The sequence below is a fragment of the Topomyia yanbarensis genome, chromosome 3 (genome assembly GCF_030247195.1).
Source record: "Topomyia yanbarensis strain Yona2022 chromosome 3, ASM3024719v1, whole genome shotgun sequence".
Classification (NCBI taxonomy): Eukaryota; Metazoa; Arthropoda; class Insecta; order Diptera; family Culicidae; genus Topomyia; species Topomyia yanbarensis.
Window position 1 is genome coordinate 9,917,565 of NC_080672.1, and position 434,628 is coordinate 10,352,192.

Here is a 434,628-nt window from a genome sequence, read left to right on the forward strand (position 1 = left end):
ACTTAGTGCATAAAATGTGATGTAGATAATTGTTTTAATTTGTTAGATGTATAATTAAGTTTAACCCAATGTATTGTAATCGAATGTAATCCAAAAAATTGTATAATATGTATATGCGAAAATATGATGGGGTTTTTACGCGCATTTGGAGGGCGTTTTTAACACGAACTTCAAATGGGCTTTTCCACATTCTATTTCATATAGACCATGTCGGTCAGATGAAAACAATAATAAATAAATAAATAAATATCGTCATCATTAATGCAGCCTTAATAAGCGTTAATGTTGCCTTCCTTAATACTGCCTTGTTTCCTTTCTTGTTGCTTTCTGTTGATTTTGAGGTACTGGATGCAGCTATTGCAGATGTCATAATGCCTTGAACGGATTTTCCTTAGTGGTTTATGAACATGATTTCCGTAACGTGCTATCTGATCACAGAGCTGATACGTGATAAATAGTCCTTTAAATTTGCAAGAGGTGTCTGTTTATTTGTACCTCATTGTGTTTCATTTTTGTAGGGTCTTATAGGAAGAAATTGGTCCAACCGCATTCTTACAACAAAAACATCATATCCACTCTAACTTCTCTGAATTACGACATTTTTACATTTTATAAGGAACGCCATGTTTTGTTGCCGCTGATCATTTATGTTGATCGATTCCCATGAGGAGAATAAACGATTCTTTGTTTCTTCAGACAATACACAAAAGATAAAAAATAACTGTTTTTCTCGTTCGCTTTACGTTGGCTCGGTAGAAATAGAAAAAGTAGTCCAAATGAACTTTGCTGAAAACAGTAACTGCCAAGGATCTTTCAGGCTCCCTTGACATTTTTACATGTTCTTAAATGTAAATTCAAGTGACTTGTGACGCTCCTTTTATGTGCATCTTGCGAGATGTAAATAATTTTAAGTGTGTAGTCTTTAAAATCTGTCGGGCTTGCTCCACGGAAAAAAAAATGGGTGGGTAATTTCTAGGACATAACCGGAGTGTCGTGACTACTCGTTTGACTTGTAATTCAAGTCGACTGATACTCAATGAAATATGTGGGAATGTTTCAAGTTATTCTTCATAATAATTATGGTGGTTCTGAAAAGAACCTTTGTTGTTGGCGTCTGCGTTGATAAGGGATGCGCTGGATTCTAAGCTTGTTGAGACATTCATTCATGAAATGAACAAATTTCATATTTTCTTGCTTTGAAATATCAATGTTAAAATCTCTCGAAACAACCATTGGAATCTTTTTCCTAGCGTACAGAAATGAATCACGCTTAGCGAAAAACTAGGGGCGGGTAATGTCCGGCACATAACCGCGATGATCATATTCTTAAAATTCTGCTTGCATCCTTTTCAAATGGCTACATTTTACGCATTTCATGATTTCAACAAGCAGACAATGTACTTGTATGACAGGTGGGAGTGTTTGGAAGTAGTTCTAGTGGAGGTAACAACATAAAATCGTGTACTGGGCATTTTTTTATTCTCCTTCACCCCGCAAAACCACGGGGTTGGCAGCAGAGGGTTAAGTTGTTTGGAAGAGATGACAGATATTATATGATAACTAAAAATATAAAATTGTTCTATAAATTGCAAAGTGTTAAACTGAAAGATTGTCATTTCATTCATGCTTTGCAAGATTTGAAATAACTTCGAAGTGTGGTAACGACACCCCTGTTATGTCATATAAATACCAACCCATCTCTTCCATTTTGCATTCGTCCTAATAAGGACGGTTTGTAGATAACTATGGTGATACAAGACGAGAATCTTTTGAAACGATTCAAACCTTGCCGACGACTTGTTGCTACTGCGTACACACATACGAGCATTCCCCTTTCGCAGCTCATACCGAATGAGCACGCTTTGCATCAAGGCGTTCCTATTTATTAACTTTTCGGTGCAGCTGGAAGGCCATCCTTTTGTGCGATAAATGAAAATATTTTCATCATTCGTTTTGGTGTAGCTTTCGCTTAGTGGTAGAGTTGCCACATTCACTGATTTTCTTGGAAGGATTTGCAAAAACCTTCGGGTTTGTGGATTAATTTGAAAAAATATTTTCTTATATGATAATTATACAAATTAATAAAAGAAACTTCCTAATAAAATTCTTTTTCCATTATATATTCATCCTAAGGACGGTTTGCAAATAACTATGACACAAATTCATCCACAATTAACAGCGCTTACGGAAAATAAGCACCACTAATTCTTTACAAGCATTTTGTTAGTCCTGTTACTAACATTTTGTTAGTCTTCTTCGGGCAGCTTTCTTGGCAGGTTTGGCGGCCTTCTTTGGTTTTGGAGCCTTCGGTTTGTTCGCTGCGCCCTTCGATGTTTTGGTGGCATTTTTAGTGGCAGTTGCTACCGCCTTTTCAGTGACTGCGTTTCTTAGCAGCAGCCTTTGGCTTTTTGGCCTTCTCACCGCCACCACCTCTACCATCGTTTTTCTTCTTCTCTTCGGTGGTAGCCGATTTGATTTGTCGTCCGATGCAGCTTCTCACGACCTAGCACGCACGTCCGTTATGCACTGCGTCTTACACACATCTCGCTTTGAGAAAAGCGGCGACACCCCTATTTATAGGTTTTATCATTAACGTTGATTCTCATTTAAAGTAGTTTTTGAACTATTTAAACAAATTTTATATAGCAAACAACGTATCGGTAGCAAGCGTCGAACGTTTTCCTTCCGATTTATGGAACAAGACGAGCAATCCGTTTATTAGGAGGAAAGTTATTAAGCTTCAAAATGTACGTAACGCTAATATACGTAATATGCACTACTATCGCTTTCTCGCTCGTTCTCGTGCCGTGCATGAGCCTTTGGTTATGCCATTAGAAGCCGGACGGAAACGGCTTCTAATGGCATAACCAAAACGAATATGCCGGATTTTCCCCATCAACTACTCTCGTCAAGCAACCCAAAATGAATAATCATGGGAACAAACATGTAGTGGACCTATATTTAAAACTTTTCATCATTTTATTGTTCGGTTGGTGCACCATATTGACGGCTCTGTGCGGGATGGGCTGAAAATTTTCACTTTTCCGAGTCGTTTTCGAAAGATTTTTCAAAACACTATTTTTCCGTTGTTAATGAATGTCCTACATATTTAATTTACAAATTTTAATACAACATTGGTACGAATATTTTCGATAAAATGCCGAAGAAATTGATTAAATCCATTCAGTACAACAAAAGATATAAGCGTTCAAAACCTTACATCATTTTTCTTCCGAAATTTTGATGAGGGACCCCTATATTGAAAGATAAGTCGTTAGTCACGACAAAAATCCGTTCCCAAATTCATGAAAACAAGATCACGTTTTCCTGAACTGAAGGATTTACGACAACCATAAGCAAGTTCCTGAAATTATGAATAATACACTTCGTATTCATGTGTTTCCAAAACACTAGATCGTGCTGAATATATACATGGTGTTACATTCGAATGTGGGGTAGGTTTACTGTGGCTGTTCCTTGGACATGTTTAGTTTTTGTTTTGATCTTTGTTCACAATTTGGGAATACACAGCCGACAGTTGGACGATGTTCATGATTGCAGGAGCTTATTGGCGATTTTTGTGATTTCTCATCAAGCTACCGTGATGTTCATGTTCATGTTCATGAGTATGCGATCGGATTTTTCTGTCAGAGTAGCCTGATTTATGTTCATGATTTCAGGATCTCCGTCATGAATTTCATAATTTCTATTCACGTTATCGTGATATTTTGATCACGAGTAGAGTGATTTATGTTCATGATTTTGGGATTTCAGTCACGATTTTCGTAATTTATTTGCACGTTATCATGATATTTTATTCTATAGCTACTTTCGAATTTGACACATGGAGTGATGTGACTGATGTTCCTGACAGTTTTGTTATGATATTCGTAATTTCTCTTTGCCTTATCGCGATCTGTTAGTATTTGGTTATTATCCATGTTTTTACTCGGATTATCACGACAATGTAAACAGGAACATAAATATGTGACTAGGAAACGGAATCTTGTTCCATGAACTATATCACGAACACGATTTGTGGCTCTATAATGTATTTTTGGTGCTCAGCGCAGTTTTCTTTTTCTGTCGAGACATCACACCGAACAGCTAGACATATGACATTTCATGGAATAGCGTATGGAACAAAAATGATTCTACGAATAATACTCCAGATTTTGTGAAATAGTGAAATAGACCATGATGCATGAAATTGAAAATGATTATGGATATCTTCTAAATATCACAAGCACGTAAGATAGATCCTAGGTCAAGTAATAGGAATAAGGAACTAGTTCACGAATCCACGAATGATATTTCATGATTTTGCGAAATATTTTACATGCGCGAATGGTCAGTCGTGACTATTGTACTAGGAATCATTAACCAGTTCACGAATACATGAAATATATGTTATGATTTCGCGAACTATTTCACGAGCACGAATGCTAAGTCGTGACTAGTATACTAGGGATCTGTAGTGCCGAAGAAATGTTATAGTTACCAATTATTTACAGCAAATGACAAGTTGTGATAACGAAGAAACCTTTATGGCAAATTCGTTCTATTTCCATAATTTGAGCAATTATTTTACAGAGCATGCGTGTTGTTACTAAATATAACTGGCAACCATGCATTTAAACGCGCAATTACGAAACGAAAAAATCGATGCGTTTTAGAAGGAAGAAGAACGCAAAGTGATCGCTTGCTCGAACAGGAAGTGAGGGATTCCGACACTCATTCTATGTACGACTTTTGAGACGATAGGAAGCACTGTACCATCGTTGTAAAATTTGGATACGACAGGATCATGAACCAGTTCACGAATATATGAATAATATTTGATGATTTTGTGAACTATTTCTCGAACACGGATATTGGATCGTGACTAATATATTAAGAATAATGAATTAGTTTACGATTGTATGAATTCATGAATAAAATTCCGAGTTTCGTAAAATAGTCCACGAGATAGTATCCAGACAGTTTTGATTTTGAGAAATAATGTTCCTAAACCTATGAATAGGAGGGTGGGCGTAGCTTAGTTGGTAAATCGATTGCCTAGTACGCAGCGCACCTGGGTTCGCACATAGGGTTAGAAATTTTTCATAAAAGATTTTTCTAACCCGAAGAAGCGAATGACCTTAAGGTTAAAACCTCTATAATCGAAATATAAAAAAATAAAAAAAAACTGTGAATATCATCATAATTAAACCTTTGGTTCTATGAATAATGTTCTTAAAGTTGTGTGCTAGTTCACACACAGAAAATCAATTTGGTGCCGGAAAACATGACTTAATTTCACGAAACAGAAACAAACATTTCCACTAATAAAAGCGTTACACGGGCGTTACTGAAGGGAATTTGAACATAATTATAAAAGCTATGATTTTTGTTCATGGTGCTGTTTTCGTCTCGTAAAAACCTGGTTGTTCCAGAATTCATGGTACTTTATTTACTATTTTGGGAACAAGATCCAGTTCCGATAGCGGCAATATAGAAACTCCAACATGGCACCGGTGGGTATGTGTAATCTCGCTTGAAATGCAATGGTACGATCTTTGTCGCCAATGCGATAATCATGTGCTCTTCCTGAGACTTCATCATAGCCTAGGGATAGCATAAGGGTTTGTGCATTGGGCCTGAGCCCCAATGGTTGCACGTTCGAATGCTGCCTCTGGGGTAATTTTTTCACATTATTGCTTTCATTTAACTCACCATTTCTATCTGTTTTCCCCATTGGATACCACCAAAAAAAGACTAAACACGAGCTTGATCATTTGCATGGTACTCAGAAGTCGCGCCGCTTAAGATTCTCGGTGAATACGCATTTGTACAAAAGAGATTAGCAGTTATGATCACTTTCGTTTATGCCATTTAAAAGAGAGCATATGAAACTGTTGAAGCTTGCTTGGAAATATCTGGTTTGGCAGGCTGCCTGTACTGGTGACTTGAAAAGTGACATTTCCATTGCAACCGGGACCCTCAACTATGAAAAACGTCTGGAAAAACCGAGCGGCAGGGGAATCGCTCCTTTTACTGCTCGGTTGGACATCCTGTCATTACGAAAAAGATTCAGAAAGTGGTTTGGCTCCAAACAAGGTGATGCAAAAGTTGAACCCACTGTCAAGAAGATCCAAAACTGTATTGGGATCGCGAAGCAACTTAAGGTAAACTGGCGCTCTGCGGTAAACAAAGTGGACAAGAATACTGTAACAAATCAGATGGCAAGAGTTAAGAAAAAACTCAGACACTTCTGATTCGGTCAATTTAAAGCTTAGTTGAATACTGCTTCTACAGTTTAATAAACTTACACGCACTCTAGTTTAACCAAATTTTAATCGTAACACCCTTTAGATATTTAAATATTGTAATTTGGTCTATATTGGTGCACAAAAACAAATAAGCCTAATCAATAGGACTATTAGTTTTCCATATCAACATTAGAATAGGGCTAATAAGATTTGTAAACAAACTTTTGTTTTGCTGATTTCTCTTAATTTGTTATATTTTCAACCCAGAAGACATTTGAAATTGATTCTACCAAGGGTAAAGATGTTGAATCATGTGTATCTTTCATGAAATTCGACTCGACAGCGGAGTAATGAGCGAAATAAGTTTGTTTATAAAAATCTTATTAGCCCTTTTGAAGAATTGATATTGTTTTGATTTCAGCCCTAACAGTTACAATTATCAGCTCTAGAACTGAACTTATTGCAATTATTCTGATTGGATTCCGATGGAGCAGTGCTGCCAGGGGCAATTCACATTGACAACGAAAAGTGAAATTTTCATATATCTCGTTATGTTTCAATATTATTGATAAGTGATAAAACCTGTCAATTTAGACTGACATCGACTTCGTTTTCCATGCAATCCGAGTTTTCTAAATATTCTAGGAGAATGGTATTGAGCACTGGAAGGTTCAAATTTAGCACCACCTTTCTGAAAAAAAGATTTTTCGTGTTTCTTGACCACATTCAAGGAAAAACTAGAAAAAAGTTGGACATAAAATAGTTAACTTACTTCATTTCAAAAATCTCATCACCCTGTTATATACCCCTCTTTCTTTCTTCCTTCCACGCTTCGACCGTTCTACGCTCACACCCTACCTACTACATTTCCCATGAGTCATAAATAGGATCAAATAAGAAACCGAAGGGACCGTTCTCCTTCATTCTTCTTCTTTAGTTGATCACAATTCGACTGAAGGATCACTGATGTGAATGTCCTCTTCCTTCAATCCAAGGATCTTGTTTGCATGCTTCTGCAGCACAAAAAAAGCATACGTGTGGGTCGCTTTTGTTATTATTATGCTGCACACGAATAACGTGTGAGCGGCACCCATCCGGCAAGGCTACGAAGGATAACTTGATGGTGGTTGCGTCTTATTCATTGAACCTCGTAGAATTGAGCGTGGGAATTTTTATCATTCCTTTTGATTGGCCCTTTAGTTGGTTACCACAGTCTCAAGTAGTAGAAACTTTTATTTATTACTTCCTACCTAAAATCACGGGCCGGTTAGGGATTATTGAACCGTTCGAATGAAAGAGAAAAAAACAAGTTTTGATTGCTGGAATAACATCTGGTAAAATCTATTTTTTGCCACATTGAGGTTCAAGTACACGAATAATTTGTTTACACCGATTTGATTAGCAGTAATAACATGTCCGTTTACGAATCTTTGAACCAGTACAAGGCGCATAAGCTAAAACATTGCAACATTTTGCCATAGACACCTAAAAACGAGTAAATTTAAAATAATATGTTGATGAATTTGAAGGCATAATCTAGGAGTGAACACTGGATGATAGCTACAAAATAACTCCAAATCATGCCGCTCATCAGAATCTCAAATTGCTTCGTAAGCTTCCTCGCAGTATTCAGCGCTAGATTTCATTTCCTGAACGAAGTCATCCACGTGACTTCGCCGTTTGCTCCGTCGCCGCTCCTCTCGAGATTCATCCTTTTCGCGGCTAGATTTCTTCGACTTTTTGTGTTTACTACTGCGATCTTTTTCTTTGTCCTTACTCTTAAAAGAAAAATGAAAGCAAAACATGTTTTATTTCAGCATCAATTAATATCAGAATTCACAACTAACCTTCTTCGAACTAGCGCCACTCTTCGGACAAGTCACGGAAACGTTCGAGTCAATATCTTCACCACCCTCCGGCGAACGGCGTTCTTTCGTATCCAGCGACCAGCTCTCATTATCCGGAAGAATCCCTGTATCTACATCGGCCTGCTTACCCAGCTCCTCTTCGACAGTCACTCGACCAATCTCCAGTTCTATGCTTGACAGCGAGTATGCCCGATCGACCAACGCGACATTGTTGGGCGACGGGGTCAAATTGTGTCGCAATAGCGGATTAGATTTTCTCGCTCCTTTCAGCTCACTAGAACCACTCACACACTTGTGTAATTGATCATACTCCGTTAGATCCGCCCCTACTGCACCGGTAAATTCGTCATCAAACCTCGAAACTAATGGATTATGGCGACTTTCGTCATCGCTGGGAATTAGAAAAATAAATGACATTTTATTCCAAATGTCAAATAACTAAATAACTCCCTCACCTTTCCGATTCTACATTCAACGCCCCTTCAGTCGCTCCAGCGATTGCATCAACCGCATCCTCAAGAAATGATTTATCCAGTACACCACCATCCGGACAGAATTCATCCACGTTACTAATCTTTCCACCGGGTGACCCACTAACGGCAACAATTCCACCAGGTGCTACGAAACCACTTCCACTGTCGCTTTCAGTAGATATCGAGCCCATAGTAGCACTCTTGGGAATCCGCAAAGCATCCACTCCCTGTGAGGCATTCAAGGGAGCCAACTTTGCCGCTGGCGAGGCTAGTTTGGCAGTATTAACAGTAGAGGTTGAGGCCACAGCTAGGTGACTGTTCTTATCCGGCACAATGATCGGATGACCACCACCAAGAATAATGCTTTTCGTCGGTCGAGGAAGCGCTTCAAGAGGCGTTGACGGGAGAGAAGACGAATGCGAGTAGGCCGACGGTTCGTTTGCTTTTTTACGATTAGTGAGATTTTCCAGAAATGTGCTATATTCCGCATCATTCGATTTCTAAAAAAAAAATTGTTAAAGGGGCAAAAACTGGACAAATACGGTTGGAGAACCTACCAGAAATTCGTTTATCTCAAGCCGACAAATGTCAGCATCTTGTTCATTTTTCTTAATCGAAGCTTCAAGCGCACTACGCTGCAGATACAGAAATGGAATGCCGAAGAACTTGTGTAACAATCGCAGCCCAAACCCATTCCGCATGGAACTGTCCCCGTATACGATCTCTGCCGTCCGCGTTTGGCTGGTTTCCTCGATAAAACCCTGAATCTGATCCTTGCTAATGACCCGATGATGTCCCATATCACAATGGTTTCCCAGCAGCAACACCGGAATGTCTCCGGGTACCTTCGGCAACTCTCTGCACACGTATTCGAATGTCCATGCTTTGGTAATGTCCATCATCATTACAACGCAGTGTGTTCCTTTATACACGTCGAGAAATTCTGCATCAAGTACCGGAATGTCATCTGCCTGAACGTCAGTGTTAAGTTTTAGGGCACCTGACTTCTGCTTTGCTTTTCCACGGTCCACCACATCCCAGACTTCGACTTTAACGATATCATCGGTGGCCTTGAAGGACCATTGGATCGAAGCAACTTGAATTTGCTCCGTCGGATTGTACTGCTCGAGGAAGGCCTTGCCCTGTAAACGCGCCAGCAGGCACGATTTCCCCACGTTCCGATCGCCCTTGACAATCACTTTCACTGCAAGAAAAATCAATTTAATGACATACACTGGCTAATGCTCAATCTAGCACCAACTTACTGTTATATTGCACCCCACGAGAAAACTTCTTACGGAGTGAATCGGACATTTGCTGGCCAACGGATTCAGGCAGAGCGCCCGTTCCACCGACGGCAGCCAGCGGGCCGTCGGTTTTCGTTGCGAGTTTCTTGAACACGGAAAACATTGCTCAAAACCGCTGCAAACAGTCACTTTCCAGTGTAACTTGTTAAGTTATGCACCCGTTGGTGACCTCAATATGCACCTGAAATTTTCACCGTTGAACGAGTGCATAACACTATCGCACAAGTTGTTCCAAACACCCCTATTGTTTACATTTTTTAGCAGTGTACGCTGATAAGAATAAACGAATGAATTTATAGAAATTGTTAGGCAAAACACTGATTACCCAGCACAAATGATAACTAAGCAATTTTTTCGCAAAACAGATGGAAGATGGAACACGACGACTGCACTTCATGCAAACGAACCAATCGGTGCATTTGGAATGACAGATGACGTACACAATACACATCAATCACTTCATGTTACTGAATTGGGTAGAAATTTCAAACGCTGTTATCTCGTCAGAGTATTGAAAAGGTCGTATGGTAACATTAATTTGCTCGAAGAGAAAATACCGAAAAAGAAAAACTCGAAGAGGGAAACAGCTGGGACAACGTCGTTGGCTGGGATCTTTTGAATTCGGTTCAATAGGGATCTTTAAGAGTGTACGGGTTTAGGCATATTCTGATGCAGATTAGTACCGTGAGTTAATGTCTCAGTCCTTTTTTAATTTTTTGGCCCAAAACTATTGAAAAAAACATTTTTTAGTTTGTTTCCTTTTAGGACAGTAACACATCCAAACCCATGCGACTTGCACGACTCTATAGCGGACCCTACACGAGACAGGAATATTGTCAATAAAATTATTGACAAGACTGCTTCAATACATCAATCCCATTTGAATTCTACAGAATCAATATTTTCAAAATGTGCTTACACGATCCATATATTGATCAATAATTGGTTTATTGTCAATATGTCTGCTCGTGTAGGGTCCGCTTATAGGTTGCCTTATCAGATCTACCATAGTTTGCAGATGAAACTTGGGATGGCAGGCTGCTAGCGGATTGAAAAAGTACCAGATCATGCTGTGTGGGGTGCTGTCCCGGTTAACAATGAGGCGAACGAGATATTTGCAGATACGTCATTTAGTAAGACAACTGTCAGTTTGCTGGTTGAATTTAATTTGGTTTTTTTAAATTTAAAAATCATAAAAGAATAATTAAGGTTTAAGAATGATATGAGTGTACTCGTAAAGACACCCGCTATCAATACATATGAAAAACTGGCACAATTTTTCCAAATTAAAGATCCCTATTAAAGTTTTAAGTTTGTCGACGATACCTTCCCAGGAAAGCACTAAGCACTAAAATAAGCATATAACAGATTTTCGATGCTTATAGGCTCAATACAAGCTTTGCAAATGTCTATAAGCTTTATAAAGCTTTGCAAATGCTTATAAGCACTACGAATATCGAACATTAAAACAGGCCGTATATGGGTATATGAAGCTCTACTGGTAGATGTTATAAACCCTCTGTAGCTGTAATCGCCCAGATACGGTAATCGCCGATGTCATTTTAATGCTTGTTACGGTTGCCATTTCCATTACTCTAAAACAATTAATTCCAAATCAAAACAAATATTATATCGAGCCTAGCAGCCGATCACACCAAAAATGTATAACAAATTTTCATCAAACTAGAAAAAATGCATTTAATTTCCTTTTTGGGTCAATTTTGCACTCCCTCGCAGAAAAGCTTGTTTAACAAACGTCCTACGTTGAGCCACTTGTTCGACGGTTTTTGAATGTAGGGCTAATTTTTTTGAGGGGATTTTGACGTCTTACGCACAACGCAAAATACACTAATTTCTATTTTGATGGAAAAAATGCACTTAATTTCGCTAATATTTTAAAATTCATCACAAATGAACTGCCCCTAGTATCAAGCACGTTGTAAGCACACTCAGGTTTTTTACGCGGGGGATACATGCCGCGTAAATGAAAACCGCGTAAATTTCAAAATCCGCGTAAATGAAGACCGCGTAAATTTCAAAATCCGCGTCAATGAAGACCACTTAAATTTAAGAATTCTCGTTAAAGGGAACCTCGTTGATGGATACCGCGTAAATTCCAAAATCCGCGTAAATTTCAAAAATCGCGTAAATGAAAACCGCGTAAATTTCCAAATCAGCGTAAATGAAAACCGCGTAAATTTCAAAATCCGCGTAAAAAACACCGCGCAAAAAAAACCGCGTAAAAAACTTGAGTGTACTGATAAAAATCCGAATTCTTTTTGCTTCAAACCACTTAAAATCAATATGAAGAAGAAATACTAATGTTATCACGCGCACGCATACCTTCTATGTGTCAAAGCTATAAACTATGTATGCACACTAGACTTTAGCTCCACCAGGCTCTACTGATTCCTTTTATAGCCCTTAGTAATTGTGCAAAGTTTGGTACCGATCGGTTGTGTCTACGAACCCTCCAAAAAATTCAAAGTTTATATGGAAATTAGTATGGAAAATCGTTGAACATAGAAAATAAATTCTTAAACAATCACCTCATCATTCAATTCATGAGAGCACTATATAATTCAGAGACAGAGTAGCGGTATGTGGTGACATCCGTGAAATGTTTCACCAGATTCGAATACGACCGTCAGATCAGCACTGCCAACGTTTTCTATGGCGCGATGAAGAAGGAAGCAGCGAACCAAGTACATTTGTTATTCAAGTCATGACTTTTGGAGCTTCTTGCTCACCGAGTACTGCCCAATTCGTAAAGAATAAGAATGCGGAGCGTTTTGAGGTGGATCACCCCGTTGCCGTGAAAGCCATCGTCAAGCTACACTATGTGGACGACATGCTAGTAAGTGTCGAAACGGTCGATGAAGCTATAGAGCTGGCTAAGACAGTACAGTTTATTCACGCACAAGGAGGCTTCGAAATTCGCAACTGGGCATCAAACTCGTCGCAAGTAATGGCTGCGTTAGCTTGGGATACACAAGTGGAGAAAAGCCTCGATCTTACAGCTGAACATGCAACAGAAAAGTTGTTGGGTTTGTGGTGGAATACTGGTGGAGTTGTTGGCTGGAAGTCGCTGCCCTACAAAGCGGGAAATGCTTCGTGTACTAATGACTATTTTTGACCCGCGCATTATTTGATGCATCTGAAGATTATCTTACAAGAAGTTTGCCGTTCGTCAGTCAAGTGGGATGAGCCAATCCCTATGAAACAATATGAAGGTTGGCTGGCTTGAATCAAACTTCTTCCAGAACTAGAAAACGTGCGAATTCCAAGATGCTACCGCATTAACACCGCTACATTGTACGCCAATGTGCAATTGCACACGTTCGTCGACGCCAGCGAAAACGGAATGGCTGCAGCTTCGCTACGAAAAGAATAACTCCGTAGAATGCACATTAGTTGGAGCGAAGACTCGTGTTGCTCCATTGAGGTTCTTGTCCATACCGAAACTAGAGCTTCAGGCTGCCGTGATAGGCTTGAGATATAGCTCATACGTTGCTTGCCGAGTCAGCGAAATATTAGAATTCACCGAAGTAGATGATTGGAGATGGATCCCATCCAAATGGAATGTAGCTGATGGCGGGACCAAGTGGAACCGACGCTTTGACTTGACATCTAACAGCAGGTGGTTCAAAGGATTAGGTTTCCTACTAGTAAATAAAACTAAATGACCTGTTATGCCATTTGATAACGCACCAACAGATGAGGAATTAAGACCCAGACTTTTCGAGATGGAAACGATTGGTTCACGTAACAGCCTATGCACTTCGATCCATCTATAATTTGAAGCGTCGAGGTAAAGGTGATCAACCTTGCAGTGGTCCTTTAACTTGCAATGAAATACGACTTTCAGAACAGTACCATATTCGCCAAACACAAAGCGACGTCTTCATAGAATCAAAGGAAGGGTTAGGAAAGGTGAGTTCCTTGATACCGATAGCAAAAACCCTATCATTCTACCAAAGGGTCATCCGGTAACCCAGCTTATGCTATCAAGTTACCATGAAAAATATAACCATCGAAACCACGAGTCGGTCGTGAACGCCGTGCGGCAGAGATTTTGTATCAGTCGACTTCGAACATCCTTGAAAAATATCCGGAGAAGTTGTCAGTGGTGCAAAAATCGCGATACAACTCCTCAGCCTCCCGAGATGGCTAATCTACTCTCAGCTAGACTGGCTGCATACACACGGCCATTTTCACACGTAGGAGTGGATTACTTCGGCCCAATAGTAGTCACGGTTGGCAGAAGATCTGAAAAGCGATGGGGAGTGTTGCTTACATGCTTAACGATACGTGCAATACACATAGAGATCGTGAACTCCCACACCAGTTCGTGCATCATGGCTCTTCGCAACTTCGTAGCCCGCAGGGGAACCCCCTGGCATTTTACATTGATAGGGGAACCAACTTTATAGGTGCGAACAAAGAACTCCAGGATGCAGTGAGAATGGTAGACCAGGACAAGATCGTACACGAGATTACTAGTTCGAAGACGGTTTGGAACCTTAACCCCCCACCCCCGTGGAACATTGTAAGTTTGTGAAAATTCGCTGAGAAAAGTTATTAATTGAAGAAGCAGTATGACTTCAAAACAAGTGGATTTTATTTTTAAACATAGCAACCCTGTTTAAATAGCTCCATCATTATACAAGTGTAAACTAGACTTGCCACCCACCGCTTGCGCATGGCAGATACAGTTATTCAAACAGGGTTGCTATGATTAATGATAAAATCCACTTATTTTGAACAGCTTTTTTAGTTAATAACTTTTCTCAGCGAATTTTCACGAACTTACGTTGTTCCCCGAATATGTTCAGTAGAAGAATATCTTTAGAAATGTACAGTGTTCTGATTAAACAATTAATTAATGACGTGATTTATTACGAATTTATTTTCAATGTTAACCGATTTTCCATACTAATTTTCATATAAACTTTGAAATTTTTGGAGGGTCCGTAGACCCAAACGATCGGTACCATAATTTGCACAATTACTAAGGGCCATAAAAAGAATCAGTAGAGCCTGGTGGAGCTTAAAGTGAAAGATTGAACCAGTCTAAATGCACACACATAAGTTATACGTGCGTATTGTTATAGAATCGGGTTTATGTGCCTTATGTCTTCCCAAACGAGCATCGTACACAATGTTCGCTTTGCGTGCGTACATATAGGTTCGTGGCACTAGTTTTCTCTTTCTCACTCTCATCATCACCAGCGTTGACTCTTTTTGCCTTGTGCCAATCGTTCTCGTGTACGCACGCTGTCTACGTACACGGATGTCTGAACTAGAGTTTGTACATCGTTCGCTTGGGTTCGATGTGCGAGGCGAACCTGTACATCGAGACGAAGCATGTTTGAGGTTGAACGGGTGCACGAAATTTTGTACACAGGTACAAACTTGTCGATGTTCATCGGAAGTCTGTTTATAGTTATGAAATGTGAATGATCAATATTTCTTGTAAATACACACATTAGGTTTATGTGCAAGCAAATAGTTTCTATATGCCACCGCTAATTGCAAATCTATGTGTAAAATTAATAGGCATAACGATTCCATTTTTATCAGTGTACAAAGCCTAATCAGCTTCCGCAAGTTTGGGCATACCGTAAACAAATAAAAGAGCACAAAACCTTCAAGCCATCAAATGATATGGTACATTGCGATGATTTCTCAACAAACATGTATGATTGGGGCTCAAAAGCCAAATGTCAAATTTGCTTTGAGGATAAATTCTAGAGAAACCGTTATTACCCAAACAAGGTGCATAGCAGTCAACGAAAGAGAAAACTTTTCTCTTTTGTTTATTATCAACGGTTATGCTGGACGGTTAACGGTTCGTCCGGAATTTCCCCCCATGAAGTGAATTTTGACAGTCGGTTTTTGAGACCTAATCATATGTTTGTCGAGATTTGTTTCAATTAGATCTGAATTTAGAACTGAAGATAGTTGAAAAAAATATGATTAAAGCCATGCGTCTCGTTATAAGTGTAATGACAGCAGAAATCTTTCAATTTAAGAACAGCAAATATCAGTTAGATTAGCTAACGCCCAAATGGATCAAACGGCAAGCACGCTGGAGCATAGTAACCCCCAAATCTTCTAAAGGCAGGAGTTCGAGCCTGGAACGTACGTCGTACTGAAAAAAAACAAACGGTGCATGTGACAGAAAAACCATGAAAGAAAGAACGAGAAAAAATAACTTTTCCCTCCCCTGTTTTGTTTCATTTGCCAAACCAGCTTCTGGGTGATGAATTCCATATTAAATTTGCAAAAGGGCGAATAAGATTTGTAAACAAACTTTTATTTGGATGGTTTCTCTTAATTTATTATAATTTCGAAGCAGAAAACAATTGAAATTACTTCTACGAAGGGTAAAAATTTACATTAACGCATATTTTTCATAAAATTCCACTCTGCAGCAGACTAATGAGCGAAACAAGTTTGTTTACAAAAAACACTTTCGCCCTTTTGACGAATTAATATTGAATTATTAAAATGATGCCAAATGACCATTATGCTATAAATAACCGTTATGACAAATATCCGTTATGCTAAATGGCCTTATGCCCCTAAATGACTGCATGCCAAACGACCCAAACCCGCTTGAGCTTGTGGTTCTTTTATTCCAATTTCGCACAATAAATAATTTTTATTTATTTATTTATTACAACCTATATCGACGATTGAAAGTATGAAATTTTTTATATGTTACGTACGAAAAACCAAAAAGAAGTTTGCGTAATGTATCTTTAACGTCAGGTGTATCGGAAAAGACAAACCACAGCATATGACTTAAAAATCCAATTATTAAAATTGTTTAAAATTACTTTTAGACATTATAGGTGTATTTTAATCAATGGCTAAAATATTGGCGATCTAGCGTCGGTAACAAATATGTCAAAACTTTTGCAAACACGTGAATTCCGCTAGTCTTCGTAACGACAGACCAACGTTTGACAAATACAGTCGTGATTCGCTGGTTGGGCCACAGCCTCTGTCCAACTAACGAATTTGATTCGCTAGTTGGAACAGTTGACAAACGTCAGAAATTGGTATAAAGGGAGATCAGTAGTATAAATGCATATGATCACATCTCTAACTCTTGTCATTTTGCTTGCCAAAGTGAATTTGACATGACATTTTGACATTCAGATGCTTTTTAATTGAACAATGGTCCAACTAGCGTATGTCCAACTAAAAAGCGGTCCAGTTAAAAAGTGTCCAACCAGCGAATCACGACTGTATAGCGTGTTTCTGAGCACAGGGCCCGCCTACATTACCGCCGTTAGATCATCAATAACGAAACCTAAATTTCACCAAACTCTGTATTGATCAACAAAACAAAGAATATGTAAAATGATGTATGATTTTCATTATCATTTTTTGAAATTTTGCATTAACCATGATTACTCCACAAATTTTTTTTGTCAGATATGAATCCGATAAGCCCACAAAAATTAAACCTCGTTTTCCGCAATTCGAAATGGGCCCATATTATTGGCTCGAATCAAAACTCGTCGAAATGTCAATTGACGATAGGTTCATCCGGAGTGTTCATTTGTGTTTACATTTTGCTAGCGTTGCCAATTTTATTTTGTGTCCACCACCCAATGTGGCTACGCCACATCGCTTTTGCGCGTGCTGTCTAGGGATAGCCCCTATGTTTGAGTAAGCCGGGCAAACGAGTGGATCACAGGTTCGCTTGCTTCCGACGGCCGGTCGGTGGCCACCTCGCCCGGCGGATCCTCAGCGGCTTTGCGCCGCTTCAGTTCCTAGGCCTCGGCTAAGCCGCATCGAAATGGTACCCCTTAAACATTCTAACTTGAATCGGTTGTGTCACCGGAGCCGGAATACGAATTAGAACCAGCCAGCATTCCGGTTGAGTTAAACTGGGAAGTTTAGTAAAATTTAATCTGGAAATAAATTTTTTTTTGGCAACGCTCCAGCACCCCGTTGATTTCACCACCTGGGCGCCAGGTTGACGATATGAAATGAACTTTGTTTACTTTCGACAAGTTTTGATTCGAGCCAACATCCAGCCATTCGAAATGCAAGTCTTTGAGACCTTTTGATTAAGTACTCTTGAATTATAACTTTTTGTCTTGAAAATTATTTCGCCTCAGAAAATTTTCTGAATTCGACTCCACCTGTCAATAATTTCCATCAACTTCCTGTTTCGTAATGTCATATTTCTTTCGGTCTTTTTCCGTCATCTCTTTACTGTGATTGAAACACATTTCGTTGTGTATAAAAAGAAAATCGTAAGTATTTAGGGAAAATAGTGAAAATTATGCGTATTTTTTAGGAAATTTTGTTATCCAAGTTGTGTACCGTGTCAAAGCATTAAAAATAGCTGGAAAGACGACTGTTTTGTTGCAAAAATAGGCATATTGAGGAAGCTCAATATTCCTATCTACAGTAACCTGTTTTTGTTTGAGTTGAAATGACGGAAATAACATTTTTAAAACATTTTTTTTATTTCACAGATAATGTCGGATGTCGAAGTGTAAGTATTTCTAATCATTCAGAAAAAAATTGGGGCAAGTATACGTAACTTTCATTTTTGTTTATGTTTAGTGAAGTCCCGGTTGCGCCGATCGATGGAACGATGGATGTGAACACTGCCCTGCAGGAAGTGCTAAAGAAGTCGCTGATTGCTGACGGGTTGGTGCACGGTATTCACGAGGCTTGCAAGGCGCTGGACAAACGTCAGGCCGTGCTCTGCATTCTTGCCGAGAGCTGCGACGAGCCCCAGTACAAGAAGTTGATCACAGCTCTTTGCAACGAGCATCAAATTCCGCTTATTCGGGTGGATTCTAACAAGAAGCTCGGAGAATGGTCCGGTTTGTGTAAAATCGATAAGGAAGGAAAACCGAGGAAGATTTCGGGTGCTTCTTGTGTAGTGCTGAAGGTAATGTCGAATTTTGTACTGATTTGAAAACGTTTATTCAATTATCTTTTTTTTTCACAGGCATACGGAGAAGAAACTCCGGCTCATGATGTTATCAAAGAGCATATGAAACAGCTGCGACAGTCGAGCTAATTTAGAAAGTAATTAAATGAGAAATAAATACGAACGTCGCTAAAGCATTTTTAACAACTGGAATTAAAGCGCTTTCAGCTGATGACACAATTCCTTATGTTGTGGCCAATCTTTGACTTGACAGTCACTGGAATAAGGTATGAATAATTATTTCCAAGTTTTATTAGTTTTGCATTGCTTACCGTGAACAGTAAAAAACGGATTCACACTTCGAACACTTCTTTTCAGCAGTTTTTTTACATGTCGAACAATATGTGTGCAGATCCGATTGTTCTGTACTAGAATACTTTTCCAACAAATCAGTGTTATATGCAGTGCTCAATCTTAAAATTTAAAAATTGTGTGATGAATTATTTTAATTTTGATGTAATCAAGTACCTTTTCGCCATTTCTGATAATTCCTGGGAGGATATATTAATGAAAATCTGTTTGTGGTTTTCAATTATTTTCCTCCAACCATATTTGTTTGCTGTGTTCCATATACTGTTACTAATTTCGGGTAATTCTTCTAGAAGTAAATTGACTCGATTCCTTCCGCTCGAACCAGCTTTCATTTGAAAGGAACATAGATGCTGTTTTAACTGGACGAGTGCCGGTAACTGGTCCAGGAGCTGTTCGTTCAAAAGTCCAATACATTTTCCGATTTCTCTCTGACGAAACTCGTTGATTTCATAGTCGGCCATAACATTTTTGTTGAAAAGTAAACCGAAAAGGCAAAACCAGGCTTGTGCTTCGCTTTTAGTAACTTTGAAAATTTCTCCACCATAAACTGGCTCCCAACGGTCGTTCAGAAATTGTTCAAATCCTTTACGTTTTCTCAACCACGGTTTAACGTGCAGAATTTCCGACAACAGACAGGGTGTATCGTGTGTTTTAATCAGTAGGTTCACAGCGCTCAAGGGAAGCGTTTCCAAATTGTCCACCAGATAGTTAAGAATGGTCAAACATTTTAAACCTATCCTAAAATCTATGTCGCGTTTCAAACGCTCAATTTCCTCCTGAACGGATTCGTGTAAATTCTCTGCTGCCACTGTATTTTGCAAGCGTTCCTGATTAACAATACCGATTAGGAACCCAACGGACTTAGTGCTGTAATCAATCAAATCCAGTGTGCATTCTCCTAGTGCCTCACAGCTATTGCGATGGAATAAAATTGTTTCTAGCAATGCTACGAGATTCACTTCATAATACAACACGCTGTACAAGACGAAAGAAGCATCTAAAGATTTGCCCTGTAGAAGTTTCGGTAGAACCTTGCCTTTCCAGATCGAAATGCAGAATACTTCGTGTACCAAGGTAGGGAGTTTGCTATCGATAATGATTCGCTCCTTAATGACCTCCTCTTGCTTTGTGCTGGCCTCGATATAGGCTTGCTGGGTCAGTTTCAGTGTAATCTCATATTGATCGAACCAACTGGGGATAATAAGCTTAAGACAACGTGTGTTAAATTGATGGTAAGGTCTTACCTTTTGCTACCAATATCCGCAACTTGGAAACAGCGTAAGCTTCCGACACAATAATCCACTTCTTCCGGAAATACCGCACATGGAAAGGACATGACTGTATCAAGCATTTTTTATCGCCCAAACAGTTGGTGGTTGCCATGACAATGTTAATCGATTTTTCTATTTCATATGATTAGCTACCGTTGTCAACCAAATCAAAATGACTACCATACAAGCGTTTATGCGATTTTTTTTTAATTTTTGGACCGAGTTCGGATTGGATCAACAATATTTATACATCTAACGCATTATATTTAAGACTTTAACTCTGAGTATTTCACAAATAAAACGAAAGAAAATCCTAGTTGCATTTACATTACACTGTTAAAATAAATGGCACGCTAATAATTACAAAAACAAACGTATACATTCAAACAATAATTTAAAAACATTTTAAAACATCGATAATCCCTCAACCATACTCCGATTGAATCGTGAGCGAAAACTCTCCCTTATAGATAAAGGTTCCGTGATACCACAACCGGGTGTCAACTAGCAGAGCGTCTCCAGGCTCAACGTAAAAACTGAAACTCCGACACTCGTCGTCACATTCGGGAGTAGGAGCAAGTATCCAACTTTTATTACCTCTAAGCTGAGCTTGCCACATCAACCGCGGGATGTAATCAATCTAGAAAGAGATAATGTTTAGATTCATCTTTGTCTACTTTCGTCTAGTCTTTCGTACATGCATGACCGCTCCTTGTTCATAACCCAGAAACACAAAATCCGTATTAGGCATCTCGGCATCCTCCGGCAGGAAGTGAGGTTTGGGGTATAATTTTCTCAGCTCAGCTAAAACAGCGGGATTGCAGTTACTCCAGCCTACGTACCATGGTTTATGACCGGTACGGAATTCTTCCGACATGCGAAAAACATCCTTGAGTGTTTGGAAGTTTGATTTGAAGTGCAGAAATTGACAATCTTCCTGAATGCTGTCCAACGCCGATGGGTGTTTGAAGTAGAGGTCCTTCAGGAAAGTGAAATTAAGAAGTGTCGCCGCTGGCCAATGAGATATCGCGTTCTTTATAATAATTGGTCTCGAAGAGTATGCGTACGGTTTGAACTCTTCGCGGGACAAGTTGGCAAGAATTATCGGACCTTGTACTCCTGCAGGTAAAACAAAACTTGTAACTACCACAACTAATTAATAATGCACTTACCTCTACAGTAGTTACAGTCAGATAATGGTCGAGTCGCTTCCCAAACCAGATAGTTGTTTGGGACAATGCACCGGGTACCCAATATAACTTCGATAAATGATGCCAGAAACGGTGTCAAGATGAACAGTGCTATCAAGAAAATTACACTATATAAAATGGAAAGCGTTCCGTCGTTCCACTGGGTCCAGGTCAGTCGACTGGGACGATAGTCGATCGAACGTTTGAAGGCTTCCTCCATTTCCCGTTCGGTGACTCCTGTTCGAACCACTGCATTGTTCAGCAAATGCAGTTTGTGCAGCAAAATTTGATCACACAATTTCACACGCACGTTGCTCAGTCTTGCCATTTTGGCATCTGATTCGTAAGTTGGAAGATTTTCGCGAATATTGCGAAATTACATCTCATGCTGGTTACTTTGCATTTTTGTTTTCTAAAAACTAAACATAAACAAATTTTTCGTTTCTGAAGATTCTGAAGTTTGAGTTCGAGCATGACGTTCATTAAGAGCATCCCCATCCGTGAGTAGAAACCATTGAGTTTTACACGTTTTACAAGATGCCGTAACACTCGGTGAACAATCATCATACTTGAATTCTTTACCGACAGAGCATCTGATTTTTCCAAAGTTTTATATAATTTTTTTTAGCATTTAATGAGTAAGTGAATGGATAACAGCGAGTCTAGTTATGTTGCAAATTAGGTTCGAAGGAACTGTCCAAGTCAGTCTTGAAACACATACATTTGGAGCAACATCATATGTTGCTTCAAGCTGTTCTCAACCCTTATTCGGCTGTGTTCACGCGACCACCCGCGTTACGGCTTGGTAAGGCCAAACTGGTGTCAAAGGGGGTCAATTAAGGTTTTCTGACGTATTCTTGATGGTCACATCATTAGCGTTTCTACATTAGAATCGTCACACAGTTTTAGTTTATTATAGGATTAGCGAAAATTTAAAAAATAATATATAATGTCTTTTTCGCTTCAGATAGTTGATATTTGAGCTCGTTGAAGCCCTTGAGCGTCTCATATACGAGTTCCGACGGAAATTGAAAGATGAAAGAGATCTCTTCTATGAGACGGTCGACGACGGCGTCGAAATGCCGAAAGAGATGAGTAGCGGTAAGCTACAACGTAGTTGAGCTACAACGAAGTTTTAAACGAAAGAATGAGACACTACCACTGAAATGGAATCTGTAACTAGCACTAAACATATATTAGAATTCGCGCTAAAACAGTTCAGGAACTGTGCAGGATGGCGCTAGGACTGTGGCCTGCGACTGGTATAGTCCATTCTTATTGGTTCAGAAGTCTTCTTGGCTGGTTGGTACACTGCTGTCCAATAAAATAGGTGTGTGATAGATTATTTTGTTTTTCTCTCAGTTACACATACCAAGCTACAGCAGTCTCTATCACACCTACCGCACACACAAGCCAACGACACGACTAGACACTAGCATTCCAAAACTGTATCACAAATATGACTACCCCTCAGTGACTCAGGTAACTGGTACTGTCGTATATGGCATTTGGAAAGAAATCACATGAAACTAGCAACACTGAATAATCTGTTGTTATTTTTTTCCAAATAACAATATATTTACCGTGGCAAGGGTTGCAATCCCTGGTTACGCTGAAAAAAACATTTGCGAAAACATATAGAACATAAGGGCGCTCGATCCATCGTTTCACTCACAGATTGCCGGATTTCGTTAACGTATAAGTTCGAAAAGAATCCACTTAGGACAGACATTCCGGCGACAGTTGGCTTGTGGTCTACGGAAACTTCTGCTATGATCAGTCCCTGGCGTAACGAACGATCGATAGTCGGCCACTTCATGACGCAGCTGTCGAATGATGCTGCGTAAGTAAACTCCATTAATAGTTTTGGTGTTTCTATTATTTTTAATTTTACTTCCGGTTACTGCAGTTCATCTACTTGAATATTTTCAGTGCCGAAATGAAATACTGATATCAAGTAACGAAATACGCCGGCTTACAATGCAAAACGATGAGTTTGGCTACTTCATGGGCGCGCAATATGGATGAACCAATCGAAGACATTGGAAAAGTCAGTAGTAACGACCTGCCAAAATCTAACCGAACGGAAGCCAACCGTGTTGTTATCCAGCTTTGTCTTAAGGCTGGTTTACAGTTCGAAAAACGTGTCAAGAGATTTTGGTCCGTGTATTAAAAATTGAGCCCAGGATTTCGAATCCCGTGGTGGGAAATGAGTTCACCAAAATGACAATTTTCATTAAATATAAACCCGACCCCGGAAAACGTTACGGACTTTCAAAACTTTCCACGCACAAAATCTGACCTAGAACAATTTAACCTGAATTGTTCTAAGCGGGAAAAAATGGTGTTTTCGTTTGTCTCAAAATTTGGTACTATTTTGATACGGTTTGTATTTTATAGAAGCAGTAGAACTTTTGGTTTGATAGCTCAGAGAGATTTCGACAGAAAATTTTCCCTGACCAAATTGCAGCACAAATCCCACGCGAAATCCCGTGACCCATTTCTCAACCTGTAAACAAGCCTTTACGGTTATAATGGATCATAATTATCGTGTGACAACAAAGAATATAGAAAAATTATGTCGTTTTATTGAATCATGGAATTTGATTTATATTATAAACTGTTTTTATGTTGAATAAAACAAAAATGGGGTAGAACAGAATACGATTTTTTTCCAGGACAAAAGCTTGATTGATGCTATTGATCTGATTTTTGATTCAAACTGATCCTGTCACTAAAACGATGTACATAATTCTCAATGATACGAATCAAGATCGGTTTGATCTGGATATACAAAAAGATACTTCGAACACACATATTATAAAATCAATCTTTCTAACTATTTAAAACAAGTGATATTACTCGTTGTAACGATGAAAATCGCAAGTAAATTTGATTGTAGACGAAGTTTTTTTCCAATATTTTTTGATTCAATTGAAATCGAATTAAATTATCATTTTAACATTCAGTTAGCATTGGACAGTTTCTAAAGGTTGTGTTTATCGATAGCAATTGTTTTCAACAGAGAGCAATCGTTAGTTTTCCTGAATCTCACGCTTCCATCAATCGAACTATTTGTACTGAGTTGAAAACTAGATTGCTTTCTGGTAGCACTCGCAGGTTCTGGTTTTGGCTTTCGAATTAAATTTCTCCCCGCACCTGAGATTCGTCAATTGTGTGGCTTAGTTTCGGATCCACCTATGGTTGCACCGAAAGAAACTCGTAAAATCGAACTGGCGGGCATTCCATTGGTCATAAAAGCGAGCAGAAATAAACCTTGAGCCAACGAACGTTGAATATCCCAAAAAAAAAATTATCTGTCAGTTTTATATGATACAAGCAAAAAGTACGAACTGACTTGCGATGCTAGCGACTGATCCCATGCTCAGCTATTCTGAAATACGGTTTTTACCAAAGTTGGGCCAGTTAAGCAAATTTGCTCGCACTCACTCGAATATTGGATAGTCTTTCTCCTAAGTTATTTTTATTTGCTTATTAACATAAGCATAACAACAAGGTTGCTACACAGCAACTGAAAATCAAAACAAGGAAGTGCTGCTGAAAAACTAATTTTCTTGACCACATCGAGGGGTCACTAAATGTACTGGTAACTGGCGGTAAACTACTCGGACACTTTTTCCTCGATAAATTTCACTAAGTTTCAGGTCGTGCCGTTGCACAAGCCTTGGTATCTGTCAAGTTACTAGTGGGTTGTTGGCGCTGATTACATTTGCAATCTTTGTCAAGATGTAAAACAAGACTGCCGCAGGCTTTTTTGTGTGGTCAATATAATAGGTGTGCGAAATATATTAATGGGTTATTATTTTACACAATACCATTATATGTTTTATTTGGTAAAGTTTGTAATCTGCGTGCTAATAAATGTATTTAAATGTTTAATAAGTCAATGATTTGTTATAGAATGGGTCAAGCATCTCACTGTACTCAAGTGGAACGAGTTTTGCTAAGAAATTTTGTTAAAGAAAATAAGACGTATAAATAAATCGCGAATATACTTCGGCATTCCGAAAACTTCCTTACAAATGCCTTAAAATCTTTGAAAAAAAGAAACACACAAAAAAACCCAAGAAAACATCTACAGCAGCTGACCATTGTTTTGCTTTATTAGCGAAATCTGATCCATTCGCGTCATCCAGGATTATTACAGCACAAATTGAAAATGTGGTAAATCCGAGAACAGTTCGCCGTAAGATGTAAAATCCCAATCTTCCAGAAATAATTGCTAAAAAGGTTCCACTATTGCGAAGCAAAAGCCTTCACAGAAATATGCAATTTAGTTTTCAACACCGATAATGAGCCTGGTTCAGAAGGAATCAAAAATGGCGACATATCTTTCAAGGAGCCAATCGAAGATAAACCTATTTTCGTCCGATGCACAACGAAATGTTAGACGTCCAAAGTGCAAAAAGTTTGATCTGCGACACACGCAAAATATGGTAAAGCGCGAGGGCGAAAACAATGAGGTTTGGGGGTACTTTTCGTGGAATTACGCAGGTCCTATTTTTCGCAACACCACTATAAGGGCAAGATACGAATGCAAGGCTAAAGGATGGACATCCTAAAGGATGTCATGCAGTGCTATGCCAAAGATAACGTGCCTTTATATTGCAGTTTCAGCAAGATATTGATCGAAAACACACACCGAAATATGTAAAGGAATGATGGCGGGATAATAAAGTGATTATAATTAGGGACCCTACCTATCTCCTGTCATCAATCCCGTAGAAAATCTACGGAATGTACTTAAAAAGAAGTTATCCGGCCAAAATTTCAGAAATAAGGGTCGTTTGTGGGAAGCAGCTTAAAAGGAATGCTACACTATGCCAACGGAAACTTATCAGCGTTTTAATGACTCAAGGCCAAGGCGAATGGATAAAATTTGGTTGAATAAGGGAGGTTACACAGGCTACTAGTTGTTAAAAATATTAAAGTCTTAAAATCATTCGATTTGAATTTTTTTAATGCAATAGATTACAATACACCTTTTTCATTGACCAGGTATTTTTTTGGATTTCATGGAGAAGAGAGAGTTACGGTAAAGCATAACATTTAATTTACAAATAAAAGAGTTCTTTTTCATATTTACGACTGTGCCTAACTATAAAATATTTGAATATAAAAATATTTTTAGAGAAAACTTAAAATTTCATGTATTTTTATCTCACACCTGTATCGGGTTAGCCCATACACTGCTCGGCTGATGGGTGCTTTGGGTGAGACGAACGCGAAAGCGTCAGTCGAGGTTTGGACGCGATCGCGAACGGTCGATGTGATACGCGCTAAGTGATACCATACGACAGTGTACAACAAGGTCAAACGATACAATGGCGACGAGGTTAAAAATCGGTAAGCAAAATAATAAAAAAATGGGAATAATAGGAAAATGCAAGCAAGAGATAAAAAAATAGTGCGGGCCGACCGAAAATGTGTTTTTTTTCTGGATAATTTTCCCGGGCGGCGATTTTTTCTGATTGCAACATGTGATGATTAGGTTGTTTATTTAAAATGTTCAATTTTCTTAGTTTGAGTGGTTAATTACAGATTTTTCATTACATACAATTTCTTTTCAAAATGGCGTGTTCGAGAGCGTCAGTCATAAGCTTTTAGTGCCTCGGTACTGTGCGAGTGAGATTGGAAAGCATTACTTGATTTGTTAGGGATTGAAAAAAGCTCCGTGCTTAGCCGAGACTATAGCTTCGTGCTGGTGGGTAATGCGTGGCAGCTTCGTGCATGACTAATGTGTCAAATAGCCGGACGGCTGTAGAGAGAAATAAAAAAGCTCTGTATCCCACTGGACTAAAGCTTCGTGCTGGTTGTTGATGTATGGTAGCTTCGTGCTAGTTTCGAAGCGATAGAACTTCGCGCTGGGTATGTTAAAATAAAGCTTATTTTTTTTTGCTTTGTTGTTTGTGTCAACAGATGCGGCGGTGATGCCAGCTTTTATGGTTGGATCGGATCCCAGAAATGATTGGGGAAAATGGAAACGCGCATTCGAGCGATTTATAGCAGCAAATGGAATAGTTGATGAGGAAGAAAAATATAATCTGCTTTTGGTACTTGGAGGAATTGAACTTCAAACGTACTACGATAAAGTTGACAAAGTACAGGTTGGCATAGCAATCGAAAATTCTTCAGAATTTCGAGTTTTGCAATATGAGTCGGCTCTAGTGTCGATCGATAATTATTTCGCACCTCAACTAAATAAACGATTTGAGAGGCATCAGTTTCGTTCACTTAAACAGGAAATAGACGAGAATTTCGAAGATTTTGTCTTTCGGCTTAAAGAACAAGCAAAAAGATGCAGATTTCACGACATTGACGATATGATCGTAGACCAGATCATCGAATCTTGTCAGTCTTTAGATTTACGAAAAAGACTTTTGACCGAAGAGAAGAATCTCACTGAAGCTTTACAGCTGGGGAAGACAATCGAAGAGGTACAAAAACAAGCAAAAGAATACGAAAAACCTTCGGTATCTTTAGAGCAGCACTCGGTCATACAAAAAGTATCAGAAAAACCAACTTTTCCAAAGAAGTTTGCTGAGAATAGTTCACGGAAGTGCTATAATTGCAACCGATCGGGACATATTGCCAGGGATACCGAAAAATGTCCAGCGAGGAATGTGATGTGTTATAACTGCGGTACAAAAGGCCATTTTAAAATATGCTGCCGTAAAAGAAAGAGCAACGACATCATTCAAAAGGGGGACAAGAAAAAGATATTCGCGGTTTTCGATGGCGATATGAACGAGAAGCAGCAAGGAGTTTTTTTGTAAATGACAACGAAACATCCGAAATTCTCCAGTTCAATCTCGGAGGCGTGCCTACTAAAATGGTGGTAGACTCTGGCTCATCGGCAAACATAATTCGAGAAAGTACGTATCATATGTTGAAACAATTGGGAGCTGCAATCATTAACGAAAAAAACGCCGAGGAAATGAATTTAGCGTTTGAAGCTTTCGCGAGCGATGGAAAAATTCATTTCAGTAAAGTTTTCGAAGCAGAAATCGGAATACCGAACGAAGAGAACGGCATTTGGGCACACATTCTAGTGGCTCCAAAGGGTCAAACAGATCTTCTCAGTAAATCAACTGCATTTGCCCTTGGGGTCCTGAAAATCGGGTATAATGTTAACAAAATCATCGGGGGAACTTCAGAATCGGTCGAGGAGCAGGAGTTTCCGAAAATACTTAACTTTCCGCTGAAAATACAGATCGATCCCAACGTATCACCGGTTATCCAGCCCGCGCGAAGACTACCAATAGCAATGGAAGCCGATGTAGAAAAGGTAACCAAATCAAGCTTCATTTCGAATCGATTGTCATTTTTTTCATAATAAAATTTCTATCTGAAGGTTATTCAAGAATTGTTAGATAAAAAAATTATTGAGCGTGCCGAAGGACCACTATCATGGGTTTCACCACTTGTACCGGTTCGGAAATCAGATGGGAGAATAAGGCTTTGCGTCGATATGAGGGTTGCTAATCAGGCTGTGATTAGGGAAAATTATCCAATGCCAAACATCGATTCAGCTCTTGCATCTATTCGAAAGATTTCTAAATTGTCGAAAATTGACTTAGAGTCTGCATATTATCATTTTGAACTAGAGCCCCAAAGTCGAAACATAACCACATTTGCATCTAGAAGTGGGGTATATCGATTTCAAAGATTAATGTTTGGAATCAAGTCGGCCCCAGAGCTTTTCCAACGAGCAATGGAGAACTTGTTCCGCGGAATTGATGGGTTAATAGTTTTTATGGATGACTTACTTGTTCATGGGTGTTCCGACGAAGAACACGATGAAAGGTTGCTGGAAGTAATGTCACGGCTAAAAGAATGGAAAATGAAAGTTAACGAGAAGAAAACTGTTTTTGGAGTAACCGAAGCGGTTTTCTTAGGTCACCTTATTTCGGTAAATGGAGTCAAGCCTACTCAGGACAAGGTCCAAGCAATATTGGACCTACGACAACCTAAAGATATTACAGAACTTAGATCACTCTTGGGCATGATCACTTTCGTTGGAAAATTTATCCCTAATTTAGCCACTATAACGTTCCACATGAGGCAGCTTCTGGTTAAGAATACAACTTTCATGTGGCAAAAAATTCATACTGATGAACTTGAACGGATAAAATCCGTGCTAGGAAAAGTAGATGCTCTTGGGTTTTATGACTTGAAAGACGAAACGATGTTAGTAACGGACGCCAGTCCAGTGGGTATTGGTGCAATTCTCATACAAGTAAAGGACGGGATATCCCGAACAGTATACTGTGCATCTAAAAGCCTTGCAAGCCATGAGAAAAAGTATTGTCAGACCGAAAAGGAGTGTTATGCCATAGTGTGGGCGATGGAAAAACTATATATTTACCTATCCGGACGACATTTCACCCTCATCACTGACTGCAAACCGCTACAATATTTATTCAATCGTGCGCAATCAAAACCATCGGCGAGAATAGAGCGATGGATTTTGAGATTACAGGCGTTTGATTTCGAAGTCCGATATGAACCAGGGGATCTAAACCTAGCGGATTCTTTCTCGAGAATGGCTGTCAAAGATGAATATTCAAATGGCGAGCCAGATGTGGTCAACTGGCTGATTAACGAAATTAAACCAGTGGCGATTAAATTTGAAGAGTTGGAAAACGCAACGATGCAAGACGACGAACTGTGTAAGGTGAAATATGCGATTTCTAGCGGAAATTGGGACGATGTTGCACTACAATATAAAACAACGACAATTAAAGAGGATCTCATTCAATACGGGGATTTGATTTTAAGAGGGGACAGGATCGTAATTCCAGATAGTTTACGAGAGAAGATCGTACAACTTGCTCACATAGGGCACCAAGGAAGCACGGGAATGAAGGCACATCTTCGTTCAAAAGTATGGTTCCCAGGAATGGACCAAATGGTAGAACAATTGGTTAGAAGCTGTAAGCCATGTCGAATGACTTCTTTGCCAGATAAACCGAACCCAATTATACGCCGCGTACCAACTCAGCCATGGCAGGATCTGGCCATGGATTTTAAAGAAGGGTTACCCTCGGGGAAATCACTGCTGGTTGTAGTATGCTATACAAGCCGATTTATTCAGATAAAACCAATGAAACCTGCGACGTCTCAAAAAGTAGTCAGTGCATTGTTGAAAATGTTCGCTTCTTTTGGCATCCCACGTTCGATAACTGCAGATAATGGACCACAGTTTAGATCGGTTGAGCTTAAACAGTTTTGTACCAGCTACGGCATTCATTTAAATTTGTCTACCCCGTATTGGCCGGAACAAAACGGTGCTGTAGAAAGGCAAATGAGGAATCTGGGAAGACGCATTAAAATAAGCGTTATACAAAAAACAGAATGGGAAACGGATTTGGAGGAATATCTCTTGATGTACCATTGTACACCACAAGAGACAACGGGGATCTCTCCAGGTAAAATGATGTTTAACCGCGAATTAAGGAACACGCTTCCATCAACACTTAAGAATGATAGTCTGTCACTGGAAGCTTCGAAAGATCGGGATATGACCTTTAAGGAAAAGAATAAAATCAAAATCGACGAACGACGCCAGGCAACGGTACATTGTCTTAAAGAAGGGGATACAGTGCTGATGAAAAATTTGAAGATCGGATCATTACAACCTAAGTTTGGAAACGAAGAGTTTAAAGTTGTTTGTGTGAATGGGGGGGGGGGGGGGGGGGCGATTACTGTTAAGTCAAAGGAAAGTGGTAAAGTGTATGTAGGAAACAGCACACATCTCAAACGACTAGAAGCCCGAGACCCTTTGAATGAAATAGAGGAACAAGAACATCAAAGAGCGGTCGATGAAGGAGTTGAGGGTACTGGTAAGTCAAGCGAATTGATAGTTTCAGAAGAAATAGGAAACGCAGACGTATCAAAGAAGCGCAGGATTTGTCGTAAACCGGTAAGATTAAATGACTTTGTTGAATAAAATATGTAGTGATTAAATAAAAAGACTCGAGGCATAAAATGATGCCAATCAATACGTGATACATTTTAAAAATTTTGGAGGGATGTATCGGGTTAGCCCATACACTGCTCGGCTGATGGGTGCTTTGGGTGAGACGAACGCGAAAGCGTCAGTCGAGGTTTGGACGCGATCGCGAACGGTCGATGTGATACGCGCTAAGTGATACCATACGACAGTGTACAACAAGGTCAAACGATACAACACCTATTTTATTGGTCAGCAGTGTAATTGTGTATTCATATTTGCTAGTGGATAGATCAATTTGCTTGGGTGGGGGACATGTGGATCCTGCTAGTTGTCAACCCTTTTGCCCTTGGGTGTGATGCTAGTTCAGGAAAGGATTGCAGGACTGGCACCTAAGAGATACTTATTTTTATGATGATTTAACTCGACCAAGCATAGCAGCTCCTAGAAATCCTGAGTAACCTTTTCGGGTCGATGTGATCTGTTCGAGTCGAACCAGATAACAATTCGGTTCGAGCAAACTTTATAGGGAATCGCGGATAAACATTTTCCAAATTCTTTATGGGCAGAGATTCTTTTTGTGAAACCTAGAAATACCTTCACCCGTGCAGTTACTCAGAATAATGATAAAAGGAAAAACATTGAGGATTTGCCTGATCCATATCCTAATAACCACCAATATTGACTAGAACAGGGATTATCTAATTCTGTTTTAAGATGAGGGTGAAACAGTACAGTTATAGGAAAAGATATTCGCGAGTAAGGTTTAACACTGCTAGCATTTTCATCGTATCCATTAATTGTCGATTGATCCGCTTTGGACTTATGAGACAAGTAGATTAGGAAGAGCAAGAGATAGACGCAGATTCAATGCGAAACTCTCCACTATGACGTAATTTCCAACGCGACCGTAGGATATGATTTTCCATAGAGTTGGCCAGACTAGATGACTATGTGTGTAGGAGCAATGTATCCCTGAGCAATATGGAAGGACAGCCTCTGAGACGACGTGATGCGCGGTCATAGCTGTGGTCATTAAGCATACCAACAGGTGCAACGGTGTGCCGGTATGTGTACAGTTAATGCACATACGTTGCAGACATAGGTTGTTGAGACAGCCCGATAACTTCCTTCTAGTACATTTTTGGTGTAGATCCGGTCTGATCGGCATTTCCTTGTTCTTTTGATGATACTGAAGGGGATCGTTGCGACCTTTCTTCAATGTGGAGACTTTGCCACACCCTACAACGCTATCATTGTTTTATTGTTTCCCACCCAACTGGCTTAGCGGATATAAAGGCGGTAGATTGTCCATTTATTCTGCGTGACACGTTTTAAATCAGGATTGATACAACTTGCAGCCAACAGTGGTACTGTTATTGGTAAATGGCAGCACCACCACGGCCTACAATCCCCCACCTTAAAAACGCAGCAGCTACCAGTGGGATGGGAGCGAATTGTTATGTTACGTTATGTTATATAAGTGCAAAGATCATAAATGCTAAAATTCACTTACTCAACAGATCTTCCATACTTAACCTTCCGGTGGGTGCGCTGAATTGTGCGACGCTAGCAGTACATATTTTGATAACTTATTTCTCAGCTTTGTGGAATCGAATATTGCTTGAAGTGTCAGTATTATGTGTGCATATGGTTATAGATTTTCGATCAGCGATATACTCAATACCATCATATTTTTGTTCACTCTAGATAATCCCATGCATGAGTTTTCGCAAATTATTAAGCCTTAATAAATCCTAGAATGTAATTTTTTTTATCCAGATGACAAACAATGATAACCAAAGCGATACAGAGAGAAAAAAGATGAGTGTTGTGAATAAATAAATATATTTAGGCCACTCAGTATGGTTCAACGGATATGAAACAGGAACATGCATAGCCATCTTTTGTGATAGAAACATTATTGGAAGACATAATAAGTACTTTTAAATATACTAAAGTTTAGTGGCTCGAAGCAGTTGGCGAATTTATATCTATACAGTCGTGATTCGCTGGTTGGTCACTTTTTAACTGGACCGCTTTTTAGTTGAACCTCCGCTAGTTCGACCATTGTCCAACTAAAAAGCATCTGAACGCCAAAATCTCATTTCGAATTAACTTTGACAATCTATTTATCAATCTTTTACAGTCTTCTTTGGAGTTTTTGACATTTGTCAGTCGGTCCAACTAGCGAATCAAATCCGTTAGTTGGACAGAGGCTGTAGCCCAACCAGCGAATCACGATTGTATAAACTAATCTGATCCCTGACAGTGGTTGCCATCGGCTCAGTCACTTTTGCGCGTCATGCATTCACTGACTTACAATCGAATTGTCCCTCGACTAAACTGGCACAACGTGTCCATTCCCCTTAGTGGTATAAGGAGAACAGACATATAAGCTAAAACAAACTTTCCCGAAAAACCTGTGTAAACATTTAAATGAAAATACGTTGAAAATCACCATCGCATTCAGGTTCGCATGCGTGAATCACCATTGTGTCTATTGTATACGCCCTTTGCGTATAACAGCGACTTTCATAAGATAACGCTATGTAACGTTTTCAAAAGAACATTGAATATAATATCGGCAGAGCCGTCACTTTTGATTGAACTCTTAACCCAGTTAGTTCGCCTTCTCTCTCTCCGAAACCCCTTATTTATAGGATAGCTACCGTGATAAAATAAGTAAGTATAAAGTTATTAAAGTGGCGACGAGATAAAATCCGAAAAGTGCAAAGTGCGTGCACGAAGAAAATCAGTGAAGTGATTAATCCGAAAACAAAGTGATCACCCGAAAAAGTGGGTTATATCCGAAATTGATTAAGTGGAAAAAGCACTTTTTTTTTTGGAAAACACCATTTTGTAAACGACAGTACAATAAAAGATTTTCTTTACAATTGACAATTGTGCCAACGGCACAAAAGCATTCTTTTATTTTAACAATTTTATTTGTTTTGACAAGAAACTAATTGGTTTTGTTTGCATTATTTTCACAGCAATTGTGTGCATTTCTCGCGACTTGTGCGTGCCGAGGGTACAAGCGAAGGCTCGGGTACGGCAAACAGGCCGCAGTGAAGAGGAGACAATTATTTTACCCCATCGCCGTTAGCAGTCGGTTCATCTAGGGTGGCGTCGGCAATAGTGGACTACGGATAATTTGGAGTAAGGTGTAGCATAGTACAATTACTATAGCCAAACGACAATCAGGGTGAGAATTCACTAAGGAAACACGGGTGAGTCGATTCAATTATTATTCATATTTTTTTTATATAATTATCGGCATCTGGGACTAAATTTGAAAACTTATTTGTTCCAATTTTTATCAGAAACATGGCCCATTTAAGCATGGCGTCATCCATCGAACCCTACCGCAAGGGTGTCTCTTTCGGTGATTGGGTCGACAGATTAGAATTTTGTTTCGTTGCAAATAATGTTGACGAAAACCTGAAAAAGGCCCATTTTATTACATTGGCCGGTCCTCTTGTTTATGCAGAATTGAAACTGCAATACCCGGTAGAAAATTTGAACAATGTGTCGTATAACGACATGGTTAAAAAGTTGAAGAATAGATTTGACAAAAAGCCTTCTTGCTTAGTACAACGTTTGAAATTCTCAAACAGGGTTCAGCAACCAGATGAGTCGCTTGAGGACTATGTGTTATCCGTCAAACTGCAGGCGGAGTTCTGTTCCTTTGGTGAATTTAAGAATCAGGCAATTCGCGACCGTATTATTTCGGGCATTAGGGATACTCGACTTCAAGAGAAAATTCTGAATGAAGATGAAGATTTAAACGTAGAAGCAACTGAAAAAATCATTATGACTTGGGAAATGGCGAAGTGCAACGCCAAATCATTGGGAATAGAAAACAAAACAGAATCTCTTGCTCCTTTGAATGCAATAAGACGCCCAAGAGGGTTAATGTTGGAGAAACTGGGAGCTACACTGGAGGCAGCCAGGGTAGCAAATCAACCAGGTTCTTCCAAAGTTCCCATAAGGGACAGGTTAGGTTTCACGCCTTATGCTCGGAATAGTCCGCGTTACAGAGGGAACAATCAAAACTCAAGAATGACTGAATGGAACAACGGCCTAGATAAGGTAAAAAAAGACCATTCTCAATTAATTTGTGATTTTTGCGGAAAGAAAGGTCATATAAAGAAGAAATGCTTTAGGTTGAAGAACTTACACCGCGACGCAGTAAAATTTGTAGACTCATGGAATGAACCTGGACCCAGCACGGACCGGAGCCTCAGCGAGTTGTTCGACAGGATGCGAGCTGACGACGTCGAAAGCGACAACAATGATGATAAAGGTGACGTTCAATGTATGTTAGTGTCGTCCATTAATAAAATTAATAACCCTTGTTTAGTTAATGTAATCATGGAAGGAAAATCTATCCAAATGGAAGTTGATTGTGGTTCTTCAGTAACCGTTATGGGAAAACAGCAATATGAATCGAACTTTAATATTCCCCTAAAAAAATCGGATAAACGATTATTGGTTGTGAATGGGGATAAACTTAAAATATGGGGTGAAACAAAGGTTTCAGTGATGCTTGGAGGAAAACAAGCTAGTTTGACTTTGGTAGTTTTAGATTGTAAAAATAGCTTTGTACCTTTACTTGGACGTGACAGTTTAGATGTATTCTTCAATAATTGGAGAAACTTTTTTGGTAATTCGTTGGAAATCAACAATATAAATTATGGGAATAATACGGACCAGATTTGAAACAAAAATATGCAGATGTGTTTATCAAAGATTTTTCTTCGCCTATAGTGGGTTTCGTGGCGGATTTGGTGCTCAGTAACGAGGAACCAATTTTTAAAAAAGCATATAATGTTCCTTATAGATTGAAGGATAAAGTGTTGAATTATTTACAAAAGTTGGAAGATGAAAAAGTAATTACTCCGATCAAAACGAGCCAATGGGCGTCTCCTGTAGTGATCGTGATAAAAAAAAATAATGATATTAGATTGGTTATAGACTGCAAAGCTTCTATAAATGGCCTGCGTCAAGCCAAACCGAACTAAGCGCCATAATTTTTTTCGTATATTTTTCGTACCAAAATTCATTTTTCGATAACTTACCATTTACGTAGAAAGTCAAAGAACACTTGCTTGCTTTCGTTTGCTATTTGAGCTCCCAAAACAATAGATATTAGAGTTCCTGGTGTTACATTGGATGTTAAAGCGATTTTAGATAAAGTACCTCAAAATGGCGCTTGGTCCTCTTTGGCTTAACACAGGCCAAATAAATTATTGATTCCAAATACCTACCCATTGCCGTCGGCTCAGGATTTATTTGCTGGGTTGGCAGGGTGTAAAGTATTCTGCTCTTTAGATCTGGAGGGCGCTTACACACAGTTGTCCTTATCAGAAAAGTCTAGGAAATTCATGGTAATCAACACTATTAAAGGGTTATATACCTATAATAGGTTGCCGCAAGGAGCATCATCCAGTGCTTCAATTTTCCAACAAGTGATGGACCAAGTTTTACAAGGAATTGAATATACATACTGTTATTTGGATGATGTTCTTATTGCTGGTAAAAATTTACTGGATTGCTTGGGGAAATTGGAATTAGTTTTGACTAAATTGTCGGCAGCGAATATAAAAGTAAATTGGGAAAAGTGCAAGTTTTTTGTTACTGAATTACCTTATTTAGGACACATAATTAGTGAAAAGGGTTTGTTGCCGTGTCCAAGTAAGATATCGACTATTAAGGAAGCAAAGGTACCAAAGAACGTACAAGAATTGAAATCTTTTCTGGGGCTCATAAACTATTATCACAAGTTTATACCACATTTGTCATCAAAACTATATTACTTGTATAATCTTTTAAAAAATGATACTAAATACGTATGGGACGCTAATTGCGATAAGGCCTTTGAAGAAAGTAAAAAATCATTGATAGCGACGAATTTCTTAGAATTTTTTGATCCAAACAAACCCATAGTGGTTGTTGCTGATGCTTCGAGCTATGGCCTTGGTGGAGTAATTGCTCACACTATAGATGGAATTGAAAAGCCGATATGCTTCACTTCCTTCTCTTTGAATTCAGCGCAGAAAAACTATCCAATCTTACACTTAGAAGCCTTGGCTCTGGTTTCCACAATAAAAAAATTTCATAAATACCTTTACGGACAAAATTTTTTTGTTTTCACTGATCACAAACCTTTAGTTGGCATTTTTGGTAAGGAAGGCGGAAACTCCCTTTTTGTAACGAGACTCCACCGATATATTTTGGAAATTTCTATATATAATTTTGAAATTCAATACCGACCATCCGCCAAAATGGGCAATGCAGATTTCTGTTCCAGATTTCCATTAGAACAGAAAATTCCAGAAGAATATGATAAAGAGTTTGTCAGAAGTATTAATTTTACGAAAGAGTTGCCCATTGATCACATTAAAATAGGTCAAATGACTAATGGTGATGAGTTTTTACAGACAATTATTAGATACATTCGCTGCGGTTGGCCCAAAAGAGTCGATAAACGTTTCATCAATGTTTTTTCTAATCATCAAGAATTAGAGATTGTTGACGAATGCTTAATGTATCAGAATAGGGTAGTTATACCACAGCTAATGCAGAACGAAACATTAAAGCTCTTACATGCGAACCACGCAGGAATGGTGAAAATGAAGCAGCTAGCTAGGCGCTCGGTTTATTGGTATGGTCTTAATTCAGATATAGAACGGTTTGTTAAATCTTGTCATGAATGTAACAGTATGGCGATAGAACCAAATTCAAAAGTGGAATCCAAATGGATTCCTACAATTCGACCGTTTAGCAGAATTCATATTGATTTCTTTCATTTTGAACATCATACCTTTTTACTTATGGTAGATAGCTATTCAAAATGGGTTGAAATAGACTGGATGAAAAATGGCACGGACGCAGGAAAAGTTCTGAAGAAACTTGTTGCTTTATTTGCTAGATTTGGGTTATCGGATGTTTTAGTATCGGACGGCGGTCCTCCGATCAATTCCTTCAATTTTGTCGGGTTTCTGGAAAGACAAGGTATAAAAGTATTTAAAAGTCCGCCATATCATCCTTCAAGTAATGGTCAGGCAGAAAGATTAGTCAGAACTGTTAAAGAAGTTGTGAAGAAGTTCCTTATGGATCCAGAAACTAAAGGATTGGACCTGGAAGATCAGATAAATTTATTTTTATTTACATATAGAAACACTTGTTTGATAAATGATAAACAATTTCCATCTGAAAAAGTTTTATCATATGCACCTAAAACGCTTATTGATTTACTAAATCCAAAAAAGCAATTTAAAAGACAAATATCTATACCAAATCCTTCTGTGGATGAAAAATCATCTTTAAATGCTCCTACGATTGTAGGAGGGCATATTAACGATATTTTTGACAATCTGATAGAAGGTGATGAAGTGTGGTACAAGAACCATAACCCACATCAGCACATGCGTTGGTTAAAAGCAATATTTTTAAAACGTTTCTCTAAAAACACATTCCAGATTACGATTGGAAACGTGCCAACAATGGCACACCGTACTCAGCTAAGAGTTCCTGATTCCGGCCAGAGAAGACCAAACGTGATCTCAAGATACAGACCGGCCAAAGGGACGGAGTGTGTAGAGACAAACACGAACAGTGAGGATGAAGAAGGATTCAAAGGATTTAGTGAGCTCGAATTGGAGAGGAGAGGAACGAAGAGGAAATTGCAGACATTAATACTGCCGACGGAACGGTCGGGGATAGAACCACAGATACCACAAAGGTGGATTCGAATTTTGTTTACAAATAGGAAAGAGAAAAGACTAATGTCAAATTATACTGTGAAATTTACACAAATTCAAGAAAGCTTGATCTCGAACTAGTTTGAATTGAAAAACTAATCGAATTTTAAATAATCTAAGTGTTTGAAATATACATAAGAATTGTTTTAGGTTTAAGCAAAAAAAAATATAAAAGGTGAAGAGCTATTGTGTACGCCCTTTGCGTATAACAGCGACTTTCATAAGATAACGCTATGTAACGTTTTCAAAAGAACATTGTATATAATATCGGCAGAGCCGTCACTTTTGATTGAACTCTTAACCCAGTTAGTTCGCCTTCTCTCTCTCCGAAACCCCTTATTTATAGGATAGCTACCGTGATAAAATAAGTAAGTATAAAGTTATTAAAGTGTCCAAGTTTGCACACACATGTTCCGTACAGCGATTGCTGGCCGATCGAAGCGCCGACCAGTGGCAAGTTGCTACTCGCTGTTGTCATTTCAAAGCGACAGTTTTATTGAAAAATGTATATTGAAAAAGATTATATAGAGATAAAGCTACTTGACCTATCACCACGTACCCCTCCTGAGCTAATTGTAGAATGCATGTCGCAATACGAAGAATTAGAATCCGTTACACCTGATATGTGGAGAATTTTTTTCCCCTAGCAAAGTTCTTGTGGCGAGAATGCTGATCGAAAGACCTATCCCATCTCACTTGACTATAAAGCTCAAAACCCACGAAGCTACTATTAATCGAACTACGTTATGTACCCATGAGGGGCAGACTCTTGCGTGCATGTATTGTAATCAGATAGCGCACCACGGACAACATTGCGCGGAAGATACAGAGGAAAATGCATCTCTACCGATTACCAACGCATCCACGGCAAACCAACCCAAAACAGAGTTTTCCATACCAATACCTGAACCACAAACGGTTGCCAAATTTGTGGCAGCTGTTCAGACCATATTCACAACCGCAAAAGCAGCATCCAGCAACCCAAAAACACCTGTAAGCAACATCGGCGAAGAAGATAATAATGATGACGGATTTACACTGGTCACCCGTAAATGCAAGAACACTTTTAACGACGATAAGCTTGGTGTGAAGGACAGGGGAGAATCGAATGATCCCGGCGAGCTGGCAAATGTTTTCCCGCCGCGAAAGAAGGTCTCCGCGCGTGATAAAAAGTTGCGCGCGAGATCCAACGGATAATCAAAAATATTTGTTTTTCTTTTTATTTTTTATATATTGCAAAAACATGAAAGATGCACGGCTCCGTTAAGCTACCGCTATGAGCCGTGTCAAATAAACGGAAACACAAAAAACAGAATGTGACCCACTAATTCGATTTTGGGAAGTATTTCTAGTTATTTTACGTAGGTAATAGTAAAAAAAAAGGAATCTGTATTTCCAACTTCGGCTGCATCTGAAAAGACCAACAACATATGATTTAATGACCTGATTGGACCAATCTTGGTGTAATAGTTCTGAATGGATTGTGATGCATAAATTGCTCCTTTTTCTGTTTCGTGATCCACGATCTAGGGTGCGGGTGCCCTTAAACAAACGTCATAAAAGCTGCTTTGATGTCAATTATTTCTTGAGCGTTTTTTCAAAACGTCATATCTGCAATGAGTTACTCTCTTTGTTTACTTTCTCTTCTGTTAATAATTCGGTCACTTTAACGTTTATCCCTCAACTCTTTGCATAATATGCTAGTTAAAACCACCGTCTTTCGATCTGTACTGTAAAATAAGTGAAAAGTATTATAGTGACGCCGTAGAAAATCAAAAGTGAAAGTAAACAGAGTAACTCATTGCAGATATGACGTTTTGAAAAAACGCTCAAGATTTGCTGTCAATTCAAAGTACACGCGAATCTACGGCTATAGTATAGAAGGTGGAAACATTATTGTTTCTATATAGTGGCTTATTTTTCGACAAACATTCCATTCGTAACAAAATATAAATTTATTTTTCCTTGATCTGAAAAATAGTTTAACTGCCAGGTTCTCGTTAACCATGAAAAAATTACAATTGGAAGCCGAATAAAATGAAGGAAAAAACGAAAACACGCTGTGTTATGATTTGTTCTTATTGCTTCGGTATCCGAATAGAAATGAACAGTAACAAAATCATATTTTTCACTGTTACAGTACTGTAATTTTACAATAATTTACCACCAAGTCCAGTGTTATACCACAATACAGAAACAATAAACTTTAACGTTTCTATAGTATATTTTAATGTAAAATCGACTTTTACAGTAAAAAGGAGGTGGTTAGGACCTTAATATTGAATAATTGATTTTTTCTATACATTTATCTCAGGAACAGTAAAATTTAATGTGATTGTATTGTTTAGTTTTTTACAATAAAATTTATTGTTACCCGTAATTTTATTGTAAATCTACTGCGAGAACTTAACGTCAAACAAGGTTGAAACAGAGAAATAACCATAATATCTACTGTTTTATTATTGTTTGCAGGATAAATGCTATTGTAAATTTCTATCCACGTATGCAAAGATTTAACTTTAGTTACAATGGGTTTGGTACCAACAAACCAGCACAAAAATATAATTGTTTCCACCTTTTTTTCTTACATCGTGTACGCGTACGGCGTATATGTTTTATGTACGCGAAAAATCGATACTTCAGTACATCAGCTTGCGCGAACGAAATGAGTGCTACACTTGTAAGCATTGCTGAGGAGGATTTCTTCGGCACAGTGATCCGATATGGACTATACGTCGGAGCGATATTCCAAATGGTTTGCTTAGCAGCCTGCATAGTACTTCCGGATTCATCTGGAGGCGGTGACGGCTTCAATGGAACAAAGGTAAGTCTGGGTAAATTGCTACGAAAAACGTTCGTCTAATTTCCTTTGCGATGTCTTCAGGGCAACGACAGTGAAGATTCCAGCTCGGAGCATTCATCACCGCAGAACACCCCCAGACGTCCATACCACCGAAGTCGGAAACAGGACAAGAAAAAGAGGCGTTAAATTAACAGTCACGGATACTGGATTTTCAAGCTGTCGTGTAATGTTTAGGTGTTGATTTTTATACATGGTATTAATTCTAGGATTTTATTATAGAACGGTTCTTTTTTAGTTTTTTAATCTCAGACAGATTAAGTACTAAACGATATAAAAAGTATTGTCATTGATTACCTTAAAAATAGTGATTCACTTCAATCCCTTCCGATTAGTATTTGCAGATTTCTTTCTGTTTCGTTCAAAAACGTAATAAATTCAAAAGAAATTATTTATTCTGGAAAAAAAGATTTTTCTAGTACCTAAATAATTGTCATCAAATGGTCCCTGAATACCTGATCATACAAACACCACTAACAGTAACAACACCTTTTCAATAGTATTTTCACTAATCTAATGAGGAATAGAAAAATATTGCTAAACCTTTGAATGTATCTCGTTTTGGGCGCATTTCATGATGTCCAACGCACCCTTCGATATCAGGTCATGCGCTAAGCGTTGCCCTAATCTTTCGGCCGATTCAAAGATATCCCGTCGAACGGGTTTGTGGCGGAACATGCCGCAGAAAAGCATCTCACTGCTATCCTCCAAAGTAGGTGTCACAATAACACGCTGTAGATTCTCGTTGTAATCTAGAATCTTGGCTTGTTGCGTCAGAAATGGACATTTATCAATACTTGCTTCTTGAAGGGGCTGTTGCTCCGCATGCTTGGCATTAATCCATTTTCCGCTGATGGGACATTTAAGAGCACCCTGGCCGGATTGATCTACCTTTTGTTCGGTACTGACATATGGACAATCTCCCATAAAATCAACTCCCACTGGAAATGCACTGCTTGGGCAAATGCTGAGGTCCTTTGCATCCCCTTGTCCTTTTTCCTGTATCGTATTTTCTACCTTTGAACCTTTTTTCTCCCCAGAGAAAGGACACTTTTGGAACATATCACCGTGAGTGGCCATGAACTTTGCTAAATCAAGCGACTCTCCTATTTGCGAACAACCAGGCTCGGAATCATCTACAATCTCCGGACTCTTTCGTTGTTTTTCTGTGATGTTTGTTTGTGTCAATAGACTTGCACCAATAGCATTGTCGGTCACATCCTCTGCAATTCGAGTTTTCTTTGCAGGAAGCGTGTTCCCATTATCTAAATCTAGTTCGTCGGTATCAAGCAATTGAAACGAGCAACCATCTTCCGCTCGTAATTCTGTTTTACCGTCCAAACTCCAGACAGCACCCGTAATGTTGAGTAATGTGGAATCTCTTTTCCGTTTCAAATTTGTACAAACAGCAACCGGTGCACTACATCCACCTCCCAGTGTTTTCAAGAAACTTCGTTCGGCTAAAATCCTACACTGAGTATCCAAATGGCAGAGCTGGTACAACATTTCTAGAATATATTCGTCATTGGAACGACATTCGACAGCTAACGCACCTTGTCCCACAGCATAGAGTATCTCGGCAGGCTCAATGGTCTGATCGATCCGCTTGTCCCAGGACATTCTTGTTAGACCTGCTTGGGCCAAAATGATGCCCGCAAATTTGGAACTTTCTGCATCCAGCTTAGCCAGACGAGTGTTCAAGTTCCCGCGGATGTCACACACCGTCAAATGGGGATAAGTTCTTGCTAGTTGAGCAGATCTTCGCAGAGATGATGTTCCGATGACGGCCCCTTTCGGCAGTGTATTTAACGTTTTTCCTCGATGCTTTCCGTTTAACACCAGAGCGTCACGAGGATCCTCCCGCTCCAGTACGGCACCGATCGCCATTCCGATCGGCAATGTCGTTGGAAGGTCTTTCAGAGAGTGTACAACAAAATCTACGCCTCCAGTGCGTAGCGCATCTTCCAGGTCTTTGGTAAACAAAGACTTTTCACCGATTTTCGGCAACGATTTGTTCAGCACTCGATCGCCAACCGTTGTCATAGTATCTGGGAGAAGAAACATTGATTTTGTATTATATTACAACAGATTTTAGAGGATGCACAACGAACAATTACTCTGAAGCATAAACTGCTTGGGTCTTTGTGACAATTATTGCAAGTGTTCAGAGGTGATGTCTCGACAACATTATCACTTTTGAAATCAAGTCTGCAGCAGTGTCTTTAACTGCTTATAATCGGAAGCTAGTTTGTAGATAGATAAGGAATCCAGAAACAAGAGGTGTGAAACTAAAAATCGCAACTCATTGCACGTCTCCACCGGTATGATATGAGGGGAGCTTATTTGAGCATGCAACAAAATATTCAACTTGGTGTACACGTTGTCGGGACAACATCTTGAAGAAGTTGCTTGTAAATAATCATGTCTTTGGTACAATTTCAAATGTAAATTAATTTACTTACGTATTTCATATACAACATCGGGGTTGAGCTTTTGTAGACATGTAATAACATATTTCGTTTGAATCAGTGCCAGCTGAAAAACAGAATAAATGAATAAGATGAATATATAAAGCGCCGAGACTCTCTAGATTGATACCAAGCATAAAACTTTGGCCCTATAACAGTTAAGAATTCAAGGTTTTCAATGTTAAATGAAAAATGGTATCATGACATAACACATAAAAGCACTGATATAACATATGCTTCATTGGTCTAGCCACCCACCCCTTTCCTAATCACTTACCTCACTCTTTCTCGAGCCAACACGAATTATTTTCCCCTTCGTTTCTTCACCCGTCATTGCAATTGATACTGGCGAGTTGTCGTGCCTGCCGTTCACCAATTGATACTATACTAGTTTTAGTGTTTGACCTCTGTATCTGATCTCCAACTGACGGGGTGAAAGTTTGAGTAGATCTACTGCTGCCTATTCAACACCCCTTTGGATGTTACTTAACGATCCAGCTCGTCACTTACAGGGCTTCCATACTGATATCTGATACACTTTTGATGATCCAGCTCAGCAATGTCTCACAAAATATTTCCTAGAACTTAGTTTGAGGAATCAGCATATCATTCTCCAGAATGGTTTTTTATGCTTCTCATGCTGCATGCAGCGTGTTACTAAAGTAAACACGTCAACATTAAGTTGACGGCAGGGTAGCCAGAGTATATTTCGTAATATCTGTATTGAACTACACTAAAATCTTATTTTATGTGGAATTTCCAAGGTGTACGCATTTTGCAATAATTTTTATTGCAATTGTAATTTTTTTGAATACGGTATTCTGTTGGTTTACATCTAGTATCAGGACAAGGAAAAATGCTTTGGATATAAGTTACTTGATTAGAGCAGATAAAATTTGAGTTACAATGTAGAATAAGCTTAGTTTAGCCTAATTAATGCAAACCCGAACAGAACGTAACATCGGAATTGTTAGCAGAAACATTGAATTTACAACAGTTATTGTTGTTAACAATATTTTTTATAGTAACATCAATGTTTTGGTTTTCAGCACTTTCTTAGAATTTACACAAAAATGACGCTATTCACTTTCTCGTGCATTCAATTTGTTGTTATTTTTATGCGCATTTTTCACCATGGCGTTCCGTTTGTCCGCTTCGTGGAATATTTTCCGGTTTTAAAACTTTAGTAAGTAGATATTATAATATAATATGATAAATATAAGAAGTCTAATTTAACATTTTTATTTACAGGCGACATGTACGATCGACGCCAGTTGATTGCGGCCTTAAACTTCAATTCCTTACGGGATCGGGGGCACCGTGCACTGATCCGGGTAGTTTTTGGACTGCATTGTCGACATGAGATAAGAAGCAGCTGATGTCACGATTTCTGAAGTACGTTACTTACACTGATATCGGTCGATTGTACACTTCCAGAAACGAATGGGACATTAAATCATAACGATGCGGAAGTATTAACGGAGATGTTTGGTAAAGTACGCAGAGCGACACCAGATGGGAAATTTTGTGATTGCCCGACATATACCCAGAATCAGCAACATATGTGTTCTGGATGTCCCGTTTGTAAATAAATATCCAAAGAACATGACATACTTTGTCATGTAAACAAAACAGCTCTTGGCGGTAGTGGCTTATTCCACGGAACATGACAACTAAGTAAGTAGAAATATGTTTCAATATTACCATGACTACTAAAGGTTTTGTTAGCTAACTTTTTACTGTACGAATTTTTCAGCTGACAAGATTATGCTCTTGCTCCGACCAATGGTGAGTGTGTCGTTCTTGAGCATAGATTAAAAAGGCTGCGTGTTCCCGTATGCGATGCGCTTGTAGGAAACGATTTAAACGTTGAGAAAAGATACTATGTAAGCATCTACAGACTTCAATTTAACTATGTTATAAAAATATGCAAATAAAAAAATGTATGAATCACAATTTTGCTGGAAATTCAATTTAACAGTAAATCCGCTGTAAAAAAAACTAGTAAAATTGTTGTAAAAACAATCTAAATCAACGTTTTGACTTCCAAAATCTACAACAGAATAACATTCTAAATTGTTGTAAGTGGTTTCAAAATGTATGGAGAAAATCCAAATTTTTCATTGTTACATCGCTTAACGACCGCCCTTTTTCGATGTAAAAATTGTATTTACAATGAAATTGATTGTAGAAACAACAAATTTGATAGTATATTCATTGTACATTTTCCAACATATCTAATCTTTTGACATCGTTTTTCATTGTAATGTAACAATGAAAATCACTGTAATTCCGTTATACATTTTTATTCGGGTATTTAAACGCGCCCTGTCGATGCTCTTGTTTGATGGCTAATGGAAGTGCATTCCAGCTTGATACCCCGTGCACTAGCACACTTTTGCCACTGGATGTCGTGTCCCAGGATGGAGTTCCTCACTAGAGCTGTTGTGTCTCGACGACGAAGGTTATGCACGAAACGAATGGCTGATTTAAAGCAGCGGTGTAACTGATTACGTAGAGTAGCTGACAGTCCGGGATAATACACAACGTCGCTATAGGCGAAAGATGGAACCACGACAGCTTGCACAAGCTTAAGACGTGTCGATAGTGATAGCACAGTTGCGAATCTTCTGAAAGTCCTGAGCGTGTTGTAGACCTTCATCACGATATCGTTCATTTGGTATGTCCAGGTTAGTTATCCATGTGTAGTCCGAGGTTTGTGACACGGTTGCCGAGAGGGATTGCTATACCACTGAACGTGATTTCTACTTCTGGTACGACTGAACCATTTTTGCTGAAAACTATCGCTTGCGTTTTCTTTGGGTTCGGGAAAAGGCGATTTCGTTCGGCCCAGTCGACGATCGAAGCCAAATCCTCGTTAATGGCACGAACAAGTCGATCTACTTCATGCGCAGGTCCAGACAGGTAGATTTGAAGGTCGTCTGCGTTTATACGAATTTCGATATATAACCAGATCTTTTTAGTGTGGGTTTTCCAAGTGTTGCCTTTTTGTCGATTCTCAACGTTATGCGGTACGCATCCCCCGCAAAAAAAACTTCAGTAGGGGACCCGGGACTATCAAGGCCGTAGGGGTAATTCAAACGCCCTCAATATTTCTCAGAAAATCGTAAGACTTTCTGTCTGTCGTACATACTCGGGGAAGCGCCACTCTGAAACATTAATTTAGAAAGGAGATACAACGTGTTTGAGTTTCTCGCCATCCTCAAAACAAAAATCATTTTAATGGTAAAACCGTGATTAAAGTAACAAATAAGTGAAAAAGATGGGTGGGTAATGTCAGAGACATAACCGGAGTGAAGTAGAATACACTTTAGACCGGTAAATTCTGCTCTGGAATAAGCAATTTCTATGCGACTTTGTCGACTTTAGCACATTCATAGTTTATTTGGAGTATTTTTGGAATTATCAAGTTGACAATTTGCAACATTCTTTGAAAATATTGTTGAACTTTTATGAATGAAGGCACGCAAACGAACGTTTGACCGTCGTCCTACTACCAGCATCAGAGAAGTAGCAGATCAGCATTTTTCGCTACATGGCCTGTACCAAACAAACCGCTCGTAAGTCCGCCGGAGGAAAGGCTCCCCGCAAGCAGTTGGCAACAGCCCCCTGGCAACCCTATACCATCATATGGAGTTTGACAGCGACCGACATATATGGGGCGTTATTAGAGTTCCTATATATAGAGTTAGGCGGACATAAAAGTCGGAAAACTGGCAGCTCTTATTCCAGGAAGAAAACACTGGCAACCCATGCCAATGTTCAAGCTCTAGCTTAATGATTTCATTGTCGTCGTGAGTTAGAACTTCACATGTACGAATGGAATACCAATTCGAAGATCTGATGATATGATTTCATACTTGTGCGAATATCTCTTTGTGTTACAAAAAAAATCTTGTTCTTTTCGTTTCTCTACACTCGATAACACAAGAAAAGAGTAAAATAATTATGACCATAATCACAATACCTTTTCCATATACATCCAAAAAGAACATGTTATGTGACGTAATGCTCGATTGGCTCCACCATTTGACATGTTCAATTGGCTCCGCTCAGTGTCTCCGCCTAACTATGAATATAGTAACTATAGGCGTTATAGCTATAAAGCCCCAAACAAAGAATTATGTTCGGCACTATGCTCGATATTCAAGCATTCCACACGACGTTTTGCATCTTGTGGGATGATTTAATAATTTAATTTAATTGACATTTTGTAACTAAATACAGCTTCTAATCATTCGGTTCAAAATCAATGTTTTGCCTTTCATGGCAGTGATGCTGGCTGTACAGAGACGTCGTCCTTGACAGGGGGCTGGTTGGCAACGAAGGCCGTGTAAAAGTGCCCCAGTCACGGTTGGCGTTAACAAGCCTCATCGCTACCGAACAGGAACAGTCGCCCTGCGAAAAATTCACAGCTATCAGAAATCGAGCGGGCCTAAATTGTGACCCAAAATAAACCACAAACCAACAAGTTCTTTTCAGGACCAGCCAATTATAAAGTATTATTATTATAAATGAAATTTTCCATTGCCTTACAACCTCCCTCCCCCTTTCCACCCGGCTTGAATAACTATCAATCTTGATGATGCTGTGCGGCGGGGGCACTAGTTTTTATTATAGTGGAAAATTTAGGTTTGCGCGTTTTTCCCAAAAGTTTTTTAGCTGTGCTGTTTTCAAGGAAGTTGTAGTTGAATTCAAAATAAAATAGTTTATTTCTATTGTCAGAGATGGACCTTCCAACGAAAACTAGTCTGGCTCGCTTGAAATCGAATTGTATGGACCAACCATTGCTTTCACAAAATCTGTTATTTTCAGTAATTGAACATTCTACACAACTAGTCAACTATTTCCAATAAGCGCAAAAATCGAAGATTTTCATTCAGTACAATAGCAGATTTTCACTTTTAGAAAAACAGGCAACATTCTGGCCGAAACGGAGCACCTATATCGAAACGTTAGAAAACGTTCGATTTTTGTAAATTGAATCATTACACTAACCTGTCTACAAATCACACAAATAACTTTTTTATTTTGTGCCATTCTACTTGAAAGCGACGGTATTGTTCACAAGTGGCTCACTTACCATCCAACGCCCTTGGCAAGCCACTTTCTGATGCTTGTAATAACAAAATTTCAATTTCATTCTTTGTCGATAAATTGATGGCCCTGAAAAGGGCCTTTTGTTTGGGCAGTGTTCGGAATTTACTTGGAGCTGGTGTATATGGTAATAGTTTTGGTGCCATCGAAGACGGCGTGATTGGCCAACTCTTCTAGCAGCAGCAAACGGACGACGGTTTGAATTTTGCGGGAGATGCTGCAAACGAACTGCTGCATGCTGATGCTGCAAACGAACTGATCGTGAACAACAGCATGCTGAGTTTTTATACCTGACTACAGCACAATGTAAGCTCGTCCTTTTTTGTGTTGTCCTCAATATGTGTTTTTCGTAGCTCCACCCCTTCGTTGGTCGACCACATATTTTTGATAAAGAACAAAATTGAAATTGTGTTTTCAATACGGAGGTTATCGAACACTCAGGGTAAAGAGAGTAATGTAATACGGCACCTTGGTAAAATGTTTGAGAATTGAAACCTTTTTTGAATGCGCCTAGTAAACACGAAACTGTAAACAAACAAACAAATGATAACTTTTTCTTTTGTGTCATTCTACGTAAAATCGACGATATAGTTCACAAGTAGCTCACTTGTCATCGAACGCTCTTGGCAAGCTACTTTCGGATGCTTGTAATAACAAAACTTCAATTCGATTCTTTGTTGACAAATGGCCCGTACCAAACATACCGCTCGTAAGTCCACCAGAGGAAAGCCTCCCCGCAAGCAGTAAGCAACGAAGGTCGTGTAAAAGTACCCCAGTCACGGTTGGCGTTAGGAAGCCTCATCACTACTGAACAGAAACTGTCGCCCTGCGAGAAATTCACAGCTATCAGCAATCGAGCAGGCCTAAATTGTGACCCAAAATAAACAACAAACCAACAAGTTATTTTCAGGACCAGCCAATTATATTCCAGTAAGATATAAATGAAATTTTCGTTTTCCATTGCCTTACAACCTCTTTCCTCCCGGCTTGAATTACTATCAATCTTGATGATGCTGTGCGGCGGGGCACAGGCAGTTTCCATTATGGTGGAAAATTTAGGTCTGCGCGTTTTTCCCAAAAGTTTTTTAGCTGTGCTGTTTTCAAGGAAGTTGTAGTTGAATTCAAAATAAAATAGTTTACTTCTATTGTCAGAGGTGGACCTTCCAACGAAAACTAGTCTGGCTCGCTTAGAATCGAATTGTATGGACCAACCACTGCTTTCACAAAATCCGTTAATTTCAGTAATTGTACATTCTACAGAATTAGTCACTACTATTTCCAATCAGCGCAAAAATCGAAGGTTTTCATTCAATACAACAGCAGATTTTCACGTTTGAAAAAACAGGCAGCATTCTGGTCGAAAATTTTGAAACGGAGCACCTATATCGAAACGTTAGAAAACGTTCGATTTGTGTAAATTGAATCATTACACTAAACTGTCTATAAATCACAAATAACTTTTGATTTTGTGTCATTCTCGTGAAAGCGATGGTATTGTTCACAAGTGGCTCACTTACCATCCAACGCTCTTGACAAGCTGATGCTTGTAATTTCATTCTTTGTCGATAAATTGATGGCCTTGAAAAGGGCCTTTTGTTTGGGCAGTGTTCGAAATTTACTTGGTGCTGGTGTATATGGTAACAGTTTTGGTTCCATTGAAGACGGCGTGCTTGGCCAACTCTTCTGACAGCAGCAAACGAACGGCGGTTTGAATTTTGCGGGCGATGCTACAAACGAACTGCTGTATGCTGATGCTGGAAACGAACTGAGCGTGAGCAACCGCATGCTGAGTTTTTATACCTGACTACAGCACAATGTAAGCTCGTCCTTTTTTGTGTTGTCCTCAATATGTGTTCTTCGTAGCTCCACACCTTTGTTGGTCGACCACATATTTTTGATAAAGAACAAAATTGAAATTGTGTTTCCACTACGGAGATTATCGAACACTCAGGGTAAAGAGAGTAATGTAATACGGCACCTTGGTAAAATGTTTGAGAATTGAAACCTTTTTTGAATGCGCCTAGTAAAAATGTTTTCCACTTCACTCCAGTTTGTTTCTGACCATATTTGCAATTTGCGTACTGAAATAAATCATAATTTAGGGTTTAATATAAATTGCTCTCCAGGGGGAAACAGTCCATGAAACAGAAAATGCAAACTTATTCTTTGAAATGATTTTGGTGGCCCTGAAAAGGGCCTTTTTTATAATGATACAAGTGAGTTCTACCTTTTCAACTTCCAAATCCATACAAAGTGCGTCCCTGCCGCTTCAGAGTATAGACGACATTCATTGCCGTTTTGCGCTTGGCGTGTTCAGTGTAGGTCACGGCATCTCGGATGACATTTTCTTGCACACCATCATCATTCGTAGATTAAATCGAAGATGCATTTTACACCACCACGACGAGCCAGACGCCGAATGGCAGATTTGGTGATTCCCTGCATTTTATCACGAAGAACCTTGCGAAGACGCTTGGTACGGGAACGCAAACATGATACCGCTCATTGTACCGTCCGGACGAGCATGTTGCTCGTGTGGTAAGCGAGCACCCACTGATACAAAACAAGCTCGCGTGACCTGTATATATAACATTCCCGTATGTAATGAAACGCTTACATGCTCCTTTTTGACGGCTCTGCGTGGGATATGCTGGCAATTTGCGCATTTTCCTCGCTGTTTTCTGAAAATCCTTGTTTTGGTTTATTTATAGTAGTCGCAGTAATTCCGAAATTTAATACGAAATACGTGCACAAATTTCCGATCAGATAGTGCAAAAATATTGCGATTTCGTCCAGTAGAACGGAAGATATTCGCATTTCAAATCTGGGAAAAATTCTCAACTGAAATTTTTGAAACGGGACCCCATATTGAAACGTTAGAAGTATTCTACTTCAAAAATAACAGGTAAGTGTTTTGGAAAGCTGGAGGGTCCTATTTTATGGAATGGTTTTTGTGTTAGGTTTAAAACACGCATATTTTCAAGACGCTTACCACTTTTGTACGGAACGAGCGTACGGGGCTATTCGGACCCCCTATTCCATCAACCATCGTTCAGTGGCTTGCGGCTGCGCACACGATTGCACACAGCACAGCAAAGAAAATACACGATGCGCCAAGCTGTGACAGATTAATTTTTTTAACGCAGCTTATTTTTTTGCTTATTAAGGAGTTTCTTCAATAAATATTTCATATTCACACATTCAAGATAAGACACATTCAAGATAAAATTGATTCGTCCGTTAGAGACCAGCGATATAATTCGTATTCTCCCTTATTCTTGTTTACGACGAATGCGAGATTCGTTCGAAAGAAGTTTGTATTCCCGTTTACGACAGCAAAATCAAATGGGCATACTATTCGTTCGAATCGCCTTCGAACGAATCTCGTATTCGTCGTAAACAAGAATAGGGGTGATTGATTTCAAGTTGTATTATACAGCTTTAAACGCGTATGTAAATGATAAGACGTAGAGTAAAATAGGGCAAAAGTGCGCATTGCACTTTTAGAAGCATACAAGCATTAGGACACGGCAGAACTGGTCCACAGGATATTTAATGTGCGTGTTCCATATACTCAGTCGAACATATATACAGATAGTACAACTAGTCATTAACAATCATATACTACAAAACTACAAATATTACAACACTAACACTAATAGGCATCTACTTTAAAATTTCTAAAATGGTCGATCGTTAGTTTGCGCTGGTATAAAATATGAAAAAACATAAAAATGGCCCATAAGCCCGCTCGGTCTCCTCGATGCACCACTATCGAGGTGGAAAGCAATAATCATCTTTACGACTTTTAACTTTTAAACGAAATATGCTTGATGATGTTTGCAACCGTCAAACCCATCAACCTACGCTCAAAAAAATGTAACCGTTATGCCTATTGATTTTTTTTTCGAGAGTTGTCCTACTAGAGCTGTAGAGCTAGGTTCTCGGAAGGGCTCTCCGTCAGAATCACATACTACAATTTGCAGACGAGACAGGCAATGTCGCCCACTAAAACACTGCATTAGGCCAATTGTAGCGGGCCGTGATTCTGAATGTGATATTCATTGTACGGTTCAGGTATGTGCGGGCGTAGGGACTCGCGATCGCGTGTATCATCGCGAACGGCTCGAACATTTGTACGTTAACGTGCTCGATCGCGTGTGCGTTTGTATGTCGCGTGTGCTAACGTATATGAACTTCGCGTGTATAAATTCTATTTCATAACCGTGTGCCTTTCGCATATTCGCGTGTGTTCTAGTATGATCGCGCGCGGACCGTGAATCTAATACTTAATTTTTTGTGTACGGTTCAGATTCCAGAAGAAAGTGGGTTCTTACATATCATTAGAATTCCCATTCATGTCGCCGTAGAACGCGTGGTCTAGTGGATATGAGCTTCATTTTTTTTTTTTATTGGTCCAACTGAATGTATGGACCTAAATTGCTAGAATGAAGGCTAAAGATTTCCGGACGTGACCGATTCATGATCGCGCGCGTTTGCGGGTTCGCGTTTGAGACCGCGTTTGTAACTTCGTAAGTACTAAAACGTTCACACAATTGCCGGAGTGTTATCAAGTTTATGCGATCGCGGGCATAGGTGTGCGTAGATGATCGCGAAGGGCTTAAGCGTTCGTATGTTGACGTGTTTGTCGCGTGTGCTCGCGTGTATGTGACTTCGCGTGTATAAATTCGATTTTGAAACCCTGCGGCCATTCATATATTCGCGGACCATCATTCTGATCTTTAGCTTTCGGTGTACGGATCACATTCTGACAGGGAGAGAGTTACCCCATATCACTAGAGTTTCCGGTCATGTCGGCATAGAACGTTTTGTCTAGTGGATATGGGAGTTATTTTTCAATTTTATTATTTTTTTTATTGATTAACAAGGACCTAGATTGTTGGTACCGAGGATAGAGACTTCCGGACGATCCCGATTCATGATAGCGCGAGCGCGGGAGTTTGTAGGTTGACGCTTGCGATCGTGTTGCTAAGTTTATGAGTGCTGAGATTTTCACCTTATCACCGGGGTCTAATCATGTTTGCGAGTTCGTGGGCGTAGGTTGCTTGGAAAATCGCGAGGGGCTCTAACGTTTGTACGCTGACGTGATTTTGTAACGTGTGTTCTTGAATGGTCGCGCGAACCGTGAGTCTGATATTAAATTTTCGGTGCGCGGTTAGAATTCTGGCAGAGAGTGGGATCGTTTATATCGATAGGGTTCCCGGTCATGTCGCCATGTTGTCTAATATGTATGGGCGTATTTTCTTAATTGGTCCAGCTGAAGGCACGGACCTAGGCTTCTAGGATCAAGAATAGACTTCCGGACGTGATCGATTCGCAATCGCGTGCGCAAGGGCATTTTTGTAGGTTCCCGCTTGAGACCGCGTTTGAGAATGTGTGAGTGTTAAGACGTTCACTATCACCATCTTTGCTGACCCAGCTGAAGGCGGGTGTAGAATTACAGTATAGGACTCGAAAAGAAGAAATAAAGGACAATATATGAGAGACGTAATAAATTAGATAGGTACAAGATACAGCTGAATTTATGATCATCGCATGAAAGACATACTTTAGTACTTCAAACTCTACCAATACTTGAATAGCCAACCACCACACATAGCACACCCTTTCTTTTTTTTATGTCGCTAGCCGTGCATTGAAGAATGCCTAAAACTCTGAACTAGGCCCCGTCGAGTCCAGTCCGTCATCTGTCCGTCTCGTCCTGTCGTGTCTGGGGCCTCCAGGCATCATGCACCCACCAGACGAGACCAGCTTATGTCAGCCTAACCGTGCACTGGCTTCGCAGAATCGAGGCGATCATCGAAATGATAGATCCTACGAGTGAATGCACTTGGCCCAGTCACCTGTCGAGCATTTGTATATTTGCGAGTTTGAATGTTTACGTGTGTATGGGAAGTGTTGTGTGTTGAGATATGTGTGTTACCTGTAAATAATAAGTTAATACAAATAATATTTAATGTGTTAAAATAAGACATGTGTAATATGCTACTTGCAGTTTTTGGTCGTTCCTACTTATCTGATTCAATTGAGTATGAGAGTACATCTCAATACTTCTAAAACCTGGCCACGTCTGATGGTAGCGAATAGTCATTGTTGGCAGCAATGTTACCCTTTTTTGATGAATGAACTCGGAGAGGTCATCATAGGAATGTGACGCATGAGACCGAAAATAAATAATAAATGAAATAAAGAGAAGAGTTAGTATTATTATTGAGTATTATTTGAACAATACACATGTAACATGCAATAAAACTACTTGGAATCGTCTAAATGCCAGAAAATTATATATATTTACTATTAACGACTATTGCATTCCGTTGAAAGTTTCTCATGCTATGCTGACTGAGAATGGATGATTGATGTGCGTCGGTAAATTAATCGTACCTTCATTTATCCAATCCGAATGAGTCGAATCGAATGCACGAATTGAACACCAGTAAAAAGTGATCCAAAGAAGGATTACCCACTATTCTATCATATAAGTCAGTTCTGCATCCATTCCCTGACCCATATGTCACAAATACTCAGACGAACACATACACAGATAGACATACGACTAGCACATAACAATTTTATACTAGTACTAAAAACTACAATTATTACAACACAACACAACTAATAGGGTTCAACTGTTATTTTTTAATGCGCCTGTGCACGTTGACGAGGTCGACCGATAAATCGACACACAATGACTCCAACTGCGAGCCGTGCTCAAAAAGACAGCCGTTAAGCTGTTGAACAATGTCTGCAAACACAGCCCACAGAAAAAGTAAATGCACGGCGACCCGCCAATCGGCCACGCCAGTGTGCACAGGCTCTTAGCCGACTGTTAGTTTGGGCTGGTGCAGAGTATGAAATAACAAAAAACATAAAAAAAGGCCCATAAGCCGTCTCGGTCTCCTCGATGCACCACTATCGAGGTGTAATGCAATAACCATCTTAAAGCAGGTGTCTGCTCAAATATGGTTGAAGATGTTTGCAATACCGTCAAACCCGTCAACCTAGGAGAGGGATTATGCCTATTGATTTTACACATAGGTTTTTGCAATTAGCGGAGGCAGATATGCACTATTTGCTGGCACATAAATCTAATGTGTGTATTTACAAGAAATGTTAATCTTACATTCACATTTCATAACTATAAGGCACACAAAACCCGATTTTATAACAATACGCACATATAACTAATGTGTGCGCATACATAGTTTATACAGTTGACACATAGAAGGTATGTTTGCGCATGATAACAATAGCATTTCTTCTTCAGATGAATTTTAAGTGGCTTGAAGAAAGTAGAATTAACGTTTGGTTTTTTTTTTTCAGTGTAGTCTCCTCCAAAAAAAACTCCAAGGGCGCGTTCGTCCTCCACGAGCATAGTCTAGGTCTCGTGGCCGTAGAGGACCACCGGTCTAATCAGCGTCTTGTAGATAATCAACTTCATGCGGCGGCGAATTTTGTTCGACCGGAGCGTCCTCCGATTTCTAGCCAAGATCCGTCTTTGAATTTCTCTGCTGGTATCATTGTCGGCGGTTACCAGTGAGCCAAAATACATGAATTCGTCGACCATCTCGATTTCGTCACCGTCAATCCGAACTCGGGAAGGGATGGGAAAATGTTAGAACCGAAATCAAAAGTTATCAATCCTTTTTTTCTCTTAAATTGGTTTATTTAGGCCCAAATGCGGTAGCTTAACGAGGCCGATAATTCATTTTTTTTAAAGTACATGATCAATACTTCGACCCAGATCTTTCATTAGGGCCTAAGTCGCGATGTACTGAAATGGAGAAAAATCAGTTTCAATATTCGACGATGCTTTTCTAAATGTAGTTTTTATTGTAGGTATAAATTACTCTATGACCATGTTTTTCCTGAAACATCTTTGGTTAAACCTTATGACAATATAACAAAGAATTTAATTCCTATGTGCTTTTAGTGAGTAGAAACTAAAAAATGCTTACGCCCAATTTGCATCCCAGTCGTGATTTCGCCCTTCAGCAACCACCATTTGCGGAAGGGCTAAATTGTGTACATAATTTTCAGAAGGGCGCGGTAAATGGGCGCATAGAAACCCAATGTAAATGAAAGGGCGCATGCATCTTTTCTTCGAATTACATGAAAATATTGAAATATTCGAATGTTTATGTGCAACAACTATCGAGTAGGCATGATCATAGTAGATATTGCTTATCATTTATATAATAGAACCGCCGTTGAAAGAATAATTTTGTGAATAATAACCGTACGCCCAGTTCTGTCAAAAAATGTAAGTTTAGCCTTTATATTCTATATGAGAATAAGGGCCTAAGTCGAAATCTTGAAGAAAATGCATGTTTCGCCGTTTTGTTTTCTTTAATTATAAATCGAACTAAAAAACATTTTAACTAATTTTCACCTCAATCTTGTAGTATTTTTGTCGCATAGTGTCATAATAGCGAAAACACAGTTTGTTTACATTTACGAGTTAAGCCCTAATGAAAGATCTACGCTACGCTACGCTTGTTTCGAGACAATGCAATATTACTTTGGTATATCACGACCAATAGGGATTTTAATTGTGCCAGTTTTTCATATGTATTGATAGCGGTTGTCCTTACGAGTGCACTCATAGCATTCTTAAATCTTAATTATTCTTTTCTGATTTTTAAATTTAAAAAAACCAAATTAAATTCAACCAACAAATTGACAGTTGTCCCACTAAATGGCGTATCTGCAAATATCTCGTTCGCCTCATTGTTAACCGGGACAGCACCCCACGCAGCATGATCTGGTACTTTGTCAATCCGCTATCAGCCTGCCATCCCAAGTTTTATCTGCAAACTATGGTAGATCTGATAAGGCAACCTATAGAGTCATGCAAGTCGCATGGGTTTAGATTTGTTATTGTCATAAAACGAAACAAACTAAAAAATGTTTTTAAATAGTTTCGGGCCTAAAAATTGAAAAAGAACTGAGATATTAACCCACGGTACTAATCTGCATCAGAATATGTCTTAACCCGCACACTCCTAAAAATCCCTATTCTTTTGTATTCTAGTAGTGTCCCTTTGGCGCAAAGCTTCGCGACATCAATTGCATATTAAATTTGCAAAAGGGCGAATACGATTTGTAAACAAACTTTTATTTTGATGGTTTCTCTAGTAAATTATACTGTTATTTCAAAGCAGGAAACATTTGAAATTACTTCTACGAAGGGTAAAAATTTACATTAACGCATATTTTTCATGAAATTTCACTCTGCAGCAGACTAATGAGCGAAACAAGTTTGCTTACAAAAACACTTTCGCTCTTTTGACGAATTAATATTGAGTTGTCCTAGATCCAATCAGGGTGGTCGATCATGCAGGTCAGAACCTGATTCCGATCAGTTCACGGATGAATAACCTGCAAATAGAAAAGGTTACAGAAGATCGCCTAAAATTTCAATATGCTTCTTACTAGAGTTTTGAAAACCAAATTTTTTTTGACCAAATTATCAAACGGGACGCCATGATGACAAAAATTCAATGCACGAAAAAATGAAGAACGTCATTTTTTAGTAAAATTGAATGATAAAAAAAACCATAACTTTATTATTACAGTAAACAATGCGGTTAACTATTACAAATGTTGTAAATGCATTGTTTCTACAACCAATGCTGACGTGCTTTTCTGTCCGGGCTCTCCTAGGTTAACGGTATTGCAAACATCATTAAGCATCAGTTTTAAAGAACCTCTGGCAGACAACTGCTTTAAGATGGCTACTGCATTATGCCTCGATAGTGGTGCATCGAGGAAACCGAGAGGACTCATGGGCCTTTTTTAGCCTGTGCACATTGGCGTGGCCGATTGGCGGGTCACGATGGGATCATTTTTTCTGTGGGCTGTGTTTGCACACATTGTTCAACAGCTTAATGGCAGTGTTTGTGAACACGGCTCGCAGTGGGAATCATTGTGTGTCGATGTATCTGTCGATTTCGTCAACGTGCGCAGGTGAAATAAATTTTTTTAAAGCTGTTGTGTTGTAATAATTGTAGTTTGTAGTACTAGTGTACAATTGTTATGTGCTAGTCGTATGTCTATCTGTGTATGTGTTCGTTTGAGTATTTGTTACAGATGCGTCGGGGAATGGATGCAGAACTGGCGTATATGATAGAATAGTCAGTCATCCTTCCTGGGATTCGTTGGTCAATTTTTACCGGTATTCAATTCGTGCATTCGATTAGATTCATTCGGGAAGATCGGATTGGATAAATTAAGATACGATTAATTTACCGATGCACGTGAATCATTCATTCCCGGTCAGCATAGCATGAAAAACTTCAAACGGAATACAATTGTCGTTAATGGTAAATAATGATCATTTGCTAGCATTTAGACAATTTTAAGTAGTTTGATTGAATGTTACATGTGTTCTCTTCTTCTACTTCATTACTGTTTTTTTCTTGTATTTCTAGTACTTTGCTTTTCCACTACTCATGTGTACCTAAAAATGATATCAATCAATTTATACGCTTCTACTTAATGTCTTTCCTTTTTCTTTATTCAGCATGTTATTTTCTCTTTTATTAAATTAGATCCATACTAACACTCACACAATAAATTGCTTATTCTCTTACATACACTTACAATCTCTCTCATTCCAAACGTACAAACGCGGCCTTCGCGGTAACACAAACCTGGTCACAAACGCAAACACCCGCGATCTCGCCAACATTAATATACCCTGGTAATTAGGCGAACATTTTGGCACATATAAATTTATAAACGCGATCTCAAGCATTAACTCACCGCTCGCGCGATCATGAATCGGTCACGTCCGGAAGTTTCTACCCTCGGTACTAGCAGCCTAGACTCATGCCTTCAATTGGGACCAATCAAAAAAATATATTCATATTCACTAGACAACACGTTATATGGCGACATGACCGGGACTCTAGTGATATGGAGGATCTCACTTTCTTCTGGCATCTGAACCGTACACCGAAACTCTTTGCTCTGACAGTCGGACTGCCCTAAAAGCACTTAGTTCGACAGATTCGAGATCGAAATTAGCAATCGCATGTCGAACTCAAGTCGAAGAACTTAGCATTTCCAATGCTATCTACCTTCTGTGGGTGCCCAGTCATTCCGGTATTACTGTAAATGCATGGGCGGACGAATAGCGGGCACTGCGACTGACTTCGTTGGTTCAGAATCAGTTCTACCACTTTCGATAAATTGGATAAAGCAGAGGATTCGCTCCTGTGCTGCATCCGAACATGCCACCCAGTGGGGTAGCTTGCAAACTTACGTTCAAACAAGGACTTTACTGCCGGACATGAGTCCGAAAAAGTCGAAGAATTTGTTGCATTTTTTCAAGCACAACTGCAGTATTCTAGTCACGGCACTGCCTGGACATTGCAAACTCAATTATCACATGGCTCTATTCAGCGTGCTTAGTATTATTCGTGCGATCTCTGTGAATCCGATTACGGAACATCATGCCCAGCAGTAATGCAATTGCGTATCCGGATTTTCGGTTCTCCATATATAGAGCTGAAACTCAAGGATGTGCTGTTGTTCCTAACCCAGTGTGGAAAAAGTTTAAGGCATATTTGAATTACAATATCTTTTCGGGGGTATAGTCGTTCTGTTATCTCAAAATCCCCTCGGGGGTGTTGATATATCTGCTCGCTGTTTAAATGAAAATTCCTCCGGAGGTTGAAAGTTTTAGTGCAGAATGCTCTGTTTTAATTGTTCTGTGTCGTTGTTTTCCTTATCCCCAACATTACCACTTCCCCAATCCTTCCCATTAGGAAAATGATGAAAAGACGATTCATGGTAAGGCACAAATCTCCGATCAACATGGGGAACGTGCCATTTGAGCCAGACGCTACTCATTCCTGATTCCACGGTACGCGCGCGATCATTCTAGAACACACGCGAATATGCGAGAGGCACACGGTTTTAATATAGAATTTACACATGCGAAGTTACGTACACGTTAACACACGCGACATACAAACGCAGACGCGATCGAACACGTTAACGTACAAATGCTCGAACCCTTCGCGATGATACACGCGATCGCGATGTCCCTACGCCCGCACATATCTGAACCGTACATTTTTTTTTTATCTTAAATACGTTTATTTAGGCCCAAATGCTTTAGCTTAACGAGGCCGATAATTCATTTTTTTTTTTAATTACATGTCACATGTTAGTGGGGGAAAGGAAAGCCGTATTTAGGGGCGGCTTGCTCCCCTCTTATGTAAGTAAAGGAAAAAGGTAGGAAGTGGGATACATATTGTGTAATTGACATCGTCGTTTGCTGATTGATCATTGTGGCGGATATGCACACTTTGTTGTAGTGTTGTAGTTTCCAGCCTGTAATCGCAGGGGCGAGGGGAGGGTCGATATTTCGGATAATTATTGGCACTCTGATACTGTCATGATGTTCTCTATATCATCTGCATGTGAGGTATGTCATGATGTTCTGGGTAGACGGTTATCAAGAAGGGTATGCACCGAAGACTCGTGAAGCAATGCCATATTGTAGATACAGGGATAGGTTGGTGAGATTCTACTGTGAATGAGAGAGGGGAAAATGTATTAAACTTGGACATCAATGGTTTTCAAAAAGATATAGATAAGAAAAATATAGGGGTGGTCACGGCTTGCCAGGACGTCCCGGACTGGCACATAGGGTGATCTACCTCGGGCCCGAAGGGAATCTATTAGTTGGGACCTGGCAACACAGTACTCTGCGCACAGCCAAACAACATGCTCGATGTCGTGGTAGCCGTTCTCACAAACACAATGATTACTTTCAGCAAGCCCTATACGACGGAGATGCGCGTCAAACGAGTAATGGTTGGACATGATCCTTGACATCGTACGAATAAAGTCCCGGTTCACATCCAACCCCTTAAACCAAGCATTCGTTGATACCTTCGGGATAATGGAATGTAGCCACCGTCCCAGATGCCCATTGCTCCATGAGGTTTGCCAACTATCGAGCGTCCTCTGACGAGAGATACTGAAAAATTCGTTGAAGCAAATTGGTCTTTCGTAAGTGTCGCCTTCTAATGCGCCCACCTTGGCTAAAGAGTCCGCCTTCTCATTGCCCGCAATAGAACAATGTGACGGGACCCAAACCAAGGTAATCTGGTAAGATTTTTCAGATAAAGCACTCAGATATTCCCGTATTTTCCCCAGGAAATACGGTGAGTGCTTTCCAGGCTTCGCCGCACGGATGGCCTCAATGGAGCTGAGACTATCCGAAACGATGAAGTAATGGTCTGAGGGCAGGGTGTCAATGATCCCGAGAGTATACTGAATGGCAGCTAATTCTGCGACGTAAATTGAAGCAGGATCATTGAGTTTGAATGAGGCAGCAAGATTTTCGTTGAAGATACCGAAGCCTGTGGACCCGTTGAGAATTGATCCGTCAGTGTAGAACATTTTGGCGCAGTCGACTTGATGGTATTTGTTAAAGAAAATATTTGGGACCACTTGTGGGCGAATATGATCCGGAATTCCACAAATCTCTTCCTTCATGGATGTATCGAAAAATACAGTGTGATCAGAAGTATCTAAGAGATGAGCACGGTTGACGTTATACGTAGATGAATTGATGTTCTGTGCCATGTAATCGAAGTACAAGGACATGAATCGGGTCTGAGAATTAAGCTCGACAAGCCTTTCGCAATTTGCAATCACCAATGGGTTCAGAATATCGCATCGAATGAGTAATCGATATGAGAGGTCCCAAAATCGATTTTTCAGAGGAAGAACGCCCGCCAGCACTTCGAGACTCATCGTATGGGTCGAGTGCATGCAACCCAAGGCAATACGCAAGCAACGATACTGGATTCGCTCCAGTTTGATGAAATGTATGTTCGCAGCAGAGCGAAAGCAGAAACATCCGTACTCCAACACTGATAATATCGTTGTTTGGTACAGCCTGATTAGGTCTCCTGGATGGGCACCCCACCATGTTCCAGTTATTGTACGGAAAAAGTTGATCCTTTGTTGGCACTTCTGTTTCAGATACCTAATGTGACATCCCCAGGTACCTTTAGAGTCGAACCATACCCCGAGATATTTGAATGTTGAAGCCTGAGCAATAGTTTGATCCATTAATTGAAGCTGTAGTTGCGCTGGTTCACGCTTTCTAGAAAATACGACTAGCTCAGTTTTTTCCGTGGAGAACTCGATACCCAGCTGGAGAGCCCAAGCAGACAAATTGTCCAAGGTATCTTGCAGTGGTCCTTGCAAGTCGACGGCTTTAGGACCTGTAATAGAGACCACACCGTCATCTGCAAGCTGCCTTAGCGTGCAGGAATTGACAAGACATTCGTCAATGTCATTCACGTAAAAATTGTAGAGGAGAGGGCTTAGACATGAGCCCTGGGGAAGGTCCATGTATGAACCGTACATTGAATATCACATTCAGAATCACGGCCCGCTGCAATTAGCCTTAAGCAGTGTTTTAGTGGGCGACATTGCCTGTCTCGTCTGCAATTGTAGTGCGTGATTCTGACGGGGAGCCCTTCAGCTCCAGTAGGACAACAAGCTCCACAGCTCCAGTAGGACACCTCTCGAAAAAAAAGTATGTTGCATTGAATTTCTGATCATGTCATTGGTAAGACAGCTTCCATCTGGCACACTTTTTTAAAAAAAAAAGTTACTCAGAATTGCTCGCAATGCATGAGCATGATAACCATACAATTTCTATTCGTTTGATTTTTTTTTTAATATTTTACCCTACCGGTCATTCGCCCATAGAGTACAATTTCTAGTGGCTACTCCGTGATTGAACAGAACCAATCGTAACTGCACCGAGAATCAACGAATGGAGCCTGCAAGTAACTATCCATCCCCAAGAACACGTTTCTAGAATTCTATACTTTGTAATGCCAATAAGGCTACATCCATAAATGACGTAGCATGTTTAAATGATTTTCCGACGTATTCCGAGATAAATCCTTTCATGTGGTTTAATTTGGTGGCGGCGCTAGATCGTTTGAACGTACTTCGATTTTACCGTCATCGATGTAAACGGGGATCTTGGTTTCAACGTTCCCATGTTCGACTTAGTGTTGTTCGCCATGAAATTTTCTGCCTAAGGTGTAGCTGTAAGTATACTGCAGATTAAACTGCATTTTCACTTTCAGTAACTGTTCCACGTCGTGGAGTTCAGGTCTAATATGAGTAAATCAAAATCATGTTTTCCTACTGGCAGTGTTATTTTATGTGGTTCGTTCATTTGGTTACGCATCCGGAGGTAACGATATCATTTTTGTGTTTCGATTATAGATATTTCAACCTTAGTGTCATTCGCATCTTTTTCGGGTTAGTAAAATCTCTAACCCTATGTGCGGGGTTGGGATTAGAACCCGGGTTTAGCTGCATACAAGGCAATAGATTTACCAACTATGCTTGCTTTATATGGTTTGTGCAGTGGATAAGCAACAACGTGGTTGATAGAATTGTTTGCTTACGGTTCCTAGCGCTCGACTGCAGCACTGGTATATTCCGTTTCAGTGATAGAACCTGACAATCTTATCCTATACCAATGTGGGGAGAGACTGGCGGGTTGAAGGTCCATTCCGTTCGAACAGTGGTGAACTTCTGCATGAGCGTTTGTTGCGGAGGGAACTGTTATCATAAACATAAACCCACATCCGGATTACCCGTTAGTTTATCTCTACCGGATCTGTTTTGACCACTCAAAAGCCTATCGTCAACGTAGTATTGCTTCACGATGGCGCGAATTTTTTCACGTATTGTGCCGTACTCGGCGAGCAGCATGCATCGAACGTCATTACTTGCATTACGTAGACTCTTGGGTCGCAATCTGTCTCGCTAGCCTTCTTAAAAAGCGTTGGCAATGCTTTTCTGGGATTGCATCAGCACGGAAACAAGAGATGTTAGCTGATCTGGGCCTTTTAACAAAACTGAGTTGAGCGAAACTTCGAAAGCGGTGGCTGCTGATTCCCATACTAGTCTTGTTTTATCCGGCTTTTCGGGTTGACGATCGGGAACATCGAAAGGCTCCAGATTTGAAGATCTACTTCCAACTCTTCCGCAGATAACTTGCGGATGTATCCCTTGTCGATATTATCCTGGATTTTAGTGTTCAGCTTCCACGCCAGAAGTGAGCCCCTCTTCTTGTGGTTATCTAAGCATCACCGTCTCCGCAATTCTTTCGCTGCACTATCTGGCAGTCACATGGTTTCGTACTTCCAGAAAAGTTCGGACTCTAAGCGACTGTCTACGAGCCGGGTGAGTGGTTCTAACATTAACCTTCCCGCAGTCGCGCTAGTGCACTGAGTGCACGCTCCTCTGAAAATCTAGCGAAATCGCCTTAGCGCACCAGCGGCTGCTCGTTCAGTGGGCCATTTGCGCGACTTCCGGAGGGTTAATTGTGCTCGCTGGTCTCACCTGACAGAAGTGTTGTGCTTATAAATTTTTAACCTGTCGAGGGCGAAGAAGTACGAAGTGCCCAGCATTCTACTCTTCCACACGACTACCGAAAAATAATCCAGCCGAGGCATGTAAAACAATAAGACAATCAATGGTTAAATAGATTTTCCGTTTCATGTTGTGTATAATAACAAAATTGTCGTTTATTTTTTGATAACTTTATTTCATATGTTTAAACAGTTTCTATGCTTCAACGCTTTCCTTTCTTCGATTGCTTCGGACCAAATGCTTTACCTTTGTTTTGCTTATTAAACCCTTTTTTGTTGCGGAACTTGTCAGCGCTCATTTTCATACCGTCCATTTTACTTTTATCCATTTTACCTTTACCCATTTTATCCATTTTTTGTTTTTTGGTGGCATCGTATCTATATGAATAAATATTCAACATTAGCACCTTCAATTAACGTTAATCTAGATTAAGAAATTACCTTAGCTTTTTCACTCCTTTCTTGCTTATATCGGTGAGATCACGTTCAAAACGAGAAGTTCGATGTTTACGTTTGCCACCAGGTTTACTAGCAGCCTTTTCTGGATGACGCTCATCGCCAGTGGCAGTAACTCGCAGCGGACGATTCTTGATTTTTGCAAGTTTAGCCTGAACCAGCGATACTTTGGTCAATTCCTGCAAAGCTCGCTCTTTCGCTAATTGACTGGGTGTTTTGTTAGGTTCAGCCTTTTTCTTCGCAGTTTTCTGCATCTTATTTTGCTGATATTTGATTGGATCAAAATCGTCGTCGCTGTCGTGGCCACGTTTTCGTTTTTTAGACTTTTTCTTGTTCTCCGTATCTTTCTCGGTCTTTAGTGAGAGTCGCTCTTGTTCTTCCTTACGATCTCGACGATTCTGAAACCATTCTCGGCTGTAATAAAATTACGTACAGAAATTCAACATGAGCAAAAACATTATTACTAGAACTATAAACTATTACCTAGGACCGCTAACGACACCTTTAAGCTTCCGTTCCGTTTTGTCGAGTTGTTGTTCTGTTTGACGCAATAACTTTTCAGCTCGCTCCTCCTGCAGTACTTTCTCGATTTCCGTTTCTAATGCTTGAACTTTCTTCCTATATTTTTCAACAATTTCCGTCGGTATTATCCGATTTTTAACGGGATTTATTGCATTTTTAATTATGTCCTTGACAATCTTTCGTTCCAATTCACCCGCCAACGACACCGAAACGCCGGCTTTTCCAGCACGGGCCGTTCGACCTACACGATGAATGTAGTGCTCTAGTGTTACTGGCATTACGAAGTTGACCACCGTTTTGACACCACTGATATCTAGACCACGTGCAGCAACATCCGTCGCGACGAGAACATCGATTTGTTCATCTTTAAACTGCTTGAGCGATTCAAGGCGCTGCGACTGAGTCAAGTCTCCGTGCAATTCACCTGCTTTGATACCAAGTAACCCAAGCAAAATTCTCAATCTATGAGCTGTTTTCTTAGTCTGTACAAAAACCATGACGTGATCGTGAAAAGTTCGGCAGAGCAATGCTGCCAGCAGAGGTTCCCGGTCAGCATCGCGTCCATCACGAATTCGAATAAATTCCTGCCGCAGATTGAAAGCCACCGTTTGATTGTTGTTAACAAACACTTTGACGGGTTTGCTGAGTGAAACCGCCGCCAAGTCCTGTACCTGTTCGGTCATCGTAGCAGAGAACAACATAGTTTGACGTGTTTTACAGCAACTTTGAATGATTTCCTTCATTTGTTCGGCAAAATATTCATCCAGCATCCGGTCAGCTTCGTCCAGAATTAGGACCTGAGATAAACCGGAAAACACTGTTAGTAAATCTTTCGTCAAAAGTGATTGCATTTGCTATGATAAGATATCAGTAACTAAAACAGATTGCTCGGCAATCTACATAGTAATCGAGCACATCAGATTTTTTTTTTCAGAGCGCAAGGATAGTTTTCATCATAAATAAATAAAAGGGAAAAACAGATTGGTTAGCTTCTTACCTCAATAGAATCCAGCGAAAAGCTGGGAGTGTTTTTAATGTGATCGATCAAACGTCCCGGTGTGGCGATAACAACATCGGGATTTCTCCTCAAGACAGCTTCTTGAGCCTTTACGTCCAATCCACCGATGGCAATCCCAACTTCGATGTTAGTGAATTGGGTCAATTGTTTTGTAACCTGATACACCTGAGCGCCTAATTCGCGAGTCGGAACCAACACAAGGACCCTTGTAACGGCTTGGGCCGAAGCTGGTTTATACAGCAGACGTTCCAACGTTGGGAGCATGTATGCGGCTGTTTTCCCCGTACCCGTTGCTGCACAACCGCAAATATCTCGACCTAGTAAACCAATAGGAATAGTTGCGGCTTGAATTGGGGTTGGATAGATGTAACCGAGGACGCCGATAGCTTTCATCAACGGACGAGACAAGTTCATTTGGTAGAAGGAAGATATCTCTTCATTGTGTTCGACTTCTTCGAAAAAGTCTGCTTGCTCTTCGCCGTCATGTTCAATTTTAACTTCGTCATTTTCGGTTGGTGCTTCCCGTTTCCTGCCCTTCTTTTCCTTCACTCGCATAACGTCATGTTTCAGCTCATCGTCCGATAAATCTACCTCATTGTGATACGTATCTGGATCCAGCTCGTCGTTAGCCCCATTCAAAACATCAGCCTTTTCCTTCGAGCGTCCCTTGATAACATTGGCGATTTTATCATCCACCTTGCCGCGATTCTTTTTCTTGACAAACTTCATCAAGTCATCCCAGGTATCGTGGTTGTACTCACTTACCGAAGAGACAAATTTGAAACTGTTGTCGAAATCGCCCTTCTTCTGGGCTTTAAGCTTGGTTGGTTGATACTGGAAAGATATATTATGAGAATACCCATTATTCCAATCAACTAGCTTGCATTTTATTTGTTGATTTTTGGAAAGAAAATTAACACAAATTGAACGAATATTTTCAAAACGAATGATTGCAATCAACGTTCTTACCTCAACTTCAACATCCGACTCCTCGGAGAGATTTTCAACTTCTTCATCTTCGTTGATTGTTTTGATCAGATCAAATTTGTTATCAATCACATCGGATGCTTTCTTCACTCGTTTTTGAGCAATTTTTGCATCCTTTTTCGTTATTTTAACCATAGTTTCAACAGAAATCTATCACACACGTGTTTACCTACAAAATAATCAAGAAAAACGCACGCGCAGCGCAGCGCATTTAATAATGACAGACATCAGCTGCGCATCTTTTGACACACACGTTTCGTGTTTCTCTTTTCGCCAGGGATGCCAGATATTCGAATCTTTAATCCCGACCACTTTTTCAAATTGACATATGTAACATTTGGTAGAAACCGAAAGAAACGGGCTCGAAGTTTCTTGCGGAAATTTTAAAATCCTATTTTAAAAATACTGGATAAATTCCAACAGCGATTTTACATCCTTCCGACAGTCGCGCTAGTGCACTGAGTGCACGTTGCTCTGAAAATCTAGCGAAATTGTCTTAGAGCACCAGCGGATTCTCGTTCAGTGAGCCATTTGCGCGACTTCCGGAGGGTTAACATTATTTTTCTCAGAGTGTATGTAAGGAGCTTGAAGACAACTATCATGATTATCTGTCAGTGATATTCCAAACGAACAAACGACCTCTCAAAATACATGAATTTGACTCTTCTGGAATGACACTGATAAATAAACATTATTTGATTTTTGACAGTTGTCCTCACTCTCGTTAAATGCAATGCACTCAGATTTTCCTCACATTTTATGTTATGTAACATACTTACAAGTTTGATTCGGGTACCATGTTAAAACTAAAATAAGAGCTTGACTCGGCAACTATTAAATTTGAATTAAATATTAGCTCGACAAGCACGTGATTAGAACTCAAAGCCAAATGTAAAAATTCAGTTTGAAGAGAAATTCTGGAGAAACCGTTATTACCCAAGCACGGTGCATAGCAGTCAACGAAGGAAAAGACTTTTCTCTTTTGTTTGCTATTAACGGCAGTGCTGGGCGATTAACGGTTTAAAATTCCAACATTGATTTCATACTTACACAATTCATTTTCACACATTTTACATTTCTTATAAAAGAAATGAATAGAATACGCTCAAACTTTCAAGATTTTTTCCGAGGCCCGGAGGGCTGAGTCTTATATATCATTCGACTCAGCTCGACGATTTGGGACAATGTCTCTCTCTCTCTCTGTGTATGTGTGTGTAACGGACAAACTCTCATTCGTGTTTCTCAGCAATGGCTGAACCGATCTCATTCAAACCAATTGCAAATGAAAGGCATCACAACCAGGCAGAACGCTATTAATTCGTTTTTGATTCTGATGTTTATTCGCTAAGATATGGATGTTTGAATGTCTTAAAAAGGTACTTTTCGAAGTTTTTTGAAATTACTGTCGAAACTGACAACATAGATAAATACTTTATAATCTTCAGACAGCTTATACGAATACCTTTCGAACGAACTATAGTTTGTTGGAATCGGACTATTAGCGAAGGAGATATTTAACATTAAATACGGACGACAGGTTCTTGCCGTTTTCCAAAAGCTAGAAATAAGACCAAAAACATGAGATTGACTACAGTCGTGATTCGCTGGTTGGGCCACACATAGGTCCAACTAACGAATTTGATTCGTTAGTTGGACCGACTGACAAATGTCAAAAACTCTCCAAAGGAAACGTTAGTAGTGTAATTGCATCTATTCACATCTCTAATAATTGTCAGATTGATTGTCAAAGTAAATTTTACATAAGATTTTGACATTCAGATGCTTTTTAGTTGGGCAATGGTCCAACTAGCGGAGGTCCAACTATAAAAGCGGCCCAGTTAAAAAATGTCCAACCAGCGAATCACGACTTTATTTTCTTTTAAGTGATTATATTGAGATGATGTTTTCTGCAAATTTATAGCTCTTTCTTTTGCAAACAACTTTGCAGAAGACATCAAGTGTCTGTCTTGTATGCTTTAAAAGTTGCTATAACTTGTTATTTATCGTTCAATGTAGTAATGATCTGTTTCAATATACCAGCCGAATTTTTTATCGATAAAACGGAAAAGGATGATATCGGGACATATTTGTTTTTCATTTTCTACCTACCACCGCTTGGATTAAGCACCAAACAATTTCAAGTTGTCTGATTGTGTCTTGATCACTTATCAATGCAATCTTTCATTTGCCAGTACCTTCTGACAGCTAATTTTCTAATTTGACCCTTTGATCGATCTAAAATATATCTTGGAAAACGAGAAGCGAAACCCAAGTAACCATAAGCATTAAGCCATTGCACTATATTGGCTATACATTTGCACTAATGTTGCATTAAAAGTCTATTACAGCATTAACAATGGAATAAAGCTCTATTTTAACATCAATAATGCATAAATGCGCAGCCGAAATATAGCATTATCGCTTGCTCTATATCCGTATATAAAGCTATAACGCGTAAATGTTTCAAGGATCTTTAAAGCATGTAAGCTTTACATGTGGCATTTAGTGCCATTATACAAAAGAAAGCCTATATAATGCTATTGTAATGCTGTGGGTTTATTTGTTATGTAACTCTTCTTGTAGATTATATTCGGAATATTTCTTTTCAATCGAACATATGCAATATAGTCCAGGCAACGCACTTACCGTGAAGGACGAGGCAAGGTACCTCAGTTCGAGACTTACTAAAGGTAATTTTCGTAAAACATTCATATCATGTGAGAACGAAAACCCATTAAGGATATTCATTACAATGCATTAGAAGAGAGTCAATTACGGTTTTAACAGAACATTTTATTTTAATTTGTTTCCTTTTTACTCATCATACCGAAAGGATACATAAGAAATGGTTTTAAAACCATGGCGGACAATGGCAGCCAGCTGAAGCTTTTTAATAGCATTAGTAGTGCCAATATAAGGCTTTCAAATTTGACATTTGTGCGCTGGTGCTATATAATAGCATTAGTACTGCAGAAAAGACCTGTCAATCTCTGCACAGTAATAGCACTATATTTCGCCTTTTCTAGCATTATACTAGCATTATATCAGTATTTAGGGCTTCACGGCTCTATAAGACTGCTTATTGGTTACTTGGGAATAAACGACTTCAAGCAAGTGGAAACAAAGTCATTATAAACTCGTTCACAAGAAACTTCTTCGAATACTGTCTAGTTGAGGATTATTTTTGAGGATATCTTTATTCTATTGCATCGAACTACACCATTTTTGGTAGTTTGTTAAAAGAATAATTTAACGGCTTCTTTCGAAATTTGGCGAACCTTCTCCCATTCGTTCATTTGTTTGGGTAGTTTATGTAAAAAAAAGTGTCCCAAATTAATAAATACAATTAAGGGAGTGCTTTGGGAGACAAACAAGAGGCTAGTTTTCGTGATTTTTTAAAAGGGAAAGAAACATCCTAACTTTTTGAAAATTCATGTATACTCGTACACACATTTGGGAAGTTACAATAAACATTTTCCTTGGAAAATTGCACAATATGGCGGAGTAAAGGAATATTTCCTTACTGGAAAACTGCAGCTGGTAGTTATGGTTGAAATCAATGAAACACCAAATTTCCAATTTACATAAGTATACCTTCTGTTTGATTTTCTGTACCCATTTTTTTCGCGGTCTTCTAGAAATCATCCTCTGGGGAAATTTTTTCACATGGTTGCTTAGCTTCACTCACCATTTTCGATCGTTTTCCCCGTTGGATACCACCAGTCCTAAAAACCCTCTAAGAACGGTTGGTTTCAAAATCTTCCAATAAAGGACGTTCGTTGGACCAATTTGGACAACGTCCAAATAACCGTTCAACAAACGTCCATCGTTGGACTCGTGTTGAACGATTTTGAAGCAATTTTTTGGACGTCACAGTGGGAATTTCCGCTCCAGTGGGACCTATCCATATTCCGGGATACGATTTCATAAAACATTCTTTAACTTCAAAACGAGGTACGAAAACTCGCGGAGGAGTTTACGTACGTAAAGGAATCAAAGCAGCAACGATACTGACATCTACTAATGACCCAAACCTACCTGCTGCACAGCGTTTCGAATTTCTAGCTATTCAGTCCAAAATTAATGACCTCGATGTATGTGCTGTAGCAATATACAACTCTTCAGAAATATGAAAAGCAGCTGTTGGATCTTCAGGATTTTTACTTTGATAGAACATACTTCGTGGGTGACTTCAATATTAACACTTCCACAAATCAACCATCAGGAAACCTCCGCGTACTCGACCACATCAATAGTACTTTCCGATCAGACGGTAATAAAAACCCGGGCCTTGGATAATCATATGTTCTTTCTGGGATGTCACCATACTCAGGGATAGCATAAGGGTTAGTGCATTGGGCCGGAGTCTCAAAGTTTGCGAGTTCGAATCTCGCTTGTGGGGGATTTTTTTGACATGATTGCTTAGCTTCACTCACCATTTTCGATCGTTTTTCCCCGTTGGATACCACCAGTCCTAAATAAGGTATCGACACTTCAGTTCAAAACCAAAAAAAACTTAAATTATTGGTTCGAAATTTTTAGTTTAGTTTTGGTTACTCCAAAGAAGTGATATTTATTATTGTACAGTAAGAGTTTTAAACCATCTATGTGACGTTCGAGACTTCGAACATTCAGGTGTCCAATTCGAAGATTACTGAAGTTTATTCGTGGCATAATCGGCGAGAAAATTGTCATAATGAATGAAATCGTTGGCATGTGGTGTAAGTTACTTTTGGAGGGAACACTCAGTAGATTCTGCCTAAAAAAATGAAGATTTGTCTAGATAGTAAGTTTAAGAAGATGATTGCGTTCCTCAATCGGTGTGTACTTTTTCAGTCAGAACAGGTCATTTTTTGCAAACACTGACTGGATAAGCTTTTTCTACTTCATTTTTAAAGCAAGGTTGCGAATGCGATAACTTTTTATGGATAGCATTTCATTTACGCTGAAACGGTATTCGAGCGGGAGACCTACTCAACGCTGCCAATGGATTCCAATCATGATATTAAACCTGTTTCTAATGACCCTGCCACTTCTAGTTCACATCCTTGCGCTCATTTGAGTACTATGGCTCTAAAATTTCATAAACTTCCCTACCCAGTAATCTCTAGCTAATTGAATGTCGTTAAAATGTAAAAAAGAAAATTAACTATACATATTAGTCGAAATAAAAAAGGAAGAAAGCAAAAAGTTTTTTTTGACAAATACTGGTAACATGGTAGCTATAGACGACGAACTGCGCAAGATTGATCTGCAACAAAACGCAAAACAACCCATTAACATCGTTCTTTCAACGCAGCCAAAATATTTACGGCTGGCTAACCTATTTTGTGCACGTCCAAAATCTTTCAAATCATCGATTAAATAAATTCTCAGCCGTAGTTTGATCTCCTTTCCATCTGCTTGAAAACCTTCGTGATACTGGTACTCCACAATTATATGCATTATATTTCTCCGCGAACTTAGCGCTCCGTCATATTAGACATCACATTCGTCTCCTTCTCGTAGAAGTTAATATGGTGCTTCAGTTTGACCAGTTCGACGATAGCTATTCAGATCTCCGGCACAATACGCGAACAATAGGTTAGCTTACGACCAAAGTACGGATATTTTATTATGTAAGTGACTATCAGAATAAGCAGAGTGGCCTTATCACCTGCCCTCGAGGGCATCTCCAGAAGGCAAGTTACCGCCGAAGCTTCGCTTCAGCTCTAACATATACGCGTACTGCTCTACACTTACGAGACGCACAGAAGTGAGATAGAGAGAACAAAATACTCGCGATACTTTAGTCAGGCTTGAAGCGAAACTGAGTCAGTTGTTAACCCTAACTGCTGTCAAAATGTATGAACTGACAGCGGTTGGGGCTAGAACCTGACTCAGTTTCGGGTTCAAACAAAAGCGTCATTAATTTAAAACCGCTTTTTTTCACTTACATCGCTTTTATGAGCGCGTATATGCGCTTTCCGTAAAGCTCGTCAATTTGACAGATGCGAGGCTGGTGTACCCAACAAAAATCCAAGTGACAGCTATTCATAGTGAGTATTGAAGAGGTAATCGGCAAGTATGAGCCTCAGCCTCCTCTTTATCTGCCATCACTCTGAATTCCGAAAACCTCGAAAAAATAATAATTTTAGCACGTCAGATTCTTCAATTAAGGAAGTTCTGAATTTACTTACTTGATGCTATATTGATCCTATAAATTCGTGAAAAATCTAATAAATTAAATGCACTTTGTGTGAAACTTTTCATTGTAATGGCGGTGTCATGTAAAAATATAAAAATGGGAACTCAAATATTGACAAGATGCATAGTCAATAGTAATACAAAGCATAGTCATCTGAAAATTACTATTACTTTATTACTACTATTAATACTAAATAATTCGTCTTTGTGACTTATTATTAAATTTTAAAACGGACAATCAAAATGAAAGTAGTCATATGACATTGATACTGGTCGGATGCTCGAATTTTCAGTTTTACTTTTACATGGTCTCTCCAACAATAAGTGCCATTACAAAACTGACAATAGAATAGTCTGAATCACCATATAAGGTGTTTTATTTTATTCCGTGGTCATTTTTGAGATAGTAAATATTGTTACAGTTACCATATTCGATACGTCATGAATACCAAGAGTACAATTAAGCGGTAGCTATTTTTGTAGTATTTTATACAATACAGAAATGTAGTATTATCGATCTTAGGATCAATACTACTATTTTAGTGAATAGTTGAAGCAACCAGAAAAGTCTGATCATAGATACTATAATTCTTTTCTCAGAGCATGTTTTCACAACATTTTAAATATCTTCAATATGAGGACTTGTTTTACCATCTGGCATCGCTGCTGATGACTGTCAGTTGAACTGAACCCACCCCTGGCAAAACAATGCAAACAAACCATCATATACGTCAAAAGTCATTTGAACATCGCCCTGTCTGTTGTGTTACCTCAGCTCCAACGAGTAGGAGATACGCAGGAAAATAATGAAATCTGCGATTATTTTACGTGTTTTATAAGTTTTACCTTTTAATCTGCGTTATCCGCATTAGTTAACTACAAGATAAATATATTGGTGCATTTCAGACAGTGACGGTAAGCAGAAATAATAAAATTGTTATCAACCTTCTTAAAACCTTCAACTTTCTGTGGGATTTTTGCTATAGAGCAAACATTCTAACATTATAAATATACAGGTGCTCTGTGAAGTAAAAAGGAATATCTGTTTGTGACTGTAACGATGACAATGACGTAGAACCGTTCACCTTATTTGTATTAGCTGGTTATCAAGTTCCATCACCAATGTAATCGAACGAAAAATGACACATGAGCAAAACAATGAAATATGAACTAATTGCTTGTATTTCAAGTTTTATTTCCCTGCAGATTAGCTTTTATTGGATGTGATTCAACAAAAACAATGGGGAACTCACACAGTAGTAAAAATATCTCGAGCGCAACAGCTACCAGTCCTGCGTTTGCTTCACCAAACGATGTCCAACATAATCCCGCCGGCAGCAGTAGCAACAACTCTATCAAGGGTATGACACGAACACCAAGCGGAGCTGATCTGCAGGATCGCTCTCAAGCTCAGTATCATCCGGTGGAGAAGCTCGGTAAAATCTTGACTAAAAAGTGTGAGGACGAATTCGGAATTAATGGAATCACTGCGGAGGTTTTTGCTGTACGTATATAAATTTTTTGAAGCAAATATTTTTTTAATGTTACTATTATTCTATCAGAGATATGTTTTTCCAAAATTTCCGGATATGGGAAAAAGATTGTTTAAATATCTGCGGCATAACAGTCGAGCAAAAACCGAACACATGGGGCTGACCGCATTCAGGCAGCAGTGCGAAAAATTTCTCGGTGTGTTGGACGATTCGGTCATACTGGAAAGTTATGTTAAAATGTTCGGAAACCTAAATGAAACTGATTTGATTAAGCCGGAGAACTTCAAAGATCTACTCAGAACATGCTATAACCTTGCTATGGCCCACTATCTAGATGGACCGCAAACGTGCCTGCTTGTAAGTAATGAATTTGATATTTTCTGTAGTCGCTTGAACAAGTATCTCAATTGCCATTTTACTTTAAATGCTGCAAAAATATAATGAAAGGAGGATGACGAAGAGTCGGTAATTTTCTTCTGTAAACTAACAGCATATTACTTTGAAAATACGCATGACAACAATTAAAGACTAGTTTCTGTACATTATTTTTAGCTTGACCGAACGCTTAATTCGGTGGTGCAGTCGTGCTTCTTTTCGAAGGAATCACTTAGCTCCGGCTACATATGTCGATGGCTTGAGAACAATGTGCCTCGTCTAGTGCCTCCGTTACACAAATACTGTGTACATGCACTTAGCACTTCCCATCGAATTATTATCGATAACAGCATGAAGAATAACAGCGATACCGTGGTATCAATCAGTGCCATCAATGCTGGTGAGGCAAGCTATGGTTTGGAATTGCAGACGCCTATCTTGGAGAAGGGAAGTCCATGTTTCATGAACAATGATACAACTTCTGCCAATTCAGGGGAACCGCTTTCTCAGCGAGAACGAGACAGGATAAGCATGCAACAACCACTATTACCAATATCGGAAGCTTGGCTATTGGCAAGTTCATTGCCACCATGTTATTCTAAGCCGCAGTCCATTCAGTCTCCTCTTAATTCATCATCAAACTTAGCGTCTCAGGTATTTAATAGTTCTTAGCATCTAAGGACCGTATTAACCTCAGTTAATTGACAGGTGTTTATGGCTAAACTGCTGTCAATGGTTCCTTCTCACTGGACTATGCTGTATGACTCGCGACAGGACGGCGCTGGCACGAATCGATTTCTGCACCATGTCCTGGGATATCGAGGCCCGAACTTAATACTGTTTCGGTGTGATGATGATTTGTTGTTTTGTGTAGCAAATCCGAACGAATGGCGCGAAACTCATTTGTACTATGGCCCAGATGATAGTTGCTGTTTGCAGTTGCTTCCTAAGTTAGTATGCTAAATTTATTAATATTTATTCAGTACTGAATGTGATCTATTGGAACGTTCATAGATTAGATCAGTCCGGATTGTTTTCAATCTTTCTGTTTCGTTGTAGATTTGTGATGCTGGAAAAGAAGCCTAAAAGTCTCTATTTGAATACGCACATTCGTGGATATCCGAAAGGGCTGCGGGCAGGTTCGGACCCCCGGAAGCCTATTCTGATTGTGGACGAACACTTTGAAAAATTAGAGCACCGTGGACTTCAGCACAAGATATTATCGATCGAGGTATGGGGATGTGGGGATCTGCAGCAACGTGAAATTCAGCTGGACATAAAAAAGTGGCAAATTAAAGAAGCCGAACGGCAGCGAACGGTGAAAATGACCGCTGCTGATTGGATGGACCATCCTGATCGATACCTGCTAGAACTGGGAGGTCGTCAAAATTATAACAATTCATCGACCTAACACGGTGTTGGCTGAGCCAATGGATAAGCTAACGATGGGAGTATTTCTTTCAATATTGACGTGTTAGTACTTTTCAGTCCTATAAGAAATATAATATGTACTTATGTTTTGATTATTTATGCTGTATTTTACAAAGCCACTTACAAATTATACAAATATTTGTTTATACAGAAAATATATAGTTGAAACATTTGTTGAATCTAATGAATATGTTCTAAAACATTTAATCAAGATCTTGGTTGGAATTTAACCACTGACGACCTTGAATAAAATTTTATTGCAACGGTGAGCAAATAATAATAATTGGACCTTGAAGTCTTTTTTGTGTTTTCTTTTGGTCTATTTAAGTAAAGATGTCATACGCGTAGTAGTTATTCCGTTTGCAGTTGTTTCTCACTGTTTGCTGGTTTGGAAGCACTATCGGTTCGTGGTCTTCGAGACTTTAAATTTCCTATAAAAACCACATAACGACTTATTTTTAGGAGGCAAGGGGTGACTCCTGGAAGGATTATTTTATGAAAGTCATTTCCCATTCGAAATCCCATGTAAACTTTAAACCGTTGGCACAAAAATATAGCTTCACTGATCGAGCTAATTGCATAGTTCAAGAGTGCTGATATAAATGGTCCTTAGTGACAAATGTAAACAAACTGAGTTATTTGCAGCACAGCATGTGATCATAATATATCTAACAAATACCGAAAACCAGAACTCATTATACCCTGTATTTATCAAAATAAGCATTATACAAAAAGTCGTATTGGCGAGATGGACCGTGATCGGTCTTAGCCGGTTGTACGACTTTCCTCCGAAAACCATTTCCAAGAAACTAAAACACCGAAGTTTTTTCCCCAGAAAGAACCATTCTCCAGAAAACCATTCCGTCGAAAGTACTAATTACCAGAAAACCTTTTCCCAGAAAGTATTTTTGCCCAGAAAACCGTTACCCAGAATGAACAAATACCCAGAAGTTCATACCCCAGAAAAAACCATTTCCCAGAAATTGAGGTATTTTAACTGAAGATGACTTATTTATTAGTATTAATATTCAGGTTTGGTTTTGTAATATAAGAGCTATTGATAAAATGGTATCTTTTAATGTTGTACCATCTTCCTGGTCGGCAATTAAAACTTCTTTTAATTTTTTGTCTCCTGCATGTTTTTTTTTACAGCGACGCCGGTTTATCATATCTCCTTGCAGATATCGCATATATTCCGCCGACGTGGACTGCTCTTCCACTTTGAATGCTTTCACAACCGCATAAAGTTTAAGGGCACTGGTACCTTTTAAGAGTGCATTTAATTCGTTGTGATACCCTTCTATTGCGTTTGAGGTTATGGGTATGTCATTGAGGGTGTTGTATCGCATGTGGAATTCAGGAGAAAATCTGGCCTGTGCCTGTGCGCAGTCTTTTCCAACCCTTCGCTTCCCCAAAACGTATTTTTTATGTAATCGAAGTACGGAGACATTTATTCCGGAGCTGAAGCACGGACAATACCCAAGCCTTCAGGCACATCTTGAGGTTTCAAAAAGTCCAAGGCCTGGGTTTGTCTGAAAGAGATCTGCATTTGCACACTTTTCAAATAAATTCCAGATAATCCCAATTTTTGGATCCGTATCCACCAATTTTTCGTTAGGTGGAAAAAGCAACCATATCGCACAGAATTGGGAACAATCCTTGCTATAGCGTTTATCTCAGCGGTTTCAAAATCTGTCAATACAATCGACGGATTAATTATAATATTGTTGTTGGCAATATGGATATCAAAACGTCTTGTCTTAGGAGTCTGGTACCGGACCATATGGCAATTCGACCTCGGAATAGCCGTTCACGACCCCACGAGAACCTGCTCCGGAATTTCCGTTCCGGGATCAAATCACCAAATGGTTCGAAAATTATGAGATATAGCCTGCTCATGCAATTCCAAGAATTTTGGTGTTCATATTGCCAGTATTCCATTGAAAGCTCACTGCATGGCGACAAAGAAATCATGCGAATCTCGACTCCGCATTCTAAAGACAATCGGAGCAAAACTCCAGCACGGTAACCGAAAAAGACTACTACAAATCGGATCGGCTATCGTTACATCGAAACTGCTATATGGAGTTGGTTTGGTAAGCCGAGGACAGGCACACCTTCAGATCCTTGCACCAGTGTATAATCGCACAATCTGTTATGCGTGCGGCGCTTTTGTTACAAGCCCGATCCTATCGATCATAGCAGAGGCAGGGACTCTTTCATTTGATCTGCTAGCAATACAATGCATTTCACGAATCGCAATCCGTATACTGGAAAAGGATGGTAGCAACAATGAGCCGAACGTCGGACCGCATCCAACAGCTTACGGGAACAATGCTGCCGAGTGTAAAACAACTTATAAGACAAAAAATCGAGCGTGGTATATACCAAAGCCGGTGATACTGTGGGACATAAAGAAAATTGTGCGAGCTGGTGACCCGCCAGAGAAAGTTAGACTAATCGTCCAACAGCTACTAGACAGTCGATTTAGGCATTCAACCGTCATCTACACCAATTGCTCGAAATCCGGCAATATGGTTGGCGCAGAGCTCTATGCAAACGGAATCGCGATGAATTCAATCCATCCACAATTCTACAGCGTTTTTTCGGCGGAGGCATTCACCTTAAAAATGGCTGTCAGCATCCCCAATATAACCGGCAAAATAGCGAACCTAACGAATTCAGCAAGCTGTTTATTGAAGCCGGTAAATCAAAGCACCCAAACAATACGCAGGAGGTGAAACCAATAGTACAGAACAGGAAATTCCGTTCCTGTTGGATCCCTGGTTACGGTAACAATGCAGTTAGTTGAATGCAACTTCTTCCAGATAATAAATAAACCGGTTTTACCACACACCGAACCAATTCAAGCTTCCTAATTTCCTTTTCCTATTTATCCCAGAAAACTTTAAAAGTTTCGTTTATTTTCAGCTCGTTCGTTTTGTCCTTAGATATGTTTATTATTTATTTTTCTTGGATACCTGTTGTCGATAGAAAAATGAGTGCCCGTATTTATCATGACAGTAAAACGTCATGGTTGCGTTTGACATTTCGAGGGACAGTGAGTTACTTATTGGCGAATCCAAAATGAGCCAAAAAATAAACGTTAGAGGCAAGGCCCTGGTTCATCTGTACACATCGAAATTTGATAATCGAAACTCAACAAAACTTCACCGAACTACCATCAGCCGAGAGTCTCAGCAAACCCCCAGCCAACAAAAATTCGGCAAAATTAAGTGGATCATCGGTGAATAAACTTCGGTGTGTAGAGTGAACGTTCCGCTGCGTAATGCAGCATACTGGGGAGTTCGCCCAACTCTTCCCAGGCTCCGTTCGCCATTGAGAACCCCCTCAACAATTTTACCCATAGCACGAGTCGCATGACACTATGGAATAGGGATCTTTAATTTGGAAAAATTGTGCCAGTTTTTCATATTTATTGATAACAGGTGTCCTTACGAGTGCACTCATATCATTCTTAAACCTTAATTATTCTTTTCTGATTTTTAAATTAAAAAAAAAAACAAATTAAATTCAACTAACAAACTGACAGTTGTCCCACTAAATGACGTATCTGTCAGGCGATTTAAACAGTTTGACGTTTAACTCAACTCGCCTGTGCTAATTGCCCCTAGGAACAAATGTAATTTGCGAATGCGATTTAAAGGCAATTTCAACATTTAGACAAATTTTCTGGCGGCTGAAAAGGACTTGGTTGTATTTGCGTTTTTCAAACATGGCGGTTCATGTTTGGCTTAAGCTTAAAATAGTTTTTTTAACGATTGGCGTGTTCTCGCTTGTATTTTGTTTTTCTAGTGCACTTCAGTTAACCAACAAATGAGGGAAATTGTGGAAACGTGTGTAAATATAGTGGAACAAAATATCTGACCTAAACTCTTAATAAAAGTCAGATTGTGGTAAGTTTTGGTGTGCAATGCCAATTTAACCATTGATTTTTCCTATAATTTGGTGGTGATTACCTAGTGTAGTGATAAGTTTATGTGAGTAGATAATGAATCCGAAAATAAGTAATATTTGTAATTTTCATATTAGGCAATTAAGGGCGATAAAAAGGCGTGTTCCCTGGGCGATTTGGGGGCGATTTAAGGGCGGATAGAGCGGGTAAAAAATGACGGCGGCAAATCGCCCAAATGTTGCCGCCCCCTAATTGCCAGCAATTTGCTGGCAAATTGAAGGGCAATTAGCGCAACCGAGTTGGCAAATAGCCCCCCGTTAGCCAGCAACTTGCCCTTTTTGACTGGGTTTTGACTGTGTAGTAAAAATGTCCTAAGCATCAAAACAAAAATTATTTTCTTTTGTTCATGCGACTTTTTTTCGAAGTTGAATTTGGAAAGTAAATTCAATTAAATTATATTCAATCAGACATATACCGATCGCCAGCATCTTCAACTCGCCAAGTCGCCATTCCGTTTACTGGGTAATTATGTCGACCATAAAACGAAAAACATATCACCCACCCCTGCCACAATTTAGACAGTTTTGCTGTGTTTTTCTTCGTATTGTCAGTCAACGAGAGAAACTGCAAAGGAAAGGTTGTTATTTTCTGTTTTCATCACGAATTTTTGTGCAAGAAAAAATAGTTTTTAGTGTGGGAGTTTTACCAACAGCAAAAGTATAAATCAGTGATGCATACGTTCAGCGAAACCGGTACCGGAGTTCCGGCATTCCTGGCTAAGCTGTGGAGGCTGGTAGAGGACCCGGAGACAAACGATCTGATTTCCTGGAGCACGGTAAGCTACAAATTCGTCGATCCATCCATCAAAATGGTAAAAAGGAAAATGGCCGACTTGTTTTTTAAAAGGTCCCGATGTACTACCGAGACAGTAGTATAAGGTGTCCAACTAGGGTGTAGTAAAATGAAGGCGAAACAGCTTTCAATCTGGTAGAAATCAAGTTTTCGTTAGTTTGCTGCTGCTGTCTAGCAGTAGAACTGATTGTGAAATATGTGTATCGTTTCCAAATCAGTAATGACGACGTAAGTCTTCGTCTGTGTTTTGTGTAACTAGGTAATAACATCAAAACAAAAAATGGTACGAAATATACCAAGATGTGGATCTACATTTTCTTTGGGCTGCTTCTATCGACAGTTCTACCACAGGTTATACTGTACAATATGGTATCGAAAAACGTTTCGGACCAGACGTGACCTTGACATGCCCAGAAATGTTAACATTCTCACAAACATTCGAAGACGTTTCCTAAAGTTTATTTTTATATTATATTTACATTAGTCATTCTGTACTGTTTTAATGTAACTGTATATTATAGTTTTTTTATGACCTGGCATTTTATATTTACAGGATGGTAGGAGTTTCATAATCCAAAATCAGGCTCAATTTGCCAAAGAGCTCCTGCCGCTCAATTACAAACACAACAACATGGCAAGTTTCATACGACAGCTAAATATGTGTAAGTATGCAACAAAATAAAACATGTCAAAATCCCGATTAAATTGTGCCTGTTTCAGATGGTTTCCACAAGATAACTTCTATTGACAACGGTGGGCTGCGATTCGATAAGGACGAAATGGAATTCACCCATCCGTGCTTTCAAAAGGACCATCCATATCTGTTGGAACACATCAAACGTAAAATCGCTACGTCGAAGCAGCAACAACAGCAGCAGCAGCAGGACGAGAAAGGTGGACTAAAAATCGAAGCTGTAAATCGAGTGCTGTCGGAAATAAAAAATATGCGCGGTCGTCAGGACACGTTGGATTCGCGATTTTCCACGATGAAACAGGAGAATGAAGCTTTGTGGCGAGAGGTGGCTATCTTGAGGCAGAAACATCTCAAACAGCAACAGATTGTCAATAAGGTAGGGATCCAGGTGGAATGTAATCGCCGTGTTACTTTACAGCTAGACGTATTGGTTTTGTTTTTTGCAGCTAATCCAATTCTTGGTTACAATCGTTCAACCATCACGAAGTGGGCTTAGCACTATGGGAGCAGGAAACAAGCGTCGATTTCAGCTAATGATAAACGATGCGCCACAGTCGAAAGTAAGACTGGACTGGACGAGAACTGCGATCGATATTGATTGTCTTTTTTTCGTTGTAGGTTAAAAAAACGGATAACAATGAAGGGGCTACGATACAAGAACTGGGAGAAGTATTGGAGGAAGTGGCTTACGAGAATGAACAGGAGTTGCTGTAAGTATTCGGTGTGGACTATGACTGATCGTTAATGTCATTCAATTTGGTTTACCTATCACGAAGATATCAAGTCAACTATTGTATCACTTTAGTTTTCTTCAACTGATGTACTCTTCTCATAATGGTATGCCGTGGTCGCACTCTCCCTTTGTGAAGTGTTGACCTTCTATTTCAATTAATTTCACAGTCAACTTTCAGTGTGTTCGCTTTACTTCTTGAAAATCCATTACAGACAATACTAGCAGTATTTAAGAAACGATTTTTCCTTTTTTTAACTGCCACAACGGTTTTCGTGGCTGGTTGAATGGTAACTTAAATATAAATGTTGATTCTAGTAATCTAAGCAATTGCAATGGAGCAGAAGTTTATAAACTAGATTTTTATTCGAAGCTATGTTTTGGCTTTGGAAGGTGATAATTAATCAATCCAATTTTTATTCAATACAATTTTTGTGAATTATTTGTGTTTATGATCAATGTGAATTCATCCATAGTTGTTCAAATTGAGATTTTTTCAATCATTTTGAATCAACAAAAGATCATAATATTACTCTGTTTCATTACAAAATATTGTTTCCGTCTTAATGATGTGTGTGTACTACATACATACTTCTAGGTTGCAGGATACAGGCGAAAAAGGAAAACTCTCATCTAGCGGTAGTATTAGTAAGAAAAAGAAACGTACGTCCAGCAAGTCGACCAGGTAATCACTGTAAATTGTATCATTAGACTGAATGGATTTAGTTGATTGTGGTAGGTGCAACTTGGACAGGTCTAGGTTGTTTTATCCATTTCAATTTAAAAAATTCTCCACTCATGTTATCCAAAACTTTGGAGTTCTCCAGTCGAAGAGTAAGTTACAAGCTGGATCAGAATGTAAAACATTAAATTATGCACAGGTGTTGCACCTCACATAGTTTCACAACTAATTTCAGTTCTCTTGCATCAAACGGACAATTAGCCTGTGTTGTACAATGATTTGTTTCAATTGCTTACATTATTTTGCTATTATATTCGAAGATTTTTAGTTTCGAAGCCGTAATGACGACGTGGCAGACAAAATCTCGTTAAAGGAGTAATTGTAATACCGCGGGATTTCAGTTGTTTACCGCGGCGTCACAGTGAAGTGCTGAATAATTATGCAAACAAAACCTATCTCTAATTTATCTAACTAGCGGCTGTTTCAATTATCTGATCAACCTATTAACTAACCGCAGGACATCCGATATGCCAGAGGTTACTTCTCCAATATCCACCCAGGAATCGCCGTATCATCCGGGAATTGTGAATGATAACATTGAGGAAGTTGTAAGTCCGGGAACGCCAACCTTCACACCCCAGCAAAGATCAGTTGGCATCAAACAGGAGAGGCCTGAATGTGCCCCAGATCTCACGGAAAACATTATACAATTAATTGACGGGGAAACCTACGATGGGCAGGATGCAATTGAATACGACGATGAAGGCTACTTGGTGGATCATGTAGACGAGATCAATTCTGATAATATAACTGGATACAACGACACCGACATGTTGAATACTCCACTGGTTATCAAAGAGATGCAAAAGCAGAATCAGCAGATGCAGCAAAATCCTCCACAGATCCGGCAGCAGCAGCAGCAGCAGCAACAACAACAGCAAAAGTCAATAAACAATGGTGAAAGTTTGCTTAAAACAAAGAAAAACGGAATTGCTACCAAAACACAGAAAAGTTTGTTGAACAACAACAGATTGCCCCAACCAGCAGGATCTGGCGTCAGCAACGTTTCAACGCGAGGAGGTAAGAAAATCCAAGCATCAGGGAAACAGATGAGTTTGATGAAGGATAACGTTGAAGCGGTAGCTGGTTCTTCTGGAATAAGTGCGAACTTTACCGCAAATGTAGAACCGCTATCGACGTCCTCACCTGCAGGCTACGGGGTTGGCGATTTTATCGTTAACGAAGTGCCAGCCGATCTTTTCGATGACAACAGTCAGTTGGAGAAGGAATCCCCTATGCTAGGTGCGTTTAACTTTGAAAGTGGTTTCTACAACCCCAATATCAATATAAACGAGATGAAGGGACGACAGCTGTTGGTTCAACAGCAGCAGCAGCAGCAACAACAACAACAACAGCAGCAGGAACAAACCGAACAGGACTTTGCCGACAGTCAGATCACCAACAATGAGCATAACCAGCATGACGACGATGAGGAGGAAACATCCAACGCCCGTACCCTGACACGATTTGTAAGCAACGAAATGGATGTCAATCGTTTGCAGTCTCTGTAAGTGGGTTAATTTTTGTTAGTCGGATAGTGCGAAGTTTCATGTTTTATGTTTATTCTAGGGCTGAGTACGGTCAGCAAATAGATGCCGTTCAGACGGATTTGGACTCTTTGAAGGATCTACTGAAGGGCGAAGGTTACCAGTTGGATGCCAATGCCTTGCTTGGGGTAAGTTGCTGCTGAGGGTTTAATTTTGCATGCATGATTGGTATTTCTTTTAAATAATAGTTTCATCGTGTAACGTATCCAGCCTTTTGTCTGCGTTGTTCAAAAAGAAATTTAAAGGTGACAGTAGATCGCGACGTTTCATGTATTTCTAAGCTATTTTGCATTAAAAACGTGAATCCAATTTTTGAAATTGGCGATTTTTCATGGGTTTTTAAACTGTAACTAATACCTATGGATAACTATAAATGCATCGTGACACTCCATCATCAGAAAATGCTCTTTGGATGTCATTAAATAATATTCCGGTTCGAATATCACATACACTCGTATCGTGAAAGTCTTAAATTAGCATTCAAATAGGTGTGTAGTTTCCAGTTTCTCGAAGAAAGTTCTGTGTCTTCGTTTCGATTCCTGGTACGTTGCTCAGTTTATCTCTTAGGGTAGTTGTGCTGATTTCTGTGTTGTTGACTTTCGTTGACGTATTTCCTGCAATATTGGACCAAGTGCCTTACCTTCAGCAGAAAGGTGGTTTTCCTTCGCGTATGGTTGATCGATGGCGTTGTTTCGCTCCATCCACTTTTGTTCAGTTTTTATTTCTCTCGGGAGTCAAATAACTGCATATCCTACTGTCATCGTATCGCATATCCAACTGCTCTCCAAGGATCTTCTACTGTGATCATCAATTCTGCCAATTCAAGATCTTCCACGTCGTTATCGGCTGTGACGCTATGTCCTGGAATTCAAACGAGTCAAGTAGGTTTTGCGCTGTACTAATGTTTCTATCTGTTGTGTCCATTGATGTTTCGATTTACGGCCATCGATAATAGCATCTTAATTGCATACGCCTCCACAGAGAAAACATTTCAATGTTTCGAAGCCTTGATGTTCTCACTATATCATTGGACTGGACCCGAATGTATCATTGCAAATATCGTGCATAATCGCAATCAGGTCCACCGTAGTTCTCCGATTATTGGACGTACTTTATCAGGTAGATCCCCGGTTATTACAGTTTTGTTTATATTCCTAACAATTGATGGTTTTGACATTTTTCACCATTTCTTTTTTCTGGTAATCGCATCTATTATGGCCAGCGCTGCTCTTGCAATTTCCTGAGTACGCTTCGACGCTCGTCAAATAAATAAGAGGTCGCTGTTGCAACGATCATTTTCTATTAAATGTAAGGCAACCCGTGCGATAGAATGTACTACTGATAGTTTGAAAGGAAGAGTACTCGCTTCAGCCATGATCGATTGAATTGGACTGGAACCGAAGGTCCCAGAGGCGAAGCGAACCATTTTGTTGTAAGCAGACGCGAGTGTCTTCAGCGATGTTTGACCTCCTCTGCTCACTAGGTCAATGTCGTATTTTTTATAATAACGTTCAAAAAGCTTTAAAAGCCTGGCCTGTAGTGTATTGGTACTGTGTGGGACTCACGACTCTCTGTCGTACCTAACCATGCTGATTTTCTGAGCCATTGAGCTACTATTTCCGTAAGTCATTAAGCGCCCAGCTTTATCACTATCTATTCGGATCGTACCAGGCGGTGAACTAATCCTACTCCGACTGAGAGTTCCTCGACGGAGGAATTTCTCCCGACAGCCATACCCACTCTCTTGAACCATTTAGTTCGCAGCTTTATCTACCCTACTCCGACTGAGAGTTCACCGGCGGAGGAAATTCTGTCGGTATCGATTTCGTAAGCCAATTAGCTCCCAGTCAATTTGAATATACCCTACTGTGAAATCGGCGGTGGATTTATACCGATACCGATGCTTGTTTTCGTAAGCCATTAAGCTCCCCGCTTCATCCTACTCTACTCCATAGAGTCCCCGGCGGTGGACCAAGTCTACTCAAAAGGGGCCAGCAGCGTAGCTTTCGGTTTACTGGCGCATATACGACACGTTGCTGGCTGTTCGACACGATCTACTCAAGCTAGTCCTGGTGAAGCCTGGCGTCTGGTTCGCTGGCGTCCCGATGGTCCAAACTCGGTGCTGTGTCACGTACTACTCAACCGGTGCCCGGTGGTGGATCTTGTCTTCTACGGCGGAGGGTTCCCCTGCGGCCGAATTTTCCCGAATCCAATCTGTTCGGCGGCTTTCTAGTCGGCGGCGTTGATTTGCTGGTCTCTGCGCCACTTCCTCTGCAACTGGGAGAGTATACTTGTCATTACTTTGTTGATCATCTGGGAGATATTATCGACGGTCACGCCGGGTATACCCACGCCGACACATTTGAGATGAGGGTCCACCTTTCTTTCTCCGCGTTGTCTCACTCTTGCTGCTACTTAGTCAACGAGTCCGCTTTGATCAGCCTCCTTGCATTTCGTGTATTCCTCCGCTGAGAGCAGCCTCGGCCAGAGTGATGCAGATGAGAATCATCCCAATGACACATACCGCATCCGACTACCGTTCTGTGCGCGCTTGCGACACGAATTTCTATAAGGCGAAACGTTCAGCGAAGCAGCCCAGGCCGGTACGCCATACCTCAGCCTTGACGCCTCATCGTCCCGCCAGGAGATATCTCGTGCTGCATTTTGCTTCTCCGATGTTCGGCATGATCCTTGCTAATATGACAGTTATCTTCGCAGCCTTCTCACAAACATTGGCTGTCAATGCCGCATGTTAAATTCAAAGTGATCATAACCAATTCAACTTTTAGTATTGTCGTACGTTTATAACGCGGTAGTTTGGCACGTACGATGGTTTGGACGATGTTCGATTTGGTGGTAGGTATTCCATGAGACCAAGTTGTGTCGTGTGCTTAAAAGTTGTCCAAAGAAGCTATGTTCAGCTATTAGTACATCATCCAGAACAAAAAGCGTGTTGCCGTTCATCGTGTCGTCAGTTTACGATGTGCTCGAACCAAGTTTGCCGTGCAGCTAGTGAGCGAAATCGGCCGGAAAGCAGAAAGTCCAGAATCGTTAGAATGGGGTATTGGAATGGCAGTAATTCTAGCGATCCGCCAGCTATCGGTAGTCCACAAAAGCTTATTCAGCGTGAGGTCGGTGTTCTATACATCACCGGTATAGGGTGAGTGATTCACACCATGCCGTTCCACTCGTACCTTCGCTTGAAAGATTGGAAAGTAGCTCGAGGTTACCGATTTTTCGCAGTAATGTTTTGCGGTGCGGTGTGTAGTTTATTTTTCACGCGATAAAATTCGTGACACTGATTCATCGATGCGTAGCTGAATGAAATCGGTCTACCTCCTACAATATTTTTAAATGATGAAGTTGGGAATAATTATCTGCAAATTGTTCGCTTCGAAGTTTGCAAGTGTATGTTTGTCGATGAGACTCTGTCCTCGTAGACATCACTAACTATTTTATTTAACTATGATCTATCAGGACGCATCGATTCTCCAGCATTATTAGAGCGAGTCAACATTTAAGTAAGGTCTAGAACGTTACGGGAAAAAGTTTTTCTGAGAATGCCTTTTCGACGAACTAATCACACCGCTAATACCGCTATCATGGCACTACAAACTCTCTTCAATCGTGTATCACACTTGTTTGACTTATATCTGCCTCTGACAACCACCATTGTCATGCATCTGTTTCTGTGTGAGTTAACTAAATTAATATGCTAGTTTTTCCGCTTCCGGATTGTCCGTAAAGCCATTCGCTCGCTTCAGTACTACAGTGCTTCACTGCCGATTGCCACGCAGAGTATTCACTGTACACCACAGTCCGGTCGTTGTTATGTTCGGCAAAGTCTTAGTCACAAAATGTTCCCACGATTTTTATTTCGCTAATTTGATTTCTTTCCGTGACGCTGCTCTTGATTCCTGGAATCATTTGACTGCTCTTGATCTATCTGGGCCAGAGATATCTAGACGTCGAAGTACTTTCTACGTTTGTTAACGGTTGCTGTTTTTGCGTGACCCCGAAATGGAGTCAGGTAGCAACTCCTAATCGTTTTCAATTCGTACATACAATTATTATTAACGTTTCATATCTTCAGGTCTTTTGCGTATTCAATGTCGTTACAACATATAAGAACAACAATGTGACTCACTCAAGTCACATTGCTAAACAAGAAAAATAGAAAAAAACTGTTTTGGATGAAACTTTTTCTTTTTGAACCTGGAATTTTGTTCACAAGGCCCTGGAAAACCTGGAATACTTAGGGAATTTTTTTCTTCAAATTGAGTAGACACCATGGTAATGAGAAAGGGTTTTGTGGCAATGACTGTGGACTAAAAAAGAATATTGTAACACCTTCGGTTTATTAAAAAGAAAGAAAAAAATGATATCCCAATTTTGCTAATCTCCCCGTTTTTTCCGACTAAAATTAACCAAGGGTCTGATAAAAAAGGGTCTTCACCGAATTTTTTATTGAAATATAACGGGTGCTGGATCGGTGGCCTTCAACTGGCATGGTCTATTCTCGTTGATACGACTGTCTTTACGACTAGTTGGTAAATGTGCACTCCTAAACATTGATCAATTTTCTGTAGTAGGGGTACATGTCGGGTCTGTTAGTGTTCGTCCTTGTTTGACCATGTTGTCGTGAATGAAGCGGTTGCATGCACTGGTTGCATCATCAAATTAATTTTATTTTATTGTATCAAGATGTCCAGTTACAAAGAATCTAAACGCTTAAATTTCATGTCAACTTTATTTTGACAATCAAACTGACAACATTTACATTACATATTAACATCTGTCGGTCGCTCCAACTAGCGAGTCGAGTTCGTGATAGTCCGAGCAGCGGATAAAGACCGTGTGCGAGGTTGGGAAGGGACTTTGCGGAGTTTGGACTCAGTCAGGCCTGACTGCAAGGCGATCGAGGTTAGAGTGGTTTCACCTGCGTGAGGGGGAGACCATTTAGTGTATCGGGGTCGTGATCATATTTTTGATGCCGGATAGTGAGGGTGGGGCATTGGAGTCAGGAGTCGATCCGAAGGGAATCTTTTTGGAATCGACTTTTTGGGGCTTTTGGTCAGTATGGGTTCAGGAGTGCAGTAGTTGGTTTTATTTTGCCTCGGAAAAGGTGCAATTTTGGGAGTTGTGATACTGGGTTGGAGACCGATTTTCGAACTTTCCTCAGACATTTTTTGGGTTTCGGTGGGGCTATTTTCAGGAGAAGGACTCTCTTCGAGATGACGCCGGATTTCGACGGTTCATGGTCCTGGTCACTTCTCGCGGATGCGTATTTTCTGACTTTGATCGCTTTGCTGTGCCCCTTGATTGTGTTCGATTGGGCAGTGGTTTGGCGTGGCGACTCTGGGTGCTTTAGCTTTTGTGGTGAGTCCGTGTAGAAAAATCAGGATGACCATTCTTATAGATGCTCTACTGTACACCCTACGAATTTAGAAACAACTGGGATTATACAAACGCCAATTCCCACGCATTCGCGGATCGCGTGCGCGGGAAAGCCGCAAAACTCGGTGCGCACTGCCCTAAAAACAAAAATTGTATATGAGTCTCGGCGCGAGATTGCAAACATTGGCCCTTGCAGCCTAGATCCATGGTCTCAGTGGCGCACCAAAAAAAAATGACGCTCATATCCACTAGAAAACGCGTTTCATGGCGACATGATCGGGAACTCTAGTGATATGAGGGAACTCACTAGCATCTGAACCGTTCATCGAAAATTAAATATCAGATTCACGGTCCGAGCGATCATTCAAGAACACACGCGAATATGCGAATGTCCACACGTCAACAAAATTAAATTTATACATGCAGTAGCTTGCATGGTAGCACACCACCAAAACCATTGGCTTAAGTGAATATTCTATGCTTTGAAAGACATTTGGCTTAAAGTTCGTTTCGAATAAAGGTCAATGGGTTTATGGTACGAAAAAAGCTTCTGCCACATTGTGCATTCATTTCGATTTCAGTACAGATTCAAAAAATGTTTGAAAGAAGGAATCAAACCCCACGTTAGAGTAAGCCGGGCAAACGAGTGGATCAAGAGTTTGCTTGCGAGAGTTTTTTGGTTTATAGATTCAAAGAACTGCCCTTGAAAGAAGGAGTCAACCCAAATGTTTTAGCAAACCGGGCAAATGAGTGGATCACCAGTTCACTTGCGAACCTATTTGGCATACAGATTCATTGAGCTGCTCATGTTTGAAAGGTATTTGTCGATATTATTCGGTAACCTATTAATTAATCGACTTCGTAACTACAACATCCATTTCCGATTTCTCTTTAGCATCCAAATCGTCCCCGGTGAGTTTTAGCATTTGACAGATACCGTCTTAGCCCGGTTATCGAACGGTTCCTGTAGTATGATGAAGATGGGTACATCGAGATGTTTGATTTTTAATAGTACTGTTTGTTGGACACTAGTATTGTCACTAGCAATGATAAGCGGTCTTATAAGCATAACGTTACCTTCCGTTGGATTTGGTTTTATTTTTTTTGTTTGGGTGAATGCGGTATTCGGATTAATGACATTCGGGCAAGTGGTCTATTCGGGTTCATGGCATTCGGGTAAATGGTCCATACGGGTAAATGGCTTTCGGGCGAACGTCATTCGGGTAAATGAGTTGGGCGAATGACATTCGGGTGAATGTGATAGAACCGGAAACACATACAAACACGCTTGCTTGCGCGATCATGAATACATCACGTACGGAAATCCCTACCCTCGGTTCTAACAGTCTCCAGTTGGACCAACCAAAAAAGAACGCTTATATCGACTACAACAGCACGTCGCAACATTCAAACGTCCACGCGATCGAACACGTTGGCATACAAATAATCAAACCCTTTGCAATGATACACAATGACGAACATGCAATCGCAATCGTTCACGCACAACTACGCCCAAGATGATTTGGTAAACGCTATAGCACTTATAATCCAACGAACATACTTTATATTTGAGGGGCTACAGCTGTTCCTCGATGCGCCTACGTCGAATAGAGTATCCTCCTCCACTGGACTCAATCCTGGGTCTATCGCTTCCAGTCGCCTTGAACGTTGAGCACCCTCAGGGTCCTCCTCAACCCTACAAAGCCATCGTGTACGCGGTCTGCCTTGAAGCTGACGGCCTCTTCCGGTTTCCCTGTTGAATATCCGGCATCCGGACCACGTGGCCAGTCCACCGCAGTCTACCGTGTTGTGTCAACTTCACAATACTCATCTCTTTATATATTGGTAGAATTTACGGTTCATGCGACGTCGCCAGGTTCCATTCTCCTGCTTACCGCCGAATATTGTTCACAACACTTTACGCTCGAATACTCCGAACGCTCTACGGTCGGCTTCCTTTAACGTCCCTGCCTCATGACCGTATAAAGTCACCGGGAGAGTCAGGGACGTATATAGAGCAAATTTTGTATTCGTTCGCAGACTGAGAAACTTAAGCTGGTTCCTATTCGCAGCTACAATACGCGTTTTCATCTCGCGTGTAACATCGTTATCTAGAAATCCAAGGTACACAAATTAACCATCTAGCACCACTACACTACCACTACTGAACCCGCGTTGTTTACCAGTGACCATGTACTTTGTTTTGCCGGTATTGATCATGAGTCCAATTCTCACTGCCTCCCTCTTAAAATGCGCGAATGCCTTTTCCATAGCATATCGTTTGAACCCGATAATATGTATTTATGTATTTAACAATTTAAGTCCAACTGACAATGAGTCTTAATGAACTAAATTGCAAATAATTAACCTAAAGTTATAACAAACGTTTTCGCAACTGTGCAGAACTAATGACAAAGTCAATGATGTCGGTAAAATCGTTGAAGCGACGGACTATTGCTAGTATCGGGCTTTTGGCAGCGTAGTTAGTGTTGCGCATTTCAGTCTGTAGAAGTGTTCGAGGACGAAGGACACGGGTTGGTGCGTAGAGGTTAATATGTGATAGGAGATCCGGACTATCATATTCGGCGAGTAGAAGCTTAGATACGAAGGTAGCTTGCGACGCGTGCTTACGATCTTCTAAAGTGTGCAGTCCTAGTAATCGACGGTTCAGCGGATCATTCCAAGGCAATTGACGTAACGCATATCTTGTGAATCTGCGCTGGACGGCTTCAATTTTTTGGCTTCAAGTTGCATGGTAGGGGCACTAGACGACGTTTGTGAATTTCAACTGAGAGCACACCAGTGCAAAATATTACGCTTTGAAGTACAAAGGATCCCGGAATTCGTTGGATATTTTGAACACAAAACCTAGTGGACGATTAGTTTTGTCAATGATCGCTAAGAAGTGATGGGTGTACGTTGGCCTTTCATCTAGGATGACGCCCAAACCTTTTACATGATCAACGCGTTGCAGCTGAGTTCCAGCGATCTTGTAGTTGAAAGTAAACATGTTCCTCGTTTGATGAAAGCAACACTAAGATGTATCATTTTCTTTTACACTAACTGTAAAAGGTATCAACGAGATACTGTAGCTCACGGCAATCGGCTTCTTTTCTTATAACTAGAAATGTTTTCGAGTCGTCGGCGAAGAACAGTTTCCCTCCACGCATTAAGACGAAAACCACCTCATTCACGAACAGTGAAAACAGTAGCGGACTTTGAGGAACTCCAGAATGGTTGGAAGAGGAATCAGATTCATTGTCACCAATTTGAACAACGACTTTACGGTGAACAAGGTATGATCGAAGGCAACGGCAGAATCGGGTAATGCATCCAAGTTTATCAAGCTTCGTTAGCAGTATCTCATGGTTAACAGTGTCGAAAGCAGCCTTAAGATCTGAGTACATCGTGTCCACCTGCAGTTGTTTGGACATTTCTTCTGTACAGAAGGATGTGAAGGAGACCAGGTTCGTCTCCACCGATCGACCGGGAAAAAATCCATGCTGATAAGTGCTTATGTAATGTTTACTAGCATGCGGTTCACATATCTTTTGTACAGCAATTTGTTGTAACAGCGGTACTCATTGCTGGCTATTGCGAAAAAGCGCTTGAGAATAGGGCATCGTCGATTTGTGTACGCACGTAGAGCTTTGGCACGGATGCTTTTCAGATTTTGAAGCATTGCGTTCGACCAGGGAGGCTTCCTGGGAGGTTGATAATTTGGAACAGATTTTTCATCACAGTCAAGGAGTAATCGATTATAGTAGTACACTCCAGTCAATCAACAATAGTGAACGGCGTAGAGATGCTAGATCAGCTTTGCGAAAATTACAACGATTGGCAGCTAAAGCTTCTCCATGTAGTGGTGAACTAATAGTGGAAATGAATATTTCTAAAGCGGAATGATAGTTACCCAAATGAACGATCACACTGGAAGCTTCACTCACAGAACACTCAGGCAAAGCATTCTCATTGACGAAGACAAGGTCAAGAAAACGAGATTGATGGCTGGAAATCGTGCTTACTTGACTTAGTCTGTGAAAAGCCGTCCCGTCCAGAAGTAAGCGGCTGGCAGGATTTGTTGTCGAGGATAACGGGTTAGGGTAAGCGTACCCACGTCCAGAATAAACCCACATGAGTCTTGGTTGGTTGAAATCGCCAAGGACTATCATCACATCGTTTGTATCTGCCTGAGAAGAAGCGCGCTCTATGGAGTCTAGATGGAACTGCGTAATAGAGCAATCAAATCGTTTTTCTGGAGGAATGTAAACAGATCCAATAAAGTAGTTCTTCGTTTGCGTAGTAATCTTCGTCAAAACTGCTTCAATGTTTGATGAACACCAAATTCACAGGAGGCAAGTGCGGAAGAAACAGCAATCAAAACTCCCCTGCCGCGACAATGGATACTGTTACGAGCACCTCGATCCGTACGATAAACCGCGTAAGAATCCCCGAAGAGCTGCATCAATGTAATACGATCATCAAGCCAAGTTTTTGTCAGAATGTAAATATCGTAGTCGCCGTCAAGAACAGCCAAGTACAAGTCCTTGATTTTCGTCCTTAGCCCTCTGACGTTTTGGTAGTATAACCGCAAACCATCGGCACCACGTGCTAAGCGTCCCGACATATTGCAAGGACGTGATGTACCCGACGGCAAACTGGAAACCAGAAGGTTTTCAAGAAGCGGATCGTCATTTAAAGCAGAATACTCGCCTGAGAAGGGAAGGAAGACCCCCTTACGACCTCCGAATGCAGGGCCGGGACGACTAAGCTGGTCGCTGGCTGGTAGCACGACTGCGTCGGAGCGCTCGAGGGCTTCCGTAGTGCGGCATAACAGGCGTCCCGGTGATGGCAGCGCAGCGTGAATTCTTTTGGGCAGTCTCGACGATGACGCCAGACCAATGCTTCTTCGTAACGGTGGCAAGTTGTGCAAGAAAGGAATTCGGAAGTCGGCGATGTCCGCTTGAAGTTTGGAGTCGGTTTTGTCCGGGTTCACGATTGGGTTTTATTGATATGTCGATGAATTCTCGAAACAGCAGGCCCTCGGACCAAGTAGACGGAGTAAGTGCTATCTGTTTCAGTACTGGATCAAGGTGACACGAAAGACAAATTTGTCGTGTCTTTACCCTTTGACACTAAACGCACGATATCAGTGGTACCTTCAACATTCAAACAACGAATAAGGATTTTCTGGACGTCACTGTCGGTGATCATAGGGTGAAAACCAGACATGTATAACCAGAACTTTGGCGGTGGTGCTACAGGTGTACTAGACGGTCAACCACATTTGTTCCATGGTTAATCGTAGCACGTACAGTCTGGCCTTGATTTCCACGGCGACGTTTCACTCCCAGTCTAGGCCAAACTGGCGCATCAGATTGACCACTAGAGCGAATTGGTTCATCATTCGTTCGATCGGTATGGTTTTGGCACACAGTCAAGCGGTCGACTTTTTGGCTCAACATATGAAGAAAGTTGTTGAATTTGTGATAAAAGATTTTCAACATTCGGTGTGGCAATTCCTGGTTCGACTTCGAGCCGCGATATAAGAGCGGGCACTCCTTCCATTGAGCTCATCGCGACACGGTGAGCAGAAAACGATAATCTTTCCCTGCGACAACAATTCCTTATTAGCGCGATGGTTAAAACTTAAGCAATGCTGGCCGATGTAAAAATATGTACCGCCAAAGCCTCAACAGACCGGCTCAAGGTCATTAATCGGCAAATTACAAGCTCCGCACTGCTGCTTCTCCACCACTGCTATCTACGCTAGCACTATACGACACGAAAAATGTAGTGCTGGTAACGATGAAGAATGCAAAACAGACTCGGTAGCGGGCATTTTTCTCAACACAAAACAGCGAATACACAGTTACTTCATCACTTCCCGATCAACAACACAAAGTTTGCGAAACGATTGGTGCCAACACAACAATTAAAACACACATAAAACGAGTCTAAAGTTAAAAAATAGTCGGAGCAATCAAAACAAAACAAATTTCGGTTCAATCAAAACAACAATTCTATATCGTCCGCAAAGCCCAGGAGCATGTGCGATCGTGTGATTATGGTACCGCTCCTCTGTACGCCAGCTGTCCTAATCGCTCCCTCGAACGCTATGTTGAACAGTAGATTCGACAATGCCCAGCCTCAATCCATCCAAGGTTACGAAGGATGTCAAAATTTCATTTCACTTGATTTCGATCCATCCAGCGTTACACGAATCAGCCGTATTAGTTTCGTCGGAAAACCATATTCTAGCATAATTTGCCATAATTCATTTCGTTTCACTGAATCGTATGAACAAATGATGCGTCTGCAAGTTGCAAGCGCGAACATATAAACGCTCATTCCCACGCGATCGTGCTGTCTCTACGCCCGCACATCTCAATCGTACAACCAATGTCGTAATGTGATTCACGCTGGGTCGATTGGTGTTTGAATTGTGAAAATCCATAAACAACAGAAAAAGCGAACACTTTATTTATTTCTCACATTTTGACAATAATACGGATTATTCAATAGTGCACACTTGCAAACAATTTTTAAGTTGGCTTGTTTTGAATCGTTTGATGATTAAATAACGTAAATCCGCCAACAATTAACAGCGCTACAAATGTTTAAAATTATGCCATATTTTCTTGAAGCGGATTGAATTTCAAATTGCAGTTTTACGCATAGTCCCCAACCGCATACAGTCGCAAAATTGATTGTGTAAATGCAATCATCAACTGTACACTGATTGACCGTCATGCCGAAAGATATCCAACTGGCACTCCGGATTCGCTGAGAACATGCATAATTGCCGAAAACAAACAACAAACAGCCCTTTTCAGGGCCATCCGATCAATCTGATAAGAGTTGGAACTAAAACTTTTGCATTGTGAATAACAACATACTTCTCGCATTCGTTTCCAGATGTCAGAGAAAACGTCAGATATATAACGCGCATGCATCTCCACCAAAAGTTGTTTGTTTGCTAGGAAAGCTTCCAATTGGGATTTTTCCATTCGTATTGTCTGCAAACTACAACCTATCTTAAATCAAGCGATAGTCTTGATACGATCATAATTTCACAGTCATTGGTAGTGCAAAAATCCCGTTGAATATCTACATATTCATATAAATAATCCTATGTGTATTCCACTTCATTGTGGTTATGTCTCCGACATTACACACCCATCTTTTAAAATACTACACGTATCGAGAGAAAACTTTGATTTATGAAACGTTTATTTTCCCAACAAATCGCTGTCAACACATTCAGAGTCAGACCACCAGAGGCGCTGCTGCAGAGCAGATATGCGTCCCCGATTTCATCATCCTCGCTTAAGTTTTGGACCAGTTTTACTGGTACGATTAAACATGGCTCAGGCGTTAAGCGAGGGCGAAGAAATCGGCCCTAAGTGACGCAGACCTTAAACAACAAGCATTATCAAAATTCAGCATGAAAATGGTGAATCAAAACATCTGAAATTTCGAAAATGTATTAAATTTGGATTAGCCGCACTGTTAATTATTATGCTTTTCTCTTTTCTCCAATGCCATGTGTCCGTATTTTCTAAATATGTCAAAATATAAACATTCACTACATTTAAATGACACTGATGATCTACAATCAACCCTAATGACGATGATATTACTGATGATGCTGATTAAACTGTGCCATATTTACCCGAACTGAAAATTTTTAATTGTTTAGACGGCAGGCGGAAATACTCCACAGTATGGCAGAGTTTTCTTCTCGCCAACTGCATCGTCTGCATTTGATATCAACAAGGTTAGATACTTGATTTATATTATATAAGAAAAAAAAATTAAACCCCTGTAGTATTGTGCGTCACTTATCGAACTGGAACATGTGGGGTTCCTCTGGAGCATACTTATTATTTTATTGAAATAATACTCATTTCAAAATTTTGAAATAGCTCAAAACCCACTGACAATGGTACTTTTTTACGAATAATAAGCATGTTCTGTTTCGTTCCAGCTATTCAATGGCAATGAAGATATCGTCGGTTACGATTTCCCAATGAACCTTCCCGACATGAGTGACACACAGAAGAAGAGTGATGGTAGTACGATGGCGGTAACCGATGCGAGCGGAGCTAGCAATTCGATTGGTAAGTTTTAACCAGTTTGAATCGGATGATTATGTAGTACATTTTTACATATTTATTTATATTATAATTTAATTAAAAAGTGTGGAAGGTAAAGATTGTCGATTGTTTTACTATTCAAACAGTGCTGGAAGAATGATGTGAATCAAAATTTAATCTACGCTAGTGGTCAAGCGTAAAACAAGTACATAATTGATTGCACTCTCATTCGAGTCCTAAGTCTGTCTCCACTTGGTTTTATACACTGCTAGGTATAACGTGTTTGGGTGACTTACCTTCCTCCAACCGCTAAGAATGTTTAGCCAACAATCGCATGACAAGGTTTGAAAAAGAGAGAATATTATCAGAAACAACCGACGAATGAAACCATTAAATGTGATTCTGATATTAGAATCATTCCACAAGCATCGGAATCTACTGTATCGATTATGACTATGACTATGTATTATGTCTATTTTCGGCAAATTTACGACTAAGATAATCGAAAGCGATAAAATTGAAATACGGATAGGTATTCTAAAGCGAATAAGTTAGAACGGAAAATTAGGACAAGGCAGGCTCATATGAACATGATCGAAAGGAAATGTGAAGAATCTTTTGCCTTCTGCTGGTAGAAGTTGGGCGTTCCACCCAGGTCTACCGCATGGTCGCTGATAGAACATAACTTATCATCGTATTTTACTGCCGACACCGGCACACACTGGACTAACTTTAAATTGAACGCAGAGTTCTTCTTTGATACACAACAAGCACTCGCTAGTTTGTTTTCTTCAACGCCCATAACTCATGGACGTGCAGAGCAACAGGGAGTATCAGCGATTTGTATAGAACAAGTTATGAGCGCGTCTTTAAGCTACGGGGTTTTACTTGACTACGTAAAACTTACAATTAAAAATTTTGTTCTTTGGTGTAAAACCGGTGAAAAAACTATAAGAGACTCATATGCGGATACTTTTTTCGATCAATGCAAATGAACTCACATATCAGTCCCATCTGGCGGTGGCCATACCGGCAGAATAACACATTCTTCCAGCACAGTACCTATTGGATCAACGGATATAACGATTACACTGTTGAAGAAAACAAACATTTTGCTTAAAAATCGCCTTCAATTGAAACGTATAACCGAATTCTTTGCCTGGTGACGCCCAATACTGTTATTCACGTTCATAATAATCATTATGACTTCTCTTCACAGGAATGTCTGTAGCGACGTTGTTGAAAAAATGTGGTTGAAGATTGGTTGTGGTTGTTAATTGATTGTTGAGAGCAAGTTTAGCAGGCAAACTGGTGATGATGCGTAAATTTATCTGAAAACCCCTAGAGACAAGACTGGCGCTTTAAAGTATTCAGGTATCTATCTCTGCAGCGCCAAATTTTAGTCACGGTGATAGAGAGTTCGGCTGAATATTCAATTTAATGTACATTTTTTTTTTCTTACAACACACTTAAGACAGAGTGATCGATATGTCTGTAGCTTCTGAATGATTATTTGTAGCATGCAAGATTTTGGAATGAATGAGATTTTTCTACAGTATAAAAGGCCGTGCTGAAAAAAAAATTACAGATTTAAGTCTAATCTTCGTCAACTGGTATTATGTCATGTTGTTAATGTTCGATCTTGCATTCTTTCAGGTAATATATCGCCAAATACTTCAGCTGCGAATCAGCTAATTGCCTACAAAACAGTTCCAGCAAGTACCCCAACCGGTGATTACATCGATCTGAACGAACTTCTCAATCTCGATGAAGAGGAAGATGAAAATTCGATTATGATTTAGGCATGTCCGCAGTGCAACAGCGGTATCTGTTTCTTGTTTTTTTATATAACTACCAATTTTGTTTGTTTAAAGGTACCTCTAAAATAAGAATATATATATATATACATATAGAATATGTTCACACAGCAGTCCTTAATCGTATGGTACGGTCTCGACACGGAACTCATCTTGTACTTTCACGATAATATTGCGTTAGAGGTTTTGCCCCAAACAGTGATACATGGAAGTGATACGGTAGGGCTGAATGCACACTTTCACAGTCATAAGGATAGAAAAGATAGATGCAGACTCTCCAGATCCGTACGTTTGCTTATAGAATATTGGCGCACAGTTTGAGAGCAAACAAACGTACGTGTCTGATCTGCTTCGAGAACAGGAAAAATATATATATTATACTCGTTATTCAGTCATTTAACAGTTGTTTTTTCTCTTATTTTTACATAACTATGTATCAAGTCACAGTACCACTAAGCGGTTTGGGTCAGACTATTTTACCGATATGCCAGAAATATGAAGGCAGTACCTGTTTGATTTGTTACAAAGAATAATATAATGAAGGCCGGCCAAAATCTTTTTTTATCCATAAAGCTATGCTAAACTATTGCATTTAGTGTACTAAAAGCCGACGATCAAGCCTTGAATGAAAAACATGTTCATAACAAAGATAGGTATTTGTAACAAGTTCGGTGTGATTGGTCCATCGTTTGAAAAGTACTGAGTGAACACTGATAATTATTCGATCTGCTGTAAGTTTGAATGTGAATAATGTCTTATCGCATTGTCTGAAGCGAACACGCAGAATAAATTATTCTGTTTCAGTTACACACTACTGTTCTTTCATTTTTGTGATTTGAAAGAAAAGTAACCCTCTATCCCCTGTGGTGTAGTGTTAGGTTCCTGAAAAATGGTAATGTTACATGAAGAAACCTGCAGGTCACGAACGTGTATTCGTGTTTTTTGTCATTTACTTTATCGTTGGTGGTGCTGGCTGTTGATTTGAAAGTACTAGATGCATCACAATGGTCGAACATGCTGTGCGTAGGTTCTATTGTAGCAGCACTCTGATATGTCCACCTATACACGTACTCGAAAAAGTGCGCCCATCTATCTTGTAAAAATAGCTACAATCATATAACGCTAGATAACGCCATTGAGTGGTGTAGTTTAGGTAAATTAGTAACGAAATTTATACCAATCACTTTTTGCTGAACTGTTAACAAAATGAGCCGACTTTTTCTCTACTTCAGAAACAACCTTTATTAACTGGCGACGAGGAATAAATTAGAAGCAGGTATTTTTTTTAAAGTTTACCGGAAAGTAGTTTCATTGGTGAAATGATTCTAAAACAAAAAAGTAAATATTCTTGTTGAGACTCGGACAGATCCAATCGGCAATGATGCCGAAAAAAAGGGTACGTAGACGGTCTGCGAGAGACGCCATTGCGATTACCAGTCGAAATCATTACCATCTTCAGGACAAAGACGCCATCGTGAAATTCGCTAGCGTCGGGAAACTGAAGGCAGCTTGAACAGTCCACGATAATTTTGAAGGCTGGTCTGAGAGGATTCGAAGGACGACGGTAATTTTAAGTTAAGTTAAGGAGTTTTTTAGCGGAAAATAGGCAAATGGGCGTAAATTTTAACATCATTGGTGGAGGTCAAGACAATAGAAGAAAGGTAGGAAAAAATCAACCGAAAAATTTCGAAAGCTTTTTTTAGATTCGTTTCGACGGAGTGTCGCATAAAAATTAAAAGTATTTGTTTTGAAGTGTGATAATGGTGACATTGTTCTTTGTATTGTGCTGGAGTTTTCTATTGTTTCAGGTTACAAAGGGCTACGGATCCTTTTGTTTAAGAACAATTGTTCTTTTTTTTAATTTCATATAAAATAACTAAGAGTGTTTTTCTATATATTTTAGTCGAAAAGTAGTTGTCGGAGATCGTGCTATTCTAGAAATAAATATGAATAAAAAAAATACTGGCAAATAAGGATGAGGAAACAAAATTGAAGTACGACAATTGTCGGATAGTCGGCAAAGGCCGCAACCAGCTACGGGTGAGTTTTTTTAATTTTTATTTGGTGCGTGAACTGCAATTACAGTTGATTCTAAATAGTATTCCTCTTGAGCAATGACTAAAAATAACGGCCACATGGCTTCCAGTACCGAGCCGTACAGGAAAGGCACATGCTTCTCTGAATGGGCCGATGGATTAGAAACTTTCATGAATTTATGTGGGCCACATAATTAAAAATTGTGTTTCAAAAGGATACATTAACCACAGTACGATACATTAAAATTATAAGCAAATAAAACGATTTGATTGAACCGAACCAGATCTAGTGCAGCGGTATTGGTTTAGTCATCGCGTCAGCAACCCGATAAATCCGCAGAAGATTTCGCTTTGGTAGTGAAACTGCAAGCAAAATTCTGTGGATTCGGAGCGTTTAAGGATATAGCAATTCAAGATAGGGTACTTGCAGCACTTAAACAAAGACTGCCTAATAAGGAAAATCTAACTCTTTAGTTCTTTTTTCTCTTTAATTAGCATGAGACTGAAAGGTGTGAAATATATTTTTCAATATTAAGAGCCATAGTACTCAAGAAAGGGCAAGGAGTTGAAGGAAGAAAGTTTAGAAAAGCGTGGTATGGGGTCATATGAACAGGCATAGAGTTTCCTGGCGACTTAACCCTTTGTCTTCAACCGCAGGAGTCAGAATATTTTGCCATTTGAAATGCAAATCACCTGAGTCTGTAGCATGTCCGGAGAACTGTAAAGTGACTCTCAACCTTCCCTGTAGACACCCAGACAGATGTGATCTGTGCAGAAAATGTGGGCAGATGGGACACATTGCTAGAGACTGAACAATGCAACCGAAGTGCATGCTTTGCACAAAGGAGGGCTGCAAGGACCACATGTCAGGTAGCTTTTTATGCCCACAGTACAAAAAGGCGATTGCAGGCCAGTGGTGATGGAGATAACCCAGCTTAATCTCAATCATTGCGACACAACAACTGTTGTGGCAGTCAACGACAGAAACGAAGTTGTAATTTTTACAGAGTAGTGATTGTTCCTCCCGATAACGGTAACTGGGTGGTGGATAATGTAGGAATGGTAGCAATTCAAGTGATAGGTCTCCCTGTCCAAGAGGTGGTGAATAGAACACACGAAGGCTTCGTGATCGCCAGGATCAACGGCGTATTCGTATGTAGCTGTTATGCTCCCCACGGTGGATACCAGAGCAGTATAATCGGATGCTGGAAGCTCAAAACATTCAAAGGAAGTCAAACGCTTAGGCCGTGGAGTGAGATAGCAGGCTGACCAACGCAATAGGTTACAGCCTGTTGGAAGCCCTGGCAAAACTGGATGTAAGGCTGTGCAACAAAGGTTCCGCTGGCACATTCCGTAAAGACGACCGGGAATCCATCATCGACGTAACATTCCGCAGTGCGTCGCTTATGGTTAACTTGAATTGGCGAGTAAGTGAACAGTACAGCGACCACCAGGCGATCCACTACACCATTGGTCGGCGGAATTGCATTGTAACGCGGGAATGAGGATTGGTAAGCGGAAATGGAAAATAAGATTTCGACAACCTATTTGTGAAAGCGCTTCGTGCTTACAGCCTCGCTCCAATTTCGAATTCAGATGAGCTGTCGGAAACATTAGCAAGGGCATGTGACGTAACAATGAAGACGAAAATTCCGGTTATTGGTGGAACAACCGGCTCAGAAGATGCGTTCCGGGAGCAAGATCTTGAGACAGTCAGAGAAGAGTGAGGTAGCATACTTAGTAAGTGCACCTGCTACAAGGACTTGTAGTGGATTGACTTATTATCTTGCATATCACTATCTTGCGTTTAAAATCGGCCCTAGTAGTGTGCAGAGAAGTAGACGCTAACCCCTGGGGGAACGCTTATCGTATCATGATGGTCAAGATGAAGAGTCCTACGCATCCAACTGAAATGTGCGCTGACAAGCTGAAAATTTTAATGAAAGATCTTTTCCCTAATCACGGTCCAACCACATGGCCGTCTCTATCGTTCGTTCATGCAGACGGTGGAAATACTGGTGAAAATCGAATATTCAACGACGAGCTCCCTATAGTGGCGAAAGGGCCGAATGCGCAGAAAGCTCCCGATCTGCGCGGTATCCCCAACGCGTTTCTGGACATGTTCAGTATAGTTTTACAGAAATGCCTCGACGAAGACTACTTCCCGGATCCGGATCCAGAAGCTGGTGTTGCTGCCAAGATCAGGGAAGCCATCAGGAGATCCAGCATCGTATCGGTCTATATGTCTACTGGATACTCTTGGAAAGGGTCATCTTCAATAGGCTGACGAACTACGCTGAAAGCGAGAACGAACTATCGCAGAGGCAGCTCAGATACCGGAAAGGGATCACGATGGTGGACGTCATCCGAACAGTAACCGCGAGCGCGGAGAAAGCATTGAAGTAAAGGTGAAGAGGTAATCGCTACTGCACCGTGGTTACTATCAACGTGACGAACGCGATCAACAACGCCAGCTGGGTGGTTGTCGCCGTAGCGCTGCACAAATTGCGGGTCCCGGAATATTTTTGCAAGGTTCTGAAATGTTAACCGAGTACAGGTCTACGAGACGAGCATGTGCAGAGGTCGATTAGGGTCATGGCGGGAATTCTTCAGGGCTCCATACTCGGCCCAACGCTCTGGAATATAATGTACAACGGAGTGTTAACATTGGAACTGCCCAGGGAAGTTGACGGCAGGGACAATAGGCATCGCGGAAACCTGCATGGCTGACGTCAAGTTGTAGCTGGCTCCCCATAAGACGTCAGTGTCGGAGGACACTTAATCCCCTCGATGCGTGCGTTTAAGTACCTGGGTGTAATGGTGGACGATCGATTAAAATGTAACAGTCATGTCGACTATGCATGTGAGCAGGCTGTGAGAACAACTCACGCATTGAAAAGGGTTATGCCGAATCCCGGAGAAACTAGATTCAGCACGAGACGTTTCCTGACGTGTATCTCATCCTCAATATTAACGTATGGCGTACCGGCCTCTTCTGCTGCGCTGAACTCAAGGCGGAACTTCCATTTGACGCTGTTTTTGTTTGGGCCCTAGGTTCGAATAAGTTTGAAAGGGTATGCCTGGAGTGACAGTTGACAATATCGTCGAAAAGATGTGCCGCGACGAGCATATCTGGAATGCTGTCAACAGTGTAGTAACGAGCACACTCTCCAAGCTGCAGAGAAAATGGCAAAGATACCAACAAAGTAGCGCCATCGGTTAGAAAGTCGTCGTGAAACCACAAATCGGGTCTCGGGAGAAATTCCATCATCGGGGAAGTCCGCAGGGGTAGATTAGGTGTACCACCGGAGAGTAGTACGCGACATAGCACCGGGTTCGGGTTGTTGCGGCGCCAGTGAACCAGTCGTAAGACTCCATCGGAATCGCCGGACCGACCTCTACACCTTACCGTGAGTAGGCTAGGCCACCGCCGGGGATTAGAGCGAGTAAATCGCGTCGAACAGCTAGCAGTGGGTCGTTGGAGCGCCAGTGAACCGGAAGCTACGCTCCACCCGGGATCTGGACAGACCTTAGCACCTACTGGCTGGCCCATAGAGTGGGCTAGGTTCACCGCCGGGGACTAAATCGATTAGATCAGGAAAAAGCGGGGAGCTAAATGGCTCATGAAAACGAACAGTAGGGTGGATTCAACGCCGTGTACTATCCGACTATATCGTGACAAAAATAGGAATTGGCACGCGAAACAGCATCGGTACCGAAAAAAATTCCGTCGCCAGGGATCTTAGTCGGAATAGGGGGAGTTCACCGCCGGGGACTACGGTGTGTTTACTGAGGCATTACGGTACCTGCCACGTGAAATCACCGTGTGGAAGGAACGCTTGCTCGTTCATGCACAACACATTGTTGCAGGACGACAAGCGATATCACAAAGGTTTGACTCGCGAACCAGTGCAGCAGCCTAACGAGAGTTCAACAACACACGATCTACGGTAATGGAAAACAAGTGACAATCTATGTTTTCCTCGACGATGTGTCGTCGGCGACTTTGATGGAGCACAGCCTACTGAAAGAATTAGATCTTAAAGGAACGCCCTATCCATTGTGCTTGAATTGGACCAGCGGGAAGAAGATGAGTCGGTCTTACTGACGTTGAAGATCTCCGGTGTAAATGACACTCGCGAAGTGTTCGACCTTCCAGAAGTTTATACGGTTACGGATCTTTTTTCTTCCGAAACAGTCGGTCTCAGTCTCGCAGTTGGCAACTAAGTACAGCTATCTTAAAGGTTTGTCATTGAAATTCTACGATGGTTTCTCTCCACGGATGAACAATTGCCGCCTGGGTCACACCCTGAGTAGCGTTGAAGGTGGTGTCCAAAACCCGACTTGGATGGATGATATACGGACCTTGCGCCATGGAATCTGGTACGACGAACTCCGGCAATAGCAGTTATCACAATTTTCACATCTGTCCTGTGTCAAGGAAGAAGAAAGGGATCTGAATGCGGCGCTTAAGGAATACTAATCAATTGAGTCGTTGGGAATATCTGGTTCACAAAAATCGCTACCTTCGAAGGATGAGGAGCGCGCGATTAAAATTCTGTCAACCGAATCACGACTGGTAGGAAATCGCTATGAGACCGGCCTATTGTCGGGAACCCGAATTAGCTGCGGCGATGCAATCGAAAATGCTTTAGTACGAGGAGAAGGGTTACATTTGGCGGCTGTCTGCAATGGAGAATGCGGAGAGACATTTTAACGACTGGTATCTGCCAATCTTCCCAGTAACCAACCCGAACAAAATGGGGAAGCTACGAATCGTATTCGACGCGGCCGCAAAGGTCAACGGCGTCTCATTAAACTCGTTCCTGATATGACCCGATCAATTGGTGTCACAGTTCTGTAAGAGTTTCGCGTCGCCGTAGTGGGAGACATTCGGGAAATGTTTTTCCAAGTACAGATGAAGAAGCTAGACCAACGAAGCCAGATGATTCTGTGGAACAACGGTAATCTGGAGGATGAACCCGAAGTGTATGCGGTAGCAGTTATGACATGAAGAACCGAAACGCTGAAAGATTCGAAGAGCAGTATCCACGAGCGGTTGAGTGCATACAGTATGAGTAAGCTGACCAACTCTAACGAAAAAATCCGTACACCATACCGCAAAGAAGCGATATCATTCACCACGCTCAGGCAAACAGTCCGCACAGTGTACGGATTTTTTTGTCAAAGTTGGTCAGCTTAAGTATGAGCATTATGTCGACGACACGTTGATGAGTGTTGAGACTAAGAAGAAAGCTGTAAAACAAGCCAGCGAGGTACGATCTATCCACTCTCAGGGAGGATTCGAGATACGCAGTTGGTTATCGAATTCCCGTTCGGTCATCGATAACCTGCACGAGGTCAGTGCCATGGAAAAGAACATGAGCTTCTGCGTGGAGATGACGACGGAAAAGCTGTTCGGAATGTGGTGAAGTTCTGAGAACATTGATGGCAATATATGTTGGGTGTTATATCGGTAACTTCCTCATCTAACTGAAGATCCTAATGCAGGAAATCTGGCGTTGTGGATGTGGTTGGGATGAGAAATCAAGTTGGCCGAAAGGTGGCTCACGTGGATCGAAGCGTTGCCGAACGTCCACCAAGTTAAGATTCCTCGCTGTTACAGAATTAGCCAAGCCAACAAACAATGTGGAATTGCATATTTTCTGCGATGCCAGCGAGAATGGGATGGCTGCTGTGATCTACTCCAGGTTCGAAGAGGAAGGAAAGGTGGAATGTGCAATGATTGGATCCAAAACACGCGTAGCCCCTCTGAAGTTCCTCACTATCCCTCGTCTTGAGTTACAAGCTGCCGTTAATGAAGCTCGTCTAGCTGACTGTATCATAAAATCACATCGTATGAAGATCGCGCGCCGCGTTTTCTGGACCGACTCCCGTGATGTGATACGCTGGGTACGATCTGACCATCAGCGCTATAGCCAATTCGTTGCCTTCAGGGTCAGCGAGCTGCTGGATACAACACAAGTGGATGAGTGGAGATGATTAGCAACTAAGACGAACGAACGTAGCGAACGAAGGTACCTTCGACCTAGTAGCCGCTGGTTTCGAGCACAGGATTTTCTTTGGGAATCGGAAACCAAATGGCCTGGTCATAATCGAGACCAAAGATCAATCGTAGAAGAAATTCGACCCAGTGTCCTACATCATACAGTTACCGAGCCGCTAGTGAGTTTCGAGCGCTTCTCCAAATGGAAACGGCTGAGATCGATGGCATATGCCCATCGTTTCATCATGAATCTTCATAAACGCGTCGATGGGGCCACCGCCAAGTTGATCCGTAACAATTGCTCAAATGCTAGTCCGTGGAAACGCACCTTGCCAAAAACCAGCCCGTTGTACAAGCTGAGTCCAGCCATCGATGAACACGGGGTTCTACGGATGCGAGGGCGCATAAACGCATGCGAATAGGTTAACGAGGCGACCAAAAACCCAATCCTGCTTCCAAGACGGTATATCGTGACCGATTTGGTGCTCGCTGACTACCACGCTTCTTGCCGTCATCAGAGTCATCACAGAGCGCTGAACCAGGTTCGATTGAAATTCAGCATCCCTTGTCTTCGTTCAGAGTTCGATCGTGTCCGCAGAAACTGTCAGCGTTGTTAAGTCTGACAATCAAGACCACAACACCCAGCGATGGGAAGCTTCCCGCCTGCCCGTATGGCAGCATTTCAAAGACCGTTCTCGTTCAACGAAAGAAGGACCGAGGAAGATGGGGAGTCCTACTCATCTGCATGACAACCCGAGGTGTGCACATTGAAGTAGCACATTCGTTAACGACGGATTCGTGTATTCTGGTACTGCGCAATTTCATTGCGAGGAGGAGTGCCCCGCCCCGCTGAGATTATAAGCGATCAACGAACTAACTTCATAGGGGCGTCGCGAGAACTGCGTGAAGCCATGCAGCAAATCGACTAGAAGAAACTTATGGTTGAGTTTGTCAGTCCTAACACGAAGTGGACGTTCGCGTACCCAGTAGCTAACGCCTAATTGACGAAATTATAATGGCTGAATGGTACAGGAATCGCACGAGTGAAGCAGACGACAGGTTTTCTATTCTGAGATATAAAGAGGTGGGATTTTTTTTCTTCAGTCAAACTTCGCATTTGTAAATTGTACAGTTAACAGTCCGATCAAAAACGAAGACACTTCATTAATTTTGTGTGCGTGACACTTACGCCTAGTTGTGATCAGTAGTTAAATTAAGTTTGATTTTTGTGTTTCGAATTCATCTCGTCAGTAACTATCATCAACTAGGTGTCTAGTTAGACGACTATGATTACTATTTAAACAAATTGGCCGTGAAGAGAGAAACAGTGAATATCAGAACAATGAATAACGATTTCAGTAGTTTTTTTATTCGTCATATCGTTAATAATAGTTTACGATATAGTATTTTGCAAAAAACTTTAACAAATCATCTTAAAAAAATTAGTTTCTTACTAGTATAATAGAAAATAAATAATCAATACTAAAACAACGAGCAACAAACCGCCAGCATCGAGCAAAAGCAAATATTAAATGCGTTTTGGCATCGGGGGTGGGGCCGGTTTCTTGACAAAGTACCCGGGTTCACCGACGTAGGGCCCGGGTTTACTCATGTGCACTGTCCTCAGTGTAGGCACGTTGGCTAGGCGCAGGTTTGGTTCAGCACACATGTTTCTGCAGCCTCGCACGTCCAGCGTGCGTAACGCCTTGCAGTGAATTGCAATATAGTCTAAACTGTAAAGATAATAAAAATGTTTCGTTTTGACATATCTTTAGGGTTACCCAGGAGACGTATACCTAAAATCGGAAAGCTGGAAGCACCGTTCAAGGGACAACGTTTGTAGCCGTTTTAAATGGATCGCTAGCAGTTCGATGGCTTTGTCATTAATGTTGTGACACTCACTGAGATCGACAATCTCAAGCGATGGACAGTTGTGCGCTAATGATCGGATTCCTTCTATCGATATTTGTTGACATTTAGACAAACTTATTTCCTTCAACTCTTTCAGCTTGAAAGCATACATCAGTGAAATGTCGGAAAGTTTATTGCACTGGGAGAGTCGTAACACTCGTAGCCCTTTCAGGCTATCAATGCTAAAGTCACTGCCGGCTTCATCTTTTAGCAATTCGTTCTGCTGGCACATCTCCATCATGGCGCGTTTTCGCATGGCATCGTTTACAATTTCTTGTTCCGCTTTGCTACGAATCGAAATTTTGAACGGTTCGTCTGGTTGATTTCCCAGGAGCGACCTGCCCGAGGTAGATGGCTGCGGATCAATTTCTTCTACATATTGGGTACTCGGCTCTGCCGGGTTAGGTGCCGTAGTTTTGCTGGTCTCCTGGACCTCCAGTAGCATTCCTACACCAGTCATTGCTCTGTCGGAGATCTGAAACCACACTAAGAATTAGAATCCCTCAACACCTTTTCATTGAAATAATACCTTGTCACAGTAATCCAGATTCAGATGTCTAAGCCAGACCATGTTTTTGAATATCATCTGCAAGCAACGATCCGAAACCGAGTGGAAACAATAGCTTAGATCCAACACGCGTAAAGAAGGAAAATTTTCGGCGATTCTCATTACTGAACTTTCACACAAGTTCAACGCACTGACGTACAGTTCCAAAAGAACGGAATTCGGTGCAGATGCGATTCCTTTGATAATCCCCTGTCCTGTCACTGATTCACACTCCGAAATATCCAAGACCTGCAGTTTTTGCAGTTGTACTAATTCTTTGATCCCCAGGTCTGTTAATGCTCGACAGCGACGTAATTTGATCGATTTCAGATTGGGTAGATGCACACAAATTTTCTGCAGACAAGCATCCGTAAAGCGCACCGATTTCGAGAAATTCAAGTGTTGCAGTGAGTTCTGATTTTGAGCAAGTGCTGCGATTCCCGAGTTGGTCAGCTGATCGCACGAATTCAGATCAAGTGTATCAAGGTGTAGCTTGTCGATTCCGGCCAGCGTTTCCAACGAATCTCCGTCAATTAGAGTTGAGCTAAAGTTCAACATTTTCAGCTTCTCTGCCTGATATTCGATAAATTGCGATATGTAGTGGAAAGTCAGGACGCTCTCGGAAGCGTCATCGGATCGGGTGGGGTAGAACTTCCGATACAAACCTTTGTGGAAAGAAATCGAGCATCCACTAAGGTCTAGGTTTTCCAGATTAGGTGTCAGTGATACGATACGTCGAAATAGAGCATCGGAAAGATACCGACCGTACGCTAAACTCATTGTAGAAACATTATGCAACGTATGCGTTAGCTTTTGCTCTTTGGCGCTCTCGAAAAGCCTTCCGGACATTAACAATTCTCGGCAACCTTCGATGCGCAGCACTCGTATATTGGGAACAGTCACCAGTATGCCATAGAACGATTTCTCGCGTATATCACATGCTTTCAAGCTCAGTTCATAAATGTGTTTGCCGAAACGGGAAAAGAACAGTTCAGTTCCGTTGAATTCAACCTGGGATAGTACAATATTCTGAAAATTTCGCGAACTTCTCAATAGGTCACGAACTGGACTGGTAGAGTCGCTGAAATACGTTTTGTGGAGGTTGAGACAAATATCGTTCACAAACAGTTGATACTGTGTGGCCTCCAGCCATCGTTTGCAGGTCAAACCGACAGCAAATCTATCGCCTACGTTCAGGTATCGGAATATTTTGACCAGAATCTGAAAACAATGAATGATACTTTATTTAGCGGAAAATAATAGCGTATATTGTTATGTGCATCAGATAACAAACACACGATGATGACGTAGTGTCTGAGCAGGTACTAATTCATCAAATGACTCGTTCTCACACTGTGTGAATGTCTGTTTTCAATTGCTACTACATGTATACCCAGAATGGATTCGGTCGTTGCTTTTGTTGTTTTAGATAAGAGGTTTTCGTGAGTAAATATCGAATAATCGCAATCCTGTCACGGGATCGCATCACTTACCTCCATCGGCAGATCACTATATCTAGGCCCAAAATCGTCCAAATTGTACTGCGCCATTTCACCGTCTTACACCTAATCTACCTGGAACGGTTTGTACGTCAATTGATCATATTTAATGACGAGTTAGAACAAAAATCTCACCTAATGTATCAGCAAACACCCCCAACTGTTGTGATTATCGATTCAGTACTGATGTGTTGACATAACATCAACACAACACAAGTATAGACTTATCCAGCTGCGTTAGTATTGTGCCGTTTTGACGTTTAAATTGGGAGGAAAACAAATCATTTGCACTGCGAATTGGGAGGAAAACAAACCGCTTGTGGGCTTAAGGGGAGGGCGGTAGTATAAAAATGCGAAATCTCAGTGTGCGTATTTTAAACGTCAGATATCTCAATAGAGGCTGACAGCTGATTAATGCACGCCAACTTGGAACTGAATTTTCGTGGAATTAAACAGAACAAGAACATTTGAACACACGATTTCATCGATGTTAGGACTTTCCGTGTTAGATTCCTGAAGAAGTTTCAGCTGTCCCATTGAATGACCAGCCGAATCTTGATGAAGGAATCGAAAAACTAATGAAGCCAGTGGAATCTAGGAGAGGGTTACGGTAAGGCGGTGAGTTGCTTAGGAGATGCAATAAAGGAAAACGAGAATCGACACAAGCGTTAGATTCTCCGGAAGCCTGATTAGCTTTTGGGCTTCGCACACGATGGATACAACCGATTGAGGTTTGAAGTAAACCGGGTTAAACTGCACGCAGAAAAATGTATTGTAGATATAACAATATTCTGGGTTAAATTCAACAATAATTGTCTCAGGGCTACATTCAATAATTGATTCAATCCATATTATCATTTCTACAATATCAATGGTTTTGAAGCTTCTAGATTTAAATCGTATTATCGGTTGAATCAACAATAACCCCGGCGATGATGAGTTATGTTCTATCAACGACCATGCGGTACACTTGGGTGGAAAGCCCAACTCCTACCAGCAGAAGGCAAAGTATTCTTCACATTTCCTTTCGATCATGTCCATATGAGCCTGCCTAGTTCTAGTTTTCCGTTCTAAGTTTATAACTGATTCGCTCTAGAATATTTCATTGCTTTCATTTCTCTTAGTCTTAAATTTGCCGAATATATCCAACAAAATCGATACAGTAGAACCTTGCGGCAATTAACACATAGTAACAAACTATATTTGTGCAGAGACTTTCCAACCACATCGCTCAGAAAATCGAAGGACATTTCTGTACTCTTTGCGAGCCAATAGATACCTCCGACTCGTCTCTGCGTCTGCGATTCCAAGTAATTGTACGTAACTTTTTGAGTCGAACAAGTTCGATATTCCACCAATGTGTTCTCTACCCGAATAGAATTTTACAATAGCATTTACCCTACAAACAACCATAAAACAATAAATATTATAGTTATTACTGTTTCAACATTATTAGTCGCAGTGTTCTCGCAGTAGATTTACAATAAAATTTCATGCAACAATCAATTTTACTGTTCAGCAAAAAACTGACACAGTAAATTCACATTAAATTTAACTGTTTTCAAGAGAAAAAATGCATGGAGAAAAATCGATTTTTTTAATGTTAAGATACATAACCACCCCCCCCCCCCCCCCCTTTTTACTGTAAAAGTCGTTTTTACATTGCAATTTACCGTAAATACGTTAAAGTTTATTGTTTTTTCATTGTCACATAACATTAGAACTTACTGTAAATTATTGTAAAATTACTGTACTGTCACAGTGAAAATCATGGTTTTGTTACAGTACATTTCTATTCGGGTAGAAGCTTAAATCGAAGCGGACAAGCCGCTTGATATGCTGCTACTAAGAGTGAGTTTGATTTCTCCGCGACATCATCCGAGTCACTTGGAGATTCAATCGTTGGAAAATACCCATGAAACCTAGTGGCCAAGCCCTCTTCGTAGAGGTGCCAGTTCGCAGATTTGGGATTACGATATGTGATGATATCTAGCGAGTCGTTAAAATGATCAAAGTCGATGTACTTATGATCAGATAACGACGGTTTGAGCTCGTTTGGTACGAGCCAGTTTGCCAACTCATGCATAATACCGTTAGAACAGAGAGTTACATCTAACACCTCTTCTCTGTCAGTACGTGCAAATGTTGGGCGATTTCCTACATGTATGTGCAGTATGTGCAGATTTGTACTACTTAAGTATTCAAGCAATTCCCAAATTGACTTCTGAGCTGCCCCAAATTAGGTGGTGGGTATTTGCATCACTGACGATTAGGAGGGAAACCCCAGTTCTGCCACAGTACGATACAACCCTTTCGAAATCATCAGAAGGTGATAGTTCATTATGCGGAAAAATCTATCGAATAGACGTAATTCTTGTTTGTGTTATCAACAGTCATATTCACCGTTATTCTTGTTTACGACGAATGCGAGATTCGTTCAAAAGCGATTCGAACGAATAGTAAGCCCATTTGGGGCTCTATTCTCACAGTCACGTCACTTAGTGACTAGAAGGAAATTTTCTTCTAGTCACTAGGTGACGTGACTGTGGGAATAGGGCCCTTGATTTTGCTGTCGTAAACGGGAATACAAACCACTTTCGAACGAATCTTGCATTCGTCGTAGGCAAGAATAAGGCTGATTGACTGTAACAGCACAAATATCGTAAGTTGTGAAGTCACATATAAGACATGCGTCAATAGTATTTTTCACAAGTAAGGAGTAACTTTTGACGTAGGACTACGTCTTTGTTTTCGATATAGGGGTGCACGTTGCAAATTCTACAAAAATGGTATGTAACGAAAAGTGGTCCAATTTTAATCGCATATAATTCAGCCATCTCACGATAAATTTTCAATTTTTTTGCGCGCATCGTCCCGAAATACTTCTAAGAATGGATTCCAATTGATAAACCCAAAGATTTTTGATATCATGGCATTGAAAATTTAAATCATGAACAACCTAGTCAAAATATCGCGCATTTACACACAGAAGATAGCGCTTCCCTAGTCCAGCACGACAGATTTGTGTACCTAGCGCGCTACGCTTCTATGAATGACGTCATCATCGACTATTTAAACGGACGGATTTCGCAAGACCACCAGCTCAGTTACCCGTTGAACAGCAGGCGAAGCAGATCACTGCGCTGTGTGTTTTCACAGCCAGTGTAGCTGAGTTAGAAGTCCGTTACACTGCCTGTGGTGGTACGCTATGCTATCTTTTGTGTTGTGCTCGTTTCAAGCACACTTTAATGTATAATTATTCGTACACAAAATAGTTTGCACATGCGAGCTCCATTTGCAAACACGGCTAACATAGTGTCGTGGTATTAATTGTCTCTTTCACTCTACCCATAATCATCAGCGTTAATTCATTTTGCTTTGCGCGCGGGTTCAATGTTTGAGGCGAATGTGTAGGTAGGTAGATCTAATTTGTTACTAAATTGCACAACGAAAGTTTATTATTTACGTTCGATCAATTCATTGATTCATTTCCCCATCACGTCATTCATTCCCACTCAGCCTATAGTATTTTGATTCTACTAATAGGTACATACTACAAAGTCTATTTATGAATGAATACACTGCCACTTGAAAAACCGTTGCAAGAACGCATCTTGTCCATATATAAAATTGTTTTCGATTCTTGTATATTTATAGTTTCGGTAATGCATTCGCTATATTTGTATGCGTACTTTAGGAAAGTTACAATAATGGCAAAATATAACTAGAATGCTTGGTCTAAACATGAAATGTGATTATATTGCCTAAAATTTGATTTTATTTCACTGGTCCGGGTTTTTTACCACACACAATCGAAATTTTTTTACAAGCTTATGCTATAAAGATTTAGTTCCAGATATTAGTTCGGTTAGTTTTCTGTCTTCTTTCTTCAGATCTTCTTAAATAAGTTTAATCGGATTCGATCACCTACTACAAATGAAATGACCTGATAACCAAGAAGGTCTCGTTCAATATGTAATATTCGATGTTGATTGGTTGTGATTAAACCATACGTAAGAAATATATTTGATTTATTATTACTGTAAATGTACTAAGAAAATAACTATTTTACATTAAGTAGTATAATGTGTACGCTGGGAGGGAGAAACAGACACTACGCATGAAGTGTAAATAATAGCACTTGTCAAGAAGCAAGAAAACTTTCGACAGCCAAAATCTATCAAGGTTTGCGACGTATAAATGAGCAAATTTCTTTTTGCGTGTCATTTATGCAAGCGTGTTACCAGCACATGACTTCAATCGTGTGATGGAAAGGAGCTTGGGACAGCATAAAATCAGTGAGTTTTTTCCGGGTGCTTTACATTGATTTGAAGATAAAGTCAGACGACAGTTTGCTTCCAGTACTCGAGTGCAAAGGGACAAATTTCGGAACGATGTGCCTAATCTTCTATTTTAAAAACAGGAATTTTGTACCGTTCTTTTCCTTCATTCTACCACGGTTTCCTAATAAATTTCTTACACTGATTATTAAAAACCGATGCAATATTAAATTCAATCTGAAAAATAGAATTTAATTTTATAAAAATTTAACTAACAGAATCCTTGAATAAGGAAACTCGCCGATAGAGGCATGTTTATCTGATTTGTGAAATGTTGACCAATGCATAGGTATTTGATAGGTAGATAGGTACGGCTGCAGCCTTGGAACGTAAATATCCACATAATGAAATACCCGAAAAAACGTTTGATATAACATGTTTTCGTTTTTATATTTGCCCTTTATTTACTACTGAAAAATATTGCCAACCTAAATAAAGTACAGAAAACTGTTTCCACCTTTCTTTTTACATCATCCAACAATTTGAACCGTCGAACTGTCAAATTTAGCCAAGGTTATTTTGCAAATAACTTTCGAAGTGTAAGATTTTAACTAATAGATAGAAATGGAATTTTTTTCATGATTCGGATCATCAGATTAAGCTGCATGAGCACCCGAACATTGAAAATATTATGTCGATGTCAAACTTAATTTTTTTCGAAACTTTGTTTATATTTATTAGCATGCATATAAGCCTACGTTGATGATTTTCATTTTCTCAGCATACTCTCAAAAGAAACTTTAAACTGGAGAACCGTCAAATCTGACTAGCAAGGCGTCACTCATTCTAAAATTGTTAAATAAGTCACAAATGTTTAAAACTTTCTTCGCACGATTTACACCATTATTATTTGTCTTTACTATAGATATGAAAATAGCTTTTATCACATGTTTTAAATAGAAAGATGATATAAACTATTTTAAACCAAAAAGTATTTATGAATTACCAAAAAACGCACGTCACAGCATATTTTTTGATTCTATATTCCCATTTCTTGAAGTAGAGAACATTTACAGCGTCGTCTCATTTCCATAACTGGTTTCATAACAAGCATAAAATATATTTTAGGTGTAGTTCATTGAGCTTGCAGGCGACGATACAGATAAATTACATAATTCAAACACCATAAAGACTTATTAAGATTTATAAAGATTCAAGTGAAAAAGACGCTTTTGTTGAATCCCCCTCCAGTTGTTTTTTATAGTGACCATTTCCTCTTTATGTTCATAAACTGTCGTTCTGTCTGGTATTTTGATTATTTCATTAAAATGTAAATATTATTTGAAATTTTCATATAAAATTAGCGTTTATTTTACATTATAGCAAGATCGCAATATTGTCTTAAAACGGTTCTATCACATTCGCCCGAATGACATTCGCCCGAAAGTCATTTACCCGAATGACGTTCGCCCGAAAACCATTTACCAGAATGGACTATTTACCCGAATGTCATTAACCCGAATGGACCATTTACCCGAATGCCATCAACCCGAATGGACCACTCGCCCGAATGTCATTAACCCGAATACCACATTCACTCAAACATAATATAAAATCGGTAATTGTCTAGTTTAGTGACTTTAGTGATAGAAGTCCGACTTTAATGCGGTTTTTTACCAAAAGGATGTATTTTAACCTAAATAAACCAAATCCGAGCGGGAAATGTGAAATCTTTAACCAAAGTTTGATAAACTGAACAATAACAAGTGAGCTGATGCAGCGGAGCTAGTGTGATGCGGCTTGGCCGCATATCCGAGGCCAAGGATCCGAAGCGGCGCAAAGCCGCTGAGGTTCCGTTGGACGAGGCGTTGATCCACCCGTCGCCGGAGTTATAAGCATACTTGTGATCCTCTTGTTTGCCCGGTTAACTCAAACATAGGGGCTATAGCTAGTTTAAAGCCGACTGAGCGGCAGCGAAGTCGGATAGTGCACTAAAAAGCGATGTGGCGTAACCACATTAGTCAACCGTACACTGACCAATGTGGCTATGCGACATCGCTTTTAGGTGTACTATCCGACGTCAATGAGATTCTGTTGCCAACGCCACAAATGCTCTTCAGGTGCAAACTGATGCATATAGGACGCAGTTGTCAGCTCGAGCGGTGAAATTTTGTGATAAACCGGACAAAATAATAAGAAATCTTTCGGAAACACCATCGATCGAGGTAAATATATATTAAGATGTTCTGTTAACGAATTGAATCAACTAAATTAGTAATTATATCTTGCATGGTGGAAGTCCATTTGGCACAACACCGCGGTTAGTAAATAGTAGCTCATAAATGTTATGTGACGAAGCTAGTGTGATGCGGCTTTGTCACAATTACCGAGGTCGAGGAACCGAAGCGGAGGTCCCTACTCGGCAAATCTGTGATCCATTGGTAAGCTTGGTTTACTGAAGCATAGGGGTTGATTCCTTCTTTAAATATGAGCAGTTCTTTGAGTTTGTATACCAATAACCCTCGCAATTAAACCGGTGATCCACTCGTTTGCCTGGTTTACTCACACTTAGGGATTGATTCCTTCTTTTCAACATGAGCAGCTCTTTTCCCACAATTAGGGGTTCATTGCTTCTTTCAAACATGACAAATCCTTGGATCTGCATGCCAAATAAGTTTGCAAAGAAACTGTTAATCCACTCGTCTGCCCGGTATACTCAAACATAAGGGTTGATTCCTGTTTCAAAACAAGAGCAATTTCTTGAATCTATATACCAAATAGCTCTCTACGTAATATTGGATTTTGAGACAGGATGATTCTTTCACCTAATTCACGGATGATTCTTCCATCTAAACCAAAGTTTTTTCAGAAAAATAAAACAACTTGGTCATCAGACAAAATATTCGGAAGATCACCGAATACAACTAATTTACAAAAAAGTTGTTGCCTTGGCTTTCTTGCCCCATCAAGGTGTTCCAATGGCACCCGAAGAATTGAGGAAAAGTTGTCCAAAGGCTTTCGACGATTTTTTGGATTAATTGTATTTTTGGTAGGAAGGAAACTAATCAAAAAGTTTCTCGATAACCGTTGTTTGTCCCCCGCTTCGTGGTCAGTTTTCGAAAATGTATCGACAAAAATTCCTAGAACCACCAATAATGTGGAAGACTAGCACAATAAATGGAACGGTTTGTTAAGCCGTGGAAATTCTATGGTGTGTTGAAGCAGTTGCAGCTTGAAGAGAAAAACCCTAGTACATATGTTTTACGTACACTACAAGCGCTACCAACAGCTAAAAAGTCTAAAAAGAACTCACGAAAGGACCTAAAACTGGAAACCCTAGTTAAATCATACAAATCAGGTGATTGGATTAACTATTCGTCTGGTATAGCTTTAGTGTTAATTTCTTCATAGCATCAAATGTAATAAAATTTGTATTTCATCTTAATAAATTAAATTTTGTCGATTGACATTTCGATGTTTTTCGGGTATATGGAATTCGGGCGAATGGCATTCGGGTTTATGTTGCATTCGGGCGAATGTCTTTCGGGTGTTCGTGGCATTCGGGTGAATGACATTCGGGTGGATGACATTCGGGCAAATGTCCTTCGGGTAAATGGCTTTCGGGCGAACGTGACAGAATCCTTAAAACGATGCTCGAAACTTTTGAACGCATCTAAATTCTTATTCATCATTGAATACATTGAAATACAATTTATTTGATAATGGCAGCACGGATTACCGAAAAATTCATCTGAGTAATTTGAAAATGGCTTTAAAATCACAGAAAAACTTTAATAATATTTACTGCCACACCCAATCTAGACAAAAAATCAAGGAAACTCATCGTTCGGAAACATTTTCTAGCAAGCATATGATAACAATACTCTCATTTCCTCGATGAACACTTTTTTGTGGCTCGGAGTGACAGTTTCGTTCTGGCTGGCTATGACATTCACATTTATTGAGTCTGTTTCTCTCTCCAAGGTCCTACGTCTACAGCTCGTGCAACCCCAAAGGAATGCCCCTTGTAGTTTTTTGCTTTTGATCTCGAGTTTCGGCTCCAAACTGGTACCGTTTTTGCTTGACCTCGTAACTGAGTCAATGGAACAACCGCTGGAAATCCCCTACAGTAAAGCGAAGACAACAACCGCCAAAGTCAAATGCCACCGCCAATGCGCCACCTGGCGGTGAGCATACACAACCACCGCGGAAATGCCCCTTATAAGTAGGGATGGTATGAATTAAAATATTATTAGGTACCTATATATTACTTGCATATTGAAATGACAATAAAAATTTATAACGGTGAGTGTTATCCGAACACTTTAAATATATTCGAGGGATATCTGTATTGGTAGAACAACCCACACTTATCTCTAAGATTGAAAATACCACCTGTTGTAACTATTATTATTTCGTTCATGAGATAAACAGCTACCATCTGGCGAAATATGATGTTCTAATTCAGGGTTGGAGTCAAATAATGGGCTGAAACTCGGAAACGACTTGATCTACGTTACTGAGCCGACAATCGAATTTTATAAAAAAGACGGTTTGGTAAGCGTATTGAAAATTACAAGGTATAATTCAACGTTCAACAAAGATACGAAACACTTCTACAACTGGTCGGTGTTAAGTCAGACCGGACTAAGTAGCAGAACCTTAAAAAATGATAATCATATGGATAAAGAATTTCTTCAGTTACATTCGACTTTTAGCTGATTTGAAATATGTTACAATAAGCAAGAATTATAGCAAAAACATATTTCAAATTATAATGTACAAGATGCTGCGATTCAAACATAAAACTCGTTTTTCTCGAAATCAATACAATGTCGCTTAGTTCAGTCTGGCTTAACACCGATCAACTGGTCGGTGTTATGTCAGACCGGACTAAGTGACAAAATATTGATTTCGAGAAAAACGAGTTTAAAGTTTGAATCGCAGCATCCTTTAAATTATGATTGGCAATTAATTTTTGCCATAATTCTTGTTTACTGTTATATATTTCAAATCTGGCAAAAGTCGAATGTAGCTGACGAAATTCTGTATCCAGAGCTATCATTATCTCATTTTTTGATGTTTTGCGACTTAGTCCGGTCTGGCTTAACACCGACCAGCTGTTGTTCTCAGATGTGTATTCGCTGCTTACTATGATTGATTGCTAGTGTGAACTGCAGCGTGTCGCTGCAAGGTATTTTTGTGAATAAATTTTCTGCCACATATCTCGCACTCATGCCGCCGCTGACCATTGTGAATGAGTTGATGCAAATTCAAGTTACGCCGCTGGTTAAATGTCTTGCCACATACATCACATTTGTATGGGCGCTCGTCAGTGTGGGTAATAAGATGTTGCTGCAGATCATACTTGTGAAGATATTCTTTTTCACATACTCCACATTTATGCTGCCGTTCACTATTGTGAGTGCGTCTATGGGTGACCAAAATACGGCGTTTTTTATATGCTTTGCCACATACATCACATTTATATGGGCGCTCGCTAGAGTGAGTGATTACGTGTTGCTGCAGATCATAGTTGGTATAATATTCTTTATCACATAGCTCACATTTATGCCGCGGTTCACTATTGTGAATGAGTCGGTGTGAGACCAAAATACGCTGCTGTTTGAATACTTTGCCACATACATCACATTGGTACTTGGACTCGTTTGTGTGAGTGTCAAAGTGTCGCTGCATGATTTGCTTATGAACAAATTGTTTACCACATATCTCGCACTTATAGGGTAGTTCAGCATTGTGCGTGTGTCTGTGCGCGGTTAAGTAACTTTGGGTAATAAATCCTTTGCTACATATGTCACATTTATAAGGCAGCTCACCAGTGTGAGTTAGCACGTGTCGCTGCAGGGACTGCTTCTGAACGAATTGTTTGCCACATACTTCACAATTGAACAACAGTTCACGACTGTGGATGCGTTTGTGCTTGATTAAGGTACCAGGATGGTTGAATCCTTTGTCACATACATCACATTCATACGGCCGTTCGCCAGTGTGAGAAAAAATGTGTCGCTGTAGGCGATCCTTTAGTGCGAAGTCTTTGCCACATACCTCGCACTTATGCGGTCTACTACTAGTGTGATTAAGCTTGTGCGAGACTAGGGAATCTGGCCGTGTTAATACTTTGTCACATATTTCACATTTGTACGTGCGTTTGTTAGTGTGGGTGACTATGTGTCGCTGAAGGCCACGTTTTTGCCCAAATACTTTGTCACAAACGTCGCATTCATATGGCCGATCGCCATTGTGGATAGCAAGGTGTCGCTCCAGGAAACCCCTCCGAAGAAATATTTTTCCGCATACCGCACAGTTGATTCCAATCTGCTGCTTTGAAGATATGTCTATCTGATCCTTACACTCCGACTGTAAATTCGGTAATGTTGGGATGTGGCTGTCAGTACCAATGCTATAAAGAAAGGGATAAGCTTTTGTTTACTTGAAATACAATGATTGCAAACCTTGCATTGTTGATATTGTCTATCAAACTTGTGTTGTCGGTATCGTGGTCATCAGCAGCTAGTATATGTTTGGACTCCGGAATCTCGATCTTCACACTCGTCCGATGACTTGGAAATATATCTACACATGCCGTACTTAATGAGGAATCATACCCATTTGGTGGAACCGTAGGTGTATGTGTAGTGCCGCTGATTTTCATTTTATTTCTTTGGCCTGATTAACAGTGTACGGTAGCAGACTATCGTTTACGATAAAAATTACAATCGTTTTAGAACTAAAAATCCGTTCTGAAATTCACAACTTTATAAACAATAAACAGCTGGTGGACCCCAGTCAAGAAAAGCCCAACCAACATTGTCAGGCGAATTAAACTTTTTGACGTTTGACTCTACCCCAGTGAGCAAATTTTCTGGCAGAGCCCGGTCAGCGTGGCAAGCAGAAAGTTAGCAAAAGTTGAGCAAAGCGAAATTGATGCTGGCAGAGTTTCTGCGAAACTTTTGCGCGATTTATGCGAAAATTCTGGCAACGAATTCGCTCAAATGCAACAACCGTTTCTGACAGAAGCGGTTAAACCAACCGATGCTGCTCACTTTTATCCAGAATCGAGCCCGAAATGTACGGCCAAAATCTCTGCACGCTTCCTGCCACATCTTTGCCAGATGTTTTGCTCGATTCGTGCTAAATTCTAGCAGGTAGGAATTGCCAAGATCTTTGCACAGTTTATATCCGAGTTCAGCCAAGGTTTAGCTCGGTTCCTATCAAAATTTGCCAGAAAACGCGAGCGAAACCGAATTCGCCCTAGCTCAACTAACCCGACAGAATACGCACAGAAATCTGACAGGGCTGCCAAACCAAGACTTACAGAAATCTAGCAGAGCGGTCTCTGCCAGAAAATTTGCTCACTGGCAATTCCTACCTGGTAGAATTTAGCACGAATCGAGCAAAATATCTGACAAAGATGTGGCAGGAATCGTGCAGAGATCTTGGCCGTCCATTTCTGGCTCGATTCTGGATAAAAGTGAGCAGCATCGGTTGATTTAACCGCTTGTGTCAGAAACGGTTGTTGCATTTGAGCGAATTCGTTGCCAGAATTCTCGCACAAATCGCGCAAAATGCTCGCAGCAACTCTGCCAGCATCAATTTCGCTTTGCTCAACTTTTGCTAACTTTCTGCTTGCCACGCTGACCGGGCTCTGCCAGAAAATTTGCTCACTGGGCGGCGGTGGAGCATTATTTGCTGGGGAAGTTCCCTGACCCTCACATTTCTTTGACATAACGATCGATAAACGGATTTTATAAATTTATGCGCTAGTAATCGTTCTGTCCAACTAACGAATTAGATACGCTAGTTGGACCGAAAACGCATCTGCTAACATCTCTAATTCATGTCAGTTTGATTGTCAAAGTGAATTTGACACGAGATTTTCACATTCAATTAAAAAGTGCCCATTTTGACATTCAGTTAAAAAATGTTGTTCTCAATACTTGCTAGAAAAATTATATAAAAAAAATTACAGCTGACCTCTGATCGCTTCTTTCTATTCTCTTTATTAAAACATGTTACAAAACGTATTCGTTCCTCAGTATTTTTCGTTTCATAGGCCTTTTTGTTGTACGATGTATACTTTAGTTGGCAAACAACATAGGTGTCTTGTTGTCGAAATGCTCATCCACATAGTATCACACTTGCACTTGTTGTATCTTTTAGTGTACGCTTGCCAGTGTGAGTTACAACGTGCCGCTGAAGGGTCTGTTTGCGTAAAAATGTTTTGCCACACATATCGCACTTATGCGAACGTTCACCATTGTGAATGAGTATGTGCAACTTTAAGCTACTCCGGTGGTTGAATGCTTTGCCACATATGTCACATTTGTACGGATACTCGTCTTTATTACTATGAATGAGTCTGTGCGAGTTCAAAACAGACTGCTGTTTATATGCTTTGCCACATACATCACATTTGTACGGGCGCTCACTAGTGTGGGTTTCAATGTGCCGCTGAAGGCGATGCTTCAGTGTGAATTGTTTGCCGCACACTTCACATTTATGCGGACGATCACCATGAATAAGTTCATGTAAATGTAAATAATTTTTCCGGGCAAATGTTTTGTCACATGTTCCACATTTAAACGGACGTTCACTAGTGTGAGTAATCCTGTGTCGTTGCAGGTCAGCCTTTTGAACAAATACTTTGCTACACGTTTCACATTTATATGGCCGCTTGCCAGTGTGACATAACACGTGTTTCTGCAGGTTAGTGTTATGATGAAACGCCTTGTCACATATTTCACATTTATACGGCCGCTCGCTAGTGTGAGTCAACATGTGTCGCTGCAGGTCACCCTCCTGAAAGAATACTTTGCCACACACTTCGCACTTATGCGGCAGCCTACTAGTGTGCACAAGTTTGTGCGCAACTAGGCGATCCCGACGAAGAAATACTTTGTCACATATTTCACATTTGTGCGGTTTCTCGCCAGTGTGGCTGGATATGTGTAGCTTCAGGCGATTCTTCAGTGCGTATTGTTTGCCACACACCTCACACGTATGCGGCAAATCACTACTGTGAATGAATTTATGTATTGTCAAGTAACGCTGATGGATAAATGCTTTGCCGCAAACATCACACCTGTGCGGACGCTCGCCAACGTGGGTTGCCATGTGCCATTGCAGGGACTTTTTGTGGAGGTATTCTTTATCGCATACTTCGCACTTATGCTGTCGTTCATTACTGTGACTGAGTTTGTGCAAGTTCAGATCATACTGCTGTTTATATGCTTTGTCACATATCTTACATTTGTACAGTCGCTCGGCAGTATGGGTCATAGAAACGTGTCGCTGCAGGCGATGCTTCAGCGTAAATTGTTTGCCACACATTTCACATTTATGCGGACGATCACCACTGTGAATAAGTTCATGAAAAGTTAAGTAATCGGGCTGGGCGAATATTTTGTCACATATCCCACATTTGTATGGCCGCTCACCAGTGTGAGTCATCGTGTGACGCTGCAGGTCTCTCTTTTGGATAAATACTTTGCCACATATTTCACATTTGTATGGCCGCTCGCCTGTGTGGCTGGCCATGTGTCGCTTCAGCAGCGCCCGAAGGACTTTTTGGCCACATACCTCACAGTCTGTTCGCTTCTGCTGCTTCGAAGACATGCCTGTCTGATTACTACTAAGCTCCGATTGTGGATCCACTGATGTGGAAAGCTCGTTCTCAGTACCAGTGCTGCAATAAAAAAAGCTTTTGTTAGACACAATGATGACAATGCTGTAGATATTATCCATTAAGTTTGTGTTGTCTTACTTTTATATTGAAATTCTATACAGTCACTTTATATAAGACACTATTTGACTATTATATTTAGAGATGTGAACAGTGAATTTACACTGCCAACATCTTTTTTGGACAGTTTTTGACATTTGTCAGTCGGTCAGACTAGCGAATCAAATTCGTTAGTTGGACAAGGCTGTGGCCAAACCAGCGAATCACAACTGGATGCCGTTTTTTCATGTTTTAACTATTCTTGCATGAACCTCCTACTCTGTTAGCATCTTCGTATAAAATTCACTTGTCCTGAACTTAAATCTTTATCACCCTTATTCTTGTTTACGACGAATGTGAGATTCGTTCGAAAGTGGTTTGTATTCCCGTTTACGACAGCAAAATCAAATGGGCTTACTATTCGTTCGAATCGCTTTCGAACGAATCTCGCATTCGTCGTAAACAAGAATAAGGGTGTATATTTGGACAAACTCGATGAAACTTTTAACACTATTGCAATATTTCGCGTATTTCATTGCAACGCTTCGTTAAAAACGCTGATTATCCATTTTCAAAATTAACTCAATGTGACAAACGGTAAACAAAAACCTTGAGTTTTTGGATTAAGACAATTTTTTGGGATATTTTCGAGGTATGTATATAAGGTTTTTCTTGTACTCATATCATATTTTGTTTTCAAAAGTAATACATTTCGCATAATCTAGGATCAATTTAGTAACGATTTCTCCCATAATTGATAGGAAATGGCCATAAAATCCAACTGCCACAATATACTTAGCGGAGAAAATTTGAATAAATCGCTTCACGCTAACCACTAATTTGGACAAATACTGCTGTGGTTTGCATTCAATCAGAAACAGTGTGTCCCAACATTTCGTCTTGAACGGAATTATAATAGCTGACCTAAACGATCATAACCTTAATTATGCGACGTATGGTCCTTTCTAAAACATAAATGTAAACAAACCCTTGTAACCAAGCAATACCTTCCGATGAATGGTAGTTCCTTTGAACCTATCGGGAAAGATTACAAACTTGAACCAAAAGCACAAATAGTTTCCTGTCTCTGTCAAACATCTGAATTTTCAGAAGGTCAATTAGAATTGTCAACGAAGAAGTTGTAATGAATCCCGTCAAATATTTTCATGCCACTGAGCCCAATTATTTTTTGGTTGAAATAAGTGCGAGAAAATATATTTCCAAACCACTAGGCCTCACCACACACATACATACATACATACTTTTCTTATCCTTTGTACTCTACCTTTCTTTGTTTGTTTCAGTACGTTTGTATTCTTATATATTTCTATGTTTCTTTGTTTCTTTACCTTTGTTTTTGCTTATAATCATATGTGTATACACACACATACACATACATATATATATATATATATATATATATATATATATATATATATATATATATATATATATATATATATATATATATATATATATATATATATATATATATATATATATATATATATATATATATATATATATATATATATACATATATATATATACATATATATATATACATATATATATACATATATATATATACATATATACACACATATATACACACATATATACACATACACATACATATACATATATACTTGGGTGGGGCATTGTTATATGGATAAACGTAATCATAGCCACATCAACTGAGCACAGCACTTTTTGGTTCCTTTTGGGGTCCCAAACAACTGTGCAAAATTTGGGGTCGATTGGTGGTGACTCGGCGTAGCGCATTGCGTTTGAAATTTGTATGGAGATTAGTATGGGAAAACCTACATTTTTGCATTTTTAATTCTACAGACTACAATTATTCCTGTAGTGTACCAACAAATAGATAGAAGTATAGTCCAGGATATGCTGAACAACTTTGCCGAAGGATGTATGGTGTTAGAATGTCTCTAAGCCGAGTTATAGCTGTTCAAAGTTCGACACATCGAATTAAATGCCAAAAATCATTTTTATTGCCAACACTGGTACACCGGCAATGGTATTTCATATAGCATTCCAAAATAACATTATATATTTTAATTTTACCACATTGGTATGTTTGGATGAATTATTCAAAAGCCTTAGCTCAATTTCATGAGCGTAGGTAGTTGAGCAATAGGGCGTAGTGAGCGGTGAGGGAGGAGGGGGGGGGGACTTTAATATGTAGAAATTCGAACTGAAATGTTGCCGACTTGGAATGTTCAGATGAATTATTTCAAAACAATTACACAATGTCCTACGCATAATAGTAACGATGAAATAAAACATACTGTATCCCTTTGCCTTGACTTTTATCAATAGAAGTTACGTTACAGACTGAATCAACTGATGTCGAGTTGATATGCCAGAGGATTATATTTCGGTTTAATACGCATTATGATTTGATAGCATGCTCTTTTCTTTGCTGTTCGATCACCTGAAGCAAAAATTCTTGTAGGGATCTGGTGGATTTCATGTTGAAATCCAGAAATTAGCTTCACGCCTCTTGATCGAACAGCATAGAAATGAGCATGCTGTCAAATTATAATGCGTATTAAACCGAAATATAATCCTCTGACATATCAACTCGACATCAGTTGATTCAGTCTGTAACGTAATTCTATTGATAAAAGTCAAGGCAAAGGGATACAGTATGTTTTATTTCATCGTTACTATTATGCGTAGGACATTGTGTAATTGTTTTGAAATAATTCATCTGAACATTCCAACTCGACTACATTTCAGTTCGAATTTCTACATATTAAAGTCTCCCCCCATCCCCCCTCACTACGCCCTATTGCTCAACTACCTACGTCCATGAAATTGATCTAAGGCTTTTGAATAATTCATTCAAACATACCAATGTGGTAAAATTAAAATATATAATGTTATTTCGGAATGCTATATGAAATACTATTGGTACACCCGCAGTGTTGGCAATAAAAATGATTTTTGGCATTTAATTCGATGTATCGAACTTTGAACAGCTATAACTTGGCTTAGAGACATTCTAACACCATACATCCTTCGGCAAAGTTGTTCAGTATATCCTGGACTACGCTTCTATCTATTTGTATGCATACTAAAGGAAGAATTGTAGTCTTTAGAATTAAAAATGCAAAAATGTAGGTTTTCCCATACTAATCTCCATACAAATTTCAAACGCAATGCGCTACGCCGAGTCAACACCAATCGACCCCAAATTTTGCACAGTTATTTGGGACCCCAAAAGGAACCAAAAAAGTGCTGTGCTGAAAAAACGATCATTTTGCCCCACCCTAATATATACATGTATTTCTTCATCTTATTCATTGTTTCCGAATCTCCCGGGTTAAAAGGAATATCAACAGATCTCCCATACTTAACCGTCCGGTGAGGGCGTTGATTTGTGCGGCACTAGCAGAGCTAAAACGATACAGAAAGGGAAAAGGTGAGTGTTATGGATAAATAAAGTTATTTTGGCCACTCAGTATGGTTCCACGGACATGAAACAGGAACATGGTTGTTCATATTTTGTGATACATACACACTTGAATATTAATTAATTTTAATTATATTATATTATAGTTTATTGACCCGAAGCAGTTGGCAAATTATGACAATGTAAACTAAACTGCTTTTAATGAGGTACATGTTTCCATTTCAAAGTCTTCGATTGATCCTTGACAGTGATTGCCATCGGCTCTGGCACTTTTGTCCGTCAAGCATTCACCGACTTATAATCGAATTGTGCCTCGACCAACCTGGCACAACGCGCTTATTCCCCTTACTGAGCCAAAGGGCAGGGGATTTCAGATCAATTTTTAGTTGTAAACAAACTTGTAGACAATTAAATTTTCTATCAAATTCTCACTTTTAGTGTTGTTCGAATCCTTAAAGCACCATCTAGGGACAGAAATATGAACTAGCTAGAGTAGTAAAACCTACCACCTGGCCAAATACATAGCAAGCATACTGAAGGAAGCAACAACCAGCAAATACAACATTAAAAATTCGTTTGAATTCTGCCAAACCGTAAACAGTATAACATTACCTCCCAACTACATTATGATTTCATTAGATGTGGTATCGCTGTTCATCATAGAGCGGTGGCCAGATATAAGGGAAAAAACAACCATAAACTTAGACTTATTCCTCGAAATCGTAAACTTCCTTATGGAAACCAGCTACTTTTGCTACCAAAACAAATTTTATCAACAAAAATTTGGCACCGCAATGGGCAGTCCTCTATCGCCGATTCATGCCGACATCGTATTAGACAGCATCATAGACACTACAGTAAAAACATTCAGTTTCACAATTCCAGTCTTAGGCAAATATGTCGATGATCTGTTTCTCGCAATTCCGAAGGACAAAGCCCAAATTGTTTTGGAACAGTTCAATAAACAGGAAGAACACCTACAATTCACCGCAGAAATAGAACAGAACAGCCGCCTACCCTATCTTGACATGGTAGTTGTTCGGAAGGCAGATCAATCGCTCAGAACAGAATGGTATTCCAAACCCATATCATCCGGCCGATTACTCAGCTTCCACTCATTCCACCAGCTCAGATACAAAATCAACGTAGCAAACAACTACATTCATCGAGTGTACGCTTTGTCAACAAATCATGACCGAGAAACACTAAAAGGAATTAGGAAACGACTATCCCAAAACTCTCATTAACAACCTCTTGCAACAGTATTTTAAAAAACAGCGAAGGAGCACCCAACCAGCACATCGGGTGTTGACGGACTAACCACCTGCAACATTAGCCCCGCCCGACAGTGATCCAGTAACCACACTAAACACTGCCTACCGATCCATAATCAGCATTCACGGACTGACACAACGCATCATCAGCATTTTCAAGCATGACTACAGCTCTTTAAGATTAGCCAGCAGACAAATACACACCGTAGGATCACTTCACAGCAAAGTTAAAGACCCGATTCATACCATGCAGCAACATAATGTGGTCTACAAGATTCCCTGTTATAGCTGCCCAGGTGTGTATATTGGTATGACAAAGAACTTGTTAAAAAGTAGATTATCCGGCCATAAGTCCAACGTAAACAAACTCGGTAATTTGATACAAGACCAGATCATCACAACAGATAGCCGAGTGGCCTCTCTCGGAGCACAAACAGCTTTAATAGAACATTGTATGCAATACCAGCATAGGTTCCCATTTGAGAAGACCACGATAGTAGATCGCACATTCCGTTCATCGTCTCTCCCATATTTAGAAATGTGTCACATTACTAATACACCCCATACCGTCAACAGTCGCTCAGATGTAGACAATCTTAGCGTCATATACGCAGCTATATTACACACCACAAAGAATTATTTCGCCCGCAAAAAGTCCACTCCACCATAAGCTCTATTTGAAACAATTCCACACCAGCACTGAAACATTTCACTTTCTACACAGAACTATATTTCACCCATTTTGTACGTCTGCTCTAAACAAGATCGATCATAGCCAAAGAATATTTAACCAAATGTGTAATTTCATTGTTATTGCAGTAAGTCCAGAATCAGTTTAAATAGTTAGTCAATGTTTATGTGTAGCTCGTTAAATTTATTGTGTATTATTTGTAGCGTTTGTGCCAGAAGCAAAATCCCCATATGATATTAACGAGGAACGATAATCAGTTTTTGTAAGTTCTTGTAATATTTTATTGTAATTGTTAAATGTAAAATTCGTCTACTCTGTTACTTCGCAATATAGTCTCCCCTGAAGAAGGCGCAGACAAGGCGTCGAAACGTTGGGATTTAAAAGCAAACAAATCGATTTAATCCACTAAGGACTGTAAAAAACGCCGTTCAAATTTCTAGGTAAAACCTATAGTTACGAAAAAAAACTTAAAAAAAAAGTTGCTCTGAACCCCCCGACGGATTATTTTGATCTTAGTTTCAAATGAAAGGGGAAAGGCCCTTCTTTCATATTCCGAAGTTTCAGAGAAGCTGATTGTTTTTTGCATAAACTTGTTCTAATAAATACACCGTGATTGTGCCTCGCGTCGCGTTTTCGTGAGTGTGGATCGAGTCCTTACGTTGGCACAGCCCCAAAAAACAAGTACTGTTAATTTGGTCAAGTGAAACAAACAGAGATGCCAGATTTGCAGACAAGTCTGCAAATTCGCAGACTTTTAATTTAAGCTGCAGATTTTTTGGATGACGCAGATATTTGCAGATTTTCTAGTTTGGTTGCAGATATTTGCAGATTTTTATGTTTTGTTGCAGATATTTGCAGATTTTTGAATATAAAGGCTTTTGGTTACACTAGCTTTCCTGACATTTTTTGTTCTTCCCAGACTTTTAAAATTATTATTGCAGACATTTGAAAAAAGTACCTGGCATCTCTGGAAACAAATAGGTTGCACCTGCTTTAATGTAAACTTCCATCAAATTGATTTATGATAAAGATTGCTTGCAGTTAAAATAAACCGCAACAGAATAAAAAGGATTGCAAATAGCTATGGGGCACAAATGAACCCCACAAAACCTTTCTAGGGTTAAAGCAGTGAACTACTGGGCGATTTTAACTTTTCGTTAAAATTGGATAGTTGATAGTTATTTTCTCTCGAATAGTTAAGTTCAAGACGAGAGCGACGCCCAAGGTGTTTAGAGTTCTAAGGTGATTCGTCTTTAGCAGTAACTAGGTGAGGAGTGAGGTAAGCGTGCAGCAGACTGCGGGGAAGAAAAATGACAGCCAACACCAACCTGAAATCCAAGCAAGCAAATGGAGAGATCTAGTAAACAATGTTGTTAGCTGTCGTTTCTAAAACCAACATGGCTGATCGGCGTTTTTGAGGATCGTATCACCTGAGAATAACAACTCCTTGGCGACGCCTTTCGTTCGCCCGTCACTTGCCTGCATTTATGGACGCGATTGGTGTTGGCAGGTGGGGCATCTCGCCTCCAATTCGCTAGCTATCTGCCGTGGTAATGTGGTGTGTTGTCATCGAACATGAGATTTTTTGTTGGCAAAGAGGTAGCTGGCAGGTCCTGTTCTATCCAGTAAAATTATTTGAAAATCAGAATCCTGAATCGATTCTGTATCGATTTAAGCGTTAATAAAATTGCAAAAAAATTCAATGTAAAATATACATCTTTAATAGGCTTCTTGAGCACGTCACGCATTCGTTCGAAAAGCATCTGGTCACTTTAATATAGGTGTAGAACTGTTCTTCACTGCCGATATCATGGCAATCAGCGGGCTGTTTGTTTAGATTTTTCGCACTTTCGCTGATGTTCAATCAACACAAACCATAATGGATAACAAAATTCGTACCTGATTGGATGAACCGTGATCGTTTCGGTGGTTTCCTTCACGGGCGTTGAGCAGAACATTCCTTACCAAGCTCCATTTCAATTTGTAAACTAAACTCAAACGTCTGTTGTTTGTCAGTTTATTTGTGAAACAAAACCATTTTGACGTTTTAAGGTTTACAGGGTGACGGTGTATAGCTTGTTAAACGTTACATATCCCAATGTGCGCGTTTTAAAGATGATCGCACACGAGGCGACAGGCATACGCCACAAAAAATATTCTATTGATCTCACATTTTTATACTACCGCCCTCCTCTCAAACCCAGAAGCGGTTTGTTTTCCTCCCAATTCGCCGTGCAATCGATGTTTTCCTCCCAATTCAAACGTCAAAACGGCACAATACCAACGCTGCTGGATAAGTCTATATTCCAATGCTGTTGTTCTAGAACAAAATACATGGTAAATATTTTTTGTGGTGTGTCCTGTCGCCTCGTGTGCGTATAGTTTGAACATCAGTTATCTCCCAAGTAGTCTCAAGTCTTTAGGAACGGGACTCGCGGATAGATGTTCTCTTTCCTATCGTTTCCCTGTATCGTTTCCCACAATGATGATCAATACACTTGTAAGCAGGAACACACGTCTACCTATCAGCCATGAAGACATCCGAACCAATTAGAATGCACCTGAGGAATGGACTACAGGCGAAGGCTGCATATTATGTGTCGGCTGCATCATATGCCTCTGTCGCTTCTCGTTTGTATGGCGGAAGGAAAGAAATATATCTTCTTAAACCTAATTTAGCTTAGGAGACCTAGCAATACCTTATTCTAGCTAACTGCAGCTTACCGCTGCTCAGTTCTTCCAGTGTTTCGATACCGTTGCTCGATCGCATCATAGAATCGGAGTCGCCATAATATCAAATCAAATCTGAAACGAGACATTATATATTACTTTATGCATACTCCCTAATCTCATCATCAACAAAGATGTGTCTGCCGATTCGAATGCAAAAATGCTAATGATGTGACCACCAAGAATACGTCAAACAACCTTAATTGAGCCAATTTGACACCAGTTCGGGCTTACCAAGCCGGGTGACGGTGTGAACTATCGAATAGGAATTGAGAACAGCTTGAAGCAACATATGAAGTAGCTTTAAATGTATATGATCCAAGACGGATAATCCATCGAGCCTAGTATGCATACCGTACATAACAAGGCTCACTGTTCTCCATTCATCCGCACGAACAGAGTTGCGGTGAAGTTAATAAAATTATAATTTTCAATTAAACCACATTTAAGTTTTAAAGAAGCATTCTTCAAGTATGAAATTAAACACAGCGATTCGTTCTTTAAGACTTCAGTCTTCTACGTGCACATATACCACACTTGAACGGTTGTACTTGGATGTGAATTTTCACAGGGTCGTCCTTTTTTTACGAATGCTGAGTTATGAGGTGTCGCTGCAGATTAGTTTTGTGAACGAATTGTTTACCACATAACTCGCATTCATGCTGCCGTTCACCTATGTGAGTGAGTATGTGCATGTCCAAATAACGCTTCTGGTTAAATGCTCTGCCACATATATCACATTTGAATGGCAGCTCGCCAGTGTGAGTACGTTGGTGAGTGATCAAGTTACTCTTCCGGTTAAATGCTTTGCCACATACATCACATTTGTACGGCCGCTCGCCTGTGTGGATGATAGTGTGTCGTTGAAGGCTAACCTTTTGAAAGAATCCTTTGTCACATATTTCGCATTTATATGGCCGCTCGCCTGTGTGTACAGCAAAGTGTCGCTCCATGTAACGCTTCTCTACGAATCCTTTTCCACATACCTCGCAGACGGTTCGCTTTCGCTGTTTGGAAGGCATGTCCGTCTGATCTCTAAACTCTGACTGTGAATCCGATGCTGGGAGTTGACTGTCGGTACCAATGCTGTGAAAAGAAAAGGATAAGCTTTTCTTTATTTAAACCAAAATGATTGCAAACCTTGCATTGTCGATATTGTTCATCAGAGTGGTGTTGCCGAAATCGTGATCCTCTGCAGATTGTATCTGTTTGGGCTCCTGAGCCTCGATCTTCACACTTGTCCGCTGATGTTGAAATATATCTGCACAAGTCGTACTGAATGAGGAGGATTCATACTCATTTGGTGAAATCGTAGGCTCATGTGCTGTACCGCTGGATTGCCTCATCATCGTTATTGAGGCTATAATTTTATTCAGAAAATTCTCAAATTTTTTATAGGCTCAGACGGCTAAGACCCGGTTCGATCCATCTCAATTTCCTTTTTCTTGATATAAAGTTTGTACTGGCAAGATATAGTATTCAATAACGGCGCTCCACCGAGAACAAATTAGATGAAATTCAAATCAGCACCTGATCCACTCACAAGGAAGTTATTCCAAGGTCCAAACCCTTTGCTGATAAGAGGAAATTACGGTTAAATGTTTTGTGATATGTATCCAAACTCCCAATTTTCTTTAATAATCACCTAGATGTACTGATTATCCGACGTATCTAGTGTAATCACTTGACATAATTTATGTAAATAATTATTTCGACACAGATCTTTCAATAGGGCCAAAGTCGCAATGTACTCAAATGGAGAAAAATCAGTTTCAATATACGGCGATGCCTTTCTAAATGTAGTTTTTATTGTAGGTATAAATTACTTTATGACCATGTTTTTCCGGAAGCATCTTTGGTTAAACCTTATGACAATATAAAAAAGAATTTAATTCCTATGTGCTTTTAGTGGGTAGAAACTAAAAAAATGCTTACGCCCAATTTGCATCCCAGTCGTGATTTCGCCCTTCAGCAACCACCATTTACGGAAGGGCTAAATGGTGTACATAATTTTCAGAAGGGCGCGGTAAAAGGGCTAAACTGACTCTGTCTTGCTGGGTAGGGCTGGGTAAATGGGCGAGCTTGACAGTATACTTTTTAATAGGGCTCAGCAAATGGGCGCATAGAAACCCAATGTAAATGATAGGGCGCGTGCATCTTTTCTTCGAATTTCATGAAAATATCGAAATATTCGAATGTTTATGTGCAACAACTATCGAGTAGACATGATCCTAGTAGATATTGCTTATCATTTATATAATAGAACCACCGTTTAAAGAATAATTTTGTGAATAATAACCGTACGCCCGGTTCTGTCAAAATATGTAAGTTTAGCCTTTATATTCCATATGAGAAGAAGGGCCTAAGTCGAAATCTCGAAGAAAATGCATGTTTCGCCGTTTTGTTTTCTTTAATTATAAATCGAACTAAAAACCATTTTAACTAATTTTCACCTCAATCTTGTAGTATTTTTGTCGCATAATGTCATAATAGCGAAAACGCAGTTTGTTTACATTTGCGATTTAAGCCCTAATGAAAGATCTATGTCGATTTGTGCATTATTATTTTCAGTCGTGAGACCTTTAATATTGTTAATGACCAACTTTCGGGAGACCAGTTTGTTTATTTCAGCGAGTTCAGCGACCTCACAGGAAACTGACATTCGCGTATGTAGCAGAACACGCAGTGTTACATAGCGTTACATTCCGAATCCCAGCCAGGGTTGCCACATTGAAATCTGTATTTTTTCGTGAATCTGGAAATCTGCATCGCGGGAGAAAAATTCTGTATCGAAAATCTGTATTCAAAAATTCTAGTTAGCTTCCCAAAAAATAATATTTGGCAATGAAAAATAATTAATATTTATCTGGATAACAAATGGTCGGTGTTAAGTCAGACCGGACTAAGTGACAAAATCTCGACAAACATATGATTACGGCCTAAAAGCCAACTGTCAAAATCCACTTTGAATCGAAATTCCGGACAAACCGTTACACGCCATTCACAGATGTTGGTAGTATACGAAAGAGAAAAGTTTTCTCTTTCAAAAACTGTTGTGAACTGTGTTCGACTAGTAACAGTTTGTCTGGAATTTCCAATCAAAGTGGATTTTGACAGTTGGCTTTTAGGCCGTAATCATATGTTTGTCGAGAAATGTTGATTTCGAGAAACACGAGTTCAAAGTTTGAATCGCAGCATCATTTACATTATGATTGGAAATTAATTTTGCCATAATTCTTGTTTATTGTTACATATTTCAAATCTGGCAAAGATCGAATGTTGCTGACGAAATGTTTTAACCAGTGCTACCATTATCTCATTTTTTGATGTTTTGCAACTTAGTCCGGTCTGACTTAACACCGACCAAATGGCCTGCGTTAAGCCAAACCGAACAGAGCGCCATAATTTTTTTTCTTGTATTTTTGCGCCAAAATTCATTTTTCGCTAACCACATTCACATAAAAGTTAAAGAACACTTACTTGCTTTCGTTAGCTATTTGAGTTCCCAAAAAATAAAATATATTGGAGTTCCTAGTGTTACATTGGATGCTATAGCGATTTTAGAGCATATACCTCAAAATGGCGCTTGGTTCTCTTTGGCTTAGCACAGGCCAAATGATATCGAAATTTGGCACTTTTATTCCACAACTTACTGGTTTCTTGAGATCTGAACTGTATAGGGTGCCTTTCAAGTGTTATTCGAAATCTACACTGAAAATCTGTTTTTTAGCCAAAAATCTGTAATTTGTATATACAGAACCTATCTAGAAAAAGCTGTAAAATACAGAATAATCTGTATATGTGGTAGCCCTGGCCCCAGCTCAACCGGAATGAATCAGTACACGCTGCGTTACATAGCGGCATTTTACGATGCCCTGCTCCCCTGCTCTACCGGAATGACATTTTTTTCCTTTGTGGTGTCAGGCTAAGATCATAGTTGATCCATCTGGCCGAGGAATGACATTTGCTGCGCTCTTCGTTTACTTGGCTGATCAGCTGTTCACAGGATCTGTATTTTTTGGTTTGCCCTCAATTTGTTTAGATTAACCCATTATATCCCAGGGGTTTCAAAAAGTGAGCCAAATGCAGTGATATCTTCAATTCCATAAAAAAATGGATCCATCAAAAAGATTATGGGAAAAATAAAATCGCCGCTTAAGGACATTATACAAGGAAGCTAGGCTACCCCCCTTCCTCCCTCCTGCCCCTGCCTAACCCTGCATCAGGCACCAACCAAAGTGAAAATACATTTTTCAATACACTAACCTTGCAAGATTGTCACCAAACTGCTACTCAAGGAAGATAGTATATTCCACTACCGATTGCAATTGAGTTTTTTGCAAAATAATAACTATAGCACTTGATTTGTGCAAAAGTATTGTAGTGAATACGACAAGTATCAGTTGGAGTTTCTTCTTAGATTCATATTATTAGTTTCGTCTCAAATCTACTACACTTTTTCAAACACACTTTTTTCACATTTCGCGTCAAAACGCACCAACGAAACTTTAATCGATTGTTCACGAAACTCGAAACATTCTTCTAATGTGTAAATTACTATCGAAAAACGCCGGAAAACTCGCATTTGTGCGTTTAAATTTTTAGTTCAGTTTTTAATTTTCCGCAATGTAAACAATCGCGACGGGAACTAGTATTGGTAAAACCACCCAACTTGTTTGAAAGTGGTGCCAAAACTGATTTAAAGAAATTGTTTAAAAGTTTCTCTAGATATTTTTATTTTGACTTATGGTGCATCAGTCAACCAATTCCAACAAAGCAAAATTACTTTATTTTCGAGTTAGTTATGTAACAAATGTTTGTAAAGAAATAATAACGCATGTTTCGAGAATATTAATCTCGAGTAAAACTTGCGCTCCAAGCCATCCGCAACACTGTAAGAATAGCTGGAGCTGCAAAAAGTAAACATTCAGTTCAAGTATTGCAATCAAACGAAATGCCTCTATCGACAAAAAAGAAGCGCTATCGTCCGCGAAATTCGAAACAGATCAATTCCGGAGCAGAAATGGAAGGATGTTTTGGCTTCGGGAGATATATGGAAGTCATGGCATTCGGTGTCTGGAGGCAAGATGTCATTCACTGGGTTCTTGCTCCCATATCTTTAGAAGCAACAAAATTAAAGATCGCTCGCTTGTTAATTTATTTCATCGCCCAAGCATTTTGTTTTTTTAATATATGTATATTGTTGCATTAAATTAATCAACTAGTTAATGACACTCTTGGCTGTAAAATAATGAACATTAATTTTGATAGAAAAGAGTATGCATGTTTGCATACTTGTGGAAAGCCTGATGGTTTCTGCGAATGCCAACTTGATTGTTATATTGCGTTGTATTCGTAAGAAGAGTTTTTTTCATAATCTTGTTACCTTATTTGCGTTAGGGTGCGAAAATACCCCAAGAAACAGTTCTAGGGTTGAGATAGGGTCTGGTATTCTGATGTCCCATGGGGTGGTTCAATTGAAGCAAAATTTTCGATTTTTATATATTGGCCCTAGATTACTCCACCAAAATTGGTTCAAATCTGTGTAGGTCGATTACATGTGCCTTGATCACTTCGTGCGGAATGACCCATATAACAGAAGAGCGAGTAATATTAGACCAGTGCTAGCAGTGATATGCGCCGCTTGATAACCTCTTTATTGCGTCCTCGAAATGCGAAAGAATTACTACAGTGAATAAATTCAAATCAGATTCACGAACAACACAAAAATGAATAGCGTACAAGTTAAATCGGTTGCATTCTTATAAGTGAATTGATCATTTTACAATTCACAACAAACTTTGACAGTTTATTTCTACAACAGTAGTGGTAACATCCAGTCTCTTTAAACAAACACCATCACTGTATGGAGAAAATGTAAATGTACTAATACTACATAAAATTTTCCTGGCTTCTACATATCTTCACCTTAAAATGGTTTTGAGAATGAAAATATCTCGTGCAAAAAATTTCGTACGATTAAATAAAAACAACAAATTTCAAGTTGTTTCACATATTTCTTCGGATTTTCTGATAGACAACACTTCTTTTATACCTGTGGGAACGTTTTGTCACATAATGGAATTATTAGAACGAACTCCAACAATACAATCTTACTAAATGTATTGCTTACTTTTCAGCCGCCATTTGTCCCTACTATGGACGGTTCAAAAATGTAAATAAAATTACAAAAAATGAAATTTCATACGCTAGGATATAATGGGTTAAAATTATATAGGGTAGACGTGCCCTTATTCATCTCCTTAGTCACGATGTTACACTATTTCGCTGATAACTCGACTTATACTGATTGGATTGCGCTTAAATAGATATCAACATCTTTGCTTCGTTCTGAGGAAGCAGATCAATAAAAAATCTGGCTTGGAAAATGTAAAATACTCGCGTTAGAGCGAAGCGAAAAGTCGAGTACAACGCACCCTTATTCATCCTACCATTTGAGCTAATGCGTTGAATAGAGATAGAAGACACTGCTCTCACTAATGTGTTCAAATGGGTGGGATGAACAGAGGTGCTAAGATGAATTAGGGCACAGTAAACCTACATGAACCAATTCCGTACGATTAGGTTTAGTTTAGATTTCATAGAAGAGTCGAAGTTATTTTTGACTCGATTTTTGAAATGTTTTAGAACCGAAAGCTTATTTCCCATTATCTAGTTGTCGTTTATATTCAGCTTTTTACGTGCCATAATGGCGATCTAAATTGTTCAGTTCGTAATATGTTTAATTTCCCTTTTTTGACAATAATCGTTTACGCCAGCTTGACAGCATCGCCCAGTTGAAGATGGCGGGCGTTCATTGAATAAACATCCAACGCATTGGACTAACGTAGGATGACTTAATCTCACTGGGCGCTTGACGTCAACGATTATTGTCAAAAAGAGGCCATTAAACGTATTACGAACTGAACAATTTAGACCGCCATTATGGCACGTAAAAACTGGATACCCTCTAAGCAGAATGAATAAACAGGCCGTGGTAGCTACTACCATTATAGATGATTTTCAAATAACAAGTCGAAAATTCGATAAAAATAAAAAAATAGTTATACAGTAAACAAATGTTGCTATAAACCAAAATTTCCAAACCATTTAATCATGATATAAGTTAGTTTCCAAATCTAACGCGTGTTGATGTCAATTTTATCCAATCACGAGCTGGTTCGATATAGTTATCCTGAAGAATAACTAGTACGATATTGGTTGAACGATGTGGGCCGTCATTATGACACGTAAAAGTATGGCTAATTTGAACTACTTTCAGAAATGATCATATCAAAGACCGATATTAAAAACGTATAACCCACGAAGAAAATCTCGGTATGGTTCATTTACGTCGTTTGGCATAAGCAATTCTTCTAGTGCTTACGGCACATACCAGTTTATGGTGCCCCAATTTGATGTTTTCTGGGTGTACCGAAAAATAACTATCATCAACACGGGTTGAATGAATCTCAGTTACTGCAGCGAGCATGCATTTGAAAATGTTTGGTGAGGAAATAATGCAAGGTTTTTTTTAGTTTTACCAATTAGATAAGGCCAAATCAGCACCAAATTGGGGGTAGTGACACAAAAATCAAAAAAAAAAAAAGTAAGCGAAGAACAACTTTTTGCCTACTAGTTGGACACATTTATACTTTTTGAATACTTAAACGTTTTCAAAACTATTTAGATTAGTACAAGTGTTTAGTCTGTCAGAGGTCACGTAGTGAGGCTGTGATACGAAACAAGGACACCATTGTAAAATTGAATAGGGAAACATTTTTCTGTAATAACAAATATTTTCAATTTTATTCCGCCAAATAGATAAAACAAAGATGCCTCGGGCCCTATTCTCAGTTACGTCACCTAGTGACTAGAAGGCAGACTTCCCAAATGAACATCGAACACCATGTTCGCTCTAGTTCAGTGCTCATCTTAAACTCACATTTCGTGTGCAAACTCGAACGCGCTAATGCGTACCAAAACACGTGCACATGTTCGTCTGCACAACCGAACCCCATGTACGTAAGCGGTGTTCGTACACACAGGTTCTTGATACTAGTTTTCTCTTTCTATCACTCATCATCACTAGTGTTGCCTCATTCTGTTTTGTGTGTGCCTTTCTTGTGTACGCACACGGTGTTTAAACCTAAGTTCGCACATCGTTCGCTTGGGTTCGGTGTTCGAGGCGACCCTGTACACAAAGGCAAAGCAAGTTTGAGGTTGAACGCGTGCACGAAATTTTGTACACAGGTTCAAACTTATCGATGTTCATGGGAAGACTGCTAGAAGGTAATTTCCTGCTAATCACCGGGTGACGCGACTTTGAGAATAGGGCCCCTCATGTATTCTAATCGATTTTTGTATTGCTAAAATAGCTCGCCACTCGTGGCTAGCTGTGCGAGGGCTACTCCTGCGATGTCGGCAGCAGAAGAGATGTAGATTCTATGACAATTCTCAAATACCCATCATCTACAGTAATCAATTTCTACTGCAAAATTCATCTGCAGTTCTGAATGTTCCATAGACGAGCTTAAAACAATCTTCAGTTAACCTCTGTACGTTTTTCTCCATCGTTGGCGCAAAACAAGCGCTTCCGTTTCCTTGTACGACGGGGGTACGCGACGGCTCGTATTTAAGCCTGGGAACAATACACCGGTTCTGTCGCTGAAATTCTCTTCCACATAAATCACACTGGTGCGGTTGTAAATTCACATATTGTATCCTCTGATGAACACTTGCCAGTGTGAGTTGCAACGTGTCGCCGCAGTGAAGTTTTGTGGCGGTATTTTTTGTCACATATGTCGCACTTATGCGACTGCTCACTATTATGAGTAGTAAGTCTGTGCAAGTTCAAGTCATGCTGCTGTTTATATGTTTTACCACAAATATCACATTTGTTCGGGTGCTCACCAGTGTGGGTGATCATGTGTTGTTGCATTTTAGTTTTTTGTATGAATAATTTGCCACATATTTCACAATTATATGACCGCTTGTCAGTGTGAGTAATTCTGTGTAGCTGCAGCTCACCCTTCTGAAGGAACTTTTTTCCACATACTTCACAGCTATGCGGCACTTCACTACTGTGAGTGAGTTTGTGCAAAGTCAAGTGATACTGCTGGTAAAATGCTCTGCCACATACATCACATTTGCATGGGTACCCACCTGTATGAGTGTAGACGTGTAGCTTCAGGGCATGCTTGCGAGGGAAATTTTTGCCACATATCTCGCACTTGTGCGGTTGGTCACTATCGTGAATGACTCTGTGCGCGTTCAAGTTACTCTGCCTTTTAAATGCTTTGCCACATATATCACATTTGTACGGCCGCTCACTAGTGTGGGCTAAAACGTGTAGCTTTAGGCGACTCTTCAACATGAATTGTTTGCCACACATGTCACATTTATGCGGACGATCAACACTGTGAATAAGTTTATGTTCAACTAAGGAATCGCGGTTGGCAAACATTTTGTCACATATTCTACATTTGTACGGGCGCTCGCCAGTGTGGGTGATCAAATGGCGCTGCAGGTTCGACTTTTGAATAAATAGTTTGCCACATATTTCACATTTGTTTGGACGCTCGCCAGTGTGCGTGAACTCGTGTCGTTGCAGGGTAATCTTTTGATTGAATACCTGGTCACATATTTTACATTTATATGGCCGCTCGTTAGTGTGGGTTAAGACGTGTTTATGAAGGTTATTTTTTTGAATAAATGCTTTGCCACATATATCACATTTATAAGGTTCCTCGCCAGTGTGGGTTAACAGATGTTGCTGCAGGTAATATTTTTGGTGGAATTTTTTGCCGCATATTTCACACTCATTCCACAGCATGTCCGAGGTCGATTTACCAAGTTGCTTGGGTGCTCGTCCCTCAGTATGGACAAACATATGCCGCCGCAGGCTCTCCTTTAGAAGGAACACTTTGTCACACACATCGCACTTATGCGGTAGACTACTCGTGTGAATAAGTTTATGTGAAACTAGGCCGTCCCGCCGAGTGAATAATTTGTCGCAGATGTCACATTTGTACGGCCGCTCACCAGAGTGGGTAGCAAGGTGTCGCTTGAGCTGTTTCTGAAGCATTTCTTTGCCACATACCTCACAGTCTGTTCGCTTCCGCTGCTTCCTAGGCATGCTTGTATGATGCTTCCAGTCTGACCGTGAACTCGCCGACGTAGAAATGTTGCTGTCAGTACCAAGGCTGCAATAGAAAAAAAAGATAAATTGCTTTTTTGAAACATGATTTTTACAATGATTCCACAGTAGATATTATTCGTCAAGCTTGTGTTGTAGATCAGTTTTGAACGTCGTGGGGGAAATAGGTTCTACTCCTATAATAGGCACAACACCCTATACGTCAATCTAAAAAACAGGTGTCGAATTGTTCTTTATATTTTGCGTTATCGATATAATAGTGCGATCTCGATAATAATCAACCGGTTGATCCACTGAACTTTTCATAGTTGTGAACCTGATGATAATTACAAAACTATAACAGATAACACACCATACCTATTAAGCGGATTCGTGGATTCGGTGGATTCACATAGAGTATCGCTGGTGGTTTCGGTACTTTCCTTCACTGTCGTAATTTGGACAGAAAATTCGTTGCCAAGCTCCATTGTAAATTGGAAACTGTTCTTAAACTTTGTCACTCTTTTTACTTGTTAAATAAATTTACAACAACTCGTTTTTCTTGGCTTTGTCCAAGAATTTGGTTTTTGATTATGAACCTGATGACCTTAACTAAAAAATAATATTGCGCTTGACAAATGTAAACAAACTCCACTGCACTGAGAAAAATCGAAGCGTTTCATTCTAAAAGCGTTATACAGGGTTAGAACAGAGATGCCAGATACGTGGAATTCCGACATAGAACTTTTGACTATTCAAATGAAAACTTTGTTTTTAGAATACGCTTACGAAATGAGAGAGAGTATGTGAAATATTCCTCCAGATTTAAGCTCACTTTTCATAAATTTCATCCCATTTATCCTTAATCTCCAGCTAACACAACACTACGTAGATTAGACCAATATTACTGGTACTTTATGGGAAATTGAATATATCTACCAAAAATTGAAGGGAAACAATTTCCGTCAAGACGATTTTAAATGTGTATTCCAGTTCACTTAGAACAGTCCTGATCAGTTGGTTAGGTACTTTTTAAATCAATCGCTTTTTACTTGAACCTCCGCATGTCCAACTAGAAAGCAGCCGGATGTCAAAATCTCGTACCAAATGACAATCAAGCTGACAACAGCTAGCAGGGATGGAAATTATCATTCATTCGCATGATTCTTGGCGAATCCGTTCATTGCTTTGACAGTAGCCAGTCGTTCATTCACGATCCGACGAAAACTCTCCAAATGAATACAATTGAACGTAGGTAGAGATGAACTTCTGAAGAAGTGAGCCAGGTAAAAGAATGACACGTACTATGTTGAATGAAGAAGATTGGGGTTCTTTATTCGCGCATTGAATCGCAGGATTGTATTGTAAACATTCACAAGTGAATCAAATTTTAGTTCACAAATGAATGAGAGATTGTATTCTCCAGTTGGGTTAGGTCAACTTTATACTGCAAATGTACACTATAATCATTATTGGAAAGTATATTGCACTAGAATCCACTTGAAATTGATGTTATTATATGCAGGGAAACGTTTTATGAAGTTATTTCTGGGCAAATGCATGCTTGTACATGACATACATGAAAATTGTATAATTAACAATTTTTTCAAGCAATCCATGTTACGGTTCCGCGGTTCGGTTTTCTTGTTTGGCGGTGCTGGTATTACATTACTGCGTAGACAGCAGGGTGCATTTTAAAAATGTTCCTCTTGAAATTTTCGAGTATAAGCGGTGCTTGCTTACATTCGCAATTCTCATCTGCTTTACAGTGGAATTTTCTGCCCTCCTCCTAGATAACTTGCAACAGAATTTTTTTTTGGGTACAGCGTCGTTTCATTCTAAAAATTGTTTTTTTTTTCACCAGCGCTTCGCAAGCTACTTACTTGACAATTAGAGATCACTAAGAGAAAATTTCACAGGTCTATAAACAAGAATAAGTTTTTTTTTTATTAGAACGATCTGGTGAATGTTTTGAAATAAATCTTTGTGAATGAAAAAATGCATTCATTTGCGATCCTTTCTGCTTTCATTCAAAACTATATGTGATGGAGAATGAATCATTGGTTGAACACTAACATTGCCGCGCGCTGTCACTTTTTTCAGTTTTTGTTTTGTTTCTCGCTTTCGCATGAACGCGTAACTCTACACAAGAAGGGTTGCCGAGGTCGGGTTTCACAGTAGGAGCATGTTGGCGGATGATTTGAAATTGATCGTTTCGTGAAATGATTTTTTCCATGCCTGACAGCTAGAGACGTGATTTAGAGATGCATTCCACAGTCTTGGTAATTGGCATGACAGGAAGTGGGGAAATATAACCTTGTGAACAGTCAGGCTGCGACAGTGCGACCACGTTTACAAAATGAAATTTTTCAGATGAAAAAACGTGCTTTTGATTTTCACTTCGTTAGAATAGTGTTCAAGGAGACGTATAATGGTTATGGAAGAGGGAGAGAAGAGGCCCCTCTTGACAATAATTACGATAGTTTTGATTCAGCTAATGAGGAGAGGGAGATATTTCTATTGCCGACGTTATGGCTAAGGTGCGTAAAGCAAAATTGAGCAAAAACTGTACGTGGTGAACATGGAGCAAACAATAAAGAATGCCCTGAAAGAAACATAAGACCAAATTTTGAATAGCGATGTCTAATAAAAAATTGACGTTCTCAACCTATATCTCAAACCCAACCAATCACAGCAAATACGACTGCAATCCACTACACAACGAGGTGTATACAGGTGTACACATTTATTTCTATGTGTGCATCAGCTGTCATTTTTTTGGGGACAAACAAGAAGAAATGAAGAAAAAAACAGAAGCATACTTCATTCTGCTTGGTTAGTGATGTAAACATTTGCTCTTTTGCGATCCCGGACGCCATACTTATTTTTACCACGTGCTTACAAGCTTCGTTTCGATTGGTCAGTTTGTTGATTATGTGCTTCGCGGTCCTGGGCCGCCATGATTAATTTCACTAGCAACAAACCAACACACTCAAACATGACGAATGTGAACACCTATATGTACTGTAATGCATCTCGACTACACAATACCGCTCACCTAACACAAATTAGGATTCGTATAATTCACTAACTCCTAATTAAATCCAATAATAAAAGACCCAAATCAATGATCAAGAACCACAGCTTTCCATAACCTGAAGTAATTGAAGAACCGATCCACGAATTTAAAGAAACCCGTTACAAAGTAACAGAAATTGAAAAAAACAGGAACCGAAACTAGAAGTTAAGAAAATAAAAGATCAAATTAAAATTCAAACAAGCAAAGATACCAGCCATTGGAACTCAGATTTACTACTCATTAATTTGCACATTTTTCAACTTATATTAAAGTCGAAAGGGTGAACCGGCTTAATGCATGGACACACCGGGCCGCAATTATTTTTTTTTAATTCGTTTATTTGGCACGGCTCAAGGCGTTAGCTTTACGGAGCCGTGGGTCTTTTATATATTTACATTATGTAAACAATAAAAATAACAAACAATTAATGCTAAGATCGATCCCGTACGCGTAACTTGCCATTGCGCGCGGAGATCCCTTTTCGTGTTGGGGAAATCCTTGCATTCACGTCAACTATATCAAGGGGGTCATTTGTATATTTGTCATCTTCGCACATGTCCGGGTCATCATCGGGGTTACTGCCTTGATGTTCGCGATCAGGTGTTGTTCCTAACTTCTTTCCCTTTCGGGTCACGACCATGAACCCTCCGTCAATGCTAGTAGCTCCCTCGTTGCTAGAATTAGCTGTCAGTCATCTTGATACAATAATAGTAACGGTTCCCTTTGTTCTTCAGACAAAGCACACAAGAAAAAAAGCAACTGCTTGTGCTGGTTTGGGTAGCAGCAGAGAGCACACTGGTATTGTGACTGATGCCTTTGGTGGTTGAGAATAGACTGGGCCGCAATTATGTTAGATATAAAAAATAAGGAGGCGGTAATTAGATTTTGTTTGGACTACCAGACTACTAAAAGGATCCAAATACGAGTACAACTAAAAAAATTCTAAAAAAATCTAATCAAAGACGCCATATCACCAACGAAATGAACATGGATGAGGCTTGCAAAATGACATAATTTTATCAAGTAGACCCAAAATCTTCTAAGCCACTTGTATTGTTGCCTGAAAATATCAGCACCAAAGCATCACTTCTGTCCGGTTTTTTTAAAATTGGAAAGAAAATGCATTACATATGTGGTCTGCCATAGTCACGAAATGAAACAAAGGTTTAGAAATCAACATTTTAACAGCAATCAACCAGGCTTGTGTACACTCCTGAACCAGTAGCTTCGTTGCATTTAAACAAAATGTTGAGAATTTTGGTACCGGCAAATATTTAATAAATTTAATAATTAACTTCATATTGACAGCTTTTGCCAAGATAGGCTCTTCGTGAGAATTTTTTAATTAAGGGAAATATATAATGAATAACGTTTTTATGTTGTGAAAGAATTAAGAATAGTAATAAATTCACCCAAATTCAATTGATAGCCTCAAGAGAGAATTGAAAATAATATTCAATTCATCGATATTCAATTCATAACCTCAATTTACAGATAAACGACAATCGCGAAGGCAAATTATGGGACACAGTATTTATATTCGATTCTCTTTCATAAACGATTGGTCTTAAAATGAGCTGTGCCGTTTATATTTATGGATTCGCAAAATATTCATGTTTCACTTTGAAAGCAATTTTAAACAAACTTTAACAAGATAAAGCATTGAAAGTTCTTCCTGCGAATTATGGAAATGTAAAATTATTATTATTCTTTAAGTGTGCATAGCTTAGTTCGCTTTATACAACTTCCTTGACTACACTGCACGTCATTCGAAATATGTAACAAACGCAATTCGTTCAAAAGGATACAATGCAACAAAGAACCATTATTTGTATCCTGCACAAGGAATGCGAGAATCGGGAAAAAATCTCTTAAAAAAATAAAGGCTAATTATATTATGCGGATGCAGCTAAGAGAAATTCGCTCGAATATTTCTAACCTTCAAATGTGCTGTTACCTTTTCAATTGTCATTACAATATGTTTCTTTTTAGAAACCTTAAACATCTCAGTGAAATGATACGTAATCATTTTCATTGAATGTATTGAGCACAGGCATTGAATTTATCGCTCATATGAGTAAATGCGTCCGGATTTGCTACTGCGACAATAAAACTCACATTTTCACACGAAAAGTCATTGGCACTAACACATCTTCTCCGGATAAATACAACGTGTTATTTCTCCGGATAAATAAAACCGCCGGAGAATGAGCGAATGAGTTTATCACGGTATCCTTTTTGCGCTCGCTGCCTTGCTGTCGCTACTCCACAGCACGAAAAAACAAGTCTATCGTATTTCTTTGCGACTTTTCTTTGATATTAAGTGTATATTTTGATGCTTTTATTGATTTCCACGAAATTAAAATTTTATCACCTTCTCCAGTGAGAAGGAAAAAAACAAATAAATTTTATCCGGAAAATTATTCTCACGCTATTTGTGTAGGCAGAAAATTTTGCGACTCATGTTATCTCGGAAAATTTGGACATCGGATAAGCTACTTCTTGCGTGAGTGAGAGAGAATTACAATGCCTGATTGAGCAGTTTCACACGAGTTCAGTTATGGGGGCCCCTCACCACAATAATGCCCAGGGGCACCGAATAGTTTTAACACGACTCTGGCCGATGTATATTCTCAATAGTATGACGCAACCTGCTATTCAGTTGCTGACCATGGGGCATGAGCGCTGCATGATCGATTTCCATTACATGTGGACTTGTACCAAGGAGATATCTACTGGCCATCGAGATCGCGCAATTTGGATTTTTCTCTTTCGGTCTATTCCTACGTTAAGAATGCTCAAAAAACTAACCTCAGAATCTGTACTTTAAATAAGATAAAAAGTATACCTTCTTACAACAATATTTCTAAATATAAATTTAAATTTCATGTGAATAAATTATACAATTTCACTAACGAAAAAAAAACTTTAAACAGAATTCAACGCGAAAATTTTCGAAGACGCTAACGTTGAATTCAACGAAGTGCGTTGACGATGACGATTAAATTAACACGAAAATCAACGACGATAATGGCCCTAAATTCATCGTTATCGGCGGTAAAGTTGAATTCAACGTTAAGGTGAAATTCAGGTCGAAAAAGCGCGCGCAAAAAATGAACCGAGTTGGGGTGACGAACCTCCGCACAAAGCGCAAAATGAAAAACCGACACATATATCCTACATGATCACTACACAAATGGTACGCAGTGGGTCTAGCGCTCGTTTTTGATGATCATAATGTAAAGCTATGATGGATTTTATTCTTTCTTTCATAAAAACGAAGGTTAGCAAATTAGTTAGCATAAGTAAACCAATATGATAGTATGATAAAGTCTTGCATCATATCAATTATTGCGACTGTACGTAATTATTGGCATGGCTATAAATAAATTTGAATCATTTTCTTTACCCTGTGGTGCAAACGGTAAGGCACCCTTCGTACCTGGGATAGGACGGATCATTAGTGTCAAGACTCCTAACGACTGTATTCGAAAACATGTAGTAGAATGATTAGTATTTTGGAAGAAACTATTGTTATTATCGCAAAAATGTGCGCGAAAGAAATTTTAGCTAAAACCGCGACCAGAATGAAATCTAGTGCGAATGCTAGAGAGAAACCGGCTATATTTATGTTGATCGGTGAAAAGTTGTCGGCAGCACAAATCCGGAGGTTGGTTGTGGCAGAAAATATGATTAAGTTGTTTCGATAATGGTTAAAAAGGAACAGGACGATTTCTAATATCGTTCAAACTTATTGATTTGATGTGTATAAAAATGAATATTTTAGGTTATTTCATTCAGATACCAATTAAACTTTATGGACCTCTCGTTTCGAACTAAGACGATAGACTAATGCCATTTTTGCTTGACCCCGAACCTGCGTCAGGTTGCAACCCCAATCGCTGTCATTTCGAACATTTTGACAGCAGCTGGAGTTAGAACCTGGCTCAGTTTCGCATCAAGTAAAAACGGCACAAATAAGGCTGCAAAAACGTTCAAAGAGCTTTACCCCTAATGTATTGCGTTTTTGGTGTACAACGAGACGCACTTCAAGTCAGACTAGCCGTAATACGAAAAGACGATACTTCTTTTATTCCCGTAGCAAAACACATTCTCAAGATGATAATGTTGATAGTACGTAGAAGTAAACGATGTTCATTTTGTGCCGATTCCTCAAAATATTTCGGAAGTATGGTCTATTTAAAAATGTCCGATAATTATTTTTTCCGAATCAGTTCGCTTATTGTATAGGCACAAATGCGTTAGCTTGACAATGTCAATTTATTTTTTCACATTTTGAATATATTAAAATAAGAAAGTGCTGGAATAATTTTTATATTAAATCGAACAAGAAAAATCTATCTCAAAACTAGGAATACAATCCGATATAAAAGAGTGGGAACAATAGTTTTACCTTTCCCATATAGAAAGGTTATGTAATTGCTACAAAAACCGACTTTCTAACCGAGGCCTGGAGGGCCGAGTCTCATATACCATTCGGCTACGTACGTCGAGATCGGAAAATGTCTGTGCGTGTGTATGTATGTATGTAGGTATTTTTTTGTTTTTTACATTTTAACGACATTCAATTCGCTAGAGATTACTGGATAGGGAAAGTTATGAAACTTAGAGCCATAGTACTCAAGTGAGAGCAAGAATGTGAAGTAAATAGATCGGAACACTAGAAGTGGCAGGGTCATTAGAACAGGCTTAATATCGTACGGGTTTAATCTTTGTCTTCTGTTAATGACTTTGTGTGTATATCAACAAAATATCCACATCGATTTCTCTGGGATATATGAAACGATTTTTCCAAACTAAGATTCAAATGGATGGTATAATATTCCCATCGGCTTTCCGGATTTACGAGTTGAAGAGTACGGTTAGATATAAAATCTCTAAATAATTTGACCATGTTTCAAAATTAACAGTCACATCGACTTATCGTAGATGATTGTCCGATAATCACAAACTTAATCTTAACTCAAAAGCATCCCCATAGGTTGCTATAACGTTTCGTTTGGATTGCTTATATGGTTCCAGAAATATAAACTGAATTGTTCGGTCATACATGAAATTTCAATGTCAGTCGGAATCTGAAATTTTTCCAAAGGGGAGAGTACATGAAATTTAAAAAACCGGACTCGTATTTTTGCTGTTAAATGTTTTTAAAATTCATGATTTTATGTGATCTCGAAAAAACGTTGACAAAAATCTATAACTTTTTTACTGAACTTCGCAACTTTTTTACCTTTCTAATATATAAAGGTTACGCAGTTGCTACAAAAACCATCGTAGTCGCATATACTTTTCGAATCGTAAAATGTCTGTGTGTATGCATATATGTTTGTATGTGCGGACGTTTATATCGGTTTCGTTATTCCCATTGGCTGTTATTGAATTTCAATTTGATCCTACCTCTTGTAACGGTTTTCTATCAAAGCTGTGTATCTAGGGATTGACTTTAACCACAGATATCTGTGCTTTAACTATATTGATATTAGAAGTGCTTGTTATGTAAAAATATCTGAAGAATACGATGAAATTCGTATTTTCAAAATTAAAATATACGTATAGCGAGTAAAATAAACTATTAATTTTTACCTGAAAAAATAGCATAGCACTGCTGCTAAAAATAATATTTTTTCTAGACTCCATGAACAATTTCCTTCTAAAAGCTCTTACGGTTGTAGAGTAAATAGAACCGGAGATATAATCAAAAGAAAATCGAGAGTTTTAGCAATTTGTCAAAACGGGGGTAGCTCCCATGGACCGAGGGGTGTTAATAATTAACACAAAAATTTCGATTTCTATATATAGGCCCTATATGAATAACTTCTCCAAAATAGGTTCAAATCTGTGAAGGTCGACTTCAAGTTTCCATCCTTTTATGATCACTTCGCGCAAAATGGCCCATATATATTATTTGGAATTGATAATTCAGATTTTAGCAAGAGATATTATTGGATTAAGTAAACGAATCTAGAAAATACATTTAAATTGTCGATGTCATGATAGCCCTCATCACAAGCGCAGAGACTACTCTCTGCAAGCCCAATAGTGCGCACAAGCTCATCGAACGTGTTGTGGTTGAACATTAGCCGCGACATTACACGAATGAAGTCTCGACCCACAATACTATTTATTACTACAAGTAATAAAGGTTTATGAAAACAGGTAATTTGGTATCCATATCCATATACCGGTAGTATTTGATTTATCATGAATTATGGTCCCTTCGCTCCAAGCTTCAGAAGCTAATAGGAGCAAACATGTAGAACAAATGCATATTTCGTGGCTATAAATGACATAGAACTAATAAACTGAGAATGTTGATCATTGTTGTCTGGAAAGGAGTAGCATAGGTCGATTGAAATTAAGTATAATTGAAAACACATGGAACGCGTTCTATATGGACTCCTTCAGTAATTTTACTTTCAATTGACTGATTATTTTATGAAGAAGCGTAAATATGTTCTAGACATGAGAAGCCGGTCGGCCGCAAAATATCACCTTCGTCGATTCAAACGATATTTTGCAGATATTGTATTTCACCAAGCAAAGCTATCTGAGAACGAGTTACAGGGAATGAATACTTTTGCACGAAAAAAATTACACTGGAAAAATGTTATCAGTTTTCACTAAAATAAAAATTTATGCTCAAAATTTAAATTGCAAAGACTTCCCATTTTTTTAGTTTTTTATATTATGCTAACGAAAATCTAAAGAGTAAAGACACATTTTGAATGCTTTTGCTTGATGGAGAACTTATCGGTAAAAAAGTTTTTCTAACAATGACTTTATGCATGTTTTTTAATTTCAATAATTGACATACAAAATTGTATTTTTTTACAGAATACAATTCTAAGTATCATTTTAAATCGTAATGCAAAATTCCTTCAAAATGCGATAGTTGTCGAGATGTTTGGAATTTTCCTCCAACGAAAACAATTAATTTGTGTAATTATGCCTTTGTTAAAGTTATTCGCGTTCCCTCATTATTAAATGTCATCAAGCCAATGTTTATCGTTTTTTTGATTGTATATGTCATTTTAAATGAAAATGCTAATAACAAACATTTTTTTAAATGTGGTAGTTCTCCAGATATATAAAATTTTGTTTTAACAACACAATTGTTGTATTTAATTTCGACCCTTTCTTAAGTTATTCGCGTTTTTACATCTACAAACAACAGATTTTAAAAAAGATGCATCATATTTCCTATAACTTTCCAATTGACGTCAAGGCGATACTGTAAACCATTTGAAAGTTATTCGAAAACAATCAATATATTTTTCAACCATAAACTATATAGATGAATAATATTTTGGTTGTTTTCCTATAGTTTTCAAATGGTTTACAAAATCGTTGTGATGTCAAAGAGAAAGTTACAGCAAATTTTTTAGGCTTTTTGAAAAACCAATTTTATTGATATAAAAACGCGAATAACTTGTAAAAAGGTCGTAATAAAGTAAATTAATTGTTTTGTTTAATCAAAATTTAAAGTATTTCGAGAACTATTATATTTCAGAAATTTTTTGTATGGGCATTTTGATTTAAAATGGCGTTTAAAATTATATTCAAAAAGAAAATTGTATTTTTAAATGCAAATAGTAACAATTAGAAAAATATATCGAAAGTTGTTGTTAAGATAACATTTTTATTGAAAACTTCTCCATGAATACACAAAAAAATTACGCTTTTAAAGTGATAAAAATTAGATTATTGATATTTTATGATGGGGTAACACGAATAATTTAAAAGAAAAAAACCTGTTTTAATTCACCTTGTTGTGCGATTGATCCTATCTCATGTATCCAGACTATGATTCATTAGTTGGTTTTGTTCAATAAAATTTTGGAAATGTGTATTACATTCTTATTATACTTAGCGAGTATTCCATGACTACCACAAAAGTAGACGCTGACTCACATTAAACAAAAAAGTATAATATTCAATTAGCTTAACCAGCATGAGTTCAATGTTATCTTCGTGTGATTATATTTTGAAATATTGATGGAATATGTTTGGAAGTGAAGGGTAGGGGGTTAGTAGAGTAGGAGTGGAGTTTGCGCCAGAAGTCCCTTATCTTATTTCGGTGTATGGGGTGGACGAAGGAAATGCGGGTGTAAGGGTGGTCCAAGGGGAGGGGAGTGATGAAGGAGAGAGGTGTACGGGCAAGGGGAGGGAAGGAGGGGTGACAACACAATACTCTGCTGCAAATTTTGCTTTCCGTTTGAGACTTGGTTTGAGAAAATCGGTTCAGTCATCACCGAAGAACCGATGTGACTTCAATTATGCAATATGCCAGGAATCCAGGACTTCCAGAATCGTCGACAGTGGACAATATATTCCAAGAATGTTTGATTGGCAATCAGTAATCTAGACGTGCGAATCGAAGAAATTTGATGACCATTTCAATAGTTTTTAGTCTCTGAGGTATTACAATTGTACCGATTTATATAAGAAATTCCAGTGTAACCTTACTAACCAACCTGTAATTCCGGAACCAAGAGTCACAACCGAATGAAACTCAGCTGCTGTCAAAGGTATTAAATTTGCAATAATCGGTAGACAAATTTGCTGGGGAATAGGTGTGATATTAGCTTAGGAACTTGGGAAGTTCCGTCGGAGGTCAATGTGGTCAAAGCTGCTTTGTTTGATCATGATTCTATATCATGGTTTATACGGGAATTTGCTGTGTGACCGCACTCTTCAACCCGTAACTCCGAAACCGGACGTCGGATCAACTCAAAATTTAATAGCAACTTATGGGAGTGTTTTTTTTTTTAAATTCGTTTATTTGACACGGTTCATAGCGGTAGCTTGACGGAGCCGTGGATCTTTTATATGTTTACAAATGTAAAAATAAATATATAAACAATTATTATTATAATATTGGATCGCGTGCGCACAACTTTATATTGCGAGCCTTTACCTTCAAAAAGTATTCCACTTCACAAAAACTCGGGCGCATTGAACAAAATTTCAAGTCAACGACCGCGGCGTTGGGTCGGAGTAGAGCTTTTCGTCAACTTTACTCATGGTAACAAGAATAATCCGATGCTTCCTTTGTTCTCGAGACAATGTACACTAGATCGAGAGGGCTGTTCTACCCATGATCGCATAGTTGTCCCGTTTTCTATGGGATTTTATATCTTTATGGGACTGATTGGCGGTCATAGGCAGTGTTGTTCAATTGGCTCGATTCACAATGGCCAGAGGCCGGACGTAACCTATGGTTCAAATATTATTATTTTTTATTTTTTATAGGTTTCTATGTATTGAACGACATATTCTCCAAATTTTGCGACAAACGAATGAGAATTAGATTTTTAATAGCAATTTAAACATCGCTGCGTTAGACAATTATAATGAAATTCATTTTCGAAATCACAGTATCTATCTTCTCTTCAAAAACATGTTGCTCTTTCAATTTTTATCCGATTTGAGCACAACTAGTTTCATTCTAAAGGGCACTTAAAGAGCTTTGTTGATCATTTCAACATGTTTGCCAAATTTGATTCAAACTATATAATATTATTACAAATATATCTTAAGTGAGTTGATAGCAAAATTGTTTTTAAGATGTATTCTGTACAATCAGATGAAACAGTTCGAAACGGTCACTTATTATACATTATATGGGAAATCATCTCTACTTTTCGAATTTCATGGTCTCGTTTTGCCCGGAGGGGTTTAAAATCGACATTTTTAAATGTTTGCTGATATGGAAGCGCATGGTTACTAGAGCAAAATAACAACTAAATAAAGTGTAATCAAACGCATTTTGTTGAGATTGAAAGTAGTTTTATCCAATTATTATATTGTTATAGCTAGTTGTAGTTATATCTAATCAGTAAAAAAAGATTTATCATAAAATGGTATTATGCTATTAAGAATGGTTCGATAACACTGTATGGAAAAATTTATCTCATCTTTTACAACTTTTGACATTAAAAATGAGCTCAGCACTCCAAAATAACAAAATACCTCAACATGTAATTTTCAGCCAGATTGAGCAACATTTTTGGTTTTGTCCGACTTTTGTTCGTAGACCCGCCACTGTGCGGTTGCAGGTCTGACAGCGGCAACGGTAGAAAGTAGACTGAACTTATGGGAGTGTTATACCTTTCAGATGAAACTAAGTTTGTGAAAATCGGTTCAGCCATCTCTGAGAAAATTGTGTGAGTTTAAATGACACACACATATATATGCACACAGACATTTTCCGATCTCGACGAACTGAATCGAATGGTATATGATACTTGGCCCTCCGGGCCTCGGTTAAAAAATTGATTTTTACAATGATTGCCTTTCTTTTTAAGGGGGTCTTCTACTCTCACTGTTTAAAAAAATCGATTTTTTTACTTTGTTTAATTTCAATCTATATGTATTTGAGAATAGGATTTGGTGAAAATCATATTCCTTGGCATGTTTCAGGGAACCAAAACGTACCCATCTCCGGCCGTTTCTGAGATACTAAGCGCGGCGGCACCACGATGACGCTTGTCTATGGAAAAATCATTGTTTAAAGAATTCACCGGTCCATTCTTGACGGTTTATGTATATGTCAGCGTCTGTGAGTGGTTTGTTTATTTTATTTGGGTACAGAAGAAAGAATGCGTCGGACATGTTGAGAAGCGTATGGGAACGAGATTACGAAAACTGAAGAAAGAAAACAAAGGTATCGATGGGAACGGAAAGGGAAAGTTAACTGACAAATCAATCGGCCAGCTAACAAAATATTATGGGCTGGCGATTCGGAAAAACTCACATTCTGTAGAACATATGCGAAATGCAATCTGGGTTTCCCTCGAACACTGCTCGTCATCGAACGAAAATCCCCAACCCTCTAAGTGTTCACCCGGCGAGGACAGTTGGTGCAAGTAGCGTCAGGCTGAAGTAAAAGGATCTTTAGAAACTTTTCAACATGTCAGGATCTACGAAAGCCTATCATCTAATGATTTATTAGAAAGATGCTTGGGAGATCACACCCAAAACATCATTGAGTCTCTGAATAGTGGAATCTGTTCCTTAGCGCCAAAACACATGCACAAATTATGGCAGGCAGGTGGTCAATGTTGTGAATTATTTGGCAGTCAGTATCTTCAACCAAGTATTTTCATCGATCTTAAAAGCTATGGAGGTGATGAAAATTACCTGGGGGACTGAAGCTGAAAGACGTGCTACTCGACACTCGACAGTGAATGTATAACTCGTTTTGAATGCAAAGTGGGTGTTGCGGCAAAGCGGGCCCGAATTCAACAGAGAGAGTAAAATGTGCAAATCTAAGAACATTTTCGTGATGAGGAAGGTGAGCTCTGCGGACCCGGTGTAGTAGATTATCTAGTAAGTTACTAATTTCGAGTTATACATCGTACTTTATCTTTAAACGCGTTTTCTCGAAAATAGTGTTTTTAGTAATACTACGTTCACATTACGAGTTAAAACGTGTTTTAACGCTATCTTGAAGACATTTTTCTTGTTGCTAATTATTATAACATGTTTTAACTCTGTAGTGTGAACATGGTATAAGACTTTTTATAGAAATACTGGTCCAATACAATAATATTGTCTCCAATTATTCAGAAAACATACCGTTATGTTTGGTCCAGAGGGATTTGCAAATGGTCAATTTGTTCCATTTTTTTGGCCCCTAACAGGTCAAAAAATAACGTAAATATTGGAATTTTTTACAAATCGTTACATAACTTTTACAAATTATAAAATAAGAGAAATCTCTCTCGTCTAAACATAGCCAACGTGACTATGATTATAAAAAATATGAGTTTTCTGATTACAGATTACCCAATTTGCCAAAACTTTACTTAAGCGGGACCCATGCAGTTTCAACATCAATGTCATGAATGAAGTTTCAAGGTCGCGAGAGATTTTGCTTTTCGTCTTCAAAAGTAAAATTGAAAACTCCAAACATGTATCTTCAAAATAAAAAAAAGTTTCTAAATCCATGGAGTAGATGCTTTATAATTTATTCCCAAAAAAGTGCTCAATTTTAGGCCCCGCGAGTAGAAGACCCCCTTAAGAGAAAGGCAAAAGGTGCAAAATCAGCAAAGTCCCAAAAAATCGATTTTCATTAAACATTTTTTTTAGATAACATAAAATCTCGACGTTTCATGCATTTCAAAGATGTTTGGCATCAAAAATACGAATTCGATTTCTGAGAATTCATGCCCCCCCCCCCCCTGAGGGATTCCATGAGAAACCGGCCAACCTAGAAATTTGGCCATCGTCGATTCGAACGAAACTTTACAGTTGTGTTCGGTTTATGAATCTCTATGCTTTTTCTGGTAATTCCAATATTTTGATGCAAGAACAATTTTTCAAAAGGGCGTAGACGTTTCTACATGCATTAACTTTCAAAAATTTTTGGTCGATTACCCTATTTTATACAGCAAAACTATCTGAGAACGAGTTACAGTTAAACTGCAAAAAAAAACATTTTTTCTGATTTTTTATATTATGTCTACAAAAACCTAAAGAGAAATGACACATTTTGAATGTAATTGCATGAAGGAGAACTTATCGATAACAAGTTTTTCTAACAATAACTTTATACATGATTTAAAATTTCATCCTAATTGACATACAAAACTGTGATTTTATTACAGAATATAATTTTAAGTATCATTTTAAATCAAAATGTATTTAACAAAAATCTTCCAAAATGGAATAGTTTTCGAGGGATTTGGAATTTTGCTCCAACAAAAACAATAAATTCGTGTAATTATGCCTTTTTAAAATATCAACATTCTAATGTTTGTCGTTTTAAAGAGGTAGTTTTTTTCAGTGTATTTGGATCATAGAGATGCTTTTATGAGCTTGTGCGACCACCCCGTTATCGATCTGGAATAGCTGAAGTTGCACAGAGAAGCAGTAGATAATTATGCTTGGGAGTAGCGAAACATCTTTCAATGTGCAGCTCCTGGTAATGCTAAAGTATTGTTCATTACCGGCGCAGGCCAGGCCCGAACGTAGATCGCGGAAGGAAAGGGAAGGAATGGTTAGCCCGATACTTGCTTTTGCTAGAGGCCTTATATACTACTGCGCACTCCACAAGTATCACAGGAGGAGGATATTTTTTTGTTAGTAAGAGTATAGAAGTTGGATCATTTCTTCTTTACCGACGCATGAGAGGTGATATCACTATCTGGACTAGATATCAATCCACCAAACTCATAGACAGGGGACCAACGGCTTTACTTCCCTGCCGAAGGAAGATGCGACCACAGATTTTTTCACCTCAGAAAAATCTCAACGGCCTCAGCTGGAATTGAACCCAGGCAAATTGGAATGAGTGGTGGTCACGCTTACCACTCAACCACCGGCGCAGTCAGTATTTGGATCGTAGAGATGCTTTCAATAAACAAAGTTTTCCTAACAAAAACTTTTGGCATATTTTTATAATTCATACTATTTGCCGTCAAAAGTACATTATTAATAGGATTCTTAACGCCATTTTAAATTAAAATGCTCATGACAAAAATTATTATTCTGTAATAACATTACAGTTTTGTATGGCAATTAGTATGAAATTTGAAAACATGTGTAAAGTTATTGTTAGAAAAACTTTTTCACTGAAAAGTTCTCCGTCATGCAATCACATTCAAAATGTTTCTCTTTAAACCTATTTGTTGACAAAATATAAAAAATGGGTTTTTTTTTGTATTTTAAATTTTTAATATAATTTTATGGTTTTGTGAAAAATGATACAATTTTTTTAAAAAAATTTCGCCGCACTCTCCATATCTCGTCACTTTTATACGGTAATATGATATTGTGAGTTTGTCTTTCGAAGAATTATAACTCTAGAGATGTAAAATAATCCTTTTTAATTACTCACGAAAATTTTATTATTGATTTTGTGCGTTCAGTTGCATCACGGAGTGCCGAAATTTTTTCAGCATCACATTAAAATTTCGTTTTTTTTTTAATGTTTCGTTTTTTTTGGTAAGTCATGTATCGGTTGAATAGCTGGGACCTTTTAGAAGGCATTCTGATCATGAGCACGGTCATCCATAATTTTAGAGGAAAACGTCGTCGTGCGGCATCTCTCCCCTACAATTGGGAGAGATGCCGCATCAAAATTGCGGGTGAGATGCCGCACTCAATGGAAGAGGATGCATATTTTTGTATTTTCTCACCTCGGAATATCATTAAATGATCATTTGCGTCAGGTATAGGTTCTTAATAAGGTATATTCACAAACCAACGAATCTAACACAGTGAGATTATGAGTCTATTTATCTATATATCAAACGGACGATATGTATCCAAGTATTAGTTACTTCGGTTTACTCTTTAAAAATTTCAGGCGCTAATTTTCGTGAATGCATTGATTTGTACTGATGTCAATATTGGAATAAAAACGAAAATTTCAAGAAATTAATGCTTTTTTTCATAATGAATCTTTCAAGAGCAAACCTTAGTTATATAAATTCATCGTTGGGAGAAACAGCCAAAAACTGCTTTTAAGGACCCCCTACTGATACATATATATATATATATATATATATATATATATATATATATATATATATATATATATATATATATATATATATATATATATATATATATATATATATATATATATATATATATATATATATATATATATATATATATATATATATATATATATATATATATATATATATATATATATATATATATATATATATATATATATATATATATATATATATATATATATATATATATCGCTCGTACAAACATATAGATACATAGTACCCTTAATTAAGTTACTTAAACTTAAACCGTTACACAAGGTTGCGAAAGAAGAATATTTTTAAAATGTTGAAGAAAAAATGTTTCTAGAAATGGTAGTACCCCCTTAGGAAAAGTGTAGGTGCCAGCCGATTTATAGGTATAATAAAACTTCAAGAAACTCAGCTGAACACCTATTCACAAAAAACATCAACGAGAGCTATAAAATACTTTTGTTCACCATTTTTCAGTTTGTGACCAAGGTGCGGCGTCTCACCCGCACATGCGGCATCTCTCCCGCAATGACCTTTTTTTGTAAAATGTTTATGGAAATTTGATGATTTTTTTTTTCATGACAAAAACCATTTCACACTATTTTAGAAACTGTCGCAATTGATAAAAATGATTTCATCAATTATTGAATGGTTTACTTTGATGCAGCATCGAGTTTTAGAAATGTGCGGCATCTCTCCCCAAATCACCTTATTCATTCCCTGTAACTCGTTTTGCTGTATAAAATAGAGTAACCGAACATTTTTTTTTGAAATTAATGCACGTAGAAACATCTACGCCCTTTTAAAAAAAATTGCGCTTGAGTCAAAATAATCTTTGGCTGTGGAAAATGTTTACACTTCCATGCATGTGAAACCTGTAAAGTTTCATCGGAATATAAAATAGTCGTCACGATTTTGGAGATTTTCGGACGGATCTTCGTGGAAATCCTCACATACGACAGTAGGTAAGATGACCGAATTCTCGCATCATACATTTTGTATCTGTAAAACTGAGGGCAACACATCAAAAACAAAAAACAATGAGTTGTATGCAATAGTCTGCATTTGTCTGTCTACTTTACTCGATCCATCCAAATCAAAAAGATGAAACAAATGAACATTGAGAACCCTTCCAATTGGCCCTGGGTTCTTCTATATAGAAATATGGAGGTGAAGTACGTCGTATCAGAATATAAATATTTCGGCAAAATATTGTAGTACTAATGGAGAAAAGGCACCGGAAAATTCTACAAGTTTTCGTCAAAAGTTGTCCGGTTTACTTTTTTATGTCGTTGGGAGGGATCTACAACCTTCCCGCGAAAACCAATCTCAATAAACTAAAACACCGAAGTTGTTCCCCAGAAAGAACTATTCTCCAACAAACCATGACCTGTAAAGTACCAATTCTTGGAAAACATTATTTACTTTTCCAGTAAAGTATTACCCAAATTGAACAAATAACCAGATATTCATACCCCCGAAAATCCTAGCTGACAGTTGCCCTCGCAATCAAAATGCCGCCTTTCAAACAACAGGTACAGATAGGCTGCCAAACCAGACATTTCTTATTGATCTTGGACAATTTCATTTGTTTGAAAATGTTTGCAATTTTCAACTTCCCCCCAATCTACACATTTTGGCTATCAACAAACATTTCTCAAACACTTTTAATACGTTGGTGACTGTTGATACATATGGATACTTTTATGATCTCGCCAATTTCGTGCAAATTGGTCGGATTTTCGCGATGCTCGAGCAAAACTTTGCTCCTCTTGCTTAAAGACCATTTTTATAACTGACGAGCAAACGTTAAAATCGAATAGGGGCAAAATTCTACACACTCCTATGGACCATCCATAAATGACGTAGCATTATATGGGGGAGGGGGTTTTGTATTTTTTGATGTGTAACGACAGGGGGGTAGGGGGTCATATCATGCTACGTAGCTTTTTTAAAGGGGGATAGGGGTTGACCTGATGTCACAACAACCTTACCCGTTTCATCTAACATCGTTTTTTTATTTTTGTTTATTGTTACGGGTGAAGGGGGGGAGAGTTACCGTCAAGCTACGTAATTACCAGGGGGTATTTAGAGTTTTGTGACCAAATGCTACGATGGGGGAGGGGGTGTTAAAATCACTCAAAAAATGCTACGTCATTTATGGCTGACAAAATAAGAGGTACGCAGGCTTTTTAAATACATGTAACACGTAATTTGCTACTTCATGTAACTGTTTCAAACAATCTGTAATCTGATTCACCACTTCAAACGTTCTGTTACTCTAAGCAACGCTTTCCCCGAACCCGAAGAACAACTCAGCCATAGACAAGTTCTTTCTGAATAGCACATTGAGAATCAGCGAAAACAACCATATATAGGTGCCAACAGAACAATTCTTAAAATAACTCAATCAACAGAATGATAACAGCTGAATTATTTAGGTGTGTATGCTTTGATTAAATTTGCATTATTTTTGTAATCATAACAAGCTAAATAAAATCTAAATGAAACGTTTGTTAGAAATTTAGCTGAGAAAATTGAATTTTCAGTCAAATAATTTTCTGGGCTTTGGTACTTTCTGGAAATTAGTTTTCTGGGAATTGATGTATTCTGGTAAATGTATTTCTAAGGTAAAAGCTTCGAAATTGTATTTGTTGGGAGATGGTTTTCGGGAAAATGTTATAGAATCTTTTGGGAGAGTTTTGGAAGTTGTCTAATAGGTATGAGCGTATTTTCTTAACTGGTCCAGCTGAAGGTAGGGGCCTAGGTTTTTGGATCGAGGATAGACTTCCGGATGTGACCGATTCGTGATCGCGTGCGCGAGGACATTTTTGTAGGTTCCCGCTTGAGACCGCGTTTGAGAATGTATGTCTCCGAGGTGTAATCATGTTTGCGCGATCGCGGGCGTAGGTGTGCGTGGATGTTCGCGAAGAGCTCAAGCGTTTGCATGTTAACTTGTTTTTCGTGTGGTAGCGTTCATGTGACTTCGCGTATACACACTCGATTCTGTGACCGTGGTACCATTCACATATTTGCGTTTGGTCCTGAACGATCGCGCGAGCCGTGAATCTGATACTAAATTTCAGTGTGCGGTTCAGATGAGTAAGTGAGTTCTCTCGTATCAATTGTAGTTCCCGGTTATGTCGCCATGGAACGTGTTATCTGGTGGATATGAGCGTTTGACTGACCCAGCTGAAGGCGGGTGTAGAGTGGCAATATAAGACTCGAAAAGAAGAGATAAAAGACAATAGATGAGAGATGTAATAGATTAGACAGGTACAAGATACAGCTGAAGTTATGATCATCACATGACACATATACATTAATACTCAAACACTACTATTATATGAATAGACAATCACCGCACATAGCACATCCTTTCTCAATTATCTATTTGTTATTGGTTATTGGTTATTAGAAAAAAGGCTCACATCAGCCCTCCCGGCCTCCTCGATATACAACTATCGAGGCGTATTGTAATCAACATCCTGAAGCGGGCTTCTTATGTAAATCAATCCTAAGCAGCCAAATGATTGGTGGACTATTAACATGAGAATTAATTAACCTCTAGTAGTAGAACTTGGTGCAAATAGAAACTAAAAAGAGCGAAGGTCCTTATATTTAGATAACTATTGAATCTACTGTGGCTTTTTGATGTTTACAATACCGCCAATCGTATCAACCTGCAAGAGGGAGAGTCAAAAATAATGAGATTGACGGTGTAAACAATTATTATACTTTTAATATAACAAATTTTCGTTTAGTTTCAACTATTAGTGTTGGTTAGCGTCTATAGTAATAATAGCAGTTTTCAAAGTACTTATATAGTTAGACTCATATGTTTAACTAGGTTATGTGTTTAGATTAGATCTGACCTAACAGTTATTTTACCAAAAATGGGCTCGCAAAATTCGAACACTTAGGGGTGGGCGTAGCGTAGTTGGTAAATCTATTGCCTTGCACGCAGGGCACCTGGGTTCGAGTCCCGACCCCGCACATAGGGTTAGAAATTTTTTATAAGAGGTTTTCTAACCCGAAGAGGCGAATGACCTTAAGATTAAAACCTCTATAATAGAAATAAAAAAAAATCGAACGCTTCCCCAAAAACACAATAAGGCTTAGTAAATACCTCAAATTCCTCCTAAATTTACATTCCCGATCACTGTGCAGTGCACGTTTGTAAATTTGTAGATTAAAAAAGCAACTTTCGAAATCGAAAGACTCATGTCAGTTCAATTGGAACTGCTTATGGTGAATACTCAACTGAGGAATGTGAAGTACTGAACTGTCTTTTGAACACACTTTTCAGACTGTATCGATCTATCAATAGCGACTGCCCCTGCGCTCTTTTCAGGTAGTTGGTCGTGGATCAAATTTCCAAGCAAAATTGCAGCATTCAATCTTTACTTGGGTACTGCTGAGTATTATTCGTGTAATCTTTATGAGTTTGAATTCGGAACTACATATTATCTAATATATAACGCCGCTGCAGTACTCCAATCGCGTATCGGGATATTTTGCTCCTCATATATAAACGAACCAATCTACAGGAAATTAAACCAAAACATGTTTTTGTTCCTAACCCTTTGGGATAAATAGCTAAAGGATTTATCAGTAGGGTTCATTTCTCCTTTCGGTGTGAAGAATCCTGGAAGTTTACAGTTTTGTGTTGCGCTTGTATTGTGCATATATTGTATTGTCTTTCCCTTCTCAAATGAAATGACGAGACTACTTACTTGGTAGGAACAAATCTCCTAATAACATGGGGAACGTGCCAATCGAGCCAATTTATTCAACTTACTGATTCTAGTGAGATGAAAAATTCAAAAGCTGGTGCTGCTGTCTAAACCACGGAAACCGTCAAGAGATCTAACATCATTCAGACCCATATGCCGGGTGTATGTTCTCGGAAAGCTCTTGTGAAGTGTTATCCTCAACAGGATAACGAAATGCACGGAGCGCGAAAGCGGTTTGTCAAACAGGTAATTTGGAATCCGAAAAGTAAGATCGATAGAGAAGCGAGCTGGACAAAGCAGAAGGGACGCTGAAATAGACAAGGAGCTGTTACTGCACCGTAGTAATGATAGACGTCAAGACCGCGTTTTTCAGCGTCGGCTAGGAATCGTTGCACAAAGAGTACCCGAATACCTGTGCAGCAGCCTGTTCAGAACCAAGTGCTGGTCTACGACACACATTCGGGAAAGAAGTCGAGTAACGACAAGAGTGCCATTAGGCTCTATACTTGGCCTAAAACTTTGGAACATGATGTATAGTGGCGTTGTAATGCTAAAGCTGTCTATAGGAGTCGTCGTTCTCACAATTACAAGAGAGACGATAGAAATGGTGGAAACGCTGACAACGACCCGAAACACAATCGAAAACAGAATGTATTTAGGTTATAGCTGTGCAACCACAAAACTGAGGTGGTTCTGGCAGCAATTGTAGCGTCCAGCCGGATCAAAGGCATATCAATCACATCGATACGTGTATTGAAACAGTTGGGAGTGATGATAGGTGATGGAGCAGTAAGAGGCGTTTTCTGGCCACAGTGAGGACATGAGGCCAGCGTTCAAATGTGTTTATACAGGGTGTTTGGTTCATGGTTAAGAACCTCTCGAGGGATGATTGACTGTCATATTTGGAGAAAAAAATCGTTCTACACATACCTTCAAGTCTCAACCGTTACTAAGTTATTAATTTTTTGTGTTAAAAACTTAGTTGTCTTAAAATAGCTCTAACTCAAAAAATATTCTTTATATTTCAATTTTTTTGGATCCATTTGATAGGTGAGAAAATTTCCATTGAATTTCCATTGAAAATCCATTGAAAAATGTCCTCAAATGTTTCAGCTAATGAGGTTAAGTAACCTTTTCACAGTAATTGATTTAAAACTCAACAATTTTGATCGATTTTTCGTCCATTTCGCGAAAATCTTAATAGTTAACATCACCATTTTAATAACTCAGATTTTTGGTCTTGAAGAGTTGCATAATTTGTTCCTTGACATGATAAACTTATCTTTTCTTGTTTTCATGTGTTTAGGTTATTGAACTTGGATATTTCTATCTCATATTCACTTATACTAGCTCTTATTGAAAAAGTATGGCACTTATTGTACCTTTTCTTATTTTTATTCGAAAGCCAGGAAAATCTTGCATAGAAAAGGGTATAAATACCTTTCAGTTAAGTGAATTTAGTATTCTTTTAGAAGTTAATTAGTTTAAAGTTAGTGTTATTGTTAGCATTTTCGTTATTTTCTTAAAATAGTAAATAAGAAACAGCACCATTGTTATCATGGAATTAATGCATCTCAGCAAATTCTACAATTCTTTCTTTGGCTCCATTCAATTATCTCTTTTAGTTTCGAAGCAAAATCATTTCTATCACCTCGAGATTTCGAATTCACTACATCTGTGATGAAGTCAATTATTAAATTGCAGCGAAATGAAAAGCGATAGGGATAAAGTGTCAAATAACAAGTTGTAGAGAATATTAGGGGTACCAAACGAACAATAGCGATGATAAATTTAGTTGAATAATAATTATAATAATTACAAAACTCTCCAAAAACGCTAATTTTGAGTTATTTTACTAGTAAAAAGTCATTTAATACAGTTAACTAAAAGATATCTGTACATACATCGAAAGGAAATTTTCTTAACTTTCCAATGAACCCCTGGTAATAACGATATAAAGCATATTTTTCAGATTAAAGTCTTTTAAACACTTGCAGGTCGATTACAGGAAAAATTTAGAAGTGAAATTACAAGGAAACGAGAAGAGATAGGAATATCATGTTGAAGAACAAATTATAAATTGTCCTCAAACCCATCTTTTGGATAAAAGATATTGCTATAAGCATGATTCATTATTTTGAGAAAATCAACAAAAACCTCATCAAAAACATCAACTTTGAACTACTTTACAACTGAAAGGTAATTAAAACTAATTAACTGAAAGATATGAGAACGCTTTGCAATAGAAATTTTCTCTCACCTTTTCAGTGGAACTAAAAGATTTAAAATAAGATAAGTATACTTTTCGAGTCAGAGGTGTTTTAAAATAAATAAGTTTTTTACATAAAAAGTTCAATAACTCTGTAACGGTTGAGATTTAATGGTATTCGTAGAACGATTTTTTTCTACAAATATGACAATTAATCACCCCTCGAGAGATTCTTAATCATGAACCAAACACCCTGTATGTATGTATATGTGTATATAAGTGTGCTGAAGATTCGCCGGAATATGTGGTCGCTGTATACCCCTGATTCGGGGTAGCGTGAAGCGATATGGCGGCTCTAAACGTTGAAAGTCGTAGTCACGCAGATACTAGTAGGGTGGAGCTGACAGTTTGAAATCGTTGAACCGACCTCCGCACCTGAGGGATTCCACGAGAAACCGGCCGACCGCAAAATGTGAGCATCGTCGATTCGAACGAAACTTTGCAGTTGTGTTCAGTTTATGAATCTCCATGATTTTCAATATTTGATACACGAGCAATTTTTCAAAAGGACTTAGACGTTTCTACGTGCATTAATTTCCAAAAACTCTAAGTCGAGTACTCTTTTTTATACAGCAAAACTTCCTGAGAACGATTAACAGGGAATGAATATTTCTTCACGAAAAAAATATTCACTGAAAAAATATTGTGCCATAAATTATAAATTATTTTAAATCGAAATGTTCATAACAAAAAAATTCTGAAATGTTATAGTTCTCGAGATATTTCAAATTTTGTTTTAATAACACCATTATTTTGTTTTATTATGACCTTTTCATAAGTTATTCGCGTTTCTCCATGAACAACAATAGGTTTTTAAAAGGCCCATAAAATTTCCTGTAACTTTCTCATGTAGCTTTCAAATGGTTTACAATATCGCCTTGCTGTCAAAGAGAAAGTTATAGGAAAAGTTGCGGGCTTTTTGAAAAACCTATTCCTTTTGATGGAGAAACGCGAATAACTTAAGAAGAGGTCGTAATAGAGCAAAACAATTGGGTTTTTAAAACAAAATTTAAAATATCTCGAGAACTATTACATTTTCGAAAAAATTTGTTATGAGCATTTATATATCAAATGGCGTTTAGAATCATATTAAAAAATAAAATTGTATGTTTGACTGCAAATAGTAAGAATTATTAAAAAAATATGTGAAAAGTTGTTGTTAGGAAAACTTGTTTATTGAAAGCTTCTCCGTGATCCAAATACATTGAAAAAACTTATTTTGGAACATTAGATTATTGTCATTTTATGATGGAGTAACGCGAATAACTTTTAAAAAGGGCATAATTACACCAATTATTTGTTTTTGTTGGAGCAAAATTCTAAATATCTCGAAAACATATTAGAAGATTTTTGTTAAATGCATTTTGATTTAAAATGATACCAGTTTTGTATGTCACTCAGTATGTATTAAGTTATTGTTAGAAGAACTTTTTTACCAATAAGTTCTCCATCACGCAATCACATTCAAAATGTTTCTTTTCTCTATAGGTTTTTATTGACAAAATAAAAAAAATAAGAAAAATTGTTTTTTTGCAATTTTTATTTTGAATATGAGATTTTGTTTTGGTAAAAAATGACACAATATTTTTTTCAGTCTACATTTTTTTCGTGAAGAAGTCTTCATTCCTTATAACTTGTTCTCAGATAGTTTTGCTGTATAGAATAGAGTAACCGAAAAAAAATTAAAATAATGCGCATAGAAACGTCTACGCCCTTTTAAAAAATTGCGGTTGAATTAAAATAATCTTATCTTATTGCGGAAAATGCTTAGTCTTCCATGCCGATGAAACCTGTATAGTTTCATCGGAATATAAAATGGTCGGTAACGATTTTGGAGATTTTCGGGCGGCCCTTCTTGGAATTCCTCACCTCGGTGTCGGTAAAAATTCCGGCAACGAGGAACTCTCAGTCGGATTTAGGGGTATTCATCGCCGAGCTCTATTGGAGCAGATATCGACGGGAGCTAAATGACTCACGGCAACTCTCCGCCAGTCTCTGTCCAATTGTATTTTTGAAGTCAACAAGTACACAGATGATCTAAACGACCTAATGTTTGACACAAAAGTGAGTCCCATACTGAACAGGCAAGGCGTTTGAAGCTTTTTAAACCTTACTATAAGAAAAGGTATTATTTATTGTCTCCCAGTACATACACACACTGACATTTGCTGTAGTCGATTGACTGTATCGAAATGAATATGCAACTCGGCCATCCAGACCTCGGTAAAAATTCGATTTTCTTGAGCAATTATATAACCTACCTATTATTTTATTGATTTTGTTGGGTCTTTTTAACAAATTTAAAACTAAATGCAGTTCACTTATGCTCTAAAATTTAAAAAAAAATCCCATACTCTGCCTTCACATATAACATGAATCGCAACTTTTTAAAAAGTGAGTTGTATCATCACATAATTTGAGGCAGCTCGAAGTGATGGAGTATTGAAGTGGTACGAATCTTCGCATACTTTACACGCCCAAGTATACACGCAGAACTATATTTATTCACCGATAGTATAATAGAAAAGTATACTACTGCCTCTCGTTTCTTCTGCTGTAAATTTCATGCATTGGATATGTTCGGTCTATCCACTCATTGCATGCCTACTAGAAGTATATACTAGAAAATGCATAAAAATCACAGTAGAATAAAAGAGACGGGAATAGAAATGCTAACTCTGCATATTTTTATTGCTCAGTTTAGAGGGGTTAGATGTAACTCATTGCTACTGCAGGATTTCTTATAAGTTGACGAACTGGCTTGTTCCAAGCAAGCTCTAGCCATCGTTTTTCAAATTTTCATTTTATATCCTTTTACCATTTCCCTATAAAAATAAACGTTTGAAATTAAGAAAAAACACTATTACTCTTGTAAATACTGCCTACATTTTCTGTAAAATAAAATCTAATGCAAATTGATACATTTTATAATGAATTTCACATTACTTGGAGCACACAGTTAGAGAAAGCTCCATGTGTCTATTGGCGATTTGCGGCAAAACCAAAATTAGTCATGCGACACCTATGATTCAGCTCATGAACTGGTAAAGTGATACAGTTTGCTTTTTTTCACCCGCAAGTGAGTCGTAGCTTACAACAAAAACTTAATTTTCTTCTCGGAAAAAGCTTACCACTGCCAAAATGTGAATGAAACGAGTAAGAAATTTAGTTTTATTTGCAATTATTCTGAAATTACAGCCATTTGCAACTATTTGGCTCATACATTTCTTCGAAATGTATTCGGGGTATTATTGTGGTTATCAAAAATCGTTCCATAAATAAAGTTCCAACTTGAAACCGAGACCCAATCAGTACCAATGTCAAACTCCTTCATATTTTGGACTACGTAGGAGATTCAGTGAAGACTATCAGAGAGAAGGATCGGCTGTGTATGATACAAAGCTGACACTTTCCTATTAACCAGATATATTCTTTCCTCGCGTGATCCGGAGAGTTGCATGAATTTACACCATCTCATGAAGGTTTAGCTTAACTTAGGAGAAACTGGAAATGATGTTGCGGCGGCTACGATGCTCAACAAATTACATTTTGGAACAGCACACATATAGCTCTGCGAATAATATTAGAAACCACTATGTTTTACAACCTTTTCGCAAGATGTAAGATCATCTTATAAAATGATGGTTTTCCATCATTTTCATAAACAATTATCAACAAATTGATCGGTGATTTGGTGTTTAAAAGTTATTTTTTTACCAATGTTATAGAAAATATATGCACTATGACAGAACAGAATCAAATCAGCAACACTTTGCTTCCAGCGCTATCTGTGAGCGGTTTCAACGTAGAATCGCCAATCATAAATCATGCCGACTAAATCCGTGTAAGTTACCGAAAAAAGAGTATATCTTTCCAGTTCTACTTCTAAAACGTTAAGAATATTTCAAACATTTTATCAGAATAAACTCCAAAACTATGTCAGCAAATAATTGTTAGGTATATTCCCAAAGGGTGGCGTGTTACCTGTTAGGATATAATGATCAGTAGGTCGATCAGGCCGAAATGTCAGATTGAGAGTTTGATTGCAACAAAATTTAAATTATCTCGAAGATTACTACATTTTTACATTTTGGAAGATTATTGTTATAAGCATTTTGGCTTTGGAATTATATTTTATTACACGTTTTTATCTTTGGACATCTGACAACAAAAATAACAAAATATAATATTAAGTTTTAATTATTTGATAAATATCACATTTTGCAGTGAATATTCTCTCATAACGAAAACGTGATTCCCGGTAACTCATTTTCGAATAGTTTTACTACAGAGAACAGACAAACACCTCGAGCGACCAAGTGTTGTAAAAATTAACGATCTATTCAAAATACCGATTGCTGCAATTCTGCCGGCTGATCGTAACGCCGGTTACTGGGTTAGTGGCAAGTTGCTACTTATTGCTGTCATTTGGAAAGGGTCGTCATTTTTCTTACACATGTTGAAAATATGATTTGCACGTCAGTCATTAGTGGTTACAAGTCATAATAGAAAATGGAATAGTAAACTTACAACAGCCGTAAAAATATGGATACGACAAGCAGATACTATCAGGAACGTGGCGCGGAAGATTTGCAAGACGATCAACAGGATAAGGAAGAAATAAGTCATGCAATCAGTTATGATTCACGACCGTGATGGAAGATTTTTGAACAATATTCCGAGTCAAATGTGTTTCTTCTACGGCCCACAGCTTATCTGCGAGAATCAGGCCCGTTTCAGGCAAAACCTTGCCCAAAATTATTGAAGGAGCTTGTGTAACTTTGAACCTTATTGTATACAACTCTTCAAATATAGCCAGAAGTCGTAGAGAACCTATCAATAGAACAAATTTATTGGAACAGTAGATTCAGTAGCACTAGCCCTGCGATTGTGTTGTGCACTAGAAATCAACAAACCAAGATATGATGAAATTTACACGACTTGCAAACAAGCATGGTTGTAAACATGCATAGTTTGAATCGAAAATTTAATTGAAAATAAAATTCGTATCAACGCACATAATTAGAGCATCAAAAGGCATATAATTTTACCTCTTTATTCATATGATATTACTCGTCATGTATTTTTCAACCACATCCGAATATAAAAGCAGAAATGCATTAGTTTTTCAAATAATGAAAGAGTAATTTTCAATTGACGTGAAAATCATAGAAAAATCCGTTAAATAAAACACGCGTGTTTGCGAAATGATTTGTTTTTACATCTATTTGCATGCTCCTAATATGTGCATGATAATCAATGTAACATTACAAAGTATGTTTTCTGTGAACTACAAAGTTTGTCGAAAGTGACTTTGATTTGTTTTATCGGTTGACTTTACAATTGGCTGCTTGTGAACTAATTGTCTATGGCTTCTGGTATCGCCGCTCCAATTTATTATACCTAATAGAACTTTGCAGAAGAGTATTATCTAAATCATATTTCATTTACCTACTCTTCAACAATAAGCCACAAAAACGAAATGAGCACAAATATTTGATCAGCGGGTTTTCCTTATATACGAACAGCAGAAATATCAGAAACGCGCACAATATGTATACTCATAGCTATCAACCTAACCGGCATTGAAAGTGAAACAAACGATTTAGTAAATAAAGTGTACACTATACTGTACTTCAACACTATTCTGAAATATAGTAACATGCAAGTCCAAAATAGTTATTATTTTCTGTACTTGTCAAGTTGCATCGTTTTGTTTGGATTGTTTGCATGCATTTTTTTCTTTCAATATTATGCCATCGAACCACCCGTGCATCTCGCACACCAACTCATTGCGAAACAAAGCGATGCGCTGCGTAAAAAGAATCAATGAAAACGGGAAAAACTATCCAAAACTATGAGACGGAAAATGAAAATTTATGCTATTTTCGAAATAATTGTTGTATATATTATTATACATTTGAATTACCCATGAAATTCCGCATCGAACAGTGTTTTTCAATTTTCGATTCATGTTGTCAGAGCGGAGTTATAGCCATTTTCTTGCTTCAAAAGACATTCCAGGCTTCAGAAAGGAAAATTTCAAAAATCCAAGCATACTTAGTTGTAGAAAATTTAATTACGAAGAGATAAGTATTCTTGGATTTTCGAAAAACGCTTTTATTTTTGAGTTAATCTCCGAGAACGAAAAAATCATTTTACCTGACTTTCACGTTAACAACCCTGGTGGTTGTTCCGTGGTTCTGAAGAGACGAAGTCGAAACGCAATCATCATGACTAATTATAATTTGATTTACTTATTTTATTATTTTCATTTTTATACACTATTCTACACTTTTTATGAATTTGCTAACTTTTTATCATTTTCTAGCTTTAATAATTTTTAAATTTCTTTTGCATCATTGATTTTCTATAATTTATTCAGTTTCTTCGAGGTTTTATTCGTGCAGAACTCGAAACTGTGTGTACTCCGCCTCTAGTTGGGTGTCTACTTATGAGAACTAATGAATTATCCAGAAGTGAAATGTGTGAGAAATGTCTCATCTCACTGCTAGATGGATTAGGTCGGTTTTGCTTTATACATACCGCACGCCGCTTACTTCGATCAATCAACAAGTTGGTCATAGATGGGAGCACTGAAAATTGCAAATATTTTACAAATATCAGTTGTATACAGTATTCGATAGAAAGTTTTTTTTCTAAGCTTTCTGGCAATATGCAGATCGTTTGATAAACGTAGTCAACCGTTATTTGACGAATTTTTCCAATAGCAGCCATGGTACGGCGTAAGTAGATACAGACTGTCCTGTGTGCACAGCCACACCGTGTGAACTGATTAATTGTGAAAATATTTACGTGCCAAGTATCACAGCAGGAACATGTAACCCCTGCCTCGACAAGGTAGCAGATCCTGGCGTATCGTTGTTCCTACGGTTTCCCACCTTATGGGCCCTACAAAAATAAATTCCGCTGATTTGCTGGCGCGGAGAAACCGCCTAGATTTGTTTTCTTTTGATTTCACGCCACCCTCCAGGAAGTAAGAAAGGCGCCCATCAGATTCAACAGCAACCAGCAGAGAGCCTTCGCTGGCCAAACGAGGGAAATTCGGAAAACAAAATTCACCGCAAGGATACCCACCAACTGTGAGTGCAGGGGACCAAACTGCGCATGAGAGAAGTTATTTTGCCTTCGCCGATGACTGGTCCCGATGATGGCACGCTCTGCATGAGTTCATTCGAGAGGTTCTGTTTCGGTTTCATTATTGTTAAATTCCGCTTCCTTGACAGTCGCATTTTCGCGCCATGAAACAGGAAAGGATTCAAATTCATTCTCCTGATTATCAACGTTGCTCTCTTCCCAAGTTGTGTGGTGATGCTGAGAGCTTGTCACCGCACAGCACTGCTGTAGCATACATTCCGGCGTGGATAGCCGACGTGTGAACAGCTTGTTTTCATCAATCGTGTTCTAGTGAATGGTTCTGAGTTGTTGTGAACATGTGATTGGATTATGCTGAGCTGTCCTTTGGTTTAAATTGTTTCAAGTGACGTTGAATGATCTAGCTGCAGTGTAAGTGAGAGGGTGCTTTACATGTGAAATTATCAATAGTTGAGTATCGGTAGGATTGTGCGTTGTGATAGGGAAACATGTCCAGAAGGAAACAAGCTAAACCTCGTGCACTTAAACGTAAGTCAATTTCATTTAGTTACGTGTTCTTGGTCAACTTAACTATTGTCAAGCTTCATTTGAAATTTATGAAAGCTATAGAGCAAACCTTCCTGCTGCGTATATTTAGATCCGCAAAGTCTATAGTTATTTTCCGCTGCTTTCATAAAGTCCCAAGGGATCCACTTGTTCGTCCGTCCATCCGTTCTCGTGGCGCTAGATCCAATGCTGCTGACTCTCGTGTTTCGTTGCTTGAATCCCATTTCCAATTCAGTCCGGACACTACGACCACACATCCTATCCCTTCTCCCGGTATCCTGATTCTGTATACACTTTTATAATAACCATTTTCACACTGCTGGAACGGAACGGGCAATTCTTTCGGGACCGCCAAATCCCAAGAGACGTTCATATTACAGTAACGTCAATATGAAAATGAATGTATTATTATAACGTACATATAGCGAGAGAACTCCGGCTAATGTCGAGGGAGCCCTAGCTCAGCGCTCGAAGCGAAAGACAACCGAACGAGTGTGAGAGAGTGGGCCTTCCGAGTGCAAAAGGGACCAAAAGCCGGGAGATGAAATTGGTGAAATATACAGACTGTGGAGACCCGACCATAGTCCGGGGGAACAGGTCGTGTGAGAGTGAACCAGGGGTATGATGCGCGGTTGTACTGGGAATACACATTTTCACAAAATCGAGAAACAGACCGTAGCACACACTATGCTGGCAAAGAGGGCTTCGAGCTGCTCTGCTGGGGCTGCTTGCTATTAACTGAGGGGGTGGTAACTGGGTGGCTTTGTGATTCTCTCTCTCCCTGTGCACGGTTCGGTCGGTACTCGGCACCAACGTGAAGAGCGAGATGAACAATCAGGAAAAGTAGAATGGAAAACTTGACTATATGGCACTGAAGTGCCTCAGTAGCAGCAACAACACCAGCAACAGCAGCAGCAGTGCTCCACAAACAGAGCAGTGGAAACAGACTCCTACTCACACAGCAGAACACACGTGAACATAGACAGACAGAGAAGTTCATGTCTCTCTTGGGAATTCGCTCTGTGCTCGTGCACCGCACCGACGGAATATCCTGGCCGTAGCTGGTGCTATTGCTTTTACCAGCAGCGTATAGTCATAGTGAAGCCACTACCGATGCTGCTTCTTCTATATCTGTTGATGAGCAAGCGTCATATTCCACAATGGGTCGTGAATGGAACTGAAAAAAAAACTAAATCCCGTTGAACAGAATCGTCAGTTTTCGACCTATTGCTGCCGTACAGTTCTGTTTCGCGGGAATTAGAATCAGAAAAATGTGGGTTCATTTTCATGAACCTGATGCACGCGCAACATTCTAGCTGCCGCACATTGGATCAAAGTAAGCTTTGTCGAAAACATTCATAATATAGAAGCTTACGCACGGAAAAAATACGTTCATAAATTCATGAAAAAAATCACAATTTCGTGAACTGAACGATTTACGAAAACCGTGGCCACGTTCCTGAAATTATGAATAATAAATCTCGTATTCATGAAACTATGCGTGTTTCCAAAAACCTATTTCGCACCAAAACATTGGAATATTTGGTTGGGTTACTGTGGTTGCTTCCTTGACATGTATAGTTTTTGTTATGATTCTTGATCATAATTTAGGGATACACTATATCAAGTAAAAGAGCCAACCGTTTAACGAGGTCTATGATTTCAGGAGCTCAGTCACTATTTTTTGTAATTTCTCATCACGTTACCCTGATACTTTATTCGTCAGTTTATTATCGGATTTTTCTGGTAGAGTAGCATGATCTATCTTCATGATTTTGGGATCACTTAATTACGATTTTCGTAATATCTTTTCACGTTATTGTTAAATTTGGTGACGAGAAGCGTGCTTTATGTTCGTGATTTCAGGATCTTAATAAAGATTTCTAATATTTTAGTCACTTGTAGTATGATTTATGTTCATGATGTCATGATCTTAGTCTTGATTTTCGTAATTTGTGTGGACGTTATCGAGATATTTTATTCTAGAGCTTACTAAAGGGCCATTCATATACAACGTGGACCGAAAAACCTTTGTTTTTGACCCCCCGTCCTCCCCTTACATGGACAAGCATTGAAAATTAATGACTTTCTCGAAGTTTTCGTTAAGTAGTATCATTATTATCGTGATATTCGAAATTTCTCTTCGCCTTATCGTGATATGTTATATTTTGGTTACAATCGGATTTTTTACTTGTGAAGTTCGCTAGCAGCAACCATCGAAGGCGAAGGTTATATTTTTTTTGAAATTATCCAATGCTTTCCAGTTTAAAAATGAGAATGCCTAAACTAACATCGAAGCTAAATTAAATGAATTTGTTAAGTGAAGATACGGTATTCGAATTCTATTCGAAAGGCTGAGATGTCCACCAAAAAAAAATCAGGCCGCCACAACAAGTGTCACTTCAGTAGTATTCGAGGTATCTTCAATGGCGTGACAGGGAGTAGCCAATCGTCGAAACTTGTCGTTTTTAGTCGGATTTACGCGAGATTGGGATCAACAATGGAGGAGTTCGAACTAGAACTGAGGTAAAACACCAACCTGATGTTGACTGGAGGACACATTTCGCTGAATAAAGTTATAGTGGAAAACTGGGAAGTCGGGAGTGTAGTGGGAACAAGTGTTTACAGGAGAATATAAAGGCATAACGGTAAGTCTTTTCCAACTTCCATATATTATTGGCAAGTTATCGGTTAGTCTGTTGTACAACCGTTTTGACGGATCCAAACGATCCAAAACGGATTCTCGGTTGTTCTCTTTCACAATTTTTTAGTTCAGCTTTTAGAATAGTGCTTTTCATCCGAGAATGTAGGATAGATGAATAAGTTGTAGTCTAATATACTTACTGATCGTATCAAAGGGAGTATAAACAAACAGTACAAATTGGAATGGGCTTCTCTCAGGAATTTTAACTAAAGCTCACGGAAAAGCATCTATTGTTATTGTTAATATTAAATCAAGGTATGTATAAGGTAAACAGCTGAGGCACCTTAAAAATTTCTGCATTACACTCGAGTAAATAAATTTAGTTAACACACTAAATACGCTTCAATTCCTTGTACACGCTTTCGTGACAAGGGATCGAAAGTTTGATTATAATGCTGGTAAAAGTGTGATACCCGTATTATAACTCTCAGCGAAGCTTGTCAAGGAGAAAATGGCACCGCTAGGTCTCTGTTATTCTGAAAAGGGTCATTGGAATATCAGTAGAGCTAACATCTACTACATCCCGAGTCTTGTTGTGGCATGGGGTGATTAGGCCATATGCAGAAAACTTTTTTCATAATAACACCGCCGGCCAGTGGGATATAGGAGGTTCGAGACGACACTAGGAATTTTCTTACGACATGGTTTGCGGCGGAAGTTTTGCAAAACGAAAGGCAACACATGGAAAAATTTGACTCATTTCGGAGCAATGACGCGATATGATGTTTTTCCTTCCTAACGATATGGAAGCACTTACTCCTGCACACTTCCTTTTCGGGCGTCCGCTTCTGGCAGCCCCAGAACCCGATTTAGACCACATCCCCGAAAATCGGCTCGATCTTTGGCAGAAAATGCAGTGCCTTACTCAACATTTCTGGAAGCGATGGAACAACAAGTACCTGTTTACGTTGTAGCTCCGTTACAAGTGGTCCACTGTGAACCAAAAATTGCTGAAACTGCGATCGTATTAGTTCGTGATGACAACCTCCTTGTCGGAAAATAATCCATGGGAAGAGTGCTTTCTGTTCACCTCGGCAAAGACGACCTCGTCCGAGTCGCTACTGTGAAGGTTGCTGGGGTTGACATACCCATAACACGTCGTCCAATTACCAAGCTTTGTTATCTGCCAATCGAGGTCGATCCAGCAACCCTCGAACTAGGTTCGTCGTCAACGCACAACCGAGACGTGCCTTCCATGGAGTCGGAAACTCAACCAGCTGGAGCTGGTCGATAGATGGATGTAACTACTGCTCTTTAGCAACTAAAATCTAATGAAATGTTATATTGCAATTACCTTTCAAAGTGGCCGTCATGTTAAATACTTAAATTCGAATTTACAAAGTAAACTTAAATTCTGTTAAAGCTAAACATACAATATATGTGCACTTATTATTAGGTGTAGATCCACTCTACGTAAATATAAAAATACATAGCTGGATCCAATCCAGCATAACATATGATCGCTTTGCTACCCGTCGGCCACTTTTGTCAAAGGTGGAAATGAACAGTCGAATTAAATCTATTGAAAGGAACTCATCATATCTCGTCATTGCTCCGAAACCAGTCAAATTTTCCACGTGTTGCATTTAGTTTTGCAAACCTTCCGCCGTGAATTCCTAGTGTCGTCTTAAACACACACTATCGATTTTGTTACTCGGGTGACAATATGGACTGGATCATAAAAGTATGACCGATTCGCAGTATCTTGTTCTTATATCACGAACATGACTTTTGTCTCTATAATGTGTTTTTGGTGATCAGGGTAGTTTCGTTTTCTATCCAGACATCACACTTGAATGAAAAAGTGATGTTCGAAGTCCTAATAGTTTCATTACATTGGCTGCTTGTACCAATTACTGGTCACTAGCAGCTGGACATATTTATATTAAGTAATGTACTAGAAATATGTCATGTACTAGGAATCATGAATCAGTTCACGAATACATGAATAATTCATGATTTTGTGAATTATTACACGAGCACGAATGGTTAGTCGTGACTAATAGACTAGGAATCAGGTCAGTTTACGTATCCATGAAATGATATTGTGAATCATTGAATCGTGAATAATATATTAGGAATCATGAATTATATCACGATGATTTGAAGGATTCATGCGTAAAACTCTGAGTTTTGTGATATAGTTCACGAGAAAATATCCAGACTTTTGATTTTGTAATTTAAATCACAACCACGATTCCAGATCATGATCAACATGTAATAAATCATGAATCAGTTCACGCCGTATAGTTGGACTCCGTTGGACTCCGAATACGGAACCCTTCGAACCGGATTGGAGGAAACTCCAACCAGGAAGGATCGGTGCGGTGAGTACACCATTGCCAATTGCTGCTAACGCGATGCTACGGCAGACACCGCCCAAGTAACCAATAAGCATTATAACGTAGCCTAATATCTGCTTTAGATCCACATATAAAGCTGTCTTAAAGAGCCGTGAAGCCCTAAATACTGGTATAATGCTAATATTATGCCAGAAAAGGCGAAATGTAGTGCTATTACTGTACAGAGATTGACAGCTCGTTTCTGCAGTACTAATGCTGATATATAGCACCAGCGCACAAATGTTAATTTTGAAAGACATATTGGCAATACTAATGCCATTAAAAAGTTTTAGTTTGCTGTCCGCCATGGTTTTGAAACCATTTCTTATGTTTCCTTTCGGTATGATGAGCAAAAAGGAAAAGTTTTAAAATAAGATGTTCTGTTTAAAACCGTAATTGTCGCTTTTCTAATGCATCGTAATGAATATCCTTAATGGGTTTTCGTTCTCACATAATATGAATGTTTTACGAAAATTACTTTAGTCAGTCTCGAACTTAGATACCTTGCCTCGTCCTTCACGGTAAGTGCGCTGCGTTTGCTCCCTAGGCTATATTGCACATGTTCGATTGAAATGAAATATGCCGAATATAATCATCAAGAAGAGTTGCATAACAAAATAAACCCACAGCATTACAATAGCATTAAATCGGCTTTTTATTTGCTCTATAATGGCACTAAATGCACTTGTAAAGCTTACATGCTTAAAAGATCCTTGAAGCATGTACGCGTTATATCAGCTTTATATACGCATATAGAGCAAGCGATAATGCTATATGTCGGCAGTGCAGTTATGCATTATTGATGCTAATATAGACCTTCATTGCATTGTTACTGCTGTAATGGAGTTTCAATGCAACATTAGTTCAAATATATAGCCAATATAGTGCAATGGCTTAATGCTTATGGTTACTTGGGCGATGCTACGCCAAAGAACAAAGATTTCGACTCAAAAAATAAATCTACGGTATTTTCAACAAAATTGTTACAAATACAATATTTAACAAATTTGCTGAAGACCTCAACTATTTAAACAAAATTTGAGTTTTACTTTAGTTCAACCAATAATGTCAGATTTTCAAATTCATTAAAGTGTGGCAATACCTTTTTCAGGCCTTAGATAGAGTTATAGAACATAGGTGTCATTAAAAAAATATTTACAATGCATTTCTACAATTTAAACTTGTTTAGATGGTTGAGGTTATCAACAAAGTTGTAGAATATTAAATTTCAAACCTTTTTGTTTTGAAAATACCATATACATACCGTAGATTTATTTTTTGAGCCGAAATCGTTGTTCTTTTGGAGTTTAACTTCAAAATTTGTATTTTTGTTAACTTGTCCATATCGTAACCGCACTTGATCAAATCAATATGTTCTACGTGCTTGTAGGTATGTGTAAAACATACCATTTTATTAATAGCTAATAATGTAAATAAAAAAATGAATATAAATAAAAAATGTATTTTATGTTATGAACCTTACATGATTGTTTACCCAAAGAATGAGTCCTACTATATTCTGTTACTTTGTAATATCTAATTTATTCTTGGAATAATAGAGTATTGGAATAGCCAAAGTTTGGCTGCCTATGAAAACAAACTTTTTTTTATGAAAAAAGTGCAAAATTATATAGAAAATAATGTTAGAAGTCAAAACATTGAGTTAAAAGTATTGTTTTTTTAACAAAAAGTTGCATTATTAGTGAATTTTGCCAGATTGTAGGACATATTAAATTAATCAAATAAGGTTTTAGCATGGAAAAGTAGAAAAATTTAGTTTAGGTTCTATTTACAGAAAACAACAATTTCGCCTCGGCAGAATGTGTGCAACAATTGAGCAAAGCGAAATTAGTTCTGGCAAAATTCTGTCGGCATTCAGCGCGTATTATCAGCACCAGATGAATCCTTTCGAAATTACCTGAGAAGGTGCCTGGATACTATATTTTTCGAATGCCGAATTGATGGTCATCGTTTTCTTTAAAAACCGATTTCCGGCACACCGTGGGTAGACTTTTGCGAGCGAATTTAGTTTTGATCCTAGTTTGACTAGCCGACAGGATTCGCGGACAGGACTGACAGAAATCTGAAAGAACGGTTCCCCCCTGACTCTCTGTTTTCTTTATATCTCGTTAAAACTACAATTGACCAACACTATTGCAGTGAATTTCAGCTCATTAAAAAGTAACTTGGTTCACTCGCTCTTGTTAAGAGCCGACTCTTTTGATGAATTCGTGAGAGAAATGTTCTTCTCTAGTCTCGATAAGTTGTTGATTTTTCAGCATAATATCCTAATAGGGTAGACGAGCCCTTATTCATCTCATTAGCCAGTCAAATTATTTCGATTGTAACTCGGCTTACGGTGATTGGGTTGCGGTTAAATAGGTATCAGCATCCTTGCTTCATTTCTTAAGAGGCAGCAACATAAAAAATCTGGTTTTTATAAAATGTAAAAATCGCTCTGAAAAGAAAAAGTAGAACAATGGCAAATTAGTCAAAATTTTTCAGGACGAAAGTGAGCGCTGAAATATTCGGAAACAATAATCACTGATTTTTGAACAAAATTACAAGGTTTTACAATTTGCACGTTTAAAATACTCTTTTTTGCATTCATCGTTATAACACAAAATCAAAGCAATCGAAGCAACTGATGAATTCTCAAATGTCAACAACAAGCTCAAATGTCAACAACAAGCTTTCAAATCCAAAAAAAATGGGATTTGACAGTGATGCAGTGTTCCTGAGTGCAAAATTTTGGTCAGTGTTTGTTTTGCACGACTTCCGATTTTCCCGTGATGACATTTGCCAACGTTGTTTTCGTTGTACAGAAATTTTGTACAATTGGAAAAAAAAATTAAGGAAAAATTCATGCGTTTATCCTACAGATGATTTTTTTAAATTTTTATGAAGCAGAAGAATACGTTGAAGAGTACACGTGAATAATTACCATACCCCAACCAATTCTCCGCGAACAAGCGTGTATTTTTTTCATAACCCATACCCACCCCTAAATTATTCACATGGTATACGGATGGTACAAGATTTTAAGGTTGGAGAGTGAATCGGCAAAAATCAAAAACGAAAAAAGCAGTTTTTTTCCACACCGAGTGTTAGATCTTCATAAAAATCAATCAGCAGTACTGTAACAACATTTTACATAAGCTGATTGATTTTTATGACGATCGAACACTGCTTTTTCGTTTTCGATTTTGGCATATCTTGAGCGTTTTTTCAAAACGTCATATCTGCAATGAGTTACTCTCTTTGTTTACTTTCTCTTCTGTTAATAATTCGGTCACTTTAACATTTATCCCTCAGCTCTTTGCATAATATGCTAGTTAAAACCACCGTCTTTCGACCTGTACTGTAAAATAAGTGAAAAGTGTTATAGTGACGCCGTAAAAATCGAAAGAGAAAGTATAAACAGAGAGTAACTCATTGCAGATATGACGTTTTGAAAAAACGCTCAAGATATTCTCTCTCCAACCTTAAGTTGACTTAGTAAAACCACAATACCATGACAAGGACATGTTCTAAGTCAGTATCAGAGCGATACCCGCATTATCCTCTTCACAGAGATAGAGAGAAAGAGAGCTCACAATTATCACCCGGTGTAATTTACAAATTGATAAGGGTCGCCATATTTTTTCAAATGACTGCATAATCATGAATATCCTCTTGCAACAAACGACTAACAAAAAGTGGAACCCAGAGCAAAGTATTAAGTAAGTATCTTGTGTATTTTATTCGTTTCACTGCATTCCAAATTCGCGTCTCAGGGCACTTTGCGGCAATCATCATGACCTGCCACTCTCTTCCACATCCGGCATGCGGGGAGGAAGTTGACACCAATGGTGCCCGATTTTTTGTCGGTATATGTGTATCTATGTGTGCTGCCGAACGCGCAAAATGGAAAGACCATGTCTATAGCATCGTAGTTAGGTCTCGGGCAATACCAACTCGCCAGTGCTGGACCAAGTCGTAATAAAAATATAATAAATGAACCGAGAGCGCGGGAAAACAAATCAAACGGTCACCGGGGACCCTTTTAAAATTGTAAAAATTAATGGATATATGGAAGCTGGTACGGTGTTGCTTCGAATGATATCCAATATGAGTGCGGGATATACCGTTGGGCTAATATTCGGTAGAACTGCCCTTCTGTGCCCATCATCCAGTGTCGAGTGCCGAAAAAGGGCTATGCGGCGAACGCGATAAACTTGGATCAGCTCTATGGGCAATGGACACAGCGAAAAAAAGGATCCGAAAATGTCATGCATTGAGCAATGTGGGTCATCTTACTGTGGCTGCAACGCTACCACATAGATGGACAATCACGACAGTCTACCCTAAAACTCGTGGAATCTTCCCAACAGCTGGGACAACATAAGTTAATGGCATTTTGCCGGGTGTCAATCAATTACTCCGGCTTCCCGCTATAGGGTGTAAATATTTTCGCTTTTCACCCCAGAAAAGTCGTCAGTCTGAGCTGATTATGTTTGCCACCCTGAGAGTGCCACCTTTACACTTGAACGAAAGTTAGTGTACCATTAATAATTTGAATCGGCGCGCGGGTACAGACACGAGTCATGACGAGGTAAAGCTTTCTACAAGGTGCGTTTTCGTGGATGCAAAATATAGAAAAACCTGATAGACGTAAGTTCAATGTACTACAGCTGTTAGAGAGGTGAATTATGTATGCCACAATGCGTAAAAGTGACATTGCTTCACTAAAAAAAATGAATAAGTTCGTGGCGGTCTTATGATTTGAGTTTCAGTACTTTTAACGTTAATTTACAAAGCCAATTTTAACCGTTTGGTGTCACATGAAGTAGTGGTCTGAGGTTTCGAGATCACATAAAATCGCAACGCTTCATGTATTTTAAAGACATGCGATATCTAAAACACCAATTTTCATTTTTGTTTGTTTATTTGGGCTTTAACCTGACTAATCATTACATTTCATTTTTAAATAGGTTTGATAGATTTTGGTTTTGCTGTCGTTAGAATCTTCTGCTGATGTCTTGATTTGAGCTGCGGGAAACCTCTTCAGCACTCCTAGGAGTGTGGCAGAGGGCCCACGATTGAGTAATTTAGCCATGAAATTTGGACCACTTTGGTTGTGGAGGATGCTCTGGGCTGGCGTTGCGGTTCTTGTACCTGTGAGGCGTTCCCTGTGGTGTCGGGCCTTGGGCGGTCTTCCCAGTGTCGCAGCGGGATGGTAATGGGGTCTCTAGTTGACGAGCAGTGTATACGGAAAAAATTACGATTTCGTAAACTGGACGATTGACGAACATCGTGACAAAGTTCCTGAAACTATGGATAATAATTTTCGTATTCATGAAACTATTTGTGTTTTGAAAAAAAAACTAGTTCGCGCCTGTTATTACCGTAACATTGTATTCATAAGTTTACTATCGGATTTCTCTGGCAGAGTGGCACAATTTATATTCATGATTGCAGGACCTTAGGTACGATCTCCGTAATTTCTGTTCAGGTTATCGTGATATTTTAGTCAGGATCTTAGTCCCGATTCTTGGTGATTTATTCACGAGTAGTGTGATTCATGTTCGTGGTTTCAGTTCACGATTTTCGTATTTTTATGTACATCGTTGTGATATATTCTTGAGCTCAGTTTCGAATTTCAAACGTGGAGTACTCATGTTTATGATATCAACAGTTTTATCATGATTTAGTAATTTCTGTACGTCTTATCGTGATATGCTGTTTTTTAATTACTATCGGATTTTTTACTCGGAACAACGTGCCTACATGAACTGGATCATAAAAGTGTTACTGATTCGCGGTATCTTGTTTTGTTAACGATATTCAAAACACGATTGTGGTGCTCAGTGCAGAATTGCACGATAATGGAAATGATTATGGATATCTTTTAAATATCACAATTACTCAAGATACATCGTGAATCATGTGCTAGGAATCATGAACCAGTTCACGAATACATGAACAATATTTTATGATTTTGTGCACTATTTCACGGGCACGCGTGGTTAGACATGACTCTTACACTAGGAACTATGAACCATTTCACGTTTCTATGAAAAAGATTTCATCATTTTGTGAACTATTTCACAGGTACGCATGGTCAAACGTTTATAGTAAGAATCATGAACTAGTGTCCAAATCCATGAATAATATTTTAAAATTTTGTGAACTATTTCACGAGCATGATGATGTTATGAGTTTGTGAATTATTTCTGGAGCATGAATATTGAACCATGACTAATATTTTAGGAATCATGAACTATTTCACGATGGTTGAAAGGATTCATGAATAATATTCCGAATTTCATGAAATACTTCACGAGAAAATATGTTCTAATTTTGTTAATTAATTCACAACCACAAAAACCAGATCATGTTCAAGATGTAATAAATCGGGAATCAGTTCTGATGTAATAAATCACGAATGATACTCAGAATAATGTTCCTAAATCTATGAATAAAACCACGAGTTAACCTTTGGTTTTATGAATAATCCTCATGAAGTTGTGAACTAATTCATGTACAGAAAATAGGTAATAGCATGGCGAAAGTCGTGACTTAAGTTCACCAAACAAAAACGAATATTTCCACTAATAAAAGCGTTATGTAGGCTTTAATGAAAAGTAAGTGAACATAATTATAAAACACATGATTTTTGTTCATGGTCCTGTTTTCGTAACGAAAAAACTTGATTATTCCAGAATAGAATTTTATTCACGATTTTGGGAACAATTTTTTGCCATGTAGGTGCTTCGGAATAGACATCTCCAACGCCGAGGTGGTGTGGCAGACGGCTCATTGGTGGTGCTTGATGTTGGTCGTTAGGGTTTTGCTCTGGGGAAGGATGGAAGGATTACCTCCTCTCGAACTAGGTCGTTGGCTAGTATGTCTTGCATAAATCCCACCAAAACGCATTACCACCGAAGGCTTCTCGCGCTCCTGGTGGTTGCAGAGGAGGTGCCCGACGGAGAGACGGGTGTTGCAGTTCTCATTCTGGTTTTAGGACGCTGGAGATGGTGTGCGCGCGAGTCACCTTGGTGTGCCCCACTCGGAGTCGGGAGAGTATATCTTGCTCTTTCTGGTTGACCCGATCTGTACAACTGTCGGTGATTCCCTGATTTTTGTGTGTGGCATTGGGATCTCCGCCAGTGGTGGGTGAATCCGTTGTGCAGATTGGTGTTGAAGTTTCTGTCAATATCGTTGGTTGGGGGTTCGTCTGGGAGTCTGGGTCACGCTCGTATGCTGTGTAGGTCTGTGTTTCTTACGATACTGCTATGGTCAGGGATCCAGTGACCAGTGGGTCTGGATGGCCTTTGGTAGATTGTACGAAGGGATGTGTAGATGTTCCGGACCCAGTGTTTACGGCGAAGATGTTGAAGCCGGTGGCGAGTACCCAGCGGCCAACCACGACGACGGCCGCCTGGAGTGATATTCTGGTGCGTGACATCTTTTTCCTCAGGGCCACCAGGATCATGTCCTCCATGTAGACAAATACGTAAACGCCTCTGGGTTGCGCAGAGAAAAACGAGTACATCCTAACAAGAAATAGCATCATAGCTAGTACTTAAGCTTGCGGTACTCCGTTAGTCTCGCAGAGCTCCTGGGATAATCTCCCGCTGATGCAGATCCGGAAGCGGCGATTGGTAAGATAGTTTTGGATGAAGATGCCGAGGTGCTTTTTCCACGTCGAGGGAGCCGAGTCCCTTTCGGAAAGCGAATTGTCGTGGGTCGATAAGTTTGTGATCTTTCAGCCACGTATTCAGTCGCCGGTTGACAATCCTTTCCAAAGACAAATCACGACAAGGCACAAATCTCCGACAATATGGGAAACGTTCCATTTCGGCCAGTTGCTACTGATTCCTGATTATTGTAGGTGACTGTGGAGTCGGGCGTGAAGGTGGTCGGTGAGGCTTGTAGTCTGTTTTTAAGCTGGATGAAAACAGCGAACAGAGCTTCGTCAGCAGATTAGCGGTGAAAGTGGCATCTTTTTCCTTGGCTTCTTAACCAAAAGTGGTTTAACCTAGCACACCAGGACCTAGGCGCAGACGTTAAGAAAACCAGGCGCACCCGCACCCGGGAGATGATCCTGGAATTAGAAAAGCTAGTCCTGGAGCCCAACAGCTCTGCTTACAAAGAGCTTACCGCGAAAGCCATGCGTCACGCGGTGGGAGCCTAGTGCCTAGGCAACCATCCCATGCAAGGTTGTGACTAAGAGAAGCTCTGAAAGATCCGTATGAGAAAGGGACCTTTTGGTATGCAAGTTAGGGTTAGGTTTCTAGTAGAAGCAGCAAACAATGGACTAAAAACCGGGAAGATCAAAGTAGGCTGGTCTGTTTGTCCACTGAGCGTCTCAGAAATCTGAAGTTTGCTTCACGTGTCAATAGTTCGACCATTTTGCTAGAAACTGCAGTGGACCTGACAGGAGCAAATTATGCAGAAGGAAGGCCATAAGGCTTCAAAGTACCTGATCTGTGCAAACGAAGAAGGTAACAATCACGCTCCAGTATAGATGTGCGGCCTTCAAACAGGTGGCTGTGTGATGTAGCTATAATCTCGATGCCATACCCTAGCCCGGCCAGCGATGGAAACTGGATAGCGACTTAGGCTACGAATAATTCCTGAAATATCCATTTCAGGAAGTGGGTCATCGCCCAGTTGAAAGCTTTGTAATCACCAAAATTATTGGAGTTTGCTTCTGCAGCTGTACGCACCTCAGCAATGGACGATCGATCAATTCACAGAAATGCTCGCCATAGCCACTGATTTCAACGCTTGGGCAAGAGAATTGGAGTGGGGGGGGGGTCGCTTCACCAACCCAAGAGAGAGCAGTTTACTCGAGGCTTTTACAAAACTGAGCGTAGATGTCGCTAACGATGGTACCACCAGCGCGTATCGCCGAGAAGATTGAGAATCAGTTATTGATGTTACCTTCGGCAGCCCCGGGCTGGCAGGAAGTTTAAACTGGAGAGTGTGCGATGGGTATGCCCACAGTGACCACCAAACGATCCGGTGCACCAATGAAAGCAATAGGCAGTTGGAAAACCAAGCATACAAGGCGACACGAGCCGCACTTAACAAGAAAATTAAGCTCAGTAAAAAAAGCCTGTCTAGAGGATCTACGTTGCTATACCAATTCAAATCCGGGAGGCGACGTCTATGGAGTGCGACGATAAGAGGATCGGTGGTACCACCGGATAGGTGGCTGGAGATGATGTGAGTCATCGTAGAAGCACTATTTCCACAACATGAACCGACGGTTTGGCCTTCCACGCCGTACGTGGCTGAGGATGATCACGGGAAAGAAGCTCGAGTAGCCAACGAGGAGCTGATACCAGTGACTGAAGTTTTGGGAACCAAGAACGCCCCGGAACCAGACAGTATTGCCAACTTGGCTCTAAAAACAGCAATCCTAATGAACCCGGACATTCTTGGAAGCGTGTTGTAAAAATGTATCGACGATGGTAACTTCCCAGGCCTCTGGAAGCGACAAAAGTTGGTATTGTATACGAAGGCAGCCCCCCGGAGATCCTTCAGCATACAGGCCGATCTCCCTGTTCGATACAGTCCGCGATATGCTGGAAAGAGAAATCCTTAACAGTTTTACAACATACACGGAGGGAGAGAATGGCCTATCCAATATATAATTCGGTTTCCGGAAGGGTAGATCCACTGTGAATGCCATACGAACGGTCGTCGCAGTTATGGGGACTGCGCAAAAGCATTAGAGAAGAGGAAACCGTTACTCCAGAGGGACGCTGAACTTAAAGATGCCTTCAACAGTGCTGGTTGGGTTGCAATCACCAATTGACTGCTCAGATTGAGAGTTCTCAAATACCTCTGTAGGCTTCTAAGGAGCTACTTTCAGAAGCGGACACTGGTGTACGAAACTAACACTGGAAAAGACCCGTTTTTTAATAATTGCCTACCACACTCCCCCACACCAAAGAACTCATACAAGAGCCCCCTGGTAGTGGACGCAACTTGTCTCAGTCCATGAAAAATGACAACAAAAGCAAAGAAAACAAATGAAACAAACTGAGCTGAAACAGACATGTATATATATCTGATGTGCAATTAAGATAAGATAATTAACTAAGGTGGAATCCCAGTGGAAATAGATTTCCTGTTAAGGGATCTACATTATAAATTAAATTAAAGTTAAGTTAAATACTGCTGACGGATGTTTACATCAAATTACAAAACAATACCATTAATTAAATATTTCGTTACCATAACAATGGGTGTTTCCCAGGGTTCCATACTCGGTCCGAACCTTTGGAATGCTATATATGACGGAGTGTTGAAGTTGTACCTTCCCAGGGACGTGAATATTGTCGGTTTTGAGGACGTTGTGATGTTTCTAGTGATCGGTGACTCGAAGGAGATAACGAATGTTATAGGGATCGAGACTCGAGAGGAGTTCGTAAATGAGCCCGATCTGATGCCTTAAGTAAGTGACAACATCAGTGGCCCAGTGGGATAACGCTGTAAACGGTAGATGGACTCATCGACTAATCCCGTGCCTGCATCGCGTGTGATGATGTAGAAAAAACGCCTGAGCACGTTGTCTTCGAATGCCCACGTTTCGAACACTAGCGAAACGAAATGAGATACATCGTCGGTGATAACGTCAACATGAACAATATTGTTCAACGTATGTGAGCGGGCGAAGAAAAATGGGACACTGTGAATATAACAGCCGTTCAGAGAATGTCAGGATTGTAACGAAGATGTCAAGATGAGCCACGACTAGCAACGTAGCAGTACAGAGTTTTGGATCGTCGAGGCGCCGATCAACCGGAAATCATCTCTCAACAAGAATCGTTGGACCGGCTTTGGTACTGGACAAGCCAGTCTACTGATGAGAAACGAAGGAGACCATCAGGCGCGAACCGACGTAGGCTAGATCCACCGTCGGGGATTAGGCTGAGCGTCACGTATTGTCGGCAATAGGTCGTCGGGGTACCTGAGAATCGGAAGCCAGCCTGTATCCAGAATCGCAGGATTGACCTCGGCACCTGACTGATCAGCATCGTCGAGAACTCTCGACGTCGAGGAAAGGCTCCACCGCCAGGGACTAGTTCGAATAAATAATGAAGTAGCGGCGTCTGTGAATTGGAAGTCACCCGCCACCCAGAATCGTATGGCCTACCTTGAAATCTGCCCATTCTACCCAGTTTCGGAAGATCTTTCGTTGTTGGCGAACTCTTCGTCGAAGTAGCAAACATCCACCGTCGGGGACTATTCCGAGTAATCCGTAGCGAATCACTGGTTTGAGTCGGCGGGGCATCAGTGGACCGGAAGCAATCCTCCATCGCTGGACAGACCTCGGTATTCTACCGGACTGCATCCAAGCAAGAATAACGCTGACGTTAACGGTTTTGGCAGCCTTTCTTTCATCGGGGAATTCTCGGCTTTGGTAGGCTAGCTCCACCCTCATGGACTACGCCGAGTAGCACCGATCACAACAACTCACCAGTTTAGAATCGTCAGGGCACCAGTGAACCGGAAGCCACCCTCCAACCGGAATCGCTGGATCGACCTCGGCATACAACTGGTCAACGCAGAGAGGAACGCATGTCAAACATCTTGCTGGAGCATAGGAGTTTGCAGCAGCAGGAGTGATGTGGCGGAGTTGAGATCAGCGAACTAGCAGGCCTAGAATCAAGTGAAATGCATGACTCTACTCCCTTTCGGGAAGCCTTACAGCAGTTAGTCGGAGCTTTGGTCAGAGCCGTCGAAAGGAAAGAAGTTTACATATTCCTCAACTCTCAGATCACCTTATCGTTCAGTTGCAGACAATTGGGGGCAGCTATGGCGTGTTGTGGGCATTGGTGTTCTTGTGGAGGCCCGTGTTCTTCACATGCTTCAAACCCCCTTAGAAACCGCTTCGCGTGATGTGCCGAGGCGAAATCCGGCCAGAATACGACATCGTTCTTCGGGCGGTGTTTCTTAACGAAGGCCGCAATTTCCGATAAGCACTTTGTGTTGAATACCTCCACGTTGACCACAAACTGCGAAAAAATGAAGTCCGGCTTAGACATCCCCTTCCTGGGGGACGTGAAATAGCCCCATTCCAGCCACTGTCGTCGAGCATCAGGTACGTCTCGTTGTACATGATCACAACCACGCTGCGCTTCACAAGGAAGACATTTCTGACGAGCACTTTCATCCATGTTTTTTGGTGGCCGCTTGCGCTTCTGATATGGCTGGCCTCGGCTTCAGCTTCTTCCATGTTGATCAAATACTTTTTGACAGTCTGCCTGGTCGCACCGGCCTCTCAACCCCAGGCGCGGAAGGATTTCGCCACCTTGCCTTCCGTCTTTGGCTACAGTGCTTGCAAAACTATTTGATCACATTTGATGCTATCACCTTTCTCCATGAGCGCCAGGATCTTGCTCTGTTGGGTGCTCTGTTGATTTCATTCCGACACAAAGTGCGCCAGGATGACGGACTTCTGCGGTCCGGAGTGTAGCCGGCGGTAATTACAAACCATCGAACGCAGTTGCTTCACTACTTTCGCCATGGCTGCCGTATACGAACTGTTGAAGCTGACATTTTTTTTTCTGTATATAGCCTGCTTATATTTATTGACGATTCACCGGTGGACCCATCAACAGGTGGCAGTACTTTGTCTCTTTTTCAATGCAAACGTTTTGGTATATTACTCAATAGGCGAAATTATCATCTTGATTTAAGGATATTTGGAATAAAATTATCTAATCTGTTAATATTTGAATTATACGAAAAAAATGAAAGGGGCCAATAACATATATCAAGGCTTTGCTTGTTACCCAAGACACTTATCCACCTTCTTTACTGTGAACACTCACTAGTTACACGGGGATATGAATAAAGTATGGTATTTGTATCTTTATGACACTGGTTCCCGTTTGGAATTCATCTATCAAAAAATAATCCACAGCAGAAGCGACACTCAAAACCACCTACTTACTAACGTGAACCGTAGACCTCACATTTAATTATCGCACAATGTACCCTCCAACTCGTCAGTGGGGATCAACTTGATAACTTGCTGGGCTCAAAGTTAGTCAGTCATTCTCGAACAGTGCTAATTTACTCTTAATTTTCGGACAGGTGCTCGCCAAATGTGTTTCGCGCACCACATAATAATGGTGAACTTCTGCCTTCTCCCATTCTAGCTGACGGCGAGGACGGCGATGGGATGCTGGAAAATCGTGAAGCTGGACTTTTGCATGTCAACGATAACAGTGAAAAGGAAAATGATATGCCAGACAATGGCACCGATGGTGAGGAGGAGGAGGAGGATGACGACGATGATGATGATGATGCTGATGACGATGGCGATGAGCCGGAAAACAGAGGTGAGTTGTCAACACTCTTCATGTTGCGGCAAGGAAAAAAAAAGGTTTGCAGTGCCGCAGTTGGTACTACTGTCACTTTAAGAAAATCGAAACTTTGCTGTAGCTACATAGCCAAGCACCAACATCTTAGAGCCGGAAAGAAGCTAGCGGCCTCCAGTGTTTTTGTGGAAGTCTCATTTTTACGTAGCGATGCTCCCGGGGATTCCCACAGCAATACATTTCCGGACGCTGGAGAATACAGTTTGTTTTCAGTTTTCTTCTATACATTTTACCAAGGAAGGTTTCATTTCGAACGGGAAAACGTTATTCGCGTCACTGTGTAGTGTTTTCGTTCGTCGCTATGTTTTTATCCTTCGCTCGCTTCCGCTTGGAGCACATGGTCCTCACGGGAGCAGAAAACGAACGACTCCTCGACAACGGCATCCCATGGGAGTTGAACTTTCATATAAAACGAAATAAGTTTCTGCCAGAAGCATAGTCGGAATCGGATGGTCTGAACCACATTTGCGATTTGTTCCATGGGGACACGTGGTGGATTGTAGTTTTGTCGTGGTGTTTGTAATAGTGTGCGGCTGTGCTGCCTGAATGGGTTGAATATTCAAACTAAGTGCAATTTTATAATTCAAATGTCAGACATCATTTCGCTCACTTTGAAATAAGCAAATAAGCCACGGCAGCGACCTGCCACACTTTCTAAAGGCTCACGGGAATAACCCAGAGCAAACGAAAATATTCCATCAAATGTCTGGCTGCCGTTACGAGTGATGCTGGCTGGTCTGGTTGGTTGAGTCTTGTGTGAATATATTTTCTCAGACACTTCATCCACATACAGCCAGTGGAAGCAGCGTGGCGCAAAGTTTTGCTGAATGATGGTGCAAAGAACAAGCAAAGGCAACCGATATTGACATATCCCCAAAAGATTGGAGGTGCGGCGGAAAAAAGGGAGCAATCTCTCGAGGATTGCTAGCATAAAGGGTGGTGCTGTGATAGCAATGATATATGATTTGTTCTGTTAATTCATATGTTCAGGGTAACAGCATTCTACCTAGTCTTATCTTTTCTGTTATATCTTTCACTTTTTAGTTTCGATCGATGTTTCAATACAATACGAGCACACTCTAGACACATAGCAAAGGGAAAGGTAGAAGCGGTAGCAAATGGAGCACGCAGATACAGTTTTCAGTTTAGTTTGAAAGTTGTTCTCCGTTGAGAGGGCACATGCGGATTTCAGGTGTCTCATTGTGCATATTGGCAGCGACTATGCACATTGTCATATGTTTGTCAGCAGTAATATACTAACGAATTCACTGAGGATTGGAAAGTTTCCGCTGGCATGGTATTGGAAAAATATGAGAGAAGTTCGCAAGACGGAAAGTAGGAAGTCGCGAAGAAGAATTCTAATGAAAAGATTGTCCCAAGTGAGTCGGTCATTTGAGGGGTCAACCCTCCCCCTCCTCAGAGGGTTTTGAACTACTTTTGAAATTTACGAACAAATTAGGTAAAACTTGAGTCACACGCGCATATTAACGTCACTAGCATGACAGGGAAATTTTTTTTCTGAACTACACTACTTCCTACATCTCTGTATCAGAGACAAGGGAAAGAGGAAGGACAATGATGACAGGGAGAAAAATATAAATTTTCGGTTTGAGGCAAACGGGAGATGGAGCATCAGGGAAAATCGTGAAGCCGGGTGGTCCTTCTCGAATCGGAGGGGGGGTTCCTCCAGACGATTTCGAGGTACAGCTCAGCTGTGGATCGGTAACACACTGACTTGTGCGTGTGATGTTTGTGCTGTAGGTTCCGTGTTTGTTAACTCTTTCCACAGATATGCTTCGTGTCACCTTGCATTCGCATCAAATCAGTGTACGGTGCCGGATAATGGCACTTCTGAAAGTGATAAGAAAAATTAAAAGGGCTGAATCTGTATATTGATGGTTTTTTAGAAAGGTGTATAGGAGGGATATGTACATCTCGTACCGGGACATTGGGTGATCTTTCTCAGACCCAAAGGGAATTCAATAGTGACGATCCGGCGGAACAACACTCAGCACATGCCCTGACAACATGTTCGATATCATGATAACCGTCGTTATAAGCGCAGATACTATTCACACTTTTCGCGAGCCCAATACCTCCAAGATGAGCGTCTAACGTGTAGTGATTGAACTTAAGCCGAGACATCACACGAATGAAGTCGCGACCCACATCCATTCCTCTAATCCAAGGTTTCCTCGTTATAATCGGGATGATAGAATGTAACCACCGTCCCAACTCTCCCTTGTTCCTCGATGTCTGCCAACTTTCTAGCGTCTTCCAACGAGAGATAGCATAGCATTAACACCTGCACAAATCGTAGGGTGGAATTGCAGAATTGAGCATATCTATTGTCATATCAGTTTTCGCCACGATCTGCAATGACGTAGACCCGTTTATTTCACACACCTGGCTACGTCCTTACAAGTGTTTTTATTTTGATAATAGTCCGATCATCTACTTTTTGAAAACGCTCGGAACCGAAACAGTTTTCATAGATTGCGGAGATAACAAAAGGCGAATTGAATGTATATAAACCTATACTGCAAGTTATACTAATACTGATAAAATTACCAATGCATACGCAGCTCTCCTGAAAACAATATGATCAAAATAACATGGAAAAATTTCACCGGGAACTCCGTGGTGTCTTCACAACTTCCGGCGGAATGCCGGTACACGTGGGACTCCTAATAGTCGGCGAGCGACTTCCCAACTGTCGTCTGGGCTTCACACCAGCACGCAGAAGCAGTCCCAAAAGCCAGCAGTTAAAACAAAGTAAGCAATGGTCTCTTGTTGGCATCACGTACGAAACTGCCCTCCCGGGAACGCTGCGCCTAATGGCTCACTGATGATTCACTATCAAAAACAAACTGTTTTTTCAATTAAAATGCACAGTAGAAAACTGACAGCGAAAAAAACGTTCTACTCCAGACGAGAGCTCGCCTACTTCGCTTTCAAGCGTCTTTCAACGAGAGGTATTGAAAAATTTATTGAAGCGGATTGGTCTTTCGTAGAAGTCACCTTCTAAAGACTTAAACAGGCCATACACGATACGATTTGTTGTACGACGGTCGTACAACCGGTCGTACAACTTGTGTCGAAACGACCGTCTGAACGATTATCGCAACGTGTGTGCCTCTGTCGTACGACTTGTAGTACGACCCGGTCGTGTCGTATGGTAGTTTGGCATGCTTAAAAACTGGTCGTACGACCAGTTGTATGTATGAGTGAAAATTTGTTGGTATTTGTTTTTTCTGGCAAATTCGGCAATGAATCTGTTTCGTTTGTCGTGCAGATCCATTCACCTAGTGGTGTAATTGTGCATTTCTTTTTACTATTATCATGGCAGGTTATACTCGACATTATACATAAAATTTATCCTTGTTGCATATGTCACCAAGATTCAATGCCAATGTCCCGTGAAAAGTATATTAGGCAGTTTTGATAGAGTGCTTTATCTAATTTATATCTATTCTTCTCGTTAAGTGAGACTTTCGAATTAGGTCTCAATTCTTCATCGTTATTTTACGTAAACGTGTAAATATATAAGTGCAGTGTCCACTTTAATGTTGTTTGTACCTTTTGCAAAAACAACTAGCAGCATGCAGGGGCTCATACGGGAAATCGAATAACATTTTCTAAAGGACTGACTATTCATCAATCGTAAGACAGTTCTGAACAAATCGATAACAGAGGAAAGTCGATAATAGTTGGAACGAAGAAAATCTGTATGCTGACTAATCATATTATTCGGCATGGAAAATCTTTTAATTTGTCAGGACAGCCTATTAGAATATATAGGCACGATTGACACGTTGTTATTATTTATGCAGTTTTACATTTCATATAAAAGAAATGCATAGAATTCGCTCAAACTTTCAAGACTTTTTCCTTATATAGAGTGATTGGGGCAAATAGGTATGGGGGTACAATAGGTAAATGGCATTATCTTTGCTATGTTATTGCAGAGGTCACTCGTGTTGCGTGAATTAGATGCATGGTAGAGAACATCGCCTCTAAACAATTCAAGGTTCCTTTCGAAACATTACGAGCTTTTGTGAAAGAAAACTACTCGTGATCAATGAAAGCGCAACAGAAACTTCGAACTACACAAATTTTTGGTAGTTTATTCAGAGGTTAGTATAACGAATTCATACGAGCTTTAGCAAACCTACTGCCATTTGGTGATTTATTCGGGTAGTTTATTTTAAAAATGGTTTTTCCTTTCTCATATAATGAAAGGCTATGCAATCACTCGAAAAATGGAATTTCCTACCGAGGCCCGGAGGGCCGAGTGACATATACCATTCAATTCAGTTCGTCGAGATCGCAAAATGTCTATGTGTATGCGTATGTATGTGTGTATGTATGTGTGTGTCAAATAAAGTCACTCGATTTTATCAGAGATGGTTGAACCGATTTGCACAAATTTAGTTTCATCTGAAAAGTAAAACGCTCCTATAAGACGCTATTGAATTTTTAGTTGATCGGACTTTCGGTTCCAGAGTTACGGGTTGAAGTGTGCGTTAACACAGCAATTCCCCATACAAATTGGTAACCCTACGCTCCAGTTCGTTCAACCAACAACCGCAAAAGACGTTTGGTGAACAACGAAAAGGAACAAAAAAAGAAATCAGAACTGCTCGATTTGGCCTATAAAACCTTAACGGAGGATGAAAATGAGTTTCAGATAATTAGAAAACGTATAGCTTTTCAATTAAAAGAATTATCGGAATCTCAACGAATTATTGCAGAAAAACTTATATCGGATGCTGTGTTTTACGCAAGGTTGGGCAAACTAACGGATGAAGCCGAAGTGCGTTGCAGATCTGTAACTCACATTCAAACCATTCCTATCATCCAATCACAAGCGACGTGTTCCACACCAAATGCTGTGGAACAACAAATGTATAATCAAGCATCGCAACCACATCTATTATCCGATCATCCAGAACCTCATTCAAATGAAGAATTGAACGAATCTCAAACAGTCATCGCTGGAACTTCTTTAACAGAATTTTTTGAAACCTTTCTACCAACACCTATGTAACTCTTTTGAATATTTTACTTCCCGTTCTGTATGTTCATAATAATATGCATATTAAAAATCACTGGATTTAAACTTACCTTTAGATAATTTTCTTTAAGTGCTTCATATATGGCCCAACACGTTTCAGGAATTATTTTGCCAATTGCTTGAGGCGATATAGCCGCACAAAATTTAAGGTCCTCGTAAGAACTTCCTGTTGCAAGGTACCGTAATGTAACAACCAATCTTTCGCGGGCACTGATCGCATCTCGCATTACCGTGTTCTGCTTTGAGATTTTAGACCCAACCATATCGAGTAGAGCATTAAATGTATCTTCGTTCATACGCAAATAGTTTCTAAAATCTTCAGGCTCTGTTACACTTAACTCTGAGAGTAAATTCATATGCGTATGAGTCGATCGATTTAACAGCCAATTTTTGGACCACTTTCTCCGTTTCTTAACTTTTTCCTCATTGTCTGTTAACAAAACAATGGAAAAAATTGACGCTAGCTTACGTTTTGAGGAACTTGACATTTTGAATGCCTCTGCGTATAAGCTATAACCTCTAACTGGTTGGACGACCCGTCGTACTGCGAATACAAGCGTGTCTGGTAAATTGGTCGTACGACAAATCGCTTCAACAGTCTATACGACCTGTCGTACTACCAGTCGTACGATATGTCTATGGACTTCTAGAATTATCGATGATGCACAGTTTAGCGAAAGAAACTTTGATTGACCATCAGTGATCTAGAACTGTAAATCTAAATATTTTGACATTTTTAACCTTAAGTTTCAACTGAAAACACCTTAATACGCGGCCTTGGAAAACGATAAAAGCAGTTTTTTCTACCACCTTTGTAAAAATCTTCATGAAAATGAATCAATGTATTCGGGGCATTGGTCGAGTATTGCTGATTGATTATCCTGAAGATTTGTCCAATGGTGTCACAAAAAAACTGCTTTTTGCGTTTTCCAAGATGACCGCTTTTTCAAACGTTTCTCACTTGCACCTTAACAATATCACGATTGCACCGATTTATACGAAAAATCCCTATGTGATCGCAGTAACCAATCTGTAACTCCGCAAACGAAAGTTTGATTTAATCGTTGTGGACCCGATAGAGTACCTGAAAAACTGAAATACTAATAACTATGGCCTTTTTTATCAGATCTGTACACTTCTAGAGTTAATTTTAACATTTTTAGTCTTTGTTAAAATGAATTCGATGAATTTATCTGGTTTCTTCAATTTACTATTTCGGTCAGCCCTAGCCACTCCGCTGTTAAAATCCAGAAAATTTATTCCTCCAAAAATTGTGGACCTGCGGGCCGGATTTAGTTCAACAATTTTCAAATCGCTTGCATAATCTTTCTATACGGGAATCGTAAAAATGTGCCAAATCAACTGAGCCAACAATTGTTCAAAACTCAAAACACAGTAGCAGATGTTCTATGAGACCGATTTATATTTTGAATATTAGCACCAAAGCTTCTGGAACCATTGGATTAGTCTTCAATTACCTAAGCCTGCAAATCAAAGCAAATTGGCAGCCATTTGCATAAAAAATACCTTTTAGTGGTAAGGGAGAGAGGGTTGCAATGAAACATATTTTTCCACGATTAAATTTGGTGATAATACATGTCATATGTGTAGCCAAAAGTGGTACATAGTTCTATTCTGTTGTTAATTAACAATTATATTTTTTTGATAATAAACAGTCGGTGCTAAAATTTACCAGTGTGCCCCATGGGTAGGAACTATGAAACACGACGTCGTCTATAGTGGAGTGTAAATTGTATTCTTTAAATATTACGAATGATCCTAGCGATTCTAATTAAAGTTATAATAAGGCGAAAATCGTTTGTTTACGAAAGAAATCTTTATATCATCGGACTTATATATGCATATAAGCTGCATTCCCGAAAGAAGATACAATTGCCACAAAACTTGCCCAAATTGACAAATGTTGGACTAGATGAGTAGTATTTACTGTAGAAAATCGGAACCCATTCACAGTAACCCAATGGGTCTATTTATAAAAATTGGGAAATTACACATAACCACGACAAGTAATCAAAAAACTTTGTTCGCGGCAAATATTGAGTATAAAATTAGCTATAAAAAGCAGTAGACTGAATTATATTCGATGAACGGCCACTCTTAGAAATGGAATAAAGTTTGTTCATTGTAAATTTACTCTGGCTGTTACAAAAAAAATCATTAAAAGAGATAGAGTTATAAGAAATCTTCCAAAATATAGCAACACGTGTAAAGAATTAGAAATCATGGAAAATGAGGGAATGAGACGATTTTGTTCATGCATTATGATTTTATTGCGAATGTTTCATGGTTCCTGCTGTTCCACAGTTATTCCCTCTCCAAATGCGTTTATATCAAAACTTTCTGTGTGATCACACCCATCGATCCGCAGACCCGGAGCCAGATGTTCGATCAGAATGAAATTCAACGATGTTAGATTGTTGGTCATACATGCACACATTCACTCTCAAATACACGCACACACAGACGTTACCCGAACTCGGCAAACTGAGTAGAGTGGTATATGAGACTAGGCCAGCCGGGCCCTGGTTAAGAAATCGATTTTCCTAGTGATTGCATTACTTTTCTACAAAAGAAAGAAAAAAACGTCAAACTGGTTGGACGACTTATCGTACTGCAGCTACAACCGTGTGTGGCGAATTGGTCGTACGACAAATCGCTTCAACAGTCTATACGACTTGTCGTACGACATGTCGTTCGACAGGTTGTACGACCAATTGTATCGTGTATGGGCCGCATTAGCCTCAGCGCTTCTTCAATACCTGGGATGGAGCAATGCGAGGGGACCCAGACTAAGGTCATCTTGTAGGATTTTACAGATTCGGCACGCAAGATCTCCCATATTTTCATGTGACAACAAATTGTTTAATATTGGCGAAAGAGCATGGTCGTGCAGCTTCTCTGAATGAATTTTGATAGAAACAATCAAAAGCCCTCTTAATATGCAGGAGCACTGATGCCATCTGCTCTTTGTTAGCATTGACCATTTGAATTTCTGTAGAGAGCAACGCAAGGCAAGGTTCGTCCCCATTGCCTTTGCGGGAACCAAATTTTGTATCTGACAGTAAGCCATTCATTTCTACCAAATTGTCGAGGCGAAACAAGATCATTTCCTCGAGCAACTCCCGGATACACGACAGTATTTCAATCGGTCGATACGAGTTGTGGTCGGAGGCTGGTTTTCCTGTTTTTTGATTGCGATAATACTCATATGTCTCTAATCATGGGGGGCTTATTTAATAAATTCAATGAGCGTCTCTTGAAAGGGCAAATTCTTCACCAAGCTGAATATGATTCTCTGGCCATGGGGCTTTACCCATGTAACAATTCTTGAACCGTCAATAGTTCATAACCCGTTCACAACAAGAAATACATACGTTTTTTGTTGCGAACTGGTTATGAACTAGTTGCGGCAACACAATTTGCTGCTTATGTATTGTTTGATAGTAAAATAGAACAAGTGAGAACCCAAGACCATCGAAAAACGTATTTCGTTCACGGTATCTTGGGGGGAAGGGGGGACGCGGTGCGGTAGATCTTCCGTGTCGTGGCGGAATCTGGACAGACCTTCTTGGCGAAATCGAATATCCAACGGTTTGAATATTCCACGATCTCGTTAGTACTATTTCGGTTTCACATACGCGCCGGGCCGTGCCCCAAAGAGTGCTCATCGATGTTTCTCTAGTTAATCCGTCAACGAACCGGTGCCAGTAATTACGTTTCTTGGCTTTCATCAATGTTTTCATTCACATGCCCAGTTTGTAAAAATGCAACTTTAATTACGACCAATTGACTTTCGGGAGTGTTACTTGAGTCAAACGGCATGTACACGATGTTATTATCCCTTGTTTCTGTAATCCAGCATAATAAGACATTCCAAGAATAATGCAACTTAATGAAAAGTTATTACCTTTATTGCGTCGGGATATTTGCCGAAATAGACAAGCTAATATATAGGTAGTTATTATAAGCAATGGAACAATTGTTTTGTTTTCTCCATAACGATTGTAAAAGATGCCGGGTCTTATACAATTAATATTTGCAAGTATTGTTATGCTAACTAAAGTGCGTTTTGGACGATATAAGACGTTATAAAATAGCACTAGCTAAATTCCATATGTCGAACATAAAACCGATGGCTCACGCTAGAACAAGATTGGAGACAAATTGAGCAAAAAGAAACTGTTTTACAAATTTAAGACAAATATGTGCTAAATCCAGAAATGCAGAAGTTGTAAGAAATGAAGAAGGGACTCCTGCTTTTGCCGTCTTTTACGACAATCGCTATGATATTATTATGCTCATGATGAAATATGGTTAACTTGTCAATTAATAACATAGTGTACGTGCTTTTTAAAAGGATACGAAAGTAGTCATTACAATGAGAATAATTAATATAATGAAAATGATTTAGTGGATTAAAATCAAACCAATAAATATGACAATAGAACATTTGCTCTTCATATTGATATGACTGTCGCCAATTGATAACCCTCACACATGATTCAACAGTCGTTATTCCTCTCAGACATAAACATGCGTATTCCCCACGCACATTGTCATTAGTTGGATTAGTTTCCTAGTTGGTTAAGTAAACACTAAACAAACAAACAAATAATTGGCTCAGTACAATGAAACGTCGACTCAATTGGCGGCATTCGGCGGATATGAATTCCCTTGCAATGCTGTCATATCAGCGAACATAAAAAAATACATACGACAAAAAATGTGCAATTTAGAAAATGGTAAATTGAAGACTACTACTTATTTGCAATGAAATAAAATCGCATAATAATAATTGCATGACGAAGCTGATCAACACTAACGAAAAAATCCATACACCATTCAGCAATGCATCACGTTCACGTTCAGACACACGTTTCACATAGTGTACGGATTTTTTCAATTTTTGGTCAATTTATGCATAACCAAGGTTGTTCATTTTTAAAGATAACACTGTCGACGAATCACCTTCTACAAATTGATGATAAGGAACTAGCTGACCGATCTAATCATTAGATTAGTCTGTTTAAAGAAAAGTCGCTTAATTTTCAGGTTTCAAGCTGAACCGATTTGCACAAACTTAGTTTGAAACAAACTAATATCACTCGGCAGACTCCCATACACACTCAATTCGGCTCGGCAATTTCCCAACAGCCGTGTAATCAGCAAATTTAGAAACTGATATCTCAGTGAAGTGAGATTTGTTAGCTGATTTTCGGTGAAATATTTTCCAAGTATCAGCTATTAAACGTCACTTTTACGGAGATTTCAGCCAAAAATTGTTCACTGAGATCTCAGCTGTTGAGATTTCGGCAAAAGATGTGAAAAAAAAGTTGAGATTCAGCAGAAAAAATTAAGTGTGAAGGCTGGTATTGATTTTTAGGTAGATCGAAGTTCCGATTCCGGAGGTACGGGTTTAAGAGTATACCTGCCATTTTTTACAAAGATAGTTTTTCTGGAACTTCAACAGAGCTTAGTTACAAAGCTATTAAATCGATAGATGTTCACAGGCTATTGAAAAAAAATTCCTTTTCGAATACGAATGTGATGATAAACTATTATAGATGATTATGCATAGTTATGAGGAAATATTTTGAAGGGATTTATGTTCAGGCCCTCCTTTTTACACCTCTTCGAAGTGAAGTTTACTACATATTACATTCTATTTGAGTTAACATAGTCATATTTTTCCCTTGCGAGGATTACAAAAACATCTGTAAAACCAATCACACCGTATCTCATTTCAGGTAATTATTTCAATAGCTCGTCTAAAGCCAACGACCGCATTAGGGGCGATAGAACTCTGTCTTGAGGGCATCCCTTATTTGTTTTCATTGTCAGTGGCGTTGTTTGTAAGCGTGGTTTCTATTCCACCGTTTATAAGCATTGAGTTGATCTAATTTATTGTGTAAATATCAAACCCATGTTTTCTCATAGCATTCCGCAGTGAACTATGAAATGCATTGTTGAATCCTTCTATGTCGAGAAAAGCTGCAAGTTAGATGTTTTTGTTGATTTGTTGCTTTGATATGCAAGGTGAATTTCGCTCAGAGGAGAGCATTTCAAGTACATTGCTTTAATGTGCAATTCAAAGATTTTCTCCATTAGTTTTAGAAATATGGAGATTTCTGATTGACCTAAAAGATTTTGGAAGTAATTTATCCCGCTTCCCAGCTTTTGGTATAAATATTATCCTTGTTTATTTTCAGCTTGTAGGTATATAATTTAGTATCAGACTTGCCCTAAAAATTCTCGTCAGATGTGTAAAGATGCACTGTTTGCTTTTTTGTAGCATTATTGGCAGTATTTCATCCATCCCCAGCGATTTGAATGGTTCAAAGGAGTCGATAACCCATTCCACTTTTGCGTCTCTAAATATAGTACTGACTAATTGTGAGCTTCGGTACCAGCATCATGTAAGTTAGGCTCTGTTTCAATTTCATTTTGGGTTTTTGTAGATTACTGATGGGAAACAAACCAGGAAAATATTTCTTCATCATGATACCAAGTGTTTCTTGGGAATGAGTGGTGAAAGTCGTGCATCGTCCTTTTTCATACTACGAAACTCGTTTGTATGAACTTTTTAGTAGTCTTGTAACGATGGGAGTTCGTGCAATCCGCTCGCACATTAATTTTCAACTCTTTCTTCGAGATTTCCTAGTTTATACATTATAAGTCGAAATAGACTTTTTATATTCATTCCATTATCCAGTGCGTTGGGCCCAGATGAAGGGTTTCCTAGTAACTTTCCTAGGGTTTGGTTCTAGCATGGTGTGTTTTTATTGTATTTATGTGTTTTAGCTGGAAAGTATCGTTTATGAGATTCCATAAGTTCTAATGTTACAATATTTGGCGAGATTGACTTTGGAACTCCTGTTTTCAGTCGCCTGTTATGATGGCCTGTTAAATTTTCATATTCAGACTAGGATCACAAAGGACCCCTAAATTCTTGTGATTTTAATGTAGTTTATATTTAAGCTTTCAAAATATCCGCTGTAGTAGCCGCATCAGTTTTTAAACGTTAATAACTTCCATTATACTTAACAGGATTTGATGGGTCAGGCCATATGCTCAGCAATGTAGCAATAAAATTTGGAGTATGTACAACATGCATTAATAACGAAAAAACTGTCGAAAACTACTCGGAAATGGTGAAAATTTTCAGCTCATCTCCATCAGAGCCTTCAATATGGTGCACCAACTAAACACTTAATTGATGAAAAGTTTTAAATATTGGATCGCTACAGATTTGTTTCTATTATCATTCGTATTTGGCTGTTTGGGGCGAACGGAGGACTGTACAATAGCGAGAAGCAAATATCTGTAATCTGTACACGACTAGTGGATGAATCAGTTTGTGTCGTTACGTGCTACTAGCAGAGGCGATCATTTTTATTTCCTATGGGTGGAAGGTAGCACACACACACACACACACACACACACCAAGAAGCTCTTTAGTGACTGGTTCCCGCTAATTTCAAGCACCGAGCTGCAAATCTTGAGCAGAAAGAATTGTGATTTTGGTCGGTTTCTATTAGTTAACCTTGTTGGATGGCCGGAGTCTACATTTCAACATTGAGAGAGAAGGTGATTATTAGGATTCAGTCGGCTCCGTGGACTGACTGTAATAATTAGTTTGTACAGCTCTGTGCTATTAACGGGGGTTAATTGGAGCAACCTCAGTAATCTCCTACCCAGCCCCCATATTTTCTTCGGAAAACTAATTGACGAATTTCGCACCAACTCGAACAAATGTTGGCAGCACCCTTTCGGATTTTAATGAAACTTTCTGTACATGAGAACTTTGTCACAAAAAGCCACTTTGCACACTTTGTTTTTCCAAAAATGATCTAGACTATCTTTTGAAAAGGGTTAAACTTTTTTTTTACCATTTTTTTTCAAATGGCTATAGTCTAAAAATGACAAATCCTACAGAAAAAATGTTGCAGGAGTGATTTTCATAAAATTAGTTAAATTTTTGAATACAAATATTGAAAAAATTCTTCATCGACTTCTACACTAAAAAAGTCGATTTAATTATTTAAAGTCGATTTATAACAAAAAAACATCTTTGATTTGTATGAAATTTTGTTTCAAGATTCAAATTGGGCACTGTCAAAGAAAAAAAGTTATTTGAAAAAAACGTTTCCTTGTCCAAACTGATTTTTTTCAGTGTATTTTTAACCAAAATTAAAGTCATAATAAGCTCAGAACCAAATTTCTCAACTGTTAGTATCCTGACACGTGCAAAAAGTATCAGTAACGAATTTGGTACTCATTTGGCATATTACCCTGGTTACCTGTACATTACCTGCATCAAATAACAGTACTATAAAACTAAGGCCTTAAAGCAGTCTAGTAACAATAGTTGTGAAGAGCAGTTCTAGTAAAATTATCATTATGGATCAATTGTATAAATCAAAATTAAACAGTGTGAAGTGCTGTGCAAAGATAAACAATCCGAAGTGTAATCGTAATAATTTATGTCCGAAAGTAGCCATCTTGGATTTCTACATGACGTCAGACATAATTTTTTGGCACTTGCTCGTCAAGACCATTCCGAAAATTATCAGTCAGTCTAGATTCTAGACTGTGAACTCTGGACTCTGCACTCTTCACGCTGGATTCTGTACACCGGGTTCTGGGTTCGATATTCTGTGCTATAGACTCTGGATTCTGAACTATGGTATCTCGGGTCTTGATTCTGGACTCGAAACTCTAGACTCTAGACTCTGAAATCTGGACTCTGCACTCTGGTATCTGCACTCTGGATTCTGGACTCTCTGGACTATGGACACCGAACTTTAGATTCTGGACTTTTCACTCTCGTCGCAGGATGATGGATTCTTGTCGCTGGCCTCGATTTTCTGTACTATGCATTCTGGACTCTGAATCATGGGATCTGGTATCTGGGTCTTGATCCTTCACTCTGGAATCTGAACTCTAGATTCTGAACTTTAGGGCCTGCACTCGGGTCTCTGGATTCTGGACAGCCCACAGTCCAGAATCCAGAGACCCGAGTGCAGGGCCTAAGGCCTCTTCTCGCAACTCTAGATTCTGGTCTCTGGGCTCTGTGCTATGGATTCTGGGCTCTTGACTCTGGGCTCTGAACTCGGAACACTGGGCTCAATATTTTGGCTTGAGGGCTCTGGACTTTGGATTCTGGCCTCTGGGCTCTGTGTTCTGGACTCTGGGCTCTGGGCTTCGAGCTCGGGACACTGGGTTCAATATTTTGGGTTGAGGACTCTGGTGTCTGGACTCTGAACTCTGGTCTCAGGATTCTCGTCTCTGGACTCTGAGCTCTAGATTCTGGACTTTGAACTCTGGATGCTGCACTCTTCACGCTAGGTTCTGGACTCTGGAGTATGTGCTGAGGCCTCTGGGCTCAGTATTTTGGGATAATAACTCTAGACTCTGGTTTTTGGTCTTTGGGCTCTGGACTCTAGGTTTCGAATTCTTAGAATCTGAACTCTGAACTCTGGGCTATGAACTCTGCGCTCTAGACTCTGCCTTCTGCACTCGGAACTCTGTGTTTTGGACTCTGAGCTTTGTCTTCGGAACTCTGGGTTCTGATCGCTGCGCTATGGACTCTGGACTCTGCATTCTCGACACTGAACTCTGTATTCTGGCCTCTAGACTCGCCTATTTTGGGTTAAGGAGTCTCTCTCCTCGGGACTCTGGGCTATGGAATCTGGAGTCTGGATTTTCTCCTCAGGATTATGGTCTCTGGGATATGGATTCTGAATAAAAATATACTGAAAAAAATTAGTGTCCAACTTGAATTTTTGACGGTATGTAGGGAACATAATTGCCTATCTTAGAACAAAATTTCATCCAAATCAAATATGGTTTTTTTTGTAAATCGACTTTAAATATTTGAAACCGATTTTTTTTAGTGTAAGAGTCGAGGAAGAATTTTTTCAATATTTTTACTAAAAAATTTGATAAATTTTGTGAAAATCACTCCTACAACATTTTTTGTAGGATTTGTCATTTTTAGACTATAGCCACTTGAATGAAAAATAATGAGATATGTTTGACCCTTTTCAAAAGACAGTCTAGATCATTTTTGGAAAAAAAAACTACAAGGGGCAGCCCTATGGGGTTGCACGAACTGTAGACGTAAGACTATACTACTTAATGTAAAATATTTATTTTCTTAGTACTTAGTGTGTGGGAAAAACACCCGGACCGGTGAAGAAAAATCAAATTTTAGACAATATAATCACATCTCATGTATAGACCAAGCTTTCTAGTTGCTCTCAAACAGATCCTAAAAGTTCAAACACCCATGGATAACCCCAAGTTTGTAGATGTGTTTCGATGCCACAGGATTGAAAAATGGTTAATATTACGTCATGAAAATTCAATTCTTCCGTGACAATTTTTTTTTTGCCTGCAAAATGCCCTGTGTGTATGCAAAGCTCATGATCTGTTGGGATATTTGCATTGATCGGAAAATGCTTTCCAACGCTGCGCATTGCATACATACAGGACATTTTGCCGGTCACCAGAAGCTGTTCATTTTACCACCGCCACATGTTCATTTTACCCACCCGCTATAAACATGTCTCATTTTTGGACATGTTTAGAAATCAAGAATCTTGTTTTAAAAAATGTGTTTATGACGAAGTATTTTTACCAGATATGTACAAAACATGTCCAACAAGAAACATAAGGTGATTGTAATATCTCATTCACTTATTAGTTAGAAAGTAATGACTTTGCTTAACGTGTTCATTTTACCGCCAGTTCCCCTACCTACCAATACATTCGCCACAAACATTGAACCCAAGCGCACAATGCAAAATGAGTCAACGCTGATGATGATGGGTAGAGCGAAAGAGACAACTAGTACCACCACGACACTATCAGCGCGTTTCACCAAAATTCCACGCGGCCTTTCCCGATTGAAAGGAACGGCCGCGCTTAGCCCATCTGTCATAAAATTGCGATTTTGCATAGCGAAGGGCTGAATGATAACACATTTTGTTCCAAAAACAGCCCTGCGTTATGCAACACTTTGTGCAGGTTGATTATTAGGGTGGGACAAAAAATAGATTCCAACTCCGAGCAACTTTTTGGGTACTGTTTGGGTCCTAGAACATCTGTGCAAATTCTTAGCTCGATCCTTGAAACTATATTTTTGCGCCCACTGTTTAAAGTTTACATGGGATTTTATATGGGAAAACTAACTTTCACAAAATAATTCCTCCAGGAGTCGCCCATTGCTTCCTAAAAATAAACCGTTATGTGACTTTTGTAGGAAATTTAACAAGGAATCAAAGTCTCGAAAACTACGAAACGATCTGATGCTTGAGAAAAAAGTTACTAAACTGAAACCACTTGATGCTCTGACGATTGATAATATATTCATTTTTTCTAGCACCACTGCTGTTTATTGTCCAATTATATGCAATTTTGTTTTGATCTTCTCTAAATGTGTCTAAATCATTTATCTATACTGTTTGGCCACTTCGCAAGAGTTTTGAGGGATAAATTGAGTCTTATTTTGTACATAATAAGAGGAAGTTAAAGATGTTGTATATAATTCGACCGTCAGCAGCAGTGATGCTATGAAAAGTAAAATTTTCATTGATCTTCAGGGCATCAATCGGATTTTGCTTAATAACTTTTTCCACAAGCATCAGATCGTTTCGTGGTCTTCTAGACTTTGTTTCCTTGGCAAATTTCCTGTAAAAATCAGACATCTATTTATTTTTAGAAGGTAACGGGCGACTCTTGGAAGAATTAATTGGTAAAAGACGTTTACCCCATACAAAATCCCATGTAAACATTAAACCGTGGGCGCAAACATATAGTTTCACCGATCGAACTAAAAATTTGCAGAGTTGTTCTGGGAGCCAAATGGGACCCAAAAAGTTACTCGGAGCGAAATTTTATTTTTTTCATATAACCATGTCCCACTCTATTGATTATACCAGTTGCAAGTGGGGCCAAATTCACCAAGTTCCGTAAAATTCCTTTTAAATTACAGAATTGATAAAATTGCTTAGATGAACTAAACTAATTAATCAAATCCTGTTTTAAAAACTGTCCTTGCGTTTAAATTAAAATGGGAAGCTTATTACTACCACTACATTACTTAATTTCAAGCGCCAATAGCGAATACATGTGCTAGTTAAACCAAAAATTTACTGGCAACATTATAGCGGTATTTAGGAAGCAGTTGGAGCGGTTACCTGTTGGACGCCACAGGGTAGCGTCCCTCCACAGCCAGTGTAACGGACTTCTAACTCAGCTACACTGGCTGTAAATAACACAGCGCAGTGATCTGCTTCGCCAGCCGTTCAACAGGGAACTGAGCGTGTCTGGCAAAGTCCGTTCTTTAAATAGTCGATGATGACGTCATTCATAGAAGCGTAGCGCGCTAGGTACACCAATCTGTCGTACAGGGCTTAGGAAGCGCTATTTTCTGTGTGTTAATGCGCGATATTTTGACAAGGTTGTATATTATTCAATATTTTAATGCTATGATATCAAAAACCTTTGGGTTTATCTACTGGAATCTATTCTTAGAAGTATTTCGGGGCGATTTGCGCAAAAAATTTGAAAATTTATCGTGACATGGCTGAATTATATGCGTTTAAGATTGGACCACTTTTCGTTACATACCATTTTTGTAGAATTTGCAGAGTGCACCCCCATATCGAAAACAAAGACGTAGTCGTCAAAAAACAAAGTATGCAAAGTGGCTTTTTGTGACAAAGTCTTCATGTACAGAAAGTTTCATTAAAATCTGAGAGAGCGCTGCCGACTTTGAATACGATTTAACGCGAAATTCGTCAATTACGGGTTATTGACAGTTTGATAGTCTTTACCAGCGCTATCAAACCGTTAACTAAGAATTAAATTTGAACATCTTTTCCTTCACCAAATACTATTTTTTTTCCGGTAGATTGGTGAGGAAAAATATTCTTAAATTTTAATTTTTTAACCATATTTATTGTAACGAATTATTTGAAAATTCCCCATTCAAACGTGATTCCGTTGACTATCATAAGATTTGAAATAACGCTCCGAAGTGTAGTTAAGATACTCGGTCCATATCCCAGATAGTACCCACCCATATTTTGCGCTATATAATTGGAAAACAATTTTGTTAAACTAATTCTGTAAAATGTACAATAGAGTGGCACACGGTTATATAAAAAAAAACTAAAATTTTGCTTCTAACAACTTTCTAGGTTCCATTTCGGTCCTAGAACAACTGTGCAAATTTTAATCTCGATCGGTTAAACTATATTTAGGCACCCACGGTATAAAGTTTACATGGGATTTCGTATGGGAAAATTGACTTTTAAAAATAATTCTTCCAACAGACGGTCGAATTATACACAATTTTTTTTTTAACTTTCTCTTATTATGTACAAAAGAAGCCTCAATTTATCCATCACAACTCTTATGAAGTGACTAAACAATTCTGATGATTGATTTAGACGAAATTTCTTATAATTGGACAGCGAACAGCAGTGGTGCTAGAAAAAATGAATGAATGAACTACATACGGGGAACGTGCCATTTAAGCCAATATATTCTGATTCCCTAGACCTAGTGATTTATTTTTAGGAGGTAAAGAGCGACTTCTGGAGGATGTAACTTTCAAACAGTGGGCGCAAAAATATTGTTTCACTTATCGAGCTAAGAATTTGTACAGCGTTTTAGGACTCAAATGGTACCCAAAAAGTTGAACCTAATTTTTGTCCCACCCTAATGTACAGTTGCTGAAAATAACGGAAATAATGAAAGTACGGGCGCTTTATGTATTCTGCATCTCTCCGGTTATGTCGTCTATTAAAAAATGTTCAAGATTTGCGATTTTTTACCCAGAGCAGAAATGAAAACAGGAGAATATTGGTACAAAATGTACCTAAACTCCAATTTCTCGTATTTTTTTACTCTTATAATTCTACTTTTCTTTTTTTCCTCCAAAAAATGGCATAAACTTTAATTTTTCGATAGGTAGTTTCCAAGTTGAATCATTTATTTCTCTCCTGGTTTCTATGGTCGCAATGGTAAAAATTTCAATCGAAGTGGGTGGGGCAAAAATCATCCAAATAACTGAAATTTTACATTAAGGACATTATACAAGCGAGCCACAACACAGCTCCTATGCCACACACACCCCTCTCCTCTGCCTAACCATGTATCTGACATGAGCATATATAAAAATGCGTTTTTCAACAAACTAACCTTGCCGGTGTGCAACGAAATTGCTACATGAGGTAGCTAGACAATTTTCCTATGCAATTAACCCGAGTTTTTGACGGAATGCCATCTGTAGTTCTTATTTTGTGCGACAATATCAACCCTTTTCACTTGGGGTTTCTTTTCGAAACACTCTTATTTTTCTTCTTCCCACTTTTATTGCACTTTTTCAAATGTACTTTTATCACACACCACTGAAAAAAACACCCGCGAAACTTAAATCGTGTACTAACAAAACTTCAAATTTTCTGCTACTGTGTAGATAACCGAAGCAATATGTCCGAAAACTCTCATTTGTGCGTTTGAATTTTCACTTCAAATTACATTTTTTTCACAATGTAAACAAGCGTGTCGGTGCCTAGCAACAAGCGTTCCTGGCTTCCACATATCTTCACCTTAAGCGCATTTTGTTGTTTGTCATAATATGACTTGGCGGCACTTTGATAAATTGATTTATACAGCACTACGATATTTAAATAATTTGTATGAGCCATAGCCTATTACTCAAATTATTGAAATCCATCTACAACTGGTAAACTGCTTGAAGAATGTTCGAAGACATAAATTTCAACGTTGTTTTAATCTATCAGGTTCTGTGAATCAAAACCAATCATAGATTCGAACATTTCTTGAAAAATGTTGAACAAATTTAGCAATATTTTGAACCTAATGGTTTTGCCTGCGGGAGATTTCTAAATTCAAATAATTTAAAATTTACACCAAAACACATTTCGTTCGATATGAGAAAAATAGCAGTGGAATTGAAGGTGAATTAGCTAGCTCGTTGTTTGTGCCGAAGCACTCAACTACGGGCACATCGTTCCAAGTGCAGCACACAATAGTGACGGTCACATCATCTACGATACTTCTCTAACATCACCTCCCCTACTTCCCACTCGGGGGAATACAAAATTCTGATTAGGATCCTCCCATGGGATTCTATCGTCGCTGTCTGTTAGTGGAACTCACCGACAGGGTGGTGCTATGGATATTTATTTTATCATGCGAACTGCGCAAAAACAGATCGGAACACTCTGGCAGGGGCACATACATATGGAGAACGGTTTGCCAGACAACCCAGTTAAAACACATCAGATACGATTTTGCTAGTGAATCCTCTAAAATATCGCTACTCGCGTTCGAGTCACAAAATATTGATTCCCGAAAAAACAGATGATTCAGTGAGTTTTTTTTTCGTTTACAATAGGTATATTTATATGTATGGAAACTACTATTTAGTAACACGCTAAGCCTCAGTTCGCGAGGATCGCGCTTGGATGACGGTGCGTCTCCGGGGAAATCGACCCGGCTTTACAGTACTGACGCGCTTCGGGTCGAGAGTTATCGAGTGTGGGCACCTCTTGCCGGGGTGTTTTTTTTTGCTTTTTTTGCTTATACTGCTCTGTCGAGCTTTATGAATACATGAGTACGTATGAGAGCCTATTTTTCCAGTGTACCGGACCCATCATTTATGTGCTCACCACCACTACTGCTCAATATGGTTTCAGCCGCTTTTTCACTCAATCTGCTCGCTATTCGCCGCTGCCGTTGTTATACATTTTTGATATTTTCACTCTAAAACATAGTTCGCCCAGGGACCTCGGAGACTGTAAGGAGGAATAGAACGAGAGAAGCCGGAAGCTCCAAACATCAAGCAGTGGCAACAGTAGTGCAGAATAATATGGAGATGATTTTAGATATAAATATATTGAGTTGGAACAATCTTTTTTCCCTGATCACCTCGTCGTTTCGGTCTCACAGTCCTATTTATAGGGTAGGTTTTTCTCACAGTCTGCACAATCCTATCCCGTTCGGTTTACACTTTATTAGAAAGAAGAACCGATGTGAAGCGTCGCTGTGCAGTGGAGCGAGAAGCCTGGACTGGACCACGGTGGGTGCGGGCGTGACCACACCGAGCGGAGTTCCCGACTTTCCACCGAGTTTGTATATACATTCAGGGAATTGATGTTTCTCAAAGTAAGAATTATATTGTTGAGAGCTCTGGCGTTTGGTGGTCGATTGAAGTACGTTCGGGGTGCTGTTAGTTGAGTTGAGTTATAAAATAAGTTTGAAACTTTTCACACCCTTGCTTCTAATGCTGGCAGTTTCAACCAGACTTGGGTTTGCGTTTCGCCTATCGCTGTTATGTCCAGCAAACGGTGAGAATTATAGTGTATGTTCCATAAAGGATGATTTTTTTTTCAAGCAAGAAACCACTTTTTGTACTAAATATCCCCACTATAGTTTAAAATATTTACATTCATATTAAAAGACATTTGTGATGAATGCATTTTCGAAAAATTGTCGATGAAAAGCTTCAAAGCGGTTCATTTATACGAATAGTCAAAATTTCATATCCAACACCTGAGAGATGATAGTTATTTATGTATGCAATAGTAGGCTGTTGTGTGCACTCGTATGATCAGCATGAGAATGGAGCGAGGCTTTTCCAGCTACAGTGTGGCGTATGATTGTACGGTGTAAAAATGTTAGCAATGACGATATCGTTGGTCACGTGAAACTACCACTGATTCGTTTCTTTCGTGTATCATGATGGGTAAAGGATAATATTACGGGTATTTTACTACGTGAAAAAGAAATCGCACTATTGCATTGTATTGTATGTATATTCTGATGAGCGTAACCAAGGTGTTGCGGATTATCGTTGTCAATCAGAACGGTTAGCCTTGTAGCCTACCTGACCAGGGCTGTAGAGAGAAATTATTGGCCCGGGGGGGGGGGGGGGGGGGGGGGGTTCAGCATAAGGGCCCCTCCATCATTGTGGATTTTCCGAACTCAGAATCCGCGCTGAGTGCGTATCGTAGACGCCAAACAGGTGACTTCACAACCACATATCGGTTCATCAACACATGGATTGGGACCAACGACTCTACTCTTCTTGCGAAGGAAACACTGAGTTTTCACCTCAGAAAATCAAAACGACCTCGGCTGGAATTGAACCCAGACCCACTGGACTAATCGACGGTCACGCTTACCACTCAACCACTGGCGCCGTCCAAGGTCAAAATTTGGTCAAACAACAATAATAATTTTTACTTATTAAAAAATCATTTTTTCGTAATTTCTATTAGTATAAAATTGTTTACCAGCGCCAGTTTACTTGCACAGTTTTGGATCTTTTTCAGGTTCCGCTTGACAATGGACCAATATTCCACGATTCGGCCGAGTTTTCGTGTGTTGGGAGGGTTCTTGTCCTTGGGCGCAACCTGAACCTTGTAGGCGTCATACCACTATATGTCTTTTTCAGTAATGGCAGAATTCAAAATCCGGCCAAAGTAGCGTGGAACAATCGTGTTGGAAAGGGAGCAGAAGTTTTTGCATGCACTCATTCACGCAATTTTCCTTGTTGACGGGCTCGGTCGCAATGAAAATGTCGCTTTTCAAACCACAGGTACAGAAAGCCTTTCAAACCAGATAATTCTGTGTGAACTTCGATAGCTTCACACGCTTGAAAATATCCGCCACTATTCCTTTCGGTTGCCATTACGCTAGTGACAATTGGTTTGGTCACTTTTAATCAGGGCCGGCGGAAAGCGTGGGTAGTATGGGTAGTACTACGCACGCTTTCCGCCGGCCACTCGAAATTTTGAACCATTTCAAAAAATGTAGTTGTGCGACGCATGTATCTCGCACTACACACTTTTGAAAACATCGATGTACCATAATTACATTTGCATAAACGAACGTGACTTAATGTGAATGTAATGTAAGCGTGTGCATTGCGAAAAGGGAAAAAATCATTACTAATGCACCCCTCACCCTCTGCTTTCTAGCCACTCGGGCGTAAAGTGTTTCGCCGCCCCTGCTTTTAATGATGTACTTCATTTGGCGTGTAAGTAGTTCTGATTCAGGCTATATGCGTATATCTGTGTTGCTACTTTTATTTGATCAACATTTTTATTACTGAAGAAAAATTTGAATTTTCAAATTTGTTGATTATTGTGCTAAGAGATGCGACAAGCTAAGTCGACCAAATTTTGATCGTAAAACCTTTTTAATATCGAAATTTTTAGTGGCATTGAAAGCCGATTTATCAATATTTTCATATTTATCCAGGTGTTGGTATTGCATGGATTTGGTCGGATCTTTGTTTGATTTCACCTAGAATTTGTTGAAGAAACAACACATTCGGCCAAGTCGGTGCACTACAACATCGCCAACTTCTACAAAATACAACATCTCATTTGTTCGGTAGAGTAGCTGACTTTTTTTGGGAGAACTGATTCAAGTAATAAATCTAAAAAACAAGAGAAGCATTCAATGGAGGAAGAATTTGAAGAGAGAAAAACAAAAAAGGAACACAACAGGAAAAACAAATATGTAGATATAATTATGCAAAACGAGTAAGCAAAAGCATGACAAATAAAATAATGGAAAAGATTAATAATATGCAGATAAAGGACGAACACGAAATTATTGCGACACCGAAAATGTCATGCCAATTTTCTTATAATGTTTAAAATCAAACCAAAATTTTAGAGTAGTTTTATACATATATTTACTTAAAAAATCAAAAGAAAAGTTAATCGATGGAGCCTTGAGTGTAAAATTGAACGCATTTTCGCTTGATGCCCTCCATTAAAGTCTTTACAGTGTCATCCGGTACCAGTTTCTCAGTTTTTTTTCCATTTTTTTAACATATCCTTCTCGTCTTTGACTGTCTTTTTGCTCTTCCGAAGTTCCCGCTTCATCATTGCCCAGTACTGCTCCACCGGGCGCAGCTCCGGACAATTTGGCGGATTCATGTCCTTTGGAACAAAATGGACAGAATTGGCCTTATACCACTCCAGGACACTTTTAGAATAGTGTCATGATGCCAAATCTGGCCAAAATAGCGGAGCGTCGTCGTGCTGCTGCAAGAACGGCAAAAGGCGCTTCTCAAGGCACTCAGATTTGTAGATCTCGCCATTTACTGTGCCCTTTGTCACGAAAGGCTCACTCCTCAGTCCGCAAGAGCAGATGGCCTGCCAAATGAGATATTTGGAGGCGAACTTCGACATTTTCTTCTTCTTAAATTTGTCGTCCACATAGAACTTGCTCTTGCCGGTGAAAAACTCCAACCCCGGAATTTGCTTAAAATCGGCTTTTATATACGTTTCGTCGTCCATCACACAGTAGCCATATTTTGTCAGCATCTTCTCGTAGAGCTTCCGTGCGCGAGTTTTAGCCGTCGATTGTTGCCGCTCATCGCGGTTTGGGAAGTTCTGGACCTTGTATGTATGTAGTCCAGCTCTCTTCTTTGCATTCTGGACGTAGCTCTGCGACATGCCGATCTTTTTAGCCAAATCACGGCTTGAGACGTTGGGATTTGCTTTAATCATCCGCTTCACCTTTCCTTCCGTCTTTTTGTTTTCCGATCCCGGTTTTCTTCCAGCTCCTTTGCCGTGGTCAAACGTCAACCGCTCCTGGAACCGCTTAAACACTCTGGAGACGGTTGAATGGTGAATGTTCAACATTTTTCCCAACTGCCGGTGCGACAGGTCAGGAAATTCCAGGTGTTGGGAAAGAAAGAATCGAAAAACACGACTTCTAGTTTGACAGCATGTAAACAATACACATCAATGAGAAAGTGTGCAAAATTTGGTTGATTTTTACCCAATGGTAAAAAAGTTATGCCCTGTTGAATGTGTCGCAATAATTTCGTGTTCGCCCTTTAGTCAAAAGCCTACCAATATCCTAAAATAGAAAAAAATCAAAGCGGAAAAACAACTGAAAATGGACAAAAATAAGACAATGGAAAAGTTAAAATTTGAAAGCATGTAAACAATTTGAAGAATTGGCAAAATAAGAGATTGAACAATTGAAACAACCAAATAAGGGAATTAGAAGAAAATTGAAGATATTGAAAAATATTGAAAAAAGACAAAAATAATGAAAACTGGGTGAACATCAAAATTTAAAAAAAATATATCACGAACATTAAAAATAAGCAGATCGACAAAAGGAAGAGAAATGAAATAAGAAAAAAATATAAAATCGAGACTACAAAAAAAGTAAACGAATATAGAAATAAACGAAATAACAATAATACAACATGTTTGAAATATAAAAATAAGTAACGAAATTAAAAATTAAAAGCATGAAAACAGGAAAAGGGGAATCGGTTTCAAAAAATAAGGATGAAATAAATGTATAAAAATAAAACAACTATAAAAAAATTCAAAAAGTGGACCAGTTATTATTTTGAAATGAACTCATTTAGAATTGAATAAGTGCAATGGAATAATAGCAATTTAAATAAATGGGAACATTTGGACAGCATAGATTTAAAACAATAGAAAACAGGAACAAACAAAAGTGAAATCATAGAAAACATGTTAAATCAAAATGGTTTAAATGGGTAAAAAGAAAATGCTAGAAGAAATCGAACAGAATATTACCTTACAGAAAAATAATAGAAAATTTAAAAAATATATGAGTTAAACATTAAATTTATCTATATAAAGTAAAAGTGGAAAGAATATAAAATTTGATGAAATGGGAAACAGCAAACATTCACAAAACATAAAAAGATCAAAATAAAATAATGGGAAAAATATTCAAATGAAAAAATAATAAAATAGAAAACATGGAATTCAAAATTGTTTAAATGGGTAAAAAGCATAAAAGTAATGGAACATAAAATGAAGAAAAATAGGAAAATATTGAAAAAATCCACCCAAAAGAAAAGCATAAATTTCAAAACTAATAAATGGAGATCAAAAAAATTCACAACATGAAAAAGTTAAAGGAAAAAAATAGAAAAATGGTTTTTTTAAGCAAATGAGGGAGACCTAAAATGAAAGATATGGAAAAAGGACGGATAGAGAAACACCATTTAAATTGTAGATTTAATAAAAAAAATATATAAAAGCGTAAAAAATAATAGTAAACAAAAGTTTAATGAATGAAACTAAATAAATTTTATGAAATCAACTCAACAAACGCATGAAAAAGAAACAAATATACGAAAATACTATGCTATATTTCACCCTAAGGAGGAAAATTTGGTAAAAACCAAAATTTCTCGCTAGGGTGAAAATTTGTTGGTAAAAACCAGTCTTTGTACAGGAGGGCACAAATCCTTATTTCATACTGTGTTGCGTTTCGGCTTCGCCTCATCAGAAACCAACACTAACTTATTGTCGGAATAGATTAGCGCCGGCTTCTAGAATAGATTAGCACCGGCGCTAATCTATTCCGACAATAAGTTAGTGTTGGTTTCTGATGAGGCGAAGCCGAAACGCAACACAGTATGAAATAAGGATTTGTGCCCTCCTGTACAAAGACTGGTTTTTACCAACAAATTTTCACCCTAGCGAGAAATTTTGGTTTTTACCAAATTTTCCTCCTTAGGGTGAAATATAGCATAGTGCTTTCGCATAGGCCTGCTAAGCCAAGACAAGTTTCGGTTTCACTGTGTCTCATCGGCATAAACAGAACTTCTGCTAGAACGGGACATCACGTTTGATCAGTCGTTCGATTGAAACACAAAGTGTGTTTTAGTTTTAAGGGATTTGCGTCAAGCCGGCGGTAATCTATTCCGACAATAAGTTAGTGTTGGTTTCTGATGAGGCGAAGCCGAAACGCAACACAGTATGATACGAAAATAATTGAAAAAGTGAGACAAACGCAAATTTTTAAAAAGAAGCAAAAATGGTAAAAATAGAAAAGGAAAATATTTGGCAACATATACAAAAGAGAATAAAATTAAATGGAGAAAAGACAAAGAACGAAAAACCTGGATGAAATGGAAAAAGATACAAGAAAGCAAATTTAACACATCGTTGTTATTCGTTTCTCAAGTCCTATTTGACCTATTGAGCACTCTAAAAGAAGATTACTGAATTTTCTTCTTCGTTCTGATAGATTCTTTTGTGATTCATTTAGATGTTACGACGGATTGAAATAAGTAAAAATAGAATTCACATAACCTTCAGAAAAGATACGAAATCGCAATTGGACTAATGATTTTATTTTAATTGTATAGTTTACGCAAAAAACACTGTTTTTTGAAACCTATTTATAGATTGCAAAGTTTCGAATTATTTAGTAAAATCAATCAAAATCAATTTTGAGAACCCGGAACTCAAAAACACTTAAGAATTTTTTAAATTGTCGGTCAAAATCCATGAGATAATTATGGTAAAGTATGAATTTGAAAATAAATTTCAGTCTTTTAATAAACAATTTACAACATCTTATGTCTTTTTGTCCACCGCGTGTTAAAATCGTTTTGGAGTTCTAAGATTCAAAGTTTTCTTTTGGTTAGTCTTTCGTGCAGTATACACTTTATGATATAATTTACAATTAACTTTATGATAGAAATTGGAGGAAGTATATCAAACTCTAATTGAATTTTCAAATAAATTGTTATTGAAATAAAATTTGACAGAATCATTCGTTCTGTTCAAAGCTCGGGCCCCCTCCACAACTCCGGGCCCGGAGAGAAACACCCCGTCCCTTCTCCCCTCTCGGCGGCCCTGTACCTGACCATTCATATCGTCGAAAACTTAGGTTAACTTACTGCCGCCAGAGGCGGTCATAGGCATAGTTCAACTGGATAGAAAATGTTTTCTCGTCTTCGGATTTCGCTTCGTACGGGCAGTGCACGTTGCTGATGTTGTCATAGAAGAAACGGCCTACATACATCCTCTCGTTGATTTCCTGATAGTTGATCAAAAGTTGACGAATCCGTTACAGTACTGTAGAGCTCGTTCCCAGTTCGTTGGTTGTGCCATCCATTCGATCTATTTTCTATTATCGTTCCTGTTGCCCGTTTACCTGTGCTGTAGCGTTGTGACTGCTTTTTATGTTGCGAGGGTCAACTTTTTTGCTTTCAGAGTAGCTTGTCAAGCCATACTGTCATTCAGAGAAAAGCTAGCAAAAAGTAATAATCATGCATTTTAGCAATGTGCTTTTACTACTATCATATCAATACTTAATACATCTAGTAGTGGAATTTTTTTGCTCGAAAAAAGTCATGCTCAGGTTCGTTATACCGAGAATTTTCGTCGAAGACACTTCATCTTATTGAAATATGGAATGTTTTTCGTGGACATTTTTTAAAAGAAGTTTTACATTTCTTATAAAAGAAATGTATAGAATTCGCTCAAACTTTCAAGATTATTTCCGAGGCCCGGAGGGCCGAGTCTTATATACCAATCGACTCAGCTCGACGATTTGGGACAATGTCTGTGTGTGTGTGTGTGTGTGTCTGTGTGTGTATGTAACGGACAAATTCTCATTCGTGTTTCTCAGCAATGGCTGAACCGAGCTTATCCAAACCAATTTTAAATGAAAGAACTAAAAAACAGTATGAACGCTATTAATTTGTTTTTGATTCTGATGTTTAGTTTCCAAGATATGAATGTTTGAATGCGCAAAAATGGCGTTTTTTGCAGTTTTTTTGAATTATCTGCCGAAATTGACAATATAGATTAACAATATGGGAATATATGTTGTTAGACAGCTTTAACGAATACCTTTCGAACAAGCTATAGATTGTTGAAATCGGACTATTATCAAAAGAGATATTTAACATTAAATGCGGACGAAAGATTTTTATCATTTCCCATAGCCAGAAATATGACCAAAAACATGTAATCTATTATTAACGCCAAAACGGCTTATTTTAGGTCAATAGTATCTTCGGAGAATTTAATGAAGGCAATATGCCCTTTCTTTTGGTATTGTGCTTTTGCTGATTAATCCCCCTATGAGTGAGATATTTTCACAATTTTTTTTGGAAGTGATTATATCGAAATGATGCCTTCAGCAAATTTGTAGCTCTTACTTTTGCGAATAACTTTACTGAAGACTTCAAATATCTATTTTGAATACTTTAAAAGTTATGGCTTGTTGTTTGTTGATTACTCTTTGTCACCTATTTATTGTTCAATATAGTAATAATCCATTGAAATAAGCCAAACATTATTTCGATAAAACGAATTTTATATTTCATTTTACTATCTACAACCGCTAGAAATAACCACCGAACACTTCCAAGTTGTCTGGAAGGAACTTGATAACTTATCAGTACAAAAATGTTCATTTGTGCGAACCTTCTGACTGCAATTTTTCTAACTTATAACCATCGGATCGATCTGAAACATATCGGAAAATGAAAAGCGAAATAAATAACTCCAAGCAACGGCGTAGCCAAGAGAAGGTTTTGGGGTTTAAAACCATACAACGCACCCCCCCCCCCCACCACACCAAAAAAATATGTATTGGATTGAAGTTGAAAATTTATTGATGCAGACTGATTTAATTCAATATTACAATAACAATTATCTGATCCGTAGATTGATAACCTGTTGTTGTAAACATCATGAGGACTTTTGATAAATTGTCGGAATGGGGTCCTGATATGTAACTGATCTCTTGGTCTTGATTTCACAGTTATCTAATAGCATCAATATCAAATTTCTGCCTGAAAACATTCCAATAGAAAATTCCAGAGTTCTGTAATCAATCATAATCCTCAGATTTATTTTCAAATTGATCTCGTTTTTGTAGAGATGTACTGTAATAAGGGTCTTTATTTAATAGGAAGCGAAGTTAAAATTGATTTAATGTCTATGAAACATAGAACTGCTCACCAAAAAATGCATAAATTTCAACATTTGCTAAAAATGATTTTGCCTTTCTCATTCACTCTAAAATTCGTCGATCTAATCCCGACCGGGAGGGCCGAGTGTCATATGCTAATCGACTCAGTTCGTCGAGATCGGAAAATGTCTGTGTGAAAATGAAAATGAAAGGTACAATCTTCCCATCGGCTGTAATTGATTTTTTTTTATTGATTGGACTTCCGGATCCGGAGTTACGAGTTGAAGAGTGCAATCACACAGCAAATTCCAATATAAACTGAAATGAAAAATTTTCAAAATCAAATTTGTATTTTTGATGCCAAATGACATTATAATGCATGAAACATTGAGATTTGATGTAAACTCGAAAAAATTACGTTTGACAAAAATTGATTTTTTTGGACTTTGGTACTTTTTTGCTTGTTACTATTTTCTGAAAAATTAATTCTGCATAATTTTAAAACTTCAAAAATTACGGTTTCGGAATTATGCCGTTTAGACATTAAGATCGATTTTCACCAAACCCCCACCAATTGTAAAATTGGTGTTGTAAAAAAACGTAAGGGCGATACTTCAATGCTGATAGGTGGGACCAAAAAAGTAAACAATCGCCAAAGGGACTATATACTATATATACAATCATTTTGTCAATTTCAATAGCAAACACTAATTTTAATTTAATAATTTCAAATACTTCATGAAGTTTTGGGTTTCGATCACTGAATCACGCAATCTAGGATGCAAAAAACACAATAGTTCTTAAATAGGAAATAAAACCAAGTCTAAAAATATGCACTGTTGATTTTCTTTGAATGGTGGGTTTTTTCAAGAAAAAGCGTTGATTTCTTAATTCTCAGTCGCGTTGGAAATTTGAGTAAAGTATAAACTTTAAATCGATTAAAACAAATCGATTTTTTTTGGCTCAGTCCAATATACATAACCCCTTTAGAAAAATCAGTTTTCCCACCACAATGCATTGATTGAGGAATTTAGATATTTTATTAACAGAGCATTAGCAATAATTCGTTTGTATGTCTATTTTATGGGCCATTTTTCGCCTTCCCATTGATTTGGTTTGAGATTTCTAGCACTGATGTTGTCCTATGCTGATTTGAGTGATTCTCTGAGTCCTGCCACTATCCCATGTAGTATGTGTTATCAAAAACATCGCGAAGCATCAAGTTCTAAATGTTCTCAAACGATATAATATCCGAAGAGAGTGATAAGAGTTATAAGAAATGTCTCATCACACTGTTAGGTGGATTAAAAACGTTTTTACTTTTTAAGTAACATATATTGATTAGGAATAATTTACATTATTATTTACACATTTATTTCTTGAAGATTATAGCACACCAGGGCTTAGCGAAATTTTTTTGGCCATCAAATAAAATTTACTAGAACTTATCGCCACATTCCACGAAAAAGATGATCATCGTAAAACGGGGAATCTTTAATCACCGGAGTAAGTTTGATCAAATGATACTTTTTTCAGTAATATACGATAAGATGATTCCCTCTAATAAAATTATCGAAACAAAAACCAAACCATATTCTAAACATTTTCAACATTTATCGACAACGATTATGTTGTCATCGGATGTACCTCAGATTGGAAATGATACAACTCTCATGCATCGTTCAAATCTGTTAAAACAATCCTTTGCATATTAATAAAATCAATCAACTTCAACTGAACTGATCAGAGATTTTTGTTGTTCACTATTTATTTTAGACTATTTTCCTGAAAATGCACGAAAAAAGCCAAATTTTGTACTTTTGGAGCCGTCACAATATTGGGCCATGAAATTGGTTGCAGATATGCAATTTACACACACATTTTGAGCGTTATATCTCATTTCGGTACACATATTTTGTTGATCAAAGTTACCCAGAAAACAACGAATGAACATTTAAAACAAAGTGATTTGATTTTTATAGTAAAACGCAATAAAATACCCAACAATTTGAACATTTACAATCTATGGGTAACAGTACTTGGTTGGAAAATGCAAATAGTTGCATCTACTTGAATTGAAGAAAGTTATTCGAAAAACTTTTGAGAAAGTTTTCAATGTTCCCCAATTTTACGGTACACTACATTTAGTTAAGTGTGTTTTATTAAAAACAGACAATTTTTATTTTGCAATAACTATAAGTGTTGCCGCGCAAACGAGATTGTTATTCATTGCCAGCCTTGTGTAAGAAATGCATCGCTGCATCGCGTAGGGAAGGTTGATGTTGATCTTAAAATCCCGAAAATGAAATGAAAAGAACACAGAAAAAGGGATCACTCTGTCTATTTACCAACCTCCCGCACCTAATTTACATAAGCATGCAATATGCAATCCGACTAGCTAATTTTGGTTTTTCCTTCTCACTTTCTCTGCGGTTAGGATAGTAATAAAGTCTTAGAAAGCGGTACAAATGCACACTTTGTGAGCCCTTACGAGACTGGACTAGGATTGAATAGCAGGAATCCGTATTGTGTTTAAATACGTCAGTCTTGAAGAGGCAGGGCCAAATATATAAGTAAACAAATAGGAATTGCGCCCTTCTAAGGCCATAGGAAATCTACACCGTAACTCAGGAAAATAGGGAAAAACGTTTGGCCTAAAAGGGATAAATTTTCCCGTAGCGATATATGAATTAAGCGGGCAAAATGTAGCTTTAAGATAATGTTTGTAAATATTTTCTGAATAAACTAAGTTCCAAAGTTTAAAACAGTGAATCCTCACCAATAAGAGAAAATTCCTTAAAGTGAAAAACAGGAAGAAACAACGGCAGCAAAAGTGGTTAACTCATCTGGTAAGAAAGCAAGAACCATCTCCTTCTTTGTCCTCGTCGTTACAATAAGTGAAATGAATGATATGGTTTATTTTCTGATAATGAAACGATCGATGTTTGAAGAATAGCTCCGTCCATTTAAATCCTTAATTGGGCGCGAACAAATTACCTTTTTGTGCATTGTAAGCAGTTTTTAGGGATTTTGAGACAAATCTATCTCTTTCGAATTAATATATACCTGAATAAACCAATAGTAACCAATAAGAAATACAAAATGGTCGGTGTTAAGTCAGACCGGACTAAGTTGCAAAATCTAAAAAAATGCGATAATTTTAGCACCGGATAAAGAATTTCCTCAACTACATTCGACTTTTGCCAGATTTGCAATGTGTTATAATAAGCATGAATTATGACAAAAATAAATTTCGAATTATAACGTAAAGGATGCTGCGATCCAAACTTTAAACTCGTTTTTCTCGAGATCAATGCGATGACACTTAGTTCGGTCTGACTTAACACCGACCAAATAGCCTTATATCTGATGATGATCGGCCCATAGAACAGTCTTTAAAAGCTGGTTGGTCCTATATGAGAATTAAATGCTGATATAATGCGCGAAAAGGTGAAATGATGTGCTATTACAGTGCTGAAATTGATAGCTCGGTTTCTGCATTACTAATTCTGTTATATAGCATCGACGTAGGACTGACAAAATTGAAAGCCTGTTATTGCGACTAGTCACGCCATTAAACAGTTTTTAATCGTTTGTCAGTTTCCGCAATATTTGAAACTCTTTCTTATGTTTCTTTGTCTGTATGACGAACGAATAAGAGGAGAATTAAAATATTCTTTAGTATTGTACTTCAATATTTTTTAATAATAAGTTCCGAACACAGGTCCCCGCCTCGTCATACACGAAAAGAGAACTCCCATTTGCTGCCTAGTCTATATTGGATATGGTCGAATGCAATGAAATATGCCGTTTATAATTCTTAAGAAGAGATGCCTAGCTTATAAAATCACAGATTTTTTTTATTTTGATTTCAGGGGTTTTAACTTTAGGGTCATTTGCCTTTTATCGGGCTAGAGAAATCTCTTTTGGAAAAATCTCTAACCCTATGTGCGGGGCTGAGAATCGAACCCAGTTGAGCTGCGTGCAAGGTAATCGGTTTACCAATTACGCTAGGCCAGTCCCCAAAACAGAGAATTATTTAAGCATTATATTGGCTTTATCTTCACTCTACACCAACACCAAATGCATATGTAGAACATAAATCATTGAGACTTTTGTGCGTTATATCAGCTTCTTATACATATGTAGAGTTGGTGACAATGCTACATTTTTCCAGTGTTTTTATGCATTTGCGATGTTGCGAGCTCGATTGAATTATAACGGGAGTTCAATAAAAAATGAGAATGATTTCAATACCTTCCTGTAGTTAAAGTAAAGAGCGAAATTTTGTTCTCTCTCTAATACAATTGCTCTCTAGACTTCCTAGAAGTGGGTGGCATGTTTCATTTCGTTCGGGTGCTGTCAGTTCAATCGAAGAAAGCGTCCAAACAGCAAGCACTCCGCGAGCGTGTTGTACGGTTTTACGTAACGCATGGTCATCGTGGAAAAAAGTTTACGGTAGACCACTTTCGAGACGAAAACGTGCCCGTGAGTACAGTTTACCGGATCCTGGTATCTCTGAGCGTGGAGCGGAAGGCCGGTAGCGGCCGCCCGGTGATAATAATGACGTAGAAGTTTGCGTGACGCCGGCCGAAAATATCACTGCTCCCATACCATGATTCACCGAACCCTCAAGATGGAGGACATCATCTGTCGGAAGATGACTCGGTCACCCGAGTACACGAACGAGCAGCGTGAAATCGCAGTCCCGTTGGATGACGAAGAACTACCGCGGGGCGTCGTTCGTGCTGAACGACGAAAGTTACATTCCGCTCTCGAAGAACTACATTCCAGGAAATGAAAGCTACTATTCCAGCGACAAGTCGGCCACACAGCAAAATATAAGTTTAAGCATTATTAATTTGAAAAAAAAAGTAATGCTGTACAACACCATATCGGACAGAGGGATTCCAAAGCCATGGTTCGAGCGGAGCGGTCTGGCTATTAATCAACAAGTGTACCTGGAGGAGTGTCTTTTAAAATTTCTTCTGGCCGGACAAGGCGTCTTCCTATTATGCTAAGAAGACGCTGGAGTATCTTGAGCAGAAAAGGATACCGTACGTGCCGAAAGAAAGGAACCCGACCAACTTGCCCCAGTGCCATCCCATTGAGGTTTTTTCGGCTCCCTCAGTGCCCTAGTGTACAAAAATCATTGTTGGACCAAGGATACGAAACAGTTGACCACCTTTAGCGTTCAAAATAATGAAAATGTGCTTTACATTAACTATTTAAATAGGCAATAGTAACATGTAGTAAAACAGAGCAATGTGTGTTCGTGAAACGTCTAACTTTCAACAGGTCATTTCCAACGAATTTCCCAAAAGGTGCTAGTGCAATAACGTGCCCCTACATTCACACATTCCGCACAACGGAAGGCCCGACTGTACACCAGCAAATTCCGCATCTAAAATCCCTAATCAATGTGTGTAGTGTACGTCCGCATGAATTAGCGCAAATCCTGGGACTCGTTCTCGAGTATTCGGCATAACTCACTCGGCTGCCAACAATCCCCAAGGGTGGCCCGGCACCCCCTAGTCACATAAAACAACGCACGTGTAGCAGCAACGGCAACAGCAACAACAACAACAACATCACCGCAGCACGACAGTCGGGACCGGTCTCTTGTTGTGCACGGTTATTTGGCACTGTTGCAGCAGCGGCCAGTAGGACTGAGTGCGCTCATCTCTCAGGGTGGAAATTATGTATTTGAATGTGTCTCCATACAGACACACACACATACACACTCACGTCAGTTCCAGAATGTTGGATGTTTTGAAGCGTGTGCAAAACCCGAGGATGGCCACCCCTTGCGATCTGCTGTGAGGTCGACGTCGATGCTGTTTGCATCATGCACCGGGCTGACAATTTCCACAGGCTCTAACGCTCTGTGTTCCGTAGTTCTGCTGATCCTGGCGCATATGTGACCCGCAACGAGCAACGGAAGATGCTGTGGGCTGGGACGATGTGCTCACCGAAGCTGAATGCCGTGTGAGCAACAGCGTGTGCGCTGGTGTAAGTGAAAGGGGTGGTCCCATGGGAATAAATAAATATATATATTTTGATATTAATATATGTAAAAAGCAATTGCCACTAATTAGCATTCATGTGGTTGTCATTTTGTGCATTCTCACGGGAACAGATTATGAATAAATAGCTAGAATTGTGAGCGTTGCGTTCAGCGCGGTTATGCGATTTGAATAGGTGATAGAAAAAATGTGCGCGGGCTGGTTCCATTTAGAAATTGTTTACCCATCAGAAACCGAATTTAAATTAAAAAAAATTCACATTTGATTCTATTATAGCCCATTGAATCCTTGGTATACATTCCGTTGTGTCGTCAGACCAGTCCTTGGATACAATCTCTTCATTATATCAGGGAACGGAATTCTTGAATCCCTGCAATTTTGTCGATTCGAATTACGTGCGTATCTGTATTCTATTTCACGTTTATGTGCGGTGGCTATCTTGACCGACGTTTTTCATCAGATGTTTAGCGACACCTTGCCAAATGCAGCCCAGTTTCTAAAATGTGGCAATTTGCTGGATACAAATTACATTGTGGTAGGCGTTGTTACCAAACAGTCGGGAATGTTTATTGTTTGTTTCTTAAATGATTAATTGTTTAATTGTCCATCAAATCTTTCTGAAATAGCTGAAACTGTTGGTTTTGCGCACAGGATCGTAGACAGGATTTTATTTCGGGAGGGCCTAATAAAATTATTAGAAGAATTTATTAATTCTGACGACTTGAGATAGTCGCTAGAAACTGACTAAAATTTTTAAAACTGTCTCATAAAATAAGTGAGGTTAAGTATTAAAATAAGTCAGGATAGGAGTATCATTCCCAGGTACACACAAAATTACGGTTTGAAAATCGAACTGAAAAAAAAGCCAAAGCCGAGTGAGAATCTACCAAAGGCGTCAGAAGACTACGCTACGGTGCTGTTAATCCAGAATAAACAACGAACAAGACAATGTTTTCAAATTTAAACAAAGATAGCGACAATTATTGCGAACTTTTTCCGCTCGTTTTCTCAGTTTCATAGGCCTCCAGTTTTAAAAACTGTATCAAAAATCGTAGAGTAAACTAGATCAATTATCATCGAGAAGATAACCCGTACCATGAAAATTGAAGTCTCCTCTATGCCGGAAGGGGTTTCGCAATATCACAAAGTTGCCGATTCCCAACCTAGGTCCAACCAATCCTGCTTTAAGGCTCAAGTTACCTTGTTTGAGCATGTGTTAGAATTGAACGCTTGGTAGTATGCGTAGGAAAAATTGTGTACAGCTTTGCCGCCGATTTATCCTATAAAGCATTCATTAAACTCTAGTAGAAGAAAATCAGTCGATTTGTTAGGTTATGAGGATTCAAATCACGCAAAGTAGTTGGTGTAAAAGCAATTGATCGGGCGAGATGGTGCTTTTGGAAAAGTGGCTGTGGTTTTTTCACTACGCAGTTGTGTTGCGTGCCCCGGGACAATGTGGTGGTGTGACGAAAAATCACCGCCACTTCTCAAAAGCACCATTCCACCCGGTCAATTGTTTTTCCACCAACTATTTTGCATGATTTGAATCTTGATAATCTAATAAATCGACTGATGTTCTTCTTTTGGTGTTTGATAAATGCTTTATGTGGATAAACCGGTGACAAAATTGAACGCATTTTTTCCAACGCATACTATCAAGCGTTCAATTCGTGTAGACGCTCACCGAAAGTTCTTTGAACCTTAAGTGGAATAAGTTGAATCTCTGGTTGACATGTCATATGAGATCTTTAGTGTTCTTGGATGCGTTGAAAACTCTTTGTTTCTTTTCAATTGTCTAACACCACGTACTGCTTGCTTCGGATTTGTGGCAGAGCTTTCTTCTGCTGGTATATTTGGCCGCCTTTCAAGAGATCACAATCATGCAGATGATCCTTGTCGAAGAGGATGCAAAGCAGTCTTGCCCGGTGCGATTGTCACTCAAAATCTTTCCTCACTGGAGCAAGGGGTTATTGAAACAGCCAATCCCGTCCTTCAGTAGATTCACGCATGCCCAGTTCGAATCGATAAATACACCATCGATCTCAACGTTGTGAGCGGGAATGTAAACGCGTTAGTTCTTCATGAATGTCTTGTCACCAGTAACGTCATTTGTTTGCTTTAGACAGAATATCACAATTCTAAGCTTATCTAAGGCAAAATTTCGAGATATCTGGCACAGCTAAAAATTGCTGCGTCTTGTGAAATAATAGAATATTTCGCGGATTATCGTTGATCCGCAAGAAGATCAAATATGATCGAACCCAGTTCAATGTGTTTGATTTTAAATGGAAGCTCGGAATCTTTGGCGACGAATCTTTTGCGACATCCATTTTGGGATCATTTGGGTCAATCCAGGAGAGTTTGTTTAAGCACTTCGAAAAAAAGTCCTCATGCAACATGTGAGCGCAATCTAAAATCAATGTCATGAAGCGTCGAGATCTGGTGTAATGTTGAAAAAACGCCTTTGTGGTCCAAGGAAAATTCTTGAATTGAGATGGGAGTTTGGAAATGCAGCTTTCATTTTTCTTGTATGTCATGTTTTAGAAATCTATGAAATGTCAAAATCTGGTATCAATTCGAAAAAAAAAACATTTTTTTGATTTTTATTGGAAAATCTCAGTATAAAAAATAAAAAATACCAGGGAGGCAACTTTTATCTAAACAATTTTTGCGAGAAGATGCAAGATCCGCTGTTTCATGCATTCATAAGATATTTGGCATAGAAATTAAATTAAAAACAACCTTTTCAAACCCCAGTATCAATTAAAATTCAATATTTTCCAATTTCCATAAAGACTATCTTTAAAAAAAATCATGGTTGCAGCGAATCTCAACGTTTCATTACACCCTAAACGATTGAGTATTAAAAATTCGAATTCAATCTTAGAATCTTCTAATGGTCCTTTTGTGTTTTTTCATGGGTAATTTTTTTTACACTTAGGCCGCTTTGTACAACCTCTTAATCGTGTCCAATTGAGCTAATATTTAGTAAAGAGGTTTTTTTCAAGGTGTGTCCGGTTATTAAATTTGATGATCACACGTTTCCTATACTACCATTGGTATCCTAATGAACAGTCTTCGAAAAAGATGCTCCCTTCGTCGCCGTCAACTGATTTCATAAATATACAATAAAAGATTTGTGGCTGGAATTTACATGAAATGAACGGCTGTCAAACACAAATTTAGTAGTGAGTAGGTGTGCCATTTCCATGTACAGTCGTGATTCGTTGGTTGGGCCACAGCCTCTGTCTAACTAACGAGTTTGATTAGCTAGTTGGACCGACTGACAGATGTCAAAAACTCTCCGAAAGAGTCTAAATGCATTTGTTCGCATCTCTATGTACTGTAAGATTGATTGTCAAAGTAAATTTGACATAGGATTTTGGCGTTCAGATGCTTTTTAGTTTGACAATTGTATAACTAGAGGAGGTCCATCTGAAATGCGGTCCAGTTAAAAAGTGACCAACCAGCGAATCACGACTGTGCACAAATTATTGTTCGAAGGTCGAACTGAAAAAGAAAGCCAAAGAGGCGCAAAACTGAGGCTCTGCCAAGGGCGCCAGAAGACCACGCTACGGCTCTGTGCACGCAGTCCTATACGCTTGAAAATATTAAGTGACGCAAAGAAAGTATATTGGTGCGTTGTATTTAGTATTAGATATTTACCTATTTGCTCGAAATGATATGAATTCATTATTTAAAACAAATTAATCTCGTCGATCCGTATACATTATACGCAACTGTCAGTTTTGCCTGCCCAGCGGCTCACCAATACATATGCGCTCTGCAAGCGCCCTATGAAAGTCCTTAGTGATAGTTCACAGGCAACTAAAAATTGACGCAACAATCGCATCGTGTGAAATGGGCTTAAACTATACATTAGGACAAAGAAAATTTAGGGGGTTCGATCGCAGCAACCTTTGACAGCAAAGGTGAACATTTTTCACTACCGTCATACTTCTTCGAACATATTTTTTATGTTCGAGATTGAAATTGTGAACTTGCAAATGTGTATCGACACTAAATGTAATTTTTAAAGTGAGCGTTCGGCAGTCGAATCCCGTTAAAAAAAGTGCGATCCCTGAGTAATTCAGGCAACAAGTGTCAAATCGGTAGCTTCTGAAGTATTTCCGGTGGGGTAACATCCGATTTAGGCGCAGGAGACAAGGAATGACTGAGACTAGCGTGTACAAGCATTTCAACGGAAGTTATGGAGGCACTACAGGGTCCATTCTAAAAGAATCATACAGAAGATTGTAAGATTTCATAGTTTTGCGAAAATTTGTCGCGGTATGTTTATGTTTATCTTTAGCTTTTGATGGTCGGAAGCCCAAAAACTTCGAGCAAAATGATTCGTTGGTTTTATTATTCATTAGATGAATAATTTAAGGTAAAGATATGTGGAAGCCAGGAACGCACGCTTGTTGCTAGGCACCGACGCACTTGTTTACATTGCGAAAAAATGGAATTCGAAGTGAAAATTCAAACGCACAAATGAGAGTTTTCGGACATTTTCCTTCGGTCATCTGCACATTGGCAGAAAATTTTAGATTTTGTTAGTAAACGATTCAAGTTTCGCGGGTGTTTTGTTCAGTGGTGTGTGATTAAAGTGCATTTGAAAAAGTGCAATAAAAATGGGAAGAAGAAAAATAAGAGTGCTTCGAAAAGAAACCCCAAGTGAAGAGGGGTGATATTTTTGCAGCAAAATAAGAGCTGCTGAGAGCATTCCATCAAAAACTCGGGTTTATTATATAAGAATAGGTTCTAGGTTCCTCAAGTAGTAGTTACGTGGCGCACCGGCAAGGTTAGTGTGTTGAAAAACGTATGCTTATATTTGCTCGTGTCAGATACATGATTAGACAGGGGAGAGGGGTGTGTGTGCCTCAGTGGGCCTTTCGTTTTAATATTTGTGTCATAGGCTGCAAATATTAATATTGACAAGAAAAGCACTAAAGTATAACTACAGTCTTTTCCAGGATACTTTTCATTGCTGGCTGTGTATGTAAGGCTTAGAATAGAATCAAAGATCTTCCTGCATTTGCACTTGATTACTAGTATCACTCAACCAGAATTCATCAAGAATTCTTTATCTAGGCTCGTACAAAACCGGGGCCTAAATCGGTTAATATTAGCATTCATCGACATGGTTACGTTATCGTTACCTGTGGCTGTAAGTCAACGTGTTGTTTCGTGCTCCCATACATCTCATTTGGGACGTACGGAAGCAGCGGTAACAAGGATCATCCAACGATTGTACGGCTAGCTACCAAAAGTACCTAAACACACGTGTCTAGGTCCGTCAAAGCGCTGCATCCCGAAACCCCGATGAAGGATGGCAAGGAAAAAAAGATGAGTAAAAGCCAACAACGAGCGAAATTTTCCCAAACACTAGTACCCGAACGGCACACGCCATCCGCCCAGCCAGCTGCTATGCCAAACAGCAGGGACGAACGAGTAGCTTTTTCATCACATGTCTGGATTCTTTGCAACAGTAGCTATGTACATACCTACATAGATAGATCCAAAAGCACCGATGCGATGGCATGTCGATGTGCTGTCATACAGCAAGTGTGGAAACGACCTGTTTATAAATGTCACACATCGTTGATGCTCCCGAAAGGAATAGTGGCCGTTCTCGTTGCGGAAAAGGAGGACGAAAATTCTCCGAGGATAATGTGTAAGCGACGATGATGCTGCCTGAGGGCGAGAAGGATTATGAAAGAATTAATTTTTAATGTTATTTTTAATAAGGGGAAGTGGGTGAGCCTTCAACAAATTGTGCATAATTGACTTTACACTGGCTAACAACAAATTTTAATACAAATATACGAGCTGAGTGCAATACAGACAAACCGGGACATCGTCCCATAACAACCTGCAATCCGCAGTCACATTTGAATCAACCGAATCATCAGGGAAATTTATCGAATTCCCTAGGTGGTTTCTTTTTCGCAGGCAAAGAAAAACTGCTCTAAAGAAAAGAATTGAAAACGTGTGACTGAATGGAAGCAGAAGAGGTGGGAGTTTCCTCAATGCTAAAACAGATCGTAGCAAGAAAATACCGCCGCCAGGAAAAAATTTCTCCCGTGAGAGTAACAGAGCGAGGGTGTATACAAAGGAATTAAGTCTAAAACAAAACTATTACGTGCTGTCGAAGTTTTAGAAAGCTTTGGCAGAAACTTTTGCTGGCTGCTTGCATTGTGAGTTCTAGTAACTTTCGGTGATTCAAGCGGATTCAGATTTGCGTTAAGGCGTTTCGTTCAAATGGGTTTTCTGATGTCTTCTATCAGTCATTGCTCGGTTTTCTTTTTTTGTATTTCCTCTTTTGAATTTCGTCTTTCGTCTTTCGTCTTTCGTCTTTCGTCTTTCGTCTTTCGTCTTTCGTCTTTCGTCTTTCGTCTTTCGTCTTTCGTCTTTCGTCTTTCGTCTTTCGTCTTTCGTCTTTCGTCTTTCGTCTTTCGTCTTTCGTCTTTCGTCTTTCGTCTTTCGTCTTTCGTCTTTCGTCTTTCGTCTTTCGTCTTTCGTCTTTCGTCTTTCGTCTTTCGTCTTTCGTCTTTCGTCTTTCGTCTTTCGTCTTTCGTCTTTCGTCTTTCGCCTTTCGCCTTTCGCCTTTCGCCTTTCGTCTTTCGTCTTTCGTCTTTCGTCTTTCGTCTTTCGTCTTTCGTCTTTCGTCTTTCGTCTTTCGTCTTTCGTCTTTCGTCTTTCGTCTTTCGTCTTTCGTCTTTCGTCTTTCGTCTTTCGTCTTTCGTCTTTCGTCTTTCGTCTTTCGTCTTTCGTCTTTCGTCTTTCGTCTTTCGTCTTTCGTCTTTCGTCTTTCGTCTTTCGTCTTTCGTCTTTCGTCTTTCGTCTTTCGTCTTTCGTCTTTCGTCTTTCGTCTTTCGTCTTTCGTCTTTCGTCTTTCGTCTTTCGTCTTTCGTCTTTCGTCTTTCGTCTTTCGTCTTTCGTCTTTCGTCTTTCGTCTTTCGTCTTTCGTCTTTCGTCTTTCGTCTTTCGTCTTTCGTCTTTCGTCTTTCGTCTTTCGTCTTTCGTCTTTCGTCTTTCGTCTTTCGTCTTTCGTCTTTCGTCTTTCGTCTTTCGTCTTTCGTCTTTCGTCTTTCGTCTTTCGTCTTTCGTCTTTCGTCTTTCGTCTTTCGTCTTTCGTCTTTCGTCTTTCGTCTTTCGTCTTTCGTCTTTCGTCTTTCGTCTTTCGTCTTTCGCCTTTCGCCTTTCGCCTTTCGCCTTTCGTCTTTCGTCTTTCGTCTTTCGTCTTTCGTCTTTCGTCTTTCGTCTTTCGTCTTTCGTCTTTCGTCTTTCGTCTTTCGTCTTTCGTCTTTCGTCTTTCGTCTTTCGTCTTTCGTCTTTCGTCTTTCGTCTTTCGTCTTTCGTCTTTCGTCTTTCGTCTTTCGTCTTTCGTCTTTCGTCTTTCGTCTTTCGTCTTTCGTCTTTCGTCTTTCGTCTTTCGTCTTTCGTCTTTCGTCTTTCGTCTTTCGTCTTTCGTCTTTCGTCTTTCGTCTTTCGTCTTTCGTCTTTCGTCTTTCGTCTTTCGTCTTTCGTCTTTCGTCTTTCGTCTTTCGTCTTTCGTCTTTCGTCTTTCGTCTTTCGTCTTTCGTCTTTCGTCTTTCGTCTTTCGTCTTTCGTCTTTCGTCTTTCGTCTTTCGTCTTTCGTCTTTCGTCTTTCGTCTTTCGTCTTTCGTCTTTCGTCTTTCGTCTTTCGTCTTTCGTCTTTCGTCTTTCGTCTTTCGTCTTTCGTCTTTCGTCTTTCGTCTTTCGTCTTTCGTCTTTCGTCTTTCGTCTTTCGTCTTTCGTCTTTCGTCTTTCGTCTTTCGTCTTTCGTCTTTCGTCTTTCGTCTTTCGTCTTTCGTCTTTCGTCTTTCGTCTTTCTTCTTTCGTTTTTCGTTTTTCGTCTTTCGTCTTTCGTCTTTCGTCTTTCGTCTTTCGTCTTTCGTTCTTCGTCTTTCGTCTTTCGTCTTTCGTCTTTCATCTTTCGTCTTTCATCTTTCGACTTTCGGTTTTTCGTCTTTCGTCTTTCGTCTTTCGTCTTTCGTCTTTCGTCTTTCGTCTTTCGTCTTTCGTCTTTCGTCTTTCGTCTTTCGTCTTTCGTCTTTCGTCTTTCGTCTTTCATCTTTCGTCTTTCATCTTTCGACTTTCGGTTTTTCGTCTTTCGTCTTTCGTCTTTCCCATTCGACCTCTATCGTAACGAACCACAGTAGTTTCTACTAACACCGACACCATTCACTGTCGCCTGATCAACACTCCATTGCCAGACACCGTGAAAGAGCTTAGGAACACAAGAAATACTCTTGGGGATTTTCGATAGCACCGATGTGATGCTGGGCGGAGAAGTTTTTTTTTTCTTGTCAAACTCACACGAGGTGGAAGAGATACGACACTGAAGAGATTCAAGCTAAACGAAAATGGAGAGGCTGTGAACGGGCAACCAAGGTAGGTACCGACGTGTTAGGTGATGGCGAACTGCTAAAAACAGGCACACATAAGTTGTGCTTTAGAGTTTTGCGATCCCCAAAGCTGCCGTGGCAAATCCCATCGGGGCACATCCATAATGTGGAAGCCCAGAAACGAATTTCTGGTGAATTTTTCCTGCTTACTGACGAAGTAAAATCGACTGGGACCTGACCTTGGCTTTAGGCTTCGTAAAACGGCGTCTATCAGCGAAGAATTTCATATTCTGCTGTAGCTTTCTAACCAGAAAATATTATTTGACTTAAAATAACACCAGTGAAAGGATTTAACGTCAATTGTTCAGGTCGAAACAAACGCCCCGTGCCAAAATAAAAAATTGCAGCATTCGTACCACAAGCCAACATGATAACCTGCAGAATGCTCAAGAGTTGCACCAAACAGCAAAGATTTCATCTAGCTGGGAAATCTTAAGGGTATAATAATTGAATAATATAAAGTTCAAATTTCTTGGAATATGTACCAGTTCCGCACACCGAAACTACAGGGGAAGATTGTTACGAAACCCCTTCTCATGGCAGCCCTCCTTCATTGGATGCATCAGCAATTTCAGACTGGTTAGAAAAAAATGATTTTTATTTTTCATGCAGTACAGTATCGATGTTGCTTAAAGAGTATTTTTTAACATATTGTAATATTATTCGACGAATTTTTCCCCCTAGAAAACTTTTTATCCGGCCAGTGTAGCCCTTCGAGCAGGGCTATTGAAGGTGTTTCATTGCAAGCTTTGCATATAAGCACCAAATCTAATCCGAACGAATAGTCTCGAACGAGGGGATATGTGAAGAATCAGGGAGTGGTGAATATTATTTTTGAGATGCTTTCTACTCTGCTTTCATACTCAACAATTGCAGAGGTGCTACCTGGCCCATCAGAGGCCGAACGAATGATTCAACAGTGCTGCTGCACAGCACAGTATGTAAATTGGTAGACGAAATCTTAGAACTGATGCTGCTTCTTACGAGATCAAAGTTCTCACCCCTGATCTGCCTTGCTCTACATGGATCTGAGCCATTGCACTTGAAGTCATGCTTTCTTTCTCTGGTAGCAATCAAATTGCTTTTTATTTTGCTTTATTTGCCTCAATGCGACTGGCGAGGTGGAATTGTTTTGGGAAGCCTGATCGTCGAGCATTCCCAAAGAACAAGGTAAAAATTGCACCCTCCGTCTTTGGGCGGCTGTGCATTCGAAAAATACCGTTGCAAATATGGATGAATAAAAAATTACGTTCTCGGTCCCCAAACATACCGGAGTCGAACTATGCCGGAATTGAAGAGAAGACGACTCTCGGTTGCAATTCGGAAGACACCAAATTGAAACCAGACATTGTTCTTCTAAAATCAATCGGGAATGTCCGAGAAAGACAATTTCCAATACGGTGTGACAAATCGAATTTTGAGGAAGTATGAAGCGTGTTATAATATGAGCCTGATGGTTGAGACTGATTGTTGGACTGCCGTTAGATCTCTCATTGCAAAGGCCCTGTAGAATGTAGAGAATGTAGAGGCCCTCCTGCACAATTGTCTCATACTAGTTTTTATATTAACATTTGTTTGTACACTTGATTCGTCAGATTTCAGCGGGAAAACACCATATGAAAAAAAAAATCATTTGAGGCTAAGTTTGTACAGTAAGAATCCGACAGTACCACGGCCAAGTCGGTAGTGGTCTCTTTTGAAGATTCGCCTTCGACACACACACACACACACATACAGACTCCTTCCGATCTCGATGAACTGAGTCGAAGGGGATATGACACAAGGCCTTCCGGGCCAGGATTACGTTGTCAATTTCAGAGTGATTTCATAACCTTTCTGTATGAGAAAGACAAAATAATGCATAATCAGGTAAGTTCCAAAAAACCGATATTTGCCCAAAAAAAAATTTCGAGCTAGCATCAAATCTCGACGTTTCATGCATTTTAAATACATTCGGCTTAAAAAAAAGGAATTCCATCTGAAATTGTATGTGGTCCCCCCTTTGAACATATTTTTTTTTGTTCGGGCTTATAAGGGAATTATATATGTTACCGGACGATGCGGTCCATATATCCGGAACAATTCATCCGATACGTAATAAATTTCTATGGGGATACTATCCCTTTCATTTGAGACTGATTTTGTGAAAATCGGCCCAACCATCCTCAAGAAACTGATGTGAGTTTGTATTTTTGAAAGATTGACCATTTATCCGGGTCTGCCGGAACCTTTTGTGGTGGGCAATGTGACCAATGAGACTTCGGAAGGGTAGGGAAAAAGGAGGTTTGCAAGTTTCACCTTACATTTTTTTTATTTCGTTTATTTAACACGGCTCATAGGTGGTAGCTTAAAGGAGCCGTGGATCTTTCATGTGTTTACAATATGCGAGAAATAGAAATAAAATCAAATATTATTGATTAGTCGTTGGATCTCGTGCGCGCAACTTTTTCTTGCGAGCGCAGACCTTCTTTCGCGGCTCGCCTACTGCGTCATGGGGATCATTTGATTCTCATTTGTCAATCCTGTCATTAAAAGTCTCTTGGTGCTCGCGATCAATTGTTCTTTTTTGCTTATTGCCCTTACGGGTGACCATTGTAAATCCGTCGTCATGTTCATTATCTTTTTCGCCGATTTTGCTTACATTGGTTTTTGGGGTGATGGATGCTGCTTTTGCAGTTGTCAATATGGACTGAACAGCTGCCACAAATTTTGCAACAATTTGTGGTTCAGGTATTGGTATTGAAAACTCTTTTTTGGGTTGGTTTTCCGTGAATTGGTTACCAGTCGATAGTGATGCATTCTCCTCTGTATCTTCCGCGCAAGGTTGTCCGTGGTGCGTTGTTTGATTACAATACTTGCACGTAGGAGTTTGCCTCTCATGGCTGCATAACGTAGTTTGGGTTTTGCGTTTTATAGTCAAGTGGGAGGGGATAGGACTTTTGATCCGCATCCTCACCACAAGAGCACCGTTAGGTGTAGCCGAGAAGAAATTTCTCCACCTATTAGGTGTAACGGATTCTACTTCTCCGTATTACGACATATATTTTGCAACTAGATTAGGAGGGGTACGTGTTGAAAGGTCATGTAGCTTTACATCTACATAGTCTTTTTCTATATACACGGGAATCTGAGTTCCAACTTTATCACTTTCAACCACGTGCTTCAAGTTGTTCTGCAAACAAAATGTTCAACTTGGGCTAGACACACAACCTCCTTGAGCCTAAGCTGCATCTTTATCTTCAGCAGGTATTCCACTTCACGAAAACTCAATCGTATTGAACAGAATTTAAAGTCAACTACCGCTGTGTTGGGTCGGAGCAGAGTTTTTTCATCAACTTTACTCATGATGGCAAGAAACAATAAAAAGTTTCCTTTGTTCTCGAGACAATGCACACTAGATCGAGAGGTTGCTAACTGTTGTTCACATGGTTCGATTGTACGACTGAGTTGGGCAGAAGTAGGAAGTAGAGTGAGACCTTCCATTTGATACTTGATTTGTAAAAATCGGTTCAGTGAACACCGAATAACCGATGTGATTTTAATTCTTAAATATGCCCGAGCCCCGGATTTCTGGAATTGTCGACAATAACTTCAAAGAATCTTTAATTAGCCATCAGTGATCTAGATCTGCGAAACAAAGTAATTTGATATACAATTCAGTAGATTTTTAACCTCTGAGCTAACGATTGTGACGGTTTATATGGAAAATTCCTGTGTGACTGTGCTAACCAACCTATAACTTCAGAACCAAAGGTCAAATCTGAATAAAATTCAATAGATGGGAGTGTCATCTTTCATTTGAAATCAAATTTGTAAATATCGGTGAACTCTGAAACCAGAACTCCAATCCAAATTAAATTTAATAGCGACCTATGGCGATGCTACACCTTTAATCTCAATATAATATTGTTGAAATATTAGAAGTACGTTCGAAACTCAGCACCTTAGCCAGTTGAAGGCTCCTGACTAGCGCCCCTCCGGCTCTGAACTCGGTACCCCATGAAGGACCGCATCAACCCTTGCAAGCGACCTCACTGCTGGCAAAGGTATTCATGGGATCATGTGAGGCAACTACTTATTACGGACGTAGATAGGGCTTGGATTTGAGACACAAAAAGCATGCAAGAAGACAAAACCCACAAAAATAAGAAAAAATCCAGCAAGTGTGGCGTACCCGTTCGCCAAAGGTGGGCTAGCTAGGTCGCTGACCCAGCACAACGAATAAGTGTAACAGTAAGTGGTACCACAACAGCAGCAGCAGCGAGAACAGCCGAGAAAGGCCATACCGAGCACGAGCGGCAACAAACCAACTGAACGCCAAGGTAAGTTAGGGTTTCAGGTGCACACGCCGAAACCAAGCATTATCTAAGAAGACCAGCAGTCAGTTGAGGCAAAAAATTGAAGAACTCTACAAATTTGTGAAAAGCAAGGGCAACGTGCGAGCTAAAATCGCCGAAAAGACGCTGAAGACCACAGAGATAGCGAAAGCAGAAGCCGAAGGGTGACCGGTATTCTCGTTCTGTGAAAAGAGTAAGGCAAACGTGAGGAGAGGAGGAGGAACCAAAGAAGACCAAGTAGGTCAGTGAAGAAACCTTCGGCCACACCAGCGGAAACATAGGGGAGTCGCTCTAGTCGTCAAAGCGAACGACGGCGTGACGTACGCTGCGATCCTCAAAAGGGTAAGAGAGGATCCCAAGCTGAAGGAGCTGGGGGAGAATTAAGAACTAGGCGTACTCAGAAAGGCTAAATACTGTTCGAGCTGAAGAAAGATCCATTGATCAAGTGCTCGGCCTATCGGGAGCTCGTGGTAGAAGCGGTGTGGGAGGAGAAGCGAATGTGAGAGCTTTAGTTCAGGAAGCACTGGTCGAGTGGAGGAATCTGGACGAGACCACAACGGAAGACGAAGTAAGAAGCGCGCTAATAGAACAATGTAAACTGGAGAAAGAGCAGTTCGTCGCGGTTGTGCTATCTTATAACAAGCGCCATTTAGTACATTTCGAGAAAAACGATTTTTGAAGTTTGAGATTGAATGTCTGGAAATTTATAAATAGTATAAACAATTCATAGAAGACAATTGATGCTTCTATCTATTCTGTACGAATCTTTCAAATATTACGAAGATTGGCTGACTGTGTTGCGAGTTTTTACAATAAATGTAAGCAAAAGTCGCACTCACACGTGTCATAGGTGTGTATTGATGACAAGCTTTGTATGGCGTGTCATAATCGAGCATGGAAAATTTTTCATAGAAAAAAATCATCAATTATTAACTTTTATTCATATCTTTGGCTTCATTTGGTCTATAAACAATCGGTGAGATGCATTTTGAAGGAAATGAGTCAGGGAATCTAGACAAAATAGTAATTTTTGGTTACAGTGTAGCCAAATTTGCTATATTTTCAGTTTAAAACTTTAACTGCATTTTTCTCGCAATTCGTGTATTTTTGTTTTGAAAATGATTATGCCATTGTGTTTCTCAGATCGTTATACGCATAAAAACATCTTATGCATTTGAAGCAAAAAATTAAAAATTTCTCCAAGCAGAATGTCAAAATTCTGAAAACGTCACTTTGTAGAGATTTTTTAGACAAGTGATGTGGCATATCTAACTCAGTTTACCCCAAAATGGCGTTTGTCATAAGATAGCACAACAGCGACGAGTTATTAATCAGGTTGAGGAAGGCGTACAGTGACACACAGATAGCAGTGATACGCTTATCGCCAACCGCAGCCAACAAGTTTATGTCAACCGGTAAGATCAAAATCGGATAGTCGGTGTGCTCGTTGCGATTGATCTCTAGAGTCTCTGAACAAATGGAGAGGTGTTTCAGGTGCCTGGATTTCGGCCATCAGGCGAGAAACTGTAGAGACCCGTACAGATCTGATCCGTGCAGAGAATGTGAGGAGAAGGGGCACATTGGTAGAGACTGAGCAAAGCAACCAAAGTGCTTACTCTGCACAATGGAGGGCAGAAAAGACCACATGACGGGAGGCTTCTTATGCCCAGAGTACAACAAGGCGAAGGCTGACCAGCTTAATCTCAATCATTGTGACACATCAACTGTTGTGGCCGTTAACAAAGTGCGACGTAGCAATTATTGCAGAGCCGTATCGTGTCCCTCCCGATAACGGTAACTGGGTGGTGGATAGTGCAGGGATGGCAGCAATCCAAGTGATGGGCGGTTTCCCTGTTCAAAAGGTAATGGATAGCACACACGAAGGCTTCGTGATCGCCAGGATCAACTGCGTATTCGTATGTAGCTGTTCCACGGTGGATACCAGAACAGTACAACTGGATGCTGGACGCACTCGTTAGACTCGTTAGTCGGGCGAACGCCGGTTGTTATAGGAGGAGATTTTACCGCTTGGGCCGTAGAGTGGGTAGCAGGCTGACGAACGCATGAGGTTACAGCCTATTGGAAGCACTGGCGAAGCTGGACGTAAGGCAGTGCAGCGAAGGTTCCGCTAGCATATTCCGTAAAGACGGCCGGGAATCCATCATCGACGTAATATTCTGCAGCGCGTCGCTGATGGATAATATGAATTGACGAGTTAGTGAGCAGTACACACATAGTGACCACCAAGCGATCCACTACACCATTGGTCGGCGAAATTGTACGGTAACGCTCAGGGTGAGAAATGGCGACTGGAAGTGGAAAATAAAGGACTTCGACAAGGACCTTTTTGTGGAAGCACTTCGTGCTGACAGCATCATTCCAATTCCGAATGCCAATGTCGGAAACAGTAACGAGAGCATGTGATGTAACAATGCCGAGGAAAATGGAGCCGAGGAACTACCAGCGTCCGGCGTACTGGTGGAGCCAGGCTCAGCATTCTCCGGGCTGCCTGCCTAAAAGTCAGAAGACGCGTTCAGAGAGCAAGATCTGAGGCAGTCAGAAAAGAGTGTAAGGTAACATTCCGGGCGGCCATGGTCGCTTTTAAACGCGAGATAGGGCTAAGCAAGTCCACCTGCTATACGGAGCTGTGCAGATAAATAGTTGCTAACCCCTCGGACAATGCTTGCCCTGTCGTTATGGCAAAGATCAAGGGTCTAATAACGCCAGTTGAAATGTGCGCCGACAAACAGCAAATTATCGTGGAGGGTCTTTTCCCAAAGCCCAACCGCATGGTGACAATCGAGTTTCCAACGACGAGCTCCTTATAGCGGCAAAAGGGCTGAAAGGAAAAAAAACTCCTGGACCGGATGGTATCTCCAACGTGGCACTGAAGACTGCGATCCTGGCGTTTTCGGACGTGCTCAGGAAGGTCCTACAGAAATGCCTGGACGATGGCTACTTCCCGGATAGATGGAAGATCCCGAAGCTGGTGCTGGATATTCTCGGTAAGCTTCTGGAAAGGGTCATCCTCAACAGGCTGACGACCTACGCTGAAAGTGAGAACAGACTATCGCAGAAGCAGTTTGGGTTCCGGAAAGGGATATCGACGGTGGATGCCATCCGCACAGTCATCGCGAGCGCGGAGAAAGCATTGAAGCAAAAGAGAAGGGGTAATCGCTACTGCGCGGTGGTAACGATAGACGTGAAGAACTCGTTGAACAGTGCTAGGTGGGGGGCGATCGCCGTAGTTCAGCACAGAAGAAGGGTTCCGGATTATCTGTGCAAAGTTCTGAAAAGTTTCTTATGGTACATCACGTAGGTTTTCGTTTTTTGAGTTAGCGTTACTCTGGCGTTAGCTTAGCCTTGTCACTAGGTTAGTGTCGGATTGTGATGAGACGAATTTGAAACGCAAATTCCATAACTAATTTAGTTATAGGGTTTTGTGCCCTTAACCGGCAAATGTGGTTTAAAACAATTTTCTTCTTAGTGGAGAAAATATAATTATTACCTAAATTTTTCTCCAAGAAATATAGCATAGTACTAGAGAGTGTTAGTATCGCCGAAACAATTTTTTAAAATGTATCTTTTTCCGAATTAACCTTAATCTACCGGTCAGGGGAAGTGATCGATGCATCCAATAACAAAATAACCCCAAGCACAATTTTGCATTGTACAAACCAATGAGATTTGCATCCGTAATAACAACAACAAAATTAAACGCATGTCGGATTTGATCGATCTACATTCAATCGAAAAATTGATCCGTCGTAATGAAGCATAAAACTGAACATGTGTTAAAAATGAAATTTAAGTTCACCATTTTTTCTTGCTCGTCGAGTATGTAAAACAATATAGTGGTGCTTCACAACGTCCGATTTCAGATCTTATGACGCATGTTCCGATTTTTGCGTCATAATATTCCGGACATTGTGACGTACATATATTGCAAATCAATAAAAGACCCATGACTCTTTTATACTCACGCATTATGCCGTATCTAATAAACGAATTGAAGGAAGAGGCATGTACGAACTTATACGGATATCGAATTTACTATAGAATAGTAACTATAGAATCTTTTTTTAGCACTTGGACTAGTTCGGATAGGTTTAGAAGTAATGTGGAAAAACTATTTTTTTTTATCAAATCAATAGTTGGGTAATATGTATGGGACTCCAAATGTATATCGTTTATATGAATATAAAATTTTGCTAATCATATTTCATTTTATTACAGATCAAACCATGAAGAATGAATTGTTCGACAACGAGTCTATCAACACTAACATCTACGACGACGATGACGATCTCACATCGGAAAGTTTCTGTTCTGGTAAGATATTTTTCTCTGTTTAGGTACGGTTTCATCGAGAATGATTGCACTTAAAGAGTTCAAGATGAAATGTGTTTCTTGACACAATAACAGGAAGACAACCGCAATTTGTCTAATCTGTGAAAGGCTAGTTTTTACTGCGCTGTGCAGTTTGAAGGGTTTAGCACTTCTTTTGGGGGAAAAGGACATTGATGAATAATTAAGACGGTCGTTTTTCTTTTGTGATGTTTCAGAGTAGGGATACAGCAGTTGTCATGATTTACGAACTTTTGGTGAGTGAGTGAGCTATGCAAATTTTATCTCGTACATTGTGTTTTTGAATAATTACTATGTTGCTTCCTGGTCTTTGGCAGAACAGTTTACCTTTTCGCCTGAAGAACAATACTTACCCCCAAAGGTCTCATGGGGTCGGCCAAGGAAAGATTGAGATACGTTTGAAGAACGTTTGGGGGTTTTTCTCAAGGATAGGTGTAGTTTCTTCCCGTCCTGGTCGGTTCACTTGATTTATGTGGCATTCCTTCTTCAAGAGAGCATCCGTCGTTCTTATCGTATCCGTTTCTGAAACTATTCCCTCGAGTGCGACCTTGCACGCTCCCTCTAATGTGCATGCAACCCTCATCGCAGCAACTGTCGTCTCCTTTATTTGGATAATGGTTCCCCTTACCACAGTGTTTAGGCTGCTTCGTACAAAGACAATACTCCGACCCCGTTACGCTAAATAGAAAATCCGTACCGTTCATCAAATATTAACACCACAGTCACCAAAGACGAACAATGATTGGAAAAGGGAATGATGAATAATACAAAGGTGATTTTCAGTGTAAACACCCAACTTTTACGCTTCTCCGGGGGAGGTCAAAATAAAAACCAAGAATCACTTTCAATGTGGTTCGTTTAGTTACATGGCCTAGTATGTACATTGGTATGCACCAAAAATCCCAAATTGAATGAAGATATGAATAATTTAGAACGACTATAAAAATAAAAAAACAATCACGATTCAACAAAAGGTGAGCCTTCGCAAACCGCTCGTAGTTTCTTAATCGGTATCGTCATTCATGGTGACTTTGTACCCAGTGACGAAAAGTTCGCATTCAACACGTGCTGTACGCAGCGATATGGAAGCATGTTTCGATCGAATACATCATTTAAAACACGAATGCATATTTAATAAATAATGTATCCCAGGTGCGCTGTTTTGATGCTAGGCACATAAAGCATTTTCTGCGTCGAGAAATAGGATTGGCGCTCATATAGTTGAGGCGTGTGTTTTTTTTAGAGAGCATTAAAAAAATTTCAAGAAAGCCCTGAGACGGGAAAAAATGTACAAAAACCCAAATGTCTCAGGGAACGGGTTTGGGCTGCTAACACCCGACGCACTATAAACCACTGCTCTTGCCCAGAACCTGATTCCTACCCTGATTCAGCTCCACGACTCGGCTCCCTTGTGCCAGTTAGCACGGCACCTTACTCGTTGAGCTTCGTTGAATCTAGCCTACTCAACGGGCCAGCCAGTAGGTGCTGAGGTCTATCCGGCGATTCCGGGTGGAGCGTAGCTTCCGGTTCACCAGTGTCCCAACGACCCACTGCTAGCTGTGCGCGTGGTCTACTCGGTCTAATCCTCGACGGTGGATCTAGCCTACTCGTGATCTACCCGTTAGAGTGTCGAGGTCGGTCCGGCGATTCCGGTTAAGCTTGACGTCTAGTTCACAGGCGCCCCGACGACTCAAACTCGTCACGTACTACTCAACTGGTCCCCGGCGATATACCTAGTCTACACAGTCGGAGAGTTCCCCGGAGGCGAAATTTCTCTCGAAACCTGGCTTCTTGTTGGTCCCTTTGCCACTTCTTCTGCAGCTCGGAGAGTATGCTCGTAACCACTCTGTTGACAGCGTCCCAGGTATACTCGTCGTGGCACATCTCTTCGACGATATTGTCCACTGTCATACCAGATATACCCCTAGGAACTTCTTCGAACCTAGGGCATTCGAAGACCACGTGTTCCGGTGTCTCCTGCACAGTCGCACACTCCGGGCAAAGGGGTGACGAAGGATGTCCAAACCGATGCAAGTACTTCCGGAAGCATCCGTGCCCGGACAAAACTGCGTCAAATGGAAGTTCACTTCTTCATGCTTGTTATGCACCCAAACCGATACATTTGGGATGAGTCGGTGGGTCCACCTTCCATTCTCCGCGTTGTCCCACTCCTGCTGCCATTTAGCCAACGAGTCCGCTCGGATCAGTCTCCTTGCGTTACGTACATTTCTACGCTGGTAGCATTCCACGTCCTCCGCCAGGGTGATGCAGATGGGGATCATCCCGGCAATAACGCATACTGCATCCGACAATATTGTTCTGTTGGCACTCGCGACTCGTACGGCCATCAGCCAGAATGTCCTGTTCATGTTTTCACGGTTCCGCTTGGTTTTCAGCGCAGCACCCCAGGCAGGAACCCCATATCGGAGTATCGATGACGAAACAGTAGATAGTAGACGTGTCGTCGATTATCACTCCCAATTGCTTCAGTGCACGCTTCGATGCAATCGTGCTCTCCGACGTCGATCTGCATCCGCTGAACCGCTTTGCAGTTGCTGACCAACAACACCTCCGTCTTGTGGTGGGCTATTTGCAGCTTGACCCCGTTCATCCAGCTCTTGATCGCGTCTATTGTCTCCGTCACCGACACCCCCACTTCTTCAAGTGTCTCACCCGTCACCGTTAGTGATACATCGTCCGCGAAACCCACGATTTTCACTTTCCTGGGCAACCGCAGTGCTAGGACTCCATCGTACATCCCGTTCCAAAGAATTGGACCGAGAATGGAGCCCTGAGGAACGCCCGCTGTGACTCGCATTGATTTCAGCCCTTCGCTCGTCTCGTACAGCAGCACTCTGCTCTGAAAGTTCAAGATCTGGCATAGATAGTCAGGAACTCTCATTCTGTGCAATGCTGCAGCGATGGCTTCCCAGCAGCCACTATTAAATCCATTCTTCACATCTATCGTGACCACCGCGCAGTATCGATCTCCTTTTCGCTTCTGTTTAGATACCTTCTCGGCACTCTCGAGTACTGTCCGAATTGCATCCACTGACGATGCTCCTTTGCGGAATCCGACCTGAGCAGCACCGCATGTTGATTAGCAGTTTCTACAACAAAACTTGTGGAAGAGAAGCGTACATAAACCATCATTCAATTGATTTAATAACTGAAAAAGTGCACCAGCAAAAGTTTATGGTTATGCAACAAACTGCGGCCATTACATATTACAAGTGTTGCTTGGGGAACTGCATCTTGGACGCTCACGAGCTCGCCTTCCGCGAATTTTGTCAACCTGCTAAAAATAATCCTTTCCAGGAGTTTTCCGAGTGTATCCAGCAGGCATATGGGCCTGTACGATGACGGATCACCCGGTGGCTTCCCTGGCTTCGGCAGCAGCACCAGCTTCTGGACCTTTCACATTTCGGGGAAGTTGCCTACATTTAGACTCTTCTGCAGCACCCACCTGAACATGTCCGGATATGCCAGGATCGCCGCTTTCAGCACCAGGTTTGGTATTCCACCCGGACCGGGGGCTTTTTTGATTTCAGGCGCTTCGATGCTTCTGCGAGCTCGTCATTAGCCACTTGCCGATCGTCTGTGTTTGCTCCTTCTTCTGCGCCGTACGGTGTTGGTGACCAGACAGTTGGATCGTGCTTCGGGAAAAGACCCTCGACGATTATCTTCAGCTTAGTCGGGCACATTTCGGCAGGCGTCGTGGAGCCCTTCATTTTCGCCATCACGACTCGATATGCGTTGCCCCAGGGATTGGCGTCTACCTCTCGGCACAGCTCCTTGTGGCAATCTGACTTGCCAAGTCTGATCTCCCGTTTTAAAGCGCATCCACGTTCTCGGTCCCGCCGTTCGGCCAAGTAACTTAGCGAAGAGGTCTTTGTTAATACTGTTATCTTTGTCCATACTGCAGCAGGGTTCCGTTGACCGGTACGGTAGCGAATCGCCTGATGGTCACTATGCGTATACGTTTCGCATACTCTCGCATAGGCTTCCGACCGATCAACTGCTCGGTTAACTGCTCCTGCATTAGGCTGAACTGCTCTACTGTCCACCTTGGAGGAGCGTAACAGCTACACACGAAAACGCCGTTGATTTTGGCGATCACGAAGCCCTCATATGAGCGTTCTACCACTTCTTGAAAATCTGCTCATAACTTGTGTCACAGCCGTTTCTGATCTATCCGCCATTATAATGGAATGTCTTTAACAAAGTTTTTTTTTATTTTGATTATAGAGGCTTTAACCTTAGGGGGTTTCGGTTTTTTTTCTGGATAGAAAAAGTTATAACCTGTATGTACGGGGCTGGGAATCGAACCCAGGCGAGCTGCATACAATGCTGGACAACTACTCTATGCCCGATTCATCCACTAAAATTGTTTGAAATAGCATTTTCGAAAACTTTACTGAAGACATTAAATCTCGAACTAAATTTGTTAGACAAGTAAATTTGTTATGATTGTTTTATTAGATGAGGTGCTACTTTACGTTGCAATATTCTTCAAAGATACTAATCATCCAAAGTTGACAGTTTCGAAATAATGTGATCGTGACCGTTAAAATTGTTTCTGAGCATTAAATTTACATTTCTTCAATATTACTCCCAACTCCAGAATAAGTCCTCGTATAGAAAAATTTATTACACCATTCAATCCAACACTGAATTATACACCATTACTAGCCATTAAGTAGAAGCATTTTGAAATTTTTATTATATGCAATCTTGCTTAGAGGCTATTTATATAATTGATAATACAAAAAAATTAAATACCCATAAAACCGATCCTGACCTGCTAAAGACAAACGAAAAACGTCATCTTTTTCTTCTACTTTCCGAAATATTATTGTCTCAGTGTGAATAAACTGAGTTTTTGTCTCAACTCTCAGAAAAATACATTTTCAAAAAATATGAAACCAGCATGAGCCTAAGCTAATCGTAAAGTATCAACTAAATCCATTGGTATGTATATTCGAAAATCGAAATTAATCACATCAGTGGCGTAGCCAGAAATTTGGTTTGGGGGAGGGGGGTTGATGAAAATTGTTGATTTGCTGAATATGCTGAAATTTAATGAGTTTCATCAGTTATTGAAAATTCAGAAACATAAATAGTCGAACAGATGCCATTCCAGTCTACAAGCAAGGAGAACCAAAACGAAATGTTCAAACCATAGATTATTTCCTTGTACAATATGTCAACGAAGTTAAAGAATGTAAGCTTCTAAAGAGGGACAAATTTTCGAAAACTTTCTCAACATTCCACATCACTTAATTTCGAAATCATCAACCTTGATGGTTTAAAAACTCAAAAAAACAGCGCATATTTCGATATACACATTCCAGTGATTAATTATCCTAGAAATAATTGTGGAAAATTATCTCTTCAAAAATGGTAAGTAACTTGGAGCCTTCAGCAAGGTTGTTCATTTGTTTATTTGTTGTACCGTCACCAGGGCCGCAGAGAGAAAATACGGGCCCGGGGGGGTCCAACGTACGGGCCCCCACCAATGTGTATTGCCTGAGTACAAAAAAGTCAATGTTTGAAATCCATTGGAGTTCACTGATATTATGTATAGTACACTGAAATTTTATATTTATGTACCATTTTTTTGCTCTAGTTGTTTGTAGTGCCAATGAAGGAAAAAAACGTAGAGTTTTTTATACTTTGGGAGTTTTTAATACCTCTTCGACAGTTTTGGTGACTTTTAAAAGCGCCATTTTTGTTAATAGTATTTATAAAAGTAAGGAAATGGCAAGATTAAAGATGTAGTTATCACAAAAATTAAAAATATCTAAACGGCGATCAACGGCAAAAGGTAAAAAACAATAGGAAAACTAAATATTAAAAGAATGTACAAAAGAGCTAAAAACAACAAAATCAACCAAATAAACAAATTAATGTCAATTGTTAAAAAATGTTTAATCGAGAAAAACCAAAGCAAACAATAAAATTTCACCATTTGTTCAATAATGTTCGACTTTTTTAATCTTCGCCATTTGTTTTTCTAGTTTCCTGCTTTCCTTTATTTCCTTTATCAATTGAAAGCAGGAAACTAGAAAAACAAATGGCGAAGATTAAAAAAATCGAACATTATTGAACAAATGGTGAAAATAGTAAAAAATCGATAAGAATGTTGGAATTTTTTTTAGAATCAATGAAAATGAATAAAAACTACTAAAAAGAATAATAATATAGAAAACATTAATATAAAAAATGCATAAAACTGAAAAACTCGATAAATCAAGAATAATAAAATTTATTTAACATATTTAAAGCAATAGAAAAAATAAATAAAACGCTAAGAATGCATAAAACTAGAGGAGTAGGGGAACACGGGGCTATTCGGACCTACTTAAGCAAATCGCCCTTTTAGGTGGATAGATGTGAAAAAAGTTACCGGTCAAAAGTTCTAATTGTTAGTTTGAAACGTCAGCTACATTTTGGTGCCATAAAAGGTTCATTTTCACCACTCAATGGCAGCGCTAGTCGACGATTTGCAAACCTCTACGTTTTTTCATCCTTTTACAATGTAGGGGTAATTCGGACCTCCCTACGGGGCAATTCAGACCATCATTTTTCTTTATTTTTTTTTACAATGGAATTAAGTTTACCTGTGAATTAGATACAAGAGACACTCCTTAAGAAGCAAAAAAAATTGCTTTACAAAAACTTAATCTGGTATGTCACAACTGTCTATTGGCAGCCCATGTATTTCTTTGCTGTGGCGTGTGCAATGGTATGCGCAGCCGCAAGCCGCTGAACGGTGATTGACGGAATAGGGGGTCCGAATAGCCCCGTACGTTCATATCGCACAAAAGTGGTGAGCGTCTCGAAAATATCTGTGTTTTCACCCAAACAAAAATTATTCCATAAAATAGGAGCCTCAAGCTTTCCAAAACACTTATTTTTATTTTTTATTTTTTCACTTTTATTTGCAGCTTTAATCACGGTTTTTCCATTATAATGATTTTTGTTTTGAGAATGACAAAACAACGAAACACGTTGCATCTCCTTTCTACAACGAACAAAGAATCAACTTCAACTGTCAAAATTAATGTTTCAGAACAGCGGTGCCACGAATATATACGATAGTCTGATAGTCTTGCTATTTTCTGAGAAATCGAGGGGGTCCGAATTACCCCCACTGTCTTAATAATCCCGGGTCCCCCTATAAATAAAAGACAAGAATAAAATAACTATAGAGAAATTAAAAAAAATGGACGAACTAGAAAATTTTGAAAAACTGGAAAATTGAAATGATAAAAAGACGAAAAGTAAAGGAAATTGAAAGTATTGAACAAAAACGGAGCAAACAGACAAAATGGAAAACAAAAAAAAGTAGAAAAAAGCCAACGTGGTATACTATAGAAACACAAAAACACGAAAAAAATTAATAAAATGGATATTATTTAAAGAATAAAAAAACCACGAGAAATGAAATTTGAAATAAATTCAAACAACGAACTAAATGTAAAATTAAGAAAAAGTGAGCATAGTGATAAGAAAATAAATCAAATGGTTTTTTAGGAAAATAAAGAAAAATCCAATGTTAACGTATAGGAAGATGTCAATAGAAGAAGTACTTTCCAAGTAGGTTAAATGGAAAACATGAGAAAATAGGAAATAGAAAAAGGCTATGGCAAGAAAAAAATATAGTAAATAGACAAATTCTAAAAATTAGATGAAGTGACAAGAGAAATAATTACAAAAGCAGGGTATTAAAATATGAAACAATAAGAAAAAAAATAAAGAATGCAGAATTTTCTCGAAAAATTGCGAATAAAGTTAAATAACAGAGAAAAAACTATAAATTAAAGTAAGTGATAGTGATAGCAATAGAAAAAAAGCAAAAGTAAGGAACGTTAAAAGATGGATGAAATAAAAGTATGCAAATAGATAAAAAAGGCAGAATCTTACAATTGTAGAAATACAAATACAATCCACAACTTGAAAAAATAGATCAATGAAATTTTAACAAAATAAAAACGTAAATGTAGGAAAAAAATGAAAAAAAATCAGTAAGATGGATCAAATTTCAAATAAGGGTTGTGGTTGGATTTTACGCTATGCTGGTTTCGAAAACATTCAAAATCCTACAAAAACATAAATTATTCTTTTATTTGTGTTGGTGTGTTAGCACTCCTTAAAATATTTTACAAGAATGTTTTCTAGAAATAGTTCAAAAATAATAATAAAATCGTTACGTTCAGGAAGCGACGTTCAAAATCTCACGCTCACTCCTCCAAAACGAAAAGATTTTGTATGCGGATTTAACTTGCTACAGTAGTTAGCTAATCCTGCTAACTAGTAGATTTAGTTTAATAACAGAGTTAAATTATCTCTTCGAAATCAATCAAACACAATTTAGCAATTTAGTTGAACGTATGCTTCTTAGAATCATTGGCAGCTGCAGGATTGTGAACTGAGAGATCTTCTCTTAATGCTCCATGACATATAAAATTCAAAACAAAACTATTAACACTATACTCGTCACGACAGGGGCTTGTTGTGTACGCAATTTGCTGTTATAATGAAAATGTCGATAAAAGGCCGTATTTGAAAGAATTGCAAAACGTATTTATTTTTTCCATCCCTGGCCTCTTTGCTAGGGGGAATTGGTGCTGGAAAAACTCACAATGTTGAAAACTACATATGAAAGTCGCTAGTAAACTGCCTGGCTAAAGTTCTGGAAAGGTTTGTACCACATACTCAAGCGCCTTCGAAACGCCAACCGGTGTACCTCAAGGAAGTCACTTAGGGCAACTTATCTTTCTCTTGTTTATCAATGATCTCTGCATCCGCAAAAGATCCGGAAAACTACACACCTAGAAAAAATAGTGTAACTTTACGTCTCTTGACCATGACATATACGAGCATCAAAAATGACTTAGTTTTACGTTTGATTTTAATTTTACATGACGTTTAATTTCGTAAATCATGTAATTTTACTCCACATACAGCGTTTGTTCTGAATGGTAGGAAGTGTAATTTTATGTCATTGCGCATGTAAAGTATATGTTTTATGTAAAATTAAATGGAACACGGTAATGTTCTGTCATTTCGTAAATTACGGTTTGTTGAATTGTATCATGTTTGCAATTACGTCAACGATAAAATTCAGATTTTTTTGGTGTGTACTCTACGCTGATGATCTGAATATCTTTCGTTCAATTTCCTCAGGACTCGATTTTACTGTGCTCCAACATGATATAGCCAATATAGAGGAATGGTGCTAGATGAACGGCACACGCCCTACGTCATTTGAGTATGACCCTTTTACAAAAATGTTTCGGTATAATCTCGTGTCGGAATATGATTTTTATAGATTGTGTATCAATGAATGGCAAACCAAATATATTAAATTTTAAATTTAAATTTTTGGATTAATTTCGAATTCTTTTGGTATATCAAGAGTTTTCGATGACTCATTTGACCAATTGAGCTCTCAAATAGAGGTAGGGTTACCGCCTCTAGTGGTACTTTGACCAGCGGAATTTTACTGAGCAGGGGATAGACTTCAAGAGACACATGGGTATGCGTTGAAATCAATTAGAATTTCGAATTAAAGTGATCACTCGACAGAATTTTGGAGCGCTTCTATTGCTTTTTATTGTATGAAACGCTTAAAAACAATTAAATATGCATTGTTTTATTTCTTATGTAGCTCGTAGCACTAGCAGGAAAAATATCTTATTTTCTTCACATTGACCGTAGAGTGTAATGTTTTGGTAAAGCACTCCCTCTTTCTGTGCCGTTCACATTTAGTTGCATGTTTTTGCATTTGTTTATAGTTTTGTTGATTTAGTTGGATGTAGTGATTGGTTTTCTCGGATATTCACAAAGAATCCAAAAGCACCAGCCACTCTCGCTGTGAAGGATAACCCGAGCTTTGCTCTGTACCTCAATAAACAAACACGCGGTGTGAAATCACACTTCAGTTTCTTTCGAGAATCTTTGTGAGGAGCATTAATCCATTGAAGCGAAAGTTCAATGGGGTAAAGTAAACCCAAATGGCTCTTTTAAAATATTTGTCAACGCCAAGAGGGGCCCTCCTTAACAATTAGGGCCTGCACACAAAATTACAAAATAATCCAATGGATTCTTCCGGGCGAATTCGGATTTACCTGAACGAAGGAATTCGCCTCCGGAAACCGGCGTGGCAACCCTAAGCAGGGTTTTTTTCTTTCAATAATTACTTTCAATACTAATCCAACGCTTTCGAAGATTGTAAATTTAATAAATCAAAAAAATCGATTTCAGATTGGGGAAATTTTAAGACAACCTCATGACTTCTAATCAAACCATTTAATTGTTTAACCCTTACAAGTCTGATCATATTTTTGTTTCGATTATAGACATTTTAACCTTAAGGTCATTCGCTTCTTCATTCAGGTTAAGAATTTTCCTATAACAAATCTCTATTCCTGTGTGCGGGGTTGGGATTCGAACCCAGGTGAGCTGCGTACATGACATTCAATGTACAAATTCCGCTATGCCCGCTCGAGTCTGATCTTGTTTCGATACGAGAATTAGATTAGTATAAACATAGTTGATATCAAATATGCAGTAGTTTAGAATTTTCGCTATTCTAGTTATCTCATACACAAGATATTGAATTTTTAATTGTATTCTCAAATAAATTTTTGTCGAAAAAGTATTTGTCAAAATTTTAGTTTCTATTAAAAATCCGGGCCCCCTTCAAAACTCCGGGCCCGGGGGGAAACACCCCGGTCCCCCCCCCCTCTCGGCGGCCCTGACCGTCACCAACAGACCCCTTGGCCCCAACGGTGGTTACTTAAACTAATAACATTTCAGAATACCCATTATTTTAGTTTTTATCGAATTCCTTGTCAGGTTGAAGTCAAACGCCGTCGCCACACTGTTAAACACACGCTAGAGTCCGGTAACAGCGCTCTGGCGCCCATAGTTAGTTCTTCTGAACGGGACTCGCAGAAGAGAGTTATTGTGCAGAGCTCGAACGCGAGCTTGAAGATCGAGGCGTCCGAGGATTGTAGGGCAATCCACCCTGGCAGACAGTAAGTCGAGAGCAGTCCCTCCGGATGCTTAGAGTATCGAGCTGTATTAACTGATAACGGTTTTCGTAGCTTGGCAGCTGAAATCTGTTTTGCCAAGGAAGATGTCGGCGTTGGACGGCCTCGATTCTGTCGACACCGTTCTGGTAGTAAGGGTTCCAAACAGCAGAACAACATTCCAGTGTTGAGCGAACCAGCGCGCAATAGAGAGATTTTAAACAGTATACGTCCTTAAAGTTTTTCGCTATTCGGAAGATGAACCCAAGCTGTCTTGAAGCCTTATCCACAATGGATGATGTATGTGGTTTGTACGTTAGTGCAAAATCCATGATGACTCCGAAATCCTTGACGTTAGAGTGTCTTGGAATACTCGAGTCGAAGAGATGGTAGTTAAACTGAATCGGATGGCGTTTCCGCGTGAACGTAACGATTGAGCATTTGCTCGGGTTTAAAACCATTCTGTTTAGATCACACCACGTACTAAAGCTCTCCAATTCACTCTGTAGAAACTCGGAATCGGTTTTATCCCGTATTTGTCGAAACATTTTCATGTCGTCGGCAAAAGAAAGGCGGGGTCCTTGTAATTTGATGTTGACGTCATTAAAGTAGAGGAGGAATATCAGTGGACCGAGATGGCTTCCTTGTGGGATGCCGGATGTAGCGAAGAATGGTGTAGATAGACAGTCCTTAATGTTGATTTGGAGTTGCCTTCCATAGAGGTAGGAACGAAACCAGCACAGTAGTTGTCCATGAATACCGAGTTTGTCCAGCTTCGCTATTGCGATATCATGATTGATTTTGTCGAAGGCCTCAGATAAATCCATGTAAATAGCATCGGTTTGCAATCCGTCAGCGAATCCATCGAGTACATATGTTGTGAACGAGAGCAGGTTAGTCGTTGTCGATCGTTTAGGCATAAAGCCGTGTTGATCGTCTGCAATGTAGTGTGTGCAGTGAAAGAAAAGAGGGTCTAAGACAACCAGCTCGAATAGTTTTGATACTGCACTTAAACACGAGATTCCCCGATAATTGTCAATGTTCGATTTGTTTCCTTTTTTGTGAACTGGAAACATGTGCGCTGCTTTCCAGCAGGAAGGGAATGTTTCAGTATTGAGTGATAGCACAAAGACTGGCCGAAGTGGTTCAAGAAGCCCGCTGATGCACTTTTTGACAAAAATCGAGGGAACGCCATCTGGGCCCGGGGAACTAGATGCTTTTAGCTTGGAATTTGCTGCAAGAATGGCAGCATTATCGACACAAATTCGGTTGATGGTTCGTTCTAGAGAAGGAGTTAGATTTGAAGCGGCAGTGACTTGTTGTGGGGAAAGGTACTCGTCGGAAAAAAACGCTTGAGAATTTGTCGGAAAACAATTGGCAAATTTCCTTAGTGTCGGTGCCTAAAACTCCATTTAATGACATACAAGATGGTAACCCGGATTCTTTTCGCTGCTCGTTCACATATTTCCAAAACGACTTGGGCTTGGATTTCAGTTGACGTTGTTGTTAATATCATTTTAAACAATTTTGTCCAAAAAAATATGAAGGCTACATGAATGTAGCATATTGAGATATAAATCAATATTTAGAAAAAAAATTTAAAGCCGCTTCTCCTCAATATAACTTTTTTTTTGTAAACCTCAGATACTCATACCTTGAATGCAATGTAAATTTTATTGTTTGTAAACCGCAGAAGAGATTAATCAAATATAGTAATATCAGAATAACTTGTTTAAAAGGTTTTCTTTTACATATAGTCTACTATATTTCGATACTCTGAATATATAAAGTATTCCTGTCTTCAACAAAGTTGTTTGAAATAGCATTTTTGAAAACTTTGTTGAAGACATTAAGTCTCGAGCTACATTTTCTTAAACATTAAATTCTCTATAATTACTTTGAGAAGGATTAACCACCAAAATTATTATATCAGAAGTTATGCCGTTTTAAAATTCAATGATACTTAACATCGAAATTTGACAGTACCGAATAAAGTCATAGAACATATTTTACTTTTCTTCACTATTCAAGCTCACAACTTGACAGCGAGCCCTAGTACATAGTGCACAAAATTGTATTACGCCATTCAATTCAGCACTTAAATATACACCATTAATAGCTTGAAATATTGATACATTCGCCGACACGTACACGCCGCAACAACTACTTACTAAAGACCACTCTAAGGTTGCCAGTAAGTTTTTGGTGTAACTAATTCTTGTATTTGCTATTTGCGGTAGTAATAAGCCTCCCATTTTGGTTTGAACACCAGGAGAATTTATAAAACAGAATTTGATTGATAGGTATAGCTCATTAAACTAATTTTATCAATTCTGTAATATGAAAAGAATTTTTGAATTTTACTGAATGTGGTGAATTTGACACCAATTGCATCTGGTATACTCAACCTACACAAAACGTTGCTTAAGGGGTTACACCACTGTTGAATTTAAAAAAAATCGATTTTCTATTTATTAGTCTAAAATGTGCTTTGGGATGTTAAAAATGATATCCCAAATCATGTTCAAATTTTCAATTCTGCCGCAACGCCTCTTATACATAATCGCGTGTACTGAAAACTTTAACCGCGCTTTTCTCGAAATCACTTTTTTTGAGCTGGCCGGAAATATAACTCGAACAAATGATTTTTGATCGCTTTGAAATTTTCATAATATATTCAAAATTGATTTCTCCAGCGACATACGTAGGATTTTTTTTTATTGCTTAATGTTTTTAAATTTGCAATTTTGTGTCGATTTTTATGACATTTTCGGCGTTTTTTCACTCAAAAGTACGCCATTTCGCGTAAAATCAAAATATCGAGAAAAAAAATCCATCGTGCGACGCTTGCTAGTTTAGTTTTTGGCTCTAGGTTAAAAATTACGGAAGATAAATTTCCGGATGTGTACGCCTTCCAAAGAAACGCGCATGGAGGAAAATGCTACACAGCCGCCATCTTGTTATGAAATTGCTCCAATTTGTGCGATTCAATACTTGGTTCTCAATGTAGGGATCAGTCCATATTCTTACAAAAATATTGTACAAAATATTTTTGTAAGAATATTTAACAATTTTTAACAACCAACCCTCCCCCCCCCCTTGGTTAAGCCACTGAACCACATATTTCTATGAATATAACAGTTATAATCGAGCTGAATATATTGTCCAATATTTCCCATATATTTTGGTGGTATAAAGCGATATTGATTTATGTTTTCACCATTTCTCACCTGAAATCTCAGTGTTATTTTATAAATCAGTGTTCCAGTAAATGAATAAAGAGTATAATTGCTGCTACTTTCTGCCATTTTGTGTTTAATAGGCATTTTACAAAACGGTATTTTATTCAGTTTCATACCATTTATTTAAGCGATTTTGGAATCGACTGATTTTTCAATTTATTTAATCGATTAGTCTATTTTCAGAGAATATTGGTTTATTCCAAATATTATAAGAGATATAGCGTTTTGAACCAAATAGACGGTGCACGAATCACGCGCAGCAAAACGGCCTCCTTTGCTCGGAACGACGCTTTCGAATCATTGGGGCACTATTACAGAAAGTTACAACCGCACTTTAAGATGCATACAAACATAATTACAATACAACTCCATATGAAAACTACTTAGCACATCTTATTACACTGGTTTTCACTCATTACCGTATCTTTTTTCATGGAACAAACTATATTAATGCTATTGGCCAGCTTTTGAAACGAATACTCTTCTGTGCATTGTCCTTAATCCATGTTTAGGAGCATCTCTTCAAAAAAGAGCTCATGGTAATTTTACTACTATGGGACCTCGACAAAGAGATCAGTAACAAGATCCAATACCCACAATTTTCCAAAAGTTCCCATGATGCTTAAACAATAGGCTCTGAATGTAGTGATCAGACATTATACTAACAAAATTATTATGGCGCAATATTTAGCTAAATTAGTCAGCATCAATTAATTTTTTTCCCAATCCAACAAATTTTGATTTAAGGGGGAGGGGGGGGGTAACCCTCAACCACCTCCCGGGCTACGCCACTAAACTAAACTACTAACGATTGCAAGATTGTCTGTACGATCGAATTTATTGTACCCTTAGAAAGTTTATAGAACCAAAAGTTCATAAAAATAAGTTGAAATTGTATGCGCATTTTAATAACTCTTTTCGGGTCCAGCTCAATTTAATAATATGCACACTACTTCTAAAGAATTACACTACATTTCAATCTTTTCAAATAACAGTTCCCCATTTAAAAGTAACCGCGGAAAAAACTTACAACTTTCCTATATTGAAAAATAATGGAGAGAGCGAAAATAAAAGCTTGCGTCCGAAACACGTATGGCTGCTACGATATGGCTATGATTGCTTCAACCCGTTTTTACACATGAAATTTGAAATTAACGCTCAAGGAAAAAACATTGTAATTTTCGTAAGAATATCATATATTTCATATTCGACACGTATTTTTTTTATTTCAACATAGTAGGCGAGACTTTCGAGATTTTTTGTGTTGAATTTCACCACTTGAAAAAAGATACTTTTTTCAATCGCTTGTGCTGTCAAAAGTAAATAATTTACCAAAAAGTGCCCAAAACATGAAATGTGCGCCTTTTTCATAGCTTTCGGATGAAGTATATTATTACTTACTCAACGCATTTAATTGAAAATGTTGAAAAGTTTAAAATATATCGTTTTTTTTTCAAACTTGAACATGATTTTTTTTTCTTTTTTTTTATTGTATGAAATAGGAAAATCATTTTTCTTGATGCCATAAAAATTTGGGAGTGGACAATTAAATACTTACGGAGATATGAATTTTTCAATAGCGCCTTGCGCGCGAAAAACGTACCGCCACGCACTTCGCTCGTACTCAGGTTTGACTGTATAAGATTTTATACACTACCGCGTTGTGTAAAACACACTTGCAATTAACTTCATTATTTATTAGAAATAAATAAAAATAAACAATAATTATTATTTAACGGATTGACTTGATTTTTTATGAGGATGCATAATATGTGTAGCCAGTCGATGAACCACGGAAAACTGAATAAAAAAAAATCTCTCATTATTTTTAAGAAAAGTGAGTGAATTTTACATAAAAATATCAGATTTTTCGGATTTTATAAGGCTATTCCTTATTCCAAAATTCAAACCATTTTATATTTTTTTTGTTCATCGAGTAAATAATAGCCCAAATTTTAAAAATCTTATTGAATTTCCTGTTTCAGTCACTTTTATCAACAACAGCCGTGGCGCTCCTCGACGTGGAAATGGTTGGACGTCTACTCTTGTAACGCTTGTGTGGTTCTGTGTGACTGCCATTTTTTCTGGTACATAATGAATGTATAAATCAACCTTAACATTACAAGAGAGGTCCATTGTTGCCTTACCTTCAAAGTCGTAAACCAAAATCACTTTCGGTTTAAGCACTTTACATCAGACGCCCCCTAAAGTAAAATATACACAGCTAATGCGTTAGGGTAAGGTGGGGCAAATCCGACCACTAAATATTGGGGTAAATCCGACCGCTTTTTTGCTAAGAAAATTTTTATTTTTCAAATAGAAATATATTTTATTGTTATTATTTATTATTTTTATGTAAAATGGATCATAATTACAAACGAAAGACACGAAAACGTGATGATTATAGTATTCGTCGAGCAATTGCTCCGATGCAAATGGGAATATCATTACGTGCTACTGCTCGTGATTTTAGCATTCCAAGATTGACATTGAACTCCATTTTCTTCATGTTAAATTCAATAACACAACATTCATTCGTTTTCGAGCTCTCCATCGAGACAGAGGTTGTTTTTTCTAGTCCGTAGTGCTGTGTGAGGCGATAAAGAATAGTTTTAATCCGCATTCAAGGTTATTTTGCCAGTTCGGTTCGGTCCTCAGTCTTTTGTTCGCGTGTGAGGATTAAACAATAGCCAGCTGTATAAGCTGGATCGGTTCGTCGTTGGACACCAGTTTAAAGCTAAGTGGTTTTTGTCTTTTGTAACACATTTATTGCTTTCTTCCGTCTGCGCGGGCGCTGACCCCGTGCGTTGACGTTTTCTATGGTTCCCTCTCCGGATGGTCAAATGGAAGTTGAATCGGGTTCAACTTCTAAGGCTCCCCCCCGGCCCAAATGCTATCCAGAACTCTCAACTGGTCCATTTGTGGTCTTCTTTCGGCCCAAGACTAAATCACTGAATCTTCTTCAGATTTCTAGAGACCTGACGGAACGGTTCTCGGCTGTGACCGAAATTTCAAAGGTCCGCTCGGACAAGATAAGGGTGTTGCTAGCCAACTCAAAGCAGGCAAACGATATTGCTTGCTGTGAGCACTTTACGCGGGATTATAACGTGTATATTCCGGCTGTAAGAGTACAATCCGAAGGCGTCGTAACCGATGAGAGTTTGACGTGCGAGGATCTGCTGAAGTACGGGGTTGGCCGATTCAGAGACCGCTTACTTCAGCCAGTTAAAATACTTGAGTGCAAACGTTTGCACTCAGTAGTAATTGCGGGGGATGGTTCAAAAACGTACCCCCAATCAAACTCTTATCGGGTGACCTTCGCTGGTACCGCTTTGCCAAATTTCGTCCTCTTGCACAAGGTTCGTCTGCCTGTGCGTCTGTTTGTGCCGCGGGTCATGAATTGCACAAAGTGTAAACAACTGGGTCACACAGCCACCCATTGTAGCAACAAGGCCCGCTGTGGAAAATGCGGGGAGAATCATCTAGATGATTCGTGCAGTAAGCAAGCCGAAAAGTGTCCTTACTGTGCGGAGAGTCTGCATGATATCTCGGCATGTCCCGCGTACAAACTACGCGGGGATAAACTGAAACGTTCCCTTGCGGGACGATCCAAACATTCTTTCGCAGAAATGTTAAAGAATGCTACGCCACCATCCTCAGCAAACATCTATACTCACTTGCCTCCTGACGAGGGCGAGGCTGGTAACCCACAAGAGGGAACATCTACTAGGGTGCCTAGAATTTATAGGAAGAGGAGGAACACTTCCTCTCGTAAAGTTCCTTGTAAAGGCCAGAAGGTGTCCCTTGAGGGGGCTCCGAAAGTCACATCTATTGGAAGTGTTGCAACCAAACCGAAGCAATTAGCTCCTGGTCTCGGAGGATTAAGCTCAGAGAAGGAGTTCCCAGCACTTCCAGGAACATCAAAAATCCCAAGTGTTCCTTTGTTTCAGTTCGAGAGTAATCACAGCACTGGAATTATAAAACTCTCGGACATAGTGGACTGGATAATAAAAACTTTCAATATAACTGATCCTATTAAAAGTCTTATGTTAGCTTTTCTCCCTACAGTGAGAACATTTTTGAAGCAGTTGACTGCTAAATGGCCCCTCCTCTCAGCGATTGTATCCTTCGATGGCTAACTCATCGAACGAGGTCACGGATTTGATCACTGTTCTACAGTGGAATTGCAGAAGTATCATCCCGAAAATCGATTCCTTCAAAATTTTAATAAATAATTTGAGTTGCGATGCATTTGCATTATGTGAAACTTGGTTAACTTCCGACATAGAACTCAACTTCCACGACTTTAATATTATTCGCCTGGATCGAGACACCCCCTATGGAGGAGTGCTTTTGGGGATCAAAAAGTGCTATTCCTTCTACAGAATTAACCTTCCCTCGATAACAGGTATTGAAGTTGTCGCTTGTCAAGTAACAACCAAAGGCAAAAGCCTTTGCATAGCTTCCATATATATTCCCCCCAACACCGCGGTTGGGCACCGACGGCTACAAGACATCTTAGAATCCCTGCCAGCACCGCGACTAGTTTTAGGAGACTTTAACTCTCACGGTACAGCATGGGGTTGCCTCTATGATGATAACCGGTCTTCCTTAATTCAGGATCTTTGCGATAACTTCAATTTGACAATTTTAAACACGGGTGAAATGACACGGATTCCTGCTCCTCCAGCGCGCCCGAGCGCCTTAGACTTGTCCCTTTGCTCAACATCGCTGCGGTTAAATTGCACGTGGAAGGTAATTCCTGATCCCCACGGTAGCGACCATCTGCCGATCGTAGTCTCAATCAATAACGGCTCAAGGCCATTGGAAACAATCAATATTTCGTATGACCTCACACGAAATATCGATTGGAAGAGCTATGCTGCCGCGATATCCGACAACATCGAATCTACCCAAGAACTTCCTCCGGAGGAAGAGTACAGCTTTTTGGCTGGCTTGATTCTCGACAGCGCGAATCAAGCTCAGACTAGGCCAGTACCCGGCGCGAACTTACAAAAACGTTCTCCCAATCCCTGGTGGGATAAAGAGTGCTCAGACGTGTACGCAGAGAAGGCCGCCGCGTTTAAGACCTTCCGGAACGACGGGTTACCCGCCAGTTTTCGACAGTACGCGACGTTAGACAAGCGAATGAAGAGTTTGATGAAAGCCAAAAAACGCGATTATTGGCGCCGGTTCGTCGACGGATTAACGAGAGAAACATCGATGAGCACTCTTTGGGGAACAGCCCGACGTATGCGAAATCGAAACAGTACTAATGAGAGCGTGGAATATTCAAACCGTTGGATATTCGATTTCGCCAAGAAGGTTTGTCCGGATTCCGCCCCGGTACAGAAGATTTACCGCACCGCGTCTCCTCACGATAGCGCGAACGAAACACCTTTTTCGATGGTGGAGTTCTCACTTGCTCTCTTGTCGTGTAACAATAAAGCTCCGGGGCCAGACAGAATCAAATTCAACTTGTTGAAGAATCTGCCTGACTCTGCCAAGAGACGCTTGTTGAACTTATTTAATAAGTTTCTCGAGGCTAACATTGTCCCACTCGATTGGAGACAAGTGAAGGTCATCGCCATCCAAAAACCAGGAAAACCAGCCTCCGACCACAATTCGTACCGTCCGATCGCAATGCTATCCTGTATCCGGAAGTTGTTCGAGAAAATGATCCTATCCCGCCTAGACAATTGGGTCGAAGCAAATGGCTTACTGTCAGATACACAATTTGGCTTTCGCAAAGGCAAAGGGACGAACGATTGTCTTGCGTTGCTCTCAACTGAAATTCAAATGGCCTATGCTAGCAAAGAGCAGATGGCATCAGTGTTCCTAGATATTAAGGGGGCTTTTGATTCAGTTTCGATCAACATTCTTTCAGAGAAGCTGCACCAGCATGGTCTTTCAGCGACTTTAAACAACTTTTTACTAAACTTGTTGTCGGAAAAGCACATGCATTTTTCGCATGGTGACTTATCGACATCACGATTTAGCTACATGGGCCTTCCCCAGGGCTCATGTCTAAGCCCCCTTTTATACAATTTCTATGTCAACGACATTGATGAATGTATTGACAATTCCTGCACGTTAAGGCAACTTGCAGACGATGGCGTGGTGTCTGTTACGGGACCCAAAGCTGTCGATCTACAAGGACCATTACAGAATACCTTGGACAATTTGTCTGCTTGGGCTATTAAGCTGGGTATCGAATTCTCCACGGAGAAAACTGAGCTAGTTGTATTTTCAAGGAAGCGTGAACCAGCACAACTACAGCTTCTATTAATGGGTCAAACTATCGCTCAGGTCTTCACAGTAAAATATCTAGGGGTCTGGTTCGACTCGAAAGGTACTTGGGGATGCCATATTCGGTATCTGAAACAGAAATGCCAACAAAGGATCAACTTTCTTCGTACAATAACCGGAACATGGTGGGGTGCCCACCCAGGAGACCTAATTAGGTTGTATCAAACAACGATACTGTCGGTAATGGAATACGGATGCTTCTGCTTTCGCTCCGCCGCGAACATACATTTCATCAAACTCGAAAGAATTCAGTATCGTTGTTTGCGTATCGCCTTAGGGTGCATGCAGTCGACCCATACGATGAGTCTCGAAGTCCTGTCGGGCGTTCTCCCGCTGAAAAATCGATTTTGGGAACTCTCATATCGATTGCTCATTCGATGCGATATCTTGAACCCGGTCGTGATTGAAAATTTCGAAAGGCTTGTTGAGCTCAATTCTCAGACCCGTTTCATGTCCCTGTACTTTGACTACATGGCGCAGAATATTAACCCTTCTTCTTACAATCCCAACCGTGTGCATTTCATAAATACTTCTGAATCTACTGTTTTCTTCGACACATCCATGAAAGACGAGATTAGTGGAATTCCGGACCACATACGCCCACAAGTGGTTCCAAACATTTTTTATAATAAATTCCGAGAAGTCGATTGTTCTAAGATGTTTTATACTGACGGATCAAACCTCGAAGGATCCACTGGCTTCGGTATTTTCAATCAAAAGTTCACCGCCTCCTACAAACTCAGTGACCCTGCTTCAGTTTACGCCGCAGAACTAGCTGCCATTCAGTATACCCTTGGAGTCATTGAAACATTACCCGCAGACCATTACTTCATCGTTTCGGATAGCCTCAGTTCCATTGACGCTATTCGCTCGATGAAACAAGGCAAGCACTCCTCGTATTTTTTGGGGAAAATACGGGAGCTACTGAGTGCTTTATCTGACAACTCTTTCCAGATTACCTTGGTATGGCTCCCTTCTCATTGCTCCATTCCGGGCAATGAGAAGGCAGACTCCTTAGCTAAGGTGGGTGCCTTAGAAGGAGACGTTTACGAAAGACCAATTTGCTTCAGCGAATTTTTCAGTATTACTCATCAGAGAACCCTCGAAAGTTGGCAAACTTCGTGGAGCAGTGGAGAGCTGGGAAGGTGGCTACATTCGATAATCCCTAAGGTATCGACGAAACCTTGGTTCAAGGGGATGGATGTGGGTCGTGACTTCATTCGTGTGATGTCCCGACTCATGGCAAACCATTACACGCTGGATGCACATCTCCGGCGTATTGGGCTCGTGGATAGTGGTATCTGCGCTTGTGGCGACGGCTATCACGACATCGAGCACATTGTCTGGGCGTGCACCGAGTACAGTTCCGCTAGGTCTCGGCTAATGGATACCCTGCGGGCCCGAGGAAGACCAACCAACGTCCCGGTTCGAGATGTGCTGGCAAGCCGCGATGTTCTCTATATGTCCCTTATATACACCTTTGTGAAAACCATCAATATACAAGTCTAACTGCCCCTTGTTATCTCCTTATCATTCTCAGAACGCTCTTCCACCTGTATCAAACCATCTGTATCGAATGAGCCAACAAACACGGGACCTACGGCACGAACATAACACGCTTAACTCGAAATGTAGCCGATCCACATCTGAGCCGTACTACGAAATCGTCTGGAAAAACCCCTGCCATCTTGAGGAAGACCACCCGGCGTCCCAGTACATGATTCCCCTGATGAAGGCCACCCGAGTTTGTAATCCATCCGTTGATCTCACGATGCCTGAAACTGAAATAATTTTCTCTCCCTGCCATCTTTGTCTACCCTCCCTCCCCTGACTCTTATACCCAGAAGTAACACCCCTACCCCCCCCCCCCCCCCCCAATATCATCACGAAGCATTTAGCTCTTCTTGTCTCTTCTAGTTTTAACTATTATATTATATAATCTCGTTGAAATTGCCCAACTCTACTACCCACAAAAATAACTATAATTACGAATCTTTACAAAATTCAATCATGCCCTCTAGTTATTCCTAGTTGTAAGTTAGTCGTAAAAAATTGTCCCCCTTAATTAAACATTATTTGCTCCAATAATCTCACTGATAAAAATGTCAAACCATATTGCCACAAAAACTAAATGACCCCTCTAATCTTACGAAAACAATATTATCCCCTTGTGTAGATATATAAGATAGCTATAAAATCGCATTAGTTTCATTTTTAAAAAAATCAATATGTAATCCCCTAGTTTTAAGCAATTTAAAATGTAAAACAAAACAAAATTGGCACCTTTAAGCTAACGCAACGTGCCTTATCAAATAAACGATTTGAATAAAAAAAATAACACAACATTCATTGATTTATCATAAAATTTGGATAATATCTGCACTAAATCAACCAAAAACATAGGGGGTCGGGTTTACCCCACCATTTTTGAAAACAGCAAAAATGAACATTTTTGTAAAACACTTGTATCACAAGATATTCCCAAGATCCAAATAAAAGGCTATAAATAGAAAGTTGCCCAGGAGTCTAACCTCTAATTTGGTATTTAAAGCAACTTGATCCGATGTAAAATGAGCATTTTACAGCCAATACCATTTACTAGGTCGGATTTGCCCCACCTTACCCTATGTTTGTTTTAGATTATCATTGTTTTATACTCAATTTTGTAGTTGATTTTATAATATAAAACGATTGGAAATATCGTTGTATGAGATAATTTTTAAAATGATTAAAATATGATATTTGTATTCTGGCGATAAATGATTGCAGTTATGCAAAAATGTTGAACGAATGCTTTTTAAGTTTCTGGCGCTTTTTAAATCTTGTTTTCAGTTAAGTTACCTATCGTTTCTACGTCTTACTCTTAACTCCATTCTTTTTTAAAACCTTGAATGTTTGCATTTATTTTTCTGATGGTGTTCGTCAACATTTTAAAAATGTGAAACGTTGTACTAATTTTTTTCACCACAAATCTTACTGCATTCACCCCACACAGTGACATTTTCGCACAACAGCCCACGGAAAAGGTGCTTGCGACGAAGCCATTATTTGTCGAGCCAGTTTACAAATGACCAATGATGATCAAATGTCGACCGCAACTGAGTCGTACGATGTGGCAAGGAAAGCTGCTTTATCACGCAATGTTTCAAGTTCAAATCTCAGAATAACATAGGAAACGTGCCAATCGAACCAATTTATTCTGATGCAAGAGCAGAGAAAAATCCACAGATTTTTTTCGAAAAATGCCAAACCATACCTGGACCACAATCATTTCTCACTATGTTGAGACGAACGTGGACTAAACTGAAGATCTTTTCTTCCGGCGACACTTTTGAATGATTAAGACAATATAAATCTGAAATTAAACATACATCTAAATGCAATAAATAGTAAAGTTAATCGCAAGTCCCTAAAAAGGCGACGAGTGGGAGCTATCAGCCTTCTGCCAATAGTAGCTGTTCGGAAATCAGCTCCAATAAGACTTTAATTTGACTAGTATCGATGATCGTGGGTCAATACGTACTGAAAATTCGCCGCGTCTGTTTTAATGAATCTAATTTCAAGTTCCGTTATTGGTAGCAAGCCCGTGCATCAGGCTAACGATCCTCTGTATTTTCCTTCAATGCTCGATATAATCATTCGTATACGTGTATTTCACACATTTCGTAGAGAAGGAATGGCGAAATTAGTCTAAATAATGTCGCAATAAATAGTGATCCGGCCCATTATGCAGATAAGATTAGCTTTTCTAGGCAATACTCCCAGAAAACATAGGATACTCTCGGTAGCCGGCTACCCACAGTTTAAAAAGAACAAAAAACTAAACAAGATCTTCTTTTTCGAGCGATCGTGTTCTCGAAAACTAACTGAACTACTACCTAATAAACTATGATTTACAGGTCGCATCGCTTGCTTGTGGCGAATCCTACACCCTATTCCCTTCCAAACCACCAACTCCGCGACACCTATGGAAGAGTCTGATGAACCTTCTGTATAAGATTCCTTATTTTATTCAAACGATCGCCGGGTAAAATCAGGACCGACACGATAGAAACCACGAAAAAATTCGTCGCGTGATTGAATATTATTAAAAAACATAAGCAGTGCTGCTTATAGCCGGCTATCCGGAGTTCAAGTTGGTTATTCTGCTAATCGTATTAATACAACAAATGATAAATTTCCCATATTCTCGGCAGCCGGCTGCCCAAAGCAATTACTACATGATAACGCTATTGGCACACTTACTAACAACTCTCCCCTTCCCGTGATACATGTGGAGATGCAGAGGTTTCCTCGGTCTCTAGTAGCAACATGTATCGGACTAACATTCCTACTTTTCCCAGAAGATCTGCATTCGGACGTGGCCGGCGTCGGTATTGATCAGAATGCAGGGATCAGAATAGATTGTACAATGTGGCTCATCATGTTATTCCCAAGCATGTTGTTCCAATGAACATTTTGCAAACTAATTTGGTTCTTGTCAATAACGGAGTAGCAACTACGGGCGATCTCTTATGCTTATGCTTATGCTAGTGTGTTTTACACAACGCGCTGGTGTGTAAAACTTCATAAACCCAAGTCTCAGTACAAAGCGCGTGGCGGTACGTTTTTCGCGCGCAAGACGCTATTGAAAAATTTATATCTCCGTAAGTATTTAATTGCCCACTCCCAAATTTTTATGACATCAAGAAAAATGATTTTCCTATTTTATACAATAAAAAAAAGAAAAAAAAATCATGTCCAAGTTTGAAAAAATAAATATGTTTTAAACTTTTCAATATTTTCCATGAAACCAATACGTTGAGTAAGTATTAATATACTTCATCCGAAAGCTGTGAAAAAGGCGCACATTTCATGTCTTGGGCACTTTTTGGTATCTTCTTCACTTTTAACAGCACGAGCGATTAAAAAAAGTAGGTTTTTTTCAAATGGTAAAATTCATCACAACAAATCTCGCAAGTCTAGCCTACTATGTTGAAATAAAAAAAAATACGTGTCGAATATTTTTTACTACTAAACCGAGAAAAAAATTGATCTGGGCAAAAAAAATTTTGTGGCAAATTTTGCGTGGAATGCCCCACGTACATTTTTTCGCTGCTCTGAAAATCTAGCGAAATCGTTTTAGGGCACCAGCGACTGCTCGTTCAGTGGGCCATAAGTGCGACTTCCGGAGGGTTAATGATATGAAATTCAAACGAGTAACATATGCAATACCTACTTAAGTGTTTGGATAATCATAACAGTCGTATTTTACATATGGATCTTATGATAAGATAGATTTGTTACATTTGTATGCATCCTGAATTACTTTTTATGAATATCACTATACGTTTTGACAGAGTACATAAACTGTTCTTTTTGAGTTCTCTCTACGTGCCAGATTTTAGGGTTCAATAAATTATTACCAAATCACAACTTTTAATCAAGCTGTCCGGACTTATTATAAATCCCATGTGTAACACTAAGGCGTGCATCACTTGTTACTGTTGTTGTATTCAACAGCAAATAATAAAAATCTCGAATGGTGAAAGTTGATGCTATTCACCATCCAGTTATCCTTTTTTTTCTCTCATTCGTGCCGCATTCCCACAGCATCCGTTTGTGTCAAACGGGATGAATAGAACTCCTGCTAGTCAACAAGAGATTTCCGCACGTGGTAATGAGAAAATCGAGCATATCAGAAACGGTTAGCAGTGCGACGGGCAGTAACTAGGTAGGGTGAAAGCAATAAACGGTGACTGCCTGGTGGTGCGTATTTTTTTTTGCGGGTACACTCTAACGCACTTTCGCTCCGTAACCAGCAAACTGTGGGTGGATGGTTATTGTTATTACACTTCAGAGCGGTACGCAACACCCCCCAAAGGCACAGGGACAGAGTTCATGGAAGCAACAGCAACAACAGAAGACTCACTCTGTGGAGCATATACATAAATTTATCCTCCCCATGATCCTGTACTCACCGGTTCTCTCGGTGGATGGGTAGGTTGCACGAAATAAAATGTGTGTAGAGATACATAAACATTTGCAGGAATAAATTATCTTCTAGGGGTTACGAATGTAGTTAGGTAATATTGAAATCACTCCCATGCTTCAGGTGGAAAGGCACCCAGGAGTGTCGTGGCCGTTTCAAAGACACCCAGTACACCGATACAAAACCGGGCCAAAACTTGGCACTGGCATTCCGAGAGTGAGCCTTTAAGTCAAGCCGGCAACAGAAGGAACAAGAAGGTGGTGGAGAAAAATCGTTTCAACATTAAAAATAGAGTTGCTCATCTGGACTCTTCTTTCTGTTATTCTGGAAACCACCCAACTCGTACTGACTGTCTTACTCATTGGGCGTTATTGAGGAAAAAGAAACGATTACTATTAGAATTGAAACATAAAATTGGATTTGTTCCGTTAATTTTGGAATGTTTAATTGGAACCCATCGTTAACTTTCAATCAATCACTTAATTTACAAATTACGAACATTTAAGTATTGTTAGCTAAGCAGGATTTTTTAGCTCTTCAATCATAAAACTTCGAAGTATAATTGATGCCGAAAAATTGTCATCTTTGCAACAATTATGAAATTAATCAAAAAGGGGTTATGATAATCACAAGCTCATCACATCGTTTACATCGAGGTCGGTCAAGTTCAGTTTAGTAGTGTAGTGCCAGTGTAAGAGATGTCATTTGATATTTTATCCAAGATAAGGCAATCCCATCCGCTGTTGTCGTTCAGGGAACAAATTTACACACACACAAAAAAACAACAGCAACCAGCAGAAACAACGAACCGAACTCGAAAATTCCTTCACCGCACAGAAGATGGATGGGACTTTTTCTCTGCTCCGTCGCCCTGCTGTGCCGCTTGTGTGCCACTTTCAAGGTGCCACTTTGGGCTGCCGTTCCGACTATTAAGTAGAAATACCAAAACTAAGATTGCAATCGTGGTGAACCTTGAATGGCTAAATCAATGGAATGAAACCCGAACAGGGGTTCGGATTCTCCTACGACGCGACGTCAGGTTTTTTTTCTGGCTTGAATAGGGAGAGGAAAAGGAGCATCCTCTTCATTACTTGCATTATTTTATTTGGTTCTGGTTTTGTTTCTGCTTTTTTTTATAAAACGATTTTTTATTTCACCGCGTGGATTCATTGTTTATTTATTGTGCGTGGTGCTTGACGAGAGAACAACAGACCGCCTTGTTTTGAAATGATTTTTATCGGTTTAGAACCTGAACTACTGAAAGCAATTGGATTTTTTTTTCTCCGTTCAACATATATCATTCAAGCAATATGCCCCCACCTTGGATGGTAACGTGATAGTTTAATCGAGCTGATACTGGAATTTCCTGCGGAATGTCTCAGCTGGGTATTTTTGCCGGAGAAAGGATTCTTTGGCGTAGATGTCCCCTCCGGAACAGTGTCCCGTAGCACTTATAGTTTGCTCAAGACGCCACACAATAAATGTTTGTCTAAAAACTAAATTAATTATCGAGATTTTCGGAATACTTCTGCAAAATGGGCACACAGGAATCCCTTTTGTCGCAACTTGTCGTGTCCACACGAGCGGAATCTTATAGCGAAACCTCAGTAATGTATGCAAACCATCATGCTTGTATGCCCCCTCCCTCCCCTAAAATCCTACCCATGCATTGGCTTCTTCACGCTTTACCTCACACTTATAGTCCAACGAGCAAACTTGGTTACATCAGGAAATTATTTCCCTCATGGGAGCCAACCCACTCCCATCAGTATCCACGGGAAGGAACACGCATGTTCTCACCCCGCTTCGGTTACGATGTCAAAACATATAGCCGGTGTGTGGCGAGGGTTATTGTGCAGTTTCACCCCATCCAAACACTTTCCTTTCACTCTGTCTCTCTCTCTTTCTCTCTCTCTCGACACTGTCAACCTCATCATAGTCTTTAGAATGGCGTATCCTTTCCAATTCCATGCAAGACACACTCTATCTAACAGTTATCATTTTTATTACCCAATTGATCACAGAGAATAATCTACCGAGAGACAGAAAACCTGAGCCCGGCGTGTAGCTAAACGAAAGAGTGATTGCTTTTCAAAAGGTGAAACCAGCCGGCCCAGGAGTAACTATAGGAACGAGGTGTGAGTTGGATCGGAGTGTCCAATAAAAATAAATAAATTAGACGGTATGAAATGAAACCAAGGGCGACATGTAAGAAGCGCTGCCGAATCTCGGTACCTGGATCCCGATCAGAGAGAAACGATATATAGGAGAAATTGTTTGTTTATAATTTTCGTGAATTATAGAAAATTTTAAATAACTGTTATAGCTCTGTGTTCATTGTTAATGTAAATTTTAATAGGTATTATACCTTTTCATGGTAAGTTTTGGTTTTAAAAAATTAAAGGGTTGTGTACAGGACATAACCACAATGACATTGAAAATGCAGTTTTTTTCAAGAGCATGAGTGTCTTCAGCAAAAACCGCAACTTTTCCCTAGAAATCAAATTTTTATTCATTTCATAATGACATATTAGTACGATTATTTAGAGCTTTTCAAGACAAATTGGATTTACGTTAGTACGCCGAATGTCATAAAAATAAACAAAACATACATAGCAGCGTTCATACTCGTCTGGATGTAAAATTTTGTTGGCAGATTTTAAGGTTTTAATCGAACAAAAGCTTTTCAAATCACCACATTTTTCAGAACCTATTATTATCGGCCCCTCCTTTGATCAACTGGGTGCATTGAAGACGAGTTTGAGAACTTCAATATTTTAATTGCTTTAAAAAAATGTGTGCTATTTGGGTAAAACCGACACGCTGTTAAGATGGTTGTGTTTACATGCGGTTCATTATAAAATGCTGGGGATCTTTGTGGCACTTCAATTACACTATTAGCACACTATAGTAATAGCAGAAATACACAGAAATACTTTTATTGTGTTTATTTCTTATAATTCCCTTTAAAAATCAAACATTGGAATTTTTGCTTATCAGAATTTATCGAAGCTTTTGCTTTTTTTTTCCATACGTTTATTTGACACGGCATTTGCAAAAGCTTTTTACGCCAGTTTCTTTTTTTACATAGCACGTTACAAAAATCCTTAAGACTAATTTTAACTATACTAGTACTTTGTCTAAAACTAACACTGAAATCACTTTATTGTTTGCTTTTTTCCTTACATTGTTGTATTTCATACTGATCTAGTATTTTCGGGTGTATTTATTTACTTTTTTTCTGTTATTGTCTAAATTTAAAAACTAAATATTCTAGGACACTTTAATTGGTGAATGATTAGCCTTGGATGAGAGTATGAGGAGACGAATTTAATTAAATTTTGACAGACGCTGTTTTTAGAAAATGATAGATAAGTTCCATGTATAGAGGATCGCGATACGCCAGGATGTCTCTAACAGGAACATGGATTGGTCTTCCTCGGACTTGTAAAGAATCTACTAATTGTGATCTGGCTTCACGATATTCAGTGCAGGACCAAACAACATGCTCAATGTCATGGTAACCTTCTCCACAAGCACAATGATTACCCTCAGCGAGCCCAATACGACGGAGATGCGCATCTAAAGTATAATGATTGGACATGAGCCTAGACATCACACGGATGAAGTCCCGACTTACATCCAATCCTTTAAACCATGCCTTCGTTGATACTTTAGGGATAATTGAGTGTAGCCATCGTCCCATATCTCCATTGTCCCAAGATGTTTGCCAACTAGCAAGTGTCCTCTGTCGAGAAGCGCTATAAAATTCATTGTAAGCGATGGGTCTTTCATATATTTCACCATCTAGTGCACCAATCTTGGCTAAATTATCAGCTTTCTCATTGCCCGCAATAGAGCAATGGGCGGGGAGCCACACTAGGGTAAATTTATAACATTTTCTTGTCAGGTTACTCAGAGATTCTCGTATCTTCCCCAAAAAGAATGGATCGTGATTATCAATCCTCTTTGAGCGTAGAGCTGCAATTGTGCTGAGACTATCAGTGAGGATAAAGTAATGGTTCGGGGGTAAAGTATTAATTATTTGAAAACTATAGTGAACTGCTGCTAGTTCCGCTATATAAACAGAGGCGGGTTCTGCAAGTTTGAGAGAAATTGAAAAATTATTGTTGAAAATACCGAAACCAGTGGCCTCATTGATTCGTGACCCATCAGTGTAAAACATTTTAAGGCAGTCTATGTGTTGATATTTACTTGTGAATATTTTAGGGATCTCCCGCGAGCGTAGATGATCCGGAATTCCACGAATCTCTGCTTGCATGGACGTGTCGAAGAATAAAGTGGATTCAGGAATATCTAGTATATTGATGTATGTGGGAACATACCTAGCAGGCGTTATTTCTTGTGACATGTGATTGAAATACACTGTCATGAATCTGGTTTGGGGTTGAAGCTCGACAAGTCTTTCAAAATTTTCTATTACCAGTGGGTTCATAACCTCACATCGGATAAGTAAACGAGAAGAGAGATCCCAGAATCGGTCTTTTAAAGGAAGAACTCCCGCTAGTACTTCAAGACTCATCGTATGGGTCGACTGCATGCAACCTAAGGCAATTCGTAAACAGCGATACTGTATCCGTTCCAGTTTAATAATGTGAGTGTTCGCAGCTGAACGGAAACAGATGCACCCATATTCCATTACTGAAAGTATTGTTGTTTGATACAATCTTATCATGTCACTTGGATGAGAACCCCACCATGATCCAGTTATTGTTCGCAGAAAATTTATCCTTTGTTGGCATTTCGTTATTAGATACCTAATGTGGCCTCCCCATGTGCCTTTAGAATCGAACCAAATTCCAAGGTATTTAAAAGTCAGGACTTGGGCTATCGTTCTACCAACCAACTGAAGCTGAAGCTGAGCTGGATCACGCTTCCTTGAAAAAACAACCAACTCTGTTTTCTCCGTAGAGAAATCGATGCCTAACTTCAAAGCCCAACTTGATAAATTATCCAAACTATCTTGCAGTGGTTGTTGTAAATTTAAGGCTTTTGGTCCTGTAACAGAAACCACGCCATCATCTGCAAGTTGTCTTAGAGTGCATGGGCTGACAATACAATTATCAATATCATTCACGTAAAAATTGTAGAGAAGGGGGCTTAAACAAGAACCTTGTGGGAGGCCCATGTAACTTATTCTGAGTGTCGCCAAATCGCCATATGAAAAATGCATGTGCTTTTCTGACAATAAATTGTATAAATAATTATTTAATATTGGTGAAAGACCACATTGATGTAGCTTCTCCGAGAGAACATCAATGGAGACTGAGTCGAATGCTCCTTTTATGTCTAAGAACACAGACGCCATTTGTTCTTTTTTTGCGTAAGCGAGTTGGATTTCTGACGAAAGTAGCGCCAGACAATCATTCGTTCCCTTTCCCCTCCGAAAACCAAACTGGGTATCTGATAGCAAGCCGTTCGCCTCAACCCAATTGTCGAGACGTCGTAGGATAATTTTTTCCAACAATTTCCTGATGCAGGATAGCATTGCAATCGGTCGATACGAGTTATGATCGGAGGCTGGTTTTCCCGGTTTTGGAATAGCGATAACTCTCACTTGTCTCCAGTCGTGCGGGACAATGTTCTGCTCAAGAAGCTTATTGAATAAATTCAACAAGCGTCTTTTTGCTAGGTCAGGCAGATTCTTCACCAAGTTGAATTTAATTCTGTCTAGTCCCGGAGCATTATTGTTGCATGAGAGGAGTGCAATTGAGAATTCCATCATTGTCAAAGGCGAATCTATGAAATCGTTACTTGTGGGAGCATCGCGAGTGATTTTCTGCGCAGGAGCAGAATCGGGACAAATTTTCTTGGCAAAATTAAATATCCAACGATTCGAAAAATCTTCGCTTTCATTAGTCACGTTTCGATTCCTCATTCTTCTGGCTGTGTTCCAAAGAGTACTCATTGATGTTTCTCTTGACAAGCCATTAACGAAGTGTCTCCAATAACTAGATTTTTTGGCACGACGTATACTGTCAAATTTGTTTTGCAAAATAAAATAATTTTCAAAGTTCTCACGTATACCCCCTTTCTGTTTCATAATTTCTTTGTAGGCAACTTGTTTAGCTTCATATGCATCAGAGCACTCTTTGTCCCACCAAGGATTAGGGGGCCGTCTATTTATTGTCATTCCAGGATTGCATATCGTTTGGGCTTGTTCTGCTGCTTCAATAATTAAACCCGCTAAGAATTCATATTCTTCGGTAGGGGGTAGCTCTTCTGTCGAAGCAAGAGAAGTGGAAATTAATGTTTCGTATGTTTTCCAATCAATATTTCGTGTTAAGTCATAAGGAACATTGGTTGAATTCGTAAGGCCCAATTCACTGTTAATTGAAACAACGATTGGCAAATGATCGCTACCGTGAGGATCAGGTACAACCTTCCACGTGCAATCTAACCGAAGTGATGTCGAGCACAGAGATAGATCTAATGCACTTGGACGTGCAGGAGGTCTGGGGATGCGTGTTGTTTCGCCAGTATTTAAAACTGTCATATTAAATTCGTCACAAACATTGTATATCAAAGAGGATCGATTATCATTGTAGAGGGAACCCCACAATACTCCGTGCGAGTTGAAGTCTCCCAGTATCAGACGCGGAGCAGCCATGGATTCCACTACCTCAAAAATTTGACGTTGTCCAATTTGAACTTTGGGAGGTATATATATAGAAGCGATAGACATGTCTTTACCTTTAATGTTCGTTTGGACAGCTACAGCCTCAATGCCCGCAAACAAGGGGATGTTAATTCTATAGAAAGAATAGCACTTTTTAATTCCTAGAAGCACTCCTCCATACGGGGTGTCTCGGTCTAGGCGAATAATGTTGAAATCATTTAAGTTGAAATTAATGTTTGAGGTAAGCCATGTTTCACATAGAGCAAAAGCATCGCATTTTAAATTATGCAGTAAAATTTTTAAGGAATCAATTTTAGGTATGATACTTCTGCAATTCCACTGTAAAACAGTGATGGAATCTTTCATTGGAGGAGGTGAATTACCCATTGAAAGATACAATCGCTGCAAGGATGGGCCATTGAGCAATCAGCTGCTCTAAAAATGTTCTAATTGTTGGGAGGAAAGCTGAAAGTATACTCTTTAGTGATTCAGAAATATTGAATGCTTTAAAAATCCAATCAACAATTTCAGAAAATTTCAATAATCCTACCCCCGGCTGAGGCTCAGAGGAAGTCGAAATTTTATTATTTCCAGTAATGGTGTTCTGTTTGGATTGTACGTTCCCAAAACCGGGCGGAATTGATTTCGGTTTTGAATCGAAATTTTTCGGTTTTGGGCGCAGTTTATCTATTGGTGGAGAAATTTTAAGGCCCTTTCTTGGCAGCTTGGGAAAGGAAGACTGTTTTCTTTTTCTGGAATTTCCGGGTAAAACAAATGATGTACCTTCGCACGCTCCGTCAGAGTCAGACTGTTCCGAAAATAGAGATGTGTAAGTGTTTTCTAAGAAGATGGGTTTAGGGGTAGCATTTTTCAACATTTCTGCATAGGAGCGCTTAGACCTCTCCTTCAAGGATCGTTTAATTTTATCCTCACGCAATTTATAAATGGGGCATGCAGAGAGCTCATGTGAGTTTTCTCCGCACATTAAGCATTTTTCTGAATTTTCATTGCATGTATCCTCTTGATGAGAACCCCCACATTTGCCACACCGTGCCTTATTGGAACAGTAAGTGGCTGTGTGGCCAAGCTGTTTGCAATTAAGGCAATTCATTACACGAGGGATAAAAAGGCGAACAGGGAGACGAATCTTATCGATAATGACATAGTTGGGCAGCGCAGACCCAGCGAAAGTCACTCGAAATGAGTCAGACAGTCGATAAACTTTTTTATCTCCTTCGTGTGATACTGAATGCAATTGCTTGCATTCAAGTATGTTTACGTCTTTAAGTATGGTGTCTTTGAAACGACCAACCCCATGCTTAACTAAGTCATCAACAGTCAAACTCGATTCTGTGATGACCCCATCAATTTCAATTTCTTTTGAAGGAATATACGCTCTATATTCACGCGTAAAAAGCTCGCAAGAAGCAATTGCATTGGCTTGTTTGAAACTACCAACGACAATGCGTATTTTATCTTTATTAACTTTGACGATCTCTTTTACATCCGAGAATCGCGAAGTCAAATCTTTAGAAATTTGAATGATATTTAGCGCCTTTGCTTTACGCCTAATAAATACAATCCATGGTCCCGTTGACGATTCTGGGTAAATTTTAATTCTAGTCGGATTTACATTTTCAGCATAAGGCTTAGGGGGAGGGTCTGTTACTCGTTCTCCCATCTCTTCATCCATTTTACCTAATAAGAAAAACTATCACAAAAAGGAATGAAAAATATACCTGTTATCTGCTATCTATTAGGTGACGAAGACACCGGTAGAACACACCTCATGTGTTACGTTGTAAACTCGGTGCCCGTTGTTTGACAATGTGACACTTGCTGTCCTTCTTCGTCGCGTTGCTTCTTCAGTAGAGAAATAGTCCTACCTGCAACACTTCAAAACTCTCTCCGATTAAGCTGCTCGTCGGTATCACCACCACAAGCGCGCTCTCTCCGTTTCCACCACCTCGGTAGATAAATGTGGCTACCTGTGGCTTGCTGCGAAAATCCCACTGTCGATGCGGCACTTTTCGGTGCCACTTGTTTTCCTTATTCGTCGTACCACTTCTGCGGTAGACAAATAGAGCAAATGGGTCTACCTGTGACGCTTCCCTCTCGTCGATTAGAATTGCCCGACGATACCAATACACTATATTTTTTTCTGTTCTGTTTTTTCGATCACTGTCGATTTCTGCCACCGCGGTAGGCAAATTCGTCTACCCGCGGTTTGCTGTCAAAACACCACTTGTCGAGGATGCCGTTGACCACGCCTCCGACGTATCAACTGTCGACTCACACTTAACAAACTGGTCTCTCTCTCTCCCACAATAACGCATACAGCGTCTCGCACTCCGTCACTCTCTCGAGAACAAAACCTTCCACCTGGAGGCACAACCGTCTCGGTCGGTTGCAAAAACTGTTATGAAGCTTTTGCTATTCCTGCAAAAAGCTCATCAAACAGAAGTTCTAGTGTTCTCTTGGTTTGTCATAGACGAACTTTATCACAATGAGACAATGATCTTTTGTATACCCCGGTAGATCGTTGATGATCAGAGTCCGAAAAATCAAGTCTGCAGAAGGTAGTTTTACTAAGAAATGTGTGGCACTTATAAATGAATGAATCCGGTTAGCAGAATGTAGAACGCTTGCAAATTTTGTCTTGCGAAATAAAATGACACTGAAGGTTGCAATGATGTGCGTAAGGATTATATGGGGATACCCTATCAAGAAATAATCCTATAGCATAAAATACTTTTGTTTATAACACTACGCTTTCGAATTCTCTTTCCCTTACTACATAATGAATCTACAAAAAACACATACATATCTGCACTACAAATACTCACACTTTATTACTCACGCATATATCACATTTTTAATAAAAAAGTGGAGAGAAAATAAATTAAAGGGGGTGTCGATCTTATCCCTATGGGGTGTCGCTTTTACCCGCAGTGGCTACAAAAAGTCACTTTGTTTTCCAAGTTTTGCAACCAGCAAATTTTTAATGAAATTAATTTTTTGAAGCGCTAACAAAATTAAGCCTTGTTAAGAATTTTCTGAAGAAGAATTCTGCGTAGAAATTATAATTTTATTGGTTTGTGGCAACCATGTGTTAAGCTTAAGGTGTTGGTTTTAACCATCATTCCCATACACCCTTCCCCATAATTTATTATTTGCCCTCCGACAATAGCAAATTACAAATGCTTTCCGCTATGCTTTTAATCTAATCGATTGTGTCAATTAATTAATTATCTCTTAGCATTAATAGATTACAACTAGCAACATTGTGAAACATAATCGATACACTCAGTGCTATACTGAGGGTAAGCCCACGCTCTCTAAATTAGATATTTAGTTTTGCAACGTAATATGAAATATTATTTTATATTATTCATTTTCATAAAACGTTTATTTGACACGGCATTTGCAAAAGCTTTTTTATGCCGGGGTTTCTTTTTTACATAATATGTTACAAAACTAACACGTTATAGTAAAATTCGCTTCCTAATACAAAAGTTTTAGTTTTGAAATTTTCAGTTGTATATTATAGAACTGTCACAATTATGAATCTAGAGCTGTACTACAGAAATTCTAAAGGTGTTTCAAATGAAGCAATAAAGAGAATGGCAACGTAATAAAACAATACGCAAGGTGTTTGTTTCCGTTCCAGTTTTGCTTTGAACCTCCTATATAAAATACTACGCTGCTTAATGAGCCCTACGGAATTTGAACAACATACAATAATAATGCTTGCAAACCTGGGATAAAAACTAATCGATGTTTTCTCTTTGTCAGATGGCTTTACTTTTAGGTTGACTACCAAAGATCGCTTTAGTTTAATCTTTTTAAAACAAAAATCATAAACCCCCGCTCTAACATAAACCCCCGCTCGCCCACCAACATCTACAACGCACCCCCACATTCCAGTAGACGCAAACCCAATTACTTCGATCGATTCGAAAATGTGATCCGTCACAATGCAGAATACGGCTGAATATAAAACGTGTGTGCGAATAGGTTCACTACCCTACGTGCATATCAACCGCCAAAAATATTTGGCGACTCATTAACCGAACGCGCACACAGTCATTAAACAAATTAATTTGTCCCCTTTGCAGAGAAGCCAGATTTGAAGATTTGTCTTCATTTTGAAGACATTTGAAATGTTGTAAAGACGTGTTTTTCATATTGAAGACAATTTTTTTTTCGGATGTCTAACTTTTTTTTCATTCGTCACGCATAGCCTCCCGTATCTGATTGAGTTGCTTTGGTGCTCCCTATTGACGGCTCTGCCCGGGATCGATTGACTGATGTATGAGAGTTTTCACGTTTTTCGAGATCTATTCATTTTTGCTTGTTTTTCAACAGTGTGCTATTGAAATACAAAAACAGTATAGCAATAAAACATACTTTCCGTTAATTCCGAGTTGTTTGGTGATAACCAGACGGAAATCCGTTCATAAATAAAAACAGTTATTAGCATTCGAAAAAGTGACGCAAAAACGTGAAATTTTCAATGTCAAAAAAAAAAAAATAGATTGAGCTTGCAATTTTTGAAAACACATTTTTAATTGAAAAACCTGTTCTAAGCTACCTAGTGGTGGAAATATGTATTTCTCATTTGTCCAAACTACGATTCCATTATGTTCAATATAATGGTGGAAATGTCTATTGCATATTCAGTCAGTACGATTTACACATACATACAATCAATCGACGCTGACGCTAAAACACTTGAAACCAGCGGCGGATCCAGGAGGAGGGTCCGGGGGGTCTGGACCCCACCAAAAATTTCGACTTGTTAAATTTTTAGTTTCAATTTTAAAGTAAAACTCAAAATAGTTTCGAACCAAATTTTTCACTTGTTTTTATTTAATGCGATTATTGCGTATTAGTGTGATGAGCCTATTTGCGCCATGTTTCTATTATCACCCTACCCATTTAAAGCCGTTGGTTAGAGCAGTATCTGCCATCTTTGTTCAACGCATTGAGTCAAATGGTAGCGCAACAATAGGGGCACTCGATTCGAGTTTTCATTGTGCTCAAACACGAAAATTTTACTGTTTTCAACGCATTTGTGTTATTATATTGGTTCTTAACAACGAAGCAAAGCGGTTGATGTCAATTTTAACGCATTCCATTGATTGTAAGGCAAGAAATTACCGAATTAGTGAGGCATCTTGCTTAGTATGGTGAAAATAGGCTCATCACCCTACGTAATGTGCTCATTTCAAAATCGAAATTTGTTTCTATGTTTTAATTGCCGCAAGGTTCTACTGTATCGATTTTGTTGGCTATTTTCGGCAAATTTGAGACTAAGAGAAACGAAAGCAATGAAATTGAAAGACGGATAGGTATTCTAGAGCGAATCAGTTATAAACTTAGAACGGAAAACTAGAACTAGGCAGGCTCATATGGACATGATCGAAAGGAAATGTGAAGAATTTTTTGCCTTCTGCAGAGTAGGAGTTGGGCGTTTCACCCAAGTCTACCGCATGGTTTATGGTAGAACATAACTCATCATCATGTTTTACCGCCGACGCCGGCAAAAAATTCTTCACAAATCCTCGCCTAGAACGACCATGCGATCATTGTTCTCCCTTTCTGCTAGCATCAAGCCGTGACGTATGCATTCACATTTCTTCACATTTCCTTTCGATCATGCCCATATGAGCCTGCCTAGTTCTAGTTTTCCGTTCTAAGTTTATAACTGATTCGCTCTAGAATACCTATCCGTCTTTCAATTTCATTGCTTTCGTTTCTCTTAGTCTCAAATTTGCCGAAAATAGCCAACAAAATCGATACAAAATCGAAATTTCAAACCAACTAGGAAATTTTATTCATGATCCGCCCCTGCTTGAAGAAAAACTATATAATATTTAATTAGCTTAAGTAGCATTAGCTCAATGGCGTCTTTCGGCTAACTAATTTTATTATGCGGGTGTGTGTCAAGGGCATGAATAACTCACAACCGAGCCACCCCCAGCTTATCTTGGTATTTCTATTGGGTGAAGGTGATTGGGATGAGAGAGGGGTGGGTCTGAAGAGGGTGAATGAGGTGGTCGTTTGAGGGGGATCTGTTGAGGGCTTGATAGGGGTAGGGGCTTGATGGGAGGTGGCTTGATGGGGGGCAAGTAACCCCTCACAGCATACTCCTAGCTACGCCATTGTTAAAATATAGAAAAACTATATAAGTGAAAAAAAATTTTGTTCAGATGTTCAGAGTGATTGCATAACCTTTCTATATGAGAAAGGCAAAAAAGAATTAGATTACCAAACTATTAACAATTGGCCTTCTTTTTATTGGTTTAAAAGTAAAATTTTCTAGAGCCTACCATGACCAATTTGCTCAAAAAATAATATTGCCTAAAGATGGCACTTTGTACACACACATTGTAGAATATGTAAAATCGCTAATATGGACAAGCTTGACTTAAATCAATTAAGTACCTCAAAAACGCTGTTTTGCACCACTGTGCACGCTGTTGAAGCAGGGCGATGCACTTCAAAATATATTGATGTACGTAAAGCTCGAAGATGTGACATGAAAATCTGATGTGTAAAGGCACGGAACCGTCATGACGAGGTCTCACGTGTGTGTTGGTTTCGTGGACGACATCGACATGATTGGTGTTGATAATAGAGTAATGAAAGAGGCATGTGTGTCTTTGTAAAGGGAAGCTGCGAGAATAGGAGTGATTTTTCTTAAAAAAAAGAATGGTTTGAGCGCTAAGAATTTTATCAAATAATCTTTTCTGCAAAATAAATGAAATATATGAATGATTCTGACAACATTATTTACGAACAATTAAAAAACAAATGAAGCAGATCAGTTGAAAAAATGTTGTAACGGCATTTAATTAGCAAGGGACTGGAAGGTGAAGTATATTTTACAATATTAAGAGCCATAGTACTCAAGGGAAAGCAAGGAGTTGAAGGAAAGATGTTTAGAAAAGCGTGGAATAGGGTCAAATGAGCAAGCTTAGAGCAAGCGGTGACGTAACGCTTTGTCTGCTACCGCAGGAGTCAGGTATAAGTGAATAAAGTGACCTATTTTTTAGATTTATATAACCCCGTGAATTATTAGGTAAATGGTTTTGGAAGAGAAAGGTTATTTCTTTATACTTGCTCTCAACAACTAATTGAAGGGTGGCAAGGGATAGTTTACATAATGTAAGGAATGATCATTTAACTGTATAAGCTCCATCACTCAATACAGTGGCGCTTAGATTGAGTAAAATCAGTTTTTGTCAATACCTGCGTGAAAAGAGCAACCTGACCAGAAGAGCATAACAAAACAATAACACTATTATAACTATTTATAACAACTGGGGTTATATTCAGATAACAGATTTGAAAGTGGATTGCGGACAGTTTTCTATACTATCAATATTATATCATAATCTGTTATAAAATGATCAATTTATGACTTAATCGTTTGTTACTAGATCACTGTCATTAGATGATTATATTTAATACAGTTCCCCGATCAGAAGAGCATAACTGATTTATAACACCTGGAGTTATTTATTTCAAAAATATTTTGAAACAGAGTCTGTTATAAATCCGGCTGGTTAGTTGTTAAAATAACAAAAAATAAAACAAAAACCTGGCTAATGATAACAAAATTGTAACAAAATTTGATATGATTTAATCAAAGTTAAAACTAAATGAGTTATAATTCTTTTCCAAAAAAATATACGTCCTCTGTAAGAGAACTGTATTAGATATAATCATCTAATGACAGTGACCTAGTAACAAACGATCAATTCATAAATTGATGGTCTCATAATAGATTTTGTTATAATATCGATAGTATAGAAAACTGTCCGCAATCTACTTTAAATTCAGTTATCTGAATATAACTCCAGATGTTATAAATATCAACCAGACTTATAATATTGTTATTGATTTGTTATGCTCTTCTGATCGGGTCTCTTACAGAGGATGTATATACTTTTGGAAAAAAAAATATATCTCATTTAGTTTTGATTTTAATAAATTTTGTTACAATTTTGTTACCATTTGCCAGTTTTTTGTTTAATTTTTTGTTATTTTAACAACTAATCAGCCCGATTTATAACAGGTTATGTTTCAAAATATTGTTGAAATAAATAACTCCAGGTGTTATAAATCAGTTATGCCCTTCTGATCGGAAAGGACTTTTATCAGTTTTGTTGTGGACGCATTTCCATACCTGTTCGCCATAAGACGCTTTAACTGGCACCGTCAGATTTTTAGACAACCAAAATAGTTGGGCTTCTAGTACAATCGTTATTCGCTGGTTGGATTACAGATGGGCAAGTGAATCGCGAATCGAATAAAAGAATCGACTCTTGAAAAAGAGTGAGTGAGTCACGATTCTGATTTAAGAAGTTACAATTCTTTAAAAAGAAATCTGCTGTTGAGCGATTTAGGGGAATGTATAATTACAACATTTAGATCGGAATATTTTTTGTAAAATTTGTCTGTTTTTGCGTGCATTTACCGAAGCCAGCAATCAATTTCAACGCCTCTTTCATTCAGTGACTTCCAAGCTTATTGAGGTTTTCATTGACTTCCAAGCTTACTGTGGCATCTTTTAAATTTTAGAGCATAAATTAGCTGCATAATCTTTGTTTGGTTTTTTTTGCTCGATGATCCCATTCAGAGCCAGCCCAGAAAACAAAATTCAGTTTGAAACTGAAATTCATCCGAAAATAACTGAATGAATGCGCTGCACCGAAGTAATGAAGCACTATGATTCTTAAAAAATGCTAGCAAATGGAGTTGTGAACACGAATCACATAAAAATAAATACGTACACCTATTTGCAATTAAAATATCTACTCCAGATCAAAATGAATATGATATATCTTAAATCTTCCCAAATGAATCACTAAATCGATCAAGAGTCGATTCTTTTTTTTCGAGTGAAGCGGGCACGATTCGCTCATTAAACTGAATCGTTTTGCCCGTCTTTAGGTTGGATGCTTTTTAACTGGATCGTATTTTAGTTGAACCTCCGTTAGCTGGACCAGTGTTCTGTTAAAATGCTAACTAAATGTCATCCCAAGTCAATTCACTTTGAAAATGAAACTGACAAACGTTAACTGAAAAATGTAAGTAAATCATTCAAAAGATTTTTTTTCCACTTTTCCAATGAAAATAAACGATTTAAAATACAATGTATATGTTTTGTAAAAAAAATGTAAAAGTAAAAGGGCGATTTGCTTAGGTAGGTCCGAATAGCCCCGATTCCTTCTTTATGCGATTTCCTAAAGGCTTTAGTGATTTCCGCGATGTGTTCCTTAAACCGAATTTCTAATGTTCTCTTGGTTTGTCCAATATAAATTGTATCGCTCTGTGATATTTTTGTATGTCCCAGATTTTCTTAGAGCGTCTAGTGGATCTTTTGTGGACCATACTGCCGTAATTCGCATGATTTTCCCATGTTCTTTGGGATTCCCTATATACATGGGACAATTACGCGTATAACGGCAGCATAGTATTAATTTAGTTTTATTTTGATTACAGAGGTTTTAAGCTTAGGGTCATTCGCCTCTTTTCAGTTTAGAGAAATTCCTTTTGGAAAAATCTCTAAGCCTATGTGCGGGGTTGGGAATCGAACCCAGGTGAGCTGCGTACAAGGCAAGGATTTATAGTATTAATTTTAGTTGGTAATATCTACTACTGAAAACAAGATTCATATCATTTTTTTTTAAATTTTGTTCTGAGTGGATCAACCATATTTGTGTTGAAATCTACTGCTATCCTTTCTAAACTTTCAGTTGTTGGGGTTAAGGTTGTGAGAGCTTGTTTGTTGAACATCTTAGTTTTTTTAAATGAATTATTGATTGGATGGCTCACTCTGGATAAGCGTTGAGCATACCTATTTCGAAAATAAATTCTGTTTCTTTTATTTTTGCTTCTTCCCCTAAAGGTAAACTAAGCACTGGTTTGAAGTATTTGGTATAGCTCTTTCGGTTTTTGTAGATTTCCTATGTATTTCGAAAGTCAAGGACCCTCCCTCTCTCTTTACAAGAACATCCAAATGTGTGTCCAATTTATTATCTTTCTCTTCCTCGTGTGTGTGAACTTATTTTTATGGATGTTGTTTATAGCTTCCAACATCTGGGATAAATTTTTAAGTTTGATAGTGTAGAAGATCATATCATATCAACGTACATTTCTTTAGGTTTGCCATCAATAGTTCACAAGGAAATGGAGAGAGTGGGTTACCCATTGAAGCATAGTTTGTTTATAAAAGACAAATGTGAAATAATTTTCTTCCATGCAAAGGCGTGTAAGTTTCATATAAGCTCTTCCTTTGCTTTTGCACAAATTATTGCCGTTTTGTTGGAGTAACCGATCCTCTAGAAGGTAAATTAAATCTTTTATGGGGACACTTGGGAATAAGTCGGTTACATCAAAAGAGACAATTATTGCGTCCACATCGATCACACCTGAATTCAGCAGTTGAAATGCAAATTCTAAATTTCCCTGATTTTATTGCCAGGTTTATGCATTTCTGGAAGTCCCTTTATCCTGGGTAAGGAGGGGTTTGAAATTTTAAGTCGATTCAGATTTTCTCCCAGGATTGGTTTGCACTCTTTGAGGGATTTATCCACTCGTTTGATCATTTCAGAGAGAGATGATTTATTCTCTGTGCTCTATGTGGGACAGATGTAATTTTCTGTCTCATGTCAGCGTCATATTATTCTTTGTCCATGATTACTACTTAGTTTCCCTTGTCAGCCCTTATATAGAAAACCGGCTTTTCCCTCAAATTTTTTAATTGTTTTTAATTCTTTTGGATGTTGTTTGTCAGGTTTATTTTCTTTGATTACTTCCGCTTTTATAGAATTACGGAATTATTACGGAAGATATCTGTCTTAAGAGGATTAATTGTGAAATTCCACTAAGTCGCTAAAAAAGTTTTAATTTTTGTAAAAAATGTATTAAATGTACTAAGATCTCACATTTTTATACTACCGCCTACCGCATAAGCGGTTTGTTTCCCTCCAACACGCCGTGTAAACTATTCAAAGGTCGAAACGCTACAATACCAACACAGCTGGATAAGTATACAACGAAGACCCGATTTTGTCAGCCCCCATCCGTTAGATTGGCTCTAGCAGACGAATCAAGTCAAATACGAGGATATCCTTTTTTGAGAATATTTGTCTTATCTTAATAATGCAAAGTATGCAATAATAAAAATGTCTATTTCATTTCAACTTTGCACTGGAAGATACCCTTAAGAGAAATTTATACTAAATAATCAGATAGGGTCTAGGAACTAAAGAGGAATATTTTAACAGCTTTGGTTTATTAAAAATAAAAAAAAAATGTCTCGGCTTTGTCAATGGCTCCATTTTGTCAGCTTAGAATATGCCAAGGTGTTTATAACCTTCCGGAAGTCGCGCTAGTGCACTGAGTGCACACTGCTCTGAAAAACTAGCGAAATTGTGTTATCACACCAGCGGCTGCTCGTTCACTGGGCCATTTGCGCGACTTCCGAATGGATAAAAACGGGTTTTATCTGAATTGCTATGCTAGTATTCCTGATTGAGACAGACATTTGTTAAGTTCTGAACATTTCTATTATTAAATAGTCTGTTAGAAAACAGTTTTAATATTGAGTCGATAATCGGGTATAACCTATAATCTAAAATAAATGTTAGTCGCTTTTTGGCGTAAATGACATAATAACGTGTGCTACAGGATAATGTGTCTATTTGCAATTATTTAAAATTTTGCTAAAAAACGATTATAACGCACAATTTCGCATCTCATGCGACTCGGAAAAACGCCTATCTTCCGTTCGTTCGCCACACGCTTCCCCCTCGTACTTTCACCTGTGCTTGTTTGCACCAAATGAACTCTGTTACTGCTTGTAAACATCGCAGTGGAAACGGCAACAGTCGACAAAAGCCCTCTCAAATATTTACCGGATCCGGACACTCGACTCTCCTACAGATTGATTTTCCGCGTGTAAGTGGTGAGGTTGATTCTCGGGAACTCTGAGTGGATTGTGGCATGAACCAAAACACAGAGCAAGTCATGAGAGAGTTTCAACTATCCGTCGGTTACGTTTGAGAGGAGCATCAACTAGTTCGGGACGACGAAACTGAACGGGTGTGCCATCCGGGAGGTCGACGCGTTCTGAGTGTGGGGGGTTGTGGGTGGGTAAAGTGTGCCAGCATAGCCACAAGCTGAGACCGACGACGTGTTTTCGATGCATGAAGGGTAGGGGCGAAAAGTGTGTGTTCGTATTTATATACGTTATATATTTCTGTATTTGAAATTTCTGCTCACTCTCATGGGAGTAATTGAATTGTTCCTCTGTGTCCCATCAGGCTCCAAAGTACCCCAAAAGGATACATAGAAATTGAAATGACTTTTCTCTCTCGAACAGTGACGGTCGGTCGGTCGGTCGGTCGGTTGGTCGGACGGACGGTTGGATCTGGTGTACTTTTCGGCAATGGCTTGTTCAGTGCCGACCAGAAAATGTTTGTCTACTATCCTGTCTGCCAGTGCCTATACACTGCTGTGAACCGAACTTTACCTTTGCTGATGTGACTCGCACACGTTCTACACTGTTTGAAATTTTTCGTTTCTGTAGGCTTATCCCGACCGGCATCGGAGAGAAGGCTCAGTTATTATAATGTCGGAAAGGCAGAGCGAGCGAGAGTAATATATTTATGAACATATTCCCACTAGAAACATTTCCCAAGCAAGGCGCAAAAATTATAGGAAACTTTTATTAACAAGCTCTGGATCGAGTGAGATTGACTTCTGAGGCCAGGAGAATCATTTTACACTTGATTTTTCCTCAACCTTTGCTTCCTTCCTTCGGTTTTATGTGCGTTCTATCGATTCACGGCCGGACAAGGTTTGCCGTTCTTCTTAAAATCCCTCGGGAGGGCAAGGGTTGTAGACAGAACCGACGCTATTACCGTGATTTCATCAGAAGCTGAGCATTGATTCAAAGGGGAGCAGCAACACAAGGCGAAAGAAAAAAGTTCCGGCCGTTCTAGTTCAGCCACATGGTAAATACTGTGCGTACACGCTCATTTAACGCTGATTAGAGTGATTGATTTTTCAGCTGCTTTGTTGACCGTGTCTAGCAGGGGAATTAGTCTCGTGGGTGAGAACTGTCGGATGCTTTGAAGTCCTTCCGCATTAATTGTTTGGGGGGCTTCCGCCACTGGCATCGCTATTCTCGAGTGAAGCATTCGCGAGTTCGTTCAGTGTCGACATCAGCACTGGATTTAATTGCCCTTTTCCCCGAAAGTTGGTACAAGAAACACGGAAAAGGCGTTTAGAAAACTTCATTTGTATTGTGCGAGGAAATAATGCTTGTTCTTGCTTTGATGTTTGCGCTATCTTTTGTTTGCAACTACTGCAATAGAAGTTTAAATTGAACATTCCTACTGTCTTTTCAAAATTCAGTTTTAAAACTTAGTTTGGGTTGAAGGCGATTTAGGAATTCTTTAAGATTGGCTTGAACGTCACGAAATGAAAATGTATTACGCGCATCCTGTAATTCAAAACCCCAAACCAAAAATTGCTTATAACATTACGATGCAAGCAAAAGCGCACATATCTCGGAACTGATGAAAGTCGCATTTCAAGATGACCGTTTGAGTAAACCAATCGTCATAAACCTTGGTCTGATTTCATCTCCTGTTTTTCCCGAAAACCATTAAACTCGTTCGACGGTGTGTGATCTTTTGAGGTGATAGATTTGAAACCGTTTTTGGTTAGACTATGTAGGATAGACGCTCCCTCATTCATCCCAATCCCTCTGACTCCAATACTAGTCGTTCGTTGCGCGTGAATGCGAGTATGGAATCATGTACCCTACCACTGGTAACGACAGTACCCATTCGGTTCATGCGAGATCACGCAACAAGCGGTTCATAAAAACGTAAGATGAAAACCAAAAAAATGTACCGTTTCTGTTTTTTGCCATAAAAGTACTTCGACAAGAACTGTTTGTCCGTCCCGCAAGCAACAATGGTACAGCCATAACTGCTCTGATTTCCATCTGATACCACGATACAAACCAGCGGCAATATACAATGAAAACACGGAGCACACAGTTAGGCTCGTGTTCCAGGCTACGACTGCCGCCATCATCGCGGAGGAGGTTTAGCGGGTGAAGCGCGTGTGGCCGATGAGCTGTGTAAATTGTAGGCGAAGAAACAATTATTCTCATTTTTCGGTTCTTTTCCGATTCGGCACGCTTCTGGTGGTTTGATGAAGCGATCGCGCGAACGCCCGTTCGGTGGCACAGTCGATCACGAGTCCAACGACAGGTGAACGAAAGTCATTTATTTCTGGTCCCCCCCCTCCCTTGAGATTCTAAATGTCTATCTCGGCAGAATGAGCCACAAGCCCAGGCCTACCGAAAGCAGCAGCTGAAATGGATTCCATGCTGTGGTTTTAGATTGGAGCACGCGTCGGTAGGTGAGATGGATTTGCGGCCTCGACGGTGCAATTAATTGAAAATTTCAATCGCTTTGAACGAAAACTATATTGTAACCAACGACGTCCAATTATCCAGCGAACGAACATGGTTCCGCGAAGCACAATGGAACAACCATACAGGATCATTTGATTTTTTAAGTATATGGAGATTACTTAAATTTTGTTCAATATGACAAAACAATTTACCATCCACACATTTCTAAAGGATTATTGGATAACATAAATCTTAAAATGGCTGAAAGCCTTGTATAGCACAAACACTTGCACAATAGGGACGGGATTGCAAACATGAGCATACCACAATGACGTAGACCCGCTCATCTCCGTATACCTGACCGCGAACAGTTTTCACAGATAAAGAAGATCAAAAACGGCAAGCCAAATTTGGGTCAATATGTAATATGGGTATTATTAATTAATTTTGTTAATAATAACTAACATAATTCTCCTCGCATGTTTCTGATTCCTTTTTATACAGGGTGTTTGGTTTATGCTTAAGAACCTTTGGGGGAGTGATAGATGATCATACTTGGGGAAAAAATGTTATACCTACACATATACTCAAATCTCAACCGCTACAGAGTTATTGAACTATTTCTGTTAAAAAAACTTGTTTGAATTTAAATAGCTCTAACTCAAAAACTATACTTTCTATTTTAAATCATTTAGTTCCATTGGAGAGCGAGTAAAGGCGCTTTAACCTGGGCTCATTAGCCAGGGCAAGGAGTAAATATCTCTGTCCCATCCCAAAGAAGTGACATTAACCTTCTTAGCTAAGGCACTCCGAACGGTTTATCCTAACCCACTATAAACTGAAACGGTTGGTACGGTTGTCCTCGTTTATTCCTCATTCAAGTTTCAAAACAATTCGTTGGTTGAATTGTTCATTAAATGAATAATTCAGTTGCCGTATAATATTGAAACGTCTTCAAACCCAACTCTGCAGAGTAGGCCTGGCCGTTTTAATATTTGCGTCATATTATAATATGCTTCAAATATTATTGTTGACAAGAAAAACACTAAAGAATAACTGCAGTTTTTTCCAGGATGATTTTCAATACTGGCTTTGTAAGGGTTAGAATAAAATTGAATAGAACTATAGTGCGCGACCAAAATAAAAATGAAAATTGTTCTTACATAAGTTTCACACATACAGCTACATCATACGAGACAAATAGTACTAATAACGTACAACTCCTTCGCCGAGACAGAAAGCTTCATAGCGAAGAACAAAATGCAACATGACGTCTAATATGAAAAAAACAAATCCAAGATCCCAGGCACGTAGCCAGAGGGGGGGGGGCTATGGGGCTAAAGCCCCTCCCGGAATGTTTTGAAAATAAATTTTAAAAGCATGATTTTCAGCGACTTTACACAATACTGTAGCTCGTTTGGTTTGAACAAATTATCGAGAAAAAGTTAAATAAGATTGTTGTTTCCAATAACCAAAAACAATGGTCACGAAACTCAGTGTAGTTTATGCTTTTGTCCAAGCCAGTGTGAAGCGAACGACAAATATAGTTACTTTTATATTGTGTGCCTTGTCTGAAAAAAAAGGAAACTGCTACTATACTTCTTGCACTAATAATCTGTCGAGATGAGTGAGTCGCAGAAGCAAGAAGCGATGCTCCGGCCAATTACTGAGATTATTGATGACTCGCATAAGACCGAGTATTCGTGATGAGGAACATTTTCAGAAGGTGAAAATGTTGGTTAGATTTATGATAGTCACCTTTATCGAGTTTTACCATGTCAGGTATTAATATGCTTTAGCGTTCAAGATATTGGCCCAGGCAAAACCATTCATTTTTAACCATTTAAAACACATGGTCGTGTGTGACAATGCTATACATCCTTATTCTTGTTGAAGAAGAATGTAAGATACATTCGAAAGCGATTCAATCGAATAATTAGCCCAGTTGATTTGGCTATCGTAAACGGGAATACAAACCACTTTCGAACAAATCTCGCATTCGTCGTAAACAAGAATAAGGGTGATAATTAAGAGCTTCATATATATGGAGATGAGAAAATCAATGTTCGATTCCAAAATCGGATAACGCTTACTTGCAGATACTTGTCATATTTGCGAGAGAAGCAATACAAAACATAATACGATAGTACAATTACACATAGTATTCTTTGCACATATCAAGGACAAACTAGTACGTTCCAGTTATGTGAAAAAACGCTGAACAGAAACAATTATCAAATTTATGACAGCTGTTCAGGTAATATTGACAACGACAAAAGCTGCGTCAAGTATCTCAAAATCTACAGCCAGAACAATCTTTGAGGATTTTCACACTCGCAAAGGCAACAAGCAAGGAAGAAATCAGATGTTGGCGAACATAAAGACAGCAACCACGATGGTGATACGGAATAGCGAGATAGATATAATTGACTCCCTTTACGCAGTTGGTGAGGAAAAAATAATTCCATGCCTCGTACATAGGTATCCATGTGCAATGGTTAAGAGCCTGCGCGAGATCTCGTTTATTATTTTTATTGCTGGAAATAGATAGTAAAAGATGAAAGAACAACTGTTCCGATTGACTAAATAAAGCATTGGACTGATTCCACTAATAGAATTATTAAAAAAAAGTAGATGTTTTATGAGCAACTAAGCACTAAAACTCTCCAAGAGTGAACGCTTCATCGAAAATGATTGTCACGTTTAACAAAACTCAGGTGTAATATTCGATATTGGCAATTCTATTTTAAATTTAAAAGACAAGTATTTGAATTGTATTCAATTTTAATTGCGATGTGCACTCTATACTCTTAGTGTAAATACTATGCATCACATTGAAGCGTACTAGGCAAACAAATATTTCAATTTACTGAGAACGATATAGCCGAGATGAGATTGCTTGTTTTCGCATAATTTTAACGCAATATCATTTTCATTGGAACTTAATTTCATTATCATGTGAGAAATTCGTTCCGTATTAAAACACTGTTGCGACTAAAATGATGTGACTGGTTGAAACTATAATTTCCATAGTTTCGACGTAATGTCTTCAGTATATGGCAGTCTTTTGGGCTGTTTTTTATTCGTTTTGGAATAAAATGAGAGAGATGATCAGAAATCACGGAGGAGGAAAAAAGAATCAGCTAATCCAAATCGCCTCAAGAGCATCTCTCTATCTTTTCTATGCAATCATAACGAGTACTTTCGAAATTACGCTCTGATCCTCTGAATTCGGTTCGAATAAAACGGCATTATTTAAAGCTGCTAACGTCTTCGTTACTCGCGCAGCTTTAATTGAAATTGTTTCTCAAATTTTTGTAAAACAAACCTGTTATCAAAAAGCATTATAGTTATCTTCGAGAAGTCATGCATCTCTTTTAATCTTGATGATAATTGTGAAAATACTTGAGCTAATTAAAAACGAACCAATTACTGAGCAGATTAGTGTCAACATGTTTGAATTGATTTAAAAAGTGTAAGCATCATAGCAAATCCAACTGCCAGAAGGAACTGCTGCTGACAAAAATTTTGCCTGGTTTTTTTTTATTTATAGTTTCTAGCTATTTTAGTGGTTTCATCAATGTTACATTTAAAAACATTTACGTAAATTAGAAGATAAGAGTAATCAGTACTAAGGAATTTCCTTTCGATTAGTGAACAGATGCAAGATTGTAAGTCGATAGAGCTAAAGTTTTTTGCACACACTTTAAATGTTAACAAGCACAATCACTGGTCTACATTTTACTATTGTTTTAAGGATCTAGTAGAACGATTGGTTAGAAAAATCATCATAATTTGAAAAGTATCAATTCCATAACAAATAGGTTATGTGAAAAAAATCTAAATACATAAATAGATAAAGTTGTTCTCACTTGTCTGTTAATATTGCCGAAAATATTCTTTTATTATTTTCATTTATATTGAAACTATTATAAATTTGAGTTAAATAAGAGTTGAACTGTTTCTCCGCATCTACAAATCTCCTGCCAAATCAGAAGATTTGTAGCGAATTTCGACATTCTCTTGTATTTGTATTTAAATAATTGACACTGAGTCTTAATGAACTAAACTAAAAAGAAATGACCTAAAGTGGCAACAAACAGTTACGAAACTGTGTAGAACAAATGACGAAGTAGATGATGTCACTATAAACTTTGAAGCGACGGGTCATTTCTAATATCGTTGGCAGCGTAGTTAGTATTGCGCATTTCAGTCTACAGTAGTGATCGACGACGAAGGACATGGGTTGGTACGTAGAGGTTAATTTGTGATAGGTGATCGTGAACATCATATTCAGCCAAAAGAAGCTTATACACGAAGGTAGTTTGCGACGCGTGTGTACGATCTTCTAAAGTCTGTATTCCTAATAATCGGATAACGGTCTTCGTATAGTGGCAGGTTCAGAGGATCGTTCCAAGGCAATTGACGTTACGCATACCGTATGAATCTACGCTGGATAGCTTGAATTCTTTGACTCCAAGTTGTATGATAGGGGCACTCACCAGACGACGTTTGCGAATTCCAACGGTGAAAATTGTAACTCGTAAATTAATAATGAAAATCAAATTCAAAAGTAATAATTCGTCAATGAACTATAGCCTTTCTTGTATCAGATAACATATTGTCTATTGAATAATTTTGGAACTGTTTTTACTACGAACTTTTCAAAATTGCATTCAATTTCCAGTAACTATCTCAAGTTACCAGAATTATGCAACAAGTTTTAAGCCCCTCCCGAAACAAAATCCTGGCTACGGATCTGCAAGATCCTCGTGTACACGTATCTTGATTTAACGGAATTTACCTTACATGATTTCGCACCTTGTATTAGCACGGATTATATTAAAATATTCATATCGAAGTATGGAAAAGTGGAATCCGTCTCTAACAACATTTGGGAAAACGTTTACTCCTGCATTCTCAACGGGTGGTGCAAATACGGCTGAGCCAACCTACACCGTCTTACTTGACTTTCAGGTGGCAGATGATCTCAAGGTGTGAACTACATACAAAGAACCCTATGCACATACCCTGGGCAGACGCCCACGTGCCAATTCTGTATCCAAACGGCAAACTGCGCCAAAACAGCTAAAGAAAATACATCTACTACAAACAACACCATCAAACAACCTTCGAAATCTGCTGATACACAAGATAGCCGGCCAAAAAATAATGGCCTAACAAACAATATTCCGCGGTATCCCCAAGCCAATAGTTAACATAACTAGGAAATAAATAAACAACAACGAAGACGGCTATGGCAGAGTCACTCGAAAACACAAAAAGCATGTAACAGAGAAAATCGAAGTTCTAGCGACAACGACATGGTCACAAACACAAGCGAGGAAGAAGGCAGACGGAATGATCAGCAAGCGACAGACCTGACCATTGCTCACCACCAATCAGGAATCAGTAGCTTGTTAACATTTAACGACACAGAACAATAAAAACAGAGCATTCTGCACCCTCGGAGGGATGCTGAACGATCTGCAGGTGCTACAATAGCAGTAATTAAACTTCCAACCCCGGAAGGATTTAGAATTTTTATTTAAGCAGTGAGCAGATATATCAACACCCCGAGGGGATACTGAGATAACAGAACGAAAACACCCCCGAATAGATATTGTCATTCAAATACGGTTTAAACTATAACTCTTTACCACACTGGGTTAGGAATAATAGCATATCTTTCAGTTTCAGCTCTCTGTACATAGGTTCATCTATGTGTGGAGAACCAAAAATCCGGATACGTAATTGCATTACTGCAGGGCAGTTGCATATCAAATGATATGATGTTCCGTAATCGGATTCACAAAGATCACGTGAATAATACTCAGCGCGCTGAATAGTAGCCATGTGATAATTGAGTTTGCAATGTCCAGTCAGTGCCCTGACTAGAATACTGCAGTTGTGTTTGGAAAAATGCAACAAATTCTTTGACATTTTCGAACTCACATCCGACAGCAAAGTTTTTATTTGAAGGCAAGTTTGCAAGCTACGCCAATGGTTGGCATGTTCGGATGGAGCCCAAGAGCGAATCTTGTGCATAATCCAACTTATCGACAGTGGTAGAACTGATTCTGGACCAGTCGCTGTGTCAGCTCTAGCCAATTCGGCCGCCCATTCATTTCCAGTAATACCGGAATGATCGGGTACCCATAGAAGGTAGATAGCATTTGAAATGCTAAATTCTTCGATTTGAGTTCGACATGCGATTACTAATTTCGATATCGAATCTGCCGAACTAAATACTTTCAGGGCAGCCTGGCTGTTGGAGCAAAAATTGATTCTTTTACCACAAATTCCCTGTTGAAGTGCTGATTGTATGCCACACAGAAACGCAAAGATTTCAGCTTGGAACATGGTACAGTATCTACCAAGCGAATGAGATTGGTTTAATCTCATCTCATGACAATAGACACCAGCACCGGCTCGGCCCTCCAACAAAGAACCGTCCGTATAACAAACTACGTATTCTTCAAGTTGTCGCTCCATCCAGCCAGACAGCCATTCCTCACAAAGAGGAATTCTCACATTGAAAGTTTTAGAAGGAAAACTACATGTCTACGTCAAAAGAGCTTCAATAGAGGTAGAATATGGAGTCATTGTTGCTATACGTCAGATAATTGTTGATCATCACGACGATCTCGGTCTGACTATTTAGTAGCCGTACCCGTGCCCGCTGGTTTCAGGATGATTTCCTGACCCTCTTTCACTTCCCGTTGATCCAGAATCCAGAGCAGTACGGATTCAGTTGAGCCATCGCGAACTGCTCGTTGGTTTTGTATGAATAAGTTTGAGTTTTTTTTCTGTCGGAGAAATGTCAAAATAATATGCTATTTTTTCCTACTCATTATTTTATTGAATAATTTATAAAAAGAACAAGTTCACGCGCATCATCATCATCAACATTTTAGGTACACGATCAAACATATTCGTCACCGCACCTTTCCACCGCCTTCTAACCATCCTTCTCCCGGCGGCTCAAACAATCTAGTGGCTTTCACCCTTTTTCCCGGCCACCCGCTGGAAGTCATCCAGCTTAGTCGTTGCAATCGGTGACCCGATGAAGGCCAAATGATCGGTAATGGTCGTCTCGTCACCGAACTGGTTATCCTTCACGAACAGGTGCATATTCTGCACGTTCTGAAATTTGACGAACGGAATCGGCGATCCCGACACAAGATCCTTCTGCTCCAGTACGAGATCCTGCACCGAAACTTGCGACTCGGCCATATCGAAATCGATGGTCCTTGGTTGATTCATGAAGATTCTCACCTTGTTTCGGTCCGTAAGAGGGCGGTGCTTTGAACTTGATGGCACTGATTTTGACCACCTGATTGAAGGTTATCGAATTGATCAGCTGTTCGTCACAATTGGACGCCAGATGATCACCGCTGGAACTAAGCGCATTCACAATCGGGTGGTCGTCCGATTCGTTCAAACATTCGCACTGTTCCGGCGCGGTTCACACCAAGCTGCGGTAAAATCCACAACGACCAACTTTCCTCCTGTTGTGGCTAGTTCGGTTTGGAAATAAGCTTCATCGGTGACTGCTTTAACAGCCATGCCATGTACGGTTTCTTGCGTTGCTATCGGTTAGATGAAGATTCTAGTTATAGGTCCACTAATTTACCCAGAAAAATTAACTATTTACTTAGCTTTTAACGTTATACACTTTACTGCACACAAAATTGAACTAACCGAGAATGACGAGAGATGAACGATGCGTTGCGTTTGCGTTGCGAAGCACGGTGCTATTCGTAGATTGCATACTAACGATAATCATGTTGCCTATAGGTTGTTTAACTCATCTTGCTTGTGAGATAAACGATCGGAAATGTGCTTTATCTCTTTTGAATTCAGTCAACCAATAGTATAAGAATCGTCATTGCCGGCCACGACCATCTTCACCGATACTTAGGATAGGGTAGGAAATGTTGATGTAATACCTACTTAAGGAAGGCCACCGACTCAGCGACGCTTCCATAGGTATTACGGAGTTGGATTGAGGGACAGGTATAGGTCTAGGATTCGCCACAAGCAGTCAATGCGACCACGAAATGGATATATTTTTATGCGGTGGGATGGTTAGTTTCCGAGTATAAGAATACTTAGAGCAAAAAGATATTTAGTTATGTTTTTCTTGTGATTAAACTCTGGATAGCCGGCCATCGAGAGTGATTTACTTTTTCCTAAACTACAGCAAATTGGACTCCAAACAGCCGGCCGTGGGAATATTGCTAAAACTGTGACTAATCTGATGTAATCGCTAACCGGGACTATCGCGCGTAATGTGAAGAAAAACTAAGTAAAGTGCGAAATAATCGAGAAATAATATCAAGAATAAACAATATGCGATGTTTTAGAATGAATCGCGTGCATGAATGAGAATAAAACTAACGCATCAAACAATAACAAAAATAACTGATTAGTATCGATATCGAAATTACAAAAGGGATAAAATAAGTACTTAACTTATCAACTCGATCTGTTAACGTGGTCAGTTTTCTGCTACTGATTTCCAGTCACAGGTGTTCAAATGCAACCGACATCCATCCCGTCATTTATGAACTCCATATTGGTGTTGTCATCCTTTTACCATAAATCTGCATTTTTGCCTCCCTTTCCTTTCCGCAAGATATATTTTCATCACATGCACACACTACAAAGCATTGCACAATTGCTTAGCTCTTCGGAAGGCGTAACGCTACCCTACCGGCTCATTTAAATCGTTAAAAATACTATAATTTAGGCACCCGGAACTATTATTCATGGTCACGGAACAAAATTAGATTGGCCATCTGCTTCGAAGTGTGTCTGTCACATTGAAAGCTCTACTGAAACTCCGAGAATGACGAGAGATGAACGATGCAAGATAAATACGAAAACTTCTCTTAGATGAACGAAATGAATTCGTGCGACCAACGAGATTGTACGTTTATTAAAATAAACAAAACATGTCGTTTCATTCACGAAAAATAAGGTCGTTTTCAACGACAACATTCGTGCAATGTAAACTAAATAAGCAAAATTTACGAAAACTTTCGTTCATCAAGCGGCCTTCACACCACAATAAAATCGATTTGGCCACATCGATTTTTTTAAATAAAAAAAACGATGTTGTCAAACATCGATCCCAAAAGATCGACTGAAAAGAATAAGGGGCTAATAAATACGAAAACTTTTCTAAGATAAACGAAATGAATTCGTGCGACCAACGAATTCGTTTGTAATATACGCAAACATTTATTGAAATAAACTAATCATTTCGTTTCATTCACGAAAAATAATGTCGTTATCAACGATAACATTCGTGCCATGTACACTAGATAAGTAAAATTTACTAAAACTTATGTTCATCAAGCTTCTATTTCTTCACACCACAATCTTTCTAGTCCTCAATACAGGTGAGCAGGTTGAAATAAAATCGATTTTGCCAGATCGATCCTTTTAGATAGTTAAAAAAATCGTTGTCGTCGAACATCGATCCTAAAATATCGATTGAAAAAATAATATGCTAATGAATACGAAAACTTTCCTAAGATGAACGAAATAAATTCGTGTGAGTAATGAAATCGTTGCTATTACACACAAACGTAACGATAACATTCGTGCAGTGCACATTAAACGTGTAAAATTTACGAAAGCCTTCGTTCACCAAGCGGCCATTCTTTTTCATGAAATGAACGAAACCTACTAGTTACAATGCACGAAAGTACTTCGTTGCAGAAAACAACGAATGAATTCGTGCATTGCATGATCGATTTGATTATATTTACGAATTTATATTATCAGTGTTGGAATCGGAATATATTGGCTCGAATCGTTTTGTCGAGAGGGCCGTGGGAGTGGAAGAATACGGGGGAGGGGATCAAGGGTAGGAGAAACATCCAACCCCATATTATATCTTGCATTTGTGACTAAGGTAGTGAACATTGGTTTAGTCATCACCGAAGAACTGATTCTGGTATATACCCGGAACCGTCGATAGTGGACAATATATTTAAAAAATTCTTGATTAGCCGCCAGGGATTAGGTGTGCTAATAATTTAGAGACAAGGGAAGTTCCCCGGAGGCATTAAGAACCGTCATAGGTGGCCAATGTGGTCAAATCAACTTTGATTGGTCATAAGTGATCTAGACCTGCAAATCCAAACAATGTTGTACCAATTTTAATAATTTAGACATCATGGTGTTACCAGTTAATATGAGATCTTGCTGTGTAACCGCACTCTCCAATCCGTAACTCTGGAACTGAAAGTCGGATGAACTAAAAATTCAATAGCAGCTTATGGGAGCGCTATACCTTTCACCAACTAAGTTTGTGTAAATTGGTTCAGCCATTTCTGAGAAAATTGTGTAAGTTTATATGATACACATACACTTCCGGTATGTGGGGCCAATGAAGAGAATGCGAGTGTGAGGGTGGTCCGTGAGGGGGTGATGAAGGTGTGAGGTGCAATTGTAAGGGGGAGAGGGGCGAACGATGCAACACCCAGCTGAATATGATACCATCCATTTGAGACATAGTTTAAGAAAATCGGTTCAGTCATCACCTAAGAATAGATGTGACTTAAATTGTGGAATACGGCCGGATACCGGGATTTCCGGAATTGTCGATAGTGGACAATATATTCAAAGAATGTTTGATTGGCGATCAGTGATCTCGATCTGCGATTAGAAGTAATTTGGTGACGATTTCAATAGTTTTTGGCCTCTGAGGTATTACGATTGTAACGGTTTATATAGGAAATTCCAGTGTAACCTTACCAACCAACCTGAAACTTCGGAACCAAAAGCCAGAGCCGAATGAAATTTAATAGCAGTTAATGGGATTACTGTATTTTAAATTTGAAATCAAGTTTGTAAAAATCGATCAAGAATTCGCTGGGAAATAGGTGTGATACTAGTTTGGGAACTTGGCGAGTTCCCCGGGGGCCACAAGATCCGTCATAGGTGGCCAATGTGGTCGAAGCTGCTTTGAATGATTATTAGTGATCTAGTCCAGCAACTTCAAGTAATGTTGGACCCATTTTAATACGTATTACACCATTTGTACATCAAATTGATACCAGTTTATATGGGAATTTGATGTGTGACCGCACTCTTCAATCCGTAACTCCGGAATCAATAGCTGCTTATTGGAGCATTATACCTTTCATTTTAAATTAAGTTTGTGAAAATCGGTTCAGCCATCTCTGAGAAAAGTGAGTAAGATTGTGTTCGCGTACACACACACACAGAGACGTACATACACGCACACATACATACGCACACAGACATTTGCCGAACTCGACGAACTGAATCGAATAATATATGTCATTCGGCCCTCCGGGCTTCCGTTAATAAGTCGGTTTACAGAGCAATTGCAATTCCTTTCTATTGAGAAAGGCAAAAGGCTTTTTTTAGATTGCGTCAAAAAGTCATTTACATATTTTCCTTATCACGTTTTTTTTTCTTACCGAAAGAAACATTCTGATATCGTAACGCTCAAAGCGAACATTTAAACTTATCGAAATCTACATGACCAAGTATTCCTAGGAGAAGTCTTTTTTTAGAAATTAGTATAGTGGAAGAACTACTCATTTTAACTTTCTATTAAAAAAAATTGTCTCGTCGAAATTTCGTTAGACAATTTATCAAAATTTTGATCAGCTTTCGGGATTAATGTCTTCGCACGTGTTTTCATGCAATTTTACATATTGTATAATTTCAACAATTAACGGATCCCGATTTCGACATAAGTGTCAAGATCAATTTTTATTTTTATTTCTGAAACATGTATCACTACATAATTGTAATAAACTTAAGTTTCTCTTCATACTACATTATTCTAGACAATTTAGACTATTGAATAGAGGATTGTAAATAGTATGCAATTTCGGTTAAACTCAAACGACAAATATGATTTAAACTAGTTTTGTGATGAATATTAAAAGTGTATATGCACTAGATTGATAAACTGGAATAGTTACCCGTACCTACCAGCAACCAAATAAGTATTAGGAACACGTTACGATATTAGATTCCCTCGTCCAGTTTCCCAGCGACGAGTTTTGCCGTGGATACACATTGCTACGCGCACACAATAATTTACCCTCGCTCAGCTTCATTTTGACGTGCTGTGGGACTCCTCGAACCGACTGCGACTGCATCATCTCGCCTGTGCCGTTGCAAACGGCGGCAACAAACACATGATAATTGCGTCCCATTATCATTCCACTGGATCATCGCCATTTGACCGTGTCTGGTGTCGTTTTGGTGGTGTGCTTGCAATTTCTCAGCCCCCTACTTTGCCATTCGTCATCGGAAGGAGTCATTGCACGGCTAGGGTTCCGGCTGTACCCAAATAGACGACATGTGCAACGACCACATCAGACAACCCTAACCATCATTGGCATGCATGCCTCGCCAGTCACCTTAGTAGTGCACACACCTTGGCCGACTCCTGCCATATGCTGATGGTTGACGGGCAGGCGGCACGGCATAAGAGCTCGTCAGAAACAAATAAAACAAATTTCATAAATCAAGCAAAACGGGAATGGGCCATGTTACAAATCACTCATAAATTAAGCCACAGCAAACTGTAACATCTCTATATGAGCCGTTTCGGAGTTGTATCTCGCGCTCGTCGCTGTCGAAATCAAGTCAAAAGACAGAGGAAAAGATCATAAAGCTCACATCTTGTCATTGTTGCGTCCGAAAAATGCAAAGACGTGTGTACCGGTGCAATGCTCTCAATTCTTCGGGTCGTTCTGCTTTCGCGCGTTCCCCCGCACCTTCAGTGCTTTCATTGCGCGAAGAAACCAGTGAAGACCATTTTTACGAGTTCATAAAAGTACACAATATTGTCTGCTGGTACCATTTACCTTACGATTATGACGAAATTATGCCCGAGTTATTAATAATAAAAACTGTATTAAAACAATAACAATTGCACACATCCCACCTCCCTCGCATTGCGGATCCATCACTCTGATTGAGATGTGGATGATTTTGGCAATTTCTCCGAACAGGAGTAACCGTTGTCATCCTGATTTCGTTTCAAGAAAACTAGTTCATTTTTTTTTCCTTTGGCTGCGTGTCCAAGTCCATCTACCGTGCCAAGGTCCGCACTATTCGCGGAGCCCCTTGGACACGAGTGGGCTTCTTATGATCGAGAGGATGATGACAGCAATGATTTTTTATTGTTGCTACTTTCCTCATTCGCATTGGTACGACACGCGGTACTTTGTCCCTTCCTGTATAAGTGGAATACTGCGGCTGGACCTAAAACATTAACAAGTAGGGACCATGATAATAGATGTTGTTTGTCGGTTTTCGCTCCGCGCTTTATGACTTTATTCAATAAAATCACACTTGAGCTTTATGTCTTACAGAGAACACATACTCGTAAACATTTTAACCCCGAAATAGTGACAAGCTTGTTTTCAGTTCGGTCCCGTTCATGGGGGTCATCGGAGGCAAACCCGTCCCGGCAGAAAGAGATGGTAATGATAGCACCGGATTGTAATGCAAAACAATTACCCGACATACGGGTTCGGGAGCAACAGCCACAATGCAATGGTATCATCGCGAGCATAAATAAACCCATAAACATTCACGCTCATTACTTTTTCGCGCGCGCCGAGTCAAAGGCATTATGTAACGCGTGCTATCTGTGTTTTCCGAGTGGCCGCATGCATGTGCTTGCGCGAAAATCGCGCGCCACAGCACACAGCACACAGCAAGCGAAGGGTCATTCGAGGCTATACGCGCCATAAGAACTAGTTATTGTAACTAAAATAGCGGCGCAGTGGCTCACGTCGACGTCGTTGCTCCGGAGCGGCGCGACGCGATGCGGTGTCATAAACCTATACGACAGAGGTGCTTTGCCATTCGCCAGCCAGACGAAAGGCACCGACTACTGCGTTCACGTAGGATAGTAGGGTTTTTCGGTTTTGTTGCGAGATCGTAGCATCGTCACGTTCTATTCGCGAGACCCCCGTAAGACGATGGATTAGTGCTAAGCTGGTAATTGTTATTCATTACCAATCGTTGCCAGCCGTGGCCTCGGGAATCGTTTGTGTGGTGGTTTACGCGATTGGATGAGCCAAGATCTGTTTGCTTTACATGATGAACTTCTCGGTATTCGGTATGACACGAACAGGCGCTGTTGTAGGACCTAATTCCCGCTAACTTGCTCGTAAAGAGGTCGCAAAAAATAATTTTCTGTTTCAATTTGCCGCTTTTCGGTGTATCCCCCTAAAGGTGTGTTTCACACCAATTGACTGGCTGAAATTAACAAGACAATCACCAATGTTGGTTGGTTGGTTAATATATTTCATGATTAAATTGAAACTTATTATAAAGACAACTAATCGATAAATTGGTGCATATTAGTTGTGAGAGGAAATTTTTGATAAGTTCGAGTGCAACTGCAAAGCTTACCATTTCATTGGAAATTTATAATGCCCACTCTTCTACCAGCCAGCTGTATAGCTGCCCATAGACTGTAGGATGCATGGCGTACCGAAAAGCCGTCTTTTCTCCCACAACCAAGAAGATACTCGAAGCTAATTGATTTTTCATCAACGAATCAAACCAAACCTCTAGCAAGCCGACCCCTTTAGAGAGGCCCCTTGAGCACAAAAGCTGCTTTGTCCTTCACTCTCCCCCCTTGTACCGGTTCCTTCGGAACGAACATCTTAATCCGGTGCAGTGTTGGATTTTTTCTGTTTGTTTCATTGACCAACTTGTTGATCCCCTTTACCATCACCTGTTTCCGTTGTGAAAAAAAAACAAACTGACGGATCGCGCGGTTGAGGATAAGGTGTACCTGTCGATCGTGTTCGATATTGGTGAGTTCGGTGCTCGATTGAGAACGGCATGTAGAAGGCAGTGTAGTGGGGGGACGGGAAATAAAACCGTAGCTCATCGTCGAGCTGTGTCTGCGGTTTGTAAATCGGACTCAGGTGAAAGAGGATTAGGTAAAGTCAAGAGGGACTCGAGCTACACAGCTAAGCTGGAGATGATTAGTTTTTCGTTCGGGTTTGCTTTCAACAGAACATCAATGAAATGACGTTGCTGGCGTAAAGTTGTGAATGAACTGACGTCTATTTCCGGATATTGGACCGTTTGTTTGCTTAGTTGATTAAAAGGTTAAAAGAACAGGAAACTTTTTTTTCGGTTAGGTCACGTTGCCGCGTGACGAAGCTAGAAATTTAATGGACTAAAAGCGATGCAGTCTTAGTACTAAATTCTGTTGGAGAGATTGACCTCCTGACTCGACTGACACTCGCACTACGACTAGAAAAACAGATCTTAAATTATTCAATTGGCCAATTCTTGATTTTTTTTCATTTGGTTAATTATTCATTAGGGATATGCCCAAAAAACCATTATTTTATTACGTTCAAAAACACCATATTTTTCATGTATTCGAAATGTATAATCTCTTGAAAATAGATGATTTAATATCAGGCTTTGTTTCTAAGTAAAGTTAGTTGAAACAATTAGATTAGCGAATCTATATTCAATATTACGAACTTTCCATCATCTGAAACCATGGATATTGTTGGAATGGGAAAGATTTTTTTCTCGATTGTAGAGGTTTGTAGTGGAATGTACGTAATGTTTCAAAGGTTTACTTCCATTTAATTCCACTATGTTTTTACAGCTAAATGCACTTACACTTCACTATTTATCAGATACCGGTATTTCGATTACTACTTGTAATCTTCTTCAGTGTTTGTATCAGTCTATAGGAAATTACGGGATTGTAAAGTCGTTTTATCTAGGGAAAACGGTCAGCTTCATGCATCTAGGTACCCACCGACCACAGCCTACTAGGTTCCCTAGATAAAACGACTTTACAATCCCGTAATTTCCTATAGACTGATACAAACACTGAAGAAGATTACAAGTAGTAATCGAAATAACGGTATCTGTTAAATAGTGAAGTGCATTTAACTATAAAAACATAGTGGAATTAAATGGAAGAAAACCTTTGAAACTTTAGGTCAAAGACATTTTTTATGTCCACAAACAGTAGTCTGGACTAGTATAGCCCATAGAACAAATTGATTTTTTTTTCATTAATGCAAAACTCAACCATAAATTGATTATTCAATTTTGATAACTGAGGATCGCAGCAAGCTACGGTAGCAAGCAGACGAAAAAATATCGACTGTCCGCTGTTTACATATTAATTCGAGACAATTCAATATTAATTCGTCAAAAGGGCGAAAGTGTTTTTGTAAACAAACTTGTTTCGCTCATTAGTCTGCTGCAGAGTGGAATTTCATGAAAAATGTGCGTTAATGTAAATTTTTACCCTTCGTAGAAGTAATTTCAATTGTTTTCTGCTTTGAAATTATAGTAAATTAAGAGAAACCATAAAAATAAAAGTTTGTTTACAAATCTTATTCGCCCTTTTGCAAACTTAGTATGGAATTGTTTCCGAAACGGATAGAGAAGAGTTCTTTTTTCACGATTGTTAATTCGCTATGATTGTTGTGGTACATTGTTGTGTTTGCGCCTGATGTGCTGTGGCTGGGACGAATTGTGGAAGTAGCTCTTGGTTTGGGGAGTGCTATTACAAACCACTTTGTTGAATACTTGAAGTCTCCATGTGTTCAGGATATTAACAAATTTTAGACTATGTATTTACCTTTAAAATAAATTATTATGATTTTACTGTTTATGATAAATCTCTTCTACTATTTATGAACAATAAAATTAACATTTTATCCAAAGTTTGAGTTTGTGAAGCTCACCACAGAAAGTTATTTTAGAAAAAAAATAGATTAAGGAACATTTCCTAAATATCATTTAACAATTCGATTACTCCCTACACGTAGTATTCATGCCTGCAATAAAATTGTTTTAAATGATAGTCTCAACAAATTCGCTAAACACACGAACTCTGTTACAATTTTTTGAAAAACTGATTCTGCTTAATTTTAAAACTTAAAAGATGGCGGTTTCGGAATTATGCCATTCGTGCCATTTGGACAGTAAGTTCGATTTTCACTAAACCCCACCAAACCGAATTTCTGGCTACGCCGCTGACTTCAACTGAATAGAAACAAAGTCGTTCTACACTCGTCCATAAGAAACTTCTTCGAATACTGCCTATATATTATAATACATTAAATACCCGATTTTGTCAGCCTCATATGAAAATATCTTTGATAGGCTCTAGCAGACGCACAATGCTGAATTCGAGTTATTCCTTTCTTGAGCATGTTTTACTTATCTTAAAGATACAAATATGCAAAAATAAAAAATTATTTTTACGCTAGAAGGTCTCTTTAAGAGAAATTTATATTAAATAATCAGAAATAGTTATCAGACTACATCAAGGGAAGCGAAGAATATTTTAACAGCTGCAGTTTATTATAAAGAAAAAAAAACCTGTTTTAATCCACCTAGCGGTGCAATTGTGCTTTCTCATTTCTCTAAACTATGGCTCGGAGGCTGTTTATTAGACTGCCCAAAAAAATAATGAATTTTTGAAAATTCAATCGGCCTACCCCTGATTCGATTCCTAGTCCCACCAAGAGCACTTGCTCCAAATTTGAAGCAAATCGGACAAGTCTAGCTACCGAACCAACGTGCCTAAAGTTTGCATGGGAATTTTCGGCAATTTACATGGAGAAAACGCACTAATTCGCATTTTTGCCGCTAGATGGCACTGTATGTATCATATTATCACTGTAAGTGAAAATAAGAAAGGTAATTTAATTATCTACAACTTTGTTGCAGACTGCTAGTGAATCCGGTATGTTAAAAGAAGTTATTAAACTTTTAACGAAGTGACGTCCGAGTCAGTTTTGCATGGGGCCTACCAGTGCATGATTGTGTATCAGTACTCGATTCACACGAACTATGCATTTTTGTGAAATAATCGATAGGTTTAGCTGAATAGTATGTTCAGAAGAATTATACCACAAAATACGAGTTATGTTTTGGTGTGAAAATTTTAGTTCCAACTGTGACCGCATAGAGGGCGCTAACATTAACTTTTCATAGAAGAGAGATAGAATATCAAGATGTTCGGAAGAATTATTGCAAAATGCCTGTTCTACAACTTTGTAGAAAACACTTAATTTATATCTTTTTCCGTTGAAAAGTTAGTGTTGGCGCCCTCTATATGGTAAAATGTGGAACTAAAATTTTCTAACCAAAGCATGGCTCGTATTATTTACTACAATTCTTCTGAACATACCATAGAGCTAAATTTTACGATTATTTCACAAAAATGTTTAGTTCGCACGAATCGAGTACTGATACACAACCATGTACTGCTAGGCACCATGCAAAACTGACTCAGACATCACTTCACTAAAAGTTTAATAACTTCTTTTAACAAAGCCAAATTCACTAGCAGTCTTCGGCAAAGTTGTAGACAATTAAATTATCTTCTTTATTTTCACTTACAGTGATAATACGATACATACAGTGCCACCTAACGGCAAAAAATGCGAGTTAGTGAGTTTTCTCCATGTAAATTGTCGAAAAATCCCATGTAAACATCAGGCTCGTTGGTCCGGTATCTAGACTTGTCCGATTTGTTTCAAATTTGGTGCAAATACTCCTGGTGGGACTAGGAATCGAATAAGTGGTGGGTCAATAAGAGTGATTTTTTTCCTGTCACTCTACTGCTTATGTTCAACATAATTGTGGAAATGTCCATTACATTCTTAGTACACTTTGCACTTATACACAATGGCTTCTCAGCCATGAACTTGATGAGCTACGTGTCGACGGTGAAACACTTGAAACAAAAAAATATCATACTTCATTAGCCTAATCAGCATTAGATCAATATTATCTGCTTGCTAACTCATTTTGTCATGCGGGGGTGGGTATGTGAGGAGGGCGAAAGTCCCATGAACGAACGACTCCCCAGCCAAAATTGGTATGCTTTGTGATAAAGTGGTGGTTTAAAGATGATGGGGTTGAGAGGGAGGGGTATGAGGGCTGGATGGGGTGGTCTGAGGGGTGATTTAAGGGGATTCTAAAGGAAGGGGAGTGAACAGTAGAGGGGGGAGGTGTAACCCCTCTCCGTAAACCATCAACTACGTCCCTGTTAAAGTCCAGAAACTTTATGACAGTCAAAAAAAAATTTGGCCTGGATTAGGTTGACGTTTTTCAGAGTGAACCTTTCTATATGAGAAAGGCAAAAATGTGCCAAAATCTAAAAAAGTGAATTTTCGTCAATTTTTTTCGAGTTTGCATCAAATCTCGACGATTCATGCAAAATTCTATTTTTAATTTTTCCTATAGTTTATATGAGAAATTTCTGTGTGGCCGCACTCTTAAACTTGTAATTCCGGAACCAGAATTCCGATCGATCCAAAATTCAATAGCAGCCGATGGGAAGGTTGCATTTTTCATTTGAGACTAAGTTTGGGCAAATCGGTCCAGTCATCTCTGAGAAAAATGAGTGACATTATTTGACACATACGCACATACACGTTGACGTTTTTCATAGTGATTGCATAACTTTTCTATATGAGAAAGGCAAAATGTGGTTCGATTTAGTCAATGCCCCATTTTGTCAACCTAAGATACACCATGGGACTGATAAAAATGGGTCTTTACTGTATTTATTTTTCTCTGTGTCCCACATTAATAGATACATCTCATTTTTAGAGGATATTTTGTTCAATTGCATCCAACTACATCAATTTTTAGGTTGTTTTGTTGTTGTTTTATCGACTTCTTCCATAATTTGACATGCCTATTCCCTTTCGTGTGAAAGTTTATGTTAAAAGGATATCCTAAATTTATTGGTATAACGGTTTATGTGGTGCAGGTAAGGAAAATGCAGAAATTTTCAGCTTTTTTCCTACACAATATTACAAAAGCTTATTAAACAACTTTTTCTAATAAGGTTGTGAAAATTATAAAGTATTTGAAAATCTTTAATAGTTTTTTGCCTTTCTCATATAGAAAGGTTATGCAATCACTCTGAAAAACGTCAACCTAATCCCGGCCCGGAGGGCCGAGTGTCATATCCCATTCGACTCAGTTCGTCGAGATCGGAAAAAGTCTGTATGTGTGTGTGTATGTATGTATGTGTGTGTGTATGTGTGTGTGTGTGTGTATGTATGTGCGTATGTGTCAAATAATGTCACTCATTTTTCTCAGAGATGGCTGGACCGATTTGCCCAAACTTAGTCTCAAATGAAAGGTGCAACCTTCCCATCGGCTGCTATTGAATTTTGGATCGATCGGAATTCTGATTCCGGAATTACGGGTTTCAGAGTGCGGCCACACAGAAATTTCTCATATAAACTATAGGAAAAATTAAAAATAGAATTTTTATTTTTGATGCTAAATGTGTTCAAGGTGCATGAAACGTCGAGATTTGATGCAAACTCGAAAAAAAAATTTGACTACGATTCACTTTTTTGGATTTTGGCACATTTTTGCCTTTCTCATATAGAAAGGTTATGCAATCACTCTGAAAAACGTCAACCTAATCCCGGGCCAAATTTTTTTTTCGACTCGTTTAGGGTTTCTGGATTTTAACAGGGGCGTAGTTGATGGTTTACGGAGAGGGGTTACACCCCCCCCCCTCTACTGTTCGCGCCCCTCCTTTAAAAATCTCCTTAAATCACCCCTCAGACCACCACCCCATCCAGTCCTCATACCCCTCCCTTTCAACCCCATCATCTTTAAACCACCACTGTATCACAAAGCATACCAATTTAAGCTGGGGAGTCGTTCGTTCATGGGACTTTCGCCCTCTTCACATACCCAGCCCCGCATGACAAAATGAGTTAGCAAGCAGATAACATTGATCTAATGCTGATAGGCTAATGGAGTATGATATTTTTTTTGTTTCAAGTGTTTCACCGTCGACACGTAGCTCATCAAGTTCGTGGCTGGCATGCCATTGTGTATAAGTGCAAAGTGTACTCAGAATGTAATGGACATTTCCACAATTATGTTGAACATAAAAAGCCTCCGTGCCATAGTTTAGAGAAATGAGAAAGGCACAATTGCACCGCTAGGTGGATTAAAACAGGTTTTTTCAGAGCTGCATACACCCAGTGCACTAACACAAGTGACGAAAGGTTATCGAAAAGTTTCGTGAAAAGGAAAATTTGAGTAATGATGATGATTTTTCCTAACGTGCTTTGAGTTTTTTATATGAGCTCTGGCATTCGGATAAGCGATAATAACTCAAATCAAGGATACTACTGGAAAGTTACTTTTAGAAAAAGTTTTTTTTATTTTGATTATAGAGAAAAATCTCTTTTGGAAAAATCTCTAACCCTCTGTTCGGGGTTGGGAATGAAACCCAGGTGAGCTGCGTACAAGGAAACCGATTTACCAACTACGCTATGCCCGTCCTCCGATTTAAACAAAGTCAATAACGAGGTAAAGTTTGAACGCATGCACTTCAGAGGTAGCGTGATATCAAGAACTGCAATGTCAGTTCTTAGTGCTCAGTCGCGTTGGAAATTTCAGGAAATCATATTGATAGTATGAACTTCAAATCGATTAAAAAAAATCAATTTTTTTGGCTCAGCACAACATATATAACCCCTTTAGGAATATTCAGTTTTCCCTACACAATGTATCGATTGAAGAATTGAGATATGTTATTAACAGAGCATTAGCAGTAATTCGTTAGTATGTCTATTTTATGGGTCGCTTTTCCGCTTTTCCATTGATTTGGTTTAGCTTTTGAGATTTCTAGTACTGATGTTGTCCTATGCTGATTTGAGCGATTCTTTGAGTCCTACCGTTATTCCATGTAGTATGTGTTATCAAAAACATCGCGAAACATCAAGTTTTAAATGTTCTCAATCGATATAATATCCGAAGAGAGTGATAAGAGTTATAAGAAATGTCTCATCTCACTGTTAGGTTGATTAAAAGCGTTTTTCTTCTTTTAATGACATGCAATTAATTAGAAATTACTAATTAGGGTATGTTACGAAAATTTAGAGCCATAATACTCAAATGAGAGCAAGAATCTGAAATATACAGATCAGAAGACTAGAAAGGGCAGGGTCATTAGGAACAGGCTTAAAATCCTACGAACTAATCTGTTGTCCTCTGCTGGTAGGAGTCGAGATTAGGCAGAGTTGCTACGAATCGCTCAAGTCTTCCAACATGTCTCACAGCAAAGGGAAACGTGCCGCTCTTTACCATGAGAACCGACATAAGAGAAGTCACGTAAGAAGCTAGAAGTCTGTCGTCGATTAACAGTATTAAAGAATAGTTATATCATCAACATACCCAGAACTATTATTTTTGCGGGACATTACGTTTGACCAGGGTTTTGAGTAATAGTGTTTTCGTGTTTGGAGACGGTAGCTAGCACTAGTCCTGTCACTAAGTTAGTGTCGGATTCTGATGAGACAATCTTTCGAATAATTACATTATCTTTTTTTATTTTCACTGGCAGTGATAATCTGATGCGCGCAGTGACACCCAGAGGTGAATTACATGTTTCCTCCGTGTAAATCGCTCACAAACTTGAAGTACGTTGCTCCGGTAGTTAGCCTTGGCCAATTTGATTCAAATTGGGAGGAGATACTTCTAGTGTGAATAGTAAGCAACTTAGGGATGGGCCAATTGAATCTTCTATAATTAGTGTTTTTTCTGGGAAGTCTTGATCACGCTTAACTCATTCAAATGTTGATCTGTTATTCCGTTAGATATCAGTCGAAAGTGTTTAGATAATTTTTTCCTCTTTTATTTCGACTAATGTGTATTAACATTTTCTTTTTTACATTTCAACGGCATTCAAATAGCTAGAGGTTTCTGAGTTGGGAAATTTATGAAAATTTAGAGTCATAGTACTCAAGTGAGAGAAGGGATGTGAAATATACAGATCGGAAAACTAGAAAGGTCATTAGAAACAGGGTTAAACTCTTACGAGCTACATACTTTAATTTTTCAGCCGAATCTTAGTTTATTTGCATTTTTTGCCGAAATCTCAACAGCTGAGATCTCAGTAAAAGTGACATTTAATAGCTGAGACTAGGAAAATACTTCACAGAAAATCAGCAAACAAATTTCACTTTACTGAGACATCAGTTTTTAAATTTGCTGACTACACAGCTGTTGGGAAATTGCCGAGCCGAATTGAGTGTGTAATCTTTTGTCTTCTGCTGGCAGAAGTCGAGCTTAGGCAGCATAACTACGAATCACTCAAGCCTACCAACATGTCTCCTGGTACAGACAGACTTATCCCTCTTTGTTGTTTGTTAGCAATTTCCCACCCAGTTTGAAAAGGCTCAAACATGTAGGTAAAATTTAGAATTGCAGTCATTAATTGAAACATTAATTGCTGTAAGAAACTCAATTTTTCTTCAGTTGGAGCAAAGGAAGCTTTGAACAGTGTTTTAAAACGTCGTTTTCGTACTCAAAATTAATAGCGATTGCGCATCCATAGGAGTCGTTTAGTGATTAATTCACCTGTAAGTGATGTACGAAATTCATTTTCTGTACTAATTAAGATAGAGACTTTGTGTCTTCGGCAAAGTTGTATCAAATATTACTGTAAAAAAATTTGTTGAATACATGATATATCTAGCTTTAATAGTTTGCATGTTATGGAACATATAATATGGAAGACCTCTTAAAATTAGTTTCTTCATGATAAATTTTCTAGACATTCTCCTACCTACCTGGAATCTTACACAAAGTTATTTGCGGTATCGAAACACATATTTTTCCGAGCATAGTTACTTCCTATCTGTTGAATTTAAAAAGATATTCCAAATTTTGTGATATTTTTGGGGCAACTTCCACCTTAAATAACTCGTTAAGAAGCAAAAAGGAGCAAACAACATCATAACATTCTGAAAGTAGTAGCTTTTTGCTTTCGTATAGTGGCCCGATTGTTAGTCAACGCGATTCTCCCCGAGTGTTATGTATTTTACGAAATATTTTACGGTTATCTTAAAACTAACAATATAGTTTAGTACACAAAAGGGGGAACAAATATTTATGAGAAACTTCACAGAAATCTTAAAACTAGGGATTCAATTCTATTTACAAGATGGAGGACAAGAGTTTCAATCAAGAGTAAAAATTATAGCTATCTTAAAACTAGGAATACAGAATACTAATTTGAATTTTTTAACTAAAACTTATGCTTGGTCAAGATATTCAGAGGGTGGCTTATTTCCGCATCAGTGTAGCAGCAGTTGTATCAAGGACAGGGGAGAGACAGGGAAAGAAGAGCAAAACTTGCGACTTTCGCTCGAACGGGGGGGGGGGGGGGAGGGGGATCAGCGAAACAAATTTGCGCCTCAGTCTAGTAAGTCGTCGAGTACCGGATTGGCGGATGGTATTCTTCTGACCCGCGGGGAATCCTTCAAAAGTCATCGGACCTCGAGTCGCTCTCGCTTCAGTTTCCTTCTATGCAGGCGTAGTGGTAAGGGCGACGGCGGTTACATAGTGGCACTCTGGAGCTGATCGGTTCCACAAGGCAGGAGGAAACTCTAAAAACGAGAAATAAAAGAGAGGGGCTAAATTGGGATATTTATAGTTTTTATGAAGGTATAAATAAGGGACATATAGGGGAAATCACGAGTTGCCAGCATATCTCGGACTGGTACATTGGGTGGTCTACCTCGGGCCCGAAGGGATTCCTTTAACTGAGACCTGGCGTCACAATACCCGGCGCACACCCAGACAACGTGTTCGATGTCGTGATAGCCCTCGTCACAAGCGCACAGACTACTCTCCGCAAGCCCAATACGCCGCAAATGCGCATCCATGGTGTAGTGATTGGACATAAGTCGGGACATTACGCGAATAAAATCCCGACCCACATCCATCCCCCTGAACCAAGGCTTCGTTGATACCTTTGGGATAATCGAATGTAGCCATCGTCCAAGTTCACCATTGCTCCACGAGGTTTGCCAACTGTTGAGTGTCCTCTGACGACAAATACTAAAAAATTCGTTGAAGCAGATTGGCCTTTCGTATATGTCACCATTTAATGCGCCCACCTTTGCTAATGAGTCGGCCTTTTCATTGCCCGGGATAGAACAATGAGAGGGGACCCAAACAAAGGTAATCTGATAAGATTTTTCAGATAACGTACACAAGGACTCCTGTATCTTCCCCAGAAAATACCGTAATTGCTTTTTAGGCTTCACCGCACGAAGAGCCTCGATAGAGCTGAGGCTGTCCGAAACGATGAAGTAGTGATCTGTGGGCAGAGTGTCGATGATCCCAAGGGTGTACTGAATAGCAGCTAATTCTGCGACGTAAACTGAAGCGGGATCATTGAGCTTGAATGAAGCGGTGATAGTATTATTGAAGATACCGAAGCCAGTGGACCCATCGAGATTTGATCCGTCAGTGTAAAACATTTTGTCGCAGTCGACTTCTCGGAATTTATTATAAAATATATTGGGGATCACCTGCGGGCGTATATGGTCCGGGATTCCACGAATCTCTTCCTTCATGGATGTGTCGAAGAATACAGTAGAATCAGAAGTATCTAGGAAACGGACACGGTTGGGAGTATACGTAGAAGGATTAATGCTCTGTGCCATGTAGTCGAAGTACAAGGACATAAATCGGGTTTGTGAATTAAGCTCGACGAGCCTCTCGAAGTTTTCAATCACCAACGGGTTCAGAATGTCGCATCGGATGAGCAATCGATATGAGAGTTCCCAAAATCGATTTTTTAGCGGAAGAACGCCCGCCAGCACTTCGAGACTCATCGTATGGGTCGAATGCATGCAACCCAAGGCAATGCGCAAGCAACGATACTGGATTCTCTCCAGTTTGATGAAGTGTATGTTCGCAGCGGAGCGGAAACAGAAACACCCGTACTCCATCACCGACAATATCGTTGTTTTGTACAACCTGATCAGGTCTCCTGGGTGAGCACCCCACCATGTTCCAGTTATTGTTCGGAGAAAATTGATCCTTTGTTGGCATTTCTGTTTCAGATACCTAATGTGACATCCCCAGGTACCTTTAGAGTCGAACCAGACCCCGAGATATTTAAATGTGAAAACCTGGTTGATCGTTGCACCCATTAATAAAAGCTGGAGTTGCGCCGGCTCACGCTTCCTAGAAAAAACAACCAACTCAGTTTTCTCCGTGGAGAACTCAATACCCAGCTGAAGAGCCCAAGCAGACAAATTGTCCAAGGTATTTTGTAATGGTCCTTGCAAGTCGGCAGCTTTGGGCCCTGTAACAGAGACCACTCCGTCGTCTGCAAGTTGCCTTAGCGTGCATGAATTGGCGAGACAATCGTCAATGTCATTCACGTATAAATTGTAGAGCAGGGGACTTAGACATGAGCCCTGGGGAAGACCCATGTAGCTAAATCGCGATGTTGTTAAATCGCCATGCGAAAAGTGCATGTGCTTTTCAGACAACAGGTTTAGCAAAAAGTTATTTAAAATTGGCGAAAGACCATGCTGGTGCAGCTTCTCTGACAGAATGTTGATAGAAACTGAGTCAAAAGCCCCCTTAATATCCAAGAAGACTGATGCCATCTGCTCTTTGTTAGCATAGGCCATTTGGATTTCTGTAGAAAGCAACGCAAGGCAATCGTTCGTCCCTTTGCCTTTGCGGAAGCCAAATTGTGTATCTGACAGTAAGCCATTTGCTTCAACCCAATTGTCGAGGCGAAACATGATCATTTTCTCGAACAACTTCCGAATACAGGACAGCATTGCAATCGGCCGATACGAGTTGTGGTCGGAGGCTGGTTTTCCTGGTTTTTGGATGGCGATGACCTTCACTTGCCTCCAGTCATGAGGGACAATGTTACCCTCAAGAAACTTGTTAAATAAATTCAACAGGCGCCTTTTTGCAGTGTCAGGCAGATTCTTCAGCAAGTTGAATTTGATTCTGTCTATCCCTGGGGCGTTATTGTTGCACGATAAGAGAGCAAATGAGAACTCCACCATCGAAAACGGTGTTTCGTTCGCGGTATCGTGAGAAGACGCGGCGCGGTACGTTTTCTGTACCGGGACAGAGTCCGGACAGATCTTCTTGGCGAAAGCGAATATCCAACGGTTTGAATATTCCACGTTCTCGTTGGTACTATTACGGTTTCGCATACGTCGAGCCGTACCCCAAAGAGTGCTCATCGCTGTTTCTCTCGTTAACCCGTCGACGAACCGGCGCCAATAACTGCGTTTTTTGGCTTTCATTAGACTCTTCATTCGCCTTTCTAACGACGCGTACTGTTGATAGCTAGCGGGTAACCCGTCTTCCCGGAAGGCCTTATATGCAGTGGACTTTTCCGCGTACAGCTCTGAGCACTCTTTATCCCACCACAGGGTGGGAGACCGTCCATGGGTATTCGCGCTGGGTACTGGTTTAGTCTGAGCTTGATTTGCACTGTCGAGAATCAAGCCAGCCAAAAACCTGTACTCTTCCTCCGGAGGAAGTTCTTGAGTGGATTCGATTTTAACGGATATCGCTGTCGCGTAACTCTTCCAATCAATGTTCCGTGTGAGGTCATATGAGACATTGATTGTTTCCGATGGTCTTGAACCGTTAGCAATTGAAATTACGATAGGCAAATGATCGCTACCGTGGGGATCAGGGATCACCTTCCACCTGCAATCTAACTGTAGCGATGTCGAGCATAGCGATAAATCCAACGCGCTTGCGCGTGCTGGTGGTGTAGGAATCCGCGTCATTTCTCCCGTGTTTAAGATGGTCATGTTGAAATTATCGCAAAGATCTTGGATTAATGTTGATCTATTAACATCGTGAAGACAACCCCATACCGTACCATGCGAGTTAAAGTCTCCTAGAACTAGCCGCGGTACCGGTAAGGATTCCGTGATATTACAAAGCGTTCTGTGCCCTACCGAGGCTCTAGGAGGAATGTAGATGGAGGCAATGGAAAGGTCTTTGCCTTTGATTAGAACTTGACAAGCGACAATTTCAATGCCTGGTGTCGAAGGGAGGTTAATTCGGTTGAAAGAATAGCACTTTTTAATCCCCAAAAGTACTCCTCCGTAAGGGTTTTCTCGAGCCAGACGAATTATATTAAAATCGTGGAAGTTGATATTTATATCGGAAGTTATCCAAGTTTCACATAATGCGAAAACATCACATTTTAAACTGTTTAGTAAAAATTTGAAGGAATCGATTTTCGGGAGGATACTTCTGCAATTCCACTGTAAGACAGTGATCGAATCAGTGACCTCGTTTGATGACTTAGTCATCGAAGGATACGATCGCTGCAAGGAGGGGCCATTTAGCAGTCAACTGCTTCAAAAATGTTTGCACTATAGGGAGAAAATGTATCAGAATGCTTTTAAGAGGATCAGTAACATTGAAACTTGTGAAAATTAAGTCCACTATGTCAGAAAATTTCATTAGTCTGTTACTGGACTGAGTGTCTGTTGGAAAAAAGGGGATACATGGGGTTTTTGGTGTTCCTGGAAGTGGTGGATACTCCTTGTTAGAATTAATATTTCCAAGTCCTGGAGCAAATTGCTTCGGCTTTTGTGCATCACTTCCGTTGGATTTATTGATTGTAGTTGGCGCACTCTGAGGGGACGACACCTTGGCACCCTTACGAGACAATCTAGGGGAGGCTAGATTTCTCCTCTTTCTGGATTCCCCTGGGTTAACCAAAGATGTTCCCTCTCGTGGGTCGTCAGATTCTTGCTCAACGTTAGCCAAATCAGCATAGGGATTTTCGGACAGGACAGATGGCGAAGCATTCTTTAGCATTTCTGCATAAGAACGCCTTGAGCGTTCCTTAAGGGAGCGCTTAATTTTATCCCCGCGCTGCTTGTACGCAGGACATGATTTAAGAGCATGTGAAGGGTCCGCGCAGCAAATACACTTTTCAGTTTCTTTGTCGCAAGAATCATCCTCATGCTCTCCTTCGCATTTACCGCATCGTTTCTTATTTCCACAATATGTGGCTGTGTGGCCCAACTGCTTGCAATTATAAACAGGCAAACTGGTAGGCGAACCTTGTCAAGGAGGATGTAGTTAGGAAGAGAGGACCCGGCGAATGTCACCCGAAGCGAGCCTGATAGAGAGTAGGTAGTCTTACCTCCCTCGGTGTTTGCGGTATACAATTGTTTGCATTCAAAGATCTTAATCTGTTCAAGTGAGGGGTCCTTAAAGCAGTCAACCCTGTGCTTCAACAGTTCTTCGCATTTCAGGCCCGGTTCGGACACTACCCCATCGATTTCTACGGCCACACAAGGCACGTACGCTTTAAATTCCCGCGTAAAGCGCTCACAGCAAGCAATCGCGTTTGCCTGGCCGAGATCATTCACTAGAACACGTATCTTGTTTGCCCGAACACGTGTTATCTGAGTTACGGCCGGGTAAATAGCAGTCAGATCTCGAGAAAGTTTTAATATATTTACCGGTTTCTCTCCGGTCCGAAAATATACCACCCATGACCCAGAGGAACCTTCTGGGTACTGCTTTATACGGGGAGCAATTCGAGTGTTAGAGGGATCAGGGACTTCCATGATTACATCAGATGGTATTTCGCCCTCGGCCATTTAAGCACGAGGGCAGAGCGTTATATAAACGGGAATGTGTCTTATTATTTGATTACAAGGTAGAGTAAAAGTAGGGAAAAGGAAAGAAAGCAAACGAGGAAAAAAATCAAGCAAAACTTATCTGCAAACAACGTCCGCACCAGCGAAAACAATGTACTGGATTTACTGCCGGCACCAGCAGAACGGCAGCTAACGAACGAACAAAGGATGACCTTCACTCACTGAAATTTACACACCGAACACCACTGTGAAATATAACGATCCGTTCCGTTCAAAGGTTGGGAGACGTATGGAAATGGCTTATATTACTGTTGGTCATAATTGCTAATGTTCCTATTTTTGCGAGTCTGTGCAACTCGTTTGTGCTAAATCAGGGAGGACGCTTCAAAATCATTTTCAGAATTTTCTTCTGAAACCTCTGAAGCGTTTTCTTCCTAGTAGCACAAGCACTTTCCCAAATTGGTACTGCTTATAGCATTCCCGGTCTAAATATTTGTTAATAAATTAATAGTTTATTCTTTAGGATGAGTCTAGAATTACTGTTTAAAAGAGGGTATAATCATTTTATATTTTTGTTGCATTTCGCTTGGATTCCCCAATGTGATCCTTAAAAGTAAGTTTTTTTTTATCGTAAATCAAACCCAAGTATTTAACTTGATCTGACTACAATAAATTTAAACCATTAAATTTAATAATATATATTATTTGGTTTAAGAGAAGAAGCTCTCGGCTTGTGTGGAAACGTTTTTAATGATCGAGAATTTCAATTTAATGAATTTAAATGATTATTATTAAACATTAAATTCATTGCAATTTCGTTAGCAAATTCTCGCTTAGTTTGAAAAGCTTCAAACATGGAGGTAAAATTTAGCATTGCAGCAATCAATTGAAACATTGATTGCTGCAAGAAATTCAATCTTTCTTCCGTAATGCTATCTAGATTGGTTGGAGCAAAGGAAGCGTTGTGTTGAAACGAAATTAGGGGCGCGGTAGTCATTGTTTTTTTAGCCGTGTTACCTGCCACTGAAGCATAAGATGACGCACCATTGTAGGACCCTTGTATAGGTAGAGAAGTATTTTGAAGTGGATTAACACATTTAAACTCGTTCGCGTGAAGTGTTGCTTTGAACGAGAATTTATCATTTTTCTCGAATAACCCAGAAACTCGATTTATGGTTTTCGTTGCAATTAGCGCATTTGAAACTTTCTGTAGTTTCTTTCTTCGGACAAGCGTCCTTTGTGAGCGATTAATCACCAGAGATCGTACATTTGGAGTCCTAATGACAATTTTTTGTTCCGTGAATAATTCCAGAGCATACTGGCGTGTTAGTACCGCTAGCAAGGCCGCTGGCCTTTTTCTTCATGAGAGTAACTTGAAAAGGAAAAAAAACAAGTAATTTTTTTAATCCGTTGGATATTTGACCTTGTGGTAACCCTTTCAAGACAGCCTTGAACGGTCTATTTGTCTTGAAATCATATGAATTAAATTTATATAGCTTCTCCGTATGATACAGAAGAAGTCGTTTGTTGATAATCAAGCCATCCGCTGTAACGCGACATTATCCTCTTCGGCCAATCTGAAAAAAGGTTTTCACGTCCGGAAAGGCTTTGAAGTTGGAGATCACCACAGCTATCGGCGGAGGAGATTGCTGTTTCTTCTCATTGATATTGGTCACAATGCGAGAAAATTTACAAATTTCTTCTGCTTCACATTCGGATAAAACATCGAATGAGTTTCCACAATAAATTGAATTTTCGGGTGAAGAAGTTACCCTTTTTTCGTTTCTTTTTAATATTTGGCATACGGCCTTTCTGGGAATACCCAGACATGTTGGCAGAATTAAATATTGCTTTAGGATGAATTATTCTTGAAAAACGTTTTAGTCTTGAGAAAGACTGATCGAGCAAAAAAGTAGGTAGTCTTGAGAAAGACTATTGCTGTTGAAAAACTCAAGGTAAACCAGGAGCTATCAAGATTGGTGACCGGATCGAACGAACGGAGGATTATCTTTTAATCTAGTGGACTGTTACTCATACGTGCAAGAAGTATGGAAAATCAACTGACCGTGCATTAAGACAGCATTAACGTTGATGACATGAACGTATAATATAACGAAAGGAACGTGGATAACACCAAAGATCTAGTTAATGAGGAAACAAATCTATCCAGCGTGGAAATTAAATAGATCAAATGTGTTGGGTGGCAGCGACGGCAGTGTATGATCTCTCTCTAGAGGCAGTGGTACGACCAGTGTCGTCAATGCGATAATCATGTATTCTTGCTGGGATGTTACAATAACTCAAGGATATCATAAGGATTTGTGCATTGGGCTGGAGTCCCTAGGGTTGCAGGTTCGAATTCTTTCACATAATTGCTTTCGTTTAATTCACCATTTCGAACTGTTTTCCCCGTTGGTTACCACCAAAAAAGTCTTGATGTTTTCCCGCTACGAAAGAAAATTCCTTTTCTAGGAATCTCATCTGCCATAGTTTTTAAGTTCAGTGACAGATGCCCATATAAGAGGATATCAGAGTCGTGCTCTTTCTGAGTCAATCCTATTGCTAGAGTCATCCTAAAGATTCTCTGCGCACTTGCCATACAAAGTCTTCGCTCATCAGAGCTAGGGGTCCTGGAAAGAACAAACTCCGTGCTTTGCCAGACAAATTCGTATCGGCGACCACGCCATCGATATCAATTTTGTTAGCATGGATGTCTCCGTGGTAGTTCTTTATAAAATATTTGTCGTCAGTAATTTCATTTATTTGCTTTAGATAGAACATCACAATGCCGAGCTGATCTATGCGAACTATCGAGATAAGCTTCATTGCTGAAAATTTCTGTGTCAGTTCTTTCGAAATATTTAGAATACGTAACGGATGAACCTCGATACGAAAAAAAGATCGTATATGATCCGACTGAGTTCAATGTATATGACTTTCAACAAGAAACGAAAGTCTCCGCTGACGAATCTTGTTCGACATCCATTTTACCATCCGCTGGGTTCTTTTTTAGGAAAATTCAAAACCAAGGGCAAAGTGAAAACTTTATGAGTGCGAAGGAAGTGACATAATTAACGGGCGGTATACGAAATTGAAAGGCGAATCAGAAGTTAGTAAAGCAAAATCGCGATTACCTTGTCCGACTTGGTGTCTTCGTCATATGAAATTATATTATATAGTATATTTTTCATAACATTTTCTTAGAACAGTTGCGTTTACTGTAAAAAATTAGAAGAAACCTTTTCGTGTTTTCTAACAATAACAGTACGAATTGATCTGGGTTTCGGTATAGCATACCGGTTTTTAGTAAGAGAGTATCCTACTTTACAATTAGGCAACTGGTGTAAAGTAGTCCACAATGACTTAATAACAATAATGCAAGTGACTTTTTCCTGACCTCCGAAAACTGCTTCAAACCCCATTCATTTGTTGAGTAAGGGTGATGGAGCGAAACTAGCATCCAATTTAGCATTAAACATTCATTTGGCTCCAGTCAATCATTCGGAAAACTTTTGAAAATCGCGGTCCTCACCAACTCTCTCTTCAAAGATGCATATACCACACCATTCAGCATTTGAAAGCTAAATTCTTCGATGGCTTGCGGTATTTCCCTTCCACCATGACACCAGAAGCTAATATTACGTACCTATAGAGCAGGAAAAACATCCACATCGCCAGGATAAATAATTAATCACTTCGGATTGCTTGCACTGTGAACCCTCTGTTACCTTCTGTCTAAAAGTTAAAAGAAGGTTGACCGAATCCGTGTCGAGTAGCAGTGGAAATATTTTGTCAGCTCACCCGACAACGGTTTGACCCATTAGCTGTCATTATTGGTTTGGCTTGGCCTGGACATGTTCTAAGTGGGAGGTTGACGTCGAGATTGGATCGACTGACAGGGAGACGGGCTAGACGAGTGACTGACTGACTGACGACAGTTCCTGTTGGGAGATTTTCAAGTTTTCAATCAGGCTCAGCAGGACTACGGATAATGACTACCGGCCAGCAGGTAGATTCCCTGTGACAGTGATTGGTTGACATCTCTATGTCACTTGCGATCTGAGGTGATGTGATGAATTTAGGTGCCTTCGGGAATGTGTGATTAATGGTTTTGTTGAAAACAAAATCAACTCAATGTGAATAATTGTTCTGATGGCTTGTTTTTTAACATCGATTAGTCATTAATGGTCTCAACGGTACGGAGCCGATTGATTAATTGAATATGTCTAAACGATTTACCGTTTTATGCACGTTTACAAAGAGTAAATTACAATTCGTAAACCAATAGTTCAGATCCACCACATGGCAACTGGTTATAATCTAGTGGAATTTATCCATTAATCCAAACCGGATCCTATCTATTTCCAGAAATTCCTATCGGTCGTCTCAATACAGAAAAGTAGCTGCTCTTACAGCACTAAATCTGAACCATTACCAAAACCGTGCTGGAGAGGAACTATTTAATGGTCCCCTCTGTTAAGCTCCTTAATTTATAGGGCTGAATTTCCGCCATCGGAAGGCACAAACGAAACACTACAGCCTCTCGGAAGGATGTAGTATGTTTCACAGCAGGGCCATTCATAATAAGAAATTAGCAATATAATAAATGTTTGGAAAACGTTTTAAGGTAGATCCGCCTATGTTCTAATCCGTGGGCAAAGCAAACGTCCCTTCTCCGCAGCTACCGATAGAAAGAGGGAGGGGGTGAAACGGAAAGGAAACCCCGAACAATTGCGTGATCCTCAACCATAAAATTCCTGTTTCACCTTTAGCTTGCAAACCCTAGCAATATAATGGTACTTTCGATAAACAAAAAAAAATAAAGGAAACGTGGCAATAGGAAACCGAAGCACAGGCATAAAAAGGATAAAGAGATTTCAATGCAACATGATCACCTCTTGGCTCACATTTTCCAACCGGTACATAAAGCACCAACAGTAAACACATTCAAGAGAGAGAGCGTGCTCACTCGCACACCCCTTTCTCTCTCGATTGGTGTTACATTTTTTTTTTGCTCAGCATGCTGCGCCTCGTGGCCATACGATCGCCGGCAAACCACATGTTGCTTCAAGTGTTTATTCTCTCGCTCGCCAAGCAGTTGCACATAACGAAGCTCCACCCCCGGTGGGCGTAGAGCAGTTATTTTTTTTCTCGACTTCATGTTTTCTCTCCTCTTCAGCTGCTGTTCCAGACGATACAATACCCTTCTAGTGGTATGGAAATAAAACGATGCACCTTTGTATTTTGTTCGGTGCTGCTGATGCACATTTTCCTGCGTCTCACGGGGAATCAAACAGCAGCTCGGTGGAGACGCCTGCCTGGCAGTGGTTGTGGCAATGGCAACGGAATTCGACGAGTGACATTTTGCGGTGAAATCTGGATTGGTTTGCATAATTAACACGTATCACGCCCTCGTTCCGTTTGGTATAGTAGAAAAGTGCACGGAGGGGATTTGAAATGTTTGACTCCTTTCCGTCCGGAACCTCTGGTGTGCGTTGTAAGCCAACCAGGAAGGGTTGTTTGATTTGCCCACTGTTGATTGTTATCCAAACCGGAAGGTCGACTGCTTGAGTCGAAAGATTAGGTTTGGGTGATAACCGTTTATGAGCGGAATTATTACCGGTCATGGACTTTATTGCATCTTGGCGCAAAAGGGTGTGCTTTATTTTTAATGTTTGATGGTTGCAGAAAAGGGCCTTATTTTTCTGCTGTTTTAAGGACATTATACATGCGAGCCACAACATAGCTCCTACGCCGCACACACCCCTCTGCCGTGCTTAACCATGTATCTGACACGAGCAAATATTAAAATACGTTTTTCAATACACTAACCTTGCCGGTGTACCACGAAACTGCTACTTGAGGAAGCTAGAACATTTTCCTATACAATCAACCCGAGTTTTTGACGGAATTCCATCTGTAGCTCTTATTTTGAGCGAATATATCACGCCTCTTCACTTGGGGTTTCCTTTCGAAACACTCTTATTTTTCTTCTTCTCATTTTCAAAATACTTTTTCAAATGCACTTTAATCACACACCACTGAAAAAACACCCACGAAACTTTAATCGTTTACTAACTAAACTTCAAATGACCGAAGGAAAATGTCCGAAAACTCTCATTTGTGCGTTTGGAATTTTCACTTCAAATTCCATTTTTTTTTTTCAATGTAAACAAGCGCGTCGGTGCCTAGCAACAAGCGTGCGTTCCTGGCTTCCACATATCTTCAGCTTAACGTTCTTTTCGATCAACGAGATCCTAGTAGTCATTGTTTGTGTTGGGAAGGATTTTTTTTCATGCCTCAAATTTCAGTGTTCGAGAATAAATTTGTGCGTTCAGTGACTAGAAACAAGAAATCAAGGGCCAGCGGATAAAGTTCCTCAAAATTAAAAACAAGAACGATGGTTCAGAACCGAAACTGACGTAATTTTTACATGGTCGTTTACTAACTCACAAGATGATCTGTTTTATCAATCCTATTGCGAAGTTTTTAACGAAGAATCCGGTATGAAAATTAATTTTCTGTTTTATTTATTTCCTTTGCAATTTATTTAATAATTTTGAATTCAATACTTTTTGGGCGGTTATAGGCAGCTTAGTGAAATGTAAAAATTAACCGTCTTAAAGCAGAAATTTCCAATTTTGAATCAACCCTAATACCAAGCTGATGACCAAATGAAAGCAGATATAATCTCCCAGCCGAGCCAAATAACTGTACCATGCTTGAACCGATGAAGTGCTCTCACGAATTTGCATAGATTCAGCCATCCGATAGCGGAGGTAAAACTTCACCGCCAATAACTGCATAGCAGTGATTTCTGAAGGACCTTTTTGCTACCGGTATGATAAAAACTTCTCTCTCCACCGTCAATTTGATCCCTGAATTGCCGATTGGCCACTGCTCCCCAGGGACCGGTCGTCGTCGTCGTCGTCGTCGTTCTTCGCGCACAGCAGACCCTAATTGTGTGTGAAATTGAAAAACATGTAAAGTACATTACGCTGCTCGGCTGTTTTAATTGAAATTTGGATATGTGAAATGAATAAATTGTTGGGAACCGAAAATGTTCCTCCCATACAGATTTACAACCGCTGACCGGTTGGCTACACATACACACACAGGGCATTTGAAATTTGACTTTTTCCATCAGGCTGAGCTCTGACCAGCGCCACTTTTCGACCATACAACGATGTCATACCCGGACAATCGTTCAAGGGTCGATGGAAAAAAAACATGCCCATCTCATTGCACACTGTATACCGTACTCACATAGCCACCACCAGTAATGGATGTGGTGATGAGAATTTGCATTTTATCTCGTGTTTGCTGCATTTGCACCAGATTTGCTCTAGTATACTGGGAAAATGCGCTGACACTCGTTCCGTTGTTTCGATATGCATTGTGAATATTTCAGCAGGTCAAGAGAACCCCATTTTTCGGATGTGTTGCAATGCACTCGAGTCGAAAGCAACCGGGTGGGTACGATATTTGCAGCTCTTCCCAGCTGAGTGGCATTTAGTAAAATGATTTGAACAAAGTTTTCTCATCTTTCAGCATCTGGTTTGCGCAAAATATTCCAATGTCACCAGTTACAAGACCACATAATGGACAGGCAGGTTTTCTAACTACGAATAAAGTTCGAACACATTTCGAACGAATCAAGTAGGCCGAGTAATGGATGCATAATTCTAAATTTGGTGAAAGATATGCAATGGAGGTCATGCCATTTAATTTAAATTTACGTGCTTTTAAAAACTGGTTGATGGATAGCGTGTGACGGTAGTTTAACTGAATAGGAGTGTCGCTTTTTTCCACTACAGTGAGTAAAGGCGCTTTAACCTAGGCTTATTAGCCAGGGCAAGCTGTGAATGCCTCTGGCCCATCTCAAAGGACCAAAGAAGTTACATTAACCTTCTTAGCCAAGTTACTCCCAACGTTTTATCCTAAGCTCTTATAATCTGAAACGGTCGGTACGGTTGTCCTCGTTTCTTCCTCATTCAAGTTTCAAAACGATTCATCGATTGAATTGTTCATTGCCGTATAATTTTGAAATATCTTCACAGCCAACTAAGCACAGTAGGCCTGGCCGTTTTAGTATTTGCGCCATATTATTATATGCTTCAAATATTAATATTGACAAGAAAACACTAAAGAATAACTGCAGGATGCTTTTCAATACTGGCTGTGTAAGTGTTCGAATAGAATAGAATAGAATACAATAGTAGTGTCGCAATTTCCCCATTTTGCTTGATTAGTGTTAAGAATTGAAGAAACAGTCAAAGGAAGGAGATGAGTAGTAACGTAAAGTACATTTCCTGCACAAAGATCTCAAAGAAGGTCATCTTGTGACTGACAATCGGCGAGAAGAGGATGTCGAAGCTGATCTTCTTTTATTCGAAACTAGCGGCCAACGGGGAAGGTCTACAGCATGAATTGCTAACCAGAAGGTGAGGCCTTCATTAAGAAATACCACACGAAGAACGATGTTGTGTTCAGGTCGAATCTGGCCACGGAAAATTACGCGAAGCGGTCACTAGAGGAAATGAACCGTTTCAAGATTCTAGTTGTCGCCAAAAACGCCAACTCCCAACGTTCCCAAGTGAGCCCAATTATAAATTTCTTGACGTACAAGAAGCGGATGATCTTTTCGAATTTCGTGACGAAAACCACGAAGGAATTAATCAATAAGACAACCAGAAAGTTGAAGAACCAATACCTTTTTTTCAGCGGTTTGGTATCATTTTTGTGAAATGAATTTCTATGTGTGTATGTATGTATGCAGTGGTAAGTCACCATCAGTTCAAGGCATTGGCAGTGGATGCGGTTAAATTTACAGTAGTAGACATTTACATTATTGCTGTTACCGAAGGGCCAAAATAAGGTTAGGCGGACCCGTAAACAGAAACGTTTACGCACATTCCGCAAGAACAAAGAATCTCCTTCCAATAATAACATCCGGCCACATAATAAAAAAAATCGCGTAGCAGTTTTAATTGTTTGTTAGAAAGGCGCGTCACACTCATTTCACAGTTTTCCTCCAAGTGGATCAGGATAGCAATTCACTCCTTTACCCAGTCTTCCAATTCAATTTATGAAATCATGGATTTATTCACAAACTAATGAAAATTCATCTTGTTTTGATAGCTTTAAACGTTTTTTCGTTCATACAAACATTGTTTCCTATTTGAATTTAAGCATTTTGTTACAAATGAGTTGTATTAAATGTGAATCATTAAAAATAAATAAAAAAAAATATTCTCGACTTGCTGTTTTTCATTATGAAACTTATATGCAGTTACAGGTTGTGTGTGAAAGTGTTAACGGTTTGTTTGTGCGAGCTTACTACTTCCCAAGACCGTGTTTTAACGAGGCGACCGAAAATCTTGAAATCTCTTACTTAAAATACGTTATCTCCGATTATATTGCTCGGTTTAACGTCATTGCACTGCAATGGCATTCCCGAGAAAAAGTGCAAACAACACCATCAAATGTCACTTCTACTGGAAAGAGCAAAGCTAATGCACTTCACCACCTGCACAATCATATTAAACGGGATCCTAAATGTTGCTATTTCGCACAAAGTTGCAAAATCCAAAAATGTTCTAAAGCTGATCATCACTCTAATCTACGTTCAAATTTGTAAGCCTATCAACAACCCACGAATCGTTGTTACATGTGGGTTTGAGGAAACGCCTGGTTGAAAAGATAAACATTTCCCACGCGATTCGAGGGTTGGCATAAGTTGCTCTCTGTAATATGAAGTTGGCTATGCTATCGGCGAAACGAATGGTATACGAGGGAAGGTGTCCTTTGCGTGTGTATTAGTATTAGAGTTATTTTAATACCAATATATTTCCAATTGTGGGATTGTGTAATTTTCTACGGTGTAATAACATCATAGTGCATTTCTGTCGCAGACCAAGATTAACGTCATTGGTGTAGATCTGGAATAATAGAGGCCTAAGGTGGCTTCCTTAGGGTACACCTGAGAGAAGGTGAATGTTTCAGAGATAATATCTTCTATTTTCGCTGACATTTCGCGACTGAGCAGGTATGAGTATAATCAGTCGAGAAATTTACCGTGAAAACTAAGTCTCGCTATAACAATGTCGTGTTTGTTTTTATCAAATGCATTAGATCGGAATAGATAACGTCCGATTGCTACTCTTTCTCTATCTCCTGGATGATAAAGGTACACAGGAAGGAAACCGAATTGATAAACGGAGATTTAATGCGAGATGCAGTGTGAAATGAAATCCACAATAAACAATTCGAATAGCTTAGCTGCTGCACTTAAGGACATTATACATGCGAGCCACAACATAGCTCCTACGCCACACACGCCCCTCTCCCCTGCCTTATCTTAGTTTCTGACATGAGCAAAAATACGTTTTTCAACACACTAACCCTACGAAACTGCTACTTGAGGAAGCTAGAACATTTTCCTATACAATCAACCCGAGGTTTTGACGTAATACCATTTGTAGTTCATATTTTGTGCGAAAATATCACCCCTCTTCACTTGGGGTTTCTTTTCGAAACACTCTCATTTTTCGTCTTATCATTTTCATTGTACTTTTTAGAATGCACTTCAATTGCACACCACTGCAAAAAACACCCCCAAAACTTTAATCGTTTACCAACAAAACTTCAAATTATCTGCCACTGTGCAGATGACCGAAGCTAAATGTCCGAAAACTCTCATTTGTGCGTTTGAATTTTCACTTCGAAATCCATTTTTCTCAATGTAAACAAGCGAGTTGATGCCTAGCAACAAGCGTGCTTAAAGCTTCGATACCACAATAGTTCGAAACGATACACTTACTACCAGAGTTTGAAATTTTCGCATTCGTGAACAGAAGTTGGCGATATTTGATTTACTTAACTTAACACCTAGTTCATCTACTTGGATGAGCATTTGCATCGTGAGCATGCAGTCATGGTTAACATTGCTGAATACAATTGGAGTTGAAGGCAGAGCAGCAGAAAAGGTGTTTGTGCTTGTTACTAGTTAGAAAGTCTGTGAGAGTCGGACTGAGTATAAACTTTGACAAAACGAAGAACATTGTAATTTTGACGATTAAAAAATGTAAAAATGTCTGTTTTGGAAAATCTGTGGGTTGCCCTCTTTTGGAGACCACCCATTCACGTGATAACGAAAAGGCAGGGTGTGGCCGCGAATCACATTTCGTAGCATACAGATGTGCACGAAACTTCCACTATAAAAATCGCTGATACTCCCTGTAGCTCTGTACGACCATGAGACATGTGCATAAAAGGAAGTAGACTATCGAGTGTTAGGTGTTGATAGAAGAATTCTGCGCTCAATATTAGGCGGTACAGTAAAAAATGGAAAATGGTGCAGACGCCTGAAGCACGAGCTGTACCAAGTTTACAAACATGCTGACATCGGATGATTGATCAAACGCTGTACACTGTAGTTGGTTGGGCATGTAACGAGGATGCCGGAAGAGAGAACAGCGAAAGTTAACAGCATTCACTGGTTGTGTGCAATCGAAGAAAATACGCGTGCGGCGAGCTTTCACATAAAAACTGGAGAAGATGGACTTCTGCTCTATAAGGTATGCGGAATGAAATTTGGACAAAACTCAAAAGGCAATTTTTGTAGAACAAACTTTATTAAATTTTCTCTCTATATGAAAACATTTGTCAGCTTATTACTCTAATGTAAAAAATTGGCACCCATTCGAGCAGTTCTGCGACAGTCGAAAAAGTCGATGTTGGCATTTCCCTGATTTCCTTCTTAATTTTGGTTATCAGATGTTTGATTGTTTTAGGACGAAAATGATTAGCATATACTCTTCGCTTCAAATTAGCTCCGAAATCCTCAATAGGACGCAGTTGTTGTACATTTGGAGGGTTATCAGCTTGAAAGGTATGCCATACTCCATCATTGCGTCCAAAGTTTTCTTGGCGTAATGGCTAGATGCCAGATCAGGCCAAAACACAATATTCTTGCGTTCGTGCTTTCGATTGATGAAATCAACAACTTTTGGTAAGCAAAAGTTTATATACCTATCGGCATTGACGTCTAAGCCCGATTCGAAAAATATCGGCTCCGACATTTCGAGCGGGCTGATTGCAAGCCACATTAGGACCTTTTTCGGAAATTTTGTGTGCTCTATATACTTTACTTGATCAGTTACCCCCTAATTTGCTTCGTAACCTTGCCACTCATTTCCATCCAAAGTGAAATATGTTTCATCATACATGATGCAAATTACATAATTTTTTGCGAAGAAAACTTTTTTATGATTTTGCAACTTTGTTGACAGTTGCTTTTTTCAGTTGACGTCTTACCTTAGGATCCCTATAAGCTGCATGATTTTCCAGAGCCAGACTTGGCAGTAGTTTTTCGATTTTGGTATGTTGACAGAATGTTATAAATAGTATAAATAGCGGCTATGAAATGATTGACCACCCTTGGTTTGTTCCAGTCAGGATAGTCATAAAAAAAATACAAATAGGGGAACCCGGGGCTATTAGGACCGTGGGAGTAATTCGGACCCCCTCGATTTCTCAGAAAATCGTAAGACTTTCTGAGCGTCGTGCATTTTCGTGGAACCGCTATTCTAAAACATTAATTTTGGCAGATGAATCTCATTCTTTGTTTTTTTAGAAAGGAGATAAAACGTGTTTCTTTTTTTGCCATCCTCAAAATAAAAATCATTATAAAGGAAAAACCGTGATTAAAGCACAAATAAAAGTGAAAAAAATAACAGGTAAGTGGTTTGGAAAGCTGACGTTCCTATTTTATGGAATGATTTTTGTTTGGGTGAAAACACAGATATTTTCAAGACGCCCACCACTTTTGTGCGAAATGAGCGTACGGGGCTATTCGGACCCCCTATTCCATCAACCACAGTTCAGCGGCTTGCGGCTGCACAGACGATTGCACACACCACAGCAAAGAAAATACTGATTAAGTTTTTGAATCGCAATTTAATTTTTTTATTCTTAAGGAGTTTCTCTAATAAATATTTCATAGGTAAACATAATGCCATCGCAAAAAAATGACGGTCTGAATTGCCCCGTAGGGAGGTCCGAATTACCCCTATATTGTAAAAGGATTAAAAACGTAGAGTTTTGCAAATCGTCGCCTAGCGCTGCAGCGCGCTGCCATGAAGTGGTGCAAACGAACTTTTATGGCACCAAAATGTAGCTGATATATCAAACTGGACCGATGATTTTTTTCACGTCTATCCACCTAAAAGGGTGATTTGCTTAGGTAGGTCCAAATAGCCCCGGGTTCCCCTATTTATTCGTCGTTGTTCCTCGTTCGCTGTCATTTTGTTTACAAGGTATCAAAATCAACACTGGATGTTGAAAATATGTGTCCCAGTCAACATTTCGATCCAGTTTAATAAGTTGCAATTTAATTAACCGTACTCTTAGGCGACATAAATTGATTACATAAAATGCACAGATTCCTTCTATGTGAACAAAAGTGGAGGCCATATACGTACAAAGCGGTATATCAGAACGATGAAATATACGACGAATTTTGATCTTATCAGAAACATTATACGATCATCTATGTTTTCTTTTTGAGTTTGTATATGATCAGTTGTTAATATGAAAATATAAAAAATGGAGATAATTTTCATAATTTCCTATAAGACCTGCGCTGATGTTTCATAATAACTGTTCACTGTTCCAATTCTGTTTATTTTCCGTCGGCCTATTTCCGCTACGAGGCCAAACACCGACGCCAGAGAGGTGACACTCCCACTATCTGGATTGGATATCGACCCATCAACTCATGGACCGGGGACCAACGGCTTTACTTCCCTTCCGAAGGAAGGCGTGACCTCAGATTTTTCTCACCTCTGAAAAATCTCAACGACCTCGACTGGGATTGAACCCAGACCAACTGGGGTGGGTGGCGGTCACGCTTACCACCCAACCATCGGCGCCGTCAACTGTTCACTGTTATCTGTATATTAATTATTAAATTACCTGCTACAAGTTACTTCCAGTTTCGATCCCAAGATCTTCGTATTCCCAGCGTAATCGTTATGTACTGATCTATCTATACACTGTCGAATCACGACTCTTTTTGAACATTTTTCATTCTTTGCGATTGCGATTTGGAAATGCCATACACAGAAAAAAATATTTTGTAATTTTAAGTTTATTTTCATGCACATATTTGGAGCATGAATATAAATGTAAAATTAAGTTTCACCACAAATACACACGACTTGTCGTGCTTTCTTGAACGAATTTTATTATAGTTTCACACGTGGATTGAAAATTACAGTTTCTTTAAACGGAAAACCAATGCACTTCAATGTATTTTTACTCGAATACTGCTGTAAAATGAATGACATGTAATATTACACGAATGAAAGTGTAAAATTGTATGCTGTTTGATGCTCCAATTGATTTCAACGTAATTTTCAATCAAATTTTTGATTCAATCGTTGTATGTTTCCATTCGTATTGATTTACATGTCGTTTAAATTTCATTATTTTTTGGTGTGTAGGATTATATTAATGTGGCACTCCAATGATACTGAAACATTTTTTTTTTTTTTTTATTCATTTCGTTTATTTGATAGGCACAAATGCGTTAGCTTGGCGGTGCCAAATTCTTTTGTTTTTACATTTTGTATATTTTAAAACTAGGAGGTTACAATGTTGAAATATTTTTTTAAAAAAGAAAAATTTTACAGCTATCTTAAGACTAGAAATAAGATTCTATATACAAGAGAGGGGGCGAAAGATTTTTTTTATGAAAAAATTTTAAAACAAGGAATTCAATAGTAATAATTTTTAGGAAATATTTACACTTATCTTAAAACTAACAATATAGTTTGGTACACAAAAGGGGGAACAAATATTTATGAGAAAATTCGCATGTGTTTTAAGACTAGGGATACAATTCTATTTACAAGATGGGGGACAATAGTTTTAACAAAGAGGTAAAATTACAACTATCTTAAAACTAGGAATACAGAATACAAATTTGAACTTTTTTAGCGGAGTCTTATGCTTGGTCAAGATATTCAGAGGGGGGCTGTAGAAGCAGTTGTATCAAGGACAGGGGAGAGAAAGCGTAGATGGTGACCGGGAGAGAAGAGCAAAACTTGCAACTTTCGCTCAAACGGGAGATCAGCGAAAGATTACCGCCTCAGTCTAGTAGGTCGGATTGGCGGATGGTATTCTTCGGACCCGCGGGGAATCCTTCAAAAGTCATCGGACCTTGAGTCGCTCTCGCTTCAGTTTCCGTAGTGGTAAGTGCGACGGCGGTTACATAGTTGCAGTCTGGAGCTGATCGGTCCCACAAGGCAAGAGAAAGCTTCTAAAACGAGAAATAAAAAGAAAGGGGCTAAATTGGGATATTTGTCGTTTTTATGAAAGTATAAATAAGGGACATATAGGGGAAATCACGATTTGCCAGTATATCTCGGACTGGGACATTGGGTGGTCTACCTCGGGCCCGAAGGGAATCCTTTAACTGAGACCTGGCGTCCAAGTACCCGGCGCATACCCAGACAACGTGCTCGATGTCGTGATAGCCCTCGTCACAAGCGCACAGACTACTCTCCGCAAGCCCAATACGCCGCAGATGCGCATCCAAGGTGTAGTGGTTGGACATAAGTCGGGACATTACACGAATAAAATCCCGACCCACATCCATCCCCCTGAACCAAGGCTTCGTTGATACCTTTGGGATAATGGAATGTAGCCATCGTCCAAGTTCACCATTGCTCCACGAGGTTTGCCAACTGTTGAGTGTCCTCTGACGACAAATACTAAAAAATTCGTTGAAGCAGATTGGTCTTTCGTATATGTCACCATTTAATGCGCCCACCTTTGCTAATGAGTCGGCCTTTTCATTGCCCGAGATAGAGCAATGAGAGGGGACCCAAACAAAGGTAATTTGATAAGATTTTTCAGATAACGTACACAAGGACTCCCGTATCTTCCCCAGGAAATATGGGAATTGCTTTTTGGGCTTCATCGCACGAAGAGCCTCGATGGAGCTGAGGCTGTCCGAAATGATGAAGTAGTGATCTGTGGGCAGAGTGTCGATGATCCCAAGGGTGTACTGAATTGCAGCTAACTCTGCGACGTAAACTGAAGCGGGATCATTGAGCTTGAATGAAGCGGTGATAGTATTGTTGAAGATACCGAAGCCAGTGGACCCATCGAGATTTGATCCGTCAGTGTAGAACATTTTGTCACAGTCGACTTCTCGGAATTTATTATAAAATATATTGGGGATCACTTGCGGGCGTATATGGTCCGGGATTCCACGAATCTCTTCCTTCATGGATGTGTCGAAGAATACAGTAGAATCAGAAGTATCTAGGAAACGAACACGGCTGGGAGTATATGAAGAAGGATTAATGCTCTGTGCCATGTAGTCGAAGTACAAGGCCATAAATCGGGTTTGAGAATTAAGCTCGACGAGCCTCTCGAAGTTTTCAATCACCAACGGGTTCAGAATGTCGCATCGGATGAGCAATCGATATGAGAGTTCCCAAAATCGATTTTTTAGCGGAAGAACGCCCGCCAGCACTTCGAGACTCATCGTATGGGTCGAGTGCATGCAACCCAAGGCAATGCGCAAGCAACGATACTGGATTCTCTCCAGTTTGATGAAGTGTATGTTCGCAGCGGAGCGGAAACAGAAACACCCGTACTCCATCACCGACAATATCGTTGTTTGGTATAACCTGATCAGGTCTCCTGGGTGAGCACCCCACCATGTTCCAGTTATTGTTCGGAGAAAATTGATCCTTTGTTGGCATTTCTGTTTCAGATACCTAATGTGACATCCCCAGGTACCTTTAGAGTCGAACCAGACCCCGAGATATTTAAATGTGAAAACCTGGTTGATCGTTGCACCCATTAATAGAAGCTGGAGTTGTTATACTGAAACATTGTATGAAATTTAACAAGCGATATCTCGCTTAATGATTTTGTTGCAAACTTTGCAATGCAAAGTATAGGCGATTTGTCATGACACAAATGCAATTGCTAAACGATCATTTATATGGGTCTTAAAAATCAAATAATTGCAATGTCCCTAAACAATCAAACGATTTTTGTTTAGAAAAGAAATTGTAAAAGTTCATTATGATGATTTCAATTTAATTTTTTTAAACCTTCCGGAAGTTTCTTCAATGGCTCTCTAAATGAGCACCCGCTGGTATTCGAAGAATATTTCGCTAGAGTTTCTGAACCTGGTGCATTCAAAGAAATACTACAGCTGCAGGGGGGATATGCACATTTTGTGGAACATCTGATTGTTTAAAGTCACATTTGTACATAATTGTGGCTGATAGGGTATACGTCATGTCTATAGAAAAGATGAAATTTGGGCTGTCGAAAATGTTTGTTTCATTTTTGTATACCTGTCGAGTCACAACTGACATTCTTGACACAAACAATTTTTTTCTTAATGAGCAAAGCGTACATTGTTTATTGCGCACAATTTTGCAGTTTAATCCCATTGCAAATCGATTCATATACAATGTTTCAAAACTGGAATGAACATACCAGATTTACAATTTTGTTTTAAGTTAGAGTGGATTCCATTATAACTTTATGTAAACATTGTGTTTGGATCTTAGATTTGCATTTTATGTAAACTTTTTACAACATACCCTGATTTTTTCTTGAACTATTTATAATTTCGATTTAATCTGTCATTATTAGTAATTTATTTTAGACATTTATATACGATTGCTGGTTTGCTGGGCGTGCCTCGAGTATGACGTTTAGTATGATGCATTGCACAGGCTTGCAAATTTTTTTTTAATAAAACATGAAACGGGTACTAATTTCTAACTAACAAAAAGAAATTAGAGTAGTTAGTGAGAAGATCATAGTGTCGAATGGTGAAATATAGCTATTTTGCTTAAGGGGGCGTATTTGACCTGTTTACCCTACCCATCTCCGGCCGTTTCTGAGATACTAAGCGCGGCGCACCACGATGGCGCTTGTCGATGGAAAAATCACTGTTTAAAGAATTCACCATTCTTTACGGTTTATGTATATGTGAGCGTCTGTGAATGGTTTCTTGCTTTTTTTTGGGACGAGATTATCGTACGGAAGAAAGAATCCGTCGGACATGTTGAGAAGCGTATGGGAACGAGATTACGAAAACGAAAACTAAAGAAAGAAAACAAAGGTATCGATGGGAACGGAAAGGAAAAGTTAACTGACAAATCAATCAGCCAGCTAACAAAATTTTAGAGGCTGGCGATTCGGGGAAACTCAAATTCTTTATAACATATGCGAAATGCAATCTGGGCTTCCCAACACTCAAAGTGTTCACCCGGCGAGGACAGTTGGAGCAATTGGCGTCAGCCTGAAGTAAAAGGAACTTTAGAAACTTTCGAACATGTCAGGATCTACGAAACTCTATCATCTAATGATTTATTAGCAAGATGCTTAGGAGCTCACACCCAAAACATCAGTGAGTCTCTGGATAGTGGAATCTGTTACTTAGCGCCAAAACACATGCACAAATTTTGGCAAGCAGGGGGTCAATGTTGTGACTTATGCGTTTCGAATACGCTTGAGGAAATGGGGCCAATTCTAACAAAAGCGGATCGTTCAGAAAGGTAAGATTGAAGCCATCTAATTATCCATGGAGGAAATCGTTGTCGCTGCAGTTTCATAACCACAATGTTGTTCGGCAGAAAAGGACTTTTATGGAAGCACTTTTCGTCTTCGCTGTATGTTCAACTTTGATGCATTAAATGCAAAATCCTTTTCAAAAGGATAGTAACGAATCCGACAATCAAATGAACAAGCTTTCTTAAAGAAGCTTAAAATCTCTTTCTTGGTGGTGAGAGTGAAAAATATCAAAAAATAATTCCTTTTATCCCAAAAACCTAATTGTTTTTAATTTTCGTTTAGCAAATTGTTTTCTAAAATGTGCCATGTCCCAAATTTCGAAATTAGTGAACGAATTGTAGTAGAAAATGTAGTGACCATTTCATACCTCAATAGTATCGAATAAGTTTAGGGTTGTTACAGCATATTCCAAAAATGAAACTGCTTAGCAGCTTAAATGAGGGACATAAATATTTTGCAGTTCTCAAAAGCCCATGAATTCGCTGAAATAACGATTATTGACATCAAATATGCTGCAAAACTTGTAAGATTAATTTGTTCAGGAAACATAATTTGCGTACTCTATGTAATCTTCGCAATAATGTTTTTATAATACGTTTATAGGACACGGCACAATGCGTTAGCTAAATGGAGCCATGATATAAACAAATAAAACAATTAAACGAGTATTGATTTTTTATTTGAAATATAGAGGGTCATTCGCCTCTTTTCGGGTTCGGGAAATCAAATTTCGAAAAATCTCTCACCCTATGTGTGGGGTTGGCAATCGAACTCAGGTGAGCTGCGTACAAGGCAATCGATTTACCAACTACGCAATGCCCGTCCCCAAGTATTCATTTCTGTTCGCCAGTATTCATGCGGGTGACATGCTGTTGCACGTGGAGACGTGTTTTCCACGTCGGAAAAATATTTGTTTCCTCTTCAATTGCGTCTTGGGGGTCGTTCATTTATTTCCCGATGTTGTACACTTTCGTGTCACGTCGTCGTGGTTGCTTCCTTGATGTTTTTCCTTGCTTGTTGTACTCGCGGGCACCACTCCATACAAGGTTATGACAATATTATAAAAAATGGTGAGCGGCTAAAAAAATATTTTTTTTTACTAATTTTGAGTCTTTTTAATTTTTCGGCTTTTTTATGTAAACCCATTTGAAGGCGTTGATCGTTAAATATTAATGTGCACGTTAATAATAGTAACCAATCACAGCGGATAGTTGAAATAGTTGAGAAAACTAGTAAAAATCGCTAATTTTTCTGCAATATGATATTTGTTAGTCATCCAATTTGTAAAAAGATTTATGAGGTACAGGGCGTCTTCATTTGGGTATTTTCAAAAACGTAGATATAAAAACTTCGGCGCCAATATGCGCATGCGCAATATAACTTGAAACGACACAAAATTGTGAAACAGATTCATGATAAGTGACTCATGAGAGACCATCTCAAGAATTGTAAGACGCATAAAAATAAATTACTGACATAACATTCAATTTCTCAATTGCTTTTTCGTAATGTAAATTATTTCTATAGAAAAAGTTCAGATCTTTAGTTTAACACATTCATTCTGCTATCCAAAGAACTTAAAACTACTCCAATCGACGGTTTAGTTTTTGAGATATCGCCTTTTGAAGTTCGAAGGTACGAACAATTCTTGTAAATTGAATTGAACAGAAATCATCGACATCACTTGCTTCAACGACATGCTAAAAATTCATTTTCTAATTCATAGAGTACCTCCAGTCATTTCGTTAGAAAAGCGAATCATCCATGAATAAATTTTGTGCAATTCTTAGGGAAACCCAGTAGTTTGGAATCGCTAAAAACTCATATTACGTTTAATTTGATTGAACCAAAACCCTATTTTTAATTCTCAAAACACTAGACCCACATTTTTCATTTGGAAAAACCCGAACTCGTCTCGATTGCCAGATATTTAAGTTTGGATGATCAAAAGCTCATCCTATAATCGCCTTGCACCTTTTTCTTCTTGGTTTTAAAAATCAATTTACCAATTTCGAAAAGTCCAACTAGCGATAATCAACCCACGTGTCAATTGGCTGCAACAGCCTTTCCATAAAATCTTTCAGTTATGGTTCCTTTATGATCGCGTAAAATGTCGTTGTATACCCCAATTGAATCAGCTTAAAACTTATCGCACCCGCGTGATCATCCGATTCGTCGTATTCCGACTCAAAAGGGCGGCTCCAATTTCTTCGGCTACCCTGTTGCATAAATTAGCCAAAGTACCTCCTCACAACATTCCAATACACAACGTTCAACTGTAGACGCAGAGCTTATCATCATCACAGGAGAGCTCCAACTGACCATCGTTCGTCGTCGTTGTCGTCGTCGTCGTCTTCGTGACCGTCGTTGTCGTCCAACAGATGCGCCCAATGGGGTTACAACGCCCCGCTCCAGAAACGAATAAATGTGTAAATAAACCACTGAGCTATCATCTTTTTCGGGTGCAGAAGAAAGCTTGGATCAACAACGAAAGCCAGCAGAAAACAACACATAAATATGCGCCCCCAACCGCATCGTTGTCGTCGTCACGCGGATCGCATGGATATGAGAGCGAAAGAGAGAGAGAGAGATGGGGAGAGCGAGCATAGAACGAGAGTGTGAGGAAACTCCCAATCCAACCCATGTTTTATTGCAGCGCATAGCCCCGCATGCAGCAGCTCTCCTCGGGGTTCACTCGCCAAAGTCTGCATATTGGTATCCGAGCTGCTAAGGTAGATAGAAGCAACATACCCAACGGGCGCTCGGGTAAACGAAGTTACCAAAATCATAGCATTCCATGATATACGGATGGATGACTTGTGTGAGGAGCCTTGGGTTAAGAGATAATCGGAGAGTGAGAGAACTACACTACACAAAAAAAGCATACTAAAATATAGATTCTGTGGAGACGGTGTATGAGAGCGAATGCTGTCGTTTCGGTGCTATGTGTTATGTTTATTTTCTTGTGTATATAGTTGGGCGCTAGCGTCCCTACAGAGCTCATTCACCAGTCATACTTTGGGTGCGATGGTACACATTTGGGTCCATCGCGAATGGTGTCCAGTGCAGTGGTATTTAATTGTTAGTGAGCATCGGAAGGAGTTGATAATTTCAGTTAAGTGTGAATAGTTCAATGTTAAACATGAAAAAAGAGACAAGTTTGTTGAAATGTGGGTCAAAGTTGATCGAATCGAAGAATTATTGACATTGAATATGAATTTAAATTCCCGTGGGAAAGTGACATGATCATGAAAATGTTGTACCGTGGCCATAGTTTACGACTGGAAACGTTGATCGAAAAAATACAGCAAAGCAGCCAGGACTATTATCCACTGATGATGAATCAAGGTGAAGAAAACAGAAACTGTTTAACCACATGTTCGTACCTATTTTGTAACGTTTAACAATTTACCATCGTGGGCAGGAGAGCAATCATCTGAGCATGTGCACGATAAGTGGGGAATTGCACGGGGCAAGGATATGTGTATGTTTTGAGAAGAGCTTAAAATGAAGTGATTTCAATGCATGTTAAGCAGAGTAAGGACATGGAAATGTATTGAGTGATTCGTTACTGAAAATATAGCTAGATTAATAAACTTTTGAATTTGCATAGGTATAATATTGTTTCGATTTCAATAACAAACAGAAATCATTCTCAATTAAATACAAACCTGGAAAGGACTAAACAAACATCGCTTTCCATGAAGAATTTTTGTAATTTTCCATAATTATTAAGCATTGTAATTACACCATGGACTAAACGGATTTAAAATGGGCTATGCTGCACGATTAGAAAATATTCGAATACAGGACATGAAAATCTACAAATCTTGGAAATATGTGATTTCTGCTTCTGACATTGCATTGTGCTTATTAATACGCTGTTCTTACATAGCGGAAACCTGTGAAGTGTTCAAAGCATGCCATACAGCGCTATATTTGTATGAATCCAAAAGGAGACACCTCAACAAATGAGAATATTCTATTGAAAAATGGGTAATAAGCATCTGCGAATCAATATGTTTCAGTGCCGTTGATAAGTGATCAGTAATAATACTAATCACTAATTTTTATTTCTTTATTGCGCAACATGAGTTTCTTTTCAATTATTTTAACGTAAGACTATTGATATCTTGTGAACGAATTTTGGATACGTTAGGGTTATGTGGTCGGTTGCCGACACCCTGACGTAACTTTTGATAGAAAGCAAATCTGGTCATTCTCACAAATATTATTTGTGTGTTGCATCAGCACGTTATTTTTGTGCCGATTGCAAATGCAAACAAACTCGTATCTTCTGTTCTACTAACAAAATATTTTTTGAGCAAGTAAAAATTTACTCAATAGTTTTTTTTCGGTTGTCGGGATTCCAGGAAACTAACCCTTAGCACATCTCCACCACCGTTTGGCTACGTCCGTGAGTGGACTTCTGTCTGATTTGTCTGAGGCATTTGCCAAAAATTGGTCGTCTGAAACTCACTCAATTGAAATGAATATGACCCGTCAGTGCGTTAGCAGATTTTCACATGCACACATTGTTCTTGTGATGAGGAATGATGTTCAAAGAGCTTTTGATGGTTGTTAAAATAAATAGATTTTCTTGTCTGTTCAAATCATGGTGATTTTCATTCATATTCTTTCTTTTTTAATAAGTTTTCTTAGGATGCCAACCAAAATGGCAAAAAATAATCATTTTATTAAATTGTTAATAAATTTTTTCATATTGGCGGAATAAATTAAATTCCTTTGCCAGTTATGAGCTAAGAGCACGAGATGCATATTCAACTTATAATGAGTTGACATGAGCCGGAAAATCACCCGAGTGAAGTCACGTGCCACATCCATCTTCTTGAACCAAGGTTTCGTCGATACTTTTGAGATAATGTAATTTAGGCACGATTCTAAATCTTCATTGCTCCAAATACTCAAATACAAATACTTTCTCATTACCAGGAATAGAGCAATGCGATTAAGGTAATCTGGTATGATTTTTTAGATTAAGAAAATAAGAAGACTACCATCCACACTTCATCGAATGGAGACCTTCCATTGAACTATCTGTAAGAATGAATTTATGGTCTGTGGGCAGGATGTCAATGATCCCAGAGCTGTAGCGAATTGGGGCTAATTCTGCAACATAAACTGAAGCAGGATCACTGAGTTTGTAGCAAGATTTATAGTTTTGATTGAAGATGCCGAAGCCAGCGGGCCTGGCAAGCTTGTTCCATCAGTGTAAAATATTTTGCAATAGTCGACTTCCCTAAATTTATTATAAAAAATTTTACAAAGTTTGAGCGAAAAATGTAAAAAGATATTTAGATGTCATGGAATCATGGATGTGTCGAAAAATGCGAAGAAGAAGTGATGTTTTGAAACATGTATGTAATCATAATAAAAGGAAACCGGTATTGCGAATTAAACTTGACATGCCTCTCGAAATTATTAATCACTAACCGGTTCAAGATATCACATCGGATGCGCAATTAACATGAGAGATCCCAAAATCAATCCTTTAGCGAAAGGACACATCAGTAAGACGCACACAACGATTCTGAATTCCTTCCAGTTGGATGAAGTATACGTTCGCTGCGGACCGGAAGCAGAAACACCCGCACTCCATCACTGGCAACATCGTTGTTTGGTACAACCTGATCAGGTCTCCTTAATGGGAACCCTGCCATATTTCGGTTATTGAACGGAGAAAATTGATTCTTTGTAGGCATTTCTGTTTCAGATTCAAGATTCCTGATATCCCCAGGTACCTTTAGAGTCGAACCATACTCCGAGATATTTAAATCACTGAGAACTGACATACAAGTAAAGTTTTCAACTTGTGTAAGAAATTAAACTGTCGCTTTGAAATGACAACAGCAAGTAGCAACTTGCCACTGGTCGGCGCTTCGATCGGCCAGCAATCGCTATACGGGCCTTGTATGCAAACTTGGATACAATGGTGACTCACACATGCGAACCTGTATGCGATGGTGATTTTCAACGTATTTTCATTTAAATGTTTACACAGGTTTTGCGGGAAAGTTTGTTCTAGCTTATATGTCTGTTCTCTGTGTTTAAATGTCGAAACCTGAGTGATAGCATGAGTCGTTAATAGAAGCTGTAGTTGCGCTAGTTCGTGCTTCCTAAAATAATAAGTAACGGTTTATTTTAACCGGGAGAGAGTAAAGGATTTTTCAGACAGCGAAAAAAAAATTGTTCGATTATCGTATTTTGTACAGCAAACCCATCCAAGAATAAGATAAAGGGAATAAATAGTTCTGCGCGAAAAAAATATCCACTGAAAACAATGTTTTGACATTTTTTACAAAAGAAAAATTATGTTACAAAATTAAATTACAAAAAAAAATATTTTTTTAAAAATTTTCGTTTTTTGACAGCAAGCGCAAGGAAATATTTTGAATGTCATTGCATCGTGAAGAAGAATTGGTCGGTAAAATATTTTTCTAGCAATGACTTTATAAATGTCATTAACCCTTTGTTAATTTAAGATTTATAAATTTTAAATTTCATACTAATAGACGTACAAAACCGTAATTATATTACCGAATATTTTAAATGTCATTTCAAATCAAAATGCATTTGAAGGAACTCATCCAAATTATGATATGAATTTCGTTTCAAGAAAAACAATTAATTGGTAAAATTTTGCCCTTTTCAGTTATTCGCCTTTCCCCAACATAAACTATCGACAAGCACATGTATATCATTTTAAACATGAAAAAGAGTTATTGAATGATTAAGAAGCTGAGTAAAAATTTCTGAAGTGCCCCCCCCCTCATTTTTCACAAAGTAATTAATTTTGCAAAACATGTTTTAATTTTATTGTTTAGGTACCCCTAAACAACTTCATGAAATATTTTTTCGTCTTCAAAATATTTATAATGGTTCTAGTTAATTGAAAATTTATACACCTATTCATTATAATATTTTTACAGCCGAAGTTTAATTTCGAATTGCACCAAACTTCACTGGTGGTTTAACAAACGTTTAGTCTTGAAAGGGTCAAAAAAGATTTAACAAATGTCAACTATTTCTACTATTTTTAAAACAACTTTTCAGTAAAAAGCAGTTTGAAATGGTTTCTTCACGCGATATTCATTCCGTTTGAGTTGTAAAATGTCCCATATATTATCAGTTTTTAATTCCAAGAAAAAAATTTGAACAAACATAAGGTTTTTAAAATATTTGATTTTTTGTGTTATCCGGCATTCGAAAAACAACGTGAAATAGTCGCTGGTCGCCACGGCATGTTTGGACCAACTAGCGAACCTGCCGTACTTTCCGCGACACGTTTAGACAAGTATAAAAGTTGGCAAGGGGCCGTACACAAATGACGTAACTTTTATTCGGTTATTTTCGACCCCTACCTCCCCCTCGTAGCAATTTGGTCACAAAATTCTAACCTCCTCCTTGTAAATGACGTAGCATTACCAAAGGACCCCCCCTCCAACCTTATATAAATCTTTTAAATGCATGTCTTTACAAAATGTTTGACGGCTTTTATTGACATTTTCATTATAACAGCAAATTGCGCACAAAATAAGCCTATCTCATGACAAATATAGTGTTGATAGTTTTGTTTTGAATTTTATATGTCATGGAGTTCTCTCAATTCACAATCCTGCAGCTGCCAATGATTCTAAGAAGCATTCATTACACTAAATTACTATATTTTTTAGTTGAATCCGAAGAGAAAATTTCAGTTACCAAACTAAATCTACTAGTTAGCAAGATTAGCTAACTAATGTGGCATACCAAATATTTTCGTGTTTTTTTTTTGCGAGTTTGCAATTCTGCAAATTAAGAAACTTATCACATGAAAAATCGCGTGAAAAGTAACTTGTGTGAATTTAATTTATTTCTCTTAGGAATTGAGGAACATTAAGTTATTTTCTCTAATCAGTGGGTTTTGATGCCCGTTGCAAAAATTTGAACTTAATGCTACGTCGCACAGCTTCTAACCCTACCCTCCCTCTCGTCACACTTCGTCACGAATTTGGTATACCCCACCTACCCCCTAAAATGCTACGTCATTTATGCATGGCCCCCAATGATGAGTTTCGATTGACAAATTGCGTCGTACCAATCATCTAGCGTATTTTAAGCCTTCGGAAAGTTTTTTTTCAATTAGGGTTGGAGCATAAAAATAAATAACATAAACATTGTGGTTGTTCGATATATACCTGTATAGTTTTTTACGAAATTACAGGCAATTAATTTGAAGTCACTATCTGAAGACAAAAAGATTTTATATCTACTGGTTTATATGTCAAGATATTTTCACTACTTTTAGAATATGAAGTCCTTTTTTCTGAAATTGCCAAGTAGCTATATTCTTTGTTTAAAATGTTGAGAAAAACATTCTCGCAGTTGGTTGACCACAAACGAACAAAGATACGGCCCTATAAATGAAATAGTCAACCTTGATTATTTATTCTACTTTTGAAAGAGCAATATATTTTGATGAATCATGCGATTCAATTGGCAACCGAAAAACTGTTATTAACAGTATTTTGAAGAAACTAACACATAAGCGAAGAAAACCAATTCAATAGGATTTACCTCACCTTATTTCATTAAAAGAAAGTCATAACACACGAACCATTAGTAAATAAATGAAATGACAGGGTAAGGGCAAAAATACTGTGAGGCGCGCCCTGGTGCCCCACAGGCTCCGTGCGCGGCTTGGTATTTGTCATCACCTCGGATCACAGTCCTAGTTTTAAGTAGGGCTGGGGTTCGAAGTGTTGATGCCCCCCCTCGGCAATTCATCCCTCGGGACAGGTCGCGTCACACCTTGGATTGGGGCATAAATTCTACGGTACGGGTTTTGAGGCCCGCCCGTTGGCACCCAGCCGACGCCAGTCTAACGATCACATGTCATCGATAGACTCACGTGGAGGCATGAGATAGGAAACTTGTGAGTACTATGTTATCTCACCATTTGACGGCACAGCTGTTATTAGTCGCCTCTTACGACATGGGGAACAGAAACCCAGTGGGTCAATTCTTCACTGAAATACTGCGAGAGATTTCAGCCACCACCGGTTACCACACGGCTGTCGCTGTCCATGGCTCTTACCTCAACTGTGGTCCATTTATGAAAACACAAAAAATGGACTTTCGAGGACAACGAATAATGGTGAATCTTAACCTAACCGCTAGACCGCATTGGTAAACGGACGATATGTTAGCGCTATTCGAATTATAGAGAAGATGTGCAGGCGCCAACAGTAAATTTACAGCCCCAGTAAAGTTCAACCGGAAATGAGCCGGAATTCTGGCTAGTTCTAGTTAGCATTCCGGCTCCAGTGACACAATCTATTCTAACTAGAATCAGCTGTGTCACTGGAGACGAAATACTAACTGAAACCAGCCAGCATTTCGGCTCAGTTTCAGCGCTGGACTTTACTGGAACGGTGTGTGATAGTAACTAGCAGTTTTCTACAAACTTGTAGAACAGATGGTCGGTGTTAAGTCAGACCGGACTAAGTAACAATATATTAATTTCGAGAAAAACGAGTTTAATGTTTGAATCGCAACATCCTTTCCGTTATAATTGGGAATTAATGTTTGCTCTAATTCTGCTTATTATTACATTTTTCAAATCTGGTAAAAGTCGAATGTAGCTGAAGAAATTCTTTTTCCAGTGCTATTATTATCTCAGTTTTTGATGTTTTGCGACTTAGTTCGGTATGACTTAACACCGACCAATTATAGCTGAGTATTTTTTTGAACGTGTCCATATTCTATCTCTCTTCGTTAGTGGTGCCCCCTCCATTTGATGAAGTATTTAACTAAAATTTTCTAGCCAAAAGATGACTAATGTTACTAAAATTTCTCCGAATATACTATTTAGATAAACTCAACCGTTACTTCGCAAACAAAAAAGTTCGTGAAATTCTACGACTGATTCAGTACTAACGCTGTTTGATCCCATGCAAAACTGACTCAGACATCATTTCGTTAAAATTTTAATAATTTCTGCTACTATTGCTGGATGTATTCGCAGTCTTTGGCAAAGTAGGTAATAAAATTATCTTTCTTTTTTGTCACTTTTAGTAATAACCTGATTCATAGAGTGTCACCTAGCGGCGAAAAAGTGAGCTCGTGGGTTTTCTTTAGGCAAAATGTCGAAAAATTTTATTCAAACTTCGAGTACGTTGGTCCGATTGTTAGTCTTGTGCGATTTGACTCAAAATAAGAACAAATACTCTTGGTGGAAATGGGAATCGAACCAGGGGTAGGTTTTCAAAAATTCGTTTTTTTCTTCGCAGTTTAACATAATATCGCAGACTGGTTTTCGAAGAACCTTAGCGAGACAGTGTAGTAATGATATATCTCTACAGTTTCTTGTATGAACCAGTTACAATCTCATCTTTTTAATTTTCGTAATGTAAAACCAAACCATTCCCGCAGCTCTCGTGATCATTTTGTACAAATGATCAATAAAATACAAGAAAATAAAAATTTATCACTAACATCTAAACCAACACTTCTAAATACGAAACTATACAATGCTAACTTGGATGCAAAATTAACAAGTTATTTTTTTAAATTAGTTATTGGAGACGTTTCGAGTTCCTCTAATCAGAATCCGACACTAACTTAGTTAACGGACTAAGCTAGTGCCGGATTGAGTTCTTTGGAGCTAACGTCAATCTAGCTTAGTCCGTTAACTAAATTAGTGTCGGATTCTGATGAGAGGAACTCGAAATGCCTCCAATAACTAATTTAGTTATAGGTTTCGTGTCCTTTACGTGCAAAGTGGTTTAAAACAATTTTCAATTTCTTTTCTTTTTTCGGAGAAAAAATAGTTTTTACCCTAATTTTTTTTTTTTTTTCTCCATGAAGATAAGCCGTGTGGTGTCCGGCGGGCTGAAATCTTTTTGCACTATTTCAGCCAAGAATAGAACCTCTGGGAACTGCTCCCATGTCGTAAGAGGCGACTAACAACATGCTAGAAGTTCCTAGGTCGAGGTATTGCTCCGTACCGAAGACTTAACCTGGGCGAACCTTAAGGTTCAGAGTTGTTAATCGATAATTAATCGTCATCGTCGATAACGTTAACCACCCGTCAACGTCATCGGAAACTCCGTTAACGATAATGTATCGTCGGATTCATCGTCATCGTCGATAATTCATCGGTGGTTATCGCGATACATTTTGCGTTACTTTCCCGTTTATTGGAGTTGAAGTTGATGCGGTTAAATTTCAATTGTTTGGAAATAAATAACTATTGAAGGACATGTTGTTGGCAGTTGAAAATCAATAGTTTTGGACATTTTCTAAGCAAAGGGGGGAGGGGGGGTCCGACGATGTGTCAAAATCGAATTTTTTGTCAACTTTTCGGGAGTGTTTTATATTGAAGGGAAAGTTATTGGTAGTTGACAATCAATAGTTTTGGACATTTTCAATACACAGGAGGTTCGACGATGTGTGAAAATAGATTTTGTTCAACTTTTGGGGAAAGTTTATTATATTGAAAAAGCTATTGGTAAGTGAATAATCAGCTCCAATAAGACTTTAATTTGAGTAGTATCGATGAACGCGGATCAATACGTACTGAAAATTCGCCGCGTCTGTTTTAATGAATCTAATTTCAAGTTCCGTTTCTGGTAACAAGCCCGTCCATCAGGTTAACGATCCTTTGTATTTCCCTTCAATGTTCGATATAATCGTTCGTATACATGTATTTCACAAACAATCCGATATTAGAAATAGGAAACACTTTCGCTGATTTATAACATCTAGAGCTATCATAACTCTTTGTATAACGTGTTATCACTCGATAGTTTGCAACCCAAAAAATATATCGTAGAGAAGGAATAGCGAAGTTAGTCTAAATAATGTCGCAATAAATAGTGATCCGGCCCATTACGCAGATAAGATTAGTTTTTCTGGGCAATACTCCCACGATCGGCTGTGTGGAGTTGAAATTGCTTTTGTTTAGAAAACATAGGATACTCTCGGTAGCCGGCTACCCAGATTTTAGAAGAACAAAAAACTTAACAAGATCTTTTTCGAGCGATCGTGTTTTCGAAAACTAACTGAACTACAAACTAAGGGATCATCCATAAATGACGTAGCATTATATGGGGGAGAGGAGAGTTTTGCATTTTGTGATGATGTGTGACGACTGGAGGGTAGGGGGTCATGTCAGGCTATGTAGCTTTTTCAAAGGGGAATAACTAACATCGGTTTTTATTTAAAAAAATCACGGGGACAGGGGGGGGGGAGAGTTACCGTCAAGCTACGTAATTACCAGGGGGTATTTAGAGGTTTGTGACGAAATGCTACGATGGGGGAGGGAGACCCTATTTCCTTCCAAACTACCAACTCCGCGACACCTATGGAAGAGTCTGATGAACCTTCGGTATAAGATTCCTCATTTTATTCAAACGATCGCCGGGTAAAATCAGCACCGACACGATAGAAACCACGAATAAATTCGTCGCGTGATTGAATATTATTAAAAAATATAAGCAGTGCTCCTTACAGCCGGCTATCCGGAGTTCAAGTTGCTTATTTTGCTATTCGTATTAATACAACAAATGATAAATTTCCCAAATTCTCGGCAGCCGGCTGCCCAGAGCAATTATTACATGATAACGCTATTGGCACACTTACTAACAACTCTCCCCTTCCCGTGATACATGTGGAGATGCAGAGGATTCCTCGGTCTCTAGTAGCAACATGTATCGGACTAACATTCCTTCCTTTCCCAGAAGATCTGCATTCGGACGTAGCCGGCGTCGGTATTGATCAGCATGCAGGGATCGGAATAGATTGTACAATGTGGCTCATCATGTTATTCCCAAGCATGTTGTTCCAATCAACATTTTGCAACCTAATTTGGTTCTGGTCAATAACGGAGTAGCAACTACGGGCGATCTCTTATGCTTATGCTTATGCTATGCTTATGCTAATTTTTTTTCTCCATGAAGGAGAAATATAGCATAGTGAAGTTATTTTTTGTTATTACTGTGTATCATCTTTGTAACATATGTTAAAAACCAAAAAAACAATTTCTCTTTCGAGATGTCACCAATTCCCTCTATAGCAGGCCAAAAGATCAGAAACAATGTATACAGTGTTCTCAATCCCTCTATCTGTCATCGGTATCCGCTGCACATATCACCAAATTTGAATACGATTACCTAATTGTACCGAGAGGAAACACCAATTAAAAGCACACTTCCTCAATCTTCTGGTGCCGCGCGCGTTCGTTCGAGAGTGCCACAATCATACCGCGACAACGCGAAAAGCGTGTTTGAAACATATATTCCCCTACTCTGCTCCCTATTATACAGCTCCGGTCGATCGGTCTGCGTTCTCCATACAAACACATACATACACACACATTGTGCAGCGCTTCTTCAAATGAGCGTGACCACAGAGAGCAATTATGACATTAGTTTAATATCAAGATTAAGACGATATATCATTTCATCAAGGGGCCACTCCAGCTGATGAAGAAGCTAAATGCGACGACCGACGGCGCACTAACTTCCAGTTCCACACCGCGATGACACAGTGGCGCGGAATAAATCCAGGCTCATCAGCGGAAGAAGCTGGTCTGACCTTTGCCTTACTCAGGCCGATGATGCCGATGCGATAAAAAGTGGATTAAATACTCCACATCCTCATTAGCAGCTCCTTTGGGGGATTACTTTTATATTGGTGTCCACCAGTGACGAGCGAGTGTTTTGTTTGCACACGCTTGCTACCAACATCTGCTTCGTGGCACTATGGCGTTGATACTGGCTGGCATCATCTTTTCAGCTTAATGCAAAAGAAGGGCATCACGCGAGAAACCGCTGCTCATCGCGGCCAATTAAATTAGAAGCGATTTTATTAATTCATTTATACCAAGTGTGCCTAATAAAGCACAATCAACGTGAAAGTGAGGGAGGAAGTGACTTTTTGCGCATCCATTGTCTCCCACCCAGTAAATAAATTAATGGTCCCAACACCGAAACCGTACGCCGTATCGCGACCAAACGGATGTTAATTATCCGGGTAGGAATCTCCTGACACGATTATCACCACGCGACTGTAGTTAGTTAAGTGGTTAGAAAGGATTCAATTGATTTTAATATCATAAACATCTCTTGTTTGCATTCCGCTGCTTTCGAACCGAATGAAATTGGAGAGCAAATGGAAAAGCTACACTGAATATATCAATGGGCTGAGGATACGACAATGTTGAATGAGAAATGCCTTTCAACAGTCCGCTACCAACAATTCCTTTGATATCTCGTAAAGTGTTTCTAGATTCATTCTAGATTTTTTACGCAACGTTCCCAACTTGATTCTAAATATTTACAAATAAATAAAAAGAAATAAAAAATGCCCCTAATTAAAATAATATTATATTTGTTTATAACAACTAAAGAATGCACACAAATCGTGAAGAGCGAGTAAGGGCACTATAACCCTGGCTCATTAGCCAGGGCAGAGCTAAATACTGCTGTCCCATCCCAGGAACCTAGGACCAAAGAAGTGACATTAACCCTCTTAGCAAAGTCACTTCCAACGATTTATCAAACCCCTATAAAATTGAAAAGGTTGTGTACGGTTGTCCACGTTTCTTCCTTATTCAAGGTTCAAAATAATCCGTTAATTAAATTATTTATTGAATGAATAATTTCATTGCCGTATAATATTGAATCATCTTTATTTTGTACGTTGCACAGTTGGCCTGGCCGCTTTAATGCTTGTATCATATTCAATATGAGCCACAAACATTAATAATGACAAGAAAAATTGTGGACGAACGTCTGCAATTTTCTAGGATCCCTACATGTATTGGCTGTGTATGTGTAGACTAGACTAGACTAGACTAGACTAAAGAATACACAAAAATCGTGAAAGCTTGGAATCAAAAACAGTTCAGTTGTTATCATTCTGTCTACAAACAATATCAATTTAGATCAGCATGTAAATCTCCATGAATAAATTTTGGTTAATTATGTCCAAGATTATTCTTCCACTTTTATATAGCGAAACAAATGTTCGACAACTTTTCTTACGGTCAAGATCACATAATTTCGAAACCGTCAACATTGAAGGTTTAACAACTTCTGAGAAGCTCTCCAATACAAAAAAGCGCATCTTCTGATATAAAATTTTACTTAATACTGCTTCTAAAAGTAATTATGGACTATTCAAAAATAGTAAGAAACTGGTTATAGCAAAGTTGTTGCGAATGCTATTTAAAACAAATTTGTTGAAGATATGAATACTACATGTATTCAGCAGATCCATATATAAAATGATGTTTAAGAAACTTTCTTAGATATAATTTTTTATTGAAAGCTTCAGAGAATCAGACTGTTGTAAAATTCTTCGAAGATGCTAAACCTCCAAATTTAACGGTTTCGAAATGATGCGATCATGACCGTAAAAAAATCTGTTTTCTAACATTAATTTTAGTTTTCTTTACTGTTAAAGTACATAACTTGAGAACGATTCCATGTATGTGAAATTTTATTACGTCAATTGATTCGGCACTTGGCTGTATCGCACTAACATGATTTTTTTTTAAATGTTTTGTGTTTACAATCTGACGTATTCATATAATTGATAATATAATAAAACATAAATATAATCTTGCTTTCGAGTAAGCATATGCTAATAACATCCGATCCTAAGCTGGTAGAGACAAACGGAAAATGCTATTTTTCATCATTTGCCTTCTACTTTTTGAAAGTGTTATTTTAATTATAATTATATTGAATTTTCTTCTCAACTCTAAGTTTTCTAAAAAATAAACATTTTTAGCATATATTGAAGAGACGGACATGCCGTAGTTGGTAACATGATTGGTAACCTGGTTTCGATTCCCTACCCCACACTTAGGGTTAGGCTTTGCTGCACACAACACTGCGTCGTTGGTCACTGCTGACAGTCTGACGGGTGGGTTTCTCCGTACGGTCGGGACAACAACGGCCTGGTCTGTCTCTGTTGGCTGCTCCGGCAGTGGTGCTTAGGTAGGTGATCCAGGCTCTTTTGTTGGAACCTCCCTAGCGACGGTGGTGACGAATCACCGGATTCTCCCCGCAAAGAATCCCGGAAGACACCGCAGTGTTCTTCCCAGGGGAGCCGCTGCTTCGCCCTCCTTGGCTATTAGCTGGGAAGGAGAGCAAGGCTGGTTCGGCGAGGGCGAATTGGTGCCTCTGGATCCTTTACGGTTAGCCGTGGAAGCGAAAGTTCCTTGGGATTTAGCTTCCTCCGAAAGTGATCCAACACCACACAATTATGAGCGCCCGAACCACTGGCCGGTACTTTTCGACGGATTTTGTTTCCGTCGCCCACGCGCGCTTCACAATTATTCCTGTGGCGATAAACTATCACGAAAATAATCAACGACGTCTTCTCGTTGCAGTGGTTCGTCACTAACTGCCGTTGTCGCCTTCCGCACTCGACCAAAACAACCAACACAAAAAAAAGGTACCGCCACGTAACTATCATCACCCATGCACTGCATAGTCAGTACACTTATTTCAACGAAAGGAGATCGGTGGCCTACCTAAAACCTATGCTATTTTTTTTCTAAACCTAACTCGACCAACAGAATCGTTCACGAAAGCTAAAAATAACAAAATTTACAAAAAAAAGTGAATGATCATAAGAAACAGTGGTGAGCGTTATGTTACATAAGCATTACACTCTACGGAGAGAGTACGCAGTAATAGGTATATTTCCACCCAGTGCTAAATTGTTACCCTGACGGGTTACAACCTGTACTCAATGACTCGCAAGCCACGAACTTGATGAGCTACGTGTCGATGTTGAAACACTTGAAACAAAACATTACCATATTCATTTAGCTTAATCAGTATTTGAGTATTAGTTTAATTTTGTCTTTCTGCTAACTTATTTTGACATGTGTGTGTGAGGTGTGAAAAACCCACAATCACCACCATCAGCTTATTTTGGTATGAAAAATGGTGGGCGAAGACGGTAGGAATGAGAGAGCGGTGGGCGGTGCGATGTGGCGATGGTCTGATGGGGGTTTATGAGAAAACTGGTTAGGAGAGGGTCGTATGATATATGAGGAAGGGGGAACTCCCCACTGAACACCCATAGCTTCGCTCATGTTAAAATCCAGAAAACCTATTTTAGTCATAGGCCGGAATTAGGTTGACGATTTTCTATATGAGAAAGGCAAAAATAAGACAAATCAACTAACTCCAAAAATTCAAAAAAAAAATCAAGATTGCATCAAATCTCGACGTAATTTTGCACCCATTTTAATAATCATTTTAATGACATGGTGGTTCCGGTTTACGTGGGAATTTGTAATTCCGGAACCAATTTATAAAAAACGAGGTGACATTTTTGCCACACATAAACCTTTTCTAATATCGTCGAACGGAGTTGAGTGGTTTATTTATACGATTTTTTTCGAAGATTGTGGGAGTATTTTAATTGATTGTACAAAATTTTTCTGGAGAGTTAAACAAAAAACAGCTAAAATTACATATATGAAAACATTTATAACATTTGGTCGGTGTTAAATCAGACCGGACGAAGTGACAAAATATTGATTTCAAGAGAAAAACGGGTTTAAGGTTTGAATCGTGGCATCCTTTACTTTAATTGGAAATAATTTTTTGCCATAATTCTTGTTTATGGTTACATATTTCAAATCTGGCAAAAGTCGCATGTAACTGAAGAAATTGTTTACCCAGTGTTATCATTATCTCATTTTTTATGTTTTGCGACTTAGTCCAGTTTGACTTAACACCGACCATTTGTTCAACGACTTATCAAATTTGCCAAGCAGTCCAACAGGTTCTAATTACCTCTTTTTTCATCTTACAGATTGAGGGTTGAATAATTGAGTGATCGGCAAAATGCAAAGCTGATATTAAAATATTTAGAGGCATGACAAAGGTTTTGCACAACATGCTGTAGAAAACATTTGAAAGCATTGTATATGGTCCGGTAAGGGCATTCTACCCAAAAAGCTGTGAAAACTTTGGGAGGGTAATGAATGGGAGGTTTCTTTCAACGCCATCCAAACGGTGTCGGGCCATTAGGCCGAAAGCCGCAAGGCGGGTCATTTAGCCGAACGCCATTCGGCCGTTAATCCGAATGGGTCATTACGCCGAATGGGTCATTAGGCCGAATGATTCAGTAGGCCGAATGGGTCATTAGACCGTATATACTATAAGGCTGAATCATTAGATTAAAAGAATCGTTAGCTAGTTAGTCTTCGCATGGCATAGCCTTTTGTCGAAACTTGTTGGAGCACCACATTGCATAGAGGATGATTGACAGACGGGTGAAAGTGTTCTTTGTAGGTGAAAGAGCTGTACACTGCCGTGATACGCATAACAGTCCCATTTGCTAAGGATTTCCTATGCAGGTGGGAGTGTTATGCATATTACGGCAGTACAGAGGAATGAATACGCTCAGAAGAATGAACGACTCCGCAATTTTTTTCAATCCCATAATCATTCTCGAAAATTAGTTCTATTTACGATGTTTACTACAATCAGGGCGAGGTGGTCGCCGACCCAGAAGTGGCGGCCTCTCGCAAGTAAACCTGTAACTCGTTTGCCCGGATTACTCAAACATAGGAGCTTGAATTTCAAAGTACTTATCGCAAGTACGCAGGTGTGGGTTGGCCTGTCGTACCTAGATTTTGTTATCGTCCATATAAACAGAGATCTTGATTCCCACATTGTCATGCACATGACGTGATGCATGTTATACAGGGTGTTTGGTTCATGGTTAAGAATCTCTCGGGGGGTGATAGACTGCCATATTTGGAGAAAAAAATTGTTCTACACATACCATCAAATCTCAACCGTTACAGAGTTATTGAAATTTTTGTGTAAAAACTTATTTGTCTTAAAATACCTCTAACTCTAACTAACTAACTAACAAAGTATACTTTGTATTTTAAATTTTTCAGTTCCATTCGAAAGGTGAGAAAATTTCCTATTGAATGGTGTTCTCATATCTTTAAGGTAATTAGTTTTAATTACCTTTTAGCTGTAAAGTAGTTAAAAGTTAGTGTTTTTGAGGAGGTTTTCGCTAATTTTCTCGAAATAATGAAGTATGATTATAGCAATATCCATTATCCAAAAGTTGGGTTTTGGGACGATTCATAATTTGTTCTTGGACGTCATATTTCTATCTCTTCTCATTTCTTTGTAATTTCATTACTATACTTTTCCTGTAACCGACTTGCAAGTGCTTAAAAGACTCTAATCTAAAAAATATGCTTTATATCGTTATTTACAAGATTTCATTGGAAAGCTGAGAAGATGTCCTATCAGTGTATGTACAAATATCTTTCAGTTAAGTGTACTAAATGATATTTTACTAACGAAATAACTCAAAATTTGTGTTTTTGGAGAGTTTTTTAATTATTCTAATTATTAATCAACAAAATTTATCGTTACTATTGTTCATTTGATGCCCCTTAATGTTCTCTATAATCTTTTATTAAAGACTTTGTCTATATCTCTTTTCATTTTGCTGCTATTTAATAATTAACACAGCATGAGCTCGCCACAAATGTAGTGGGTTCGAAATCGTTGTTTTTGCATATGAAACGATGATTTTGCGTCGAAACAAAGAGAGGTAATTATATGGAGTCAAATAAAGAGTTGTAGAACTTGCTGAGATGCATTATTTCCATGATAATAATGGTGATGTTTATTATTTACTATTTAAAGAAAATTAACGAAAATGCTAATAATAGCACTAACTTTAAGGTAATTTACTTTTAAAATTTTCCTGGCTTTCGAATAAAAAGAAAAAAAAAGTACAATAAGTGCCGTAATTTTTCAATTAGAGCTGGTACTAGTGAAAATGAGATAAAAATATCCAAGTTGAATAACCCAAAATCATGAAAATAAGAAAAGGTAAGTGTATCATGTCAAAGAACAAATTAAGCAGCTCATCAAGACTAACAATCTGAATTATTAAAATGATGAGGTTAACTATTAGGATTTTCAAGAAAAGAACGAAAAATCGTTTGAAATTGTTTAATTTTCAATAAATTACTTTGAAAAGGCTACTTAAACTAATTAGCTGAAACATGTGAGAGCATCACTCAATGCGAAATGTTCTCACCTTTCGAATGGAACTAAAACATTTAAAATACAAAGTATACTTTTAAAGTTAGAGGTATTTTAAGAAAAATAAGTTTTTTACACTAAAAGTTCAATAACTCTGTAACGGTTGAGCTTTGATGGTATGTGTAGAACAATTTTTTTCTCCAAATATGGCAGTCTATCACCCCCCGAGAGATTCTTAACCATGAACCAAACACCCTGTATACATAATAAAGATTCACCGCACCGCAATAGGTATAAGATCATAAATCTTGAACCAGAACTAAAATATAACTTGAAATAGACGAATGATTAAACAGGTGTGTTCTCAAATACTACCATCATAGCTATTCAGAACATAAAACGGTGATACAGTAATTTTGTACTTTTCAAGTGATCTAGTATAGATTTAGGTTATAGATCTCATCAAATGCAACACAAATGTATGAAAAATGTTGTATACCCTCAAAATCTTCATTTATGGCAAGAAAATGATTTTTCGGTACTTTCGACACTTAAAATTTTTTTGCGCGGTAATTTTTAACCGATTTTAAATTTCGTAAGTGTTTTGGAAAGAAGAATTACCTTTCAACGGTACGCTATGTTATGTTATTGTGTAAAAAATACTTTGCGGATTTGATACAACAATATGAAAACTACCATAATTTTTTAATTGAAAATTGTTAAAATTGCTCAACATTCTTCTAAAGAAGTGCATTTGCTTCATAAAGAAGTAAGAGAGCATTTAATTTCGCATCCCAACGAGCTATTTAGCATCAAAATAGGTTGAAAAATGGCAGAGTTATTGATTTTTTTTCCAAATTAGAAGCTTGCTCGCATGAACTTTTACGGGGCTAGTGAGGTATTGTCTCACACTCTTCTATAATTATATTTTCCGTTATTTTATCCAATTTTAAGTTCAAAGTTCACACACATACTTTTGAATGTACATGCGTAATCGAGCACAAAGAAATCAATTTTTAGGAAATTTTATATGAGATTGTTCTCTTAAAAGTTCATGCGAGCAAGTTTCTAATTTTGAAAAAAAATTAATAACTCTGCCATTTTTAATCGATTATGGTGAGGAATTAAATGTTCTCTTTAAATTTCTATTAAAACAAAGACGGCTTCCTAATGAAAATGTTGATCCATTTCCATATTTCTAATGAAAAAAATAACAAAATAATGCTAACTTTCATATTGTTGCCCTAAAACTGCATAGTACTTTTAACAAAAGAACATAACATAGCATACCGTTAGAAAGGTAATTTCTTCTTCCTTCCAAAAAAAACACATATAGAATATCAAATTGGTTGAAAAACGACAGCGTTGAAAAAATTTCGTGCCAAAAATCTTGAAAAATAGTTTATTTGCCATAAATCAAGATTTTGAGGTATACCAAATTGATCAACCGTGATTTTGTGTTGTATTTGACCAGATCTACAACCTTTAAGAGATCATTTTAACAGTGCATTCATTTTTTTTTTTATTTTGTAGCACCGTGTAATTGGAATAACTTTCCACAAAACTAAAAACTATGAAGTTTGGTATATTGTCACCCGCTCTAAGGGGTAATTAAATCTAGTAATCGAAGTTACTTATTAATAAGAAAAATATTAAAGAATCGAATCATAGATGAGAAAACTTGTATTTAGCAGTATGTGCAATTATTGAACGACCGTTTCAGCTTCAAAAATAATATATTGCTTCAAAAAGTTGAAGTACCGTTCTGGAGCTGAAATTGACACAAACTCAAATACAAACACAAAATTACTATTCTTCATATCTATGGCAAGCAGTATTTTCTTGTGGATTGAAATCTCAGACATTCGTATCAATAGGCAAGGGCGTCTCATAAAACAATTATTACCTTTTCTGAAAAAGCATGCAACTAATACGTTGTTCTGGACAGATTACCAAACTGCCATTACGTTAAGTACATAATTCCATGGTACGAAATGCATTATTTTCAATGCAAAAAAAAATTAAGTAAAGTGAGTAAACAGATAAATTGTTTATATAAGATATACAACTTTTTCAAATCAAATGAATGCAACGTGGACCCTACCGTTATGAATAGAGCTAATCTCTTAAACACTCAGTGGGCCTTGGAAGCTTTCAAACGTGAACAATTTAAGCAAGCGTTGAAAACCAGTTGCGAATCTTCGTGCGGATGTAATTGTTAAGATTTATTGTGGTAAAAAGAATCGTAGAGTTCTTCTCGTTCGTAATTCTAAAGCAACATATTCATTATAAAACAAAAAAATAAATAAACAAGTTTTTGAGTACTTTAGAACGTACTAGTCTAGTACTAGTCTACACTTACACAGCCAGGGATCCTGGGAAATGACAGACATTCGCCTACAATTTTTCTTACCAATATTAATGTTTGTAGTGCATATGATATGTGACAAAACCATAAGGCGGCCAGGACAACCGTGCAGCGTACAAAATGAAGATGATTGAAAATTATACGGCAATCAAATTATTCATTTAATGAATGATTTAATCAACGAATTATTTTAGAACTTGAATAAGGAAGAGACGTGGACAACCGTACCGTCCGTTTCAATTTGATGGGGGTTTGGTAAATCGTTGGGAGTGACTTGGGTAAGAGGGTTAATGTCATTCCTTTGGTCCTAAGCTCCTGGGATGGGATAGACGTATTTGGCCTAGCCTAGGTCATGGCGCCAGGGCAGGGCAAAATACGTCTATCTATTTATTAAACTAATAAAAAACTCCTGTTGAAATCCTAGTTCCGCACATCCACTAAAAGAAGTTGAAGGCTTTAAAAAAATCTTCGAAGGTTCTAGAAATACCTGGATACACACTTATAAAATAATAAAAATAGCAAGCAATATTACTAGCGTCACTTGTTATACTGAACACTAGAAATGAAGCGCAAAATGGCTCAAGTTGACATGAAACGTCAAGTGAATTGTGTAAAAAAATAAAATTACAATATCAGAATGGACCTTCAACCTTACCAGGTAGGCCACTTTACCTCTTCATCAATTCTCGGTTCACAACCGGCAGCGGTATAAAGACCTTTGTTTCAACCACAAAAACTTAGTTAAAGCCCCCAATAAACAAATTACAGTTTCAACAGTACAACACTAAAACTAATACTAGTACGGAAATATACCTACACACAGACCGAAAGCAACAGTGAGAGCCCCTCCAACGTAAATTGTAATAAACTTTCGTTGTGCTTTCCATCGATACGCGTAAATTTGTTGCTAAGAAAGTTTTCGTCTTTGCGCAACGAAAGCACAGATTGCTATAATGCAGGTTACGCATGCAACCGCCAACAATTTAGTAACAAATTAGATATACCCACCTGCACATTCGCCTCAAACATTGAACCCAATCGCACAAAGCAGAACGAGTCAACGCTGATGATGATGGGTAGAGCGAAAGAGACAACTAGTACCACGACACTATGTTAACCGTGTTTGCAAATGGAGCTCGAATGTACAAGCTATTTTGTGTACGAATCATTGCGTTCGAGATTGTAACATAAAAGTGTGCTGGAAACGAGCGCAATACAAAAGAAAGCATAGTGTTTGAATGGACAAGCTCAATCGCGTGTTGGATTGGGTAGCGTATTTCCACACCCAGTGTAACGGACTTCTAACTTAGCTACACTGACTGTGAAAACACACAGCGCAGTGACTTCTTCGCCTGCCGTTCAACAGGCAACTGAGCTTGTCCGGCCAAATCCGTTCTTTAAATAGTCGATGATTACGTCATTCATAGAAGCGTAGCGATCTTTGGGTTTATCAATTGGAATCTATTCTTTGAAGTATTTTAGGGCGATATGTGCAATAAATTTGAAAATTTATCGTGAGATGGCTGAATTATATGCGTTCGAAATTGGACCACTTTTCGTTACATACCATTTTTGTAGTATTTGCAAAGGGCACCCCCATATCGAAAACAAAGACGTAGTCCTACGTCAAAATGAGGACAATCGGTATGATCGTTCAATAATTACAAACTTTGATGGCCAAAAAACACCTCATGCGAATAAAATGTCGCTTTGATGTGGCGAATGAGAGCAGTTCAAGCTCCCTGTCTTCAAATGTTGTTCCGAGAAGAAAAGAAAGGACAATTAATGGGGGAAAAAGGTGTAAACCTTTCACACAATTATATTTATTTTACCCACAGTTTTACACAAAGTTGACTCTTTGGCTTTTATGATTGAATCAAAGAAAGTTTTGGTTCGTTTAGGTCAGAGGTTTTCAACCTTTTTCATTCCCTGCAAAGTTGCCACATTCGTGGCTCGACACGACCAAGAAAATATATATAAGAATTGGATTTAATTCTTGTTCGAAATTAATTTTATTCCCGGCATATAATTGAAAACCACATGCAATTATTTGTTTGCTTTAGCGCCGCATAGTAAGAACAACAGTATTTACATATAATGAACAATAGTAATCAATTTGAATGAAAAATAGTTTTTTCTACTGGCTAATCTATCTGTTTTCTTCTGGGGTTGATGCTATTCTGTCACTAATTGTTGGGTGAATCGCTTTTTGAAATTAGTTTGAAGTTATAAATTTATTTTAGGGAAAAAAGTTATAATTTTTATCTACTCGAGCACAATTCATAACAACGAAACTCATCCCCGGTTGAACACCACCTGTTTAAAGGGTAGGTGATAAAAAATTTCATTCAGAACCATGCCAATTTAATGGCAGTAACCAACCCTTTCCCAATTATAAACAGAAAAGCTATACACAAAGAAAAAGAACATACCGTATAGCCTAGTTGGTTTGATTTGCACTTCACCAGCAACAAGTACGGGTATTCTCACATATCGCCAGAAATTTATTACACCCATCATCATTTCAGTAGCTTATTTGCGAAAAGTGAAAAAAGCGTGCCATTTCTCCGGCGTGAACAAGATTGAAAATCTGCCACAAATTGTGATTGATGCAAATGTATTTATCTTCACATGCTCAGTGATTTTCTTTCCGACCTCATTTTCCGCTCATTCAAATGAACTAGGATAATAAAAAGGATCAACAGGAAGGCGATGTATCTCAATCCACACTCCCGAAATGGGGGGTAGATGGAGGATGATATCAACATAAATTTGCCATAACAAATAATCCATTACATGATTATCGGTGTGCAGAGCGACCGTCAATCTAATTATGACTTCCCGTCTGTTTCATCCTTTCTTTTTTCTTCTTCGGCAGAGTTCTACTCCTCGCATACGTCGTCAAGCTTTTCACCCTCGATATCGGATGGCATGACGACTCCGAACTCGATCACCAACGAGGGCGATGCTGGGTTGCTGCTAGCGAACGGAGATTCCGGTGCTACCGGGGCGTCCGACGGTGGTACCGCCGGAGATAAATGCCGCGCTGAGAGGCGCAACCGGACCGACAATAATAATAAAATAATTAAAAACAACAATCACACTAATAGCCACAGCAAGAATAATGACGGCACTTATCGCTGTCAGTTTTGTGATAAAACGTTTCCACGTCTTGGCTATCTGAAAAAGCACGAACAGGTGAGTTGAATTGGCTTTTCGCAATCAGTAATTGTTGTATCGGAGCAGATTTGCAGATCGTTTCGTTCGAGCTTTGCTAGCAGACACGGATGAGCTTTTTTCTTGTGTTGAATACTACATCACTTTTGAATATTTTACCTAACATAGAAATTTCTTAATCAAAACATTCCTCTCAACGAGAAATTGTTCCTTATATTTTTCTGCCTGCTTTGATGTACGAAAAATCGAGCTAATTAATGTTTTGTCTACTGCGATCTTTTAAAATATTTTTGAATTCGAGAATATTTCTTGAGCGTTTTTTCAAAACGTCATATCTGCAATGAGTTACTCTCTGTTTATACTTTCTCTTTCGATTTTTACGGCGTCAGTATAACACTTTTCACTTATTTTACAGTACAGATCGAAAGACGGTGGTTTTAACTAGCATATTATGCAAAGAGCTGAGGGATAAATGTTAAAGTGACCGAATTATTAACAGAAGAGAAAGTAAACAAAGAGAGTAACTCATTGCAGATATGACGTTTTGAAAAAACGCTCAAGATTTTTCCTTTTATCTGCGTTCATTCATATGACAATATCCACAAGATTTTTCGTCTGGAGAACATGAGAACCGTAACACTAACACGCTACCATCGAAGACATAACATACGCCCGGTATAAAAATCTAAAATATTTACTATATTCGGAAATGACAGATAATTAGAGCCATATGTGTAATTAACCCTCACCGGTTATCCCGCCATAGTTATAGAAATCGATTTCTTTAGGTGCCCAATATCCCGCTTTCCGTCGGGGCGCCTCGGCGATTGTAGAATTTCTACAATAGCTGTATAAATAATTGCAACGCTCCCCGGTGTTTGCAAAGACATGGTTGATACGGTTTTTTTTAATCACAGCGCTTTACTGCGGTTCACCCTCCGACGATCTGGTCCGGCCTGAGTCTTTGATTGATTGACTGGTCGATAATCGCCGCCAATATAATGATTGCTGTTTAATAAGTCCAACTGCTACTGCCTTTTTTCATACTTCCCTTGGTCAGCCAATTCAGTCACCGGTGGTTGCCTAACGTGTGATATCGAGGATCAATCTGGTTGTTTACAATACAATCCGCACCGTGCGTAACTGATCAGGACCATCCGACCATCATCGGGAGGGTAATTATCAACTCTCCGTCGATCGACGGATTACAGCTATTCCTAAAAGGGCTAGTGATATTTGTATAAACTGTGGGTTACCTTACTGTGCGAGGACTGACTGTGATGCGTGTACGTGAACGAGGTGCCACTTGACATGAGCATTAAACGGTGATGGACACGCGGGATGGAAGGATGGAAAAATAGTAATTTTAATCGACTGATTTAATGGTGCTCCTCGATAATTGCTCGTAGGTGAAATCAAAGTGATCCGATGGGAAGTGAATCGAATAATCGGGATTGCACGTTATACGGCTTTTTTTAAGCGTTCACATTGCTTAAAACCGGAACGCCATCTTGTAAGCACATACTTTTGCAACATTTGTTGCACCACAATTATAGTAATGTGCGTTTCCATGAAACAGAATGTTCAGTATCAGTTATTTCGAAATAGAGTGCGGTTTATTGTAATGATCGAAGGAGACAGACTCATTTGTGCTCCAGTTTGTAGTTAATCAATTTTAAATCTAATATTGGAGGAAAGTTTTAGTTTTTTAAAGTCGCGTCTTTCTACCAACAAAAAGTTGAAAACATGTAATTTAAATTTTATGTGCCGATTTAGGGAAGCCTCTAATGCGCAAAATAACTAATGAGTATGTTCGCTCGTTGCAGGATTCATTATTTGCCGTTTGCTGATAATTTGAAGAGGCTTTCTGTGTTGTTCAAAGTTAACATGAGTGACCGTCGGAATTGCTAATTGTCAGTGAGGCCGTTTCATATTTTGTGTATACAACTTTTTCAGAATATCATTTGAAGAGTTATTACAGGCCAGGATCATCCGAGAAATACTCCTAGCGATGGTTCGCACAATTCCATAAATTCTTCAAGAGGGATGTGGGGCAGAAGCTTCAAATACAAAATGCACACGACGTTGAAGAAATCGATCCCACGCTAATATTGTCATTCAGATAGCAGTTGATGAAATTAACTAAGAGAAGTTTGTAATATCAGAACAAAAAACTATGGCATAAAACATGCTGTAGGGTAAAAGGGTATAATATGCCCCACCGGGGCAAAATGCCCCTCTTCAATTCCCAGGATTCCTGAATTATCTAAAAAGTAGAAATGACTGATAACAGTATCGTTTCATGAAATCAACGTACTAAGTTAGTTTGGTATTTTTAATATGTTGCAAAACATATTAAAAGTTTCAAAAGAGCTATTTTGATGTAAGCTCACACTTTTTCCAATAGCATTACAACCAATTAGAAACAGTCGGATTTGATAGAACTATTTCAAGTAGCTACTAGTATATTATAGTTTCTATTTTAGTTTTTAGCTTGGCTTAAAACTATGTGTGCGTGTAGAATTATTCATGCATTCACAACAGCTCATCACCGGCTAAAGCGCCCCACCCATTGTCGTGGGGTATACTCACCGATTGCTGTGGGGCATACCATCCTCTTGTTGTGGGGCATATTACACTATAACCTGGGGCATTTTGCACTGGATGAAAGAAAAAAAACTAGAACTTAAACATCTTTGAAAAATGTTTAATAATACTTGTATCAGGATGTTTTTAATAAAAAATGAAACGCGTACTAATTTCTAACTAATATAACAATAAATTAGCGTAGTTGGTGCGGAGATCATAGTGTCGAAAGGTGAAATATAGCTATTTTTGCTTAGGGGGGGGGGGCGTATTAGACCTGTTTACCCTAATATTCTTTGTCATATTGTTGAGATCCTTAGATACCAGTAAAAAATAAAAAATTGTGTGCATTTCATGAATTTTTAAATGCATTTCCTTTTTGGGATTAACTGTACTGATTACATTGCATGTTCATACGTCACGAAATCAGCCATATAACTGCTAACTTTGTTTAATAGTACTATAAAGATCAGCCTATAGATTGGTGTTTAACGGGGGATTTTTTGTGACGTGATTAAAATTCACAGTAGGTACCACAGAATAGTAAATATCAAAGATTTTTTTATCTTGCTTCAGCTTATTGCCTTGCTAGCTTTATATAACTTCAATATTCCGATTAATGTAAAATCATTTCACTACTTAATAAAAATAGCATGATATATGAGTTATTAAAAAACTATTTAATCCACCTAACAGTGAGATGAGACATTTCTTACACATTTCACTGTTGGATCATTCATTAGTTTGCAGAACACACGCGAAGTTGGCACCCAATTAGAGGTGAAATAAACACAGTTTTGAGTCATGCATGAATAAAACCTCGAATAAACTAAATAAATTATAAAAAATCAATACAAGTATAATTTAAAAAAATAATAAAGTGAAGATATGAAAAAATAGTCATCAAATTCATGAAATGGGAATGATCAATATAAATAAATAAATGAAATAAGTTCACCTGAAACGAAAATTCGTATGAAAGCATGCTGGAGCAGTCTACCGTGGTTCGGTTGGTACTGTTCGTATGATTTGGCAAGTATTTACAAAGTTTTCTTAAGCAGAGTGGTCGTAGTGTGCGACGATACAAAATTTTCCTCCGCATTTGTTTTGAGGCAATAAACATCATTGTTTCCAAGGCAGCTGAAAACTTTTCTGGTAACGATGACACCATTATTTGGAATGTTCTTCCACCTTGCCACATAAGGTCTCCAAGATTGGAATAAACTCCGAAGCCAACAACAAAACCGTGGGTTTAAGTTTTTTTTTATTAAGGTGAAGATATGTGGAAGCCACGTTGCTAGGCACCGACTCGCTTGTTTACATTAGGAAAAACTGAAATCTGAAGTGAAAATTCAAACGCACAAATGAGAGTTTCCGAACATTTTCCTTTGGTCATCTGTACATTGGCAGAAAATTTGAAGTTTTGTTAGTAAACGATTAAATTTTCGCGAGTGTGGTTTGAAAAAGTGCAATGAAAACGAGAAAAAGAGTGTTTCGAAAGGAACCCCAAGTGAAGGGGGGTTATATTTTCGCACAAAACAGGAGCTACAGATGGCATTCCGTCAAAAACTCGGATTGATTGCATTGGAAAATATTCTAGCTTCCTTAAGTAGTAGTTTCGTGGCACACTAGCAAGGTTAGTGTGTTGAAAAACGTATTTTTATATTTGCTCATGTCAGATACATGGCTAGGCAGTGGAGGGGGGTGTGTGTGACGTAGGAGCTATGTTGTGGCTCGCATGTATAATGTCCTTAAATCGAAATGAAACTCGTTCAGTTTGGGTTTTGGGTAGAACATTTGAAAATCCGATGGTATCAATACATATACAAAACTCTAGTCCGGCGTCGCAGCGGCGTACCAACTGCCGAAACCGGTGTTGAATATTACCACGAACTGTGCGCGCCTTGTCCGTTCTTGGACCTGTTGACCCATATAAAACATAGCCATATAAACCAAAACCGGTGCTGAATAGTACGGTGAACTGTGAGCCCCGCATCCGATCTTGAATCCTGCTGAAGGTGCTCGAACGTTCTGCGGGGCGTTAGAGTCATTCGGTGTTCTTGATGAACACATCTTCCTTTCAAGAAAATCCGCAAAGCTTCGTAAAGCGGAACCATTTTTTTGCTCGATCACTGCTTGAATGCTTTTATCCGCCGTGGTGCAAGGGCGGATCCAGAAAAAAATTCGGGTGGGGTCCAAAATGTCGATTTTAAAATGAACAATGTAGTTTTGTTTAACAAATTTGGTTTTGAATTTGAACCTAATATAAAATTGAAACTAATTAGAAAATTTCCAACAAGCAAAAAAAATCGGATGGGTCCGGACACCCAAGACCCTCGCTCTGAATCCGCAATGCTGGAGGTACTGGTACAAAGCCTGATAAACCACTTAACTACACCATCTTGACGAAAACTGTCCATAATTTGCGAAGAAGTACTTCAACGCGATTTTCCCAACAAAAACACATGGGTGCTCAAAACTTGACATGATTATTTTTCGGCCGCTTGGTATCGCAGCTTACTGCGATCTCGAATGACTGAAGAGAAATGAAGAAACTGATTAAAATATATGAACTGGAAAAATAAGAAAATAATAAAATTAATAAAATTAATAAAAGGAACAAAATGAATGACATGAATAATAAGAATAAAACAAACAAACACATAAAAATAATAAAATTAATAAAACAAATAAAATGAATAATATGGATGAAATTGATCCTTTCATGCTCTACTTTTTCTAGCGCATATAGGGTTCAAAACCCGCTTTTCCTTAAAAATGTTGGAATAAAGAAACACGAAACATCTATTTTGATCTAGATAGGCGCTTCTTTAGCAGTGCTAGAAGCTGGTCAACTTTTACCTTCCGATCCCCAATACACATCTCATTCTAAGTTTCCTATAGTTCCTATAGTTTCCTATAGTCGAAGACAGTCTAAATTGATGAAACTTATCAGTTTTCAAAAATACTTTAAAACAACTAAGATATGTCAGAACATAATTTTTACCCGATAACTGAAAATGTCTGTGGCAGCTCCTATAGAATCTAACAAAAATAATGACAATAACTTCAGTTATACGGATAATTCTGGTGACTGTTAGCTCTTAAATAAAAGGTAATAGTCACAATTATAAGCCTTACTTGTTTTGGTGAGTAAATCTTGTTTATCTCCAAAGTTATGGATGTTTGAATATAAACAACATGGGAAAGCAGGGATTAATAAAATCAATAAGATGAATAGAAAAAATGAGGATGCTGAATAAGGAAAATATTAAAATGTTGAATGTTCATATATTTAAAATTACTCAAATATTTAAAACGAATAAAATAAAAAAAATATCCATGAAATGCATGAACTGTAAGAAATGAGTATGTAGAATGAAATTTTGGAAAAAAAAATGAATTTGAGAACCAGATATTTCAGAAAGCTTTGAAATATTTGTGAAATCTCATTATTTGGAAAATGGCTAATTGATTTATAATACACTTTCTAGTGTTTCTATTCATTTTCGTTTTCACCTTTTCGTTTTTCTTTTCTTGACGGCGTCCTTTAAGATTATCTGTTCTTTCTACTTTATTATTGGGCCTCAATTAATCATCAGAAAACTCGAATGCTAAATATATTTTCAAATTCAATTATGTCTTTTTGGTAACAGATTTCCGAAAAAAGACCTATGTAAAGAATAGAATTTTTAGATCTAGTATTTTAACGCGTAATTGTAAATAGTAAACTGAGATAAGGTCAGATCTGCTTTCAAGTACCTTAAACAGAAAGCGACAGGGAGAATACGATTCATGCATAGTAATACCTGTAAATAATATTCATTTGCATAGAAGTAAATAGAAAGGAGTTTGAAGTGTCTAGGCTATGTTGGCGATTATATTATTGTCAAAAGCACGAAAGCTTTGCATTCAGCCAATTACTATGCAGTCTCTTTCGAGTCATCCTTATAACATGGGAATAGTTTCATTCGGAATTCTCGTTCCGGAGATATGGATTAATGAGTCCTATATAAACCAGCGCTTGAAAAGGAAAAGGTTCAAGCTATCAGAATAAGTATATAAATTCGTGGAAAAGCAAGTGTCCATTGAAAGTGTCCCAGGACATATCAACTGCTTTTGAGACATGAACATTCTTGAACTTACACGTCTTATTTTTTGCAAATAAATGTTTGAGCCCGTTGATCATTAAAAAGGTACATTAGGGTTTTCAGTGTCATTTGCTGCTACACAGCAATGTTGTATGGCAAAATATGGTCAGATAAACTATTTGAACATTGGATAAACTCTGATTGTATTCCTCGCATTTACGTGTACAATACGAAGCACTCAAAGAAACGTGTTACTGTTACGTGTTACGTGTTACTACTAATTTTGGCAATGCAACTTTAATTGAAGCGTTCTCAGCATGAGGCAAATATGAGCAGCTGAAACTACCACTATAAGTTAGAAGAATTATTATACTTGCATCTCCCATTGAGAGTCCAGAGGGTTTTTAGGTGACGTTTTTCCCGAATCTAATTTAAGGATATTTTTGGATTCTTAGTTTTCTTTTTCATTAAAGTTCATTCCAATATTCAACGAATATGCTTTTTCAATAATACCATCGCTAAAAAGATATTCTTAGTCTTCAAATGATATATTTAAACATAGGTTTCATTCAAATTTCAATAAAAGCGCTCGTGGAATGTCTCTTTTCAAAATTTTCATCTTCAAACATCTATATTACCCTGTTTGGGATTTCCTTAATTATAGTTGGTGAGACTGAGAAAAAATTACCCCCAGGGAAACTTGGTTCCATCATCAGAACTGAAAGGCGAATCAGGAAACATTAATCAAATATACTAGAAAGTTGAGCAGTTTTAGCTAAACATAAATTTCTTTCATGCAAAAAAAAAGAAATTGAAATGTATCACCAAATTTCCACCAATTTAAAAAAAATCTCAGAAGAACTGAAGAAGATTTATTTTCTAAATGTTCTAACTTTTGTAGAATTGATGAAATCACCCACTACGCACTATACCTTTACATACATCATTCCAGGAGAATGTCAAGTATATGAATACGTTATGAGTGAGCTGATTTTTTGTTCGACTATATTTTTACTAAAGTTTGTTAAAAAGCTTCTATGGGTTCGCTTTATCCCACAAATTCGTTGAGATATGATCCCCTTCGCCATGATTAATACACACCACTGAACATAACAGTAGCCATGCATCCCACATTTAACAATCCTCAACAATAACAACATACAGCTTTAAAATAATTGATCGGATTTTTGGGGAATTCGTATAAATAGTCAGGTGAGAGATGCACAATGTTTAGTTACAAGAATAACTATGTCTAATTTCAACAATCTAATCAATACCGCAGCCCATTTATAATATTGAATAGAGTAAACTGCCTATTTTGACCCTATCTGGGAGGGTGCCACACTATTTCATTAATTATTAATTTCATTAATTCAGCGTCTTTGCTGTGCTCGAATATGACATGATATATGATCCAATGTGTAATCCAATATAATATAAAAATGGCATGAGAATATTAAAATTCTTCTGTTTGAACGCAGCGAAAACTCGACTCGAGTGCTTCAATTATCGCACTACCATTTGAGCTAATTCGTTGAGTAAAGATGGCTTCAAATGAGGAGGGTGACAATAGAAACAGACAAAAATAGGCTCATTGCCCTACATGCTCTTTTAAACATGTTTTAAAGAGGAATCGAGTATCCTCAATTTAGGGAACCAGATTCCAATAATCTAAGAAATGCTCATAGTTCGTGTAATTTTTTTATGAGTAATAGTCATCCCTAGAAACCATATAAAACTACAAAAAAACTTTCTATCATTTCACGGAGTTGCATTGAAAAATAGACAAGGGGATCAAGTCTTCTCTGTCTCCCTGTATATAAACGCTGAGTATAGAATTGAATTAAAGTAGAGTTGATGTAGTTTTCGATTTTTGGTCACACGACCTTCCGTATAGTGCAACGTTTCGTAGAAATAATTCTTCATCTTCAGGGCAAAGCAGGGTTTAAACATAAATTAGTTATAGTTTTCTGATAATACAAATATTTTCATATTTTGTCAGGACTACAAATATTTTCTTTTTCATATGGAATGTAATATTAACATTGCTTCCGCGAATGGTTCCGCTCGGGTTTTGTCTTCCTAAGTCTACACAATTACATCACAAACATCAAATTAGCTTGGGCATTAACAAAAATTTTAAATTGGTTGCAGATCTTAGGACACAAATTGAAAATGGATAGAGAAATAGCATGATAAATGTGAGTCGTAACAGTTGCTACGAACACGAAAGGAGCGTGGACGTGTGAGGAGCATGGTTAGTGCTGTGACTTTATTTATTGAATATTCATATTTTGATTCCTTACATCAGTAATATAAATAATACTGCAGGTAATTTTTACGCCATAGCAAGTACAAAATAAATCTTGCAAACGCAGTCAAATTTTCACTAGAATTTTAGAATTCAAAAATACAGATGCTCTCGCTGATACTTCGAGTATAATATGAATATGAAATATATTAGAAATCTATTTTATTACTACTAGGTGGATTACTTGATGATTTGTATATTCATATACAACCCCATCTACCTCACGCCTGAACGCGCTGGTTAAGGGGTTATATACAAAGTTGAGGCTCAAAAAATCGAAAAAAAATTAATGCATATTCTGGAAGCACATACTTTCTTAAATATCTGTGCAAAATTTCATCCAGTTCGGAGCGCTAGATTTCCAACCACAGCGTGCTTGTTCTATCAACGAATGAAGTATTTACACTCCCGTGTACATGAACGATTCATGTATCATAATAATTTCTTGATACTTTGCAACAAATTTTTGTTTACAATTTTGAACATCCCAAATAGCAATTTTTTGTCAACATTGTTTTTTATTGGAAATTTAAAAAAAAATTCATGGGAAACCAGACCATTAAAATACACTTTTCCTTCAACAGTTTTCGTACTTTTTTAAATAAGTTGAGCGATTCATCTGGAAGAACGTGTTCTCCGCAATCCTCTACGAAAACACTTAGGCTGAAACCCTTACCCCCCCCCCTCTTAACGAGACCACAGTTATAACTTTTTGCGAAACATTTGCGTAACAAAACAACCAATTATACAAACTTATTGTTTGTTTTACTGATATTACCATTTTCCCAAAAGGCTGACATGACGTCATATTATCGTAGTCAACATAAGAACTTTGTTTGTTACAAAATGAACGAAATTTGTTCTAAATACGAACAAGAAGCACTTTAGTTTGCATCAAACCAGAGAAAGTGTGCATTGCTTTCTTTTGTTTACTGCTACTGCTGTTTGTTGATGACATTTCAAGCGATTTTGACGTTGTCAAACTGACCCCCATCGATAGGTGCAAAATCGGTGTTGCCCATTGTCAAATTCTGTATGTAGAAATAGGGATGTCAATTGCCTGCATTTTCATTTACATTCGCTTTTCTAGTAAAGACATTTTAAAAATTATGTGTTGAGAAATAAACGAATTCAAAAGTTTAAAACATGCTCTAAAAACATCACTTTCCCAAGCATCCCAAACGACTAAAACAACCCGAGATGGATATAATCTGTTCACAGTTCACAGGATTTATAGCTCATACTATATTATGCAGTGGTATATAAAAGTTTCCAAGTGACTTCAATGAGTGGTTTCTGAGGAACCTAACATAACAAAATATTTATCATAATCTCCTGACAATTTTAACAATTAACCAAGATCGAATTCGACATGTTTTTGGAAACTATTTCAAACAGATCCACAAACTAACTGCATTCAAAATTCAGTCAACCCCATAAATCACCGTACAATTGTTTGGAGCTGAATTCTCTGAACGAAACGCATGGGAATTGAATCAAAACACCAGCTGACCACATCGTGTCATCGAACGTGTTTCGCTAATGAACACCTGAATGCTTTGATAACTCTATTATGACCATTTCGAGCAGAACTGCTGCCCCAAGATCTGGATAACTCCTAGTCCCAGCAGTGCAAAATCGATGGCCATCGCCGCTACGAACAGGTCTCCACCGTGTCCGGTGTGGTATGTTGGAAATTTGTATTGTCTCACCATCCGCGCGGGAATGTCTTTCTCCGCCGGGCCGTTGCTGGCGTGGTAGCGTTGGTGTCCTAATTAGGGATAATTGCAATTATGACTTTTGTGGTGCGCGATATGGGAGCGCTCAATGCTCATAATTCTGTTTTAATGCGGTCGCAAATGAACTGATCATAACGTGAATGAATTTACGACAACCGGTTGCCCGGAACTTTCCGGGAAACGGATCGGACCGGTTTCGTCAGGGCGACACGGTTCGCTAAAACTTGTTGTCTGTGTGCAAAGTGCTTTTCAGAAAAAAATAAAAAGACTAACCACACTGAAGGGTGAGGACAGAGCAAGTTTCTAGAACTGCGACCAGCACACAATGCCTAATAAAGAAATTATTCAGAGGAGGATGCTTTCTCTGGGCCTTTGGAAAGATGCTGTTGCTGTTGTTGTTAAGGTAGTACACCGACTGGAAGCAGACATCAGCCCAGTCATGGTGGGGAGAGACGATAGTTACCCGAACAAGAACCATAGTTAACAAAACTACCCATTGCGACAACTTTTCCTACTACTTGACTGCGTTTCGTTTTTCTCTGAAATTCGGTACGACACGTACCATAAGACGGAGGAGACGTCTTCGCCACAGCACAGCATAAGGCAACCAAAATCACAACCTTTGACATCAAACGAGAGGAGTAAACATGCTTTAACGACATGTAGTCACCGTTTCTCGTTTGCACAGTTTGACAGCGAGCAGTTCAAGCAAGTAGAATGAAGATGGCTTAATTGTCTTACCTCAACAACTATTGCTTTGTCCCTTTTCTTTTCTCGATTGCAGCCATTTCTGGTGTATAAGCAAGTACCGGTTGCAGTTGTTCCAGTACTGCAGCAAGGGAGCAATGGGACAGTGGTTGGTTTTGCGTAAGATGTCTCCAGTTCCCATCCCATGATGAGATTTAGCATTTTCTTAGAAAAGTTCCATAGTATGGGGAGCGTTCTTGCGTTGTTGTGATGTTTTCCTATCTTGTTGTGTATTTTCATAGGGAATTGTGGGATTTGTGCACTTTCAAATGCTACAGTTGTTCTCTTGCTTGTTGAACATGAGATTGTTTGAATTGTTAACGAATTTGTACTTGTTCAAAATTGATCACGATTTGTTTGTACGAGTTGTTTTCAAGTTATTTCACCTTGCTTTGAAAACTAAATTCTTCATTGTGCTGGACTCCTTCTCTGCGTGCAATGCATCAGAACCAAAAGATACCGCAAACAGAAACGCATCCTAATTTGGAAACCTGTCCAGTGTGAATTGTAATGAGCTTACTAATGACATAATTTCCGAAAGCGAGACAAAAAGGTGCTCTCCTAGATGGGCTACAATCTCAGGCTTAATTTGGTAACAGACCAATAACAAGCTACTAATTAAGTTTCATTGATTTCTCACCCAAGATCGCACCATAGGTGTCAGCACCATAACCGGCATACGGATAGATCGATGGCGATCGAGCGCAATTATAACATAAATCATATTTCTGTCACACTTTAAACCTCTTTCGAAGCCTGCTCAATTCATTTGCAGCCATTATTGGGTGGTATAGAGCGAGGTAGAGCCGCAAGATGTTAGGAGAGAAGCAAATATGGTGCACCTTGTCTACCACCTTACAGGCGAGTGCAAACGGGTTTGTTGTTTTCGATCAACACAGATCGGTGATCGGTTGCGTTTGTTTGGTCGAGACGCATGTCCGCTCTTTCCCTACACCATAATACTATGCTAATGAAGCACCGATCGGCATGAAACGACAGAGACGAAACTCGCGGCCGATGGGATCTTATAATTGCTTCCCCTTATACTTACATGTGGCCCGATGGTAAGTAGATATGAGATTTCATACAGCAGGCGGCACACAAGAAGATACGGGACGGTTCTGCGATAGGTATGCTTTGTTTCGTTGTGCCCATAAAGCATTGAAGCAATGCGTTTTGCGGATGGTTCGTGCCGGCGTAAAAGGAGGCGAAGTTGGCCGTGAAATTTATGAAAACATCTACCCAAATTGTTGTCTCTCTTCGTACCTGATGGGAACGCGTGATCGGAAACTGAATGAGACAAATGGGCGTTGGTGTTTGCTGTGGTTCCTTTGGTTGGAAGGGGAGCGTAGAAAAGTTAGGTGGTGAAACAAAGTGGGGAAAACTTTTGTTACTGGGATTTCAGACTTAAGTTTGTAAGATTTTCCACTGTTGGTAGAGTTTGAGGTTATATATCGGCTTTCAGTCCGGAGATAACGTCAAACAACGGTTTATGTACTTTATATATAAAGTACAGAAACCATTGTTTGACATTATCTTCAGACTGAAAGCCAATATATAACCTCAAACTTATATTTGTAAGTCACAAAACTCATAGTGTCTCATATATAATTTATAAAAATCGGTTTTCTGAATTTGCACACAGTGTTGGACGTAGTACAGAAATGTTCCCGATATTTCTAAAATGATCGTTTATCTAGTGTTGTGAAACTTCCGCCATCGTTTATTCTAAGTGTGAACTATTTTTTGAATTAACACCGATCCCACAACATCTATTAGTACAAAAATGGTGTTGGTATAAAAAAGGCTGAAAAAATTGAACAAAAAAAATTTTCGTGGATCCTGCATTGATTCAGCAATCATCTACTCGAGATGATCGGGTTCGGGGTTTTGGACCCAAACCCCGGACCCGAAACCGGCGGGTTTCGGATCGGTATCGGGTTCCGTAAATTCTGTAATTCTCGTGATCGAGTCGAGTTCCGGGTTTTCAAATTTGAAATTCTCGAATTCAGGTCGGTTTTGGGTATTTGGAATTTTCGAGTTCGGGTTTTGAACAAATCAAAGCCCACTATTTTTTGATGCACTTTATGTCTATACACAAAACCCAGTCTCTTTTTGTAGTAATTAATTTTACTTCGTATTACGAATGGATGACACACATAAATTTAACCAACTTGAATTGAACATACTTTGAGGCCGATACTTATGCCGCGGTCGGAGTAAACGCGTGAAACTCGGATAAAGCGTATAGCAAATCAAAGCGAGTAGAAATTTACAGAAAGTAGAGACAATACAAAACTAATGAGCTGCTCCTGATTGGTCGTTTTGACAGTCGCAAGCATTCGAAAAGTTTTCAAAAGTGTCGGGTGTGCTCTGAATAGCACTTACTAAATACTGCGGTGGAATCATGGCGGCTTAAAATGAGCAATATTTGAAAAGGCACATTGTCTTATTAATTTTTTTTAAAATCAAACAACTCAAGCACCTGACTTAAATTAAGTTTTATTTTTTGTGTTTCGAATTCATCTCGTCAGTAACTAGCACCATATGGATGTCTAGTTAGACGATGTATCTAAACTAGTACCAAAATTGGCACTAGTTAGAAACAAAAAAATCCATCGACAGGGGATCTCTCGGTGATCCAAAAGAAGAATGGATGGGAGAACAGCAATACTAGCAAATACCGACTACCATATGAGCGGTGCAAATTCGAACGAGTGGCGTAGAGTACTGTACTGGATGATTTTGAAGAAAGGACCAGGAGTGCGATTTTACGAAGTTTTAGCTTTCGATGGCCCTACATTTTCTGACAAAGTGAAGTTCTGGAATATTGAGATTTTTGTCACTGTTTAGGAAAGCAAAAGTATCATAAAGCTAGTGTCAGGCCTTCATGAGACCTCAAGAAGTCACTTTTGGAGGTATTAGCAAATGTAAATGTAATTTGTTGGTAGACGGTTCCAGATTTAATGAAAAATACCTAATTTAACACATCTACAGATCGCTTGCAACATAAAAAACTTTTTGTGCAATTCGACAGCTCCATCTTAGGCCAATTCAATAAATTTTCTACATGAAAGTTTACTTTTAAAAAAAGCTTTGGAAGTTAAACCGTGGTGTGGAAGTGCCGGTGTATTAATATATGCTGTTACTTAGTGTAGAATTAGATTTCGTCCTTTGCGGCTATTATACAACCGCCAGAAAAAACTTAAAACGTTGGTACACGAGAATATCGAATCACAAAAGGTGACTATATGTCAGTGATTCACTAAATACAGAATGGATAAAGGTTATGATGTAAAACCTTAAGGTCCGTCCAGGTTAAATCTTCGGTACGGAGCAATACCTCGACCTAGGAACTCCTAGCATGTTGTTAGTCGCCTCTTACGACAGTTCCCAGAGGTTCTATTCTTGGCTGAAATAGTGCAAAAAGATTTCAGCCCGCCGGACACCACACGGCTTTTAAATAAATTGATGTAGTAAGTGACGAAAAACTTTGAATTTGATCGAACATCTTCCCATGCACTCAGTCGTCCGACAGAAATCTTTCCACCAGTTTTCCATCTGTCCTTGGTTTAGCTAGGGTTTCCAAATAGCCTGAGAGCAAATGAAAGACACGTTAAATCTCTACTAAGCTGAATTTGAACGATGTAGTACCGGCACTAGATGCACGGATGACGTTCATAACATACGTTACAAAACACGCTTTTTACTTGAAACTTCTACAAATGCGCTAATGGCTTGCGCAGAACACACAGTATTTTTGCGATCTACTCCTTAAGATCGTGGAAATTCATGTTGTTGCGGCAAAAATAATTATTAGTAGTTTTAGAACCACCATATGTTCCACAACACAGTATCAGTTGTCTTCTCGCTCAGCCGTATGATAAGAAGATACCTTTCTCATTGCGCTTTACCTATCTATCGTTACACATATAGATGATAAGCAAAAAGGCCTTTTGATTGCCGATCGTATGATCGTGCCACTGAAACTTACTACCTACAGATGTAGAAAATACCAGAGCAGTTAGTCAGTAATAAAACGTTATCGAAAGCAGTCGAGTCTTTCTTAACCTATTTATATTCATTACATTTTTTCTCGACAATTAAAGAGTTTTGATATCCACTAAATCGTGCCGCGTGTGATTTGTTCCGCCGATTTCACCTCCCGCCGCGGGTGCTAGAAAATTCCCGGTACGTGGACACATCAAAGAACTTGCATGAACAAAGTGGTCCTTCGAGCCGGATGTGTCGTGTACTGGTATTCGGAACAAGTATCGTGAATATTCCTCGTGGCGGATTGAACGCGAACAATAGTCCATTGTCGAAGCGAAGTGCATGCGGAATAATCGCCATTTTGGACGCTGAGTTGCTGCCCAATTAGTGCTGTTGCTGCCACATGTGGAGAACCGAGGACTGGGTCGACGAATATCGGACGGCGTGTATATGAGCTGTTACCACGGAAATTTGAGGAAAGTACGGTAATTGCATGGTCTGTGGCTTCTCAATTGCATGTGGGGAAGACCGGTGGTTTGGGTTGAGAAATAGAGGCGATGTTACAAGGAGGAATAATAAAGTTAAGTTGCATGCGAATTTCTATTTTTTGACAACTGTAGATGGTCCCTGTGGGTTAAAAGAAGTCGTCGGTCTTACATTCTGCTGGGTTTTTGGTTGGCTCGTGTTGTTCTTGGGTCGATTTTCCTTGCTGCTGTCAATTTGGGTGGTCAGTCAATGCTTCTCGCGGTTCTCGTTACGGTTAATAATTCAACTAGCAGTGCGACGGTGTATAGAGAATTAAGTGAAAACTCGGTGTGGTGAGCAGTGCAAACGAACCAACATTGATAAGTGTGTTATTAGTGACGATCAAGTGAAGATGGCAAACAGTTTAAGAACACTCCAAAAACGTGAAAAACGCTTGCGAACCACTATGACAGGAATTGCCGAGTTTGTTGAACATTATACAATCGACGACAGAGATCAAGTTGATGTTCGTTTGCAGTTGCTAGAAAGTGCATTTAGTGAATTCAAAGAAGTGCGAAATTTGATAGAAACTGAAATGGATGAATTGGAAGATGACGAAGAACCAGAACTAGACGAGAAGGAAGCAGACCGTTTGGCGAGATTGGAAGCTGCTGAAGAAAGGAGGGATGTAGAGAACGATGAGATTTTACGAGATGCGGAGAATTTATATTGCAGACTCAAGGGATCGCTGCTAAAACATCGTATCAAGGACGAGAGTGTCGCCAGCCCTCCCGCTGTTACTGCCTCGGTTTCTGCATATTCGAAGATCAAACTTCCAGAGATTAAATTACCTACCTTTTGTGGTAAACTTCGAGATTGGGTCCCATTTCGAGATGCTTTCCGCAGCCTTATCCATCGGAACGAGAAGCTTACAGACATGGACAGGTTTACGTACTTGCGATCGTCTGTCTCCGGAGAAGCTCTTCAAGCGATTTCATCCATTGAGCTGACAGCAGCCAACTACACCGTGGCTTGGACATCTTTAGAAAGACGTTATCAAAATACTAAATTGATTGTCAAGGCGCACCTAGAAGCACTCTTTGGAGTTGCTGTTATGAAGAGAGAGAATTTCGAATCCCTAAACCACGTTCTAAGTGAATTTGATAAGAATCTGCAAATGCTCGAAAAACTGGGACAAGAGACAGCTGGCTGGAGTACTATCCTTGTTCACATGCTCTGCGCGAGGTTGGATCCTGTTACTCTTAGATTATGGGAAACACACCACAACTCCAAAGAGGTCCCAGCTTATGAAGATTTGATTACCTTTCTCAGAAATCATTGTGCAGTTCTCCAATCTGTTGGACATAACATTCTCCCACCAATAGCCGATAACAAAAGACCACGGTTTGGTGTGAGCCATCCATCAACATCTGGACGTTGTAGCTTCTGTTCAGAACCGTCCCACTCAGCATTCATATGCAAACGATTCCAAAATTTGAGTGTGTCAGAACGTTATGATACGGTACGTAAACATGGTTTATGTGTGAACTGTTTGTCAGGTGGACACCTAGCCCGCAACTGTACAAGAGGAATGTGCCGTAATTGCGGTAGGAGGCATCACACGTTGCTTCATCCGTCAAACGCTTCAGCGAACAGTGGAAATGAAAAACAAAAGTCGAGACGACCCCCAACTGACAATCATCAGCAGACGTCGCAAACTCCGACTCAGAACACAGTCACAGCTACACCCACACCCACAAACACAAATACACCATCCACCATCACCTTAACAGTTGTCAATCCACATTCGCATAGCACTCACCCAAGGCCAGCCACTGGTCAACCCTTCTCCACCAAGCACACAGTCACACTTCAAGCCTCCAATAAGTCAATTACACGTCAAGTGCTGCTGTCAACTGCACTTGTGCGTGTTAGCAATGCGTATGGAAACACGATTTTGGCCAGAGCATTGCTCGATTCGTGCTCCCAATATTGTTTTGTAACTACTAGCTTCTGTCGGAAGCTCAAATTGAAGGAGTTTTCTGACTACTTGTCTATCCAAGGAATTGGAGGATCGGGAGGTGTGTCTAAGCAAGCTGTGCGTGCAACGATCAATCCACGATTAAACGAAATCTCGGAGTTCCAGGAGGACATACGATTCAATGTTCTTTCAAAACTAACCGTACCATTGCCATGCGAAGATTTCGAAATCTATCAGTGGAATGTACCGAACGAAATCATTTTGGCTGATCCGGATTTCAACAAAGCAGCAGAAATCGACATGATAATCGGTGCAGAGTACTATCTCGATCTGTTATTGAACGGAAAAAGGAAACTCTGGGAACAAGGACCTACGCTACAAAATACTGTTTTCGGATGGATCGTTTCCGGTCGACTTACCGATTCGACATCTGCTTTGTCCACAGCAGCTGTATATCTGTGTTCGACTACAGCTCTCCAGGACCAAGTGACCAAATTTTGGGAATTGGAATCCTGTCAAGTGAAAAGTACATATTCGATCGAAGAAACACGGTGTGAGGAAATCTTTGAACAAACGACTACAAGAGACGATACAGGGCGTTTCGTAGTGACCCTGCCGAAAAAAGATTATGTCATCCAAAAGCTGGGTGACTCTAAAGCTTCAGCACTTCGACGCTTCATGAGTTTAGAGAGGCGGTTCGCAACGAATCCTGAAATGAAGACCTTGTACTGTGAGTTTATTCGGGAGTACCAGTACATGGGTCACATGCGAAAGGTTGACGATCAAGCCGTGGCACCCGGACCAGTTTATTATCTGCCACACCATGCCGTATTAAAACCGGACAGCACGACGACTAAATTACGTGTCGTTTTCGACGCCTCTTCTCGGACATCCACTGGAATCGCACTCAATGACGGTTTAATGGTTGGTCCCGTTGTCCAAGATGACCTGATGTCAATCATAATTCGTTTCCGGATGCATCGTTTGGCACTCGTAGCTGACATAGCCAAGATGTATCGCATGATTAATGTACAACAATCTGATCAAGGATTGCAACGCATCTTCTGGAGAGAATCAGAAAATGATCCAATTCAAACATTTGAATTGACAACCGTTACGTACGGGACCTCAGCAGCACCATATCTTGCCACTCGCTGTTTGCAAAGGCTGGCAGAGGACGGAGACAAATCATATCCTGTAGCTGCTAAGGTTCTTAAAAAGGATTTTTATGTGGATGACATGATCACCGGTGTTAGTAGCGTGAAGGAAGGAAGGAGCTTGATAAGGGAAATGAACAACTTGCTAGACAGCGCAGGATTCATTCTTCGAAAATGGAATTCGAATTGTCAAGAGATCTTGACAGATCTTCCAGCAGGCCTCCGAGATCATAGAGATATTCTCGAATTAGATTCATCCACATCCACTGTAAAAACTTTGGGGCTTGCGTGGGAACCATGCACAGATTGTTTCCGCTTCGAAGTTCCGAGGTGGAACACAGCGGCCATCGTTACCAAGCGAGTTATTTTGTCCGACGCATCTAAACTCTTCGATCCGCTTGGACTTGTCGGTCCTGTTATAGTTCAAGCCAAAATATTTATCCAAACGCTGTGGAAGCTAAATTGCAAATGGGATGAACCACTTATGGAGGAATTCCAAGACTTTTGGCAAGAATATAGGCGAAACCTGATCGCTCTCGATTCCCTGACTGTGCCACGATGGGTTGGACCATGCCACGATTGTGTAAGTGTCGAACTGCACGGCTTTTGTGATGCTTCGGAAAGGGCGTATGGAGCATGCCTTTACCTTCGTTGCGTCTCCTCCGACGGATCTGTTGCGGTACGCCTGCTAATGTCAAAGTCAAGAGTTGCTCCACTCGATGAACCAAAGCGAAACAAACGTAAGCAATCAATACCTCGACTGGAACTGTCATCGGCGCTGTTACTCAGTCATCTATTCCAAAGGTTCAGAAGCAACATCCCAACTACTACGATGCCACATTTCTGGACAGATTCCAAAATTGTCCAGTGCTGGTTAGCTTCGTCGCCATCACGTTGGCAAGCCTTCGTTGGGAACAGGGTGTCTGAAATACAGCATATCACAAGATGCGGCGTTTGGCATCATGTACCTGGTACTGAAAACCCAGCAGATATTTTATCCCGTGGAATGACTCCGGCGCAGCTCCAGTATCAGGCAATCTGGTTCGATGGTCCGCTATGGATGCGTCAAGAAAATCCTACGTGGCCTGTGAACGATGATGTCAACTTCGAACAATTCGAATCAGCCGTTTTAGAAGAACGTAGTGTGGTGTCATTAGCTCTGCAAGCACAACCTCCAAGCGAAATATTTTCCTTATATTCATCGTTCCCAAAACTCATTCGCATAGTTGCACTCATTCGTCGGTTCCGATATAATGCGACAGAAATCAACAGAGGCAGTAGAATGATTGGACTGATCAGTACAGAGGAGTATGATAAGGCTGTTATTCATTTAGTCCAACTGTCCCAGCGAGAAAGCTTCAGCCAGGAACTGCTCGATTTGGCAAGAAATGATGAGGTTCGGGAGTCATCAAAAATCTGTTCGTTACGTCCAAGGTTAGTAGACGGCATCATGCGTGTTGGCGGCCGGCTGAGGGATGCGCCTGTGTCAGATAGTAGAAAACATCCGATGATAATTCACCACAATCATCCTCTTACAATGTTGATACTCGCCCACTATCACACGAAGCTATACCATGCTGGACAACAGCTACTCATTGCGCGCGTTAGAGAACGATACTGGCCAACGCGAATTCGGGATTTAGCTCGAAAATTGATACATGGCTGCATCTCGTGCTTTCGCGCAAGGCCACGACCTCTAGATCAGTTAATGGCGGACCTACCAGCAGAAAGAGTAACACCAGCACCACCTTTTCTTCATGTCGGTGTGGACTACTGTGGACCGTTTTTATTCTCCTATGCTAATCGTCGGAGCAGCCCTAAGAAGTGTTTCGTGTCCATATTCGTCTGCCTAGTCACAAAAGCGGTACATCTAGAACTGGTGCAAGATTTGACTACAGAAGCGTTCTTAGCAGCGCTTAAGCGCTTTGTAGCCCGGCGAGGGCATCCAACAGTCATCATGTGTGACAACGCGAAAAACTTTGTGGGAGCCAATCGAGAGCTAGATGAACTACGAAGGCTCTTTGAAGGTCAACAGTTTCAACATGTGATAACGAGAGACACAGCCGTAGAACGGATTGAATTTAAGTTCATCCCTGCTAGAACGCCCAACTTTGGTGGGCTATGGGAAGCTGCCGTAAAGAGCTTCAAAACTGCATTGAAGAAGACAGTCGGACCACGGACACTACAATTCGACGAGTTTCAAACTGTTATAACACAAGTAGAAGCAGTTTTGAACTCTAGACCGATTACACCAATAAGTAACGACCCGAACGACTTTGAAGCCTTGACTCCAGGGCATTTTCTTGTACAACGTCCGTTGACTGCCATAGCAGAGCCTAATTTAGACAGTGTGCCCACAAATCGATTATCTTCCTGGCAAAGGGCTCAACACTATGTTCAGATGCTGTGGGAGAAATGGACAACACTCTACTTATCTGATTTACACAATCGGACCAAATGGACGAGACAACGGGATAACATTGCAGTTGGGACCATGGTACTCCTGATGGACGAACGTTTACCACCACTCAGATGGCATCTTGGCCGTGTCACCGATATCGTTAGAGGACCAGATAACAACATACGTGTCGTTAATGTTCGCACCCAGGACGGAATCTACAAACGAGGAATTACCAAGATATGCGTTCTTCCTATAAGGGACAACGCGATGTCGACGAATGGCGGGCTGTAGCTCGTTTACGACGGTGCTTCGGCACTAGCGGAGGTCCGCTAGAGACCTCCGCTTTCCAGTTAAGTGTTGTGTTTATAAAGAATTTCAAAAAAGTAATCCTAGTTTCATACTCCATAGTTGCTGTTTCGTCACCATTCCGGTGACCCCGGGATGAGTTCTTCTGAAGTCTGTCTTCGAGACACATCGATCTTTACACATCCCCAAATCTTCCATCTCCAAAGTATACAATGCATGTAAGGTGAAGGTCGAATCACGAAGTATATGTGCATGATGTACGGTCCTGTCTACGTTACCCTCTTTACGATGCTGGCCCAGTCGCCAGTGTACTATAGCACCATGCTATCGATTAGTTTTGCGTCCGCCCGCTAGAACCAAGCTAATATTCTTCTCACCGAGGTACAACGACGTCTCAACCAACCTACCAACCAGCCAAGAAGATTGATCACCCTCTTCGATTCAGCCTGATATTCGTCAATCAAGGTGTTACTCGAGAGTAGGAAACCAGCACGAGCTCTTCATCCATCCATCGTCACCGCCAAGGAAGGCGGCCGCGGAGGCCCGGGGGCCTCCGCTCCAGACGAAGGGCACCAGTTCCATCCAAGGCTGTCGAGGACAGCCGCTAGACGAGACACCATGCACATCATAGATGGCGAAAATTCCAGCAGTGTGATTCGCCATGACATCATCTCCCGTACCGTTCGTCAGCACCGTGTTTGAGGTCAACACCCATGTCATCCAGGACAGTAAATCCAGACCAACATTCAACCAATAACCACCGTTCCAGAGAAGCAGGAGGCTCACCTAGTGATTGAGTCGGTTTTCAATTGTTTGCAAACGTAAATACCTATAGAAAATAAGATATATTGAATTAGTTAGTGTTAGAAACAACAATGATAGAATTTGATATTGAAATCTCATGGATTTCAAGGCGGCCGGCTATGTTGCGGCAAAAATAATTATTAGTAGTTTTAGAACCACCATATGTTCCACAACACAGTATCAGTTGTCTTCTCGCTCAGCCGTATGATAAGAAGATACCTTTCTCATTGCGCTTTACCTATCTATCGTTACACATATAGATGATAAGCAAAAAGGCCTTTTGATTGCCGATCGTATGATCGTGCCACTGAAACTTACTACCTACAGATGTAGAAAATACCAGAGCAGTTAGTCAGTAATAAAACGTTATCGAAAGCAGTCGAGTCTTTCTTAACCTATTTATATTCATTACATTTTTTCTCGACAATTAAAGAGTTTTGATATCCACTAAATCGTGCCGCGTGTGATTTGTTCCGCCGATTTCACCTCCCGCCGCGGGTGCTAGAAAATTCCCGGTACGTGGACACATCAAAGAACTTGCATGAACACATGTATTTTCATGACGGAATCCGGATCATGCAACGGCCAAACCAGGGGACATTCTGACAGAAAGTGCTAGTTTCATTTATGTACCACTGATTTAATAGTGGCGCTAGTATATCATCACCATATGAGTGTCATCAACAACAATCGTCTTAAAACTAATGATGTGCAATCAAGAACGCGTCAGAGAATCGTGATTGACCCTCTTCGACACAAGTTTGACCGTACCAACCAGTAACGCGGGTGACGTCGTGTAAACTGTCGAATACGAATTGCCATAGCTTAATTTAATACATGTAATAAATTATACAAAATTTCACTTGCAGATATGGTTATCGATAAAAAAATAAAAATTTTGATTGAGTGCGACGAGTTTCCCTTTGATTTAGCTGTCGATTTATCCTACTTTTTGGTAAGATATGGACGATTTATAAGATTTTCAGAACATTAGAAATTCGACGTTCAATAACAGTAAAAATAAAATGCAAATTCCACTCGCCAGGAATTCGTTTTGCCATTGGCTAGACGCGTATGGTGCTACTTCAGGTTCGAGTGGTTCTATCATTCTTAAATGAGCCTAGGATCCAGCTCGGGTGCCTAGAATTCAAAATCTTCGGGATCTTCGGCTGATTCTCCATATTAACAAGTCGGGTTCGGATCGGAGTTCTCAAGCTGTAAATTTTCTGGTTCGGGTCAGGTTCGGGCTTTCAAATTTTAAAATTATTCTTGAGTTCAGGTCGGGCTCGGGTGGTTTCACCAAAAATTGGTGTTTCACACTCTTCGGGAGAAATACTGGTGTTTGCCTAATTTTATCTCCTTATGGACCAATATAGTGCAATGAGATTTGCATTCAATTCGAGCTATCGGACTTTGACCTGCTATAACATTTTTCAGGAAAATTGTGGCATCATACTTTCTTCGGCAAAGTTGTTAGGCATATCATCGATTATGTTCTAGAAATGCACAAGATTAGGTTTTTCCATTCGATTTCTCATACAAATTTCAAATGTAATGCGGATCATAACCAATCGACTCCAAATTGTGTACAGTGGTTTGTGTCTCCAAAATGCAACCAAAAAAGATTTGTGCTAGCTTGATGCTGTCGTGTCGTTTCGCAGGCCCGAATCGCATATTTGTCTCATTTTATATGGGATTTCCTATCTTTACGGGACTGATTTGCGATCATAAACAGTCTGTCCCACAGTAGTGTTCATGTGTGTATGTGTCAAATAATCGCACCCATTTTTCTAAGAGATGCCTGAGCCGATTTCAACAATATTGAATTTTATTTGGATCAGAGCTTTGGTTCCGGATTTATGGGTTGAAGAGGGCGGCCACACATCTATGTTTTATATAAACTGGCACCAGCATAGTGCAGTACATATTAATGTGGATGCTGTAATGTTTTGGGTCTCTCGCGGATACCCAGCGTTGAAATTACAAGAAGCGGAATAATATTGCCACAACCAACCAACATTTCGAGTCTCCGGAAGCTAAATAATGAATCTGAAAAATGCAGACCTTTAACTATCGACAACTTTGCGCGCTCCACTGTAATGCAGTGGATCTGCCAATAGCGGCCAATAGTACCCAAGACAACTTCACAGCCATATTTCCGTCAGGGATGTACCTACTTACCGTACGCGTTACGGATAACAGTAAATATCTCAGTATTACTGTCATTCCTTAGAGAAGGATTTCGGTACATTCAGCTTAAAGCGTCTAGTTTTGGAACGCTCCTATGTGTGGCTATGCGTGAAATTTGTTTTTCGTACACATAGAATGTATAAATAAATCTAAACATTTACACAAAAGATCCATTGTTACCTTGCTTTCAAAATCGTAAAATAAAATAACTTTCGGTTTGAGTACTTTACACCAGACGCCCCCCTTAACTCAAGTAAACACTTTGTTGTAGAAGTTTAACTACACTACTGCTTGAACCACCGAAATAAATAAATAAAAAATAAAAAAATCAATCCACTTATTGTTAAAAATCGGGCGTTTTCTTGTTATAATGGTGGCTTAAATGCTTAACTTTGGCCATTTTTGAACTTCTAATGGTTCATGCATTTAATGGTCCATGCACGTCTGCTAACTAGTGGTGTATCAAATGATAATTCACGACTGCAGGATTTTCACAGTCAAAACCTTCCGCGAAGGGGAATTTCGAGAGATTGGAACTGTAATTTTGTGTTATTCCAAGAATTTGCGTGGGTTCTGGGTTGATTGGTCGCATAAAGAGTAGTTACCTCAATAGTGTACTAGCTTCGAAGTGTCTGACTAATTACATCTAGCTCAATCTTTTAGTATGTTGAACACAACTCTCCTTAAATCCCGTTGATACGAGAATATCAAAAAATCAAAGTCTACGTAGACTTTTACAACCCCCCCCCCCTTCCTCCATCGTAGACAAACGTAGACTTTTGCTAGACTCCCTCCCGTCCCCCCTATGAATCTACGTGGTTTATGAACGGTCTCTTATCAATCTACTTAGCTGCGTTTAGTTAAACATTACTCAGAGACTTATTTACATACTTTCATTCGATACATTAAATTCCCCCCAGAATACCCACTGCTTATTTATCGCACATATAATGAAAGGCGACATTGCATCATAATCGAAAGTAATTCGCGGACTACATTGGCCACCTATGACGGTTCTTGATGTCCCCGGGGAACTTGCTAACTTTCTAAGTTAATGCCACACCTATTTCTCAGCGAATTCATGCCCAATTTTTACAAACTTGATTTGAAATGAAATATACAATACTCCTATTGATTGCTATTGGATTTCATTCAGATCTGACTTTTGGTTCCAGAGTTACAGGTTGGACAAATTACTTCGATTTGCAGGTCTTGATCACTAGATGATCAATGCTTAAAAAGTTTCAAGTTTCGGGTATATTCCAGAACTAAAGTCACATCCGTGCTGTAGTGATGACTGAACCAATGTTTACTAACCTAGTCTCACACGGCAAGTAGAATATGCGGTTGGATGTTGTATCCCTCCATCGAACCCCGCTTCCCATTGGACCACCAGTCCCCAACACCCCCAGACCATCCTACAGTGGTCTGAAACCTCAACAACGTGAACTCAGTTCACTCGAGGTCAAACTATTGAATATATTCACAGGGTGTTTTTGGAGGAATTGTTCGTATGAATATTCCCCACAATCTGCAAAATTAAGCATGGCCTACTATGATCGAACTAAAAAAATAAGTTTTCTTACTGGCGAGATAGAATGTTGGTGTCTTTGACAAAGTTTTAGAATTTTGTTAAAGAACTTGAACTTGTAGGACTAAAGGTTATCGATTTATAAAGCGTTTTCTGTGGCAACCAATTTAAATTTAGTTTTTTTAATATAACTTTTACCACTGTCACTCTTTGTGCAAGCGATGTTCCGGACAAATATGGCGGTATTAAAACCGCATAATATTGTTGAAGAAGAATGTAAAAGTACTCATTCGATTAAATGTTATTTTTTGCACCAACTTCAACTACGTATAAGGGAGAAAGGTGCAAACCAAAATGGACGAGCAGGCTTTTTTTCATTGTCCAGACTATGCATAATAAAGGTAAGAAGATTTGATATGTGGCACTCTAGAACTCTATGAATAGGGTTAGCTCACCTTTTCAAGCTTTTTGAATTTTTCTATACAGAAATCAACAAAAATTCGATTTTTTGTGAAATTTAGTAATTAATGGTATAACATTCTTTTGTAAGCATTAAATTCATTATGACATGTGTAATTGAGTATATATTAATTTGGGATCTCCAATTACATTAAAAATTCCTCATTTTTGCTCCCACGTTAATAAATTTGGAAATAATCACATATAAGTGAAAATAATACTTGTAATTAAATATCAAGCCAAGAACTACAAAAAAATTAAAATTGAATTGAATTTTTTTGGTGATTTTTGTGCGAAAAAATAGTAAAAAAATAGATAAAGTAAGCATACTCTCTTCATTGGATTCTAGAGTGCCACGGACTAAACCTTTTTACTTTTCTTGTGCATAGTCTAGCCTTTGATAAAACTACCAGCTCCTGCGTTTTGTTTCGCAACTTTCTTTCTTTCACGTAGTTAAAGTTGGTGTAAGAAAATGTAAAAATCTTCAACAACTTTGAATTGAATGAGTTTTTTTACATACAGTCTTCAACAATATTATGTGGTTTTAATACCGCCACATTTGTCCGGAACATCGTTTACACGAAAAGTCATAGTGGAAAAAGTTATATCTAAAAAAAAAAACTAAATTTAAGGGGATTGCTATAGAAAAAGCTTTATGAATCGATAACCTTTAGTCCTACAAGTTCAAGTTCTTGAACAAAATTTTTCACTACGAATATTTCTAAAACTTTGTCGAAGACACCAACTTTTTATGCCGTCAGTATAAAAAGTTCATTTTGTAATACGATCATAGTAGGCCTTGCTTAATTTTAATTTTTATCAGATTGTGGGGAATATTCATAAAGGGCGAACACGAAATTATTGCGACACCGAAAATGTCATGCCAATTTTCTTATAATTTTCTATTCTATTCTATTCTAACCCTTACACAGCCAGTATTGAAAAGCATTCTGGAAAACACTACAGTTAGTCTGTACTGTTTTTCTTGTCAATATTAATATTTGAAACATTTTTCATATGTCGCAAATATTAAAACGGCCAGGCCTACTGTGCAGAGTTGGGTTTGAAGATATTTCAAAATAAGACGGCAATTGAATTATTCATTTAGTGAATAATTCAATTAACGAATTGTTTTGAATCTTAAAGGAGGAAGAAACGAGGACAACCGTACCGACCGTTTCAGTTTAAAGGGAATATAATAAATCGTTGGGAGTGACTTGGCTAAGAAGGTTAAGGTCACTCCTTTGGTCCTTTGGGATGGGACAGAGGTATTTACACCTTGCCCTGGCTAATGAGCCTAGGTTAAAGCGCCCTTACTCGCTCTCAAACTTACCGTGCCGTGTCAGATAATAATATTAACAATAACTACATAATTCCGAAGAATTATGAAGTAATTGCAGGCATGATTATCTTTTAACTAGAGAAAGGCGATCTACGTACCCTAATCCATGACACAGTTCGTATAATACCCTGATGCACCCTCCCTACCAAAATATTGAAATAAATAAATATCATGGATTAATTGCATATAGCGAACCTTATGGATATACTTCAGATAGTAAAAATGAAAAGTATCCCAATAAAATAAAATCACTACCACTACAGAAAAAATTACATAATCATTTGAAAGTATAAACAATATAATCAGAACGCTCTCACCGGTAATCGCAGATACATGACCCTGCATTATGGCCCTGTCGGCGTAGGTTGTGAATTGATGTTTCGCTTCTGATGACGATGATGAAGTGTCAGTTTTGCTGCTGGATCTAGCTAGCCGCGATGTATATTGTAACCACATCTGGGTCTATCAGTGGCCTTGATTTCGCTCTCATTGTACGATGACCGATAAAGCGAACAGCTCGCTACCATCCAGCAGTAGCCCGTACCACGCGCCTTCACGTAGAATCTACTCGAATGCCTTTCTAGTCTCTTGCTCTTCCGAAGTTCCCGCTTCATCATTGCCCAGTACTGCTCCACCGGGCGCAGCTCCGGACAGTTTGGCGGATTCATGTCCTTTGGAACAAAATGGACAGAATTGGCCTCATACCACTCCAGGACACTTTTAGAATAGTGGCATGATGCCAAATCTGGCCAAAATAGCGGAGCGTCGTCGTGCTGCTGCAAGAACGGCAAAAGGCGCTTCTCAAGGCACTCAGATTTGTAGATCTCGCCATTCACTGTGCCCTTTGTCACGAAAGGCTCACTCCTCAGTCCGCAAGAGCAGATGGCCTACCAAATGAGATATTTGGAGGCGAACTTCGACATTTTCTTCTTCTTAAATTTGTCGTCCACGTAGAACTTGCTCTTGCCGGTGAAAAACTCCAACCCCGGAATTTGCTTAAAATCGGCTTTTATATACGTTTCGTCGTCCATCACACAGCAGCCATATTTTGTCAGCATCTTCTCGTAGAGCTTCCGTGCCCGAGTTTTAGCCGTCGATTGTTGCCGCTCATCGCGGTTTGGGAAGTTCTGTACCTTGTATGTATGTAGTCCAGCTTCTCTTCTTTCCCTCCGTCTTTTTGTTCTCCGGTCCCGGTTTTCTTCCAGCTCCTTTGCCGTGGTCCAACGTCAACCGCTCCTGGAACCGCTTCAACACTCTGGAGACGGTTGAATGGTGAATGTTGAACATTTTTCCCAATTGCCGGTGCAACAGGTCAGGAAATTCCAGGTGTTTGGAAAGAATTTGTTCTCTCGACTCGCGTTGGTTCACCTACATTTTCGTTGAATCGAAAAACACGACTTCGAGTTTGACAGCATGTAAACAATACACATCAATGAGAAAGTGTGCAAAATTTGGTTGAATTTTACCCAATGGTAAAAAAGTTATGCCCTGTTGAATGTGTCGCAATAATTACGTGTTCGCCCTTTACGAACAATTCCTCCAAAGACACCCTGTGCATATATTCGACAGTTTGGCCTCTAGTGAATTAAATTCACGTTAATGGGGTTTCCGACCACTATGCATCCCTCTCCTATGATCACCATCACACCGGAATTACCTTCATCCACCCCGCACACCAAAATAAGTTAGATGGTTTCCGACGCATCCTCCCCTCACACTAATAATACCCCCACTCACCCCAGTATTTCAAAACAGACAGTGTTGTGCTCATGCTAATTAAGACAATTAAATATATTTTTTTATTTCGATTATAGAGGTTTTAACCTTATGGTCATTCGCCTCTTCTTGGGGTTAAAAAAATCTCTTTGGAAATATTTCTAACCCTATGTGCAGGGTTGGGATTCGAGCCCAGGTGAGCTGCATGCAAGGCAATCGATGTACCATCTACGCTATGCCCGCCCCCTTAATGCCCTTCGTGACAGTCGTGCGCTTGTGTATACGGACCAAGTGCAATAAAAAAGTAATAGATGTTGCCACAATTAAAGTAAGATTTCGTTTTTGGCATGCTCCATTTTTGGCCACCAAAAAGATCCGTTTTTGGCAACAAATGGGTTTTGGCAATATTGCTGTTATACATAGTAATTTTTTTTAAATGCTTAATACACATTTTGTTGTAATAATTGATATCACTTCTTAAAAAAAAATTGTTGTCAAAAACAGAATCCTACTGTATATTTAACATAACCAGCTAGTGAATCATAGTTTAGATAAATGAAAAAGGTACAATTGAACCATTAGGTGGATTAAAACATGTTTTTTATTCCACAACTTGCATCCTAAAATAACAAAAGGAGATTTTTCCTGAGATTTACTTGTTTTCGATCATAGCAACGCCATGATTATCTGCCACCTCAACATTATAGATAAAATTTGTTTTTGTTTACCTTTAAACGCAGCAGTGCAAAAGGATTAAGAATTAGATTATACGAAAATACCGGGAACAAGATTATTAGGGTTGTTAAAAAAAACTCAATTTCGAAAAAGTAGCAATCTTTTTCACACATACACTATGATGACATCGAGCTGAAGATCCTGGAGAAGGCATTTGTAATACTACAATGCGCATTGCATAGATATTTTCGCCGCAGTAACTCTTCTCTATGAGGCAGAATCATTGTAAGAATGATTTTCTCAACTGGTTGAAGTCGGAAAAAATGACGCCTTACTGTAAATTGAAAACGATTCTCCCTCGCCACAACTGCTGCGACGTATTCATCAGAGACGGGAACGGGAGGACAAAAATCATTCCGACACAACCTGCAGTAGCTGCCCGCAGAGATGTTAGCAATGAGATAACGTGTCGTGTAGATGACGGCATTCTTTAGCACTTATTTTCTGTCAAAAAGAATTTTGATTTGTGAAGCAGCCCCGAGCATAAAGTATGTAAGGAGTTAGGACCCAACACTGCGAATGCATCCTTTCGGTTTATGAATCGAACTCACGAAACGACGCAACTATTTCATCTATTTTGTCGCGATTCTCGGTTCGCAACGAAAAGTGTGTTTCATAATTTTTATAACGATTATTTCGTGGTGGCAGAAATGGGAAGCAGGATCACTCAGGAATGTTTCAATATTTCATTCCGATTGAAGCGTTTTTTTTGCGTTACCCTTACTCAATTTTATTTATGGTGGCGTTCCTTTGCGCCGCGTTGCGGTTCCAAAAGCCTCTGTAGTCTGTATGTATGTATAGTAGTACCTATCAGTAAGCCAATCCCAGTGGAGGGGGGTGTAGGGTGCACACACTGGATTCTTTGGTTGATTTATTCAATTCGCAGCACCGTGAACTTACTTTTGCGCTTTTAGCCGTTCGCCTCCTCAATGCTTCTTTTTGTTTTAACTTGCAGAGCCATACCGAACATATGCCATTCAAGTGTGAATACTGCGCTCGTTTGTTCAAACACAAGAGGTCAAGAGATCGCCATACCAAACTGCATACGGGAGATCGGCGATACCGGTGTCCTCACTGCGAAGCGGCTTTTTCAAGAAGGTAAGTGTCGCAACATTTCTGCCGGATGTTGTATTTGTGGTAATTTGTTGTCCAATTTTTCCATTATGCTTCCAACCAAAACTTCAATTATGTCATCTTATTTTGTTATATTGCAGTGATCATCTGAAAATTCACATGAAAACCCACGACAACCAGAAGCCTTTTCAGTGCACTATCTGCAACCGTGGCTACAATACGGCGGCAGCACTAACGAGCCACATGCAGAACCACAAGAAGCAAATTGCTCTAACCGGTAGTCCCAACTTGACCTACAGTCCCCGTTCGACCAGTTCGCTTTCTAGCAACGCATCCAATCCCAAAAGAAAATTCTCCCCGTACGAGCAGAACCTGATGATGATTAACCGTTCCAAGCTGTTAAAATCCGGCGATCTCACCTGCATATATTGCACACGGACGGATTTCGCTAACGTCGAGCAACTGGGAGCTCACGTTCAAACAATGCACAGCAATTTGCTTCTCAACGAAAACAACTTCCATCGCCATGCTTCACCGGACTCGTTGGTTCCCTATCCACCCATTTCTTGCGAATTTTGCACCATGAAGTTCCCGACTGTTCCGATGATGTTTAACCATCTCAAAACTACGCATTTGGACAGAATCAACAGTCCAAACAGTTACCTGGAACAGTTCAATAAGAACCTGATGAGTACATATACTTCGTTCTACGGGGCTGCACTGTTCGAGGACAAACATGAAACCGAAGGACGTGGTCAGGTCAAGAGTGAACGCCCCACCAGTCGGAAAAGTGTTCGGGATGAAAATGGAAACGAGAAAAGTCCCACCGTCGTCGATTCCAAATCCATCAAGCTGGAGAAAAAAGATGAAAATGATAATTCCCAGGAAGCACAGGAACAACTGGCGCCCACGGATTTGAGTCAACCTCGCATAAAAAAGCTAAAGATGGAGCATGAGAACCACTCGACTTCTAGTCCGGATAGTAAAGACACGGAAAAGGACAGTTCACCAAACGGGTCGAGTTCGATACTACCGACCCCACCCGGGGCCTATCTTTGCAACCAATGCAACGCCGCCCTCCCGGATTTTGAATCATTCCGAAGTCATCTGAAGGCTCACCTCGAGCAAGGATCGACCGCATCATCGTTCGTGTGTCAACAGTGTGGTGCCACACTTGGTGACCACCAGGAGTACGAAAAACACGTAACCGGCCATTATCTGGTTACCGGTGCGGAGTATCAGTGCGAAGCAAGCTGCAGCAAAAAGTTTGCCAAAGCGGATGAACTGCACAAACATCTGTACGATTCGCATACACAGGTGCTGTATAAATGTGCCCTCTGTAGCGAAACATTCGACAGTAAGGTGACTATTCAGGTGCACTTTGCAGTGGCGCATTCTACCGAGGTCAAGCTGTACCGGTGTTCGGCGTGTACGGAGATGTTCCGTTCGGAGCGAGAGTTCAGGTTAGTGCAGAATTTTTTGTTTGTTATCGTGGATTAATTTTGCCCAAAGGGCTACTGTATCGAATTTATGGGTTATTTTCGATATATTGACGATTACACCATTACGAGCACAGACTAACAGACATAACACGCATTTTTTATCGGCCTCGGGAAACCTGAATTTTTCTAACAACGTCGCGAACGCTTAGTGGTAAACGCAACCAACCTAATTTGAAAAGGCTTAAAGTTGTTGTGGCCGCTTGGCGTCGTTCTCTATTGAAAACCAGGCTTCTAAAATCGGGCTGTAATGTCAGTTTTTAGAGAATGGCGCTGCTGCGATGTGTCGAGACACGTGCACATGGAAAGACGTCAACAGAGTAGTTACACAGATACTGTCGAAATTCAAGTAAAGGTGGCCTAACCTAGAAAAATGTGTGTGAACATTTGTGAAGTGTCCAGCAAATTTTTTTAAAGATAGACCAACGTTAGGCACAGAGGCGGATCTACAATTTTTTTTCGGTGGGTGTATGAAATTTCAAATTGTAAATGAACATTGTGGAATACGGAATACGTAATAATCTGCTTTAATGAAAATCAGTGAGTTTGGTTTAAAATGATTTTGAGTTTGAAACAAATTTTTCAACGCGTTGAAAATTTTCGGAGGGGATCCGGACCCCCAGGACCCTCCCTCTGGATCCGCCACTGGTTAAGCAGATATAGCTTTATACAAAGAAAAGGGCACATCGCCAATGGAAAAAAAAAATTCGTTGTAAAGAGGAATGACGGGGCTAACCTGTTTGACATAAAGTCATTTGACATAATGCTCGTTTGACATAAGATATAATTTGATAGTAATTCATTTGACATAATAGCCATTTGGCGTAATAGCCATTTGGCATAAAATGTACAGGATATTGAATGCTATTAAGGTCGTTTGGCATAAGATCCATTTGACATAAGGTATGAAAATACTCGCTTATATTTTAATGGCGTTTGATTCACTAAAATTAGTACAATTCTAGGAACTGCTCATGTTTGAAAAAAGGAATCAACTTCAGTAAAAGGAATAATATTTCTGTGTCAGATTGATTACATAGAAAACTAAAACATTTGCATTTAGAACTATGTTGGGCATCTTGTATGAAAGCTAACACCTTTGTGAAATGTTATACAACAAAAAAAATTATAATTGTAATGTGTTAATCATATGAGAGCCTGCTTGTTTCAAACTACAGAACAAGCCAAGGAAATCTTCGAAAAAGAAATATTTTTCTACTTGGATTCCATTCCATTTACGAATATTGGACTGCTAGAATTTTTTAACCAAGCTACTATTTATACAATATGAAATTTTATTCGTGATATATAGTAGGGTAGACGAGCCCTTATTCATCTCATTAGTGAGGATGTCACACTATTTCGTTGATAACTCCACTTAGAGTGACTGGATTGCGCGCAAATAGGTATCATCATCTTTGCTTCGCTCCTAAGAAGCAGCACAGTTAAAATTTTTGCCTGGAAAATGCAAAATGCTCGCGTTTGAACGAAGCAAAAAGTCGAGTACAATGTATCCATATTCATCCTACCATTTGAGGTTACGCGTAGAATAGAGATAGCAGATATTGCTCTAACTAATGTGTGCAAATGGTTGGGATGAATAGAGGAGCTAAGATGAATTAGGGAGGAATAACCTTATCTTGCTTTCCAAATATTCGTTCTTTTGACGCCTTACTTTTGTTTGCTGCCTAAATTCAAAAGAAGGGAAAATCTCAAGAATAGTTCATATTCAAAAGAAAAAAGATTAAAACAATAAAATTAGAAGTTAAAAGTAACTCAAATCAAAAATTTTACAAAAATATTTTTGAAGCATTGACAATATTCAGAAGAAAGGAAACTCTTAAAAATTCTTAGTTGTGTTTAAAATTAATAAAATTCAAACAAAGTTTCATGAAGAAAGTGAAAAGCTAAAAAACGCAGTTAGCCGCATTGCAGGTGTTTTCAAAAAAGTTCAATGAGCAATAACTGTAGTCCAATTGGGCAATTTGTATAGTCCATATCGGGCAATGGTATTTCGGGAAACTGCATCCCAGAAAATTACAGATTTGGTAACCTATTATTTTGGCATTGACCTACAGGTCTGGTTAATCAAATAGATCTGCGGAATTAGTTTTAATGTCTATTACGCCAAATGATCACTCTAATCTCACTAGTGGCTTTATGCCAACCGACTTTATGCCAAACAACGTTATGCCATATGACTATGCCAAATGGGCTTCTCCCAGGAATGACTGCGGTAAATGTTGCACACAGTTTTCAAAATATATGTTACGCCAGTAATTTATGTTCACATGTCTCTTATTCTTCCAGATTGATTCCCATGGACAATTGTTCTTTTTTAGTCTAATCCTGCGCATTTTTAAACCACCAACATTTTTAAACGATAAAACCGGGCCAAAGTGATTTACTTGGAAATAATCAAAAAGAATTTTAAAAATTTTCATTGTTTTAAACATCAACCGTTAAGCACGTTTGATTCACAGTTGCATTTTTACTTCTTTCGAGATGATTTCAATTTCTCATAAAACAGTAAAGTGGTGCAGCACATTCATTCAGTTATTTTCAGTTCAAATTCAACTTCAGCTGCAAACTGAATTTTGATTTTTGCTGGTCTTGAGTGTAAAAATGCACCAAGCATAGATTTTGAACAATTTTTCCATGACGCAATTTTGGAATGGTCCATAACATATGAATGCTTTGGTGGGTGAACGAATTTATATTTCCTCCGAAGTGGAGGCATTAGATTCTGTTTCAAACTTCAGTCAACATGCAGGTGAATTAATGCAGAAAGCGTTGAAACTCAATACAGATTTTGATAAATGCACACAGAAATAGGCAACTGAATTTGAGATTATACACCACTGTTTTCGGTAGTGTGCAGATTGTTCGCAGAACTGACATGTTGCAGTTTGTTGGTCATATGTGAACAGTGTGCTCTGTGCATAGTGGGAGCCATATTCGTGACGGCTGCAACATTCTCCATATATGCGGGGGTCTTAACGTCGTCATGTTCAACGAAGTGCGCCATGTTATTTCTGTAGATAAATTGATCTAGCGAGATTTGAACTGCACCATACCATATTTCGAACATGTTGAAGTTGAATGAGATTAACACAAAAGTGTTCCACTTTTGATGGCAATGACCGCTGAGAAACAACGCCTCACGGTGAACTCATTGTACTCATTCAACGTAATTAGCATTGTTGGTGGCAACTTAGCGACAGGACTAATGTTTCGATTTTATTCGAACTAATTGCTTAAAATTGCTGCTTTTCTTACGGGACATCACGCTTGGCTAGGAGTTTGCCTAGGAACACAAATTGTGTCTTCGTTTTTGCCTTTCTCATACAAAGAAGGGCTATGCAATCACTGTAAAAATCGACTTTTTAACCGAGGCCCGGAGGGCCGAGTGTCACACACCATTCGATTCAGTTCGTCGAGATCGGCAAATGTCTGTGTGTATGTATGTGTGTATATGTATGTGTGTGTATGTGTGTGTATGTGTGTGTCATTTAAACTCACACAATTTTCTCATAGATGGCTGAATCGATTTTCGCAAACTTAGTTTCATCTGAAAGGTATAATGCTCCATAAGCTGCTATTGAATTTTTAGTTGATCCGACTTCCGGTTCCGGAGTTACGGGTTGAAGAGTGCGGTCACACAGCAAATTCCCATATAAACTGGTACCACCATGATGTTCAAATGATGTAAAACATATTAAAATTGATGTAACATTACTCTAGTTTGCGGGTCTGGATCACTAATAATCAAACAAAGCTGCTTTGACCACATTGGCTACCTATCACGGTTCATGACGCCCCCGGGGAACCCGCCAAGTTCCTAAGCTAATATCACTCCCATTCCCCAACGAATTCTCTACCGATTTTTACAAACTTGATTTCAAATGAAAGGTACAGTAATACCATTGACTGCTGCTGAATTTCAGTCGGTTCTGACTCTTGCTTCGGGAGTTACAGGGGTGTTAGTAAGGATGCATTGGATTTTCTATATAAATCGGTACAATCGTAATACCTCAGAGGCTAAAAACTATTGAAATGGTCACCAAATTACTTCTAATCGCAGATCCAGATTACTGATTGCCAATCAAACATTCTTTGAATATATTTTCCACTATCGACGATTCCGGAAGTCCGGAATTCCGGGCATATTCTACAATTAAAGTCACATCGGTTCTTCGGTGATGACTGAACCGATTTTCTCAAACCAAGGCTCAAATGGAAGGCAAAATATGCAGTTGAGTATTGCGTCGCCGCCCCTTCCTCCCCCCACCCCCCTTGCCCTTACACCTCCCTCCTTCATCACTCCCCTCCCCTTGGACCACCCTCACGCCCGCATTTCCTTCATCCATCCCGTATACCGAAATAAGATGAAGGATTTCTGACGCATCCTCCACTCCCACTCTACTAACCCCCATTCCCTTCACTTTCAAACCCATTCCACCAACATTTCAAAATATAATCACATGAAGATAACATTGAACTCATGCTGATTAAGCTAATTAAATATTATTCTTTTGCCTTTCTCATATAGAAAGGTTATGCAATTGCTCCAAAACCTGACCTTCCAAACGAGGCCCGGAGGGCCGAGTCTCATATAATATTCGACTCAGTTCGCCGAGATCGCAAAATATCTGTGTGTGTATGTATGTATGTTATTTTTTTTTTTTTTTTTTTTGAGAGCAGTAAAAAACTTTTCAGGAAAACCCTAGACCTGAGGGAAAATGTACAAAAACCCCAATGTCTCAGGGAACGGCCATCACCCGACCCGCTAAAAACCACTGCTGTTGCCCAGAACCTGATTCCTCCCCGGTACTACCTTACGGCATTACTTCGGAGAGGGGTTTTTATGTGCATAGCACACACTCTAATTCAACTACTTACTAGTTCGTTTATTCCGCAGGGTTACAGCCCCACTCCTCTACACACCACCAATTCTCTACCATCCACACAGTCTGGCAAGTTCTGCATGGCAGTCGGAAAGCTGGCTGTGAGTCGAGGCTTAGTACTCCTCCCCTACGAGTACAGTCTGGGCGGCAAACTTCAGACTGTCTAATTCCCCGAGCCCTTCGCTCCCTTGTGCCAGTTAGCACCGCAACTCCCTTCTCGCACCATTCAGCGCCGTTTACTCATTGAGCACCAGACTTGTTCGCGAACTACTCGGTCTAGTCCCCGACGATGGACCTAGCCTACTCCGACGGAGAATTCCCCGGCGAGAGAAGTTCTCCCGAAACCGAGCCAACCAACCAGATGTCGAGGTCAGTTCGGCGATTCCGGTGGAGCAGGGCGTCCGGTTCGCTGATGCCCCGACGACCTGCGACTGGTGGTATTTCGTCGCGGTCTACTCAGTCTAGTCCCCGGCGGTGGATCTAGCTTACGCCGACGGAGAGTTCCCCGGCGAAGGAGGCTCTCCCGATACCAATTCTTCTTTTGTTTTAGCACCACAATTTCTTGAGCCCTTTGGCTTCCTCTCGTTCCGTTTCGCTCTACTTGCCCGATGAGCCATTCAGCTCCCGCCCTCACTTGTTCGCGAACTACTCAGTCTAGTCCCCAACAATAGATCTAGCCTATTCTCCTGCAACCGAGCGGTAGATTTCTCCTGATTCCGATGTTCGTTTTTGTGAGCCATTTAGCTCTCCGCGTCATCCCGATTTAATCTATCTAATCCCCGGCGGTGGATCTAGTCTACTCAACGGGCCATACAGTAGGTGCTGAGATCTATCCGGCGGTTCCGGTTGGAGCGTAACTTCCGGTCCACCAGCGCCCCAACGACCCACTGCTAGCTCTGCGACGCGGTCTACTCGGTCTAATCCCCGGCGATGGATCTAGCCTACTCACGAGCTACCCGGTAGGATGTCGAGGTCGGTTCAGCGATTCCGGTGATGCTTGGCGTCCGGTTCCCAGGCGCCCCGACGACCCAACTCGGTGCTACGTCACGTACTACTCAACTGGTCCCCGGCGGTGGACCTAGTCTACACAGTTGGAGAGTTCCCCGGCGGCGGAATTTCTCTCGAAACCCGATTTGCGGCTTCTTGCCGGTCTCTTCGCCACTTCCTCTGCAGCTCGGAGAATATGCTCCAGACCACTCTGTTGACAGCGTCCCAGGTATGTTCGTCACGGCACATCTCTTCGACGATATTGTCCACTGTCATACCAGGTATACCCCTACGAACTTCTTCGTATCTAGGGCATTCGAAGACCACGTGTTCCGGTGTCTCCTGCACAGTCGCACACTCCGGGCGAAGGGGTGACGAAGCATGTCCAAACCGATGCAGGTACTTCCGGAAGCATCCGTGCCCGGACAAAAACTGCGTCAAATGGAAGCTCACCTCTCCATGCTTCCTATGTACCCAGGCCGATACATTTGGGATGAGTTGGTGGGTCCACCTTCCTTTCTCCGCGTTGTCCCACTCCTGTTGCCATTTAGCCAACGAGTCCGCTCGAACCAGTCTCCTTACGTGCATTTCTCCGCTGATAGCATTCCACGTCCTCCGCCAGTCCTCCTTCTTCGAGTGTCTCACCCATCACCGTTAGTGACACGTCGTCCGCAAAACCTACGATTTTCACTTTCCTAGGCAGCTGCAGCGTTAAGACCCCATCGTACATCCCGTCCCAAAGGGTTGGACCGAGAATGGAGCCCTGAGAAACGCTCGCTGTGACACGCAATGACTGCTGTCCTTCGCTCGTCTCGTACAGCAGCACTCTGCTCTGAAAGTAGCTCTTCAGTATCTGGCATAGATAGTCGGGAACCCTCATTCTATGCATCGCTGCAGCGATGGCTTCCCAGCTGGCACTGTTGAACGCGTTCTTCACATCTATCGTGACTACAGCGCAGTATCGATCTCCTCTTCGCTTCTGTTTAGATGACTTCTCAGCACTCTCGAGCACTATCCGAGTTACATCCACTGTCAATGCTCCTTTGCGGAAACCGAACTGCATCTTGGACAGTCCGCGCTCACCTTCCGTGAATTTCGTCAACCTGTTAAGAATGATCCTTTCCAGTAGTTTTCCGAGTGTATCCAGCAGGCATATGGGCCTGTACGAGGTCGGGTCGCCAGGTGGCTTCCCTGGCTTCGGCAGCAACACCAGCTTCTGGACCTTCCACATTTCGGGGAAGTTGCCTTCATTTAGACACTTCTGCATCACTATCCTGAACATGTCCGGATATGCCAGGATCGCAGCTTTCAGTACCACGTTTGGTATTCCATCCGGACCAGGGGCTTTCTTTGATTTTAGGCGCTTCGATGCTTCTGCTAGCTCGTCGTTAGTCACTTACCGATCCGTGCTTGTTCCTTCTTCTTCGCCGTACGGTGTCGGTGGCCATATAGTTGGATCGTGCTTCGGGAAAAGACCCTCGACGATTATCTTCAGCTTGCTCGGACACATTTCGCCTGGCGTCGTCGGACCCTTCATTTTCGCCATCACGACTCGGTATGCGTCACCCCAGGGATTGGCGTCTACTTCTCGGCATAGCTCCTTGTGGCACTCTAACTTGCTAAGTCTGATCTCCCGTTTTAAAGCGGCCCTAGCTTCCCGAAACGCTGCCTTACGCTCTATTCTATGTGGTTCCAACCTTGCTCTTTGGGCCCGCCTTCTGGCTCTGAGACAAGCAGCGCGTAACGTACTAAGCGTCTCGTTCCACCAGTAAGCTGGACGCCGTTTGTTGCGTGGTTCCAGTTTTCGCGGCATTGTGGCGTCACAAGCCGCCACAATCCTTCTTGTTAGGTCAGCCTCATCCACGTTCTCGGTCCTGCCGCTCGGCCGAAGTGCCTCAGCAAAGAGGTCTTTGTTGAAGGCTTTCATCTTCCACTTTCGTTCGCCGGTCATCCTTCTCTGTACTGCCGCGGTATTCCGTTGACCGATACGGTAGCGAATCTCCTGGTGGTCACTATGCGTATACGTTTCACATACTCTCCAATTCATGTTCACCGTCAATGAGGGACTACAGAATGTGACGTCGATGATAGACTCCCTCCCGTCTCTCCGAAATGTGCTAACAGAGCCTTCATTGCACAATCGTACGTCTAGCTTCGCTAGAGCTTCCTGCAGGATACACCCTCTTGTGTTGGTTACTCTACTGCCCCATTCCACAGCCCAGGCGTTGAAGTCACCACCAATGACTACCGGCTTCCGATCGATCAACTGCTCGGTTAACTGCTCCAGCATTAGGCTGAACTGCTCTACTGTCCACCTTGGGGGAGCGTAGCAGCTACATACGAAGATGCCGTTGATTTTGGCTATCACGAAACCCTCGTATGAACGTTCTACCACTTCTTGGATGGGGAATCTTCCCATTACTTGTATCGCAGCGGTTCCTGATCTATCCGCCACCCAGTTACCGTTATTAGGGGGGACTTGATAAGGCTCTGCGATCAAAGCGACATCGCACATAGTTTCTGTCGTAGACTGCCACAACAGTTGCTGTGCGGTATCACAGTGATTCAGGTTTATCTGGGTCACCTCCATCACCGTGGGCCTGCAGTCGCCTTCTTGTAGGCTGGGCATTTAAAGCCACCCGTGTGATGGTCGTTTCCTTCCGCTGCGGTGCAAAGCAAGCACTTCGGCCTCTGCGTGCAGTCTCTCGCAAGATGGCCCGTCTCTCCGCATTTCCAGCACATCCCGGATCTGTCCGGGACTTTGCAAGCCCCTGCTAAATGTCCAAAGCCTAAACATTTGAAGCATTTCTCCGCTTGTTTATTTACTCGTGGGGCGGCTGTCAGTAGGCATCTCGACCATCCAACTGTAACTTTACTTATCTCCAGCGCCTTGTCTGCAGCGGTTACCAGTAACCGAATCATCGCTGTCTGCGTTCCTCCGTATCCCTTCCTTAACCGGATCGTCATGCGCACCTCGCCCAGTTTGCACTGCTGCTTCATAGCACCTCTCAGCTCGTCTTCCGTCGTTATTTCGTCGAGGTCCTTGCACACAATTACCATCTCCGGGCTTAAGGTTTTAACTTCTGCATTTCCACCCATTGATTTAGTTATACTCTCCTGCAAGGCAGAGCTACTAGTCGTAGTATTCTTAAGCTCGAGGAGCATTTAATTTTTTTGGGTACGCCTGACTCTTAACACGTTTTCCCCCACATCTTTCAGCCCCGGGTCCTCTCTGACCTTTTTGAGCAGTGCTGCGTACGTAGTCTCGTCATTTGCTTTGACGAGCACGGCTTCTCCCTTAGGCGCCTTCTGATGAGCCGAGGGTTCTGTTTTCCTCTTCTGCTCCCCTTTTCGCTCCTCCTTCCTTTTTTGCTGTTTCCCGCGTTTCTCCTTCCGACCACAACGGTACTCCAGTTTTCACCCTGTAAGGTGGCGTCCTTTCCTTCGGCAGCAACAGCGTCCTCGAGTGTCTGCCTCTTTGACCCGCCTGGTCTTTCGTCTCCTGGTGAGGATCTTGTCCTCTTTGGAGTTATGGGAACTGGCGTGTTCTTCACTCCAATCTGCCTCTCCTTACCCTGTTTCGGAGGGGCTAGGAGGATAGTGGCCTTAGCCGACGCCGATGCTCGCTCAGCTGAATCTGCCCTCTGCGTTGCCGTATCGTACTCTTTCACGGCAGACAGTAGCGCCTTCCGGATTTTGATGACCATCTCCTTAATGTCTTTGTGGACATTGTTTCTCGTGTCCACGAACTTGTGGAGCTCCTCCACCAAGTGCCTCGCTACCACTACCTTTGGCGTTTGTGGGGTGTAGCTCATTCCGCTCTGCTCCGGCGGTTTTTGTTGCTGCTGTTGCTGTTGCTTCGGCTTCCCCTCCTCCTGCTCTTGCTGGATGACTTCAGCTACTACTGGTGGTGGTGACCTCACCAACCCGCCTCTGGCAAACGGATTCACCGTGCCTGCTCCATTTATATCGGTTGCTTGTTTTTTCTCCATTTTATTGGATCCCAACTCCGGGCCGCTATCTCCACTCGCTGCACATAGTCGCCTCTCGCGATCCCATGATTATCTATGCTGCCAAAAAGCAGCAGTGAGGTCATGCAAGGGTTGACACTATCCTTCATGGGGAGTAGTGTTCAGAGCCGGATCGGCATAAATCGGGAATGCCTCAACCGAACCTAGTACCACCAACCAAATGATGGCGAGTTTCGAACGTACCCGGAGACCTGCCAGGGTTTTGTTGGGACGGAGGTAGCCATGCTGTTAGCCTACACCCCATTTCAAGTCGGTGTCATCCTTCCTTACTCAGGGAGTAGAAAAGCACGCCAAAGTCGCCATCCTATTCGTTATCCGTGTCCTGTCCGTTGACGTTCGCCATGGCCAGTGTACCATAATCAGGATGTTACTGGCGTCGATCCTGATGTGCCGGTTGGCACTCCGGTTGGGCTAGAGTGCTTTTATTGCCTAGATCTTAGATTATTGGAATCTTAGGATCTTAGCAGAAGCGGCACAGACTCGCTTCGTCGAAGCTGCTTTCGGAGTTATGGCTTTTTAGAGGTTTAGAAGAGCCCAATCTTAGCCCCACCATATCCTAGCAAAGCTCCCCAACTCGCAGTAGGACCGTGGGGGGGGGGGGGGTTCGTTTGGCCCCTAGACACCTGTCCTTCCTGTCCCTGCTGCCCCCAAGTGTGTGTATATATGTGTGTATGTATGTGTGTATGTATGTATGTATGTATGTGTGTATGTGCGGATTTGTTAACAAAATGTCCACATCGGTTTCTCGGAGATTTTCTGAACTGATTTTGACAAACTTGATTTTAAATGAAAAGTCCATCAGCTGCTGTTGAATTTTGTGTGGATCCGAGTTCTGGTTCCTGAATTACAGGGTGATACGTACGATCACGCAGCAAATCCCGATTCTAACGTATTCTGCGATGAATGTAAAAAGGTGAATTTTTTTTCCAAAGTGTAAACACAACTGTTGAATTTGTAGATCTAGGTCACCAACAGTCATTCAAAGTCTGTTTGGCCACACTGACCACCATCGACGGATCCGGAAGCATCCAAATTCAGAATAACGGTTATATTGGTTTCTCGAAAATGGCTAGACCGATTTGATCAACTTAGTCTCAAATGAAAGGTGTTGCGTCCCCGGAAACTGATATTAAATTCCATCTCCATCCGACTTCCGGCTCCGGAGTTACGGGTTGTGGAGTGCGATCACATAGAAAACTCCGATTCAAACAGATACCGCGATGAAGGCAAAAAGGTGCTCTTATATATACTTACCAAGTGTAAGACATTTCCATAATGTTATATTATACGAACCAAGTATTAAATCGTAGTTTGGAGAAATGAGAAAGGCACAATTGCACCTCTAGGTGGATTAAAACAGGTTTTTGGATCTAGCGTCAGTTCGGCACTAGCTTAGTTCTATCATTCTCAACGACAATCAATTAGCTATAGATTATTGGGTAGGGAAAGTTATGAAAACTTAGAGCCATAGTTCTCAAGTGAGAGCAAGGATGTGAAGTAAACAGATCGGAAAACTATAAAAAGGGAGGGTCATTAGAAACAGGCTTAAAATCCTACAGGCTAGTCTTTTTGACTTCTGTTTGCAGGGGTCCAGCTAAGGCATCATAACTACGAATCACTCAAGACTACCAACATGCCTCCTGGTGAAGACAGACTTGTCCCTCTTTACCGTGAGAGCTGACAATATTAGTTCTGTCACTAAGTTAGTGTCGGATTCTGACGAGACAAATTCGAAACGCAAATGCCATAACTAATTTAGTTATAGGTTTTGTACTCTTCACGTGCCAAGATGGTTTTAAACAATGTTCTCTTCAAAAATAGGTTTTACTTAAATTGTTCTCCACTGAGGAGAAAACATAGTGCTTCTCATGTTGTTGATCATTTTGTAAAACTTTCACGCGTCGTTCATGGAATAGTTCTCCTCTATTTCCGCTAGTACATTTTCGTCTTATCCACATTTCTTAAGATGTATATCACGACATCGTTACATGTTTGTCGTGTAGTCACTGCAAACATTCATCGTCTAGTCTGCTCTAGTGCGAATCCCACACACCACCAGAGCGATGTCAGAATCGACATTCGGTTCCCAGAGAAATATCGACCGCCTATCAAATCATGGCCGGTTTTGGAGCACGTTTCGCCATTCGAGCATTTCCAGGTGTGCATCTTAATAACATTTTGTGCTGTAAGAGTTGCTACAGATATTCATACAGTGAAGACGCGATTTTATCAGCCCATTTGTTATTTTAAGCGAATAAAATGGGGATATTCACAAATTCAGGACACATTTTTTTCTTTCTTCTTAATTATCCACCGAAGCTGTTAAAATGTTTTTCAATAGTCCCTAGATGTAGCTCCATAACCCTTTCTGATTATTTAGTATAAATTTGACATGAGATGCGTCTCGCATCACGGGCTACTACGATGTATCTGTATCGCATTTTCGCTTCTACGGATAGCATACGTATACGTAGCAAATGTGTATGTTAATCGTTTTCCAACCGATACCATTGCAGGCACCACATCCGCACACGGCACATCACAACTGGAGCGGTACAGTGTGTCTTCTGTCGGGTTGTCTGCTCATCCGAGTTGGAAATGCAATTTCATCTAGCCGCGCACGCCAGAAAATTCAAGTGAGTTACAAATACTAACTATGTTTGAACTAAAAAAATGAATTCAATTTTTCCATTTCCCCAGATGTCCAGCATGCCCAGAATCCTTCCACGTGGAGTTCCTACTGGATCGCCATATGCAAACCCATCACAGTCAGAAAGAGATAACCAATGCAGCAGCTGCTGCTGCAACCATCTCCAACAGTACTGGTAGCGGCGGTAACGCCAACAACAGCAATAATCTCGAATACTTGCAACTGCATGGCCAAATGGCTGCAGCCGCCGCTGGATGGCAAAATTTGTATGCGGCTAACAAGTTCTACAATCCTCTTCATGTCGACACACTAAACTCGATGAAGCACCCTAACTTCCTGCACGGATTCTACGACAGCCTGAATAAGACCCAAGCTCAGCGCTATTTGGAACAGGCCAAAAAAGGATTCGTTAGTCCAAACAACGTGACCCAATCGAAGGCACTGCTAAATCTGTACAATCAACGAACGGCTGCCATGAATGGACTGTACTCTCCTGACCACATCGGTGCTGGAAGTGCCGGTGTTGGTAATCAGCAAGCTACCGGTGGTAACTGTCCATCCAATACACCCGTTTCCGCCAAACCCACACAAACTTTTTCTCCAACCACGTTGCTGCATCGCTATGGAATTAATCCTTCAGGTAACACGCCCAATTCGAACAGCTCAGCAGGGCAGCCGAACCCGCCGGACAAATCAACATCGGTTAGTGCCAAAAATGGCACAACAAACAATTATTACAGTTGCGGCATTTGCGAGAGAAACGATTTCGGCACGGAAAATGAAGTTCAAACTCATAGAAAAATCGTGCACAATTTGAAGACTGGAGTCAGCCTTCGGTGCGCCTATTGCAGTGGAGATTTCCGGTCAAGGTATGCATAGTACTCATAGTTAAATGACCATATTCTAATTTTATCGATCTTCCTTCAACAGAAACGAACTGGAGAACCATATGAAGATTACTCACAACACCGGTGGCAAGCACAAGTGCTTGATATGCGACGAAATCTTCCCCTCTCCAGCGGTCCTCGCCGAGCACAAGCTAACCCACTGCAAGGTCGGAGCGTCGGGACGTTGTTCACACTGTCCTACCACTTTGCCCGATGCGCACAGCTTCAAAACCCATCTCACACAGCATCATCAGCAACAATCTGCGAGCTCCGCACCGAACTCCAGTTCGATTGCCAGCAGTGGTAGCGGTTCTGGTCCAGGTCAGGAGCAGGAACGCTTCCCAATCCAGTGTATCTGCTGCCGGCAAACGCTCAACTCGGAATTCGAAATAAGTTTGCACGCAAAGTGAGTACATCAAATCGGGAGAAAATATCATATTTTAAGCTTATTCATCTTTCCAGATTCCACACAAAGTCCATTGAAACAAATGAAAAAACGTGCGCCCTCTGCTTAGAACCTTTGGCCCACGGACAAGAGGCTAAAATCTGTGAAAGTTGTTTAAAACGTCACAATTTCCCTTCGAAACTGCTTTCTATCAACAACTTTATCAAATCATCAGCAGCATCCTCAGCTTCAGCTGTTCCACCTCAAGAAGAGACGAACCACCAACAACTGCAGCAATCCACCAAAACCACTACCCAGTGTAACCTCTGCAAGAAACATCTCGTTGATACTCAAAAACTACAGGAGCATCTAATCGATCATACCTTCGCCGGGTGCGAGGATCGTGGCTATATATGCTATCTCTGTTCCTCCGTGTTCACGTCGTCGATGGGACTGCAAGTGCACATCACCGAGCACGGATCACAGGCTAAGCCGTACGACTGTAACCACTGTGATGAAGCGTTCTTCTTCCGGGCAGAACTTGAACACCATCTTATCGACCACGAGCTGGGTAAAGTTCATCTAGTTCCTAGAACCGACAGTGATCCACCGCACGAAGCTTCACTGCACATCAAGTCGGAAAAAATAGAGCACAGCACGGGAAAAGATGAAGATCACAGCCAAGATAGACAGGAAGCTTTGAAAGGAGAGCTGAACGAGCCGAAAGCAGGCTCACCCAGTGTGGACAGTGTGAACAGTGGCAACGGAAGCAGCTACCCGGAGCAGGAAGATTGCGATGAAGATGATGATGAGTATATAGAGGTAGAGCACAACGTTGAGGAGAGCGGAAAGGAATCGGCCGTTTCCAGTCGGGATGGCATTGAACGACCCGGTAAATAAATGCTCAGAAATAAAAAAAAACTCGTGTAGATATAGACTGTAGACCCTAAAGAGTATATCACCGGCATTCATTGGGCGTTGTAGTGCAGGACGCTTTCGCTTCGTTTCTGTTCCACCTTAGTTCTATTGTAAGTTATTTGTTACGTTAGTTATTTATTTTGTTTTACGACTAGAAAATCAACGATAGCCAGGCTAGTACTATTGTTAATTCGCATTTATAGTTAATCGCATCGTAGTAAGTCCTAAATAGTCTTGAAATTAGAAGATATCAGGATAACAAGTACCAATAAAGTATTAATGATGAATATGCAAGTCAAATTTTATATCAACGATGAAATATCACACGCAATTTCGGCTAACTTCTAATCATTTCTCGATTTTTTGCCTTTCTCATATAAAGAAAGGCTATGCAATCACTGTAAAAATCGACTTTTTAACCGAGGCCCGGAGGGCCGAGTATCATACACCATTCGATTCAGTTCGTCGAGATCGGCAAATGTCTGTGTGTGTATGTATGTGTGTGTGTGTATGTGTGTGTGTATGTGTGTGTGTGTCATTTAAACTCACACAATTTTCTCAGAGATGGCTGAACCGATTTTCACAAACTTAGTTTCATCTGAAAGGTATAACGCTCCCATAAGCTGCTATTGAATTTTTAGTTGATCCGACTTCCGGTTCCGGAGTTACGGGTTGAAAAGTGCGGTCACACAGCAAATTCCCATATAAACTGGTACCACCATAATGTTCAAATGATGTAAAACATATTAAAATTGATGTAACATTACTCTAGTTTGCGGGTCTGGATCACTAATGATCAATCAAAGCAGCTTTGACCACATTGGCCACCTATGACGGTTCATGACGCCCCCGGGGAACCCGCCAAGTTCCTAAGCTAATATCACACCCATTCCACAACGAATTCTCTACCGATTTTTACGAACTTAATTTCAAATGAAAGATACAGTAATGCCATTGACTGCTACTGAATTTCATTCGGTTCTGACTCTTGCTTCCGGAGTTACAGGGGTGTTAGTAAGGATACACTGGAATTTCTCATATAAATCGGTACAATCGTAATACCTCAGAGGGTAAAAACTATTGAAATGGTCACCAAATTACTTCTAATCGTAGATCTAGATCACTGATTGCCAATCAAACATTCTTTGAATATATTGTCCACTATCGACGATTCCGGAAGTCCAGAATTCCGGGCATATTCCACAATTAAAGTCACATCGGTTCTTCGGTGATGACTGAACCGATTTTCTCAAACCAAGTCTCAAATGGAAGGCAAAATATGCAGTTGAGTATTGCGTAGCCGCCCCTTCCCCCCCCCCCCCCCTCCCCACCTTGCCCTTACACCTCCCTCCTTCATCACTCCCCTCTTCTTGGATCACCCTCACTCCCAGATTTCCTTCATCCACCCCGTATACCGAAATAAGATGAAGGATTTCTGACGCATCCTCCACACCCACTCTACTACTCACCCCATTCCCTACACGTTCAAACGCATTCCACCAACCTTTGCAAATTATAATCACATGAAGATAACATTGAACTCATGCTTATTAAGCTAATTAAATATTATTCTTTTGCCTTTCTTATATAGAAAGGTTATGCAATTGCTCCAAAAACCGACTTTCTAACCGAGGCCCGGAGGGCCGAGTCTAATATAACATTCGACTCAGTTCGCCGAGATCGCAAAATATCTGTGTGTATGTATGTGTGTATGTGTATGTGTGTATGTATGTGTGTATGTGCGGATTTGTTAACAAAATGTCCACATCGGTTACTCGGAGATGGCTGAACCGATTTTTACAAACTAAGATTCAAATGAAAGGTATAATATTCCCATAGGTTGCTATTGAATTTCATTTTCAACCGACATCTTGTTCCGAATTACGAGTTGAAGAGTATGGTTACAAAACAAAATTTGTTGATTTTTCCAAATCGGTTTCTCGGAATTTTCTGAACCGATTTTGACAAAACTTAATTTTAAATGAAAGGTCCATCAGCTGCTGTTGAATTTTGTGTGGATCCGAGTTCTGGTTCCTGAATTACAGGGTGATACGTACGATCACGCAGCAAATCCCGATTCTAACGAATTCTGCGATGAATGTAAAAAGGTGATTTTTTTTCCAAAATGTAAACACAACTGTTGAATTTGTAGATCTAGGTCCCCAACAGTCATTCAAAGTCTCTTTGGCCACACTGGCCACCATCGACGGATCCGGAAGCATCCAAAGTCAGAATAACGGTTATATTGGTTTCTCGAAAATGGCTAGATTTGCTCAACTTAGTCTCAAATGAAAGGTGTTGCGTCCCCAGAAACTGATATTAAATTCCATCTCCATCCGACTTCCAGCACCGGAGTTACGGGTTGTGGAGGTTGATCGCATAGAAAACTCCGATTCAAACCGATACCGCGATGAATGCAAAAAGGTGCTCTTATATATACTTACCAAGTGTAATAAGAATGAAAGACATTTCCATAAAGTTATATTGTACGAACCAGCTATTAAATCATAGTTTGGAGAAATGAGAAAGGCACAATTGCACCTCTAGGTGGATTAAAACAGGTTTTTTAACGAACAACTTGTTTGTTACCTATTCCAAGCAGCTGATGGTTGATAGATTCGAGTGTGTATCTTCGTCGCGAGCGGTTGACTCTCGTAGCGCTCCCTTCGCGTCGGTTAATTTTAATCATTTACGGCACAGTTTACTGCCTTTTGGTTATCGAAAGTGTGAATAACGGTGCAATTTAACGATAATACAAAGTGAAGTGGCTTATAAAAGCATTTTTCGACTGACGCGAGGTGTGACAGTTTGTGAAAATCTAATTTCGGCAAATGAAAAAAATCTTTTCCTTGCATTACGGGCCGTCGATTCCCGATGCAAGGACAGTGAAAGTGCACAGAAAACATCTAAACACAGTGTACTTTCTAAAAATAGTGAAAAATGATTTTTCAGAAAATAAAATTCGATCCGAAAAGTGAAAAAATACGGCGATAAGAAAATTTGACATATTCAAATAATTGGCGTTTCACCAGCGACTAGCGACTACCAGGTGTCGCCCCAAAATTCTTCACCTGAAAAATAGGTGGCAAACCAGCCGATCGGTGCTCAGTTAATTTTGTTCGCGTCCCTTGTCACCTATTTTTTATTGGGTGTTTCATCGGCGGTGCTATCTTTGAATATGAGCCGCCTTGGATATTCAACTGTTTTATTGCTTTCTTATTTTATTGCAAATGAGTAGAGGTTTTGATTCTTTTATATTCGGGATTGCAGATATTTTGTCGCATGTAAATTTTGGGCGTTCGTTGATGTGATGGCACTGAAAAAAAAACACGTATCCGCCGGTCGGCTAACTTTTCTTTGGACTGAGCAAACTAATTTCTATGTTTGTTTGGGGTTTGTTTTACCAACGGGGGAACTGATCCACAGAACATTCAATGTGCTTAGGGAAAACACATGGTCTTATTTGAGTGGAATGATGACTTCAATCATGTATAATGTTTGAGAATTGATAATTCGCGAGAGGGATCGGGGACCGGTTGGTAATTACCTTCAGTTATGTCCGCACGAAGAATAAGTGTTTTTCTGTCATGTTCATTGGTTAGCGTTCAATTCTATCTCATGGCCCCACGCGAGTCTGAGTATTGATGACATTTGGTCCTTGGACAGGTGACGACTGAGTGCTGTTGGCCTTCTGCCGGTAAAGACGAATTGTTGTTCTGGGGTTGGCTCCAATCGGACTTTGATTTGACTGGTGTCGATGATCGCGGGTCGATGCGTACTGAAGGTTCGCTGCATCTGTTTTGGTGATCTTGCAAGTCTAATTTCAAGTTCCAATATTGGTAACAGGCCCGTGCATCGGGTTAACGATTTCCCTTCAATGTTCGATATAATCATTCGTATACGTGTTCACAAACAATCCAATAAGGAAAATAGGAAATACTTTCGTTGATTTATAACATCTCGAACTATCATAACTCTTTGTCTGTATAACGTGTTATCACTCGGTAGTTTGCAACCCAAATATATATCGTAGAGACGGAATAGCAAAATTAGTCCAAATAATGTCGCAATAAATAGTGATCTGGCCCATTACGCAGATAAGATTAGCTTTTCTAGGCAATACTCCCACGGTCGGCTGTGTGGGATTGGAAGCGAATCCTAAACCCTATTCCCTTCCAAACCACTAACTCCGCGACACCTATGGAAGAGTCTGATGAACCTTCTGTATAAGATTCCGCATTTTATTCAAACGATCGCCGGGTGAAATCAGCACCGACACGATAGAAACCACGAACAAATTCGTCGCGTGATTGAATATTATTAAAAAATATAAGCAGTGCTCCTTAAAGACGGCTATCCGGAGTTCAAGGTGCTCATTTTGCTAATCGTATTAATACAACAAATGATAAATTTCCCAAATTCTCGGCAGCCGGCTGCCCAGAGCAATTATTACATGATAACGCTACTGACACATGTACTAACAACTCTACCCTTCCCGTGATACATGTGGAGATGCAGAGGATTCCTCGGTCTCTAGTAGCAACATGTATCGGACTAACATTCCTTCCTTTCCCAGAAGATCTGCATTCGGACGTAGCCGGCGTCGGTATTGATCAGCATGCAGGGATCAGAATAGATTGTACAATGTGGCTCATCATGTTATTCCCAAGCATGTTGTTCCAATGAACATTTTGCAACCTAATTTGGTTCTGGTCAATAACGGAGTAGCAACTACGGGCGATCTCTTATGCTTATGCTTATGCTTATTCCAAGCAGCTGATGGTTGATAGTTCTTTTCCAAAGCCAAACGATAAGTCTGGTAGAATATCCATTAGAGTGGGACATGGTTATATGAAAAAAATAAAATTTGGCTCCGAGTAACTTTTTGGGTCCCATTTAGTTCCCACAACAGATCTGCAAATTTTTAGCTCGATCGGTGAAACTATATTTTTGCGCCCACGGTTTAAAATTTACATGGGATTTCGAATGGGAAAATTGTCTTTTGCAAATTAATTCTTCCAAGAGTCGCCCGTTATCTCCTAAAAATAAACAGATATCTGATTTTTATAGGAAATTTATCAAGGAAACAAGAAGACTGAAAAACGATCTGATGCTTGTGAAAAAAATTATTAAGCAAAAACCGATTGATGCCCTGAAGATTGATGAAAATTTCACTTTTCATAGCATCACTGCTTCTGACGGTTTTATTATATACAAAATTTTTAACTTTCTCGTATTATGTACAAAATAAGCCTCCACTTATCCCTCAAAACCTTGCGAAGTGGCCAAATAGTATAGATAAACGATTTAGATACGTTAAGAGATGATTAAAACAAAATTGAGTATAATTGGACAACCAACAGCAGTGGTGCTAGAAAAAATGAATATTTTATCAATGGTCAGAGCATCAATCGGTTTCTGCTTAATAACTTTTTTCTCAAGCATCATATCGTTTCATGGTTTTCGAGACTTTTTTTCTTTGTTAAATTTCCTATACAAGCCACATTACGATTTGTTTTTAGGAAGTAATGGGCGACTCCTGGATGAATTATTTTGTAAAAGTTAACTTTCCCATACAAAATCCCATGTAAACTATAAACAGTGGGCGCAAAAATACAGTTTCACCGATCGAGCTAAGAATTTGCTCAGTTGGTCTAAATGGTACCTAAAAAGTTGCTCGGAGCTGGAATCTATTTTTTGTCCCACCCTAATATCCATTATCGCCAGGTGAAGTTGTAGTCGGTTCAGCACCGCCGCATTCAGCATTTTCATCCCGCAGTTCAGCATAGAGAGTGGTTGGGTCCCTTCGACAGTTTCTGGACTTTTTCCCGACGTTGGGATTGCTATCACCTTGATAGATTTCAGATCCTCAGGGATGACGTGAGTTCTCCAAATCAGGTTCAAGTCTTTGATGATAGATTCCTTTACTTCAGTGTTTAGGAGTATCAACGAGATGTACGAGATCCCGTCTACACCTGGCGCGGTCGGAGATGTTATGTTGCCTAAAAAGATGTTCCAAAACGTGTGTGTTAGTATGTCGTAGCTGGGTAGGTACGAAGGGGAGGGATCAATGTTGGCATCTGCTGGGAAATATTTATTTAGGAAAGCTAGTGCCATCTCACGATCGTCGTGAACAAGGACCTGCTCTCTGGTTTTTCTTCGTTCCGGTGAGTTTTCTTAGTTTGTCGCAGATTACTTTGGCAGGGGTTCGGAGGTCGAAACTTCCTATGAATTCTTCGAGTTTTTTCCGCGAAGATTCGTCTTTCTTCTTTTTTCATAAGGTTGTTAAGTGATTCCAAATCACCGTTGCAGTTGAATTGTTGTCTCGCTTTCTTTTTCTCCTTCTAGGCCGATTCCACCTCGTCACCCCACCAGAATTTGGGAGCAAATTTGTTCCGTTGTTTGGCATTTTTCATTATTTTTTTCGCTTGCACCTGAAGTTCTGAATAACTGCCGACGTCGTACATGCTAATTTTGTTCATGGCTTGCGCCACTTTGGTTTTATTTACAAAAACGCTTTTAATCCACCTAACAGTGTGATGAGACATTTCTTATAACTCTTATCACTCTCTTCGGATATTATATCGTTTGAGAACATTTAGAACTTGATGCTTCGCGATGTTTTTGATAACACATACTACCTGGGATAGTGGCAGGACTCAGAGAATCGCTCAAATCAGCATAGGACAACATCAGTGCTAGAAATCTCAAACCAAATCAATGGGAAAGCGAAAAAATGGCCCATAAAATAAACATACAAACGAATTATTGCTACTGCTCTGTTAATAAAATATCTAAATTCCTCAAAAAATGCATTGTGGTGGGAAAACTGAATTTTCCTAAAGGGGTTATGTATATTGTACTGAGCCAAAAAAATCGAATTTTTTTTTTTGAATCGATTTGAAGTTTATACTTTACTCAAATTTCCAACGCGACTGAGAACTAAGAAATCAACGCTTTTTCTTGAAAAAAGCGATACTAGCAGTGACACCATTCAAAGAAAATCAACAGTGAATATTTCCAGACTTGGTTTTATTTCCTATTTAAGAACTATTGTGTTTTTTACATCCTAGATTGCATGATTCAGTGATCGAAACCCAACACTTCATGAAGTATTTGAAATTATTAAATTAAAATTTGTGTTTGCTATTGAAATTGACAAAATCATAGTATCTCCCCTTTGGCGATTGTTTACTTTTTCGGTCCCACCTATCAGCATTGAAGTATCGCCCTTACGTTTTTTTTACAATACCAATTTTACAATTGGTTGGGGTTAGGTGAAAATCGATTTTACTGTCCAAACGGCATAATTCAGAAACCGTAATTTTTGAAGTTTTAAAATTATGCAGAATTAATTTTTCCGAAAATAGTAACAGAGTTCGTGTCTTCAGCGAATTTGTTGAGACTTTATTGTAGTCATGAATATTAACCTGAGAAAATTCACCATAAATACTTCTTGGACGATATACCGTCAAAATTATTTTATCAAATGATGCGCTGTTTAACGTTTGTAAAACTCATCGAAGATACTAAACCTCCGAAATTGGCGGTTTCCAAATGATGCTATCTTGACCTTAAATTACTGTTTTTAAACATTTAACCTATACATACAACAAAAATCAAATGCTCATCAAAATCGATCAGAACCTGCTAGAGTCGAATGGAAATCGTCATTTTTCATAAATTTCTCTCTACATTCAGAGAGTGTTATCCTCGTTATTAATCATATAACGTTTTCATCTCAACTCGACGCATTCCCTAAATAAAAACCTGTTTTAATCCACCTAGTGGTGCATTGTGCTTTTCTCATTTGTCCAAACTACGATTCCATAGCTGGTTATGTTCAATACAATGGTGGAAATGAATATTACATGTCCAGTACGATTTGCACATACGTACAATGGATCGACAGCCACGATCTTGAGATACTATGTGATACTGAAACATCGCTTGAAACCAGCGGCGGATCATGGAGAAAGATCCGGGAGGTCCGGGTCCTGCCAAAAATTTTCAACTTGTTAAGAAATTTTAAACTAGTTTTAATTTTAAAGTAGCAATCCCTCACTGGATACACCCTCCGGGTCGGTATGATTGACGACTTTTAGAGTGATTGCATAACCTTTCTATATGAGAAAGGCAAAAATGTACCAAAGTCCAAAAAAATCAATTTTTGTCAAACATTATTTTTTCGAGTTTACATCAAATCTCAATGTTTTATGCATTATAAAGTCATTTGGCATCAAAAATACAAATTTGATTTCGAAAATTTTTCATTTCACTTTATATGGGAATTTGCTGTGTGATTACACTCTTCAACTCGTAACTCCGGAACCGGAAGTCCAATCAATAAAAAATTCAATTGCAGCCGATGGGAAGGTTGTACCTTTCATTTGAGACTAACTTTGTGCAAATCGGTCCAGCCATCTCTGATTAACAGAGGTCACATTTTTTCCACATACACACATACACACACAGACATTTTCCGATGAACTGAGTCGATTGGCATATGACACTCAGCCCTCCCGGTCGGAATTAGATTGACGAATTTTAGAGTGAATGAGAAAGACAAAAACATTTTTAGCAAATGTTGAAAGTTATGCATTTTTTTTTGGTGAGCAGTTCTATGTTTCATAGACATTAAATCAATTTTAACTTCGCTTCCTATTAAATAAAGACCCTTATTACAGTACATCTCTACAAAAGCGAGCTCAATTTGAAAAGAAATCTGAGGATTATGATTGATTACAGAACTCTGGAATTTTCTATTGGAATGTTTTCAGGCAGGAATTTGATATTGATGCTATTAGACAACTGTGAAATCAAGACTAATAGCTCAGTTACGTATCAGGACCCCATTCCGACAATTTATCAAAAGACCTCATGATGTTTACAACAACAACAAGTTATCAATGTACGGATCAGATAATTGTTATTGTGATAGTGAATTAAATCAGTCAGCATCAATAAATTTTCAACTTCAATCCAATTTTTTTTTGTGTGTGGTGGGGGTGGGGGTTGTATTGTGTTAAACCCCAAAACCTTCTCTTGGCTACGCCGTTGCTTGGAGTTATTTATTTAACTTTTCATTTTCCGATATGTTTCAGATCGATCCGATGGTCATAAGTTAGAAAAATTGCAGTCAGAAGGTTCGCACAAATGAACATTTTTGTACTGATAAGTTATCAAGTTCCTTCCAGACAACTTGGAAGTGTTCGGTGAATATTTCTAGCGGTTGTAGATAGAAAAATGAAATACAAAATTCGTTTTATCGAAATAATGTTTGGCTTATTTCAATGGATTATTACTATATTGAACAATTATTAGGCGACAAAGAGTAATCCACAAACAACAAGCCATAACTTTTAAAGTATTAAAAATAGATATTTGAAGTCTTCAGCAAAGTTATTCGCAAAAGTAAGAGCTACAAATTTGCTGAAGACATCATTTCGATATAATCACTTCCAAGAAAATTTGTGAAAATATCTCACTCATAGGGGGATTAATCAGCAAAAGCACAATACCAAAAGAAAGGGCATATTACCTCCATTAAATTCTCCGAAGATACTATTGTCCTAAAATAAGCCGTTTTGGCGTTATTAATAGATTACATGTTTTTGGTCATATTTCTGGCAATAGGAAATGATAAAAATCTGTCGTCTGCATTTAATGTTAAATATCTCTTTTGATAATAGTCCGATTTCAACAACCTATAGCTTGTTCGAAAGGTATTCGATAAAGCTGTCTAAAAACATATAAACTGTTAATCTATATTGTCAATTTCGGCAGATAATTTAAAAAAACTGCAAAAAACGCCATTTTTACGCATTCAAACATTCATATCTTGGAAACTAAACATCATAATCAAAAACAAATCAATAGCGTTCATACTGTTTTTTATTTCTTTCATTTAAAATTGGTTTGGATAAGATTGGTTCAGCCATTGCTGAGAAACACGAATGAGAATTTGTCCGTTACATACACACACACAGACATTGTCCCAAATCGTCGAGCTGAGTCGATTGGTATATAAGACTCGGCCCTCCGGGCCTCGGAAACTGCCCACTTGCAATACAGTCATTTGACCTTGTTAGGACATTCCTCGTGTCCCATATTTTCGTACTGTTGTTTTGGCGTCGTGTCTTCGATCGGCAGTTCAGGCAAAGTATCGGCTTATTGATGAATGGACGTACTGAGTTGATGCAACAAAAGAGACGAACCTCTCTCGGGAGGGAGCTGACTCGGAAAGTCATGCTGATCCTGTGTGTTTCAACTTTCGTTCCTGGCTCGTAACGATGCAGTCGGTTGATGGCCAAGATTGGGTATTGACTTGAGATGTTTGTAGTGACCGAACCTAAATTCTGCGCAATGGAAAAACTGAACTGTTCTTCCTGAATTTCTTCAAGTGAATGAATTTTCATACCAAGTTCGTTGCTAACCCATCTAAACATGGTATGTTCGCACGCTTTGATCATTTACTGACTGCAGTCCCAACATGTATGAAGGAATATAATCAATTAATAAATGGCTTCATAGAAAGCTAGATAACTATTAATATGTGTTAAATCATTATATACAAATTGTAATAGTTCGATTTATTTCATTAGTTTTATTTATTACAATTATTTATTTATTTGTTTTAGTTTTATTACATAATCATTTGTTCTCTACATTCGCCTTCGTGTCTACTCTAAAGAACAACATTATATATAAATTTATCGTCATATTTCGCTGGTCTTTTGATAGTATCTCTTCTGCGCAAATCTCTAGAAGACGAAAACTTATGCGATATATCTGATTCCGATATATTCCGTCTGATAATTCCACTGCAGTATCCGTTGGAATATCGAGAAATTCATCCGATAGTTTGTTTGTTTCTTCACTCATACATTCGATAGCCTTTTTCACTTCCTGGATATTGCGCGCATATTGTATACCATTTTTACTCATTACTATAATCTTCGCACCGTCCCTAGCTATTACCTTATACCGCTCGGCTGAAAAAGTAGAATCTGTCTTACATCGTTTAGATTGTGCCAACAGTACTGTGTCGCCAGTTTTGATATCTGACTCCTTTGCTCCTCGCTTGAAATCTGCATACTTTTTGCTGGTCAGTTTAGCTTCTGCATCTTTGTCACGTAGATCGATTCGATCAAGGATCGTGTTTTTCGAGTTACCCCAAAGACTTGGGAATGTACCTCGATATTTCCACCCAACCATCAGCTCGAAAGGCGTTACACCTAATCTCGAATGTGGCACCAAAGTGTTATGATTATGAACATATTGTTGCATAGCATATCTCCAGTTAACACGATCAATTTTAGAAGCAGCCATTGCCTTGATGAGCCCCTGATTTTGTCTCTCTACTGATCCGTTAGACTGTGGACTTAGAGGCACCGCTTTTCGTATATTGACTCCTTTTGCTGTCCAAAAATCGTTGAATGCAGAACTCTGAAATGGTGGACCATTGTCACTTTGTATTATCATTGGGCATCCCCAAAGTTTGAATATTTCACACAATGCTGCATTTGTGCTCTCAGCGTTCATGTGTTTCATTTCAACTATGGCCAAATAACGGGAATATATGTCAACAACGACCAAAAATTCACCTATACCAATATTCACTAATAAGTTTAAAAAAAGATAAACAATAGCATTCGACCCCTACCTGATCCAAAACTAGGAATTGACAAGAAATCGATCTGAATAATCTCTCATGGACCATTCGGAAGCTCTCTACTGGACAGAGGCAAGGGAGGGTTCTTTCTAGATAGCAACAAATATGTCTCACAGGCTTTCACAAACTTCTCTACTTCCGATGACATCCCTGGCCACCAGAAAAATTCTCGCATAATTCTCTTCATTGCTACTTCACCAACGTGACCCCCATGTGCAGATAGCATTGCTTTCCGGCGTAATGCATGTGGTAGAATAACACGATCATCTTTAAATATCAGGTTGCCTAAATGATGAAGATTTTTTTCTGTGTTTCGAATTTTCGTAACTTGTCTGGCCATCGGCCTGACTGCATTGCTGCAAGCAACTCCTGTAGTTCATCATCTGTTTCTGTACGCGATTCTATATCATTCCATGTAATTTCCATACACCCAGCATCCAAAGCATAGAGATAATGATTCTCATTATCTTCCTCGAAAGGTATGGCAACTAGCGACTGGCGGATCAACCTTGACAAACAGTCTGCTACATTATAATCTCCCGGTACTCGTTCGATAACATATTCATATGGCTGAAGTCGTAGTGCCCATGCTTCTGCTCGCGATAAAGCTCTTTTTCCAAGACGATGATTGGCGTTGAAAATAAATTCATTTGCAGCTGAATCTGTTCTTATGACGAAGGATTTACTCAAGAGATAGTAAGAAAAACGTTCTACACCCCAAACTACAGCTAAAGCTTCTTTTTGTGTATGTGGATATCGTTGTTCGACTGGAGTAAGTGTTTTAGAAGCGCAAGCGATAATTCTTGGGACTTGTTTTTCGTTGAACTGAACAAGGATAGCTCCCAAACCAATGGGAGATGCGTCGACATATAGTTCAGTCACATCGGTTGCGCTATAATATCCGAGCTGCTTGATGTTACTTAATAAATTATTTTGCAAAGAAATAAACTCATCATTCTCAGCTTCTGTCCATAAAAATTTGTTAGAATTAGCTAAAGCGCGTAAATGTTTCGTTCTTTCCGCTCTATGAACAATGAATTTGTCCATAAATGTTATCAAACCTAGGAAACTTTTTACTTCCGAACAAGTAGCAGGAGTTCTGAAGTTCTTAATCGCCTCCATCTTTTCATTTTGAACCATCCATCCTTCCGGCGTTAGGATAAAGCCAATGTACCTCACCTTTTGACTTGCAAATACGCACTTTGACTTATTCAATCGTACATTATGTTCTTCCAGGCGAGCTAACACCTCTTTTAAGTTGGCGTCGTGTTCCTCCTTTGTTTTTCCATACACTAAGATGTCGTCTAAGTAATTCTTCACGCCTTTGCACTCATGTAGAATTATCCTCTGTAACGTTTCCTGGAATAGATCTGGGGCATTGCATAACCCAAACGGAAGTCTCACGCAACGAAACATGCCGAATTCCGTGAAAAAGTTCATAAGGTGTCTGGAGCCCTCGTCGAGTTCAATGTGGAAAAACGCATTTGACAGATCAATTGTCGAAAACCATGTTGCTCCATGAAGATCTGCGAGAATAGTTTCAAGAGTTGGCATACAAAACGGTGTTCTGTAGATATAACGATTTGGTCCTCGGAGATCAATCACCAAACGAATATCATCTTTACCCTTTGGGACAACAAGCATGGATGAACAGAACGATGTGTCCATGTTCTCTGAAACTCTCTCAATTATATCAGCAGCTACCAGATGTTTGAGCCTGGTTTCAACAAGCGGTTTCATTGCTTGTGGGATATTCATGTAAATATTACGACACGGCAATTCTGCCTTGTTGTAATTGATCTTTACTGGAGGAATGTTAAACTTGGGAAATTTTTCATTCATATTGATTGAAGCTATATCGTCAAAGTGGAAGCAGAATTTCGTGTTTGATTCCACTGATATTGGGACACTCAGACCAAGCATCAGAACGCTGTACCTAAAATTGATTTTATGAAAAGTATCGAGACCCGTCAAATCAAATCTATTCATTTTACCTTGTAGCTGTTGATCTGCTTAGCAGTGCACGAAACGCTTTAACGACATAAAATCTTTCCAACAGAACCGGTCTATTCTCAGATATATATAAATAGGCTTCGAATGTGGCCGACACATTTATTTCACCTTCTGTAGCATATGCTTTCAAAGGGCGGTCGGAACCTTTTTGAATATTGAAAATCCCAGAGCTATATTGAGAGTTACTTCTTAGCTTATAGAACATATCTTCTGTAAATGTGTTGACTTGAGCTCCCGAATCTATTAAGAATTCACAATGCATTCCAGCCACTCTTGCCGCAATTATACTTCCATCAGTACATTCAGCAATTGATGCTATTATTTCCACACGATTTGGTTCAGACTTCATTATCTATCACCATTGAAATATTTGAGTTTATTATTTAGTTACATTATTAGAAAACTAAGCTACAATATTGCAAAATTTAATTATCATTTGAATCACTCACATCAGGTTCAACTGTTGAAAGAATTTCCTCCATTTTCTCTACGGTTGCTATCTTTAACGGCTTTTTATTCAATTCTCCGCTATTTTCATCAGCCGGCCTTTTTCTGTCTGTAGTTCTGTAACGACATGCACGTTGAATATGGCCGATTTGCCCGCATCTTCTGCAAATTTTGTCTAGAGCTTCGCATTCTGATGATCTGTGGTATACACTACTGCATCTCCAACATCGATCTCCATGATTAGGATCAGTATTTCTGTAAAATTCGCGGCGACTGAATTCCCCGTTTCTGGAGTTGCTCGATCTATCCGTTTGCTTGTAACGTAATTCACCTCGATATGTCTGATTGCGTCGGTAGGGTTTACCACGAGTTTCAAAGCGCTGATAATTTTTTCGGTGATGATCTGTATTGGTGGGAAAATCGGCGCTGACCGGTGCTATGATTCCTTGTTCGAATTTACCATGTTTTTTTTTTTTTGAAGAATTCCTCGTTAATGCGTATTGCTTCGATTTCACGAACCTTATCGACGAGATCAGTAAACGTTCCTTTGCGACTTAATATCTTTAAAGCTGTAGTGCGTACCTCCTTGCTGCAGGCATGTTCTGCGATAGTCCCGATAATCTCTTCGAATTCTTTCT

General features: G+C 39.4%; 17 protein-coding genes across 31 annotated transcripts; 7 read left to right on the top strand and 10 right to left on the bottom strand.

Moving 5' to 3' along the window:
- Positions 1-7,561: 7,561 nt before the first annotated feature.
- LOC131690531 (rab-like protein 6) lies at positions 7,562-10,329 on the bottom strand. 2 transcript variants are annotated; one of them, XM_058976397.1, is made up of 6 exons: positions 10,225-10,329; positions 9,858-10,169; positions 9,150-9,796; positions 8,575-9,092; positions 8,099-8,510; positions 7,562-8,029 (listed from the first exon to the last, which is right to left on the bottom strand). In XM_058976397.1, exons 2-6 carry the CDS (start codon positions 10,000-10,002, stop codon positions 7,850-7,852), a joined length of 1,902 nt encoding a protein of 633 aa, XP_058832380.1. In that variant the 5' UTR covers positions 10,003-10,169; positions 10,225-10,329; the 3' UTR covers positions 7,562-7,849. The 2 variants fall into 2 exon arrangements, with proteins under 2 accessions (XP_058832380.1, XP_058832379.1); XM_058976396.1 differs by having other exon boundaries at positions 9,858-10,310.
- Positions 10,330-18,064: 7,735 nt separating this feature from the next.
- LOC131691824 (small ribosomal subunit protein eS12) lies at positions 18,065-19,017 on the top strand. Its single transcript, XM_058978489.1, has 4 exons — positions 18,065-18,178; positions 18,404-18,423; positions 18,495-18,828; positions 18,889-19,017. The coding sequence occupies exons 2-4, from the start codon at positions 18,407-18,409 to the stop codon at positions 18,958-18,960; spliced, it is 423 nt and encodes a 140-aa protein (XP_058834472.1). The 5' UTR covers positions 18,065-18,178; positions 18,404-18,406; the 3' UTR covers positions 18,961-19,017.
- Positions 18,840-20,525, bottom strand: LOC131691823 (zinc finger MYND domain-containing protein 10 homolog). Its single transcript, XM_058978487.1, has 4 exons — positions 20,427-20,525; positions 19,339-20,373; positions 19,143-19,283; positions 18,840-19,087 (listed from the first exon to the last, which is right to left on the bottom strand). Exons 1-4 carry the CDS (start codon positions 20,516-20,518, stop codon positions 19,024-19,026), a joined length of 1,332 nt encoding a protein of 443 aa, XP_058834470.1. The 5' UTR covers positions 20,519-20,525; the 3' UTR covers positions 18,840-19,023.
- A 194-nt stretch (positions 20,526-20,719) lies between these two features.
- On the bottom strand, positions 20,720-22,115 carry LOC131692204 (uncharacterized). The gene is made up of 3 exons (XM_058979118.1): positions 21,626-22,115; positions 21,151-21,572; positions 20,720-21,093 (listed from the first exon to the last, which is right to left on the bottom strand). The coding sequence occupies exons 1-3, from the start codon at positions 21,969-21,971 to the stop codon at positions 20,878-20,880; spliced, it is 984 nt and encodes a 327-aa protein (XP_058835101.1). The 5' UTR covers positions 21,972-22,115; the 3' UTR covers positions 20,720-20,877.
- Positions 22,116-34,126: 12,011 nt separating this feature from the next.
- Positions 34,127-39,339, top strand: LOC131689634 (uncharacterized). Of its 2 annotated transcripts, XR_009305437.1 has the most exons (3): positions 34,127-34,304; positions 34,616-34,852; positions 39,107-39,339. XR_009305437.1 is itself a non-coding variant. In XM_058974865.1 (2 exons), exons 1-2 carry the CDS (start codon positions 34,950-34,952, stop codon positions 39,160-39,162), a joined length of 1,035 nt encoding a protein of 344 aa, XP_058830848.1. In that variant the 5' UTR covers positions 34,941-34,949; the 3' UTR covers positions 39,163-39,339. The 2 variants fall into 2 exon arrangements, 1 of the variants encoding a protein (XP_058830848.1); XM_058974865.1 differs by lacking the exons at positions 34,127-34,304; positions 34,616-34,852 and adding an exon at positions 34,941-35,928.
- Positions 39,340-42,017: 2,678 nt separating this feature from the next.
- Positions 42,018-42,658, top strand: LOC131689635 (protein anon-73B1). Its single transcript, XM_058974866.1, has 2 exons — positions 42,018-42,212; positions 42,273-42,658. The coding sequence occupies exons 1-2, from the start codon at positions 42,054-42,056 to the stop codon at positions 42,375-42,377; spliced, it is 264 nt and encodes an 87-aa protein (XP_058830849.1). The 5' UTR covers positions 42,018-42,053; the 3' UTR covers positions 42,378-42,658.
- Positions 42,651-45,371, bottom strand: LOC131689632 (porphobilinogen deaminase). 2 transcript variants are annotated; one of them, XM_058974863.1, is made up of 3 exons: positions 44,994-45,371; positions 44,711-44,783; positions 42,651-44,296 (listed from the first exon to the last, which is right to left on the bottom strand). In XM_058974863.1, the coding sequence occupies exons 1-3, from the start codon at positions 45,048-45,050 to the stop codon at positions 42,786-42,788; spliced, it is 1,641 nt and encodes a 546-aa protein (XP_058830846.1). In that variant the 5' UTR covers positions 45,051-45,371; the 3' UTR covers positions 42,651-42,785. The 2 variants fall into 2 exon arrangements, with proteins under 2 accessions (XP_058830846.1, XP_058830847.1); XM_058974864.1 differs by lacking the exon at positions 44,994-45,371 and adding an exon at positions 44,847-44,982.
- A 21,075-nt stretch (positions 45,372-66,446) lies between these two features.
- Positions 66,447-69,475, bottom strand: LOC131691056 (probable ATP-dependent RNA helicase DDX27). The gene is made up of 5 exons (XM_058977213.1): positions 69,257-69,475; positions 68,267-69,121; positions 67,231-68,066; positions 66,733-67,161; positions 66,447-66,669 (listed from the first exon to the last, which is right to left on the bottom strand). Exons 1-5 carry the CDS (start codon positions 69,407-69,409, stop codon positions 66,495-66,497), a joined length of 2,448 nt encoding a protein of 815 aa, XP_058833196.1. The 5' UTR covers positions 69,410-69,475; the 3' UTR covers positions 66,447-66,494.
- Positions 69,476-76,191: 6,716 nt separating this feature from the next.
- LOC131691184 (uncharacterized) lies at positions 76,192-78,947 on the top strand. Of its 5 annotated transcripts, none has more exons than XM_058977394.1 (8): positions 76,192-76,375; positions 76,447-76,584; positions 76,651-76,964; positions 77,023-77,310; positions 77,401-77,418; positions 77,506-77,982; positions 78,037-78,278; positions 78,388-78,947. In XM_058977394.1, exons 3-8 carry the CDS (start codon positions 76,701-76,703, stop codon positions 78,737-78,739), a joined length of 1,641 nt encoding a protein of 546 aa, XP_058833377.1. In that variant the 5' UTR covers positions 76,192-76,375; positions 76,447-76,584; positions 76,651-76,700; the 3' UTR covers positions 78,740-78,947. The 5 variants fall into 5 exon arrangements, with proteins under 5 accessions (XP_058833377.1, XP_058833379.1, XP_058833376.1 ...); XM_058977396.1 differs by having other exon boundaries at positions 76,667-76,964; XM_058977393.1 differs by lacking the exon at positions 76,447-76,584.
- Positions 78,948-83,297: 4,350 nt separating this feature from the next.
- On the top strand, positions 83,298-103,364 carry LOC131694045 (heat shock factor protein). Of its 5 annotated transcripts, XR_009306386.1 has the most exons (12): positions 83,298-83,510; positions 84,081-84,189; positions 84,248-84,597; positions 84,668-84,781; positions 84,840-84,931; positions 85,550-85,636; positions 86,151-87,200; positions 87,263-87,368; positions 100,340-100,417; positions 100,628-100,760; positions 101,956-102,110; positions 102,393-102,527. XR_009306386.1 is itself a non-coding variant. In XM_058982397.1 (11 exons), the coding sequence occupies exons 1-11, from the start codon at positions 83,406-83,408 to the stop codon at positions 102,536-102,538; spliced, it is 2,370 nt and encodes a 789-aa protein (XP_058838380.1). In that variant the 5' UTR covers positions 83,298-83,405; the 3' UTR covers positions 102,539-103,364. The 5 variants fall into 5 exon arrangements, 4 of the variants coding, with proteins under 4 accessions (XP_058838380.1, XP_058838382.1, XP_058838381.1 ...); XM_058982397.1 differs by lacking the exon at positions 101,956-102,110 and having other exon boundaries at positions 102,393-103,364; XM_058982399.1 differs by lacking the exons at positions 100,340-100,417; positions 101,956-102,110 and having other exon boundaries at positions 102,393-103,364.
- A 6,730-nt stretch (positions 103,365-110,094) lies between these two features.
- LOC131693563 (uncharacterized) lies at positions 110,095-110,592 on the top strand. Its single transcript, XM_058981484.1, has one exon. It carries the CDS (start codon positions 110,095-110,097, stop codon positions 110,590-110,592), a length of 498 nt encoding a protein of 165 aa, XP_058837467.1.
- A 1,415-nt stretch (positions 110,593-112,007) lies between these two features.
- On the bottom strand, positions 112,008-116,061 carry LOC131691140 (F-box/LRR-repeat protein fbxl-1-like). The gene is made up of 5 exons (XM_058977327.1): positions 114,689-116,061; positions 114,548-114,628; positions 113,037-114,275; positions 112,393-112,982; positions 112,008-112,329 (listed from the first exon to the last, which is right to left on the bottom strand). The coding sequence occupies exons 2-5, from the start codon at positions 114,602-114,604 to the stop codon at positions 112,125-112,127; spliced, it is 2,091 nt and encodes a 696-aa protein (XP_058833310.1). The 5' UTR covers positions 114,605-114,628; positions 114,689-116,061; the 3' UTR covers positions 112,008-112,124.
- A 162-nt stretch (positions 116,062-116,223) lies between these two features.
- LOC131693569 (zinc finger protein 729-like) lies at positions 116,224-137,700 on the bottom strand. Its single transcript, XM_058981491.1, has 5 exons — positions 137,585-137,700; positions 135,879-136,784; positions 126,979-128,539; positions 125,307-125,524; positions 116,224-125,254 (listed from the first exon to the last, which is right to left on the bottom strand). The coding sequence occupies exons 2-5, from the start codon at positions 135,935-135,937 to the stop codon at positions 123,985-123,987; spliced, it is 3,108 nt and encodes a 1,035-aa protein (XP_058837474.1). The 5' UTR covers positions 135,938-136,784; positions 137,585-137,700; the 3' UTR covers positions 116,224-123,984.
- Positions 137,206-138,421, bottom strand: LOC131688873 (gastrula zinc finger protein XlCGF8.2DB-like). Its single transcript, XM_058973463.1, has 3 exons — positions 138,355-138,421; positions 137,850-138,283; positions 137,206-137,795 (listed from the first exon to the last, which is right to left on the bottom strand). Exons 2-3 carry the CDS (start codon positions 138,056-138,058, stop codon positions 137,294-137,296), a joined length of 711 nt encoding a protein of 236 aa, XP_058829446.1. The 5' UTR covers positions 138,059-138,283; positions 138,355-138,421; the 3' UTR covers positions 137,206-137,293.
- Positions 138,422-144,498: 6,077 nt separating this feature from the next.
- Positions 144,499-147,491, bottom strand: LOC131688872 (zinc finger protein OZF-like). Its single transcript, XM_058973462.1, has 2 exons — positions 147,226-147,491; positions 144,499-146,914 (listed from the first exon to the last, which is right to left on the bottom strand). Exons 1-2 carry the CDS (start codon positions 147,333-147,335, stop codon positions 145,399-145,401), a joined length of 1,626 nt encoding a protein of 541 aa, XP_058829445.1. The 5' UTR covers positions 147,336-147,491; the 3' UTR covers positions 144,499-145,398.
- A 31,264-nt stretch (positions 147,492-178,755) lies between these two features.
- LOC131686731 (zinc finger protein 423 homolog) lies at positions 178,756-420,116 on the top strand. 4 transcript variants are annotated; one of them, XM_058970666.1, is made up of 11 exons: positions 178,756-179,100; positions 197,331-197,513; positions 250,468-250,563; positions 371,666-371,985; positions 403,474-403,616; positions 403,733-405,055; positions 417,533-417,652; positions 417,717-418,213; positions 418,307-418,535; positions 418,597-418,959; positions 419,016-420,116. In XM_058970666.1, exons 1-11 carry the CDS (start codon positions 179,061-179,063, stop codon positions 419,836-419,838), a joined length of 4,137 nt encoding a protein of 1,378 aa, XP_058826649.1. In that variant the 5' UTR covers positions 178,756-179,060; the 3' UTR covers positions 419,839-420,116. The 4 variants fall into 4 exon arrangements, with proteins under 4 accessions (XP_058826649.1, XP_058826648.1, XP_058826650.1 ...); XM_058970665.1 differs by having other exon boundaries at positions 417,717-418,535; XM_058970667.1 differs by lacking the exons at positions 178,756-179,100; positions 197,331-197,513; positions 250,468-250,563 and adding an exon at positions 349,173-349,707 and having other exon boundaries at positions 417,717-418,535.
- A 12,850-nt stretch (positions 420,117-432,966) lies between these two features.
- Positions 432,967-434,034, bottom strand: LOC131693573 (uncharacterized). Its single transcript, XM_058981496.1, has 4 exons — positions 433,993-434,034; positions 433,525-433,895; positions 433,136-433,466; positions 432,967-433,056 (listed from the first exon to the last, which is right to left on the bottom strand). Exons 1-4 carry the CDS (start codon positions 434,023-434,025, stop codon positions 432,967-432,969), a joined length of 825 nt encoding a protein of 274 aa, XP_058837479.1. The 5' UTR covers positions 434,026-434,034.
- Between the last annotated feature and the right edge of the window lie 594 nt (positions 434,035-434,628).

What these genes read in the sequence shown, in the direction of transcription:
- LOC131690531 (XM_058976397.1), bottom strand. Translation starts at nt 10,002, where the DNA reads ATGTTTTCCGTGTTCAAGAAACTCGCAACGAAAACCGACGGCCCGCTG. An exon ending in TCGTGGGGTGCAATATAACA is followed by an intron (nt 9,797 to 9,857) that starts GTAAGTTGGTGC and finishes TTTTTCTTGCAG; the next exon opens with TGAAAGTGATTGTCAAGGGC. An exon ending in GTGGCGCTAGTTCGAAGAAG is followed by an intron (nt 8,030 to 8,098) that starts GTTAGTTGTGAA and finishes TTTTCTTTTAAG; the next exon opens with AGTAAGGACAAAGAAAAAGA.
- LOC131691824 (XM_058978489.1), top strand. An exon ending in CTTCTTGTGTAGTGCTGAAG is followed by an intron (nt 18,829 to 18,888) that starts GTAATGTCGAAT and finishes TTTTTTTCACAG; the next exon opens with GCATACGGAGAAGAAACTCC.
- LOC131691823 (XM_058978487.1), bottom strand. Translation starts at nt 20,518, where the DNA reads ATGTCCTTTCCATGTGCGGTATTTCCGGAAGAAGTGGATTATTGTGTC. An exon ending in GCGGATATTGGTAGCAAAAG is followed by an intron (nt 20,374 to 20,426) that starts GTAAGACCTTAC and finishes TATTATCCCCAG; the next exon opens with TTGGTTCGATCAATATGAGA. An exon ending in TTATCAGAAATGGCGAAAAG is followed by an intron (nt 19,284 to 19,338) that starts GTACTTGATTAC and finishes TTAAATTTTAAG; the next exon opens with ATTGAGCACTGCATATAACA.
- LOC131692204 (XM_058979118.1), bottom strand. Translation starts at nt 21,971, where the DNA reads ATGGCAAGACTGAGCAACGTGCGTGTGAAATTGTGTGATCAAATTTTG. An exon ending in TGACTGTAACTACTGTAGAG is followed by an intron (nt 21,573 to 21,625) that starts GTAAGTGCATTA and finishes TTTTACCTGCAG; the next exon opens with GAGTACAAGGTCCGATAATT. An exon ending in AACAAGGAGCGGTCATGCAT is followed by an intron (nt 21,094 to 21,150) that starts GTACGAAAGACT and finishes ATCTCTTTCTAG; the next exon opens with ATTGATTACATCCCGCGGTT.
- LOC131689634 (XM_058974865.1), top strand. Translation starts at nt 34,950, where the DNA reads ATGGCCCATTTAAGCATGGCGTCATCCATCGAACCCTACCGCAAGGGT. An exon ending in CGACAACAATGATGATAAAG is followed by an intron (nt 35,929 to 39,106) that starts GTGACGTTCAAT and finishes AACACATTCCAG; the next exon opens with ATTACGATTGGAAACGTGCC.
- LOC131689635 (XM_058974866.1), top strand. Translation starts at nt 42,054, where the DNA reads ATGAGTGCTACACTTGTAAGCATTGCTGAGGAGGATTTCTTCGGCACA. An exon ending in ACGGCTTCAATGGAACAAAG is followed by an intron (nt 42,213 to 42,272) that starts GTAAGTCTGGGT and finishes CGATGTCTTCAG; the next exon opens with GGCAACGACAGTGAAGATTC.
- LOC131689632 (XM_058974863.1), bottom strand. Translation starts at nt 45,050, where the DNA reads ATGACGGGTGAAGAAACGAAGGGGAAAATAATTCGTGTTGGCTCGAGA. An exon ending in TTGGCTCGAGAAAGAGTGAG is followed by an intron (nt 44,784 to 44,993) that starts GTAAGTGATTAG and finishes TCTGTTTTTCAG; the next exon opens with CTGGCACTGATTCAAACGAA. An exon ending in CGATGTTGTATATGAAATAC is followed by an intron (nt 44,297 to 44,710) that starts GTAAGTAAATTA and finishes TTCTTCTCCCAG; the next exon opens with ATACTATGACAACGGTTGGC.
- LOC131691056 (XM_058977213.1), bottom strand. Translation starts at nt 69,409, where the DNA reads ATGGTTAAAATAACGAAAAAGGATGCAAAAATTGCTCAAAAACGAGTG. An exon ending in TTTCGCTGGATTCTATTGAG is followed by an intron (nt 68,067 to 68,266) that starts GTAAGAAGCTAA and finishes GGTTTATCTCAG; the next exon opens with GTCCTAATTCTGGACGAAGC. An exon ending in AAAGGAGTGAAAAAGCTAAG is followed by an intron (nt 66,670 to 66,732) that starts GTAATTTCTTAA and finishes TTATTCATATAG; the next exon opens with ATACGATGCCACCAAAAAAC.
- LOC131691184 (XM_058977394.1), top strand. Translation starts at nt 76,701, where the DNA reads ATGGGGAACTCACACAGTAGTAAAAATATCTCGAGCGCAACAGCTACC. An exon ending in TCACTGCGGAGGTTTTTGCT is followed by an intron (nt 76,965 to 77,022) that starts GTACGTATATAA and finishes TTATTCTATCAG; the next exon opens with AGATATGTTTTTCCAAAATT. An exon ending in CATCAAACTTAGCGTCTCAG is followed by an intron (nt 77,983 to 78,036) that starts GTATTTAATAGT and finishes GTTAATTGACAG; the next exon opens with GTGTTTATGGCTAAACTGCT.
- LOC131694045 (XM_058982397.1), top strand. Translation starts at nt 83,406, where the DNA reads ATGCATACGTTCAGCGAAACCGGTACCGGAGTTCCGGCATTCCTGGCT. An exon ending in CATACGACAGCTAAATATGT is followed by an intron (nt 84,190 to 84,247) that starts GTAAGTATGCAA and finishes TGCCTGTTTCAG; the next exon opens with ATGGTTTCCACAAGATAACT. An exon ending in ATGCCAATGCCTTGCTTGGG is followed by an intron (nt 87,369 to 100,339) that starts GTAAGTTGCTGC and finishes TTAATTGTTTAG; the next exon opens with ACGGCAGGCGGAAATACTCC.
- LOC131693563 (XM_058981484.1), top strand. Translation starts at nt 110,095, where the DNA reads ATGCAGGAAATCTGGCGTTGTGGATGTGGTTGGGATGAGAAATCAAGT.
- LOC131691140 (XM_058977327.1), bottom strand. Translation starts at nt 114,604, where the DNA reads ATGGCGCAGTACAATTTGGACGATTTTGGGCCTAGATATAGTGATCTG. An exon ending in ATCTGGATTACTGTGACAAG is followed by an intron (nt 112,983 to 113,036) that starts GTATTATTTCAA and finishes GTGTGGTTTCAG; the next exon opens with ATCTCCGACAGAGCAATGAC. An exon ending in TTCCAGCTTTCCGATTTTAG is followed by an intron (nt 112,330 to 112,392) that starts GTATACGTCTCC and finishes TTATCTTTACAG; the next exon opens with TTTAGACTATATTGCAATTC.
- LOC131693569 (XM_058981491.1), bottom strand. Translation starts at nt 135,937, where the DNA reads ATGTTCTGCTCAACGCCCGTGAAGGAAACCACCGAAACGATCACGGTT. An exon ending in GTGCAAGTGTGATACTATGT is followed by an intron (nt 125,525 to 126,978) that starts GGATGAGCATTT and finishes GTACACTGTTAA; the next exon opens with TCAGGCCAAAGAAATAAAAT. An exon ending in GACAATATCAACAATGCAAG is followed by an intron (nt 125,255 to 125,306) that starts GTTTGCAATCAT and finishes CTTTCTTTATAG; the next exon opens with CATTGGTACTGACAGCCACA.
- LOC131688873 (XM_058973463.1), bottom strand. Translation starts at nt 138,058, where the DNA reads ATGATGAGGCAATCCAGCGGTACAGCACATGAGCCTACGATTTCACCA. An exon ending in AACAATATCGACAATGCAAG is followed by an intron (nt 137,796 to 137,849) that starts GTTTGCAATCAT and finishes TTCTTTTCACAG; the next exon opens with CATTGGTACCGACAGTCAAC.
- LOC131688872 (XM_058973462.1), bottom strand. Translation starts at nt 147,335, where the DNA reads ATGGAGCTTGGCAACGAATTTTCTGTCCAAATTACGACAGTGAAGGAA. An exon ending in TCCACGAATCCGCTTAATAG is followed by an intron (nt 146,915 to 147,225) that starts GTATGGTGTGTT and finishes TTTCTATTGCAG; the next exon opens with CCTTGGTACTGACAGCAACA.
- LOC131686731 (XM_058970665.1), top strand. Translation starts at nt 179,061, where the DNA reads ATGTCCAGAAGGAAACAAGCTAAACCTCGTGCACTTAAAC. An exon ending in CGATGAGCCGGAAAACAGAG is followed by an intron (nt 197,514 to 250,467) that starts GTGAGTTGTCAA and finishes ATTTTATTACAG; the next exon opens with ATCAAACCATGAAGAATGAA. An exon ending in GCGCACGCCAGAAAATTCAA is followed by an intron (nt 417,653 to 417,716) that starts GTGAGTTACAAA and finishes CCATTTCCCCAG; the next exon opens with ATGTCCAGCATGCCCAGAAT.
- LOC131693573 (XM_058981496.1), bottom strand. Translation starts at nt 434,025, where the DNA reads ATGGAGGAAATTCTTTCAACAGTTGAACCTGAT. An exon ending in TTTCAACAGTTGAACCTGAT is followed by an intron (nt 433,896 to 433,992) that starts GTGAGTGATTCA and finishes CAATGGTGATAG; the next exon opens with ATAATGAAGTCTGAACCAAA. An exon ending in GTAAAGATGATATTCGTTTG is followed by an intron (nt 433,057 to 433,135) that starts GTGATTGATCTC and finishes CTATTCTCGCAG; the next exon opens with ATCTTCATGGAGCAACATGG.